The sequence below is a fragment of the Homo sapiens genome, chromosome 9, assembly GCF_000001405.40.
Source record: "Homo sapiens chromosome 9, GRCh38.p14 Primary Assembly".
Lineage (NCBI taxonomy): Eukaryota > Metazoa > Chordata > Mammalia > Primates > Hominidae > Homo > Homo sapiens.
Window position 1 is genome coordinate 87,299,355 of NC_000009.12, and position 532,743 is coordinate 87,832,097.

Consider the following 532,743-nt stretch of genomic DNA (forward strand, 5'->3'; position numbering starts at 1 on the left):
TGACACATAATATTACACATTTATGGCATACAATGTGAGGTTTTGATACATGTATATATTGTGTAATGATCAAATCAATGTAATGAGCATATCCATCATCTCAAACATTTATCATTTCTTTGTAATGAGAACATTCACAATCCTCTCTTCTAGCTAGTTTGAAATACACATTATTACCTATAGTAATACTGCTGTGCAATAAGACACCAGAACTTATTCCTTTTATCTAAATGTAACTTTGTACCTGTTGACCAGTCCCCCCATCATTATGTCCTTCCTCCTCTCTCCCCAGTCTCTGGTAAACACTGTTCTATTGTCTATTTCTATGAGATCTTTCTTTTTTTAGATTTCAAATATAAGTGAGATTATGCAGTATTTGACTTTCTGTCTTATTTATTTCACTTAACATCATGTCTTCCAGGTTCATACATGTCATCACAAATGACAGAATTTCATTATTTTTATGACAGAATAACTTTCCATTGTGTATATATACATTTTTCAATCCATTCTTCCATTTACGGATACTTAGGTTGACTCAGGGTATACCTTGGCTATTTTGAATAATGTTATAATAAGCATGAGAGTGCAGATATTTGGTATATGGATTTCATTTCCTGGGGATCTATACCCAGTAGTGGGATTTCTGCATCATATGGTAGTTCCATTTTTAATTTTTTGAGGAACCTCCATACATTTTTCCATAATGGCCATACTAATTTACATTCCCACCAATAGTATGTAAAGCTTCCCTTTTCTCCATATCTTCACCATCACTTGTTATCTTCTGTTGTTGTTGTTTATTTTTTCATAGGTTATTGGGGTACAGGTGGTATTTGGTTACATGAGTAAGTTCTTTAGTGGTGATTTGTGGATTTTGGTGTGCCCATCACCCAAGCAGCATACACTCCACCCTATTTGGTGTAGATTATCCCACCCCTCCCTGTTGTTGTTTTCTTAACAACAGTCTTTCTAGCTGGAACAAGGTGATATCTCATTATGGGTTTGATAAGACTCTAAAAGCACAGGCAACAAAAGCAAAAATAGACAAATGGGATTACATTAAGTGAAAAAGCTTTTGCATACCAAAGGAAACAATCAACAAATTGAAGAGACAACCTACAGAACAGAAGAAAATATTTTCAACTTATACATCTAAAAAGGGATTAACAACCAGAATATATAAGGAACTCAAAGAACTCAATAGTGAGAAAACAAATAGCATGATTTTTTAAATGGACAAAAGACCTTGATAGATACTTCTCAAAAGAAGATACGCAAATGGCCAACAGGTATATTTTTTATGCTCAACATCACTATCATTAGAGAAATGCTCCTCCTTCTTGAATTATAAGTATAGCTCAGCAGTAGCCAAACATCATCCTGAGGACAAAGAGTGGCCTTTGGCAATGTTTATCCCATCTTGTCTTAAAATAACAGAAGGTAGGAAAATATAGAAAGTAGTGCATGGAGCTAAATTTAGGCTATTCAAAAGACTTTAAAATAGTCATAAGTGTCCTTTTCTTATAAGAAGTGCTGACATCAGATCATGGTTATGGCTTCTTAATATATTTACTTGCTAAAACAAAAAAATTGGCAATCATTTGCTATATTCCTCCTAGCCATTCGCCTTTATAAAAGTTTTTGCCAGTCCTTAAAATACAGAAATCTGAAACATCAGCGAAAGGAAAATAGCATGATGTCTGTGCTATAAGCCAGCTGTGGGATCTCAAAATCACTCAGATTATTTGCTTTTCAGATTCTGTGTCAGGAAATTGGAGGCAGTGAGGCAAGTGCACCCATCAAAGGTGGATTTGCACATGGCTTTTTGGCATGAGCCCAGTCAAGCCTTGGGGTCTCCAGTGCATCACACACATGACAAATGGCAATAAAATAAAGGCTTTTTCATGGCTGGAAATTAATTGAGTAAATTTCAGGTATCCATAGCATTCTATAAGTATAAATCAAGAAGTTCTCACAATATGCAAATGCTGATATTTTTTCCTATTCTTTTTTTTTTTTTTGACAGTGACTATGACAGCTTTCCACCCCCACCCCACTTTGCTATCCCTTGTCTTCTTCTTCTTTTTAAATGTGAAAAGTAGAGACATTGGCACCAAAAGGAACCTGAGTCCTGGGGTGCAGCCCAACCTTCCTGGCTGTCCTACTCTCTCACCCCAAGTTTCACTTAGAAGGGAGCTCATGATTTATGTGCCCCAGTGGAGTGGCTCACAGCATGCTGGCCAGCTCCCTCTGCTTCACTCATAAATCTGAGGTAAAGAACATAGAACAGCCAACAACCCCCTCTTTGAAAGAGCTGGGAGTGTCAAAGCAAAAACCCTGGGAATATTATGGATTCAATAATGGTCTCAGCTTTTTGTTCCAATCAACCAGCTAGAGTCATAATCCAAAATTGGATTCTAAATGTGTTCTCAGAGCATAACTCAGACTTCCAGCTTCTCAGATCCCAGAGCAGGGGTTCTCTGTAAAATTCAATATCCCTTCAATCTTCAAGGATGCAGAATCGTAACATGCATCCCAGGAAAAAAGGTGCAATGGGTTCAAATCCTAGCTCTCCCATTTACCAGCATGTGACCCTTAGCAATTCACTTAACTCTTCTCAGGGTCAGATTCCCCATCACCAAACTGAGATACTACAATGATTTATCAATTGTTGGCTCCAGTGAGATGACACAAAACCAGTACTTAGCCAGTGCTGAGCATGTAGAAAAATGCTCAAAAACATATTGTTATTATTGTTATCCAAGTTTGCTTATTACAGCCCTTCTCAAACTTTCTGGTCTAGAATTCCTTTACACTTTTAGAAATTGTCGAGGACACCCAAAACTTTTGCTCAGAAGGGTTTTTTATTGATATGTATAATACTTGATATTATAACAAAACAATGTCTGAAACACAAGAATACAAAAACACACATTCCATTAGCAATCAGAACAATGATGTCATCACCCATCATCTAGCCACTGGAAAACTCCACCGTACAGTCTGAGAGGATAAGAGTGGAAAAGGCAAACAACAGCTTAGTACAATAGCTTTGACCTTACCTACTTTAGATTACCAATTAAAAACCATGGGACTATTATAGTCTTCTCTTCGCAGGAAGTAGTATGCCTTATAATGTCCACCCTACATGCTGTCCTATTTATTCAGATTCTATCAGGTGAAGAACCAAGTCTTTTTTTTTTTTTTTTTTTTTTTTGAGGTGGGCTTTCACTCTCACCCAGGCTAGAGTGCAGTGGCATGATCTCAGCTCACTGCAACCTCCGCCTCCTGGACTCAAAGCCGTCCTCCCACCTCAGCCTCCTGAGCAACTGGGACCACAGATGCATGCCACCATGCCCAATTAATTTTTTTTTTTGTATTTTTGGTAGAGACAAGGTTTCGCCATGTTGCCCGGGCTAGTCTCAAACTCCCGAGCTCAAGTGATCTGCCCGCCTCAGCCTCCCAAAGTGCTGGAATTACAGGTGTGAGCCACCACACCTGGCCAAGTCTTCTTTTAATAAGCTATTCACACTTTAGTATCAAGAATTCTCCTTTATATCATAACCTATGTCATCTCATTTCTTCTTATTTTTTGCTTAACAGAATTGGGAAATATCCAATTACAATAAAAATTGCTACTATATACTGGGTAGCAGTGTTCCAGCCACAGTGCCAAGAGCTTAAGAAAAATTTACCTGATTTGGTGCTTACAATCACCCTACAGTGTGCCCATTGTTACTTCAAGATCGCAGATAAGATAATAGAAAAATTACCCCAAATCATTCCAGTAATTGGAGCACCCTGGAGGAGCCCAGACCTCCCTGATTGTAAGCATGCTTTATAATTCACTCCCCAACTCACTTCACTCAAACTCACCAACTGACTACATTCACACTCCACAATTATTCTGCTTTCTTATTGTTTATGATAAATGTAATGGCAGTGATCAAGTCATGATCTCTGCATTATTCTTCATTTAAAATAAGTCTTTTTATCACTATCAAAATCCCAACTGCTTTTTTTTTTTTTGCAGAAATTGATAAGCTGATCCTAAAATGCACATGGAAGTGCAAGAGATTCAGAATAAAGCAGTATAAAAGTTGGAGGACTCAAACTTTCTGATTTCAAAACTTAACTACAAAACTATGGTAATCGAGGCAGAGTAGTACTGGCATAAAGACAGACACATAGATCACTGAAATGGAATCAAGAGTCCAGAAAAAAACCAACAAGAGTGCCAAGACAATTTAATGGGAAAAAATAGTCTTTTCAAAGAATGGCACTAGGATGATGACAGTCACAGCAAAAGAATAAAGGAGACCTTTATCTCACACCATATACAAAAATTAACTCAAAATGGATTAAAGACCCAAACATAAGAGCTAAAGCTGTAAAACCCTTAGAAGAAAACATAGCAATTGGGCATCAAATACACAAGTGACAAAAATAAAAGACAAATTGGACATCATCAAAATTAGAAAACGTTGTGTTCAAAGGTATTTCCGAGAAAGTGAAAAGACAACTCACAGGATGGGAGAAAATATTTGCAAATCACACATAAGGGACTTTGTGTCCAGAATGTATAAAGAACTCTTACAACTCAATAATAAAAAAGCAAATGACCCAATTTTAAAAAGGGTAAAGGATTTGAATATACATTTCGCCAAAGAATATATACAACGAGCACATGAAAAGATGTTCAAAGTCATTAGGCAATAAAGAAATGCAAATCAAAACAACATGAGATGCCATTTCACACCCACTATCATAGCTAAAATTAAAAAGAAACATAACATGTTAACAAGCGTGCAAGGAAATTGGAACCCTCATACACTGCTGGTGGGAATATTACATGGTGCAGCCACTTTGCAAAACAATCAGGTAGCTCTTCAAAAGGTTAAATACAGAGTTACCATATGACCTAATGATTCCACTCCTAAGTGTGTTCCCACGAGAATGGAAAACCTACAGCCACATAAAAACTTGTACACAAACGTTCATAGCAACATTATTCCTAATAGCCAAATATGTTTCCAAATGTCCATCAACTGATAATGGGATAACAAAATGTGGCACATCTACACAATGAAATATGGTTCAGCAGTAAAAAAGAAATAAAGTGATAATTCATGCTGCAAGATGGATGAACCCTGAAAACATTATGGCAAGTGAAAGAACTCAATACCTATTATATTATTCCATTTATATGAATTGCCCATTATAGGCAAATCCATAAGGACAAAAATAGATTTGTACCGGGGAGAGAGAGGAATGGAGGGTGACTGAAGAACACTGGTTTTCTTTGGTGATGAATGTTCTGGAATTAGATAGTGGTGATGGTTGCCCATCTTTACTAATGGACTAAAGAACCACTGAATTGTACACTTTAAAGGGATGAATCTTATGGTATGTGTAGTTCAGTAAAGCTGTTGTTTTTTAAAAATCACATCCTATTCTTGAACTAGTTTTATATCACTGCATTCCTTCTGTTTCTCTTGACCTTCCAACCCACCTCAGGCAATGAATCTACAAGCCAAACAAGTTATTAATTTTATTTAGTTGAAGCATTGCTGAAGGCTGAAGGAAATGCTGTGTAAACCCAGGCAAGCCATATCATAAATTAAAGCTAAAAAGTACATGTAAATCAAACAAGTAATGATTCCAGATTTTAGCTTCTGAGTGTAGACAATATCCAGAGGAAATGTGTTTCATAGGTAGGAGAAAAAATGAGCCTGCTTTTCATGGACAAGATTTTCAATCCCATGTTCCCAGTTTTCGCTCTCTTGGTTTTTTTCCCCCAGATCCGAATTCCCACCTGAATTCACCAACATTATGTAAGCTGCTGGAGAAGTTGTCAGGGACAGCTGAGGCCCAAGAGCAAGTTCCAGAATCCTGCCTTCTGCAGAGGAAGGCTGTCAGCCGGCCGTCCCCACAGGGACCTGGACCCTTGGAGGAGCCATGGGCCTGCCCGGGTCTCCTCGGATGCCAGCTGTCCTCCCACGGGCTCCTGCTGAGGACAGCACTCCAGCCCAGCAGTCTGGGAGTGAAGTGCCCCCTGACAAGTTGTCAGAGTCACAAAATCTGGAAGAGCTGAGCAAGTTTACTCAGGGAGGCAGAGTGAAGGCAGAACGAAATAAAAGACTTAGAAGAATTAAGGAGGTAAAATAAGCTAAACTGCCCAACAGACTTTCACACTATCTCAGAGTTGACAGATCATAAATACTCTCGTGACTTTCTTAGTCCATGAAAAATACTTCAGATTCTTGAAACTTGTTCCTTGAGGGGTACTCTTTTTTAAAGTAGCCACTAGAGACTGAGTTTATGTTTTTATGAAAGGGAGTGGAGACCAACAGTAATGGTGGATTGCCTTTTGTTCTTGTTCACGCGTCTTACCGTTACTCATAATACCAAAGCAGCCATATTAGCTTTAAGAACCACCAACAAAAAGGCAAGTCAAGAAATAAGAGAACTAGCCAGAGATTTCCAAACCACACCTCCAGCTTCTAAACAACCCAACATTCCTTATGGGAAATGCATCATGTCCCACTTTGGGAATATTGATGTTCCAACAAAATTTGAGCCTCTCCAAATGCAAACATTTTATTGTTCATGAAAAAGACATTTATTAAATTAAAGCCAAAGAAAGGAAATGGGGGGAAAAAAACATGAGGTTCATTGAAAATTAAAGAGATGAAAAAATAATTCTGACCAAACACCATTTTGCTGAGTTATATACAAATAATCAGAAGCATGTTGTGCAGGTTAAACCTCCCTTGAACCGAGATTCTGAAGTTAAGAGACAAAGTGTTCAGCAAAAACTAAACCAAAAACAGCAAACGCGTTTGGAATTTTACCAGGCCTTAAAATAGCTTTTTAAAAAAAGCTGAAAATTTTGTTTTTCCTACATTATCTATATGTCTTCAGGATAATAATTTCCCCCTGCCAATAGTGGCTAAAATAAGAGAAACTAGGAAACCAAACATCCTCTGTTTATCTGAGCCTGGATTTGTTTCCCCTGAAATTTTTCATTAGCCTTGTTTAAGCTATCTAAACTTGTACATATGAATTTAATGCTTTTTTAAAAAGAGAGAAGTTTTTAAATAAAATAATACTAAATACAAGTCAATACAAAAAGATATCTATGAGTTTCTCTTCTGGGTAAGAGGAGAGAAAATTATGTAAAGAAAGTGGAATAAAGACTACAGGGGCACTCTTGTAGATATTCAGCCTGCCAGTACTCCTTGCAAATTCCCTTGGCCTTAATTGTAACCAGGTCATGCCTGAACATACACACAATCCAGCCAGTTCTGGCACAATGTATATCAACTCTTTCATATGTAATTAACAAATAATGGAATAATTGGAAATACAACCCAGGACTTACATGCATTAATAACATGATTCGTCCTCAGTGTTAAAGTCGAACACAAATGAAAACCAAGTATGATACACTCATAGGGCTGAATGCTGCAAGCCACAAAGGAAAATGAGACTGTACAAGATGCACATGCACCCCCATGTTCTTCCTCTCCACTCAGTTTGGCCACAGGCTCTGTATGACAACAGTGCTTTGCTCAGTTCTCCCCAAACTCTGCAGGCTACACCCCAGTCTCCAGAAGTCAGCAGGCTCTCCCCTCCTTACACTCGCATTGATCAAGCTACTTTCATCATTGTTTTAAAGGGCAAGTCTTACAGCAGTATTTATTTTTTTAGAAACTAATGTGTCTTTTGTTTTTTTCTTTATTTTTGAGAAGAAGTCTCACTCTGTTGCCCAGGCTGGAGCGCAGTGGCACAGCTGTGGCTCACTGCAACCTCCACCTACTGGGTTCAAGCGATTCTCCTGCCTCAGCCTCCCAAGTAGGTGGGACTACAGGTGCGCAACGCCATGCCCAGCTAATTTTTTGTAATTTTTTTAAGTAGAGACGGGGTTTCACCATGTTGGCCAGGCTGGTCTCAAACTCCTGACGTCAGGCGATCCACCCACCTCGGCCTCCCAAAGTACTGGGATTACAGGCGTGAGCCACCGCGCCTGGCCTAATGTGTGTTTTTTTTTTAATGTGTTAACATGTCATTATGATTGTTTATCTGTTGTTGTTGTTGTCTAGTTACAAGGGTGTAGAGGTAAACATAAGCCCTGTTTTCGTTAGTGTTCAGTTTTGTATCACTCAGAGTTTTTTGAAATGCCTGTATCACATGACAGCAGAAATATCTGTGACTGTAAAGTGCAGTGGCCATTTGCCTCTCTATCTAGGATGGCGACTAATCTTGGTATAGAGTTCCATGCCATGTGTGGATTCTTTTGCTTGACACCTTAAGCCTCTACACTGATTAAATAAGCCAAAGGATTGCCTCTTCTCCAGTTCATTTCATAGTGCATTTAGTCAGGTGAAAGTGGGCAAAATGAACTGATAAAATGTTCTCTCTCGCTCTTTTTTCTGCCAAAATAATTGGTATAGTGCTTGGAAAGAACGGACAGATCAAGAGCAAATCCAGTTATTTATGTTGCAAGTTATTCGAATGAATTTGAATTTGGAATTTTCCTAAGTACGATGTCTAGAATACTGATCATCTTGCATCCAAACCTCTAAACTGACTCAGCTATTAAAAGGCACTGGCGAGATTTTTCCATGAGTCCTAGTTTAGTCTAGCTGAGCCAATAATTTGTAATTCAGCCTGGTTGGGGGTAAATATTGCCTCCGGCTTCTTCACTGACAACAGTCCAAAGTGGATTGGGAGTTTGCTGACAACTGTGGATCTCAACTGAAAAGACATCACCAAACACCCCCGATAACCCAGCCTGACCCCTGGCCCCTAATGGTTTTATTTTGTTTGGTTTGGTTTGCTTTGCTTTGCTTTGCTTTCATAGCACCACAGCTAACACAAACTGAAAGGCAAGAGCTGCATTAATTTCTTAAAAAGTTGGCGATTCAGGGCTAGCAGTGAAATTTTCATTAAAGTATGACTTCTTACTCTGATTGAAGGGGGAAAAAAACACTGGTCAATCCTTTGTAAATGAAAATCAAGAATTGCTGGGATATCAACTGGTTTACTCCCTCCATTCAGAGTGGAGCAGCCTGAAGCTCCAGAAGGAAGTGGGTGCTCTGATGAACAGCTTCTGGCAGGAAACCTTTGCCTGGGTCTTGGATGGACTGAGTACCACCGGCAAACCCTCATCTCCCTCTGGCACACACAGTGGAACTCACAATGGAGAAGCAGCTGAAGACAGTGCCTGTCAGCACTCCATAATGTCTGTCAGCACTCCAAAATGTCGACGCTGTAGGTCACTATTTATTTATTTATTTATTTATTATTTTTATTTTTTTCTTTTTTGAGACGGAGTCTCACTCTGTTGCCAGGCTGGAGTGCGGTGGCCCGATCTCGGCTCACTGCAACCTCCGCTTCCCAGGTTCAAGTGATTCTCTTGCCTCAGCCTCCCCAGTAGCTAGGATTACAGGCATGTGCCACCACACCCAGCTAATTTTTATATTTTTAGTAGAGATGGAGTTTCACCATATTGGCCAGGATGGTCTCGATCTCTTGACCTCGTGATCCACCCGCCTCGGCCTCCCAAAGTGCTGGAATTACAGGCGTGAGCCACTGCGCCCGGCCAGGTCACTATTTAGACACATGAAAATACACTTGTGATATCAGACTCAGTGAGATTAGCAGAATGCATAATTTGCATAAAACGATTAAGTGAGTGCTACGGCAGATTGTATTTTCCAAAGTTGGCTGCAAAATGTCTCCCATTTGCCTCCCTTCTAAAATGTGACTTGGATGCTGCTCCCATTGAGAGGTGGGGTCTTTGTTTCCTCTTCTTGAATCTGGATAGGCTTGTAACTTACAAGTAACCAAAAGAATGAAGCAAAATGATGCTGCACAACTTCCAAGGCTAGGTCATGATAGAATCACCTTGATTGCTAGAACACCTGTGGTTGGAGCCACCACATAAGAAGTCTGCCGACCATGCCACAAGGCAGCTTAAGCCACATGGAAAGGCCACTTGTATGCACTCCAGCTTGCAGTCATGTTCGAGTCCTCCCAGACAGGCGCCAGATATGCTCATGAACAGGCCTTGTAAGGCAAAGATAAACTGTCTCCGTGGTTCCCTTGCTGAATTCCTGACCCACAGAAACCACGAGCATCACAAAATGGTTATTTTAAGCTCATAAACTTCAGTGTGATGTGTTACACAGCGATAGTAACTGAAACAAAGACTGATGGTAATCTTAAAGCAGCTTTTGCAAAAGTCATGAGACTATGCATATTTTAAAATAATAAAAAATATTTCTGTCATATCAGTCTGACTTCCTCCTAAATCTCTAGCCCCCATCACTCCCCTCAAATCTCACCCACCCACTCCTATCCCCACCATGCCCACCCCATGCCAATCCTTACTTCAAACCTTGCTTTCAGCTTTCCCAAGTTTCTACCTGTCCCTGTCCTCAAATAACCCAGGCTGCATCATCCCTTGGTGGCTTTATTTCTGTTTTTCCTTCTGATTGAAAAGTCCCACCTTTTCTCCTGCATCTGGTGAATACCCACGATTTTCACACTCAGCCATCCATCTGTTCCTGGTCCTCCCACCACTCCTGGTGCCTCCTGCCATTCGAACATCTGTCATACCTTCTGGGGCTTACCTAGAGAAACATCAGTCCCTCTCCCTACAGGAGACCATAAGCTTCTGAATGGTCAGAGCCATGACTGCTTCATCTTCTCATCTTTCTCCAGGGACTACCACTGACAGTCATCTGTAACAGCATGGCAACTCCTGCATAAGCCTGAACAGCAAGCACCTTACTACCTTCTGCAAGCACCTTACTACCTTCTGTGCCCCAGGCACCTGCTTGTCTCACCTTAGTGAGACATACACGCTTCAAACCTGAAGGTGCTGTATAATGCCTAACTTGCACAGTTGGTCCTAGTCATTGTTTCTCCATCTCACAAAAAGGAAATTGAGTCTTGGAGGATGCTCAGCTAACAAGCAGTGGGGCCAGGACAGAATCCCAAGTCTACTTCCAAAGTCTGTGCTCTTTCTATAGCATGTAGTGACTTTTTGTTAAATAATGGCCTAACACACACATATAGTTGCATATACATAATTTGTGTCAGGCTGGATGCAGTGGCTCACATGTGTAATCCTAGCACTTTGGGAGGTCAAGACGGGTGGATTGCTTGAGGTCAGCAGTTTGAGACCAGCCTGGCCAACAAGGGGAAACCCTCTCTCTACAGAAAATATAAAAATTAGCTGGACTTGGTGGTACGCGCCTGTAATCCCAGCTACTCAGGAGGCTGAGGCACAAGAATTGCTTGAACCCGGGAGGCAGAGATTGCAGTGAGCCGAGATTGTGCCACTGCACTGCAGCCTGGGCAACAGAGTAAGACTCCATCTCAAAAAAAAAAAAAAAAAAAGGAAAAGAAAAAAAAAAGGTATCAGTCAAGATGGCTGCATTACTGCATTACTCTATGGCAACAAATAACCCCCAAATCTTGGTGGCAGGAACAATCAGGGCCAGTCTCCAGGATATCTGGCCCCCATGTGATGGCTCAGCATTGTGGCTCCATATCACGAATCATTTCTACCCTTGCTGAAGCAGGGAAAAGAGAATGGTGACTTGCACACTATCAATTAAAGGCCTCATTGAGAAAATGACACATGACATTTCCACTCATATTTTATTGTTCAAAACAAGTCATGGCCATGACTAACTTCAAGTGGGTAGGGAGTTACAATCTTCCTGTCTGCAAGCGGAAGGAACCCAGACATTGAAGAAGGATAGTAGTATCTGCCACCTTGCTCAACAAAAACAACTAGAAGAACAGGGCAATTATTCAAAAAGGAGGTGATAGCTTGCCATTTCTACACAAACCCACATTGCAGGGTGAGTCCTGAATCACCTTAAGGTACCAAAAAAAAAAAAAAAAGATTACAACTGGTCTCTAAGTTCAATCTACCATTTATGCTGACAATAATAGCAAGACATCTACTGGCAACCACAGTGAAAACCACAACCAACGTTTATAGAGTGCTTTGCAATTTAAGTAGTATTTTCATATATGCTTGCTCTATCAAGCAATATGAAAAGCCTTCCGAGTCCTAGCCAGAGCAATCAGACAAGAGCAATAAATAAAAGGCATCCAAATTAGAATGAAGAAAGTCAAACTGTCACTGCCAATGATGTGATCGTATGCCTAGAAAACCATAAAGACTCATCCAAAAAGTTCCCAGATCTAATAAACAAATTCAGTAAAGTCTCAGGATACAAAACCAATGTACACAAATCAGTAGCACTGCTATACACCAACAACGACCAAGGTGAGAATCAAATCAAGAACTCAATTCCTTAGGCCAGGCATGGTGGCTAACGCCTGTAATCCCAGCACTTTGGGAGGCCAAGGCAGGCGGATCACGAGGTCAGGAGATCGAGACCATCCTGGCTAACACAGTGAAACCCCGTCTCTACTAAAAATACAAAAAATTAGCCAGGCATGGTAGTGGGCACCTGTAGTCCCAGCTACTCGGGAGGCTGAGGCAGGAGAATGGTGTGAACCCAGGAGGCGGAGCTTGCAGAGAGCCAAGATTGCACCACTGCACTCCAGCCTGGGTGACAGAGTGAGACTCCATCTCAAAAAAAAAGAAAAGAAAAAAGAAAAATAAAGAACTCAATTCCTTTTACAACAGCTGAAAAAAAAAACAAAACAAAACCACTAGCAATATACTTAACCAAGATGAAAGACCTCTACAAGAAAAACTACAAAACATTACTGAAAGAAATCATAAATGACACAAATGGAAACATATTCCATGTTCATGGATGGGAAGAAACAACATTGTGAAAATGACTATACTGCCCAAAGCAACCTAAAAATTCAATGCAATTCCCATCCAGATAGCATCATCATTCTTCACAGAATTAGAAAAAAATCCCAAAATTCATATGGAAAGGAAAAAGAGCCCTCATAGCCAAAGCAATACTAAGCAAAAAGAAGAAATCCAAAGGCATCACATTACCTGAATTCAAATTATGCCACAAGGCTACACTTACCAAAACAACATGGTACTTATATTAAAAATAGGCATGTAGACCCAATGGAACAAAAGAGAGAACCCAGAAATAAAGCCAAATACTTATAGCCAACTGATCTTTGACAAAGCACACAAAAACATAAAGTGGGCAAAGGACACACCGGGAAAGCCACATGTAAAAGAATAAAACTGGATCCCCATCTCTCACCTTATACAAAAATCTATTCAAAAGGGATCAAAGACTTACATGTAAAGACCTGAAACCATAAAAATGCTGAAGATAACATCAGAAAAACTCTTCTGGAATTGGTTTAGGAAAAGAATTTATGACTAAGACCCCAGAAGCAAACGCAACAACAGCAACAACAAAAAAAGAGACCTAATTAAACTAAAAAGCTTCTGTACAGCAAAAGAAATAATCAGCAGAGTAAACAGACAACTTACAAAGTGGGAGAAAATATTTGCAAACTATGCATCTGACAAAGCACTAGTATCCAGAATCTACAAGAAACTCGAAGAAATCAGCAAGAAAAAAATAAAAATAATAATTACATCAAAAAGCGGGCAAAGGATATCAATAGACAATTCTCAAAAAAGATATACAAACAGCCAACAAACATATGAAAAAAAATGCTCAACATCGCTAATCATTAGGCAAACGCAAATGAAATCCACAATGCAATACCACCTTACTCCTGCAAGAATGGCCATAATTAAATTAAAAAGTCAAAAAACGATAGATGTGGGAATGGATGTGGTGAAAAGAGACCACTTTTACACTGCTGGTGGGAATGCAAATTAGTACAACCACTATGGAAAACTGTATGGAGATTCTTTAAAGAACTAAATGTAGAACTATCATTTGATCCAGCAACCCCACTACTGGGTATCTACCCAATGCAAAAGCAATCAGTATATGAAAAAGACACATGCACATGCATGTTTGTAGCAGCACAATTTGCAATTGCAAAGATATGGAAGCAATCTAAGTGCCCGCGGACCAACAAGTGAATAAAGAAAATGTGGTATATGTACACCATGGAATACTACTCAGCCATAAAAAGGAACGAAATAATGTCTTTTGCAGCAACTTGGATGGAACTGAAGGCTATTGTTCTAAGTGAAGTAACTCAGGAATGAAAAACCAATCCCGTATGTTCTCACTTTTAAGCCGAGGCTAAGCTATGAAGACGCAAAGACCTAATAAGAATTATATAATGGACTTTGGGGATTCAGGGGGAGAGGGAGGTTGGAAGTGGGGTGAGGGATAAAATACTACAGATTGGGTACGGTGTACACTGCTCAGGTGACGAGTGCACTAAAATGTCAGAATTCACCACTAAAGAACGTATCTGCTGGATACGGTGGCTCATGCCTGTAATCCCAGCACTTTGGGAGCTGAGGCAGGCAGATTGCTTGATCCCAGGAGTTCAAGGCCTGCTGGGCAACATGGCCAAGCCATATCTCTACAATAAATACAAAAATTAGCCAGCTGTGGTGGCATGTGCCTGTCATCCCATCTCAGTTACTCAGGCGGCTGAGGTGGGAGGGTCACCTGAGCCTGGGAAGCGGAGGTTGCAGTGAGCCAAAATGGCGCCACTGCACTCCAGCCTGGGCAACACAGCGAGACCCTGTCTTAAGAAGAGAGAAAAAAAGAACTTATCCATGTAACCAAAAACCACCTGTACCCCAAAAACTATTGAAATTCAAAAAAGGAAAAGCCTCTCAAATGAATTCTGAAACGTTCCTTTCCTTCTGATTCTCACAATGTGAGAAATGAAATAAAGTGAAGCACACAAAACAAAATGAGAAGGACCAGCCAAAGACCAGGCTGAGTGCTGAGCCCAAGCATGAAAGGATGAGAGTGGAAGATGGCCAGGGTGGGCCGACATCAGAGAGCTTCGTGGAAGGATAACAGGGACCCCCATTGCAGAGTGCACCCTACATCACCTCAAGGATGAGGTGCAGACCTCAGTCTCCTCCACTCTGTGTTCCTCAGGCTGAACTTAGGGGAAATCGTTACCCACCATAGATAAGGCAGGCATGCTGAATTTTGGTGAATGTATCTCATAAACTGGAAGTTGAAAAATGATAGCTTGTGAGCTGAATCTGGCCCTCAAATATATTTAGTTTGGTGCACCATCTGATTTATTGATTGATGGATGGACTGATTGAGACAGTCTCTCTCTCTGTCTTGCCCAGACTGGAGTGCAGTGGTGCAATCTCAGCTCACTGCAGCCTCTGCCTCCCAGATTCAAGCAATTATTCTGCCTTAGCTTCCCAAGTAGCTGGGATTACAGGCGCATGCCACCATGCCCAGCTAATTTTTGTATTTTCAGTAAAGACGGGGTTTCAGTGTTGGCTATGCTGGTCTCGAACTCCTGACCTCAGGTGATCCACCCGCCTTGACCTCCCAAAATGCTGGGACTACAGACGTGAGCCACCACATCCAGCCAAGGTGCACCATTTTAATATATGAATTGCTATTGACATCTCAAAATTGGGAAATTTCACATGAAAATTTTGGACTTCCACCTTCTGAAACCCAGCCACTGGATCTACATCTTGCAGAGATGAACAGCCCGGGCTTTGTGGAGTAAGGCCCTCTCAGCCATCTCTAGTGCTTCCAATTGCCTCCCCCAGGCATGCCTTGCTGATGTGTCTGACCTCTAGAGGCTTTGAGTTCATGATCCCTGAAGCAGGCAAACAGAGAAACTGTGTTAAAAAAAAAAAATTTTAAATTGAGCATTGACTGTTTTATTCCCATTAACAGTTTTCACAAATGTCCACTGCAGTCTCTCACAACCATGCTCAACCTGGATGACCCTCCTCCAGGCGCCTGTGGGCATGCACCCCTCACTCCTGCAGGTCAGCTCAGACATCTCCATTCAGTGAGGCCCCTGGCCCACCCCACCCTGACCACTAGCACTCACTGTCTTCTTGCTTTTTTCCAAGCATTCATTATCCAACTTCCTAAGGGACTCTACATTTATTCACTTATGTAATAGTAAGTCTATTGTTTATTCTCTGTCCCATTGCTAGAATGTAAGTTCCATGAAGCCAGGGGTCTTTGGCTGCATTATTTACTAAAGGAGCTCAAGATGCTACAAGACCCCTGGCACACAGTAGGAACTCAATAAATGCTGGAGAACGAATGTGTGTCTCCAATCTACCGCTCATAAAATCTCAATTTGTCTTTCTATTGTTATTAACATGTCTCTCTGTTATGCTATTTTCATGTATATTCTGCTAGTGAAATAAATATTATCATTATTTTGATAAAAATGCATTTCCTAGAACTTTGCCATAAAGAAAGCGTTTTTGCATAGATCACATCCCCTGAGTGCTAAAAATGGGCCCTGAGGTTGACTGGTGTGGTGGGCTGAATAATGGCCCCCAAAGAGATCAGGTCTTAATCTACTGGACCTAAAAATATTACCTTATACTGCAAAGACTTTGCAGATGCGATTAAGTTAAGGATCTTGAGATGGGGAGATTATCCTGGATTAGCAGTTGGGCCCTAAATGCAATCACGAGTACAAGTATTCTTATAAGAGGGAGGGAGAGGGAGAAGAGGAGGCAATGCGACCATGGAGGCAGAGAGAAAAGGGATGAAGCCACAAGCCAAGGAATGCTGGCAGCTTCCAGGAGCTGGGAAAGGCAGGGGTGGATTCTTCTCTAGGACTTCCAGGGGCAGAGGGTGGAGTTGGGGGGTCTGCCAACACCTTGATTTTGGCCGGTGAAACTAACTGCATTCAGACATCTGGCCTCTGGAACCATGAGAGAATCAAGTTATGTTGCTCCAACCCATCCAGTACATGTTAATTTGTTAGAGCAGCAACAAGAAGCTAATACAACTCTTATCCCAGATGTTGTGATCTTCATTTTCCAGATTAAGAGACTATGGCCCATTGAAAGAAAGCAACTTCCCCATCAACGTGAAGCTCCACAGTAAGCGGGGCAGGACCAGGACATGGAGCAGCCAAATCCTAGGCTGGGGCTCAGTCCCTCTACCAGAGCACCTCCAAAAAGAAGATGTGACCTCAGAACTGTTTCCAGAAGATCATGAGAAGACATTACCACGGTTTACAACAGGACAGATAAACCAAAATGCTGCAACTCTTGCAAGCTGTGGGTAAATGCAGAGTGATGGCAGTAGAGAGACTCCTCAGGGAGAAGCCTCTGGAAGAAATACCCCAGTCTGCTCCACTCCCTCACTGAGTGCTTGGGGGAAGACCCTCAATTTCTTCATATGTGGAAGGAAGAAGCTGGACCACACCACTGGTCCTCAGAGGCTCCATCCTTGGGGTCTTTGTGAGGGTTGAGGAGGAGCCCCAGGAGGTAGTGGTCTTTACCCCCCTACCCTTGGCAACTTCAACCTGATGTGCAGACTTCTGCCTGCCTTCCATATTGTGCCTCTGCCCCACATTTCTTCTGAACAAAAGGCTCCACAGTTCAAAATAAGTTTGAAAACCACTAAACCCAGGATTTCTAAGGTCACAGCCTTGCTAGTCTTAAATCTCTGTGGTTCTTGAACTCCACATGTTACAGCAGCAATCAATCCACCATCGGTGTTTGTCCAGAGACTGGATCCCAGCAAGCAAGACCAAAGGGATCTTCCTGGGAGTCAGAAAGTACTTAGGAAGTGTTAACTGCAAAGTCTGTGTCCACGTCACTTTGGAAAACTCCTGTATTCACAGGCTCCAGGTCACAGCTACTTTATATCGTAAAAGTGACCCAAGCCAGCCCTCCTCAGTGACCACTTAATGACCTGAGACACTGCTCTGGGAGTGCACAGAACCACCACATTTCTCCTCAATGCTCTGCTAGGGCCGAGGGGCTACCGTGCTTACACAGAGCAGTAAGCACTCTAGCAAACCTGCACTAAAACCAGAAAGCAAACAGGCCAGGCACAAAGGCCACCATCTCCTAGGGGTCAGGCCTCTTAAGTAAAAGAGAATCGGATTGGCTTTTCCTTTAAGTTGTGGACTCTGACACTGAAGTGACCATTATCCCCAGTCCACTCAGACACTTGGAAGAAAATGTATTATTAAAAGCAATCGATGCATTATGAAAATGAACTGGGTAAACTGTAATTTTATTGGCTCTGAGTTCAAGCCATAAAAGGGTAAATGTGAACAGGTGTGCCAGTTAATGTCCTTGGGTAATTGGTTAAGTATGGTAACCCCCAGAATCTACTTCTACTCAGCTCATACAACTTAAGCTGCAGAAAGTAGAAAGTGCAAAATATACCCACTTTTTAAAACTCTTTATTAAAAATTTTTAAAAAGCTTATTATATGGTCCCCACCTGGGCCATGATTAAGCACTCATTATTGCAGTAACAATGGCCCCATTGTTATTTCATCCTAATAACCATATTTAAATTACACAAAGTTTTGAGAGCTATAGCCTTAATGAAACTGAGGCCCAGGAAGGTTGATTGGTTTTCCTAAGATTGAGAGGAACAGAGCCAGAGGCTGACCCAGAGCTCCAAATTCTCAATCCAATAATTGTTCTAATACATGTAACAGAGAGTCGTTCACTACTGTGCCAGCTTAGACAGTCTCGAGCATATTCTATTGACCAACACAAAGAATATATGCAAGGAGTCTCACCATCCTTATTGGTCAGCGTTCTCCAGAGAGGCAGAACCAACAGGATATGCATACAGAGAAAGAGAAAGATTCATTTTAAGAAATAGGCTTGCACAACTATGGAGGCTTGGTGAGTTAAAAATTTGATGGTGGTGGCCGCTAGGCTAGAGATGCAGGGAAGTTGCAGTTTGAGTCTGAAGGCAGTCTGCTGGCAGAATCCGTTATTGCTCAACAAGATGGAATGGGGGTGGTCAGTCTTTGCTCTGTTAAGGTCTTCAATTGACTAGATGAGACCCACCCACATTATAAAGGGAAATCTGCTTTACCCAAAATCCACCAATTTAAGCATTAATGTCATCCAAAAAACACCTTCACAGAAACATCCAGAATAATGTTTGACCAAATATCCAAGTACAGTGGCCCAGCCAAGTTAAAACATAAAATGAACTACCACACTTTCCCACCAGACGTACAAGTCTTCACCCCCTCCACTTGTTTGCACTTATGAATATCCCAAGAAGAGCAGGAGAGGGTTGTCTATATGGGGTGACCAGGGAGAATGTAGGCAATGTCTATGGCATCACTACAGCTAGGTGACCAACAGGTAAGATGAAGGATGCTAATGAAGATCTCACTAAGATCCACCGAGCTGGAATCAAGAGAAGGGGCTAGGTCTGCGCAGATGAAGCCTCCCTTTCTCTGAAGCTCCTGGGCATGCAAATGATGCATGGTTTTTCTGAATTTTGTTTGTTTGTTTGTTTGTTTAGCTATCAATTGCTGTGAAACAAACTACCCAAAACTTAGTGGCTGGTCTCTCCCAACAACCATTTTATCATTGCTCATGATTCTGCGACCAGGATTTCAGACAGCACACAGAGGGTGGCTTGTCTGTGTCCCATGCAATGTCTGCCGAGGCTAGAATGTCCAAGATGACTTCTTCACTCATACATCTGGTCCCTCAATTAGATCGGCTCAAGTAGCTGAAGGCTGACAGAGACACTTTATGGGAGTCAGAAGTCTGTAGCCTCAATTCTCACAGTTGGCTGGGTTCTTCAGTCTCCACGCAATCTATGGGCTTCTCTCTCTCCACAAAGTTCGATCCTTCCAAGATACACAATCAGAAATGGCCAAACCTTCTTAAAGCTGAAGTCCACACCTGGCACTGGGTCCCCTCTACCAGCATTCTAACAGACCTGGATCAGATCAAGAGGAAGAGACAGCACAAGGGTGTGAATGCCAGGAGGCATGGCTCATTGAGAGTCACAGAAGTGACAAGCTACTTTGTCATTCATACCTGTCTTTGGCTACATCCAAACACCCACCCAAGTCTTCTGTGTTAGGCTGTTCTTACATTGCTAGAAAGAAATACCTAAACCTGGGTAATTTATAAAGAAAAGAGGTTTAATTGGCTCATAGTACTGTAGGCTATACAGGCATGATGCCGGCATCTGCTCAGCTTCTGGGGAGGCCTCAGGGAGTTTTAGTCATGGCGGAAGGTGAAATGGGAGCAGGCACTTCACATGGTGAAAGCTGGAGCAAGAGCAGGAGGGAAGAGGTGTCACACTTTTTTAAACAACGAGATTTGAGAGAACTTACTCACTATCTCGAGGATGGATAATACCAAACCATGAGGGATCTGCCCCCATGACCCAAACAGCTCCCACCAGGCCCCACCTTCAACAATGGGGATTACAATTCAACATGAGATTTGGTGGGGACACAGATCAAAACCATATTATCTTCCCAGAATAAGAACTCTCTTATTCCTCAAGCAACTTCTTTTGGATAAGTCCCAGGTCCTATGCATCCCCTCTGCAGTTTCCCTCCTTGGCTTCCCCCATTCACTGACCTCATTTTGTCTTGAAGATCCTTTCTTACTTCCAAAGGCATTTGCACCTCACACTCATTTTTCTTCCAGTACTCTCACACTGGAGTTGATAGCCCATTAGACCCAAAAATCTTCCCCAAAGTGAAACTAGTTTCCCTTTCCTTGAGTTGAGAAGATTTAATATCCAAATTTTCCAGAAGGTTTGGAAGGAGATATTGCATTTCATTTTTCTAGTATAAAAACAAAGGGGAATAAAACAAATGAATTGCTTTTCATTTTGAGAGACAGGCTGGTAGAGTGGTTAAGAGAGTTGACCCCAGAGCCAGCCTGGCGTTTAGTAGCTCAGTGTCTTCATCTATAAAGTGGGGAGTATCCACCCTATAGCACTGTCGTGAGGATTAAATTAATAAAAATATATAAAGCAGGATGAAAAACAGTAGTAAGTGTCTGCTATGATAATAAAAACAGTTGTATCCTGTAACTTGGAGGTCCCCAACCTTTTTGGCACCAGGAACTGGTTTTGTGGAAGACAATTTTTCCATGGACAAGGGTGGAGGGATGGTTTGGGGATGATTCAAGCACATTGCATGTATTGTGCACTTTATGTCTATTATTATATATTGTAATATATAATGAAATAATTATACAACTCACCATAATGTAGAACCAGTGGGAGCCCTGAGCTTGTTTTCCTGCAACTAGATGGTCCCATCTGGGGGTGATGGGAGACAGTGACAGATCATCAGGCATTAGATTCTTATAAGGAGCATGCAACCTAGATCCCTCACGTGTGCAGTTCACAATAGGGTTCATGATCCCATAAGAATCTAATGCCACTGCTGATCTGACAGGAGGTAAAGCTCAAGTGGTAATATGAGTGATGGGGAGTGACTGTACATACAGATGAAGCTTCACTTGCTTGCCCACCATGTGCCTCCCACTGCCTGGCCCAGTTCCTAACAGTCCATGGACTGGGGGCTGGGGACCCCTGCTGTAAACACATCACACATCTTCCTCAAGTTCCCAGTGTGATAGGAGGGGAACCCAAGTTGTTATGATTTTAAAGATATCCATGTTAATCACTTTTCTTGGAAAAGGAAGCTCCATTAAGATGTGAAAAATGTGAACTTGTTTCACAGGTGAAGTAAAAAAAGATGCAAAAAAATGCTAGGCTCTTTGTCCTCAGAAAAGAATATGGATCAATATCAGGCTTCCTCCAATATGTCCAAGTAGTGGGTTCCCAAAGGAAATATATTTGGGGACATTTTCTACCAAAAAATGGTATATCAAGTGATATGGTTTGTCTGTGTCCCCACCCAAATCTCATCTTAAATTCACAGGTATTGTGGGAGAGACCTGGTGGGAGGTAATTGAATCATGGGGACACGTCTTTCCTGTGTTGTTCTTCTGATAGTGAATAAGTCTCACGAGATCTGATGGTTTTAAAAACGGGAGTTTCCTTAAACAAGCTCCTTCTCTTTGTCTGCCACCATCCACGTAAGATGTGACTTGCTCCTCCTTGCCTTTCACCTTCCACCATGATCATGAGGCCTCCCCAGCCATGTGAAACAATAAGTCCATTAAACCTCTTTCTTTTGTAAATTGCCTAGTCTCAGGTATGTCTTTATTAGAAGCATGAAAACAAACTAATACTTTGAGCTACAGATATATGATGTATATCTATATAAGTCTAGATATATGATGTATCTATATATGTATCTTATATAGACAAAACATACATGAATTACTTATATATGTATAGATTCCCAGACTTGCCCACCCTAGCCTGTTGAAATCAACATGTACTGAAAGTGTAAGAGTATGAAAGAAGCATAGTCCCTACCACACACATGGGTTCCCCCAACCTTCCCTCCCAGCTACCCTACCCAGGCTTGGGCCTTGGGATACCCTGGTTCTGAGTCACCACCCGCTGCCTCTCAACATAGTAAGGGTGGAGATGGCAGAGAAAGAAAGTGAAGGGAAAATCTCTAGGGACCATGAGAGCTCAGGTGAGCAGGCAAACATGGAGGAAACTTTGCAACCCAAAACCTCTTCTCTGCCCAGCCCCTTCCTCCTACTCCATAGACCAAGGGTTAATCTCTTAAGAGAGTGTCTTCAGTTTTTCTGACAATGCCATTTTCCAGGCAGACTTTCTTTTTAAAGTAGTCAAATGCTTTTTTTTTTAATAACATAGATATGTCCTCTTTTTTTTTCTTGCCTTAGTGGTTTCCAGCCAACCATATACTTAAACCCGCCTGACCTAGTCATAGAACATGTGGCAAGGACACAACCTACAAGCAGTGGCCCGTTTTGTGTCTGTGGCTCCACAGATCACAGAGCCTGCTCTGGATGACTTTTCTCACCCTCCTCAGGCCCACCCAATGCCTTTGGAACTTGCTGACGGATGTGGTTCTCTGGTTACGATTCTTGGCGCTCTGCAACTGATACCTGCCTCCTCTTCTCTGGGATCTTCCTGAGCTCTGGCCCCCACTCTCCTGGGTTCCCATTGGCCACTGGTGCCCCTACCTTGCTAAATCAAAGATAAGTCACAAGACAGGCCACTTTCCTTCCAGCCTTCAGCTCGGTGGCCACGCAGTTCAGGCAGTTGACCACAACCCAATGACTGACAGACTGACTGTCTTTTACTTTTTCTTTTTCTTTTTCTTTTTCTTTTTTTGGATACAGAGTCTTGCTCTGTCACCCAGGCTGGAGTGCAGTGGTGTGACTTCAGCTCACTGCAACCTCCACCTCCTGGGTTCAAGCAATTCTCCTGCCTCAGCCTCCTGAGTACCTGGAACCACAGGTGCGTGCCATCACGCCTGGCTAATTTTAGTATTTTTAGTAAAGACAGGGTTTCACCATGTTGGACAGGCTGGTCTTGAACTCCTGACCTCAAGTGATCTGCCCACCTCAGCCTCCCAAAACACTGGGATTACAGGTATGAGCCACTGTGCCCGGCCTGAGTTTCTTATTCTGAGCTGAAACAAAGCTCAAGAGAGGGTCCAGAAAGGCTTCTGCATAAACAACTGATACCTGAAAACAGGCAGATTTTCAATGACAACGCCTTGTTTTGCAGCACCGTGATGTCAAGATTATACTGAATTGTGTGAATTAATTTGTTTTATAGATGAATCACAAACACTGGTTTTATTCCTAAGTAATATTTGATGAGTTTCATAACAATTTTTTTTGCAGAACCAAGAAAATAGATGACTCACAAGGGTAATAAAATAGGGTTCTCTCATTTCTCTTGGCAAAGCAAGCAGTCTCCATAAGTTAGTTTTTCTAAATACTTTTTTTTAAGCCAATAAAAAAATCTGAATGTGAACATAGCTATGGGTCATAAGATTCTCCAAGGGCCACAAGCACCTCTCACCCCGAATGTTAGATATTCTTTCTCAGAAGAGTCTCTAAAAAGAGAAATTTTCTCTCTCTTTTGAGTTATAAATAATTCACTTTACTTTTTCATCTTTGATATTTTCTGTGTTGAATATAATGTGGCAGAATCATTTTAAGGTGGGAAAAATTGTCCTAGCTTTCTTTTTTTTTAACTTTTTGGATTTCTTTGTGAGACCTTTTTTATCACCAGGCAAATTGGGGTTCACGTGTCACCAAAGCCAAGAAAATATGACAAAGCCAGAGTGCTTGAAAACAGCTGCAAAAAATTTTTTAAAAAAGGAGGGAGGGGAATGCAGAAGGGGAACAAAAAACCTTTTAAAGACAGTCAAGAAAGATGAGGCAAGTTTTGAAATGTTAATAAAATATGGAAAGATAAAACCATAACACAGTTCAGTTTTGTACCACACAGCATATTTTTCACGAAAACTGCATTTCTTTTTTTTTTTTTTTTTTTTTGAGACGAGTCTCACTCGTCGCCAGGCTGGAGTGCAATGGCGCGATCTCGGCTCACCCCAACCTCTGCCTCCCGGGTTCAAGCGATTCTCCTGTCTCAGCCTCCTGAGTAGCTGGGACTACAGGTGTGTGCCACCACACCCAGCTAATTTTTGTATTTTTAGTAGAGATGGGGTTTCGCCATGTTGGCCAGGATGGTCTCAATCCCTTGACCCTGTGATCCGCCCACCTCAGCCTCCCAAAGTACTGGGATTACAGGCGTGAGCCACAGTGCCCAGCTGGAAACTGCATTTCTCATCCCCATATTCACTTCATCTAGGCCAAAACCTTCTCTTACTATCCCCAAGATCATTATCCCCAAGGACTGTTGACATCATTTCCAATATTAAGATATATTCAAAACAAGTTCCTCCTTATCTGTTCTCTTTTGACATTTGTGCTGTGTTCATGCAACTGTTCAGAGGGCCCACTTTTCCACTTTGACTTTTCTCTCTGAGTCTCAAGGGAAAACACTTCTGATTTCATGGCCTGGACGAGCTGTCTGCACTGTCTCATCCTCTCACTTTCTCCATCATTCATTCATTCACTCATTCAGCCAAGGCTTGCAGACTTTACAGTTGAAAGACAGCATAGTGAAGCGTGGGTTTTAGAGCCAGACTGCCTGTTTCTTACCAGCTCCGTGACCTCAGGTGGTTGACTTACCACTCTGTGCCTCCATTTCCAATCTGTGAAATGGGAATGATGGCAACTATTCCCAACATTATAGAATCAGTGTGAGGATTAAATAAGCCAATGTTTACAACACACTTAGTACACAGCAAACCCTCAGCAAACATTTCTATTGCTATTGCTACCTGCAACTAACTTTTATTTGGTGCTGGGTATTTCTGAAGGAGATACAGAGGAAAAAAAATGATCTTTACCCTTTACCTCTCCCTGGGAAGATGTACTGCCACCCAAACTCAACAGATTTTTGTTTTAAATCACTGCAGCTAATTGTATTGACTTTTAAAACATGGTTTATTTGAGTATTGTAGGACCGTAGTGATTTCAGGCATCTGCACAAGTAACTTTATACACTAAGGTTAATATTGGGTCGTGAGCACAATCTCCCTTTCACCTTTGTTCCATCTTTGCTATGGAAATGGCTCCTCTCAGTGGACAAAATGAGTAATTACATATCCACATCCTCCCATTTAGAGGTCCTGTTCACCATAGTCACCAACATCATTAGTTAATTATTTAATGGAATTAAATTAAATTGTTTGTGTATAAATCTATTTGCGCAAAGATTTAGTCCACAAATTCAAATCCTATTACAATCGTACAACATCATAATTTCCTATCAGAAATTTAATACTGAGCTGTCCCCAACAAAACTCAAAGACATATTTCTACCTAATTAAAATGATGTGTATTCACCTAAAGATGTTTGTGAGGAGCAAGTAGCTTATATGCTTGTTTAATCCAAAGAATGTTTTAAAGGTTCGTCTGGGCCCTTGAAATCAGCAACATGAAATTGGAGGCCCCTATGTTAAGTGACGTCTCTTTACAGTAACTAGATTAAAAGGAGTGAATTGTCTAAATGTATGTTAGTTGAACATATACATTTATATATGTAAAAATATACATATACATTTTGTTGAATTCAATCACGGATGATGATGATGATGATAATGATGATGATGTTGATGAAGATGAAAATAAAGATCACGATGATAGCTAACACTTATGCAACATTTACTACATATGTGTCAGGCACTGTTTACAAACCTCACATGAGGCATTTCACTTTGTCCTCACAAAAACTCTTTCTAGTAGATGCTCTTATCATCCTCACTTTACAGATGAGGAAAGAGTCACAGAGCTTCAAACAACTTGTCTAGAGTACACAGCTAGGAAGTTGCTGAGCTGCAACTTGAACCTTCTTCCTGTGCCTAACAACTACACTATTATTCATCTTCAATAATGATTGGAAATAAAAAACTTGAATGGTATATGAACATTCACTTGTAGAGTTGGAATAAGTTATATGTATTCATAAGCATATGGTTAGTGAAAATGAAATATTATTTACAAGAAAACATTCCAAAGAAGATAAAGAGATAGCAAATAAACCCATGAAAGCATGCTCTACCTCATTAGTCATTAGCGAAATGCATAAAAAGACCACCACACCTCTATTAGAATGGGTAACTTAAGGCCGGGCATGGTAGCTCACGCCTGTCATCCCAGCACTTTGGGAGGCTAAGACGGGTGGATCACTTGAGGTCAGGAGTTCGAGATCAGCCTGGCCAACATGGTGAAACCCCATCACTACTAAAAATACAAAACTTAGCCAGTCGTGGTGTGGGTGCCCATAATCCTAGCTACTTAGAAGGCTGAGGCAGGAGAATCACTTGAACCCAGGAGGCAGAGGTTGCAGTGAGCCGAGATTGTGCTACTGCACTCCAGCCTGGGTGACAGAGCAAAATTCTGTCTCAAAAAAAAAAAATAATAATAGCAACTGGAAAACCTGTGCATTGCTGATGGAAATGCAAAATGGCACAGGGTTTTTGGGAAAGCTTTCTCTTATAAAGTTAAACATTCACTTATGACCCAGCAATCTCACTCCTAGGTATTCACCCAAGATCATGAAAACACATATGTCCACACAGATACCTGCAGATAAATATTTACAGTGGCTTTATTAATAATCATCAAAAACTTGAAATAATACAACTATCCATCCACTGGTAAATGCAGAAACAAACTATTATACATTCATGCAATGGAATGCTCCTCGGCCATAAACAAACACATTGCTAACATGTGCAACAACATGAATGAATCTCATGCTAAGTGAAAGAAGGCCACTCAAAACGCTACGTCCTATAGGATTCCATTCATGTGACAGTCTCCAAAAAGCAAACCTCCAGGGAAGGAGAATGGATCATTGGTTGCCAGATACTAGGTAGAGGAAAAGGCACAATGACCCCTTGGGATGATGAGAATGTCTATGACTTGATTTTGGGGGTGGTTACATGAGCATATGTGTTTTCCAAAATTCACAGAACGATGTGCCTAAAAAGGGTATTTTTTTTTTACCATGTTAGTTATACCTCAATTTGGACATTAAAATATAAAAGAAGGGAGGAAGGAAGAAAGGACTGGCTGGGTATGGTAGCTGGCACCTGTAATCCCAGCACTTTGGGAAGTCGAGGTAGGAGGATCATTTGAGCCCAGGAGACAGAGACCAGCCTGGACAACATAGTGACAACCTGCCTCTACAAAGAATAGAAAAAATTAACCAGGTATGGTAGTGCATGCCTATAGTCCCAGCTACCTGGGAGGCTGGAAAGGAGAATCGCTTGAGCCTGGGAGACATAGGCTGCAGTGAGCCATGACTGCACCACTGCACTCCAGTCTGGGTGATGGAGCAAGATCCTGTCTCAACAAGAGGAAGAAGAAGGATGAGGAGGGGAAGAAGGAGGGGGAGGAGGAGGAAGAAGGACTAACAAAAGACTCAAAGAAGAAGGAAGAAGAAGGGGAGGAGGAGGAGGAGGAGAAAGAAGAAGAAAGAAGGAGGAGAAGGAGAAGAAAAGAAGAAGAAGAAGAAGAAGAGAAGAAGAAAAGAAGAAGAAAGAAGAAGAAAGAAAAGAAGAAAGAAGAAGAAGGAAGAAGAAGAAAGAAGAAGAAAGAAGAAGAAGAACAAGAACAAGAAGAACAAGAAGAAGAAGAAGGAGGAGGAGGAGGAGGAGAAGAGGAAGAAGGAGAAGAAGAAGAAGAAGAAGAAGACCTAATAAAAGACTCAGTGTAGTCCAATGGTTAATAGTGTGGGGCTAGGGGTAGGCTTTCTGGGTTCAAATAGAGTTTGACCACTGTGGGACCTGAGGTAAGTTATTAAACCTCTGTGCCTCAATTTCCTCATATGAGATAACACTTATTACTTCAGAGCCGTCATGAGGATTAAATTAATGTTTTTAAAGCACTTAGAATAGTATCTGGCATACAGTAGGTTCTCAATAAGTATTCGTAGCATGAATAATATTATAGACCATAATGCAACACACTCTATCAGAAAATTATGTTAGCTTTAGAGGAGGCAGAATCAGGGCTGGCTGAGTCATGTGCCCTGAGGCTGGTGCCTACTAATCCAAGCCAGCAATAGGCATCAGATTCACATCTGTTTTAACCTCCTGATTCTGAATATTCAGCTAAATCCCTAGTAGATTCACACTGCTCCAAACCAACCCCTAAACTAGGATCTCCACTAGCACCAAACTTGTCTGTCCAAACTCAAAGTTAAAGACCAGATTTCCATAAATTCCTGGGTGTAGAATTTACAGTGTGAGTAACTTCCGCCACAAAAGCTCAACTGATCATAAGCAGTTTCCCCACAAGTCCACCACATTCCTTCTACTCCACTTGGATGTGGGGACATTCACAATGGCAGGAAGAGAACCCTGGCAGACTCTGCTGGACTCACCCCAGAGATAGGTGGTCTCTCAGTAGTGATGAGAGTGAGACTCAGGAATACAGAGGGAAGGGAAATGAGGCAGGGGCCACCTGCAGAGAGTGCTCCCGTGGCTGGATCTAGTGAGATCACCCTTCAAGAAGCCATGCAAATGGCACTACAGGACAGTTAGTCCAGGGGTGCAAAGCGGAAGAATTTATCCACTGGCTCCTATGTCCCAGGGTCAAATGTTTGCCCCGTGTGGCGTTGCCTCCGCCATGCTTCATGGCTGTGCATGCATGAACACTGAGCATGGTCTGTAGTGTTTCATGCCTCATCCCAGGCCAAAGCAAGAGACAGGCATCACAGAAGGGGGTGGGGCAGATCAGGGAACACCAAGGGAAAGTCACTTGGAGCTCTCACAGAGCCGGTTGCCACTATAATAACTGGAAAAGTAGGTCAGGCCAAGAGGCTATGAATTGTGCATAAGAGATATCTGAGTCTCCACAACACAGTAGTTCCACTCCTGCTAGATCCTGGAAAAGAAAAATCTCACACATTTTCACAAGGAGACAGGTACTAGAATTTTAATGTATTTTATTTTATTTATTTATTTATTTATTTTGAGATGGAATCTCACTCTGTCACCCAGGCTGGAGTGCAGTGGTGCGATCTCGGCTCACTACAACCTCCGCCTGCCAGGTTCAAGCGATTCCCTTGCCTCAGCCTCCCGAGGAGCTGGGATTACAGGTGCCTGCCACCACACCCAGTTCATTTTTGTTTTTTTTTTTTCTTTTTTGAGATAGAGTTTTGTTCTTGTTGCCCAGGCTGGAGTGCAATGGTGCGATCTCAGCTCACTGCAACCTCCGCCTCCCAGGTTCAAGCGATTCTCCTGCCTCAGCCTACCTAGTAGCTGGGATTACAGGCATGCGCCACCACGCCCGGCTAATTTTGTATTTTTAGTAGAGACGGGGTTTCTCCATGTTGGTCAGACTGGTCTCGAACTCCCGACTTCAGGTGATCTGCCCACCTCGGCCTTCCAAAGTGCTGGGATTACAGGCATGAGCCACCGCGCCCGGCAGGTACTAGAATTTTATTGTCGCATTGTTATGTATGTATGTTTTTATATTTTGATCTTATGTCCAGGGTTAATCCTACAGTATTAGAATTAGCAATTCTAATTCTTTACGTGTTGGTAAGATTCTTACATTGTTGGTAAGATTTTGTATGTTGATACCTGCAGCTCTAATTCATTTTTATTGTTATATAATGATTTATTTGCTTGTTTTACTACAGAGTAGTCATCCATTCTCTCATGGGTGGACTTTTAGATCGTTTAAGTAGTCCGCTTCTCCTCCCCTTCCTTCTCCTCCTTTCCTATTACATAACAATGCAACAATAAAATTCTAGTACCTGCCGAGCGCGGTGGCTCATGCCTGTAATCCCAGCACCTTGGGAGGCTGAGGCAGGTGGATCACCTGAGGTTAGGAGTTCGAGACCAGACTGACCAACATGGTGAAACCCCATCTCTACTAAAAATACAAAAATTGGCCAGGCATGGTGGTGTGCGCCTTTAGTCCTAGCAACTGGGGAGGCTGAGACAGGAGAATTGCTTGAATCCGGGAGGAAGAGCTTGCAGTGAGCCAGCTGAGATCGTGCCACTACACTCCATCCTGGGTGACAGAGTGAGACTCCATCTCAAAAAAAAAAGAAAAATGCTTTGGCAACAGTTTATACTGCACATCAATACTAAATTCAGACTTTGTTTCGGGCCTCAATTCTTATTTTTTTAACTTTTTACCAAGAATCTTGCCCAACTGAAGGAAATATCAAATGCATTTTTATAGTGAATTCTCAGTATATACAGAGTAAATTTCAATTGTGCAAATGGTAGATATTAACATGCCTTCAGTGAGTAGGATGAATCAAAGGGAAAATATGAAAATAATTGAAAAGTTCTAGAAATGAGCTATTTGTCTTCTCTACACAAGAAAAAGTAGCACCCAGTTCCATGTGACTCCTTGTTAACAGAGGCAGTCACCATCCTCCAGCTGTGGTCGTCTCCAAAGATGACCACCATGCTATCAACTCTCCCTGCCTGTATGTACATCCATTCCTCTAATGAGAGGTGGAGTGTACTTCTTTTCCTTTGAATCTGGGCTAGCCCCTTGCTCTGATGGATAAAATATGTCAGAAGTGAATTTTGAACTCAGGAGTTAAGCTGACCCTTTCTACCTCCTTCTTGGAACATTCATTCTTGGAACTGAGGCATCAAATTTTGAGGAAGCCTAAATAACTACATTGCAAGGCCCATATGGGGGAAAACAAAGGTCTTTGGTAAACAGCCCTAGCTCAGCTCCCAGCCAACATGCAGTACCAACTGCCAGACATGTGAGTGAGCTCTCCTGGGTCTTTCTTCCCAGTCGAGCCCTCAGAAGACTGCAGAGTCAGCTGACATCGCATGGAGCAGAAAAACTGACCCCAAGTCCATTTCACCCATAGAATTAGGAATAGTAAGATGGCTGTTGTTTTAAGCTACTGTATTTTAAATTGGCTTATTCCACAGTAATTGATAGCTGAAACAGAACGTGATATCTAGAAGTGAGATACTGTAACAGAAACCAAAAACATACAACATTGGCTTTAAGACTGGGTGGGGCAGGCGGGAGCCAGAAAGGTCTCAAAAAACCACTAAAGGAGACTGGAAGGAGAGTGAGGAAATTGTTATTGGAGGCTGAAGAAAAGGCAACTCATACAATATATTGGTAGAACATTTAACAACACTGTCAAACTATGAAGCCAATGGAAAGAGAGATGAACCAAAAAAAAGGACTGCTCAGATTGAGAGCAGAATTTAGAAAACACGTTGAGAACTCAGGACTCAACAAAAGATTCTCAAAGGAAGAAATGTCCTTAAGGCAAGTATTAAACCCAGGTTGCTGCAAGTAAAATATAGTGTCAGAGAAAATGTTCAAATCAAAAGTGCAGGCGTAAGACCTTAGAAAGATTTGAGACAGTGCCTCAATAACCTTCTTCATTTCCAAGACAGAAGGGCTTCCAAGAATCTTAAGGGATTTGTTCTATAGCATTTTTAATCTCAGTCCAAGGTTTAGATGCTCCTGTCTCAAGGAGAATTCTGAGTGTCGCATTTATCTAAGGGATTGGAATTATAATTTGATGCACAGGAAACCTATAAGGTTTTTAAAGGAATTATATTAACTTGGTCTAAAAGATACAGAGATGGTTCAAAATGAAAAGAGGTCTCTGGGTCCTTAACCTCTTATAAAGAGAAAGGAGATTGAGACTGTCTCCTACTCAGCTGCAAGCATAGATAATTTCTTATAGAAAAGAACAGGTCACTAGAGAGCTGAGTCAAGAACCACAGAGAACCATGAAAGAGATCCTGATTCAAAAAATGACAACACATGCCTGGCTGGATTTCAGAATTGCTATGAACTAGTTAAAGCTATTGGCCTGTTGTTTTCCCACTTTTTGAATGGGAGCATTTATTGCATTTATCTTGTCCCTTTTTCACATTTTATGTGAGAGGTTGTATACAGGGCAGATAACTTGTCTTTCTAGTTTAGAGGAATTTTCTCTCAAGAAACCACACCAGAGAAGCTGCACTCAAGGATTCCTATCCATGCTTGAAGCTAGTAATATGATCCTGTACTTTGTTTGAGCCAATACCATGATGCTAATATGAGGAGAGGAGATGAGTATATTTTGCATATTGTGGTAGGTAGTATCTAAAGATGGGGCCCCTGTGCACATGTGTGCCACTCTCACAGTGAGTGGAGTTTTATTTCATCTCCTCTTGAATCTGGGCTGGCTCTATGACTTCTTTGACCAACAGAATTGGTCCAGCCTTAAGTGGACTGCCTTCAAAGGCAGCCTTAAGTGAGTTCAGCCTTCTGAGAACTGACAATTTCTGCTTCCTTCCTTTCGGGTGCCTATTCTTAGACTCAAGATGCTATATTGTGAAAAACCCCAACCTACACATGGAGAAGGCCATATGAAAGAGAACTAAGCCCCAGCTGAGGTCCCAGGCAATGGCCAGCACTATACACAGCAATGGCCAGCTCTGTGAATGAGCCCTTTGGGACATTTTAACCCAATCAAGCCCCAAAATTACTGCAGCCACAGCCAAAATCATGTGTAGCAGAAGCTTCTTCCAAATGAGCTCAATCAACTTGTAGAACTGGGAAAGATAATAAAATGGTTGTTGTTTTAAGCTGTTAAATTTTAGGGTGGTTTGTTACTAGCATTAGACAGCTGAAATACAAATCCTGTGCAAATCTCCAGCGATAAAGCAGTTGTGTGCATTTGATCCCAAAGGGCATCATTTTAAGCTCATTTGCATCATATAATTGTTTAATTCTTCCTGAGATATAATTGCAAATTATCCAAGTCATGCTTGCAAGTGAATCAAGAAGAAAAAAATCTTAATTTTATTAACTACTGATTTACCCACATCAATCTGATTTACACACCAACCTTTATTTTGATGCTTCCTTGGATGGAAAAATAAATAAATAAAAATAAAGCCCAAGGTCAAAACAGTCAAATAGAAACTAGTAAGTATTTCTTGAGTTACTGCTTCCTACTATCATGGACACTTTGCATGGTGGTGAAAATAGAAGAATCTTTGCCCTCAAAGTTCTCACCATATGACAGATAAGAACAGGCCAGGCTTCAGAGGCTGGCAACTTGACTTTGCCATCACATTGCCTCTCATACACCAGTCTCCATACTCTGAGCACCCACTAGCTAGCTAATTAGCAGTGACTGCTGTCTATTTCCAGGAACATCTATGTGAGTCCTTAGGATTGTATACAGAGACAACCCGAGTGCCCCCCGGCCCTTTCTAGGGTCTCTCTTGCTCAGATTATGAGCGAATGGGAGCCAAGGGATGATTTCAGGGGGAGCTCTGCAGACCCAGTGTTCCAGGTCTTCCATGCCCACCAGCCCTCTGCCCTGGTGCCTGCCACCACTGTCCTGGCCTTCGACTCCAGTCCACGCTGCTAGACTCTCCTGTAGAAGTCAGGCATGGTGGCTCATGCCTGTAATCCCAGCACTTTTGGAGGCTGAGGAGGGTGGATTGCTTGAGCTCAGGAATTCGAGACAAGCCTGGGCAACATGGTGAGACCACATCTCTACTAAAAATACAAAAAATTAGCTGGTGTGGTGGTGCATGCCTGTGGTCCCAGCTACCCTGGAGGCTGAGGTGGGAGGATGGTTTAAGACCAAGGTGCAGTGAACCGAGATCACACCACTGGATTTCAGCCTGGGTCACAGAGCGAGACCTTGTCACACAAAAAAAAGAATCTCCTGCAGACTTCTAACCTTCACGTGCTGTGGGCCTGTGTCCACACCTCCACTTATTTCTCCCAGGCAGCTTGGCCTCTGTCAACCCTTATGTCCACCTTTCAAAGAAAGGTCCCACAGCCCTTTCATTTGGATCCCTTGGAACTCCAATCTTTCCTTTATGCCCCAGGACCTGTCCTCCGCTAAGAGTCACAGCACTCTCAAGTGAGGCTGCAGGACTAGGAGGAGGTGATGTTGGGGTGCCCTGCCCTGGGGGAGGCACAGCCCCACACCGAAGCACACCCATGCTCCCCTCCTTCACCCAGATCCCTGCTGCTTCACCTGCTACACCCACCACTCTTCAGAGGTCCTATTGCTATCTGACATTGTCTTGGGTATTTACCCATTCTAGTTTTTATTGCCTGTCCCCTCTCATGCCCCGTGGAAATGGCGATTGCTTGTCTATTTGTTGTCAGGTATCTCCAACGCATCATGTGGCACATAGTAGATGTTCAATTAGTATAGTCATCCTTTGCTTAAAGATGGTGATACATTCCAAGAAGTGTGTTGCAAGGCAATTTCATCATTGTGTGAACGTCATAGCATGTACTTATGCAAACCTAGATGGCACGGCCTACCACACACCTAGGTTATATGGTACAGTTTATTCCTTCTAGGCTACAAACCTGTACTGCAGGTGACTATGCAGAATACTGTAGGAAACTATAACACGATGGAAGGTATTCATGTATCTAAACATATCTAAGCATAGGAAGGGTATAGTAAAAAATGTGGCATGAAAGATTTTTAAAAAGTGGTACACCTGTATAAGGCAGGCCTGCCTATGAAAACCTTGTGGGACCACCATCATATATTCAGTCCATCATCAACCGAAATGTCCTTAAGGGGCACATGACTGTATATGTTTAATCAATTACTATTTATTCCTCCTTTGTGGTGGATTTTCTTTCAGGAATTCAATGGTTTTATCCTACAGACCATCAGGGGCTCTCTATGCCTATATAGTCTTCCCAGTCTAGTGTAAACCAAGGGAAGTGTCAGGGAATCTTAGTGTCCCTTGACATGCTGGGGCTCCCAGGGCACTCCATGAATAAATAGAAAGCGGTTGTGTCCAGGATATGCAGAGGACTCTGGGGAAAGTATGAATCATCAGGCCCTGATAGTTTGAAAGTGACCTTTCACACCCTGCCAAGACACTGCATTACCGAAGAAGAGGTAATTGATGGCACAAAGCAATAGATGGTGCCCGATAGAATGGATTACAAGAGGATAGACCATAAACCTCAGCCATGATGCCTAACAAGGAATGTTCTCAGAACTCTGTAGGCCCAATCTCAGAACAAGTGAATTAGAATATCTAAATCAAAGGCTAAAATGCGCTTAGAAAATGCTTGCCAAGTGAAATGACATGATTCACTTCGGGTTAAGAACTATTGGCCTAGGCCGGGCATGGTGGCTCACGCCTGTAATCTCAGCACTTTGGGAGGCCAAGGCGGGTGGATCACTTGAGGTCAAGAGTTCGAGACCAGCCTGGCCCGCATGGTGAAACCCCATCTTTACTTAAAATACAAAATTTAGCCAGGTATAGTGGCACATGCCTGTAATCCCAGCTACTTGGGAGGTTGAGGCAGGAGATTGCTTGAACCCTGGAGGTGGAAGTTGCAAAAAAAAAAAAAAAAAGGAAAAAAACTACTGACCTAAAGAAATAAAAATTCCTTTTTGATTAGAAGGGGCTAATATTGTTTTGGTGTAGGTACTGGATTGGCAAGAAGGCTGTCCTGCATAAATTCATGTCTTTACAATAGGCTCCTATTAAAATGCACCAGCTTCTCCCAGTCTCCTTGCCTTTATCTTCTAAGGAGGTTATAATGCAAAACCAAACATCAACCAATCTTAGTTTGGTCAAGTCAGGAAAGAAACAGCAGGAGAGAAATAATACAGAGGCTGCATTATTTGCTTTCCAAGTTATTATCCAAACTATGAAATATTTGCATTTTGGGGACTAATAAAAATAACATAATAAAATGAAGATAATATCTTTAATGCTATCATCTTCCAATAGCTTTGTTATTGAGAAATACTGGTGTGTTTTTCTATTTGCATTTCCAAGTATATACTCACTCAATCTGCCAGAAGCATCCATTTGCCTCTAAGAGGATTTAGAATAATTACATCAGGAATGCACAAAAGGAGTTGATTTTTCTGCTTTGACTACACAAATTGTATTTTTGTGTCTCTAGAAATAGGATCGTTTTGACAATTCTGAAGAATCTAAGTGAAGCTTGGCAATACTGATTCTGCTGCTTTGCTGTAAGTCATAGGATAGAAAGAATGCAAGATGTGCCGGGCATGGTGGCTCATGCCTGTAATCCCAGCAATTTGGGAGGCCAAGGCAGGCAGATCATGAGGTCAGGAGTTCAAGACCAGCCTGGCCAATATGGTGAAACCCCGTATCTACTAAAAATATAAAAATTAGCTGGGCGTGGTGGCGCACACATGTAATCTCAGCTTCTCAGGAGGGTGAGGCAGAAGAATCACTTGAACCCAGGAGGCTGAGGTTGCAGTGAGCCAAGACTGTGCCACTGCACTCCAGCCTGGGCAACAGAGCGAGACTCCATCTCAAAAAAAAAAAAGAAAGAAAGAATGCAAGATGTGATGAAAGGAAAACTTCTGATATACAGAAAGGAGAAGAACCTTCCTCTTCTAGCCCAGATGGAACATGGGAGGGAAGAGAGAAAAACAGAGTGAAGAGGTTGGTTGCCAATGTCTTTGATATCTATCCCTTTCTGCGACCTTAGGGTAAACTTGGAAACTCCCAAGCCTGTCTTTGGGAAGTGGGTCTTTGGTATACCCTCACATCCAACATGGCAGGACTAGCAATGGTGAATAAGATATCTACGTAGACATCCTGAGAAAATGTTACTGGTGCCCCAGAGCCTATGCATGGTCTGCAGAAGATCCACAAACGTGTCCTCAAAGGTTCTGAGATTAGCTGTGCTGACCAAAGATCACAAAGCTATGGGGTCTGTGGAACATGGGGACTCATGACCCCTACCTGACATGCAGCCAGAAGGGACCAGCTGCACACAACAAGCTCCATGCAGAGACCCATAGAAGGCCCAGCCCATCTGCAACTAGCAGATGAAGGACTGGTGCTCAGGGACACAGTATCTCCTCCCACCACCCCAAGGTTATGTCACTTCTTTCATGCAGCCAGATGCCATCTAGCGGGGTGAGGAAAACAGCAAGAAATCTGAAATACTGAGATAGTTGAGAAACAGGCTCTCTCTCTCTCTCCTGGGTTTTTCTCCACCCCCAGCACATGAAAGAATTGTAAGGAAATTTAGATGATTGATAATAAACTATAAAATATAAAATCTGGATTATCATTATATATTTTATGGTGATGGGTAGATTTCCATACTCGCCACAATTACTAGCCTTTCCTAAATTAGGACATTTTCTGGAATGTTCTTCTAATAAAAACTAAGTCATTATCATTATACTTAGATTTTATAACCAAGAATTCCAAAGTCATATTACCAGTCTACTACGCTTTCCCAATGAATCCATCCTGTAAGTCTAATTTCTAAATACACTTGTTGTCCACAAGGTGGCCCTAGAAGCAATAGAATACAGTTCACCTCCAGAGCAGCCCGACCGCTAAAAGGACTCAATCCTTTTTGTTTTCCCATTTATGAGCAATTAACGGAGTGAGAACAGAAAAAAAAAGAGCACAATTAAACATTGTACTAATAAACTGATAACGCGTCTTCAGTGTTTGTTTTTACCAAACAGAGCAGAACTATGAATCATGCGGCCGCGGAACTGCACACCTTGGCTGTGTATGGCACCGAGGCACCTTGCGTTACCTCCGAGGATGTCTGCCAATTTTTTAAACATGCAAAACCATAGTGTCAGTAAAAGAAAAGTTCCCAGAAGACTCGCAATTGTGCAAATGGGGGGGGAAAAAAAACAAACAGGCATCAGCCATCACAAAATTCCAGATTGCCAGATTCCTTGATTGTGGCTTTTAAGCAAAACACAGCCAGCTGCCTGTATTTAACGTTAATTGTTAAGCTCCAAGTCTCAGCCAATCATTTTACTTCTGAGCTGGCGCTGTAACAGCAACACAAATATGAAACTCTCTCCCTGACCCAGTTTAGTGTGGGGGGGAGGGGGGAAGGAGACAATGAATAATTAATTCTGGGATTTGGTCAGCTTTCCTGTGAAGAACACATCGCTAGCTTCCTAAAGCAAAACAACATCTGTGCCTGAAAACTTCTCTTGCGTCTTCAAGATGAGCTGATGGTGTGTTTATAAACCCCGTAAAAATCCACCTCTTATCTCTTCTCCCCACCAAAGAGCCATGTTCGCACTTTAAGGAGTGAGTCTTCTGTTTATGATTGGCTAGAGGGGTGGCCACCTTTCTCATGTGGTCCTCTGCTGAGAACTCACTCGGCTGATGATTTCCCTGTTCTTGACCCTTTGTGTGATTTGAAGGTTTCTCGCTCCTCCCAGATTGCTAACAGCGCCAAGTATCTAGTCTCCTATTTTTCCTCGGGGGATGGATACCTTAGCCTCCTTTCTCGGTCTGGAATGCAAAGAACGCAGCTTCATTTGAGTGAATGGAGAATTCTTTGTAGGCAGAAACGATCTCTCACTCCTCTCTCATATTCCTGTTCAATCTTTCTATCTCATAAACCATAAACGACAGGCAGATGTCTAAAAAAGCATCTGGTTTTTAGAATCCCCCCAGTCACCGGACCTGGGGGGAGGTGTCCTCCTCCAGAGCACACCGAGCAATCTCCCGCAACCAATCTGACTTTTTGAGTCTGGCTTTGAGGTCTTGTTGCCAGAAAAGGGAGTCCTGAATCCAGACCCCAAGAGGGTTCTTGGATCTCACGCAGGAAACAATGTAAGGCGGGTCGCAGAGTGCAGTGAGAAGAGAGAGTTGATTGAAAGATACGCAGTTACAGAGTAGGGATCCTCAGAAAGCAAGAGGAGGAACGCTTCATCTTTGTTTTGTTTTTCTTACATGGGGGTCTTTTCTATGCAAAAGATAAGCTATGTCTCTGTGCAGGTGGGCTGACAGCATGGCAAAATTGCTTATTTTTTGCTGACTCAAAGAAAACTCTCCTAGTCATATAGTGTGTAAATACATCAAATCATACGTGTAATTACCTTAGAAGCATGCATTGTTATGGATATTGGGACATCTGGACATTCCATTGTCATAGGAGTGTGTCCTTGCAGGTATCATCAAGCTGTTTTCTGAACTGTAAACATCTTAGGGCTGTGGGTTGTGACCAGCAAGGAATGTGCCTTATTAGTGTCAAGATGGAGCTGAACTTCAAATGACGTGACTCTGACTCTCCTATGCTCTTGTTTCCCTAACAGTCTGACAAGGTTAACCTTCAAGGACTGCATCAGGAATTGGTCACAGTGCTTAGCAACAGGTTCTCTTCACTCTTGTCATTTACATATAGACGACAGCTAATATTCAAATCCGTGTAGGCAAACCCACAGTTGATTAAATTAAATCTCTTCTCTAGCTTGATTTGCATAACTTGAAATAATCAGAATAGAGAGTGAATGCATAATTGAAAAGAGAAAATACGTACTGCAGCTATTTGAAACTAGATGTCGTTGAATTAAGCTTGTAAATTCTGATAGTACTGAATGTACAACTGTTCTAGGCTAACTTTACATTTGAAATGTTAAGAAATGTGAGTTGTGAACTGGAAAGTTAATTAACAAACAAAATCTTAGAATATTGCACTTTGTTATGGCAGCCCTAGAAATAAACAAAATTTAAGAGAAAAAAGAAATTTTTTGACTAACAATAACAACATTTTAAGTTGTTTTTTTTTTTTTTTTTTTGAGACGGAGTTTTGCCCAGGCTAGAGAGCAGTGGCGCAATCTCCACTCACTGCAACCTCCGCCTTCCGGTTTCAAGCAAGTCTCCTGCCTCAGCCTCCAAAGTCACTGGGATTACAGGCACCCGCCACCACGCCCAGCTAATTTTTTTGTATTTTTAGTAGAGACCAGGTTTCACCATGTTGGTCAGGCTGGTCTCAAACTGCTGACCTTGTGATCCACCCACCTGGGTCTCCCAAAGTGCTGGGATTACAGGCATGAGCCACCATGCCCGGCCCCAACATTTTAAATTTTTTAAGAGAAAAACTGTCGAGCAAATGACCTGAATAGTTTGCTGGCACTATTTTACAAGAAAACAGAAGCAGTTCCTGCATACCATGTTCTATTCTAACTCTTGCAAGGAAAAGAATTTAGCCAGTGTTTCCTTTATTTTAGAGCAAAATCTACTCACTGTAAGATCTTCCCCATTACTGCACCCAGACTCCCAGTTCTCTTTCTTTATGGCCCATATAGGACCCTCACACCTCCACCCACTACCCGCATTGCCTTTATGAAAAAGCAGACCCTGATCTGGCTGGGCTCAGTGGCTCACGCCTGTAATCCCAGCACTTTGGAAGGCCAAGGCAGCCAGATCAGGAGGCCAAGAGAGCGAGACTACCCTGGCCAACATGGTGAAACCTCCACTAAAAATACAAAAATTAGCCGGGCATGGTGGCTCAAGCCTGTAGTCCAAGCTCCTCGGGAGGCTGAGGCAGGAGAATCGCTTGAACCCAGGAGGCAGAGGTTGCAGTGAGCCGAGATTGTGCCACTGCCTGCCAGCCTAGTGACAGAGCAAGATTCCATCTCAAAAAAAAAAAAAAAGCAAAGCCTGAAGAAACAAAAATCCACCATGCACCGCAAAGACAGAGAGACCCTGCTGCTAAGCAATGTCACTTTGTAGACCAGGCACAAGCAGTCCTTCATTTTGTTAATTTCACCTTGCCTTGCTGTTCCCATCACCTGGGGTATCAAAAAGAGAAAGGAAAAAAGCAAGTGGGCGTGGCAACAATAACTTGGATCCCTAGAGTATACACCTCCCACCCCCTCACCCCCAATACTTCCCATTTAATTCTCAAAAGCAGAGGCAGCACCAGGCCTAGGCCATGCACCCCGGCTCTAGCAAAAGCAGAAAGCACTACAGATGAGGTCAATCTGAGAGGCAGTCTTCATCCCGGCCTCAGGCATGGTTATAAAATGTTTGCAATTTGGAAAACGTGGATCACTGATGTGTAGCAAGGGCAATAAATGCTTTTCTCCCACAGTTGTTGTGGAGCTCCATTCTCCCAGCCAACCCTGAGCAGACTTGCTCCTTCCCTAGGATGACAGTATTCTTTCGTCACAGAATGTCTATAAGAATGAATGTGCAGAGTACATTTTTTAAGGTAAATGCCCTAAATGTGTGGTTGAAATCAACATTTTCAAGCTGTCAAAAATAAGAGATAAGTTGTTCAAGTTTAAGAGTAAACAAGGATTTATAACAACATTAGTGAGAACTTCCTTTCTATTGCCTTACATTAAGTCAAACAGTGATCATTTTATTCAATATCCACCTCACTTAAGGAGATAGGAATGATTGCTCCTTCTTTTTTACAGATGAGAAAACTGAGACTTCATCAGGTGAAGCAACTTGTCCAAGGACATGCCACTAGAAAGAAGTGACCTATGATTCAAGCCCAGGCAATCTATTACAGAAAGCCCCACTCTTCACTGCCCCACTGTGCTGTCTTCCAAAGAGCATGAATAACTAGACTGGATATTTACAGACTGTTTTTCTTTAACAGGCAAGATGGACAAAACTGTTCAGAAGTGGTTGTTTGTGCCTATCTAAAGGACTTCCTGCCCTAGCAACATTTGGTCCACATCCCTAAGCTCTTCTTTGCTTTGACTCAATTTATCTTCCAAAGCCGAAGTCACAACAGGATGATCTTCCTTCAGAGAACCCCCAGAAAGTTGTGTTTTCATCAGCCAGAAATTCCAGAGAACTTGGGGGGAAAATCCCGAGGATTTCAGAACAAACTAAGCAGCTAAAGCAGAGATTCCGGGAGACCTTTCTGACAAACAAGCGTGAGGTGTTTGCTTCTCTGCCCTGTGTTGCTTGAAGAGAATGCTGTGCCTGGCTCTTTTAACTCTAAGAACCAAGGACTCAATAAGTTGATGTGAGTGAGGGAGGCCATTGCAGGACACCAGAGAACAGCCATACTCATGAAGAGAGAGAAACCCAGATATATCCTAGAGACAGCAGATGTCTGCAGACTGTTTCCTCCTCCTGAGAAGTCCCTGGGCACCTCCCAGCCTCCCTTGCAGCTTGGTTCAGATCATGTAACTGAGTTCTAGCCAATTCCAGTCCTGATCCTTAGAAACATCCCTTCAGCTCCTGCTTCCCAGTCTTAACATCTTGGGCACCAACCATTCCAGGTGGTGTAGCTACAAGAAGGAGGCAGCCCTACTCATATTGGAATTTGCATAAGAAACAGATAAATCTTGATTATGTTAAGCCACTGAGATTTCAGGATGAATTTGTTACAGGAGCATAATCTAATCTATCCTGACTTCAGCGCAGGGCAAATTAATCACCTAGAAGGTTATTGAAAAATATATTTCCATTCTATTATAAAGATGCATGCACGCATATGTTCATTGCAACACTATTCACAATAGCAAAGACATGGAATCAACGTGAATGTCCATCAATGATAGACTGGATAAAGGAAATGTGGTACATATACACCATGGAATACTATGCAGCCATAAAAGGGAACAAGATCATGTCCTTTGCAGGGACATAGAGCTGGAAGTCGTTATTCTCAGCAAACTAACACAGGAACAGAAAACCAAACACCACATGTTCTCACTTGTAAGTGGGAGCTAAATGATGAGAACACATGGACACATTGTGGGGAACAATACAAATTAGGACCTGTGGTCAGGGAGGGAGAACATCAGGAAGAATGGTTATTGGCTGCTGGGCTTAATACCTAGGTGATGGGTTGACCTGTGCAGCCAACCACCATAGCACACGTTTACCTATGTAACAGACCTGCACATCCTGCACATGTACACTGGAACTTAAAAGTTAAAGAAAATAAGAAATAAAAATTTTTTAAAAAAGAAAGGTACTTAAATATATATAGAGAGAGATAGATTTCTAGATTGTCCTCCCTGATGAATTTCTTGGGGCACAAGAATGAGGGAACAGGCTGAATTTGAGGCAGGTACCCTAGGGCTGGTGTATGAGGTACAAAAGAAAAAGAAAAAATATCTAAGAAAGAAGCTGTATGATTTTTGTGATGGTTTGGAGGAGGCACTGGAGAAAGAGAAAAAGAAAGGAAAAAGAAAGAAAGAAAGAAAGAAAGAAAGAAAGAAAGAAAGAAAGAAAGAAAGAAAGAAAGAAAGAAAGAAAGAAAGGAAGGAAGGAAGGAAGGAAGGAAGGAAGGAAGGAAGGAAGGAAAAGAAATGGAAGGAAGGAAGGAAGGAATGGAGGGAAGGCAGGCAGGCGAAGATGACCCAAGGCTTCCAGCTCAAGAGCCTGAAAAAATAATGAGATTGTGGGAGTCTGCCAAGTTCTTTTTCGAGGGAAGGAGGAGTTTGACCTCAGGGTGCCGGTGGTGCAAGCTGGAGTGCATCTGTGCAGCTGGAAATGCCCTCTGGGATGTGAGGAAGGCAGGCTTGCCGATGAGGGACTGGGCTGGGACTCCTCCACGATGTCTGGGCTCCCCCAGCAGTGAGCACACAGAAAAAGGCCAGGAGGTGAAGGCCCGAGCACAGGGGAATGGCAGCAGCTGAGACTCCGAGAAGGTACCAGAAAAGGAGCAGGAATGAGAGTATTTGGAGCACACAGTGCCAGTGGTTACAGAAAGCAGCCACAGGGTGGGGAAGGGTCGCGAAGAGGCCCCTCGCCCAGCTTTGGTTTAACCCTACCTGCTTTTCATCCCTTGCTAACCTCATCAGCACCTCACTAACCACTTGCCCCATCTGTGCCAGGCTCCTGCCCGGAATGCCTTCTCCTTGCCTCCTCTCTCCCTAAATCAAAGCCCAGAACAAGCTCTGCTCCCATCCTTGAATTCTGGATAGCCCTCATGGTGCCGTCTCTGGACTGACACAGGTTTTGTCTCGGTGGTTAATTTCTGTCTTTCCCGGTAAAAGGGAGAGGAAAACACCTTTACAAATTTATATTCTGCTTTTAGCCAAATAGGAGAAGGGAAGAGAGCTTTTCTTGTATCTGCTTCCTCTCCACTGTCTTCAGCTCAATATAATCCTTATGCCAAAATGGCATAATTGGGTGTGGAATATTTTGCTGCCCTACACAGGGAAGAGTGTGCTCTTGGGCAAGGCAGCTGTCTGTAGCTGAGGCCACCCAGAAGGAACCAAGAGCTGAGAACTGTCCGCCGACATCACCTCCAGTAGCACGGGCAGCAGGTCCTCTGTGAATGGGGATGTGGGTGGTGCATCTCCAGCCCACTATACATCCCCTCCATTTGTTATCCAGTGCTTTGAATTTTAGGATCTCAGCTCACATGAGTGAAGCTGATATTTTGTCCTGGCTTCCCAGGGAGTCTCCAGCGGTGACTCCTTTCCTGGGTTGTGTGACCAATAACCCGGTCCAGCTCACCATTCCCTAAAGGGCTTCCATCTTCATCCAGCAGCCAGCAGGGCTCCTCCAGCAGCTCCTGGCTTATTCCAAGTAAGTACTGGGTGGGAATAATGAAACTGCCCAAGTTTGTCAACAAGTCCCAGGCTGCAAGTCTGGGGCAGATGGAGTTACTTGCTAAGCAGAGTAGGTATACGAGGGAGAGGGAGGAAACCTTTCTTCTTCCAAGCCCAAGCCCTGGGAGGGCTGAGCTGAACTAGAAATGACAAGCACTCTGGTCATGTCTGAACATGCACAGATGGAATTTTAAGCACATAAAATGTTGAAGCACTAGTGCCAAAAGCCAGCTTTAGCAACAGATTTCTGCTGGCCCTCTGAGGGCAACAGGAACAGGTGAGCCAATGTCTCAGCAACGTGATGTCTGTCTACTCTTGTGCCTGGAGGAATGTGGCTCCTTAGAAAGCACCCGTGGAAATTTCTTCATGTGAGGAAGATGATACAGGGGATGAGAGAAAAGCCTAATGTCCTTTGCAGTTGGTCCCTCTCAGCCCATCCAAATCTAAGACAGAGACTCTTATTTCCTTCCCCATGGCCCTCTCTAGGTGTCTAGACCCAGACTCCACTCTCCATCTGGGGAAAATGGAAGCAGAGACTCTACACTTGGGTTAAGTCAAATGAGGACTAAAAAGGCTCAGAGTCCAAACATGTGACATTCCTGCTGAACAGATATCAAAATGAGCTGTGAAGTTGTGACCGTTATCAAAATGCGGTCCTCACCAGAAGCCAATGGGAAGTGTGATCACATTGTTCCACTACACAGGTGGCTATCAGATGCTTCTTAGCTCCTACATGGATGCTGGTGATTGACGATGTTGGCTCGAGGGGGAGGCTGGTGATTTTGAGTTTTGATGGCACTCCTATACGTAGGGTTCACTAGGGCCTCATGCTTTCCCTACAGACCTTACGAAGTTCTCTCCTTTTCCACTTCTCTGTCCAGGAAGTTTGCTTGTTTGGTTTTTGTGGGGTTTTTTCCCCCTAGTGGAAAGAAGAAGAGGAAACCCTGGTTCCCATATTATTTGTGTTCTCTCAAATCTACTGTGTTGCCCACGATGCACAAGACTGTTGCCCTCTTTATTTTGTATATCATTCTAAGAGCCTCTTCTTTGAAAACATGAAAGTTAAGGGGAAAAACATCATTTCCCTCTGGCTCTGGCCTCATCTTTCTGTGCAGTGGTGGTATTGGATGCCCCAGCTGTTTCTCAAATTAGGCAGCAGTGGGAAGGGGGCACATAGTAATGGGGACTCTGGGGGAAAAGCACATCCATTAACTTGAAAAGAGGATCCTGGCTGCATGCAGTGGCTCATGCCTGTAATTCCAGAACTTTGGGAGGCCAAGGTAGGAGGATTGCTTGAGCCCAAGAGTTTGAGACCAGCCTGTGGAGCACAGCAAGACCCCACCTCTACACTTTTTTTTTTAATTAGTAGGGCATGGTGGTGTGCTCCTGTAGTCCTAGCTACTTGGGAGGCTAAGGCAGTAGTATCGCTTGAGCTCCGAAGTTCGAGGGGAAGTGAGCTATGATCACACCACTGTACTTCCAGCCTAGACAATAGAACCAGACCCTATGTCTAAAAACAAACAAACAAACAAAACCATGAAGAGAGAATCCCACCACTTTGAAAATGTCTGAGTCAGTAATTGTCATATACCTCTCTGCATAGTTCCCAAAATAACAGTCATTTTAGACCAATCAGGATTTTCTTTGCACAGCCTATCCTAGCCTGAGGAGAGCCTCCAAGAAGGGCCCTACATCCTATCAGTCACCAAGGTGACTCGCCGCCATCTTGAAGGTTCTCCAACATGGAGTCTTGTGCCCCAGGTGTGAGTGGACAAGGGTCACCCTGCTGACCTTGTTGCCACAGCAGAAAGGAGTGGCTCCAGGAAGGAGCTGACCCAGGGAAATTTGGACCCAGTCACAGACCGTGCAGGGGGGGCCACAAATATGCTCTCTTTCTCCCCTCAGCTGAACACCATTGAATCTCTTCTCTTTAGCATTAAAGAATAATAATAAATAAAAGCAAAACAATTCTTCAGTGGAAGATGCACAGCCTAAACTAAATTAAAATTGCACCTCTGTCCCCAGCTTTACCTTGGTGCATTTACTTTAACTCTCTAAATCTTTGTGTTCTGCAAAACAGAGCTGCTAATCCCAGCTACACAGAGTCAATTCCAACAGTGAATGCAGTGCTGGCTCTTTTCCCCCACGCATATGGGAAAGGACACATGGGTTGTTCTGTCAGAGCGTGACTCTTAAATTAACCACTCACCAACTGCTGCCCCACTTTACAACCAAACAATGCCATCCACCCACACTGTCAACCTTCTGAGGGCAAACTGAAACCATAGCAAAGCTCACAAACCAAGAAATAGCTCCTGATTCCTTTTCCAAAGTCAAAAAAAAAAAAAAATTGCAGGCTTGCTTCCCCCTCCTGCATGTCCCCAGACGGTGCACAATGTACCGGCTCTCAGTTGCCTTGCCTCCCACTTCTCTGCTCCTCCAGCACAGCTCCTGCCTCTTCCTGGCTCTTTGTTTGAGAGGTTTCCCGTTTTCTCTACATTGTAGTATGCAGTGCATTGGGAGCAAAGAATGTGCCCTTTTGTGCCATGCTAAGTACCTAGAACATTGTAAAGAACTTCTTAAATTATAAAACCCAGAGTGGTCCAGGAAAATGTGTAAGAAATTCTGGTTCCATGAGCAGATTTATGCGTTTACCTTTCTCTGAGCTTGTCTCTTATTCTGGTGTACTTTTAAAAGGAAGACACATTGGGGCTCCAAGGGACACACAAGCAAGTGTATATAGGTATACACTTGTACATCTGTTGGCAGAGGAAAGCCATCTCTCAATATCCATCACCAGGTGATTTCACTAAGTCTCCTGATAAATAATCACAGGAACAGTTGTATCATTTCCCACTTACTATCACCAGAGTACCTTGAGGTATTTGAGTAATTGACCTCTGTAAGGGCAGGTATAGCATCTCATTCCTCTTTGCATCCCACTTTCATTGCACTGTGCCTGGCACACAGTAAGCACACAAAACACTATGGTTGAATTGAATGAGCCATAATATAACTTGCCATAGTGCACTGTACTTAGAATGTTCACATATGGATTGAGTGGCTAAGCACAGTTGGTAGAAATACTGTTATTGCTCTCCAGCTGGGAGCAGCTTTAAGTGGCCCAACTTGAGAAGTGATTTTGTGCCTTCACTTTTGAAAGTAGAGGGAATGTCTCCGAGAAGGAGAAAAAAGAAAAGAGAAATAGCAGATGATAATAAATACAGGAGAGCCACATACCCACAGAGGGGACATTGTCTACAGAGTTTGAGGGACAAATCGAATATCCTTGCCTGAGACTTCTGTGAAATACCAAAATTGTTCCATCCCTGGAAGAAAGGAGCCTGAATATTTTATATGTCAAAGATATTGTACCAGGCTGGTGTGCATCTATAGTCCCAGCTACCCAGGAGGTTGAGGTGGGAGGGTCACTTGAGTCCAGGAGATCAAGGCCGTGGTGCACTATGATCTTGCTTGTAAATAGTCACTGCAGTCCAGCCTGAACAACATAGCAAGATCTCATCTCTACAAAAAGAAAAGATATGCTGAACCAGGCAGTCCAACTCCAAGGTTCAATGATTTTGATTCCCCAGGATGATTTCCTAGTGTTCAGTGTTAGTGTATTAGTTTGCTGAGGCTGCCATAACAAAGTACCACAAACTAGGCGACTTAAACAACAGAAATTTATTTCTTCACAATCTGGAGGCTAGCTTTCTGAGATCAAGGTGTTGGCAGGTTAGTTTCATCTGGGGTTTCTCTCCTTGGCTTGCAGATGGCCATCTTCTTCATGTATCTTCCCATGATCTCTTTGTGTGTGTTTATGTTCACGTTTCTTTTTCTTATAGGAACAACAGTCATATTGGATTAGGGCCCACCCAATATGACCTGTAATTATCTATTTAAAGATTCTATCTCCAAATACAGTCATATTCTGAGGTACTGGGGTAAGGATGTAAATATATAAAACTGGGAGGGATACAATTCAGCCAGTTAGTGCTCCATAACTAATTACTGAACTACTACTGTGTGTATGCCTACAAAATCCTAGCAACCAACCTGTGTCAAAAGCAAGCCTTTGGCTACCACCAAGAATCCTAATTTTAATAAAGTGACAACTTGGTGAAGACATTGCAATGATATAAATAATAATCCATTCATTTAATAACAGAATATTACTCAGATGTACTGACAGTGGAGATCAAATTTCTACCACCTAGAAAATGAATATACTGATTAGATGTATAGACAGTAATGACTCTATTTTCAGTACTAAGGAGAACACTGATAGTCTACGATGTGATCTGTCAATAGAGATACACTAAATACCTCTATTGAATACTCCTAATCGACCACTTATAAAAAACAAGGAGCTGGGTAACTGTGTATGTAATACTTCTGAACATTTTTGCATATCTTATTAATATAATGAGTTGGCTGTTTACTCCTAATGTTGCTGGACAAAGTGGCGAAAGAGAATGATGCATCTTAGAAATTCAAATTGCTAGCTCAAGAGCCACATAAATGACCTGAAAGCTTCTTTTGTGTCCTGAAAAATACCCTTAACCTCTGCAGCTGCAGAGCTGAGATTGCTGAAAACCCAGTGCAGAATCTCATCCTGAAATTGGCTGAATTATGCATGTTAACATGCATTAACAGAATGTTGGTAAAATTTGGATGTTACTATGGCTTAAATGTATATGTCCTTCCAAAATTCATATGTTGGAACTTAAGCTGCAAGTTGATGATATTAATAGGTGGGGGTCTTTGCAGATAACATGAACCTATACGTAAAACACCCAGAAGAATTCACCAAAGAAAAAAAAAAAAATCTGTTAGAACAGAAGGTACAGTCCCTGTGGACTGGGGAAAATGTATTGGCAAATCATATATCTGATAAGAAGTTAATATCCAAAATTAAATGAATAAATGAATTTAGCAAAGTCACAAGATATAATATCAATATACAAAGATTAACAACATTTCTTACAACCTAGCTGAAAAAGAAATCAAGAAAATAATTTCATTTATGATAGCATTAAAAAATACTTAGGAATAAGTTTAACCAAGGAAGTGAGATGTTTATATGCTGAAAACTATAAAACATTGATGAAAGAAACAGAAGATGGCACAAGTAAATTGGAAGATATTTCATGCTCATGGATTGAAAGAATTAATATTGTTAACATGTCCATACTACCCAGAACAAAATACATATTCAACACAATCCCTATCAAAATCCCAATGGCATTCTTCACAGAAACAGAAAAACAATCCTATAATTCATATGGAAACACAAAATACCCTGAATAGTCAAAACAATTCTGAAAAAGAAAAAACAAAATTGTGGACATTATACTTCCTGATTTAAGATCATATTACAAAACTATTGTGATCAAAACAGTATGATACTGACATAAAAGCAGTCCCATAGAACAGAGAAAGTGTATAGAGAGCCTCAAGAAATGAATCCAAACATATAGTCAACTAATTTTTGACAAGGGTACCAAAAGAACACAATGGGGAAAGGACAATCCCTTCAATAAAAAATGCTGGGAAAACTGGATTTCCAAATGCAAAGGAATAAAATTGGACTGTCATCTTACACCGTACACAAAAATCAATTCAAAGTGGATAAAAGTGGCCAGCCGCGGTGACTCATGCCTGTAATACCAACACTTTGGGAGGGTGGATCACGAGGTCAGGAGATTGAGACCATCCTGGCTAACATGGTGAAACCCTGTCTCTACTAAAAATACAAAAAATTAGCCGGGCATGGTGGTGCACCTGCAGTCCCAGCTACTCGGGAGGCTGAGGCAGGAGAATGGCGTGCACCCGGGAGACAGAACTTGCAGTGAACCAAGACTGCGCCACTGCACTCCAGCCTGGGCAACAGAGCGAGACTTGGTCTCAAAAAAAAAAAAAAAAAAAAAGGATAGAAGACCTAAATGTAAGATCTGAAGCTACTAAATGCCTAGAAGAAAATATAGAGAAAAATCTGAATATTGGCCTTGGTGATTAATTTTCAAATATCACACCAAAAGCTCAGGCTACAAAAGCAAAAATAAATAAATAGGACTACATCAAACTAAAAAGTTTATGCACGGTAAACAATCAACAAAATACAATGTCAGCCTGTTGACTGGGAAAAATGTATTTGCAAACCATGTATGTGGTACAGAGTTAATATTCAAAATGTACAAGGAACTCACACAACTCAACAGTAGAAAAACAAATAACCTAATTTTAATATGGGCAAAAGACCTGAATAGACACTTCTCCAAAAGAGACATAAAAATTGCCAACAGGTATAATAATATTCTATATAGTAGAGTATTATTCAGCCTTAAGAAAGAAAGAGATAGGCTGGGCGTGGTGGCTCAAGCCTATAATCCCAGCACTTTGGGAGACCAAGGCAGGTGGATTGCTTGAGCTCAGTAGTTCAAGATCAGCCTGGGCAGCATGGCAAAATTCCATCTCTACAAAAAGTTTAAAAAATTTGTGGGGCATGGTGGCCTGTGACTGCAATCCCAGCTACTCAGAAGGCTGAGGTGGGAGGATCACCTAAGCCAGGAAGACTGAGGCTGCAGTGAGCTGTGATTACACTACTGCGCTACAGCCTGGGCGAAAGAGTGAGACCCTGTCTCAAGAACAAACAAACAAACAAAAAGAAAGAAAGAAAGATCCAGGCAAAGTGGCTTATGTCTGTAATACCAGCACTTTGGGCAGCTGAGGCAGAAGGATCTCTTGAGCCCAGGAGTTCAAGACCAGCCATGGCAATATAGCAAGACCTCATCTCTACTAAAAATTTAAAAATTAGTCAGGTGTGGTGGCATGTCTGTGGTCCAAGCTACTCAGGAGGTTGAAGTGGAAAGATTGCTTGGGTGCAGGAGGTTGAAGCTGCAGTGAGCCGTGGTCACACTACTGCACTCCAGCCTGAGCAACAAAACGAGACTCTCTCTCAAAACAAAAAAATTTAAAAGCAGGAGATTGTGTCATTTACCACAACATGGATGAAACTGAAGGTCAGTATGCTAAGTGAAATAAGCCAGACACAGAAAGAAAAATATGCATTATCTCCTCACTTACATGTGGAATCTAAAAGAAAAAGGAAAAAGAGGACTGGATGTGGTGACTCACTCCTGTAATCTCAGTACTTTGGAAGGCAGAGGCAGGCAGATCACTTGAGCCCAGGAGTTTGAGACCAGCCTTGGCAACATGGCAAAACCTCATCTCTACAAAAAAAAAAATACAAAAATTAGTTGGGCATGCAGGGGGTGGGCCTGTAATCCAAGGTGCTCAAGAGACTGGGGTGGGAGAGTTGATTGAGCCCAGGAGGTCAAGGCTGCAGTGAGCCATAATCACACCATTGCACTCTAGCCTAGGCAACAGAGTGAGATCCTGTCTCAAAAAAAAAAAAAAGTCATATGTGAATACAGAGATAGAGCATTAAACTGTGATTACTGGAGTTGAGGGAAGAGCAAATGGGGAGATGTAGGTCAGAGGACACAAAGTAGCAGACGTGTAGGATGAACAAAACTAGAAGACTAATGTACAACATGATTTCTAGAGGTAATCAAATTGTACTGTATTTGGGATTCCTGCCAAATTAGTAGATTCTAGCTGCTCTTGCCACAGAAAAGGAAAAAAATGGATAACTATGTGAGAATATGAATATGTTAATTGGCTCCACTATAAAACCATTTTACAATCTGTATGTATCCCATAACATCATGTTGTATACCTTAAATATGCACAGTAAAATTTATTTTAAAAACAAAACAAGAAGTCATAAATAGAATAGTGCTCTGATAAAGGAGATTGAAGGAAGTGCCCTACTGCCCTTTGCTCTTCTGCCTTCCACCATGGGAAGACACAGCATGTCTTCTACCATGTGAAGGCATCGGAACAGGGCACCGTCTTGGGAGGAGAGATAGCAGCCTCGCCAGACACCAAATCTGCCAGTACCTTGATCTTGGACTTCCCACTCTCCAAAACGGTGAGAAACGAATTGCTGTAGTTTATAAATTATCCAGGGTAAGGCATTTTGTTGTAGCAGCAGAAATGGATTTAGACAGATGCTAGAAACCATTCTGGTAAGGTCTCAGACATAAATGAGCAGCAACATGTTATTGGAAACTAGAGGAAGCATGATCCTTGTTACAAAGTGGCAAAGAACTTGGATGAATTGTGTTTGTGTTCTAGTGTTTCATGGAAGGTAGAACTTGTGAGCAATGAAATTGAATATTTAAATGTATTTTAAAAGGAACTGTTAAGATACAGAATACCAGAAAGATTGGGAAGAGTCCATGTTGCAAAATATGAGAAAGCATGTTCAGAAGAGAACATCAGTGGCATGGCTAGACTTGATAAGGAGATTATTGGATTAAACAAGCAGAAACACTGCCAGTTTGGATTGAAGGGGACAGGGACAAGATGAAATGAAGAAAGGCTGTCAGCCTTCTTAGATCTTATAGGACTGCACCGTAGACCTATTTGGTTGTGAACATGCACTATTCTTCAAGACAAAGAAGAATGACCTTGAAAGTGATTCAGAAGTCATTAGGGTGGCCTCCTCAGATTCAGGGGGAGAAGGAGGGCAGGTGGGGCATCGCCTCACTTTCAACAAGACAGACAGCAGTCTCCCAGAGCTTTGGAGACGGCACCACGATCCTTGGCCAGCAGAGTAGAAGAGGTAGAACAACTACCCCAGTGGACCTGAAGTGCAGAGCATAAAACCAAAAGAGATTATCTTTAAACCTTAGGAAGAAATGGAATTTGAATTGTTTGGACCTCATCACTCCTTCTTTCTTGTCTATTTCTCCCTTTGGGCATGGGAATTTCTATCCTATGCCTACCACATCATTGTATTTTGGGCGCACATAACTTACCTGATTTCACAGGTTTATGGCTAGAGAATTTTTCTTAGAATGAATTGTACCTCGAGCCTGACCCACATCTGATTTAGAAGAGACTCTGGATGTTTAGATTTAATGTTGTATTGAGTTAAGATGACGTTTGAAGCTGTTGGGATGGAATAAATCTATTTTGCATACAAGGGCCTAAATTTGGGGGTGGAGGCTAGGGATGGAATGTATGGACTAAATGTTTATGTCCCCCAAAAATTCATATTTTGAAGACAACCCACTGTGTGATAGTATTGGGAGGTAGGAACTTCAGGACATAATTAGGTTTAGATTAAGTCATGAGGGTGGGGACCCTGTGATGGGATTACTGTCCCTATAAGAAGAAGAGAGACCAGAACTCTCCCTACCATGTGAGGACACAGTAAGAAGGCAGTCACCCTCAAGGCGGAAAGAGAGCCCTCCTCGGGGAACCAAATCACCCAGCACCTTGATCAGTAATTCCTAGCCTCCAGAACCATGAGAAATAATTCCTGTTGTTAAGCCACCCAGTCTATGATATTATATAAAGGCAGCCTGAGCTGAATAATGCAATGTATAAACAGTGAGATCAGACAGTCTTTGCCAACAATCAGCATATTCATAAACCATTTAAGCAATTTTCTTCCCATCTTATTGTTTTCTTTATTTAACAATTTGCTTGTATTTCCTTGAGGGACTGTGTGATTGCTGGCTCCAAGGCCAGCACTATATTGCACTATAACTCATGCATTGATCGTGAGATTCAAATTAGCTTAAGTTTAAGAGGTGAAGTAATTTACATTCTCAGAATAGTGTTTTTTTTTTCCAATTTGGTTAAGCCTTAAGGGTACTTTTTGTTTTATGGAATTAAAAAAAAAAAATCTGTCTTTATAAGAAAGCCCAATGCAATATAAAGCCTAACGGGAGCCCCAGGGCATCTGTTACTATTGAAAATCTATTTTAATAAATTTACAGTATTGGCTTAATTATTTATAAATTAAGAAATACTAAAAGGAAAATATGTTTTTGGCTCTATGTTTTTTTTTTTTAATGTTGGAAATGAAATAGGTCAACCAAATGCTGTTTCAAAGTACACGCCGATCCTTGCTGTTATCACAAAGCTTTTGAGATAGTAAGTGCATTTTTGTGATTTCTTCAGGGCAAAAATTTCAGTGTGATAGATCACACTGTTTTCCCTAAAGTACATGACAAGGAAAAGAGACAAAAATCTGTCTCTCAAGAAGTTTACAAAAAGGAAGTCCAAAATAACTGTAACAAGCATCGTTTCTCCTGCTTTCAGCTTCTGTGATCATAAGCATTTTAATCATCTCTGAGTCTTCACAGGAAAGGCCACCAGTGCTAAGTAAGCAAGACATCTATCACATTGTGTTTCAAGTTTCAGAATCCTTGTTTAACAATGCCTGAAGGCTGTCAGCTTTCCTGACAAACCATCAGAATGATGAACAACTCAGGCTTGGCAGGAAAGCCTTCATTGCAGGGAGCAGAGGAATTTATTGAGGAAGGAGCAAGGAAAGCAAAGCCACCTGTCTCTCAGAAGCAAGTTATCAAAGTGTAGGAGACAATGATGGAAGTACCTAGGTCAGTCTCACAATCACTAAAATCTATTAATTTATTCAAAAATTATAATTGAAGCCTATCAACACCAGGCACTGTTAAGGGCTCTGGAAATACTATAGTAGATGGGAGTAAGATATGATAAATAGTGGTAATTTCCATTCACATAAACCATGTTATTTTAGTTTTTTTGTGAATTATAAAAATTAAGAAAAATATCCAGATCCAACACTCAATCTACAATGATTATATTTATATTCATCACTTCAAAAAATATTCTAACTGTCAACTTTATTATGACTTTGGGGTATTTTTTAAACAAAAAACTCATTTTATTTTTTTTTTTTAATTTTTTTGTGAGACAGAGTCTTGCTCAGTTGCCCAGGCTAGAGTGCAGTTGCACAATCTTGGCTCACTGTAACTTCTGCCTCCTGGGTTCAAGTGATTCTCCTGCCTCAGCCTCCTGAGTAGCTGGAATTACAGGCACCTGACACCATGCCCAGCTAATTTTTGTATTTTTAGTAGAGATGGGGTTTCACCATCTTGGCCAGGCTGGTCTCAAACTCCTGACCTCATGATCCACCTCCCAAAGTGCTGGGATTATAGGCATGAGCCACTACAGACGGCCAAAAAACTCATTTTTAAAAATCCAGATGCTTCTAAAGTAAGTGTTTTTAAAAGTTACTGTAATCTTTTCTATGCATTTTCTTAGGAAAAGAACAATTTCATTTTTATCATTGATTGTATTAGTGACCACATAACCATGACTACTTGGCCAATGGCAGTTCACATTTTTGGTTTCTTGATAATTTTCAAAAGATTTAACCAATTTTGATGACATTTATTACACCATCAAATCATGTCAAGATTTGTATTATTCTTTCTTCCTATTAAAACAAATTATCTGGCAACATTTTAGAATGGACAAATCTTGTACACACAGTACCTTCACCCATATGTTTTGAAAGTGTAATTATTTTTGATGAGTATTTTTCAACAGATTCTAATATTTGGTTGTTTTAGCTACTTGTAATGGCTATAAGAAATTTTTAATATTTAAGGTTTCACAGATCAAAGTCTCTGGTTCATAGAAAAGTCAGTTCTTTCCTTTAATCCAGAGCCTATATCATAGCCTTTTGCTTAAAACAGTTTGAGATATAATTGGCAAAAACAAAAAAAAATAAACCTGAGCATGTTTATAGTGTAAAACCTGATAAGTCTGACATATGTGTACATCAGTGAAACCCTTACCACAGTCAAATAATAAGCTCATTCATCTAAAAAAATCTTTGTATCCCTTGATAACCCCTCCCTCCTGCACCTCTCCAATTTTCCCTTCTCCCATCCCCATTTCCAGGCAACCACTGATCTGCTTTCTGTAATTATGAATTAGATAGCATTTTCTAGAATTCTATATAAATGAAATCACAGAGTAGGTACTCTATATTCGGCTAGCTTATTTCATGTAACAGTTGTGTATATCAATAGCTTACTCCTTTTTCACTAGTATAATTAGATTCTATTGTGTGGCTCCATCAGTTTGTTTATCCACTCATATATTGATGGATACTTTAGTTGTTTCCAGTTTGGAGCTATTACAAATAAAACTACTATGAACATTTGTGTGCAAGTGTTTGTATAGACATATAATTTTATTTATCTTGAGTAAATAAGAACTCAACAGTTGAATCATACAATATGTATATTTTTAACTTTTGAAAAAATTGCCAAAATGTTTTCCAAAATGGCCGTATCATTGTACACTTCCAACAGAAGTGTATGAGAGTTCCAGCTATTTCACATCCTCATCAATAATTAGTGTGGTCAATTTTAAACCATTTCAATAGGTGCATGTGATAATCCATTGTGCTGATTTACAATTCTCTAATGACTAATGATGCTGAGCATCATTTTGTGTGTTTAAATAAATCCATAAATCTTCCTTAAGTACATGTTTAAATATTTTGATCATTTGTATTAATTTTTTGTTTTCTTCTTATTGAGTCTCAAGTTTTTATATATAATGGATATGATTACTTAGTCAAATACATAATATGCACACATTTTTCTCTCTGTCTATGACCTATCTTTCATTTAAGAGATTTTCAGCCAGGTGTGGTGGCTCATGCCTGTAATCCCAGCACTTTGGGAGGCCAAGGCGGGTGGATCACAAAGTCAGGAGATCGAGACCATCCTGAAAACCCCATCTCTATTAAAAATCCAAAAAATTAGCCAGGCATGGTGGCAGGTGCCTGTAATCCCAGCTAATTGGGAGGCTGAGGCAGGAGAATCGCTTGATCCCAGAAGGCGGAGGTTGCAGTGAGCTGAGATCGTGCCACTGCACTCCAGCCTGGGTGATATAGTGAGACTGTCTCAAAAAAAAAAAAAAGAGATTTTCATTCTCTGAAATCTGTTCCCCTAAGAACAGAAGTCTTAAGTTTGATGAAGTCTAATCCGTAAGTTTTTTCTTTTACAAATCATGCTATTGATATTTTTTGTAAGAAAGCTTTGCCTTAATTAAGATAACACAGATATTCTCTTATGTTTTCTTCTGGAAGTTTTATAGTTTGGGGTTTTACATTTAGCTTTATGATTCCCTTTTAGTTAATTTTTGAATATGTGAATTAACCAGATGAGTGATGGGCTCTTTCTGAGCTTTTTATTCTGTTTTATTAATTTACTTGTCCATGTTAACAACAAGAACACACTGTCTTGATTACTGTATCTAGGGAAGAAGCCAGAAGTCAAATAGTGAAAGTTTTCTAATTTTGTTTTTCCCTTACAAGTTTGTTTTAGACATTCTAGATCATTTGCATTTCTATATGCATTTTAGAATCAGCTTGTCAACTTCTAGAAAACAGTCTGATGGAATTTTGTGTAGAAATGCATTGAAACTGGCCAGGCACAGTGGCTCATGCCTGTAATCCCAGCACTTTGGGAGGCCGAGGCAGGCGGATCATGAGGTCAGGAGATTGAGACCATGGTGAAACCCCATCTCTACTAAAAAATACAAAAAATTAGCTGGGCGTGGTGGCAGGCGCCTATAGTCCCAGCTACTTGGGAGGCTGAGGCAGGAGAATGGTATGAACCCGGGAGGTGGAGCTTGCAGTGAGCCGAAGATCATGCCACTGCACTCCAGCCTGGGCAAGAGAGTAAGACTCCATCTCAAAAAACAAACAAACAAACAAAAACAAACAACAAACAAAAAACAAACAAAAAAAGAAATGCATTGAAACTACAGATCAATTCAAGGAGAGCTGACATCTTAACAATAAGATGAGTCTTACAATCCATGAACATGGTATATCTATTTATTTGAGCATTCTTTAATTTTTTTTTCAGTAATGTTTTGTAGTTTTCAGGTCTGGTGTATCTTTTGTAAGATTTACTCTTAAGTACCTTTTTATACTATGTAAATTGTGCTGTTTCTTTACTTACAATGAATGGGGTTTTTTGTTGCTAGTATTAATACATAGAAATAAAATTGACTTTTTATATTGATTTCTATATTGATTTTGAATAGCACATTATTATTAAGGTAAGAGTAGCAGTTCTAGCAGCATTTTGGAGATTTGGTAGAATTTTCTATATAGAAAATCATATTGTTAGCTAATACTAACAGTTTTACTTCTTCATTTCCAATTTTGCTACCATGCGTTTCATTCCTTTTTCCTTTTTTTTTTTTTTTTTTTTTGCCTTTTGCGAAGGCTTGACATTTTGAAAAAATTTTGAATAAAAGTAGTAAGACAGACATTTTTTACTTGCTTCTGATATTGGGGAGAAATATCAGTCTCTAAGTATTAAGTATGATGTTAGACATAGGTTTTTTATTAATCCCTTTACAAGGTTGAAAAAATTTGTTTCTATTTTGATTTTTGATTTTTGTCAAATGCCTTTTTGACATTTATTTAAATGATCATACAGTTTTCCTTTCTTAATCTATCAACATGGAAGATTACATCTACTGTTTTTTGAATATTAAACCAGCCTTGTTGTACTCATGGATTAAGAAATATTTGATCACGTCTTTTCAGGAGGCACAGCAAGATAGCCAAATAGAGGACTTCACTGATCATCCTCCCTAAAGGAACACCAAATCAAACAACTATCTATGCAAAAAGCAGCTTTGTAAGAACCAAAAATTAGGTGAGTGATCACAGTACCTGTTTTTAATTTTATATCCTTGACAGAGATGCTGAAAAGAGTAGAAAAGATAGTCTTGAATTACCAATGCCCCCCTCCCCCATCCTCCAGCAGCAGCCATGTGGCACAGAGAGAATCTGTGTGCTTGGGAGAGAGAAAGTGCAGTGACTGTGGGACTTTCCATTAAAACACAGTTCAGCTCTATGACAGCAGAAAGCACACTGGGCAGCACTCAGCCAGCACCTATAGAAGGAGAATTTGGACTGCCTTAACCAGAGGGGAATTGCCCATCCGAACAGTTGGAACGTGAGTTCTGGCAAGCCTCACCTCTGTGGACTAAAGTTCTCTGGGTCCTAAATAAACTTGCAAGGCAATCTAGGCCATAAGGACTATAATTCCTGGGCAAGTCCTGATACTGTGCTGGGTTCAGAGCCAGTGGACTTGGGGGCACATGATGTAGTGAGACACCAGCTGGAGAGGCAAAGAGAATGCTCCAGGCAGTACAGCTCGCAGCTCTGGGAGATATTCCTTTACTCTGCTTGAGGAGAGAAGAGGGAAGAGTAAAGAGAACTTTGTCTTGCAACTTGGATGCCAGCTCAGCCATAATATGATAGGGCACCAGGCAGAGTCCTGAGGCCTCCATTCCAGGCTCTAGCTCCTGAACATTTCTAGACACATGTTGGGCCAGAAGAGAGCCCACTGTCTTGAAGGGAAGGGCCCAGTCCCAACAGGATTCATCACCTGTGCACTAAAGAGCCCTTTGGCCCTGGATAATTGGCAGTGATACCTAGGCAGTACTCATCATGGGCTTTGGATGAGACTCAGAAATGTGTTGACTTTAGGCATGACCACCACATTCCCAGCTGTTGTGACTATGGGGAGAGATTCCTGCTGCTTGAGAAAAAGAGAGGGAAGAGTAGAAAGGACTTTGTCTTGCAGCTTAGGTAGAAGCTCAGCCACAGTGGAGTAGAAGACTGAGTGAGCTCCTGGGGTCTCTGATTTCAGGCCTTGGCTCTTGGATGGAATTTCTAGACCTGGCCTGGGAGCCCACAGCCTTCAAGGGAGAGTCCTAGAACTGGCAGCATTCACCTCAAGCTGATTAAAAAGCACTTGAGCCTTGAGAGTGAACATTCGTGGTGGCCAGGCAGTACTCATTGCAGGTCTGGGGTAGTGGTGGCCACAGGGGGAGACTCTTCTGCTTATGAAAAGAGGAGAGAAGAGTGGGAAGGACTTTGTCTTGTGGCTTGGATGCCAGCTCAGCTGCAGTAGAATAGAGTACCAAGTAGATTCCTAAGGTTTCTGACTACAGACCCTGGCTCCAAGATAACATCTCTAGACCTTCCCAAGGCCAGAGGGAACTTGCCATCCTGAAGGGAAGGAAACAAGCCTGGATTGCTTTGCCATCTACTGATGTAGAGCTCTAGAGCCTTGAGTGAACATAGGCAGTAGCCAGGCAGGGATTATCACAGGCATTGGGTGAGATCCAATGTTATGCTGGCTTCAGATCTGACCCAGCATAGTCCCAGTGGTGGCAACAGGGGTGTTTGTGTCACTCCTCCCCCAGCTCCAGGGAGCTCAGCACAGAGAGAGAGACTTTGTTTGTTTGGGACAAAGTAAAAGAAGAGAACAAGAGACTCTGCCTGGTAATCCAGAGAATTCTTCTGGATATTATCCAAGACCACCAAGGCAGTACCTCTACAAGTCTGCAAGAACCGCAGCATTACTGGGTTTGGGGTGCCCAGATATGGGTATAGTGACCAAAAACATAGATTACATAACACAAGTCCCTTTGAATACCTAGAACGCCTTCCCAAGGACTGGTACAAACAAGCCCAGACTACAAAGACTACAATAAATACTTAACTCTTCAATGCCCAGATACTGACAAACATCCACAAGCATGACCATCCAAGAAAACGTGACCTCATCAAACAAACTCAATAAGGCACCAGTAACCAATTCCAGAAAGACAGAGGTATGCAACCTTTCAGACAGAATTCAAAATAGCTGTTATAAGATAACTTAGTGAAATTTAAGATAACACAGAAAAGGAATTCAGAATCCTATCAGATAAATTTAACAAAGAGATTGAAATAATTAAGCAGAAATTCTGGTGTTGAAAAATGCAATTGACATACTGAAGAATGCATCAGCGTCTCTTAACAGCAGAGTTGATTAAGCAGAAGAAAGAATTAGTGAGCTTGAAGACAGCCTATTTGAAGATACACAGTCAGAAGAGACAAAAGAAAAAAATAAAAAGAAATGTTGCACACCTACGGGATCTAGAAAATATCTCTAAAGTTTAAATCTAAGAGTTATTGGCCTTAAAGAGAAGGTAAAGAGAGAGATCAGAGTAGGAAGTTTATTCAAAAGGATAATAACAGAGAATTTCCCAAACCTAGAGAAAGAAATCAATACTCAAGTAAAATAAAGTTATACAACCAAGCAGATTAAACCCAAATAAGACTACCTCAAGACATTTAATAATCATACTCCCAAAAGTCAAGGGTAAAGAAAGAATCATAAAAGCAGCAAAAGAAAAGAAGCAATTAACATACAACAGAGCTCCAAAACATCTGGCAGCAGACTTTTTTAGTAGAAACCTTAGAGGCCAGGAGAGAGTGGCATGACATATTTTAAGTGCTAAAGGAAAATAACTTTTGTCCTAGAAGAATATATGCAGTGAAAATTTCCTTTAGACATGAAGGAAAAAAAAGACTTTCCCAGACAAACAAAAGGTGATGAATTTTATCAACATCAGACCTGTCTTACAAGAAATGCTAAAAAGAGGTCTTCGATCTGAAAAAAAAGGACATTAATGAGCAATAAGAAATCATCTGAAGGTGCAAAACTCACTGGTAATAGTAAGTACACAGAAAAGCATGGAATATGATAACACTATAATGTGGTGTGTCTACTACTCACATCATGAGTAAAAAGAGTAAAAGATGAACTGATCAAAAATAATAATTACAACAGCTTTTCAAGACATAGTACAATAAGATAGAAATAGAAACAACAAAAAGTTAAAAAGCAGAGAGACAAAGTTATAGTGTACAGTTTTTATCAGTTTTCTCTTTGCTGGTTAGTTTGTTCATGCAATCAGTGTTAAGTTGTCATCAGTTTAAAATAATTGGTTATAAGATATTATTTGCAGGCCTCATGGTAACCTCAAATAAAAAAACATGCCACAGAAATTCTAGCTGGCTCTTTAAGGGAAAAAAAAGGAAAGAAAACATACAACAGATACACAGAAAATAAAAACAAGAAATTAAAATATACCACTAGAGGAAAATCACCTTCACTGAAAGAAAGACAGGAAGGAAGGAAAGAAGGAAGAACATAAAACAACCATAAAACAAATAAAATGGCAAGAGTAAGTTCTTGCTTATCAATAATAATATTGAATGTAAATGAATTAAATTCTCCAATCAAAAGACATAGTGACAGAATGGATTTAAAAAAAAAAAAAGACCCAGTGATCTGTTGCCTGCTAGAAACATACTTCACCTATAAAGACACACATAGACTGAAAGAAAGGGATGAAAAGACATTCCATGCAAAAGGAAACCAAAAAAAGATAAAGAGTTAACTATATTTATATCAGACAAAATAGATTTCAAGACAAAAACTATAAAAAAAGAAAAAGAAGGTCATCATATAATGATAAAGCAGTCAATTCAGCAAGAAAATATCACAATTGTAAATATATGCACCCAACAGTGGAGCACCCTGATATACAAAGTAAATGTTATTAGAGCTAAAGAGAGAGAGAGAGCCCCAGTATGATTATAGCCAGACATTTCAACACCCCACTTTCAGTATTAGACAGATCATTTAGACAGAAAATCAATAAAAAAACATCAGACTTAATCTACGCTATGGACCTTATGAATCTTATATGGACCTTATGCATCTACCCTGTGGACCTTATACATATTTAAAAAACACTTTAATGATTGCAGAATATACATTCTTCTCAGCACATGGATCATACTCAAGGATAGACCATAAGTTAGGTCACAAAACCAGTTTTGAAAAATTCAAAAAAATTGAAATTATATCAAATATTTTCTCTGATCACAATTAAATAAAACTAGAAATCAATAACAAGAGGAATTTTTTAAACTACACAAACAAGTGGAAACTAACCAATATGCTCCTGAATGACCAGTGGTCAATGAAGAAATTAAGAAGAAAATTGAAAAATTGATTGAAACAAATTATAATGGAAACACAACCTTTCAAAACCAGTGGAAGATAGCAAAAGCAGTACTAAAGGAAAAAGTTCACAGCTATAACTGTGAAAGGTACATCAAAAAGGTAGAAAGACCTCAAATAAACGACCTCACAATTCATCTTAAAGAACTAGAAAAGAAAGAGCAAACCAAAAAATTTGTAGGATAGAAATAATGAAGATCAGAGAAATAAATATAATTGAAACAAACAATACAAAAGATCAAGGAAACAAAAGCTGTTTTTTATAGACAAAATTAACAAACCTTTAGCTAGACTAAGAAAAAAAGGGAGAAGACCCAAATAAATAAAATCAGAGATGATAAGTAAACATTACAACCAAGCCCTCAGGACATTAAAGATCATTAGATCAACATCATTAGATCTTTAAAGTTGGCAACTATATGCCAATAAATTAGAAAAACTAAAAGAAATGGATAAATTCCTAGACACATGCAACCCACCAAGATTGAACCATGAAGAAATCCAAAATCTGAACAGGTCAATAATGAGAAACAAGATCAAAGCTGTAATAAAAAGTCTACCAGCAAAGAAAAAGCCAGGACCCAATGGCTTCACTGCTGATTTTTACCAAACATTTAAAGAACTAATACCAATCCTACTCAAACTATTTTGAAAAATGGAGGAGGAAGTAATACCTCCAGACGCATTATATGAGGCCAGTATTATCTTGATAGCAAAACCAGACAAACACAATAATAATAATAATAAACAACTACAGGCCAATATCCCTGATGAACTTTGATACAAAAATTCTCAGCAAAATACTAGTAAGCCAAATTCAACAATGCATTAAAAATATCATCCATCATGACCAAATGGGATTTATCCCAGGGACACAAGGATGGTTCAACATATGCAAATCAATCAATGTAATACATCATATCAACAGAATGAAGGACAAAAACAATACAATCATTTCAATTGATGCTGAAAAACTATTTGATAAAATTCAACATCCCTTCATGATAAAAACCCTCAAAAAACTGGGTATAGAAGGAACATACTTCAACATAATAAAAGCCATATACAACAGACCCACAGCTAGTATCATACCGAATGAGGAAAAACTGAAAACCTTTCCTCTAAGATCTGGAACATGACAAGAATGACCACTTTCACCACTGTTATTTAACACAGTGCTGGAAGTCCTTGCCAGAGCAATCAGACAAGAGAAGTAAATAAAGGGCATCCCAACAAGTAAGGAAAAAGTTAAATTATTCTTGTTTGCAGATGACTTGATCTTATATTTGGAAAAACCTGAAGACTTCACAGGAAAACTATTAGAACTGATAAACAAATTCAGTAAAGTTGCAGGATACAAAGTCAACACACAAAAAATAGTAGCATTTTTATATGCCAACAGTGAACAATGTGAAAAAGAAATTTTAAAAGTAATGCCATTTACAATAGCCACACATAAAATTAAATACCTAGGAATTAATCAAAGAAGTGAAAGATCTCTATAATGAAAACTATAAAACACTGATGAAAGAAATTGAAGAGGACACCAAAAAATGGAAAAATATTTCATGTTAGTGTATTGAAAGAATCAACATTGTTAAAATGTCTGTACTATCCCAAGCAATCTACACATTCAATGCAATCCCTAGCAAAATATCAACGACATTCATCACAGAAATAGAAAATACAATCCTAAAATGTATATGGAATGAAGAAAGACCCAGAATAGCCAACACTATCCTAAGCAAAAAGACCAAAGCTGAAACAATCACATTACCTGACTTCAAATTATACTACAGAGCTATAGCAACCAAAACAGCATGGTACTGGCATAAAAACAGACACATAGACCAATGGGGTGGAATAGGGAAGAACCCAGAAACAAATCCACACACCTACAGTGGACTCATTTTCAACAAAGGTGCCAAGAACACAAGCTGGGGAAAAGACAGTATCTTCAATAAATAGTGCTGGGAAAACTGGATATCCATATGCAGAAGAGTGAAACTAGACCCCTATCCCTCACCATATACAAAAAATCAAATCAAGTCTTAGATTTAAGTCTTCAATCCATTAGTTCCTTCAAACTAAAAGACACAACCGAAAGAAAACATTTGGGAAACTCTCCAGGACATTGGAGACTTCTTGGATAATACTTCACAAGCACAGGCAACCAAAGCAAAAATGGACATATGGGATCACATCAAGTTAAAAAGCTCCCACACAACAAAGGAAATAATCAACAAGGTGAAGAGACAACCCACAGAATGGGAAAAAATATTTGCAAACTATGTATCTGACAAGGGACTAATAACTAAAATATATGAGGAGCTCAAACAATTCTTAGGAATAAAATCTAATAATCAAATTTTTAAAAGGGGCAAAAGATCTGAATAGACATTTTTCAAAAGAAGACATGCAAATGTCAAACAGGTATATTAAAAGGTGCTCAGCCGGGCGTGGTGGCTCACGCCTGTAATCCCAGCACTTTGGGAGGCCGAGGCGGGCAGATCATGAGGTCAGGAGATCGAGACCATCCTGGCGAACTCAGTGAAACCCTGTCTCTACTAAAAATGCAAAAAAATTAGCCAGGCATGGTGGCGGGCACCTGTAGTCCCAGCTAGTTGGGAGGCCGAGGCAGGAGAATGGCGTGAACCCAGGAGGTGGAGCTTGCAGTGAGCCGAGATTGTGCCACTGCACTCCAGCCTGGGCAACAGAGTGAGACTCTGTCTCAGAAAAAAAAAAAAAAAAAAAAAAGGCACTCATCGGCCAGGCACAGTGGCTCATGCCTATAATCCCAGCACTTTGGGAGGTGGAGGCAGGCAGATCACAAGGTCAGGAGATCGAGACCATCCTGGCCAACATGGTGAAACCCCGTCTTTACTAAAAATACAAAAATTAGCTGGGCATGGTGGTTCATGCTTGTAGTCCTGGCTACTTGGGAGGCTGAGGCAGGAGACTCGCTTGAACCCAGGAGGCGGAAGTTGCAGTGAGCCGAGATCACACCACTGCCCTCCAGCCTGGCAACAGAGCAAGAATCTGTCTCAAAAAAAAAAAAAAAAAAAAGATTCTCATCATCATTATCAGAGAAATGCAAATCAAGTCTACAATGAGATAGCTCATTCCAGGTAAAGTGGCTTTTATACAAAAGACAGGCAATAACAAAGGCTGGCGAGGATATGGAGAAAAGGGAACCCTGGAACACTGTTGGTAGGAGTGTAAATTAATACAGCCACTATGAAGAATAGTTTGGAGTTTGCTCAAAAAACTGGAAATAGAGCTACCATATGATCCAGCAATCTCATTGCTAGGTATATACCCAAAAGAAAGGACATTAATATATCAAAGAGAGATCTGAACTTCCATGTTATTGCAGCACTATTCACAATAGCCAGCATTTGGAAGCAACCCAAGTGTCCATCAACAGACGAATGGACAAAGAAAAGGTGGTGCATAGACACAACGGAGTACTCTGCAGCCACAAAAAAGAATATACTGTCATGTGATTTGCAACAATGTGGATTGAACTGGAGGTCATTATGTTAAGTGAAATAAACCAAACACAGAAAAACAAACTTTACATGCTCTCACTTATTTGTGGGAGCTAAAACTTAAAACAAACTCATGCAGATAACGAGTAGAATGATGGTTACCAGAAGTTGGGAAAAGTAGTAGCAGGGGAGATGGGGGAATGGTTAATGAGTACAAAAATATAGTTAGAATGAATAAAGTCTAGTATTTGATAGCACAACAGGGTGACTACAGTCAATGATAATTTGTCATACATTTTTAAAGAACCAAGAATATAATTGGACTGTTTGTAACACAAAGAATAACTGCTTGAGATGAAAGATACTTCATTTACCCTGATGTGATTATTATGTATTGTATGCCTGTATCAAAATATTTCTTGTACCTCGTAAGTATATATACCTAGTATGAACCAACAAAAATTAAAAATAAATTTAAAAAAATGTTTTGATTAACATATATTATCCTTTTTATGTACTGTTGGAATTGATCTGTTAAAATTTTGTAGAAAACTGTTTTTGGTTTGTAGTTTTCCTTTCTTGAAATTTCTGTGTTTAGTTTTTGGCATCAGATTAATGCTAGCCTTATAGAATTAGTTGGGAAGTAGACTCCTCTTTTTAATTTTCTATAAGAGTTTGTTTAGAACTGATATTTATTTCTTAAATGATTGGCAGAATTTACAAGTGAAGACTTCAGGCTTGGAGCTCCCTTCATGGGAAGATTTTTTAACTAAATATTTAATTACTTTAACAAACAGAGGTCTATTCAAGATAATCTATTTCTTTTTAATTAAGCTATGTGAGAATGTGTCTTTGAATAAATCTGTCCCTTTCATCTAAGTTGTCAAATACTCTTGACAAAAAGCTGTTAATGATATTACCTTATTAGGCTTTTAATACCAATAAATTCTTTAAAATTCTAATGTTGGTAATTTCTGTCCTCTCTCACTCCTTTATTTGTTTGTTTTCTAATTATTCTGTTTAGAGATTTATCAATATCTTCTCAAAGAGCCAGCTTTGGGGTTTATTGATTTTCTCTAATTTTTTGGCTTTCTATTTCAATGATTTATAGTCCGGTCTTATTTCTTTTTTCTGCATAATTGAGTTTAACTTGCTCTTCTTTTTTTCTAGATTCTAAAGATGGAATCTGAGGTCATTGATTTGAGACCTTTTTTGCTAATGTAATTACGGTGTGCTATAATTTTCCCTCTAAGTACTGCTTTAGCTGTGTTCCATAAATTTTAATGTTTTGTTTTTATCTTCATTCAGGTCAAAATACTTTTCAATTCCCCTTTTGATATCTTCTTTAACTAATGAATTGTTTAAAAATGTATTGTTTAGTTTCCAAATACTTGGAACTAGTTGGGACAATTAGTATTCTAATATCTTCTTTCTGAGTTTGCTTTCTAATTTCATTTCATTTTAGTAAAAGAAGATACTTTGTATGACATGAATCCTTCAAATTTTTTGAGACTTGTTTTATGGCTCAGAATATGGTCTAACTTGGTGAGTGTTCTGTCTACACTTGAAAAAAAGAAATGTGTTCTGTCATTGAGTGAAGGCAGCAGCTACTGACATGATAAGGTGTCAATGAGAAAAAGTTGGGTAATAGTGTTGTTCAAGTGTTCTGTAACCTTACTAATTTTCCGTCTGTTTGTGCTACCAATTATTAAGAGAGAGATTGTGGATTTTTCTTTATCTTTACAGTTATATCAGATTTTGCTTTAAGTATTTAAAGCTTTAGTCTTTGGTGCCTAAATGTTTAGAGCTGGTTGTCCTCTTGATGAATTGACACCTTTACCATTATGCAATGACTATGTTTATCTTAGTATCAATGGGAATATTCTTTACTTTATAGTATACTTTGATATCGATTTAGTCACTACCGGGTTTGTTTGCTTGTTTTTTAACTAGCATTAGCATTGCATTTCTTTTTTCATTTTGACTTTTAACTTATTTGTATTTTTACTTTCAAATGCATTAGACGGTTGTCTACAGTAGCTGTTGGGAACAGGCAGTTTTAATTCTGTGTGAATTCTGGGCATTATTTCCTCTAATCCTTCTAGGTAGCTCTTTCCCCAGCCAGTTTCCTCAAATGTATGCACTGATTAATACTAAACGGAATACTACAAATTTGCAGAATTTTCCCTACATAGCTCTTTCCTCTCTGGTACTCTGCCTTGTGAAATCTAACAACCTTGGCTTCCCCAGGCTTGAAGCTAAGTCTTCTCAACACAAGACCACTAGATTCTGCCTGGGTTCCCTCTTCCTACACTGCAGACTAGAAACTTTTTCCACACAATAAGTTGGGGCAATTGTAGGGCACCCTTCATTTGTCTCCCATTTCCAGGATCATTATCTTTCATTATCTGATACCCTATGTACTGAGTGCCCTTTTTAAAAAACATATTTTCGTCTGATGTTTTTGTTATTTCAAGCAGTAGGATAAGTCTAGTTCCTGTTATTTCATCTTGAACAGAAGTAAAATCTCTCAATCTTCTTTTTAATATTTTCTAGAACATAGAGTCTCAGTTGCCAAGTAAATCAAACTTTTTTTTTTTTTTTTTTTTTTTTTTTTAGACAGAGTCTTGCTCTGTCACCAGGCTGGAGTGCAGTGGCACACTCTCAGCTCACTGCAACCTCCGCCTCCCAGGTTCCAGTGATTCTCCTGCCTCAGCTTCCTGAGTAGCTGGGATTACATGCACCCACCACCATCTCTGGCTAATTTTTGTATTTTTAGTAGAGATGGGATTTCACGAAGTTGGCCATGATGGTCTCGATCTCTTGACCTCGTGATCCGCCCACCTCAGCCTCCCAAAGTGTTAGGATTACAGGTGTGAGCCACCACGCCCAGCCAAATATGTTTTTAATTTTTGTTTATTTTATTTTATTTTGAGACGGAGTCTCGCTCTGTCACCCAGGCTGGAATGCAGTGGCTCGATCTTGGCTCACTGCAAGCTCCACCTCCTGGGTTCATGCCATTCTCCTGCCTCAGCCTCCAGAGTAGCTGGGACTACAGGCGCCTGCCACCTCGCCCGGCTAATTTTTTATATTTTTAGTAGAGATGGGGTTTCACCGTGTTAGCCAGGATGGTCTCGATCTCCTGACCTCGTGATCTGCCCAACTCGGCCTCCTAAAGTGCTGGGATTACAGGCGTGAGCCACTGTGCCCAGCCACGTTTTTAATTTTTGAAATTCTGAATGACTATAATGTATTAGCAACAAGTATAAAGTTTAAGACACACTGATACACTTCTGAATTCACAAATATGCTCTAAAATTTTTTCCCTTTAATCATATGAAGTATGTGTTTCAAATTCTGAGGCATTTTTTTGTTCATAGTACCAGTCTGATTATTTTCCTCATATAAGGAGTAAACTACATTGAACTGAAAGAAAAGAGTCTTTTCCTTTTTTTTATTTTTTTATTATTATTATTTTTTTTTGGTTAACTAATGCAACAACTTTAAAAATTAAATTTAACTTAAATTCAAACACAAAGAAATCAGTAATAATACCTCCCTGAGTTAGAAATACATTCAATTCTCTCTGGTCTTGATGCTTAAAAATTTGTGAGGTTTATAATTTTGATGAAGAAATGCCCTACACACTTTCAAGAACAAGTATGGAGACAGCTTAAGGAGGGCGTAGAAATTCGGTCTTTATCTCTTGGATTTTCAGCATTTAGAGATGATGTATTCTTACCTCAAATGACTCTACAGCTCTATACCCTGCACAATTTCTGGTGCTCAACGAACGCTGCCAAAAAAAACAAGCAAACTTCCCTTTTGTTGCCCACCTTAAAAAAAAAAATCAATAAGAGCGCAATCTGAGCAAGCTTATGATTTTAATCAGTGTTGCCTAAGGTTTTAATGTCAGGGCATCAGGCATTGGGCCAAAGAGATTAAATTCACCCAGGACCTCACAGCAATTGACTTGTTTTTTAAAACACAGCATTACATCAATGAGAATGCAGCCTTGGCTATATTTCGGATTTGTTCATCTTTTGTTGGTTTATTTTGGGAAGAAAGGTATTAGATTAAACAATGTCAAGAACATTCTTGAAGGGAAAAGGAATGCATAAACAGGCAACTCAGAGCTGCGGGACAGAAGGAGAGCGTGGGTGGCAGAAAAGCTGACCCTCCACACTTGCCTCCATGTTGGCAGGAGCACCACGGGGACAGATCCAGACTCGACTCAATGTTATCAGGCTCTGGGCTGTTTGAAACTCACCCAGCAACCATATAGACAGATGTGGAGGCACAGGAGAAGTTAGACATGGCCTAGGTCATGCAGGCAAATGGTATTGAAACAAGCCATGGGCAAGCCAGGCGCAGAGGAGAGAGATGGTCTCAGTAGCAAAGTTGGGGACAAGGATCTAGGCTGGCGGAGGAAAAGGCTCCACACTGCTGGGTCATTCCCTTTAGCAGCATTTGCCGCATCTCTCCTGGGGACCAGGCACTGTGCCCTTGACTGGTGGCACAGATGAGTAGGAGTCAGTCCCTGCCTCAGGGAGGACACCACTAAGGGAGGGAATTTCTGGGAGACAACTGTACCCTCCGAGATCCAGTCACCTATTGTTGGTGTAAGGAAATGCAGTGTGAAGCTGCAGGCACCAACAGAAAAATCCGTCGTGGGTTTTGAGGGCATGTCTCCCTGGCATTTCTCCTGTTCTGAAAAGTCGGTACTCCATTCCCCAAGCCGTATGCTTTCTTCTTTGACCCTGTCTCTCTCTTTCTCTTTCACACTTACATGCACACACACACACAAGCATACCCCACCATCCAAAAGAGTCATAAACAACTAGCTCTGATAAAAGAGGAGATCTCCAAAAGTAGCACGGGAAGGTTTGTGGGGGAACAGACAAGGGAAGAATCAGTTATTGGAGGAGAGAAGGGACAGAGAATTTTCTGGAATGGGGACAATTGAATACACTTTTTTCTTTTTCAGATGGAGTTTCGCTCCTGTTGCCCAGGCTGGAGTGCAAAGGCACAATCTCAGCTCACTGCAACCTCCGCCTCCCAGGTTCAAGGGATTCTCCTGCCTCAGCCTCCCGAATAGCTGGAATTATAGGCACCCACCACCACGCCTGGGTAATTTTGTATTTTTAGTAGAGACAGGGTTTCACTGCATTGGCCAGGCTGGTCTCGAACTCCTGACCTCAGGTGATCCACCCATCTCAGCCTCCCAAAGTGCTGGGATTACAGGCATGAGCCACAGCACCAGCAAGTACACTTTTTAAAAGAATGAAATTTACTAAGTAAGTTGGAGGAGGAGAGTTGGGAGAGCAAGGAACGGAGAGGAAGCTATGTGGTCAAAGGCTCCATGGTGTGGAAAGGCCTAGAGCATCCTGCAGGACGGAAGCCTTCAGGTGGCAGGGAATGGCTGGCAAAGAGCTGGGAGGTGGGGTGGGCTCTGGGTGGCCTCAGGCCTCACGGGCTTATGAGGCCTGGGGCTTCTTCATCCCAGGAGGAATGAGGTGCTGGAAAGTGCCCTCCTGAGCTTTTGAAAGCCGGTTACATGGAGAACAGTGTGTCACATAGGGAGTGACAGAAAGTAAGAAAATCAATTAAAATTTACTGCAGGGCAGGGTGTGGTGGCCCATGCCTGTAATCCCAGCCCTTTGGGATGCCAAGGCAGGCAGATTACTTAAACCCAGGAGTTTTGAGACAAGCCTGGCAACATGGCAAAAACCCATCTCTACTAAAAATACAAAAATTGGCAGGGCTTGGTGGCGTGTGCCTGCAATCCCAGGGAGACTGAGGTGGGAGGCTCGCTTGAGCCCGGAAGGCAGAGGTTGAAGTGAGCTGAGATCACGCCACTGCACTCCAGCTTGGGCAACAAACCCAGACCATGTATCAAAATAAAAAAATAAAATAAAGTTACTGTAGTAGCCCAGGCAAAAGACATTGATGGCTTTTCACATTCCAGAATATTTCTGGCATGAGAATTTTATAAGCGCATGGAATTAGAACTCACATACTGATGTTCATACACTAACAGAATTAGATTATCTACATGGATTCCCTCTCATTCCTTCCAACCCCACCTCCCACAGAGAAAATGTTTTGTTTACTGTAGCTTTAAATTGTTCAGAAATTTTACATCTTTACTTTTCACAACACCTAGCAGGGATGCGGGCAGAGAGAAAGTGGTTAATAGATAACGTCGCCCTTAGAGAAAGGCAACACTGGATAAAATATAACTACGTGACCTGCTCTTGCTCCCTGTACGTGCAAATGGCGCAGTCCCCTCAAGCGCTGTTAATGAAATCAGGGAGTGGCACAAGGGCCGTAACCTCCAGGCGGGGAAGGGACCCAACCCACTGAGTGCATTCCCGAGAGACAGAGCCTCCTCTGCTGGGTCCCCATAGCTGGAAATAAAAAGAGATAAAACCAAGCATGAATAATGAGCCTGTCATTCAGGTGTTAGCCTCCACTTTGAAAATTCACTGAAACTATTTCCAAGATAAGAACTGAAAGCCTGAGCTGAGTGCCTCCTCTGCCTTGAACAACTGCGAGGGAATCTAGAGCGGGGGTCCCCTTCCATGAAAGATTACAATTACTCCCACACCTGTGTTTTGCAGGTGGTTTTCAAGAGGGCAGCAAGTGAAAAAATACAATGGGTGAGATGATATGTAAATATAAAATATTAACAAATACACCTAACACAGTATTTGACTTTAACAATTAGGAAAGGCTTTCCTTTACCAACAGCCAACACATACATATATGATACGTGTTAAGATAACACGGCATTGGCCAGGCACAGTGTCTCACACCTATAACCCCAACACTCTGGGAGGCTGAAGTAGGTAGATCACTTGAGGCCAGGAGTTCGAGATCAGCCTGGCCATCATGGTGAAGCCCATCTCTATTAAAAATACAAAAATTAGGCAGGGTGCGGTGGTTCACGCCTGTAATCCCAGCACTTTGGGAGGCTGAGGTGGGCAGATTACCTGAGGCCAGGAGTTCGAGACCAGCGTGGCCAACGTGGTGAGACCCTGTCTCTACTAAAAATGCAAAAATTAGTCGGGTGCGGTGGCACAGCCCTGTAGTCCCAGCTACTTGGGAGGCTGAGGCAGGAAAATCACTTGAACCCGGGAGATGGAGGTTGCAGTGAGCTGAGATTGTCCCACTGTACTCTAGCCTGGGTGACAGAGCTAGACTCCATCTCAGAGTAACTAACTAACTAACTAAATAAATAAATAAAAATAAAAATACAAAAATAAGCCAGGCATGGTGACGCATACCTGTAGTCGCAGCTACTCAGGAGGCTGAGGCAGGAGAATCTCTTGAACCTAGGAGGTGGAGGCTACAGTGAGCTGAGATCGCATCTCTGCATTATAGCCTGGGCAACAAAGCGAGACTCCATCTCAAAAACAAATATATAAACAAATAACATGACATCTTATTTTCTGGGTTCTTCTCACTTCCTTCTCTACTTTGTCTCTGAGTCCATTTTTACATCTCTGAAAATCATTCCGAGGCACTGAGCGATTGTCTGAGGATGTCTGCTACTGTTTTTCACAGCCATCTGCCATCTTTGCTGGCTCTTCATGTTTTCCCTGGACTCTTTTTACCTTGTCTTAGAACTCATCTGAGCCTCAGGGTCTACTTGAGATAGAAACGAGGTGTCTTAGGACAAGCTCTACCCAAGGAAGGAATTCAGGCCACAAGGAGGCTCTGAATGTCCCAGCCTGCTCATCCCTGGGTGAACACAGCTCTGGCTATGATTCAGAGCTCTCCTGAAAGTGTAACCACCCAAGGGGTTCACCTTGCCTGCTGCTTAGACAGAGCTGATTCATCAAGACAGAGGAACTGCAATAGAGAAAGAGTAATTCACGCAGAGCCGACTGTGCGGGAGACCAGAGTTTTATTATTACTCAAATCAGTCTCCCCGAGCTTTCGGGGAGCAGAGTCTTTAAGGATAACTTGGTGGGTGGGGGGAAGCCAGTGAGCCAGGAGTGCTGATTAGTCAGGGATGAAATCGCAGGGAGTCAGAGCTGTCTTCTTGCATTGAGTCAGTTCCTGGTTGGGGGCCACAAGATCAGATGAGCCAGTTTATTGATCTGGGTGGAGCCAGCTGATCCCTCAAGTGCAAGGTCTGCAAAATATCTCAAGCTCTGATCTTAGGAGCAACTTAGGGAGGGTCAGAATCTTGTAGCCTCCAGCTGCATGACTCCTAAACCATAATTTCTAATCACGTGGCTAACGTTAGTCCTACAAAGGCAGTCTAGTACCCAGACAAGGAGGAGGTCTGCTTTGGGAAAGGGCTGTTACCGTCTTTGTTCAAACTATAAAGTAAGTTTCTCCCAAAGTTAGTTCAGCCTATGCCCAGGAATGAACAAGGACAGCTTGGAGGTTAGAAGCAAGATGGAGTCAGTTAAGTTAGATCTCTTTCACTGTCTCAGTCATAAATTTGCAAAAGCAGTTTCAAAAGCTGTGCTTGTCAGTTGGCCTCACATCTGCATGTCTACTTCAGTGGCTACAAAATTTCTAGAGCTTAGCACCTTTCTCCACTTTTGTTGGACACCTGGCTCATCCCACAAGTACTTCTGCAAATATAATTTTTATTTAAGTTGTTTACTTTCCTCAGAAACTAGAGCATCATTGAGGGAGCAAATGTCTGTAAAACATTTAGGGAGCAAATGTCTCAATCCCGAGGCTGAAGCATGAAAGCCTGACACTGCTCCAAAGTACGAGCTTGCTCTCATGACAACTTTAGGTTCAAGATCAACAGTTGGTGATATTTAGGGAAGGCCTTGCTTTGTTTTGGTGTGTAGTTAAGCATCACTCCTGTTGAAGAGTTTTACACACACACACAGACACACACACACACTAGAGAAATACAGAGAGTAGAAGGTAGATACGCAGGTATGCAGAGTATGTGGAGATACAGCATCAAGGTCAGAAACATCACTGGGGTCCAAACTCAAATGGCTTCACAGCCTTCCAAGGAACATTAATGTGTAAATGTGGTTGGGGGTGGGGGGGTGCGGGAAAGAGGACAATAGGGAAAGATAAGAGCTGCACGGGAGAAGAGAGTGCCCAAAGTCTTCAAATTTCAATGATTTTTAATTCATACTTTGAGACATATCTGCAGGCAGCAGAGGCTTGAAGATCACAGCCTGAGACATCCTGATTCTGTCATGCTGCCAGAACATTGCCTCCTCTACTGCTGTTGTTGGCACTAAACCTTACTGCCCAGACTGCCATCCAATTAGTAATAGGATTCATCAACACTTTTGAATTAAGTGAGGGGGGAGGTACAGAAAGATGTCATTCATTCATGCCCACCATCATAGGAGATGCAACCTTCATAAAATAAATCCATGCCCTCAACCAGCTAGGGAACAATGTGGGGACGTAGGGTTTGTAAATAAGGGCCGGATTACAAAGCAGTGCAGGATCAGTGTAAACAAGCCTGGCATGGAAAAATACCCATCATGGGGTGTGAGAGTATGATGGATTCTTTCCAGATGTGGTCAACTAGAAAAACATTACGAAAATATTTGGGGCCGGGCACAGTGGCTCACACTTATAATCCCAACACTGTGGAATGCTGAGGCAGGAGGATTGCTTGAGCCCAAGAATTCATGACTAGCCCAGGCAACACAGAGAGACCCCGTCTGATAAAAGAAACTATCCGAGCATGGTGGTACACAGCTGTAGTCCCAGCTACTTGGGAGGCTGAGGAAGGAGGATCACTTAAGCCTAGGAGTTCAAGGTTGCAGTGAGTTCTAATCATGCCATTGTACTGCAGCCTCAGCAACAGAGTAAGCCCCTGCCAACCCCCACCCCCAAAATTGGGATTTTTTACTGTGCTTGAAAAAATAAGTCGGATTTTAGAGAGAGAGTAGTGTAAGGTCAGTCTTCTCATTTATTGCAAAAACTATTATTTCAGACATTAAAATTACAAATGGACATTCACGCTGCCTCCACAGACCAACTGAGCTTATCTATGGAGCTTGATAAAGATGACAAAAAGAGTTAATGAAAAAGGTTTCTGAAGTCTGGAATGAAATCTAGAGGTGGGTTCTAGGAGCACAGATGACCCAGATTAAAGAAAACAGACAAAGCTGTGTAGACAGCTCTTCCCTATCACTGTGAAATCTGCCAGAGAGCCCAGACACCACTCCTGATCTCCCAGCTACAACAGCAGTACCAACAGCTTGGATAACTCATCCCAAGGAGAGTCTAAACTATCCAGAAAGTATAGATCTGTCAAAATATTTGTGTAAGCTTGGCAATTTTGAGCTGCTTATTAATAGGTTTTTTTCCAACTCAATTTTCAGTGCAAAGTTCCATAATTAACCTTCCAACAACACTTCATTTTGGTTGGAGTTAAAAATCTTCACAAAATAAATAGAATTCCTGGTATAGCTACGATCTGAGGGCCTTTAAATGATTCGCATGCAACATCCTGCCTTCATCATTGTAATTGTGAGGGTTCTTGGATTACAAGCAACCAAAACCAGATCAAACTAATTTAAGTAAAAATAGATTCTATTGGCTCATAGAATGGGAAGCAAGTCTCCAGAAACAGATCTTATGAGGGAGTAAGAGCTAAATGTTAGTCTCTCTGGGGTAATACCCTTGAATGAATGAGCACTAATTGCTTTTAATCTCGGCCTAACACTCAACTTCCACAGGGAGAGTGTGACTGAACTTGGGTCACGTGTTTACCTCATGGTAGGTAAATGGGAAATGCCTTGGACACCAGTCCCCATCAGCATTATCCCCAATAGAAGTTTTGTTTTCCAAAGGGAAATTGAGGTGCAATTTTGCAGGGAGAGAGGATGGATCATTGACACTCAAAAACAATGGAGCACCATGTGTAATTGCAGCATCACTGGAATTACGATGCCCATATTACCTTTGGAAGATGGTAAGATTTTTGAGTGTTTTATCAATTGTAGTAATGCTGTGTTTAAATGCTGCCTAGACATCATCCAGCTCTGTGACCATTACCCTGAGCTAACTTATAGTATTGTAGGCTATAAGGACAGTAACACAACATGGAGTCACTATCTTCAGAATAAGATGATGCTTTTAAACATTAGCGAACCTCCCTAGCCTTCAAAAGATCATTTGGGTGAATTTCAAGGAGTAGGCAAGGAAAAGAAAAATATTAACAATATGCTTTTTCTGGTATTTTTGACATGAAGTTTGAGGGAAATTAGCATCTCTTGAAAACTTCTCTTCATGACTTTTCAGATTTCTGTTGATTTTAGACTCATGTCACCCATCAGTTGTCTTTAGCTTAATCTGCTGTCACCAGGAGCACTAGTATGATATGTTGTTCTTTTGATTAAAAAGGAGATCTTTATATTTAAGTATAAAATTTTGGAAAATCTTTTAAAGACAGAATGATCTCCCTAGCAGAGTGGCGATTCCCTTTCTCCAGAAAGTTGTCAACTAAAGACAACCACTGGTAAGAGGACAGCAGTCGTGTGTTGTGTCATGAGTGGCCAGATCATGTAACCTTCATGTCCATTTCAATAATAAGATTCTGTAGTTCTAAATCTGATTAATGCCAACGTGGAATCTCAAAACACAGCCTGACAGTCAAAGAAAAGGACTTACATTTCAGAGGGTATCATCAATTTTGCCTGAAAATAGCTTAAATCATTTTAAAAATCAACCTGATGAGGCTGATAAGTTGGATTTATTTATGAAAAATCATAAATAATAGAAAGTATGATGTGTTTGTTCTGCAAGACAGGGTGTTGTTTTTAGCCAGCGTATTAGGGTTCTCTAGAGGGACAAAACTAATGGAACCCAAATATATATAAAGGGGAGTATATTAAGTATTAACTCACATGATCTCAGGGTCCCACAATAGGCTGTCTGCAGGCTGAGGAGCAAGGAAAGCCAGCCTGAGTTCCAAAACTGAAGAACCTGGAGTCTGATGTTCAAGGGCAGGAAGCATCCAGCACAGAAGAAAGATGTAGGCTGGGAGACTAGGCCAGTCTCTCTTTTCACATTTTTCTGCCTGCTTATATTCTAGCTGCGCTGGCAGCTGATTAGATTGTGCCCACCCAGATTAAGGGTGGGTCTGCCTTCCCCAGCCCACTGACTCAAATGTTAAACTCCTTTGGCAACACCCTCACAGACATACCCAGGATCAATACTTTGTATCTTTCAATCCAATCAAGTTGACACTCAGTATTAGCCATTACAGCCGCTCTTCTCCAGCAGTTGAAGCAAGTGATTCTAACCAAAACAAGAATTTTCAAATAGAAAATGACTTAATTGTTAATGATATTTCTAAGTTCTTTATTTATAGTTTGAAGTCATAGAACAGCATGATAGCATATTGAAGTATTATCAATTGCACTAAAACAGACATTATCCAAGACCAGCAAAAGTGGATTGGGAACATAAAAATTTTATGGGGTTATGAAAAAAGGAAAATAAAAAGCCCATAAAACTGCTTAAGAGTATAAATGTAATGATTTCATGATAAACTATCTTTTAATGTATAAAATTAAAGCACTAAAACAGACATTATCCAAGACCAGCAAAAATGGACTGGGAACATAAAAATTTTATGGGGTTATGAAAAAAGGAAAATAAAAAGCCCGTAAAACTGCTTAAGAGTATAAATGTAATGATTTCATGATAAACTGTCTTTTAATGTATAAAATTAAAATCCTTTCTAAATGAGCTGAAATGCTGACAAAATAATAGCAATTGAGATTTGTACATTTATATCATTATCAAATTGGTAATTCTAGAGAAGGAGGAGGAGTTGAAGCTCTTCAGAGGATCCCAGATCTGCAATTATTTTTAAAAATGCTTAATGAATGGCAGCAACCTAAAACTGTCAATAAGGACTGGTGAAATAACTCATGAGGTATGCATTCAGTGATATACCGTGCAGCCATAAAAAAGAATGGAGGACTCCATCATGCCTTGACATAGAAATCAAGGTCTAGATCAATTTACATTAGTTGCCATATGAGGGAAAAGAAAAATAAATCAGAGAATGTTTACACGTCTACGTTGATGAGCATTGATTGTCTCTGAAGGACACATAACTGATAACATCGGTTGCCTCTGAAGGGAGTTGGGTAGCTAGGGAACCAGACTGAATGAAGAGGATTTTTACTACATACCTTTCTCTCTTTCTCTCTTTCTCTCTCTCTCTCTCTCTCTCTCTCTCTCGGATTAAGACAATGTGAATATACTACTTATTTAATACATAAACAAAATTCATTTTTAGACTTCTTAATTTATTAAATTGCTTCTAATAATGGATGACAGTGGCCGGGCGCAGTGGCTCACACCTGTAATCCCAACACTTTGGGAGGCTGAGGAAGTTGGATCACTTGAGGCCAGGAGTTTGAGATCAGCCCGGCCAACATGGTGAAACCCTGTCTCTACTAAAAATACAAAAATTAGCCAGGCATGTTGGCGCACATCTGTATTCCCAGCTACTTGGGAAGCTGAGACAGGAGAATCGCTTGAACCCAGGAGGCAGAGGCTGCAGCGAGCCAAGATCGTGCCACTGCACTCCAGCCTGGGTGACAGAGTGAGACTCTATCTCAGAAAAAATAATAATAATAGTAACGGATGACATTATGGAATATTAAACCCAGAATTACTTGGTAGTGCCATCAAATGGAATTTGGTCAGTTTGGTAGAGTACACAAATATTAAAGTGGTGATTGGTATCAACCTTCAACATCTGTTAAGCAACAGTTTCTTTAGGGCTCTATTAAGAACATACTACACTCAAAAACAAGGTGGTCAAGAGCAAATCTGTTGCTGCTGAACAGAATCGCTAGGGCCAAAGGAAGAGAGTTTTTCTTTTTTATGCCAAATGCAGTGTGCACAAATGTCAGAATCAGGTATGTAAGATGCATTCTTATTTTCTATAATTCAACCTAATTTCTATTCGGAGCCCTCCCTTTCCTCCGCCAAAATTCAATATTCTCTCTTTCTTTCCAAGAATGTCATCTAAGTTCTAGGAAACCCGTATTGTGCCCAGGGATGAGGCATAGAAGGGAGGTGGCATCTGGTGTTCTCTATGTCTATCCAGGAAGGCACCTGTTCAGATGGCCGGTGCCCCTCCTGGTCCCCCATTCGGGTGTATGGTCTATGCCTTGTGTCTAAGAGAGTCTCCAAGACCCCAAAATACTTAAGCTCTGGCATTCTCCCTCTGGTTCTTCCTTTCACCCCTCTGGGCTGCCTTAGCAGTCCAAGGCACCTTTTCCTCTTGTGGGAGAAGGAAGCCTTGCCGTTATTCATTCTCATTTCTGCCATATCTTCTGTTTGTCCTGTGTCCTTTCTACTCCCCTGCTAGTCAGTTAAAACTCAAATGCCGGCCGGGCGCAGTGGCTCACGCCTGTAATCCCAGCACTTTGGGAAGCCAAGGTGGGTGGATCATCTGACGTCAGGAGTTCAAGACCAGCCTGGCCAACATGGTGAAACCCCGTCTCTACTAAAAATACAAAAAAATTAGCCAGGCGTGGTGGCGGGCGCCTGTAATCCTAGCTACCCACAAGGCTGAGGCAGGAGAATCACTGGAACCCGGAAGGCAGAGGCTGCAGTGAGCCGAGAATCCCGCCACTGCACTCCAGCCTGGGCAGCAGAGCAAATCTCCATCTCAAAAACAAAAACAAAAAGCTCAGATGCCAAGAATATATTTCTTTGTCGTCCTTGAATTTTTATCCTTCGCAGGAGAATCCCCCTGAAAATGAGAAGTTTAGTCACTCCAGGGGTTCTCAAATTTTGCTGCACGTTAAAATCCTCTAGAGTGCTTTTCAAAAATACCCATATTTGGGCCAGGCCTAAACAAATACTGATTTACTCAGTCTGAGGGTGAGGCCCAGATAGGATTCATTTGTAAAAACTTTCCAGGTGATTCCAATTCATAGTCAGTTTGAGAAGTAGTGAGCACTTAATTAAGGGAAAATGCAAAGAAAAGAAAAAAGAAATACTGGGAAAAGAAAACTTTGGTTAATATTTTATAATATTGTGCAATCATAAATGTATCAACATTATGCAATCGTACATAAATACCAGAAGATGGAAAAGTCCTTGAAAATGAATTTGAATGTCAGTGTGAATAAATTAGAAGATAACTGTGGAAACCTTACATACCACAGGCATCTAATAACTTTTTTCTTTTTGAAGGCTCAGGATATCTGAATGCTTAGCAAATCCTGGCATGGTATTTGGAAATCCTTGTTTTCCAACTTACATATTTCAGCTGTCTTACATTTTTTTCTAAAGTCCAGTGGCCTGTTAGGACTAAGCTAGCTCAGATTCTCATGGAAAGAAGACAGTTCTGGCTTGCTTTACACTGCAAGAACAGGCATGCAAGAACAAATAAAATACTGATGTCCACTAAAAAGGAAAATTTACGGATCCAAAATCCAAAGAGCCTCAGGGTGGGCACAACGTGGCCCCTTGTCCCATGCTCTGAGAAAGGTGAGGGCCCTGACCCATGTGCATAAGGCCACACCCAGCTTCCTTCTCTGGAGAGGCCCCTGAGACCTTGATCTCTCAGGAGATGCCAATGTCTTGACCTTTCAGTAGAGGATTCAAGAGCACAGCATTCTTGCTCAGAATGAATCAGTCCAGCAAAGGGTTTATTTCTTGAGCAGTTAAATCTCGTGATCAGACAAGATACCAGTGTTCAGTTAGAGCCAAATGTACAGAAAGTGAGCTCCAAACCCTGGCTCTATCATGCGCCAGCTGTGTAACCTTGAGCATATTAATGACCCTCTCTGTGCCTCATTGGCCACATGTATAAAACAAGGATAATAATGGAACCTTCTCACTAGAGTTTTCATGAGAATTGAACAAGAAAATATTGATAAGAGCCCTCATATGGAAAGCCCTCAGTAAATGCTAGTTAATACGATCTTTTACTTAGTTACATGTATGATTCCCATCTACAACATGCCTAAGAAATGGTATAGATCGCCCTAAAAAGCAATAAGTAATGAGACAGGACTATAAAACCAACAGAGTGAAAAAGACAAAGAGGGGACCACGTAATGTTTCCAAGCTAGCATTACAATTGATCCAGCAGTAAGAGTGGCCCTCTGTAACCCCAGCATTGGGTAGCCCTCCACTTGCTCCTTGGCACATTATATGGAGATCACCGTTGCGGTCCATCTAAGGGCAGGGAGTGCGTGTTGCTCATCTTTGTTCCTCTATAGGCTGCCTCCTCATATGTGCTCAATACATAGATGTGGAACTGAACTGCAGTAGTCACCCCTTATCCACAGAGGATATATTCCAAGACCCCCACTGGATGCCTGAAACCATGGGTAGTACTGGACCCTACATATTTTATGTTTTTTCATATACATACATACCTATGATAAAGTTTAATCTGTAACACTAGGCACAAAGATGAACAACAATAAATAAAAATAAAATAGAACAGCTATTACAGTATACTGTAATAAAAGTTACTTGATAAATTTGAGAGCTTTCACCTTTTCACTTAAAGGAAGGACTTTACAGCTTCTCTTTGACATATCTGAATCATCAGCATCACTATTCTTGTGCTTTCGTTAGGAAAAATCAGGATGACTTGAGCACCAGCACTGTGATACCACGACAGGTGCTCTGATAACCCAGACGGCTAAGTGACTTGTGGGCGAGAAGCACAAGACAACATGGAGATGCTGGACAAACGGATGATGATTCACATCCTGGGCAGGACAGCGTGAGATTTCATCACGCTACTCAGAGCAACATGCAATTTAAAGCTTATGAATTGTGTTATTTCTGGAATAGTCCATTAAATATTTTTGGACCGCTATTGACTGAAAGTAACCCAAAGGGCAGAATGTGAAGGCTTGGATAAGGAGAGACTACTGGAATCATTTTGTTTTCCACTTGTAGTGACTTAGTCCTTGTCTAAACTTGCGGGAAAGAAATGGAGAATGGTTGAAGGGAGGAGAGTAGGGGCTGCTTCACTTTAGACTGTGACAAGTACTGACAAGAGCTTCAAAATCGTACATCTCAAAGCCATTCCATGCCTGTCACCAAGCAGGCTGGTAGGGTGCCATCCACTGCCCCTCCAGGTCCTGCTGCCTTTCAGGCCCCTCCCTGAGTTTTCCATAATTTTTCTGGAGGCGCATAGCCCCGCAGGCATCTCCTGCCCCATCTGTTCTTCCGGAGGACTGCACTAAGGCTCTTTCTTCCTCTGCTCCTCAAGACTCTCAGGAAGCCCAAAGAGTTCTATTCTCAAAAGGTGGAGCAGATCCCCAAGGGGAGCACTGCCAAGAGTTCCATACCAGATGCAGAATAGCTATGGCTTTTATATAATTACCAACTTAATGATCTGTAAAATTCACTATTTAAAGTAAGAAAAAGGGTTTTGAAAGTCTTTGAAGCTTACTCACACAGTAAAATATACATTATGTAAAAAGAATAATGTGACAGTAAGTCCATGGGGGTTAGCAATTATTATTACTCACTTGGGCAGGATTTTTCACTTTGCTTCTCGCCCTTGCAATCTAGAGCTTTCCTCCCCCAGAAACGCAGTGTTTGCACACTGGTAAGTGATACCCCAAAACCCAACCCCGAGTCCAGTGAAAGTCATGGAGACAAACTGTGCCAAGAGCACATGAATCACAATTAGTTTAAGAAACAAAACAAAACACCCACCTACATATTAACTGTCTCACTCTTTCCCTTCTGAGAACATGGAAAGAGTCTGAAGCATCACCTGCTTGGATGTGCAGCTTCATGGCCTGGCCTTGGTCACAGTTGCTAGCACATCCTACCAGGTTCCATGATCAAGGACCACCTGGGGCAACACTTGGTCAAAACTCACTTCTGCACAAGCTCTATATGAGTTATCATTAGTGTGCTTTCTTACAGAGATAGGAAGAATAAAGGAGAATGAGAAGGAATATTAATAGGAAATAGTATAGGGCCTTTGGTAACTTCTTCCTTCTTTCTTTCTTTCCTTCTTTTCTTTCTTTCTTTCTTTCTTTCACTCTTTCCTTCTTTCTTTCTCTTTCTTTTCTTTCTTTCATTCATCCTTTCTTTCTTTCAGACAGGCTCTTGCTCTGTAGCCCAGGCTGGAGTGCAGTGGTGCGATCACGGCTCACTGCAGCCTTGACCTCTTGGACTCAATCGATCCCTCATCTCAGACTCCCAAGTAGCTGGGCCTACCCATGCATGCCACCAAGCCCAGCTAATTTTTATAGAGACAAGGTTTTACCATGTTGCCCAGGCTGGTCTTGAACTCCTGGCCTCAAGCAATCAGCCGACCTCTACCTCCCAAAGTGCTAGGATTACAGGCATGACAAGCCGTGCCCACTGCCTTTGATAATTTCTAACAACGTGCCATTGATTGATGTTTCAGTTTTCTATTGCTGTGTAATAAATCAGCCCAAACTTAGTAGCATAAAACTGCAGCAATTTTCATGAGGAGGAGGAGGAGAGAAAGGAAGAGGAGAAAAACCTCTGATGTTTTCATGGGTTTATTGGGCTCGGCTGGGTAGATCTCACTCAGGATATCTCATGAGGTCGCTGTCAGATGGGGACTAGGCTGGGGTCTTCTGGAAGGCTTCCTCACTCCCAGGTCTGGCAGCTGGCTGGGAACAAAGCTGGGATTGCTGGCCACACAGCTGCACATGGCTCTCCAGGTGTTCCCAGCACCTCCCAGCAGGGCAGGTGGGCTCCAAGAGCAAGTATCCTGGGAAACAAAGCCAGGGGAATGCTGTGTCACCATTTATGACCAGCCTCTGTGGTCATGCATTTCTAACACATTCTACTAATTAGGACCAAAGGAAAGGGAATTAGGTCCTTGATGGGAGAAGTGTCAAAGAACACATAGACGTTGTCTTAAATCCACTGCAATTAGCATTGCCATGCTTTTCCTTCCTTATGGCTTTCAAAACCATGATTAAACAGTAAAAAGAAACACTCACCAAATATAAACATCAAAAATAGGTTTCTCGGCCGGGCGCAGTGGCTCACGCCTGTAATTCCAGCACTTTGGGAGGCCGAGGCGGGCGGATCACGAGGTCAGGCGATCGAGACCATCCTGGCTAACACGGTGAAACCCCGTTTCTGCTAAAAACACAAAAAAATTGGCTGGGAGCGGTGGCGGGCGCCTATAGTCCGAGCTATTCGGGAGGCTGAAGCAAGAGAATGCCGTGAACCCAGGAGGCGGAGCTTGCAGTGAGCGGAGATCGCGTCACTGCACTCCAGCCTGGGCGACACAGTGAGACTCTGCCTCAAAAAAAAAAAAAAAAAAAAAAAAAAAATAGGTTTCTCTGCTTCTTTTTACTCTGGCCATCAGTCCCTTCTTCTCAGCACACTCAGATGAGACAAAGCATCTCTGACACCTGTTTCTCTTCCTGCATTCATGCTCACTCCTAGATACATCTTCTTGTGAGCTCTCTTGGGTTGAGATCACTCACCACGAGGAAACCATAGGCCAGTGTTTATAATGGGAAGACTTGGCAGAGATTGATTTTATTTTTTTCCAAACATCCTTCCCATTCAACCACAATGATGTCCCTCCCTAGTAGCCATTGGCTGGTGTCATCATTGAGATTCCTCACACCCTGTCAATCACCTCCCCCAGCTAGTCTCCCATATACCAGTGGTCTTCTTCCCATCACTGAAAACTCAGTCCAGAGCCTTTCCCTGTCTTTTTGGACTGCCACTTTGTACAGGACTGTCCATCTCACCACTGCCCCTTCAGATTGAATGGCCAAAATATCTTTCTCATATGTTGCCTACCTTCCCAATTCTGACAAGACATCTATAGTTTCTGCATGCATTTTACCCAAATTTCTGGTCATGGATCTCAAAGACTTCTTCATCACACATAGACATAAATGCACCCCGTTCCAAAGTAATTGTGATTCTCCACCAACTTTCTCCTGTTTCCAGTTTCTACTGCATGTTCAAAAACAACTTTTCATTATCCTGTCTCCACACTCATACTCCCATTGATAGAAGCTCTTCCATTTATCTACATTTTTTCACCTGCCAAATCACCTCAGTGTGGTTGAGCAAAAAGATCACAGGACTTAGAAATAAGAGGCCCAAGTTCTGGCATTATAAACCTCATAATAAGTTATTTAATAAAATCATTTGAAAGAGTAAAATATACATTATGACAATGATGAGATTCTCCATCTTTTGAAAGTTGTGCTCAAGTTTCATTTACCTTATGAATCTCCCATCAGTAAGCAAAGGAATGTCCAGCTGTGTTGCTGCCCACAACAGCCTTTCCTGAGAGCTGGTGGCCGTGAACATCACCGAGTCTCTGTTTGCTAAAGGGAATGTCAATAAAGTCCTTGCCAAGAGTAATAGTTCTTTGCAGAACCTGTAGTAATTACAAAGGACTCATGCTGCCTAAAGATACCAGGTGTCTTACACCAACACACACTAGACACTTTCTCAGAGATCACATAGCTGAGGGCTTATCCTAAATTCCATCTGTGCAGCAAAATAAACTTACAACCAATGGTGAGGTCTCAAACTGCACCTGGTGGGGACCTCCTGAAAAGGCCAAGGAGATGTGGAGGGTTAAGCTTAAGGTGCCCAGCACACAGCCAGAGTAGTCTGGACTTGCCTATTTTGAGTCTGGCCAACTAGGGTCTTACAATAAAGTAGCAGCTAAAAGCCAAGAGCAGTGGCACACATCTGTAGTCCTAGCTACTTGGGAGGCTAAGGCAGGAGGATCACTTGAGCTCAAGAGGTCCAGGCTGTAGTGTACTATGATCACACCTGTGAATAGCCACTGCACGTCAGCCTGGGCAACACAGCCAGACCTTGCCTCTGAAAAAAAAAAAAATCAGCTAATACATGTGTGGCTCTCTAAAAGTTACTATATTTCACATGAATTCTCTCAGTTACAATCCAGCAATATGCACAAGAGTATATCATCTGTACTTTGTAAGCTGTGTCTAACCTTTGCATATCTCAAAGTTGTTTCTTTTCTTTTTTTCTTTCTTTTTTTTTTTTTTTTTTTTTTGTGGGGGAGGCAGAGACACAGGGTCTGGCTCTGTCACCCAGACCAGATTGCAGTGGTTTGATCTCGGCTCACTGCAGCCTCAACCTTCTGGGCTCAAGTGATTCTCCCACCTCAGACTCCCAAGTAGCTGAGACTACAGGCGCCAGCACCACTACACTTAGCTAATTTCTGCATTTTTTGTAAAGATGGGGTTTGATCATGCTGCCCAAGGTGGTATGGAAATCCTGGGCTCAAGCGATCCTCCTACCTCAGCCCTCAAAAGTGCTGGGATTACAGGCATGAGCCACTGTGCCCCGCCTATCTCACTCTTAATACCAGCTGTCATCCTAGGGTGCAGGGGTTCTGGTCTCCCCGATAGTGTTGAGCCCCCATGAAGCACTTGATAAACAGATGCTGATACCTCCCCACCCTCTCTCTGGCTGAAGCATGTGGCAAAGTGGTTGTACTGGGTTTTCTGACTCAGTCATGACTTGGCTAAGGAATTCTTACCACCCAGGGGGTATTACCTGGAAGTTCTTACAGAAGATCATACCAAGAATACATTCAAAGAAAATTGCTCATTTTTCTCATGCTATTAACACAAAAACTTTTCTCTCAACTTACAACATTGAATTTAGTGTTTGACTTTGAATTTTTCTGGATACTGCACAAAGAAGATAAAATCTTCTTTTCTCTTTTTCTTTTTTTTTTTTTTTTTTTTTTGAGACAGGATCTTGCTCCATCACCCAGGCTGGAGTGAAGTGGCACAAACATGGCTGACAGTAGCCTCGAACTCCTGGGCTCAAGTGAGCCCTCCACCTTAGCCTCCCAAGTGGCTTGGACTACAGGCACATGCCACCACGCCCAGCTAACCTTTGTTGTTGTTGTTGTTGTTGTTGTTGTTTCTGAGACAGAGTTTTCTTATGTTGTCCAGGCCTGTCTCAAACTCTTCTGGGCTCAAGCAATCCTTCCACAACAGCCTCTCAAAGTAAAGTACTGGGATTACAGATGTGAGCCATCGCACCCAGCCCATTTCTAAGGTATTTTCATAACATAACTGGCAGCACTAAGTAATATTTAATTATCTAGAGAAGTAATCCTAGGTCCTGAGAACAAAAATTTTAATTATTTCAAATGTAAGGATCTGCAACAGCCTACAATGTGGCCACTAAAAATAAATAGGTAGTGCAATCAATGGTGTCCAGGTTTCTAGACAAAAATGGAACAGCAGGCTGGGCACAGTGGCTCATATTTGTAATTCCAGCACCTTGAGAGGCTGAGAAGGGAGGACCATTTGAGACCAGGAGTTCGAGACCACCCTGGGCAATAGAGTGAGACACCCCCCCCCCCATTTAGTTGTGTTTTGTTGTTGTTGTTTTGTTTTTTGTTTTTGTCTTTTTATTGTTGTTTTTTGTTTGTTTTTTGAGATAGAGTCTCACTCTGTTGCCTAGGCTGGAGTGCCATGGCGTGATCTCGGCTCACTGCAACCTCCGCCTCCCAGGGTTCAAGCGATTCTCCTGCCGCAGCCTCCCAAGTAGCGGGGACCACAGGAATGTGCTACCGTGCCCAGCTAATTTTTTTGTATTTTTAGTGGAGATGAGGTTTCACCATGTTGGCCAGGCTGGTCTTGAACTCCTGACCTCAAGTAATCCGCCCACTTTGGCCTCCCAAAGTGCTGGGATTACAAGTGTGAGCCACTGTGCCTGGCCCCCAATCTCTATTTAAAAAGAGAAAAAAGAAAAAAAATGGAAGAGTGGTTTGTCTTCTCTCTGAAACAAATCAAACATTTTTTAAAAAATGAATTTAATAGATGCTTAATGAAACTAGAACCTTGTCATAATTTTGAAACATATTCAAGAAGAACTGCATAGGGCAGCAAAAATGAATTGGTCGAGGCAAGGGAGGGATGTGGGGGGATATGCTGTGTATTCACTAGACTTACCCCTCTGCCTGCTTTGCACAAAGTCATACTACATTTCCCAATCTCCCTTATAGTTAGCTCTGGTATGCTACTGAATTTTGACCCACTGAATACGTTGGGGGATTTCTTACTTCTGGATAAAATGTTTGAAAGAAACTGTGCACCTTCCTCACTCAGCTTTCCCTATAGCCAGAATGCATAGTCTTGGGAAAGAAGGGGAGAGGTACAAACAGCTCCTTTCAATTTTATACCAGATTACTTGATAGGGGAGATTTATTTTTCCACCCAAATCTTGGGACCAAAATGTTTGGAAGTCCTAACACTCAAAGGAAAAAATTATTCTGCCAGGGAAACAAAGTTTGGGTTCTATTACATTACAAGCTGAGACTATCACATGGCCATTCCAGGCTTTTCACACGAGTAACCCAAAAGGCAGTGGGGGAGGTCTCTGTACTGACAAGGAGACAGCGAGACACTGGGATGCTCCAGCTCAATAGATGTGAGGACCACTAAGTCTGGACCCCAGGAGGTTGGCTGGGCTCACTCTTAAGACTTTCTGATCCAATATTTCCGGTCAATGAAAAATTGAGATACAAGCCGAGCATCCCTAATCTGAAAACCAGAAATGCTCCAAATTCCAAAATTTTTGAGTTCTGACATGACACAAGTGGAAAATTCCACACATGACCTCACATGATAGGTCGAAGTCAAAACGCAGGCACACAACACAGTTTATTCAGCATCCCCATGTATTCTGGTGATGCTACTGTGCTGCTTAGTAATCCAGAACACGTTATTTTTTTTTTGCTGTGTTGATGGTATGTTATATTTCTTACTCTTTAATACTTATGTGTGAATAACTGTAAGAAAATGTCTGCTTATTGGTAGCAGTCATTAGTTAGGAATGATGGTAACTGCCAAGGAACCACAGTTTGTCCACATGAGTGGGTAAGACAGTGACACCTTGGCTTTCTGAAGGTTCAATGTAAGCAAACTGTCTCCTGCACAGCATTATTAAGAATATTGTATAAAATTACCTTCAAGCTATGTGTATAAGGTGTATATGAAATATAAATGAATTTCATGTTTAGATTCATGTTCAGATTCATGTTCCATCCCCAAGATACCTCATTATGTATATGCAAATATTCCAAATTTGAAAAAATACAAAATTCAGAACACTTCTGGTCCCAAGCCTTTTGAATAAGGGATACTCAACCTGTAATGCAATAAGAATGAAACAACCAAGGTGTCAGGTCTCATGCAAATGAAAGTTTGAGTCATCCCAACAGGTCTAGGGCTCAATGCAGCTGAAACATGGGCAGAAAATAAAGGGAATGTGGAATGACGCTCTTCAACTCTTAATTGCTGTGGCTTTCCACCATTCTTTCCTGCTCTTGGTGCCCCACATATATTGGCCCATGGCAGAAACTTTTAATGCTCACTAAATGTTCATGTGGACGTCCTCTGCATGGAGTTACCAATACTCTACCCAATCTAACCTTAATATAATGCTACACAGTTAAAATGGATAGCACCTCTTTCAATTTTTTCCTCCATTATTTTTAGAATGAGTTCAATATATTTCATCAATAAGATAAGAAATATCACATCATCGTTTCAATGGTTGCTGAAAAAACAGCAAAACTTCTAAAAGTATTTATGTTTTGTGACTCTATCTACTTCTAGGAATTTATGAAATCTGTGGAAATCTATGGAATTTATGAAAATTGTAAACAAAAAAATGTACACACCAAGGTTTTCTCTGCAATATTATGTGTAACTGTCAAAACTAGAAACAATCTAAGCCTCAATGAATAGACAAATGGTTAAGTAAATTATAAAAATTTCGTAAGAGAATATTATTTAGTCACTAGAAGTATACTTGCGAAGAAATATTAATGAAATAGGGGAGATGGTTATGCTAAAATAAGAAAAACAAAACATTATACAGGTAGGGTCTATGTTAGATAAAACTGTTTCTAAAATCTAACTCTACCTGTTTGTATTTTTTCCTTTTCAATGAGCATGAGCCCATACTACTTTCATAACCAGGTTAAAAAATCTTTTTTATTTATTTATTTATTTTTGAGACAGTGTGGTGTGATCTTGGCTCACTGCAACCTCCACCTCCTAGGTTCAAGTGATTCTCAAGCTTCAGCCTCCTGAGTAGCTGGGATTACAGGTGCACATGACCTAACCCAGCTAATTTTTGTATTAGAGATGGAGTTTCGCTATGTTGGCCAGGCTGGTCTGGAACTCCTGACCTCAAGTGATCCACCCACCTCAGCCTCCTGAAGTGCTGAGATTACAGGCAAGAGCCACTGCACCCAGCCAAAAAATCTTTTTTTAACAAAAGGGTCCTATTCTTATGTGACTTTTCTCTCAGGCTTCCATCCTTGCCTCATAGAGCATCATCAAGTAAGAGAAATGACTTCTGAATTTGCAAAATAATAGTCCTTATCTGTCAATTTGTAAGTTGAGGCTTTCTAAAAGTCTTAAGAGAATGTGAAAATTTGATTTTTGAAAAGTCTAATCCTTCCAATCAAGATCTGGCAATAATATGGTCGTGATCTAGGACTCAGCAGAGAGCAACCGAGCTGAGGCCTGGATTTTTTTCCACAGATTATATTTCCCCTGGCTCCCCTGACTTAAAAAACAGAACACAGACATTCACCAGTTCCTTTCTTTACACCCTGAAAAGCACTAAAGAGACTATTAGTAGCAAACCTCTGCAAAAGAACCTAAAGGGTTTGCAATTTGCTATCTTCATATGTAATTCCAACTATTTTTGAAACAAGTAACAAGAGGAATCATAGTCCTTCATGAGAAAACAATGCAAGGTAATAAGCGAAGCCCTCAGAACCAATTGTATTGTATTACTCTTAAAAGTAACAAAATACCAGACTCTTCCATGCAATAAGATGCTCAGTGGTTAAATCAGAAAGATAAATCATTATCCTGTGTGGAATGATGAAAGCAGCCCGGGGCTGAGGCATGGGGGTGGCAGGGAAGGCAGATAAAAAGACTACTGTATTTCCCTAAACTCTTATCAAGTGATCTATGTTTTCCTGGATCATGTAGCAAACATGCCTTAAAGAATGCATTTACTTCTATGGTGCCCTTTTAGAAGACACCTCAATGGTCTTACTTTCCTTCTCTGCCTTCAGAGTAAATCTGAGGTTGGGTCTTGCTGTGTTTCCAATGTAGAGGCTAAGTGAGTGCTGAGGCCAAGTGATTCACTCAATTATCAGGAACAGGGTTTAGCTAGAGTCCCTTTTCAGTTCCTATTACCGCTTGAGTTCCTAATTTTTAGGTTAATTTCTCCCATCGTGAGGATTTTCTGCACCAAACCAAGGACTTGCCAGTTTATGGATCCCTGTTTCACAGGACTCATCCCTTCCATGCAAAACAAAATGGATCCCGATCATATTAGAACTGCAATGCATTCTGCTTCTCTATGAAAAAATTATCACACTCATGTATTTTTCCTGCAAAGTATAGTTTAGTTTTGTGTTTTGAAGACGTATTAGAACCATGATGAAGTAGCAATCAAAAGAAATCTTAAATGAAGCAGATAATTTTGAAATTGCTTTACTATGTTCAGTGCTGACATCATATGTGACATAAACTAGGTGCTTAATCTATATTTGAGAGTGGATGCACAAAGAGGATCTTGGTTTTCATCTATCGTAAACGTCAATATGATTTTGCCCATTGAGGCAAGAAACTATTACTGGACATCTGAGAGACTGAATACACAAACAGATGATGGTCAGACTACATATAAAAATAGAACTCTTATCCACAATCCCAGCAACCAGTTCAAGAAGCCAACTGATTATTTACAGTAACCAGCCCAAGAAGCCAGCCAGTAGGTACATCTATAAGTAGAATTTGTAGGAATTCAGATCACTATCTCTTGCAACCAGCCCAGGAAGCCACATAATAACCCCTATAACAATTGAATCCAAGTGATCAGGACTTAATTAATAATTGACAGCTTCTTTTATTTTTGTCGCTACTTCCAACTTAGGACCACATGGAGAAAGCCAAATATATATCATCTATTGTAAATCCCATAAGCAATCCCATAGGATGCTCCACTTCTAGTTAGCCGGCCTCCAAGTTCCCATGCCAACAGCCTGCAATCAGGGCACACCTGAAGCCTTCCCTTGTTTCCACTGATGCTTTTCCACTCCTCTACCCACCTTTGAGTCTGGGCCAAAATGCAGGTGATGGTGGCTGATTCCCTTGTTACACCAAGATCTGAACAAAGCAGATCAACAACAAGTCAAATACAACCTCTAAAGGTTCATGAGGAACTTGAGCAACACATCAGCATTACCTGAAGACTTGTCAGAGATGCAAATCTCAGGCCCGACCCCTGACTTACTGAATCAGAAACTCTGAATGTAGGTCCCAGGAATCTGTTTCAACAAGCCCTCCTCCCTACGATGCCAGTGCTAAAGTTTGGGAACCACGGCAATATAATCAGATCTGAATTACCTTATGTTCCAAAGGCATTACCCTTTGGGGCATCAGAAGATTCCTTCCCCTTGAGAACATCCTACCAATCTGTTATTCCCCTGGTTACTGCTACCTAGCGCCAGACAAACCCCATCTGAACAGTAGGGAGGGCACATGGCTTCCTCTGGGATCTATGCCTTTTGCATAACACAACAACCCCCTTTGAAACATACTGCATGCATTTCCTTTCTGTCTTTTTCTTTGCCACCTGGTATTATGATCTGTTAGAAGACAAACACACTGATTTTGGCTGTGCCTAGTTACTAACTGTTCCTAAGAACCAGCCAAATTATTCTTATGACATGGCTTCCTCCCTACTGAACATCGCTTTATATTTTTAGAGATTTTTGAGTGTTGTTCTAGCATGTGGGAATGGATGTCCTCTAAGCTGAAATCTTATTTTATAGAAACTAGAAAAAGCTGAGTGCAGATTCATAATAGCAGTTTCCAATATTTATGGACTTTTCTCCAGCCTCAAATGTATTAGTTACCAGTATCTGGGTTAAGAATTATTGTATAAAAGTCTTTGCCCTGTAATACGGTAGCCTAAAAAGATGAAGAAGATGATTTCACCTTCAAGCTTCATTTTGTAAAAAAGAATACAAAATTGGGTAAAGATGTGAGGGAAATCAGAAGTCATAACGAAATACAAATTTTTAAACACTGGCAAAAAAAATCATGAACATCATAAAATACAGGGGAATATCATGTAAAAATAAATAAAAATTAAAATCCTGACACATCTTAATAAGATTTTCCTTCCTACATTGTTGGCTGCATACTTTTTGACCATCTCTTCATATGATAAAGATTTCATAATATACAACATAAGAGTAAATATCTTTAATCTAGCCTGGTTGATTAAATTTTTAAGTCAGGCTGGGAGCAGTGGCTCACGCCTGTAATCCCAACACTTTGGGAGGCTGAGGCAGCTGGATCATCTGAGATAGGAGTTCAAGACCAGACTGGCCAACATGGTGAAACCCCATCTCTAATAAAAATACAAAAATCAGCTGGGCGTGATGGCATGCCTGTAATCCCAGCTACTCGGGAGGCTGAGGCAGGAGAATCGCTTGAGCCTGGGAGGCGGAGATTGCAGTGAGCCAAGATCGTGCCACTGCACTCCAGCATGGGCAACAGAGCAAGACTCCATATCAAAAAAAAATAATAATAATTAGTCAGTAGTGTAGACGATTCCTTCAGTATCACAACCGCTTTTGATGATGTCATGTAAGTTTCTTGGGATTGTGTTCAGATTTGGCAAAACTTCTATCAAATTTCCCTCACACGTAAGTTTTACCATTTGGAGGAGTTTTCCAGAGACTGGCTTCAGGCTCCATAGCTTTCAGACGATGCCTCTCCCCTGCCTCTCACACAGTTAGGGTACCAGCTATCATATGCATGTTCATCCCTCAGTGAGATGCTTGGGTCTGCCCTTTCATGTCTCTTAAGTCTCTATGCCAGGGGAGTAGGTGGGGGAAGTGTTCCTGGGAGCCATTTCTCCAAGAAGACAGCCAGCCATAACTGAACAGTAGCCAGGCACAAACAGAGTGCAAACCAAGTAAGCATGTTCCACTAAATCCAAATTAGATGTGTCCCCAACTCAGCTTTCCTTTAGATGGTTCCCCAAAATGTCCACAGCCTCTCGAAGTCCAACCATATTAGGGCAGACGTTGAGACAGCTGAGTATAAAGGGATCACCGGAGAACATCCAACCAGCCTGGGCACTGGGAAGAATGTACACTGGGGTGGAGCCTCAGGAAGTTGGTGCCATTTGCAGGAGAGAGGAGCCTGGCCTCTCCTATTCCAGGTGGTACCTGGGAGTCAATCTGTGAGGCAGGAAGTCTACTAGCAGGACTCTCGCTTTGCTGAAAGTCACTGTTTCCCTTTTTTTCCTTTTCACCCAATAAACCCTGCTCTTCTCACCCTTCAAAGGGTCTGTGAGGCTAATCTTTCATGGTTGTGTGACAAGGACCCTGTTTTTAGCTGAACTAAGGAGAAAGTCCTACAACAATGTAACAGAGAATAATTGTGTGTAGAGAGGCTAGGATATCTGGCATTTGTACATTTTACAATGCATGATCGTGTGAACACACTGCTACGACCCCGTGCAAGCAAGGGGCCCTGAAGCCAAGCTTCCTTAGAAAATCCACCTCTGGTCAAGCATGAGATCCATGTTTGAGTCCTGATGTGCCCTGGCAGGTGAAGGCAGGTTCTGTGTCTTTAACTGACAAGGGAGGAAAGGGGGTGACCAGAGGCGACAGAAGGAGATGATGCAGAGAAGGTGATGAGAAAAGCTAGTGGCCTGAAGCTAGTGTATGAAATAGGAGAAAAAGTACATTGAAGAATATGAGCATTTTTACAAAGGCAAATTGCGCTCTCCCGCGCTAGTCTGCGACAAAGAGTGCGTGTGTTAGCCAAGCAAATTTGTCATCAATGATTAACTTCTGGAAGAACAAATTATTTGACCTCTCCAGCTGAACAAACACAGAACTGCAGCGACTAAAAGAGCCAAAGGCAATGCTTCAGCAAAACTGAACACATTTTCATAAAAGTCCTGTCATTTTATGTCACAAGAGCCTTAGGGAAGCTTAGGTAATGGTGCCTCTTTAGCTAAAGAAAGAGATTTCCCTCGGCCTGGGTTGTGGCTGCAGTAAATGAATGATACAGAGAATGGCTTTAGATCTTGAGGTTGATTTTGCTACAGCTTTGAAAATGCCTAGGGCTTCTGAAAAGGAGAGTTTGATTTATGAAAAATATGTTTCTGGGATATTAACAAAGAAAATGAAGGTAGTAAAATGGTTCAAGGAGCCAGTGACATGCAAGGCAGTCATGTGGAAGTTTCAAGTGACTCTGTGCTTCTAGTCCTCAGCCACCAAAAAATTACTCAAAATAGCTTTTAATTTCTTTCCTTTTTTCATTTTTGAGACAGAGTCTTGCTTTATCACCCAGGCTGCAGTGCACTGGCACAATCTCGGCTCACTGCAATCTCTGCCTTCTGGGTTCAAGTGATTCTCCTGCCTCAGCCTCCTGAGTAGCTGGGATTACAGGCGTGCACCACCACACCCAGCTAATTTTTGTACTTTTAGTAGAGACGGGGTTTCACCCTGTTGGCCAGGATGGTCTTGAACTCTTAACCTCAAGTGATCCACCCACCTCGGACTCCCACAGTGCTGGGATTACAGGCATGAGCCACCGCACCAGGCCTCAAAATAGTTTTTTTTGTTTTTTTTTTTTTTTTTTGAGACAGTCTTGCTCTGTCGCCCAGGCGGGAGCACAGTGGTGCCATCTCGGCTCACTGCAAGCTCCGCCTCCCGGGTTCACGCCATTCTCCTGCCTCAGCCTCCCTAGCAGCCGGGACTACAGGCGCCCGCCACCACGCCCGGCTAATTTTTTTGTGTTTTCAGTAGAGACGGGGTTTCACCGTGTTAGCCAGGATGGTCTCGATCTCCTGACCTCGTGATCTGCCCGCCTTAGCCTCCCAAAGTGCTGGGATTACAGGCATGAGCCACGGCTCCCAGCCTCAAAATAGCCTTTAGCTAGAAAAGTTTATTGAGATACAGAATGCAAATGTGCAACCGTATTAATTCTCAGTTTCCTCCTTCTGTGCAGCTTTCTATCAGCAAGTAGATGTGTAAATAAGGAGTAAATATCCCTATCCCCAGGGAATTCTTGTTTCATTCAGATGTAGCTTAGCAAGGACTTCAACAAATAAAATGCAAATGAGAATGGAGAAAATGAATTAGAAACAAAGATCAGAATTCCTTTTTCATTAACTCCTTAAAAACCATTATTCCCCAAAAGAAAACTTCAAGAAATGGTAATACACTAAAATTAAAATGGAGTTCACTGCTTGTTTTCTCTGCCATGACCTTACTAAACTAAAATTAATGATCTGGTCATCCCGGAGGCTATGTCTTTAAGGGCATTTTCCCCTATAAAGTAGGAGGTCAGAATTCTGTTCTGAATCCTATACCCGAATTGTGGCTATTAAAAAACCAAAGTGTTCTCTCTTTAGGCCCTCAGAAGCAAGCACATATTAAACAACATGACAACAGCCCTGACGGATTGTTGTTCTCTTTAGAAGAGGTGTTGAATACATGCTGGTTCTTGTAATTTGTAAAAGAATAGCTTTAAAAAAAATTATAGCCATATGCATACATGGTCAGGGTCACCTACATTAGCTTCATTTTATTTTCATTTGTTTATTATTTGGGTGATAAGGCCTTGCTCTGTCACCCAAACTGGAGTACAGTGGTGAAATCATGTCTCACTGCAGCCTCCACCTCCTGGGTTCCAGTGATCCTCCTGCCTCAGCCTCCCAAAGTGCTGGGACTACAGGCATGAGCCACCATGATAGGCCACCATCTTTAAAAAAATAAATATTTTTAAAGTTTAAAAGAAAAGTGTGCACATCACTGAATACTTGGAAAAGAAAGAAAAACAGAAGCAAAAGAAAATCACCAATATATCTCTCATCCAGATACAACCACTGCCAACCTACAGGTTTATCTTCTTCCAGTATGTTTGCCGATCATGTTTTTTACATATCAATGTAAATACATGGAGTACTCAAAATTTTATATGTTGAATCTGTCTTTTCCTGATTGAAAAAAATCATTCTAGTTTATTGTGGATCATTTGAATAATATAGAAAAGTATACATTTAAGATACCACTATCCACAGACAACTTTTTAAATATGTTAGTATAATTTTCACTTTTTTTTTTTTTTTTTTTTTTTTTTTTTACCTAAATAAGTAAATATGTTTGTGAAGCAGCTACATTGTGTGGGGTAAACACCCAGGGTTCATTTTCTTGATCCAGGAAAATTTAGGACATGGACATACAGGAGAAGTTTAGGAGAGGAGGTTTGATAGGCAGAAGAAAGAGAAAGGAAAACAGCTCTCTCTGTAGTGAGAGAGAGGGGACTTCCAAGAGGAAAGGACCAGATGATGTCAGATGCCCCGGATTTTGTAGTTCCATCAGGTATGACGTTTACATAGCCAGGGGAAGGCTGGTTCCCCACCCTAATCTTATTATGCAAATGAACTCTCCCCTTGGCGGCACCATCTCCTTATGATACGTGTGGCTGACAAAGAGAAGGGAAGATGGAGCCGCCATCTTGAACATGATTGGTACAACTGCCGGCATCTATGTCTGCAGCCCAATTTTACTGGCTGCTCTTACTTAGAAAGGAAAATGATTTGGGGCTGCTTTTCATTAAAAGAAAAACCTTACCAAGAACTCCTCTATCCTCACTATCTGCCTAAGTAATTTCTTCTTAACTCCTGTATCACCTGCATTGTTGCTTAAAAGAATGTTTAGGCCAGGCCTGAGGGCTCATGCTTGTATCCCAACACTTTGGGAAGCCAAAGTGGGAAGACCACTTGAGGCCAGGAGTTCAAGGCCAGCCTGGGCAACATAGAGAGACCCCATTTCTACAAAAGATTAAAAAATTAGCCAGTCGTGGTGGCACATGCCTGTAATCCCAGCTACTCAGGAGGCTGAGGCAGGAGCATCACTTAAGCCCAGGAAGTCAAGGTTGCACTGAGATGTGGTCACAATCACGTCACTGCACTCCAGCCCCAGCAACAGAGCAAGACCCCATCTCATTAAAAAAAAAATTATTTTAACAAGGAAATATAAGTAATAATATGTGAAGTGGACACTTTCCTTCCCCATTAATGTCTGCTACTCCTGCCCCATCTTGGTGGACATTTATGGTGGTTCTAATTTTTTTTTTTACTTTATTTAACAATGCTACAGTGAACGTCTTTGCATATACATTCATGTACATATGCCGGTATTTCTTTAGACGAACCGCTAGATGTATAAGTCCTAGATCAAAGTAATTTAATTGTAATAATTTGCCCTTCAAAAACTTGCAGTTTAAATTCTGATCAATAGTAGGAATACTTGCTCCTCTATGTTCTTGCCCACAAATTATCAACTATAATTTGTACTCCTCTAATTACTAGCAAAGTTAAGCATTTTTGCATCTGTTTATTGGTCATTTTTAAAATTTATTTTATTTATTCTATTTATTTTGAGATGGAGTCTCACTCTGTCACCCAGGCTTCAGTTCAATGGCATGATCTCAGCTCAGGGCAACCTGGGCCTGCTGGGTTCAAACAATTCTCCTGCCTCAGCCTCCCGAGTCGTTGGGATTACAGATGCCTGCCACCACACCCAGCTAATTTTTTTGTATTTTTAGTAGAGGCCGGGTTTCACCATGTTGACCAGGCTGGTTTCGAACTCCTGATCTCAAGTGAATCGCCTGCCTTGGCCTCCCAAAGTGCTGGGATTACAGGCATGAGCCACCATGCCTGGCCAGCCATTTGTTTTAATTCTTTCATATATTTCTTGCTCATATCTATTTTTTTGTATTTTCTATTGTTTTTAAGGAACTTTTTATATTTCCTGGATACTAATAATTTTCTCCTCAACTGCCAGTTTTGTTTTAACTTTTTACAGTGTCATTCGTCATCAAAACTTTTAAAATTCTGTATGTAGTCAAACCTACATACTAACTCTGTGTGTAGTTCTCTAATTCTCTTTTCCTTTGAGGCTTCTGGATTTTGTATCTTTCTTCAGATGCCTTCCCATCCCAAAGATTATTTTAAAAATAAAAATATTTTCTTCTCATACTTTCATGGTTCCGCTCTTGAGGCCTGGCTCTTTATTTCTGTTTCTAGTATGAGGTAAGAGCCTAATTTTCTCGCTTTCCAAACAGCTTCGTGTCTCAACATTTTTTTATCAACTTGTTTAAATTTGTATTTTGAGTCTAACACCATACTTTGAATTACCCCAGCTATATTCCATTGTAGGCTGGTGGGGCAGTTGGGGGAGCCCTTACCCCCTACTGTTTTCTTGTTGTTCCAGTATTCATAACTATTCTGTGTTATCCCTTTCAAAGGAAATGTATAATTATTTTGCCTATAAATTCTCTTGATATTTGGTTGGGAATGTTGTGAATTTATAGATTAATTTGGCAGATAGTAAAATCCTTATAATACTTAGCCCATTAAGAGCACACTCTATTGCTCCAATATTTATTTACTATTTTGTGTTTTTCGGGAAAAAACTAAAACATTTTTTCATGTTGACCTTGCACAGTTTGGGGAGTTGTTTCTGGATTTTTAACTGGGCATAGGTTTGGAATAAGACAATTTTCATTTTCCGAGAAAGTCATTTTCTCAAATATGTTGATTGTACAAACTATTCTCTTACAGATTTTTGTTTCCTGCAGTGGTATAAATGTCTCCTTTCTAATATTGACTTTTTTGGTAATTGGATTTGCTATAACTTTATCTCTTTTATTTGTCTTTTTAAAATATCAAGTTTTTTTGTTTACTATTCCATTAATTCTACTTATCTTTTGTGTTTTCTTCCTTTTTTAGATTTGTTTTGTTGTTATTTCCTTTTTGGCTTCTTTCTTATTTTGTAATAGATAAATTTTCCTTCAAGAACTCCTTTGGGCCAGATGCGGTGGCTCACGCCTGTAATCCCAGCACTTTGGGAGGCCGAGGAAGGGGGGATCACCTGAGATCAGGAGTTCAAGACCAGACTGACCAACGTGGAGAAACCTCGTCTCTACTAAAAATACAAAATTAGCCAGGCGTGGTGGCGCATGCCTGTAATCTCAGCTACTCAGAGGCTGAGGCAGGAGAATCGCTTGAACCCAGGAGGCAGAGGTTGTGGTGAGCCGAGATCACGCCATTGCACTCCAGCCTGGGCAACAAGAGTGAAACAAGGTCTCAAAAAAAAAAAGAACTCATTTGGCCACATCGCACATGGCTTACACCCTAGAGACCCCAATGCTTGATGCCTCCATGCCTTTATCTCTCCTTTCCCCAACAAGGCGCTCCTTACATCCGCTCCCATTCTTCAGCACCCAGACGTCCTGCCCCACCTGGATTGTGCAGTTAGTTCACTACCAAGAAAACGCTGATATTCTGAAGATTGATCACATTGGGCTATCCTGAGTACCCAGAAGTCATTTTCCTTAGGCCACAAGGAAGGACTTTGCAAACTCTCTGTGTTTCCTGCAGGGTTGCCTCATGCTGTTAGTGTCTTGTGATAGGAATTATTGAGATTCCTTCTGACTCCATCCTGAGAAAAGCTGGATCATTGTATATTTTTTTAAACGGGTCATCCGTAAGAAACAAGCCCTCCTCTCACTAATATTGACCATCTCTTCTACGTATTGTTAGTGCATCATTATGCCGTGAGGAGACACACATCCATGCTTTTAAGGCAATCAAAAATTAGATGAATTTCCTAATTTGCTTTAGAGAGAATTTTCTGAATCCTGGTTGAGTTTCCCCTCTCCTTAACAGTATTATTTACCAGGCCAGGAGCAGCAAATCATGCCTGTAATCCCAGTAGTATAATAACCAGGGAGGTCAAGGCAGGAGGATCACTGGAGCCCGGGAGTTCAAGACCAACCTAGGCAACATAGTTAGACCTTGTCTCTATAAAAAAATTTAAAAATTAGCTGGATGTGGTGGCACATGCTTGTAGTCCCAGCCAGCTACTTGGGAGGCTGAGGTGGGAGGATCACTTGGGGTCCTGGAAACTGAGGCTGCAGTGAACCATGATGTGCCACTGCACTCCAGCCTGGGTGATGAAGCAAGACCTTGTCAAAAAAGAAAGAGAGAGAGAGAGGAAGGAAGGAGGGAGGGAAGGAAGGAAGGAAGGAAGGAAGGAAGGAAGGAAGGAAGGAAGGAGAAAGAAAGAAAGAAAGGAAGGAAGGAGGGAGGGAGGGAAGGAAGGAAGGAAGGAAGGAAGGAAGGAAGGAAGGAAGGAAGGAATGAGAGAGAGAGAGGGAGAGAGAGAGTATTCATTTACGCCTTTCTCCTCAATACAGTGAAACACAGTTCTATCCCGAACTAAAATCTCATGATCCATGTTAAGGCTGAAAATCTGATGACATATATATATTAAGGTCTACATGAGGAGGAATTTTCCCGGCCTTGGGGAAGTAGAAGCTGGACCTACAATGCATCCCAGATTGGAGTCTTACTAGCCTCCCTCTGCCCTGGATCATTATTTGTCCTCCATCAGCACCTTGAGGATACCCTGGGGCTGGATGGATTCTTTCTTTTTACCCTAGTTTTTCAATGTGTAAAATGTAACTGTGATGCTCATTAATTGATCATTCTTTTTTCTTTCTTTCTTTCTTTTTTTTTGAGATGGAGTCTCACTCTGTTGCCTAGGCTGGAATACAGTGGCGGGATATTGGCTCACAGCAACCTCTGCCTCCCAGGTTCAAGTGATCCTTCTGCCTCAGCCTCCCAAGTAGCTGGGACTACAGGTGTGTGCCACCACATCCGGCTAATTTTTGTATTTTCAATAGAGATGGGGTTTCATCATGTTGGGCAGGCTGGTCTCAAATTCCTGACCTCAAGTGATTCACCTGCCTCAGCCTCCCAAAGTGCTAGGATTACAGGCGTGAGTCTCCACACTCAGCCAGATCATCCTTTTTAAAGAGTAAAAACATGATTCTCATATAAAATGAATTCACCAATTTTATTCAGCTCATTAACTAATGAGGAAACCAGTGAGATGTTGCAAGCAGTCCAAAGGAGAAACCAAAGAGCAGACACAAGTGTAAGTCCCAAGAAACGATCAAATGAAATTGTTTACTAGATGCAAAATTTGTTTTTCCATGAGGGTGTGAGAGAGTCAATTGCCTCTCCACAAGACAAAATGTATTTGCATGCCTATGGACAAGAATCATTTGCATTGCTATCAGTTGTCTACAATTACAGAGTTGTAAAATAGCTCAAAAACAATGAAGGTATAGAGATAATCTGGAAAAGTATGCTGGACAAGACATCCAGTAATCTGCTTTGCCTATTTCAAAGGCATTTTCAGTTTTCCCACATACATATTTAACAGCTTCAGTTCCAGCTTTACTTTGAAACTGGCACGGGTCCCCTTCCCATGTTCTGATAGTTTGTGACTACTCAGAATTCTCAAACAAGACATATTCTGGACTCCTGACAGCTCAGGTATCAGGGCCCTCTGCTGTATCAAGTTTCCATGGACACCAACTGAGGAGCCACAGGAGTTTTTCCTCCGATTAGATTTAAACTGCATCAGTCTTTCTTCTTCTACCTTTTAAACACAAACAGAAGTCACTGGGTATCCAGAAATCCTCCAAATATCAAGAAATAAGACTGTTTCACTATTTGTAATGGCTGTGTATAGATCAGGGCACACATTTCTGCCTCCACTACGTTTTTGATTCCATTTCATCTAATAAATGTATTCCCCTTTGGCAGCACTAGGAATAACTGCAGGCTTTTAAAATCCCTCCAAGTAAAATAATTCCAGTACTAACTAACAAAATCTCTTCTCACCTACACATGGATTCAAATTAAATTCAGAGAGATTAAGAAACTTGGCCAGTCGCAGTGGCTCATGCCCGTACTCCCAGCACTTTGGGAGGCTGAGGCAGGTGGATCACTTGAGCTCAGGAGTTCAAGACCAACCCGGCCAACATGGCAAAACCCCGTCTCTACTAAAAAAAAAATACAAAAATTAGCTGAGTGTGGTGGCACATGCCTGTAATCCCAGCTACTTGGGAGGCTGAGGCAGGAGAATCGCTTGAACCCAGGAGGCGGAGGTTGCAGTGAGCCAAGATGGCACTACTGCACTCCAGCCTGGGTAACAGAGTGAGATTCCATCTCAAAAAAAAAAAAAAAAAGAAAGAAAAGAAATTTGCTCAAAGTCCCACAACGATTATAATAAGTAACCAAACCATGCTCTGATGCAAGCAAAGTTAATCTGACTCCTCACTCTGAGTGCCTTCCATCACACCATGCTGCTCCTCTATGATCCAGATATTTGTTCCACCTTCTGCAAATATTCACTCAGTGCCTACCATCCATAGGCATTTTATGGGCATCACCATTCATCTGGTCACCTAAGATAGAAACTTTTGTATTAGCCTAACTCCATCATCTGCTCCATCATGCACATTCAATTGAATGATCAGTTCTATACATTTTATCTTGATGTGTTTCTCCACTTCATCCCCTCCACTTTGTACCCTACACTGTTGGCTTATTCATCTCTCACCTGGAATAACACAGTCTTGTTCTCTGGCCTACTCAATTCCAGCTTATTCCCACTTCTCTTTCCTACCCATGTATCCTTCTTACCATCAAAAAGTAATACTGCAGATCTCCACATGTCTCTCCCTTGCTTAACAAACCTCAGTGGCTCCCCATTTCCTGCACCATAAGGTGCAGTCTCCTTAGCATGGCCCATAAAAACTTGAAAAGCATACAAGCCCATCTTTCTGGTCACTTTACATCCTGGCCACTTACGAACCTGTGAGCTACCCACAACTTATTAGTGCCTGTATCCTTAGCACCCTGTCACTCTTGTGCCTCTGTGCCTTGGTTCATGCTGTTCTTTTAAATTGTGGTGCTCTTCCCCAGCTCCCAGGTCAGATAGATATCTCTTATCTGACACATTCACTGATATCACCGCCACTATTCCTCCTCCATGGGGGAAAGTAACTCTCTCAATCAGAGTGCGCATACTTCTATTCTGGCATATGCACACTCACATTCTACAATAGTGTTTTTATATTTCTATCCCTCACTAGACTGTAGTCTCTTCAGTGGCAGGGGTCACTCTAGGTACCTTAGAATTTGCGGCACATACGCAGCACAGAGCCCAGCATGAGGAGGTGCTAAATGTGTGGCTGAATATTTGAATTAGTAAAGGAAAGAATCTCAGACTTATATCCCACTCAGGGTGCTTTCACTACATCTTGATCACTTCAAGACAGAAAAAAACAACAAAAGCAAACAAGCAAAAAAAAAAAAAGAAAAAAAGCAAGAAAAAAGCTAGCAAAAGCAATCAGAGAGGGAATCCTATATACACCCCACCTTCTTCCTAAACCCCTGTGGCTAGGAAACAATTGCCACACTGGGAACCAGTGGTGTTGAAATCAGCAATAGTGGAAGAATTTACATTATGGAAATTAGCAAATCGTGCAAATAATATTCGGGGGAAGGGAGATTTGTTGTTGTTTCCATTTAAAATTGTACAATTCAGTGGTTTCCTAATATATTCATTAGGTTATGCAACTACCACCATCAAATTTCAGAACATTTTCATCACACCAAAAAGAAACACAGTCATTAGCAGTCACTCCTCATAACTCCCCACCCCAGCCCCTGGCAGTGTTTCTTGTTTTTTGAGAGCTGGTTGTTAAACATTTACAGCACACCACTGCTGGGAATGCAGCTATTTCTATAATAACAGTTACTTTTCTCTTCCTCACTTAATGTTTTGATTCTTCAAGAATCTTGAGGCCTCCTAAACCTCAAAGGTTTGTAACACAAAGATGATTTATCTTTAAAAGAAGTTATTTCAACTCTCACTTAATTCAATTTATCTGTCACAGAATGAGATGAAAAATTGTTATGCATAGAGAGGAAAATCAGAAACTAATAAATCTTTAAAAAGGCTAGATCACTTTCTGCTGGATTAGTATGTGGGATTTACTTTTGCATGAGACAATGGGCTCTTGTCTATTTTTAGCGTAGATAATGCATTTCCTAGGACCCACAGGAGGCCTTGGCTTCTCCTATTACTGAACACACATGCAGAGACCAGAGATTTTGTGAAAGAGAAAAAGAAAAAAGACAAGGGGAAAGGATTGGTGGTTTGCTCTTTTGATCACTAATGCAACTCCATCAGGAAAGATGAAATATAATGCCCAAGAATTTCCTAAAAGAAATTCACTAGAAATGCACAAAAATACACTTGTTTCAAAAGATGTACATACATCCCCATATGCATGTGAAGGCACTTGCACCATGAAGTCATTTGTTAATCTCCTAATGACCCAATGACCCTAGAACAGTTCCCTAGATGTGGGCTCCCAGACACCAGATGCACATTACTCATCTAATTAATGCTGCTGATGAACTTGTTTCAAAATCTTTTATATTTGTAAGCAGGAAAGGTTGGGCTGTCCTCTAAGATAGCATAAACCAAAAATAAAATTCTGAGCCCTGTAACCGTCTGAATGGACCCTTCCTTTTGGCCAAGAGCATTCCAAAGTCAACCTGAAAAACTAGTTCTGTTCATGATGGGAAGAGGGGGTGGGACATGCCTTATTACCATTAACGTCAACACAGACCTTGAGACTGATAGAACAGACTCTAAGTCTGGTAAATATTTACAAGCTATCCTCTCTGAAGCCTGCTACCCTGAAGCTTCATCTGCATGGTAAAACCTTGGTCTTCATAATCCCTTACCTTAACCTAAACATTCTTTTCTATTGATTCCGGGTCTGTAGATAATAACCAATCGCCAATCAGAAAATCTTCGAATGCATCTATGACCTGGAAGCCCCTGACTTCCAGTTGTCCCACCTTTCCTGACCAAGCCAATGTACATCTTACATGTATTGATTGATGTCTTATGTCTCTCTAAAACATATAAAAAACATATAAATGCAAGATGCAGCCTGACCACCTTGGGCACATGTGTCATCAGGACCTCCTGAGGCTGTGTCATAGGCATGTCCTTAACCTTGGCAAAATAAACTTTTAAATTGATCAAGACTTATCAAGACTTATCTTTTGGTTTATGATCAAGACTTTTTGGTTTATGTAGGGACTCCATCTTTTTTTTTTTTTTTTTTTTTTTGAGACGCAGTCTTGCTCTGTTGCCCAGGCTGGAGTGCAGTGGTGTGATTTCGGCTCCCTGCAAGCTCTGCCTCCTGGGTTCACCTCATTCTCCTGCCTCAGCCTCCGGAGTAGCTGGGACTACAGGTGCTCACTACCACGCCTGGCTAATTTTTTTGTATTTTTAGTAGAGCCGGGGTTTCACCATGTTAGCCAGGATGATCTCGATCTCCTGATCTCGTGATCCGCCCGCCTCGGCCTCCCACAGTGCTGGGATTACAGGCGTGAGCCACCGTGCCTGGCCTGTAGGGACTCTATCTTGTTACTCAAATTGTAGTTTGCTGTCCAGCACCATCAGCATTACCTGAGAGCCTGTCAGAAACACAGAGCCTGAGGCCAGGTGCTGTGGCTCATACCTGTAGTCCCAATGCTTTAAGAGGCTAAGGTGGGAAGACTGCTTGAGGACAGAAGTTCAAGACCAGCCTGGGCAACATAGTGAGATCTGTATCTACAAAAAATAAAAATTAGGCTTGGCGCCGTGGCTCACGCTTGTAATCCCAGCACTTTGGGAGACTGAGGCGGGAGGATCACCTGAAGTCAGTGTCACACACGTCTGTGTGAAGAGACCACCAAACAGGCTTTGTGTAAGCAACGAGGCTGTTTATCTCACCTGGGTGCAGGCGGGCTGAGTCCGAAAAGAGAGTCAGGAAAGGCAGATAGGGGTGGGGCAGTTTTATAGGATTTGGGTGGGTAGTGGAAAATTACAGTCAAAGGGGGTTTTTCTCTTGCGGGCAGGGGCGGGGTCACAAGGTGCTCAGTGGGGGAGCTTCTGAGCCAGGAGAAGGAATTTCACAAGGTTAATCACTCAGTTAAGGTGGGGCAGTAACAAATCACAATGATGGAATGTCATCAGTTAAGGCAGGAACCAGCCATTTTCACTTCCTTTGTGTTTCTTTGCTTCCTTCAGTCCATCTGGATGTATAGGTGCAGGCTTGGTCCCAGAGGCCTGACAGTCAGGAGTTGAAAACCAGCCTGGCCAAAATGGAGAAACCCCATCTCTACTAAAAATATAAAATTAGCCAGGCATGGTGGCACATGACTGTAATCCCAGCTACTCAGGAAGCTGAGGCAGGAGAATCGCTTGAACCCGGGAGGTGGAGGTTGTGGTGAGCCAAGATTGCACCATTGCACTCCAGCCTGGGCAACAAGAGCAAGACTCCATCTCAAAAAAATAAATAAATAAAATAAATAAATAAAAATTAGCCAGGCATAGGGGCACACACTTGTAGTCCTAGTTTCTTGGGAGGCTGAGCCAGAAGCATAGCTCAACCCCAGGAGTTGGAGGTTTCAGTGAGCTATGGTTGTGCCACCAGGGCCCTGTAATTGGCGTCTGTTCTCACCTTATTTACTTGAGTTTGTATGGAAAAAGAATTCACTGAGACTTACTTGAAACTCATTCAAAAGATCCCCAAACAGTTGAGATGTGTTGGGAATCCTCACTTTATTTTAAGCAATTTTGATGCTAAATCAAGAGGCTAATTCTCTACCCAGGTTGGAATCCTATTGACTGCAGGAAAGCCAGGGGACCATCTTCAGAGATCATGAAAAGTTTTACTTCCAGTAATGCTTTTCTTTTATAAAAGTGATTCATGGCCAGGTGTGGTGGCTCATGCCTGTAATCCCAACATTTTGGGAGGCCAAGGCAGGTGGATCGCTTGAAGCCAGGAGTTCACCAGCCTAGGCAATGTGGTGAAGCCCTGTCTCTACTAAAAATACAAAAATTAGCTGGGTGCGGTGGTACACACCTGTAGTCCCAACTACTTGGGGGGCTAAGGTGGGAGGATCACTTGAGCCTGAGAGACGGAGATTACAGTGAGCCAAGATCATGTCACTGCACTCCAGGCTGGGTGACAGAGCCCAGAACCTATCTCAAAAAAAAAAAAAAAAAAAAAAAAAAAACATTCATGCTCATTACAGGAAATATGAAGAACCATGGAGAAGAAAATTATTAAAAATCACCTGAATGTCCACCTGATATGTTAAACACTTAATATTTTGGTACTTTTAAATATACATATAATTGCAAGCATTATATGCTCTGTTTCCAATGGAATTCTTTATTTTACATAATTGGGAGCATAAAATAAATAGTTTGCATGACGTTTCATTTTTCATGTATTATGATTATTTTCATGCCCCTGAAAATTCTTCAGGAATATGATTTTAATCACCTTATATTCTTATATGAGTAAGTCACATTTTACTTAAATATTCTTATATTCTTGAATACTTAACCCATATAGAAAACGTTGTGATTAATATTCTTGCATATGAATCTTTTTCTGACTTTCTGATTATTTCTTCCATATAGATTTTCAGGCATCTGTGGTATGAACTTTACAGATTATTGATACATAACGCCAAATGGCTTTCCAGAGAATCTACAGTAAGTCACCTCCCAGCAGGCACCATGCTCTTGCCAGCCTCTCTACCAACGTTTTCAGCTTTCCTGGTTTTTTGTTTTTTTTTTTTGAGATGGAGTTTCGCTGTTGTCGCCCAGGCTGGAGTGCAATGGCGTGATCTCAGCTCACTGCAACCTCCGCCTCCTAGGTTCAAGTGATTCTCTTGCCTTAGCCTCCTGAGTAGCTGGGATTACAGGCGGCCACCAGCACGCCCGGCTAATTTTTATATTTTTAGTAGAGATGGGGTTTCGCCATGTTGGCCAGGCTGGTCTTGAACTTCCGACCTCAGGTTATCCACCCGACTCAGGCCTCCCAAAGTGCTGGAATTCCAGGCATGAGCCACCCACTGGTTTCTTAGGTGATAATCACCACTTCATTGTTTTCATTTGCATTTCTTTGATAACAAGTGTGGTTGAAGACATTTCCATTTGTTTGCTGACATTTTTATTTTGCCAGTGAATCCCGTATCCTATAGTCTGTTGCTATTGGAGTGCTACTGCTATCAATGATGTTCATATATTCACTTTATTAACTCTCTGTCGTTTGCTCTTTCCGCTTGATTGCCATTAGCCATTTAATGTTTTTTAAAGTCACGAGGTTTTATATGTTTGAACTGAATAGAGTCAAAATTATGACTCCTTCTTTGTGATTTCTTCTGTAGTGTTTACAATTAGAAGGATGCATTAAGGAAGGTATAATTAAACTATATATTTTTCCACAAGGCAGAATAACCATGCTGATAGCGAGCAGCCTTATCTCCTTCCTGTCAGGCCTCTGAGCCCAAGCCAAGCCATCACATCCCCTGTGACTTGCACGTATATACGCCCAGATGGCCTGAAGTAACTGAAGAATCACAAAAGAAGTGAATATGCCCTGCCCCACCTTAACTGATGACATTCTGCCACAAAAGAAGTGTAAATGGCCGGTCCTTGCCTTAAGTGATGACATTACCTTGTGAAAGTCCTTTTCCTAGCTCATCCTGGCTCAAAAAGCACCCACACTGAGCACCTTGCAACCCCAACTCCTGCCCGCCAGAGAACAAACCCCCTTTGACTGTAATTTTCCTTTACCTACCCAAATCCTATAAAACAGCCCCACCCCTATCTGCCTTTGCTGACTCTCTTTTCGGACTCAGCCCGCCTGCACCCAGGTGAAATAAACAGCTTTATTGCTCACACAAAGCCTGTTTGGTGGTCTCTTCACACCGACGCGCATGAAATTTGGTGCCGTGACTCGGATCGGGGGACCTCCCTTGGAAGATCAATCCCCCGTCCTCCTGCTTTTTGCTCCGTGAGAAAGATCCACCTACGACCTCAGGTCCTCAGACCGACCAGCCCAAGAAACGTCTCACCAATTTCAAATCCGGTAAGCGGCCTCTTTTTACTCTCTTCTCCAACCTCCCTCACTATCCCTCAACCTCTTTCTTCTTTCAATCTTGGCGCCACACTTCAATCTCTCCCTTCTCTTAATTTCAATTCCTTTCATTTTCTGGTAGAGACAAAGGAGACACATTTTATCCGTGGACCCAAAACTCCGGTGCCGGTCACGGATTGAGAAGGCAGGCTTCCCTTGGTGTTTAATCATTGCAGGGACACCTCTCTGATTATACACCCACGTTTCAAGGGTGTCAGACCACGCAGGGACGCCTGCCTTGGTCCTTCACCCTTAGCGGCAAGTCCCGCTTTTCTGGGGAAGGGGCAAGTACCCCAACCCCTTCTCTCCTTGTCTCTACCCCTTCTCTGCTTTTCTGGGGACAGGGCAAGTACCCCAAGCCCTTCTCTCTTTGTCTCTACCCCTTCTCTGCTTTTCCGGGGACAGGGCAAGTACCCCAAGCCCTTCTCTCCTTGTCTCTACCCCTTCTCTGCTTTTCCGGGGACAGGGCAAGTACCCCAACCCCTTCTTTCCTTGTCTCTACCCCTTCTCTGCTTTTCTGGGAGAGGGGCAAGTACCCCTCAACCCCTTCTCCTTCACTCTTAGCAGCAAGTCCCACTTTTCTAGAGGGGCAAGTACCCCAACCTCATATCTCTGCGCCCCAATCCCTTATTTCCATGCCCCAACCTCGTATCTCTGCGCCCCAATCCCTTATTTCCGTGCCCCGGCCTCTTATTTCTGCGCCCCATCCCTTATTTCCACGCCCCGACCTCTTCTCTGCGCCCCAACCTTTTCCCACTTTTCTGGAAAGTAAAAACCCCCAAACCCCTTCCCTCAGTTTCTCCACTCTCTCTTCTCTAGGCTTGCTTCCTTCACTATGGGAACTTTCCACCCTCCATTCCTCCTCCTACTCCCTTGGCCTGTGTTCTCAAAAACTTAAAACCTCTTCAACTCACACCTGACCTAAAACCTAAATGCCTTATTTTCTTCTGCAATGCCGCTTGACCCCAATGCAAACTCGACAGTAGTTCCAAATAGCCAGAAAATGGCACTTTGAATTTTTCCATCCTGCAAGATCTAAATAATCCTTGTCATAAAATAGACAAACGGTCTGAGGTGCCTGACGTCCAGTCATTCTTTTACACATCAGTCCCTTCCTAGTCTCTGTGCCCAGTGCAACTCGCCCCAAATCTTCCTTCTTTCCCTCCCGCCTGTCCCCTCAGTACCAACCCCAAGCGTCACTGAGTCTTTCTAATCTTCCTTTTCTATAGACCCATCTGACCTCTCCCTTCCTCCCCAGGCTGCTCCTCGCCAGGCCGAGCTAGGTCCCAATACTTCCTCAGCCTCTGCTCCTCCACCCTATAATCTTTTTATCACCTCCCCTCCTCACACCTGGTCCAGCTTACAGTTTCGTTCCGTGACTAGCCCTCCCCCTCCTGCCCAGCAATTTACTCTTAAAAAGGTGGCTGGGGCTAAAGGCATAGTCAAGGTTAATGCACCTTTTTCTTTATCCCAAATCAGATAGCGTTTAGGCTCTTTTTCATCAAATATAAAAACCCAGCCCAGTTCATGGCTCGTTTGGCAGCAACCCTGAGACACTTTACAGCCCTAGACCCTAAAAGGTCAAAAGGCCGTCTTATTCTCAAAATACATTTTATTACCCAATCTGCTCCCGACATTAAATAAAACTCCAAAAATTAAATTCCGGCCCTCAAACCCCACAACAGGATTTAATTAACCTCGCCTTCAAGGTGTACAATAATAGAAAAAAGTTGCAATTCCTTGCCTCCACTGTGAGACAAACCCCAGCCACATCTCCAGCACACAAGAACTTCCAAACGCCTGAACCGCAGCAGCCAGGCGTTCCTCCAGAACCTCCTCCCACAGGAGCTTGCGACACATGCCAGAAATCTGGCCACTGGGCCAAGGAATGCCCACAGCCCCGGATTCCTCCTAAGCCGCGTCCCATCTGTGTGGGACCCCACTGAAAATCGGACTGTTCAACTCACCTGGCAGCCACTCCCAGAGCCCCTGGAACTCTGGCCCAAGGCTCTCTGACTCCTTCCCAGATCTTCTCGGCTTAGCGGCTGAAGACTGACACTGCCCGATCGCCTCAGAAGCCCCCTAGACCATCACGGACGCCGAGCTTCGGGTAACTCTCACAGTGGAAGGTAAGCCCGTCCCCTTCTTAATCAATACGGAGGCTACCCACTCCACATTATCTTCTTTTCAAGGGCCCGTTTCCCTTGCCTCCATAACTGTTGTGGGTATTGACGGCCAGGCTTCTAAACCTCTTAAAACTCCCCAACTCTGCTGCCAACTTGGACAATACTCTTTTAAGCACTCCTTTTTAGTTATCCCCACCTGCCCTGTTCCCTTATTAGGCTGAGACACTTTAACTAAATTATCTGCTTCCCTGACTATTCCTGGACTACAGCTATATCTCATTGCCGCCCTTCTTCCCAATCCAAAGCCTCCTTTGTGTCCTCCTCTTGTATCCCCCACCTTAACCCACAAGTATAAGATACCTCTACTCCCTCCTTGGCGACCGATCATGCACCCCTTACCATCTCATTAAAACCTAATCACCCTTACCCCACTCAACACCAATATCCCATCCCGCAGCACGCTTTAAAAAGATTAAAGCCTGTTATCACTCGCCTGCTACAGCATGGCCTTTTAAAACCTATAAACTCTTCTTACAATTCCCCCATTTTACCTGTCCTAAAACCAGACAAGCCTTATAATTTAGTTCAGGATCTGCACCTTATCAACCAAATTGTTTTGCCTATCCACCCCGTGGTGCCAAACCCATATACTCTCCTATCCTCAATACCTGCCTCTACAACCCATTATTCTGTTCTAGATCTCAGACATGCTTTCTTTACTATTCCTTTGCACCTTTAATCCCAGCCTCTCTTCGCTTTCACTTGGACTGAGCCTGACACCCATCAAGCTCAGCAAATTACCTAGGCTGTACTGCCACAAAGCTTCACAGACAGCCCCCATTACTTCAATCAAGCCCAAATTTCTTCCTCATCTGTTACCTATCTCGGCATAATTCTCATAAAAACACACGTGCTCTCCCTGCCAATCGTGTCCAACTGATCTCTCAAACCCCAGCACCTTCTACAAAACAACAACTCCTTTCCCTCCTAGGCATGGTTAGCACGGTCAGAATTCTTACACAAGAGCCAGGACGACACCCTGTAGCCTTTCTGTCCAAACAACTTGACCTTACTGTTTTAGCCTGGCCCTCATGTCTGTGTGCAGCGACTGCCGCTGCTTTAATACTTTTAGAGGCCGTCAAAATCACAAACTGTGCTCAACTCACTCTCTGCAGTTCTCATAACTTCCAAAATCTATTTTCTTCCTCATACCTGACGCATATGCTTTCTGCTTCCCGGCTCCTTCAGCTATACTCACTCTTTGTTGAGTCTCCCACAATTACCGTTGTTCCCGGCCCAGACTTCAATCCGGCCTCCCACATTATTCCTGATACCACACCTGACCCCCATGACTGTATCTCTCTGATCCACCTGACATTCACGCCATTTCCCCAAATTTCCTTCTTTCCTGTTCCTCACCCTGATCACGCTTGATTTATTGATGGTGGTTCCACCAGGCCTAATCGCCACACACCAGCAAAGGCAGGCTATGCTTATAGTACAAGCCACTAGCCCGCCTCTTAGAACCTCTCATTTCCTTTCCATCGTGGAAATCTATCCTTAAGGAAATAACTTCTCAGTGTTCCATCTGCTATTCTACTACTCCTCAGGGATTATTCAGGCCCCCTCCCTTCCCTACACATCAAGCTCGAGGATTTGCCCCACCCAGGACTGGCAAATTAGCTTTACTCAACATGCCTTGAGTCAGATAACTAAAATACCTCTTAGTCTAGGTAGACACTTTCACTAGATAGGTAGAGGCCTTTCCTACAGGGTCTGAGAAGGCCACCGCAGTCATTTCTTCCATTCTGTCAGACATAATTCCTCAGTTTAGCCTTCCCACCTCAATACAGTCTGATAACAGACGAGCCTTTATTAGTCAAATCAGCCAAGCAGTTTTTCAGGCTCTTAGTATTCAGTGAAACCTTTATGTCCCTTACGGTCCTCCGTCTTCAAGAAAAGTAGAATGGACTAAAGGTCTTTTAAAAACACACCTCACCAAGCTCAGCCACCAACTTAAAAAGGACTGGACAATACTTTTACCACTTTCCCTTCTCAGAATTCAGGCCTGTCCTTAGAATGCTACAGGGTACAGCCCATTTAAGCTCCAGTATAGACGCTCCTTTTTATTAGGCCCCAGCCTCATTCCAGACACCAGACCAACTTAGACTGTGCCCCAAAAAACTTGTCATCCCTACTATCTTCTGTCTAGTCATACTCCTATTCACCGTTCTCAACTACTCGTACATGCCCTGCTCTTGTTTACACTGCCGGTTTACACTGTTTTTCCAAGCCATCACAGCTGATATCTCCTGGTGCTGTCCCCAAACTGCCACTCTTAACTCTTGAAGTAAATAAATAATCTTTGCTGGCAGGACTATGCTGAATCTCCTTAGGCACTCTCTAATCAGATATCCTGAGTCATCCCAATTATTAGACCTTTTATACTTGTTTTTCTCCTTCTGTTATTCCATTTAGTTTCTCAATTCATCCAAAACCATTTCCAGGCCATCACCAATCATTCTATACGACAAATGTTTCTTCTAACATCCCCACAATATCACCCCTTACCACAAGACCTCCCTTCAGCTTAATCTCTCCCACTCTAGGTTCCCACGCCGCCCCTAATCCCGCTTGAAGCAGCCCTGAGAAACGTCGCCCATTCTCTCTCCATACCACCCCCCAAAAATTTTCGCCACCCCAACACTTCAACACTATTTTGTTTTATTTTTCTTATTAATATAAGAAGGCAGGAATGTCAGGCCTCTGAGGCCAAGCCAAGCCATCACATCCCCTATGACTTGCATGTATACGCCCAGATGGCCTGAAGTAACTGAAGAATCACAAAAGAAGTGAATATGCCCTGCCCCACCTTAACTGATGACATTCCACCACAAAAGAAGTGTAAATGGCCGGTCCTTGCCTTAAGTGATGACATTACCTTGTGAAAGTCCTTTTCCTGGCTCATCCTGGCTCAAAAATCACCCCCACTGAGCACCTTGCGACCCCCACTCCTGCCCACTGAGCACCTTGGGACCCCCACTCCTGCCCGCCAGAGAACAAACCCCCTTTGACTGTAATTTTCCTTTACCTACCCAAATCCTATAAAACGGCCCCACCCCTATCTGCCTTCACTGACTCTCTTTTCAGACTCAGCCCGCCTGCACCCAGGTGAAATAAACAGCCATGTTGCTCACACAAAGCCTGTTTGGTGGTCTCTTCACACGGACGTGCATGAAACTTCCTGACTGAGCATGCTATTGGCCTTCACCTGTATCAATTTCAGAATAATTCATTTCTTTTTCATTTTTTATTTCTGTGATGCTTACTCCCTTTTAAGTTTGAACTATTTTAATTAATTGATTAATCATTGTGATGTTTTCTTAATCATGTATTATTTCCTAAAACACACTAAGGAGTCTGTTTGACAGCTGACCTATCCCACCGAGCTCCCAATTCTTGCTGCAGTATCATCTGATTTTAATTATCATAGCCTTACACCTGGCCAACTCCATTTTTAGAAACAACATGCCTTTTTATTATTTTGCTTTCTTACTCTTTGGCTCCTTATGGGGTAAATCAACTTTCTAACCCAAGAGCTGACATTTTCAGCAAAGAAGAAATCATCTTTTGTTATGTTAACGTAGAGCCTTAGATATTAATAGAGGCAGCTTCCTCAAACCATTCCACAAAATGACGTGATAGCTTTACCTTTCCAAAAAATAAACTAGGATGTGCATAACATTTTGGTGTTATGTCTAAAGTTTCATTAAAATGTACCATGCAAAACAATCTAAGTATTTCTTTTTCTTTTTCTTTTTTTTTTTTTTTTGAGACTGAGTTTCGCTCTTGTTACCCAGGCTGGAGTGCAATGGTGCGATCTCAGCTCATTGCAACCTCTGCCTCCCGGATTCAAGCAATTCTCCTGCCTCAGCCTCCGGAGTAGCTGGGATTACAGGCATGTACCACTATGCCCAACTAATTTTGTATTTTTAGTAGAAACAGAGTTTCTCCATGTTGAACAGGCTGGTCTCCAACTCCCAACCTCAAGTGATCTGCCCACCATAGCCTCCCAAAGTGCTGGGATTACAGGTGTGAGCCACTGCGCAAGGCCCAATCTAAGTGTTTCTTGACATATCTGGCTGGCTGAGGATAGCACAGAGCCAGTTTAAACAGCTAAGAAAAAGTCGGTTTATCCTTGTGGCTATATTTGTGGTTGAAATTGTGAAGGCCAAGTGTCCTGTATTTTCTTGAAGGACATTTTTTTCTTTTCCTTTGACTATTCTCTTGTTGATCACTTTTTAAATTTCTCACAACAGTCATTCTTAAGTAAACCACTCAAAGGGTGTAGGGAGTGAAAAGAGCTGCCGTCTGGTTTCTGACAGAAGTGGTTTACCTCTTGCTTCCCTACTTCCCATTAGCATTGGCTTCTTCATCTATAAAGAATCATTTAACAAAATGACATTTGTCTCGTAGAGCTGGTAGAGTAGTTAAATGGGATTATGTATGGAAGGACCTTAGCACAATGCCTGCACAAAATAAAAACTAAATAAATGTAAGGTAGATGCAGTGGCTCATGCCTGTAGTCGTCCCATCTACCTGAGGCTGAGACAGAAGGGTTCATTGAGCCCAGGAGTTCAAGACTGCAGTGCACACTGATGGCACCTGTAAGTAGCCACTGCACTCCAGCCTGAGCAATATAGCAAGAGCCTATCTCTAAAAAAAAAAAAAATGTTTTTTTTGAGACACTGTCTCACTGTGTCACCTAGGCAGGAGTGCAATGGTGTGATCTCAGCTCACTGCAACTTCTGCAACCCCAGCTCAAGATATCCTACCATCTCAGCCTCCCAAGCAGCTGGGACTACAGGCACTTACCAGCACATGCAGCTAATTTTTGTATTTTGTGTACAGCTGGGGTTTCTCCATGTTTCCCAGGCTGGTCTTGAACTCCTGGGTTCAAGCAATCTTCCTGCTTTGGCCCCCAGAAAAATTGTTAATGTTGAAAAAACACTAAATAAATGTAAGCTTACAAAATAGACCTCCTCACCCCAGGCTACCTCAGTCCTTGCAAATGATCTTGCTTGACTCCTACTTTACTGAGATGATGAAGCTCTCAATCTACCCTCTTCTTTATGCTCATCCTTAACCTATCTATCTCATTCCCTCTGTATTCCTATCTCAAGAAAAAACAGGTTGTCTTTCCTGCCAAGGCTATCCCTACATCTTTGATCTCCTTTCTTCTCTCCCTCCTTCCTTCCTTCCCTCCCTCCCTTCTTCCCTTCCTCCTTCCTTCCCTCCCTCCTTCATTCTCTCTTTTCTTCCTTCTTTCCTTCCTTCCCTCCTCCCTTCCTTCTTTTCCTTCCTCCTTCTCTCCCTCCCTTCTCTCTCTGAACCTTGCTCAGTTCTCTTCTCCCTTAGATCAGCAGTTCTCTACATGTGCCCTGTCTCTTCTTTTTATTATAAATAGATTCAGTTCTCTCCTGCCCTATAGAAACAAACCATCTTTTTTTTTTTTTTTTTGAGACGGAGTCTCGCTCTGTCACCCAGGCTGGAGTGGAGTGGCGCGGTCTCGGCTCACTGTAAGCTCTGCCTCCCGGGTTCACGCCATTCTCCTGCCTCAGCCTCCCGAGTAGCTGGGACCACAGACGCCCACCACCACGTCTGGCTAATTTTTTGTATTTTTAGTAGAGACGGGGTTTCACTGTGTTAGCTAGGATGGTCTTGATCTCCTGACCTCGTGATCCGCCCGCCTCGGCCTCCCAAAGTGCTGGGAATACAGGCTTGAGCCACCGCACCCGGCCAAAACAAACCATCTTTAAGCATTATATTTTAGTTATCTATTGCTGCATAATATATTGCTTCAAGACTTAGTGACTTGAAACAACCATAAGTATTTCTCATCTCCCATGGTTTCTATGAGTCTGGCATTGAGTGGCAGCTTGGTTGGGCAGTTCTGGCTTGGGGTCTGTCAAAAGTTGCATTCAGGTCAGCTGAGGCTGCAGTATCTGAAGGGTTAATGGAAATGGAGGATCCACTTCTGAGGTAGCTCACTGCCGAAGCTGGCAAATTTGTGTTGACAAGTGGAGTCCTCTCTGTGTAAGCATCTCCACAGGGCTGCCTGAGTGTTCTCATAACATGGTGGCTAGCATTATCCCACGGTGTGTGATTCATGAAGCCAATGCAGAAGCTATAATTTCTTTACGAACTAGCTTTGGAAGTCACATGCTGTTATTTCCTCTGTATTCTGTTGGTCACACAGAGCAGTCCTGGTACAACATGGCACAACAAAAGTACATGAACACTAAAAGGCAATAACGATTGGGGGCCAACTCAGAGGCTGACTACTCCACCTACTAGCACTCTCTTTGTTCTCCTGTGACTTTGAAAAGGTTGCCCACCATGGCTCCAATTTCTCATCCTCTACTCTCTCAGGCAGAGTTCCTGTTTGCAAGCAATTAAAATTGACTGTAGGTATTCCAAAGAGAAGTTTATTAAAAAGATATTGTTGGAAGTGCTGGAGAACCAGAGTTGCTGAAGTTGAGTCTCCAAAAAGAATGCCCAAAACCAGGCCACAAGACTGGGCAGAAGAACCAAAATTTCCCTTGCTGTGGCCACTGCTACTGCTGTTGCTCAAAAAGCCAAAGTTTCTGCTGCCACTCGCCCAACAAAAATACAGCTAATCCTTGAACAACACAGGTTTGAAATGCACTTATACATGGATTTTTTTTTGCATGGATTTTTTTCAACAAAAGTTACACTGAGTGTGCTTGTGTCTCCTGCTTCCTGTTCCACGTCTTCTGCTTCTGCCACCCCTGAGACAGAAAGACCAGCCCCTCCTCTTCCTCCTCCTTCTCAGCCTGATCAGCATGAGGATGACAAGGATGAAGACCTTTATGATGATCCGCTTCCACTAAGTGAATAGTGTATTAGTTCGTTCTCACACTGCTATAAAGACATACCCGAGACTGATTAATTTATAAAGAAAAGAGGTTTAATTGACTTATAGTTATGCATGGCTGGGGAGGCCTCAGGAAACTTACAGTCATGGCGGAAGGGGAAGAGGCACGTCTTACATGGTGGCAGGCGAGAGAGAGAAGAGGGAACAAGGGAGGAGCTTCCAAACAGTTATAAAACCATCAGATCTCTTGAGAACTCACTCACTATCATGAGAACAGCATGAGGGAAACCACCTGCATGATCCGATCACCTCCCACCTGGTCCCTCCCTCAATAACTGGGGATTACAACTCAAGATGAGATTTGGGTGGGAATACAAAGCCTAGCCATATCAAATAGTAAATATATTTTCTTATTATTATTTTCTTAATGACATTTTCTTTTCTCTAGCATATTTTATTGTAAAAATACAGTATATAATACATATATAAAATATGTGTCAACTGTTTATATAGGCTTCCAGTCAATAGTAGGCTATTACTACTTAAGTTTTGGGGAATAAAAAGTAATACATGGATTTTTGACAGCACAGGGGTCATTGCCCCAGCCCCATGTTGTTCAAGGGTCAACTGTAGTAAAAGATCCCACAAGAAAGTCTCTTTCTCAAGCTGTTGGTTTGTGAACAGGTGGTTAATATGGGTGTATCTGATGAGAAGCTGCATACATCACATTCCTGCATCTCAGCTGCTAGAGAGGCTGAGAATCTCAATTTTCTGAGTTCTGTTTTGGTGAGGCAAGATGCAAAAGGCTAGAAATATCCCAAACATAATAAGAGTTTTCAGAAAGCGTAGGCCACCCAAAAAGAATGACAAACTGTCTGCAATATCCTCTTCCTTCTTAATCCTTGCAATTTGGCTTCTGTCTAAATTCCACTAAAGCCGCTTCTCAGTGGTCTCCAGTGATGTTACATGGGCCTTCCCACCCTTGGATCATTCCTGCACCTAGTGGGGAAATTAACTTGGCCAGCATCTTAGGTCAAGTTCCCCAGAAGTGGACACTGAGTGAATTCATGCCTTTGATTTTTTTTTTTTTTTTTTTTTTTTGAGATGGAGTCTCACTGTGTCGCCCAGGCTGGAGTGCAGTGGTGTGAACTCAGCTCATTGCAACCTCTGCCTCCTGGGTTTAAGTGATTCTCCTGCCTCAGCCTCCCGAGTAGCTGGGATTACAGGCATGCACCACCATGCCCAGCTAATTTTTGTATTTTTAGTAGAGACAGGGTTTTGCCATGTTGGCCAGGGCTGGTCTTGAACCCCTGGCCTCAGGTGATCCACCCGCCTCGGCCTCCAAAAGTCCTGGGATTACAGGTATGAGCCACTGTGCCCACCCATGCCTTTGATTTATTAAGGAAGTTTCTCCAGAGGAGTCAGGTTAGGAGGTGGGGGACATAGGACAGCAGGGTCCTACATAAGGCCCTACATGACTGTGCTCTGTCTCCCCAACTTCATCTCACCACACATTCCCCTTGCTCACAAAGCTCCCTCCACAGCAATCTGCTCCCTGCTGCTGCTACACACCATGCCCTTTCTTGCTTGAGAGCTACTGTCGTTGCTCTTCCCTCCACCTGAAGACATTTCCCCTGGCGTGGGACATGGTCCTCATCATCCTTCGGGCCTCAGTTCCCTTGGCATCCTATCTCAGTGGCCTTTTCACTCCTTCCCCAGGTGGTAGCAATCATATCACTCTGTATATGTCCCTCAAAGCCTCTATGATAATCCAGAATTATTAATGGATTTGTTCAAATGTTATTGTCTCCCTTCCCCAAAGAAAATTGAAAGTTGCCTGAAAAGGATTGCCTAATAAATATGTTGGGAGTCAACAACAATTCTTAGATCTTGGTAGGCATTCCAAAAATAAGTGTTAAAGGAATGAATGGAAGAGTATGCTTTGAAGAAGGAAGATGTTGTTAAACAGGACAACAAAACACAACATTATAAATCAATAGATAATTTAACCTCATAAAAGTTTAAAACTTCTGTATTTTAAAAGATGAGTAAACCTATTGAAAAGTGAAAAAAAAGCCTGTAATCCCAGCACCTTGAGAGGCCGAGGTGGGTGGATCATGAGGTCAGGAGATAGAGACCATCCCGGCCAACATGGTGAAACCCCACCTCTACTAAAAATACAAAAAAATTAGCCAGGTGTGGTGGCGGGTGCCTGTAGTCCCAGCTACTCGGGAGTCTGAGGCAGGAGAATCACTTGAACCTGGGAGGCAGAGGTTGCAGTGAGCTGAGATCACGCCACTGCACTCCAGCCTGGTGACAGAGTGAGACTCCGTCTCAAAACAAAACAAAACAAAACAAAAAGTGAAAAAAAAAATTAAAACACATAAAACAGACCATAGGTTTGTTCAAGAACCCCTACCAAGTTAAGCGACTGATCTCACACAAATAAGAGGATTTCACTTTATTAAAAGTAAAAAGAGGCCCAGAATTCCAATAAAAAGAGAGTAAGATTACTATTAATGATTATGGCTTAATTAGCTCCAAATAAACAATGATGATTTTTAGTGTTCCTACCAAATCTCCATCAAACACTGGAATTATTTCCTTGCCTCTCCTCACTACACCCACCCCAACTTTTCAACCCAATGTATCCCTTGTTAAGTTTAGCTTAAAGCTGCCTCCTTACCTCAAAAGGTTCCTCTGTACATAGTGAACTGTAACCTATCTGAATGTGTAAACAGACTGTAACCTACTATTGTATTAATTGTGGAGTTTCAGCCAATCACAGACAGCCAACTGTACAAACTGTGTTTAAATAAGGCCAAGCTGTAACCAGTCCTGCTGTTCCTGTGCCTCACTTCCTTTTTCTGTCCATAAATTCTCTGACCACTGGGCAGTGCCATAGTCTTTCTGAACCTATTCTGGCTAGGAGGCTGCCCAATTCAAGAATCGTTCTTTGCTCAGCTAAACTCTGTTCAAAATAATTTGTTTAAAGTTTTTCTTTTAACACCCTAAGCTACCTCTGCTCACATAGAAATTTGCATATTCCCCTAAGAGAATATGATCTTAACCACTGGAAATTTAGGGCTTTGGGGAAGGAATGTTGACTTATTTGTCTTCATATCCCAGGGTCAGTGTGATACTTGTCACAAAATAGGTCCTAACACTTGGGATATCTGCACAGTCTCAGTGCAGATACTACTTAGCCCAGGGGCCTGATGGCCAGGCTGATTCTCTCCTTTCCGTTCGGAGTCCTCTGCCGCAAACACGCTCCGCCGGATCATCAGTCAGGCCAAGAAGCATCCGAGCTTGATCACCCTCTTTGTATTTATTGGAGCTTTGTATTTATTGGAGATACTGGAGCAGCACTGTATGTCTTGCGTCTGGCATTGTTCAATCCAAATGTTAGTTGGGACAGAAAGAATAACCCAGAGCCCTGGAACAAGCTGGGTCCCAATGATTAATACAAGTTCTACTCAGTGAATGTGGATTACAGCAAACTGAAGAAAGAAGGTCCATATTTCTAAATGAAATGTTTCACTATGAAGCTGCTTTAGAATGAAGGTCTTCCAGAAGCCATCCTCACAATTTTCCACTTAACCAGGAAATATTTATCCTCTGAATTCATGAAATCATGTTGATGTAATCTATTGGAGATTACACTGATTAATAAATAACTGAAACTTGGCAAGGTGTGGTGGCTTACACCAATAATCCTAGCACTTTGGGAGGCCGGGGCAGGTGAATCACCTGAGGTCAGGAGTTTGAGACGAGCCTGACGCACATGGTGAAACCCTGCCTCTACTAAAAATACAAAAATTAGCTGGGTGTGGGGGCATGCACCTGTAATCTCAGCTACTCAGGAGTCTGAGACAGGAGAATCACTTGAACCCAGGAGGCAGAGATTGCAGTGAACCGAGTTGACGCCACTACACTCCAGGCTGGGTGCACCACTGCACTCCAGGCTGGGCAACAGAGCAAGACTCCATCTCAAAATAAATAAATAAATAAATAACTGAAACTTGAAAAAAAATAGGTTTTAGGGGGGCAAGAGCAGTAACTGCAGGAGAAAACCTCCTGAGCTGATAAGAGGAAATGAAGCCCAAGAGCAAAGTGGAGGTGTTGGCCTTCCTTCTTTATAATCAACGGGAGTGTGTGGAGGCAGAGGCAGTGCCAGACAAGGGAGTGTGTACATGCTTAAGGCTTTCTATGTCCTCTTGTTGAATATCAGGCACATGGAGACAAATGTGAAAGATCTGACAGGAGTGAAGGTGTGAAGTGGTCAAACAAGACAGTGGAAAAACTAATATACTAGGGATGCTTAATAAGGTTACTGGGTGGCTGGGCATGGTGGTTCACACCTGTAATCCCAGCACTTTGGGAGGCCAAGGTGGGCAGATCACGAAGTCAAGAGATCAAGACCATCCTGGCCAACATGGTGAAACTCTGTCTCTACTAAAAATACAAAAATTAGCCAGGCGTGGTAGCACACGCCTGTAGTCCCAGCTACTCAGGAGGTTGAGGCAGAAGAATTGCTTGAACCTGGGAGGCAGAGGTTGCAGTGAGCTGAGATAACGCCATTGCACTCCAGCCTGGTGACAGAGCAAGACTCTGACTCAAAATAAATACATAAATAAATAAAACAAGTGTTGAAAATTGGTGCTAGGTGCCGCAAAGAAGAACCTGCACTTAGATCATAAATTTCTCATCAAGGCAATTTACTTCTGCAAAAGGGTGCTGCCTGTGTCCAAAGTGATTGCAAGAGCACATCACACAAAGGAGAGAAGAGGTTTTTATTCCTAAGGCAGCTCCTGCTTCTGTCTTTTCCCCATTGGCTGGAGTCAGACTGCACAATCTAAGCTAACCCAATTTGCTAAGTCTTAAACTTTTCCAAATGGGGTAAACATGAGATTTGCAAAGGAAGGAGGGGAGGGAGAGGAAGGGGTAGGGTTGACTTACAAAACAAGAAAGAAGGAAGTTTGAAACTGTTTCCAAATAAGGTAGTGAAATGAGAACTTTGAAGGCCAGGGTGATGAAAGGGGGAAGGAGGGAGACAGGAAGGGTGGATTTATGACCACATCACTTATGACCATAGAGTTGAGTTTTGAAGAGGAACTTATTTGTTCCAACAATAAGGTTCCTGGGTGGCATTGAACGTACAGTTGAGATTCATGATCATGAAACTAAAGCAAGAACTGGTTGGCCGGGTGCAGTGGCTCATGCCTGTAATCCCAGCACTTTGGGAGGCTGAGGTGGGTGGATCATGAGGTCAGGAGTTCAAGAACAGCCTGGCCAATATGCTGAAACCCCATCTCTACTAAAAATACAAAAATCAGCTGGGTATGGTGGCATGCACCTGTAATCCCAGCTACTCGGGAGGCCGAGGCAGGAGAATCACTTGAACCCGGGAGGCAGAGGTTGCAGTGAGCCAAGATTGCACCACTGCACTCCAGCCTGGGCAACAGAGTAAGACTCCATCTCAAAAAAATAATAATAATAATTTAAAAGAACCAGTCAACACAATTGTGTGCTATTGTCCAGCAATAATTATCTGCCCAAGTGAAGGAACAGAAGAGGCAGAGAATGGGATTTAATCAAGATTGCATGTTTGCTAGAGGAGTAAGCCATTGAAGAAAGGGCCTACAAAATTCATGGAATGTGCAAGAGGTGATTAGTATGAGGGACCATCTACTCTAACCTTAGTAAGGGAAATGAAAATGCAATAAAGTGCCTGATTGTGAAAATACACTAGGATCAAAGGATTAGAGGCCTTGTTGAGACTGAAGAATTTTTGGAGTGAAGACACTGGCATTAGAGATGTAGAGGATGGGAGGTGGTGGTCAGATATTGGGATACTGAAGTTGATTTTTAGTAATTACGCATTTAAGATGATGAATTGTTCATGTTATGGCCATGGTGATCAATAGTTTAGGTAGGATAAAAAAATATTTAAAGAGGTAGAGAAACTGAAACTCATATGCAAGATGGATCATCACGAGGTTGGGGAAATCTCAAAAAATTGAGTGGAGAGATGAGTTTTGAATAAGTGAGCCGTTAAATGCTTTGAAGGTGTGAAGACCATTTAATCTTCTTAAGAATTCTACATAAAATTCAAGAATTTGGCCAGACACGTCTGTAATCCTAGCACATTGGGAGACTGAGATCGGCATATCACCTGAGCCCAGGAGCTTGAGACCAGCCTGGGCAATATGATGAAACCCCGTCTCTACAAGAAAATACAAAAATTAACTGGGTGTGGTGACACATACATATGGTCCCTGCTACTCAGGGGGCCGAGGTGGGAGGATCACCTGAGCTGGGGGGATGTTGAGGCTGCAGTGAGCCACGATTGAGCCACTGCCCTCCAACCTGGGCAGTGAGAGAGGCCCTGACTCAAAAAAAAAAAAAAAAAAAAAAAAGAAATTCAGAAATTTTATCTCTACTTAAAGAAGAAGGTGTTTTGAATAATTGCCTGAAGTCATGCAAGGTAAGTGCTTCAGCTGGAGTTCGAACCTAAGTTTCTCTGACTCCAAAGCTTATTAAATTCTTTTTACTTTTTTTTTGAGACAGAGTCTTGCTCTGTCGCCCAGGCTGGAGTGCAGTGGCGCGATCTCGGCTCACTGCAAGCTCCACCTCCCGGGTTCACGCCATTCTTCTGCCTCAGCATCTCGAGTAGCTGGGAACACGGGCACCCACCACCACGCCTGGCTAATTTTTTGTATTTTTAGTAGAGACGGGATTTCACCATGTTAGCCAGGATGGTCTCGATCTCCTGACTTCGTGATCCGCCCGCCTCAGCCTCCCAAAGTGCTGGGATTACAGGCGTGAGCCACCGCGCCCAGCTTTAAATTCTTTCTCTGCCAGTATACATCTTCCATTTTTCATTGGTAAGACCAAGCAGAAGAGAGTTAAGGCATGATTCATGACACGCTCCAATAGTGAATTCTGAGCTCAGAAGAGAAAATAAATCTCAGCAAAAAAATATATATACATATTTATATAATATAAATATATATTATATATATATATAATAAAAATCCTGCTGAAATGCTTGGGGCAGGGGCAGGGCGGGGGTGGAATCAGACCCTAGAAATGTTTAATCTTGTGGATATCATTAATTTTTAGACACTATAGTAGAAATGTGAGTTAACTGCTCGGAGGGATAAATGAGGTTCTAGAAGTGAAAGTAAGTAATTGAGTCACAGAATCATAGAGCTGGAAGGGATCTTAGTAAATATTTCGTTCATTCATTTTCTGCTTAGAATACTGATACTCAAAAAAGTTAAGTGACTTGTGTAAATTCACAAAGCTAGGTGGTAATGTAAAGTCTAACCCAGGTAATGTAAGGACCACCAGCCCGTTCCATCACATAGACTGTGGTTTTTTCTTCCCACTCCAAAGGATTTTAAGTCTGAATTCTTGAGACTGTATTCCTTTCCTAGAAAGGGCATACTTCCCCAAAAGTTAAATGCACTGTGCTTGAGAGTCTTCTCCAAGGTGTATTTGGCATGACTGGTATTCATGTGGCCTCTTTATGCTCGATTTTTCTGATGGCTGGCCACCTCTTACATCCAGGAACAACCTACTTTGTAGAAACCATGACTGTAACCTGCTCTAAACCTGTGGTCAAATCTTGCCAGAGGCAACAGTCCTCTTCCTAATGGGATCTTTCCCATGACTCTGTTGAGGAACTGGAAAGTCCAGTTTCTGTGGTCAAGAGAGAAATCCTAATCATTGAGCACTAAAATGTGAGACCATAGAGGACCCTCACCGCTGATATTCGAAAGGCTGAAAATGCACTGTCTCAGCCTCCTCAGTGAAAGCAGACTCAGCAGATGAGTGTGTTCCTGTACCTTCCAGCTTTATGCTTTTCCTGTGGTTGACAGAAAGGAGCTGGAGTGGATTGGAGGAGAAGCTGAGATGGATTAGGAAACTACTTCCTTTTCTACAAGCTTACTTCAGGAATAGTCAATCAAGGCTCTTCAACGTGACTAAACATTGCGTTAAGCATCCTTTGGCTTGAAGACATCAGCTTTCTAAAATGAGGGCTATTAAGGCAAGTGGCTGTGTAGGGCCTCATGCATTATGAATTTGCTAGTCATGGATGAATACAAATTACCTTGCAATCAGGACACAGCTGGTAATTAGAAACAACTCTTCTTTTGATTCAATTAACCACCTGAAGAAATTAGGTTTTGATTTAGATTTGGGTTGGAATGCTGTAGTCCCCTTTAAAACAAGGAGAAAAATGGACAATTCTGAAGCGTAGAACATCTCTTCCAGATTTGCAACAGGGAAGTTCTCTCCATTATGGTTAAAAATCAATAAATTAAAAGAAAATGACCCACCATGTGTCATTGTTGTGAATAATTGCCATTGATCAGCTCAGGAGGGAGAATGGGGCAGAATAGCTTCCATTTCCGAAATCAGATCTTCCCCACAGTTGAGACAGCCTCCTGCTCTAACTGGTTTGACAAGAGGAGACTGACCTACGGTTGGGAAGCTGGCCAGTGATTACCCAGGGAGTAGGTAGCAGCTCAAAGGTGGAAACACAGAGGTCCTTATTTTCCAATCCACTGCACACTGCCTATAGCACACAACACCCACAGATGTGCAAAACGAAGGAGGAAATGTGTGACCTCTTCTGAACTGAATCTTGTTGTCCTCTCTGAGCTTAGGACTCTACTGAAATGCTAGATAGAAGCAGAATGTGTTCCCCCACCTCCACCCATGACAAGACAAGTGCTTTAATAAAATCTAAGAAATGTGGTCCACATCCCAGAAGAAAGGTGTTGCCTAGCAGCAGTGACCTTTAAAGAAAGGCCAGACAGACTTTTCCTAAAGGATTTTTAGGATATTGGGAGTCAAGTTTCCTGATGATTTATCTAAATATAGTACTGAGAATTTACCACCTGCATTATTGGAGGGAGCCTTTGAATACTCAGCCTCCAAAGATAAATATTAATAATAATGTCCAACACGTACTTGGTGCATTGTTTCACAAAGCATGGTACACATCCCTGTACAGATGCCACAGATGGTATGCAAAGTGATTTTAGGTACTATCTGATGAATATTTGTTATTTTATAGGTTATGTAATTGTTTTAAAATGTGTTTGAAAACGTAACCATTTCACCATTCATCAGATTGAATGAAGATAGACTGGGTGTGTGGGCTGAGGCAGGAGGATCACTTGAGCTCAGGAGTTCAAGGCTACAGTGAGCTATGATTGTACGATTGCAGCACTGCAATCTGGCCTGGGTGACAGAGCAAGACCCTGTCTCTCAAAGAAAATTTAAAAAATACAAAAAGAATAAACAGAGTTGATTAGGATGAAACTAAGTTTTAAGAAGTGATTTAAATAAACTCAGTTTTAATGTTTAACTAAAGAAGAGCCAGTTTTAAATATGGCTGACATTTTGCAAGGAATAATTTGGTGCTTGTTTTGTTCTAGGCACTTTGTACAGGATTGCAGTCTCTCCTTCATTCCTTGTTTTTCTGGAAACTCAGGCTAATCATATCTGTGAGTTGGTGAAATGGAACTTACTCGGGTTTTGTTTTTTTGTTTTTTTTGGTGTTTTTTTTGAGATGGAGTTTCACTCTTGTTGCCCAGGCTGGAGTGCAGTAGCGCAATCTCAGCTCACTGCAACCTCCACTTTCCAGGTTCAAGATATTCTCCTGCCTCAGCCTCCCAAGTAGCTGGAATTACAGGCATGTGCCACCATGCTCAGCTAATTTGTGTATTTTTAGTAGAGACAGGGTTTTGCCATGTTGACCAGGCTGGTCTCGAACTCCTGACCTCAGGTGATCCAACCACTTCGGCCTCCCAAAGTACTGGGATTATAGGCATGTGCCACGTGCCCGGCTAATTTTGTGTGTGTGTGTGTGTATATATATATATATATATATATACACAAAAATATATATATATATATATATATATATATATATATATATATATATATATATATACATATATTTTTTTTAGTAGAGACAGAGTTTCTCCATGTTGGTCAGGCTGGTCTCTAACTCTCGACCTCAGGTGATCCGCCCACCTTGGCTTCCCAAAGTGCTGGGATTACAGGCATGAGCCACCACGCCCGGCCTTGTTTTATTTTCTAAACACTTCACCCTTTGAATTAAATCCTCTTGGGATATGGAGTTTGCAGGATTACTGACAGACATATGAAATTCTCCTGCTTTAAACAGAAAGCTTTAGAATTATTTCAGGGTTGTGATAGATACCAATTCATGAAGACAGACAGTGTACATCTTTTCCCAACTCTGCATTCAGGGACAGTACATTGGTAGCTTGAAACTGGCCATCATGAGAGTATTTGCACCACAGATATTGGCAAATTCTATAAGTTAGGAACCAGTGGTGGTGGCATGGCCTGTAGTCCCAACTACTTGGGAGGCTGAGGTGGGAGAATCACTTGAGCCCAAAAGTTTGAGACCAGACTGGGCAACATAGCAATAATCCATCTCTTTAAAAAAAAAAAAGTGTTAAATTAGGGGTTGGTTTTTGCTTTTTCTGGAGAAAATATTTAACAACCCTGCTGTTAAGTATTTTACCAAATAAAGTTGTATTCAACCTGATCTTAAAGTCTACCTGCAACAGATTGCTAGGTCCCTACAGAACCAGAAACATCCACCTAACCATTAGCTATAAGTATGATAGCAGAAGAGTATTGCATGGGATAGGACCTTCATAAGGGGGCAGGATTTTAAAGTATCTCTTTATTTGTTTGTTTAAAATAATATTTATCCCTACCTTCCTTCCATTCATTCATTCATTCTTTTTAGTTCTTCAACTTTTCCTTCAAGCTCCAGGGTACATGTGCAGGATGTGCAGGTCTGTTACATAGGTAAACGTGTGCCATGGTGGTTTGCTGCACAGGTCATCCCATCACCTAGATGTTAAGCCCAGCATCCATTAGCTATTCTTCCTGATGCTCTCCCTCTCCTCACTCCATCCCCGAGAGGCCCCAGCGTGTGTTGTTCCCCACTATATGTCCGTGTGTCTTCTCATTCAGCTCCCACTTATAAGAGAGAACATGCGGTGTTTGGTTTTCTGTCAAAATATCTACTTTTGTTACATGGCTAAAAGTGAGCCATTGACTTTTTAAAGAGATGCCTGGCCAGTATATTTTTCAAATGCTACCAGAAAATCAATCTGTTCTCTACCCATTTATGCTACAAACCATTCTTAACACACTGTAACTAACTGAAATCTGATTCATAATAAACACCAGGCTAATATCAAAAGAGAAGAGAAGTGGAGATGTCACAAGAAGTCAATAAGCAAGCTAAAGATGGTGTGAAGGGGGAGGGGAATAATGTTGCTAGGCAACCATCCCTAGTAGTTAATTCACATGTGTAGATACGAGAGCCTTGTTTTCCTCAGCACCAGCTAGCCCCAGTGTTTCCCCACTACCTACTTTGATGTTTCTGTAACCTACCAGAAAGTATCTGTGGGGGTCCTTAAAGTCCAGGACCCAGGGGTCAGCCTGATTGGCTAACCCCTCTAGAGATTAGAACTTCAGAAGATGTGTAAGCATTCTGCTTCCCTTTTAGATTTATATTTGTGGCTTCCCACTTGACAAATACTACAATCTTGCATGCATAAGACTCATTACAGCAGGGCCGGCTAATTCCCCAGTGGACATTTCATCACTGATTTCGAGCACACACCATGGACTGATGGATTACACCTTCTGTGGCAAGGGTGATCAGATTGCATTGATTCCAAGCTGAGAAAGTCACAGTTCTCACTGGGCTTCACTATTGCAGGAAGTTGGCCACTGCACGGCCTCCACATTGTATGGCTCCAGGAAATATACTTTACATTGTTGTCTAGGCTAAAGATACACTGCACAGAAATTATCAATTCCCTCACAGATGAAGAAAGCAAGGGCCTTAGAGAAAGGTGACTTCAAGCTGTTTAACTCGCTAATAGCAGAACCAGGATTATACCTCAGGTCTCTGGGTCATAATCTTTCTAATACACTAAATTGCCTGCCATATGTTTTTATTTTATTTTATTTATGTATTCATTTATTTATTTTTGAGACAGAGTCTCACTGAAAATAGAAAAATTAGCCAGGCATGGTGGTGCATGCCTGTAATCCCAGCTACTCGGGATGCTGAGGCATGAGAATTGCTTGAATCCAGAAGGCGGAGTTTGCAGCGAGCCAAGATTGTGCCACTGCACAATTGTGCCTGGGCCACAGAACAAGACTCCATCTCAAAACAAAACAAAACAAAACAAAACAAAAAGGAAGAAGAAAATGGGCCAGGCACGTGACTCACACCTGTAGTCCCAACACTTTGGGAGGTCAGAGCAGGCAGATGGCTTGAGCCCAGGAGTTCAAGACCAGCTGGGGCTCAAGTCATCTGCCCACCATGTTTTACCATGTTTTTCTCTACAAAAAAACACAAAAATTAGCCAGACATGGCGGCATACACCTGCAGTCCAAGTTACTTGGGAGGCTGAGGTAGGAGGATTACCTGAGTCCAGGAGGTAGAGGCTGCAGTGAGCCATAGTCACACCACTGCACTCCGGCCTGGGCAACAGAGTGAGACCCTGTTGGAAGGAAGGAAGGAAGGAAGGAAGGAAGGAAGGAAGGAAGGAAGGAAGGAAGGAAGGAAGGAGGGAGAAGGCAAAGAAAGAGAAAGAAAGAAGGGGAAAGAAAGGAAGAAAGAAATGAAGGAAGGAAAGAAAGGAGGGGAGGGGAGGGGAAGGGAGGGGAGGAGGGGGAGGAGAGGGGAGGAGAGGGGGTCCACCCCAAGACTGAAGTCCCTCCCTGGATCCTTGGCTGTCCATTGCTGAGTCCTTCTCTAGAGGCCAGAGTTCCCTGCCCAGTTGGAGTCCTAGTTATTAAATAAAACCTTCTCTGGTACACTTCTGTGATTCAGAACTCCCTCAGACAAATAAATCCACCATGTCTTCCCTCTCGATCAGCCTCAATCAAAACCCAAAGTCCCGTGTTGAACCTGGAGTCTCCCCTCACTGTTAGCACCACACTGTATTGTGCTTCAACAATGTAAAACCTTGCTCTTCTCCTTCCTCCCAACACTTTTGGCAGCTCCTGGTCCACAAAGACTCCACTCATTATTGCCTCCACCTTCACGCCTTTCCCTGAGATTAATGCTCTCCTATGGCCCTCCCAAGTGAGGGTACTTTTTCTCCAACTCCCAGTGAAGGTCAGGGCACTGCCAGACAAGTTCTCCCTCACCATTCAAGTGAGACATAAAGATTCTCACACTATGAGCCCATTCTGCAAAGGTCATGCCCTCTCCAAATCTCCTTGTCCAAATCTTCAGATCTTTTTCTTTCTGAAACCCTGCTCATCTGGCCAGAACCACTGTCCAGAAATTGGAATAGAATCTTTTTCTTCAATCTGCTCTTCCAGGCCAAGTAGACAGAGATATACTATTCAAAGTTTTTCCCACTAGTCTCAGGTTGAAATTCTTTAATTGCTCACTTCTGGTGGAAGCTGGCATGTCAAGCCAAAACATCTGTGAATAGGATCAAGTTGGGTTTCTAGAAAATCTTTCGTCATAGGGAGCCATTCATACAGTCACAAGTGCAGACTAAAGAAAAGTAAAATGTGTGGCAGGAGAAGGTATATGGGGAGTGTGAACCATGTAGTCATGCAAACACTATTTGTATCAGGGCTGGCTTAGACCTAATCCTATAACTACTTCTTATGCTTGATGACTGAAGGCCTGACTTCATGGCTGAATGGATCAGACAGTATCCAGTTCATGATCATTCATTTAAGTAAATCCCAGTAGCAAGTCAGGAGCTGTTTCTTAAAGGAGAATAGTTACTTGTTTAAGAGAACATAACATTGGTCTATAATATTTAAGGTCTCTGTTGTAATTTGCCTGTCTGGACTTGCCAAGCTTCATATACACTCCAGGTACTCCAGGAACTATTGAATATTCTGAGCCAAAAGACAAAAGTAGAATCAAGCCCAACGGAGAGTCGTATCTTATTCTGGGCTCCATTCAAAGCTGCCAACAACTTTGGGATTCACTTGGTAAATTGGTCCAAATAGGACACCCATGGTGAAGAAGCTTCACGATGCGCCACACCTCTTTTTTTAGTAGTAAGAAACACAGTGTTCAGCAACATGTGTTTCCTATTGAAAAAGATAATAACTTAATAATCATCAAACCACTGGAGCTCCAGAATCTTTACATAGGTTATTTTGCAACATCCTTTATTTGTGTGTCTTAATAGAACAACTGGAGAACCTACTACTGCTTATTCTCCAGGGCTTATCAGCATAATGTCAGTGCAGGCATTAGTGGTATAATACGGTAGATTGATGATTTCGTTCCATTCTTTATGGACTAGACTGTGACACAGAGTTAGAGGGAAGATGGCAAATGTTTACTGCTGACCCTGTCAGGTGAAAAGAAATATTTCTGGTATTTTCAATTTATTGAAATGGATAAAAATGCTGCATTGTGTATACATGAATATATATACCATATTTTTTTCTTTTTGTATATTATGATGCTTTGACATTGTCTTATTCCATTTTGTGTTGCTGTAACACAAAACCTGAGACTGGGTAGTTTGTAATGAACAGCAATTTATTTCTTATGGTCCTGGAGGCTGGGAAGTCCAGGATCAAGGGGCCAGCATCTGATGAGGGCCTTTATGCTGCATCATTCATGGTAGCAGGAGGAAGGGCAAGTGAGCCTAAGAGAGAAAGGAAGGAAAGGGGCTGAACTCATCCTTTTATCAGTGATAGCTAACCCACTCCTGCGATAACAGCATTAATCCATTTATGAGAACAGAGCCTTTATGACCTAATCACCTCTTAAAGATCCCCTCTCGACATTGTTGCATTGGGGATTCAGTTTCTGACACATGAACTGTGAGAAACTATTAAACCATAGCAGACATCTTTAAAACAACATTTTTGGCTAGGGAGAGACTGTCTCTCCCTGGGGTAGCCAATTCTTACTGACAGCAAAAGATCCAGCCCAGAGCATGCCTTTGATATGCAAACTAACCAATCCAGAGTCGCACTTCCTTTATCTGGCCAGTACACCCCAGGAGAAAATATTCCTGTGCTTTAATCATGCCAGGGTCAGGTACCAGGCAACTAAGGACCACTGCTGTAGCTTAGGGTCTGCCAAAGTCATTCAAACTAACCAACTCTAAATTGTTCACCCTATCATTCCTGCAAGAAACCCCAATAAAGGCTCTGCATGGTGGCACAGGCCAGTAGCCCGAGCTACTTGGGAGGGTGACGCTGGAGGATCTTTTGAGCCTAGGAGTTTGAGTCAAGCCTGGGCAACAGAGCAAGACTCCATCTCTTAAAAAAAGTGGTTCCGGCCTAATGCTTCCCACTTGCTCCAGTCTTCTGCCTCCTGACCGCCCTGGTGTTTTTCCATGTGGCCTGCATAGTATGCCATACCTCTGTCTCTAAGGCCTGTGAGTATAATAAACTTTGCTTTACTAAGCCTTTCTTCTGTCTCTTCTTGTGGCTGCATCTGACTGAACATTATACACAAAAAATATGTAAAACAAATACACCAGCTGAACAACTGCCCACCAAGTACAAGACCTTTATAAATGTGTTCCGATAATAAAATTCTATACAGACAATCATCCACAATGGAAATTACCACCTAATTAAATGTATTATTTACCATTATTATACAAAATCAGATTTTTTTTGCACTGGCCAAACTGAGAAACACATCAGAATGCAATAATATATTCTAATAAAGAACCATTAGACATTTGATTCAAGTGTTCAATTGTAACATAATCTCTAAAGTTTCTCTAGAAATTGAAGTTTGCGTTCCATTTACTACTCAGTGAATATGGCCAATCACCCTGCTCAGCAAACAACAATAACATTCTATATTCCTGAGAATTCACTTAATCTTTCTTGATATCCAGTAGTTTCTCCCAATAAAATAGCCACGGTTATTTTAATGGGATGCCAGAAGGAACTTACTAGACATAGGTAGTAACAGCACAGCCTTTCATCAATGGTGCTCAGCTGCACCTCCATTCAAATGGTTCTGAATTTTTTAACAGACTCGTATTGTAGAATTGATTAAGAAATCTTGTCGTCTAGGCAGGGCGTGGTGGTTGACAACTGTAAACCCGGCACTTTGGGAGGCCGAGATGGGTGGATCACCTGAGGTCAGGCGTTCGAGACTAGCATGGCCAACAAACACAAAAATTAGCTGGGTATGGTGGTACATGCCAGTAATCCCAGCTACTTGGGAGGCTGAGGCGAGAGAATAGCTTGAACTCGGGAGGCAGAGGTTGCAGTGAGCTGAGATTGCACCAATCACTCCAGCCTAGGAAACAAGGGCGAAACTCAGTCTCAAGAAATAAAAATAAATAAAATAAGAAATCTTATTTTGTAATGTGATAGTTTAAGCCAGTTTGTTTTTTCCATCCAGCCATGGGCTGCCTGTGGGTTTCATTCTTGAGATTCTCACAATTTAAAAAATGACAGCCAGAAATGTATGAATGCCGGATAATCACTTAAAGTCTTCACACTGTGCTTGCTCTGCTGCATAATTCAGTGACCACATCCACCGTGCTTTTGCTGTCATTTGGACTCAGACACCCTGGCTTCTCTCAACCACACTGACATCAAGGAGCCCATTTCAACTGCAGTCAATTTCATCAGATTTTTGATCTTTCAAGAACAGATTGTAAAGCTCTTTTTAAACATTGTGTTGCATCTCTTGTTAACATCATCTTCATGGCAGGAGTAAAGGGAAAGTTTTCTGGGTTCTACCTAGGGATATATCAAGGGTCAGGGAAAGAAAAGGTAAAAAGATCCAGGACGGCATACGTTACACAAATTCTTGTAATCACTATTCCTGATTATGACCCTTCATGGTTTTTCTGTGTCATTTAATGGGCCAACATTTAATCCAAGATTATACGAGTTAACCCAGAGAACTGGCAGAACCACGGCTGGTGAGCTAATCCTAGCCCACTTTATGCTGAATCTCTGGTAAAATACACTCATATAAATACTTTGAGTCCTACCTGTGGTGAAACATTCCCAAAATCTGTTTCAAAAAATATATCTAGACTTTTAATGCCATAAATTTATGAATCTTTTCAGGTTCTTCGTATATGACATTTGAGTTTTGCACTTCACCCCCTGATCATGTTGTGTTTGAATCCCTGTTATTTTTAGAGCATCAGTAAGAGATGGGGCTTGTGAAAAATTATCCTCTTTCTTCTACATAGGAGATGTGGCCTCCCCAGTCAAGAGAAATGCTATAGCTGGCATTTTAGAGTTTGGAGGATCTTTAAAAACATCCTTCAGATCTTGCCATATCTCTCATTCTAATTACTGGGATTTCTGGTAAAAGCCTTAATTTTCAGTAAGAGACCAAGTCAGATTGTAAGTTAAAATAGCAATCTGCAGAGTTAATCTGTGCATTTGGATTTTAGTTATTTTAGCCCCATACTACAAGTCAAAGGCATTCAGTGATTTCTAAGCATTTTTGACTATTACCTACATTATAAAATAAATTTTATATCATAAATAAGTTTATATACACATATAATTGAATTGTAAATTACATGAAACATTTCTTACCCCTACTATATATAATATACTTTAATATTTTCTCTTCTATGTTATTTTAAAACCATTAGTCATGAATACACAATACTGGATTTCAACCAAAATCTCTTAAAGTTTTTGAGTTTTATTTCATGTCTTGCAGCAAGAATTTCAAAGTTTGAGACAGCTGTTAAAATATCCACTGATGGCCGAGCGCAGTGGCTCAGGCCTGTAATCCCAGCACTTTGGGAGGCCGGGGAGGGCGAATCACCTAAGGTCAGGAGTTCAAGACCAGCCTGACCAATATGGTAAAACCCGGTCTCCACTAAAAATACAAGAATTGGGCGGGGCACAGAGGCTCATGCCTATAATCCCAGCACTTTAGGAGGCCAAGGCAGGCGGATCACCTGAGGTCGGGAGTTTGAGACCAGCCTGACGAACATGGAGAAACCCCGTCTCTCTTAAAAATATAAAATTAGCCGGGCATGGTGGCACGTGCCTGTAATCCCAGCAATTTGGGAGGCTGAGGCAGGAGAATCACTTGAACCCGGGAGGTGGAGGTTATAGTGAGCCGAGATCACGCCATTGCACTCCAGCCTGGGCAACAAGAGCAAAATTCAGTCTCAAAAAACAACAACAACAAAACAAAAATTAGCTGGGCATGGTGGCATGCACCTGTAGTCCTAGCTACTTGGGAGGCTGAGACAGGAGAATTGCTTGAACCTGGGAGGCGGAGGTTGTAGTGAGCCAAGATCACACCACTGCACTCCAGCCTGGGCAAGTGAGCGAGACTCTGCCTCAAAAAAATAAATAAAATAAAATAAAATATCCAGTGATGTTAGAAGAAACCATCCTACTCCATTGCTCCCAGCATTTCTTGTTCTCTTTAAATAGTTCACAGCCACAGCTACCTAGTTCTCAAGAGCTTCCACCTCAGTGGTACATTGTGTCCTACCTTATTACAGAAGAAAATTATGTTAGCAGTTTGCCAGTTTATAACCAGCCTCTATATATTTTGGTACATACATAGGAATTTCACTACTTAATTTCAAAAATTGATTCTAATAAACCACATTTCCTGTTATCTTGATTCCACAATTCACTGTAGTGAACATCTATTATTTGTGTCTGGGAATGCCTCTTTCTTTGGGACATATCTTCCATCCTGTTTTTTGTTTTTTTGTTTTTTTTTTTTTTTTTTGAGACGGAGTCTCGCTCTGTCGCCCAGGCCGGACTGCGGACTGCAGTGGCGCAATCTCGGCTCACTGCAAGCTCCGCTTCCCGGGTTCACGCCATTCTCCTGCCTCAGCCTCCCGAGTAGCTGGGACTACAGGCGCCCGCCACCGCGCCCGGCTAATTTTTTGTATTTTTAGTAGAGACGGGGTTTCACCTTGTTAGCCAGGATGGTCTCGATCTCCTGACCTCATGATCCACCCGCCTCGGCCTCCCAAAGTGCTGGGATTACAGGCGTGAGCCACCGCGCCCGGCCTCCATCCTGTTTTATGTGGCTTCGATGGAGCTGCCAAGCAGAAGGCCCTGCCACACTGACCCCCAAAGGCTGGCACACCACATCAAGCTGGATCAATCAGGCTCTTTTTTCCACAAGTTTGAATCTTTAGCAGATGAGGTCAGAGAAAAACTTTATAAAGAGCCTAAATATTCCTGAAGTTCAGGTTCTCGAAACTTTAGTTACTTTTTCTCAAAGTTTGGTTGTAAGGGGAGTCATAATATGCCATGCATAAGGATTAATTTGAGCCAAAGGCAATTGAGAAATAGCAGACACAGGAAGAATTCTCTGCCCTCACTCTTTCCAGAAGCCTAAAAGTGGGGCATAAATTTCCTTTGGTAGAGGAGTCCACTTCCTGTCTCTGTACCAGAATACAGACAACAACTCTGTAACAGGAGACAAAAAGTCACATCGAGATGTGTTGCATAAACAAACCTTATTAAATAACCTTTACCTTCCAATTGTTTTGCTCTCATATTTACCTTCCCACAGTGTACCACTCCTAGAAGCCTTTATTAGGCAGGGAACTCCAGAGAGACAGAACCAGTAGACTATGTATATAGACATGTGAGAGGGGGTTCACTAGGGAAATTAGCTCACATAATTATGGGGGTTAAGAAGTCCTGGCCAGGCACGGTGGCTCATGTCTGTAATCCCAGCACTTTGGGAGGCCAAGGTGGGTGGATCACCTGAGGTCAGGAGTTCGAGATCAGCCTAAACAATATGATGAAACCCCATCACTACTAAAAATACAAAAATTAGCCGGGTATGGTAACATGTGCCTGTAATCCCAGCTACTCGGGAGGCTGAGACAGGAGAATTGCTTGAACCCCAACCGGGAGGCAGAATTGCAGTGAGCCAAGATCGCGCCATTGCACTCTAGTCTGGGCAACAAGAGCAAAACTCCATCTCAAAAATAATAATAATTAAAAAAAAGGAAGTCCTACAACAGGGCAATGGGGCTGGGTGCAGTGGCTCTCGCCTGTAATCCCAGTACTTAGTGAGGCCAAAGCAGGGGGATCACCTGAGGTCAGGAGTTCGGGACCAGCCTGGCCAACATGGTGAAACCCCAACTCCACTAAAAATACAAAAATTAGCTGGGTGTGGTGGCACATGTCAGCAGTCCCAGCTACTCAGGAGGCTGAGGCAGGAGAATTGCTTGAACATGGGAGGCAGAGGTTTCAGTGAGCCAAGACTGTGTCATTGCACTCCAGCCTGGGCGACAGAGCAAGACTCCATCTCAAAAAAAAAAAGAAGTCCTACAATGGGCCATCTGCAAGCTGCAGACCCTGGGATGCTGGTAGCGTGGCTCAGTCCAAGTCTGAAAGCCTCAGAATCATGGAAGCCAATGGTGTAATTCTCAGTCTAGGCCAAAGGCTGGAGAACGGTGTGGCTGCTGGTGTAAGTCTTAGCATCTAAAGGTCAATGAGCCTGGAGTTCTGACAGCCAAGTACAGGAGAAGCATGTCGAAGCTCCAGGAAACAGAAATAGAAAATTGCCTTTCTTTTGCCTTTTTTATTCTATCTGGACCCCTACCTGATCGAATAATGCCCACCCACATTAAGGACGGATCTTCCCTCCTCAGTTCACTGACTCATGTGCCAATCTCCTCTAGAAACACCCTCACAGACACACTCAGAAATAATGCTTTGCCCGTTCTCTAGGTATTCCTTAATCCAGTCAGGTTGACACCTAGAATTTATCATCACAAGTCCATTCCTTGTCAACCTAACACTCACAGCCATCTCCTCAAACCATACTTAATCTTCAAGTAAGGACGAGAACAAGGTAGTAATTCTCCATAACATGATGCAGCTATCCTGCATACAACTGAAAATTCACAAATTCCTTCCCCAGGTTGGGTGCAGTGGCTCATGCCTGCAATCCCAATGCTTTGGGAGGCTGAAGCAGGAGGATGGCTTGAGGCCAGGGGTTAAAGACCAGCCTGGGAAACACAGCATGACTTCATCTCTAAAAAACTATAACAAATTAGTCAGATATGGTGGCACGTATCTTGTATTAGTCAGTTCTCACACTGCTATAAAGAAATACCTGAGTTTGGGTAATTTGTAAAGAAAAGAGGTTTAATTGGCTGATGGTTTCACAAGCTATACAGGAATCATGGCAGCATCTGCTTCTGGGGAGGCCTCAGGGAGCTCTTACTCATTGTGGAAGGCAAAGTGGGAGCAGGCGTCTTGCATGGCAGGAGCAGGAGAAAGAGAGTGACAGTGGGAGGCACTACACACTTTTGAACAACCAATTCTCGTGAGAACTCTATAACAAGACAGCACCAAGAGGGTGGTGCTAAACCATTCATGAAGGAAGGATCTATTCGCATGATCCAATCACCTCCCACCAAGGCCCAATTCCAGCATTGGGGATTACATTACAACATGAGATTTGGGTGGGGACACAGACCCAAACAATATCACACCTACAGTCCTAGCTACTGAGGAGGATTGCTTGAGCCCAGGAGTTTGAGTGAGCTATGATCACACCACTGCAATACAGCCTGGGCAAGACCTTGTTTTTTTTTAAAAAAAAAATCTTTCTCCAGAAGAGGAGGAGGTAATGTCTATTTTTCTCTTGGTATTTCATAATATAAAAACTTTAATGTAACAATGGCGATACTACTAATATAAAGCCTAAATATGTTATATGATAAAGGAATAAGAGAGAAATGAAAACAAAAATATTTGCTTAATATATGTATATATATTCTTTACAAAATAGGGAGGAAATACTCATGACAATTGTAGTCCTCATTTTTGTAACTGACCACGTTTTTAGCTGGTATATATAACCACATTTTTCTGCTACCAATTCTGCAGTCCCTTTGCCTTCAGCAAGCACCTCTTGGTCATGGTTCTTTACCTGGTGAGGTGACCCAAACCATCATTCCTACAGAGTCTGGGCCATTTTATAGTCCTGCTTAGATTGGGTTCTTGTAATTTCCAGTTGACCTTAATCATGGACGTGGTAATACTAAGAGATGCCCTAAGGGATCTTCTGTATTCTAGACATACTCTTCCTTACCTCTATTGTGGTGTAGTAGTAGAATTTTCCCTTGGTAGTCAAGATCAACATGCCAGCCAACACCATAATTCCCTTCCTGGCCTGATGACCCAGAGGCATGAAGAACCCAAAGCAGTCGGGTGGCAGTCTTAACTTCCAGTTCAACGGACTCATTGTTGTGTCTCCTGAAGGAAGCATTCTTTTCTCTGGAACTAAGGCCTCTAGGCCAGCAAGGCACAAAGTCATGGGAACAGGAAGCAAATATTTTGCTAGTGGGTCACTAGGGGTGATGGTAAGTGGTGCCACTTCCACTTCTGCCCCTTGATTCCTAGACCCATGAATGCTTGCTATGGGAGAAAGAGAACCATATATTAGATGCTGATTCAGAGCATATACAGCATTCTAGAAAACCTTGCCCCAGCCCTGCAAAGTATTGTTACCCATCCGGCACTGTAACTGTAGCTTCACAAGGCCATTCATAGTTCTACTGGCCAAATGCTTCAGGATGGTGGGGAACATGATAGGACCAGTGAATTTCATGAGTCTGAGCCCATTGTCACACTTCTTTGATTTTGAAGTGAGTTTCTTGGTCAGAACAATGTTGTGCTGAATACCATGGTGGTGGATAAGATGTTCTGTAAGTCCACAGATGGTAGTTTTGGCAGAAACCTTGTTAGCAAGAAAGGTAAATCCAAATCCAGAGTAAGTGTTTATTCCAGTAATGACAAAACATTGCCCTTTCCATGATGGAAATGCTCCAGCGTAATCAACCTGCCACCAGGTAGCTGGCTGATCACCCCAGGGAATGGTGCCATATTGGGGCTCAGTATTGGTCTCTGCTGCCAGGTCAGCTTTGAGGAGTGGAAGTCCATGTCTCTCAGCCCATACATAACCTCCATCTCTGCCACTATGGCCATTGTGTTCACGAGCCAATTAAGCTATTGCAGGGGGGTCTGGTGAAGGATGCTTACTGGTATTTACAGAATGGGTCATCCTATTCACTTGATTATTAAAGCCCTCCTCTGCTGAGGTCACCGTTTGGTGAGCATTCAGATGGGACACAAATATCTTTGCATCCTTCGCCCACTCAGAAAGCTCTATCCACATACCTCTTCTCCCATTTTCTTTTGCTACAAATTTTCTAATAATGTTCTCTCCAATTCCCTCACCATCTGGCCAAACCATTGGCTACAGCCCATGAATCAGTGTGTAATCATATATCTGGTCATTTCTCCTTTCAAGCAAAGTGAACCGCCTGCAGTTCTGCCCATTGTGAAGATTTTCTTTCATTATTGTCTTTAAGGATGTCCTAGAAGAAAGCCAAAGTGCTACAGCTCTTTCCTTTTGCACAATTTAGGTGCCTGTTTATTGTGCAGACTCCTCCATAAGGCCCTAGTCTTCTTTTCCTCTGTCAACTGAGCCTAGGGAACTCAAGTACCAATAGTACTGCTGAATTATATAGCCTAAAATTAACCATCACAGGCCAGGCACGGTGGCTCATGCCAGTAATCCCAGCACTTTGGGAGGCTAAGGCGGGCGGATCACCTGAGGTTGGAAGTTCAAGACCAGCCTGACCAACATGGAGAAACCCTGTCTCTACTAAAAATACAAAATTAGCCGGGTGTGGTGGCCCATGCCTGTAATCCCAACTACTCGGGAGGCTGAGGCAGGAGAATTGCTTGAACCCGGGAGGTGGAGGTTGCAGAGAGCCAAGATCACACCATTGTACTTCAGCCTGGACAACAAGAGCAAAACTTGGTCTCAAAAAAAAAAAAATTAACAATCACACAGCCCAAATTCCTTTTCCTTTGTGTTATCACAATTTATTACCCTTTGTTAAAATGTCATAACCACTTCTTTGGGGGATTTTTATTTCTTTTCTGTAAAGCCTGCCCTCCTCCATGTGCATGAAAAATAAACCTTTCCTCTTGTTTATTGGTCTTTGTCAGTTTAATATAAAGGACCCAGCGACAAACTTGAGGGTAGAGGGAAAGTTTTTTTCTTTCCTGCACAAGATAGCCACCCAAGTTAGAATTAGGGTTCAAGGAAAAATCTGATTCAGCAAAGTACAGAATCCCCTCAGGCAGCTCCAACAAACACCCCCATTATCAGAGGAGGAGCTCCTCAGTTACACAGCTCTGTGATTCAGTTACTGATGCAGAATTCCAGAATTCCATCTTCTAGCAGGCATGGCTTCCCTGGTCAGGCAAATGGTGGTTGTTGGGGGGAGGCATTCTCAAACTAACTCTCCATTTTTTATTTTTGGGACTAGTCTGAAGCATTAAAACAAAAACTATTCCACATTAATCAGAAATGTCCAAAAACTGTAGTCTCAACACTGAATGCCCATCAGGATGAACTGGGGTGCTTTTTCAAAATGCATATGATTACAATACAACCTTGGAGATTATAATGGAGTCCAGATATATGAATAGCCATGTGCCATATAATGACATTTTGAGCAGTGATAGACTGCATATATGATGGTAGTCCTATAAAATTATAATGGGGCTGCCCTATAATTTTTTTGGTCTTTTATACCATATTTTTACTGTTCCTTTTCTCTGTTTATGTATGTTTAGCCACACAAATACTTACTATTGTGTCACAATTGCCTACAATGTTCAATATAGTCCCATGTTACACAGGTTTGTAATGCAGGTGTGTAGCAGGCTATACCATCTAGGTTTGTGTAAGTACATTCCATGATGTTCACACAATGACAAAATTGCCTAACGACGCATTTCTCAGAACCTATGTTTGTCATTAAGCCACATGTGACGGTATTTTGGAAAGAGGTATGTTTTGATTCTCAAGTAAAGCCAGGGTTAAAACTCACTGACTTGGAAACTGGAGCAGCTTGAAGACTGGAGGTGAGGAGGCTCTGTTAGATCCAGCTCTGAAAAATCAATGGAGAGCCGAGGGGAGGCCAGCAAGTCTGTGGGACCCTGGGGAGGAGGTGACATCCAGTGTGGCCTTCCATGTGCAAAGTGTAGTTGCCTCATAATGTCTCTTCTCCTTCAGATTACCGCAAATACCTGAAATTATGCTATTAAAAGTTCATCCATACAGTAACCCTTTCATAACAAATATTAAACCCTCATAGACTCTAACATGTTAGCTTCTTCCCACTCCTCCACCAAAAAAAATTTAAGAGCTGGGAATCATAGACAGGCCAGGAAACTTCTGATAATAGAGCAGGGAGAGACATGAAAGACTGCAGGGGGGTGGGATGGTCTGTGGCAGAGACCACCAGCTGCCTCTGCAATATTCATTTTCCCTTCTTCCTCCCTAACGAACTGAATGACACCTCAGGCAGCCACAGCCTCGTTAAGACTACATTTCCCAGAAGGCCATGCTCCTCAGGGTGGCCAATGAGATGTCAATAGAAGTGTTGTTTCCACGCTACTTCCTTAAAGGGGACTGACAGTTGAGAAGGGTACTCCTCTGCTCTTCCACTTTCCCTTCTAGATTCCACAGGGAAATTCGGAGTTAGTGGGTCAAGCACCAGATGCCATCTGCAACCATGAGAAGACTGTAGGAAGGTTGTGGAAGAGAAGGAATAACGAAGCCCAGCTTGCTGATCAGAACTTCAGCTGCCTGATCTCAGCCCTAGGCTCTCTGCCTCCAGATCTTTCCTATACCAAAGGAAAAACAACCTCTATTTTGTTTAAATTGCATAATGGGGTTTCCAGCTATGTGCAACCAAGATTAATTCTGGAGGAAGAATCTGGAGTATAGCCCTATGCCCAAAGAGGTCATTTTCAGGAGAGACTCTCAAGAGGAAGGCTCTGAAATGTCTTTATCTGTGATATGGTTTGGCTGTGTCCCCACCCAAATCTCATCTTGAATTGTAACTCCCACAATTCCCACCTGTCATGAAAGGAACCCGGTGGGAGATGATTGAATTATGGGGGGAGGTCTTTCCTGCGCTGTTCTCGTGATAGTGAATGAGTCTCAGGAGATATGATGGTTTTAAAAAGAGGAGTTCCCCTTCCCAAGTCTCTCTCTTCACCTGCTGCCATTCACTTAAGATGTGACTTGCTCCTCCTTGCCTTCCGCCATGATTGTAAGGCCTCCCCAGCCATGTGGAACTGTAAGTCCATTAAACCTCTTTCTTTTGTAAATTGCCTGGTCTCGGGCATGTCTTTACAAGCAGTGTGAAAACGGACTAATACAATGTGTTAAAAAACAAAAAAATTAAAACTGCAGTCAAGTGGCAAATGAAAGAAGCACTTGGCTTCTCTTGTGGCATATCTGACCACAGCATAGAACAAGCACCCATACAATGCCTCCGTTTGCAGAGTCAGTCCCAAAAGTGTCATCTCAGCATGCTTCATGCACTTTACCAGCTCTTCTCTCAGCTACCTGGCCCCCATCTCACTGGTCATTCTCTCTCCATCCCCACCCTGCCCCTCAGTTGCTGATGGCCATCTCACATGTGGCCATGGCTCCTCTGTGCTCTTCTCCACCCCAGCTCCACTACCTCATGCTGCTTTGCTTTAGCGTCCCAGGACTATCCAGCCCAGCATCCTCACCAAGAGAGGTGCCTCCTACCTGCCCATTGGACAGCATTCACCACGGAAAAGTCAGCATGGTAATAGATGAAAAGCCATGGATTAGAGTGGACATAACATCTTAAAATGCTTAGTGCGGCTGGGTGCAGTGGCTCACACCTGTAATCCCAGAATTTTGGGAGGCCAGGGAGGGAGGATCACTTGAGGTCAGGAGTTCAAACCCCGCCTGGCCAACATGGTGAAACCCCATCTCTACTAAAAATACAGAACAATTAGCCAGGCTTGGTGGCATGCACCCGTTATTCTAGTTACTTGGGAGGCTGAGGCAGGAGAACTGCTTGAACCTGGGAGGTGGAGGTTGCAGTGAAAGGAAATAATGCCACTGCCCTCCAGCCTGGGTGACAGAGCAAGACTCCATCTCAAAAAAAAAAAAAAAGAAAGAAAGAAAAAAAAAATGCTTAGTGCAGGAATTAAATTCTAAAAATGAAGATCTGGAAGTAAAAACGTAGTATTTTAGAGATTGTCTGTGTTTAGTTGTTTTGTATGTGTTTAAGTATCTTTTCCAAGGCCACATCCTATAAGAGGCAACTAGGAAAATGTTTTAGACCATCTGACATTGGGTTCTATAATGTTAAAAGTTTCTGGTGCCTGATAGTTGCTAATAGCTCTAAGTCCTGGTCTCTTTGCAACTATTCGTAGCGAGCACCCAGCTGCCTGCGGCCTGCCCTGATCCTCCCCTGATAAGCAGCCAGCAGGGTCTGGAGATAGTCCTCTCTAGGCTAATGCCCTAATAAACGGGCTGTGGTGGCAGCAGGATGGACAAGCATGACCACGTGGTCCCCGGGTACCTGCATTCCTCCAACCTCCCTGCAGTGCCCTCTCTGGCACTCCACCCTGGGAGAGCCTGTCTCTGAAACGCTCCATAGTCCTATTACCATGGCTGAGCCCTATCTACATTCTTCATTGTCCGTCAGACATATTCATAAGCAGGACTCTGCATGCTACACTGTTCCATGGTGTCCACTTACCCCTTGGCAGCCATAGCAACTAATCGGCTTCTGAGAAAAACGTGCTCTTACCACCATGCCAGTACAAACACACACTCTCCTGCTTTGGCTCTCAAGGCCTGTCAGAATACAGCTTTATATTCCCAGTTTTATTATATATCTCACCCCAGGTCTCTGCCTTTGTTCACAACCCCTCTCCCAACTCTCACTTGAAGGCTGACACAGCCTAACCACACTGACTATATTGACTTTGGCTTTGTCTATCCTGGGGACCTTGAATGAATCGTTTTGACCTTCTCCACATCAGTTTCTTTATCAGAAAATGATGAGGTTGAACAGTGATTTTAAAGATCCCTTCCAATTCTGAAAGGCTGCAAAATTGTGTGCATAGAAACTTCCTCATGCATGCAGATGCTGTCTCTCCAATCCATGCCTATATCATTTCCGATTAATAATATTGACAAAAACAATGATAGCTGACACTTATAGAGTACCTTCTGTGTGCCAGGCATAGTGCTAGGCACTTTACATGCATTATGTCATTTGACTCCTAACTAATCTAAAGTAAACGTGATTACTTTCCCTGCTTTGCGTCAAGAAAAAAACAGAGTGGGCCGGGTGTGGTGACTTGCACCTATAATCTCAGCACTTTGGAAGGCTGAGGCAGGAGGATCACTTGAAGCTAGGAGTTCAAAACCAGCCTGGGTAGCATAGGGAGACCTCGTTTCTAGAAAAGTTTAAAAATTAGCCAAGTGTGGTAGTGCATGCCTGTAGTCCCAGATACTCAGGACACTGAGGTGGAAGACTGCTTGAGTTCAGGTCAAGGCTGCAGTGAGTTGTGATCAACCAATGCACTCCAGCCTAGGAGACAGAGTGAGACCCTGTCTCAAAAAAGAAAAAAGAAAAAGAAAAAGAAAAAAAAGAACACAACATTGGAGCAATATTCCCAAGATAATGAAGGGTACAGCCAGGACTGGAAGTTGAATCTCATTCCACGGCTTAGGATGATAACCACTGCACTATTCCAAGATAGTGTCATGAACCTAATAGACACATGTAGGTGTTCAAATCAGTTCTAGGTTCAAATCAGTATCAGTATTTAGTAAGTAATCAGTTATTATCAGTATTATCTTGTTGTTTCCAAAGTTCTTTCGTTACTGTTTTCTCCTAGGAGCAACAGATTCCTTTTGACTGTAATACACTGAGATCACCTCGTAAACAGATAAATTTATTAAAAATACTGCAGAAGAGGGAATTCCAAGAGAAAAATGACACTACATTTTGTTCTTAGGAGAATAATTCTTTTTTAAAAAAAACTTGACAAAATGCAATCTCCTCACATTGTGATTGCTTCTGAGGATTTTTTTTTCTACATACAGAATTCAAAGAACTGATTTAGTGGGAATTTTAGTTCCACTTAAAAACTCTACAGTGGTAATAGCACATTCTGCAGATATTATGCTATTGGGTAAAGAAGCACCACTGTTCCTAAGCAACAGACCAGAAGCAACAGAGATGAACTTAGCAAGAAACCAAACCTCAAGAGCTGTGAATTCCACATCCCACTTTGCTTCTGTGACCTTGAGCAAGTCACTTGCTCCATGTAACTTTACTCCTCGTTCTGTTAAATGGGAATAAGTTGAGGCTTATTTCGAAAAAGGAACTTCTAAAAGCTACCTCCTAGTAAAATGTATAATTAATACATTTTTAAATTTTATAATTAATATAATTATAATAGAAAGTTGTTGTCCATTAACATAATTGTCTACTCATTAATACACATGTGTGGTCCTGGCTTTCATGCATTAATTATTAAAAATTTTTCAAGCAATCTTCCTGAGTATAAACTAAAGTGAAATTTGTGTTCTATATTAAGATTCAAAAATATGCAAATCTCAAGGGATCCCAGGTCTGAGAGCTACATAATTTATATGAAGACACAAACACTTTGGATATAATTATTCTGCTGCCCATAGTTATTTCAGACTAAATTAATTTAGGCAGATCCAGAAACCTTTTTAGCATCTCAGTAGGGAGGATGGCCTACAATTCCTTAAGTTTCATGTATCACTCTTGTATAACTAATTATTATCAGCATCCTTATTATCAATGATAGAATGATGAAAGCTAATTGATTAATAGAGTATTTGAGCATCAGTAAACATAGGAAAGCCCCCTCATTTTTCTTAAGTTATTATTTAATTAAGCAGTGAACATGAAATTCAACCCCACAATACATCTGCTTTTATTTTGATGGAGATGAAAGGTGTTTATAAGCACCTTTGCGAAAAGATTCTCAATTAGACTGTTCGCCTCAAAAGATTCCATAGGATTATCTCTGAAGAACAGCTGAGAACAGAGTATGTCAGGCTATTTCTTTTTTTTTCTTTATTTCTTCTAAAACAAAACAAAACAGACCAGACCCTGTGGCTCATGCCTGTAATCCCGCACTTTGGGAGGCTGAGATGGGCGGATCACGAGGTCAGGAGTTTGAGACCAGCCTGGCCAATATGGTGAAACCCTGTCTCTAGTAAAAATACAAAAATTGGCTGGGCATGGTGGTGGGTGCCTGTAATCCCAGCTACTAGGGAGGCTGAGGCAGAAGAATCGCTTGAACCCGGGAGGCAGAGGTTGCAGTGAGCCAAGATCGCACCACTGCACTCCAGCCTGGGCAACAGAGCGAGACTCCATCTCAAAACCTCCCCCCCTCAAAAAAAACAAAAATAACAACTACAACAAATGGGATACATGTGTAGAATGTGCAGATTTGTTACATAAGCATACATGTGCCATGGTGGTTTGCTGCACTTATTGACTAGCCCTCTAAGTTCCCTTCTCTCACCCCCCACTCCCCAACAGCCCTTGGTGTGTGTTATTCCCCTCTCTGAGGACTTCATGTCTTGTACTGTTTTTTGTTAGTTTTGATATTTTTTGTTTTTAATTTTTTTAAACCGAATAAAACCATGTTGATTTGGAGAGCTTCCAACAAACAGCATTTTATTTGGAGATTTCCCTTAGCTAATTTTAAAGACATAACTGATGAGCACACTCTGTTTAAATTTTTAAAAAGTAAGGAAGAAATTTCAACTATTATTAATAGAGCTCTCCCTTTATTTAACCAAATAGATTAATAATAACTACTCAAAGCAGGTGTTCTCCCTTTAGGGGAATGGCATATGTATACTGGAGGTATCAATTTGAAAAGTAAAGTCAATATTTGTCTTAGTTTACATAGCAAACCAAAACAACTCTTAGTATAACAAACGAATTGTTCTTGGCAAATTTTTTTACGTTATTTCTGATAACAAGATCAGTAGAGACCCAGAAAATATTTACCAAGGAAGTCATACACAGAAAAAGTAACACAGTTTCCATAAGACCACAAATATTATGACTATGTGAAGCAATCCAAATATCCCACAGTTTAGATGTTGACAGAAAAAAACAACCGCACCGTCTCTACGGACTGAGGCTGCTGCCTGTTTGCCTTCATGTATAATGGTAGATTACCTGGAGAGATGCACGCTCAAACAAGATGTGCTCCACAGCAGACAGGTCTATGCAAACCTACCCCCAGAAGTCCCCGGAAGCTGAGAGGCTGAAGAAAGAGGCTGACAGATCCAGTTTCTCAGAAAGAAATATGTAATAGGGCCTTACGAACAGAAGCCATGTCTGTGCATCAGGTGGTGGTGAGACAAGATGGTAGATCCCCGCACTGTTAATCCCCAAACCTAGCGTTGTATAACACAAGGAAAGGGCGATTCAGAAGGGATGTGTAGGACAACTGAAGTACAATAACATCAAGGTTGTTTGACCTAAGAGTAGGATATCCAGTAAGTACCTGCCCTTATACAAGGAACAGTAGGTAAAATGGAAATCTTAGAGGTCTTCCTAGAACTGGAGTTAATGTTAATTAGAAGTCAACATGGAAGATTAGCATCCAAGATGGAGTTGCTTCAGCCTCCACAGGGTGGAATTAGGCATTTCTTGATAGCGGCATCTATGTCACAGAAAGGAGAACCTGAGTTAACCCACCAGAAACCTCCCCCTCCATTTCACAATCCCAAGGACAGACTATGTCATACAGTGACTGTTCAGGTAACAGCATTTGACAGTGAAAACTCTTGAAAAGGCTCACTTATCAAAAACTGTTTCTTTTTTCCTAACATAAATGTTTTACTCCCATATTTGCTACTTAGCAAATAGACTGCTGAACCTTACAGTTCAGGCAAAGATATACTCATGAGTTTACTCAGAGACACACAAGTGGGATGGTTTAGGATTGTGTTCCATGTTTGGATGACCCCAAGTTGTCTTGCTTTGCCTAGATATGCTGTTACAAACTAAATGTTTGTGTATCCCCAAATTCATATGTTGAAATCCTAACCCTCACGGTGATGGTATTAGGAGGTAGGGCCTTTGGAAGGTGATTAGGTCATGAGGTGGAGTCTCATGAATAGGATCAGTGCCCATTTAAGAGGAAACATGATAGCCTGCTCTTTCTTTCTCTCCTCTCTGCCACATGAGGATACAAGGAGAAGATAATTGTGGCCCCCACAAAAAGGTTGAAAATTTGGCTAAAAAATACATACATACATATATATATATATAATTCTATTAAAGTTTTTAATAGAAAATTTTTTCTTCTTTAACGGATTTTTACTTATAGCTGCATTTATAGGAATAACTGATAGTTGCTAAGCAAGGGATAGGTGTTACATGGTTTGAATCTGATCTATACACATGTATTCTTGTACCTTGTCAGTGGAATCTTTTCTCTCAAATGAATCTGATACCTTCACTGGGCCCTAAAAATGCCTCTGTTTTTCAGGTCTCTTTCCTTTCAGTGGACTATTTTTGCTCCCTGGAATTCTCTCTTTTCAAATCTACCCTGTCTAAATCATGCACATGCTTTACTACCCTACCTGAAAGCCACAAATGGCCACTGTTTTTCTCTGGAATCTTGATTATCTTACTGGCTACTTATCTTATTGTTTTCCCACATAAGCACACCATATTGAACATTTCCCCAACCTGGTGCATAGTCCCAAGCCTTGCTCCCCAGTTAGACTGCAAATTACATTGTGTTCTTTCCCCGCCACTGGCAACCCTCAAGCCATCTAACAGAGAGCTAAACAAAATTGTAGGTTCTCAATAAATATTTATTGAATTGGAGTTTAGGAAATTAATTATTGTTTTCTAGCCCATCCTATAATAGGAGCCAAGCCTATGCACACCCAAGTCATTTTAACGAAGTGCTCTGTTGTATTTCTTCCTTTCAAGATGGTCTGAAACATGCAAACACATATTGCCCTATAGACACTGCTGGGAATAGCAACACAGATTTTTGTTCAACACTTAGCGTTTGAGACAGCCCTGAGTGTGAAATTTGGCTCTACTACTTATTACCAGTGGGACACTGAGCTTGTTTCTTAATCTTTCTAACCCTTGGATCCCTTAACTAACAACAACAAAAAAAGTGATATTTACTTTCTTAGTTATTGTAGACTTAAATAAATGTTATTTCTTCGTTTATCTCTTAGATAATTTTAAACATACCTATTTTAAAGTCATTTTCAGATTGCTCCATTATTTTCATTTTCTTGGGAGTTAATTCCTCACCCAGTGCTAAAACCTGTCTTTTTTAGTATTAGCTTTTTTCATCTGCTTTGGGCTTGGAGTTTGTGGGCTCATCATCCTCAGGAGTTTCTACTGTAAATACAATATAGTATGCTCTCTTTCTCACCAGTAGTTCTGCTGTTTCCTCCACAGGGCACCCCTGTGCCTGCAATAAGAATCAGATCTTACAGGAGAATCTCTGGGCTCTTGCATTAAGATAGCATTGAGGATATCGTGGATGCATAGATTGAGCCACCCACAAGTTACTGGATGCCTTTCTAGAGGGAAGCTATTTGCTGCATTCTGCCCTAAGGTACATAATGTTATAAACCCTGCCCCTCTGTATTAGTACATTTTCTCACTACTATAAAGAAATATCTGAGACTGGGTAATTTATAAGAAAAGAGGTCTAATTGGCTCACTCTTCTGCAAGCTATACAGAAAGCATGATGCTGGCATCTGCTCAGCTTCTGGGGAGACCTCAGGAAAACTTACAATCACTGCAGAAGGAAAAGAGGGACCACAAGTTTACATAGCCAGAGCAGGAAAAAGAGGGAGAGGGGAGGTGCTACACGCTTTTAAACAACAAGATCTCGTGAGAACACTTATTACAAGATGGCACTAGGAGGATGGTGCTAAACCATTAGAAATTGCCCCCATAATCCAATCACCTCTCACCAGGCCCCACCTCCAACATTTGGGGATTACAATTCCACATGAGATTTGGGTGGGGACATAGAGCCAAACCATATTATTCTACCCCTAGGCCCTTTGAAATCTCATGTCCTTCTCAAATTGCAAAATACAAGCATGCCTTCCCAACAGTCCCCTAAAGTCTTAACTCATTCCAGCATTAACCCAAAAGTCCAAAGTCTCATCTGAGACAAGGCAAGTCCCTTCTGCCTATGAGCCTGTAAAATAAAAATCAAGTTAGTTACCTCCAAGATACAATGGCAGTACAGGCACTGGGTAAATACTCTCATTCTAAAAGGGAGAAATCAGCCAAAAGAGGGGGCTACAGGCCCCATGCAAGTCTAAAACCCAGCAGGGCAGTCACTAAATCTTAAAGCTCCAAAATATTCTCCTTTGGCTCCATGTCCCACATCCAGGGCACACTGAGGCAAGGGGTGGGATCCCAAAGCTTTGGGCAGCTCCATCCCTGTGACTTTTCAGGGTTCAGCCCCCATAGCTGCTCTCATGTGCTGGCATTGAGTTCCTATGGCTCTTCCAGGTACAGGGTGCAAGCTGTCAGTGGATCTACTATTCTGGGGTCTGAAGAATGGTGGCCCTCTTCTCACAGCTTCACTAGGCAGTGTCTCAGTGGGGACTCTGTGTGTTGGCCCCAACCCCACATTTCCCCTCTGCACTGCCCTAGTAGAGGTTCTCCATGAGGGCTGTGCCCCTGCAGCAGGCTTCTGCCTAGACATCCAGGCTTTTCCATACATCCTCTGAAATCTAGGTAGAGGGCCAGGTGCAGCAGCTCACGCCTGTAATCGCAGCACTTTGTGAGGCTGATGTGGGCAGATCACTTGAGGTCAGGAGTTTGAAACCATCATGGCCACATGGTAAAACCCCATCTCTATTAAAAGTGCAAAAATATTAGCCAGACATGGTGGTGGGTGTCTATAATCCCAGTTACTTGGGAGGCCGAGGCAGAAGAATTGCTTGAACCCAGGAGGCAGAAGTTGCAGTGAGCTGAGATCACTCCACTGCACTCAAGCCTGGGTGACAGAGCAAGACCTTATCTCAAAAAAAAAAAAAAAAAAAAAAAAAACAACTTGAAATCCAGGCAGAGGCTCCCAAGCTTCATCTCTTGCACTCTGTGTACCTAAAGGCTTAACACTACATGGAAACCACCAAGGCTTGGGGCTTGAACGCTGTGAAGCAGCAGGCTGAGCTGTACCTGGGCCCCTTTGAGCCACAGCTGGAGCTGGAGTAGCTGGGATACAGGAGCAGTGTCTTAAGGCTGTGCAGGATAGTGGGGAGATGCTGGTCCTGGCCCATAAAACCATTCTGTCCTCCTAGGCCTCCAGGCCTGTGATGGGAGGGGTTGCTTCAAAGGTCTCTGGAATGCCTTGGAAGCTTTCTTCTCCATTGTCTTGACTATAAACATTTGGCTTCTCTTTACTTATGCATGTCTCTGCAGCAGGCTTGACTTGATCCCCTGAAAATGGGCTTTTCTTTTCTACCACATGGCCAGGCTGCAAATTTTCCAAACTTTTATGCTCTGCTTCCCTTTTAAATATAAGGACCAGTTTCAGATATAAGGGCCAATTTCAGGCCATTTCTTTGCTCATGCATATAAGCATATGTTGTTGGAAGCAGCAAGTCCACATCTTGAACACTTTGCTGCTTAGAAATTTCTTCTACCAGATACTCTAAATCATCACTCTCAAGTTCAAAGTTCCACAGATCATTAGAGCAGGGGTGCAATGCTGCCAACCTCTTTGCTAATGCATAACAAAAGCAGCCTTTGCTCCAGTTCCCAGTAAGTTCCTGTCTCCGTCTGAGACCTCATCAGCCTGGACTTCGCTGTCCATATCACTATAAGCATTTTGGTCACAACAATTTAACAAGTCTCTAGAAAGTTCCAAATTTTCCCTTATCTTCCTGTCTTCTTCTGAGCACTCCAAACAGTTCCAACCTCTGCCTTTTACCCAGCTCCATAGCTTCCACATTTTCAGGTATCTTTATAGCAATACCCTACTCCTGGTAACCAGTTTTCTGTATTAGTTCATTCTTGCACTGCTACAAAGAAATATCTGAGACAGGGTAATTTATAAAGAGAAGAGGTTTAATTGGCTCACTGTTCTGCAGTCTATGCAGGAAACATGATGCTGTCATCTGCTTGGCTTCTGGGGAGACTTCAGGAAAACTTACAATAATGGCAGAAGGAAAAAGGGGAGCACCACTTCACATAGCTGGAGCAGAAGAAAGATGAGAGAGTGGGGAGGTGCCACATGCTTTTAGAAAACCAGATCTCATGAGAACTCCATCACAAGACAGCACTGGGGGATGGTGCTAAACCATTAAAAACTGACCCCATGATCCAATCACCTCCCACCAGCCCCACCTCCAACATGTGGGGATTACAATTCAACATGAGATTTGGGCAGGGACACAGATCCAAACCATGTTACCTTCCAAGTAGGACCAGCACTTCCTGCAGCCTCTGTTTGCAGGCCAGGGATTTTGTGGTATTCTCCAGCATTAGGCAGTGTGTCTGATGCCATCTCCCACCTTTCATGGGGTATTTTGACCTTAATTATTCCGCAGAAACTTAACTGTTCTTTCAGTCCCAGAGATCAGCTGGCTTGTAGTTTGAAGCCTGCTCCATGCTTTGTGTTTCTGCCCTACTTTCTGGCCTAAAGAGAGATCTTTGTCTTGTTTAGAAGACATGCCTTTATCATTCATTTATGTATTTAATATTTTGTTATTTTTTTTGTCAATTACTAATACACGTTTCCAGCTAGAGCTAGAAAGGGAGCAGGCTTGTGAGTGTTTGAAATCACAATGCAATCTTGGCCTGCAAGAAGTATCAAGGAAGGCTTGCTCAGGGGGCTTGTGAACCAGGCCTTGGAGCCCGGACTCAAGAGATTCAGGAGGGCTGGAGGGCAACACACAGGACAGGCTGAGCTTCAGTTTGGAGGAAGCAGATATCAGTGAGAGCAAAGGGATTGATTTTAGTTGGCACACTCTGTGTGTGTGCGTGTGTGTGTGTGTGTGTGTGTGTGTATAGGGGAGTCATGAGAGTTTGGGCTAAAAAGGGAGGCCAGCAAAAATCAAAGCCCATTGAGATTAAATGTCTCACCCAAGGTCATTTAGCTCTGTTCCCCTCTAGGCACCTCACTTTGGGCAAAACCATGGCAAAGCCATATTAGGGCACTGACAGCCATACAAAGAGGAAGGAGGAGAAGCAGAAGAGGTGAAGGGCAAGGAGTAGAACAAAAAGCATATAAAGAGGAAGATGAGCCAGGCGCGGTGGCTCACACCTGTAATCCCAGCACTTTGGGAGGCCAAGGTGGGCAGATCACGAGGTCAGGAGATGGAGACCATCCTGGCTAACATGGTGAAACCCAATCTCTACTAAAAATACAAAAAATTAGCCGGTCGTGGTGGCAGGCGCCTGTAGTCCCAGCTACTCGGGAGGCTGGGGCAGGAGAATGGCGTGAACCCAGGAGGCGGAGCTTGTGGTGAGCCGAGATCACACCACTGCACTCTAGCCTGGGAGACAGAGCAAGACTCCGTCTCAAAAAAAAAAAAAAAAAAAAAAAAAAAAGAAGGAGATGAAAGGGAGGAGGAAGAGGAAGAACATGGCAAGGAGTATGATATCCTTCTCCATAGGAAGTTTACCTTTAAGTTGCAAATGGACAACATTTATAAATAGCACATACACAGATCTGATTCTCATGATCTTTAACAAATTAACATATGATAATAAGTAAAATAGAATAAACCATGCATGTGTAGTATGGAGATGAGAAGTAAAGAAGGACCACCAGACATCACTGGAGATCATCTACTAACAACTCCTTATTTCATAAGTGAGGAAACTCAGACTCAGAAAGAATAAGTGACTTGCCTGTGGTCACATAAATGCAGATCCAAGACTAGCTCCCCAGACTTCTAACATTTTTACAGTTTTCTTCTAATTTCATCCTCAGGAAGAAGTGGGGTTAATTGAAAAATACTCCCTGAGTAGATAACGTTTTGAGCCAAGCAAAAGGAAGTGGCATTTATAATTTGGGTTCTTGCAAATGCAAATTCTGTAGAATACTATGTTGGTGGGTCTAACGATTTGTAAAATGTAATTAAAATGTCTTTTCAACAAATACAATTCATTCTGTTATGAATAGTCTACATTCTGGAAAATGACAACACAGAAGAAATGAGAGTCTCCATGAAATAAAAATGGGGCGTTCCATTTTTGTGGGGGCAGACACCACTGGTCACAGGGAACGATGGTCATGAGTGATGTTGGACCAGTAAGGCTGTCAACTCATAACTGGCTTCTTAGATCATTGGACTCAGACATTCCTAATTTCGTTGTTAACCTCCGGGACTAATCCCCTGAAGAAGCAAATTAACTTCGAAACTGGATTATGTTCTTCCCTCAAACACAACCTTAATGGATAGATTTGACATCTCTTTCTTTCTTATCAAAGATGACATTCTCTACAAAGAGAATTTAGTAGTATGTTAATTAATGTTAATTGAGTAGTATTGAATTTTGACGTTTTATTAAACTTTGTTTTCTTTTTTTTTTTTTTTTTTTTGAGACAGAGTCTCGCTCTGTCACCCAGGCTGGAGTGCAGTGGCGCGATCTCGTCTCACCACAAGCTCCGGCTCTCGGGTTCATGCCATTCTGCCTCAGCCTCCTGAGTAGCTGGGACTGCAGGTGCCCACCACCATACCTGGCTAATTTTTTTTTTGTATTTTTAGTAGAGACGGGGTTTCACCATGTTAGCCAGGATGGTCTCTATCTCCTGACCTCGTGATCCTCCCACCTCAGCCTGCCAAAGTGCTGGGATTACAGGCATGAGCCACCACACCCGGCCAACTTTGGTTTGTTTTCTGAAGCTAAAGTCTACTCTCAACATCAACTTTAGGAGACACTAATATAATAAAGGAATTTATGGCCGGGCGCAGTGGCTCATACCTGTAATCCCAGCACTTTGGGAGGCTGAGGTGGGCGGATCACCTGATGTCAGGAGTTTGAGACCAGCCTGGCCAATGTTGTGAAACCCCATCTCTACTAAAAATACAAAAATCAGCCAGGCGTGGTGGTGAATGCCTGTAATCCCAGCTACTCGGGAGGCTGAGGCAGGAGAATTGCTTGAACCCAGGAGGTGGAGGTTGCAGTGAGTGGAGATTGCGCCACTGCACTCCAGGCGGGGTGACAGAGTGAGACTCCGTCTGGCAGGGAGGGGGAGGAAGAAATTTATTGCCCTAGTTACCCATGCTGCACTTCTAGAAATAGTATTGTTGACAAGATGATCTTTTCACTGGAAGACTGTGATTTTATCATTTACGTTTTTTTTGGTGAGAAACAGGTTTAAGTATTTTAAGCTAGTAATTCTCTTTCTAGGAAACAATCCTAAAGAAATAACCAGAAACTCAGATTAATATACAAATAAGCTCTTAATCATCTATCATAATGAAAAATTAAAATTGGTTTAAATGTTAAACAATAGTAGATTCTTTGAATAAATTAATACATATACAAACACTGCAATGTTGTACTATCGAATTCATTGCTTGAGTAGTATTTAAGGATATGGGAAAATATCTTCTATGGAATGAAAGACTCCATGAGAATAGAGACCATGTCTGGGTTTGCCCGATGTTGTACAGCTGACTCTTGAACAACACAGGTTTGAACTGCATGGGTCCAGGCATACATGAATTTTTTTTCCATAAAAATTACACCTACTGTGCCTGTCTCTCCTGCCTCCACTTCTACCTCCTCCACCTCTTTTGCCTCTGCCACCCCTGAGACAGCAAGACCAACACCTCTTCTTTCTCTTCCTCCTCAGCCTGCTAAACATGAAAGTGATGAAGACGAAGACCTTTAGGATGAGCCATTTCCACTTAATAAATATATTTTCTCTTCCTTATGATTTTCTTTTTTAAATTTTATTTTCTTAATCACATTTTCTTAGGCCGGGCGTGGTGGCTCAGGCCTGTAATCCCAGCACTTTGGGAGGCCGAGGCGGGCAGATCACGAGGTCAGGAGATCGAGACCATCCTGGCTAACACGGCGAAACCCCGTCTCTACTAAAAATACAAAAAATTAGCCAGGTGCGATGGCGGGCGCCTGTAGTCCCAGCTACTCGGGAGGCTGAGGCAGGAGAATGTCGTGAGCCCAGGAGGCAGAGCTTGCAGTGAGCCGAGATAGCGCCACTGAAGTCCAGCCTAGGCGAAAGAGCGAGACTCCGTCTCAAAAAAATAAAAAATAAAAACATTTTCTTTTCTCTCGTTTACTTTGAGAATACAATATCTAATACACATTACATACAGAATATGTATCAATAGGCTATTTATGTTATCAGTAAGGTCAACAGCAGGCTATTAGTAATTAAGTTTTAGGGAAGTCAAAAGTTACATACAGATTTCTGACTGTGAGGAGGGGTGGTGTCCCTAGCCCTTGTGTTGTTTAACGGTTAATTGTATACTCAATTTCTAGCACAGTGGTTCAAAGAGCTAAGGCAAGGCTGGGTGTGGTGGCTCACACCTGTAATCTCAGCACTTTGGAAGGCTGAGGGGGCGGATCACCAGGTCAGGAGTTTGAGACCAGCCTGGACAATATGGTGAAAGCCCATCTCTACTAAAAAAAAATACAAAAATTAGCGAGGCGTGGTGGTGCGTGTCTGTAGTCCCAGCTACTCAGGAGGCTGAGGCAGAAGAATCGCTTGAATCTGGGAGGTGGAGGTTGCAGTGAGCTGAGATCGTGCCACTGCACTCCAGCCTGGGTGACAGAGTGAGACTCCGTCTCAAAAAAAAAAAAAAAGAAAGAAAAAGAAAAAGAAAAAATAAGTTAAAAAAAAGAATTCAAAGTTATGCACATATTTTAAATTACACTATTTCTTCTCAAATAAAAGACTCCAAAGAGATACTTCACTATTATTACAAACAAAGCATTTCCGCTTTGTGGCTTTATACCATGTAAACATAATTAAAATGTATTTGCTTTTGAAACAGAAACACGTTTCTTGGGTGCTAATGCAGATTTTTGATGCATATGATAAACAAGCTGAAAGTAAAACAAAAGATAGTCAGGTTTTTTTCTAATCAATTTTTCTCTCCTAATTCTATTATATTGAAACTTATTTTTCAAAATCTGTTCCTTGTTGCCATAGTGATCAGCTCCCGATGTGAAATTATATCACACTGGCTCTCTTTCAAGTTTCAATAATGTGCCGTCACCACCCACTTCTCTTTTAAAATGTTTAAATCCTCTAATCAGTGAGCATCTTAATAGCCTCACTTTTGGGGAACTGAAGTAGGAGCTGGGAGCTGAGGAAAAGGTATTGTATGGAAAGTGGGAGTGAAATGAAAGAAATAGAAAAATGTGAACTTTGAAAATAAATTAATTTATCATAGAAAATAAGATTCGACCTTCCACATATAGCAATTTCCTCTTTCCAACATACCTCAAATGTTAATTTTATAAATGATATGCTAGGGCCAGGCGCGGTGGCTCATGCCTGTAATCCCAACATTTTGGGATGCCAAGGTGGGTGGATAACTTGAGGTCAGGAATTCGAGACCAGCCTGGCCAATATGGTGAATCCCCATTTCTATTAAAAGTACAAAAAAATTAGCTGGGCGTGGTGGCACACGCCTGTAATCCCAGCTATTTGGGAAGCTGAGGCAGGAGAATCGCTTGAACCCAGGAGGCAGAAGTTACAGTGAACCGAGATTGAACCACTGCACTCCAGCTTGGGCGACAGAGCAAGATTCTATCTAAAAAAATAATAAAATAAAAATAAAAGTAATAAAAAATATATAAATGATATGCTAATGGGTGAATTGAACTTTAACTGAAAATGAGAGTAATTTGAGAATGAAGGTATATGGTCTGTATTAAAACTCATAAGAATACCCTTAATATAGAAGTAATCTTTACAAAGCAATGAGGAAAAAAATATTCACACTTCAATAAAACAATGGGAAATAGGTATAGATAGCCAGTTTACAAATGAAAAAAGTAAAATACTCAATAGACACATAAAAGAATGTTCAATTTTGCTAGTAGTCCAAGAAATAAAAATAAAACAAGATGCCATCTTTTGCTTGATGATTTATAAAAATCTCAAAGGATGATAATGCCAATATAGCTAGAGTTTAGAAAAATAAGCATTGAATAAACAATGATATTTACACTAGCTTTTTTTTTTTTTTTTTTTTTTGAGACAGAGTCTTTGTTTCACCCAGGCTGGAGTGCAGTGGCTCGATCTCGGATCACTGCAACCTCCGCCTCCTGGGTTCAAGCCATTCTCGTGCCTAACACTCATGAGTAGCTGGGATTACAGGTGCCCGCCACCACGCCCAGCTAATTTTTTGTTTATTTAGTAGAGACAGGGTTTCACCATGTTGGCCAGCCTGGTCTCAAACTCCTGACCTCAAGTGATCTGCCCGCCTCGGCCTCCCAAAGTGCTGGAATTACAGGCATGAGCACCAAGCCTGGCCTCTTAGCTTTGTTTTCATTAAAAAAAAAAAAAAAAAAAAAAGGCCAGGCTTGGTGGCTCATGCCTGTAATCCCAGCACTTTGAGAGGCTGAGGCAGGCGGATCATGAGGTCTGGAGTTCGAGACCAACCTGGCCAACATGGTGAAACCCCATCTCTACTAAAAATACAAAAAATGAGCCAGGCATGGTGGCACACACCTGTAGTCCCAGCTACTCAGGAGGCTGAGGCAGGAGTATCGCTTGAACCTGGAGGCGGAGGTTACGGTGAGCCCAGATCACACTACTGCACTTCAGCTTGGCAACAGAGCGAGACTCCGTCTCAAAAAAAAAAAAAAAATGGAACCAACCTCAATGTCCACCAATAGGGAAGAGTTATAGAAATTATAATTTAACTACATGATGGAATGTTCTCAAACCATTGAACATGAAAATGATGACTTCATCTGTATTTCTTGACATTAAACGATCTCATATTGACATGGAAAGATATCCATATAACATGTGGCAAACAAGAAAAAAAAGCAGATGGAGACTAGGAAGACTTCTGAAAATACCCTAGGATAAATGAATGTGTGTGGATCTCCACAGAAACACGTTTAGATGCTGCCACACCAAAATATGAACTGTGGTTACTGCTGAAAGATATACTTATGAGTGATTTTTATTTTATAAATGCTGTGTTATGTGAATATTTATATTCAGCAGGTTGAAATCAGGTTAGCAAGAGAAATATTTCCATTTCCATTACACACAGGATAATTTTCTTACAAAAAAATTTAAGACATAAGTTCCCAGACATGTAAAGCTATGAAGACTGAAGCAGACCTTGAAAATCTTAGTCCTAAAAGGAAGTGGTGGTGATTGGGTTGGGGAAAGTTTGTGGAAATCCCTGGTACGAATCTGTTACTGAACACGTAGTTATTGACTACGAACCTGGACTTAACCCTCTCATTTTACAAGAAAGGAAGGCCAGGCCAGGCGTGGTGGCTCACACATTCCCAGCACTTTGGGAGGCCAAGGTGGGTGGATCACGAGGTCAGGAATTCAAGACCAGCCTGGCCAAGATGGTGACACCCCGTCTCTACTAAAAATATTAAAATTAGCCTGGCATGGTGGCAGGTGCCTGTAATCCCAGCTACTCGGGAGGCTGAGGCAGGAGAATCGCTTGAACCCAGAGGACGGAGGTTGCAGCGAGCTGAGATCGCGCCACTGCAGTCCAGCCTAGGTGACAGAGTGAGACTCCATCTCAAAAAAAAGAAAAAAAGAAAGAAAGAAAGGCCAGACTCTCAAGGGTGAAGGTGCTTGCTCTAGGTCACAGGAGTGAAGGGAGGAACTGGCATTTCCTGACTCCGAGTCTCTGGTTTTCTCACCCAAACATGCCACCCCCATTGTGCAAACTGGCTTTTCCCTCCAGCAATTTCGAGTGGCTGTCTATTTTGTATAGCGAAAGGAGGTTTTTGTAGTGGATGACAAATCTTGAGCTAAAAAAGAAACATAGTATGACTCAAACAGTGAGCTGAGTTTACATAGAAATTATAGGCCTGTGCTGCTGTTTGGTAAGATTTTGGAACTAATTACTAGGTATTCCCAAAACAACACTTCTCTGGGCATCACGTGCATTTCTGAAAATTTCCTGAGGGTGATTGCTGGCCAAGAGCATTTCCTGCATGAAAATCCGAACAGTTTCTTTTTTATTGTTACACTCTGATGCAAGATTTCTAAGAATCTTTCTGTGAATCAAAGACTTCACTAGAAATAATGCTGTGTGGAGTCCCTTTACTACCTAGGGACCTATTCAGCTAAACAAGCATTTCTGTTGCAATGTAAATCAACTTTCTGGAATCAAAGAGATTCCAGTTTAAATTTGTCTATAACACACATGAGTGTGAGTAGAGTGGTTGAATGGGGAAAGCCCAGTCTTGAACTGACATGTCTTAGAACACTGAAAAATGTCACAAGTTATGTCTGTGTTTCTGCTGGTGTCTCCTGTGAACTCTCACATCTGGCCTCAGCCACATTCTCCAAGGGGGTGCACCCCACACTCTTCCTTTCCGTTTGGTGTTTTCTTTGCTTTCTGATGATACTTGGGGACCTTGTCCTTGCTGCCGGTGCCCATCAGAGGAAGGTCAAAGTCCATTCCCAAGACTCTCTTGGATGCTCCCAATGGTGTCAAGCCTCAATGATAGCTGGTGATGCATTCTCTGGAGACTGGGGAGAAAGCTTGGCTGATACTGGGCCACAATTTGTCACCTGAAGCTGAAGGGAGCTGAGTCTTGAGAAAGAAAAATCTTTTATCTGAGGAATGCAAGTCTCTCAAATTATCAGGCCCAGAAACACATTTAAATTTAACAGCAGTCATCTCACTCCCCTTTGAGCTAAATAATTACCTCTTAGAGCCTGAGGCCAAGTAGTCATAAAATGCCATACACTCTATAGTTGAAAAGTGTATAGCCAATCACTAACCAATGTTATTTCTGTAAACCAATGAGAATTCCTGACAAACAACTTTAGTAATCAGCCCCTTCTCCTGATTTTTTTTTTTCATTAAAAAATGTGAGCCTCCGCCTGTAATCCCAGCACTTTGGAAGGCGGAGGCGGGCGGATCACGAGGTCAGGAGATCGAGACCATCATGGCTAACACGGTGAAACCCCGTCTCTACTAAAAATACAAAAAAAAAAAAAATTAGCCGGTGTGGTGGCGGGTGCCTGTAGTCCCAGCTACTAGGGAGGCTGAGGCAGGAGGATGGCGTGAACCTGGGAGGCGGAGCTTGCAGTGAGCCGAGATAGTGCCACTGCACTCCAGCCTAGGCAACAGAGCGAGACTCCATCTCAAAAACAAAAACAAAAACAAAAACAAAACAAAACAAAACAAAATGTGAGCCTCTCTTTTGTTCTTCGAAGCACTCCCCAAGGCAACTTGGAAGTGTCTTCTCAGCTGCAGTCCTTAACTTTTGCACTTGAATAAACTCTCTTTAAACTAGATTCTGACCTTTTTGACTATTTTAAATTGGCAGTCTGCACCAATGTCTCCACCAGAGCCAGGAAGGTGGAGACCCAGCACCAAAACACCCTCCCAATTCTCTCTTTCCTCCAGGCCAAGATAACCATCCTTATCTTTTATTTAACAATACACAGGCCTGATGCAAATCAGCTCATGCAAATCACACCTTCAAGACCTGCCCCCAGCTCACTGGACGGGTCTAGACCAGTGCGAATGAGCTCAAATAAGGATCTTGGCTACATGCATTTCCCTTGTCATTTTATACTCCAAAGCAAAAACCTGTTTTGGAAGAATGAAACCAGTTTGCATGGTGCTAAAAAAAGTTTAACACCTGGCTGCCCTAAAAATTTTCAGGTCAAGTTCACCGTGAAGGGAATGCAAAATGCAACACATAAACATAGCTCTGAAAACCAACGAAGACACAAAAACCAAACAATGAAAATATTGTCCCTTCCTCTGGTTTAAATATGTCATTTCCATAAGACCAGATCAAGTCGCTGTTGGACAACTTTTTAAAAGATAGCAACAGTTTAAGCTTAATTTCATTTTAATTTTTCAAAGTGAACTTTAAAAAACACCTTATGTGACTTCCATGAATACACTGAAACACCGTGTTACAGAGCAGCTAAAATAGGAGACCTGGCTCCATTTCGATAATAAATGGTTGGGCTCACTAATGCGCTCAGATCGATGTCAAGCATGGGGGATTATCTACATAAACACACAAACTTTAGCACCTCTAAATTTGACTACTCAGACATAAATGTGACTGGTCTAAGAGAAGATCAATGTTTATAGCCTTAAAGTCACTCAATATTTAATTTAAATGCAAGCTGGTTTATGCCTGAAGCCAATGCCTGACATTTTAGATTTTTTTTTTTTTTTCTTTTTTTTGAGACGGAGTCTGGCTCTGTCATGCAGTGGCATGATCTCGGCTCACTGCAACCTCTGCCTTCTGAGTTCAAGCAGTTCTCCTGCCTCAGCCTCCCTAGTAGCTGGGATTACAGGCGTGTGCCGCCACACCCGGCTAATTTTTGTATTTTTAGTAGAGATGGGTTTTTACCATGTTGGCCAAGATAGTCTCAAATTCCTGACCTCGAGTGATCCGCCTACCTTGGCCTCCCAAAGTGCTGGGATTACAGGCAGTAGCCACCGTGCCCAGCCGGGATTTTTTTTTTCTTTTCTATTCCTAACAGCCCAAACCCAGCAAAAAGCATCATGCATTTGCACTCAGGTGCTGAGTAGGTTTCAGGACCTCAACAGGCCCACCTGACCTGGTCCAGGAATGACAGTAGTCAGGCCCCCCTGCCGTACATTTGGCCTAGTCTTCAAAAGCCTGCTCACTGGCCACACCAATTTCCTAAGGGTTTTTCTAAACAAAAATTTCAGATAAACCTAGATCCAACTTCTATATTGTTTCTTTAATTGGCTTTTGTTTTACGATCTTTATTTCAAATGTAATGCACTCTTGGGAAAGAAAAGTCAGAAAACAGAGATGAGCAGAAATGTCAGAGGCATTCGAACCACAGCAACTCCATCTTGACTAGGGACTGGGTAAAAGGAGGCTGAAACCTACTGGGCTGCATTTCCAGGAGGTTAGGCCTTCTTAGTCATAGGATGAGATAGAAGATCAGCATAAGATACAGGTCACAAACACCTTGCTGATAAAACAGGTTGCAGTAAAGAAGCAGGCCAAAAGGCCGACGTGGTGGCTCATGCCTGGAATCCCAGCGCTTTGGGAGTCTGAGGCAAGAGAATCACTGAGGTTGGGAGTTCGAGACCAGCCTGGCCAATATGGTGAAACCCAGTCTCTACTAAAAATACAAAAATTAACCTGGCATGGTGGCACACATCTGTAATCCCAGCTACTTGGGAGGCTGAGGCACAAGAATCGCTTGAACCTGGAAGGTGGAGGTTGCAGTGAGCCAAGATTGTCCCACTGTACTCCAACCTGGGGGACGGAGCGAGACTTGGTCTCAAAAAAAAAAAAAAAAAAAAAAAAAAAAGAAGCAGGCCAAAACCCACCAAAACCAACATGGCCACAAAAGTGACTTCTGGTCATTCTCACTGCTCATTAGATGTTAATTATAATGCATTAGGATGCTAAAAGACACTCCCACCAGCACCATGGCAGTTTACAAATGGTCTATATGGTCTAAAAAGGGGAGGAACCCTCAGTTCCAGAACTGCCCAATCCTTCCCTGGAAAACTCATGAGTAATCCATTCCTTGTTTAGCATATGATCAAGAAGCAACTCTGAGTATACTCATTTGAGCACCCCATGCTTCTGCTCTGCTTATGAAGTAGCCATTCTTTTCCTTTACTTTCTTAATAAACTTACTTTGGCTTTGCTCTCTGGAGTCACCCCAAATTCTTTCTTGTGTGAAGTCCGAGAACACTCTCTTGGGGTCTGGATTGGGACCCCTTTCCAGTAACAGAATGAATGTAAAGAATATTCATAATAGGCCAGGCGCGGTGGCTCACGCCTGTAATCCCAGCACTTTGGGAGGTCGAGGTGGGTGGATCACAAGGTCAGGAGATTGAGATCATCCTGGCTAACACGGTGAAACCCCGTCTCTACTAAAAATACAAAAAATTAGCCGGGCGCGGTGGCAGTCACCTGTAGTCCCAGCTACTCAGGAGGCTGAGGCAGGAGAATGGCCTGAACCCGGGAGGCGGAGCTTGCAGTGAGCCAAGATTGCACCATTGCACTCCAGCCTGGGCGACAGAGCAAGACTCCATCTCAAAAAAAAAAAAAAAAAGAATATTCATCATCACTTCTTGTGGGATGGAAAATGTGTCCATTCCTTCAAGAGTCTTCCTTCTGGCACCCCCTACATATAATGATATTTTACAAAACTAAACAGGATGTGTTGTTTTATTACCTGCCATAATTTAAGCCAGTTGTTCTCAAATTGGGCTGTGTCTTATAACCACCTGGGGAGATCTTAAATATCTTGATAGATGGGCCTCACTTCTTACCACTTAAATAGTAATTTTGAGAATGAGACCCAAGCATTCGTATTTTTTAGGTATATCCAAGATGCAAACAAGATGGCAAAGAGTGCCTTACATAAACAACCAACAGAGGGGAGATTAGATTAGGGAGTGAAGTAGAGCAGCAGTTGTCAGACGTTGGTGTGTATCCTGATCACCTGGAGAACTTGGTGAAATATGAAGGCCCAGGCCCTGTATTTCCATGACTCTTGGACTCCATGTTTCTTATTGGCTCTGCAGGCCATTTGCATGCTCACCAAGTTGGAGAACCAACAGTTTAGGTGACCGATCGCCGACTGTTTGATCACCTCTTAAAGAACCTGATGCCCCCATCCTCACTAGAGTAAACTTTAAGAACTAGGCTGTTCTATCCAGTAGCCTCTCATCACATGTGACTATTAAGCACTTGAACCATGGCTAGTTCAAAGAGAGCACAGCTGCAAATGGAGAATGAGCCCAGGATTTCAAAGGCCTAGCACACATTGAAATGGCAGTCTGTTGGACATACTGAGTTTCTTCTTTTTCTTTAAATCACATATGTAGCTCACATTGTATTCCTACAGGACAGGCTGCTCTGGAGGCGGGGCCTATGTCTGTTCTCCGCTGTCTTTCCAGCAGCTGGCTCAGTGATTTTGCATCAAGTAGGCACTCAATCAATATATATTTGTTTCTTTTGGGGAAAGAAAATGAGTCAATGAATAAATGAATGAACACAGACATATGACAACCCAGTCACGCAAAGTATTATTCTACAGACAAAGCAGAAACTTGGAAAATAGACACTATTTTGGTTTGGGTTCCCCTAGAGGCCTTTCCTGAGACTGGGGTTCAAGTGCAAGTGGTCTATTTGGAAGGAGATCCCCAAGAATATTGGTAGAGGAGTAAAGAAGTGAAGCTGGGAAGGCAAGGAGGGCAGTAAAGGGTATGTTAGGAAACAGTTGCCATTGTGGGCAGTTGGGGCTTAGTCCTGCTGGGAACTTTAGGAAATAATATGAAATATGTGCCTGGAAGCTCTGTCCCCCACCCATGGTGAAGGAGCTAGGTTGTTTATACACCATTTCCCATTAGTCCTTCATTGAAAGCTGCTGGGAGGGGCACACTGCTGGGAGCTAGGTTGTTTATACACCATTTCCCATTAGTCCTTCGTTGAAAGCTGCTGGGAGGGGCACATGCATTCATTCCCAGGCACTTCTGTCCTACCATGTGCTGTGAGCTCCAGCAGACAGAGAAAGCCTTCAGGCAAAGAGACAGCAGTGCTAGCAGGTGCACGTGCTAAAATGGTACAGCTGAGGGGACAGGAGCAAAGGAGTTCAGAAAATGCCACCCCCAAATATACTGCTTTGGTATATTGATTGCCTTCAGCTGAAGGCACTTGAAAAATAAAAATGCAGTCTTTCTCTAAACTCCTCTTATCTGCCTAAAGACAGATCCTCCAGAAGAAACTCAGTTGTCATCAATCCCCATCTGGGGAGTTTCATCAACCAGAGAAGATTAAGTCTTATCACAGGAGAGGAGGCTAGAAGTGAGTTCCACATCCAGATAAACTTTGCTACCAGCTCTCATCTGTTCTTCCAAGGGCCTATCCATCTTTCCCCCAAAACCGTTTACTCTCCCCTAAATTGCCAATATCCCCCCTCCCCTCTCCCATATGAAGAGGGTATACAAGCTCCTAAATCTCACTGGCTTTTCAGATAGCTACTTTTTTGTTTTTCCTGTGATGCCTCTGTGCATATACTAAATTTATATGCCTTTTCTCCTGTTAATCTGCCTGTTGTCAGTTGATTTCATGGATAAACTGACATGAACCTCAGTGGGTAGAGGAAAAGTCTTCTCTTCCCTACAGGGACATAGCCAGGAACAGCTAACTATAGTTCCTTTTCTTGGTGGAGGGTGGTGTGGAGTCTCGCTCTGTCACCCAGGTTGGAGTGCAGTGGCTGGATCTCGGCTCACTGCAACCTCTGCTTCCCAGGTTCAAGTGATTCTCCTGTCTCAGCCTCCCAAGTACCTGGGACTACAGGTGCACTTCGCCACACCCAGCGAATTTTTTTGTATTTTAGTAGAGACAGAATTTCACTGTGTTGCCCAGGCTGGTCTTGAACTCCTGAGCTCAGGCAATCCACCCGCCTCAGCATCCCAAAGTGCTAGGATTACAGGCATGAGCCACCTCGCCTGGCCTATAGTTTCTTTTTAAACAAGCCCAGTAATTCCATCACCTAATAATTTAAATCGGTACCACTGTCATGCACATCTCACAAGATGGTCAGTAAAACCCCTTGTCAGCTCCTCTTTGATGACCCTAGAGGCCCCAAACAGATGTGGGGACAGGCTCCCAGCCATGAGCCCAGTGTTCCTTGATTAAGAATTGTCCAACCAGGAGGGTCCATCACTGTTGGACCCTTTATCTCCTGGTAGTTACTCCTAGGCTAAGATGGTAGGCAATTTTCTTTCTTCTGGTTTCTCCATTATGATGCAAACCCACCCAGGAATGTGGCTGGCACTTGTCTTTAGATTGCCCATAATACATGCACACAGGCCTGAAATTGTGCCTGCTTAATGTTTTAATAAAGAGTCTCAAGTTTCGGCTAGGCACGGTGGCTCACGCCTGTAATCCCAGCACTTTGGGAGGCCGAGGCGGGAGGATCACGAGTTCAGGAGATCGAGACCATCTTGGCTAACATGATGAAACCCCGTCTCCACTAAAAAAAATACAAAAAATTAGCCAGGCGTGGCAGCGGGCACCTGTAGTCCCAGCTACTCAGGAGGCTGAGGCAGGAGAATGGCGTGAACCCGGGAGGCAGAGCTTGCAGTGAGCCAAGATTGTGCCACTGCACTCCAGCCTGGGCGAAAGAGTGAGACTCTGTCTAAAAAAAAAAAAAAAGAGTCTCAAGTTTTTAGTTTCAGAAAATATAACTTTTCTGGGTCTTAAATCATTTCACAGAGACTGACCATAATGGTCCATTTCTGGAGGTTAATTCAGTCTGGTTCTAATTTGAAATGAATCAGGGGAAGCTTCAGAATCCTTTCATTAAGCACAGTGAAGCAAAGCAAATAGGACCAAAGAAACAGTAAACAAATAGAAAATGAGAAATGGCTGCTTTGGCGCCGGATTGAACTCAAAGCAGCCCTGAGTTTTCACAGTAACTTTAAATCTACTTGGTACCATAAAAATGCATCTGTGGTTTCCATGAACAATTCAATTGTGTCAAGGCTTTGGTCTCATTTGGAGGATTTGAGCCAAAACACTGTCACAACCTGTCATTGCTGGAATTTTACATTCAAGGCCCTTTCCTCTAGTATTTATTTTCCCCCTCTGGAATGTAAGTGGTATAGAAACCTAGGTTATTTAATGAAATGTTTAGGTTATAAATAATTTAGATTAAAAAGTACATACATATACACACACACATAGTCTTAGGGGCCCTGCAGATTGTTAGGCCCCCACAACTTTCAGGAGTTTTTGTTTTGTTTTCTTTTGAGACAAGAGTCTCACGCTCTCACCCAGGCTGGGGGTACAGTGGTGCCATCTCCGCTCACTGCAACCTCTTCCTCCCTGGTTCAAGCGATTCTTCCACTTCAGCCTCCAGAAGAGCTGAGGCATGCACCGTGACACCTGGCTAATTTTGTATTTTTGTATTTTTAGTAGAGATGTGGTTGCACCATGTTGACCAGAAGGTTGGTCTCTAACTCCTCCTAACCTTAAGTGATCCACCTGCTTCCAAGAGTGCTGGGGTTACAGGCATCAGCCACCATGCCCAGTCTTCCCACAACGTTTAAAAGAGAACCCAGAGGCCATGTTTGGTAGCTCATGCCTGTAATCCCAGCCCTTTGGGAGGCTGAGGCGGGAGGATCCCTTGAGCCCAGGAGTTCAAGGCTGCAGTGAGCTATTGTACCACTGGACTCCAGCCTGGGAGACACAGCAAGAAGCTGTCTCTAAAAATATACATATACTTAAAAAAAAAAAAAAAAAACTGTCTGGACAAACAACCCCCGTGTAACTCCACCCAACTGTTGCCATGAAGGAATGTGGGCTCGATGTTTCCAAATCTACTGACTTTACATGCTTAATCCCCAAATTTTTATGTGAAATATTCCTTTTTTTAAACATTGGTAACTAATTTAAAATTTTTAAAAACACTGTACCAAGCGGGGTGCGGTGGCTCACGCCTGTAATCCCAGCACTTTGGGAGGCTGAGGCAGGTGGATCACGAGATCAGGAGATGAAGACTATCCTGGCTAACACGGTGAAACCCCATCTCTACTAAAAATACAAAAAATTAGCTGAGCGTGGTGGTGCGCGCCTGTAGTCCCAGCTACCACGGAGGCTGAGGCAGGAGAATCGCTTAACCTGGGAGGTGGAGGTTGCAGTGAGCCAACATCGCGCCACTGCACTCTAGCCTGGGAGACAGAGCGAGACTCCATCTCAAAAATAAATACATAAATACATAAATACATAAAAATAAATAAATAAAAAATAAAAACACTGTACCGACCCATGTGGAAACGGCCAAGCAGAACTCAGACGCAGGGAGCATATAGAGCTGTGACCTTGGGGCACACAAAGTTATGGCCTCATTCCACCATGGAGCAGATACAGCCCTCAGGCACGAACTGGGACAGACATGAAAATCTATAAAATGTGTCCTGCCCTCCAGTATCTTCCTATCCTGGAGGGTAAATGATGCATACAACTAATGTTTTCACGCAAAGTAAAAAACAATAATAAATAAATATATAATCATCACAATAATAAATAAGCAGGTGGCATGTAATTATCAGGGCACTGTAGAGAAACAGAAGCAGCAGCAGATAAGAAAAGTTTTATTTATTTTAAGGAATTGGCTCATGCAATTGTGGAGGCTGCTGTGTTTGTAATTTACAGGGCAGGCCGGCAGGCTGGAAACTCAGGGAGGGGTTGACACCGCAGTCCTGAGGCAGAATTTCTTCTTTTCCTAGAAACTCCAGTTTTTGCTCTTAGGACTTTCAACAGACTAGATGAGGCTCACTCATGTCATCCAGGAAAATCTCCTTTACTTAAAGTCAACTTATTAGGCCGGGCACGGTGGCTCATGCCTGTAATCCCAGCTCTTTGGAAGGCCGAGGCGGGTGGATCACGAGGTCAAGAGATCGAGACCATCCTGGCTAACACGGTGAAACCCCGTCTCCACTAAAAATACAAAAAATTCTCTGGGTGTGGTGGCGGGCGCCTGTAGTCCCAGCTACTCGGGAGGCTGAGGCAGGAGAATGGCGTGAGCCCGGGAGGCAGAGCAATGCAGCGAGCCGAGATTGTGCCACTGTACTCCAGCCTGGGTGACAGAGTGAGACTCCGACTCAAAAAAAAAAAAAATCAACTTATTGTAGGTGTTCACCTCATCTACAAGCTACCTTCATGGCAACACCTAGATAAGTGTTTGAGTAACTGGATACTGTGGCCCAGCAAAGCCGACACATAAAAATAACTACTCCACGGGAACAGTGCTGTCAGAGAGGTGCAAAAAACCACTGCAGGAGTTCAGGAGAATGAAAAGTCAAGGAAACTTAGATGGTTGAAAACAATCCCCATGATAAAAGAGCAAAGAAATAAAGCCTTCTCAATAGAGAAGACCAAAAAGAAATAATACTGATTAACAGTAGCCAAGCACATGTACGCTGTCATATAGTCTTTCTTTCTTTTCTTTTTTTTTTTTTTGAGACAGAGTCTTGCTGTGTTGCCCAGGCTGGAGTACAGTGGCACAGTCTCAGCTCATTGTAACCTCTGCCTCCTGGATTCAAGCGATTCTCCTGCCTCTGCCTCCTGAGTACCTGGGATTACAGGTGCCTGCCACCACACCTGGCTGATTTTTGTATTTTCAGTAGAGATGGGGTTTCACCATGTTGGCCAGGCTGGTCTCAAACTCCTGACTTCAGGTGATCCACCTGCCTCGGCCTCCCAAAATGCTGGGATTACAGGTGTGAGCCACCGTGCCCGGCCTATTATTTATTTTTAATCATCTCAACTACCCTAATGGGGCAGGAACTATCATTCTCCCCACTTTATAGATAAAGACAACTGACCCCAGTGTTTCCAATGTCACACAACTGTGATAGAAATGGAACTCAAATTCAGGCAGTGTGAAATCTCCAGATGGCCCTACTCATACTTCCCTAATGAACGCATACATGACCTCATTAATTCTAATAAAGGCCCCATGAGATAGGTATCATTATCCCCTCTTACTCATTTGTAAGGTGACAGCACTGGGATTTGAACCTGGCTTATCTGACTCTAAACTTATGCTCTGTCCACCCCAGCATGTGGCATGCCTCCGGCCTTGCTCCAAACATACCAAGGAGAATGTGTCAAGGGGTCTAGTTTATGTTCAGATGCAACCTCCGAGTGGAATGCAGCTTAATTTCAAGCAGTAAAAAATGTTGGTAGAATAGTAGAAGTAACTTCTTGGTTGTCCATCAGGGAAATGCACACATCAACTGGAGAAAGAAACGTTTATCCTTGGAGAACTTGACTGCTTTGAACATTAGCCTCCCCAAAGACCAAGATAAGGTTATAATCATTGAATGGGAATGTGTATTGAGACTGTGAATTTTGGTTATTGATTGGCAAGAATAAAAACACAGCACTTTCCACCCACACAGAAAACAACACCAAAGTTGGCTTCTCTTAAATGAAAATATTTCCTTGGCTTTCTCTTAGCTACATATTTTTAGCAAAAATTAAATATACACTGCAAATCATGTCTTCTTTTCTTGGGTAGGGAATAGACTCATTTCAATCTAACTTCAAAGGAGCAACCAGAAGACTTTTCTTTCCCCGACCACTTTGAAATACTCCTACACTATTTTATCCTTTTCTCTCAGTGAGTTATTTTTTTCCTCTCAGAACGTAGAGTATGTGAGAAATCTGTACTGTTCTATTTTTGCTGAGGAATGAATTCTGAGCTCACTTTGAGCTCATAAAATTGTCATCTATTCACTTGTTATCTCTTCTCTAGACCTTCCTGCTAGAGTCAATGCCAGGTCTATCTCCCTTCTATGATCATGATGATAACAGGAAATATAGCATAATCATTTAGCAATTGTTTAAAATTAAATGATGCCCTTTCATTGTCATTATTTTTATCTTAATTATATCTCCACAATATATAACAGTAATCATCCAGTTCCTCATAATTTTATATGATGGGCATGATATTGCAAATCAGATCATAAAAATAAAATCTATATTCATTGTATGCCAGGCTCCAGGCTATACAGACATTTAAAACTCACAAAAACCCTATGAGGTAGATACTAATATCCTCATTTTTCTAAGGAGGAAACTGAGGTATAGGTAATTTCAGTAATTTGCTCATGTTTATACAGGAAGGGAGCCGAAATGTAAAATGAAGCATCCTGCCCGCAAAGACAGTTTGTGGCCATAACAGTGTGTACAACTCCCACTAAATAATTGTGAGGTTTCATTTTCTTGTTTTTCTCTTTCTTCTTGGAAGTTCAAAACTACATTTTATGGAGGCAGAACAAATAAACACAAATATTCCATAGGGAAACACTGTGGATAAATAGGCCTTGTCTGTCATTCAGGATAGGTGCCAGTCAAAAGGTGAGCTATGAATCTACTCCCTAGAATAAGCTACAGAGTGGAAGGTGAAAGTTCAGGAGGCTCTTCACCAAAACTACCTGACTTTAAAACCCTAATAAGATTTCCCATGCCGGGTGCAGTGGCTCACGCCTGTAATCCCAGCACTTTAGGAGGCCGAGGCAGGTGGATCATGAGGTCGGGAGATCGAGACCATCCTGGCTAACACAGTGAAACCCCGTCTCTACTAAAAATGCAAAAACTTAGCCAGGCGTGGCGGCGGGCACCTGTAGTCCCAGCTACTCGGGAGGCTGAGGCAGGAGAATGGCGTGAACCCAGGAGGTGGATCTTGCTGTGAGCCGAGATCGCTCCACTGCACTCCGGCCTGGGCGACAGAGCGAGACTCAGTCTCAAAAAAAAAAAAAATGTTGTTGGGTGTAGTGGCTCACCCCTGTTATCCCAGCAATTTGGGAGGCTGAGGCAGGAGGATTGCTTGAGGCTAGGAGTTCAAGAGCAACCTGGGCAACATAACACGACCCTATCTCTAAAAATAAAAAATGATATTCCTCTGATGTAGCAAACTATGAGAAATCATAGACATAGGGCTTGACATCCAACCCAACCTCCCACTGTGCCAAAGTGACCCAGATTCATAAAGATTTTGGTAGAACTAGAACCCACTATCTAGTTAACGTACTGTCCTCTCAAACAAGTGAGTGTAGACAAAAGTGCATGGCTTTAAAAGTCAATTCAACAGCTCAAGTTAAACACAGAGACAAGAATATCAATGTGATAGATGTTCACTCTCTGTGTAGCATTAAAAGCAGGTTTCGGCAGTATCCCAGCAGCCCCAAATCTCCGTTAACTGGAATTTCCATAAAAGATGCTCATAATTCTTCAAGATTTCATGGTGCCTTCTGGATCATTACAGAAAAGATAAAATGACAGTTGGTGCAGTTTTTTTCAAAAAATTATTTTAGCTGGGCATGGTGGCTCACGCCTATAATTCCAGCACTTTGGGAGGCCGAGGCAGGGAGATCACCTGAGGTCAGGAGTTTGAGACCAGCTTGGCCAACGCTGTGAAACCCCATCTCTACTAAAAATAGAGAAATTAGCTGGGCATGTGGCAGGCACCCGTAATCCTAGTTACTCGGAAGGCTGAGGCACGAGAATTGCTTGAACCCAGGAGGCAGAGGTTGCAGTGAGCCAAGACTGTGCCACTGCACTCCAGCCTGGGCAACGGAGCAAGACTCCGACTCAAAAAAAATTATTATACTTTTAGCTGACAAATAATTGTATATGTTGGTCAGTGCAGTTCTGCTGTTTTGCTGTTTTGTTCTGCCTTTGCACATGGCATTTTACCTTGCCTGTCCTGAACTCAGAGTATGTTTATTAACCAGAGCAGCCAGGCTAAGCAGAAACAGTTTAAAGTTGACAGAGAGGGTCTCCTTATCTGTCCAGAAAAGTCAGTGGATTCTAAGTATATTTGGAAAAAAATTGTTGCAAAGCAACAAAAGAGAAAAAATAGCTATAATACAGCATCAAGATCTGTTAGGCCTAGAAAATATTGTCATTTCTGCTTTTCATGCAGGGGGAAAGCTTCCTTCAGCTTGTACATAAAACCTCAGTACGCTTATCTTCTTCTACATATTTAAAGTAATAGAACTCGGTCTAATTTCAAGAATTACTTGAAAAGTGGGTGGCCAACCAGGTGGGCAATCCAGGTAGGAATCCAGGTGGCTCTGAAGATGTGAACACAGGTAAGCAGAGGTTGTCATTTCAGAAGATCTGGAGGTCAAGGTCTGGGGGAGACTGGTGTGCAAGAGGTTAATTAGTGAGTGCCCTTGGGATTAATACTTGAGGAAGGGAAGGACAGGAGATAGGATTGGCAGAGGGCAAAGTGGAGCAGCCATGATGAAGGCTACAGACAACCCCTCCAGGAGCTTTAGAGCTGCGATAACCCATTCAGAGTTGTGTCAAATTCAGGAGACCACCTCCAGTGGATGCAGCCTGCTCCAGCTAGGGGACCTGGCCTTGGGCCAGAAGGCTCTCTTCAGCTGGGGCAAGTCCCACAGTGGGCTGACAGCTAAGGGTGTTGTCCCAAGAGCACTTCCCACAGCTAGCTGAGGAAGTGAAGCCTGCAATCCCTGAAGGGGACCTGGGTTAGGGGCCACACCACAGCACCATCCCAGGAAAATAAACATCTCCCTCTCCTGGGAGCAGGGCTTTGAAAAACTAGGCAAGAGTATCAGAGCTGCCATCCCAAGATAGGGCTCAGGGCAAGACCCCCATTTCAGGGGCAATGGGGAGAACAGGGCCTGGAAGATGAATCTTTGCTTCACAACAGAATGCAAATAAGACTGAAGGCGAGGCTGTCAAAGGGCCAGCCCACACAGAGCAGGAGCCAACCTGGGGGCTTTGGGTGCTAGAGGGGTCGCGTGTGGCCCGTGCTCTGCTGCACCCTCTCCTAGGTCAGTTTGATAACCAGGAAGCTCAGGGAAGCCCCTGGAAGCCCAGCAGGACCGCCCGGGTCACAGACTCACAGTTCAGGGAGTGCAGCCCAGCCTGGTGCTGGAGTGGGGGTGTGAGAGAGGAGGTGAAGGGGGAGTATCCTAGTTTTACCAGCTTTAAGGAGATGGAGAAGACAGGAGACGGCAGGAGTAAAGGTAAGTAATTAGCTGCAGTTTGCAAATGCGGGATACCTTACATTTTACAAAAGCCTTTGCATAGATATGATTCTATTTTGTTAGTTCTGCCCCTAGAATGTTTATATATAAAAATGTTATCTGTAGATGAATATGATAGATTCTTTTTTCTTTTTTAATTTTTTTGAGATGGAGTCTCGCTTTTTGCCCAGGCTGGAGTGCAGTGGCATGATCTTGGCTCACTGCAACCTCCGCCTCCTGGGTTCAAGTGATTCTCCTGCCTCAGCCTCCCGAGTAGCTGGGATTACAGGGGTGTACCACCATGCTCAGCTAGGTTTTGTATTTTTTTTTTTTTTTTTTTGAGATAGAGTCTCGCTCTGTTGCCCAGGCTGGCATGCAGTGGCAGGATCTCGGCTCACTGCAAGCTCTGCCTCCCGGGTTCACGCCATTCTCCTGCCTCAGCCTCCCGAGTAGCTGGGACTACAGGTGCCCGCCACCACGCCTGGCTAATTTTTTGTATTTTTAGTAGAGACGGGGTTTCACCGTGTTAGCCAGGATGGTCTCGATCTCCTGACCTCATGATCCACCCGCTTCGGCCTCCCAAAGTGCTGGGATTACAGGCGTGAGCCACTGCGCCCAGCCGGTTTTGTATTTTTAGTGGAGACGGGGTTTCACCCTATTGGCCAGGCTGGTCTCAAACTCCTGACCTCAAGTAATCCACCCACCTCGGCCTCCTAAAGTCCTGGGATTATAGGCATGAGCCACCGCTCCGGGCTGAGATTCTTACAGCATAGCTGATATCAGAGTGCATCTCTCTCTCTCCCCTCTCCCCCAGGACTCTGGAGCCATGAGTAACACCAGGCAGGAGAGCACCCAGGAGTGTGTGGTTTCTGTGGTGGCTGGGCCACTGCAAGTTTCCTTGGCCACGTGACCATTCTTAGCCCAGGAAGACGACTCCAGTAGTACTTTCTTCACTTCCCCTTTCACTTCTCTTGTTCACCAATGTTAAGGGACCACCAGTTTTTAGAGATTCACCCACATTGTGAAGGTGGTGAGGTCATGTTGCCACTTTGACAATGACATGGCATTTAATTTTTAACCAAACCAAATACAGCATTCTGTCACTCGGGACAACCTTTGGAGACAGCTCCAAGGAAGTCTCCCCTCATGTTCTGCCTGCCGGATTAAACAGGAGTCTTGTTGAAGAAAACATGAAACAGGGAAAGTTAAGACCTCAGCAGTCATAACTGTTAATAAAACATGAGACTGCAAGAGGTGATGTTAGAAAAGAAACTTAATGTCCGCCTAGGTAATCATATCTTCTTATCGTGGGACCAAAGCATAAATGTAACTCATATATGTTTGTCCATTAAAATTAAGTGGTGGATCACATCCCCATCCCTGTAAATACTGGTTTGGACACCTCCAGGGGAAGGCAGGACAATGGGAAATTATATACATAAAGGCAAAGGGACCAATTGAAAACTTCCATTGCTAGATCCTCACATGACCTCTTTGAGGTCACATCCTATTTATAATAGGCAAAGCATAACCCTTCAGTGCCAATTAACAAATGCTTTATTAGGGTATTTGCGTGTTTATAACCATTGAATAATGTCCTTGCAAAGCGGCATCTTGCTGTCTATTTTCAGGTACTTAATTAATGGCCTTGCTCCAGGATAAACACATCCTGTGTTAAATAAGACGATGAAAGCTTATAAAAAAAATGCATCATGCTCTTTTTTTTTTTTTTTTTTTTTTTTTGAGATGGAGTCTTGCTTTGTCGCCCAGGTTGGAGTGCAGTGGCGCGATCTCGGCTCACTGCAAGCTCCGCCTCCCGGGTTCAGGCCATTTTCCTGCCTCAGCCTCCCAAGTAGCTGGGACTACAGGCACCCACCACCACGCCCGGCTAATTTTTTTGTATTTTTAGTGGAGACGGGGTTTCACCGTCTTAGCCAGGATGGTCTTGATCTCCTGACCTCGTGATCCGCCCACATCAGCCTACCAAAGTGCTAGGATTACAGGCGTGAGCCACCACACCCAGCCTCATCCTCTATTTTTGGCCTTCATGTGTGGTAATGGTTTCAGAGATGTATGCTTATCCCCAAACTTATTGAGATGTACATATTACCCATGTACAGCTTTTTATGTCAACCAGACCTCAATAAAGTGGTTTTTAAAAAACTGTTTCTTGCATGTCATTGCATTAGACATTGCCCTTCAACACAAAATTGTAAACAATTATTTTAAACAAAACTATCATAGCAGCCATTGAGAGGATGTTAATTCTGCCATTTCTCCTACAACTCATTCAGCCACACTTGGAAGATTTTAAGAGGATACACATACCATAAATTAAATACAAGATGTTATGTTCTATCACACACATCAATATGTACTCTCTTTCAAGAATTCCAAGAGCACTCTCTATATCACTTTGAAGAAAATTCTACAAATCTTTTCTTTAAAAGAAAGCTTGGCCCTGTGTGGTGGCTCATGCCTGTAGTCCCAGCACTTTGGGAGGCCAAGGTGAGAGGATTGCTTGAAGCCACGAGTTCAAGATCAGCTTGAGCAACATAGCAAGACCCTGTCTCTACAAAAAAAATTTTTTTTAATTAGCCAGGCATAGTGGTATGCACCTGTGATCCCAACTACTCGGGCAGCTGAGGTGGGAGATCAAGGTTGATCTCCCACAGGCTACAGTGAGCTGTGATTAAGCCACTGCACTCTAGCCTGGGCAGCACAGTGAGACCCTGTCTAAAAATAAAAATTTTAAAAAAGCTTTCTTGTAATTTATTTGTTTTCAGAGTACAACTAAATTATATTTAGCACATTTTGCAATTCCTTTTAAAAGTGATTGTCCTCGGTCAAAAGCATGTATTGAGTTTTCCCCAATCATGTGAATCATTTTAATTCAAGTATTTTGGTTGCTTCTGTTTCTAGGTTACCATTTGTACAGAACTCACAGTTCTCTATAGCTAGAAGATTGAAAGGCCTGGGTTTACCTGATGACAGATTTTAACAATATTTGGTTGCCTCTGCCTTGTTATCAGAATATTGAGAAATCCACCTGGCTAATCCTATTTAATATTACAGAACACTCCAAAGGCAGGACGTGATATGTTAAACATTTGCAATGCTGCTTAGAAGTCTGCCTTGCTGCGATCATATTTTTAAATGGTTTATTTCACTGTCAAAATACAATGCATTTAGTCATCATTAAATACATTTTTCTCTGCTTCTCGGCAGGTGCACAGCTTATTGGTCATGGGGAAAATTTGTCACGGTGCATAACTTAAAGGTGCCATAAAGTTTGCACCTTCAGGAACACCTATGCATTGGTGCTCTTAAACAGCTTGCAGTGAGTTTTAGAAGCCAATGGATCTAATTTAGCACTACTGTGATCCTCTCTGAAAATAGAACTGTTATGTTTTCAATTAGCATATCTTTAATCAAAAGCTAGAGAAGGAAGGGAGGGAGGGAGAAAGGAAGGGAGGGAGGGGAGGGGAAGGGGGAAGGAGGGAGGGAGGAAGGAAGGAAGGAAGGAAGGAAGGAAGGAAGGAAGGAAGGAAGGAAGGAAGGAATATCTAGGAAAAAAACAATTATTTGACAGTTTTACTTAAAAGTGTCCCATATGTAGAACATTCTGCTCAGCTGTGGGACACTGAGCAGTAATAATACAAGGCACATTCCTGAAGAACAGTGTGTTTTGAGAGATGAGACAATCAAACATGGAATAATAAAGGTTATTTAAAGGAACACATATTTAGGAGGTTAATTGCATAGAAATAATTAAAGGGTCATAGAAGTTTAGAGAAGAGAGATCAATGTAGACTATAAATATGAGAAAAAGTTTCAAGAAGAAAACAAGACAGGAGCTGGACCTAAGGGATGCTTAATATTCTTTTTTTCTTTTTTTTTCTTTTTTTCTTAAGATGCAGTCTCATCTGTCACCAGGCTGGAGTGCAGTCATGTGATCTCGGTTCGCTGCAACCTCCGCCTCCTCGGTTCGAGAGATTCTCCTGCCTCAGCCTCCCAAGAAGCTGGGACTACAGGCGCCTGCCACCACACCCAGCTAATTTTTGTATTTTTAGTAGAGACGGGGTTTCACCATGTTGGCCAGGATGTTCTCGAACTCCTGACCTCGTGATCTGCCCGCCTTGGCCTCCCAAAGTGCTGGGATTACAGAAGTGAGCCACCGCACCCAGCCACGGATGCTTAATATTCTAAGAGAAAGTTTCCAAATTTGGGAGTACTCTGGTATATACAGTCATAATTTCCATAGAAGTGGTATTACCTATATTTATATCTGCCTAAATTGCCTTAGAAATAGCACATAAACAAGAATGTATCCCTGTGGCTATATTCAGAACCATGGAGCTGAAAGATATACAAAGTAGTCTGCCAATATTTAGTGTTTCTTGTTGTTCTCATGTCCCTGGACAAAATAAGATTCAATAAGTTAGGGAACCCTGGCACTCCAAATTCCTGCCTTGGAGCACCCCCTTGCCTAATATCCTATTAAAGGTCTGAGAAGTTGTGTTGAAAAGAAACTGTTTGGTTCTTTTTACTTTAGAATTCCCCAAAGCTTATCTGACCGTGGAATGCTTTTTTTTGCTCACAGATCACTTCTGTTAGCATGTCAAAGAATGGAACGCCATGGAACACAGTTTAGGAAATAGTGATCCACAGTAATAAGAAAATAAACAATCCACTAAAAAATGGACCAGAGACCTTAACAGACAAAGATGGAGAGATAAGCTTATCAAAAGATGCTCCACAGCATATGTCATCGGGGACATGCAAACTAAAACAATAATGAGATACCTCTATATTGCCTGTTACAGTGGTCAAAATCCAGAATGCTGACGATACCAAATTGTGATGAGGATGTGGAGCAACAGGGACTCTCATTCATTGCTGGTGAGGATGCAAAATGCTTCAGCCTCTGTGGAAGACAGATTGGCAGTTTCTTGTGCACCAAACATAGTCTTACCCTAGGATCCAGTAATCAAGGTTTATGGTATTTACCCAAAGGATTTGAAAATGTATGTCCATACAAAAAACCTGCACACAGATGTTTAAAGGAATTTTATTCATAATTACCAAAACTTGGAAGTAACCAAGATGTCCTTTAGTAGATGAATGGATAAATTGTGGTACATCCAGACAATGGAATACTATTCACTGCTAAAATGATATGAGCTATCAAGCCATGAAAAACCATGGAGGAACCCTAAATGCTTATGACTAAGTCAAAGAAGTGTATCTGAAAAGGCTACAAACTCTGATTTCCACTATGACATTGTGGAAAAGGCAAAACTATGGAAACAGTGAAAGAATCAGTGGTTGCTGGGTGTTAGAGAAGAGGGAGGCATGAACGGGTAGAGCATGGAGAATTTTTAGGGCAGTGAAACTGTTATATATAACATTATCATGGTGGCTACAATTATAAATTTGTCCACATTCTCAGAATGTACCTAGTAGGAGTGAACTCTAATGTAAACTATGAACTCTGGGTGACGATGTGTCAATGTAGATTCATCAATTGGAGCAAATGTACTCCCACTATGGTGGGAGATATTAATCATGGGGGAGACTCTGCGTGTGGGGGCAGAGGTTATATAAGAAATCTCTGTATCTTCTGCTCAATAATACTGTGAACCTAAAACTGCTCTAAAAAACAATCTATTCGCTATGTGCAGTGACACATATCTGTATTCCCAGCTATTCAGGAGGCTGAAGCAGAAGGATAACTTGGGCCCAGGAGTTCAAAGCTATACTGCACCATGATTGTACTTATGAATAGCCACTGAGCTCCAGCCTGGACAACATAGCAAGACCCTGTCTCAAAAAAAAAATCCAGTCAAGTAGGCATTATACACCAGTGAAATCTGGTTCACATATGTGTTTTGTTTGCCACCTTACCTACTTATATTATCTGTCTCGTACAAAGTTCTGTCTAAAAAAATTAAAAAAGGAGAAATCGGTATTGAGAGCTATTATGCCATTTGCTCAAGACCCCATGGCAGAGTTAATGGTACAGTGAGCCATAGAAGCCAAGTCTCCTCAACTCCAGTCTCCAGCTTGTTCTACAAGCTTATCTATGTACTGATACTCTCAGAAAGACAGATGAACAGACTGGAACAGTATCAAAACTGGTCTGGAGAGGAAAAAAATAGGAGCCTAAAGTCTAACCTACTCAAATATGGCCAAATACAAGTAAAATTCTAAAAACTTGATTAAAGAAAAGCACTATGTGATTTTTAAAGTGTAAAATTGTTCAAACGCATACAGATGGTCCCAGTAAGAATTTGCAATCACTAACCAATTCCATAGGAATATCTGGTCCACTTTTTTCCTTTTATTATTTATTTATTTATTTTGAGACAGAGTCTTGCTTTGTTGCCCAGGCTGGAGTGGAGAGGTGCAATTATGGCTCACTGCAACCTCTGCCTCCTGGGCTCAGCAACCCTCCTACCTTAGCCTCCTGAGTAGCTGGGACGACAGACACATGTCACCACGCCTGGCTAATTTCTGTATTTTTTGTAGAGACAGGGTCTCACTATGATGCCCAGGCTGGTCTCAAACTCCTAAACTCAAGCGAACAGCCCACTTTGGCCTCCCAAAATGCTAGGATTACAGGCATGAGCCACTCCGCCCAGCCTGGTCCACTTTTTTAAACCAAACAAATCTCTTATTTCTCCTTGGGAATGGGTGCACTTCCACCTTATTCTTGCTTTGAAATGACAGACATTAAAATGAATTACGGTTGAATGCAGTGTATGGAGAAAAATCCAGTGCAGTCAAAACATGTGAGAGCCACAGCTCCCACTTGTCATCTCTTTTTGTTTCTTTCTTTCTTTTTTTTTTTTTTTTTGACGGAGTCTCGCTCTGTCGCCCAGGCTGGACTGCAGTGGCGCAATCTCGGCTCACTGCAAGCTCTGCCTCCTGGGTTCACGCCATTCTCCTGCCTCAGCCGCCTGAGTAGCTGGGACTACAGGCGCCCACCACCACGCCCTGCTAATTTTTTGTATTTTTAGTAGAGACGGGGTTTCACCGTGTTAGCTGGGATGGTCTTGATCTCCTGACCTCGTGATCCGCCCGCCTCGGCCTCCCAAAGTGCTGGGATTACAGGCATGAGCCACTGCACCCGGCCGTGTCACCTCTTTTTGGATTGAAGTTCCTGTGATCCATGCTGCTTGACAGTTGCCTAACAACTGTCAATTAACCATTAACAAGCTGTCAACTATTTTAAGTTTTGTCTTTTTTAACATTTTTAAGTGTGATTCCTTCTTTTATGTCTTTAATCATTTTAAGCATTCTTATTTTACAGTCTCTATCCAATTGTCCTGTTATCTGAAGTTAGTGGGAGTGAAAGTACATTGGTTATTTATTAAATCTGCTGTACCTAATTATGCTACATTGGTTCCTCAAAGGTTTTGCAGTCTTCCATTGTGAGCTCATCTTCAATGGGGCTTGGTTATTCTCCCTGGCGTGAGATGAGGACAGGTCTCTCCAGAAGAGTTCACCAGTGGAGAAACACTTATTCGACTAAGATGATTTTGGACCAATCAAGAAATGTGAATTTTAAACGCAATTCCGTGTGAGGATGAGGTCTGAGGTTATATAAACTCTCATGGATTTTATGGCAGATCAGCTTTTTGTTATCAGTTTTCGTAAGTGGGTAAATTTTCATCAAGGCTACCTCTTACTGAAAGTTTTGTCTTTTGGAGACAAAAGTGCTAAAAGTCTCATCTCCTGTCTCACTTGGGTATTAAAAACCCAACCCAACCCTATCCCCCATGCTGTCAGAGCTGGTTGTATCTTCCGTATTTATTTATTTATTTTTGAGATGACGTCTCACTCTGTCGCCCAGGCTGGAGTGCAATGACACGATCTTGGCTCACTGCAACCTCTGTCCCCTGAGTTCAAGCAATTCTCCTGTCTCGGCCTCCTAAGTAGCTGGGATTACAGGCATGTGCCACCACGCTCAGCTAATTCTTTTGTATTTTTGTAAAGATGGGGTTTCACCATGTTGCCAGGCTGGTCTCGAACTCCTGACCTCAAGTGATCCACCTGCCTCGGCCTCCCAAAGTGCTGGGATTACAGGTGTGAGCCACTGTGGCCCGCCTCTTCCTTACTTTCTTTCAGAGGCAGATGTACATTTAAATGATGCTTGCTCTATGTTATTAATATGTTTCTAGTACCCTGTAGCTAGAGGGTTTTTGAGTTTCTTGTTCACCATCCTGCCAGATTCAGAACACCCTTTACCCTCCATTGTGTGGTTTCTGTCAGAGTCTTAAGGGAACAGATCAGGTTGGTTGGATTTTCTTGTATGCCTCACTCAGCAAATGTATGAAAAATACATAAAACTATTATAGGTTCAAGGTTTTCCAATGACCTGGAAAAGGTTCTTGTTTATTCTTTTCTGGGACCTTTTTTATTTTTAATAATAAATAGTGTTTGTAAACAAATTGAAGATGCAAAAGTGAAGGGGGGTTTTTTTGGTCAAATACGAGATCCTTAAAAAACCACTTTTCTGTGCAGCAACCATTGATGTCAGGAACTAACACACTGAGTACCTCATCCCATCCTTTGGATCCGCCAGCAGTGACAATGAACTTGAAAGCCTCTTGTTGCTTTAAGGAACTTTTCTAAGAGAGAAAAGGGAATCAGCTCAACATTTCTTGGACAGATATTAGGGACCTGGCCCATTCCAATTACCACACGAAAGTCCTTCCAAACTCTAGGAAGGCCAGCACAATTATTGGTCAACTGTTTAATTCATGTTTGTTTTACTCGGCATCCTATTTTAACCAGAATTTACAATACCATAAAGTTGCATTTTATGTGATTTTGTACACACACACACTCAACTATAACGATGAATGAAGTGCTATGGTGGATATGTATAGTGTCTCTATGCCCCTTTTTATTATTCTTGGAGCATAATCTTACTGCTTTGTATTTCCAAGGAGGTTATAGTTGCTGAGCCTTGGCTTTCATGACATATTTTTGTTTACTGCCACGATTTATTTGATGCCAAATTCTTGGTCAGTAGTATGGCTTCCAATTATTGTATTCTTTAATGGAAAATAGCTTTCTGTTATACCAGGAACTGCATAATGCTCAAGATTCCTGAAATGTATTTTGGTTACAAGTAAAGACCACCTGTATATCAGGATGTTATTGTAGTTAATTCATTACACTAAAAAGCAGTTAAGCCATGCGCGTTGGCTCACGCCTGTAATCCCAGCACTTTGGGAGGCCAAGGCAGGTGGATTACCTGAGGTTGGGAGTTCGAGACCAGCCTGACTCACATGGAGAAACCCCATCTCTACTAAAAATACAAAATTAGCCAGGCTGGTAGGCGCGTGCCTGTAATCCCAGCTACTCGGGAAGCTGAGGCAGGAGAATCACTTGAACCTGGGAGGTGGAGGTTGCCGTGAGCCAAGATCGCGCCATTGCCCTCCAGCCTGGGCAACAGGAGGGAAACTCCATCTCAAAAAAAAAAAAAAAAAAAAGCAATTAATCCAGAATTAAATATTCCCTGTGTGCCTAGTCCCACACTCCTGAACTTTTTGAGTTATTCTAAGACACAAATTTCTTTTCTTTTCTTTTTTTTTTTTTTTTTTGAGACAGAGTTTCGCTTTTGTTGCCCAGGCTGGAGTGCAATGGCGCAATCTTGGCTCACCACAACCTCCGCCTCCTGGGTTCAAGCGATTCTCCTGCCTCAGCCTTCCCGAGTAGTTGGGATTACAGACATGCACCACCATGCCCGGCTAATTTTGTATTTTTAGTAGAGACAGGGTTTCTCCATGTTGGTCAGGCTGGTCTCGAACTCCCGACCTCAGGTGATCCGCCCACCTTGGCCTCCCAAAGTGCCGGGATTACAGGCATGAGCCACTGCGCCCAGCCCTCTAAGACACAAATTTCTAAAAGACATAGACTTCTAATGCTCAAGGAGCCTACAAGTTTCTTAAAAGCTTATGATGTGGCCTACAATCAAATGCCTAATCAAATTACTCCAAAGTCAAGAAACATTTTTAAAAGATGTATTTAAGATATAACTTTTTAAAAAGATGTATTTAAGTTATAACTTTGTAATAGATGAAATAATCTGTTAATACTTGAAAAATTAATCACACGTGCAAAAGCTTGGATAGGATTGTAGGGGTGTTTTTTAAAGCTTAAGAGGGTGAGGTAGACTAAAAGGAGGGGGTGGAGTGAAGGTGGGCAGAAGAGATGGGCAATGCATTTTCAACTGTTTTGCCTTTCTTTGCCCCCCTGGATTAGGGGATTGGTTGTAGTTAGGCAGTTCCACTTCCTGACTTTATTCTAAGAAATGTAAGCAGGAAATTAAAAAAAAAACCCAAGTAGATCCTTTTTTAAGAGGAGTCTAAAGAAATACAACATGTGACCGCAGTGCTTCTACATCATAAATCCCTGGGTCTTTTTCTTGTTTTTTTTTTTTTTTTTTTGAGGTGGAGTCTCACTCTGTTGCCCAGGCTGGAGTGCAGTGGCGTGATCTCGGCTCACTGCAAGCTCCGCCTCCCGGGTTCACGCCATTCTCCTGCCTCAGCCTCCTGAGTAGCTGGGACTACAGGGGCCCACCACCACGCTCTGCTAATTTTTTTTTTGTATTTTTAGTAGAGTCGGGGTTTCATCCTGTTAGCCAGGATGGTCTCGATCTCCTGACCTCATGATCCACCCGCCTTGGCCTCTCAAAGTGCTGGGATTACAGGCGTGAACCACCACGCCCAGTCTTTTCCCTGTGTCTTTTTCACTGCCATCCTTGTTACTCAATAAATAATTAAGTGAGGCCTGGTGTGGTGGCTCATGCCTGTAATCCCAACACTTTGGGAGACCAAAGCAGGATGATCGCTTGGTTTAAGACCATCCTGGGTAACACAGAGAGACCTCATTTCTACAGAAAATAAAAAATTAGCCAGGCATGGTGGTACATAGCTATAGTCCCAGCTACTTGAGAGGCTGAGGAGAAAGGATTGCTTGAGCCTGGGAGGTTGAGGCTACAGTGGGCGGTGATCATGTCACTGCACTCCAGCTTGGGTGACAGAGTGAGAGACATTGTCAAAAACATTTTTTTTAAAAAAAAAAGAGAGAGAGAAAATAGTAGAAAATGCTTAATCAACACATTAAATTGCACCCATATTTTGATATGGTTGTCAAAAAAGAGTATATTTGGACATATTAAGTCTATATAAACAGAAGGCACCAATTTTATAGGTGTGTACATTTAGAGCTCTTGGTATGTGAATACAGCATTGAATGGATCAAAGATTATTGTTGTCTTTGCAAATCTTCAAACTGACAGAACCTTTTGGAAAAATTTATGGCAAGTTTGTCTTTTTTTAAAAGCAATGTTTCTATAAATCCTACCAAAGTGCTATGAATAAGGCTGTAAATCACTTTACTGGCTTGAGTAATGGGACTTTTATTTCATGAAACCATGCCAGGAAACCTAGAGGCTTTCACTGATATTGAATCTTCTGTAATATTTAATACCTATCCAACCCAAAAAGATGAATTTTGATACTGACTAAAAATATTTTTACCACAATTTTTGCTGAAAGGAAAATAAATAGAAATCAATGGTGTTAAGTTGGATGGTCTGAAAGAGGTTCATTAGTCATCAGAAGAGAAAAAAATTAGAAGCACTAGAAAATAAATCAATGTGGATATAAGTTCAGATTTTATCTGTAATTATGATTGGTACATCCATTTCTAATGGATGAATAATGCTGACCGCTTCTTTCTGGGTGACATTTTTCTGTCTTGCTTGATGTTTATTTGACAAAACAGAAAGAAACTCTTTTGAATGTCTTATTCTCCTTTTTAATTATTAGGTTGGTGTGAAAGTGATTGTGGTTTTTGCCATTATTTTGGGGCCAACTAATATATTCAAATATTCTTACAAGGAATGTAGAATCTGGTAGCCAGCTGCATAAAATCTCAATAGTCAATGAGTCCTGTAGGAAGAAAAGTGTACATGTTATACAAAAGCTAAATTTGCACATGCTAGCAAAATGAGTGACACATACACTACCATGAGGCACCTCCATGACAATTCAGTTAGGAACCTGATTGACATTCTGAGCCTTGAGTTTTGCAAATGCTGTTTAGTGTTACCAATCTTTTGCTTCAGGTAGTGACAGAACCTAAATGAAATTGGTCCAGGCATAAAAGAAATTAGGCTAAAGGCAAAAGTAAACCTGTAATGCCAGATCACTGGTCAGTGACTTGTAAGTGCTTATTTGCACACTGCCTGTTTTTACAAAGAATTTAATGCATTCAATACCACAGGGCTCAATATATGAAAATTGGGGGAAAATAACCTGAGCCAGAGAGAAAGTAGGACTAGGGAGGACAGGCAAAAACACAGGCGATGGCGGCTTAAACCTGGGATCAAAAACTCCTAGTTCAGATGGCCAGGCAGGTAATGTGAAGCCCCTCATCTTTAAAACCTTGCACTACAAAAGGGCTGAGAGACTGGAGAAATCTTGGGAGAAGGTATCTGAGAGATACTGCAAATCACTCACAGCTCAGCAGGAAGTGAGTAATGTGCATTTGCTATTTTGTTTGTGAATATTCATTTCTGCTCTGAAAAAGAAGAAAAATGGGATGAAGGAAAATCATAGGATGTGTTAAGCATAGATAAGGAAGTTAGGGACCTACCAGACCAAGAAGACAGCAAATCTTCATGATGCGATACATACTGTATGCCAGAAGCATAATGAGGCACTCCATATGCAGGAAGTCTTAATTCACCACCCGTTGATGATGCCCATTCTGGCTCCACCTGTTCTCTGCCCAAGAAACAAACGAACAAAACAAAACCCCTTAGCTGCTCATCAGATCAACTGGCAAGCTCCAGCTACTGGCCAGGCATTCTTGCCCCTCTGTATTTGCCTGGGCTCATATGCTACTGTTCCAAGGTTCTGCCACTAGTACTCTTCTTTTTCAATCCTGCACACCCTGTCCTTAGGTGGTCTCATCCCCTTCTATGCCTGCAGTGCCCCTGGAATATACACCAGGTTCACTTTCTCCCCATCCCTCAGGTACCCATCACCCATCTCCCAGACATCTCCTGGACATAATCTAGATGCCCCATGGGTAACTCAATCTTCGTAATCCTAAGACTGACCTCATCTTCTCTCCCCAAACTACCTGTATTTCAGCCTACATGGCAGCAAGATGTACCTAATCACTCAACCAAAACTTGGGGTGTCACCCGGACTGTGTCCTTTTCCTCAGGTACCAAGGTCTCAGGTCCTGTGATTTCTACTTCCTTAAAGTATCTCATTAGTTTTCTATACCCACCATCTGTGCTAAATTAGTATTAATTAACTATCTTTAGAGTGATACAGCCACATGCTGAGCATGATGGACAAGGACCTTCAAGCTCTACCTTGGTTCACCCCTCCATCTCATCTGAGTTCTGGGCATGATGGAAGAGACTCTTCTCCTCTCCACTCTTGCCTCTTGCCATTACCTTGCCTTGGTCGTGATTACCTACAGATGCCTGAATGAGTCATAGTCTTTCTCATATCCAGGATTGTACCCTTGCTGTTTTCCTCTGCCTAGATGCCCTCCTTTCCAACCCCCACTGTCCAATAACCCACCACCGCAATTGTCCACCATTTTATCCTGCTTACTCTTATTCTCTTTTCAAATTTTTCATGAGATGTCAGCTTCTCTAGGAAACTTCCCTGAAATCCCAGCCTTCCCTCCACCCTCACCCTCCACTGGCCCTTATCTGAATTAAGCACTCTCCCTGCTTGTTTTCTTCGTCTTCTGAGGCTCCTTTCTCGTTATGCTGTCACTCAGGGGTCCAGAGGGCAGAGATGGAATGCTCAAATTAGGACAATTCAGGGAGGTGTGGGAGAGGTGCAGGGGGACCATAAGGGATGGAGCAGGAACCCAAGGTAGTAATAGCAGAGCTGGCACCAACCCTAGGCTCAAAAAGACAAAGGAGAGAGAGTGGTTACCAAAACCCAGAAAGAGAAAACCCGGTAAAAGACGGGACCTGGTGAGGAGCAGCAACCTGTGTTTGGCTGTGGACTGTGGCAATCTTGCAGGGAGGAGAGCAGAGGAATGACTATCTTGGCTTCACTCTCCTTCCTTCTCCTTCATCTCATGTCAGGTGCCCCATTGGCTAAACCTACCAGCAACCAGAGGACAAGGAATGCATTAAAATAATCTTACGGCTCAGAGAGTAGATTAGATGTAGAGTGACAAATGGATTATATTTAGCACAATCGCAGGTCTATTTGTTGATCCGTCTCCCTCATCAGACTGAGTTACCTGAGGACAGAGAATGTTTCTCTTATATCTGTATCCCTAACATTTGGTGGACACTAGATACTCAAGAAATGCTTATGGACGGGATCAGAGAAGATGGTAAATTGGGCATTAGATGGAGGTTTGTGCTTTCTGAGCTTGCCGCATGCTTTCTGGCGAATCCAAGGCAAAATGAGAAACAGAATGAGCTCTGTACTTTTGTCTGGTAAAAGAAAATATGATTTGGTGAGAAGAAATGAATACTTTTAGCACTCAGTGCTGGGAGGAACTGGAATCAGTCATGTGACTGCCTCTATCAGAGGCTCTCAACTGCGTAACGGACAGAATCTTTAATGGTGAAACCACAATGCAGAAACATTCTTTTTTTTTTTTTTTTTTTTTTTTTTGAGACGGAGTCTTGCTCTGTCACCCAGGCTGGAGTGCAGTGGCACCATCTCGGCTCACTGCAAGCTCCGCCTCCCGGGTTCACCCCATTCTCCTGCCTCAGCCTCCCAAGTAGCTGGGACTACAGGCACCTGCCACCACACCTGGCTAATTTTTTGTATTTTTAGTAGAAATGGGGTTTCACCGTGTTAGCTAGGATGCTCTTGATCTCCTGACCTCGTGATCTGCCCGCCTCGGCCTCCCAAAGTGGGAAACATTCTTAAAAATATTAGCCCTTGATAAAACCAAAGCCATGTTACAAAAAAGCAACCAAAAGGTGGAAATGAGATAATATGGTCCACTTTGAGCTGAGAACATCTTGCCAGAAAATGATTGTCTCAGACTTCAAATCTGACCTCCTACATAAACCTTCAGTGCAATCCTCCCTGTATTATCTCTTCTCTCATCAGCCAAAAGATGGAAAGGATAAACTGAGGAACTTACGCTGGAGGAGCATGGATTCATTAGATGGCAGAAACCTGGGTTTCTGAATGACTACTGTGGAGCTGATCTCTGCTTATGCCCTGCAAACCTTTGTGCTGAGAGCAAGTAACACATTTTTAATGTGTTAAACCTCTGGGATTTGTTGGGTCTTATAGCAATGGTTATTTTACCCTAATACGACTGTAAAATAATGTTCTAAAATCTACAGTCGGGTTTGTTTAAAATATTATCGCCATCATTATTATAATCCATAGTCCATATCATAATTATTTTTATAGAAGTCCTTCTCAACTGGCATCTCATAATTTGTGGCTTCTTATATTGTTGCCTTCTATGTGTGAGATGCCTCTCTGAGTCCTTTTTGCTAGGGACATGATAGAAAATAAAATATCCAACATTCTGGTGTATTTTATAATGTACAAAGTCCTGTTTCATGCATTATCTCTTTAGATTCTCCCAACAAACCCAAGGAATATGTAAGGGTCTATAATCATCTTCATTTCACAGGTGATGAAACTGAGACGTTTACATGTAAAGTGGAAATAACCACTTATTTATTTATTTATTTATTAAATAAAAACCCCGCTAATTTATTTAAAGATTAATTGAGAGAATTATTTCATCTGTCTGGAACCTGGTATGTGTTAAGAGAAAAGTTTTCTTAATTTTTCTTTTTAAGAAGATAATCTATTGCTACATAACAAACCACTCTGAAATAATGACTTAAAACATTAAAAGTCATTGATTTTGCTCACAGAACTTGAACTGGAAGATATAAACAACTGGGAGTGAGGGTGGGGCTGGACAGCTGGCTTCTCTGGGCATCTCTCGTTCTTTCTGTGGTTTTGTCACATGTCTCTACATGGCAGCCCTAGGGTAATCATGACAGCTGAAGGCTTTAGAGTGGGTGGAGGGGGAGAGGGAGGGAGGGAAAGAGAGAGAGAGAGAGAGAGAGAGAAAGAGAAGCAAGCAGGCAGAAGCTCTAATGCCTTATGACCTAACCTTGGAAATAAATTACACTGTGCCACTGCCACTACCTTTTCTTAGAAGCAAGCAGATAGGGTTGGTGAATATTTATTGAGAGGGGAATTAGACTCCACCTCTTGATTGGGGGAGTGTCAAAGAATTTGTGAATATGTTTTTAAATGACCACATTTCCCCTTTCTAAAATGCTTGTCTAAATTGGTGTACACAAAAAGCTCGGGGGTTAGTGACTCATCCAAGGTTATTAAGCTGTTAAATGGTTCCACCAATACTAGATCTAATTTTGTGACTCCAAATTTCATGCTCTTTTTCACTACTCCAGATAATCTCCGGTGAACATCATTGTCCATTAGGGTAGTTAAGACATTCTAGCTGCCAAATAGATTCAGTCCTTTTAATTGCCTCGGACAATATATTTTTTATTTTGCAGAAAATAAATATTACCCATATGGCAGTCATCCATAAACACCTTCCAAGTTTATCCCAAACATCTGTGTTTTAAATTTTTTCTCCCAACAGATGTATTCATTTGCATTTTCCCAGATGAATCACTCTTTTTTTGTTGTTGTTGTTATTTTTGACTGTATTTCTCACCTCTCAAGACCCTTTTGTATTATCAAGCCCACTGCTTAAGCTAATACCATCTCCCAATTTGGGGACTTCCCCTTGATTCCTGTGTGCCCTTCCTGTGGGTCATTAATGCAATGTTATTTAAGACTAGGATTTGGCTGGGCGCAGTGGCTCACGCCTGTAATCCCAGCACTGTGGGAGGCCGAGCCGGGAGGATCACCTGAGGTCAGGAGTTCAAGACCAGCCTGACCAACATGGTGAAACCACGTCTCTACTAAAAATACAAAATTAGCCGGGCATAGTCACATGCCTGTAATCCCAGCTACTGGGTAGCCTGAGGCAGGAGAATCGCTTGAACCCGGGAGGCGGAGGCGGAGTTTGCAGTGAGCCAAGATTTCACAACTGCACTCCAGTCTGGGCCACAAGAGCGAAAACCCGTCTCAAAAAAAAAAAAAAGACTAGGATTTGACATAAGGCCTGAGGGGTATTCTTTTGTTTTGTTTTGCCTTGTTTTCAAGAGGCCAAAATCTTCACAGTTGAAAATTTCTGTTGAACCACAGAGATTTGAACCAACTCAGTTTAGAAAGCCTGGGGATTTGAACAACGGTATGGATCGGAAATCTCTTCATCTGTCAGTTTTCATCATTCTAGGCAGTAAAATAGATTTCCCTTTAGGAGCTTTTCACCGTTTGGGGTTCTCCAGCAGTGGGATGTGGGGAATCAACCCTTCTTCGTCTCCACCCAAACATTAGGTGGGAGCAAGGGGTGGGAAGTAGAGAAAGTGGATAGAGGTCTCCAGTGGATATGGGATCTTTGTGTAGACCAGCACAGTCCTCAGAAATCTCATGCAAGCAACATAGGTACTGTTATATTTTCTAGTGGCCACCTTTTAAAAAGTAAACAGGTGAGGCCGGGCGCGGTGGCTCACGCCTGTAATCCCAGCACTTTGGGAGGCCCAGGCGGGCGGATCACGAGGTCAAGAGATGGAGACCATCCTGGTCGACACGGTGAAACCCCGTCTCTACTAAAAATACAAAAATTAGCTGGGCATGGTGACGCGCGACTGTAGTCCTAGCTACTGGGGAGGCCGAGGCAGGAGAATCACTTGAACCCTGGAGGTGGAGGTTGCCACGCTCCACTACACTCCAGCCTGGCGACAGAGTGAGACTCCGTCTCAAAAAAAAGAAAGTAAACAGGTGAAATTAATTTTAATAATATATTTTGTTTAACCCAACGTATCCAAAATACTATCATTTGAAAGTGTAATGAATATAAAAATATTCATGAGATATTTTTCATTCTCATATCCATACTGTCTTGGACTCTAATGTGTATTTTACACTTACAGCACAATTAATTTGGGACTAGCTACATTTCAGCTCAACAATAGCCAATAGCATATGGGATAGCGCAAATAAACTCTGCGTCTCTGTTGCTTCTTTGGGTCTCGGAGACCTCAACCCTTTCTTCAGATTGCAAACCTTCTTGCCTTCAAGCCTCGGCTCCAACACCAGTCCGGCAGAGGAACCCAGTCTAATGAGGTACGCTCCCTTCCTGCCATTCTCTATTCCATTAACCTGTTTCGTGGTAAACGTAGGACTGATCCTCCAAAATTACCTTATTAATTAGCTTACATATTTATTATCTATCTGTCCCACCAGAATGCAGGTTTCCGGAAGGCAGGGATTTAAAAAAATCTGTTTTGTTCTATGTGATTTTCCCATACCAAGCACCGTGCCCGGCACAAGCTGGGATCCCAGTACACATCTCGGGACGGAAGAACCGTGTTTCCCTAGAACCCAGTCAGAGGGCAGCTTAGCAATGTGTCACAGGTGGGGCGCCCGCGTTCCGGGCGGACGCACTGGCTCCCCGGCCGGCGTGGGTGTGGGGCGAGTGGGTGTGTGCGGGGTGTGCGCGGTAGAGCGCGCCAGCGAGCCCGGAGCGCGGAGCTGGGAGGAGCAGCGAGCGCCGCGCAGAACCCGCAGCGCCGGCCTGGCAGGGCAGCTCGGAGGTGGGTGGGCCGCGCCGCCAGCCCGCTTGCAGGGTCCCCATTGGCCGCCTGCCGGCCGCCCTCCGCCCAAAAGGCGGCAAGGAGCCGAGAGGCTGCTTCGGAGTGTGAGGAGGACAGCCGGACCGAGCCAACGCCGGGGACTTTGTTCCCTCCGCGGAGGGGACTCGGCAACTCGCAGCGGCAGGGTCTGGGGCCGGCGCCTGGGAGGGATCTGCGCCCCCCACTCACTCCCTAGCTGTGTTCCCGCCGCCGCCCCGGCTAGTCTCCGGCGCTGGCGCCTATGGTCGGCCTCCGACAGCGCTCCGGAGGGACCGGGGGAGCTCCCAGGCGCCCGGGTGAGTAGCCAGGCGCGGCTCCCCGGTCCCCCCGACCCCCGGCGCCAGCTTTTGCTTTCCCAGCCAGGGCGCGGTGGGGTTTGTCCGGGCAGTGCCTCGAGCAACTGGGAAGGCCAAGGCGGAGGGAAACTTGGCTTCGGGGAGAAGTGCGATCGCAGCCGGGAGGCTTCCCCAGCCCCGCGGGCCGGGTGAGAACAGGTGGCGCCGGCCCGACCAGGCGCTTTGTGTCGGGGCGCGAGGATCTGGAGCGAACTGCTGCGCCTCGGTGGGCCGCTCCCTTCCCTCCCTTGCTCCCCCGGGCGGCCGCACGCCGGGTCGGCCGGGTAACGGAGAGGGAGTCGCCAGGAATGTGGCTCTGGGGACTGCCTCGCTCGGGGAAGGGGAGAGGGTGGCCACGGTGTTAGGAGAGGCGCGGGAGCCGAGAGGTGGCGCGGGGGTGCCACCGTTGCCGCAGGCTGGAGAGAGATTGCTCCCAGTGAGGCGCGTACCGTCTGGGCGAGGGCTTCATTCTTCCGCGGCGTCCCTGGAGGTGGGAAAGCTGGGTGGGCATGTGTGCAGAGAAAGGGGAGGCGGGGAGGCCAGTCACTTCCGGAGCCGGTTCTGATCCCAACAGACCGCCCAGCGTTTGGGGACGCCGACCTCGGGGTGCCGTGGTGCCCGGCCCCACGCGCGCGCGGGGCTGAGGGGTCGGGGGCGTCCCTGGCCGCCCAGCTTTAACAAAGGGTGCTCCTCTCCACCCCGCGAGGAGGGGCAGCTCCGGAGACCCGGTCTTCAGCGAGCGGGGTCTTAGCGCCGGGGAGGTCTACTTCCTTTTGGGGTTGCCATTTTACTATTATTATTGCCTTTTTTTTTTCTTCAAAAGGACTGGAGACTGATGCATGAGGGGGCTACGGAGGCGCAGGAGCGGTGGTGATGGTCTGGGAAGCGGAGCTGAAGTGCCCTGGGCTTTGGTGAGGCGTGACAGTTTATCATGACCGTGTTCAGGCAGGAAAACGTGGATGATTACTACGACACCGGCGAGGAACTTGGCAGGTAAAGGGGGTACCAGAAGCGTACCCTCCTGGATTGTGGAAATGCATAACGATGGGGCCATTGGGTGGTAAACAAATGCAGTTTGAATCAGGCGTCTCCCTCGCCCTTTCTGGAGATGCGCAAATCATAGAGAAAAGAGTTACTAACCCAGCGGTAAACCGCCTGATCCAAGGGCCTGGGGGTGGAGGAGAGGCAGCAGTTCAGGGCTAGATTATGATGCACAGTATATTGATCCAGTCCCCTGGACAAAATCAGATTTAATTGTCCGTGCTAACTCTTGTCAGCCCTTGCCCTTCTGTGACAACAGGACAAACACTAAGATTATAATTGCAATTGGAGTTAGCTTTTATGTGTGATTTAAACGGAGGGTACAAACTAATTAATAGGTTTTAAAAATCTTAGTACTTTACCCTCTATCTAAATTTTCAGTGTAATTTGAGCAAGTATTGGTAGGTGGTAAATGGAGACTTGCCAGATGTTGACATTGGGCTTGGATTTTGAAACTTCTTCCAACCAGGAATTTAATTACCTGGTTGGTGTTGGTGGTTGCTTTGGTTTCATTTACAATGTTAAATTTTTAACAAATCAATGAGAGTCTAATATGGCTATCTGGATTCAGAGCATACCTCCATTGCTGTAGCAGCTGTGATTCTCAGTGTAAAATCTTTCAGTTTCTAGGTAAACAAAGAATAGTTTCTTTCGGGGCATCTAAGGGCTGATTGCTGTTTCCTTTGACTGTGTATTAGACAGAGTGTTTTGGGCTCTGGTCAACTTTAGTAGAAAACCTAGTTTTCATACATACATTTAAAACTGAATTTATGGAATTTGACTGTGGTGTATTTACATTGTGAGTGGAGTAGGCAAAAGGATCTTTAAACAAACAAAATATGTATTTACTTATATGTGCATTGAAATATGTATTTTCCCATATACATCTGATGTCCTGATACAAAGCTTCCTTTTTCTCCATGAAAAGGAAATTAAAAAACACCCACATCCTGGATTGCCTAATGAGAATTATGGAAACTAAGCTTAACTAAATTTTTTTAAAAATTCAAATGATAGTGTAGAATTTTTTTAAAAGTTACTGTAACAGAGTATTTCTCTAAATATTTAGTATCGACTGAAAACATAGATGGGGGCCTGTGCTTAGGAAGAGCTCTCTGTATATTGATGATCTGGTGAGTAAATAAGGAAAGCTCTTCAAACATCACATTTCATGGATATGTTTAAGATTAAAGTTTAAGAGTGTGTGGGTGAAATATTTGGTTTAACTGGAATTAAATAACTTTACTGTGGTTTTCAGCAAGATGAGTGGTATTTGGAGTTTTCCTTTGGGACTGGAAGAAAAAAGCAAAAAAATAAATTTTAATTTGATTTGCATAGTGTGGCCTGATCGTTTAAGTGTTGTTAGAAAGAGAGATGACTAAAATTAGTTGAGATTATTATATTATGGATTAAGTATATTGACCTTATTTTCATTATGATTTTTTGGTACCATTATGTGTTATGAGAAAGAAATAGAAAAAGAGGCCTCCCTGTGGTTGGCGAAGGGAGTTTTTGATCTTTATTTCGTGGGCGTGATGATGAGGGGAGGGAGGTGGCTTACTTATTTGTCACTAGCACTTTGATTTGCTCAGTGTACATTTTTGTGTATAACGTTCTCCCCACTGTGCAAGGCAAATTGACAAATTGTTTATTAAATAATTTGTGTGACCTAGGAATTTTAAAGAAATGCTCTGAAAAACTGGAAGTCTGAAGTTTTTAAAAATGAAATGTACAGACTCATCTATCTTGTATAACTGCTATTGTTTTTGCCAAAAAATGAGTGAATGATTGTTTTTTGGAAAATTTTTCAAGTCCTGATTTTATGTCTGCCTTGGATGTAGCCACTTCCTGAAAACAAGTCCTAATGTAAAATGGACATGTAGGAAGATGCTGCTTATATGACATCACGTGTCACTGAGGGAAGATTGGGAGTGGAGGCAGGAGTTTGGTGGCAGGAAAATGGAAATGGGCAGATATGTGGCACAAATGCAAGGTCATTCTAAGCAGTGAATTACTAGTAGACCAGTATCTAAGATTTAAGACTTTACTTGGCCAGGCGAGGTGGCTCACACCTGTAATCCCAGCACTTTTGGGAGGCTGAGGTAGGCAAATCACGAGGTCAGGAGTTCAAGACCAGCCTGGCTAACATAGTGAAACCCTGTCTCTACTAAAAATACAAAAAAAATTATCTAAGATTTAAGACTTTAATTGGCCAGGCGCAGTGGCGCGCGCCTGTAGTCCCAGCTATTTGGGAGGCTGAGGCATGAGAATCGCCTGAACCTGGGAGGCGGAGGTTGCAGTGAATGGAGATCGCGCCACTGCCCTCCAGCCTGGGTGATACAGCGAGACTCTGTCTCAAAAAAAAAAGAAAGAAAAAAAAGACTTTACTTATATATCTTTAGCAGTCATCTAAATAATAACGATTCACTTACCTTATAAATGTAGTGAGACAAAGTACATAGCCAGGAGGAAAGATGGGTTTTTGAAGAAGTAGAGTACAAGTATTATTGTTAATGTTATTTTACTTTTAGGAAAATTGAAAATGTTCGTATTTGTGTGTACTGCCTAAGACTTCTGTAAAAGCTCTCTGTCAACGGTCAGGAACTTTATAGAGTATTGCAACTATTGCAGCAGTCCATCTGCAGCAGTAATAGAGCAGATGGGCCACTGGACAGATACCCTGGTCCAAAACCTGGCTCTGCAACTTGCCAGTTTTCTTGAACAGGCCATTTACCCACTCTGACACTCAGGATTTTCCTCTATGAGAGGTTTAGTGCTTTTTTCATTGCTGTTGTAAAAATAATCTAACTTGTAAAAGTAGTTGATCAGCAGTAGAGAGTTAAACAAATATAGATATTATCTGTAGACTGGCTGAGACATCTGGGTGCCCCAGGCAAGCTAATAACTTGGCCGGCAAGTCAATATTCTTTAAGTTTCTGTTTACCAGCTTTGGGAGGGGATGCCTTATAGGAAAAGGGTCATGGGGAGAAGGGTTGCTGACAGCATTCAGCCTCCACTATGATTCTGAATAATGCAGCCCTGGCCTTGAGCTGGCACACCCTCCAAGCAGAAGCAAGTCCCTGCAGCAGATGCACTTGTTATCTTTAGAAGGGTGCTTGGTGGCCTTCAGTTTTGGCTCCTGGAGGCCCTTTAGGGTCTCACCCTCTGTCCCAGGAGGCGGAACAAAGAACTGCCTCCATGATGTGTAATAGTCTCTGGGAGGAGTTCTTATAAATCTGCTATTATACCGAGGTGTTTTAATGCCCCAGGATGCCCTAGCATCTCTTATCAGTTGGCACCTCGGGCAGCTGCAGGCTGACTTGCCCCATTGTCGGGCTCTAGTTACACCCTTGGCCGTCGTTCAGCCTAACCTGTGAGCCTCCTGGGCACCTCTCTGTGTACACTGCTTTCCTGAGGGACTGGCCTTCTTTCCTATTGCACCATCTGACCTTATATGATCTTAAGACCTAAGTCCTACTTCCTTAATGAATCCTTCCACAATGAGTTTCCCCTTTTAAAGTCAAGTGACTTCTCTGAGACTCTCTTTGTCCATGACCATAGACTGCCCAGTGACATGTTTATCCTGTTTCATGTTTATTAGTCTTGTATTACTCTTTGCAGCCAGCTTGTGAGTTTCTTTGGGGTGTGCCCTGTGGTTTGGAGTTGTTGTGGTCCTTTCTCCCCATGGTGTGCAGGGTTTCATAGACTTCCTGCAAATTGGTATCTATGATCAATATTGGGATTAATGCATGCCTCAATGAGCTAATGCAGTTTGGCAAGTGTAATTTTGAGACCAGAATGGGGATGTAAGATGCAAACGATGATGCTGATGCTGATACTGTTAGAGAGGCAGTGTGCAGTGTGGAAAAACCTGAGAATGCTCATTTGGAAAGTGGGGAGACACCTACCCTGGTAGAGTGTTGTTAGAATTACAGACGTGGCTTTAAACATCTGACATGCAGTCTGTCTTTCTAGTCTACAGGTAGATATGCATTTACTGAACACCTACTAAGTGTGATGTGTCTAAAATATATATATATGTATATGTTTTTTATATATATGTGTGTGTGTATATGTATATATATATATATTTTAGAGACAGGGTCTTACTCTGTTTCCCAGGCTGGAGTGCAGTGGCACAGTCATAGCTCACTGTAACCTTGAACTCCTGGGCTCAAGCAGTCCTCCCACCTTGGCCTTCCAAAGCTCTGAGATTATAGGGCAGAGACACTGTGCCTGGCCTCTAATATATCATTTTTATTATTTTTAATAACCTGTTTTCTCCATCACAGCATTTACCACATTGCATAGTAACTGCTTATTTGATGATCTGCTTTCTCCATGGGGCCATTACCTTGGACTTGCTCCTCACTTTTTATTTCTAATGCCCAGGTTGATGCATGGCACTTAGAAGGCGCTCAGTAAATGCATGCTGTTAGACTAGACTGAGTGGATCAATATATGTAAAGCAACTTGAAAGAATATGTATGTATTAGGGCCTCAACAAATGATGGCTTGTGGTGAAGATGAACACTTAGGATATAATGGCTGCCGCTCATCAAAATAAAAACTGCTCTTGTTTTTGCATTCTTTGTGGCTGAACAGTAATGAGCACAGCAGCCAAAATTTTCAAGCACAAGATCAGTTTTAAACAAAACAAATGAAGTGGAGCATTAAATATTTTACATTGGTTTGGATGGTCATTGGAAGCTAATAATTCAAGTTTAAAACATTCCCCTTTCGGCATAAAATCCATAGGCATTTTAATTGAAGTAAGAAATTGTCATAAGCCCTGGCAGTCCAAGTGCTTCTCTAGACCGGTTTACTGTGGATTGCAGGAGTCAGTCCTATGAATAATGGCAACCCTGTGTGGCTCATAGAAGGGGAGAGACTTTCTGGCATGTTTTTTCTTCAGAAATGGGAACCGCAGGCCACCGGTGGGTTTCTGCATCCTTATAGGACTGTGCTGAATGTGACATTTTTCCTCTTAGCATTTTTGACTCAGAATGCTCTCAGATGTTTCCTCTGATAGGAAAGGGTCCAAAGTTTTAAGAGAGATAAAGTTCAGCTACATAGATTAAAGGCAACGGTTAGTGATTTTAAAAGTGTGTACATTTTAGGAAGGTCTAATAATAATTTTCCAGGATGTGAAGGGAAAGCATGATGGTGTTAGTAAGTGGCAGTTTGGTTGAATGCTTGCTTGCTGGCACTGGGAGTGTGTTGCTGGATTACTAGGGCAGGCATCAAATTTAGGTTCAAGGGGGCCAGGAACAGAGTAGGTGGAGGTGCTTATTGGTCGGGAAGCCAGGGAACATGGAAGCTCACTTCTTGGTCCCCCATGCTCTTTTACCCTCAGCTTGTGTCTCCCCGGCCAATGAGGAAACTGAAGGCCCCATATCATTGGTATATGCCTCTGCAAAGCCATGAAAAACTCATAAGAAACCTACAGAGATGGATGTCCAGATAAATTCCAGTGCACTCATCCCTCGGTATCCATGGCGGATTAGTTCCAGGACCTCTGGGGACACCAGAATCCACAAATGCTGAAGTCCCTTATATAAAATGGCATAGTATTTGCATATAACTGATGTAATCTTCCCATATATCTTAAATCATCTCTAGATTACTTACAATACTTAGTACAATGTAAATGCTAACTAAATAGTAGCATTATAATGTTTAGGGAATAATAACCAGAAAAAAAAGTCTGTATATGTTCAGTACAGATGCAGTTTTTTCCTGAATATTTTTGGTACAAGGTTGGTTGAATCCATGGATGCAGAACCCACAGATCCAGAGGGCTGACTGTAGTTGTATACAGGTGTTATATCAGGAGAGGCAACATTGGCTCTTCCACCTTGTTCTCTTCCCTCCTAGCAGAGTTGTAATCCAGACCACTTCTTTCCAGATGATTAGGGGTGAGGGGCTGAGCTGCTGGATATCTGATATCTGGGAGTGGCATGGTCAAGGTCACATTGCCTGACTCAGCAGGGAAATGTGTTAGGAACTTTCATCCTTCATTCTAGCCAACTGCCATGAGTACCTAACATTTTGTATAAATTAAGTGAATATTATTTTAGTAGAAATTTATTTCTGATTATGAGACAAAGGAAGCCACTCTTCTGACAAGAGGGGAGTGGTTTCCATTGGGGAAGAGTACCCCAGAGAGCTCAGGGACTTTGTTTGTTTGTGTCTTTTTGTTTGTTTGATTTTGTTTTGTTTTTTTGAGACGGAGTCTCACTCTGTTGCCCAGGCTAGAGTGTAGTGGCGTGATCTCGGCTCACTGCAACCTCCGCCCTCTGGGTTCAAGTGATTCTCCTGCCTCAGCCTCCCAAGTAGCTGGGATTACAGGCGCCTGCCACCGTGCCTGGCTTATTTTTTGTATTTTTAGTAGAGACGGGGTTTCACCATCTTGGCCAGGCTGGTCTTGAACTCCTGACCTCGTGAGTCACCCTCCTCGGCCTCCCGAAGTGCTGGGATTACAGGCATGAATCACTGTGCCTGGCCTTTTGCATTTTTGGAGACGAAGTCTTGCTCTGTTGCCCAGGCTAGAGTGCAGTGGGGCGATCTTGGCTCACTGCAACCTCTGCCTCCCCAGTTCAAGTGATTCTCTGTCTCAGCCTCCAAATAGCTGGAATTATAGGCATGCATCACCATACCTGGCTAATTTTTTTATTTTTAGTAGAGGTGGGGTTTCGCCATGTTGGCTAGGCTGGTCTTGAACTCCTGACCTCAAGTGATCCGCCCGTCTCGGCCTCCCAAAGTGCTGGGATTATAAGCGTCAGCCTCTCGCTGTGCCTGGCCGGGACTTTGACCTGGAAGAAGGCTGAGTGACCAGCATTGCCTCCCTTCACATTTTATCCACCTGTGTTTAGACAGGTCAAGTGGCTTTCTCCAGGCAGCTGATTAAAAGGTGGCAAGACATGGACCCAGAACCCAGGGCCAGGCCTATTTCATTATCTGTGCTATTTAGGATTTGGCAGTTTTCCATCTTTGAAAGCCAGATGAAGTTGATATTTAAGAGAGGTGAAGTAGGCAGCCATTTGGCGCCAATTTATTTCAGCATCTGCATGGAGAAAATGGTTAGGGATAAATAGTAGACCCTTCATGGAAGGTTTTCATTTGAAGCCCAGCCAAAGGCAACAGGGTCTGCCCTTTGAGCTCAGAACTTTCGCAGGCCTTAACGACACACTGGGACCTTCTTTCCTTTTCCAAATGGCTTCAGCCTTGCAGTTTGGAATGATGTCAACATGTGGCGTAGTTTTATTCAAGTCCCAAGTTAATGGTTTACCTTTTTAGAAAACTCCAAAAACACTTTCATTGTTATTTAACTTTTGAGTTATGTAATGTCTAAGAGTCTTGTCTCTGACCCGTGCACCTACCTGCCACTGACCAACAGTTTCTCATTTCCTTACGCAACAACTAGTCTGGCTAGCTTAGAGTTGGTGTGTGATTGTTTGAGACTTTATGTGGAAGATAATATTTAATTGTTTTGTTCTGGTTTGTTGGGGTAAATTATACAAATGGAATGCATCCTTTCTCGGCCTTGAAAGAGGTTATATGACAGTACAATTATAATAAATTCAGTGTATGACTTTGGGTACATTCTATTATAAACGAATTTTTTTAAAGGTGCAGTTAGAAGAAGGTGGAAGAAAAAAGAAGTTGACACTCCGATTTTCCACATCATCTAACTAAAATGGATTTAAACTAACTTTCTCTAACTATTAAATCTTTCTTAGGTAAGTACAGTTGTATCCCAGCTCTAGAGTTAATGTGCTGGGTGGGTTTTTACAAATAAAAAATCTAAAACCTAAAATAGTTGTGTTTTATCTTCTGTCCCAATCCAAAACAAAACAAAACAATCATGTGATAGTAACTAATCTCTGGAGATACCTGACAAGCGTGGTCCAATAGTGACGCGGGTTTGTCACTTTGGTCTTTAGGTGACATTGACAGCTGGTGTGGCATATGGATCACACTGTGGTCATTGAAGTATAATGTTGCTTACTTCTGAGAAGTGATCATGGGGCCTTTTTTTTGAGACGGAATTTCGCTCTTGTTGCCCTGGCTGGAATGCAATGGCGCTATCTCGGCTCACTGCAACCTCCGCCTCCTGGGTTCAAGCGATTCTCCTGCCTCAGCCTCCCAAGTAGCTGGGATTACAGGCATGCACCACCACGCCTGGCTAATTTTGTATTTTTAGAGGATTTCTCCATGTTAGTCTGGCTGGTCTTGAACTCCTGACCTCAGGTGATCTGCTCGCCTCAGCCTCCCAAAGTGTTGGGATTACAGGCATGAGCCACCGCATCTGGTGTTCACGGGGCTTTTACCTTATGTACTACCTTTCGATGTTTCAGTTGTGAGCTTGAAAAATTTTATTCAGTAACCTAACATATAATTAGAGATGCCAGAGTGGTGGGGAGGGGAGGGAAGGAGGTTGGGAGAATGTTGTTGATTTTTTTTTTCCCTTTATAAACACATACAACTTTGGACGAAGAACATAATGTTTGAGCAAATGAATGCTTGTAAACTGCCGATCTCTGAAGTGTGAAAAGTTTATATTGATGGCACTTATATTCATAAGCCTGATGGGTTTTGGCTGGGAAATTTGGCTCGAGGTACGGACTTCTTTTGGGACACATTTTATTTTTCTGTCAAAACTGCCTGATTATTCTTATTTAGGAAATATGTGATGAATGAGGCTGGCTGGCAAATATTTTAAGTGCAGTTGATATTATAAATTTTCACCTACAAAAATGAACTACTTTTCATTGTTGAATAGTTATGTCTTAGTTCATTGCTTTTACTTTTGAAACTGTATAAACTTTTCCCTTTTTTTGGAGACGGAGTGTCGCTCTGTCACCCAGACTAGAGTGCAGTGGCATGCTCTTGGCTCGCTGCAACCTCTGCCTCCTGAGTCAAGTGATTCTCCTGCCTCAGCCTCCTGAGTAGCTGGGACTACAGGCACCCGCCACGACGCCCGGCTAATTTTTGTGTTTTTAGTAGAGACGGGGTTTCACCATGATGGCCAGGCTGATCTGGAACTCCTGACCTCAGGTGATCTGCCCTCCTCGGTCTCCCAAAGTACTGGGATTACAGGTGTGAGTCGCCGCACTGGTCCAACTTTTCCTTTTCACCTTAGAAAGATTGTCAGGATTTTTTTTTTTTTTTAAACGGAGTCTTGCTTTGTCGCCCAGGCTGGAGTGCAGTGGCGCGATTTCGGCTCACTGCAACCTCCACCTCCCGGGTTCACGCCATTCTCCTGCCTCAGCCTCCCGAGTAGCTGGGACTACAGGTGCCCGCCACCACACCTGGCTAATTTTTGGTATTTTTAGTAGAGTCAGGGTTTCACCGTGTTAGCCAGGATGGTCTCTATCTCCTGACCTCGTGATCCGCCCACCTCGGCCTCCCAAAGTGCTGGGATTACAGGCGTGAGCCACCGTGCCCGGCCACGATTGTCAGGATTTTTGAGACCTTACTACAACCCCTGACACCTGACCCACAGTATAGAATTTTCCAGGTGAAAAAGACATGTAGAGAAAGTCATCAATGCCATTCTTTTTTTTCCCCATTCATGAAAATGATTAGATTTTCCTTTGAGCTGCCTGTCTGTCTGCCTAGCACCTCATATGTCTATCCAGGACTGGGCTGCCTCAGAGAGGATAGGTACACCTAAAGCAATGCAAGAAAAAAAGTGGCGGAAGGATACCATGGGACAGGCAGAGAGAAGAGGTCAGAATTTAGTGTTGATTCAGTTCCGATATTTCCACCCTCCTTTGAGAAGTTTTTCGAAATTGTTTTGCCTCCTCTGTGTAAAGCTCAATTTTTGAGGCCATCTGTGGTTTATGGGTAAGCAGCAGAAATGTGTGTCTCTGGGAAAGTGATGAAAGGCTGCAACCTTTGGAGTGTAATATTTAATAGACTAGGAATTACAAGCTGTTTGGCTTTATAAAAACAAAGCTACAGGCGCTGCAGGTATACGTATCCTGTAGAGAACAGACTTTTAATGGGTGCTGCTCATGTTGGAGATGCTGAATGGTATATAATACACAGAAGAGCTGTCCTTAGGAATTTGGTAAGGCAAAAAGCGCTAAAAAGTTATTTATTACCTTAAAATAATATTTCATTGGCCTATAAATCAGTATAATTGAAAGCACAGCCTGCCAGCATTTTCTTTTCTTTTTTTTTGAAATGGAGTTTTCCTCTTGTTGCTCAGGCTGGAGTGCAATGGCGCAATCTCAGCTCACCACAACCTCTGCCTCCGGGTTCAAGCGATTCTCCTGCCTCAGCCCCCCGAGTAGCTGGGATTACAGGCATGCACCACCACGCCCCGCTAATTTTATATTTTTAGTAGAGATGGGGTTTCTCCATGTTGGTCAGGCTGGTCTTGAACTCCTGACCTTAGGTGATCCGCCCGCCTCGGCCCCCCACAATGCTGGGATTACAGGCGTGAGCCACCGCGCCCGGCCATCCTGCCAGCGTTTTCTTCTGTGCACTTGGGATGGGAATATAGAAAATTGTCTTCCTAGATATTGGCTTTGCCATTCAAAGTCTCTACAGTCAGTGTGTGAACTGCTGGGAGTGATGCCAGAATCTTTCACAGATTTCATTCCTGGGAGCTCTTCTGGCGTCAGATGATCGCGGTTTCTTTTCCTTCTGCACCACAGCACATGGAGGAGGCCTCTTTCTCACTTGCTCCGTTCCTTTGCCATTCATGGAGGCAGTGGCACCAGTGAGCTCACGGCCAGGCCGCTTTTGCCCTTTTTCTGACTAAGTCACTATAGATGGACTAAACAGAATATATTTACAGTTCGCCCATTTAGAATCGATAAGGGTGTGCCCCAGGCTCCATCGTATATTCCATTACATACAGCCTCAGGCATCCGTTTCAATTGTTTGGGAGAGGAAGTGAATTAGCACAAGTGGAATATCTACAGGATGAAACGTTGTCAGTCTGTGCGTTCCTCCCCACCCCTTCGTTGGCTGGAAGAGATAACGCTTGACACGTATGGAGCAGACAGGGTAATGTCAGCCTCGTGGCCATGGAGAAGCAGGAAGTCCCTTGGTTTTGTTCAGTGTGATTTGGGCATTGAATGAGTAGATCCTGTTTTAAGAATATTACTCATTAATATGAACCATCATTTTGTAGGTCTTTTAGAAGCAACATTCTCTTTAGTGCAGATAATGCTTATCTGCATTGAGAGAAGTTATAATAACCTGGAGAATGAGAAGGAAATACACATGCGAAATGGCCCAGCCGGTTTCTCCTGGCAACCTCTCCAGAGCATGTCCTAGGCTACTCCTCCAGGAAGGCTCCTGCTCTGATTTCCTGTATTCCTTCACGATTTGGAGTAGATAACTGGCCACTTGGCATTCTTATTACAGGGGACTTATGCGTGGGATTATTGGCTTCCCCTGTGGACTGTGAGTTTTCTGAGGGTAGAGAACATGGCCTTTTGTCTCTGGTGTTGGTTGGAATTCAGCTAAGTGCACGGTAAGCCATGTTTATTTCGTTGCCTTATAAAGGTACATATGCAGAAATTAGAACAGTGTTTCAGGGCTTTGGACCCAAATCCCTGTCTCCACAAAACACATTAGCTGTTACTTTGGGAAAGTCACTTGACTTCTGTGAGATTTAGTTTTTCTCATCTGTAAAATGGGGATAGTCATCACGGCTAATTCATAAGGTGGTTGTGAGGATGTCTGTGATATGTATAAAGTGCTTGGCACAGTACTAGGCACACAGTAAGTGCTTGAGAGGTGGACGCTATTTAACAAGACAGAGCAGGAACGGGAGAGAGAGGGAGAGCGACAGTATAACATGCTTCTGAATCTGTGTTCCCGGGTCCTACCTCTTCATTCATTCCTGCCCTGGCCTCCCACAGGCAGAGTGCGGGTGAGGGCTCACTTCTCCTCAGTTTCATCCTTCCTCCCTCTCTTCTCCTCTGCCTGTCTCTCCTTTGGCTCAGCTTGCCTGGTGGGCTCATTCTGCCAAGTTTGCCTTTGCTTGTCTGTTCCATTTTTCTAGGTATCCTTGCCTCCTTCCGACTGGACTCAGTTTATGTGCCGAGCTCTCTTGGTGAGTCCACCTTATTATGTGCTCATTAGATGATGCTTAGGGTTCCTAAGAAACATATTGACTAGGAATTTAGCTGTGCATCTGAAAGTTGGCTGCTGAACGCAGAGCTTCAAGGGATACCCTTTTCAAAGTCCACAAGACACCATGGGAAAGGGAGGGAAAAGCTTCATGTTAAGGAGGATCTGTTAAGATGGGAAGAGATGCATTTAAGGAAGCAGAGACAACTAAAAGCCGCTCTGTAGCCAGGAGGAGTTAGCTGCTCAGCAAGAAGGCTGCTTGGAAATGCTTTGAGGGATATCATCCTGGTGTTACAGGGAACCTGAGACTATGTGAGCACATAAATTCGTGTTTTTAATGCAGTGTGCTTCAGTTCCTGAAAGGTAGATTTTCTTTTTCTTTTGTGTGTGTGTGTGTGTGTGTGTGTGTGTGTGTGTGTCTGTGGTTTGTTTTTTTTTCTCCCAGATGGAGTCTCACTCTGTCACCCGGCCTGGAGTGCAGTGGCGCGATCTCGGCTCACTGCAACCTCCGCCTCCTGGTTTCAAGCGATTCTCCTGCCTCAACCTCCCAAGTAGCTGGGATTACAGGAGCCTGCCACTACACCCAGCTAATTTTTTGTATTTTTAGTAGAGATGGGGTTTCACCATGCTGGCCAGGCTGGTCTCAAACTCCTGACCTTAGGTGATCCACCCACCTCGGCCTCCCAAAGTGCTGGGATTGCAGGTGTGAGCCACCACGCCCGGCCTGATTTTATTTTTCTAGCTTGCTTTTTCAAGAGAAACCATCTTTTATTTATTTGTTTGTTTATTTTTTTAGAGACAAGGTCTTGCTATGTTACCCAGGCACAGTGGTGTGATCATAGCTCACTGCAGCCCCAAATTCCTGGGCTCAAGTGATCCTCTCACCTCAGCCTCCTGCATAGCTGGGACTATAGGCATGTGCCAACACACCTGGCTTAAAAGCCATCTTAAGTGGCCAAATAAGACACTGGGAATTTGATTAGGGATACAAATAATTGATTTTTTTTTTTCATGGATCTTTATGGAGAAAGGAGTCTGAGATGAGTGTGGACACCTGAGTCCCTGACCAAGAGAAGCCTTGTGCAGCATGTCAGACAGACAGCAGATCCTGAAGCTCCATTCAGTTGTGACATGTACCAATTTAAGATGTGAAAATGAGTGTTTTGCCAAGCCAGAACTGTCCGTGCCAAGAAAAGCCCATTAGGTTGGTGGCTGAAAGGCTGGATTGTTAGGATGTACTGAATGGTGAGGCCCTGCCAGCTGCTGCGGGTAAATGCCCACTTACATGTCTAAGTACTCATTCTGTTCCCCTGGAGTGGGGTCCAGTTTGTTCAAGAAACATGGCTGCTGTGTGAGAGGCTGCTTTCTTTTTTTTGAGACGGAGTCTTGCCCTGTCGCCCAGGCTGGAGTACAGTGGTGTAATCTCGGCTCACTGCAACCTCCGCCTTCCAGGTTCAAGAGATTCTCCTGCCTCAGAGTAAGTAGCTGGGATTACAGGTGTGTGCCACCATGCCCAGCTAATTTTTGTATTTTTAGTAGACACAGGGTTTCACCATGTTGACCAGGCTGGTCTCGAACTCCTGACCTCAGAGGCTGGTGATCCACCCACCTCAGCCTCCCAAAGTGCTGGGATTACAGACATGAGCCACCATGCCTGGCCGAGAGGCTGCTTTCTTTTAAAGAATTATTTCTTGTTCTTTGGGCTTGTTGGGTGGGTATCTTTAGTTTGTAAAAGTAACATAACACTGACAAAATCTGAAAAGGAAAATACTTGGAAATTGGGTCTATAAGGTGAATTTAGGTAAAACATCAAGAGAACTAACAAATAGACAACAAATAAGCTATAAACAGGTACCATAAATAGGCTGTTAAACGAAACTGTCATTTGAACCGTAATATTTGCCCATCATTTATTCATTCCTCAAGGGCTAATTGAATATCTGAATGATCTTGCTGCAGTGTTGGGCAGGGCCCTCTATCTCAGCAAGCTTCTAGTCATGTAGGATAGACAGACTTTTGCACAACCAACAGTATTGGAAAGCCTAAATAGGAAGTGAGATGAAGCATGGAAAAATGTTTTTTGGAGTTCAGCCAAGGAGAGCGTTTTGACTTGGAGGTTTCATTCCTTCATTCAGATTCTTGTGGACGACGTAAAAATGTAAGCAGGTGGGTGCAAGTGTGGGTATGTATGTATGTCTCTACCCTTGCCTTCCTTGGAGAAAACTGGAAATAAGACATGAAAGAAATGGGGACAAGGAAACTAAGATTTGCTAGGAACTCTAGACCAGCAGCTGGAGGTAGGTATTGTAATTCACATTTGAAAACCGAGGTTCAGAAAGATGATTGGCCTTGAATAGTGTTTTAAAATGCTGGAAGCAGTAGTTGGACTCCCAAGCTGCTAAGCCATGTCTGGAAATTGGGTGGTGGGTGGTGCAGCTCATTTTGTGTCCTGTTCTACTGTCACTGTCTTGGAAGGGAAGTTTAAAGAAGTTTTAAATGTCTAGCACAGTGCTGGCTCATACGATGTGTTCAATGCCTGTTTTTCGCCTTGCTTCCTCTAAACCAGGTGTTCTCAACCTCGGCATTAGTGACAGCCTGTTCTGGATAGTTTTCTGTTGTGGGGGCTGTCTTGTGCATTGTATTTTAGGATAGGATATTTATAATAGGATGTTTAGCAGCATCCATGGACTCTACCCACTGGATGCCAGTAACAGCCACCTCCTCACACTCTTTATGACAGCCAAAAATGTCTCCAGACATTGCTAAATGTGTGAGGGGGCGCAAAATTCCCCCACCCTCTGTAGAGAACCACAGGACTACAAGATCAAGAGAGATCAGTCTTGACTGATGTGCTTAGGAGGCTAGAGCTGGTGTAGGGAAGGAGGAGCCTGCACCTAGTGGGCAAAGAAAACACCCCTGTGGAATGAGATGAGAGAAGATATTGACCTTGGGTGTCCAGAGCTGGTGAGGGGAGAGAAAAGGCTGCCAGATGGTCTGAGCGTGAGGTCTAGGGCAGTTGCTGTTGTACTTTGATTTGTATGGACTGTCCCAGGAGTGCGTAGTTTCCTGTGTCCCAGAGGTCTGGGCTGAGACAGACAATGGGTATGACCTGGAGAACCTGCTGGTGAGGCTTGTGGGTGTCAGAGCCCTGTTGAATCACTTTTCCCTCTCCATTCAAATAGCCACTGCAATTCCATACCTATTTGTATAATTACTTTCAAATGTCATTCTCTTCCTTAAGACTGGAAGCTCCCATGATCTAGGTCTGTGACTTGTTTTCTGGTTATTGAATTGAGCACAAGAACCAGCCCCAAATTGAACATTTAAGTGAGTGACATGAATGAATGATGGAAGGAGGGTTCGCATTAATTGTTGGATTGAACAAAGCCCGACACGATTAAATGTAACAGATACAAAGATGAAGCCAGACAATTAAGTTGGAGAGAAAAAGCAATTGCTCAAATTCAGCAGCAGGGAGACTTGTCATGACAGTGTCCTTTTGGAGAAGAGTCTGAGAGCTTTGATAATTACAAATGTCTATGGAACCCATATCCTCGTGACTGCATTAAGAAGAAAATACAGCTTTTGTCTATACCATAGAAATTGAATGTCTGCAATGGGAGTTGCTGGTTTCTCTGTTTTCTCTGTTTTTGCTGAGGTCATTCTGCATCTGGGACATGAGAGTGTTCTGTTCTGGGAGAGACACTGACAAACTTGGGGGAGTCCAAAGAAGGCAAAAGCTGGAGAACCCGAGTATCTCATGAATAATGTATTTTACTTAGCTATGGAGTCAAGCACCATGTGCATCTTTTTGTAAATATTACTGCATGTAATTCCTCAAACTAGCCTCTTATGGGGATCCTCTATTTCAGAGCTTGGCAGACATTTTATGTAAAGATAGTAAATATGGTAAGCTTCGTGGGCCACATGGTTTCTGTTGCAACAACTCAACTCTGTTTTAACTCAAAAGCAGCCACAGACATTATGTGTCCAAAAGGGTGTGGCTGTGTTCTAATAAAAACAGGCAATGGTCTGGATTTACCCTGTGGGCCATGATTTGCTAAGCCCTGCTCTGTTTTATTGATGAATAAACAAAGGCTTAAAGAGATTAAATAATTTAATATGCTGAAATGAGTAAGTGGCAGAACTGAAATTGAGCTCTGAGCCTCTCTGGCTCTGAAGCCCATGAAAACACACATAGATGGTCTTTTGGATGGGGATAGGCTTGTTTTGGGGGCACTGGGGGTCAGTGGTGGGAGCCATGAGGAGGCAGAGGTTGGCTTAGTAGGAAGAACTCAGCTGTCCAATAGCAGAGCAGACTGCAAGTGAGGTCACAAGTGGTGGACACTGCAGTGTTTGCACTAAATACCCACCTGGTGGGGATATTGAGGAAAAGATTGCCGATTTGGGGAGGAAATTGAGCTGATAGCCTCTGAGGATCCCTTCCAACTCTGTGGATCTGTGGTCATCAACAAAGGGGACCACGTGGGTAACAGCTTCCACCAGGGTGCTCTTGAGCAGGAGCTGCGGGGCAAGTAGCTGCCGTTTTCTTCCCATTCTCAGAGTCCATCCTGCTGACCTCTCCTGCCCACTCCTAATGACCCTTTCCTGCAGGTCGGTCTTACCAGCCTCCCCCCATTTCCCTGCAGTGGTCAGCGGGTGCCCTTGCCCCCCTTTCCCTAGCTCCCAGCTCTCACCGCACACTCAGCTGAATCCCCAGGGAGAACACAAAGCAGAGAGTTGTACAGTTATGGGCTTGTATCCCAGTCAGCGCATCCCTGCCTCTGAAGGGATGCAGATGAATGTGGCCTCTTGCTGTTTTATGCCAACTTGGAGTTCACTCTCTGGCTGTACTTGCCGCCCCCCAGCTTCTGCCCTTCTCCTTGGTGTGGAAGCTGGGATTCTGTCTCCAGCATTACTCCAATTTTTCCCTTGTGTCTCTACTGGATTCCAGATCCTCTTGCACACTGCCAGCGTTGCAGCATCCATACTGTTGGGGCTCAAGAGCCAGCCAGGTCATAGCTGTGGTCTAGGCCATATCGGGTTCTCCCAGCGGGCCCGTTCTCCCTGGGGTTAAGTCCAGCCGTGGCAAACACGGAGTTTCTGCCTTGCCTTTCCTACTGAGCAGGCCTCATGAGTCATGAGTCATGGCCCCGCAACTTCCCATTGCTATCTGACCTTGCTTCCCCCTGCTCTGTCCCAAGGGTGATATCCTGCTTGCTGTCTTGGTGATTGTTTCTAAACTGCCTAATAGCTGTGATTTTTTTTTTCAGGCTGATTTCTAATTTTTCTTCAATGTCAGGTAACTCCTTGTTTCTTATTCTCTTAGGCCTCTGGTTTCTGCCTTTCCAGCAGGCTGGATGGTTTAGCATGCTGCGTGTGTGGCCAGGGGCAGCCCACATGGCTTAATTAGCTCTTCAGCCCCCTGGCAGGAGGTGTGAAGAATGCTTCCTACAGTATGTAGGCACCCTGCGATTGGGGCATTTTCCCATGTGCTAGGTTCGGTGGATTGGAGAAGCTTGAAGGGGTGGATTTGGAGGATATTGTGCAAAAGGAAGGTGTGGCAGTCAGGGTGCTGGCAGGGAACTGGGCCCTTCTGATGGTCCGGATGTAGGTTATGGGATGGTCAGGTACGTACTATCTGGCAGCAGAAGGGGAGCCTGTACCATGCCTAGGGCTGCACTGGAGTCATAGAGGGGGGTCACCAGTACATGCCACTTCAGGGAAGAAACATCACAACCTCTCTCTTCCTGCCCCCATAGTCCCACCAGTGCCTCTCATTAGCCAAACCTAACAGGAACCACCTGCAGGGAGCCACCCAGGGTGGTGCAGTGTGTAGGAGAGTGAAGAATGCGATTGGGGGCAGGGGAGGACAGACAGATGGGACAGATGGAGAATAACCAGGAAGGGGCATCCACTTAGTGGGCACCGATAGCAGGCTTGCTACATTACTGCTTTCCTCCGGGGGTGCAGGTGGTCAGTATCTGCAGAACCCATCTGCTGGGCCTCTCTTCTTCTCGGTGGACTGGGTTTATAATCCATTTTCCCTCTGAAGGCATTCCTGAGACTCAAGCAGTGTCCTCCTTTTGCAAACTCCTGGGGTAATTCCTCATTGACACATTCATCCAGCACTGAGACTCCCCACTGTTCTCTCCCCCACCTCTCTCTCTGTGTGCCCATCTTTCCTAGATTGTGAGCCCGTAAAGTGTAATCATTCTTTTGTTCCCCACATCTTGCAAGACCCTTCAGAAACACCTATTGTCTGATGATCATTTCATTAACTGGTCAGAATTACAAAATCCTGAACTGAAGGATTGTAGCCATGGTTCCTGTGAGTTTTAAAGGTAAACTGAGGAATTGCCGAAAAGTTCCTTAAGATGCATAGTGTGTTGTGCACGTTTTCATCCTTGGCATAACCCTGTGAGGTGACAGCCCCATAAAAGTGCAAAGTGGGTCCCAGATCACTCTCTGCTAGCTGGGGTAGAGTAAGCTTCAGATAAAATGGCTGTTTCCTTTCCATCCCATTGATGATTTTCCCCAAATCTATTGGTACTTATTACCATGTTAGCTTGTCCCAGTGTCATATTTTTAGATTTGAAAGCAGAATGGGAAGGTGAGTCTAGTGGGAATAAAATGTGGTTGACCGCATTTCTACTACACAAGAGGAAATGGGCACCAGTGATCATGGGTGCCTGGGTCCCAATCTGCCCCATAGCACGGGTAGTGGGTTTCTGAAAGAAAGCAGCACGCATCTGTCGCTGAACCTGCGTTTTTACAGCACAGTTGTTTGCCCTGGAATATTTGCCGTTTATGTTGTTGTTTTTTTTTTTTTTTTTTTTTTCTGAGATGGAGTCTGGCTCTATCACCCAGGCTGAAGTGCAGTGGCACAATCTTGGCTCACTGCAACCTCCACCTCCCGGGTTCAAGCGATTTTCCTGCCTCAGTCTCCCATGTAGCTGGGATTACAGGCGTGCCCCACCACACCCAGCTAATTTTTTTTTTTTTTTTTTTTTGTATTTTTAGTAGAGATGGAGTTTCGCCATGTTGGCCAGGGTAGTCTTGAACTCCTGACCTCTGGTGATCCACCCACCTCAGCCTCCCAAAGTGCTGGGATTATAGGCGTGAGCCACTGCACCCAGCCATATTTGCCCTTTAAAAGGGAAAACCTAAGGAAACTGATGTTAACCCTTTGCCATCGTCAATCTCATTGATGTCGGCCAGTCAATCCTGTCAAATCTTGCTCTTTTTTTAATGATGCTTGAAAATTGGAGCCTCACAACTGTTTACTAGGTGGGTCTAGGATGGTAATTTCTGGAAATGACTGTAGACTATGCCAAATGTCTTTTTAGCCTGTTATCTGACCATGCCCAGATGGCTTAACTTTTCTCTAGCAGTGTCACTTTTTCCTTATTTCTCTGTATCTGTGGAGTAGCGTAGAACCGTATGTACAAAGGTTTCTGCTGACATATCAGTGTCTACACAGCTATGTGGGTATCCATGTTGGTGCCTGAAGAGTCTGGCCCGCGCCCAGTATTTGGCAGCTGTAAAATGTTAGATGAACTTCCACCCTCAGTAAAATCAGCCACCCCTTCAAAAGAGTCACAGGCATCCATCCAGTAATATCTTTCCAGGAAAAAAAAAAAAAAGATTTACGTGTAGTCAAGAAAAAGTAGAGATCGCAGGAAGCACTGCTCTGAGCAGATTAGAACAGAGGATTTCGCAAGAGGTGCTCCTTGGCCAAGTCGAGTAAGTAACATCGGACTGATAGGAGGAAGAGCAGCTTAGCTTGGGGCCCTGTGCCCAGTCCTGCTTGTTTAGGCCTTTGTCCCTGTCTGCTTTCCTGGGGCTGGGGCTCTGGGCCCGGCCGATGCCCCTGGTCCCAACCCCAGCTTTATCACTGGGTTCAGCAAGGGGCCCTGGAGAGCAGGCAGCAATGGCAGGCACCTCCCGCATGCACCATTACCTTCATTCCTCTTCTCAGGTTTCCACAGTTGCCCCTATAAAAAGACTGCTGTTGGCCCATGCCAAGTACTCTGGAATAGACAGGAGTGGTATTTCCGCCCTCTTGGAGGGTTGGTGTTTACCAGTGTCCCCCTTCGCTGCAACCCAATGGCAATTGTATTGCCCCGGTGCTCCAGGAATCTGAGGATGATTGGTTGATTTCCTATGATTTCTGGGAGAGTAGTTTACCCAAACCTTTTATGAACCAAAGCCATACTCCCTGGGAGTGTCTGGCTGATCATGTCAGAGACATCTGCCTGGTGGATTGGGGCTGTCACGTGACCAGTGGCCCGCTCTGTCTGCTGCCCAGTACTGCCAATTGGGGAGTGTCCTTCTGCCTTTTTCTCTGCCCTATGTCTGGGACACAGGGATGGCAGCCAGGCCCAGGAGCACCCAGCATCCTCCAAGCAATGAGGTAGCACTGCTTCTGACTTTTCCTCAGGATCTGGTCTTTTTCCATGACAATGAGGTGGGGCCCAACCTTCTCGAAAGTGGCATTGTTTCTGCACAGTTGTAACTGCTCTCAGGGGTGTCAGTGAAGTAGGGGTGGGAGGGAAGCCATGGGATGCTGAGAGAATAGGGCCGAGAGGACATACCTGCTCTCCAGCTTGGCCTTTGATCCAGACACTAGGGACGAGGCTGTCACTGTGGGTGCCTTTGTTAGTGTTTGTGTGTTTGAGTAGTCTGAAATGCTGTGACTTTTTTTTGTTGTTGTTAATAAAGATAAGGAAACAAACAGAAAAAAGGAAATTGGAGCTTCCAAAAGGAAGAAGGAAGTCTTAATATAGAATTGACTTCTTCCCAGGTAAGTTTTAATTGCTTCTCATGCTTGTAGAAAGGTGTATCATGTGTTCTAATAGGTTAGGATTTAATTATGGCTTAAAATTAGTTCTATAGGAAGAGCTTGGAGTTGCACCTAGGGAGAAGAAGCAGAGGGTTCCAGAATTGTGTAAACGGATTGATGGAAAAATAGGCTTCTGGTGCTGAGGGTTCAGGAGCCTTGCCAGCATCACAACAAGGTGTGAATTAGCCTCCTCGCACTCTGGGAGGAAGTGGAGGAACTGCTGGGGTGTGAGGCTGTGAAAGGACCTTGGAGAGCCAAGTCCTCCCTGTTCAGACAGGGACAGGCACAGCTGGAGACAGCAGTTTTCAGCTCTGTGGAACTCTTGTTCTCTGGGTTGCACTTCTTCCTGTGATAATAAAGAGGTTGAAGACAGGAAGACAGGTGCTTGAAAGCCGGAAGACAAGGGGAAAGTTGTTTGAAGCAGGTGTTTAAAAATCCGCCACTTTGGGGGGATGAATTAGGATATCGGTAACAATTTTATAGCCTATATGGTTTCTTTTTGACCCTCGAAGATAGGTGGGAAGTGGTTTTCTATACTTCTTTTAAAAACTGGGAAACCAGAGCTTAAAGAAGTTAAGCTTGAGGCAGCAGAGTTCAATGCACTGGTGAATTGAAATGTTTGTGTGTGTATACATACATACCTGTGTGCGTACATACATAGGTATATATACATACTCAGTATAAATATACATGCACATATATCTATACATGTACTGATACAAAGGGTATATAATACAATTTACAACTAATAACAAACTATGTGCACTCTTTATTATAAATTCCATTCAGCCAATGTAGGCTCACAGAATGCTTTTATTGATTTTTACTGTGGCCAACCTATGACTGACAATGGTTTGACAGAGTTGCATTCCAATTCACTAGTTTTTTACCTAGTAAATTTATTACCATTAAATCTAATATGTGATCTACTGTTAGACTATTTCTCACCTTGTACAAATTATGTTCCTTAAGCTGAGCTTCATTTTGGCTTCAGCACTGCTGATTGCAATAGTGCTAGCTATGTTTTAAGCTTTTGGTGTTGTTGCAGGGGTTGAAGCATTGTTGGATTCTGTATCACCTAAGGGTGTCTGTGTTTAGCAACCAGGTCATGAAATTCCTGAAAAATGAACAGTTGTCTCTTGTGAGCCAGCACAGGCAGGCTGGAGCACATCACTAGCTCCATTGTCAAGGTCTGGAAAGGCAGGTGCTTGTCTGTCTTATTCAGTCTTTAGCCCCAGACCCAGGGAGGTGCTGAATGTATGATTAGAGATTCAGTGAATATTGGTGAGATGGATGAATGAGGTTTCAAAGCTGGGACCAGGAGCCAGTCCATGGGACTCCAGTTCTTATCCCATGAGGACAAGGTCCAGGGTGGGCATTGAAGAATCACAGGAAAGGAGGGGCACCAGAGACCGTCTCCACTGTCAGAACTCAGCTGCCATGTCCTGCCTTCCGCTAGGATGTCAGCACTGGGGCACTGTGGTACAAAGAAGAGGAGAAGGATGACATCTCATTTAGTGTACTTTTTTTCCAGCTTTATCCAATCTTTTGGCAATTTTATTCCCCATCATTTAGGAAAGAGAAGACCTTCTTATCTAGCAGTTTGATGACTTATGGTAGTTGCTTTGGTTTGAATATTTATCCCCTCAAAACTCATGTTCAAACTTAATCTCCAGTATGGCAGTGTTGAGAGGTGAGGCTTTTAAGAGGTGATTGGGAAGGCAGAGCCTTCATGAATGGATTAATTCATACGTGGGTTAGTGGATGAAAGGGCTAATGGATTAATGCGTTATCGTGGGAGTGCCACTGGTGGCTTTATAAGAGGAAGAGAGGCCCAAGCATATTTAGTGAGCATTTTCTTGCCCTCTTGCCATGCGATGCCCTCTGCCACGTTTTGATGCAGCAAGAAGATGCTCACCAGGTGCCAGCGCCATGCTCTTAGACTTCCCAGCCTCCAGGACCACGAGCTGAATAAATTGCTTTTATTTATAAATTGCCCATTCTGCAACAGAAAATGGACTAAGACAGTAGTCACCAACAATACTTAACTAGAATGGCCAGTTATGGAGAACAAGAGTTATATTTTTTTTCTCAGACAGGTCCCTTTACATCTTTTAAAATGAAATATGTAATACATTCACACAGTTCGAAAGTCAAAGACAGTATCTTGCCCTCCAGTGACTAGTTCCTTCTAGTGAGTCTTGAGATCATTCCATATATATTCTATGTGTATTTAAGACAATAAACATAAATTTTTTCATGTTTTTACTGAAATCGTAGCATGTTATACACATTGTTCTGCCTTTGGCTTTTTTGTTTTTTCACCTCATAGCATAACTTGAAAATCATTCCATTACTACATAGGAAGACATGCCTTTTTCTTCTCTATGATTTACTGTCATTTATTTAACCCTTTCTGTCTGTGAACTTCTAGGATTCTTTTCTAATTTTTCTATTATAAGCAATTCTGCAATGATTGCTGATGTACAAAATGTTGAAGCTATCTGTAGGTAAATTCCTAGAAGTGGAATTGCTGGATGAAAGAGAACATGCATCTGTCATTCTTGTATGTGTTACCAAGTTACTCTTCATAGACCGTAAGTCAGTTTTCAGCCCAACTACAAGAGAAAGCTGGCTGGCTTCTTTCGCTGTCTCACAGCTGCTTGATTCTTGCTACTTTGATAAGTGTAGTTTCATCAATTTTTAAGTATGAATAAGTGTAAGCATGTTTTCAAGTATGTTTAAGAACTATTTGTCTCTGCTTTGAACTTTCTATTCATACTCTTTGCCCATTTTTCTCTACGTTTGTAGACTTTTATTAATTTGTAGGAGCTCTTTATCTATTAAATAGCTTTATGTTCATGTTATGATTTGCACATCTTTTCTCTAGGTTGTCATTTGTCTTTTGGCATTGTTTCTGGTACTTTTCTCCCCATGATTTTTTTTTGTGTTGTGATAAAATGTGAAACTTGTCATTTTAACTATTTTTAAGTGCACATTCAGTGGCGTTAAGTCCATTCACATTGGTTGTGCAGCCATCACCACTATCCATCTCCAGAAGTCTTTCACCGTCCCAGACAGCTGTATTTTTTAAAATAGTCGGATTTATCAAATTCGTTTAATCTTTTATGGGTTTTGTATCACAGTTAGAAAGGCCCTTACCGCTCTGAGTTTATTTGTTTTGAGACAGGGTCTCATTCTGTTGCCCAGGCTGGAGTGCAGTGGCACAATCATGGCTCACTGCAGCCTCGACCTCCTGGGCTTAAAAGATCTTTCCACCTCAGCCTCCTGAGTAGCTGGGACCATAGACACGAGCCACAACACCCAACTGATTTTTTAAAAATTTATTGTAGAGAAGAGGTTTTGCCATGTTGCTGAGGCTGGTCTCAAACTCTTGGGCTCCAGCGATCTGCCTACCTTGACCTCCCAAAGTGTTGGGATTACAGATGTGAGCCACCGTGCCCAGCCCACTTTAAATTCATTTTTAAAATATTCTCTCATAATTTCTTCTAGTACTTTGATGGCTTATTATGTATGTTTAAGTCTGTGATTTGCCTGGAATTTATTTTCGTGTGAAGTGTGAAGTATGGCTCCAGGCGTAGTTTTTCCAGAGCCCCTCAGTTACCATTTGCTCATCAAAACATGGTTTGAGGGCTGGCTGGATTCAACCAGGGAGATTTCCTGCACTGTTGGTAGCTGTAGGGAATCAGCAAAGCTGCTGTTTCCAGGAGCTCTTGTGAGCTGGGGAGTGAAGAGCTTCAGAAATGAAGCTTGAGCTAGACTGATGAAATCCCACTCTAGGAAAATACAAGCCTTACGGTGTTTATGTTTGCTATATTCAGAATCACAGGCATGCTAGTGAGTGCACTGTCTAAACATGTTGAAAGATGGTCTGCAGTATCTCTACTCAGCGAGGTGGATGAAACAGGTACAGCCCATGAGAGGCAAGTTAGTGTCTTGGATAAGGCGTTCCTGGTGGATGAGCCATTTGTGCCCCGATAGAGGTTCTTACAGAGGAGGGGCTGGAGTCCACTGATGCTCTGGGCCTCTCCCTGGGGGAAGGGGTGCCTGTTTCTCTTGGCCCAAAGGCCCTGCACATTCCAGCATGCCCTGACCTTGGAACTGTTCCTCAGGTCTCTGGGCCCACTGCATCTCTCCTCCCACAGCTGGACCTGAGAGTCAGGGAGCACCTCTTGTATGCCAGCCATGCTGGGTCTGGGACCCCCTCACCCTCAGGGCCCTCAGGTGGTTCCCTCAGGCTGCAGCGGACATAGAGATCAGTTCTGTGTGTTCCCTAAGCTGACGTGGAAAGTTGGGAAGCACACGCTTGAGCCCTTGAACTTCCTCTTTCTCAGAGCCTAACAGTAGAGCCGGGGTGGGTTTCTTGCCAGAACCACCTCCTCGCAGAATCCCAGGAGACACCAGCCAGGTCCTTTCACACCCCAAACAGTGTGAATGCGCATGTTTACAGCAGCACAATTCGCAATTGCAAAAATGTGGAACCAATCCAAATGCCCATCAATCAAAAAGTGGATAAAGAAACTATGGTATATATACATGATAGAATACTACTCGGCCCTAAAAAGGAATGAATTAATGGCAATTGCAGTAAACCGATGAGATTGGAGACAATGATTCTAAGTGAAGTAACTCAAGAATGGAAAACTAAATATTGTATGTTCTCACTCATAAGAGGGAGCTAAGCTATGAGGATGCAAAGGCATAAGAATGACACAATAGACTTTGGGGACTTAGAGGGAAAGGGTGGGAAGGGGGTGAGAAATAAAAGACTACAAATGGGGTGCATTGTTTACTGCTCGGGTGATGGATGCACCAAAATTTCACAGATCCCCACTAAAGAACTTGCTCATGTAACTGAACACCACCTGTTCCCCAATAACCTATGGAGATAAAAAGATTAAAAACAGAAACAAAAACCGAACAGTGTGAACAGTGCACCCTGAGGTCTCCCTGGGGTCCCTTGTACCCCTCAGGAGCCTGTGGATGACCCTGTGCAAACAGTTGGGTGGAAGACTGTGTCTTCCTGTGTGTTTGGATGAGTACCAGAACTTTCTGCGTCTGTTTTTCACCCTACCCAATGCAGTGCTTACCTAAAAAATGCGTTGAATAGAGCTTCTTGCTTTTACCTCGTTGCACTCCTGAGAGCAAGATGGGTCACCAGCAGCTGTACTGGAGCCACCCGCGAAAATTCGGCCAGGGTTCTCGCTCTTGTTGCGTGTGTTCAAACAACCGGCACGGTCTGATCCGGAAATATGGCCTCAATATGTGCCGCCAGTGTTTCCGTCAGTACGCGAAGGATATCGGTTTCATTAAGTTGGACTAAATGATCTTCCTTCAAAGGATTATCCAAGGCATATACTCAATGAAAAACCATGATAGTTCTTTGTACATAAAATAAACATTTGAAAAAACAACAACAAAAAATGCGTTGAATAAACGAAGGCCAAAATGTCAGTTTCCAAAAAGAACCTGAGGCGGTTCTTTGGTCAGAGCAGCCCTGTTAGGGCTGAGGGCCTCGGTTCCACCTCCTCCATGTTTTCCTCTCTCTTCCCACTGTGAGCTCTCTCAGACCTGGCACTGTGGCCGCTCCCAGCTCCTCGCACCCAGCATGGGGCAGGTGCTGAATGTCTGAGGAGCTTAATTTCCCCTCCCTCTTGCCTTCTGCCTGGGGTGAGGGCTCAGTTGCTCTGAAGCTCATGACCAGGCTTAATAGTCAGTTGAGCTATAGGCCTGCAGATCGAGTATCCCTTTAAGTTTGTTTTTAAAATATTAAATTTACCAAGAAACAGTAAATATTTAAAATTTTTGTTGGGTTTTGCTCTTTTACTGATTTCTACTAGATTTTTTGGCTCCTTTTAAAGGTATAATTTATATGCTAGGAGTGGTGTCTCATGCCTGTAATCCTAGCACTTTGGGAGACTGAGGCAAGAGGATCGCTTACAGCCAGGAATTCAGCCCCAGCCTGGGCAATGTAGCAAGACCCTGTCTCTACAATTAAAAAAAAAAAAACAGAAGGAAAAAAGGTATAGTTTGTGTTCAGTAACATTCACACCTTTTAATATGCAATTCTGAGTTTTAACAAATGCATAGTCATGGAACTACTACTGCAATCAGGACGTATAATAGTTCATAATCCCCTAAATTTCCATGTGTGTATTAGAGTTAATGCTCCCCACCTCCCTTCATCTGGCAACCACTGTCAGTTTTCTGTTCTTGCAGTGTCTCCTTTTCAAGACAGACACAGAAATAGAATCATGGCATATATACCTTTTAAGTTTGGCTAGCATCACACATTTGTAATTCATCCACATTGCTGTCTACGTTAATAGTTCATCTCTTTTTTATTGCTGAGTTTTCTGTTGTATGAATATGCTACAGTCTGTTCACTCACCAACTGAATGACATTTGGATTTTTCCAATGCCTTCCTGGTATCTATTTCCCTCCATTAGTCTATGGGAAGCTTTCTAGAGAATCATTGTGATTCTAACCAGGTATATTTGGTATTTTTTTTGAGGGCAAAGGTTTTTGGGCAGCGTCCCCCAAGTCATCCTGTATAATTGTGTACTGAGTGGTCCTTTATGGTGATGAGATGGTAGTGGTGGTGTCGCCGTGCCCAAGTCTGATTGACAGCTAACCATTCAGCCATCCTTGGTTATTCTCTCCTCTCTCTGGTGAACAACATACCTTCTTTGATGTTGATGCCAATTAGACATGTTATAAGGACTTCTCTGAAAACTCAGAACCCAAACATAACCATCCCCATATGCTGTTTCTACTTCAAAAACAGTTGGAGGATTGTAAGACAGAATTTCTTCCCATTAGCAGTGGGGGCCAAGAAGGAAGGGGAAGAAAGAACCAGTTGCCCAGGGCCTTTGACTGTGAAAGAGGACACCTGAAGGTGAAGGACCCATGACATTGTTAATTGTGATTATTTAGCTGATGGAAACAAAATTCCATAAACATTCTGTAAGAGCAAAGCCTGGTGTAGAGATTCATTCTGTCTCTTTAGGTGTTGGTCTCCCAGTGACTGTAAAACCACCCAAGGGTGGCATTGAAGACACTTGCTTTTGCCCTTGACTTATGTGCTCTTGAGCATTGTACGTCCTTGGGCTAATCGCTTGCCTTCAGATCTTCTGCGCTAGGTTGAGGGGCTTGGAGGAGATGGGCCTCTTGGCTCTCTGACACTGAATCCTTCCTCTCAGGCCCAGTAGTCTTTGCGGCCTGTTGGGTCTGCAAGTCTAGAAACAGCAACTCCATGCCACGGGAACGTTTCTGCTTCCATTGTTACTCACCGGCCTTACACGGATGACCATGCGCTGTACAGGGAATGCCAGGGCTGGCCAAGCTGGCTCCAGCAGAGCACAAAATAGAGCTTGCTCCTGCTGAGGTGAGGTCCGTTCCTGGAATTAGATGCTCTCTGCATCTAGGTCTATCAGGAAGGTGAGCTGGCAAAAGATCCCTAAAGCCTTTAAACATCACTTAAATAGGTGTGTGTGCAAAATTGTCTTCCATTAACAAATATGTCAAAACACAAGCCTAATGTTTTCTTTGGACAGTTTCCAAACACTGAGCTTCTTTCTGAACTGTTACTGGCCGGATTATTGGGACTATTCCCAGGTGTTTATTTCACATCCTCCTCTTTTTGCAAGTGACATTTAAAATACTTCTTCGAAGCACACACATTAAGCCAGGAGAAAAATCCTAGGATGGGAAGCAATCTTATGGCTGAGACCTTGTCTGCGAACAATTGTTTGCTGACCAAAATGCCGAAGTCATTAATCCTCCTTTCTACTGACTTTGAAATGGAAAATTAAATTTCAGAAACCTTTTGATTGCACACATGCATCCCACAATGTTTCATACACCAATACATATATAGGTAGTTTGAATTCTGTGCACCAAGCCACTTGCACTGACACTGATACTAATGTACTGTGAGAGAGCAGCATACTTTAAACACTTGCCGATGTGAATCAGACTTGAGAGAACTTGAGCGTGCGTAAGCACCTTGATGTCTTATCCATTTGGAAGCTTATTGTTACAGTGCGTTTTCTTTTCTTTCTTTCTTTTTTTTTTTTTTTGAGACAAAATTTCTCTCTTGTTGCCCAGGCTGGAGTGCAATGGTGATGTCTCAGCTCACTGCAACCTCCACCTCCTGGGTTCAAGCGATTCTCCTGCCTCAGCCTTCCGAGTAGCTGGGATTACAGGTGTGCATCACCACTCCCAGCTAATTGTTGTATTTTTAGTAGAGATGGGGTTTCGCCACGTTGGCCAGGCTGGTCTCGAGCTCCTGACCTCAGGTGATCCACCCGCCTCGGCCTCCCAAAGTGCTGGGATTACAGGCGTGAGCCACCACGCCCGGCCTACCATGCACCTTTTCTAATCCCTCTTCCTGGAATGCTCTTGCTCCAGAGAGCCACAAAGCTAACTTTCATCTCCTGCAGCGTTTGTTCAGATGTCACTTTCTCAGTGAAGCCAAACTGACCTTCCTATAAAAATCACCTCCGACTCCTGAGCTCAGGCCTGGGCAACATGGTGGAACCCCATGTCTACTAAAAATACAAAAAAACTAGCCGGGTGTGGCGGTGTGCACCTGTACTCCCAGCTACTCGGGAGGCTGAGGCAGGAGAATTTCTTGAACCCAGGAGGCGGAGGTTGCAGTGAACCGAGATCGCGCCACTGCACTCCAGCCTGGGTGACAGAGCAAGACTCCATCTCAAAAAAAAAAAAAAAAAAAATCACCTCCAACCTCACACCATACCCCATTTTCTGCCGCACTATATACCCTGGTATATGACCTTCCAGGGACATTCAACTGGTAAGGGAAGAATGCTTCAAGGGAGCCATGTGTATGACTCCAGTAAACACACTGTGTGTGCTCACCTCCCAGGTGCTGGCAGGCTACTAAGCATGCAGACAGCCACCCCATGGGAAGAATCAGGGGAGAAGGGGCACAAGACCCCAGAAGTCTGACAACATGTAAAACCCCAAGTCAAAATGTTAAACCGCGTACTTGATCTCTCAAGTCGCCTCCTGGGCCCTCTTCCAAGTGTACTTTACTTCCTTTCATTTCTGCTCTAGCGCTTTTCAATAAGCTTTCACTCCTGCTCTAAAACTTGCCTCAGTCTCTTCTGCCTTAGGCCCCCTTGGTCGAATTCTTTCTTTTGAGGAGAAAAGAATTGAGGTTGCTGCAGACCCATACAGATTCGCTTCCAGTAACACTAGTACCTAGTAGTTTCTAAGGTATTTCTAACGTGATCTTACTAATTTATCTTTTAAATTAAAAATTAAGGGTATCATTTATTCTGTGACTCTTTGAGGAGATTTGGTGTCTGTTTTATCCTGAGCATCTACAACAGTGCCTGACACATAGTAGATGCTCAGTAAAAAGTTATGGAGTGTATACCACATGCTCTGGGGGATATATGGCACAGTCTTTGGATTATCAGTTTGTGTTTATTTCTTGGCTGCAAAGGTGGAGGGAAGGCCCAGGTTGCACAGGAGGGGACAGAGCTTTAACAGTACGTGGAATGCAGTGGACGTGCCTTTATCTGCAAGGACCCTTGACTGCATTGAGGCTGCCTGGAGCAAAGAAGCCACCAGACCCAAGGGGCTCAGGCTAGGCTGGGAGAATGCCAGGAGGCGAGTCCCTGTCACCTGCCCCTAGAACAGGTCAGACCTGTTCTGTTGTTCTGTGGTCATCTGCTCTAAATTTCCTCCTACTCACCTCTGGGCCTTTAAATTTGGGATTCATAAGAATGCTTGGTGCAGAGGAGGAGCTGATGCCTCCCTAACTTCCCTAATGCCGCCCGCCCAAGCTTCTCAGAACCCCTGCTTCCTCATTAAGATAATGAGAACTTCCTTAGATATCTGTGCAGACGAAATGAGAGAATGTGCCTAAGTCCTCAACGCAGTCCTGTTTTTATTATTTAGGCTTTCCCCCTCTGGGATTTGGAATGGAAAAAGCACAGCCTAATCTTGCCCCTCTCTTTTCCCCAGTGAGAACTTATATGGTTCCCATTATGTTCTATTGTTATTATTCCACTATTTTCCAGAATGTGAGGAATAAGCTGACCCTGAGCCTGCCACTTTGATTTGGTCGTCAGAAGTCCTGGGGAAGCAGTTGAGAGATCTTGTAACTTTTAGTATTAATCTCAAAGACACTGCCTAACCAACACAGGCTGTATTACCAGTTCCTACATCTAGCCCTCTGTAGGGTAGCTTGATTTTAAATGTGCAAGTTAATTTCAAGTCTGTTTTGTAAGGGGAATTTATATTAAGCACATTAACAACCTCAGTGTCTCCAAGGGTCAAATCTTATGTCTACTTTCCTTAACCCGTTTTGAAATTGGAAGAGGAAGTTAATATGCAGTCCCATGCACTCCCTTTTAGATTTAATAATGGATGAAAAGTTCTTTTATCCACTGTACTTCTTCAGAAATTTCAGAATAATTTCTTTCTGTTTGAAGAATATGAAGTTAGTTCTTTAAAAAGAGAGACATGCTATTTAATTTTTAAACCCCACCATCTAGGGAATTCTGACATTATGGGACAGACTGAGCCGATTTCCCTTTGTGACATTGGGGTTTCATGTGCTGGAGCCACATGAGGGATGCACAGAGGGGAGCCTTCTTGTCGCAGGTGGGAACAAACATCCAAAGAAACCCCCAAGGGCCCCTTTGAAGGTCATCCTCACTGGAACAAAGGTAGTCACTGGGGCCAGACCAGTGACCTCTCCATATTCATGCAGGTCTCTTCTTCAAAGATTTTAAGTAACTTCCTTTCCCAGGGGGATGGAGCAGCTGTGAGCCGAGCATTAGCGCCAGGCCTTTTAAAAACAGACCAGTGAATTCAGGAAATGCTTACCCTTTGGATAGTCAAGTGGAAGCATGGATATATTTTAAAGTATCTATCTAATTCCTTCTCTGGAGTGAGAAGGGGTTAGGGGGAGAGATCTAGGTCAAAAATATTATTTAAGGATAAAATGCTCTGATCATTGCATTGTTGCACGCAGTGGGCTCAGCAAGCTTTTCGTTTCCACTGCAGTGTGGGTCATAGCTTGTGCGTGAGTCCCCTCTGACTAGAGGGCTGGTCTATCCATACCCGATGTTCACTGCCAGTAGCTGGCTGGAGTTCATTACTGGTGCCACCAGCCTCAGGCCTGGTCGTTCAAAGAAGAAACAATATTTGAAAATGGACGTGATTTTTCCCTTGGGGCTTTCCTGTGTTTTCTTCATAGAGTATACTTTGTAATTTGGGGAACCAGAATAAATAGAAAGAAGAATAGTTAGGACAGTGAGTCCATCTGAAGCCTTTGTAGGTGGTGAAGGGAGAAGTTGGGGGTAAGAGGGCATTCACTGCACAGCAAAGACTGGCGTGTCTCAGACTGGTGCAAACCTGTGCTGCAATATTGACCTGAGGATGAGTAGAAAAAGGCAGAGGAGCTGTCACTTCAGTGTAATGTTGAGAAAAAACAGTCCTCTCCCCAGTGTAGGGCATTGAACTGTCACAACCAGAATTATGCCCAGGATTTCATACAGGTGCTGTCTATTGTACATAGCTTAAAAAGCTGGTTGCCTGAAAGTTCAATTATTGTGTCTTATTGTTTCCTGTGAACATAAAGGAATGTCCACAGAATATTAGAGAATATTGGAATGCAGGAAGAGAGGCAAGTCTGAGAGGTGGGGATGAGTTCAGAGAAATCCCCAGGGGCCTCCTTATTGTGCAGTAGTTTTCCCTCCATGTGCCCCCTGGGCTGATATTAATGTGTTCTAGGAAATGCTTAATGCTTATGGGCCTGACTCTTGGTTTTGCCTTTTAAGAGGCATCATCATTACTAACAAACACGTTCCTGAACAGGCCTTAGTGCTAAGCTAGGCTCGATCTCTTCTTTCTGGCCAAATTGGGATTAATGCCACTCTTTGATTTCCTCATGTTGGCAATCACACAGTGCCATGATTAACTGGTGCCACACATTGCCAAGGCCCTATGGTTTACTTCAAGGGTCAGTAAACTGTAACTCCAAGGCCAAATCTGGCCCACTGTGTTTTTATAGAGTCCTTCTGCTAAGAATTGTTTTTACATTTTTAAATGATTGGAAAAGATTTTTAAAAAGAACAGTATTTTGTGCCACATGAAAATGATATGAGATTCAGATTTTAGTATTCATAAATAAAGTTTTACTGGAACACACCCATGCCCATTTGTTTGGTCTCTGGTTGCTTTTGCACAGCAATGGCAGAGTTGAGTCATGGTGACAGAGACCATGTGGCCCTCAAACCTGAGAATATTTATCCTCTAACCTTTTGCAGAAAGTTTGCTGACCCCTGGTTTATATCATTAGGGTAGGCATGTTGTGCCTTTATCCTATGTTTTTTAAGAAAATTCTAAAATCTAAAATGTATTCATTTCATGTATATTATAATGTGAAATTCTTATTTTGATAGCATTTTTATACCCCCTATGCAAAACTGAAAATGCTAGACAATGAAAGAAATGTGTAAACTGTTGAATACAAGGAGCCAGGCATTCATAATAGAGCCAGCTGATGCTTTGAGAGAAGAAAAAACCTCATGTCTCCTCTTCTCACCTCTCCCTCTTTTCTTCCAACATTTTATTACGAAAATTTTTAAATATACAGAGAAGTTGGTAGAACTGTACAGGGAACGCCAATTTGCCCTCCACCCAGAGTCTGTAATTACTAACATTTTGCCACATTTCCTTTATCGCCTCTCTGTACAATCATCTGTCCATCTCAGTTTTTATGTATTTCAGAATAAGTTACAGATGTTAGTACATTTCAACAATAGGTTACTTTTATTTCCACTGTTAATTAGGCTTAGTCTGAAGGGTGTGGAATATTTTCATTTCCTGAATGGAATAAAAGGTGGGAGTTAAAAGCAGATGGGAACAAGCAGAATGATATAATGTAATTAAGGCCTGGCTTAAAAAAATATGTGTGCCTGTGTATGCACACACACACATTGTAAATTTTGTGTACATGCACATAAAATATATATACACATGCGTGTGTGTGGATATGTATGCATATCTATATGTAAAAATAAAAGAATGAAATTGTCCATAAAGTAATGCAGGCTTTGAGAAACTGTTGGGAGAACTACATTTACCAGTGCTTAGGCACCAGACCAGTATTGTGAAAGTAAAGATGCTGAAGTCTTTGACACCTTTAACTTTTGCAACACATTTATGTTCTCTCAGACCGCATCCAGGGGCAGGAGAAGGAGTGTTCATGTGTTCACAGGCAGCATCAGCCAGGTGCACAGGTCCAAGACCTCAGGCCAACTCAGGCTGGAAGGCACCTGCTCCTGTGGGGTGCTAGCCACCACTGGGGAGCAGAGATGAGCAGAGAAGGCTCCTGGAGCTTTGAAAGACGTAGGCAACCTGCTACCTGAAGGACCAGTGAGGAACCTTTTGACAGTCAAAGAAATTTTTTATGATAGGAACAATTTCTAATTGGTCCATGTGTGCACTCCTTTTCTTTTCCTGCTCTGCCCTGCCCTTTTTGAGATGGAGTCTCACTCTGTCACCCAGGCTGGAGTGCAGTGGCGTGATCTGGGCTCACTGCAACCTCCGCCTCTCTGGCTTAAGCGATTCTCCTGCCTCAGCCTTCCGAATATCTGGGATTACAGGCATATGCCTCCATGCCCGGCTAATTTTTGTATTTTGAGTTGAGACGGGGTTTCGCCATGTTGGCCAGGCTGGTCTCAAACCCCTGACCTCAGGTGATCCGCCCACCATGGCCTCCCAGAGTGCTAGGATTACAGGTGTGAGCCACTGCACCTGGCCGAGTCCACTCATTTTCTAACAGCAGTTCTCAGGTTCCTGTCCTTTAGGCCCATTTAGTTATACATTTGCATAATGCTTTGCAATTTTAAAAACACTTTTCTTAGACTGTGATCCTGTGGGAATTATTATTCCAATTTCTTGCGATTTTTTTTTTTTTAATTTTGCAAGCTGCCATGAATTCTTAGGAAAAAATGCATGGTAAACATTAGGCATACTTTTCAATATATGTGCAATGTGCGATATGCCACACATATGGCCAAAATGCAGTTGGCTCATTTTGACAGTTTTTTTTTTTGTTTTTTTTTTTAACGCTGCCATGCTGTTCCAATTGGTTTGGCTTGACAGTTTTGAAATTGACAATTTCTGCCTCTCCCAATCATTGCTCTCAAGGGCAGGGGTACCACACTGGACATTTCATTGGATCTTCGAAGGCCCTACATACAATGCTGATTCCCAGGCAGATACTTCATAGATGTTTACTTTCCATTGAGTTTATTTTGAGTTATTAGTAGGATGCCTTAGTTGGGATTCCATTTCCAACCTGAGGATCAGCAAAAATCATTTTATGCATCTGCAGTGTTCTTGTTAGGTAAGCACTGTTGGGACAGGTAGAGTGAATGGTTTAAATGCTTTCCTGTTAGATACCCTTATTTTTAAAGTGTGAGGTGTCCTTTCTTGATTTCTTTTCTTTTTTTTTTTTGATACGGAGTCTCGCTCTGTCACCCAGACTGGAGTGTAGTGGCGCGATCTGGGCTCACTGCAACCTCCGCCTCCCAGGTTCAAGCAATTCTCCTGCCTCAGCCTCCCAAGTAGCTGTGATTATAGGCACGTGCCACCACGCCTGGCTAACTTTTGTATTTTTAGTAGAGATGGGGTTTTGCCATGTTGGCCAGGCTGGTCTCGAACTCCTGACCTCAGGTGATCTGCCTGCCTCGGCCTCCTAAAGTGCTGGGATTACAGGGATGAGCCACCCCGTCCGATTCTTGATTTATTTTCTGTAATTGATTTGATGTGTGCAAATGTGTTTATCAATAGGAAGAGCACTTTCTGGAAGGCATTATTCAGAAGATTAAAGGAGAAATCCTCACCATCAGTTCTTAGTTTCTTGAAGCCCGTGGTGGAAATGGATACACAGATGACACAGAGACCATCCATTTTTCTGTTTTCTGTGTGTTTCTAGCCCCAGGCAAATCCTGCCAAGCTCTGTCTATTTTAATGGCCCCTGTTTCTGGTGTCACCTCTGGCTTGAGAACTGCATTTCCATTAGCCCCCCTTTCGTTCTCTTTAAGGATGGGGGGATTACTGTTCTCCAGGCATCATCAAGCAGAAAATCAGCACAGAGATGCTTATGAGCATGCTCTATCACACTAGTGTTTTTTAGATTTATTTTAGTGTTTAATTCTAGTATTTTATGGGAAACTAGTCTGTCTTTTGATATTGAATTACATAAAAATTATAAGCCCTGCTAAGCTTTGAGTGTGATTAAAAAACAGCTGAACATTTGAAACTTGGTCTGTATGGGATCCTAATTTGGGGTTCTCATGTGTGAAGGTCTCCTTTGATATCAAATATATAATGTTCCTTTAATGTAATACTGTCTATAAATGTGATTTTTTTTTCTCCAAGAAAGTTTAGTCTCTGCCCTACTTAACCTAAATATATAGCCCACCAGTATTTTATTTCTCTTTATCATAGGAACATAATTCAAGATCTCTTAGATTATGGTGATTCATAAACTTTCTAAATAAATTCTTTGCAAAATCATTAGATAAATATATATTATTTTAAATAAAGTAGGCAACGGTATAGTAATATCCTTCCCCCAAGACACAGAGTTAAGGCAACTTAATATGTTTGTATGTAAGAGGGGAAAAAAAGGTGACACAGATGTAAACCGGAAGGCCCAAGGTTCTTATCTTTGGGCAGAGGATTACATCTGGGTGCTTTTTATTTTCCATTTGCTCATCGGTTTTCTGAAATTTCCACAGCAGACTGTTACCTTGGTAGTGAGAAACAAAATGATACTTGATTTTTCAAAGAGGGTCATTTATACCTGTCCCCAGCCTCTTCCGCCTCCCAAGTGAAATGGGGCTTGCCAGCTGATTCATTTATGTTCTTTCTTGTTTTCTAAGTTAGTATATTGCTCAAAACAGCCCTTGCGAGCTCTAGGAGCTCAGGAGCAGTTTGGTGTCCTCAAAGCAGCCCCTTCCCTAAAGCTACAGCCTCTGGGTTAAGGACATGTAGCAGAGGTACTAGTGTGAGATGTCTGGGTTTTCTGGTTTGTTCTTGGACCCACAAAGCGCAGAGAGCTCCCAAACATGTTCTCAGGATGGGCGAGGGTAGAAGGTGTAAGTCTTGGTGCCTATCTGCAAGTGAAGGTGTTTTTAAGACACCATGTGCGTGAGCATGTGACCCATGTGGTTTATGATGCTGACTTTTTCCTCTGGGGAAATGCGAAATACTTAAAGCTCTTATCTGTCTGTACTGATTTTGAAAGCCAAGAGCCTAAGATTTTGACAATTAGTTAAAAAAAAAAATCTGCAAGTCATGTGGGAATTGTAAAAATCTTATGGGGAATAATAATTTTAACTTAACCAATAAATAACACAATAAAAATTAAAGCACTTAAAATACTGATTTAAGTGCTTTATTTGTTATTGCATAAATAAATAAATCAGGGAGCTGATTTACCCCACCACCCCTACCCATGTCAGACTCAAATTTTACTAGGATTATCTTGTTTCTTTTGCGTATTTATAGCTACTTTTCCTATGTTATTTGCCTTTAGGGCAAATTATATTCTCTTTGAGAATATTTTATTCTTATTTAAATTCTTTATTGTCTTGAATAGGCACAGTAACAATAAATTTATTCAAAATTCAACAATGGGGAAGAACTTTAATTAACCTGATTATTTTATATTTTTCTAGTGGAGTAGTGGTGTTAGTTCTACCATCAGAGCAGTAATAGTTGTTTTAGATTAAATTTTACCTTGAAAAAGTTGATATTGGAGACATGAAGTTTTCTTTTTTTTTTTTTTCTTGAGATGGAGTCTCACACAGTCACCCAGTCTGGAGTGCGATGGCCCAATCTTGGCTCACTGCAGCTCTGCCTCCTGGGTTCAAGCGATTCTCCTTCCTCAGCCTCCCAAGTAGCTGGGATTACAGGCGCCTGCCACCACGCCTGGCTAATTTTTTGTATTTTTAGTAGAGCCAGGGTTTCACTATGTTGGCCAGGCTTGTCTCGAACTCCTGCCCTCGTTATCCTCCTGCCTTGGCCTCCCAAAGTGCTGGGATTACAGGCGTGAGCCACCGCATCCAGCCCCTATGAGGTTTTCATGTGTTTTGGAGGCCCTCTGTAGTGCATCAGTATCCCCCATCACATAGTGTGTACGCAGTCAGCCAGCTCTGCTTGATGGGCTGGGTGTATGGGGAGATGTTTCTGGGTATGGTGTGGGGTTTTGTGTGTGGTGTGTTGTGAATGTGGTATGTGTATGTATACTTGTGTATTTTGTATGTGTAGTTTGGATGAGATGTGCATGTGTGTAGTATGTGACATACATGGTGTATGTGTGTGTATGTGGAATATGGTGTGCATGTCTGGAGTATCTGGCATGTGTGTAGATGTGTAGTGTGTGCGGCATACATGGTAAGTAGATATATGTATGTGGCATATATGATATGATCTGTGTGTGCGCGTTAGTGTGTCTGCAGGAGCATTCGAGAATGCCAGCGAGGATGCATTTCCTATCATCTGTTCTTAATGGAGAAGGATTTCTGGAAGCAGCAGATGGTGTGAAGTGTGCAGCTGTGAAGTTAGAAGAAAATCTTGGTAAGGACCAGATTGGTTCTGGGCAGGAAGGAGTATCCTCATAAAATCAAGCCCCTAAAGCTATAAACATCAGATAGCAGGGCCCGAGGCAAGCGGGGGTTTGAGAGGAGTCACAATGTGCTCTCATTTACAAAAGTAGTGGCTGCCAGCTTTTTATCCAAAATCCCTTAGGAATTACAGTTGTTTTACGGGCCCAAAATGCTTTGTAACTCAGCAGATGGCTTGAAGACTTCAGTATCTTCCCATTTTTACTTTAAGGTCAAAAGGATTCTAATTAAAGTTAAAGCTACAATCTCAATGTCATTGTTTAAATGAATTCACCAAGACAATAGTTGTGGAATCTTTTCAGAGGAAATTTAAGATGTTAATTTCCCACTGAAGTATAGTCTAATAATTGAGCTAAATAATGGCACTAAAGAATGACTTGGGGGTTTGCCCTCTTGGAGTCCATTTATTCTTAAAGAAAGATTTTTCCCTTTAATTATCAAACTAATAATGGCCATTGGAGGTGGGGAACTGGGAAGAAAAAAAATCACCAAAAATTCCACTCCCAAAGAAAATCATTGTAAATATTCAGTCATTTCCCAAGCATATCTGTAGATGTCCGAGTGTGTGTAGATGTCTATTTTGGTTTATTTTGCAGATCTGTGCTCATGTTATATACATAAAAGCTATATCCTTCCATTCGCCTTAAGATTCTATTATTTTCTCACTTTGAAAGGCCTTTAACTGAAGTCCACTGAAATCTTCAACAACACGGTTCATTTGTCTTTGAGACGGGTTGTTAGAACAAAAATTTGAACAGTTCTTTTAAAATACTGAAATAAGTGAGACCCAGTATTGATGGGAATGACTTTCTGCCCAGCTGTTTTCTTGTTGGCTGATTCCATAGGAATTGCCCGCATATGAAAAAGAAAATTGTAACAGATTAAAAAACAAAACCTCATCTGCTTGACATTAAATGTTACTTGTAACTTAAAAAATTAAATTACAAAACCATAATGAATTATTAAGCTTTATAAACTATTGGCTTTTAAAAAATTTATTGAGTTTTAAAAATTAAGTGTTTTTGTGTCATTGGCTGTGATGAATCTTTGTGTTTGTTAGACAGTAAGTTTATTTGGATGCTAAGAGATCTGCTAAACAGCCCCACTGGATTTTATATATTTAAAATATATCTTAAAATATTTTATTTATATTTAAACATATATAGTTTAAAATATAAAATTAAATTAAAACTAATTTAAGATTAATTTTATTGCTAACATACAAAGAGTTTTCATAAAAGCCTACATATATAAAAATATATGTACTACATATATTATGTATAAACATATGGATGCTACATATATCTTATATACGTAGACTTTATGAAAACTCTTTGTATGTTAGCTTAAATTAAGTCTTCTGAAAGTGATAAGAATTGTATTATATTAAAGCAATTACTGAAGTTTAATATGTACGGATGTGTAGTTTAAGACATGGGTTTTATGTGATTGTGAAAGCTAAGTACGGTAGTCCTCTCTTATCCTTGGTGTCGCTTTCTGAGCTTAAAGTTACCCACATTTAACCTCGATATGAAAATGTTAAATGGAAAATTTCAGAAATACACAATTTATAAGTTTTAAATTTCTCACTTTTTTTTTTTTTTTTTGAGACAGAGTCTCGCTCTGTCACCCAGGCTGGAGTACAGTGGTATGATCTCGGCTCACTGCAACCTCTGCCTTCCGAGTTCAAGTGATTCTCCTGCCTCAGCTGGGATTACGGGTGCCTGCCACCACATCTGGCTAATTTTTGTGTTTTTAGTAGAGACGGGGTTTAACCGTGTTGGCCAGGCTGGTCTTGAACTCCTGACCTCAGGTGATCTGCCCACCTCGGTCTCCCAAAGTGCTGAGATTACAGGCATAAGCCACTGGGCCCAGCCAAATTTCACACCTTTCTGAGGAGAGCAATGAAATCTCCTGTTGTCTCATACCATCCGAGAGTAGAAGCATCCTTTGTCCAGCTATTCACGATGTCTGTCTACATTCGCTGACTGTCTGCACTCCCTGCCTGTTAGCCACTCAGGAGCCCTCTGCGTATCAATAATTGTCGTAGTCTAGTAGTGCTTGTGTTCAAGGAGCCCTTATTTTACTTCTTAATGACCCCAAAGCCCGAGAGTAGTGATGCCGGCAATTCGGATGTGCCAAAAAGAAGCCGTCAAGTGCTTCCTTTAAGTGAGAAGGTGGAAGTTCTCGACTTAAGGAAAGAAAAAAAATTATTTACTAAGGTTGCGAAGATATGTGGTAGAAGATATTTTGAGAGAGAGAGAGAGACCACATTCACATGACTTTTATTACAGTATATTGTTATAATTGTTGTATTTATTGCTAATTATTGTTGTTAATCTCTTTTTTTTTTTTTTTTTTTTTTTTGAGACAGAGTCTCGTTCTGTCATCCAGGCTGGAATACAGTGGCACCATCTCAGTTCACTGCAGCCTCTGCCTCCCGCGCCCAAGTGATTCTCCTGCCTCAGCCCCCTGAGTAGCTGGGATTACGGGCCTGTGCCACCATGCCTGGCTAATTTTTGTTATTTTTAGTAGAGATGCCGTTTTGCCATGTTGGCCAGGCTGGTCTCGAACTCCCAACCTCAGGTAATCCTCTCGCCTCAGCCTCCCAAAGTGCTGAGGTTACCGGCATGAGCCGCCGTGCCTGGCCTGTTGTTAATCTCTTACCATGTCTAATTTATAAATTAAACTTCATCACAGGTCTGTATATATAGGAAGAAACGTAGTAGATACAGTGTTCAGTACTTTCCATGGTTTGACGCATCCACTAGGGGTTTTGGAATGGATCCCCTGTGAGTAAAGGGGAACTACGAGGTAACCTTTTCCTGAAAGCTGTGAAATCAGTCTGCCAAGATAAATAATTATAACTGATAATAGGCTTATCAGTGTGACCACAGTAAATAATTCCATTATTATATACATCATACCACAGCGTAGTTGCTCACTTACCTGTCTCTTAAGGGAACCTGCATCTAATTATCTTTTAACTTTTAGGGCTGACATATACTTGACCTATAATTGTTGAATTAGCCAACTCACACCAAACTGTTTTCTCTTTCCCCGAGTTCATCTGGACTGTGACATACCACAGAAATGTGTTCTGAGTTTTTCTTACCAATCTAAGCCTCACACAGGAATGAAAGTAATTTGAAATAATTATCAGGAACATTATTGTACTTTATCACATTTTTATGAAAATACTTCAGATTCCTCAAACAGTAATATTATTGATTCTGTACACATTATCAAAACCATTCTTAGAAAATACAAAATTGCAACATTCAATAGAACATCTTTTTAGTAAACATTGGATATTGGTTCCTACTTTTATTCCACTGGTGGGAAAGGCTTATGTGTTCCTATGTAGTTTATGTCCAAACCGACTGTAAGTGGTTCTTCTGTCAGCACTTTAAAGAATGATGGAGGGCCTGGCATGGCGGCTCACACCTGTAACACCAGCACTTTGGGAGGCCAAGGCGGGCAGATCCCTTGAGACCAGGAGTTTGAGACCAGCCTCGCCAACATGATGAAACCCTGTCTCTACTGAAAATACAAAAAATTAGCTGGATGTGGTGGTGTGTGCCTGTAATCCCAGTTGTTCGGTAGGCTGAGGCATGAGAATTGCTTGAACCAGGGAGGCAAAGATTGCGGTGAGTGGAGATGGTGCCATTCCACTCCAGCTTGGGCAACAGAGCAAGACTCTGTCTGGAAAAAAAAAAAAAAAAAAGATGGAGAAAGACTTTATAGGCTGTTGTAGTTTAGACTCTGTCCAACTAGAAGCATCATGTGGCTTTCAGAGAAAAACACTCTAGTCAACCAATGGAGAAATGCAGAGGAGGAAATGTGAGACTTATTTTCAAACTGAAGACAACAATTAAGAAGAGGTAGAACTTCTCAAAGATACGTTTTCATGAACCACTATTTATGTATTATATAGCAACAGATATTATGGTGACTTGTACAGCCATTACCATTACCCAATGTGATGCATGTTTTCCTGTTCTGTGTCTATCACATGTCTATATAGGCCATGCCTATTTATGTTTTTCCTGTTTGTTTGGGTCTCAGATCAGTGAGTGCCTTTGTTCATCTTGAAAATGGTATTGATAGCAACACAGAATCAAAATACAGTTTTCAAGAAATAGAAATCCTCAGATTGTTTTAGACCCTGAATTTAATGACAGCAGCAGGAATTATAAACCCTCGGTTCTGATGAGAAAAAGTCAGGGACTTATTTAGATAAAAATAGCTTACAGGGTTTTTCCTAAGGGTCAGCAAAGTTTCCTACTCATCTGTACCTTTAGGACTTCATAATGATTTAGCTCAATTTAATCCCAGATTAGCAGTGAAAGATTAATACTGAGTTTTCTAAGGTGGGAAATTCCGTATGAACAATAATAGGTAACATTTCCTGAGTACTGAAGACAGGTCAGACAGTGTCAGTGTTTAGCACTGCTTCTTATAGATCATCTCTGAATCATCACAACATCCCTAAGAGGCTGATGCCATCATGCCCATTTTACAGATGAGGAAATTGAGGGATTTGCTGACAGTGACACAGAGTAAGGAATAAAGTCATGCTGTGAGCCAGGCATCCCTGACCCTGTGGTCAGCATTTCAGTGTGACACTGTAACCAGCATGCACATCATTCCTTACCTTACCAGAGCTGTCCTGTGCCATAGGGATTCTGGCTCGCTTTTCCTATGTATGGTCTCTGCTTTGTAAGAGAAATCAGTATTTACCAAGTACCTATGGTACTGGTTGGCTTACACTCAGTGACTTCCGGAAGGCTCACCAAACCCTCTGAGGTAGGAAAGATCATTCCCATTTTAAGGATGAAGAAGCTGTGGCTGAGTGGCTCAGTTACCTAAAGACAAACGGCCAGTGAGAAGGGGAAACTCAAGTCTGTCTGAGTCCGAGATTAATGCCTTTGCCATTGCCCAGAGATCTGTCTGGCTTTGGAGTCAATATGGAACCCCTCACTGGGCCTTCAGCAATGGGATGCCCACATGCATGCCTCACACTCCCCAGGACAGAGTTCATGGACATGCATGAAATGGCATCACGATCATAAATAGATGTTCTGGTAACTTGGCTCATAGGTAGCATGTCTTTTTACCATTAATTAGCGTACTATAGACTGCATGGGTGACATTAGAAAACAAATTTTTATTGCTTTTGCAATGAAGTTTGGGGACATTTTATAAGAATTATTTTAATAAGTAGGGATTTAAAATATGGGACATGTTGTATAGAGCAAGTTAGAGAATGTTAAAATAAAAGAACATATAAAAATGCTACTTAAAGTTTCACATTTATGTGCAAAACAACATGTAATTCTTGGTCGGGGCTGTGATAGTTCTGCTTAAGAATGTCTAAAACAGATGATCTGATAAGAAAATTGCTCTTACCACAGTAGAGGAGAAAAGGCAAGAAGGAGACCTTCACACAAAAACAAAATTATAATAGCCTCCTTAATGGGCCTATGTCTGAGTTTCAGTGCTTATCACTTACAAATGAACACTTTTCATAGACATAATTTCCATTGCCTAATAATAGTTGAATATGACTATGAATCATTTTGAGTGCAGTTTCTTTAAAATACATTGTTAATAAATGTTCTCTGAAGAGGTAGATAGGTGGATTCTTATGTAGTTAGTAAAAACAACACAATCAGCCAAAATGACTCAGGATTATTTTTTCATTTCATGGAACCTTCTGCAAATTAATATTTGTCCTTATCTGAGGTTTTTCTAAATAGTTGCTTTATTAAGCATTGCATTGTTTGGCAGTACAGTTTGTGAGCTGGATAAGGTAATAAAAACTTGGGAAAAATGTAAAAGACTCACTTTTTAAATATCTACATTAAATGCATTATCTTTGCTATGTTTGAGTGATCTCTTATGGTTCTGTAAGATGGACCATTTTGTTGCATCCTCAAAAAGTGTAAGAGAAGAGGGTTTTGTTTTTTCTTTTTTGTTTTTGTAGTCTTGTGTGTTTGGATTTTGTTTATTATAGTATTATGCTATAGTTTTAAGGATTGAGGACTCAGAAGATTTCATGTGGCCTTAATTAGCAGTCTGTCATATTTAAAAACAAACATGTTGAAATAATAAAGGTAGAAATTGTAAATATATAATCCTCTGGAAGGCAGGGATTCAATCTATGAAATTATTTCAGTTAACGTTTCAGAAGAGGAACACACATGAATAAGTATATAAATATGTTAGCTTAACTTTAACAAATTATACAAGCAACATAATTCATTATCTAAATTTTAGAAAAATGAGAAATCACCCATCACTGCACTAACTCAAATCTCTGTCATGAGTTTTAGTTAATAAGTGTTTTCTGACAATGACAAATTTTCATACATGAATAAGTATATAAATATGTTAGCTTAACTTTTACAAATTGTACAAGCAACATAATTCATTATCTAAATTTTAGAAACATGAGAAAAATCACCCATAACTCCACTCACTCAAATCTCTGTCATGAGTTTCAGTTAATAAATGCTTTTTGACAATGACAAATTTTCATTTTTAGATATTGCATGGATGAACAGGGAAAAATGTTATAGATATGGTGAAGAATATATAGTACATGAGAATATATGTGAGTGTGTATGTGTGTATGCATGCATACATACACACTTGTGTACATTAATGTATGTACACGTAAATATGCATATAAGTATACACATACACCAGAAAATTTTTCTAATGTTCCTTGCAAACACAATATGCAGCTTTCTGAAAATTATTATTTTTGTGATATTTTTAGTGGCTGTAACATTTATTTTTGGTAGCTGGCTTTGGGTGGTCCCTACAGTCCTTTTTCTCGGGCTCTTACTGGTGAGATGGATTATGCATGTAAGACTTCAAACTGGGAACAAGGGACAGCTGGAAAACGATCATTTTAAAAGGCATGTTTAAGACGGACATAAAGCTAATTTTCCTACGAGTACCCAAAATGCAGGAAGAAAGACATTTTGCTAGAGGATGAAATTGAACAGTGAAGATTTTAATTTGGTCCCATTCCCTACCCCAGCAAGGTGAGGTAGGGACACAGCTCTGCTTCCATGCACCTTTGCAGCCCAGTCCCCACCCTCTCACAGACAAGGCCACTCTGGACCTGAGGACAGGCCCATCTTCAGTACTGTTGGTGGTTGTCCCCACACAATCTAGGTTACTTTCGGAATTTGATGGATGGCTTTTCAAATTTGCCTTCCTATCTGGAAGATTATCATCAGCTATCCCTGCACTTTGCAGCAAGTACAAAACTCCTGAAGAGCAGAGGCTGTCAGACCAGCTGCCAAAGTGCTTAACACCTTTTATTCAGAAAATCTGAGGCCTCCACTTGACTGATCTCCCCAATTCTCCTTGCAAACCAGGCTCCCGGGTGCAGGGTTAGGAAGTGCGTAATGAGCTTTAGAAAGGGTTCCTGAACCAACAGCTAAACTGTTGTTAATCTCAGCTCTGGCAGTTACTTGGGATGAAGAGATCGTAATGGCTGCTTTAATTAAAATACACATAATACTAGAGGATCAGTAGACCACAAGCAAGAACTCTAAGTAATTCATTAGTTTCAATTTTAGGCGAACATGGAAGGTACTAGAAGAAAATAGGCAAACTAGACAGACATCAGTCAGAATGCTTAGGCTTGCCTCGGCTGGTGAGCCTCGGTGAGGCATTTCAGCTTTAAAAAAAATTTTTTTTTGAGATGGAGTTTTGCTCTTGTCACCCAGGCTGGAGTGCAATAGCGGGATCTTGGCTCACTGCAACCTCTGCCTCCCGGGTTCCAGCGATTCTCCTGTCCAGCCTCCCAAGTAGCTGGGATTACAGGCATGCACCACCACACCTGGCTAATTTTGTATTTTTAGTAGAGAAGGGGTTTCACCATGTTGGTCAGGCTGGTCTCGAACTCCTGACCTCAGGTGATCCACCCGCCTCAGCCTCCCAAAGTGCTGGGATTACAGGTGTGAGCCACCACACCTGGCCACATTTCAGCCTTAAAATAAAGGGGTTCATCTGATTGTCTCATCAGTTCCATAAGATGCTATATTTCAGTGATTGCTCATGATTCTGTAAGACCATTTTGTTGCATCCTCAGAAAGTGTAAAAGAAGAGGGTTTGTTTTTTGTTTTTGTTTTTGCAGTACAGATTCTCAGTACTTCCCATAGCATAGAGGGTTGAGTCATAGAGTCCAGCCAGCTCCTTGGCTGGGAAGTTGATTTTCAGTTAAATAAACTTGAGCTTTCCTGTGGTGAGATTGGGTGGTGGTGGAGCAAAACCATTTTAAAATGTAGGTTTTATTCAGATATGGTGAAGCTTACAGATCTGGGAGATGACCGTCAATGAAAAGATCTCACAGTTCCCAAGAGGAGGAGCATCCCATGTGATGCAAGGCCCCAAGAAGCAGCAGGGTCCGTCAGGAGGCAGTGGGAGTGAGGGGAAAACGAGAGCAAGAGCCTCTACTGTGGTTTCTGCAGAAAGGAATGGACAGGATTTAGGGCTGGCTAGTTTGGGGAATTTCAGCAGGCTCTGGGAGGTAGATACTGTCCCTGGTTGCCTGGCATCTGACCCTTGGTTGGTTAAGGCAGAATTGTGGCCCATAGGAGGTAGGGGTGGGTGGTCTGAGCTCTGAATTGGTTGGGTCTGCATAGGAAAGATGGGCAGGTGAGTTTACAGTTTCTAGGAATCCACTAGTTCTGGGAGGGGCAGTGCCTCCAGGGTCAACAAGGCCTCAATGCTAAAGCATCAAACATGCAGAAAACAGAGATGTGGGATCAATCCAGAGACAGCATGTTGGCTTTGGGTGACAAGACGAATGAGCCTTTCTCTGTCTTTCCCCATCCTCTCTCTACCCAGCTCTCTTTTCTCTCTTGTATTCCGTTCTCCCTCCTTTCCATCTCATCTCTTTGTTTTCCCTACCTGTTCTTTTAACAGAGGACTCCGATGACGTTAGAAGAGGCTGCACTGCCTAGAGCAATCTGCATTCCATATTAGCTTTATAAAGAAAAAAAAAATCAGCCTGGTACAGTGACTCATGCCTGTAGTCCCAGCACTTTGGGAGGCTGAGGTGGGTGGATCTCTTGAGTTCAGGAGTTCAAAATCTGCCTGGGCCATATGGCAAAACCCCGTCTCTACAAAATACACAAAAATTAGCCGGGTGTGTTGGCATGCGCCTATAGTCCCAGCTGCTCAGGAGGCTGAGGTGGGAGGATGCTTTAAGCCTGGGAGGCGGAGGTTGCAGTGAGCCAAGAGCAGACCACTGCACCCCAGCCTGGGTGACAGAGCCAGACCCTGTCCCAAAAAACAAAAAAATTGTAGAAGGCTTTGAAAACCCAACATAGTAGTAATAATAATAATTTGATATAAAAATAATCAATAAAATCCTGATGTTGTATTAATGATGATGATGATGATGATGCCAAGAACTCCACTGTTGTCTTCACAAACCTGTTACTGGCTTCCAGAGAAAAGATGCATTTCCTTCTCTAGATCAACACGGTTCAAAAGACCTTTGCACAGTGGTGGACATGTTCTGTATCTGTGCTGAACAGTACAGTAGCCCCTACCTACATGTAGCTACTGAGCACTCAGATAGTAAGACTGAGGAACTGCATTTTTAATTTTTGTGGACTTTAGTTAATTTAAGACTAATTTAAATAGCTACATGTATTAGGATTCTCCGGAGAAACAGAACCATAAGTGTGTGTGGAGAGAGAGAGAGTGTGTGTGTGTGTGTGTGTGTGTGTGCGTGTGTGTAGAGGAGGGGATTGATTTTAAGGAATTGGCTTCTGTGATTGTGGAGGGTGGCAAGTCCAGAATTTGCTGGGGTAGTCGGGGCAGGGGTGGGGGTGCAGGGTGGAGATCGGGGAGGAGTTGAGGCCTCATCTGGACTCTGAAGGCCATCTGCTGGCAGAATTCCCTCTGCAGGCCTTCCACTGATAGGATGATCCCACCCACCCCTATTAGGGAGAGTGGTTGGCTTTACTCAGAGTCTGCTGATTTAGATGTTAATCTCCTGGTAAATGCACCTTCACGGAAACATCTAGAATAATGTTTGGCCACATATCTGTGTCCAGGGCCCAGTCAGGTTGACACATAAAGTGAGTCACCTACCTCACCCAGCTGGTGGCGGAAGTGCTGAGAAGCACAGGTCTGGATTCATTCGGCATGTACAGGGCCGGGCATTATTCTAAGCACTTCACTGGGGCTTCTGTCAGATGAACACTGTTATGCTAACTTCTCTAGGCAGCAATAATGCAGCACAAAGAGTAAGGCTTGCCTGAGGTCACACAGCCAGCAAATCAGGATTCACTCTCCAGCTTGGTGGCAGAGGCTGTGTGCTTCACCATTACCTTTCGCAAGGCCCCCTTGGCTTGGAGGGGCAAAGCTGTTTCCTAAACATCAATCTTTTTTTCTCACCAGGACCAAAGTCAGAAGGCCTGCGTTAGACCCCTGGTTTTCCCCCTAAATAGCTATGTGACGTGGAACACTGAACCTCAGTATCACCATCTGTAAAATGGGAATGATGATTCTCTCCTATATTTTCTCTCTCTCTTTTTCACCACTTTGTGGACTACATTTCTCCTGTTCCTGGGTCTGTTCTCTTGCAACATATAAGTTTGGTAAGGTAGTCAATAGAAAACATTTGGTTACTGAAAAGTGGAATTGATTGATACTCTTTTCTTTGAGCTAATGCTGAAACACTGGATTCCCCAACAACAACTAAATTTTGTGTTCAGAGTTTCTTCCCTCACTCAAAGAGGAAAGCATGGCACTGTTATTATTTTGTATCTTTTCTTTGGGATAACCATTTCTGAACCAGTGTTGCATGGATTTGGCTGCTGTCTTGGGAACACAGTACTGATGTTGCTCCTGGTGAGCGTGCACTGAAGATTTGCGCTGCACTGTACCTGAGGTTCTCAGCCGAGTCTTCCTGTGTATGTTTGAAGATCTGGTTCTGTTTTGTGGGGCTATGGACAAAATCCACCCTCCACAGTAGGTTGTAAAGAATGCATCCTTTTGGTAATTCACCACCCACTGAGTGGATTTCATTCCTTTTTTTTTTTTTTTTTTTTTTTTTTTGGCTTTTAACTTTTAAGTTCAGGGGTACATTTGCAGGATGTACAGGTTTGTTACATAGGTAAATGTGTGCCATGGTGGTTTGCTGCACAGATCATCCAATCACCTAGATATTAACCCAGTACCCATTAGCTATTCTTCCTGATGCTCTCCCTCCCTGCATCCCCCACAGGCTTCAGTGTGTGTTGTTTCCCTCCCTGTGTCCGTGTGTTCTCATCACTCAGCTCCCACTTACAAGTGAGAACATGCAGTGTTTGGTTTTCTGTTCCTGTGTTAGTTTGCTGAGGATAATGGCCTCTAGCTCCATCCATGTCCCTGCAGAGGACATGATCTCATTCCTTTTTATGGCTGCATAGTATTCCATGTTGTATATGTACCACATTTTCTTTATCCAATCTATCATTGATGGGCATTTGGGTTGATTCCATGTCTTTGCTATTGTGAATAGTGCTGCAGTGAACATACCCATACGTGTATCTTTATAATAGAACAATTTGTATGGGGGGGTTATATAGTAATGAGATTGCTGGGGATTTCATTCTAATGTAGTTTGTTGGTATGGGTTATCCTCACTATCTCTGAAATGACGAAAAAATTCTTAGTATCACCCAAACCTTATTCTGTTTTAATTAGGCATTTCACACAATTTAAATTAGTTTTACAAAGAATGTAGAATGAAGAACACTTCTCATCACAAAGAGTACACATCTCAGCACAAAATAATGTCCCCTCGCCCCTCCTTTTACATTGCTTTTATGACGTGCCTTCTAGAGCCTCAGCAATGCACTTGTACAACTCGTAGCAGAGCACCAAAAGAAACCATGATCAGTGTTAATGTTTTTCCACATTTTGTTATGAAAAATTTCAAATATATGGAAAAGTGGGGGAAAAAAGTATCATGAATACCCATCTGTCTGTTACCCAGATCCACAATGAACATTTTTTTTATCTTTCCCTCTGTCACGCCATCTTCATTACTTTATGCATTTCAAAGTAAGTTGCAGGTGTCTGTATACCTCATCCTTTTAAGGCTTCGTCATGCGTGTCATTTCCTAGAGCTCGGTGCTTGTTGCTGGTTTTTTCTGTGTCGGGTAAAGTTTATATGTAGTGAAATGCAGAAGTCCTAAGCACGTCCTTTGATGAGGTTTGACAATTGCATTCCCTGGGTAACATGAACCCCTGTCAGGATAATCACAAAACATTAACCGTCACCCTAGAGAGTTCTCTCTTGCCCCTTCTCAATCATTCCCACCCCCATCCCTCCAAAGGAAACCAGTGTTCTGATTTTTTCACCATAGGTTCGTTTAACCTGTTCAAGAACTTCATGTGGATGAGATCCTAGAATGTGTTTATTATTTTGTGCAAGACTTCTGTTGCCAGCCACATTAGTGTGCTAGGGCTGTTATAACAAAATACCACAGACTGTGTAGTTCAAACAAGAGAAATTTATTGCCTCACAGTTTGGGAAGCTGGAAGTCCAAGATCAAGGTGTCATTTAGAATGTGTTCCAGGCTTCTCTGCTAGCTCCTGGAAGTTCTTTGCCTTGTGGCAGCATAATTCCAGTCTGCACATGGCATTCTGCTTTTCTATGTCCAAATTTCCCCCTAAGGACCTATGGTCCTCCTAAGGACACCCATCATATTGAATTGGGAGTGCAACCTACTGCAGGATGAACCCTTCTTAACTAATGACATCTACAATGACCATATTTCCAAATAAAGCTACCTTACAAATAAGGTACTGGGGGTTAGGACATCAGTATACAAATTTGAGGGGGTCATAATTCAACCCATGACAGCAGCACCTGGGTTGTTTTATGTACCAGTGGTTTGCTGTTACTGCCGAGTAGTGCTCCATTCTAGAAATGGACTACAGCTAAGCCAAGCTGTACCAAGCCATGCTTGTTGATGGGTGCCGTTTTTGGCTGTCGTGAATAAAGCTGCTAGGAACATTTTTGCACAAGTGTTTCTGTGGACGTGTGCTTTTATTTTTCTTGGATACATACCCTGACCCCGGGGAGGGGGCTAACCTGGGGACACATGTGGAAGGATGGTCCTCTGAAGGCAGAAGGCCAAGCTGTTGGGTCCCCCCACCTTGGCCAGCAGCCGGGATGGCTCTTCCCCAGTGCTGCTTCAGTCTGGTGGAGACAGTAGCTACAAACCACAGATCCTGCTTCTTAAAACTGGGCAACATCATCACATCTATTAATTTGAATTTTTTTTTTTTTTGAGGCGGAGTCTCGCTCTGTCGCCCAGGCTGGAGTGCAGTGGTGCGATCTCGGCTCACTGCAACCTCTGCCTCCTGGGTTCAAGTGATTCTCCTGCCTCAGCCTCCTGAGTAGCTGGGATTACAGGCGCCCACCACCACGCCTGGCTAATTTTTGTATTTTTACTAGAGACGGGGTTTCACCATGTTGGCCAGGCTGGTCTCGAACTCCTGACCTTATGATCCACCCACCTTGGCCTCCCAAAGTGCTGGGATTACAGGCGTGAGTCACCGTGCGCAGCCTGTTAATTTAGATTTTAAGCCAATCTGTTGGTTTCCCTTTGAGGTTGGTGATGAAGTCCTTAAAGGCTGAGATCCGGTCACCTGGACCAGTAAGGAAGTGGGGAGTTGGGGAGAAGGTCCTGTTCCCAGGACAGTAGTGACAGTGGATGAAGGACAGGACAGCAGCTTTTGAGGATAAGGGCGAGAGAAGGGATCCAGGGACCCATTATGGGCCCATGGTGGGAGTTGGGGTCTGGCCCAGGGCCACATCCTCCTTCATCCTCAAGGGAAGGTGAGGGGCCCATGAACTCTCTCAGGGAAGTGCAGGTCCTGATACAGCAACATGGAGAAGCTGTAACCAAGCCGGAGAGAGTCACCGTAGAGCCCAGGAGGAGAGACCCGAAGATAAGCATCACCCTGTGCTGTCATCTCTGAGGGGCGGGCGCTGCTGATAGACACGTGAAAGTCTAGCCTGCAGCAGATGTGAGTCTCAGATGCCTCCGTGGGCAGCCGGAATCTAGATCAACAACTACACTCTAGAATAATCTCAGCTGCCAGTAAGCCAGAGGGGCTTGGAGGGTGAGGAGTCCCTGTGATAACCAAGATCAAGTTCTAAACCAGCCAGCAGGCCTCGCGAGGCTGGCTCACCTTTCAGGCTGCTGGTGTTGGAAACATGAGACTGTGCCTCTCAGCCCAGGCAGGGCCCTGCCTGGGGTCCCACAGCTTCCAGGAGCCAGTAGGGAGCCCAGAGCCTGGCAAGGCCAGCAAGTAGGGAGGGGATACTGCTTGGCAGGAAGTCCTCAGGAGGGAGTGTGAGGCTTGGTCTGCCTAGATCATTACAGCCCAGGGCTTTCTGTACCTAGGACTTCAGTCCCAACCCCGCTGACCCCATCTTAAAGAGGACAAGGGAGGGATATCTGCAGCTGGAAGGAGGGATATCTGCAGCTGGAAGGAGTGTGCCAGCTTGAACAGTGACGGGGCACCACTTTCTGGAAAATATGGAAGAACCTAATGTACATTAGAGCTGTGAAACTTGTGGCCCACACACTAATTTTCTCTAGCACCTGGGCAGACATAGGCAGTTGTGGCATCTCTTTTTATCAAGTACAGACAGAAAAAAAATCAATTAAAATAATTTTATTGTTGTATAATGCACGTGCTTTAAAATGTACCTCTTTTTTTTTGGAGACAAGGTCTTGCTCTGTCACCCAGGCTGGTGTGCAGTGGTACAATCATAGCTCACTGCAACCTCCAGCTTCTGGGCTTAGGTGATCCTCCTGCCTCAGCCTCCCAAGTAGCTAGGACTATAGACATGCCCCACTGTACCCCGTTAATTTTTTTTTTTTTTTAAGATTTCTAGTAGAGATGGGGTCTCTGCGTTGCTCAGGCTGTTCTAGAACTCCAGGCCTCAAGCGATTCTCCCACACAGCTTCCCGAAGTGTCAGGATTACAGGTGTGAGCCATTGAGCCTGGCTATATTTACCATTTGAACCATTTTTAAGTGCACAGTTCAGTGGCAGTAAGAACATTCACGTTGTGTTGCAGCCCTCACTAACGTTTATCTCCAGAACTTTTTCGTCATCCCAAGCTGAAACTGTGTATCCATTAAATACTAACTACATTTCCTTCTCCTCCTAGCCCCTGGCAATTACCTTTCTACTTTCTGTCTCTGAATTTAAATCTACTTTTGAGAAGACACATTGTTCTGGTCCTGATATTGTTGATATTTAAGTTCCAGCTGGCCAGCTAGGCAGTAAACCAAGCAAAATCTCACTCATCAGACCTGAGTATTTTTTTCCTTGACTTGTGTCTGTCATGTGGGGGGGGTTGGGTGATTGGAAATATTTGGTATCTACACAGCAGTCTTTCTGCCTTTGCCATCATCCTGTGCATATGCTTCTTGATAATTAATATGTGCATTCAGTTAACCATTCATGGGATCTTTTCTTTTATCCGATTCTCCGCTCCTTAAGGACATGGGCTGTGTCTTGTTTGTCCCTGTATCCCAAGCCCTGAGCACTATGTCTGGTGCTTAGGGTGCTCAATATTTATTTTCTTTTTCTTTTCTTTTCTTTTTTTTTTTTTTTTTGAGATGGAGTCTCGGTCTGTTGCCCAGGCGGGTGTGCAGTGGTGCGATCTCGGCTCACTGCAACCTCCACCTCCCAGGTTTAAGTGATTCTCCTGCCTCAGCCTCCCGAGTAGCTGGGATCACAGGTGTGTGCCACCATGCCCGGCTAATTTTTGTATTTTTAATAGAGACGGGGTTTTGCCCTGTTAGCCAGGCTGGTCTCGACCTCCTGACATCAAGTGATCCGCCCGCCTGGGCCTCCCAAAGTGCTGGGATTACAGGCGTGAGCCACCATGCCCGGCCTCAATATTTATTTTCAATATTCCACAGATGAGGGCAATAAGGAGAGGAAGCGGAAGAAAAAGGATGAGACATGTGGCTTGTGGGCAGAAAGGGAGGCAGGAGAACATTCCCAGTCTGCCTTTCACTGAGTTTTTACCTGTTCACTAGAACAACAAAAGGGAACCCGATCGGGAAACTCTGCTGTCAACTAAGCAAACTCTAAATTTAACATTTGGGGGACCCCCTTGGAGAGTAGTTGAGAGCTATGTGCTCCCCTTTTCAGAAAAATGCTCTCAAATACTCAGTGCATAAGCCCACAGCCTTAGCAGGTTCCCAGACCTTAGGTCAGCAATCCTGTTCTAAGGCATACATCACGAGCAGCATTTTGATTTTCATCTGGGGAACTTATAGTTCATAAAGACCTACTGATCCATTAAAATTTCCACTTGATTTTGCCATTAGTAATCTCTTAAACAAGTCCAAGGAAGCCAGAGGAAGTTATTTCTTGAATGCTTTTATACTAGTGCTTTCAAGAGTTCGTGTTGCTGACTCCAGTTTTTAAAATTATTATTCTCATCTTCTGCAATGCCTCGAGGCATGTTTTTAGCTGAATAGCAATAATTATGGGATTGTGCAATACTGGAAGAAGCAGTAAAAATAAAATGTAATACTAAAAAAAAAAAAAGTCTTTACTTCATCTAGGAAATTCAGTTTAAAGAATTTTTACCTCCGGACATAACAGTGACTATGCTGGAACTCTGTCTTTGACTCAAGCCAGAAGATGGATGGGACCACCCTTAGGAGCCTTCCACAGGAAGGCCCTCTCCACAGTAGGACTTAGGGCGCTCATGTAGATCCCTCGGCAGTAATGCGCTAGTTGCTCCTATAGTCAGGAGGCATCTAGGGAGATCGCTGATCTCCATGGCAACCTGGACCCAAATGAGCAAAGTGCCATCAGCTGGCCTCGGCCTGACTGCTCTGGCGGGAGGGAGGAAGCTGATGCTGTCTCCCACCCAGGCCGTGTAGCCATTTCCCCCACCCCCACCGGAGGTCTGAGAGTGTCAGGGCTTCTGCCCTTGGCTTCAGCCAGTTCTCCTGGAGGTCATTAAAGGGAAGCCCTTCTGGTGGCAAGTTCTCTGCCACAATCTACAGTGAGAATCTAATGATGGTATCAGTTGTAGAGGCCCCTTGATCTCTGGAGAGGGTTCTTAGTGCCAAGGAACTTTCTAGAACCATGGAGGAACCCTGCAGGGACCTCTGAAGAGTCCTGAGCAAAGAAGTGGGGAAAGCTGTGTGGGTGTGCACCAGGGTCTCATCACCCTGCCCTCAAGGGCAGCCTCAGTATTATGACTTAAGGACTTGGGGGTTTACATAACATCCCTTTTTGTCAGCAAAGGAAGTTCCTTATTTCTAAACCTCATGGTCCCAGAAAACCCAGTTCCTGATCTAGCTGTCCCGTTAGGGCATTTCCATAATACAGCACGTTCTTAAGCAGACATTAAGTCAGACAATTAGGTCCCAGCTAAGCCTTGTCTTGACCTCTTAAGCAACATATCTGCCCTCCCTTTTGCCTTCTCTCTTTTCCTTCTCTGTCACAGACACAAGGACTAGATGAGAATGACACCCTGGGGCTATCTGATATACTTCCTCAAGAAGTATTAGTAACACAAACAACAACAGAAAAAACAAAGTGAAATTTATTTATCATGAAGCACTTTATTTTATTTAGTTATTTTTTTTTTTTTTGAGATGGAGTTTCGCTCTTGTTACCCAGGCTGGAGTGCAATGGTGTGATCTCGGCTCACTGCAACCTCTGCCTCCCGGGTTCAAGCAATTTTCCTGCCTCAGCCTCCCGAGTAGCTGGGATTACAGGCATGCGCCACCACGCCCAGCTAATTTTGTATTTTTAGTAGAGACAGGGTTTCTCCATGTTGGTCAGGCTGGTCTCGAACTCCCGACCTCAGGTGATCTGCCTGCCTTGGCCTCCCAAAGTGCTGGGATTACAGGCGTAAGCCACTGCAGCCAGAAGCACTTTAAAGCTTATCGTTAAGAACAAATATGCAGTCATGCAAGAGCACACTGTTAACAAATTACCGGCTAACTAAAAGCTAGGCGAGTTCCATATCAATATGATTAAACAATTGCATGGGAAAATTATTATTTAGAGGAATGGAAGTAGTCACTAGTACGTGTTGTCAGTAGCTTCTGTTTTATTCCTAAAAAGACGAATGAGAAAATGAGGTATTATGAAGGAAGAAGCAAGAGTAAATGCCACCATGGTAATTACTGCCCGGGGCATATGAAGAACTGTTTTTTTGTATTCTAATCTCCGTCACCGAAACTCATCAGTGATGCAGGACCCAAAAATAGAAGGACATTTTGGGTGGACATGTAGTTAATAATGACTTATGCAGCCCAGCACCTGTGTGGGCTGGCATTGTTCTAAGTGCTTTTTCCTGTGTTACCTCATTTAATCTTCACAACAGCGCTGTGAGGTTGGTACAAGTATTATGTTGATTTTATGGAGGAGGAAACAGGTGCAGAGAGGCAAGGTACTTTGCCCAAGCTTCCTTTGTCAAAGCTCACAGAGCTGGGGAGGGTGCCCACGTGTGTGTACCTGTACCCACTGTGCATGCTGCCCGTCACGGGCAAAGGGGCTTCCTTTTGCTGTCTTTGAATCATGGATTTATTCAGTGTCATGGGAAGCCATGCATGGGTTAGTATTCTGGCCACATCAGTGAATGCTACAGCCTGGCCCCATCATGCTAATGTCAGGAGGAGTGCGGGGGATTGGCAGAGCATGGGGAGGATGGCGGTCTCCTGCTGAAACTCTGTGGAGTAGCCTCAGCTACCCTTTCACAGAGCAGGGTTTGGTCTCTGAAAGGTGAGGTCTTTCACTTGTGATCATGGTACAAGGCTGTGGTACTTCTCGCTCCAGGAGCTCGCTGGAGAACATATCGAGGCCTGTGTGGCTCCTCAGCCCATACCCTCAGGAGAAGGAATGCTCTCCTCAGGTTTGGAATTGCTTTTCTTGGTCCTTGTTTCTAGTAGGGAGTGAGAATAGACATGAGTTGTGCCTGCTGGGCAGAGCCTTTGCAGGCCAGGCCTCCTGGGCTGCCTTGGGCGTGTTCCTTGAAGAGCCAGTCCTGCAGTTGTGGGTGGGAGAGGAGCTTCTCTGAGATGTGTTATCAGGAACCTTGGCGGAGGTGGGCAGTTGACCTTCGGCTTTCCCCTTGGCCTCTAGGGATTCATATCTCATAAAGAACAGAAAAGAGGAAGGCAGCCTGGCCCTTCCCCTCACCCTTCCCTCTTGGCGGTGTTGCGGGAAGGGAGGAGCAACTCTTCCTCAACATCCTCGAAGCTCAGTGTCTGGCATTGTAAGGCCAGTGGTTTTCAAACCTCTGGGCTCAGAACCTTTGTTCAAAGCAAGTGTTACCTGGCAGCCACACATCCATCCAGGCAGCCCCATGAGGAATGCTCAGATCCATCTGAGAAGAGTCTGGAAACCCACATCTTCATTTCCCACCATGGCCCTGTCAGGGGAGACCCTTTGTCCTGTACCTTCCTGTCGTGTTCTTTCTACGTTTCACCCACTGCCTTCCTCGTCCTTCCAAATTAGATTATTAATCTCATGAAGAAAATACAGCTTTCTTCCTGTGATTCAAAACATCTTTTGTGAGCTCTAAAACCATGCCGATTAAGGAATTATGAATTTAAAATAATATTAAATGGTCAGTAGCTTTTATTGACAAATGATCTTGGGACAAAGCCATTAGATTTTTTTTCTATCTCTTACAGAACCCCCCTCCTGTTAAAACATTACTCATTGAGAAGTGATCCATTAAAAGAAAAATGTGTTGGATTTTAAAAAATACCTAATCCTTGGCAGGGCGCGGTAGCTTATGCTTATAATCACAGCACTTTGGGAGGCCAAGGTGGGTGGATCACTTGAGGTCAGGAGTTCGAGAACAGCCTGGCCAACATGGTGAAACCTCGTCTTTACTAAAATTACATAAATTAGCTCGGTGTGGTGGCATGCACCTGTAGTCCCAGCTACTTGAGAGGCTGAGGCTTGAGAATCACCTGAACCTGGGAGGCGGAGGTTGCAGTGAGCTGAGATGATGACATTGCACTCCAGCCTGGGTGACAGAGTGAGACTCCGTCTGAAGACAAACAAACAAAAAACAAAAACCGAATCCTTTAGCCAGGCGTGTCTCTTGTTGGATAAGTCAGTTTGGAATCTTTTGGATGTTTTCCTTCTTTTACTTGCTCAGCCATAATAAATCTTTCATTTTAATTTTGATCAGCAGCATTGTGAGGTCCTGCCCAGTGTGGTAATGGGCAGTTAGCTTGTCACAGTCCTGTCATCTTGCCAGCCCCTTGAGAGCTGCCAGAAGCTTGTGGTCTGTCTGGTTTCACATGGTGGTCATGGACTCTCTTAGGGACTCACATGTTACTGCACAGTGGGTATGCATCTTGGCCTGTCAGCACCTCTCCCTGAAGCATCCCAGGAGCTATTTACCAAAATGGATCATGCTCTTTTGTCAAGAGCAGGCCACTGGACTGCATTGCACCCCTGAGGATATACCCACAGATCAACGGGACAGAATAAATAAAGCAAGATGAAAAAGAATGAAGGGATCTAGTCGAATAAGCTTTGCAACTAAAAATCTTCCATGAATACAGGATCTCAGAATCACTTGATAATATGCTCCACATACATAAGTACACATATGCACACACACACAGCCGTGTGAGTACAGATACACAAGCTGTAAGGTGGTCATTGCACACCAACGTCCCTTTCGACGAAAACGAACAATTCCTCGATACTAGCTGGTCTCTTGGTTTCTGCTGTTTGTGACTTGTCATTGCAGGGAAGGGCTGTGATGGAGGGAGTTTTTGTTGACTTGGTAGTTCCTGTCTGCAGACCCCTTCATTGCTTCATTGGATTCCTTGGACAGCCTGCTATAGCCACATGGGGGCTCAGTTAGAGCCTGCTCTGTGAGCTGCATCTACCCATTTGGGCTCCCACGTGCAGAAAGCATGATTCCCATGCTCCATGTGGGCGGACTCCTGTTAGGCAGGTGGGAAAGGAGAAACCAGACTGCCTGGAACCTGCCCACAGGGCCTCTACCCAGTGGGGCATCAGGGAGGTACCACCCATTCCAGTCACTTGTTGAAAACTGTTCCCACTCTGGGGGAGGGGAGGGTAAGTCATGGTCTCTCTCTGTAAGAAATCACAGGTGCATGTGTGTGCACATGCATGCACCAGCTATCTCCTCCTTCTCCCCAACAAAATGACAGTTGGCATTCGTAGAGCCTGTACTCTGAGACGGGGATTTTGTGCTTGACGTGTATTATCTAATTTAATCTACTTAACCCTATAAGTTAGATGAAATATTATCCTTGTTTTACAAATGAAGAAATTAAGGTAGAGGTAATGTGTCATCTCTAGTACTCTAGAGTTTCTAATGCCCCAGGTATGCTTCTTTTTATTACAGGATAGGCTAGGGTAGGCTAGGGTAGGCTAGGCTAGGGTAGGGTAGGGCAGGGCAGGGTAGTGTAGGGTAGGGTAGCATCTACACCAATGCTGTGCATAGACCTTTCTGCAATTATGGGAATGTTCTGTGCCGCCCAGTGTGGTAACATCTAGCCACATGTGACTGTTGAGCATGTGAAATGGGACTAGTGTTTCCAAAAAGGTAAATTTTTAATATTCTTTAATTTTAGTTAAATTTCACTAGCACCGTGACTAGTAGCTACTGTGGTGGACTTTCCCTGCAGCTGAGGGCCCTCCCAGGACGCTCTCAAAAGCAGGATGTAGGACGCCTTGGACTTGATTAGCACTGTTTGATCATTGATTGATTTGAAAGATCTTTGCTGAGCCCCTCCTAGGTACTAAGCAGCTCAGGCTGTGAGAATGTCTGAACTCCAAGAATTGCTGCATGGTTCTTTTTGAACTGAGACCAGTGAGCAGGCGAATGTCTACAATAGTCCCGGGTGTTGGAAAGGACTCTGGTGTGGACCTTTGATGCCTGCTGCCCCAGTGAGTGACCCAGTGTCACCAGACTCGTGTGCCCACTCCTCAGAAAGGCCCCCATTCTTCATGCCCCCTATCTTGCCCTTCCTCTGCCTCCATCCGCTTCTTTTGTCTCCCCACCTTGGTTTATGAAGTCTCCTCTCTCCTCTTCCCTCCTCTGCCCTTGAATCTTTTTCTTTCCTTTTTTCTTTTTTTGTTTTTTTTTGAGACGGAGTCTTGCTCTGTCGCCCAGGCTCGATCTTGGCTCACTGCAACCTCCTCCTCCCGGGTTCAAGCTATTCTCCTGCCTCAGCCTCCCTAGTAGCTGAGATTACAGGTGCATGCCACCACGCCTGGCTAATTTTTGTATTTTTTTTTTAGTAGAGACGGGGTTTCGCCATGTTGACCAGGGTGGTCTAGAATTCCTGACCTCAAGTGATCTGCCTGCCTTGGCCTCCCAAAGTACTGAGATTACAGGTGTGAGTCACCATGCCCAGCCTGCCCTTGGAACTTTAAAATTTATTTGAAAGTTTATTTTAATATGTGGTTACAATCACATAACATTACATTTACCATTTAAACATTTTAAAGCGTGCAACTGAGTTGTGTCAGCTATATCACATTGTTGCGTGACACTTCCCCAGAACTTTCTCATCTTGCAAAACTGAAATTTCGTGCCTACTAAACACAAACTCCCCCTTCCCCTACCCCTTGGCAGATATGAGTCTACTTTCTGTTTCTGTGATTTGGACTACTTTAGATACCTCACATGAGTAGAATCACACAATATTTGTGCTTTTGTGACCTGCTTATTTCACTTAGCATGATGTCCTTGAGGTTCATCCACGTTGAGGCATGTGTCAGAACGTACTTTTTTTTTTTTTTTTTTGAGACAGTCTTGCTCTGTCACCCAGGCTGGAGTGCAGTGGCATGATCTCCACTCACTGTAACCTCCACCTTATAGGATCAAGCAATTCTCCTACCTCAGCCTCCCGAGTAGCTAAGATTATAGGCACCCACCACCACGCCCGGCTAACTTTTGTATTTTTAGTAGAGACGGAGTTTCACCGTGTTGGCCAGGCTGGTCTTGAACTCCTGACCTCAGGTGATCCACCCACCTCGGCCTCACAAAGTGTTGGGATTACCAGTGTGAGCCACCGCGCCTGGCTAGGATGTGCTTCCTTTTTAAAGGCTGCATTCTATTCCATTATGTGTATAAATCTCATGTCATGTAGTCATTCATCCATCAGTGGACATTTGAGTGCCCTTGTCTTTTACTTTTTTGTCCTTTCCCTTCATTTTCCCCAAAATAAAATATGAAATTAAAATAGCGGAACCAATAATATATTAGATGAGGAGCCGTTTGTGCTTATTTCCTATCTTTTGGGCAGCAAGAGTTGAGCCTTTATGCCCTCCCCAATCATTGCTACAAAATACACCAAATATGTGGCCGGGCGTAGTGGCTCACGCTTGTAATCCCAGCACTTTGGGAGGCCAAGGCGGGCGGATCACGAGGTCAGGAGATCGAGACCAGCCTGGCTAACACGGTGAAACCTCGTCTCTCCTAAAAATACAAAAAATTAGCCGGGCGTTGTGGCGGGCGCCTGTGGTCCCAGCTACTCGGGAGGCTGAGGCAGGAGAATGGCGTGAACCCGGGAGGCGGAGCTTACAGTGAGCCGAGATGGCACCACTGCACTCCAGCCTGGGCGACAGAGCGAGACTCCGTCTCAAAAGAAAAAAAAAATACACCAAATATGTTAGCCAGAGTGAATTTCTATTCTAATGAAACCTTTCATTGATTTTTTATTTCTCTGGGTCATTAACTTCCCATTGAATAAAGAAATTCCCCAGACCTGCCCTGGGGGATTCCCCTGCTCCATGGAAGTTTGATAGGCATTGCATTTGGGTGCTAGAAATGGAAGCCCCTTAGACAGCAGTTTACTTAAGTTAAAGGTTCATTTTCTTCTCATCCAGAAGTGGGGCTGTGTGTGGACAGTGCTTATCTGGCAGCTCCTCAGTGCCATTGGAGACCCAGGCTCCCTGGGTTCTGCCCCCCTCCTTAGGGTGTCAACCAGAGCTGCATCCACCATGCCCAGGGTTCAAGCAAGGAGAAGGGAAGGGAAGCAAAAGGGGGTGCACTCCAGCTTTACTGGCCCCCTGAATGGGCATCCCTGTGAGCTGCCTGCAAGGGGCTCTGCACACTTCTCATCATCCAGACTGGGCCACAGGGACCCTCACTCCACCCCAGAGCATGGAGAAGAGATGCATCGCTGCCCTGAGTAATGTGGGGATTCTCATGGGGAGAGGGAAGGGGGTTGTGCAGGGCAGGCCTCCTGCAGTTCTGTATCTACCTGGTGGTCTTCAGTGTTTACCTTCTTGGGGTTCAGGTGATGGAACGAAGACACAGCAGTTGAGCTATATGTTCATCATAGTTATACTGAGTTAGGATGGGCAAAGTCATGCCACTGTAACAAACAACCCCAATAGCGAACGTGAGTTAGTTGGAGCCTTGTCCTCCTGTGTCGTAACTCCAGGACTGAAGGTAATGAAGCCTCCACTGTGTGGAAAGTTGCAATCACATTGGTGAGGAAGAGGCTGTCACAAATTAAGGACTGGGTCTTGAGGCTTTCGTCGGGAACCAACAGGAGGAGTTGAGCCCACTTTCATTGGCCAGAAGTCACATGGCCACACTCAATGTGAAAGCATGGGTGTGTCCTCCTACCTCATGCTGAAAGGAGAGGACCCTGAAATATTTGATGACTGTCACTGCCACAGTAGTTATTTAAATAGAGAATTCTATAATATTTTTATAGAAAAGAGTATTAGGAATTGAGTCATTTGCTATCTCAAAGGCTCTACATTATTTACACCTGAAAGAAGTTGAGATTGTCCATGTAACCACCTGACATACTGTTTTGCTTAATTTAAAGCACACTGTCCAGAAGGAAATAAATAAACCTTGCCAAGTGTAATTCATCAAATAATAGCATGTCAGGTGCCCAAATTTGGAAGACAGATTGAAGCAAAAGTCTGCTGCTATTGCAGAGCAAAGACAATTTGCTTTATATTAAACTTAAGGAATGATTTAAAGAGGATTCTTCCCAGGCATGATGACTTGCTCAGCTTTTTTATAGAACCTCAAACAAGTGCTGACCTCTTAAACTTTTTTACTTTCTTCATGACAAATGATGTGATTTGGAGTGAAGGTTGGACAATGGAAGGAGGGTGATGATCCGCCTAGAGATTTGGTACTGGTGAATTTCAGGGGCAGATCTTGGGCCCCTCTTTGTGAAATGCTCATGTTTCTATTCTGTTGTCTGGAAGCATTTTGTAAGCAAAAGAGACTTTTTGTTCTTTATTAACTGTACCTTCCGGCATTCTTTCCTGGTAAACTCCAATTTCTAAGTTTATAAGTACATGCATTTGTCAGAATTTAGTCAACCAATCCACACAAATTTATTAAACACATACTGTATGAGGAAGAATATGGGAGTAGCAATTGAGGGCACAAAGATGAATATGATTTTTAAGCTCCTTGAATGCTTTTGAATTTAAGTGGTTCACACTCCCATTTGAAAGATACAGTGTGAACACCTGCACTAACACTATTTATTTCCACTCTGGGATGGGTTGTAGTGTTCATGGTCTCAGAGAACTGTGCCTCCCTGTTGCATCTTGGCTTGACTCCCCGTATTCCCTGAATTGGGGCTGGCCTTGTGGCTTGCTCTGCCCAGCAGAGTCTTGCAGAGAGACATGTGTGATGTCCAAGGTTAGACCTTGCTCTTGTGGGACACTTTGCTTTTATGTAAAGATGCTCTGTCAAGCCTCCTGGAGGATAAGAGGCCATGTGAAGTGAGAGGCCCAGCCATCAGTCAGCACACACCACCAGATGTTCAGGTGAGGCTGTCAGCCCACCAGCCAGCACCTCCCACCCCACCGCCTCTCAGACTGCAGACATGTGGCTGAGCCTAGCCAGCACCAGGAGGAGGAGATGACCTGCCCAGCTGAGCCCAGCCCATGTTGCAACCCACAGAGTTGTGAGCATGTGAATGATTGCCATTTGGGCCCCTAAGGTTGGAGTGGTGTGTTCGTGCCCAATGGTTGATCAGTGTCCACTCCCTGCTCATGCCCTCTGTGACAGCCGCGTAGACCTTCTTGCCACAATGGCATAGTTTTTGGCGCCATTTTGGATATGTTCTTTATTTAGTTTAGGATGCCCGTCTCCCCTTTTCCTCCTTGGAGCTTCTTTTTCCTATATTCAAAACCCAGGTGCTTCTCCGGATTCCCTCTGGTGCCCTCCATACACATCTCTGTTACTGGCACTTTACTTTCTACATTGCACTCTGCTGATTTGTTTACAGTTTAGTCTGATGCTGACCTCTGTAGGAAAAGAGTCTATTTTCTCTCTACTGGCTCTTGGGCCCTGACTCAGATCCTGGCACACAGTATGCTTGGTGGGTTATTGGGTGACAAGGCATAGAGAATAACTACTATGTGATGTCAGGGGGTATGGCTGACCAGTCCTGGCTGTCCCATTCACTGAGACATGTGTGACAAATGACTCACCACTTAAGGCCCATTTTTGTTAACTGGGAAATGAGGGTTTCTGTCTTAGTCCACTTTTTCCTGCTCTAACAGAATACGTGAGAATGGGTAATTTATGAACAATGGAAGTTTATTTTGCATATGGTGCTGGAGGCTGGGAGGTCCAAGACCATGTCACCAGCATCTGGTTATGGCCTTCCTACTGTGTTATTTCATGGCAGAAGGCAAGAGGGATGGGGAGGGAGGGAGGGGGAGAGAGAGAGAGAGAGGAGGAAGGAGCAAGAGGGAGGGAGGGAGGAAGGGAGAGAGAGAGATTGAGAAAAAGAAAGAGAGAGAGAGAGATGAAGCAAGGTAAACTCATCTTCTTAATCTGGAACCAGCTCCCACAATAACTGCATTAATTCATTCATGAGGCAGAGCCGTCATGATCTAATCACCTCTTAACGGTCTCACCTCTTAACACTGTTGCATTGGGGATTAAATTTCTAACACATCAACTTGGGGAACACATTCAAACCACAGCCAGTGCCACTGGCTATTCTGATTCCAACTTTCTTATGTGGTAGAAGCAATAAAGACTCTTGGATTTCTGAAGAGGAAGAGCTGATAGCCCTGTGGTTTCATTTCTTCATTGGTTTTGGCTGAAGGCAAGTGGGTTTCACTGTGTCTGGGAAAACACAGTGAAAACCAGGAAGACCCTATCCACATTTGCTGAATGCTGGCAGGCAGTGTGCTGTGGAAATTCCCAGAAAGACTTTTCACACAGAAGCTCAAAGGGCCCGAGGTCACGAATGCTCCAGAAAGCACCACCACAGCTCCTTGGTGACTCCCAGGATATGTTGCAGAGGTCCTGGCAGCCTGGAGGGCAAACAGTTGAGAGCATGAAAAACGAGTGTCGAGGCTGTAGAGAAAGAAAAACGTGAGACAGAACTCAGGGAGACAAGTTTGCCTCTGGGAGCTTCTCTGAGGGGTTGAAGCAAAACGCTGAAGAATCACAACCCCATCCTCTGTCCAGAGCAGAATCTGACTTGAGGATGCAGCTCTCAGGATCAAAAGCAGAGGAGCTCGAGGGATGATGTCTTCCAATGCCCCCTATTTTATGGTTGGGGAAAGTAAAGCCAGGAGAGGTGAAGTGCCTCACTACAGGTCATTGCAGCAGGCTAATAGGAGAATGGCTAGTATGGCACTAACTCAGGTTACAGATGGAAGGGAATTTACCTTCTGAATTTCTGGACCTCCAAAGAAGGCTGAATGTTGTGATGTTCTTTCTGCCTAGAAGAGAAGTAAAATGATGAGGAACTCAAATCCGACTTCTTGAAATCTGAGGTTTGGGCTTGAACCCAGACCTACCATTTTCAATTTACTGTTCTTTTCCCCGTTTTTCACTCTTTCTTTTTATCATCCTGTTTCCACTGCTACTATCATTTTTATTATTGCTACTCGCTACTCCTAGTTGTACACGAACATTTATCTTTACCATATGGCAGGCACTGTGCTAAGCTCTTTACATGTATTATCTCATTTCATTCTTCCAAGAACCCTGAGAGGTAGGCATTATTCCCTTTATTTTGCCAGTGATGAAACTGAGACCCAGAGAAGTTAAGCATCTTGCCTGAGGTCACACAGCATTTAGTGGCAGTGCTGAGATTTGAACCTTTTGTCTCTCTGTCTCAGCATTCTTTTTTTTTTTTTTTTTTGAGTTGGAGTCTTGCTCTGTGGCCCAGGCTGGAGTGCAGTGGCACGATCTTGGCTCACTGCAAGCTCCGCCTCCCAGGTTCACGCCATTCTCCTGCCTCAGCCTCCCAAGTAGCTGGGACTACAGTCGCCCGCCACCATGCCCGGCTAATTTTTTTGTATTTTTAGTAGAGATGGGGTTTCACCATGTTAGCCAGGATAATCTCGATCTCCTGACCTTGTGATCCACCCGCCTCGGCCTCCCAAAGTGCTGGGATTACAGGTGTGAGCCACTGTACCCGGCCCTCAGCATTCTATTAAGAGTTCTTGGAACTGCATCTCAGCTATGTCATTATAGAGTTGGTAGTCAACTATTAAGCCATTCTTGTTCTTTAGGAAAGTAGAATCTATATATCTCCAAGATGATATGACTCAACAAAGTAGGGCCTCCAAAAATTGAGGCTGTAAGCAATGCCCCAAATGCTCCAATGAAAGAGGAAAAGTGGAGGGAGGTAAATAGTTATTGGTAAGGAAATTTTCTAAATAAGTAAGCTCAGGTTATTTAAAGGATCTACCAAAAATAAGGTGAGGAGAATCAATTTTGTAAGTAGTGATGGCTACAGAACTAGCCTAGACCAAACCTGGCTGATTGTGACAAATACTAAATATAAAAACAAAATGAAGCAAAATTGTAGACTGACTGATGTTCGGAATGAGAAGAACAAGGATGGGTTGGACACGTTGGTTGGACTCTTGGAAGGATGAAAGGAAAGCAGCAAACACTAACAAGCTGGTCATCTCAGGCCAACCGTGTTTCTTTGTCTGAGCACATCATTGCACTGATGAAACAGAAATTTTATCACAGCATACAGGGGGTTTTGGCAGGTCCCTCCTTGCAATCACTATGGAAAGAGCATGAACTGATAACTATACATTCGGGTGCCTGGTTGCAAAGAAAAATAGCAAGAAAGCTCATTAATGAAGGGTTGCTAATGCAGAGAGAAGCTCCCCAGAATTCACGTTGGCAGTTAATCTGAAGATATAGATGGACTGCTCATGAAATCTAGAGTTCCTTCCAAAACAAATTATTGTGAGATTAAAATATTCTCTTTCTGTTGGCACAGCAAGTGAAGGCAAAGTCATGGGAACCTGGTGGACTTTAGAAATGCTTGGCCTCTCCTCCCGTGGTGGCTGGTGCCAAGTCAATCTGTAGCTGATTATTGTCTCGAATATGTACTCAAATGAGCTGTGTAGTAGGCCATCTGCTGTCTCCTCGACTCAGCTGATAGGCCCTGGAAAAGGGAAATCCTGCCAAAATGCAAATATCCTACTTAACTGATAATATAGGGAGAGGAGATACAGGCTGTGGGGGAATGGGGGTAGGGAAGGGAATGGGGCGTGGGGAAGAAATAAGTGACTGTCTTCACCCTTCCTCGATGTCTTTCCATCCTCCTGTGTTTCTTCCTGTTAGAGAAAGACCAGGTGTGGATCAGTAGACCCCGCTCACAATTGGAGTTGCGGGGTCAGACTGGAAGTAGCCAGGGAATTAGGCTCGGTTGTGAGGATGCTTTTTGTAGCCTCTTCATTTGAATTCAAGAACCTATAGCCTCTTGGTTTCCACTGGCACGCTTGCCATGGTAGGAGCCCTTGTTAGGATTAAGCTTTTCTCAGTGCTGGAGATGGAGTTGTTGCACTCATAGGGCTACCACCTGGATTCCTCAGATTGCCTCCGAATGAGTCTGTGAGCCCCACCCCACCGGACCTCCCTCCATGGCGTCCCTCCCAAGCATGACTCAAGGGTTCTGAGTTGCTGTGTTGAATGGATTGGCTAGCGATCGTTTCCATGGGCATACTGCTCCATCATTTCCAAATGCTTTCGTGTTCACTTTCAGTTTCTTTTAATATTTATAGACACCCCAAAAAGGCTGCCACTATTCAGTTGAAATGGTAATGCTAAGGAAACTAAGGCTCCAAGAAGACGGTCCAAGGTCTCATGGCTAAATGAGTAGAAGACCAAAACTGTGATTACAAAGCTGTCACCAGCTCTGCCCCTTTAGGGTGAGTTACTGATGAAAGAAGAGTTGGCTCTGCAGACAGCAGTGAGGAGGAGTGAAGCCACCCAGGCATAAGGCACCGGGGAGCTGCGGGCCTGTGTCCAGCTGGAGCGCACGGGGCCATCTGAAGGGGCAGTCGCTATGCATTGGGCGCTGACTGCCTGCAGGCCGTGGGCCAACGCTGCCAGCTCTTCCAAGTCTTCATGCATTGCTGGGAATCAGAGTTTTAAAATATTGACAGTGGATTCAGTTCTTTTCAAAACACTGTGCCCATTGCTCTGGATCAAACAGACACCATCCCACACAACACTCCAGTTGTGATCAGTGGATTAAAGCAACACTCCTTGGTGAATAGGCTTCTTTTGATGGTACTTGCATTTGAAAAGAGTTTTGTTGAAGCAATTTAGCTTCTAATTAATGCATTCTGTGGGGGAGATGTTTTTTCATGGAGTCATCTTCTTGTGCCTGCTCTGGGTCCCCCAGCTTCAAGGAATGTTGGCTAAAGAGAGTGGGAAGGTGGGATGCAGTGTGGGTGGCGTCACCTTGCAGCCTGACCGTGCCTCCTCCGTCCTCTCTGCACAAGGTGACAACCCACTAGGATATGGAAGGGGAAGGCTGTCACATGTACCTTGTGTGATGCACCCAAGTTATTACAAATCATTTTCTAAAAATCCTTGCAGAGTGGGTAATGGGTCTCTGAGCCATATAGTGTTGGGGCTGTTGCAAAACTGGTCCACTTCCAAATTGCAGGCCTTGATCATTTACTCCCTGGGTGGGAAAGGGGAGCTCTCCACAGTAAAGAACTCATTTCTTGTCCTCAGATGTGTGGTGGTCTGATGTGATGAGCAGACTTTATACTGAGAAAGGAATTTTAGAGGAATACAGAATCCAGCTAACTTAGTAGGAGTGATTAAAAAATACTGGAGGTGTGGGGCGAGGCAGATTCTCTTGATAGAGGAAATTCTCCAGGTCACGTGTGTTTTTTTAATAAGTAGCATCCCTTTGCATTAACCTCAGTGGTTCTCAGCCTTGGCTGGTTGGGGAATCCCTCTGAACTTTAAACACTGCCTGTACTTGGGCTCAGCCTCAGAGATTAGGACTTAATTGGTGTGGAGTCTGGTGAGGGCATCTGGACTTTCAACAGCTCCCCTCCCCCACTGACGATGGTTGAGAATTACTACTCCAGTCTGTGAGTTTTAGAGTTCACTGTGCATCAGAAGCACCCAGGAGCTCTTTAAAATGCAGGTTGCTGGGCTTTGCCCCATGGACTGAATCCAGAGTTCACGGGGGAGCCCAGGAACCTGTATTTTTCAAAGCTCTACCTCCAGCGAGACTCAGGTGATCATTGACTTATGTGCTTCATCGCAGGTGCCCATATAGAAATACGCAGATAGGTTATTTCAATTTGCAATTAATACATATAAATACTTTAGTGTCCTACTTTTGACAAGCAGTTGGATGGAAAATCGATCTTTTGAAATGGATGTCAGTTTAGGCTCAAAACGTGTGATTACCTAAGTTCTCACTGCTGGAGAATTCAAGCTGATAGGCCATGTTTTTCAAAGGAAGTGGGTGCAGAACTGGATCCTGTCAGTGTCAATGCGGGTGCATCCGGGTGTGTAGCAGTGCCTTTTGGTTAAACCCAGGCTTTCCCTACGAGAGGTCTTCCAGTCCATTAATCTTGTGTTAAGTTTCTTGGCTGGAAGGGTGGTTTATAGAAGTGGTGCCAAACAGCTGTAAATGCAAGGCTGAGAACTATTTGTCCTCTTCCTTTATTTTTAAGACTTCAGAAAACAACTTTCACTAAATTGGTAAATAAAGTTTTAGGTATTATTTTCTGATTAATGAAATCACCATAAACTACTACTTCTAGACTTCCGAATGTCATGATTTTATTTCTGGTCTTATTATATTTGTGTTTCTGAGTCTTAATGAGCTAGAAATGCTTATAAGACAAAAGCAATGTGTGTTTTTTCCTGCATCAGATTCTTTTACACCTTATCTTGAAGTTTGCATAACTGAGTCACTTTCTATTTTTTTTTAATCACTTTGATAAGAGAAAAATTTATGTTAGTTGCAGTCCAGGAAAAAGAAGGCACAAACACTGCTGATCAAATATTACTAAAGCTTTTATGGACTCTTGAACCTCATTTTCCCTCCCATATGTACACAAGACACACTTCATTCTTACTCTGTTTATGCCTCTCTGTCTAATAGAAACTTCACTTCTGACTCCAGCTTTGTCTAATTATTAACACAGAGAGGTACTAGAAGTTGTCCATTAGCAAAGAAGAGAAAAATTATGTTTAGGGAACTAATTTTATAACAGCTTAAAATGGCTTTGATGTAAATCTGCCAGATGCCTCTTTTTATATCATCAAATACTTTGCTTTACCTTGAAGAATATTACCCCCAGGTTGGGACAGGAGCTTTCCCATTCTTTTCATTATTTTGTATGTAAAAAAAACCCAAAAAGCCAGTTGTACCTCTCGTAAATAATACATGTTTTCCTCTGCAGAACTGTAGTCTATGTGACACCTACAAACAAGGGACTGCTTGAGGAGTGAAAACCTGGCTTAACCCAGGCGTGCACTTCTTAGGGAATTCTTTATAGGAAGGAGTCATCATTCATAGCAGTGATTTAGAAGATTTCATTCCAAAGATTGAATTGCCTGTTCAGCTGTTCAAAATGCCTGATTCCCCAGATTTCAGGAACAGCAGAGAGGGGAGAGAAACCATTTGCAAACACATAGGGTGTCGAGTAAGAGTCTCAGAGATTTTTTTCTTCCCATCTGAAGTGTCATATGCTCAGTTTGCTTCCCTTGCTTACATGTGGAACTGACCCCTAACTGTGCTGATAAGAGAAGAATAAGTAAGTAAACACCCCCAGGATTTGAGGCTGATAGAAAAGTCACTTGGTTTCAGTGAACTGGACTGGAACACGAGCTTTTTGTTTGCTCTTGAAAGTTTAGCACTTGAATTTCAGGTTGGGCTGTTTAGTTCATTAAAGAAAATGTGGATGCCTCATGCCAACGCCTGTTTTCTTTAGGCCTTGAGAATAGAAGGCATTGTGTATTCGGTACACACACACTAAGGGAACAGTGACTTAATTGTACCCTGGGAACAAAAGCCATTACCTGAGGACAAGATGGGAGACCCCAGGCTTCTGCTCTCTGTTTCTCTCTGCAGAGTCAGCATTGCTGGGAACCCTGGAGCAAGTATCTGAACTGTTGCTGGTGTTTGCCTGTGAAATTGTAATCATGGGCTGGTTTCTCCTGGAGCTTAAACATGAGGGGAACTTGGCTCTGTGGGGAACCTGACTTCTTGTGAAGAGACCCAGAGCCTAGGCCCCATCCCCCACCCCCCAACACACACACACACACACACACACACACACACACACACCAACACACACACACACACACCCCAACACACACACACACACACACACACACACACCAGAAGCGAAGCAGGCGGAGAGGGAAAAGGGAACAGAGAGGGTTTGGTTCTCCCATTTGATCTGTCTCCTTGCAAACGTTCCAGTGACATAAATGGATGGTTGCATCCTGCGGCTGCCCATCCGTCTGCCAGCAGTCCACCTTCAGCTGATGCCATGTAAACAGCGTTTGCACACTTTCCTTAAACAGTGATCTGCGGGCAGTGCGTGCGTGCCAATGAGAGAGCTTGGGGGCCTTTGGAGTTTTGGGGGATACCCTTGATTATTCTCTCACACAAAGGTGGTGCCTCTGTGTCCCCTGGGATGGGGACATGGGGGTTGGAGGCCTCTCTCCTTCTGAGGGGCTAAGTGGTTGGCCTTGCTGTTGGCTTGAGCCAGCTCTTTGGTTGCAGACCGTGGAGTCCCAGGGATCTTCCTTCCAGGGCTTTGTGTTTTCTTTTGCCTTTGTGGATCAGCCAAGGCCACCTTTTAAGAGTTCTTTGTTCACTGGGGAGGATTCTGTCATGCCAAGGGCTGGGAATAAAAAAGTCACAAATAGAAAGACTTGCTCAGCATTGGCAACTCCCATCCCTCAGTGGTTCTCTTGAGTTTTGGTAAATCTAGACTGATGAATATAGCAGCTAATGATCATAGTAGTAGCAGCAAAAACAAAGCTGGCATTCATTAACATATCACACTGCCCCATGCCTTTTATACATTAACACTTTCAATCCTCATAGTAAGAGGTCTCTATTTCTTTTAATGAAGCAAATGAAGAGCAAGTATTTAGACCGGGTTCTATGACAATGGCTACTAAATATATTATATTCTCCTTGAAGTCGTGCCGTTATAGATGGGAGCCAGCTTTTCTCAAATTTCAATGTGCTTATGAGTCACCTGAGGATCAGGCAGATTCCAATTCAGTAGGCGATATTGTTTGGATATTTGTCCTTACCCAGATCTCATGTTGAATTGCAATCCTCCATGTTGGAGGTGGGGCCTGGTGGGAGGTGTTTGGGTCATGAGGGTAGGTTACTCCTGGCTTGATGCTGTCCTGGTGATAGTGAGTGAGTTTTGGTGAGACCTGGTTGCTGAAAAGTGTGTGGTTCCTCCCCCTCACCTTGCTTGTGCTCTCCCCATGTGAAGTGCCTGCTCCTACTTCACCATCCACCAAGAGTGAAGGCTCCCTGAGGCCTCCCCAGAAGCTGAGCAGATGCCAGTGCCATGCTTATACGGCCTGCAGAATCGTGAGCCAATTAAACTTCTTTTATTTGTAATTTACCCATTCTCAGGTATTTCTTTCTTGCATTGCAAGAACAGCCTAACACTGTAGGTCTAGGTGGGGACTGAGATTCTGCATTTAAAACACACATCCAGATGAAGCCCATGCTGCGGCCCACAGAATGCATTGGGTGGTGAGGTTCTAAGCTAGATATTGCCAAGCCTGGCTGAGATTCTGAAACACACAGCTCTCCTCCCACCTTCCAGATGCTGATTCTGAAGACAGGAGTTTCGCTTATACAAAACACTGAGCAAACTGGGGTTCTAAGCGTATCTGTGATCTCTGCAAGGCCACACGGACAGCACCCAGCCTTCTGGGGTTCAGAACACCTTCCCTCCTCATAATACCTCTGACTGCATGTTAAATGGCTCTGACTGCATGTCAAATGGTATCATGTGCTGAAGGGTGTGTACAAGTTTGTGTCTTTCCTTCTTGCTGACATCTGCCACAGCTGACAACCCACCTCAGATGCCAAGGGGAATGAGCTTCCTTTCCTACCTTGTAACCTGAGCCAGGTCTTCCTCCAGGCAAGCCCATCGTGCACTGCACATTCCTCATAGGCACTAAAGCTCTGTCTCTCCTGGATGGAAACCCTGCTCCCTGGAGAGATGGTGATACTGGCTTTCTGTTCATTGCACACAGTGATACAGTAATACAACATCCAGAGATGATGGGAGAAGGAGCAGAGAGGGAGGGAGGGGTGAGTTTGTAAGAGTGGGGATATGTAGCTCTGAAGGAGGCTTGGTGTGTTTGCAGAGAAGGACAGCACAGCTGAGGGCTTTCCCAACATGGCTGTGCTGTGCCACCTCTTCCTGACCACCAAGGATCAGACTTCTGGAAGAAGAAAGTGGCTTCAACTCCAGTCAGCACTTTATGTCAGTGTCCTGTCACCTCAGGACTCTGATCTTGTCTGGTTACTTCTTTAAAGCTCCAATACTCCAAGTGTCCAGGAATTGACCAAGCTGTGAGAAATGCTCTTGCAGGGTTGATTTCATGCCCCTTATCTCTATAATTCTAATGAGAGCTCATCTTTGATTATTTTGAGTTTTGAAGGTTTCTTTAGAGATGTTTTCATTACTGAATGCTTAGGATTAGTTTGGGCTGCTTGTGACAGAAAACCTCAAATAATAATGACTTAAAGAAATAGGAGTTTATTTCTATATCATATAGAAGGAGTCTAGGCTGATATGGCAGCTCTGTGATATCAAAGACTTTGGCTTCTTTTATTATGCCACTGTGCTATCCTAAGCATGAGACTTTGACTTCATGGCCAAGATGATTCCTCATGCATTAGCCATCACATCTTCATTCCACCCAGCAAGAAGAAAGAAGAGAGAAAGAAAGTCACGTCCTTTCCCATGAAAGACATTCCTTGGATATTGCACACCATAATTCTGCTTACATTCTATTGGTCAGAACATAACAACATGGCCACAGCTAGCTAGTTATGTGGCCATAAGGAAGACTAGCAAAAGTAGTCTTTATACCAAATGCCAGATTCTCAGCTAAAAATGGGTAATTCTAGGACCCAAGACACAGTGAAGATCAAATATTGGGATAAACAACTACCGTCTCCACCTCATTGGGGTCTTAAGGTCATTCAAACCTAGGTAATGTTTGGATTTGGCCCAAAAATTTCCAACAGATGCTTCCCAGCCATTTTATATATATCACAGGAAGTTTGCAGTCATGCTGGATCTCTTAATCGTTCCTCCAAGAGGAGGCAGAGCTGGCCCTTAGAGGTGATATTAATTAACCATGGCTTAATAATTTAATTAATTACAGCTGGCATGGAGTGCAAATACAAGGAGAAAACTGCTGGCAGTCATCTAAATTTGAAGGTAGAAGGTGACCAGGCACGGTGGCTCCCGCCTGTAATCCCAGCATTTTGGGAGGCCAAGGTGGGCAAATACCTGAAGTCAGGAGTTTGAGACCAGCCTGGCCAACATGGTGAAACCCCGTCTCTACTAAAAATACACAAAAAATTAGCCGGGCTTGGTGCTGTGCACCTGTAGTCCCAGCTACTGGGAGGCTGAGGCAGGAGAATCGCTTGAACCTGGGAGGTGGAGGTTGCAGTGAGCTGAGATCATGCCACGGCACTCCAGCCTGGGCAACAGAGTGAGACTCTGTCTCAAAAAAATAAAACAAGGCCGGGCGTGGTGGCTAACACCTGTAATCCCAGCACTTTGGGAGGCTGAGGCAGGTGGATCACCTGAGGTCAGGAGTTCAAGACCAGCCTGACCAATATGGTGAAACCCCATCTCTACTAAAAATACAAAAAAATTAGCCAGGCGTAGTGGTGTGCATCTGTAGTCCTAGCTACTCGGGAGGCTGAGGCAGGAGAATCACTTGACCCTGAGAGGTGGAGGTTGCAGTGAGCCAAGATTGCACCACTGCACTCCAGTCTGGGCAACAGACTCCATCTCAATAAAATAAAATAAAATAAAATAAAATAAAATAAAATAAAATAAAATAAAATAAAATAAAGGTAAAAGGCAAGATGCATACATTCATAGCCGTTATCTCGTGCTGGCCTCAGCTTGCTGGGGATGTGCACGTGTGTTTGGAGCCCAGCAAAGAGCTTCACAATAACAATCACAGCAGGAGTAGAAAAATGGGCCTCGCCTCAGCACCAGAAGGAGTGCATGGGTCTGTGTCAGCATTGGGTGCTTTATGGGGTGTTGTGAGGGCAAGAAACCTTAAGGAGCGTGTGGTTTCTGAGATCCCGATTTCGAAAAAACAAAGCCCTGAGCTGGAAGTCCCAGGCATGTCACTGTACCTCCATGGAGGTTACAAAGGAGTAATTTGAGGAGTGGCATCAATATTATTTAAATGTTGAGAATCAAATAGATTTTGAGAGCTAGTGCAGGGCTGAGTGGAAATTGTCCAAATTTCTGTACAGATGAAGACTCATAAGTGGGCTGAACGTTATCTCTCCCTCCCGACTTTTTTTTGACCTAACAGCAAACACAAAGTATTCCCTTTAGAAAAGAGTGTACGAAGAGTGGTGGAAAAATAGGAATAATTTCCTTCAACCTAATCATCCCAAACTCAAACAAAACAACCCTCGCATTCTCAGGCACTAAGGTGCTCCCTGGCAAGGGAAGTCAAGGGTGGAACAGAAGGTACAGATAGAATTTATACCTCATGGGGCCCACGACAGACCCAGCTATGCCTGGGAGGAAGGCTGTGAATGCAGCGAAGTCCTGAAACCCAAGAAAATGCCTTCCGTGGTTCAATGTTTTGCTTTTTCTCTAACAAGCTCAGGTTAGCGGTAGTCAGATGTCTCAGTGTGAGCATCTCTTTAATGTTAGCATTCAGCATTCCAAACTTGGGTGGACTTTGATGAGTTCATTCTTCATACACGTACACACACGTGCACACACGCATGCACACACATGCGTACACACGTACACACACACGGGTCAGAGTTAATGAAAATGTGTTTGAGTTTGTGCTAAAGGCAAGCTGAGCAGATGTTTTCCTGTAGTGAGTGTGTTACTTCATTATCTGTGCTAATAATTATAAGAATAAAAAGCAAAGCGCAGTGGACTCCTATATTTGCTCTTATGTTTTGTACTGTCATCTAAATCATGTCTCTTCAGGCGCGTGTTTGCTTCTGGGGATAGTTTTATCTTGTCAAGTGTGTTTGTTCTTGGAGGAAGGAAAGCAGGCTTGGGTGACTGGTGAGCCTTAGTTGCATTTTGGCCTCTGCCCCTCATGAGCTGCCTGTTACTGATAAATTACTGTGTTTCTCTGGATCTTGTTTGTTTTGTTTTGTTTTGTTTGAGACGGAGTCTCTCTCTATTTCCCAGGCTGGAGTGCAATGGCGCTATCTCGGCTCACTGCAACCTCCGCTTCCCAGGTTCAAGTGATTCTCCTGCCTCAGCCTCCCAAGTAGCTGGGATTACAGGCACCCGCCACTGCACCCGGCCAATTTTTGTATTTTTAGTAGAGACGGGGTTTCACCATGTTGGCCAGGCTGGTACCAAATTCCTGACCTCAAGTGCTCTCTGCCCACCTCGGCCTCCCAAAGTGCTGAGATTACAGGCGTGAGCCACCGCGCCTGGCCCTGGATCTCGGTTTTAATTGTCCTACAATAGAAATGGCAGTGCCCTCCTTATAGCACTGCTGTGAGCACGAGGTGAGCTCCAGGGTATGGAAACACAGGATCCAGCCCAGTGCCCAGCAACCTGCAGCTGCCCCATAAATGGGCATTTCCTTTCTCTGCCTTGATTGTCCTTTTGCCTTCTTTGGATCAAAACTTTGCTGCTCAGTGTTTGGGGAAGAGATAATATTCTGGTTTGTCCCTCAAATATATACGGGAATCTGGTATGGAACTCAAGATCAACGAGGCAAACCTAAGAAGCTGTGTGTGTACAACTGTGGTTCTCAAAGTGTGGTTTCTGGACCTGCATCATTTTCATCATCGCCTGGAAACTGGTTAGAAATGCAGATTCTCAGGTTCCACCCCAGACATAACGGAATTGGAAACTCGGGGTGGGGCCCAGCGGTCTGTGTTTTAACTAGACTTCAGGTGATTTGAATGAGTGCTAACATCTGAGAGCTACTAGTCTCTACATCTAAGTTATCAGACCTCCTTGAATCTTAGACTTCCCTGAGGAACATTTTAAAATACGAAAGCCAGGGTCCCCCCCAAGAGATACTGATTTAATGAGTCTGGGGCAGAGCCCAGGCACGAGGATGTTTTAAAAGATTCCATCAGTGAGCCAGGCACAGTGGCTCACGCTTGTAATCCCAGCACTTTGGGAGGCCAAGGATGGTGGATCACTTGAGGTCAGGAGTTCCAGACCGTCCTGGCCAACATGGTGAAACCCCGTCTCTACTAAAAATACAAAAGTTAACTGGGCGTGGTGATGCAGGGCTGTAGTCCCAGCTTCTCAGGAGGCTGAGGCAGGAGAATTGCTTGAACCCGGGAGGCGGAGGTTGCAGTGAGCTGAGATTGTGCCACTGCACCCCAGTGTGGTGACAGAGCGAGACTCTGTCTCAGGAAAAATAAAAAATAAAAAAAGACTCCACCAGTGATTCCTGTGTGTAACCAGGATCGAAAAATTCTGCTCTAAAGAATTTCTGTCTCATTCTCTCCCTTTCCCCTCCCCTCTTCCTAGGGTTGGGGATTGGAACTGGAGGAAGAATTATTTTGGAACAGGTGCTCAGAGGCGATGACAGGGATGAGGCGCGAGAAGCTACCCACAGGCCATAGAACATTTCCATTTCTTTTACCTCATTTGCTGGTGCTCTGATATTTTTCGGTGGCAGCCTTCTTCCGATTTTAAATGTAACTCATGCTCATGTAGAAAGTTTGAAAACAACATAGAAAACTTTGAAAGAGAAAATAGGACTCTCTAGTAATCCCATCCCCCGAAAGATCCCATTAAATGTTAACATTTTGCTGTATTAGCTTGCAGCCTTGCATCTATATGTCCTTTTTAATAGAAAATTAGGATCATATGGATGTATGTAGTTGCATAGCTTGCATTTTTAACCGAATATTACATTATGATAATGCATGATATATTTTTAATTTCATCTTCAAAGCTGGCATCAGATTGTACTATGTAGATTTATCATAATTAGCTCCACTGTTTTCCTCTGGTGAATGTCATTCTTTTCTTCCATGATGGGTACAAATAGCCTTGTAAAGCAATCTTTGATTGCTTTTCTGATTATTTCCTTAGGATAGATTGCTAGAAGTAGATGCACTGAGCCAAAAGTTATAAACATTTTAAAGGTTCTCGTTACATGGAGCTAAATTTGTTTCCAGAAGGGTTGTGTTGTCTTTACTCCCACTCTGAATAAGACAGTGCCTGTTTCCTTGTACTTTTGCTAAAGTTGGCTATTATCTTAAAATACAAAACCCAAACAAAACCAGAAAACAATCCCATTTGCCACTTTGCAGAGCCAAGTGTTCGTGCCCTTGACCTCTAGCAGCTCTCTGTGAATGTGGTCACAGATTCCTACACCCATGTGTCTTCATCTTCCTTTTACTCATCTTTCAGAGTCATGTTTATCTTTCAATGTCTGACAGCTTTAGTTTGGGGATTTTCGTCTTATCTTGGGATTTGAGGCCATCTGGGCTTCTCAGCTCTGCTCTTGCTGCTCCATCTTTATTGTATCTGGGCTTCATCTCTAATGTTTTGTACCATTTAGCCTCTTTGTGCCATGCACACCAGCCTAGACCAGTGTGGCATTTAGGATGACACCCTCATAAAGGCCCTTAATAAATGCTCTGGGATATTGCAGCAAAAGGCACACATAGCATTGCAAAGTTAAATTATTCAGGCTCACCGAAGTATATATAATCTATTCCAAGGTGAGACAGCACCCCCTCCCCACTGATGCACACATTTCCCCACCTGCTTCACACACACTCACTCAAGTGCACTTCTTCAGTGCATCACAAAGGGAAGTCTTTGAGGGCCTCTCACTAAAATAATCAGAGAATCCATCTTCTTGGACCTCCTTGATAAATGATGTTTGATTGAAGCGGTGAATGACTTGTTGCATACTTTCCTTTCAAACTGAGTGTGCATTACCCAGATAGAGAAGAGGAAGAGCACATTTCCACCCTTTCATTTAACATCTTGCAGTCATCCTAGCTTGACACAGTGGCAAAGCCATGCAGGTTAATAGCTTTAGCTTTGGGACCCTTCCAGAAGAAGCTCTGTGCCGGAAAAGTGGTGGGGAAATGGTAGATCCATCATAGTTTTAAAGCTGCTTCTGGCACCTTTACATCCTAGTTGCTCTACGTTGGGAATAATAGCAGAGGCACCCAGAACTGAGCATCACTTGGGAGGTAGAAAAGCTGGGAAGGACAAGAGCAGAAAGAAGAATTGAAATCTTCTACTCTGGCCACACATTTACACATTCTCTTCTATTATTTCAAAGTGATTCATCTATTTCTGTTTTTTTCAATTCAGGGAAATCAGCTGCAGGAATGAATGATCACCTTACTTTTATTCCAAAGGTTCCTGAATATGTTTTGTCCCATTCATCCATCCTTCCATCCAGCCATCCATTCATTCATCCTTCCATCCATTCCTCCAATAAAAATGTATTAAGTAGTATTATCCAACCTACTACTAGGAAGTAACCACTTGTGGATCAAGGTTTTCTAAAGCTTAGCAGTGATGTATAACACAGGAATGTGTGTTAAGTGTCTGGAAGCCCAAGTGGTGGCTTGGTGGGGACTCACTGGTATATAGAGAATGCTGTTTTCATTGAAGCTGGACTGTATGAAAAACAGTCCATGGAGCTAAATTTGACATGTAATAATCATGTCATTATATAAGGCCTCATTATTTAATGGCAGTGGTTACAGCAGATAAAGCAGTTGAGGAGGCAGGCAGGGAAAATCTTTAACTGTGGGTCAGAGAACTTCACGGTCATTGATGAAACTGCCCTGTGTGCTCTTTCTTCCTGATATTTCCTTTCAGTTCCTATTTTTAAAAATAAATAAATAAAAAGGGATGTCATTATGATTAGCTCATTTTGGGGATGTGGCTGGATAGTGACCCCCAAACATATCCTCCTCCTAATCCCTGGGACCTGTGAATAGTTACCTTCTATGGTAAAAGGGATTTTCCAGAGATGGCAACTGGAAACCTACATGCGGGTGGTTCCCAGTGCAAAGCAATCTCAAATATTTTGTTCTCATAAATATATTTTTACTTTTTAGACAACTTGCCCTAGTTTTCTGTTTGGAAAATATCTCCATAGCAGACAACACAGTAATGAATTCTATCCTTTATCTCTTTAGCTTTGGAGGAATTTCTTGCTTCATAGTTGAGTTCTTTGGATATTGAGCACTTATTGTATACAAGATTATATCTACAGCTAGCATAAGACCAAATACAAAGATTAATACCAGCTCCTACTCTGTATGACTTTACTACCTGCTCTAAAGCTCCCATCGCTTTGGCCTTATGTGATATCCCAATAGTGATTAAATTGCCCCTGTAAAGAAGACATATACGAGTCTCCCACATAGGACCGAGCGGTTAAGCTTCTAAAGAGGTTTTCTGAAGTTTTAAGGAGAAGCAGTGCTCTGAGTATGGGTCTGTCAGCATGTGGGGACACTTAATGTGAATGTTTGATCATTATTTTAACGTGTGCCCTTTGTACAACTTGACATTGACACTACCGTGAAATGTAAATTACACGGAACTCCATGGGACCACTAAACCCTCTCCCACTCAGCTACAGAGTTAGCAGAATGAACGCGTGACCCAGTTAGATAGCTATCGCGTAACTTATCTGAGTTCTCTCCGCTTGTTTTCAGTCTCCTTAACCACTTTCAAAATCATCATGTAAAAGTCTGTTGCACACTCTTTCCCTAGCTGTTCAGACTAAGCTCCAAAAGTCCATAGCTTCGGAAGACGCATGGACACCTCTGTTCCTTGGACACACACTGCTTTCCTCAAACTGCATAGTTGTGCCTTTGTTTTCATTTTCCCTTCTGAGGGGAGGAACAAGGACTAGCAATGAATGGCACCTGGCTAGGCGTTACCCTTGAACATCCTGATATTAAGTAAATAGGCAAATAAAGTCTCTTTGTAGGCAAATAAACTCTGGTTTGCCTGAGTACAAGCCATGATGATGGAATCAAGCTGTAATTAAAAAAAAAAAAACTTAGTTAATTTTACTTACAACAATATCCTGAAATCAAAATGGATTTAAAATTGCATACTTATCATGACCAATAATTAGAGAATATGGCTCCACAGCCTGTGGTTTTGGAGGCTTTGCAGCCCATTTCAGCTGTTTGTGTGTAGTTGTAGCTCGTTTGGGTTGTAAATTGGAATCTGATTCTTCCCCCCTAACTACCCTAGTTCCCTTCTGGCCTGTGGAAGATAAGCTGTTCTGGGTCAAAAGCAATGTGGTCACATGACCAGCCTACAAAACAGAGTCAGCCTTAAAACTTCCAGGACTGGACTGATTTGGAAACTTGGAGAAACTTTGCTACACAGGAAGATGTCTGCCACCGGGGAACAAACCAGCAATTCATCTCATGCCTTTCATCTGGAGTAGATCATGTGCCCTGAGGTCATATGTATTTTTAAACATTTATTCCCACTCATTTTCTTTAATTTGAGACACTCGGGCTTAATGTAGTAAGACATTTTAACTGAAATTTAATTTGAATAGGTCCTCACATACAGAGTTTGGTGCTCTACAAAAAATAACCAAGGTTTAAAAAGAAAACAAATCCAGGAGGCCTTCAAATATACCACTTAAAATGATCAACTTTATGTTTTTTAACAAAGATTGATTTTGTACTCTGCTGGAATGTGGCCCCGTACCAGGTGGAGCCTTCTCCTCCGGTCTTTTTTTTTAATGAGCTGGAGTAGCTAGTGAGATCTGAAATGGGTCTACGTAAAACAATTGTGAAAGAGTTGCTAGAATTTTGGCTTCTTTTCTGATTGTACCAAGTGGTGAAAGCAAAGTGGAGTTGGAGGTGAAATGAATTATTATAAAAGGCTAGGTATGTCATGAAAAAGCCAGCAGAGAAACAGCGATCATTAGCGTCTCTGGGACTGAAGCGTCTAGCCTGTTGGAGCTTAGTAATGGTTGACATTGAATGACAGTCTTCACTGCTCTTCAATACGGTGCTCAAGACTTAAAACGTGGTCAGGAGCAGTTGGCAAGTTTGTTGAGACTGACGCACCTCCTCAGTTGTTTCTGCTATGTTTACTGATGGCCATGAAGTGTTTCTCCTTACTATGGTCACACTTTGCCAATTTTCCTGCTTTTTTTTTTTTTTTGAGATGGAATCTTGCTCTGTTTCCCAGGCTGTAGTGCACTGGTGCTATCTCGGCTCACTGCAACCTCCGCCTCCCAGGTTCAATCGATTCTCTTGCCTCAGCTTCCCGAGTAGCTGGGACTACAGGAGTGTGCCACCACTCCTGGTTGATTTTTGTATTTTTAGTAGAGACGGGGTTTCACCATCTTGGCCAGGCTGGTATTGAACTCCTGACCTCGTGATCCCCCCACCTCGGCCTCCCAAAGTGCTGGGATTACAGGCATGAGCCACCGCGCCCAGCCAGTTCTCCCTAGTTCTAATGGGGTCACTGTACCATAAAAGACCTTGAGATACTGGGTGATCAGAACCACAGGAGCAGCAGCAGCAGCAGCAGTAGCTGCTGCATGGTAAGTTGAGACCCCAGATTCCTTCATCTTTTGTCAAGAAGCGGTTGACCTCTGCGATCTCGGGATTTGTCTTCTCCAGGTCAAGGGTATATACAGTTGGCCACTTTAAAAATGGCATGCCGTTTTTCTTTCTGTTATTAATAGAATGAAGGAAATAGGCAAAGAAATGGTAAATAAGGAGAAAGACTCTTAAGAGGTTGTAATTCACAGCCAGGATAGGGAAGAATAATATTTCATTATTACAGATTCCCCCTTTATTGTGGTATTTGAGAAAAACCCCCTCCCATGATACTATGCCTGACACATGAGTGTTCAAGGAACACTCGTTGAGTGGGTTAGTAAATCAATGAATGTAAGTAGCAGTCACTGGGAATGCAGGTAGAGACTCCAGTTGTTCCTCAGCATATTTAAACTTGCCACTAGGCAGGAGCACTCAGCACTCTACCCTCAAATGCGTACAGCAAATGTAACGAGCCCCAAGCAATAGGCTTGCTAATTCTTACAACTTTGACAAGCAAGGGGAAATAATGAATATCAGTACTGTGATCACTTGAAAGTGGAGAAGAAATGAATTGACCCCAAGTTTAAGAAATGTCATGCATAGAGAAAGAGCAGACTTCTGTGAGCAGTGAAAATCTAAGCTTGCGGCCTTCCCCTTCATCTCCCCACTGTCATAACCTGCACCCCACCGTGGAGTTCCTTGACCTCCTCATTTCCAGCCACCTTCTCCTCTACTGCACTGCTGTCACTAGAAACTCCACCCAAACCTTCATTTCCAGGCAGCCATACTCACAGCACCTCCTTGCCACTGACTAGTCCACCCTTTCCACCATGATAACTCTTCAGCCTCATTGGAACCTTTCAGCCTACCATGCTTTCTCTATCATTGCCCTTCTTTCTTCAGTTCATGGGGTTGGAGGTGGAGGTGAGAGTAACTATGAAATAATTAAGATCATACAGAAAATCCACTTCCCAAGGAGGACCACACTTTTAAAATCAGCTGAATCATAATCTCTATTTTTATTTAATATTGGGGCTGGATACATTTTTGTAGCTGTATTATTAGTATGCTACATACAAATCTTTTTTAAATTATTTTTTTAAATTGACAGATAAAATTGCATGCATTTACTGTGTACAACATGATGTTTTGAAGTATGTATACATTGTGAGATGATGAAATTTAACTAATTAATGTATGCATTACCTCACATGGTTATCATTTTTTGTGGTGAGAACACTTTACATTCATTCTCTTAGCATTTTTCAAGAATACATTACATTATTAACTATAGTCACCATGTTGTAAAATAGCTCTCTTGAACTCATTTCTCTTACCATTTTTTCTGGCCGAATAGTATTTCACTGTGTATATTTACCATATTTTCTTTATTCATTCATCCACTGATGATTGATTCCATATCTTGGCTGTTGTGAATAGTGCTGCAATAAACATGGGAGTGCAGACATCTCTTTGACATACTGATTTCATTTGCTTTGGATATATACTTACTAGTGGGATTGTTGGACCATATGGTAGTTCTATTTTTAATTCTTTGTGGAACCTCCAGATTGTTTTCCATTATGGCTGTGCTAATTTGCACTCTCTCCAACAGTGTACAAGGGTTCTCTTTTCTCCACATCCTCACCAACACTTGTCTTTTGTCTGATAGCAGCCATTCTAACAAGTGAGAAATGATAGCTCATTGTGTGTGTGTGTGTGTGTGTGTGTGTTTGAGATGGAGTTTCACTCTTGTTGACCAGGCTGGAGTGCAGTGGCATGATCTCAGTTCACTGCAGTCTCCACCTCCTGGGTTCAACTGATTCTCCTGCCTCAGCCTCCTGAGTGGCTAGGACTACAGTTGCCCGCCACCACGCCTGGCTAATTTTTGTATTTTTTGTAGAGACGGGGTTTCACCATGTTAGCTAGGCTGGCCTCGAACTCCTGACCTCAGGTGATCCACCCACCTCGGCCTCTCAAAGTTCTGGGATTACAAGCGTGAGCCACTGCGTCCAGCCGTATATCCTCTTTTGAGAGTTGTCTGTTAAGTCCATTGCCCATTTTAAAATCAGGTTATTTGTTTTCTTGCTTTGGAGTTGAGTACCATGTATATATTTTGACTGTTCACTCATTATCAGATGTATAGTTTCAAAACACTTTTTCCCATTCGGTAGGTAATCTATTCACTGTGTGTATTGTTTCCTTTTCTATGCAGAAACTTTTTCGTTTGATGTAATTCCATTTGTCTATTTTTGCTCTTGTTGCCTGTGCTTCTGGGGTCATATCCAAAAAGTCATTTCCCAGACCACAGAAATCTTGATGCTTGCCCTTTTGGAGCCATAAGCTCATCTGCCTGAACCAGTGGTTATACTAACAGGAATTCGCTAAACAGGGCTGAATGGAGACTTGTAGATGCCTTCAAGTACACAAATGCTTATTGTAGCATGTAGGTTGTCTATTTGGCTTCTGTACTCCAAACAGCAGAATATGTTTAAAAAGAAAACTATCTTAGTGCACACAAATTACGAGCTGGAAATGTATTCACATCATTTTAAGAAAATTATCCAGAATACACAGTCTGGGTCTCTAAGCTAATTTTGGTCTCTGTTATTCTTCTAATAAGGTGAACAGTCATACCTTTTATCTTCCAATGATTAATGTGCTGACTTAGCTATGGTTCATCTGAGTGACTTCACAACTATCTCTTCTGGTTCCCTTCTATAAATAATTAAGCTATGTCCTAGTTTTATATTATAGCTATAAAATTAGCCTAAAGCTGTGCTGTTTGACATGACAGCCACAGGCCACTTGTGGCCATCGAGCACTTGAAGTAGGGCTGGTTTGAACAAGATGTGCTGTGTGTGTGTAAAGCACACACTGGGGTTCAAACACTCAGAAAAGGGCAAAATCTATCATAATCATTTTCATTATTGACTACATGCTTAAATCATAACATTCAATATATTGGGATAAACAAAATATTAGAGTTAATTTTGCCTGTTTCTTTTTACTTTTATTAGTGTGACTGCTAGAGAATTTCAAATTATACCTGGGTATGGTGGCTCACACCTGTAATCCCAGCACATTGGGAGGCCGAGGCGAGCGGATCACTTGAACCCAGAAGTGTGAGACCAGCTTGTGCAATATGGTGAAACCCCACCTCTACAAAAAATACAAAAATTAGCCAGATATGATGGCGTGTACCTGTAATCCCAGCTACTTGGGAGGCTGAGGTGGGAGGATTACTTGAGCCCAGGGGATCCAGGCTATAGTGAGCTGAGATAGCGCCCCACTGCACTCCAGCCTGGGCAACAGAGTGAGGCCCTGTCTCCAAGAAAGAGAAGAAAATTTCAGATTACCCATGTGGTTTGCATTTGTGGCTTGTATTATATTTCTGATGGACTACTCTGTCTCAAAGTAAGTCATTGTTTTAATTTATAAATGATTATTGCTTAAAATTTAAATGTATGTATATGCATACAGTTATACTCTGCATATAGTTATATATATGTATATACTTATGTAATTATGTAATTTGAAGATTACATAACTATAACCTACTTCCTGTGATAAAACACTATTGGACACGTCATCTAAACAAATAATTGACACTAGTGCTTAAATACATTAATGTATATCAAGTCAACTTTAAGATAATCAGACTAAGTTTTCATAGATTTTATTGTGTAAAGTTTTATTCTTTTTGCCTATGTCTGAGGGAAGTTAGAATTTTGGAACCAGTGCGAAGTTCATTTTCATATGTTTTATTCTGAATCACTAACATTAACTCTTCTGAATCTGTGACAGCCAGCATTTGGAAAGTTAATTCGAGTGTCCTAAAAGTCACTTTCTTCAGTTTGTTTACCTATCTTATTATCATAGTCTAAACGTAGCTAATAGTAAAAAACCTCTAAGTAACATTGTTTAGTGATTGAGCCAATAAATTAAACATTAACAAGAGAAACTTGGAATTCCAAGGACCAAGGCTGAGTAAATCAATTTCACCCACCTGTCCAGTGAGCGTTTGCTGAGAGGAGAAGATGTAGAACACTGTTCTGTGTTTTAAATTTTTATATCCTTAGCAAGATCAAACTCCTTCTTCTCCCTCACCTAAAGGTGAGATTCGGAAGCAGGAGATGTGTTCTAATCGCTGTACAGGTTGCCTAGTTCATCAAAGTTGGGCAGATGGGGCCAGTCTGGAAGCTGGCAGGCAGCTTCCCTGGCAGGAAACTCTCCGCCATGTTCTCTGCCTTCATATAAGGCAGCCAGCAGCATTTTACATCGACGTTAATAATAACGGAAGAAAAAATAGATCATTCTCTGTTCCCTTAGGTTATTTAAATTTTACTTTTAACCTTTGTTTTCTAACATTGAACATTTCTCAGGAGCATGCTCACCGTGTGTTTCTTATATAGAATAAGTACTGGTCTTGCATGATCAGAGCCTCAAAGTCAGCATGAGAAATTTGAGGCTCCTTTGAATTCATGCAAGCTCGAATTAGAAACAGCCTCAAACAGCTTCAGTTAGAGTCTTTTTTCTGTGGCTCTCCAAGAGATGGAGCAATAACTTATAATTATCCCAGGGTGAGGTTACCCACAAAATTTGACCATCCACTTCTAAGGCCAGAAAGACATCCGAATAATGTTACTCAAGGGCCCAAGACGTGGGAATTGGTCATTTTTGTTCCTGTGCTTTCCTTCACCATCAATACTTCAGTATTTCATAAGCGTAATCAGTTTTAAGTGAAAGGGCAACAACCACTGCCACATGCCGAGGTGTCCCTAAGCCAGCAGCCTTCATGGAGAGCCATTCAGCAGCCCTCGCTCAAGATGGCTTCTTCAGAAAACAGTAGAGGAGAGCTTGCTTAGTTTTTGCCTTCTCTTATTTTCCCCAATAGAACAATGTATGAGCTTTGGCACATGCCTAAAAGATGCAGGTGGTTTTAAGCAACTATATACAATAATAGTAATCATATTATTACATATCAAGCACTGTTGAAAGAGCTTTACATGTATAACTCATTTAATCTTTACAACAGCCCTTTAAGGAAGATATGGTTAATACGTTGTTTGTCAATCATTGAGGTACCTGAGTCACAGAGAGGTTGAGGAACTTGCCCAAGATCACACAGCTAGTAAATGGCAAAGCCAGGATATAAAAGCAAGCCCTCTGCCTCCAAAGTGCATAAGTCATAATGCCACGCAGGAGATTAAAATAATTTTGTGTGTCTGGATATTTATGCTAAGTTTTAGTTTTGGAAGACTTGAATTGGTGGTTTCTGAATCCTGTTGAAAAAGGATCCTTTCCTTCCTTTCCATTCCCTATTAGAAACTGACCTAAACCTATTAGGGATCCTTGAATATAGACACAGCGGTTCTATTCTGAGCTGTGATGTCTCTTAAGCCCTTCCAAATATTAACAGTATATTTGTGTGGTAGCAGGCAGTATCTAAAACATAATCATACCTTTTTATCTCTTTTGAGTGCTACAGCTGCCCTATAGGCTAAGCATTATTCAATTCAGTTTTGTTTTGTTTTGTTTTATTTCCCAAATGACCATGCTGAGACTCAGCAAAGGTTGTGAGGATCAGCTTTCACAGATGGCAAATGGCAGAGGAGGGCAGCATCCAGCATTCTTTCTCCCAACTGTGCATTTCCTCTCAGATTGTAGATACTCTCTGTCACTCAGAAGGCACAGATGCATAAAATATATTTCCAAATAGAGACTAGAGAAGTTGATGGAAATATGGATTTATTTTAAGTTTCAGTCTGGAAACATCATGATCACAGAGATTCAGAAAATGCATGAAGAAGAAGTCTATTACAGGATTTTTACTTTACTCAATGCTATGTATGCTTTTAATTAAATGAGGAGTGCACTAAATGAAAATCTCCATGAGAACCATCCAGATTAGTGCAGAGCATCTTTTTCTGGGGGGCGGGGGGAGCAGACAGAATTTTGCTCTTGTTGCCCAGGCTGGAGTGCGGTGGTGCAATCTCAGCTCACTGCGACCTCCACTTCCCAGGTTCAAGTGATTCTCCTGCCTCAGCCTTCCAAGTAGCTGGGATTACAGGCATGTACCACCACGCCCGGCTAATTTTTTTTTTTTTTTTTTTTTTTTGGTATTTTTAGTAGAGACAGGGTTTCTCCATGTTGGTCAGGCTAGTCTCGAACTCCTGACCTCAGGTGATCCTCCCACCTTGGCCTACCAAAGTGCTGGGATTACAGGCGTGAGCCACCGCAACCGGCCAGTACAGAGCATCTTAAGGTTGGAAGGACTCTTAGAGACCATAGTCCAGCCTCCCACTTGATACTGAAACACGTTTGTGAATTCATGGCAGATGTCTAACTTCCCTCACCACCTTTCCGATATGGACAGTTCTCATGCCCAGAAGCAAAACCTTCTTTATTGTGCTTGTCCTCCCTTGACTGTCATGCATATAATCAGCATCTTTCCCACTAAGTGAAGGGCCCAGACTCGAGCACAGGAGCACAGCACCCCTTAAACTCACGAGGGGCTGCATTCACACCATCAGCAGGGAGATTACACTTGTGTCATTTGTGACACTAGACAGGTCAGCTAGCACCATCAAGTACTTTTTTTTTTATATGAACTGCTATTGTGCTAGGCCTCCCCAATCCTGTACTTGTGAGGTTCATTTCTTTGAACCCAAATACAGAAATTCCTGTTTATTCCTTTTGCAAATTTGATTATTCAGCCTCTTGGGAGAATTTAGATTCCAAGTTCTGTCAGTGAGTATATTAGCCATTCCTCTTTGGCTGTCTTAGCCATTCAAAAGTGTGATAAAGATGCTTCCATATGACATATTGAATGAAGTATCAGGGCCAGGATGTCCTGAAAAATACCTTATTGAGGACACAGCATAAATACAGGAGCCTGCACTCCACTCACCAAAATCTACCATATGGTGATTCACATTTCATCCACCAAAATATCATGAAAAATGAGGTCACAGGCCTCGGTGACATCAAAACACTTTTAAAATCTATATCCGTTTCCATTCTACTTTTCTTATGACCCAATTGGGGCAAGGGGAAAGTTCTTGCTACTCATTGACCATTTGCTAAGTATTTCTAATTCATCAGATCAAAAGTTGATTCTTGACGTTTTCTAGGAATTAATAAGCCAATTAATCTTGGAGAGGGCTCCAATTTGGTTCCCTTTGAACATCAATATGGCTTCACGCATTAGTATTTGCCTATGATTGCCAGCAATGATAGGAGATTGCTTCTGCCACACTGTGACTTAACTTACTCAGACGTGGAGACTCGAATTTTTAAAAAAAATACCTAACAGGCAATCTTTTATTATCTCTTTTCTTACTTCAAGCTTTGGTTCCACCTTAACAGTGTTTTCCTGATGCTTTCCCAAGTGCAGATCATTGGCCTCAAAAAAAAAAAAAAAAGAAAAGAAAAGAAAAGAAAAAGGAAGCTAAAAGGGTTGCCTAATTTTGTGTCCTATATTCCTATTCCACCTTCAACTCTGATCAGCCATTTTAACCCTTTTCCGTCCATCTTTCTCAGAACTGAACTTAAGTTTTGGAATTTTTTTTCTTTTCCAATTCTCAGTTCTTTGAGGCTTCCTGAATAATTTGTGCTACTTAAAAAATTTTTTTTTTTATTTTTTGAGACAGGTCTCACTCTGTCACCCAGGCTGGAATGCAGTGGCATGATTGTGGTTCACTGTGGCCTGTAGCACCCGGGCTCAAGCCATCCTCTCACCTCAGCCTCCTAAGTAGCTAGGAATACAGGCGTGTACCACAAGCCCAGCTAATTTTTAAAAATTTTTTATAGAGATGGGGTCTCACTATGTTGCCAGGGCTTGTCTTGAACTCCCAGGCTCAAGGAATTCTCCCACCTCAGCCTCCCGAAGTGCTGGGATTACAGGCGTGAGCCACTGCACCCCATCTATTTGTGCCATTCTGTTGTATTCATACAAGACCTTGAGTCCTACTTTCCAGTTTCCCAATTTTTAGAAATCTGACCTCATGGAGTTAACAAACTGCGTTATCCTTTCAAGGGCCAATTACAAATTACTTGATGACTATGAAAACTTCTTATTTACAAAATATTTAGGTTATGCTCCAATTAGGGAATCTACCCAGTTACCTGAAGTTATGGCTGAAGGCAACTGCTTAGTCAAAGCAATTAGCCTCTAGGAGACCAGCAGAATTGCCCTGAAGTTTGTCAATGGCCCATGTGAGGTCCGTCCTGTACTTTTGCTTTTCAGATGAATGTACAGGATCTGAAATACACCGATTGTCCCTTAGGCTTCTGAAAGCATGTAGGCAGCTCCCACAGGGCCAGTTGGGGCTTAGTAAAATAATCAGAGCCCAGTAAATGAGAAAAGTAAATGCATGTAGACTGCCCTGGGCCAGGATGGTCTTAAAGCAAATGATGGACATCTTGCATGATGTTTTTCAATGCTGGAGCAATTGTTTTTCCATGTTCAGAAAGTCAGTGGAAACAATTTAAACAGATAGGTAGTCAGCATATAAATTTAGGAACCCATAAAGCATTGAGTCAACATGTATTAATACTAAAAATTTCTCCAATATACTATGTTAGGCTCTGGGGATTCAAAAGTGGTATCAATTTTTCAGAAAGAATCCTATATACCAGGGTGATTAAAAATTTTTTTAAAAGCTAATGCATTGGTGGGTCACTATGAAGGAAATTAAAATGTAAACTCAACAAACCAATTCTTCTATCTCATGTCTAACAAATGATGAAGTAGCTGGAAAAATGAGTTCTGTTATTTTGCATTCATGCACCCATTAAGTGGAAAGTAAGCTGCAGATTTTGATTTATTAAGATTGTACAGCTTTGTAGCCAGCCACTTCTGCTCAGAGCTTACCTCCACCATGAAGCAATCTCTTCACCTGGAAGTCCAGTTGCCTTCATTTCTGGAGGCATTGCAGAGCCCTATGGAAGTCAGTACCCTGGAGTAGAAAGTCTAAACAGGGGGCCTGTGGTGATACACGTGTAACTAGAGGCATCCCTGCTTCCCTGGTAGACCGTCCTCCGCTCCAGGGCCATTGCCACCATTTCCTTTAGGCCCCATTATGCTGAGCATGGTGGATTCTTTAAACAGGCCAGGCTGTCTGACCTCAGTGTTTCCGTATCACTGCAGACAAGCACAGCCTCTTGATCCAAGTGACAAGACCATGTTGACCCCAGCTCTGCAGGGTCCAAGGCCACCCATGCTGGGAGGGGTACAGAGCTCCTTAGCCCCCAGCCCACTGCAGATGATGAGGAGGAAACCCAGCAAGAGGAAGGGCTTCCCACCCAACCACAGCATGGGCTGTAGGAGAGGTCATTCCTCCTTCTCGCCCACTAGTGGACTTCCCATTTCACCCCCTTCCCTGCCAGGGGATTATGTTTCCATCCACAGAGCTTCTAAAGCCCCCCAGTGATGATCACTTCATATCCCATAGAAGTCATATTCCACACTTTTTTGGAAGCAGTGCTCCATGGAAAGGTCATTGGGTTTACAATCCCTGCTTCAGGAGATACCAACTCCAAACCGCATTCGCACAAATTGTATTTTATTTTGTTTAGTGTTTGACCTGAGACTTAATTAGTGACACATTCTCTTCAAAAGTGGCACTTCCGAGAGTTAACGCCATCAGTCTCTTTACTGTCCTGGCCGTGGTGGATACAGTCTTGCCCTGGCTCTCACGATAAGCTGCATGCTTGCTCGGATCGGGCCGCGGGGGTGAGGTCAGCCTCGTGGCTGACTTCCAGGGAGTTCTGCTTCCACTGAGAGAATACTCAGGCTTCCCGGGAGCTCCGGTTTCTTTTTAACTTATCATCTTTCAGTTTTATCTGAGTGGCTGTCACTTCAGGTAACTCCAGCAGTGCCATTCCCTGCCAGCCTCTTCTTGCCTGCCCTGAAGTGACCCTGCGGTCCCCTCCCCATTTTCTCCTCCCCCTAGACTTCCTCCACGAGGTGAGTCCCCACTTGGTTCAGAGCCAAGGTGACAGATCTGTAGACATCATGGGAAATGGCTTGGCCTAGAGCACTGTAAAAAGGATTCTTCTTTGCTGGGCTGACAGCCAGACAGCCACTCACTGCCTCCCTGAGACCTGGGCCTGTGACTCTTGCAACCCCAGACACGGAAGACCCCAAAGAAGCTTGGCTACCCTCAGTTGTATTCAGTCTCCAGAGCAGGACAGACCTGTGAATGGTGTCTCCCAAGCATGTTGGCCACCCAACTGCACTAAATGCCACATAGTGCCAGTGCCAGGAATATTTGAATTTCTCCCAAGACACTGAGTGCAAACTCTTCGTCAGTTCAGAGCAGACTTCCCAGTGTAAGGTGGAGCTAATTCTTCCAATGACAAAGCATGACAGAGGGTCCCAAACCTACCCTTTAAAAACATGCAGGCAAATAGTATCTTGACTTAAATCAAGAGGAGAAACCATGTGAATATTTAGACATCTTTCTTTGTTCATCTTTCTTTGTTCTTCCTCTCATGCTCCAGAACTGAGCAGGGTGAATATTGGAGGAGAGTATCTCACAATTCGTATTTTAATCTGGGCAATTTAGTAGAGTATTTGCATGGTAATGACCTATGCCGTCAGACTACCAAGCTCTGTCCTTTCTCTTTCCCTTTAGCTGGTTCTTCCCCGTATTGAATCTTAGCACCCTGAACATATCTGACTTTCTTCTTCTTCTTTTGGCCATGGAATAAGGAACTTCAGCTTAGCTTTTTGTTTGTCTTCTCTTTCCCCATGAAGTTATATGAACCTCCTGCCTTCTTTGTCAATTTTTTTTCAGCCGAGAGCAGCTTGCCAAGTTGAGAACAAATCATTCCTTATGGTCCAGTTAACTTTGACCCACTGGCTGAAAGGGGATTACATGACAAAGTCAGGATGATCAAATGATGGGATTGGCTCAGGGCAATAGAATGGTGAAGTCAAAGTGATCAAACATGGAGCTGACCAGAACCACTCGAGAGCCAGGGGGCTCAACTGGGGTCTTGGGGCAGGAAGCTCTGACCTCCAGTCATCCAGTGTGGTCAGCATTCATTGAAATGGAGCAGCCAATCCTGGCATAACAGTAATCTGTAGCTACCCTTTCTGTATAAGGGCATTTTAGTCTCCATAAAACTGGACTCAGAGTTCAGCTATGATTCTGATGTAGGGTTTACTATATTTGGAGAAAACATATGGAGTGTTGTTGTTTGTTTTGTTTGTTTTGTCTGATCCACCAAAGGCCCTGTTTAGATTGTATCAGGTTATGCTTTCCCAACACTTACTTTCTTCCTTCCTTTCCCTTGTGGCTTTACAGACACAAACAAACAGCAAGCAGCAGGCAGGTGTTCTGTGTTAGGTCCTAGGGATGGTGCTGAGTAAAGTGGGTGCAGTTCACGTATCCTTTAGCTGGAGCCAGGGTCCCTGCTGACTCTGCACACCGCCCACTGGGCACTTGCAAGTCTGTTGCACTGACGTGTCTTGTTAGTAAATTCCTGAAGTCATAGACCATATCTGAAGCATGTAGGATTCACTACGGCAGTGAGTCCCAGAAAGTGAAGGAACTGGGCCTAGAGGAAGGCAGTGGTGCATCTCTAGGCTCAGGACTCTGCTCTAAGGAGTCTGCCAGGCTCCAGGCTCCTTCCTGTCACCACCATGCTCTTCCTTGGAGGTAGCTGTCATGGCCAGTATTTACTGTGCTCTCTATACCCAGTCCATCTGCTCTCAGTTGCCACCCAAAATACCCAGCCCCACTGCCTGCCTGAAATAAAAGAAAAACTCCAAATCCTTTGCCAGTCTCAAGTGGTGAAGAGGGCTGAATCCATCATAGATTTGCCTGTGGCCTCTAGGCAGCCCTTTCACCAGTAGCCAGAAGGAGGCAGAAGGAGCACCAGGCCTGAGGAGGTGGGTGGCCTCCTCTCCCAGGCCTGAGTCAGTTGGTCCACACCCTTCTAATGGGTCAATCCCAGGAAGGTCTGAATCCACCTGGGCACCTCCCACCTCCACCTCTGTGCTTGGTTCTTCCAGACCATGAAGGAGCAGGCACTGTGATTGGCATCCTGCCTTAGGGAATAATCTGAAAGTGTTGAAAATGCAAAGGAAACAGTGAATATAGAGTCCACTTCCAGGAAGCTGCCCGTTTAACTGGGAGAGAGGACCAAAGCACACCTTCCCAAGAAAACTGGACTTCAGAATGCTTCAAAACCAAAAATATGTAAGGAAGGAAAAAGGTTTTGTGGTTAACAGCAACCCCAAACCATGTGAAATGCCGAATGCTATTGCCCCTCGTGGAAAGGGCCAGTTAGCTGAGTCCTGCATAGAGCACCCTGTTGTGACTCTGTTTACCTACTTTTGCTTAAACTTGCTTGGCCATGACTCCCTTTCTCCAAGCAGCATCTCTTTATATGAGCTCCAGAGACCCACTTTGGGAAATATTCTTCCAGATGGATCTTGGACCTTCCTCCTGCAAAGAGGTATCATAGGAACAAGGGGGAGTGAATGAAGGCACCCACTGCTATCTTTCTAATCTCCCCTCAGTTTAATCCTCAGCCGCTCTGGTTTGTAAATTTCTTAATGATAAAGAGGTATCTTGAGCTACCTGACTCTCAGCATATTTGGTTTCCTTGTCCCCACGTGCAATACCAAACCAGTGCGTGGAGCCCGACCCACGCTGGCCTTGGGTCCTCGGTTATGCCACCTTCTTCTCCTTTGCAGTCTTCCAGGAGACCTTGTCCTTGGGAGGATGCTTTCGCCAAGGGACCGACCTCTCCTCTGCTCTCCTTGGCCCATTGCGCTGTTCGCCCTTCTCTTTCTGCATCTCTTTCCTACCTCTGTGTGTTGTTCTGGTTCCCAGGGTGACGGACTGCTGTTTATCCCCTCAGTAAACTCTGCTTCTCCCTGTTGGTGCCGTGGCAACCTGAGCTGCTTGCTCTACAAATCACAGCCCATTTAACCGAGCCCTTGTATTAGTTTAAAATAGTTTTTGGAGGGTTGTACTTTTTTTTCATGATAATAATAATTTTTTAAAAATCACCGCTTTGCTTTTTTTTTTGGTAAAAAGTATTGCTTTCCTCTGCCTCGTAGCTTCTTGAAGGGCAGAAAGAGAATAACTCCAGGTGTGGGCTACATTCCAAGGGAATTGTGTACCACTTGGTGCTGAAGTACTGAGTTCCCATACAGGGTTTGCCTTCATCCTGTGCTGAAATCCGTGAACATGTTGGGGTTAGGATCAAAGAAGGGGTTCCCGCTGAAGGTGCAGGGAGAGTGTTTCCTCTTCACACGCATTCTGCTAAAGGTGAAGTCAGTATAGATACGCACTGGGCATTCACACCAGGCAGGAGGAAGATTAGGTAGCTGCATTTACTGGATCATGTATAGCATTTGGGATTTGTGTGTTTCCCAGGGTGGAGATCTGCTTCACCGCAGAGACTGGGGAAGGTAAAGTTGGAGGCCAGCAATAAGCCCTGCCCAGCCAGAACACTGAAGGCATCTCAGTGAGGGTCTTTGAGTTTTGTTGTTTGTGTTGAGGTCCCTCCTAAATGATGCAGCACTTTCCTTGAAAGGTGGGAAATTGTTGCCATGATGAGAAGCAGAGAACTTGAAAAGTGAGTCCATGCGTGCTGATGGGATGAGAGGGCCCGTTTTTCTGAGCCTGGGACAGGGCCTGCATTCAGGGTGGTTTGGACACCCTCACTCCTTTCCCATGCTCTCCTGTGAGGCTGCTTGTGACCTAGTCACTTTCTGTGTCGAATCCTTCCTCTGCACAGCTTCTGGGGCGATCTGTTAAACCCACCATCCCAGATTCTTCAGTGCTGTTCTGCTGACCCATTGCTGCATAACAAACCACTCCAAAACGTGGTAGTTGAAAATAACAGTTTATCATGATCTCTTAACTCTTGTGCTTCTGTGGGCTGCCTGGACCCAGCTTAGGGGGTTTTGCCTGGGTCTCTCAGGTGGTCGCATTGAGAGGTTGGCTGGACCTATAGCCATCTGAAGACTTGATGGCCCAGATGTCCATGACGGCTCACGCACGTGCCTGGCCTCTCACAGCTGCTGTCAGCTCAGCTGGAGCTGCGGGCAGGAGCAACTGCATGCGACCTCTCTACACAGCCTGGGCTTCTCCCAGCTTGTTGGTTGGCTTCCAAGAGGGAGCTTCTGAGAACTCAAGCGGAAGTTCCAGGATCACTTCTGCCACATTCTGTGGGTTAGCCAAGTTACTGGTGCCTGCTCAGATTCAAGGGTTAGAGACTGGAGGGTCACACTCAAGAGAGCATGTGGGATAGAAAGACAGCTGAATCCATCTTTGGAAGGTGCTGTCTGCTTCCCATCACCTACTTCCAGCTGAAAGCTTCAGCATCTAAGCAAAGCTGTAGGGGCCTTTGAGGACCAAAGGAGGCAAACCAAATATGTCTCCATCCGAAATGAAAATAGCTTTGTTGAGTTCCAATGGGGGGGAAAATGTAGAGACTTAACATTTAGATTTCAAAGTTGTTGCATAGAAAAATGTCAAGGAGAAGTTTGGTGCTGCTTTTCAGCTCCTGAAATCCTGTCTTCTTGGCTTCTCTGAGAAGTTCACGAAGCTTAGACAGCTTGGTAATTTTCATCCTTTCCATGTGCTTGATGTGTTTAGAGAAAACAGTGTGCGCTCACATGCATGTCCTCATTTCATGTTGTCATCATACTTGCACAGATGGGGAAACTGAGGCTCACAGAGGCCTCCTGCTTTCTCAAGTTATTGGCAGAGCTGGGGCTGACATTGCTCCATCTGCACAGGGCCCTGTTTGTGTGTCTGACCTGACGCCTCCCTGCCGCTCCTCTCTTCCTCTAGAAATACGAAGTAGGCTCTTTGATGCCTTCCTGCCTCTGCTCACACTGTTCCTCCTCTCGGAAACCCTGTCCCTAAACACACACCTTCTTCCACTCCTGACTCACGCTCAGCCTTCAGGGCACAGCCTAGGAGGCCAGCTTGGGCAGGGGTTTCCTAACTGCACCCTCTCTGCAACAGCAACTGCGTCCCCTTTTTTCTTCTTCCCACAGTGAAGTATTTCATGCTTGTCTCTCCTCTAGTCTGTAAACCCTCAGGGTCTTATCTCCTGCTGTAAATGTGAACTATTATCAGATGTTAACTCATCCTTGAGAAACCGTTTCTGTTCCTCACCCCTTACCTACAACCTGTAATTCTAATATTCTGGCAGAATTCAAGCTGCCTGCTACTCTGGCAGCAAAAGTCTTCTGCAAAAATAGATCACCCATAAACCACCACTAAAACCGAGCCAGGGATTTGATAACGAGTTCAAAAGTAGAAATTACTTTGTGTTAATGAGAAACCATATTGGAAAGACTTGGGAGGAGCGTAAAGATGGAACGTGTCAGCTGTTAGATTTAAACCAGATCTGTTTCCAGCATTAATATAGAGAATTCATCGTAATACTAGTTACCATAAATAATTTTTAACTGCATATGTATTCGGTAGATGCATATTTAAAGTAAAAACATGAAAAAGGAGATGCTGTTTTCGTCACTTTTTTTTTTGATCTGCACTCACCTGCTCCAGGTGAGAACTTGTTCTAATGGCATGTCTGGATCAGGGCCAGCAATGAAAAGGTTAGACCCTGGGCTTGGCACCAGCTTATGCAGCAGAGACATTAATTGTCATGTCCAGTCAGATTATGCTTTTTCCTTCCATTCTGAATGTTGCGTCTTCTCTGACATTGTATATCCACACCTTCATTCTCCCATGTGAACAGAGCCTCCCACAAATAAATAAAGTTGACAGTAAGAACTGACTGGATTAAACAAAAGTTAAACAGGTTTCTTTTTAAGGCACCAGGAACTATAGAAGACCTACAGAAACAGGAATGCTGCCATCCTTGTGCCTTGACCTTGAGAATCAACTTGGGTTTCTTTCTGATTGTTACTAGAATGCTTCCTGAATTCACAAACATGTTGTACTTTTATTGCATGGCATCTCAGAGCATCTTAAAGCAAAGGTTTTAATTAATTAGAACACCTTGTGAGTCTTCAACTGGGAGGAGAAGGCAATATGACCCAAACAGATTTAACCACAAACCCCTGCCCTTTGCTTTCCCCTCACAAAACACTTTCCTAGAGTGATGCTGGAGTCTGTCTGTAACTTCACAGTGAGATGTCTTGTATGACAAACATAATATGTACGAGGTCCACACAGCAATGGGGCTCAGTACCTGGAGCTTTGGAGGCGAATACACTTGAGTTTGAGTTCATTTCTTAGTTATGCAACTTACTCGCTCAGTGATTTGGGACAATCTTTAAAAATCTCCCTGAGACCTGATTTTCTTATTGGTCAGAAGAGATGACGATGTGTATCTCATGGAGTTGTGATTATTAATAAAGAAATATGTGTAAAGAGCCTTGCATATGATCCTGGTTACAGTTTCTTCAGTGACTGCAGAGGTAGTAGTCAGATTAAATATATCAGTGAGTCAGACAGAGAAATTAGATGTCAGCCTGTTCTTTATGAAGCTTGCTCCTTTTCGCCGTGCGTTTCCTCTTTTTAATAAAATTGGTGATTACATTTGAATCAAGTTTTTTAATATAAAACTCATTAAAGGAAGAATGTGTCTCATTATCTTTGTATGTATCTGACCATGAGTAGTTAATAAATGTTTATTACATTTAGTGGAAAGTTTTTAATATTAAAATTAATGTGATGTCTATATCTAATGCAACAGACTGTTCTGTCAGTTATTAAACGATGGAAAATTTTAGTGCATTTTTTGGGGAAAAAAAGTTGGTGTACAGTTGACTTTCATTATGTGTGAGAGTTATTCTCTAGAAATTCACTGCAAACACTAAACCATTGCTCTTAGGAGAAATCCAGGGTTACCTTCTTGTGAGTCTCTGGTCAAATCATTTTTGTCATTTTTGCACAACCTTGTTTTATGTGTGTTTCTGTTTAAAGACATCGTATATGTATATGTGATTCATTAACATTGAACTCAAGGCAAACAGCACATTACGCATGCCTGAATGAAGCTTATCTAACACACATAGTCTCTCCCTGAGTCATATCACAGCTTTGTTGTGCTTAGAAACACTAGACAGCCCCACAGTACTATACTTGGGGGTCATTGTATACAGTGAAATTACCAATAAAAAACATGACACTAAATGGGCTGCGGAGAGCACACTCGATTATGGTGTGAGAGCCGAAGCAAGAAGGCAGCTGTTTGACTTCAGCTAGGAACGTGTGCAGCAGCCTCTCCAATTTTCCACGATCCTCTCCAATTTTCCACGATCCGTGCATGTCCACAAGTGACTGTGAAAGTGCCAGAAATATTGACTTGGAGGTTACAAATAAATTTTATGCCTCCTGCAGTGACTCATGCCTGTAATTCCCCGACTTTGGGTGGCCGAGGTGGGAGGACTGCTTTGAGCCCAGGAGTTCTAGACCAGCCTAGGCAACAGAGCGAGACTCTATCTCTGCAAAAAAGAAAAAAAAGAAAATTAGCTGGGTGTGGTGATATGCTCCTGTAGTTCCAGCTGCTCTGGAGGCCAAGGTGGGAGGATTGCTCGAGCTCGGGAGGTCAAGGCTGCAGTGAGCTGTGATTGCATCACCACACTACAGCCTGCGCGGCAGAGCGAGACCCTGTCTCAAGAAAAGAAAAAAAAAATTACTAAGTAGGTGAATTCACCAGTACAAAATCCATTAATAATAAGGATCACTTGTACTGCTTTATCAAAATTAAATGTCATAGCATGCAAAGAATTTCTCTTTTCCAGTAAAAAGCTACCTTCCCCCATCCATTGAACAGCCCCAGCTGTATTAATGGTAATTAATTAATAATGCAGCCATCCGTATCGTTGTTAATTACTGACTGGCCTCAGTGCATGGGTGTGAGGAGGGGGCAGAAGGGACAAGCGCCCCCAGCGTGGTTGTGGCAGTGGCCTTGCTGCTTTATGTGCATTCGCTTTGCTCCCTGGTCTGTCTGAGCTCGCCCTTGAAGCTGGATCATGGTATTCCTCTGAGGGCACACGATTTAGGAATCCTCACCAGAAAAGTAAACACACAAGCTGTTTTTTTAAGTTGTTGTTGTCTTTGGGGAGGCAGAGGTTGGGTGAAGAGGAACTGTCCCCCCAAAGGAGTCCCGATCCAGGGTGGAAAGCGGGTCCAGGCCCAGCTGCCCAGGAAGGAAGGGATCGGAGCAGCAATTCACCAACAGTCCAATTCAAATTAGACCTCACAAAGCAAACTACTCTGATTAGGGAAGAATTGCTCCTCCAGGAGTCTGTCCTCACAGTTTGCTGGCTGCCTGAGGAGACTGTGCTATGGAAATGCCCTACAGGCTTACCCATCACACACAAAGGCTCCCAGAGGCCCCCAGGTGGGCCTGGCTGCTGGCACTTTGGCTCAGCTTGTGACTCTGAGCTCCCAAGGCCAGGGCCAGCCTGCCTGAGCAGTTATAAGTGGCAACACACCCTCTGGGTGGGGACAGGCAGCAAAAGGAGGAAGGGAGTGAGGATTTAGCAATAGTTGTATACATCGTTAGCACAGGACAGCCCTGTCATGGGCTTTTTTTTTTTTGTCCTATGAGGGCTCTTTTCTCTCTGGCAGTCATGAGAGGTAGGTACTTGGGGGGTAATACTGCATCACTGTGAGACTGGGGCAACAGTGTGCTGATGAAAATAACTCCAGTTGTCGCAGATTAATAATAGCTAACAGTTACTGAAGACTCCCTATGGTCAGGTGCTGTCCTAAACACTTCATGCGCTCATTTCATCCTACTCCCTCCAAGACAGGCACTTATTATGCCCACTCTACAGATAAGAAAACTGAGGCCTAGAGTGGCTAAGTCCTAAATAAACCTTGGGTTACACAGCTGGCTTCTAGCCGTTACACAATTCTGTTGAACTATAATGCAGAACACTTTGTCTAACTCCTCGGGTTCTCAGGGTTATAGATTCAGGCGTCAGCTGCAGCATATGTGCATTGTGCATGGACTACATGAAGTAGGTCTGCACCCAGGGCCTCAGGAGATGTGAAGATGAGCCTGGCAGCCCTTTGTCCCCCAGGCATTGGCAGTCTGGGAGGGTGGGAAAGGCAAGAATGGGCAGAAAACAGCAGGTGCCCCTGAGGGGTATGGGGTGCTCTTTCGACTCAGGGATATGGCAGATTGGAGGAAAGGGAATAGATTGTTAGGGGTGTCAGGGAAGAATAGGGAACGGTATCTTAAAAGAGGTGACATTGCAGTAGGTCTAGAACAAGTTTCCCAAGCTCATTCTAGACCCTCATTTTACTCTCTGCAGTCAGGGTTAGCCAGTACCCCAGCATCCACACAGAGCCTTCCTACCCACCAGCTCTTATCCCCTCCTCACCAGCCAGCACTTTTCGTATGGGGACCCTGCAGTGTGAGTGAGGGATCCATTGTCAGGTGACAGAGTCCATTCCCCAGGTTTTGCTGTAAACGAAGGCACCACAGTTCCCTCGGGCATGAGCACACATGACATTCAGCACCTGCCTTCATCCTGCCATCAGGGCTAACCTGCCTTTACTTACCATCTTCCCATAAATAAAATGGAGAAACTTCCAATATAGAACATTTGGAGGTGAAAACGCACGTGGAACAGTTTTTGTATCTAGGCTTGCATTGAAATTCTCTGTGACTCTCCTGCCAGAAGGATTTTCTTTTTTCTTTTTTTTTTCTTTTTCCCCCTGAGACGGAGTTTTGCTCTGTCACCCAGGCTGGAGTGCAGTGGCACAATCTCGGCTCACTGCAAGCTCCACCTCCCAGGTTCAAGCAATTCTCCTGCCTCAGCCTCCTGAGTAGCTGAGATTACAGGCACGCGCCACCACACCTGGCTAATTTTTGTATTTTTAGTAGAGACGGGGTTTCACCATGTTGGCCAGGCTGGTCTCGAACTCCTGACCTCATGATCCACCCACCTCGGCCTCCCAAAGCGGTTTTTCTTTCTCTGTCTCTCTGTTTCTCTCTCTCTCTCTCTCTCTCTCTCAGCTTTTTAGTTTTGAATTTTAAAGCACCATGATTGAAACTACTGAGTGTGCCTTGAGTTGGAAGTCTCTGAGACAAGTTGCTTTGGCCATGTGTGAGGTATGAATGGGCCCAGCCTCTGGAACTGTCAGCTTGGTTGTTGGTTGGCTGGGCTGGGCTGGGCCTCCCTATCCTGGGTCCTTTTGAATCTGCCTGGTGGGGACACAATAACATCTTTGTAAGGAGGGGCCTGGACTCTAAAGGAAGCAGCTGACTGTGTTTTGAATTCAAGCTCTTTTCCCTCTTCTCTCCGTATGCCCCATCTCTGCCACCCTCCGCCCCACAATAGAGGGAAGGTTTTTACTCCTCAGAGAAATTGGATTTTGGTTGTAATGAAGTCATTACATAGACCCCGTAATTGTTTAAGGTAGCGAGTTTACAGGCAGTCGGTGCTGGCATTCCAGTGTGATTTATTCTTCAGCTTCTCAGCTATCCTGCTGCAGGGACAAAGCGGGTATTAACAACCTGTCATGCAAAAAATTTGACACGGCTATAAAGATAATCCTTCTCTCTGTGTTCCTTCTTCACTGGCCTCCTACTGCTAAAGTAAATGAGTAACGTTTTAAAGTATCCATTCTTTAACATCAAAATATTATCCTTAATTTGCTTTTCTCTCTGGCTTTTGTCTTCGTGTGAGGATAAAGCCAGCTAAAAATACCTGTGATAATTCTTTACATAGCAGTTATCCAGCAGGTACCAAGAAACATACAGATCCTGTGATGGGTGAATCGACCCTTCCTTGGGCACTAGGGAAGAACGAAGGGCACCAGCATGGGGCCGGGAGGGTCTTTCCGTTGTGTTCCGCTGACTATCAGTGGGGCCTGTGTACCTCTCACCGTCTCACGCACTTACTGCCTACCCCTTATTATTTTGAGTCAAGTTCTATTATTACAGTCTTTAATATATGGGAAAGGGAATCTGGTTATTTGCTGTGATGTTTAAGGTGCTTTCCTCTGCAAGAAGTAGAAAACCCATCAAACTGACTTGAGCCATAAAAGGAATTTATTGGCTTATGTCGCTGAAACATCACAGGCAGATGGTTTCAGGCCGGGGCTGATCCAGTGACTCCATGGTGTCACTGCAGACCTGGTTTCTTTCCTTTTACTGGCTCTGCTTCTGCAGTGGTTGTCTTCAAACTAAGAGTGGCTCTCCTCATGGTCCCAAGACAGTTGGCAGCGGCTTTGAGGGGGGGGTTCTGTCACACTCAAAAGAGAAAAGAGTCTCAGAAAGCCTGTGTCTCTGCATCCTCTGAAGGGTCTTACTTGGCATTGTGGTCAGGAGAATGGAGTGGACTGATTGGCTCAGCCTAGGTCACATGATCCGTATTTACAGTTGGGGGTGGAATCGGCTTCCCCAAAACCACAAAGATCCCTGGGTAGAAATACCTTGAGACGGGAGGAGAGGGGAGATAATGCTGGAGAAGTGACCAACAAATATTTGGTACATATGACTTATCAGTCGCTTAATTATAAACAAAATAATAGACCTTTTTCTGTTCTGTGTATTTAAATTGGTTAATATTGGTGCTAGAAATATGTTGTTGAAGGCAGGACTTCATATATATTTTTTTTTACCGATTCCCTGGTCTCAATCCCTCGTTTTTCAGGCTCAGAGACTAGACGTGCAGGAAAAGAGTTTGCTGGAAGTGAGGTCAGATCACAGAGCTCCTTGCTGCTGTCCCAGGACCTGAAGTGGGAGGGAAGGAGGAGAGGACAGAAATGGAGACATGATCACTCTTTCAATAAAATATACTTTAAAAGTTTATATTCCTTGCAGCATTATTTATAAAGAAACAGGCTTAGTGTAAATGAATGATGATAAGAAACATCCCTACCTAATTTGTTACTTTCCACAATTGGAACTTTCCTATTCACAGTTCTCTTGTCCCCCTCTGCACCATGCCACATCCTCACTCAAATCCTGTTTTTTTTATGAACGATAAAGAATCCTCCATCTTCTCTTTTCAGTGGACAGTTTGCGGTTGTGAAGAAATGCCGTGAGAAAAGCACCGGCCTCCAGTATGCCGCCAAATTCATCAAGAAAAGGAGGACTAAGTCCAGCCGGCGGGGTGTGAGCCGCGAGGACATCGAGCGGGAGGTCAGCATCCTGAAGGAGATCCAGCACCCCAATGTCATCACCCTGCACGAGGTCTATGAGAACAAGACGGACGTCATCCTGATCTTGGAACTGTGAGTGCCGCCTGGGCCAGGCTGGGGAGAGGGTGTGGTGGGCGTCAGCTGGCATCTTCGTTCCAGCTGGACCACGCCACAGCGAGCCCGAGAGAGGGATCAGGAATTGGTTCTGCTGTATGAGGTGTGTGAGAACAATGCCGTGCTGCCTGACCTGAAACCCAGCTGCAGGGATCTAGAACAAACTCTAAAGAGCAACTCCCATCACTGTGGTTCCACCCAGTTTGCAAGAGGGTCTCCCAGTCTTGCGGTTCACCACTTTCTGGGGTTCATCTTTGCCGTGAGCACATCTGTTTTCTGAGTTTCCTGTTAAGCTTCAAGCATATGTCCTTCTCCCCTCTCACTCTATTCCTTTCCTCTCTCTGTTTGTTTTTCTGCCTTTCTTCCTCTGTTCTCTTTATCTCTTCCCCCATCTCTTCCCCCTCCATCTTAAATGCACGAACCCCATTTTTAACTGTTAATTCCATCAACACTAATTATATGAATGGGTAAAATTGAGCCAGAATCACTCAAAAAGGACTTGTTTTTAAAGCAAGTTGCTGATTTTCTCAGGCAAGCCATGCCCGTCGGATGTTATTATGGGAAACTGATTGCGGCAGGTTATTCTGTGGCGTTTCTCATCTCCCTCTCCCACCCCTCCAGTCCCCAGCTTCCTGCCTGCTGTGCTGAGTGGGGCCCCACTCCCTGTGGCTGAGTCCATCAGCACATGCTGGCGAGAGAGGACAGGAAGCCAGCTTGGGGCGCACATCTGCTCTGTCTCCGGGCTTTTGGGATGGAGGCGAGATGTGAGTGCCTTGAGGGAGGAGGGGCGGATGGAACCAAAGAAGATTTGAGGACAAACCAATCCTCAGTGGCTCGTAGTGATGACAGGCTCCATCCATTGAATTCAGCCTCTTGAATTCAGATTTGCCCTTTTGCCCATCCAACAGTCCCCTTCTTTGCGATCCAACGGCCTCCTTCTTTGCAGATACCTTAGGGGTAAGAAGAGATTTTCAAGACCAGAGGAGAAGGTTGGCAGAGCTGCCAGGCCAGCTCCCAGGCGCCACCCTGCAGGTACCTCCACTTTGCAATCCCAGGTGCCTGCGGTCCCCACAGCATCTTGTCTCATCACTGGGATTTGGGCACATTTCTTTATGGGTCTCAGCTACAAATTTCTTAACCATAAAATGGGGTTAATAATATCTCAGATGGTTTATGGGGAGATAAATGAGATAAGAATTTTTAAATACCTAACACTGTGCTGGTTGGTAGATGACATTAATATGCTCCCTCCCTCCCTTCCTTCCTCTCTCTCTTTCCCTTCCTTCCTCCCTCTGTCTCTCCCTCCCTCCCTCTCTCCTTCCTTCCTTCCTTCCTTCCCCCCTCCCTCCCTCTCTCCCTCTCTCCCTCCCTCCGTCTCCCCTTCCTTCCTTCCTTCCTTCCTCCCTCCCTCCCTCCCTCTCTCTCTCCCTCCTTTTCTCCCTCCCTCCATCTCTCCTTCCTTCCTTCCTCCCTCTCTCTCCCTGTCCCTCCCTCTCTCCTTCCTTCCTTCCTTCCTCCCTCTCTCTCTCCCTCCCTCCCTCTCTCCTTCCTTCCTTCTTTCCTTCCTTCCTCCCTCCCTCCCTCCCTCCTTTTTCTCCTTCCCTCCCTTCCTCTCTCCTTCCTTCCTCCCTTTCTCCCCCCTTCCAAATCAGCAGTTCTCAATCTTGGCACAAGTGACATTTTGGGCTGAATCACTCTTCCTTCAGGCTGTCCTAAACATTGTAGAATGTTTAGCAGCATCTCTGGCTTCTACCTACTAGATTCCAGTAGCACTCTTCCCCCATGTTGTGACAACTAAAAATATATCCAGACATTGCCACATGTACCCTGGGGGCAAAATCTCCTGCTTCCCCTGTACCCTCCCACCCTCGTAACTGAGAACTCTGGCTTTAAAGGAAGAACAGAGCTTTAAGGGGCCAGGAGATTAAGGACTTGCTTAGGGTACAACAGAGGAAAAAGGACAAATCATGGTGTAATCCTCACTGTGGCTTTATGTGGCTCCTGGGAGACAGCAGCCTAGAGTGAAGATGGGGGCTGGGGAACCAGACAGAACTGGGATCAAAATCCAGGGCAAATCCTTTCTTGTCTTTAAGCCTACATTTCCTGCCTTAAGACAGTGCATACAAAGTGCCTGGAAAAAGAAACATAACAAATCACAACTATTCTGCCTTTTCAGATAATTCCCAGGTTGTGCCCAGTGACTCAAGAATGCCACTTATCCTCATTTCATACTAAAATATTTGAGCGATGCCTATGAGTCACTGCCCCTCTTGTGCCTCTCTGCGTGTACATATTGTGCATTCAACATCTGTTGTCTGACCCCAATTCATAGATAGTTCCCATTAGGTGCATTTACTCTGTGCCTAAATTGGGTGGCATACAATTATTTTTTTTTACCATTTGATTATGTAAAAATTTTATTTATAATACAGCAAATATAGTGTTGGAGGAGGGTTGTGTCATTCTATGAAAGTTAACACATGTAAATCATGTAACCAGCAGTCTAATTGGGACTCAGAACAGTTCCCATACCCCTACATACTCCAGTACCCCTTGTATTAATACTACCCCTTCATGCCTGCCCTCTACTGCCTAACCCCTGGCAAGCCCTGAGCTGGTCTTCATCACTGTTTGTATTAGTCCATTCTCACACTGCTATAAAGGCAGACCTGAGACTGGGTAATTTGTGAAGAAAAGAGATTCAATTGACTCATGGTTCTGCAGGCTGTACAGGAAGCATGGCTGGGGAGGCCTCAGGAAACTTACAATGATGGCAGAAGGTAAAGGGGAAGCAAGAGCCATCCTCACATGACCGGCAGGAGGAAGAGAGAGAGAAGGGGGAAGTGCTACACACTTTGAGACAACCAGATCTCCTGAGAACTCTATCAGGAGATCAGCAAGGGGGAAGTTCACCCCTATGATTCATTCACCTCCCACCAGGCCCCTCTTCCAACATTGGGAATTATAATCCGACATGAGATTTGGATGGAGGCACGGAGCCAAACCATATCACTACTGTTTTGTTGTTTTGAAAATGTCCAGTGAATAGAATCATACAGTATGCAAGTGTTTGAAAGTAGCTTCTTTCACTCAGCATAATGCATTGGAGATTTGTGCATGAAGAGTGAGTCCGTTTTTATTACTGAGTAGTATTTCATTGTATGGATTTTTTATAAACCATTCACCCATTTGGGTTGTTTCTGGTATTTGATAATTAGGAGTAAAACTGCTACAAACATTCCCATACAGACTTGTGTGTGGGCATAGGTTTTTATTTCTCTTCAGTAAATACCTAGAGATCTTGGGATTGCTGGATCGTGTAGTAAATGTATGTTCAACTTTATGAGAAACTGCCAAGCTGTCTTCTAAAGTGAGCATACCGTTTTACAGTCCCTGCAGCAATGGATGAGAATTCCGATTGCTCCACCAGTGGGGCTCTGTACTGTTTTTCAATTGTAGGCTTTCTAATAGTTGCATCTTGGCATACAGCTTTACATTGTTAACTGCATGATGACCCTAAATGAAAGCTGAGCGATCTCACTAGGAACAGCTTTTAGATGGAGTGAGCGGGAGGGCCCTTAGGAGCTGGCCACATCCTTCACAGGGCTAGACAGGTCCCTGGTTATTTGCTCTTCATAAATTCTAGTGTCCCCTAGGAGCTGACTATTTTTGCCTCTTCACCACCCAGGCATCTGAGGGGTTGTGATGGTTACCTTCATGTGTCAACTTGACTGGACCATGAGGATCCCATATATTTGGTCAGACATTATTCTGTGAGGATGTTTTTGGGGTGAGATTAGCATTTGAATCAGTAGACTGAATAAAGCAGAACACATTCGGGAATGTGGGTGGCTCCGTCAATCTGCGGGAGGCCCGAATAGAACAAAAAGGCTGACCCTAAGTAGGAGACCATTTTTCCTGCCTAACGTGGCTTTGAACTGGGACACCGGCTTTTCCTTGCCTTTGGACTTAAACTGAAGCATCAGCTCTTCCTGCGTCTTGAGCCTGATGGCTTGGGCTGGAACTACACCAGCAGCTCTACTGAGTTGCCAGCTTGCCGACTCACCTGGCAGATTTGGGGACCTGCCAGCTTCCATAATAATGTGAGCAAATTCCTATATATGCATATGATGCGTAGGATGCATATGCACGGTATGATGCGTGTTTCTCTGGAGAACCCTGATAATACAGTGGCACTAAGTACCTAAGAACAGAAAGTGCACCCTTACTATTATCTTGGAAGTCTGTCCCATTTTTTATGTATTTACGTTACCTTGAAGAGGTGTGTTATAATTTTTTTTCTTTTTGCTATACTTGTTTTGGAGGTTATGTTTTATAATTTTTAATAGACTATTGAAAATATTAAATCTGTCCAGGAGAAACAGTCGTCTTTGCCTTTGAGAAAATTATCATCCTAAATTCTAATGTCTTTAACAGAAGCTTTAGTCATCAGTGACAGATTCCATTTCCACTTTTCTTTCTTAAGAATGCTGAAGTACAGGGGTGGTTAGGGAGAGAATCAAAATGAAGAACTTGTCAGAATATAACCCCAGGAGGTAATAGTGGCTGTGTGTCTGAATCTTCTGGTTCAGTAGTTTCCGTGTGGATATAGTTTTTGGATTTACTGCTTTGACATGAAGTCCACGGCAAGTCGAACTTCCTCTGAGGGTTAGTGATGAAGCGGGTCCCCTTGTTGAAAACTTGTGCCTGTCTCTACCTTATATATGTGAGTTCTGTCCTCCAGACTCCATGCCCATCCTTCCCACTGAAATAAACATCCCAAACTACCCCTTCTCTTGGTATTTCATGAACCACTGCCACTGACCCAAAAAGGTATCTTTGCTGTCCTTTGTACAGAAACTATTTGGGATCTGCATTAATGGTGCAGTTGTCAAATCCCAGTCCAGGATCTGCCCTTTACCATTTTTGCAAGCCTGAAAGTCGCTTTAAAGGCATATGTTTTTCCCCTACTTGCTTCACTGGAGAATCATTCACAGAGGATCTGTCATTGCAGCTCAGCATAGCATATACCTGAAGGAGGCAAATGTGATTTCTTAAAATCACGATTTCGGATTTCATGTCCTCCACGTCCCATTGTTCTCTAATGAAGTCGTGCCAATACCAAAATTTCTTCTTACTGTGTTGCAGCTCACCCACACATCATCACACGGGCAAGCCACTACAAAACTTTCACCTTCAGTGCTTGAATCGTTTCATAACTCGCCTTGTTATCTGGTGAAGGGCGAAGCCAAACTCACAGAACTTAAAGTCGATGCTATTTCTAAAGTGTGTGGCATTGTTCCTCAGCAGCCCTGGCTTCTAGCTTTCCATTCCTAAACTTGCTGCTCAGAAACAGCTAGGTATTTTGGTCTGTGGATAGTTATGCATTTTTCTGTCTAGCTGTTGTCTGCCCAGCCATTGTTCAAACCCAAGTGCCCTTAGGGGCTAGGCATACAATGTAAATGAGGATGGTTGGCCTCCATGAAGCCTCAGTGTCAGGGATGCACCAGCCGTGGAGACTGTGGCCCACTGGAGCCCTGAGGCCCCACCCCGAAGGGACAGCCACCAATCAGTTGATTGTTCCTGTGTGTAATTTTGGATTCAGTGTTGTCAGCTCTTCCAGTTTTTTCAGGAAAAGTCTGTAATCTAGATTTTTAATATTGGCAGTCAGTTCATAGTATTCACGAACAGACAAAATAAAACATCTGAAGATTGTGTGTCTTGTACACAATCCAAATTCTAGCCTGTTTTATGTAAGCACATACTTTATCTAGCACATACTTTATCTAGCACATACTTTGTAAGTATGTGAGCACATACTTTATCTAGCACAGACTTCCAAATTCTAGCCTGTTTTATGTAAGCAATAAGTTGATCACTACTATAGGAGAAGTAACATGAGAAAGACTGCCTCAAAGGGTTAGTGATTCTATGGGAAGGGCAAGATGCACACTTAGCATTATAAAATGATTTTTTTAAAAAATATACAGTTTAAAACAGTGGCTCTTAAACTTTAGCATGCATCAGAATTGCCTGAAGGGCTTGTTTGACTATTTGACAGGCTTCCAGAGTTTTGTATTCAGTGGGTTTGGGGTGGGACCTAGGCGTTTGCATTTTTATTTAATTTTATTTTTCCTAGAGACGGGGTGTCCCTATGTTACCCAGGCTGGCCTCAAGCTCCTGCACTCAAGCGCTTCTCCTGCGTCAGCCTCCTGAGTAGGTGGGACTGGGGTGTAAGCCACTGGGCCCAGCTCAGAATTGACTTTTTGGTTTTTTTCTTGAGACAGGGTCTCATTCTGTCACCCAGGCTGGAATGCAGTGGTGCAATCATAGCTCACTGCAGCCTTGAACTCCCGGGCTCGAGTGATTCTCCCACTTCTGCCTCCTGAGTAGCTGGGATTACAGGTGTGTGGCACCACACTCAGCTATTTTTTATTTTTTGTAGCTTCAGTGTCATTTTGTTGCTCAGGCTGGTCTCGACCTCCTGGGCTTATGCAGCCCTCTCACCCTGTCCTCCCAAGTTGCTGGAATTACAGTTGTGAGCCACAACGCCCAGCCAGAATTTCAATTTTTCCTTTTTTCCTAACCTTGAAAGCCAGAATTTCCATTTTTAACAGATTCCCGGGTGATGCGGATGCTGCTGGTCTGGGTTCATCTTTTGAGAGGCTGTGCTCCCCAAAAAGGATATGTTGAAGTGCTATGTCCCTGTCTTAGTTCATTTTGGGTTTTGCAATAACAAGACCACAGACTGGGTAATTTATAGAGAAAATAAGTTTATGTCTTACAGTGCTGGAGGCAGGAAGTACATTTTGCTGCATGTGATGTGAGTCTTCTTACTGTCATAACATGGCAAAAGGCATCGCGTGGCAAGAGAGGGCAAGAGCCCACTCCCAGGAGCCCTTTTTTAAAGGTACTAAACTGACCCATGAAGGTGGAGGAGCCCTTATGGCCTAAATTTCTTCTTAAAGTCCCTACCTCTCAACACTCTTACAATGGCAATTAAATCTCAACTTGAGTTTTGGAGAGGACAAACATTCAAACCGTAGCACCATAGTATCTCAGAACATGACCTTTTTGGATATGAGATTGTTTTAGATGTAATTAGTTAAGATGAGGTCATACTGGAATAGCACAGAGAACCTAATCTGATAGGACTGGTGTCCTTATAAGAAGGCCCTGTGGAGACAGAGGAATGGAGTGAAGCATCTATACGCCAAGGAACCTGCCAGAAACTAGGACAGAGGCATGGAGCAGATTCATCCTCAGATCCCTTAGAAGGACCATCCCTACCAACGTACTGAGTTAGGACTGCCAGCCCCCAAAACTATGTGATAGCAGGTTGTTGTTTTAAACCACCCCATGTGTGGTCCTTTGTTAGGGCAGGCCTAGGAAACTAACACAGAGGCACCAGTTAACAGAAACTAGATTTCCTGGACTGGGAGCCTACTCGCATGTTGATCTAAAATTCTATAAGCAAGTTAGAAACAAAACAAAACATAATGCCTAATTATGGTAATGCCATCAGGTAACTGCAAAATGACGCAATACATACATCTCACTCCCTGCAGATAGCCTGAGCAGAGAAGGATTGGAGCGGGGGTGGGGGTTTGGAGTCTAACATAAGATAAGGAAGAAATGGACATCACCAGGTTCTGGCCTGCTTCAGGATGGTCACCTGAGTAGCTCTGGATCACATGTCTGAAAGGTTACCATGTTAAGAATTATAAAGTAAAAGTGCTAAGATGGCCAAGTAAGTATTGGCATGGTGGATTGTTCCAGAGAAATCAAGCCAGTTTGGTTCTCCAATCCTAAATGTCTCCCCTTATTTGTTCTGCTTCCATTTCGAAGCACATCTTTAAAACAGAGTAACCCCATTTAGCTTTCTCTCTCTTTCTTTGTGACAGGAAATTCCATTTAATTAGTGCAGTCTGCTATGGTTGTAGCCAAGTGCAGGGCGTGGAGTGAATAATGCATTTTTTATATTTAAAAAGGTAAATTTTGCTGATTTTTTTAATCATGGTAAAACAACATACAGTTTACCATCTTAACCATTTTTAAGTGCACAGTACAGCAGTGTTAATTCTATGCATATTGTTGTGCAACAGATTTCTAGAACCTTTTCGTCTTGCAAAACTGAAATGCTGTGCCTATTGAACAACTCCTTTTTAGCTCTGTGTTTTACTTTGGCTAAGTTAATAATTTCTGGAATTCAGTTTGCCCATCACAAACAACTGCTAAGTTGTATTCAAACATTTGTGCAATATTAGGTCACTTTATGTAGGATCACGGTTCAGTTGGCTCACTCTCTCATAACCAAACTGAGATGCAAAATAATCAGAATACAAATACAACTTTGTTTTTCATTGTATGTCAGCGTGGTGCATGTATGTAGACGAACACATGGTGCCTTGGTCAGCAAGATCAGAATCGCAAGAGCCTTTGAAGAAACACATGCAGTGATTAAAGTGATAGTTTCAAAGGATCTTAAAAGTGGCAAAAATTGTACAGAGCTGAATGTGGTGGTCGGGACTTAGGGAAGCTGATAAATGGGGTGTGTGGCACAGAGCCCTTCAGTCTCCCTGTCTCTGCTTCTCTCTGGGCGCTCACGAACCACAATAGCACACACTCAGACTTCCTCAATGCGTTCTTTTGCTGCCACATTTGTTCTCTCTTTTCTGAGCTCGAGCCAGCTCTTTTGACTTTTTGAACTTTTGTCTTTATTCACAAAGGTAATTTCAAGAGCTCTTGTGGGTTCCACTTCTGGCATCCCGCTCCTCAGATACCTACTATTAGGCAAGAGCAGAGAAGTAAAGTGCATTTGGCAGCAGTCTCTGCCTTTCAAAGCAGAGCTAAATCATGTAAAATAGGTTATTTTCCATCCAGGCATTCTCTTGAGAAAGAAAACCCTGTGTGTGTCTTCCCCCATACTCTCACTTCTTGCCAGTTCAGTTGAAAAGTGTTCCCTTAATGTTATTAAATAGGTATTTTCACTCACTGAAGTGGATTATTTGATTTCTGCACGGTCTTAAGAAAAAGTGAGACAATAGGAGTCTTACAAACAAACCCTATGTGGTATCTGTGAGCTCATAGATCTGTAGTTTTTAGGATATAGTCATAACTTTAGTATCTGCCATGATGTTCTCCATGCTGAATACATGAGCTATAAGTAATATTTGGAATCTCTGTTTATCTCCAAGAAAGACCCATGATCGTGGTTAAAGTTTGGGAAACTGAGGCAATGCTGCTTAGTCACAGCTCCAGGCAGGTGACTATTCTTAGACTCCTTCCCAGGGACTAGACTCTTCTGCATCACTCTCTGGGGTGGTGCAGGTCCTGCAAATTGTTCATACTTCCTCTTAGAAACTCTCCCTGATCTCATATCTTCTTCTTCCTGTTTTGGCCAACTGCTTCCCCAACCTGCACATCAAGCGGGTGTAATGGAAGAGAACTTTGTGGAATTGCGGCTTTAGCTGTCCCCTCACAGGTACTGGTTTTGCCTCTTGCCCAGTTCCCTCTCTTCGCTGCTCCAGTATGTTCCCCATCCTTGTCGTGGGCTCCCCGGCACTGTGGCTGCCGCCATCCTGGCCAGGCAGCTGCCTCTCTCCACCCAGAGCCAAGTCCCTTCCAGGCCCTGGGACTGCCTGTTTGGTGGTCAGGCTCCACTCAAACCTTCCATTTGGCTTTCCCCCACTCTGGTCATACGGAGTCCACATCCAGGTCTTGCTGTGCCCAGAATTCTGGGATGGTGACTGGAGTGAGGGTTGGAGACAGGCAGCCGGGGATGGTTCGTCTCCAGCTGGTACTCCAAGACGGAGAGTGCCTAGGCCACAGGTCATGAGAGCATTGCTTTATTAGATCAGTATCTGCAAGCAGGTCAGTGACAGTCTTCCCAAGACGTCCTTGAGCCCCTCAGAGCATCCCCTTCTGCCTCACGTCCTTGCAAAATGTGGTTTAACAAGCAAATACTTCCAAGAACAACCTCATACTGCTTTTTCCTCCTAATTTGTATTTCCAGATAACCAAGTATTACCTCACCTTCTTCTATTTAACAACTCTTTATTTCCCTGTGTGTAACTTGTTTTTAATATTGTCAAAATTACTGCAATGCAAATGAGGAACATCAGGGATCCAGCGGGACCGCTGGGAATATGTGCTTGTTCCGTGTTGAAATGTCAGTTTCATTTCCAGCCTCTGAATGAAGGCAGTGACCGAGCATGGCTACTGTGAGATGCAAACACTATTCAATTAACAGAGTTACATAGAAATGGGCTCAAGGACCTGGTCTTCCCTGGACGACAGAAGTGTCATTGACGTTTCCCCTAATATTTTGATAGGAAAATTCAAGTAGAGTTGATTATTTCAAAAATGTAGGGTAGAACGTTCACTACTTTTAAGGCACTTGCACTTAGGCATGGGTCTTCCCAAACTGCCTGAAGAGAGGATATGGTTAAACAACTGAGTGGCTTTCCTTGGAGGAAAAGGGAAACTGCCCTTCACTTTACCTTTCTGAGTCAGCCACAGTGGGCGCCTCCCTGAAATGATCTCATTTAATCCTTGCGTGCAACTCTAGGAGAGTGGTGTTACCACCCTGCAGGTAAGGAACGCTGTGCCCCCTCTGTCCACATATAGGTCACAGGAGCCGGTAGAGAGATGCTCATTCTCAGACAGTAGCCTCTTGGAGAGAGAATTCTTTTGTTTGAGTTTTCTAAGCCCTAGGATTCTGCTAAGCCACTGTAGGATTTTGCCTGCAAGGCCCCATTGTCTGTGGGCTGGTTGGCCAGCTTTGCTCTTCCTTCTTGAGAGTGACTTTCACATTCCAGTGGTTCTGGAGACACATTTGCTCCTCCTCCATTTGAAAGCAGTGATTTAGAAGCTTTTGAAAGCCAACCTGGCCTCCCAGGGCCCCTCACCTTTCTGCTTCCTTCTCTAGCGTGGCTGCATTGTTCTTGCCCCTCATTTCTTAGCATTTCCATGAAGTTGGGGGTGGGCAGAAGATGTTCTAGTTTTCCAGTGGGATTGCTGAAGCCTAGGAGTGGGATGGCTTCATGGGGGCTCTGGTGTGATAGTGGCATGTGCCTATATGCCCCTTGCATATGTTTCTTTGAGGGCAAGACTACGTCCTACTCTGGCACCCACAGCACTGAAGACTGTGCTTGGCCCAATACATGGATGTCAAGTCCAGATAGAGCAGGAAGAACAGCAGGATCTGAAAAAGAGTCACGTGTGGCTCAAGAACCAGTTAGTTGACCAGGGAGAAGGACAGTTTTGGGGGGAAACGTTGATTTACTTGCATGAGCTTCAGAAAACTCTTGACTGAGTTTCCTAAAGAGCAAAGTACCCCATCCTCTTGAGTATCAGGGTTTGGGTCAGTTTGGGTCCTACCAGGAAACAGACGGCCCACACAAACAGGGAAATTTGAGACTTAACAAACATGTGTGCAAGGTTTGGAGAACATGATAAGTGATGGGGAAGCACCCTCTGAGAATGGAGCTGTCATCACCCTTGGGCCTGAAAAGTAAAACAGGGGAGTGGTGTGAGGACCCTGGAATGGATAACTTCCTGGAGAGCACTGCATAACACAAGCTGAGCCTCAGTAGAGGGCCTCAGCCAAATCCACGGCCACATGGCTGGAAACTGTTCTCCTTTTCTGTGGGGCTACCTGTTGGCCAAACCAAACTAGTGTCCTGTTTTCAAGGGAACCTTTTGATTCAGTCTCTATGAGCAGCCTCCCTAAACCCAGAAGTGGATGTAGGAGATTGGAGCATAGATCTGGAGAGGCAGGGAGAAAGTAACTTCACTCTGGGTTCAAAGAGATTTGTCTTGGTTCTCTAGTCCAGATGACACTTCAGTCCTGATGCTGTAGCTAAGTAGTTACAACCCAAACTTCCCGGTGTCCCCCTTCCCCAATGGCATCCTTCCACTGAAAAATGCACAATTTGTCACTGCATAGTTAGGGTCCATTTGATCTCATGCCCTCTTTTCTCAAAGACTTTCTGCCCATCAGAAATTCTTTAAAAGGGAGTACATTTTTTTGGAAGCATGATCCCCTTTTGTTTTTCCTATTTTCCACTTCCTTATTGGAATGGGGAGGTAGAGACATGGAGGGTGAGGGCCAGAAGTCTTGGCTCTTTGGCAGGTGATAGCTTTCCATTGCCAGGGCCACTTGCCTAGCAGGAAAGCTCAACACCACCTACCTCTTCTACCCCTTGGGTGCCACATCCATCTCAGAAGGGATGCGAGTGGTCTTGGTGCTCCTTGACATCCACGTTTATAATGGATGCAATGGGAAGAGTTTTCCTGGAGACAGGACGCAATCCATACTCACTCCCTTCTCTTCCTTGACTCTCATTCCCCCTTCAGATCACTTTCATCTACCTTCCATTTCCACTACTGCCACTGAAAGGGTGCTGCCAAAACTTTCTTATATTTATTGCAAAGTGTATTAATTTGTATGCAGCCCATGATACTCAATTGTCACCTCCTAATCAATTGGTAATCCCTACAGATGTGTCTCTAGGTCTCTCTGGAGCCCTACAGTTGCTTCTCCAGTGGCCTACTCGACATTTCCTCCAAGACGGGTCTCCCCAGGTACCTCAACTTCACGTGTCTTAAACTGGACTCATAGCATTCCCTCCATAGTCCCTGCTCCCCTCTGCTTCTCTAGCTCAGTCCATGGCATCTGCATCTTCCTGGTTGCTCAGACTGGGAAGCTTGGAGCTCTCCTTGCTTCATTCTTCTCCCCTATTCTCCACTGTGGCACACATCTAGTCTTCCGTGATGTCCTGCAGGCTCTGCCACAGAAAGAGCTTCTGAGTCTTCCCTTATTACCATTCTCTTACTTTGGCCCTGGCCCAGAATCTCAAGAATTCTTCCTGAATTATTACAGCATCCTCTAGTTTCTCTCCTGTTGAGCTCACCCCTGGATTCATTACAAAACAGCTGCTTCTCTTGCTGAAGAATCTTTGGTGAATGGCACATGAATAGATGCTCAATATTATTAGTCAGTAGGATCTATAACTCAGAAGCACTGTGAGATGGCGCTTCACACCCACTAGGATGGCTCTAATCAAAAAGACAGGCAATCTCAAGTGTTGGTGGGGATATGGAGAAATTGTAATGCTCAAACAGTGCTGGTGAGAATGTAAATTGTTCCAGCCACTTTGGGAAACAGTTTGTCTGTTCCTCAAAATGTTAAACGTAGTTTTCATAGGACTCAGCATTTCCACTCCTCAGACTGTACCCAAGAGACATGAAAATATATTTCCACATGAAAACTTACACATGAAAGTGGTAGAAGTATTATTCATACTAGCCAAAAAGTGGAAACTAACCAAATGTCCCTCAGCTAGTGAACAAAATATGGTATGTCCATTCAATGGGCTGTTACTTGGCAAGGAAAATAACTGTGACAACATGGATGAACCTTGAAAACATGCTAAGTGAAAGAGGCCAGACCCAATAGACCACCCACCCTATGATTTTATTGACATGAACTGTCCAGAGTAGGCACATCTGTGGAGACACAAAGTAGCTGCGTGGCTGCCGAGGGCAGGTGGGAGTGTGGTGGGAAAGTAGGGTGGCTACTCATGGACACAGGGCTTCTCTTGGGGGTGATAATGTTCTAAAATTAGATTGTGGGGATGGTTGCATAACCCTGAAAATACTAAAACCCAGTGAGTGGTACACTTTAAAAGAGTGAATTGTATGGTGCGTGAATTATATATCAAGAAAGATTTAATCTTGGATGACTCCCTCCTGCCCGCTGAATGAGGTCCATGATTGGTAGAGTGGTGCAGAGCCTTTGAACCTGTGTCCAGGCCCCTCCCCATATTCATCCATGTCTCTTCCACCCCACTTTGCCTCTGCCCTGATGCTCCACCCACAGAGAATGTCTTGCCATTGCCAGATCACACCTGTTCCCCTGTAGAACTCCTACTCATCCATCAAAACCCAGCTCACATGTCACCCTCTCTGGATTTCCTACCCACTCCAGTTAGGTTTAATTGTTTTTGTACTTGTGTTTTCCTCACTTTTTAGGCGTGTGTCGATTATAGCACATACTGTACTGTATTTTAAACATTTATGTGTCTCTCCTGCAGTGGACTGTGAGCTTCCTGAGGATGTGCCAGTATTTTACTGATTTATTTTTCTGTGCCAACCTTGTAGGAGAGGATGTACATGCTAGCACACTGTCAGTGCCCAGTGAAAGTGGTTGAAGTTGAATTCTGTCAGGGAGACTGGCTGGGAAACAACAGTAAGGACTCTGAGGAACCGCAATGAGGAGCTTTTTCATGGCAAGGACAGTGGGGTGAAGAGAGGAAACAGAGCCACAGGCACTGCTTCCCGAAGGCTCTGCCTTGCACGTGACCTGCCATACTCTAAGTAGTCCTCTCTCATGAGAACGGGGCAGTTTGTCAGCAGGGCTGATTTCCACCCTGGGCCTGAGAGGATTGAGACGCAGGACCATGTGTTCAAGCTGGATGCATGGGATGGGAACGAGCTCAATAGAAGGACAGTCGATGGGACTCCACGGGACAGGCATTGAGAACCTATTATATGGCCGGCATTGTTATGCTAGAGGCCAATGACAGTCAGAGGTGGGCGGTTGAAAGTAATGCTGCTGATTGTCGTTGTCATCTGGTAGAGTCATGCCCATCACGTAACAGCTGCCAATGCATATTTCTGCAAAGAAGGAAAGAAAGCCGATGAGCTCTTCAGAAGATGAGCTCTTCAGACAATCCTAAGTCTCCTTTACCCATTACAGCATCCTCCATGGCACTCACCCCAATCTTACTCTGGCATGCATGGGCCCAGACAGACGATGCTGTTGAAAAGGAGATCTGAACCTCATCTGCTCTCCTTAGAGGCCTCTGGTGGGGGCAGATCTCTGCTCTCAGCCCCTGCTTCCAGCAGAGCGGGGTTTCAGGCCACCCTCTCCCTGGCCCTCTCCCCAGGTGGGCGGTGGAGACCCTCTGCTCGTGCCCCTCCGCTCGTGCCCCTCCTTGGTCTCTGATTCCCTCTCCTCTCAGGGCCAGGTGTTTTAGAGCTCAAAGAGGGAAACTGGGATAGAAAACGTGTGACAGCCTTAGCACCTGCTGAGTGAATTCCAGCTCTTTCCCCTTTTCCATCGCTTCCTCCTCCTCAAACCCTTCTTCCCCCTCCTCAGACTAAGGGAAGAATCGCTCTGCTCTATGCCTGTTAAAATTGCGGCTCTCCATGTCTCAAGGTGGCTAAAGAACAGGCAGCACATCCTTCGGATCAGCTGTGTGCCTCTGATGGGCTGGTGGTCCTCTGTCCTGGGATTTCCAGGTCATGGAAGGGCAGGGAGAATTAAGCCCAGTCAAGAAGGAGGAAGAGAAGGAGTAGGGGGAGGGGGAGGGGGAGGGAGAGGGGAGGAGGAAGGGGAGGAGGAGGACCGGGAATAGGACAGGGAGGAGGAGGAGGAGGACTGGGAGTAGGACAGGTAGGAGGAAGACCAGGAAGAGGACAGGGAGGAGGAGGAGGAGGAGGAGCTGGTGGTGGTCTGTATTTCCCTGGATAATAGCCTTCCCTTGTTTTCAACTAGCCCAGGCAGATTGATTTTGGAAAAAAAAACCCATCTATGGCTCTCCCTGCTTGGTTTACTCTGGCCGCCTTTTGTTCCAGTGCCAGTTATAATTACCCAGGCTGAAGAGATGCCTGGAGGCCCCTGCTTTTCCGTTTGCCCCACTTTTGATTGGCCTAATTATTTCTGTGGGTCTCCAAAGCCTGGGCTGAAGCCATTAAAGCAACCAGAGACTTGGCATGTGCTGCGGCCACTCTGGCTGTTAAGTGTCTTGTTTCTCTGTGCCTGAGCACTTTCTTTAGTTCCAGCCCGGGAATCTCCATGTGTCCACTGGAGGATGGAGCTATAGTTTGTCTGTCAGGCACTTTCCTTTCTACCCTCCCTCCTCCAAGTATTGCCTGGAGCAAGGATTCCCTCCCTTTCCTACCCTGGGACAGCATGCATTGGTCATGACCACTTACTTTGAGTGCTGGGGTAAATGGCTGAGGTTGTTTGTGGCTGGAGATGATCACCTGGAAGGTCCAGCAGGATACTCCAGGGCCCCATGCAATACCCAAAGGTGTGGGGAGAGGCCTGTGCCTCTACACACCCACATCCCGTTTACAGCGACCCGGTTGTCAGGCTCGGCCATTGCACTGGGGGATGCCGTGCCCAGAGGCTGGTGGGCTTCCCACCTGCACCACCTAGTCCAGATTTCCTCCATTCCTGTAGCCATCTGCAGTAAGCATTTCTGCATCTTCCAGCCTCCCTGGCCTTCCCAGGGAGGAAAGAGTCTTCATCGTCTTCCTTGTGTGTATCACTCCCATTGTTGGTGTGCCATTTTCTGAGTATTTTCCAGACTCTGTGTTTCTCTTGAAATCTAGAGCTCAGGGTGGTCTGTGGTCTGCAGTTCTTTGGATGTTGAACATTAGGGAGTCTGCCTCTTGCTTTGGGTTTGAAATCAATTGCATTCCTGATGCAGGCAGCTGAGGATCCACTCTGACTCTGGGCTTTTTTCTCTCATGCTAATAGTTTCTCATCTGAATTCGTTTTTAACTTCACCTGAAGTGGACACTGTTGAGCACCCCTCTCTACCCTCTCCTGCCTGTTAGAACTGTGGCCTGGGTGACTCTAGACCCTCAGCCTCTCATCACCAATCCAGTAATCTGCAGTTCCCCCACATCCACACTGGGCTCGGTAGAGCCTCGGCAACATCAGAGCCCTTTTTCACACGTTACCACCTCTCTCCAAGGGCATCCTTTGGGCCCATGGAATGACTTGGGATGCACATTGAGCCACCATTCTAGAATGGCTTTCATGCTGGCTGCCTTGCACTTTTTTTTTTTTTTATTTCTCTGAGTTGATGGCCTCTACCATTTTCATTTCTAAAAGGTCTCTGGGAACTTTAACAAATTCTGATTTCATTTCTTTGGAGTATTTTTATGGTACCTCCCCCATCCATTTCTCTTTCCCATGCGCCCTCGCTCCCTATCCCCTGTGGAAACAAAAATGCAAGCAGAGAATCAGAAACTGAGCCAATGCCCAGTGTTGGGGTAGGAGGCTGTGGTTTCTGTGAATCCTTCGTAGGTGTGACAACCTCCTACACCAGACACCCTGCAGGGTGTGAGTGTCACCCTGCTGCCTGAGCAGCAGGCTCCGGTACCTCACAAAACAGCACTAAAGGTTGTCTTCTCCTGAAGGTTGTCTCTTACAAACCAAGTCTCTGAACCAAGAGCACATTTTCAAGAACTCCAGTCATTTTGATGTATTCAGTGGGTAGAGGGAAGGTAGATTCTCTTCCCTGAAAGGGGAAGAGAGGAAAAAAAAAGATTGCTTTTGGTTTGTTGGCTTGTTTTATAAATGCCTCCTTATATTCCACATAATGCTTCCTCAATTTAAGAAAAAAATAGGCTGGGTGCTGTAGCTCACGCCTGTAATCCTAGCACTTTGGGAGGCCGAGGCAGGTGGATTGCCTGAGCTCAGGAGTTCAAGACCAGCCTGGGCAACACGGTGAAACCCTGTCTCCACTAAAATACAAAAAATCAGCCGGGTGTGGTGGGGCGCACCTGTAATCCCAGCTACTCGGGAGGTTGAGGCAAGAGAATTGCTAGAACCCGGGAGGTGGCGGTTGCAGTGACCCGAGATTGCACCACTGCACCCCAGCCTGGGCGGCAGAGTGAGACTCCATCTCTAAAAAAAAAATAAATAATAAGGACTTTTTAAAAATTCCATGTCAAGCTGAGAACTGCAGCCTCCTGTTTGAAAATCCGCGCCTCAGCAAACTGCCACTCAATCATTTGGCCCTGAATTTGAGCATGCCATCATTTGAGTCAGTGGGTTGGGTAATCACATAAGGGGCCCACTAGGACTTGAAAGCACAATTGTTTATTATGCTGTGCTGGTAATGACTTCCACCTTCTTAACAGCTGAGTAAAGTGGTCTGGCCCCACATCCTCCTGGGCCTGCTGGTATTAATAAATCATGGTGCATTTTCTTTTCACCAATCCAGCATTCTGTTTCCTTCTTGGATGCTAAAAGAAAGTCATGGTTTTGCTTTTTTCACTTATGAATGAAAGTGATTACATTAAAAATCTTCCTTTTCCACACAGGCTGGACCTTAATGCAGCTTCACAGATTAGTCTTTCATGCCTATGGAAGACCACATTTTTGAGGCTAGAGACCTTTTGGGGATCCCAAAGTATTTCCAAATGTGGATCTTTCTTTTCTTGGCACAGTTGGCAGAGCTAACAGGTTTGGTCCCTCATGCACGAGGCATACATCCCTGAAACATAAGGTTTTTGTGCTGGTAGCGACAGTCCGTCCCCATCATCAAGCAGGACACAAAGGAACTGGAATAAAATTGCCTGTTAATTTTAGGAGACATTGGGGACCGGGTGCAGTGGTGACGCTATGGGCTAGAGGGTGGGTTGGGAGTGGAGGTGTAAGACAAGATAGTTTTTATGAAAGGTTCTGGGTTCCTGAGAGGAAGGGATTGTGCCGGGGATCGAGCTAACATTTCCTGTGCAAGGACTGTGTGCCATGCCCTTGCTCATAAGTGCCTTTCATTTGAGCTCATTTAATGTAGAGACGGTGAAAAAACATCCACCTCTGTAGAAAGCTGGGCCTGAGGAGCAAAACCCCTCAGATAGGAGGTAACACTTTGTTCCTGGACTGGGAGGGGAACTCAAGCAGCTTTATTTTTTCTGAATACTGATAATTGCCATTCACTGAGCACTTTTTATATGCCGGGTGTATTATATACATCGTGTCATTTAATCCTCACAAAAGCTCAAGGAGGCAGGGTTCTGAGATTCTATTGCTACAAAAGAAAGCACTCCAAAGCTTCTTGATGTGAAGTGGCAACAGTCATTTGTTTTGATCACAAATCTGAAATTAGGACAAGGCTCAGCAGGGACACCTTTTCCCTACTCCTTGCAGCCACAGCTGGAGCAGATGCCTGGGGCTAGAGGATTCCCTACTTAGATGGCCCCTGACATGCTGCAGATCACTCAGAGGGGACCCCCTTCCAAGATGTCCTCCACATGACTGACAAGGTAGTGCTGGCTGTCAGCTGTGAGTTCAGTCAGGGCTGTTGGTTCCACTCCACCTGTGCTCCTCCACTGTGCTAGTTGGGCTCTCCCACAGCATGGCAGCTGAGACCTAAGGTCAGGTCCTCCAAAACAGGACATGGAAGTTGCCAGTCTCTTAAAACCTGGATCTGGAAACTGGCACAGCATCACTTCTTTCAGATTCTATTGGTCGAGCAGGCACAGAACTTGCTCAGATTCAAGGCGATGCAGCAAAAGAGACCACAGCTCTCAATGGGTAGTGCCAAAGGGTTTGCAGCCATCTTTATTCTACCAGAGGTGCAGAAAGGTTAAGTGTCTTCCCCTGGATTACTCAGCCAGCAAGTGGACAGGACCCTTATCCCCTGATTTCTTCCAGATCCTGTGACACTCCTGAGTTGGCCAGAGCACCCGACTGACCTCGAGTCAGCTTTCTGTGTCCATTTTTTGCCATCAACTGTACCTGTAACATCAATGCCCACCACAGCGCCAGAGGCCTAGCGAAGCGAATTCTATAAGCATTCCTAAATCACCTTTATTTGGAATTGACTTAAAGAGCAACAATGGCAGGACCCTAGGCTTGAGAAGAAAACACCCAGGGAGCATGTGATAACCATCTTCAGATGTGGGAGGGTGACTGTGCAGGCCACAGCGTGGTTGGCGTTCTGTGACCTCCATTGTTCTTGAGTAGTTGACAAACTACAGCCGGTGGTCCCGAGACCATCACCTGCATATGTGTAGTCCTTAAGAAGGAAATGAAAATGTTTTTACATTTTCAAATGGTGGAAGAATGAAAGCAAAATAGAATACATAGCAGAGTTGAACAGATGCAAGAGAGTGTATGGCCCAGGAAGCCTCTCACAGAAACAGTTTGTTAATCGCTGTCCCAGAAGGCAGAATCAGCACCTATGTGACCAGAGGTAGATCTCGGGTCGCTATAGGAATGAATTTTCTAACTAAGAGTTGTCCATCAGCAGGAACAGCAGCTTTCAGCTGAAGGCCATACAGGCAGATGCTGTGCCTTGGACACTGTAAGTCTATGGTGTGCTGGTAAAGCTCTAACAACAGGCTCCCCAGGGGAGAGAGCCTTGGTTGGTAATGTTTGCCTATTTCTGTGGTATAAATGCTACCACATGGCCAGTCTCCAGCTGCCAGCATAGCATCACTAAATGCAGAGTGGGGAGGAGATGCACACGGTCAGCTGTCTCAGGAGCCCCAGGTTCCACTGTGATGGGCTCAGGCGATCATCAGTATATAACGCTGCCCTCGAGTAGCTCCCAGTGTAGAGACTTGCAGGGTCTTGGGTAGGCACAGTAGTGCTGGAGACTTCTGTGAGATGCCATCTGCTGCTCTGGGCCCACAGGCAGCCATTGTTAACATCCACAAGCCCAGAAAGATTAAGTACTTTGCCCAGGGCCACACAGCTGCTAAATTCCACATGCTATTTTATTGTTCTCACATTTGGTTTAGAAAATCCTGATTTCTGCAGAAAGATTGATAAGTTTGACCGCATTCAAATTTAAAACATCCGTTTAACAAAACATCACTTTAAGCAAAGTTAGAAGGCAAATAACAGATTGAGAGAAAACATTTAGAATATGTGAGATCAAGGCGTGGGTATCCAGAATATGTAAGGAGTACCCATCAGTCAATTAAAGTTAATGACTATGATGGTTCAGTAAGAAAATGGGCAAAGGATGTGGACACGCAGTTTATACCCACTCAAGTACAAACAGCCACTAAACATGACAGATGACCAATCTTGCCACTAAGCAGGGGAGTGTATGATAAAACATTGGTTCATGTTTTCCACTTATTCGATTGGTAAAAGTAATAATACCAAGCAAGGGCCATTTGCAGTGACTCGCACCTGTAATCCCAGCACTTTGGGAGGCCAAGGTGGGTGGATCACCTGAGGTCAGGAGTTTGAGATTAGCCTGACCAACATGGTGAAACCCTGTCTCAACTAAACACAAAAAATTAGCTGGGCGTGGTGGTGCACGCCTGTAATCCCAGCTACTCGGGAGGCTGAGGCAGGAGAATCACTTGAACCCGGAAGGTGGAGGTTGCAGTGAGCTGAGATCATACCACTGCACTCCAGCATGGGCAACAAGAGCAAAACTCTGTCTCTTTAAAAAACAAACAAACAAACAAAAAACAACAACAACAACAACAAGCAAGTGAGGACGCGAAGCCAAAGCAACTTCATGAACTGCTGCTGGAGGAATATAAGGTTATGCAGCCCAGCCTGCAACCGAGCATCACCTTGACCCAGAAATTCCAAACTGGGCTAGATATCCTAGAGCCTAGAAAACCTGTCACATCCTCGGAGTAGTCAGGTGCACAGGGAATCATTGCCTTCTAGTTTGTGATAGTGAAAATTTGGAATGGATGTAAAGACCATCAGTTAGGGAATGACTAAATAAACTCTTATCTAGACCTTCAGGTGAACATTAAGCTACAATGATGAGGATGCAAGAGATTAATAGCAATGGGTATTGCTGAGGTAGAATAGCAAATTGCAGATTGATGCATAGACTCTGATGTCATTTATGTTCTTAAAATGTACATAAAACAATGCCATATGGTGCATAGACTTCATATAAAAAGTTCCGGAGGGCTGTACACCATACTCGTGATAGTGCATGCTTTTGGGGAGGTAGGGATGGGGAGGGCCAGTACTGGGGAGGAGGGGAGATGTTCAGAAGCAGCTTCAGTTTTATAGCTGGATGTTTAAATTTTTCTAAAGGTCAGTGTATTTTTAAGAGACCAAGCCAAAGTTCAGTTATTTCCAAACAGAACAGTGGCTGTAAAGGAACCTACTATCTTCCTCAGCAAGTTCAGACCCAGCAGGTTGGCCATGGGGAGGCGCCCACATGGAGAGGGGTGTCTGGGTGTGGTTGCCTCGGCCCATGAGGTTGACCTTGCTCCTGAGGGTCCTCTCTCATCACGTCTGTGATCTCCATCCTGGCCTCAGGTCCCCTTGACCCTTGCCTAAGCAGGAAAATGCTTTTTGCTTAATTTATTATTGCACAGCTGGGACAACTGAAGAATTTTAAATAAGACTTTACTGAGAGCTGAGAATGACAGGAGGAAAATAGAGTCACAGTAGGTAGGCGGTGTTGCTTATAAATCGCAGGGTTCTTGTGCCAAGCTTGGAATGGCCAACACCTCCTCCCTGCTCAGCCCAGCCACCCACCCCCTTTGCTTGCTCCCTCTCCCCTTGCCCCCGGCAGCTCTCAGGAATGTCTAAACTCCACTGTGTCTAGACCCAAAGGAAAGATGCAGACAGAGTGTCCCCTCTCCCATGTAGCCATGGCCCACCTTCCAGCTTACCTGTTTCCTGTCTAAGAGCCAACCTCTTCCCCAGATTTTTGGCCCCAGGAATGTCCATCTGTTTCAGCAAAACCCTACTCTTCAACCACAGGAGTGTGGGCCTTATTCTGTCATTAGCATGAGGTCCACATCAGAATCCCATGCCTGTAAACCTAGGACCTGGGCAAGAGGCACTCACAGAAGCTTCAAGGGTTTCTCTCACCTATGGCTGTGAGGAGTTCAGGCCAAGGATTGCTGCGGGGAATATTGCACCGTTGCCATGTGCCAGATGCTCATATCCTAGCCATGTTCTCTTCATCAATCCCATTAGAAGCATAGGAACTAATATCCCATTTTCTGGACATGGAAACTGTGCCTCTGAAAGTAACTTAACCTCTCTGAGGACACAGAGCCCGATGCAAACCAGGCTACTGCCTGCAGTGCCTCTGAACCCTTGAGCCATGTTCTTCCCATAGGGGTTTGTTCTAGGTACCTTCAGGAGGCTCCTTCCTGCTTTCACACAACCTCCCTGGGTAAAAGGAAAGATCCCCTCCCCCATGAGCTTTGAGTGCCACGCATGCATGCTGTTCTATGAGAATCCATGCGGCTCCTTTTAAGTTGTTACTTGAACTTGAATTTGAGGTGAAAACAGACAGAACTTGTATATTCAGATACAGCTTGCATTTTGGATTTAAAGAAGCTAGGGCTAATTCAGAGGAGGCCTTAAGGTTAGGAACTTCGTTGATATGATTCATTTAATTTGAGGGAAACAGAGCATAGAAGCAAAAAATGTCTCTGACCCCCTGAATCTATTTCCAACCTTAAATTCACTCCGGTTCGACAAATGCAGAAAGGAATGCCCTGTGTTCCTTCTTCCCCTTCCTGTGTCCCAGCTTCAGTTTTCATTCAGCAAAGTCCTCCAGTGACCCAAGGAACTGAAATTAGAATGTGAGAGGTGAGCGTGTGAACACCCTTCAAGGCTTCCCCTAAATTAACAGGAAAGAACATTCAACACAGTGGTGATGACGGAGCATTGAGTTGTAGTTCTTGGTTTATTTAGAGGCAAAGCCAAGAGGTAGTTGGGGACCACCTCACTCCTTCACGCTGTATACACCAGGATAGTTACGGTAAAGGAGGAATCATCTCAAAATGCTTGGGGAGTTACTTAAACCCCAAGGAGAGCACCAGATATATATTTCTCATCCACATTTTTCTGACCTGAATTAAAACATTTTTATAGTAGTACATGAATGAGCCCTTCCTTCACAGGGGAATCCAAATGCAAGGCTAAGAAAACACTTCAGTGGATTCTAATTATCTTCCCCTTTCCTTGCTTCTCTTTATTTCCTGAATTGCTTTAGCCAACCTGTAATATTTTGCTTGCAGCTTGCAAGGAGTTATTACTTATTATGGGTTGGATTGGATACTCCCCCACAAAAAAATAATGTTGAAGTCCTAACCTCCAGGACCTCAGAATGTGTGATCTTCTTTGGAAAGAGATCATTCTTCTCATTGGTTACATTCTTTGCAGATGTAACCAAGTTAAAATGAGGGCACTTGGGTGGGCCCTAATCCATATGACTGGTGTTCTCATAAAGGGGGAGTGTGGATGCAGACACAGACGTGTGTGGAGGGCGGTCTACAGGGAGAGACGCAGGGAAAGTGCCAGTTGCAGGCGGGGATGGGAATGCTCGTCTACAAGCCCAGGAGCACAGAGATTGCTGGCAAAGCCCCAGAAGCTGGGAAGTGGCCAGAAGGGATTCCCCTCCAAGCTTTAGAGGGAGCATGGCTCTGTAGACACCTTGATTTTGGACTTGTAACCTGAAATTTCTGTCATTTTAAGCCACCCAATTTGTGCTACTTTGTTAGTGTGGCTCCGGCAACCTAATACACTACCTATACCTACCTAACCCTTTTATTTTTTATTGTTTTTTGAATATGTTTTTAAAAATTTTATGTAGAGATGGGGGTCTCACTGTGTTGCCCTGGGTGGTCTCAAACTTGGGGCCTCAAGCAACCCCGCCTTGGCCTCCCGAAGTGTTGGGTTTGCAGGTGTGAACCACCATGCCTGGGCCTAACTCTTTCAAAGTATACATTTAGGATCAAATAAAATTGGAAATTTCAGTTCCTCTATCATAGTCAGTTTGACATTATATTTTCCAAAGATGGCTTCAGTGTTATCTGCTGTCCTACCTATAGGGCCAAACACCTGAAATCAGGAGCTGGATTCTAAATCCCCCTTCCCTTGGATCTGGATAGGCCCTTTTGATGCTGTGTGACTTCTGAGGCAGCATCCACCTGCGTGCTGGGACACTTGCTCTGGAGCCCTGACGTGCCTGTGAACAGTCCACTTATCTTGAGGCCAGTGTGCTATGAGGGAGCCCAAACTAGCCCAGATGGAGAGACCACGCAGAGACATGAGACTACAAGGAGAGAGGTGCCCAGACAGCCCCCGAGCTGCTTCAGTGCCCCTGCCATTTCAGCATCAGCCATTGTCTGATTACAACCCCATGACACACCCTAAGCCACAGCTGCCCAGCCAACCCTTCCTGAATTCCCAACCCATAAGATAATTGTCATGATTAAAGCCTAAGGTTCTGGGGAGATTTGTTACATGGCAATAGATAACTGCAACAGTTAGCATGCTCTGTGCTTTGCATTGGTCACTTTCTTTTAATTTATAAAATGTATTACATTATTACTTGTGATTAAATAGTTTTATTATTTAAAGCAGACAGAAGACAACCACAAAATCTGGTAGCTTAACATTATAGGATTTATCTCTCACTCACTCAAAGTCTCATGCAGATAGGGTAGGTTGATGACCTCCTCCAGGCAGTGACTCAGGGATCTACATTCCTTCTACCTAGCCTTTGCTGCCCCCTGGTCCTTCTTGGAGTCCTGTGCTGGGTCACCTGTGTTCTGGTGGCCAAAGAGAGAGATGAGAGTGTGGGTGGGGGATTACATCGGATGTTTTGGGGACCGCATCTGAAATGGCACACATCATTTTGGTCCATATTTTACTGGCTAGAAGTAGTCCTGGATTCGAGGAGCTGGGAAATGCCCCTTAGTTGTGGGCCTGCAAGAAACAGGGTAGTATGGTGGGAACACAACCGAGGCTCTGCCACATCTGCACACAGATCGGAGGATCTTAAAATACCAGAGCTGGAAGGGCCTTGAGAAATGAGCTTATCTGCGTGTCATCTCTGCTTCAGGATGAACAGAGTCTTGTTAAAATGCAGATTCTGGGGCCTCACTCAGGAAGTAGGTACCAGGAAATTACATTAAAAAGATTTCCCAAATTATTGTTGTGTGCACTAAGGTTAGAGAACCACTTAACCTGGTTACTCAACCCTCTCATTGTACATAGAGCAAAGGTGAGGTCCAGAGAGGTGATATGACCTCCTTATATCTCTTCAAGTCACCCACCCCTTGAGGCCAGAATTGGAGCTGGCGCCTCTGCCTCCCAGGGCTTTGTGACCTAGGAGCCAGGCCTCGAAGGTGTGCCCTGGGGGAGCATACTTGGTGCCTGATTTCTTCCACTCTGAAGAATCCTAATGTTTGCCTTGAAATTGGCCTCATGGGGTAATTAGTATGTAGACAGGGGTCCTCTGCAGCTTAGATGATAACCAAAGCGGATCCTAAATCAAGTCTTGTTATATTTTGGGCAATTCCTAGCAAAAGTCAGGAACCCTCCAGAATGTTTTAATTTAGAAAATGGAATCTTGCAATACCTTCTCCTGCATTATTAAAAGGCCCACTTTGTTTTTAATGTAGTGACATGTCCTAAATACCTTCTGTCGTGGCCAACTTTTAGGGAGGCTTTGGTGGTAGTAAAAGACATGTTGGGAGGAGAAAGAACCATGGTATTTTCCAGCTCTCTTGGTGAAAACAGCAAATGTTCATTAGTATTCATTTCACACGATTTCCCTGATAAAGCCATAATTTAAAACACTGACTCAAAGCCCTAATAAAGGAGGTTAACTTGCTTTCTAAATCTGCTGCACAGACTGCTCATCTCTCCTTCCATCAGCCTCCCTTCTCCTAAGCCAATTGTAGAATTTGGAACAAAGAGAAAAAGTGCAAGGTTTTTTTATTGATTCCCTTGTTAACCAGATTCTGCTGTTCAGCAACATGGTGAGCATTTGAGTTCTGGTTCTCAGCATGCATGTGAAAAATCCTCAAGTCATTTTCTACCTTCAGAGATTTGGGGGCCAAACAGGGAATAAATTACCAAACAATGCTTATCATGCTCCCAAACATTTGCTGAAATCATTTAGTTTCAATTATTTTAATTACTGAAGATTTTATAAGCAGAGTTCATGGCAAAAACATCTGCCTTCATGAATTGGCACGAAGGAGGATGAGTATATATGTAGAAATAAAGGAAGATGAGTATATATGTAGAGATGAAGGAGGATGAGTATATATGTAGGGATGAAGGAGGATGAGTATATATGTAAGGATGAAAGTTAATTAGTATATATGTAGAAATATATATATATATATGTATGTGTGTGTGTATATATATATAAAATACCAGATGGGTATGTATGTATGTAGAGATGAAGGAGTATGAGTATATATGTAGAATGAAGGAGGATGAGTATATATGTAGGGATAAAGGAGGATCGGTATATATAGGAGTGAAGGGTGATCAGTATATATGTAGGAATGAAGGAGGATGAGTACACATGTAGAAATGAAGGAAGATGAGTATACATGTAGGGACAAGGAGGATGAGTACATATGTAGGGATGAAGGAGGATGAGTGCATATGTAGAAATGAAGGAAGATGGGTATACATGTAGGGATGAAGGAGGATAAGTGTGTATGTAAGGATGAAGGAGGATGAGTATATATATAGGAATGAAGGGTGATCAGTATATATGTAGGGATGAAGGAAGATGACAATATATATAGAAATGAAGGAAGATGAGTATACATGTAGGGATGAAGGAGGATGAGTATACATGTAGGGATGAAGGAGGATGAGTATGTATATAGGAATGAAGGGTGATCAGTATATATGTAGGGATGAAGGAGGATGAGTACCTGTGTAGAAATGAAGGAAGATGAGTACCTATATACAAATGAAGGAAGATGAGTATACATGTAGAGATGAAGGAGGGTGAGTATATATGTAGGGAAGAAGGAGGATGAGTATATATGTAGATATGAAGGAGAATCAGTGTATATGTAGGGATGAAGGAGGTTGAGTACATATGTAGGTATGAAGGATGATGAGTACCTATGTAAAAATGAAGGAAGATGAGTATACATGTAGGGATGAAGGAGGATGAGTATATATATATATATATAAATGAAGGGTGATCAGTATATACGTAGGGATGAAGGAGGATGAGTACATATGTAGAAATGAAGGGAGATGAGTATACATTAGGGATGAGAAGGATGAGTATATATGTAGGGATGAAGGAGGATGAGTATATATGTAAGATGAAGGAAGATGAATATATATGTAGGAATGAAGGAGGATGAGTACATATGTAGAAATAAAGAAAGATGAGTGTACATGTAGGGATGAAGGAGGATGAGTATATATGTAGGGATGAAGGGTGATCAGTATATATGTAGGGATGAAGGAGATTGAGTACATATGTAGGGATGAAGGAATATGAGTCCATATGTAGAAATGAAGGAAATGTAGGGATGAAGGGGGATGGGTATGTAGGGATGAAAGGGGATGTGTACATATGTAGATATGAAGGAAGATGAGTATATGTGCGTATGGGTGAGGGGGGATGGAGTGAATACATAGGGCCTTCTGGGCATCAGTTGATAAGTCCTGACCTAGTGGGATAGGGACTCTCCTAACCTTTCTAATGTCTAACTGAAGGACTTGGTTGCCTGGACAGCCATGACATGGACTGCTTCATAACAAGTTGAGATTTGAACAGGGACTTGTGAGAAGGGTCAATGATGAAAACTAAGAGGATCAACTAGTGCTCTCCTTCTCCCAGTCTTGATCAGTCACTACACTTTGCAGTCCTGGTCCCTAACTCTTGGGGTTCCAGGGTTATTCATTGTCCTTACTCCTGTGGAGTTGAGTTTCTGAGGACGCAAATACTGAATAAGGCACGAGATGACCAGGCCAGAGAAGGGCAAGCCTAATTTCCATTGGCTGAGCCTAGTAAACAAGCCCAGTTCAAGATGGTGCATGTTCTAGCCTTCTATGGCTATGTAAAAAACTATCCCAGACCCAGTGGGGTGTAGCTTGGGTTCCCTGGGAAGCAGACTCTGAGATGGAGAAGAGTGTGCATGGTGTTTATTAAGAACTATACTTAGGATCAAGATTTGGAGAAGAGGAGAAGGGGGCAGGAATGGGTTTAGTGGCAGCCCCAGTTGGCCAACAGGGAGTTCTGGGGCCAGAATGACCCTTGAGAGTTGCCCCAGGTTGGGCTGTGATGACCTAGTCTTTATATCAGGGATCAGCAAGTTATGGCCTATAGGCCAAACCCAGGTTGCCACCTATTTTTTAACTAAAGTTTTATTGGAACACAGCCACACCCATCATGTACATGTCATCTGTGGCTGCTTTCATGATACATTAGCAGAGCTGAGTAGTTGGGACAGACTGCAAGGCTGGCAAAGCCTAAAATATTTAGGATCTGCCCTTGATGGAAGTTTGGCAGGCCCTGTTATGTTCCCTCATTGATCAGTTGCTGAATGGACAGTCTCTGACCTCTGTGGCCTCGGCTGCGCTGGAGGGTCCCCTTCTAAGGTGCCTTCCTTGCTCGAGGCTCCTTGGCCTTGTTCTCCAAGGACATCTCTTCTTCCTGGGTTTCTCCACGTGGCACAGTGGTTTGGCATCGTCGTACTTCTTGCATCTTACCTGAGGGCTTCAGGAGGTGGGACCTGGAGGCCCCCAGTCCATGAAAAGCCACAGCAGGGCTGGCAAAATCACTTGTGCCATTGGTCAAAGTGATCATGGGGCCTGCCCAGATTCAAGAGATGGAGCCACAGATGCCGCCCACTGCCTGAAGGAGGATGGCACAATCACGGTGCAGAAGAGCATGAGGATGAGATGCTGTCAGACCGTCTTCGGAAAAATGTGGAACACCATGGCAGGCCAGGTGGCTGCTCGGCAGTGCCGTGTCAATCCCAGCTCACCCAGGTCACCGCTGCAGTGCCTGTCCCTCCCCAACTCCACCCACGGTCCCTGACATCACGTGGGGAGGGAGTTTGAGATGGCCATGGTGGGAATGTGACACCTCGGGAATGGGCTCTACCCACCCCAACGCCAAAGAACCTGCTGCACACCCCTGCTGCCATGGGAGGACTTCTGGTTTGAAGCCACATGGGAAGAAAGACAGCAGCATTTATTGAGCACTAAGGGTCGCTACATGTCCTGGAACCTCAGGATGACTCCGTAAGCTATGATGTTACCCTTTATTTTATAGAAGGGGAGTCAGAGGCTCAGCAAGGTTGGAGGCCCTGGCAGGATTTGAACCATGGTCCCCTCGTTTTTGCCATCCTGCCTCACAGAAGACGGAGCTGGCAGGAGAAGGAGATCCTGGGTCTGAAGAAAGCTTAGGTTGGCAGGGAGGGAGAGAAAGCTGGCCAGAGAAGAGCGGGCAAAGCCTGAGGCCAGGGCAGCATGGGGTTGCCAGAAGGCTGGACAGTGGAGTCCCTGGAAAGGACTCAGGGCCAGCAGACTGCGCCAGCTGTGTGGGTGCTGGAAGATTCACCCCAACCAGGCAGCCAAACTCCTGACGTTTCTCATTGTCTGAAAAATGCATCTCTGTACTCTAAGACAACACAAGCAGAATGCGAGTGAGGTGGGCTCGGGAGGCCCTGAAGAGGGCCACGGAGAGAAAGCCGGCGGCTGGGCACCACATTCACAGCAGAAGTTTCAGTTCCTTCCCCTCACCTTCTTCCTGGGAAGCACAGTGGTTAGGCTCAACCAATGGACCAGTTTTAGGAGGAGGAGCGGGCAGGAAGGGGCTTTCATATTGGATCCTGTAGGAAGCAGTGGTATGCTACAGGGGTGACAGTGGCCTTCTTTATAACAACACTCGTTCCCGCAAGCTGGACCTTACCCACGTGCCAGCCTTGCCAGTTACACATGTCTATTACCTTTCATCCTCATAACCTTCAAGGGAAGAGGTCTTATGACTCCTCTTTGGGGAAATGAGGCTCAAGAGAAGGGGTAACCTTCCGGGTTTCAGGGTGAGCGCGTGGCAGAAGTTAAGACTTGGACTGGATGCAGGCACTTGACTTCTCCACATCACGTGGCCACGGTGCCTGAGTCAGCCCAGTGGTGCGGGGCGCCCCAGAGAGCACAGAAGCCAGGGCTGGAGACCCAGGTGTGATGGGAGAGCTTTCTTTGGGTGAGGTTGGTTCACAATCTCCCACTTTTTCCCCCCTATAGTTGAAGGATTTTCTCTCCCCGTTGTTTGTTTTAAGAATAAGATGCAAAAGTGAGAAGCGGGAGGCCTTGCCTTGTTCCGTGGGCAGACAGTGTGGGGGCTGTGAGGCCAAGGACACCTGGGAGGGGAGAGGGTGGGGGCAGACTGCATCTCCCAAGAGCAGGGTGGGGAGTGCAGGGAAGGGTCAGGAGGAGAGCAAGGCCACTGCTGAGGCAGGGTCCATGTAGGACACCTTTCGCTTGGACTCCTGGATGTCCTGGCTGGGCCCAGGCCCTGCTGTGTCCCCTGGAGGATAGGGGAGGCCTGTGGACTGCTCACAGGAGGGTGTGGCTACCTCTGCCAGGCCCCTGGGGATAGGAGAGTCACTCCACCATCCCCGTAAACCAGTGGGAGGCCCTGCAGCAGGAGCGTGGAATTAAGACGTGGGAAAATGGTCTCAGTTTTTCAGGTGCTTGTTAAAGATGCTGAGTTTTCTGGTCACCATTCTTGGAAGCCCTCACACAGCAGATTGAAAGTGAGGCTCAGAATCTTCATTTTTAAAGCATCCTCAAATAATTCTGATACCCATGGACTCTAGACCGTGCTAAGGAAAACACTGACCTGGAGGGTGAAGGCATGTGGGATCTGAAACTTTTAAGAAAACAGCTTTTTTGTCATTCTTATCTGATCTTATGAGCACCAATTTTCTTACTCTGAATGGATGTAGATGTGGAAGGTATAATGTTTGGGGAGCGCTCTTGCCCTAAGAGAGATAATGAATACAGCAGTTTGTGCATAATTGCACTTAATTATTATGTTGTGAATATATGGTTAAACTTGATAAAGATTAACTTATAAAAACTCTTATTAAAACTTCCCTGTTATTTGCCATTCATCGCTATCGTGGAGTTTTTAGGGGAGCTTGTTCGTCCATCCACCTGATAAAGTTTTGAATGCATGCTGTGTGCCTGGCTCTGGCGGGGAGTGGGGCATACAGCAGTAGCCAATAGCTGGGGTGGGAGGTTCTGACCACTCCCCTCCACCCACTTACAGTCTGGACAGAGAAATAAACTAAAAAAATCCGCAACCAACAACATACATTTTGCTTTTTTTGTAAATGTATTCTTTTTTTTTGTTTTTTTGAGACAGTCTCGCTCTGTCACCAGGCTGAAGGGCAGTGGCACAATCTTGGCTCACTGCCACCTCCGTCTCCCAGGTTCAAGTGATTCTCCTGCCTCAGTCTCCCGAGTAGCTGAGACTACAGGCACACGTCACCATGCCCAGTTGTTTTTTGTATTTTTAGTAGAGACGGTGTTTCTCCATGTTGGCCAGGATGGTCTCGATCTCTTGACCTTGTGATCCGCCCGCCTCAGCCTCCCAAAGTGCTGGGATTACAGGTGTGAGCCATTGCGCCCAGGCTACTAAATGTGATTTTTATAAATGTGTTAGTATTTACATACAAACCAATACTAGACAAGAGAGGAAAAAACCCTTATCAGACCATATATTGTGAATTTGAGTTTTAAAGAATTAATTAAACATGCAAGTTATGAACTTTTCAGGTACTCTCTAATTGAAATAAGAAGATATACACTATAAATTCTGTACAAAGCTGGCTTGCAGATTTTTTTCTCGTCATTAGAGTTAAGACATCACCTCTAAGTATGTTTAATTAAAATGTTTTCAAGATACACTGATATTTTCTTCACAGCATTTCATCTCTGCCCCTCCTCTCATTTGTGAACACGGAACCTTAGGAAAATGGTTCCCAAGTGCTTTCAAGCACAAATGTGTCTGAATGCAGAATTGTCAACAACCTGCACAGAGAATTCTGAATCCATGCTTGGCGGTTTCAGCATAGTCTTTATGCTGTTTTCTTGTCTGAAGTTTGAGCGCACCAATAGTCTATGAGAGAAGGAATCAATATGAAACAGAGTTGTTACCAATAACCTCTGCTTCCGGGTTCTCAGCGTTGCAGGTGGCGAGCTGTTTGACTTCTTAGCTGAAAAGGAATCTTTAACTGAAGAGGAAGCAACTGAATTTCTCAAACAAATTCTTAATGGTGTTTACTACCTGCACTCCCTTCAAATCGCCCACTTTGATCTTAAGGTACGTTTCAAAGTGTAAGCCAGATAGAAGCTTGTGCAGATCACAGCCTTGGTTGTTTCTCTGCTAAGAAAAATTGAGGCATCTGAAAGAGTTACATGATTTTCCTGTACCAGTTTAACAAACAGAAATATCACTATAAATCGGCAAGCATAGGATACATGCCCCCCACTGGGATGGCTAACCTTTTTGTGGGATAGAGGCTTAATGATAATTGATTACATTCTGGAATTCTTGGTAAAGAATACAAGGGGTCTTAGGAGCCAGGTTTTTTAGTAAGGGGGCTGCTCTAGCCAGCAGCTAGTGACTGGCACTGGTTCCTTCTGTGGCTCTGGGCATGTTAAGATAGAAAATGTGTTGAGTGATGCAAAGGCGTATGGCCTGACTCTGTCACCAATAATCAAGCAAACCAAACTCAGATTGGCTAATTGGGGCATTTGCCTGGCTGGATGCAGGACGCTGTTGGAGATGAAAGGGCATGTAAGCCGTCCTCCCAGCCATGACAGAGGTGTGGTCTCTTTGGGAAGGGAAGACACGACAGGAGCAATAGGAAGTGGCAATGGTGGGAAGTTCCAGTTCAAGGCAGGAAGAGGTGGTCTGGTAAAGCAGCGCGTGCTCCATCCGAGTAGTTGATTCAGACCAGTAGAGCTGGGATAGGATTTCAGAGGAGGGAGGATTTTCCCCATTCTTCTGTAGCAGAGCTGTCAATGTCCCATTCATGTCCCTGCTGGCCCCACAAACAATGTGCAAAAGCACACACTCATATACATCCTAACAGAGGGCTTGTTGCAAATACCTGTGACTCTTCCTGGCATCTTGTTTCTGGCCCTGGGAGCTGGAAATGCAAAAGAAAAATGTCCACAGAAGCAACTGTCAGCCATGGAGGATGGAGAAATGGTGGATAAAGACCCCAGCTCCCTCCTGCTACAATTGGAATAACACTGAGTTCTCCTTTTCCTCTCCCATTCCCCCAGTTACCCCCACTTGATAGGACACCTCGTAGCAGCTTCCTTCTGTTTCCTGTATCTCCTTTCTCTACCAAGTGTTTCCTGGTGTCCCCTCCCACATAACCCACTTGCATCCGAATCCTTGTCTCAGGCCTGCTTCAGGGAGAACCTAGAGCAAGACATGTATTTTCCTGCTGTTCTCTTCCAACCACCCTTTCTTCCCTACTTTTTGGCCTTTTTTTTTTTTTTGGAGAGAAGAACTATTCTGCCATCTTGTCCTCAGCATAACATATCATAGCTTTTTATTTATCTCTCTCTTTTTTTCAAGCCTGAGAACATAATGCTTTTGGATAGAAATGTCCCCAAACCTCGGATCAAGATCATTGACTTTGGGTTGGCCCATAAAATTGACTTTGGAAATGAATTTAAAAACATATTTGGGACTCCAGAGTTTGTCGGTAAGTTTCTTTGCTCCTGTGGTCATTTACGTCTCATAAACATTATTCTGGCAAACCTCCCCTGCTAGAAGATTCTTTCCCTGCTACATGTTCCTGGTTGTTGCATGAAGATAGAATCGGTTAGTTTGCTTCCTCCCAAGCTAAATGAGTGTTTGTTTCCTCTTAGCTCCTGAGATAGTCAACTATGAACCTCTTGGTCTTGAGGCAGATATGTGGTAAGGAGTATGTCCTTGGTGTTGTTTGCTTTCTGATTTATTTGACTATTCTTCTGACATGTTTTTTTGTTTGTTTTGTGTTGTTTTTAGGAGTATCGGGGTAATAACCTATATCCTGTAAGTATCAGAATTCACAACTCATACTCTCTTCTCTTCTATGAGACCATAGGTTTAATTAACCATTAAATGTGCTGTGTTGATCTCTTCAGCTTATGCATGCTTTTGATGCAAACATATTCATTTTACACCCCCAAAACATGTTTAGTTTATACTAATTAAACATGTTCTCCTAATTTGAAATGAGTCATCAGAAACTGTAGCATAATCACTGAAAGAAAGCATAGCTGTCCATCACTGCCGAGAAAACAGGTTTCCTTTAAACTACCAGACGCTGTTCCAGATTAACTTGTTAAGTGAATCCTTTTGCCTGAAGCTGAAGCATTTGCTCCTGACAGTTAAAGCCCTATGAAATATAATCAAACTGTGACTATTCGAGCACCAGATTATAATCTTATTCCACACTCCAGATGTTATAGGAGCAAAATGACAACACCAAGGGGTCATCATTAATGTTCTATGCCCAACTTTATTTTTAACAGCCTAAGTGGGGCCTCCCCATTTCTTGGAGACACTAAGCAAGAAACGTTAGCAAATGTATCCGCTGTCAACTACGAATTTGAGGATGAATACTTCAGTAATACCAGTGCCCTAGCCAAAGATTTCATAAGAAGACTTCTGGTCAAGGATCCAAAGTGAGTGTCCACGTTCCTGAAAGGTGCTTGGCCACGGCCTCAGCCAGCCCAGAGCCTGTGTCTGTTCCATGCACAGGGCCACGTTCCTCAGACCCTGCTTGCTTCATCTGCCAAAGGGCAGCATGCCATGTGAAACGCTTCAGAAAATGCAAGCAGGGCCCTCTGCCCCCACTCAGTCAGTCCCTGCAGGCACAGTGAAATAATCACAAAAAGACCGATGTTGTTTTTGGCTTTCTTCCCTGAACTGCATTTTCCACAGTATCTGCTTGGCAGGCCCAGCCAGCATGAAAACAACCTTAGTATTTGCTGCTATGGTCACAGCATTTTTTTTCTTCTCCCCCTCCCCTCAAGGAAGAGAATGACAATTCAAGATAGTTTGCAGCATCCCTGGATCAAGGTGAGTTGCATATTACGAAACTGTTTAGATCACTTTCTATGTGATTGGTTTGGGCACCCTGGTATTCATGTATCATAGAGTACTGCTAACCACAGGTCACACCTGGAGTGTTAAGTTTGCTATTTGCATCGTATCTTAAGAAAAGCTGACAGGTTAGACTGTATACTAATGATCCCAGAGGTGGGGAGAGAGGAATAAGCGAGCACAGAGCAGGAACTGAAGAAGGTCAAGCCCACTCGACAACTGTGTTTGGAGTGACCTGTGGGGTGTTGGCCCAAACAGTGTATTTAACATTTTATGTTGATTCCAGCATGTAAATATCAATCAAATCTGGATTTCCAGCTTCTCTTGGGAAATCTGAAGATCTGCTGACACTGAGCCCTCATTCCACGTGGCCTTGGGAAGTGGCACAGGTGCCTTGGTGCTAGGGAACAGGGCGCCCTGGAACATTACACCTTTACATTACCTGCCTGGCCTGGTTGACATTTGGATTAAAGTATCTTCAATCCAGGGCAGAAAGGGCTAAGGGTGGGAAAGTATGATAGTTACAGAATAAAATCATGAAATAAAGAAGTGAACATCACAGAATCAGGCTCTGGGGGCAAATAGCTTTGCTGTGCAAGTTCCCAGCAGTTACCTGGGTTCTCCTAGCCAGCTATGGTGTCTCCTCCTCCCAGAGGTGGAGGACAAAAGCTAAATACATCTACTGAAAAAGATACAATACAAGGAATTCTCCTGCTATAGGCCAAACTAACTTTGCTGACCTCTGAGATCCCTCTCAGCTCTACATTACTTGATGATACCCAAGTTCAAATGCCTCATAACATAGCCTCACCATGAATATTGCCATTCCCAAACTATCAGTGTGGAAAGTTGTGATTTAGTTTGACCCCAAGCTCTACTTCTCCCCAGTGTCCATGGATGATACGAAACCCTGAGATAGAAGAGTGAGCCCGCTAAGACTAGGTGCCTAGGTATTCCATGTTATCCCAACTTCTTATGCTAATTTAATAAGGTGAATGTGTAAGCATCCTGAATAAGGAGATGTTTCAAAAAATTGTCATATAACACATTTTCATAATTTGAGAGCTTTAATTTTTTTTCTTGGATTTTTATTTTAGCCTAAAGATACACAACAGGCACTTAGTAGAAAAGCATCAGCAGTAAACATGGAGAAATTCAAGAAGTTTGCAGCCCGGAAAAAATGGAAAGTAAGATTGTTTGTTGTGGAGGGATTAACAAATTCTGTTTCCTGTGTAGAGTAGTGTGTGGTCAGGGTGCATCTCCTCTGATACTGGTAATATGGAAGATACATCCTTTCCTCTTTTTAATCCACCCTGTAGTGTTCTGCACCATTACTCTATTTTGAAAAACAAGCAAAAACAATATTTTAGTCACTTTAACTGATACCATTAAATGTAATTTTGTGTTGTTTTCATCAAAACTATTCTCAGTGCAAATTTTTATAGCAGCACTGTAAAATTATAGTGAAATTTTTTTCTAATACTACAAGCCACATTTTAAATAAATTCATTCTTTGTGGTAAGCAGCATGAGATTACATTTGTGCTGTACCTTGGGTAAGTGGGTCTCTCAGCCCAGCCTTTATCTGTGAGTGGTTGGAGTGGGGGTGGGGTGGGGCCGTGAGCATTTGCAGGGTGGCCTGTTCTCCTTCCTCAGTGTGGATGGCCTCCACAGGGGCTGGGTAGGACATTGCTCTGAAGGCATTGCAGACCTCCTGGAACAAATCACACTTCAGGGCTAAGAAGGTGATGGGATGGTTTCCTGTGCCCAGGGTCATGTCAAACCTAGAGGAAGTGGGTACCTACCGTGTCTTCCCAGCTCAGGGCCAGAAATGTACCTCGTTTTCACACCTACCAATTTTGGGGTGCCGTGGTAGGGATGAGGAAGACCACAGCACTAGATTCCCAAAAGTCCTTAGAATTAGGCTTAAAATAGAGAGAGAGCAACCATTTCTCTTTCTCGCTCTCATTCTTTAACTGTACTTTTGCCTTAGAGAGTAAATGCAGAGATGTTTGTTCTATAGACTAAGAGGTCCCCCAGCTGTTCACTTCCAACAGCTGTTGCGTTTTGGTTATCACATTGTCTACCATCACTGCTTATGTGGCACAAAGGACACAGAGCAAGGCCCCTGCAGTCTGTGCTTCTCTGAGGGTGATCTGCAAGGGTCAGATCACCTTCTCCAAACAGCAGAGAAGAAAATATAGAGAGAGAAAGGATGTGGGGTGTCCAGCTCTGTAGTTCAATAATGAAACATGGAAGGAGAATCTCTATATCCTGTTGTCTTGATTTATAAGACCTTTAAAATTATTCTTTAAGCAAATACAACCCATTCTGCTGTAGGATTGCCCACCCTGGGAGAGTGTGTGCTGATAGCAATGAACACGATCTCGCAGGCTTTGTCGTTTGTACTCATTTGACAATTGTTACATAAGCTGTCTCTCCTCCTCTCACCCTGCCTTTTTCCTCCCCGCCCTCCCTTTTTTTTTTTTTTTTTTTAAAAAAAAGCAATCCGTTCGCTTGATATCACTGTGCCAAAGATTATCCAGGTCATTCCTGTCCAGAAGTAACATGAGTGTTGCCAGAAGCGATGATACTCTGGTAAGCAAACCCGTGAGCCCTGGTGCTCCTTTCTTAGCACTGGGTACTCAGAATGACCAAGCTGTTCTATTTGTTCAACCTCCCAGGAACCTGAAGTTGTGGAAATGGCAAGCTTATTCTTGATCCCCTCGGAGGGGTTTGGGGGTGCTGATTGATGCACCCTCTTGCTTCTTTCCTCTTTTTTTCTCTTTGATTTGGATGGTGCTGTCCCCCCTCATAGCCCCATACCTCTAACACTACCCTCCACCTCGATGCAAACATAAGCACAGACCACCCCCGCAACACACACACATACACACATGCACAGCAAATGCACACACATAGAGACACACGCACTGATATTTTGGTAAAAGAGAGGCTAGCCAGCAGAAGAGAAAAGAGCTTATCCTAATTTTCATGAACTGTAGCCACTGACATAGAAGAATCTTGGTTAACAGTAGCACAGAAGGGGCAGACAGCCGCCACTCCCTTCCCACACACCCACACCAGAGAATCAGGGAGAATGCAGTGCTGCTTGCTGATGTGTCTCCTAGCAGACCAGAAGGCCAAACCTGCTTGCATGATTGGCCTGGTGTTGACTGCCCAAGGCCCTTGAATGTAACTCCAACTTTCTTAGTTTTAATGTGAACTTTGACAAAGTGGCAAAGATTTATCAAATTTGTTGTTCGGTACTCTCTAGTTATTTTTCCTTTGTAATTAGAAATGCATTTATTTTCCAATTTCTAGCCTTTATTTTCTTTATTTTCCCCTCTAATCCAAACTGAAACCTAATCACAGATAAGCTCTTCAGATACGAGTGGAAGTGTCCGAATTCAACAAGACTTTCCCCTGACAATCAAACAACGGGGCTTTGTTAAGTCAGGAGGTGAAGGGGACTCCAGACAAGGCAGCCACGGTTGTCCTGCGGGAACTACCCTGCCCCTTTAACTGAATAGTCAGCATTTTCCCGGTGGAGCCAAGTACTTCAGGGTGGGAACTGCAAACACCAAGCTCCCCTTTTTTCTCCTTAAGTTAGTAGCTTCACTGAGGCTTCACATCTAGCCTTGTGGAGTGAAATGGGATTGGAGATGTTTGAAAAAAAAAGCAAAAGAGAAGCAGATTAGGGCGAGAAGAGAGAGAAGAGGAGGCTTTGTTTGGGAATTGTTAGAGGGTGGCTGCACAACCAGTGAAAAGATAAAAACTGTGACTCTAGGTAAGATAATGAGAATGATTAAAGATTGCAAATTGAAATCACTGAATATTCAACTGAGAGACAATACATGTGTCACAGTGAAAAGTTTAGGGTAGGAGAGGGACCAAGGGTCTTGTAGGAGCTCCAGGTGGAAAGATACCCTCCCAGAGGTCAGATTCCCTTATTTCCATATTCTAATCATGGGGATGAGTCATAACAATCTGCTTTATTCCTTCTGTTTTCCCCATTTCTCTTGACTTGCACTTTCATGTAAACGCCTCTTAGTCATTGACTTCAATTGTGATAGAAAAGCATTCTTAAACATGCATTTTATACAAATATTACTAAAACCCACATGAAAAGTGTTTGGATTCAGATCTATAGAGAAGAGAAAGCAGATGGAGAGAAATGCTTTCTCCATTCTCCCCCACAAGCAGAGATTCAGCCTCTGTAGATTAACTTTTCCAGATTTGAAATTCCAGTGGTCATAATTCTGTGTTTATAAGTTCAGAAATTTTGTTTAGGATTTTTCTAGCTAATTCCTTAGTTTTAATGTGAATTTTGAAAGAGTGGCAAAGATTTTTCCAGTTTTTGTTCACTACTCTTCCAGTTATTTTTCCTTTGTAATTAGAAATGCATCAGTTTTCTGATTTCTAGCCTTTATTTTCTTTATTTAGAGCCTATTGTTTTAATTTTTATTTTTCTGTTTTTTATAATTGGGACCAGCTTTCAGAGATTTTTGCCGTGTTATTCTATACCTAGCAATGGAAGAAATTCAAGTGATCAGAAAACAATTCTGTAATTGGAAAAATTGCAAATTGAGAATATCTTATTCAAAGGTATCATTTCTTTGCTGCAATAGGCTTTTCTTTTTCCTTATCCAGGAAGAGAGTCTGTGTTATACCTAAAAATTTTCACAGTGGTTTTAGGAACTATGTTTTGACAGATTCTTAAGATAAACACAAAGGGTTACTTATCATCATTATTTGAAATCTGGATCTTGGACATTGTGTCTCTGGGCTATACTGCAGGTGATATTAAAGCCCAGATAAAGAGTAGATAGTGCTTGTTTGCAACATGGAAGGGGCAAAAATTCCTTCCTAGGTCCCTCCATGACTGTATGGATTTGGGGAGTAAATGGCTTACTTTCCTCTGAATGCCCCTGTTAACAAGTGAGCACAGGTTTCTTTTATGTTGGTAAGAAAAGCATGGCTAGCAATGTAACTCTGTTTCCATCTTGGCTGTCTCTCTCAAGGATGAGGAAGACTCCTTTGTGATGAAAGCCATCATCCATGCCATCAACGATGACAATGTCCCAGGCCTGCAGCACCTTCTGGGCTCATTATCCAACTATGATGTTAACCAACCCAACAAGGTCTGGTTCTGTTCTGCCGCATACTGGAGGGGTGGGTCACAGCGACCTTGCCCTTCCATATCCAAGGAAAGACCCCATCTGCTTCTCCATTCTCCCTTCCAATTGGAAGCTCCATACTGTGGGGAAAATCACTTCTGTTTAGAAAGTGATTTGAGTTACAAATAAGGTCTTTGTGCATTGAGGGCCTTCCTTCATTCACGTATTGTATCTCTACCCATGAAATTTTAGATCTTCTCATCCTGCTAATGAAAATGTCCCTGATGATGAGAATCCAAAAGGGGAAGGAAAGGTTTTATACCCTTCCACCTGTCTTCTCTTCCTGCCACGCAGTGGTAGCTCTATGTCTGTTGAGACAGGGGAAGGTGTGTGGTAACAGCAATCATCGTTTGGGCTTTTCCTTTCCTACCAAACCTGAAAATTAGTAATTTTTTTCTTGCCTATTCTAGCACGGGACACCTCCATTACTCATTGCTGCTGGCTGTGGGAATATTCAAATACTACAGTTGCTCATTAAAAGAGGCTCGAGAATCGATGTCCAGGATAAGGTCATAATTGTTTTATTGAAATGAATTGAATTTTAAAGTATTTTCAAGTGTCTCTTAATCATAGGGGTAACAGAGGAAAAAAATTTATGTCCTAACTTGTTTCTCAGTTTCCTGTAAAGGAAGATGAGCTGCTTTTAAACAGCTTGGTACAGCCTGACACATGGGTTAAAGAGGCAAACATTTATCATTTATCCTCCCCTTGGCGCTGCTGCTTGACATCAGCATTTCTTTGTACACTACCCAGATTTTACTTCTTACCGATCACATTTACTCAACAATGTTAGATGTCACACATGAAAAAGTTTTGTTATCTAATTATTCTCATCAGAAATTTGTTTGCCTGCTTCTGCAGACGTCAGCAGAGCTGTAAGTGGAGTAGATCTGGCCCTCTGCAGTAAGGGAATCCTAACCAGAGAGGGGAGATGAGGGTTTACAAACATAAAATAATTGTTTATAAGCAATTGTTTATTTTGAAATCATTTTTGATTTACAAAAAAAAGTTGGAAAAGTGGTACAGAGAGTTCCATCATTCGCTTCACCCAGGTGCCCCTAATGCTAGCATCTTGTGTAACCACGGTACATTTGTCAAAGGTGTAAAATAGAATGAGGGTTTTATTCCTCTGGGAAGTTGCTCCTCTGGGGTTTGTCATCACACAGGAAGGGAAATAACAGTGAGTCTGAGGAATGCATGCATCTGGTGCTGTCAGCTCCCTAGAAATGTGACCCCAGGTTGATTTTCCTGCAGGGCGGGTCCAATGCCGTCTACTGGGCTGCTCGGCATGGCCACGTCGATACCTTGAAATTTCTCAGTGAGAACAAATGCCCTTTGGATGTGAAAGACAAGGTAAGGCCACTTCTCTTAGGAGGAACATGAGGTGGTAGTAAATGGATGCATGTGAGTGTGAGTGCTGGCCTACCGTGTGCATCGGGACCCAAAGGAAAGGAATCAGGACCAGAATTCACCTGCAGAACATTTAAGTTGGAAATGTCTTGTTGCCTGTGGTTTGGTCTAATACTGAAATCAGCCTTAAGTCAAAATCTTTCAGGTAGTTGCCATAATACGCACGCATTGAATTATAATCCCCATAACATAAAAACCTCAAAGTTCTAGTACAGACAACCAGAGAGAGACCTCGGTCTCGATTCGATTTTCTTCCTGACTCAACCTTGTGCTTTTAAGCGGATCTCTCCTATTCTCTTCTTCTTTGAAGTGGCTGACAGTGCTGACCTGACAATCACAGACACTAGAAGATATTAATGAGACAATGCACATAAAGTAATAAAGTAAGGCTTTTTTTTGGCACAACGGTGTTATAAAAGTTACTGATTTATCAAGATACCTTGTTTTCATATGTGTGTGTTTCATTCAGTTCACACAACAATCCTGTGAATTAATTGGCTGTGCTGGAACCTGAACCTGGAATTCCTACCTACTCATCCATTATTTATTCTACTGTACAATACTTCTCTGCTTCCAGTACTGGCAGACTAATTTGACGTTTAGTCAAGCTGCCACATGCAGTTGCATGGGTTGTGCACTGCACCATATCTGAGGGGTAACATTCATATCAGAGACACGCATTTATTATGGCAGTTTTCTGGAAGGTGGCAACACTATATCTTGTTTTGTCTTCTTAAAATTTGTTTATTCTGATGATTTTCTGTGGGGTGGATAGAAGTAAAGTATCTTAAAGGATTTGCACTTGTTACTAATTCACAGAAAGTTATTGCATGGGCAAATAGTGACATTCTTTAAAATTTCTGAGAAAATCTCTGAGAATATAAGAAAATAAGTTTCTAATCATAGGCAATGAAATGAGAAGCTTATTAATAAATAAAATTGTTCATTTAAGTAACTGCTGAATGATGAACCCAATAGTAAAAAGAGAGTGTTGTGTTTAAAGAGAAAATCACACAGCTAGAAGTATCAGCACATAAAGAAGACTGAGAACAGCTATCATGGAAAAGGGAGAGCCTTCTCCTGAGTTGTTTGCACTTCACAGGATGAGCCAAGTATGTGGGCTTAATACTCACTGTGTGGTGGACACCCCAACCTCAGGTCCCCATCCTAGCCACTATAGGGGCATCTGCCCAAGGTGGGTGGGTGGAACCAAAGGGGACAGAGTGGAACCAGGCAGGCCTGGGTGTAGGCCTTGGGTTCTGGTCTCCATAGCCTGCTCACAGATGTGGCTCTGAATCACCGGCTCCTTTTCTTCTGCAGTCTGGAGAGATGGCCCTCCACGTGGCAGCTCGCTATGGCCATGCTGACGTGGCTCAGTTACTGTGCAGCTTCGGCTCAAATCCCAATATCCAGGACAAGGTGGGTCGTGACTGACATCCTCCCTTCCTCTGCTCTATACATGAATGTACAGGCAGCCAGATGGTACAGTCGGGGCCTTTAGAGTTTTATCCAAGCTAGGCTTTCTGTCTTCCCCTACAGAGGGCAAGGCTCAAGGGGCAGGGACTCAAACAGAAGTACTAGCTAAGGTGTGCAAGGTGCTAATGCCAGGATCAGGTCTAACCACTTGATTCATTCATGCATTCAATCTGCTGAACAGCCCTATGAGGTGGATTACTGTTATCATTCTCATTTTAGAGATGAGGAAATTGAGACAGGGAAAGTTTCTGTAACTTTCCCAGGCTCACAAAGCTCAGAAGTGGTAGAGCTGGGGCTTGAACACACACAGTCTGGTTTCAGAGTCCACCTTTGTAACCACCGCCGCACTAGGATGGCCTCTCATCGGTGCATATATGTATCTAGCGATGTTGATCCTGAAGATACAGGCCTCACGGTCTATAAGGACTTCCCTTGACTTGTTCAAGTGTGGCTCTCCTAATTACCTTCTTGCCAAAGCAACAATACTGTTACCACTCACCTTGTGTTGTAAACATGACAGAAAGCTAGAGGCATTAAGGTTGCTGGAAGAATTCATGCTCAGGGAAGTGGTTACCTACTGTTAGTAGTTTCAGATAAAGTCAGCGAGGCACTTATTAGAAAGATGCTGCAATGCACCTGCACGAAGGCTCTATTGTTCAGACAAGCAGGGCCGATGGTTTCAACGGGCTCCCGAAAGTCAATTGTCAGTCATATGCTTGAGAAAGCCAAATTCATCAAACACACAAGTGTTGAGGAAGGAAAACTAATGAAAGAGAGACATCAGATCTACCTCTTAATGCTGGTGGCTCACACTCATGTTGTTATTTTATTCCAGATTAATATTTCACTCCAATACCTATGAGCTCTTTCCCTCTGCTGCCTTGGTTGCGTTTCTGCCAAATTTGACAGGGACTCTCACCTTGCTTTATACTTTGTTTCTCATTATTGTGTTCTCCTCCTCTCTGTACTCGTCTCCTTGGCCAGGAAGAAGAAACCCCCCTGCACTGTGCTGCTTGGCACGGCTATTACTCTGTGGCCAAAGCCCTTTGTGAAGCCGGCTGTAACGTGAACATCAAGAACCGAGAAGGAGAGACGCCCCTCCTGACAGCCTCTGCCAGGGGCTACCACGACATCGTGGAGTGTCTGGCCGAACATGGAGCCGACCTTAATGCTTGCGACAAGGTGCCTTATGGGGGAAGACTCATATGCACTGGGAAGTGATCTAGGGGTCTAGAGGGACCACAAGACTCCTCAGTTTGTTTCCCTAAGATAACAAACTTGAATGCAGCAAACTGTAATTACCCCGTCTCTTCTCTGTTCCAAAGATTCTGTGAACTTTTCTATATTGTATTTAATAGTTAATATTAATTTATGGCATATAACAAAATTCATGAGTTGATCAATTGACTTTGGTCTCTAAATAATTTTTAGCTTTTTTAGCTTTAGAGCAGGTACAGTGATGTTCACTGAATCCGAGACAATTCTCATTGAGGACTGACATTGGCAACACGCTATTAATTTTTAGATAAACAAAGAAATAGATGTTTTACTTATTTCTATCATCCGCTGTGTTGTAAAAAGACAATAAACCACTCTTGTCTGGCAATCTCGATGCTAGACCAGGTTTAATTAAACAAATTCAGCCTCATCTGTTTTTATTGTGATCTGTACTTAAAACAAGCCTGTGATGTTGCTATATACGGTTAGATTTGGGATTCTGTAGTTAATTTAATATCTGCCCTTTGTGAAGTTATTTTCTTTGTATAGAGCAATGGTTCTGGGTCGGGGGCGACTTTGCCCCCAGGGGTGTTTGATAATGTCTGGGGATACTTTCTGGTTGTCACAGCTAGAGATGGGGGTTGCTACTGGCATCTCGTCGATCCCAGCCAGTGGTGCTACTAAACATCCTGCAGCTCACAGAGCAGCCCCCTCGACAGAGAATCACCCAGCTCCAAATGCCAATAGCGCTGAGGCTGAGAAACCCTAGCACAGTAGGTTTTAGAAATGTTTCAGAACTCTCCACCCAGCTCCTAAAACTCAACACATCTATTCATTAGGGATTCTGTAATAGGTAGAATGAATGCCCGGGCTGGTTTTTCATGGGATGCAGAGGTTACACATGTTAAATCTGCTTCTCATTTATATGACAGCCCTTGAGCAAGTTATTTCACAATACTTTCACATTTTTCCTGGTGCAAGGTAAAATAATAGGCTCTCTATTTAGGAAATTGGCAGAGATTGCTGGGCAAATGTTTTTAAAAGTGTTTTACAAATGCTTTGATTAAAGAGGCCATTGGAGTATCAACAATTACTTATGTTCTATCTGATTGTACTGCTGAAGCCTAAATGAATCAAGCTAGTGTTCAGCTTAGGCTGTGATTATTTAGAGAGGAATATGTAAAGCTCCGCATCCTCCCAGTCCTTACCCCTGCTATAGGAGTAAAGTTTCTTCATTTAAATCCTCCACTAGGGCTTTTAGTAGTGATCTTGTTGCCAATTAAACCTCACTCGATGGCGGCAGAAAAGGTGAAGAGACGGAGGCCACATGCCCAAGTGAAAAGCTCTCATGATCTCTGGGGTTTGTTTCCAGGACGGACACATTGCCCTTCATCTGGCTGTAAGACGGTGTCAGATGGAGGTAATCAAGACTCTCCTCAGCCAAGGGTGTTTCGTCGATTATCAAGACAGGCACGGCAATACTCCCCTCCATGTGGCATGTAAAGATGGCAACATGCCTATCGTGGTGGCCCTCTGTGAAGCAAACTGCAATTTGGACATCTCCAACAAGGTATGCACAGAGAACAGGATCCCTACAGCTTCCAACTGTGTCCATCCACCCGATTCTGGGTCCTGATTCTGTGTCCTCTCACCTGATCCCAGGTCCTGATTCTGTGTCCTCCCACCTGATCCCGGGTCCTGATTCTGTGTCCTCCCACCTGATCCCGGGTCCTGATTCTGTGTCCTCTCACCTGATCCCGGGTCCTGATTCTGTGTCCTCCCACCTGATCCCGGGTCCTGATTCTGTGTCCTCCCACCTGATCCCGGGTCCTGATTCTGTGTCCTCCCACCTGATCCCGGGTCCTGATTCTGTGTCCTCCCACCTGATCCCGGGTCCTGATTCTGTGTTCTCTCACCTGAACCCGGGTCCTGATTCTGTGTCCATCCCCCCGATCCTGGGTCCTGATTCTGTGTCCATTCCCCCGATCCTGGGTCCTGATTCTGTGTCCTCCCACCTGATCCCAGGTCCTGATTCTGTGTCCATCCCCCCGATCCCGGGTCCTGATTCTGTGTCCTCCCACCTGATCCCAGGTCCTGATTCTGTGTCCATCCCCCCGATCCCGGGTCCTGATTCTGTGTCCTCCCACCTGATCCCAGGTCCTGATTCTGTGTCCTCCCACCTGATCCCGGGTCCTGATTCTGTGTCCTCCCACCTGATCCCGGGTCCTGATTCTGTGTCCTCCCACCTGATCCCGGGTCCTGATTCTGTGTCCTCCCACCTGATCCCGGGTCCTGATTCTGTGTCCTCCCACCTGATCCCGGGTCCTGATTCTGTGTCCTCCCACCTGATACCAGGTCCTGATTCTGTGTCCATGCCCCCGATCCTGGGTCCTGATTCTGTGTCCTCTCACCTGATCCCGGGTCCTGATTCTGTGTTCTCTCACCTGATCCCAGGTCCTGATTCTGTGTCCTCCCACCTGATACCAGGTCCTGATTCTGTGTCCATGCCCCCGATCCTGGGTCCTGATTCTGTGTCCTCTCACCTGATCCCAGGTCCTGATTCTGTGTCCTCCCACCTGATCCCGGGTCCTGATTCTGTGTCCTCCCACCTGATCCCGGGTCCTGATTCTGTGTCCTCCCACCTGATCCCAGGTCCTGATTCTGTGTCCATCCCCCTGATCCCAGGTCCTGATTCTGTGTCCATCCCCCCGATCCCGGGTCCTGATTCTGTGTGCTCCCACCTGATCCCGGGTCCTGATTCTGTGTTCTCTCACCTGAACCCGGGTCCTGATTCTGTGTCCTCCCACCTGATCCCAGGTCCTGATTCTGTGTCCATCCCCCCGATCCCGGGTCCTGATTCTGTGTCCTCTCACCTGATCCCAGGTCCTGATTCTGTGTCCTCCCACCTGATCCCAGGTCCTGATTCTGTGTCCATCCCCCCGATCCCGGGTCCTGATTCTGTGTTCTCTCACCTGATCCCAGGTCCTGATTCTGTGTCCATCCCCCCGATCCTGGGTCCTGATTCTGTGTCCATCCCCCCGATCCCGGGTCCTGATTCTGTGTTCTGTCACCTGAACCCGGGTCCTGATTCTGTGTCCATCCCCCCAATCCTGGGTCCTGATTCTGTGTGCTCCCACCTGATCCTGGATTTTGGCCAAGTTTCTATTTGCATGTGTTTGTTGTTGAAAGTGAATATTACTTATATGGACATGTACTTTTTTATAGCGTTTTGCCATCTTAAGTTGCATTTTACATGTGACTTTTGAATAATTTCATAGATAAACAGAAAATTATTATAATAAGTACTTTTTGCATAACTCAGTGTACACTGATGGAAATCCCGTGTGTGTGTATGTATGTGTGTGTGTGTGTACATGCATGTGAGCATGAGGCTCTGTAGAGGAATCAGAGAAGCATGGTAAAATTGTAACATCTTTCTAGAGCACTAAGTCTTCAGGAAAATGTCTAGTGACATTAAGATTTGATCCCAGGACTGTATTTCTCTTTTTTATTTTATTTATTTATTTTATTTATTATCATTATTATTATTTTTTTTGAGACAGAGTCTCACTCTTGTCACCTGGGCTGGAGTGCAGTGGCCCAATCTTGGCTCGCTGCAACCTCTGCCTCCTGGGCTCAAGCGATTCTCATGCCTCAGCCTCCTGAGTAGCTGGGATTACAGGCTCATGCCACCATGCCCTGCTAATTTTTGTATTTTTAGTAGAGACAGGGTTTCACCATGTTGGCCAGGCTGGTCTCGAACTCCTGACCTCAAGTGATCTGCCCGCTTCAGCCCCCCAATGTGCTGGGTTTACAGGCATGAGCCATCACACCTGGCCCTATATTTTTCTGCTTAGCTTTCCGCATTGAGAGTTTTATGGGCAAAAGTTCCTACTACCGTTTTTTGTGCTAAATAAATGTGGTAAGACTAAAGAGATGCTATCATTTGGTGAAAAATGGAGAAATGAAAATAACTGTGCTTTTAGGTTCATAAAAAATGTTGACTTCTAGATTTTAGCCAGCACCTTCCCTTTTCTCTGAATTCCATATAGATGTTCATTACCAAACAACACAGACTATTGCAGATTCCTGTGATTTTGGCCCTGTAGCTGTATTAAAGACAAGCATTATGCCATTACGATTATGCTAAAAATGAAGTCCAAGCACAATTAATTTTTTAATTTCAGGAAATGTTTATCAATGGCATATACAATGCCAGTAGGATTCTAGTATGGTTTGTTGGAGGTAAAAGGATATCTGAAACAGCTGGAAAGTTATACTTTTATGTACACTTATTCCTTTTGCATGTTATGTGATTAACTCAAGCAGAAATTGAAATTGGTAATTTCACATTCTGAGACTGTGTGGAAGGGCAGTATCCCAGGTTTTAGCCATTAGCTGCTGGTTGCTTTCTTAGTTTGTCCCGTTTTAATCTTGCCAAGTCAGTTGTGTAAGTGGCTTAAGGGGAAAGCCAAGTGTAATATGAAGTAGCATCAAGACCTTGGGTTTCCATCTAGGATTCTTTAAATGAATCAAAAGCAGCTTCAAGGGACATCTGCACTTATTTGACTCTCTGTAGACATTCCCACTGTGCACCCAGGGGTCTACTATGTGTGCAGCATCTAGAATCAGCTCTCCCCTTGTGAGAGGAGAGAGGAGGAGCTGAGCATCTCATGGTGCTTTGCCCTAACCTCAACAGGGAATGTGTTCTTCCCAGTTTCACTCCATACCTAAATGTACAACTTCACTTGTTAAATACACTCTTCAAAAAATCCACAAGACAGTCCCAGACTTTCATGTTTTGAAACCACTGGCTTATTTACTGGAAAAGTCTCACATTTTTCAGGCTGCAAATATCTATAAGTAAAGTCGATAAATGCTGACATAAACTTGTGTAATCACTGTCTGTGGCAGAGCAGCTGTACATAGAGGGCCTTCTGTAGATGATTTTGTCATTGAATGAAGCTCAGCTGATGTGAAAATCATCAGTTCCAGTTTCAACCCCTTGGAATTAGCAGCAAAATTCAGACCCGTAATTCAGAGCCCATCTGGACAGAAGTGTGCTGGTTCCACACAAGCTCTGCATCTCTGCCCCCGCAGACAGGCTCCCCAGGTTGGCTTTGATGCTCCCATCATCAGCACACCCTGACTTTGGGGATCTCACAGCTTCTTCAGAAGGGTTGCTGTCAGGCTTGTTTTGCTATTTTTTTTTTTAAAGGAAAGGTGATGGGGGCTTTAGAAGGGCTTAAAAGAAGCACAGGTACGTAACAGAAGGCATCGCTTCCTACCAAAGCACATCCAGCTTTCTAGAGACTCACTCAAGTAACTGATTGTGAGCGTGGGGTGGCATCCACATTCTACAAGGAGGCTGTTGCTCTTTCTCCATTGCGTGGTCTTGCCTTTTCCTTATCTGAATTAAGTTCCTCCAGAAATAAAAATGGCCATTCAAATCCTACCCTGTCACCAGTATGTGACAGGACCTCATGGCTATGTTTGACGCTAATGCAGTGAAACAGACATTTCTGCATTCTTCCTCCTTCTCATATGGAAATCAGGAGAGTGGCCGTTTAACTTGCCGTGTTAGAAAGCACGGAAAGGAAAGGGAATAGATGGCGCAGAATGCATGGCCCTTACCCATTTGTCCCTCTTTAAGTCGGTGCTTCCCATAAGGACAGACAGAAGGCACGCTGTGCACACGCACACATCTGGGAGGATGAGAGAGGACTCCCTGCCTGTCAGGTGTTTATCGAGGCCCTTCCAGGGCAGCACTGTGCCCAGCGCAGAGGGAGGAACTCGTAGATGCCAAGGTGAATGGCTTTGCCCTCAGGCTACTTTTAGACACACTCAAATTCAGATGTAGCAGCATCTCATGTTGTCATTGCTGCTGTGATGGGCATAAGGTGCTCCAGAAACACAGAAGCAACAATTCAGATATTAAAGAAATCAGGGAAGGCTTTTCAGAGTTGATCACTTAAGATGATCGAGGCTTTGACAGATGGAGAAGAGGGAAGCCTGTTTTCCACCAAGGGAAGCCAGTGTGTCTGCCGTGGGCTGTCGCTGACACACGGCGGGTGTTGGGTAGGTATTTAGGGAGGGGGTTATGGGGAAGGGAGAAAATGAAGCTGGAGACGTTGGGTCCAGGTGTGGCAGACCTGGAATTTAAGGCTAAGGGGTTTGGTGTCATTCTGTCCCAACCTGGGCCCTTCAACAGTGGCCGTTTCCTCTGCCCTTTTCTTCATCACACTCTCTTCCTCAGCTTTCTTCCCTTCTAGAAAACTGTGCATTCTACAACCAAAATTACATCTCCCTTACATTGCATCTTCTAAACATTTCACCCAGTCTTCAAAACTTTCCCTTTTCCTTCTCACGTGAACTCTAGGATGCTTGAAAGCTTAATATCTGTTTTCTGCATTACTGCAGAAGATAATAATAAAGAAATATGAATGTATCCCACACTGCAGCAGTGTTTACACTAGCCGGGAATTGGAGCTGCCTAGCCTCCCGCCTCAGTGGCTGAATGAATCATGAGAGCCACACAGTGGACGCGATTCAGGCATTCACGAGAATGTGATCCCTCCCGTTACAGGCATGGAAAAGTGTTCCCAATCTACTGTTAGGTGGACAAAGCAAGGGACAGAGTGGGAGGTGGGCTATGACCACATCTCGGCTGTTTAAATTATTTCTCTCCTGTTGAGGATTCATAGATAAGAGCTTGGGAGGAAATGGACAAAAATGTTAAACAGGGACAGCTCTGAGCTAGGGAGCTTGAGAGTAAGGGGGGAGGGGAGAAGGAAGATTTTTATTTTGTATTATGTTTTTCTAGGTTGCTTGGATTTTTAAAAAGAGCATGTGTTAACTTTATAACAAAAACTGATATTTAAAAATACATAGCATTAAAAAAAATTCCCAAACTTTCTCAGTTCACAACATCCTCAGGGTTTCAGTAATTAGTTTTTTCATGGTTCCCCTAGATCAAAAGAAATCCCTAACAGTTCTGTTCATTGAGTGGTTCAGTCCAAACAACTTAGTAACCGCTTATGTCCTAACAGCTTAGCAGCAGCTAAGAAAGATAATACACATAAACGGAAAGAAAACTAATATTTTCTTTTCCTTCTTCCATGACCACATTACGTACAATCTGATGAGTGCTCCCGTTGGGCACTGCACTTCTGAAACCTTGGACTCAGAGTGGACACGGCCTCATTTCCTGTCCACAGTGATTTCCTCAAGACTCTTGGTTCCTCTCAGGGCAGCTACCAACCCCCCGCTGTGAGAGACATGATGTCATGGAAGGCAGGGTGGTGCAGTCTAATGATGACACTCTGCACCTCTTCAAGCGAGTAGTTCACCTGGTCTCAGAACCATGTTTCTTATCAAAAACTTTAGATATTCCTGGGCACCCCTATGAATTCAGTACAGTTCCCTGGGTTACCTTGGCACACAATTTGGGAACCATAGGCACAAACAAGGCTTATGGGCTTGTCCTGGTATTTTCACTAATTAGGATGTCTTCAATATCTGTCTTCCATGTCTTCTTCCCTGGCTGTGTCTAAATTTGAACTATGGTGCAGATCTTGCTGGAACTCTGGACCTTGAGCCCTTGACTCCTGTCTCTTTCAGGCCAGCACAGCAGGAAACTTACTTAAGTTATCTTTGAAGTTGTATTTTGAAGCTCCTCTTTTAATTGCAAAGTACTTGGAAAGGTTCTGCCTGGCTGGCCTGCCCCAGTGGAGAGCAAGTTTCAGGAGAAGGGAGATGGCTCCTTCCTCCTTTCTGGTGGGCCCTGACCCCTTCCTTAACCTTGTGTCTCCGGAATGTCATCCTCAGCAACTGCGTGAGAAGAACGACCTTTGGCCTTTTTTCTCTCTTCCCAGTATGGGCGAACGCCTCTGCACCTTGCGGCCAACAACGGAATCCTAGACGTGGTCCGGTATCTCTGTCTGATGGGAGCCAGCGTTGAGGCGCTGACCACGGTGAGTGCCCACAGGGCTTCGTGAAGGAGGGAGCTGCTGGGAGCCTCTGGCGCCTCCAGGGCAGGAGGGACAGGGCTTGTATGGCAACTCTGCATTCTGAAGCAGCCAGGCTGCTGTTCAGCCATAGCTCCTCCACTGCGGTAACATAGACATTCGCCTACACATGCCCAGCCTAATGTCTCCTTAATGTTCGTCCTCTTCTCATCTCACCACACCCTGCTCTGCCAGGGATTCCGCTGCTTCCCGCTGGCCTTTTTGTTTTTCATGTCACACACCAGGGCCCCTGCATGGTGGGGTGTGTGTACTTCCCCTTCCTAAATGCTCCTCTGCCCCAGGGTGCTGGAGCCCCTGCCCTTTAGAAGGAGCTGGGGGAGGAAGAATCCTCAGTGGGTGTTGGGTGCAGTCTCCACATTTACCCCACAAGACCAGGCTGCCAGGTGCCGTAAGCAGGAGTTGCTTAAAGAGTCAGGCATTGCTTTAGGCCTGTGGAGTATTTTAAGTGAGATTTCTTCAGTTCTCTCACTCCCTGCTCCCGATGCCAGACCTAGCACCTCCCTGCTGAGGAAACCCTTTGATTCACATTTCATGAAATACCCAAGAAGGAAAATGCATCAGCTAATGAGGTATGGTTGCAATTTTATGGCTGCAGTGAAATAATATCATTCGAGTGTTTGCTGGCCTGAGAGTAGGCTGACTGTCCAGTCTTTGTGGGACAGTCCTGGACTCACAGATGAGAGCTTTACTGACAGAGGGTGATTCTCTGAGGAGACCAAGAGGGCCTCATTTCCTGGAGATCATCCAGAGGTTAGCAAACCATGGCCCACGGGCCATATCCCGCTGCTGGTCTTTGTAAATGAAGTCTTATTGGGACACAGCCATGCCCAAGGTTTGTATTGGCCCTGGCGGCTTCCACGCCAGGTGTCAGAGCTGAGCAGCTGTGACAGAGACCATATGGGCCACAGAGCCGAAACACCTACTTGCCTGGCCCTTGACGGAAAATGTTTGCTGACCGCTGGGGCTAGGATGTCGCCTCCCCGAATGCACTCATGTTACTGGGATGTCATTCCCTCCCCAGAAGTAATAGGTCTGATCTGTGCAGTGGGGGGCCCAGCTCTGTGCTTTCTCTGCAGGCCCAGTTATTACCAGTACTCCGCATGGGGTGAGGCCCCTTTCTAGGGCACCTGGTCACCCACCGCAAACGCACACACCATACCCACATCACCCTGCTGTGCCTGACTTGCTAGATCTTGTTGGCCATTGTCAAGCCCTGCCCAGCCATGCTTGGGCACAGGTTCCAGTTACTCCCTAATAGAGCATTTATATGCATTTTCAAGACGAAGAAATATTTTTGTCCTATGTGTGGCCTCATGAAAGACCCAGCCAGGCCATTATTGAAGATGCCAGCAGCTGACGCTGCTGATTCCCGCAGTGCGGGTTGGGGCTGCTGAAATGTGCGGCCCCCTCTGTAGGGTCCCTCCGTGAGCCGCGGGCCCCTCTGCCCTTGCCCACGACATCTGTATCAGTGGTCCCCGCCTGGCTCCTCCTCAGGTCCCTCCGTGCACCTCCTTGCTCTCCCGCTTGCCACCGCAGGAAAAGCGTCTTCTGTCCCCAGGCCCCTCCCACGGTGCCCAGAGCTAACCTCAGAGCCGCACCCGCAGCGCTCATTCTGCAGCCCCCTCAGTCACTCTGCACACACCGCACCCGCAGTCACTCCGCACACACCGGGGGCACAGTGAGAGCGGGGAGTCCAGAGGGACAAGACAGGCACGCGCCCCTCAGGAGACTTCTGGAAATGGGAGAGGGATGCTGACCTGAGAGTCATAGCCGTCAATTACAGTCACTGAATGGGACCGCGTGGTGACAGGAAGGAGTGGGTCCTGAGGGCGTGGACAGGGGCTGGGGGCGCCCCTGCGGGAGGCATTGCTGGAACCTGCAGGCCAGGCCCCGTCCTCAGCCGGACAGAGTCCCGGGAGGATCTCCCTGCCCTGTTCAGGACCGGAGCTCAGCGGCCTCCAGTGCCCTCCTGCGGTGGGAGCACAATGTCTGGAGCTGGCGTGGAGGCCCAGGAGATGGGAGGGTGAGCAGAGCTTGGTGGGCCCGGCCTTCCCCGCAGGGAACCGGGGCTTCCTCTCCCGTGGGCAGCCAGGGGAGGGTTCCGCAGGGCCGGGGAGACCCTCCAGACTGGAGGGCATTACTGGGGGCGTCGCCCTCAGAAACGTGACCACACCACATCCCTCGGTTTAAGTTTCCTAGCAGCCACATGGAAGAAGGAAAAAGAAACAGGAAATGAATTTCAATAATATATTAGCACAAGATATGCAAATATTATCATACCTGTCAATAAATTTATTGATTGATTTATTATTTGTATATATTCATAGGGTACAAGTGCAATTTTCTCCACTGGTATATTACACTGGGGTGAAGTCAGGGTCTTCAGTGTGTCCATCACTGGAGCAAAGCACATTGTACCCATCAAACAAACTCCCATCCTCCACGCGCTTCCCTCCCCTTCACCCCTCCAAGTCCCCGTTGTCCATCATTCCACACTCTTCTTCCCTGTGTACACATCATTTAGTGCCCACTTTAAGTGACAGCATGTGATATTTGGTTTTCTGTGTCTCAGTTGTTTCACTTAGCATAACGGCCTCCATTTCCATCCATGTTGCTACAAAGGACATGATTTCCTTCTCTTTTTTCTTTATTTTTTATTTTTTTGTTTTTGTTTCTGTTTTTTGAGACAGAGTCTCGCTCTTCGCCAGGCTGGAATGCAGTGAGGCAATCTCGGCTCACTGCAACCTCTGCCTCCCAGGTTCAAGTGATTCTCCTGCCTCAGCCTCCCAAGTAGCTGGGACTACAGGTGCAAGCCACCATGCCCATTTTTGTATTTTTAGTAGAGACGGGGTTTCACCATGTTGGCCAGGATGGTCTGGATCTCCTGACCTTGTGATCTGCCCACCTTGGCCTCCCAAAGTGCTGGGATTACAGGCGTGAGCCACCACGCCCAGGCTGATTTCCTTTTCTTAATGGCCAAGTAGTATTCCATTGTGTATATATACCACAATTTTTAAGTCCAGTCCTCTGTCGGTGGACACTTAGTTTGATTCCCTACCTTTGCTACTGTGAGTAGTCCTGCAGTGAACATACAAGTGCAGGTATGTTTTTGACATAATGATTTATTTTCCTTCAGGTAGATACCCAGTAGTAGGGTTGCTGGAATGAATGGGAGTTCTATTTTTAGTCATTTGAGAAGTTGCTGTGCGTAATTTCTCTATGTTTTCCATAGAGGTTGTACTAATTTACATACCCACCAACAATGTATAAAAGTTCCCCTTTCTCTGCATCCTCTCCAACATCTGTTATTTTTTGACTTTTTAATAATGGCCATTCTGATTGGTGTTAAGGTGATACTCATTGTGGTTTTAACTTGCATGTCTCTGATGATTGGTGATGTTGAACATGCTTTTCATGTTTGTGGGCTTTCTGTCTTCTTTTGAAAAATGTCTCTTCATGTCCTTAGCCCACTTTTAAGTGGGATTATTTTGGGGTTTTTGTTGTTCTTGTTGAGTTGTTTGAGTTCCTGGTACATTCTGGATGTTAGTTCCCTGTCGAATGTAGAGTTTGCGAATATTTTCTCTCATTCTGCAAGTTGTCTGTTCACTCTGTTGATTATTTCTTTTGCTGTGCAGAAGCTTTTAGTTTAAGTCCTGTTCGTCTATTTTTAGTTATGTTCCGTATGCTTTTGAGGTCTTAGTCATGAATTATTTGCCTAGACCCATGTTTAGAAAGTTTTCCCTGAGTTTTCCTTCAGTATTTTTATAATTTAAGATCTTCCATTTAAGTCTTTAATCTATCTTGAGTTGACTTCTGCAAATGGTGAGAGAGAAGGATACAGTTTCATTTTTCTGCAAATAGATATCCAACTTTCCCAACACTCTTTATTGAAAAGGGTGTCCTTTTTCCAGTGTATGTTCTTATCAGTTTTGTCAGAGAACAGTTGGCTGTAAGCATGTGGCTATATGTTTCTGGGTTCCCTATTCTGTTCTATTCCATTATCTGTTTTTATGTGGGTACCATGCTGTTTTGGTTGCTATAGCCATCTAGTGTAATTTGAAATTAGGCAATATGATGTCTCCAGCTTTGCTCTTTTTGCTTAGGATTGCTTTGGCTATTTAGGACCTTTTGTGGTTTCATATGAACTTTAGAGTTGTTATTTCTAATTCTGTGAAAAATGAGGTGAGTATTTTGATGGAGATTGCATTGAATCTGTAGATTGTTTCAGGCAGTATGGTCATTTTAACAATATTAATTCTTCCCATCCGTGAGCACAGGATGTTTTTCCATTTGTTTGTGTCATCTATAATTTGTTTCATTAGTGTTTTTTAGTTTGCCTTGTAGAGATCTTTCACCTCCTTGGTTAAATATATTCCTAGTTTTTTTTTTTTTTTTTTTTTTTTTGGTAGCTATTGTAAATGGGATTGCCTTCCTGATTTGGGGCTGGATCGTCATTGGTATATAGGAACTCTAATGATTTCTGTATGTTAATTTTGTATTCTGAAATTTTACTGAATTAATTTATTAACTCAGAATTTTTTGGTGACATCCTCAGGGTTTTCTAGATATAAAATCATATCATCAGTGAACAGGGATAATTTGACTTCCTCTTTTCCAATTTGGATGCCTCTATTCCTCTTGCCTAGTTGATCTGGCGAGGACTTCCAGTATTCTTAAATTATTGAGATTTTTCACATTCTTTGGTTTATACAAAGCTTTCCTTCTGTGCCCTCACAGCGCATCCTTACTCCCCAGGTTTCAAGCTGAGTCAAGGCCTAGGGAGGGGCCTCTGGTCTTCCTGGAAGGCCCAGCACCTACGCCTTCCTCCTACCCTCCAGAAGCAATTCCATCCTCCTCTCCTTCAGAACCACCCTTGACCACCAGCGCCCCCTGCTGCCACCTTCCCTCTCCGCTGAGTCCTCAGCCAGGGGGACCTGAACAAGTCTGCACGTCCTGTCCCCACTTTGTCCTTGCCTCCCCTACTCCTGCACCCTCCACTGTCTTGCCTTCCGTTCCACGTAACCCTCAGCAGAGTCCCCACTCACCTCCTGACAGCTTTCCTTCTAAACTGTCTTACTATAAAAGAAAGCATAGATAGAAAAAAGCACATAAACCAATATAAAGCTTAGTGGGTTTCCATAAGACAAACACCTTTGAATTCCACGCAGGTCAAGAATAGAACTTTCCCAGCCACCCCAAAGGCCCCATGAACCTGGCCCAGCTGTTGCCTCCGCTCCCGCCCACTGTGAGCCCCTCCCTGATTTGAAGCCAGCTCTTCCTTTTGCTTCCTTGTTATCTTTCCACCCAAGCCCCAGCTGCTGCCCCTAAGCCTCTTTCACTGGATATCCCCAGGACTGGGCACCCTTGGCACGCCCTGACAATCCTGCCTGGGCTGAGAAAGTCCCCGCGTCCTGCTTCTCCCTAGGCCTCTGCTTCCTGCTGGTCCATCTTCTCCCTCTCCATCCCCCTGGCCCTCTCTGGCCCCCAGACTTGCAGCTGTCCAACACTGAGGCCCATGCTCAGGTCTCTGGTCCCTGCTTGCCCCTGAGTGCCAGCCTCACACAGCACCTTCAGAGGCCCTCGGCCCCCCCACACCAGGGTCCCTCCCTCCAGTTCTGTGCTTCCTCCTCCCCAGTGTTCAGCCTCTGCAAAGGGCTTCCGCATCTGTCTGTCACTCTGCCCAGGATCATGGAAACCCTTCTTACTCTCTCCTCACCTATTTGCATCTAGCCGGCAGCCTACTAAGTCTCCTCCCACTTCTCCATGACCACGAAGCACCCGCCTCTCCAGCCCCCACCTGGTTAAGGGCGTCACCCTTAACCTTAGTCTCCTCCAGACCAGTCGGACTCTTCACCCACCCCTGCACTGTAGCCTCCTGCCCCTTGGGACCAGTCCATCCCAGCCCCACGTTTATCTTTCTAGAAATGCCAGCCACTCAGTGGGCTCCACTTTCACCTCCACCTGGGGCTCCTCTGCCTTCAGGATGTGAACTCTGCAGCCTCTGCCCAGCCTCCCCTTCCCCTCTTCTCCCCTTCAGTTGTGGCTGGGTCCTGGGAAGCCCCTGCCGGCTCCCCCATCATGGAGTTGTCACCTGCTGTTCTTTCACCCTGGAGCTCCCCTTTCCCCCTTCACCCCCTGCGCATAGTGTGCCCACAGCATCAGCACACACAGGCACACATCTCTCTGCCCACTTCTGCCCTGAGGGTACCTGATGGCGCTCTGCCTTCAGAGAGAGACTTGGAATGCCCGCTACGGGCATGTGGGCACACAGCCCATAACATTCGGGGAAGACTCCGTGGCACCCACTCCTCCTCATCCATCAACATTCACCTCCAGCCCAGGAAACCTCCTCTGTTCCAGCCTCTCCGGTGTGTGTGATTTGCCCCTGTGGGCTGGTAGTCCCTTCGCCTTCCTTGCTCTATTGGAATCGTATCCGGATTTCTCCTAGCAGGAGTGAGCCCTTGGGCAGGAATCACTGGGAATTCATTGCTGCCTCCTAAGTGGGCTCCCTGCTTCCACCCTTACCTGTCCACAGCCTGGTCCCCACGCAGCCGCCTGGTCAGACGTAAGTGAGATCTCATCCTCCTTGCTCAGATGCTCTAGCAACTTCTCATGGGAATCAGAGCCCTTCAAATGGGGGCTTCCCCAAGGATCTGCCCCTGACATTGCCTCCCTGACCCCCATCTCCTGTTCCGCCTCCTCCCGTCTCCCTCCACATCAGCCCCATGAGCTTCCTTGATGTTCTTCAAAAGTGCTGGCCATCCACCGCCCGGGGGCCTTTGCACTTGCTATTCTTGGGCCTGAGTGGCTCTTCCCCAGGTATCCATGTGATTTGGTCTCTCACCTTCTGCAGGTTTTGACTCGAGCTTCACCTTCTCAGGGAGGCCTTTCTGGACCACCCTATTTTAAATCCTATCCCTCCCCCACCCCCAGGACTGCCCCTCATCTCCCCTGCCCCATTTTTCTTCATAGCACCTATCACCACCTGACCTACTGTATTTTACTCACCTATTTGTTTCTTGTTGGCTCTCCCCACTAGATTCTGGATCCCATGAAAATAGGGACTTTTGTTGGTTTTATTCACTGCTGTATCCATAGCCCTGTGCATAATACGCACTCAGTAAATACCTGCTAGATGAAAGTATGAAGGAAGGAAGGAAAAAATGAATGGCACCATAGTCCAGGCAGGACATGGAGTGTTTGTTGACCGAGTGCTAAGTAGATGAGCCCTTATAATTCTGTAGGTTAACAAAAAATCCATATTTTCCCCAACACTATCTAAAGATGTTTAAATGACTGTGCACATTCTTTCAGATCATCTTTTCACTGGGGATACACAAATAGGTTTCCCTGTCAATGCTTGCCCCAGTTGAAACCCCATCTGTTCCTTTGCGAAGCATATTACACGTGTCACTAGAAGTCATGACTGTGAGCATTTCCCCAGACGTCAATAAGCAGCATGTCTGTGAAGGGCAGGCTCCTAAAACTGGCTGGCCTGTGGGGCTCCGGCTTCTTGAACACAATAAGTGAAGTGGCCTTTCACCTTTCCATGGATTTCTTTCTATGTCATGGGGCCAACTTGGGAATCACTGCCCACAGTCTAGAATGTAGTGTTGTGGGCTGCTGGTGCACAAGAGACACCGTGATTTCTGGACCCAACTCACCCTTCTGCAGCCACTTGGTCCCCAGGGCTCACGTTGAGATGATGGACAGCTGAGTGCTGAGACACTTGGCCATCTTTCTATATCTTTTCAATGCATGCACTTCATTGAGTCCATGAGCCCTGTTGGTAAGGAGGAGGGCAGCAAGTGTAAGTGTTGCTTTTGCAGCCTCCGTCGGGGTGTCCAGTAGAGCCAAGACCAAAATGCAGAGATCTGACTTCTGCCCCTTTCCCTCTCAGACAGAAGGCCAGGTAGTTAGGGCAATTCTCAGCTCTTCTGTGAATAATTTCCAACACTGCTTGCTTCTTCTGTGCCTGGCACTGTGCTGGTTCTTTCCATTTGGTTTTCTCTCACCTGCTCAAGAACCTGTGCAGGGAGGGTGCCATTTTCCATCTTGCAGATGAGGAAACCCAGGCTTGGGAAGGCTGAGTGACCCACCACATAGCCGGTGAGGGGTGGGTTCAGGACTTCAAACTGGGTCTTCTCCCAACTTCAAACTGTCTCCTGCACTGCCAGGCATTTCTGTTGAAAGTCTGAATAGTGTCCTTTAGAGCAACATGTTTTGCAAGCTGTAAAGTGCAGTGCAAATGTGAGGAAACATTTTTATTTTATATATATATATGTTTTTGTTTTTGTTTTTTTTTTTTTTGAGATGGAGTCTCATTCTGTCACCCAGGCTGGAGTGCAGTGGCACGATCTTGGCTCACTGCAACCTCTGCCTCCCAGGTTCAAGCGATTCTTATGTCTCAGCCTCCTGAGTATCTGGAATTACAGGCATGCACCACCACACCTGGCTGATTTTTGTATTTTTAGTAAAGACGGGGTTTCACCATGTTGGGCAGGCTGGTCTCAAACTTCTGACCTCAGATGATCCACCCACCTCAGCCTCCCAAAATGCTAGGATTACAGGCATGAGCCACCATGCCTGGCTGTGAGGAAGTATTGTTGATGGTGGTTCTCTTGACTTTGAAGAGGTTGAACAGTGGAGAGTTCATCCTGTCGGTGAAAGGCCTCTGCCTGTGTTTTGTGCGCGTCTGAGCTCTGCAAGAGGAACGTCCTGTTCAGACGTGTCGGGGGCAGGAAACTTCAGTCAAGGCTCAGATTTCTTCTAACTAGGGCAGTGGTTCCCAAACCTTGCTGCATAATAGAATTAACCTGGGAGCCCAGGATGTACCCCATACTGCTGACAGCAGTGTCTGTGTGGGAGCTGGGCGACAGGATATTTTCAAGTTTTACAGGTGATTCCAGAGTGTAATGGAGAACCCCTTCTCTTTATGGACTTTTCTTGTGTCCACAAAAAAACTAGAGCATTTGGCATGGATCCCTGGTTGGAGATGCAGTGTCTGATAAGGCACCTAATTCACCCCCAAAGCAAGCTTGAAGCCCTGGCCTGCCCACTGGGGGATATTTCAGGAATTTAAGGGAACAGAGAGACGGGCAGTTCTGACTGCACAGCAAGCCTCCACTGGAGCAGCCACCTGGGCTTCAACCGGCAGCCTAAGGCAGTGGTTCTCAGCAAGGCAATTTTGCCTCCTCCCCCAGCAATTGCCAATGCCTATTTGGTTGTCACAACTGGGAGTTAGGGGGTGCTACTGCCACCTAGTGTGTAGAAACCAGAGATGCTACTAAAATTCCTAAGAGGCACAAGACAGGCCCAGCAACAGAGAATTGCCTGGTGCAAAATGTCAGTGTTGGCAAGATTGAGCAACAGTGTCTGAATGGGACCCCAGGCATGACTCTGGGAGTGACTTGGGTTGAGGAATTGAGAGGTTGCTGTTAAGTAGATTTCGGATATCCCTAAGCTTCTACAAGGATGCAACTTTGTTATTGATACACATTGATAGATAAACCAAATCCTTACTTTTTTATTAAAAAAAAACATTCATTTTCATTTTTTTAAATTGCTTTTCATCTTTTCTACTTTTGAATTTTTAGTGATCTCTAAAACTGCAACAGAACAGCCCCTACATGTCCCTTTTCTCCCCAGTGGCAGGGGAACAGTGACAGCTTCTGCCTCTCAGGGGTGACTTCAAGGACTGAGGCTTGCAGAGAGCACTGAGAGCTGGGTCGAGCACATATTATGAGGTGGTGTTCAATAAATACTTGCTGTCATCGTGTATGTTCATGGTGTAGATACAGAAACAAATTTATTCAGTGTGAAACTGCAGCCTATGAAAAATCTCTAAATAAAAAGCAAGCATAAAAGTGCTGTGGACTCTTATTTCCTTGTTTTCTGTTCACCAAAAGATCTTTCAATCAAAATTGCCTGTCAAACTAAGTATTTCCTTTGAAATGCACAGTAATTACCAGGAGCTGGTATCATGCAAGGGCTGGGTTTGTCCCTGTAAGGATTATAACACAGTAGCTTGCACTAACTAGAATTTGGCACCTGATGAGAATCTTTACTGTCTGCCTGATTGGAGATTGGAGAGAGGGGTTCAGGACAGGGAGGAACCAGCCAGCTGAGGAGGCTGTTGAGTTGTGATTAAACCTGTGGACCTGAAAGGTGTCGCTATTGGACAGGAAGACACCAACATGTGCTTTGTTCCTGCGTCTTACCTTCCTGTCCTGGACAATCAAGTGAAATAAGGATTGCACAGCCAGAGAAACACACCGAGACGTGCTCTTTGTCCACCTGGCTTGCTTCTCACACCTGCTATGCTTGTTTCTGCCTCAGACCCACGGAATTGGCGTATGGAACACACACAGCTCTCCTTTTCAGAGAAAAGAAACTAATGCATTTTTCTCCAACAGGACGGAAAGACGGCAGAAGATCTTGCTAGATCGGAACAGCACGAGCACGTAGCAGGTCTCCTTGCAAGACTTCGAAAGGTGAGAAGTTCTGTTATAGGTCTGAAGTTCTCTACCTGTGTTTATGTGAAAAAGTCTCAGTCTTTTTCCTTATTTGAGAATGAGCAAAATGAGGCTCTAGACAGCCAGGTTTTAGGAACAGTGGTCCCTGTCCTGTGGTTTACATGTCAGTCGGTATAAATGCATCAGCTCCCTATCTGTTTTCTTCTCTATTTGGACTTGGAAATCATTTAGCATGTTTGCAGTTGCCGTGCCTGGTTTTCCTTCTCCCACTCTCTCTATAATAAACCACTCCCACAAAGTAGCGGGGGATGAGGACGCTGACTCTGCCTCTTTCCTTCTTATGTTTGAGCTCCAAGATGGCTGTTAAGCTCCTATTTATCAAACATTGTTGCTCTGAGGCTTAAAGAAACATGACAAAAATAAGTAAAGGCAGGTGCACCCTTTCCAGCCTACAACATGACAGTTGTGTCAGGAGACTTCACAATAGCCATACCCTTTAATCTAGGAACTCTGTTTTATGCTTAAAGATGTTCACTGCAGTATTATTTATAATACAGTAATAAAAATTGGAAACACAGATAACCCACGATAATGTCTAGTAAAGGGTCCTACAGCCATAGAATAGAATGGCTTTGGCCTTTTAAATATTTTAAGAAGTTTTACTAATAGGAGTTTATTGCTTGGGGTGGGGGGGGGTCACTGGGCTTCAAAGCAGAAGACAGATTGTATATAGGTAATAATCTCTACTATGTTAAAATCCATAGAAAGAAAATGATACAAGTGATGTTTTTCGATTTTGCTATTATACTCAACATTTTCTTCTTTAAACATTAGTGTATTTTAAAAAATTTAATTACTGTATTTTTTTTAAAATGTTATAACAATGGTAATCATTTTTTTAAAAACCACAAACTATCTAGAAATAAAATGATAATTCATTTGGTTTAAGTGCTTGCTGAGAAGATAATGTCCAAAATATGCTCCAGATATCCCACAAAGTTCTTGCCATATAGACCGAGAAGTGCCTGGGGAGAAGTGCTGAGGTCATAACCTTCACAGCCCCTGAAGTTTATATTTTCATACATGTCCTGTGGTCTTGCCAGGGGCAGGGGGGGGCCACAGATTGGGATAATTTCTTTCCTCATGCAGAATATAGACTTGGAGAGACACACTTCATATATGCATATTAAAACCCCTTGGAGTTGACCTGGCAGGGGTAAAATCATGGGTGATTGATTTTCACACCCTTCTGCTTTGGATTCTGAGAACTGGCCTCAGAGGCACTGAGCAGATGTTAATAAACTCTGAGAGCTGCGATTCAGTCTCCCCTTTGTCCTGGAAAGTCCAGAAAGAGACAAGTCAGGTAAAATTTCCCTAGCCTTACTCACCTGTTCTTACCAGAAATTCATAAATTACCATTATGGGCTCAGTGATTTCTCACTCTGTACCATTATGGACTGTGTCATTATGCCAGCGAATTTGGACTAGAAACTCAAGGGAAACCTTTTCGTTTACAGGCAAAACAAGCAGGGGCAAGGGAGATCCCGTGAGTCGTGGTTACCATTCAAGAATGAGCCTTTTCATAGAGTTTCCTAAGTTTAAAATTCACTGTCTTTCAAGCAGAGGACCAGCCAAACCAGACACGTTGGGCACAGAATCTCACGCCTCTAGGCTGGTGTACATCCATTACCCAGGCAGCATCCATTGATAGTGAAAGGAGAAGAGAAGTCTGGTTTTTGCACAGGCTAAAAGAGCACAATTTCTTTTTCCTGTTAGTTATTAGGTCTCTATTACGGTCCACTAGTAGGAAGAAACACTATTAAGGAAGGCTGAAAGGCTTCTTCGACAGGCCTCATAGCTTTACCGAGTGCATAAGCCTGCTTGGTCAGGTGTGCTCAGGTTTCCACACAGAGAGGCTGCAAACCCACCTGCAGCACCTGGCACCTGGCTTGCATCCCTGAGTCCCCATGCTGTGCCCTCCCAGGTGTATGATGCCCTGGCTCAGCTCACACAGCGCCAGCACTTCCACCACTACCGCCCTCTGGAAATCCGCTTACCACATTCACTCTCAACTTCGAGTGCTGTTTACCATCTAAGAAACTGTATTACAGAGCAGGGGCCAGGGGGACCTGCAGTCAGCTCATTGTGAGGCGGACACTCAGCTGCAGCAAGGTGACCTGCAACACCCTGTCAGGTCACTCGGGAAACCCACCTCATGCAGAGGGAGGAGGCGTCTCGTGGGCTGTGCTGTGTTCTGCTGCCCATGCCCCCTTAGCAATGGTCCCTTCTTTGACTTAAAAGTAGCTTACTGTGCGAGATGCAAACCCACTGTTTGGACGAGTCTGAAAACAGTGAAGGAATGCTCAGAAAAAGGACCGAGGGAGAGCAGTGTTGCACTAGCCGGGGATGGTCGGATCGGTGGTGGGTGGAAGGTCCTTCTCCCGTCCTCTGTCCCCGTTATCTGCAGCCTGCTTAGATGACTGGCATAGTGAGGAGTAGAGATGCAAAGCACCTTGCTGCGGCGCTTCCTCCAAATCCTCAGTGAAAGGGGCTTGTTCCCATTTAGAATTCTGAGTTTCTGGGGGTGGGCTCTCACCCTGTCTCAGTTTGGGATTTTCTTTTCTTCTATCCATTGGTACCTTTGTTTTTGGTGCCTAGATTTTTAAAAGAGATGGGAAGTGAACTATTACAGCTATAAAATACAAAATACAAAAATATAAAATATATTTTATAGTTTATAAAATAGAAAAAACTATAAAATACAAAATATTATTTTGTGTTTTACCATTATCCTGTGGTCTTTTTCTCTAAAGGAGAGGTCAAGGAAAAGAATAGTCACCTTTTTTTTCTTTGTTTTTTTTTGAGATGAGGTCTTGCTCTGCGGCTCAGGCTGGAGTGCAGTGGCATAGTCAGGGCTCACTGCAGCGTCAAACTCCTGGGCTCCGGTGATCCTCTTGCCTCAGCCTCCCAAGTAGCTAGGACTACAGGCACGTCAGACACGTGTCTCCACACCCACCTGGCTAATTTTTAACATTTGTATTAGCAACTATGTCTCAATACATTGCCCAGGCTGTCTCTAACTCCTGGCTTTTAGTGATCTTCCTACTCTGGCCTCCCAAAGCAGTGGGATTACAGGCGTGAGCCACTGCACCTGGTCAGAATAGTCATCTTAATGCCCTAATTAAAGGACAACATCCCCCTTAGCACCCAGAGTCCAGTGAAAAGTCCCCCCTCATCTTTATGTAGAAGCAAAGTACAGAGTAGTGCCTAAGAGCAGAGACTGGAGGTCAGATGGCCTGGGATCCAACTCCAGCTCCGCCACGCTCTAGCTAGGTGAGCTAGCAAGCTGTTCAACAGCTCTGTGCCTCAGTGTCCCCGCTTGTCAAATGGTTGAGTCAGCTGCTACCTCCCACGACCGTGATAAGGGTTGGATGGGTCGATGTAGATGATGTCCCTTGCACACTGCCTGCACACAGTAAGCACCACGTGTTTCCTGTTATTGTTGGAACCCCGCAGACCACTCTGGAACAGCTGTGAGGTGCAGCAGTGGCCCCTGTGGCTGGGCACCCTGAGTGTCATTTGTGATGACAGCCACCATTGAGCGCTCAGTGTGTGTGGTGGGCACTGTGATTTTACAACACACAGTTTGTAAAGGTTTACAGAGGGGAATGTTGCTGCAGGAAACCTGGATTCAAAGAGGTGAGCAACATACTAATCAGTGCAGACCTGAGGTCCTGACCTGACCTGGAAATACCTGTGATCTGCTTTTAATCAATGGGCTCGGGGGGCTCCAGGGCAGATTCCTGGCCTGATGGGATATGTCCTTTCCACACTGGCTGCTGTACCTGTGCTGAGCCACCTGCTTTGTAGTGCACAGGGATCTCCTTCCCATGGGGAGGCCCAGGGTTCTAATTCCCTCAGAATCTTCTAGATGCTGTGTTCAAGGAGTCCCTGGAATTTGTTTGTCTTCATCATCCCTCAGTGGGCTCTTGACGTTAGCCCCTGATTAGCCATAATGGGAGGAGTTGTCTGCCAAGCATTGCTAATTGCGGTCTTTCTTCCTTGTGTATGAATATAAATCCCCATGCAAGTAACTGCTTGGCACCTGGGCACACCCGGTACTGGAATTTGGTTATTGGAAATGACTGAGCTGTCGCGGCAGCTTCCTTGGAGAATGCATCGCTGAGGATTGTGGGGAGCCCAGAAGCAGGCAATGCCTGTGGAGGACACCAGGAAGGGGACTGACCTGCAGTTCTAACTTGGGTCACCTGGAGGAGGAGACAATCGGGTACATGATCGGGGAGGGGAAGGGAAAGAAGAAGTCATTCACCCTGCAGAGCATCTTAGGACCATTTTCCTTTCCATGTCATTTCTCCTTGATATTCCCCAGTGTTTCTCACTGGGTGCTGTTGGCAGTTTGGGTGACTGGGAGGCCCTGTCCTTGCAGGATGTTTCTTGTCCCTGGCCTCCAAGCATCTAACATGCTAGCATTCCCTACAGCCATATTGTGAAAACCAAAAGAATCCCTCCACACATTTTCTCTCAACCCCTAGGGTGCTACCACACTCTGCAAGAACCACTGCAGGTTGATCCAAAGCGCTGTCCTGGGGAGAGGTCTGTATCTGGGACAGCTGAGGATGGTGGCCCTACATTGCCTGCCATTTTATTTGGTTTCCAAATGGGCCAATTGAGCAAAAGAAATACTTTCTATCTACGCTGTCAGCTTTCATCAGTTGACATTGCCTAGCAATGTGTCTTTAAACTATATTTGCTAGGGAAGCAATGGGATTTGGCATCTGGAAATAGAACCAAAATCATCCTGTTTGCCCGCAGCAGTGGAAGATGTGCAGGGGAGAGGGACTGGCTGTTTTGATCACTGGAGAGTTCAAGGGGCAGGAGACTGAAGACTGCTGAGGCCAAGGCTACAGCTCTTGGGGAAGAAGGAACCTGGGGCAGGGCTGAGCTGCATGGGATCGACTCTGACGCACCTCCACATTAAGTGAACTCGGGCAGTAGTGTGCAGGAGCCTCTGGTGCTGTCCCTGAGCGCCGAGCTTGTTTTCCCAACCTGGTGACATCACATGGGAGTCTTGAAATCAGCCAGGGAGGGAGCATTTGCACCACAGGAATCAGCAAATGCTAGAGATGAAGTCTGCTTCTCCCTACCAAAGGTTGTTGATAGGTTCATCATTGCTTTGGGGGTCCCTGAGAGCCCGCGCTTGGCTGTAGGTACCACCTTATCACAGAGGGAAGTTGTACCTTCTACTTCCTTGCGCTCAGTCAGTAACAGAGCCCTGGGCAGCTGTCCAAACCTGCCTGAGGACTGTGTTGTTGCTCAGCCAAACCCAGTTCTCCTTCTAGAAGAAAGGAGGGACCCCTTCTATGGGAAAGGGGTTGATCTAGATTTTTATATCAGCACCCATTTTTACTATAATCACTGCAAGTTCCATTCTTATCTGATTTTAAAATAAGAATTTCAAGGGGGTTGAGGAGTTGGCTTATTTTTATTTTGTTTGGCCATCCTTCTAATCAGATTTTCCGTAAGCCTGAAATTAAAAGTAGGCTGGGTGCGGTGGCTCACGCCTGTAATCCCAGCACTTTGGGAGGCTGAGGCAGGCAGATCACCTGAGGTCAGTAGTTGAAAACCAGCCTGGCCAACATGGTGAAACCCCGTCTCTACAAAAAAAATTAAAATTAAAATTAAAATAAATTAGCCAGAGATGGTGGTGTGTGCCTGTAGTCCCAGCTACTCGGGAGGCTGAGGCAGTAGAATCGCTTGAACCCAGGAGGTGGAGGTTGCAGTGCACTGAGATCATGCCACTGCATTCCAGCCTGGGTGACAGAGTAAGACTCTGTCTCAAAAAAAAAAAAAAAAAAAAAAAAAGTAGTTTGCTTTTACTAAACCTAAGACCCAACAGTGAAGAAAGGTGGCCAGGAATATTTTGAAAAATGAAAACAATTGGGGAGTTGCCCAGATTGAAAAATTCACCACCTGTAAACTGCATTTGCGTAATTAAAAGTTGCTGCACCATCCGTGCAGTCTCACTGCACCCTGCCACATGGGCAAGGCCACATCGCCTCTCAGTGCTCTTATCTGGCCTTCCCAGACCGTGAATGGTCTTCCCCATCAGCTTGCTAATGTTTAGTCTTCTTGTCTGATGAGAAAGTGAAAGCTAAGTTGCTAGGGAGAAAACAGTACTGGAAGAAAGAAAAGTAGAAACTAGGAGATTTACCAGGGCTTCAAAGAGCAACACAGTTACCAAATAACATTCATTCACTCACACACTGAAAAGATATTTCCAGTGTCTACTGTAAGAGCTGTTCTAGGCACTGCAGAGACCACAGTGAACAAAATCGGCAGAACCCAGCCAAGAAACCGATAAGAAAAATGTGTAAGTCAGGTCAAGGGGTGGCAAACAATGGCCTACAACCCACTGCCTGCTTCTGTAAATAAAGTTTTATTGAGACACAGCTACACACTCTTGTCTGTGCCTGGTGTTCCTACATGGCAGAGTTGAGTTGCCACAGAGACCATCTGGCCCTCTACAGAAAGGGTTGCTGCCTCCTGGGGTAGGTGCCATGCAGGGAATTGAAACAGGATGAAGTGAGATGAGAGGATGGTGGAGTCTACTTTCACCTGGCTGATGAGGACCTCTCTGATGTGACACTGAAACCAAGACCTGAAGGGCAAGAAGAAGGAAGCAGCCCGAGGAAGGGCTGGAGGAAGACAGAGGAATAGGGAGTGCAAGGGGCCGGGTAGTGAAGGGTTGGAGGAGCTCAAGCATAAAACAACAAAGAAGGAGGGTAACTGGGCTAGGGTCAGAGGATGTACCTGGGTGTGCAGGCAGAGAACAATGCCCGACATGACCCGAGAGGCGGCACAGCTCTATAGACCTTACCCAGCGGGTGAGGAGTTTGGGTTTGGGCCAAGTGCAGGCAGGTGTGAGATCTGCCTTAGGTTTAGGAATTCTCCCGGCTGCTCAGACTGGAGCCTCAGGGTCAGGATGGGGAGCAGAGGGACCTGATAGGAGGTGATCTTGGCAGCCAGGGGAGATGTGACGGTGCTTGGACTGGGGCTGTCCAGGCTCTATTACTTAGTGAGCCTTGGGCAAGAATACCAGGGAGGCTCCTACTCCTGTGTAAATATTTAAAGGATGTGATTAGAGCTAATACAGGTAAATACATTCTACCCTACACACACACACACACACACACACACACACACACACACACACACACACCCTTATGACCACCTGGAAGGTTCTGAGTCAGAATTCTGCGCTCCTTGGAGTTCGGTTCTGCCTCCTCCTCTCCCCAGCCTGGTCTCGCCCTGACTGCAGGAGGTCTTGCCCACACCCTGGATGCCCCAGGTCTCCTGAGTACCCTCCAGCCACACCCACAGACCTAGGGGACACACACTGGAGAGCACTTCAAACCATGAGCCAAAAATGTCGGTGGCACCATAGTCCCCTCTCCTCTCCCCTAGAGGTGTTGGCTGCACATGGCTCCCACCTGGCCCAGCCAGGGAGGGCCCGACCAGCCTGGGCTTCGTGCCAGCCAGGTCTCAGGGTTGTCTTGTAACTTGTGTTAAACACACACTGTGTAAGGACTACTGAACTCCCCCTCCAAATAAATCAGTCTTCCTAGCACCTTCTAGACCTGGCCTGGAGCCCTCTCTGAGTTGGAGATAGATCATTACGTGGATGAAAGCTGCTTTCCCAGGGAGAGGCCTCTGCGCCACAACCCGTCCCTACCCGCCATCTGGTAGTGAAACGTGAAAACGTGCCTCCACCAATGAGGGAGATATATTCGGATGTGCTTAGATTCCCCAAGGTTCTTAGTGAGCAGGACGAGGGGTCATCTGCCAGGATCAGCTGAGATTTTCTTGTGAAGGGAAATACCCGAGGATATTTTGCTTTTCTTTGCCTTTCAAGATGATGGTGAATTCTGTAAGTCTAGATCAGCGCAGTTTCCTGGCCTCTCTTCCCAAAGACTTGGTGAAGGGTGAGTGGGCACATCTTGGCCAAGGCTGACAGCTCCTGGTGGAGGGGAAGGGGGTGCACCAAGGACAGGTGCACTCCAATATTTCACTCCAAAGGGTGCCCTATTCAGGAAGTGCCTTCCGAGTGGGATGCACTGTGAGGGGCCCTCCTTGGATGGTCCTCAGTGCTGTGGGGTTCACCTTCAATGTGCACATCCCTGTCTGTTCCTGTCTCCTCTGCTTCTGAGGAACCTGCCACCTCCCTTTCAGTGTCCAGCAGTGGGAGGAAGACCTGGTAGTGAGTTCTGGCTTTGCTCTGTCACCTTGGGCAAGTGCCTTGGCCTCTCCAAGCCTCAATTTCCTCATCCGAAAGGGAGGAGGATGGCATTAACCACAAAGGTTCCTTGGAGGTTTTCATAGGGAATGTGAGTGAAGGCATAGCATGAGCTGGAAGGCGCCGTGCACGTGGAAGTTACTGCTGCAGACAGGAAACACATCTGTCTCAACTCCTCCTGCTGCCTCCTCCCTCCTTCTCCATTTATTGTGCTGGCCCATGAAACAGGCAGATTGCCAGGAGCTTCTGAACCAGCATTGCCCTGCGTGGAATTTGAAGGAGTGAGCTGGACTGTCAGTACAGGGAAGTCACAGGCATAGCTTGCCCTCATACACAGGAGCAAGTCAGCCTGCAGGTTCAGTCGCTTCTAGAAGCCTCTCACAGGGGCAGCGGTGTCTGTAGTTGACCATGGTTCGAGTCTCCTGAGAGTGGAAGGGCCTGTGGGATTCCTGCAGAAGGAATGAGCTTGCCCCATTCCTGCAGACAGGACAGACGTGTGTGCTGAAGCTCAAAGTGTCAAGATCCACAGGCACAAAACAGGAAGAAAGAGCTGCAGGCAGATTCATGGCACAGTTTCTTTACCAAAATGGGGGCACCCGGGATCCAGTGACTGGATTTAACCAGGAGCAGTTTTCTGCCTTCCCCTGGTCTCAGATGAAGCAGACTCGGGCCGGTACCAAGAATCTCTGTGTGGCAGGAGCTGCGTTCAGGGAATAGATGGGGAAGTTTGCATCTACCCTGTGGGATGCTCACCATGGAAGGTGACCACTGCTCAGCACAGTGGACGCAGCTCAGGTGCTCATGCATGGCATGGTGTGGGTATAGCCTTGGACTCACAAGGAAGACCCAGGGCTGCTGCGGAAGGCTGGAGTAGGCTGGGAGGTGGAATTGCTCCAGGGTCGGTGGCAGCGCGGCAGCATGGGCGCACCTGGTGCACGTGGCGCTGGGGACAATTCAGAGCCCCATTCCTTCCAGCCTGACAGGTGCCACCCCCAATGAGTAACTCCTCATAATAGAATCTGTCCAGCTTTTTTGCTGATTCAGGTAATCAGTCAGGGACATTGCTATCAAGACCCCCAGTCCTTTCCTTTCCCTTTGGTGCTCTGTCTCTGAACCTGTTGGGATTTGAGGTCAGAAGAAAACACCAGAGTACAGACCACCTCGTGTTCTACAGATCATGGTTTGGTGCCGTGGCCTCCACCCCAGCTGCCCCAGCATTTTACAACACACCTTGTGTCACGCTCCCTTGTAGAATTTATAGACAGGGACGCACCTACTACACAGATAGTTTCAAAAGATCAGTAGCATGCCCTAACTGTAATATAACACAGACCTTGTGGGAGCATGCGCATAGTGAAATATGCTGGATGTCAGCATGCATGTGCTAGGACACAGGCAGGAGGAGGCTGGGAAACCCAGCAGGTCCCTGCACTCACGCACAGGATCACTGAGTGCAACCCCCACAGACGCCCACGGACACTGGAGGGCTGGGATGGCAGCTCCAGCACCACAGCAGCGTGCTGAGCTGATGTCCAGAAATCGGAGACAGCACTCAGCAAAGATAAAAGGAAAAAAGCAAAGTGTAGTTATTTGCCAATCTATAAAATAGCAGCATTCGTGGATAACTCAGTATATATTAAATACTGCCCCCAAAACCCTGTGGATGATGTGTAAAATGTAGTTAAGTTCTCAGCTCAGATGATTGTAAACAGGCTTTTCCCCTATATAAATGCTCATCAGATGCTCAGAAGTCAGGGGACCCAGGAGAATTCTTCGCTGTGAGGGGCATTTTGTTACAGGGTGTCTGGACACCCAGCGTCTGGCTGCAGGAATATCCCCTCAACATTGTGGGAACTAAAATGCCACCTCAGATTTCCACAGTGCCCACCAGGGGTCAGTATAGTTCCTGTTGAGGAAGTCTGGTCCTGGCTTAGGAATTGCAAATGGAAATAGGAAAATCAAAGCCTTCAGGAGAGTTATGTATGAGATTGTAGCAATGCAGTTATAACAGCAAAAGTAACACTGGCTTTTGCTGCTGGAAGAGATCAGGAGATCAGAAGTAAGTGAGCGCCTCCCAGGATTTAGAACTGAAGGAATGGTCCCGCCAGGTGTAGATCACATGGAGGTGCCCTTGCGTGGGTCCCTCTGAGTTCTGTCATTTATATGACACTGGTTTATGGCGATTCTACACCTGCCAGGGCTGGGAATTCCGTCTGTCCCCGCAGATGGGCTCCTGGTCTAGAAGGGAGAGCACCCCATAATTACAGGTCGGGGGTCACCATGGAGAGCCACACATGGTGGGAAGAAGCAACCAGGAGGAGATGGCAGGCAAGACAGGTTTTGTGGGTTTGTGGGAACCCACAAAGCAGGTTAAAGCAGAGGGGGTCCTCCTGGGTAAGGGTGAGGAAGAGGCTTCAGGCTGCACCTCACGGCTCCAAACAGGTCCTTGTTAGGGAGCAGGGCAGGAGTGGTGGGAAGGGATGGTGGCCTGTGAGGGGGTGTGACACCAGGGTGGCATGGTCAGAGCCACATCACGTAAACCTTGAGCAGGTTCCCTTGGGTGCACTGAACGCCTTGCCTACACTATCCTGTTAAAAGCTCTTACTTGGTATTAGATGTGAAATTGTTCACATGTCTGTATCTCCCCAAGACCATGGATCTGGGCTGAATCTAGATTTTCCTGTTGTCCGCACTGCGCTTAGCATGGGGTTGGAGGGCCTCCCTAAATGCTGGTTGATGAATGAAGGAGTGAGTGAGTAGCGAACTATTTCATTCTGTGGAGCCTCCTGCTTCTCCATATCAGATGGAAAAAGAAGAAAGTAATGAGGATATTGTGTTCCCAGCCCCCTCTGCAGCATGGAGCTTGTACGTTGGAGTGCCCCTTCTCTCATCCTCTTGTCCCATTACTGCCCTAAAGGATCCAGACACCTCCACACAGAGAGGGACAGATGCTCTTGCTGGTCAGACAGGGCTGATCCTATTTCATGATTAAATCGAAGGCTTCTACCTTTCTTCATCTCCTGGCTTTCCATTTTCTTTCAGCCTCTTAATTGATTAGGGTAAATTTTTGATTATCCTTTTTATTTTATGTGTTTAGTAATATATTAATATTTTAAAATTTATTTATTTATTTATTTATTTATTTTTCTTTTGAGACGGAGTCTCACTTTGTCACCCAGGCTGGAGTGCAGTGGCGTGATCTCCGCTCACTGCAAGCTCCACCTCCGAGGTTCACACCATTCTCCTGCCTCAGCCTCCCGAGTAGCTGGGACTACAGGCTCCCGCCACCACGCCCGGCTAATTTTTTGTATTTTCGGTAGAGACGGGGTTTCACCATGTTAGCCAGGATGGTCTCCATCTCCTGACCCTGGTGATCCATGTGCCTCAGCCTCCCAAAGTGCTGGGATTACAGGCGTGAGCCACCGCACCCGATTTGTTGTAGGTCTGTTCCTAGGCTTCTTAGGTTGTCATGTGGTTGAAACCAAAAGTGATGGTAGATATTTTTAATACTCACATACAGGTGACATTGCCATGAAGTTAAATCAAAAGTGCTAGTAGCTATTTAACAGTAAGATAAGGTTCCTATTCCAGACCTACAGTTATGAAGTGGACATTTGGGCCATCCAATTATGTTTTTCTGATAAATTTCTAAATAAAGTGTGGGGGTCACACACACACACACGCGCACACACACACACACACATTGAAGGCTTCACAGTTGCTCCATCCAACTTGTCATGCATCAAAATGCAATGGAAATAGGCAGATTCTTAGAGACAGAAAACATCTCTATGGTTGCCAGGGGCTGAGCAAAGAGGGGAATGAATGGCAAGTGACTGCTCACGGGTACAGAGCTTCCTTTTGGGGGTGACACAAATGTTCTGGAAGGAGACAGCAGTGATGGTCCTGCAGCACTGAAAATACACTAAAAGCCTCTGAATTTCACAGTTGAAAATGGTGACTTTGATGTTATGTGAATTTTACCTGAATTTTCAAAGTTTTCATTGGAGATAGAAATAAACATACCGCCAGGCACGGTGGCTCACACCTGTAATCCCAGCACTTTGGGAGGCCAAGGCGGGCGGATCACCTGAGGTCGGGAGTTCGAGACCAGCCTAACCAACATGGAAAAACCCTGTCTCTACTAAAAACACAAAATTAGCTGGGCATGGTGGCTCATGCCTGTAATCCCAGCTACTCGGGAGGCTGAGGCAGGAGAATCGCTTGAACCCAGAAGGCAGAGGTTGCGGTGAGCTGAGATCGTGCCATTGCACTCCAGTCTGGGCAACAAGAGTGAAACTCCGTCTCAAAAAAGAAAAAAAGAAACATATCTTCAGCATGGGTAAAAACTGCACACCGGGGATTAGGAATCTTGAGAATCATTATTTGCCTCTTTTTCTGTCACTCACTGGCTCTTTCTCATCCATGCTCAGGATACGCACCGAGGACTCTTCATCCAGCAGCTCCGACCCACACAGAACCTGCAGCCAAGAATTAAGCTCAAGCTGTTTGGCCACTCGGGATCCGGGAAAACCACCCTTGTAGAATCTCTCAAGTGTGGGCTGCTGAGGAGCTTTTTCAGAAGGCGTCGGCCCAGACTGTCTTCCACCAACTCCAGCAGGTTCCCACCTTCACCCCTGGCTTCTAAGCCCACAGGTAGGAACCTCCATGCTGGCCCCGTCTCTCCAGCAGGTGTTGGCTTCCGCACTCTCTCCTTTCAAGGTCTAGGGGGGAAGGGAGTTGTGTTTGGGTCACTTGGCCTATACTGGACCCTGTGGCCTTAGTGGTTTTCAGGTCCAGGTTGGCTGGTAGCCTTGTGTGTGCTGCCTGTTGTCCAGCAGTAACAGACTGACTTGGCAGTAGCAAAACAAGGGCCTCACTGAAATCACAGCCACAGACACAAAGGTCCATCCTCATAAATGTGCAAACTGCAGAATTTGCACAGTCAGCTTTGGGGACACAGTTGCAAATTGCATTGCATTCTACTCAGGGCTCTGGCCTTAGAGACAAAAAGAGCTCAAACTCAAACAGTCCAAGCATAGCACAGATCCAATAGCAGCCCAAGAAGGGTCCTCAACCCTTATCCTTCTTTCTGGAGTGCTACAGGCAGACCCAGTATTGTAGATACATAGAGCAACAAAAAGGGATTTCCAGGAAGCACCATCCTGCTCAGTTCAAGGTTGGATAGAGGTTTCCAGAGGCTCCTTAGTGGTTTTCAGGGATGGTCTCTCTGGTCACATCCACCCTCCTTGGGAACGTTTGCTGCCTTCCGGGCCTTCCACAGACAGGGTTATTGATTCACATTAGGGGGCTGTCACGAAACACCTGGCAGTGAGCAAGAGAAAATGATGCAATCTTGGGTGTGATTCCAACTGAATCCTCCTTTAGACAGAGCGAGTGAGTTTGTGGAAAGATAAGAGACCTTCCAAGAGTTTCCTAAACCAGGACAGTTTTGTGCTTTGTGCCTTGATTCATTCTCTGTATATGATGTCACAGAAGAGCCAGGTCTGTTCCCCAGGTTGATGCTAAAGTTTGTGTTTCTCTTACGTCCCCTCAGTGAGGGAGGACGCTGGGGAGCATGGGTAGCTGCGGAGAGTTGGCTGAGATTTATATTCCCTTTTCAACTTCTGTTCTCTGAACACAGCTATAGAATTGAAATGAGGAGAAGAAAGAATAACCAAAACAGAGTTATAATTCATATTATTATATTGCTGATACATATGTCAATATTTATAGAGTACTGTGTGCCAGGAACTGGAAGAAATATGGTCTGAAGGACGCCTCATTTAATCCAAGTGACAGCTTCCGAGGTGTTTTTACCGCTATTTCCCTGCAGCCTTGAGGGGTCAGTTGGCTTCTCTGAGGCGCACAGGTGGCAAATCCCAGAACATCTGGTGCCTGAGCCAGTGCTTGTCAATAACACCCTGCATAAGGAATTCACAGGCACACCTTTCCATTTTCCAGTGTGATTTTTTTGTTTTTTGTCTTTGCATATTAAGTTAAATGTTATTACAAAAGAGTCAAAACTTTAAAAAATTTAAAAGTAGATAATGGAAAAAATGTGACAGAAGGTTAAGATTAATTTATTATTAAAGAAAAAAATTTATTTTATTTATTTTTTTTTTTTTTTGAGATGGAGTCTCGCTCTGTTGCCCAGGCTGGAGTGCAGTGGTGTGATCTCGGCTCACTGCAACCTCCGCCTCCTGGGTTCAAGTGATTCTCCTGCCTCAGCCTCCCAGGTGGCTGGGACTACAGGTGCATGCCACCACACCAGGCTAACTTTTGTATTTTTAGTAGAGACGAGGTTTCACCATATTGGCCAGGCTGGTCTCAGACTCCTGACCTTGTGATCCACCTGCCTCGGCCTCCCAAAGTGCTGGGATTACAGGCGTGAGCCACCGCACCTGGCCTCCAGTGTGATTTCTGCTCTAGTTGAGGATTTAAGTGGGGTTCAGTTGCTCCCTTAGAGGGAGGCAGCACGCTCCTGCTGTGGTTAAGGGCACTGCAGCCTGAACCTCTGTGGTTAGGAGGGTGGGATATGAGAGAGAGAGAGAGGTCATGAGCTCATGATCTGGAAAGTTTGCAAGGCCTAAGTGGGTGTGCAGATGATGCCCAGGAGCCCCCATTGTGGAGTCCTGGGAGTCACCTGTGGCTCTGCCCTTGGCCTCAGAGGTGAGGTATCCATGGCCTTGCTTCTCCTCAGTATCTGTGTCTGGTCTTTGCAGCAGGTTCCTGGTGAAGGGTGGCTCTGGGTGACCCTTTTTCTGCACGCCCCACCATGGGGGGAGCATCTTTAGCCAGGGATCGGGGAGGGGGTCCTGGCGCGGGGGCAGAAGCCCCTCTGCATGAGAGCCCTAAGGTGCAGGCACACCAGCTGCTTTCAGCCCAGCCGTGGGGTCTGGGGAGGAGGCAGCTGTCCTGGTCCCTGGGCCCCCACAGTCAGTGCCGCCTGCCCCTGGTGGAGGAAGTGTGCGCTGGTGGTTGCCCCTGAAGCCTGGTGGCTGAGGGATCCCTGGGCAGGAGGCATAGCTCGGCAGCTGGACTTGGAGGTGGATGAGACAGACAAGATGCCCCCATCCCTGGACTGGGCGGGTCACCAGGCACTTGCTGCCCTCACAGCTTGTACATCAGCATCAGACAGCGCCCGGGAAATGCAGAGCAGGGCACAAGCACAGGGCACCGCGAGGGCGGCCTGGGGAGATTGGACTTTGGCAGAGGGTATGTGTGTTGGGGGCCAACGGAGCAGCGTGGCTTTGTTAGACACCCGAGGAACTGCCGCTCCTGAGCATGCCTCCAGGGACTGGGCCTGGTTCCTGAAGCAGCAACACTGTCACCTGCCAGGGGGCACTGCTCGTGCCTGGCAGGCCGTGCTGGGGTCTCTTTCAGGCCAGGGCTCTGGACACCAGTGACCTCTCCTAGAATTGTCAGGCCCTTTTCCCTTCAATGAGAGAGATGCCTACATGGCAACATTTATATCATCAGACAGCAAGAAGTTTGCTTTTAGAATTTTGGCCCTTTTCCACTGCCGTTCTCTTGAGAACGCTGGAGGCCAAGGCTGAGCTCCCAGCCAGGAGACCGGACGGGGTCCCCTCGAAGTTTTCTGTTGCACACATCACTCAGCTGTGGGGACACTGAGGGTTGTGGCTGTTGAGCTGTGGGAAGGAAAACATCCAAGGTCATAGGAGGCATGAATGTCCAGGAAGAGTATTTGAAGAAGCCATTCCTATTCCCGCGGAGAGGAGCCTGCGGGAGGAATTCCCGGTGACCAGGTAAAGTGGGTCTCCTGGGAGCCGTCACGTTACACCGCCAGGGGGCAGTAGCTAACAAAAATGATTTCCTGGGATTTCGGTGCTTCCCCATGAAATTATTGTTTTCATAACACCTTGTACAAAGCCTGTCCTAACCTTTTATCCTCCCAACGAAAACTGTCACCGAGGAGCAGGAATGACTGCCATTTACCAACGTCTGCTCTCATTAAGCACAGGGCCACATGCCACTAAAAGAAGGCTTGTTCCTGACAGGCAGGCACCCAGACACAAATTCCAGGTCACAGGGAAGTGGACAGACCCATTCTTGGGCAACCCAGCAGCTTTTGCAGGCTGGGATTAACAATATGCAGAGAAATACACTAAAATGGCAGCTATGTTGACATCAAGACTTACATCATTTTGCTTTTGTTTTCTATTTACATTCCTATCTGCCAACTTTCCTACAGAAATAGAATATGTGTTGGTGTTTTTAAGAATAAATCTTGCCCTCCTAGTGCCCTTTCTCCTTTCCCTGTACCTAATCCTGCCCTTAGGATCCACTTTTCTTCTCCTCATCCCCTCCGTTGGATACCCCCATTATCCATGTCCAAAGTCTTAACTCTTTGGTCTTTAAGTAAGGGATTACCTTGGTGTTTGGATCGCCTGTTTTAAAGTCAGATACCCAGGTGAAATGGTCACTTCTTTAGTGCCTCGCAATGTCTATTGTATTAATGGTAAACCAATGGTACTGCAGTTAAGATCAATGAATCCCTTCTCCAATGCAATTCGTTCACCAAGTTCTTACAGAGCACTCTCTGTGGGCCCTGGGTCACAGCCCTGACCAGAAAGGCAGCTTCTGCCTGCACAAGCCTGGTGGGAGAGACGGGGAGCAGGGCAGGCCAGTGAGTAACTGAGACAGTGAGGAAGCACAGGCTCTATGCCTAAACGCAGGGGACCCAGACTCTGTTATTCAGCTCCCGTACAACACCCACAAGTTCACCATTGTTTACATAATGTTTCCTTTAAACTGACTCACTTTTTAAAATGTACTAAAATACATTGATTTGAAAATGAAAGTTAATATCCCTATCATAAATGGGAACCCAGTGTCACTGCCATAAGTAAAAATAAATGCAGTGAACAGCAACCAATGTGAATAAAATCCCGCTAAACGCCAATGCCCACACCCTCTTCATTAAAAGGGAAGATGAGCAGGTGTTGAGGAAATGCTAAAATCGGAAGGCCTCAAGTGGAGACTCGCTGCAAGAACAACTGAAAGGCCTTCAAGGGAATTTCAAAAAGGAGTAGCTTTCACAGTGTGTGATTCAGCATTATTTAATGCTATGGCCTGCTACTGTCTGAAATCATTTTCCATTTAACCTGCAATAATAATCTCATGTGCAAGAGAGAGAAGTCGCTCAGTGGGAGCTGGAGGAAGACAGAGACTGCGAGTATCAGCAAAGTAGCAGGAAGTGAGAAGGGAAGAAACCCGACCTCTGCCCTCCCACCCTCTCCACAGCCTCCCGTTGGCTGACCCTAAGCAGAAATCACATGGCAAGCCAGCCTAGAGACACAATCCCTAGGACCAGCCACCCGGGCAACAGGGCGGGGCAGAAAAGGTTGTGGGGAGGTAGAGCAAGCGGAAAAGCCCACAGCCTTGCTGGGAACACTGCTGCCCTGCACGTGTGAGGGCAGACACACTCAGCCTGAAGCCAGAGTTGGGGTGGGGACAGAGGCGTGCTCCAGAAAAGGAAACCTCAGGGCCAGCCTGGGAGGGAGACAGGCACACGCTGCCCCCATCGAGTACTCATGTGATCCTTTCCATCCTGCAGTCTCAGTGAGCATCAACAACCTGTACCCAGGCTGCGAGAACGTGAGTGTGAGGAGCCGCAGCATGATGTTCGAGCCGGGTCTTACCAAAGGGATGCTGGAGGTGTTTGTGGCCCCGACCCACCACCCGCACTGCTCGGCCGATGACCAGTCCACCAAGGCCATCGACATCCAGAACGCTTATTTGAATGGTATGCCCTGCCTGCCCCAAGGGAAGGACCTCAGGTTTCCCTTCAACAGGGTTGTAAGTCATCCCTAAAGGGAGCTTGTCCTGAGCTGTATCTGTCACTTCCAGAAGGAAATCCAACACAGACTGATATTCAGAGTGAGCCAGGACTGAAGCATGGCTGGCTACCATCCCTAAACAGTGAAATTAAACACTGGGGTATTGTCAGCGCCTAGTAAAGCACTTGGCATACAGTAAGTGCTTGATAAATGACTGTGGAGTAAATTAATAATATTTGTACATATTTATGGGGTACGTGTGATATTTCATTGCGTGTATAGAATGTGTATGTAATGATCAAGTCACATTATGTGAGGTGTCCGTCACTTTGAGTTTTTATCATTTCTATGTGTTGGGAACATTTCAAGTCCTCTCTTCTAGCTATTTTGAAAAATACAACGCATTGTTAACTATAGTCACCCTATTCTGCTATTGAACACTGGAATGTATTTCTTCTATCTAACTGCATGTTTGTACCCATTAACCAACCTATCTTCATTCCCCTCTCCACACACACACACAGCCTTCCCAGTCTCTGGTATCTATCATTCTACTCCCTACCTCCATAAAATCAACTTTTTTAGCTCCCACATGTGAATGAGAACATGCAGTATTTATCTTTCTGTGCCTGGGTTATTTGACTTAACATAATGACCTCCAGTTCTATCCATGTTGCTGCAAATGACGTGATTTCATTCTGTTTTATGTCTGTGCATAAATAGTGTTCTGTTATGTGTATACCACGTTTTCTTTATTCATTTGTTCCTTGATGGACACTTAGGTCAATTCCGTATCTTTGCTATTGTGAATAGTGCTGAAGTAAACATGGGCGTGCACGTATCCCTTTGATATACTGATTTCCTTTCCTTTGGAAAAATGCACAGTAGTGGAATTACTAGATCATATGTTAGCTCAATTTTTAGTCTTTTTGAGAAATCTCCATGCTATTTTCCATAATAACTGTACTAATTTATATTTCTACCAACAGTATATAAGAATTCTCTTTTCTCTGCATCATTGCCAGCTTCTGCTATTTTTTTTTTGTCTTTTTAATAATAGCCATTCTGATTGGTGTAAGAGGGTGTCTCACTGTGGTTTTGATTTGCATTTCTTGGATGATTAGTGATATTGAACATTTTTCTCATTTACCTGTTGGCCATTTGTATGTCTTCTTTTAAGAAATTTCTATGCAGGTTCTTGCTCATTTTTGTTTTCCTTTCTTTTTCAACTTGTATTTTAGATTCAGGGGTCCCTGTGCAGATTTGTTACCTGGTCATATTGCATGATGCTGAGGTTTAGGGTACAAATGATCCCTCCCTCCCACCCCCTCTAGTAGTCCCCAGTTACTATTGTTGCCATCTTTACATCCATGAGTACCGAATGTTTAGTACCCCCTTATAAGTGAGAACATGCCATATTTGGTTTTCTGTTCCTGTGTTAATTCACTTAGGATAATAGCCTCCAGCTCCATTCATGTTGCTGCAAAGGACATGATTTTCTTCTTTTTTATGGCTTCATAGTATTTCATGATGTATATGTATCATATTGTCTTTATCCAGTCTGCCATTGATGGGCGCCTAGGTTGACTCCGTGTCGTTGCTGTTGTGAATAGTGCTGCAATGAACATACTAGTGCATGTGTCTTTTTGGTGGAACAATTTGTTTCCTTTCGGATATATACCCAGAAATGGGATTGCTGGGTCAAACAGTAGTTTTAAGTTCTTTGAGAAATCTCCAAACTTCTTTCCACAGTGGCTGAACTTATTTACATTCCCACAACGTATAGGTGTTCTCTTTTCTTCACGCCCTCACCAGCATCTCTTGTTTTTTTGTCTTTTTAGTAATAGCCATTCTGATTGGTGTGAAATGGTATCTCATTGTGGTTTTGATTTGCATTTCTCTGATGATTAGTGATGTTGAGCTTTTTTTCATATGTCTGTTGGCTACTTGTATGTCTTCTTTTGAGAAGTGTCTGTTCGTGTCCTTTGCCCACTTTTTAATGGGGTTATTTGGTTTTTACTTGTTCAACTCTTTAAGTTCCTTATAGATTCTGGATCTTAGATTATGCCTTTTTGGATGCATAGTTTGTGAATATTTCCTCCCATTCTGTAGGTTGTCTGTTTACTCTGTTGACAATTTCTTTTACTGTTCAGAAGCTCTTTAATTAGGTCCTACCTGTCAATTTTTGTTTTTGTTGGCAATTGTTTTTGAGGACTTAGTTATAAATTCTTCCCCAAGGTCAGTATCCAAAATGGTGTTTCCTAGATTTTCTTCTAGGATTCTTATAGTTTTGAGGTTTTACATTTACAGCTTTAATTTATCTTGAATTTTTTTTTTATATGGTGAAAGGTGGGAATCCAGTTTCATTCTTCTGCATGTGGCTTACCAGCTATCCCAGCGCCATTGATTGAATAGGGAGTCCTTTCTCCATTACTTATTTTTGTCAACTTTGTCGCAGATTGGGTGGCTGTAGGTGTGCAGCTTTATTTCTGGGTTATCTATTCTGTTCCACTGGTCTATGTGTCTGTTTTTGTACCAGTACCATGCTGTTTTGGTTACTGTAGACCTTTGCCCACTTTTTGATGGGATTGTTTGTTATTTTACTGTTCAGCTGTTTGAGTTCCTTGTATATTCTGGATATTAATCCCTTGTCACATAAATAGTTTGCAAAATATCTCCCATTCTACAAATTGTCTCTTCACTCTGTTAATTGTTTCCTTTGCTGTGCAAAAACTGTTTAGTTTAATACACTCTAAGTTGTCTATTTTTGTTTTTATTACCTGTGCTTTTGAGGTTTTATCCACAATATCTTTGTAGGACCAATGTCCTGAAGCCTGTCCTCTTCTACTGGTTTTATAATTTAGGGTATACATTTAAGTCTTTAATCCATCTTGAGTTGATTTTTGAATATGGTGAGAGACAGGGGTCCAGTTTCATTCTTCTGCATATGGATATTCTGTTTTCCCAGCAGCGTTTATTTACAAGGGTGTTCTTTTCCCCAGTATGTGTTCTTATTGCCTCTGTCAAGTTATTTGGCTATGAATACCTGGATTTATTTCTGAGTTTTCTATTCTGTTCCATTGGTCTATGTGTCTGTTTTTATATCAATACCATGCTGTTTTGGTTACTATAGCCTTGCAGTGTATTTTGAAGTCAAGTAGTGAGATGCCTCTAGCTTTGTTCTTTACACTCAGGATTGCTTTGGCTGTTTGGCCACTGTTTTGTTTCCATACAAATTTTCCGATTGTCTTTTCTATTTCTGTGAAAAATGACATTGGTATTTTGATAGGGATTGCATTGAATCTGTAGATTGCCTTGAGTAGTATGAGCATTTTCACAATGTTGATTCTTCCAATATATGACCACAGCATGTATTTGCATTTGTTTGTGTCCTCTCAGTGTCTTTCGTCTGTGTTTTGTGCTTTTCCTTGTAGGGGTCTTTCACCTCTTTGGTTAAATTTATTCCTGAGTATTTTATTTTTATTGCAGCTATTGTAAATGGAAATGCCCTCTTGATTTCTTTCTCAGCTAGTTCATTTTTGATGTATAGAAAGGCTACTGATTTTTGTAGGTTGATTTTGTATCCTGCAACTTTACCTATTTAATATGAATTTATTTCTCAGATCTAAGAGTTTTTTGGTGGAGTCTTTAGGTTTCTGTAGTTATAAGACCATATCACTTGCAAAGAGGGACAATTTGGGTTTCTCTTTTCTAGTTTATATGCTTTTTATTTCTTTCCCTTTGCCTGATTGTTCTGGCTAAGAATTCCAGTACTGTGTTGGATAGGAGTGATGTAGGGGGCATTCTTGTCTTATTTCAGATCTTAAAGGAAAAGCATTCAGCTTTTCTCTATTCAGTATGATGTCAGCTATGGGTTCATCATGTATGACCTTTATTATGTTGAGGTATGGGTTCGTCATGTATGGCCTTTATTATGTTGAGATATGTTCCTTCTATACCTAGTTTGTTGACAGCTTTTATCATGAAGGGATGTTGAATTTTGTCAAATGCTTTTTCGGCATCTGTTGAGATTATGATATGGCTTTTGTTCTTTCTGTTGATGTGGTGTATTATGTCAACTCATCCTTGCATCCCTGATTGTGGTGTATCATCTTTTTTGTGTGCTGTTGGATTTGGTTTACTAGTATATTGTGAGGATTTTTGCATCTGTGTTTATCAGGGATCTTGGCCTATAATGATGATGATGTTGTTGTTGTTGTTTTTACATTCTTTTCTGGTTTTGTTATCATGGCAATGCTGGTTTCATGGAATAAATTAAGGAGAACTCCTGCCCCTTCAGTTTTTTTTGGAATAGATTGAGGAGAATCATTAGTTCTTCTGACATCCAAACCTGGACTTCTCTTTTTGGGGAGGCTTTTTAATACCAGTTCAATCTCATTACTCATTATTGGTCTGCTCTAGTTTTCTATTTCTTTCTGATTCAATCTTTGTAAATTATCTGTCTAGGAATTTATCCATTTCCTCTAGATTTTCCAGTTAGCGTATAGTTGTTCATAATAACCTCTGATGATCTTTGGTATTTTTGTGGCATCAGTTGTAATACCTTACTTTTCATTTCTCATTTTGTTCTTTTGGGTCTTCTCTCTTTTTTTCTAGGTCAGTCTAGCAAATGGTTTAGCAATTTTGTTTATATTATAAAAGAACAATTTTTCATTTCATCAGTTCTTTGTATTTTTTTAGTATCTGTTTTGTTTAGTTCTTCTCTGACCTTTATTATTTCTTTTCTCCTGCTAAATTGTGGTTTGGCTTGTTTTTGCTTCTCTAGTTCTTTGAGGTGCATCATTCGATTGTTTATTTGAAACGTTTCTGATTTTTTGACGTAGGTGTTTATTGTTATAAACTTCCTTCTTAGCATTGCTTTGGCTGTAGGTTTTGGTCTTGTGCTTTGATTTTCATTTGTTTCAAGAATTTTTTTAAATTTCTCCCCTAATTTCTTTCTTGACCCTGTGGTCATTCAGGAGCATGTTGTTTACTTTCCATGTATTTGTACAGTTTCCAAAGTTCCTCTTGTTATCAATTTCTAGTTTTACTGCACTGTGGTTTGAGGAGATACTTGATATGATTTCAATTTTTTTTACATTTGTTGAGACTTTTCATGTGTCCTGATATATGTTCTATCCTGGAGAATGTTCTGTGTGCTGATGAGAAAATGCGTATTCTGTAGCTGTTGGATAAAATGTTCTGTAAATGTCCGTTAGGTCCACTTGGTCTAACAGGCAGTTTAAATTCAGTGTTTCTTTGTTAATTTTCTGTCTGTATAATCTGCCTAATGCTGAAAGTGGGGTGTTGAATTCCCCAAATATTGTTGTATTGAAGTCTATCTGTTCCTATAGATCTAATAATATTTGCTGTAAATATCTGCATGCTCTGGTGATGGATACATATATGTTTAGAACTGTTATATCTTCTTGCTGAATTGATCCCTTTTGCATTATATAATGACCTTCTTTTTTTTTTTTTGACTTAAAGTCTGTTTTATCTGATATAAGTACAGCAACTTTCGCTCACTTTTGGTTTCCATTTTCATGGAATATCTTTTTGTATCCCTTTACTTTCAATCTATATGTATCTTTATAGATAAAATGGATTTCTTGTCAGCAGCATATAGTTGGGCCATGTTTTATTAGTCAAACAGCCAGTCTGTATCTTTTAGGTGGAAAAGTTAATTCATATACATTCAAGGTTATTGTTAATATGTGAGGGTTTATTCCTGTCATTTTATTAATTGGTTTTTTGTTGTTTCATATATTCTTTATTCCTTTCTCCTTCATTATCATTGTGGTTTGGTGGCTTTCTGTAGTTGTAATATTTGAGTCCTTTCTCTTCCTTAATATGTTTCCTCTACCAGTGGATTTATGCTTTCGTGTGTTTTCATGATGAAAGAATTGTCCTTTCACTTCCAGGTGTAGAACTCCTTTAAGCATTGTTTATAGATTTGATCTAGTGATGATCACTTCCCCCAGCTTGTCTTGTTTTTGGGGAAGACTTTATTTCTCCTTCACTTATGAAGCATAACTTTGCTGTCTGTAGTATCCTTGGCTGACAATTTCCTTCTTTCAGTTCTTTGAATATAGCATTTCATTCTCTCCTGGCCAGTAGAATTTCTGCTGAGAAATCTGCTGTGAGTCTGACGGGCGTTCCCTTGTAAGTGACTAGACTTTTTTTTTTTTTTTTTTTTTTTTTTTTTTTTTTTTTTTCTGTTTTCAGACTTCCCTTTGTCTTTGACTTTTGACAATTGGACTATAATGTGCCATGGAGAGGACCTTTTTTCGATTGTATCTGTTTGGAGAGCTCTACAGCTTCCTGCATCTGGATTTCCAAATCTTTTGCCAAACCTGGAAAGTTTTTAACAATTATTTTAATAAATAGATTTTTTATCTCCTTCAGTTTCTCTTTACCTTTGGGACACCAAAAACTTGAATATTTGATTGCTTTATGGTGTCCCATATGTCACAAGAGTTTTGTTTATTTTTTTATTTTTATTTTTTTAATGTTGTCTGATTGGGTTATTACAAAAGACCTGTCTTCAATTTCTGAAATTCTTCCTTCTGCTTGATCTAGTCTATTGTTGCAGCTTTTGAATAAATTTTCTGTTTTATTCAAGAAGTTCTTCAATTCTAGAATTTCTATTTTGATTCTTTGGTAAACTTCTCATAATATTCTGAGTTGTTTTTCTGATATCTTTGTATTGTTTTTCTGGATTCTCTTGTACCTCACTGAACTTGTTTAATGTCATGATTCTGAGTACTTTTTTTAGATTGCATAGGTTTATTTTTCATTAGAATCTGTTGCTGGAGAGTTATTGTGCTCTTTCGGAGGTGCAATATTTCCTTGCTTTTTCATGTTTCTTGTGTCCTTACATTGATATCTGTGCATCCGGTATAATAGTCACTTCTTTGAACTTTTTGAACTTGCTTTCATAGGGGAGGGCATTTTCCTGAAGATGTGTCTATGGTGTTGGTTGAGTAGGGCACTTTGGCTTTGATTCTGGGTGCATGCAGTAGCATAGTGGCCATACGATTTTTTTTCAGCTGTAAGCAGCTCCAGTGGTGCCTGTAATTTTCTCAGTGGCTTAGGGTATGGTTGTTAGTGGAGGCTGTGGTAAAGTTTTTCTGGAGATGGGGATACCACGTGGGCCAGTCCTCAGAACCTAGTGGTGGCAGTGGTGGGCTGAGCATGCCTGTCCTTGGGCCCCAGGGTGGTATATGCTGGTACTGATACTAGTGGGTCCAGGTAGGTTGATTCTTGGGCCTCCAGACAGCTTGCTCAAGTGCTGGTAGTAGTAGCAGTGGGCCAGGTGGGTAGTCAGGTTCTCAGTTCCCTGGGCAGCAGGCGTGGTGTGAGTGATGGCAGTAGTCATAATGAGACAGCCCTCTGGCTCCCAAGCAATCTGTGCTGATGTTGGCAGTGGCTGCAATGGGCTAGGCAGGCCAGTACCTAGCCCTGCAGGTGGCATATACAGGTGAGTGCCAGCTGTGATGATAGTGGTAGGTTGGATGGGCGTGACCTCAGGCCACTAAGAGGAGTGCTCAGGTGCCAGTGGTGGTGGACTGGGCTAGGTGATCCCCAGGTCCCCAGACAGCATATTCAGGCTCTTAGGGGATTGTGAAGTCAAGCTCAGCAGGCCTGTCGTCAGGTCCCCTGGTGGTGCATGTGATCCCCAGCCTCTGGCAAAATGCTTGAGTCAGGGAGGCAGTGGCTGCACTGTGGCTCTGCTACTGGGAAGAGTGGTCCTGCTTTCACTGTCAGCAGCCATATGCGGCCAGCTGGGGAGTGTATGATTTGCACATACTTTAGACTCAGTGGACACAGCAGCAGTGGCTGCAGACAGGGGATTCTGTCCTTGGGGCAGATGAAAATGCACAGCCACTACTCTGCTAGGGACAGTGGGGTCTCTGTCAATGGGTTATGCCTAGACCTTGGTGGCAGCTGCCAGCCAAGGTGGTGGCTGCAGGCAGAGATGTCAGTGGGGCTCTAGGGATATAGAGATGCCGAGGCCATTGGGCTACAGAGCAGGATGCAGTCTACGGGTGTTTGGAACATACAAATGGTGCCGCACTGTAGCTGCTTCGGACTCAGAGAGTGCGTGGGAGCCAGCCTGAGCTCCCTCTCTGGAGCAATACTGTCATGCAGTCTCCAGGCAGCTCCCTCAGCTAATCTCAGGGCCCACATGGGTGAAGGGTCCCCCTGCACCAGGGGCAAAAATTGCGGGAGTTCATGGTCTGTGTGCATTTTGCTCTCTTAAAAGTTGGGCTTCCTCTGAGCTCCCCAGAGCAGAGCTGGCTGTGGCAGCACAGAGAGAAGAGAAACTTGTCTTGGGACCCCAGGCCCTGCTCCCATCTGATCTCTCACAGCCCCAGCCGCAACCCACCTCAGGACCCCACACTCCAAGAGCCAATTTCTGGGTACCAGAACTTTCCATGCTTGGCCTAAGCAGCCAGCTTTGGAGGGTGGTCCCTCCTGCTTCACTACAAGTCTGAGAAAAACCCTTTAGATCTCAGAGTGCATCTTGACTGCAGGATTTTGGGTACAGAGTAAGCACTGAGGGGTAAACGAGGTGAAGGGAGCCTTCAAATCCTGTAATGGAAGTGGCCCTGGCCAGGCCGCCCCAGAGGCCAGTGGTGGGCGGCCACAGTCCTGGCAGGATGTGGCAGTGTAGAGAGGGGGCATCTCAGGTCCACTGGAGGTTCCGGGAGTCCTGGGAGCTCCAGGTGGAATCTAATCTGCAGATATTTCTGGGGAAATGGGCAGCCTTCACAGCTCCAGTATGGGAAAGCAATTGCCCCCACATACAACCTTTGACCCCTGCTTGACACTTTCCTGCCTGAAGGACCCCACCTCCTCCCAGATCCAAGCACCTCCTGTGTAGGCAGAACTGCTGAGCTCTGCATCTCACACCCCTGCATGCTTCTTGCTTCTTCTGAGCAGCCTGGACAGGGCCCTCAGTCACCTGGCCAAGTCAGTCCCTGTTGAGCCAAATTCAGGTGACTTTTCATAGTCACTGTTACATTCAATATCCTATACCCTGGCACGTTCCAAAATTCATGTATATTTATTCAGGACACAAAATCTTTTCACCCACCTTCTCTCAATTAATCCTCTATGGGACTTTGTGAGTTTGGGAATCACAAACCTAATGTGGGCAGTTTGTCCCCGGCTCCTTCCTTGTCAGGAGTAAATTCTGCAAGTGAAGGTGGAGTGTCTGTATTAAGGATATGTGAGCCTACAACCGTGTCATTATTATTATGGATGTGGTGTTCACACTTCTGCGTAATATGACCTGATGGATCTTTGTTTTTTCCCCAGGTGGTTCTCTCTTTTTTTTAATACACCAATATTTGAGGGGGAGTAATACAAAATATATATGTATACAGACACACACACACACATTTCCATGTAAGCACCCAGGCATGCACATATATGTGTACATGCATGTTGTGTGTGTGTAGCACTCCAGGGTATTAGAAGTAGTCATGATATAGATACATATATACACACACATAATAATGAAGGTACTTAGGGAAAGAGTTAAGCAGGTGCAGACATAAGTAGAAAAACAGACATGGATATACATGCTGTAGATATGTACGCGTGACACAAGTCGATCTGCACGTCAGTAGATGTGTGTCTTCGTTCATTTTGTGTTGCTATAACAGAATACTTGAGACAGGGTAATTGATAAGAAAAGCGGTTCATTTAGCTCATGGCTCTGCAGACTGGGAAGTTCAAGGGGCGTGGCACCAGCATCTGCTTTGATTCTGGTGAGAGCTTTTGAGCTGGGTCTAAATGTGACAGAAGGTCAAAGGGTAAGTGGACACACGGGAAGGGACAAAAACCTGCTTTACATCAATCCACGTTCTCAGGACCTAATCCATTCCCATGAGAACTAATCCACTCTCACAAGAGCAAGAACACACTCACTCACTCACTCACTCCTTCCCACCAGCACCAAGCCATTTGGGAGGGATTTGCACTTAGGACCCAAACACCTCCCACCAGGCCTCACCTCCCACATCACCTCACTGAGTGATTTCAATATGAGTTTTAGTGGGGAACAAACCATACCCAAGTCATAACAAGATGTATACACATACAGAAGAATGCCATAAGTATCACTATGCCTACTTCGAATCCGTGGAACGCTAAGAGAATTTATGATTGAAATTTGGTTAGTGGTGTTTCACGATTGTTATCATTTTTCTTTTTCTGTAGGAGTTGGCGATTTCAGCGTGTGGGAGTTCTCTGGAAATCCTGTGTATTTCTGCTGTTATGACTATTTTGCTGCAAATGATCCCACGTCAATCCATGTTGTTGTCTTTAGTCTAGAAGAGCCCTATGAGATCCAGCTGAACCAAGTGATTTTCTGGCTCAGTTTCCTGAAGTCCCTTGTCCCAGTTGAAGAACCCATAGGTGAGCTAAGTCCCTGCAGGCCAGTGATGTCCTACCTGTGGTTGGCCAGGAATCGCCTCCTCCTTCCAGGCTTCTGCCCTGCTCCTGCCACTGCTGCTGCTGGCCTTGCACCAGGCCATGAGCAGATCCCACCGTTTGTGGCTAACAGCTGAGCCAACTTCCTTTCTCCTTCCTGCTGGGAGACTTCCACTCTGAGAAGCTTCATGAGGCTCAAGTGTTCGTGGTATTCTGCAGGCTGTTTTTGTTTCATGATTGCATATTCCTGCCTCAAAGGCCCACTTTGAACAATCCTTTGAGAGGCATTTCTCACTTTTTTTCTACACTTGAGAGCCATGGTCATTGTATGTTGGGTGCAAAATGGAATCCCTGCTTGGATAGCTACTGCACCTTTACCTAAAGGGTACAGAATTAGTCAGCAGAATGAGCAGTTCTTCATCCTGTAATTCCACTAAGAAACAAAGAAAGAGGCCGGGTGCAGTGGTTCACGGCTGTAATCCTAGCACTGTGGGAAGCCAAGGTGGGCAGATGCCTTGAGCTCAGGAGTTCAAGACCAGCCTGGCCCACATGGCAAAACCTCATCTCTACAAAACATACAAAAACTTAGCCAGGTGTGGTGGCATGTGCCTGTAGTCCCAGCTACTTCAGGGGCTGAGGCAGGAGGATTGCTTGAACCTGGGAGGCTGTGGCTGCAGTGAGCCAAGATCGTGCCACTGCACTTAGCCTGGGTGACACAGTGAGACCCTGTCTCAAAAAAAAAGAGAGAGAAATGAAGAAAGGGAGCATGTTGACTGAATGTGTTATCTTAACTTTATTCCTAGAGGAGAGGATAACATGAAATAAACTTCCTTTGGTCTTTGCCCACAACAAGAGAAGCAGCCTTCCCTGGTGAAATGCAATACTCAGCAGTCAATTTTTTTTCTTTCCGGAAAAGCATATAATACAAGGAGTTGGGCTTAATGCCCCTCTGGGTACTGCCAGTTTTGCCTCTTTCTTTGTCCTTTTTTTCCTTTGTTTTAAACACTCCCCGAAGTGGGAGGCTCTTTGTGTGACTTGCAGGTCATTTACCTCTGACCCATCTCTGTGGTGTTGCTGCACTCAGGCGTCTCTCTTTGGTCTTGTAAGCGGCATCCCTTTTGTCACAGGTTAAATTTTCCCTCTCCTTGTAAGTAGGGGCTATTTGGAGACTTGAGAAACTGCCTTTAGTCATTCTGGTCCACTTTGAGCAATTTTCCTTGTGGCCTAGGAGATAGGCTTATCCTGTCGTTGGCCATGCTGGGGCCTTCTAGGGTCACAGTGCACAGCAGGCGTGGGGCCTTCATCTCTGTGGCATGTTGCACTTGTACCTGGAGAGTCGGCCTGGGCATGAGGCCAACACACCGCCCTCACCTGGGCAGGAGAGGCAGCCAGGTAGGAGGACCCACCCCCTGAAGCAGTTCCCTCTCTGCCCCCAGCCTTCGGTGGCAAGCTGAAGAACCCACTCCAAGTTGTCCTGGTGGCCACCCACGCTGACATCATGAATGTTCCTCGACCGGCTGGAGGCGAGTTTGGATATGACAAAGACACATCGTTGCTGAAAGAGATTAGGAACAGGTGAGGGGCAGCCACTTAGTCTCCAGCTCACGGGTAGCCTCCTCTCCCTGAGAACTGAAGCAGAGGTGTGAAAAGTACAAAGGAAGTCTCATGAACCAGAGAAAGGTTTTAAAGGTCTTTCTTTCTTGGTCAACTCTTTTCTTGTACAGGTCTTGTATCCCTTATTGGAAATGATCGGCTTTAGAAGTGTTTCTGATTTCTTATTTGTTTGGATTTTAATATATGTACATATACATAGCAGTTGAACATCCTAGTTCAAAAATTCTAAATCTGAAATGCTCTAATAACCATTTCCTTTGCATGTCTTGTCTTTGCCCAAAAGGTTTTTGGATTTTGGAACATTTCAGATTTCTGGATTAGGGATGCACAACCTTTATTTTTCATTTTTATTAAAACAATGAATCCACATAGTAAATCAAATACAAATGAAGAGCACGTGATGAAAGCAACCCCCTTCTTTCTACCTCCCAGCAACACTGCCCGGAGGTGACTTCTTTTAGCTGTTTAGATTTCAGTACTCAGTATTCAGTGTTCAGAAACACTAATCAGTATGTCTTACAATATAAGTTGCAACCTACTAGTGAGTCTTAAAATTCATTTAGGAAGTCGTGGCCAATTCTTTTTAAAATGGGATGGAATGGAATGGGATAGGATAGGACAGGAAAGGACAGGACAGGATAGGATAGATCAGATGTCAAGTATTATTTTGTAAAACGTTTGTTTCACTGATGAGTATGGGTATGTACAGGATTATGATGTAAAATATATGTTTTTACTCAGAGTCTATCAAAACAGTTTGAACCTGCAGCTTTCTATAATATGCTAGTATCTCTGATCTTGCATTATCAACTTGAGACATTTATCTATTGTCTTGAGACACTATATCTGTTGCCAGATATAAAAATGGGGCTTCTATTAATATTTTTAGGTCAGTGATGTAGCTTTTGCATTCACACCTCTATTCTTAGTCCCTCCACTTTCCACAGTATCTCTTGTCCTCACTTGTAAGGTGCGAGCATTAGGCCTCACCTTTCCTGCCTCGGGAGAAGCTGACATCTTTCCATGCTGTGCTCCTGCTGCTTCATGCAAACCTGAAGGTCCCGCTCCTATGACTCAGACTATATGCCAGTTTCCCCAAGTCTCTGCACCCACTGTGATGAGGCAGAGCCCACCAACAGCAGGGATGGGGAGGGGCCTTTGCAAGGACACCAGAACTTTCCTTCCCTCCTACCAGCCTCTTGAGCCAGTAGGAGCCTGGCCCCTCCATTAAAAGGCCTGGGGACATTGACTCACTGCTGAGGAGGCTGCTGCTCTTCCCTTAGGTTTGGAAATGATCTTCACATTTCAAATAAGCTGTTTGTTCTGGATGCTGGGGCTTCTGGGTCAAAGGACATGAAGGTACTTCGAAATCATCTGCAAGAAATACGAAGCCAGATTGTTTCGGTAAGTACACCATGGAAAGAGCCTGGACCCCTTTGTACTTCCTTCCTGGTTTGCCTCTGGTTTCAGGGAACTGCTTCATAGTAGGACCCAGTAAGAGGTGTCTGCCTGGACATGTCTTTATCCTAGTGCCCTGGGAAAAGAAAGGAAGAATAGAGAAACAAGGAGATGATGGGAGCTGAAGGGTTATTATGGGCAAGGTGGACCACTTCAATTTTATGAAATTCTTACCGATTTATTGGTTTCTTTAACAATATTTTATTTATTTATTTTATTTTTTCAGAGACAGGATCTCACACTGTCATCCAGGCTGGAGTACAGTGGTGTGATCATAGCTCACCGTAACCTTGAACTCCAGGGCTCAAGCAATCTGTCCATCTCAGCCTCCCAAGTAGCTAGGACTATAGGCACGCACCACCATGTCTGGCTAATTTTTTTGATTTTTTGGTAGAGACAGGGTCTTACTATGTTGCCCAGGCTGGTCTCGAACTCCTAGGCTCAGGTGCTCCTCCCACCTCAGCCTCCCAAAGTGCTGAGATTACAGGTGTGAGCCACCATGCCTGGCCAATTTTGGGAAAAAACCAAAAAATTCAAAAGTGACTTATTGTGGAATATTTAGAAAATTCAGAAAAGTAGAAAAACAGTCACAAACTTTTTTGAAAGACAGAAAAGAATAAATGAACAAAGGGAATGAGACTGTATTCTTGGGTTGCAAGATATGACTATTTTATTTTTCCCTAGTTATATAAATGTAATACAATTTCAGTTAGCATCTGAATGGGTTGAGGGGATTGGGATTTTTATCTTAAAATTTCCATGGAAAAATTCATTAAACCTATTATAAAGCCCCTGATAATCAATACAGTTAAATAGGAGGAAAAGCTTAGAGGGTATAGAAGTAAATCATAATATCTTTAGAAATATAATGGAAAATAAATATGTCATTTGAATTTAATGGGGTAAAGATTATTTAATAAATGAACCTGGCACAACTGGCTATTTGTCTGGAAGGAAATAAAGTTGGATTCCTACACCCTACAAAGTCCAAAAATAAATGGATTAAAGCTTTTAAGTAAAAACATGAAACAATAAATACCTTGAATAGAAATTGTGGAGAGTGTATTTTCAAAATAACTAGGGACTGAGGGAACCTGTTAAACCAAGATCTAAAACCCTAGAAATTTTAAAAGAAAATATACCTGTTTGAAAATGTAAAAATTTTTAAAATTTTTTTCTAGCAAACAAATTAAGTAAACAAAGTTGAAAGGTGAAATAGGCTGGGAAAAAGCATTCTCAATGCTTTGGACAGATAAATGGTCACACCGTAATGTTCAAAAAGCTCTCCGGAATTGGTAAGAAAAGGGCGAGCGTCCCAGTGGAGAAGTGGTGGCATTCACTCTGGAGTCTTCCTGCTGCCGAGGCCTGAGGACAAATGCGGGCAGATGCCTGTCTCCCTCTCTTACCTTTGAAGCTGCCTCTGGGTGTATTTTTTTTTTTTTTTTTTAACTGCTTTGCTAATAAGAAAATGCTGTGCTTCCCGCACCAGATTCTGGTTCTAGATGTGCTTCCAGAATTCTCGGGAAACCCTTTCCTGTCTCCAGAAAACCCTGCCCTTCACACCAGATATCCTCGTTGGGGTCCCACTGTGGCATCATCAGAAGATAGGGGGTAGTCCGGTGAGGCCTGGGAGGAATCTGTCACAGAAACCAGGGGCGGTGATCTGGGAACTAACAGTGGTCTCTGAGGGCCCCTGTGCTTCCCCACCAGGTCTGGATTGAGGCTGCATTCCTGAGGCAGGAGGGAGTGTCCCTGGAGATTTTTGAGCTGGGCTCTGGCATGATCTGCTGCTTCTCAGACACCCCCCGCCCAACCCCTAAACTCCTGAGCTCAGGCAGGTGGAGCCCACCACATCAACTGCACTCACCCCTGAGAATTTTGTTTTTGAATGCAGAGTGGAATTTAGCTGACACAAAAGAATTTGAGAGGGGAGTGCGGAATTAATGGCACGGTGTAGCCTGTGGCTTATGTGGTTTCTAATTCAGAGGTATGTGGATTACGTGAGTCTGTAACATATGCTGATCTAATTAACCAAGTTAAAAGGTTAAAAATCCACTTCAGCCTACATACCAAGAATGGGTCTAATTGGAAACAATATTTCAACAACAGTCCCCACGAATGCCTAATTTACTGGTAAACACTCACTCTAATATTGATGATGATACTCATTCTCTTTTCCTCTGTTCATAAAGTGATCATTGCCTGAGTGAAACAGTCACGAGAGAGAGAGCGAGGGAAGAAAGGAGGGAGGGAGGAAAAAGTGAGGGAGTGAAACATTAGGAGTTGGTGAACATTAGTTGATTGAGTGACTGAGTCCACAATTCCAAAAACGTTCCTAGAAGACTCAAAATCTATTTAACATGAACTAAAGAGCCTTTATAAAACTTTATATTTGAGCAATAGATGAGGCTTAAAAGCAAGTCTAAAAGACAACTGCCCCAGTACTCAACCCAAAAAACACAAACTAGCCAGACACAGTGGTGTGTACTTGTAGTCGGAGCTACTCAGGAGACTGAGACAAGAGGATTACTTGAGCCCAAGGGTTTGAGACCAGCCTGGGCAATAGCGAGACCCAGTCTAAAAAAAGAAAAAAAAACGTCAACAACAACAAAAAAACCCACTCGTTCATCAAATCACCTGCAAGGCGCCTGAATGAAAGGTGTCCTTTCCACTGTGGCTCTGCTCAGGGCACCCACAGCTGCAGGTGAGTTAACCTGTCTGGCCCTGCCCCCTCTAGGTCTGTCCTCCCATGACTCACCTGTGTGAGAAAATCATCTCCACGCTGCCTTCCTGGAGGAAGCTCAATGGACCCAACCAGCTGATGTCGCTGCAGCAGTTTGTGTACGACGTGCAGGACCAGCTGAACCCCCTGGCCAGCGAGGAGGACCTCAGGCGCATTGCTCAGCAGCTCCACAGCACAGGCGAGGTGAGCCCCTGGGAGCCCAGGCAGGGGGCCGTGAGAGGTGCCAGGGACTCAGCCTGTCCCAAATTCCAGCTCTTGGAAGTGGTGTGAGCCTGGGGAAGCAGTGTGGAAATGGTCCAGCTAACCTACAACATTTCCACACGTGTGACAAACACAGCCTCAAGTGACGCTCTGAACTGCAGTTCTCGGCTCACCTTAGGAGCTGTCATTTTGTCTTGTCGTGTTTTGCTTTTATTTCCAGAGTCTGTTAGTTTGGGAGTGCAGTGCCCACTGCCCTGGGTGACTGGGTCTCTCTTCACTCCCCCTGGGCACCAGGAACTTAATCTGCTACTCCTGGCAGCCTTCAGGATGGCTTCTTTGTATCAGCGTGGAGTCATCAGCTCCACACAGATCTCCTGGGTGGGAAAACAGTTGAGAAAAGGCAGTGAGGTGTCCTTGTGGAGGCAATGTCTGGAGATACAAAGACAGAGAACTCTGGTGCACAGATACACAGAGTAATCATAATTAAAGATGCACATTAAAAAACTCTAGCAAGCAATGCCCAGCAGAAATGATTGAGAATGGGAGGCTTTGCTCTGGTTCTGTGACATTGAGCACCAGGGCGCGGTTTGGAAACCCTGTTCTAATGGCATCATATGCCTGTCCCAGGAACGGGGGCAGTGCCTTCGTGTTTCTCCACCATGTGAAATTGGGAGCCTACATGAACTAGTGTGGGCCAAGAAGAGCGGTTCTGAATATTGCAACTAAAAGCAGCTCTGAGATTATTAAAAGCCAGATGCTTACCTCCCCAATCTCAGGTGCCAGGTCTGGCCCTATAGCCAGTTTGTATGAGTCATACAAATTTCTTGAAACTAAACCTGAATCCACAAGCCAGTGACCTTGAAAACTGGAGTCGCCGGGCAGTAATTTCATCAGCCTTTAAACTCCCAGTTAAATGGCCAGAGAATCTGCCAACTCATCCAGGAATACTTTAAAGTGATTGAATCCAAGGAAGAACACAGGTGAAGGACCACATCTTAGATGACAAGATACTGCTGGATGTAAAAAATGTGTCAATTCTAATTCTAAACTCCTTTGGCACAGGAGTCCCTTGCTTTCTAGTAGTAGACCAGCAACTTTCTAGATCATATCATATAGTCTCCTTTATTTGTCATTACATCCCTGCTTGCCCTTGAGAGTTTAGTAAGTAAATGAAGATGTAAAGAAGGAGGGTAATTAGGCAGCAGGAACTACATTGTGTGGCCCGACTTTGATTGGCCCCGGGCCTCCTCCAGACCTGCCTTCCGTATCTAATTTGCAGATCTTCAGAACTCCCCAGTGGCCCTTCTGACTCTGTTTTCTGGCCCAGGGTCCCACACTACGTTTAGCTGACTGTCTTAGCTCCCTGTTCTCCTCCACTATGGGACAGTTTCGTCTTTCCTGAGCCTGAGGCGATGAGCAGTGTTTAGGACCAAACTGCAAATGGTATTCCAGCAAATGCTGTATCAGGAACTAGATCAATATTGGCTCTGCCCTCCAGGAATTTTCAACCTAGGTTCAATTCTGAATAGACTCTTAGACAGGGGGCATCTTTCAGGTTTAAGCCAGACTGTGGGCAGGAAATTACTGTGTGGTCACCGGTGGGGTCAGAGCCTCCAAGTGAGGGAGTCCAGGGCGATGGCCACTCTCCAAGAAAGGAAGCAGAACTCTTCCATAAAGGGAAAGTTCCTTCTGTTTTTTGTCACTTTTTTTTCCTTTCTTTTTATTTTTTTAAGAAATAAACACAACCAAAAAGCTAAAGTCCCCTTGGGCCATCATCTCTGGTCTCACTCCTCTCTCCCCTTCTCGGAGGCCAACTATTATCATGGCAGCATATCCTTTCAGGCCTTTTCTATGTGTGTGTGTTAAACATTCACATAATGGTATAATAATAGAATGTTCTGACTCTTTTTTGAAAATGTTCTCAAGCCTTTAGAGAAGTTGCAAGGATAGTACCATGAACTCTCATATAGGCTACATTTATTTATTTTTTTAATTAATTAATTAATTTTTTTTTTTTTTTTTTTGAGATAGAGTCTCACTCTGTTGCCAAGGCTGGAGTGCAGTGGCACAATCTCGGCTCACTGCAGCCTCCGCCTCCTGGGTTCAAGTGATTCTGCCTCAGCCTACAGACACAAGCCATCACACCCAACTAAATTTTGTATTTTTAGAAGAGACAGGGTTTTACCATGTTGGCCAGGCTGGTCTCAAACTCCTGACCTCAAGTGATCCACCCGCCTCGGCCTCCCAAAGTGCTGGGATTACAGGCATGAGTCACGGTGCCCAGCCTACTACATTTAAGCTGATCAGTTGTTGACATTTTGCTACATTTGCTCGATTCCTTTCCTTTCTATTTATTTACTTATTTATTTTGCAGACATGATGACATTTCTTCCCTAAATAATTTAGCCTATATCTCCTAAGGAGAAGGATATTTTCCCACATAACCCAATATAATTGATGATTCCAGAAACATAACATTAATATAGTACTATGATTGAATATATCATCCTCATACAAGGGTTTGCCACTGGTCCCAATAATTTCTTTTAAAGCTATTTTTATTTATGTACTTATTTTGGGATTCAGAATCCAGTCTAAAATCACTCATTGCATTTGGTTGCCATCTCCCATTTTTTTTTCTTCTTTCATTTCGCTGGCCTTTTTGAAGACTTCAGGGGAGTTGTTTTTCAGAATCTCTATTCTGACATTTTCAAGCTGCTTTTCTCCACTCGGTGTTTGGTTTTTGAGACGCATCCACGTGGAATGGCCTTGGGTCACTCCTTAGAGCATCTGCTCAGCCTCTGTTGCCGGCATCAGGCCCTTTAGTGCTCTAAGTGGCTGGTGCACCTGGCCAGGGCTCTGTCCCTAAGCGTGACTTTCTGTTGTCCCCCCGCAGATCAACATCATGCAAAGTGAAACAGTTCAGGACGTGCTGCTCCTGGACCCCCGCTGGCTCTGCACAAACGTCCTGGGGAAGTTGCTGTCCGTGGAGACCCCACGGGCGCTGCACCACTACCGGGGCCGCTACACCGTGGAGGACATCCAGCGCCTGGTGCCCGACAGCGACGTGGAGGAGCTGCTGCAGATCCTCGATGCCATGGACATCTGCGCCCGGGACCTGAGCAGCGGGACCATGGTGGACGTCCCAGCCCTGATCAAGACAGACAACCTGCACCGCTCCTGGGCTGATGAGGAGGACGAGGTGATGGTGTATGGTGGCGTGCGCATCGTGCCCGTGGAACACCTCACCCCCTTCCCATGTGGCATCTTTCACAAGGTCCAGGTGAACCTGTGCCGGTGGATCCACCAGCAAAGCACAGAGGGCGACGCGGACATCCGCCTGTGGGTGAATGGCTGCAAGCTGGCCAACCGTGGGGCCGAGCTGCTGGTGCTGCTGGTCAACCACGGCCAGGGCATTGAGGTCCAGGTCCGCGGCCTGGAGACGGAGAAGATCAAGTGCTGCCTGCTGCTGGACTCGGTGTGCAGCACCATTGAGAACGTCATGGCCACCACGCTGCCAGGGCTCCTGACCGTGAAGCATTACCTGAGCCCCCAGCAGCTGCGGGAGCACCATGAGCCCGTCATGATCTACCAGCCACGGGACTTCTTCCGGGCACAGACTCTGAAGGAAACCTCACTGACCAACACCATGGGGGGGTACAAGGAAAGCTTCAGCAGCATCATGTGCTTCGGGTGTCACGACGTCTACTCACAGGCCAGCCTCGGCATGGACATCCATGCATCAGACCTGAACCTCCTCACTCGGAGGAAACTGAGTCGCCTGCTGGACCCGCCCGACCCCCTGGGGAAGGACTGGTGCCTTCTCGCCATGAACTTAGGCCTCCCTGACCTCGTGGCAAAGTACAACACCAGTAACGGGGCTCCCAAGGATTTCCTCCCCAGCCCCCTCCACGCCCTGCTGCGGGAATGGACCACCTACCCTGAGAGCACAGTGGGCACCCTCATGTCCAAACTGAGGGAGCTGGGTCGCCGGGATGCCGCAGACTTTTTGCTGAAGGCATCCTCTGTGTTCAAAATCAACCTGGATGGCAATGGCCAGGAGGCCTATGCCTCGAGCTGCAACAGCGGCACCTCTTACAATTCCATTAGCTCTGTTGTATCCCGGTGAGGGCAGCCTCTGGCTTGGGCAGGGTCTGTTTGGACTGCAGAAGCAAGGGGGTGATGTAGCCCATCCTTCCCTTTGGAGATGCTGAGGGTGTTTCTTCCTGCACCCACAGCCAGGGGGATGCCACTCCTCCCTCCGGCTTGACCTGTTTCTCTGCCGCTACCTCCCTCCCCGTCTCATTCCGTTGTCTGTGGATGGTCATTGCAGTTTAAGAGCAGAACAGATCTTTTACTTTGGCCGCTTGAAAAGCTAGTGTACCTCCTCTCAGTGTTTTGGACTCCATCTCTCATCCTCCAGTACCTTGCTTCTTACTGATAATTTTGCTGGAATTCCTAACTTTTCAATGACATTTTTTTTAACTACTATATTGATTGTCCTTTAAAAAAGAAAAGTGCATATTTATCCAAAATGTGTATTTCTTATACGCTTTTCTTTGTTATACCATTTCCTCAGCTTATCTCTTTTATATTTGTAGGAGAAACTCCCATGTATGGAATCCCACTGTATGATTTATAAACAGACAATATGTGAGTGCCTTTTGCAGAAGAGGGTGTGTTTGAAATCATCGGAGTCAGCCAGGAGCTGTCACCAAGGAAACGCTACCTCTCTGTCCCTTGCTGTATGCTGATCATCGCCAGAGGTGCTTCACCCTGAGTTTTGTTTTGTATTGTTTTCTGACAGTTTTTCTGTTTTGTTTGGCAAGGAAAGGGGAGAAGGGAATCCTCCTCCAGGGTGATTTTATGATCAGTGTTGTTGCTCTAGGAAGACATTTTTCCGTTTGCTTTTGTTCCAATGTCAATGTGAACGTCCACATGAAACCTACACACTGTCATGCTTCATCATTCCCTCTCATCTCAGGTAGAAGGTTGACACAGTTGTAGGGTTACAGAGACCTATGTAAGAATTCAGAAGACCCCTGACTCATCATTTGTGGCAGTCCCTTATAATTGGTGCATAGCAGATGGTTTCCACATTTAGATCCTGGTTTCATAACTTCCTGTACTTGAAGTCTAAAAGCAGAAAATAAAGGAAGCAAGTTTTCTTCCATGATTTTAAATTGTGATCGAGTTTTAAATTGATAGGAGGGAACATGTCCTAATTCTTCTGTCCTGAGAAGCATGTAATGTTAATGTTATATCATATGTATATATATATATGCACTATGTATATACATATATATTAATACTGGTATTTTTACTTAATCTATAAAATGTCGTTAAAAAGTTGTTTGTTTTTTTCTTTTTTTATAAATAAACTGTTGCTCGTTGCATTAGTTTTTTTGATCTTTAATTCAAAAGGATTTCTTTTTACTTGTTGTGGTTTTACTGTTGTCACCCCACATAGCAGGACAACCCAGTCCAAAACCTAGAAAATCATTACACCTCAACTCTCAGGGTTATTGAGATGCCGATTATTACTCAAATTAGGAATGGTGTGGGAAAGTGAAAAGAGTTCAGATAATTTTCACATTTCTTCCCATTGTAAATAAAACAGGCCCCTTAGATTTTTCTCGGGTGAACCAAAAAACCAAACTGACTCTTTTAGTTTTGGCAACAGGGAACAGAGGAAGCTTTGCGACTTCTACACAAAAATGATGGGGATGGCACCAGGAGGAAGAGAAAACCTACAGCAAAAAGACCTTCGTGCCTTTCTTACATTTATAGTTCATTTATGTTTCAAGCAAGTTGTCCACAATAAACATGATTAACTTTCATAATGAGAAAAGAAGTCCTGATGAATAAAATTAAAACTAGACATAGGTGTGTCTACAAAGGATGAGACTGAAAGGGAAACTGTGGTCGCCTTAAGGAGCGGAAACTCCTTTTCTTGTCTCAGCTCCTTCCTGAGTGTTGGCTTCACTCTCTCCTGCTTCAAAAGACTGCTTCCTATAGCGGCAGGTAAGCTAAAAACCAGAGAGAAGGGGTTTGTCTCTTGCAGCATCTATATGTAAAATCCCAGAGTGGGACTCTGATTCGATTAGCTTGTGTCACATAGCTATCCCTGTGCAAATTTGGAAAAGACAGAGTTACTAGGATTGGCCTCATCACCCAATGAGCTGTTGGGGGAGAAGCAGTTCTCCCCAAGACTAGGGTTCTGTTAGTAGAAGAAAGGTGAGGGAGGATGCTGGGGAGACACATTTGAGTTACTGCAAAAGTCTTAATACTTTTTTTGAGAGAGAGGGCTTGGCTTCTGTGACCCAGGCTGTGGTGCGGTGGCATGATCATAGCTCACTGTTGCTTCAAAGTCCAGAGCTCCAGCAGTCCTTCCAACTCAACCTCCTGAGTAGCTAGGCCTGCAAGGGCACACCACCGTGCCTGGCTAATTTTTTTTTTTTTTTTTTAAGGAGATGATCTCACTATGTTGCCCAGGCTGGTCTCAAACTTCTGGCCTCAAGTCATCCTCCCACCTCTGCCTCCTGAAGTGAGAGGATTACAGGCATGAGCCACAATACCCAGCCAGTGCTTTTGTTTTATGCAAGTCCTAGGACAGGCACCTGTTCATATGATTGTGGGGTCCCCGGGCTCCTGAAATGTTGGGACCACAGTCAGGAATCATTGCAACCCAAAGGTCAAGAGCTTAAGGATCACTCAACTCACTGCCCCATCTTGGGAAATGCCCTGGGGCACTCTTCAGGGGGCAGTTTGGAGTCTGTACCAGGAGCTTCTGTACCAGGAGCTCTGGTCAGGCTGAAACTGGCCACTGCCCACTGTATGCAGCTGGCTCTCTCCCCTGCAGGTGGGAGGAAACAAGACCATAGCTTACCTCCTGTGTCCATAGTGAGAATCAAAAGGTGCAAATTCTAGGAGTCAGAAAGAAAAGCCAATCATGGGACCCTGTCTCTTAGAGTTGCTGTGAAATGCACTCAGTTGCCATGTTCCTCGTCACCTCTTTACTATAGTGTAACAGCCTCTGGGTACCACGTCCAAACTTGGGCCACCTTGGGGTGCCTGAGGTCTCCAGTGTGGACAAAAGTATCCCAGGGACCCAAAGCCAGTACGGTGTGGGCTTGAAGGCATTTGTGGGAGTTGCAATGGGTTCCAAAATCTCAACCCCTACACCTTCTAAAAGGAATCAGAACTTGGTGGAAATTTTGCTGGTCTATTTTGTAGAAAAGCTGTTAGGGTGACAACTACAGGATTCACAAAAATCATAAAACTATATTTGGCCCTGTCGCTGTTCAGAGTCCACACTGGTCTTACTAAGCCCTGATAGAGTGACCACAGAAAAGTCACTCCAAAGTGAGGGGCCCAGCGTGGCTGTTCTTGCATAAACAATGGCTAGATAATAGCCGGGCTGTAAAACCAAGAGGGAAGTGCGCAGATCTGAGCTTAGAAGTGGAAGCTTTCATTAAGAGTAAAAAGATGGGCCAGGTGCAGTGGTTCATGCCTGTAATCCCAGCACTTTGGGAGGCGGAGGTGGGCAGATCACCTGAGGTCAGGAGTTCAAGACCAGCCTGGGCAAAATGGTGAAACCCTGTCTGTGCTAAAAATACAAAAAAATTAGCCAGGCATGGTGGTGTGTGCCTGAAATTCCAGCTACTTAGGAGGCTGAGGCAGGAGAATCACTTGAACCCAGGAGGCAGAGGTTGCAGTGAGCTGAGATCGCACCACTGCACTCCAGCCTGGGCAACAAGCGCAAAAATTACGTCTAAAAAAAAAAAGAATAAAAAGATGGAGGCGGGCGTGGCGGGTCACACCTGTAATCCTAGCACTTTGGGAAGCCAAGATAGGCAGATCACTTGAGGTCAGGAGTTCGAGACCAGCCTGGCCAACATGGTGAAACCTTGTCTCTACTAAAAATACAAAAAAATTAGCTGGGCGTGGTGAGGGGGCGCCTGTAATCCCAGCTACTCAGGAGACTGAGGCAGGAGAATTGCTTGAACCCGGGAGGCAGAGGTTGCAGTGAAATGAGATTGCTCCATTGCACTCCAGCCTGGGCGACTGAGCGAGACTCCATCTCAAAATAAACGAATGAATGAATTAAAAGATGATTTCAGTTTTGCAAGATGAAGAAAGTTTCTGGAGGGCATGGTGATGATGGCACAACAATATGAATGTATTGAATGCCACTGATCTGTGCAGTTCAAGTTGGGTAAAGTAGTAAATTTTGTGTTTCTCTATATTACCACAGTTTTCTTTAAAAAAAAAAAAAAAACTAAAAAGATAAAGCTGAAACCTAAAAATGTCCAGGTAACAATAAAGCTGGCAGAGTAATGTACAAGACTACCTACTGTATTTAGAGCAGCTCAGCCAAGCGGAGCCCCCCAGAAAAGGGGAACAGGAAAAGGGATTGATTGCTTTTTAAAGAATTTAATATTTGTTATTTCAAAAAAAAAAAAACTTTAAAGTGGTCCTCAGAGGGGGAAGAAGTGAGAGTTCTGTTTGGCTTCTTTCCTCTTTTGATTGGCAGAGGGTTTTGTTTTTAGTTTGAATTCGTATTTGAGACCCAGCGCCACAGTCTTTGCAGGACTATGCATTCCTGAGAACTTAAACTGAACTGTTTATGAGGAATAGTGTGAGGGTGAGGGCCCAGCCCTGGCTCACTGAGTCCTCAGGGCTCAGCTCCACAGCTGCCTGAGGAATTTGCTCTCAAGGGCAATCTTCAGCGATCTGGAGCATAGCTGGGCTTTGGGTGGCAACCTGAGGGTGAGGTCAGACTGTAGCATCACAACCAAAAGTCACATGCTGATGACAGGCTCCAAATCCTCCCAGCCCAGGGCCTGGTGGCTTCCAGATGTTGACTCAGGACAGGAACCGCTTGTCTGCCCTAAATGAATGCCATGGCCAGAGAGGGTGGACCAGGGGCACCTCTGACAGGGAGAGTTAAGGAGCAGTGAGCTCCCTTCCACCTCCGCTGAGCAGAAAGGAACCCTGGAAATACCTTCAGGACAGACAGCTGCTGATCTCTTCCTGGAAGCGCTGGGCCTCAGAAGCTTGCTGGTTCCTGCCTATTTGCTCCCACGGCAAATTCTTGATTCTTTATCAGAAAGGAGGGAAGAAGTGTGTGGGTGTGAGGGGGAAGAAGCCACAGGAATGCCCACAGCAGAGGTCCTCGGGGACGCTGGGCTATCCCTGGTGGCAACACTCTTGGGGCTGGTGCTGGGTGAGGACGGCCTCCCAAGCACCCTATGCTGTGACTCCAGCCCCCAGGATTCTCCTCAGGGTAGAGAGAAGGAGCTCAGGTGAGCTCTGGATGAATGATACCATCTTTTCCATTGAAATCACAGAATTTTACAACTAAAGAGAACTTCCAGATGGTTTGAGTCAACCGCACTCTGGCAGCTGGAAGCAGAGATGAAAAGATTCAGGCAAAATTACACAGTTCAATTATTAACAATTCAGACTAAGCATCAGGCCATCTGACCCCAACTGAGGGCCCCTCATCCTATTCTACTAAGTATATTACACTGCAGTCTGTATGTGTGTGTGCATGTGTGTGTCATGAGAGTACACGGATATGCAGGTGTATGCATCTGTATTTTGTGCATAAATGTGTGCATTTGTGTACATGTATATTAATGTATGTGCGTGTGTCATGTGCATATGTGTAGCAGAGTTAGTGTGCATATGCACATGTGTATATGTGTATTGCGCATGTGTATACACATGTATATATGGGGGTAAGTCTGTGTCTTTGGTATGTGCATATATGTGTGTGTGTGATGTGTGTGCATGTGTGTGTGCTTTGTGTGTGTGGTGTGTGTGCATGTGGTGTGTGTGGGGGTGTGTGTGGTGTGTGTTTATGTGATGTGTGTGTGGTGTGTGTGTGAGGTGTGTAGGGTGTGTGCGTGTGTGGTGTGCATGTGGTATGGTTGTGTGTGGTGTGTGCGTGTGTGGTGTGTGTGTGGGGTGTGCGCATATGTGTGGCATATGTATGTGTATATGTGTGGTGTGTGTTGTGTTTGGTGTGTGTGGTGTGTGCATGTGTGTATCTGGTGTGTGTGGTGTGTGTGATGTGTGTATGTGCGGTGTGTGTGTTTTTGGTGTGTGGTGTTTGTGGTGTGTATGTGTTTGGTGTGTGGTGTGTGTGTTTGGTGTGTGGTGTGTGTGTGGTGTGTGTGTGGGGGGGGTGTGGTGTGTGTGTGGTGTGTCGTGTGTGTGTGTGTCATGAGAGATTCTTAGGCCATAATGGCTTTTTTTTCTGACCAAGAGACTTGATTCTTGCTGATTCAGCCATGAGTGTGCATTTCCCACAATCAGGGTGACTAACCAGGACATCCGGAGAAGTTTCTTCCTCTCTGCCTCACCCATCCCACTCGCTCCATCCTCAAAGCGGACACTCAGATGCTGGGGCTTCTGCCCCAGTGTGTGACCCCACGGGAGGTTTGCAGAGTCCTCAGGTTGCGTCACAGCCAGCGTTGATGAGCATCATCCTGTCTTCCAAGAAGGCAGGCCAGTCACCCAAGAATGAGCCAGAGCTGCTTCTGTAAATCACGAGATTCTGTGACCCAGATTAACATGGAAGGAGAAACCAGCAGCTGCTGCCGCCGTAGGCACAAGTCAGCAACTTCAGTCCTTCTGAGGCTGGCCCTTCCTGGCCATGGGCTGCCCTTTCCCTTTGGGGTAATTTGAGGCAATGAAAGTTTTTATTCCCTTTGGTTGTATTTTCTAGACATGTTTTAATGTAGCTGAAATCATATGAAGTGTTCAATTTTATACCCTGCTTTTTTTAAACGGAAGATTATGACACAGCTTTTTTACAATGTTATTAGAAGCTTTTCAGAAACATTCCTTTTAACGGCTGCAAAATGCTATAATAATATTGTCATATCCCAATTCCCTACTGTGAAACACTCAGGCGTTATTCCCTGTTGAAAACAAAGCTGGGCTAAACATCTTTATGCACATTTTTTTCTGTATTTCGGACTGGACATGATATATGTGGCTTTTTGGGCTGTCGGCACATAACAATTAAAATCCAAAAAGAGAAAACATTAATTGCTGAGCAAAACTTTGCATTTATGTTGCACTCTATCTGGTTTTCTTTTCTTCCAGAAAAACATTATTTTATTAATCAATGGCTAACACACTTTATAATAATTTTTACCAAATTTTTTGCTACATATAACAGCTTTTATAATCTTACTCTTTTAGCAAGAACGGAAAAAATTCATTCTTTCCACCATCACAAGAGATTAATTACTCAATAATTACATTTATTACCAGTTTAGAAAACTTTGAGCTTCAAAACCCATTACAGGCAATGTCATAAATTTTAAAGATTACTGTCAAATCTGGTGAACACTCTATCAAGTTTAGTTTCATTTGATTATACATAAGCTGTAAGATTTTCTGACATTGCAAGTTTAATTGTCTAGTGACTTATTTTAAATGCTTTTTAATGCCAACACTCATTATCCAATTGTCATTCATGTCCTTCTCTGCCTGGCTTTATGGGCTGAATTTCTGTGCAGGTGCCTTTTGCTGAGAAGGCACCCTTCCCAGTGCTCTGGGCCATTCTCTGTGTGGTTCCATTGCTATCCCGCTCCAGGTACCAAAGGATTTGGCCTCCAAACTCTGCTGCCCACCTTGGTGGTTGGACACATACTCCTGGAGGACCTGGAGTCAAAACAAGCCACATACATCCTGCTGACATGGAGAACAGCCAGCTACTGAGCAAACATGCAACACTGGTGATATTGTGCAATGTTCCCAGCTGTGAATTTATCTCATTGTTTTCACCCAGTGACATTTTTATCTTATCCCTCCATAAGCCAGGCAAAAGTACACTAAACGCTTGAATAGATTCTCTCTTGTCATTTTGGAATTACTATTTTCATTTTTTATTTGAAAATGAGAAATAAAAAGGAATCTTATAACTTCTCTCTGCCCCTTAAAGCTATTTTCAATAAAGAGTAGCTTTTTTTTTTTTTTTTTTGTGAAATGGAGTCTTGCTCTGTCACTCTGTCGCCAGGCTGGTGTGCAGTGGTGCGATCTCGGCTTACTGCAACCTCTGCCTCCCAGGTTCAAGTGATTCTCCTGCCTCAGGCTCCTGAGTAGCAGGGACTACAGGCACGCACCACCACACCTGGCTAATTTTTGTATTTTTAGTAGAGACGGGGTTTTACCATGTTGGCCAGGATGGTCTCGATCTCTTGACCTCATGATCCGCCCACTTTGGCCTCCCAAAGTGCTGGGATTACAGGCATGAGCCACCGTGCCTGGCCGCCTTTTTTTTTTTTTTTTTTTTTTTTTAACTGACTCTTAAACCTTGAGACGCCTTGCTATTGCCAGTGGTTCCCACACTTTGGGAATGTTATGAAATAGCAAACTTTTATAAAGAACATGGAGGACTGACACTCTGACACTTTGTTTTGCAAAGAACACAGAAACTACAATAACTATCCAATGCTGTCACCAATCATAGTGCCCCAAAAGAAAGAGAAGGAAAGAAAGAAATTAATAAATAGAGAAAAAAATTCCAAATGAAAAAAATTAAAGCAGCAAGGAAGGGCGGGGCACGGTGGCTCACGCCTGTAATCCCATTACTTTGGGAGGTCGAGGCGGGTAGATCACTTGAGGCCAGGAGTTCAAGACCAGCCTGGCCAACATGGCGAAACCTTGTCTCTACTAAAAATACAAATATTAGCCAGGCATGGTGGCACGCTCCTGTAATCCCAGCTACCGGGGAGGCTGAGGCACGAGAATCACTTGAACCCGGGAGGCAGAGGCTGGAGTGAGCCGAGATTGTGCCACTGCACTCCAGCCTGGGCAACAGAGCAAGACAGAGCAAAAAAAAAAAAAAAAAAAAAAAAAAAAAGCAGCAAGGAAGGCAAGGAAGGAAGGAAACAAAAGAGAGAGAGAAAGTGGGAAGGTTACAGTCCTAGAATAATTAACATTCCTTTCAATGGAATAACTTAATCTTAGGGGAAAAAAATTACCCAGTGCTCTTCATTTTTCTCCATTTCCCTGGAATTGTGAAAAGTTCACCATGGGCAACATGACTCTAAAGGTTTATTGCTGTGTTTTGTTTGCTCAGGAGCCTTTGCTCTTTGCTATGCATAGAAGTTCAGGAAAAGCCCTCAGGCCCCGTCTCATGACATATTTCATGACAATGTTTATTCCATCCCCTGAACACTGAAACTTACCCAAGGTCCCTGCGGGAGGGCCACACTTTAGGAAGCACAGTATTTCTGGTTGCTCTTAACATAGGGGCATAGGATCCAACAGTCAGGAGGAAATGGGATGTCTCGAAGTTCAGCCAGAGCATCACCCGCCATGAAATATGAGGGTCAGTCGGTCTCCGCTCAAATGGTCCCAGAGATGGAGGATTGGAAAAGCAGATTTTAATTCCTACGTGAGCTGACACTTACCACCTGTATTTCTCATCCCTTGTTCTGTCTTCCAGGCTATAAAGACGCCTTGAATCCTCCTCCACGATACCCGCCCCACTATTTGTTGGCACAGCTATGATGCTGCTTATGGATTGTTTTCACTCCTAAAGACAGTGGCGCAAGGCAAGGTGACCTGGAGCGAGGCCATCCTGAGTGCCCACCCAGCTTCCCAGGAGCCTGTTGGAATTTGGAAGGACATTTGCCTCTGTTTATAAAGACTGGCTTTTTGCTGAAAGCCAGGGTCTCAAAAATTTTGTTTTATTAATAGAAGCTAAACCCCAAACATTTGGCTCTTTTTCATTCCATTTCCCCTTTCACAATCTTAACTATTCCCAAGACAATGGATACCTCTGCCTGTATCAAGGGCAGATTGTCAATAAGAAAGTCAACAGGAAATAAACATTATTATTTCAAAAATACTATCCTTATCCATTTTAAATTAAGGGGCTAGGAGAAAAGGATATGAGGATTTACTGTTGAATGGGTTAGGAGTTTCAGTTTGGGATGAAGAGAAAGTTCTGGAGATGGATGGCGGTGATGGTGGCACAACAATGCGATGAACTTCATGCCGCTCTCAAAAATAGTGAAAATGGTCAAGTTTATGTTACGTCTATTTTACTATAATAAAAAAAAAATTTTGGTTTTCAGTGGGCAGGTGAATAAGGAGACCCTCTTGCCACCTCTTGGCAAGAGCAAGAAAGGAGATTGGAATATCAGCAGTGTGAGCTCTTCCAAGGGCAGTGGTGACAGCCTGGGAGACTGGTCAGCGTAGCAAGGGCAGGTGCAGGTCCCTGGTCCTAGAATGTGAGTGTGGCAAGCCAGCCTTAACTTCTGCCTGCCTAGGAGGCATCCTAGGAGGTGAGCCTTAGTGAGCAGGGGTGAGCTCTGTTTGTCCTGTATGCAGCAGCAGATTATCTGTCTGCTCATGCAGACTATGTAGATTGCTCAGAGTTGCTAGAGGGAGGGCCTGTGGGGCCTGAACTTCAGCCTGCACTCAGCTCATCAAGCCATGGGCTCTCTCAGGGCCATGTCTGTCCAACCCTTGCAAAGCCTCTGGATGGGTGATCCTGGGCACTAAACCTTGACCATTCTAAAATACTATTTGGCACAGCCTGGATGAGGTCTGTACATAGAGTGTGTAGATCCCTCAAGTTCCCTGAACACTCCGCCATGCAAGTGATGCAGAGAAGTCAGCTAGGAGGAAGACAAGGTGTGGGGAAGAACAGCACCAGCCAGGAAGCATCATCCCAAATCTGAGTTCATGAGGCTGATGAAGAGAATGTCCACACCATTAAAGAGATTCTAGCATTCCTTTTCTATGTTTGTCAACCTTTGTCCTTGTTAGTGCCTGAATAAAACTGAACATGAGAATGTGGCCATGGGAATTATAGTATAGGCCTAAGGAGAGGTTGTAAACTTCAGGCTTCATCAACACTTGACCATTTCCTCCCATTTTCTGGGAACTAATTAGCCCCTTTCTGTTTCACCCATGCAGTACCCCGGCTATTGGGCTTCATTACTCCAGTATGCTTTCCAGAACTATCATATTCCTTTAATCTTCTTGAAATAAATTTGGCTTGGATCGCACTCCCCTAAATCTAGTCTCTTTCATTGTCCAGGGAGCCACCCCTCCTCCCATGGTTGTGCAAGTGTCTCGGGGTCTTCTGAGCAGTCTGCGTTTGCTGCCTTTGGTCATCCCAACCTGTCTGACCTGCCTTCTCACCCTCCATGCAAGCCTGAGTGTGGGAATATTCCAGAGCCCACATGCTCTAAGCTCAGCCATCCCAGGTATGAGTGCAAGGAGGCTACAGCCCTCAGCCTCTTGCAGAAAACCCCTGTTGCTCCCCAAGTTTGGGAGGTGACTCTTCTCTCCTCTTTCTCCAACTCCACCAAGCTATGGACAATTAATTCCTTGATGACACTGACCTCTAGGTTCATAAGAGAGGTTTTCAGACTGGCTCCAGGAATTGAGAAAATCTTTTCCTCTCTCTTCAGCCTTGGCTTTTGGATCATTGTGAACTCAGAAATCTATCGGGAAAGTCTAATTCTGAACACTGATTCTTTTTTCTCTTTACATTCCTATTGTTAAAATTCTGATTATCTGTGAGAAAACAATATCCCTGTCTGTATAGGGGTGATGTCCTTGAAAAGGGAACACAAAAAAGGAAAAAAAATCATATTTGCACAATAAAGTATCACCCCCCTTGTGTTATATACACCACAGGTCTGCAGGCATGAGACTGAGGTCAGACTGTGAGTATTCTCCCCTCCATCCCACCCTCCACCTGCTCTGTGACCTGCGTCAGAACCCCAGGGACAAGATAAGATTTCTCCAAAACTCAATGGAGAGTCACAGAAAACAGGAAGTGCTTTTGAGGAAGTTTTGAATGGAAGCAGGAGGTGAGAGTTGGGAACTGTATGCTGGGAAATGACCTCTCGGCTGGGACTCTTGGGAGGGTGTGATGTCTTGGTTGCTGCTCCTGTGAACTGTGGAGAAGGTCAGGTTTAGCGTAAACTGTCCCCTGTGGTCCTCCTGCAATTCTCCTAATGACTGTCAGCCCTCAGTACCAGGGTCCCATACACCCCTGCAGCACTGCATCCCCATTTGTTGGAGTTCCACCTCCTGAGACCAAATCCTGGCTTCCTCACTGACTAGCCCTGTGCCCTTGGGCAAGCTCCGTAACCTCTCTAACCTCACTGTACTCATCTGTAAAATGGGGATGAGGGTTATTCTGATAATCAAATGCCATAATACACAACAAGGCGAATGTGGTGCTTGGCACGTAAGTCAGCAGTGTGTTCCCAGTTGACCACTGGTTTCAGGAGGCCAACAAGGACAGTGGGATTTTAGGTGAGTCTTTGGGTATTTTCCCCCCATTTGTCTTGCTTATCTGTATTATCTATGTTTTTCATAATGATCACTTGTTTTATTTGTTTTTCACCTAAAAAATTATTGAAAAATAACAGATGAAACTGCTGGAAGGATAAAAGGCTAAGGTCCTCTGAGAATCCTTGAAAACGGCCACCAGCAAGTTATTCATTAGAAATTTCAAAGGGAAATTTCCAAACCAAGCCACCTCAATGACAGGCTTAGTGCTCTAGGAACAAGGTGGAGGGGATGTGGGCCATTATTGTTTATAAGCCAGAGAGATGGTGGGTTACTTGCTCTATCTGGTAATTAAACATTCACATATTCTACATTTTTTAAATAAATCAATGCCTTTTTCATCAAATTACGAACAGGCCAGGACACTGAAGTTTGAAGGCAAATGTTCATTCCTGTCTGCTCCACATCTGGCTTTCCAGGACAACACAATGGTCAGTCCACTAAAAGTCAAGGAAGTCCTGATTTTTCTGGCTAGAAATCAAGAAAAGTCATTTTTTGATGTGCTTATTATGTTTCTGAGAATATGCAAGAGAAGAAGGAGAAAAACACAAGCCTTCCAGATGGGCCACTGCCGGTTAAGCTTGCATTTTAGGGAGAGGTGATGCCCACCTTTAACCTCTTTCGAGGCATCACACACTTTTGGGCTCAACAACCAAAAAACAACAGGGGAGAAAGCAATGATGATGGGAGCTGTTTTGGCTGAGAAACTCCAAGGGCCCAGGAGCTCCTTCACCCTACATCAAACCATGGAAAAGAGCTCACCAGAGATAGTGGGTTGGCATAGCTCCAGATCATGCTTATGGCCCTATATCCCTAATCCATCTCTCTCTGCTCTGTCCTAAGACTTCAGTTGACTGGCCTTCCCCAGGTCTCAAGGGCTTGTCACATTCTTCATTACTTTTCTGTGTTTTTCGACAATTCTATCTAACATCTTCAGTAATATGTGTTAAGGTATGGCTCTCATAAGAGTGTTTCAATGATTCAGGGGCACTCTAACCTTCCAAAACATTTGTAAGAAGAATAGTAGCTGTGTGCTTGGAACTGCCTTCTAAGCACTACCTAACCTATCTGCTTCAATCTTCTCAATACCCACATTTTTAATTCCCCTTTACAAGTGAGGAAGTGCAGGCTCTATACATTTAAGTGTCTCACCCAAAGTGACATGGTTGTCAAAAACTGAACTATGACTTGAACTCCAAATTATTTAATTCCAAAATAAGCGGACTTAATTACTCTTTACTTGTGTACTTGATTATTGCCTGTGTCTGCCTGTCAGCCATCATGCTCACCACTCACCAGACAAGTGGTACATCCTAAATAAGTATTTTCAGAATGAACGAATACTATCTTCCCTCGAGGCCCAGAGATTGGAGGCATCATGGTGGAACAGCAGCGGGTCAGTGCTTTGTTTCACAGTTCACTGAAACATCACGGCCAGTGGCCTTGTGGCCCCTAAGGAGTCCAGACAACTATGGAGTCCTTGGTACAAAAGCAGGAATTCCTTGTTTACTTGCAGAAACACTTCATGTTGAGACTTTTGTAGTCTTCTTCCTTCCTTCTTTCCTTTTTTTTCTTTTACTGTTTCTTTCCTTCCTTCCTTCCTTCTTTTCCCTCCTTTCTTCCTTCCTTCCTGCCTGCCTGCCTGCCTGCAAAGCTAGATCAACCAGCTTAAGTTGTTACAAAACTAGAAAATCTGAATTAAGTAGAAATCATGAATTGAACATGTTTCAGAGGGAAGGAACTAAATCTAGCCTCAAATGAGAAGCTTATTTCCCAAAATATGAAAGCCTTTAAAAATTATGGCTAGCATTGTTTTTGTTTTTCTATCAGGACACCAAAATCAAGTCTACGGGTGTCTGATTTTCAGACTTCAAAGACTTTGGGGCATGCCTCAGCACCCAGCCTCATCCCTCCTCTTCTCCTCTTGGATTCAGTCCCTTCTCCTGAGTTGGGAGGTTGTCTGGACAGTGTCTTTGCTATCTGCGTTGCTCCTCTCCCCACCACCCATGTGCATTTGCCCCTCTGTCCCTCAGTGCATTTCCCCCAGGATGCTCTGGCCAAACTGACCAGGTGTCTCCATCTCTGCCCCTTTTCTTTCCCCTGAATGCTGTCCAGTGTTTTCTGGAACCTGTGAACTTCCCGTGAATGATAAATACCAAGAGCTTCTCAAAATGAGACCCCATGTTCTAAACAGAACCTGCAGTCAGGATTCCAGGGAAGGTCAGCAGGTTCCCACCCCCAGAAGCACTTTGCCGTGTAAGACATTGTCTATGGAACATCAATGTCACTTAGGGCCTTGGAAAGACATTCAGGAAGGGAGTTACTACGCCTGAATTTCTGGAGATGTGTTTAGTAGGGAAGAATTCACTATAATCCATGAATGATTGATTGATTTCTAGAAAGGCTCACGCATGTTTCTTTTTGCCACTCAGGACTGGACCTCTGAATCAGTGCGGAATATGAATGAGAGCGGTCAGGGGAGAACTGGAGGATGCTGGTGGAGGCTGGAAGGCTTGCAGTCACCTGCCTGTGCTTATCTAAGTGATGAGAATGTAGGAGCAGCAGGACCTGGCCCATCACTACCCTATGTTTGTTACAGGAGAGAGGACCGTCCTCCCACAGGTCAGAGCTATTGTTAATCAAGGTGACAGTGCAAGATGCATTCCCACTCCTGACTTCTCGCTGTAAATAGGTTTCCTGAGTGGTGTTGGTTTATTTTCAATTTGGAAGCCAGTTCAATCAAATGTTTCACTAGATTCAAGTTTGATGAAAATACTAGCAAATCCCCCAACTAACGAGTCACTATAAGTAACTCAAGGCATCAGTCCTGCTCCCCACATAAGGGAGTACTGGTCCTGAGGAAATGGGACCACATATATAGGGAACAAAAGTGATACAATGGGCCATGAGGGTGTGATGAGTATCCCAGTGATTGCTTTGGGTAAATTTTGCTGGCCACATCGGTTTCAGTTCCTCTACATAGACAAGGAAATGCTCCTCATGACCGACAACAGCTCCTCCTGCACCGAGGCTGTCTAGTCATTAGAATGGTCTCTAGAAGACAATATCATCAGCAATCACTGCTAGCAAGGAGCTGGCTTCTGTGGTACTATGTTGTTGCTAATAGTTTTTGTTAGAGCAACTGCATTGTGGGAGACCTGATCCAGGGAAGGCAGAAACCAAAGCCTGTGCTCCCAAGGAGGTTATGGAAAATGAAGAAAAACACCAGCCCCTCTGCAGGAGGAAGCTGGAAATGGTTGGAAGGACCACCCATGGCTAGAGCCCCAGCACTTGGGTCATGACTCACCCTGGGTAGGTCAAGTACAGGCCCCACTTCTTCAGGCCTTGGTTGTGGATCAGACCCTGGATTCTTCCCCTCCGGGTACAGCCCAGTTGCCATGATGCTCCTTGAGTCAATGAGCTCTTTGGTCTGATCTTCTGCTCAAGCAAAGAAAGGGTCCGGCTTCAGTTCTCAGAGGCTGATAAGTACCAAGGTGGCAGAATATGGGAGTATCCTGCAGGTGCTCCCAGCATCTGCCCTGGCTCAGGTGCCAGAGGCTTGCGATTTTCTAGCTCTTGACCTCACACCCTCGATTGTTTGTTTTCCAATTCCTTCCTGAATAACGGGGTGAACATGCCACCCCTCCTGGTGGCGAATGGGGTTCCTCAGAACTGGGAGGCCACAGTCCAGATTCTGAGGCTCTTCACTAAGCAAGTGCTGGAGAGCAAAGCCACTCACTCACAACTCTCTCTCTTTCTCTTTCAAATTTGGGGAAGGGGAGGCCATCTGAGCAGTTTCTCTCACACTCCCCAGTAAGGAACTCATGAAGGACCAAGTGAGCTCTAAGCCCCCGGTAGAAACATTCAGCTGTTCCAATGAACTTCTTGTGATCCTGAAATCTGCAAAGTTAGAACCAAGGCAGACGTAGGTACTCCAGTTACCTAACACCACAGAAATATTGTTTTTATTTCATAAAATAATAAATTTAAATACTGCTATGGTTTCCTTGTTTGCCCCCTCCAAAACTCTTGTTGGAACTTATCTCCAATGTGGCAGCATTAAAATGTGGGGCCTTTAAGAGGTGATTAGGACATATGAGCTCTTCCCTAATGAATACATTAATCTATTCATGGAATAATGGGTTCATAGACCAACAGGTTATCTTGGGAATGGGACTGATGGCTTTTTTTTTTTTTTTTTTTTTTTTTGAGATGGAGTCTCGCTCTGTCACCCAGGTTGGAGTGCAGTGGCGTGATCTCGGCTCGGCTCATTGCAACCTCCACCTCCCAGGTTCAAGTGATTCTCCCGCCTCAGCCTCCCAAGTACCTGGGATTACAGGTGTGCACCACCACGCCTGGCTAATTTTTGTATTTTAGTAGAGACAGGATTTCACCCTGTTGGCCAAGCTGGTCTCAAACTCCTGACCTCAAGTGATCTGACTGCCTCGGCCTCCCAAAGTGCTGGGATTACAGGTGTGGGCCACTGCGCCCAGGCAGGACTGATGGCTTTAAAAGAAGAGGAAGAGACCTGAGCTAGGACACTCAGCCCTCTCGCCCTGTGATGCCCTACACCACCTTGGGCCTCTGCAAAGAATCCCCACAAGCAAGAAGGCCCTCACAAGATACACTTCCTGGACCTCAGACTTCCCAGCCTCGAAAACTGTAAGAAATAAATGTTGTTCTCATAAATTACACAGTTCCAGGTATTCTGTTATTAGCAACAGAAAAGAGACTAGGACAGATATCACAGTTAGATTGTATTCTACACATTGTGACTGGTTCTCCAGAGAAGCAATGCATAAAAAGAGGAATAATCGGCCGGGCACGGTGGCTCACACCTGTAATTCCAGCACTCTGGGAGGCCAAGGCAGGCGAATCACGAGGTCAGGAGTTCAAGACCAGTCTGGTCAATATGGTGAAACCCCATCTCTACTAAAAATACAAAAATTAGCCAGGCGTGGTGGTGCGCGCCTGTAGTCCCAGCTCCTCTGGAGGCTGAGGCAGAGGAATCACTTGAACCCAGGAGGCAGACATTGCAGTGAGCTGCGATTGCGCCACTGCACTCCAGCCTGAACAACAGAGCCAGACTCCGTCTCAAAAAAAAAAAAAGAGGAATAATCTCCAAAATAGTAAACAAATTCCTGCAGACAGGAAATATAATGGTAGATACCTGAGCTAGGAGAGGGGGAATGGGGAACTATTATTCAATGGATACAGTTTCAGTTTAGGAAGATAAACAAGCTCTGGGAATAAACAGTAGTAATGGTTACACAATGTGAAGGTACTTAATGCTACTGAACTCAAAGTTGGTTAAAATGGTACTTGCTATGTGAGGTATATTTTACCACTTAAAAAACTATAGGTGATTGTGCTTCTAAAAGAGTTATCAGTTTAATCTTCAATAGAAATCAATGGACTTTGTTCATTTTTAACAAAGTCAAAATATGCATACGAAAAGGTTATGGGGTAAAGGCAGAGGTAATTATTTTTTTCCCCGAAAGGTATTTTCTACAATGAATGTTTTTATGTAATAAAAAATGAAATGACAAAAGTTTAGAATGTTTGTGGGTTTTGTTCCTTAAATCCTTAATTACATAAATTAATATCTACATTATACAGATTAAGATACATATTTTTCCTCTATCTACAACATTTCTCCATTCTCTGTATCTTAAATCCTGACATTAAATGTCATTAAATTTCTTAAATCTCAAGAGAACGACTTGGTTACCAAGGAAGATATAATCCATAGCCTAGAGAGTGGGCGAATAAAAGCAGCTTCTAATGTTCTCAACTGCTTTTCTCCTGTCAACCAAATGTTTCTGTAAATAACTCATTTCTGTTGGTTTTGGGTAAGACGTGGGAGAAGGAAGAATCCCTGAATGGAGGAGTCTGGAAAGGATGCTTGACAAAACGCCCGCGCTCTCTGGAGACGCAGCCAGTCTCCTCCCTCCTAGGGTCTGGTCTTGACGATAGCATCTCGTGTTTTGGGGATGCCTTTCCTTACCAGATTCTTCTAAAGCCCAGCTGCACCCACCCTTAAGTGGGAGATAAGGCTTCTGCCCGCGGGCTCTGCGTTCGTCCACCCGGCCCCACGTTTGCTGTGGACTAAACAGGAGCCACTGGACTAGAGTACACTTGACTCTCGGCTCTGCGGACCAAAAATTCCAGGACTAAGGAATAGCAAGGTTAGGCTGAAACAGTCCACACAGGGCTTGCGGTAAACGTCTTTTCAGGAGCCACTCGCCCAGTGCAGTAAGTCGTGTACTTAGTTGACTCGAGCGCTCCAGGGAGACGCCCGACCCTACTCTGCGCCGCCCCGGGGCACCAGCTCTGCTTCCTCCAGGTCCACTGAGGCAGGCACGCCCAGCTCTGGGACAGTCAGTAAACAAGCCACGAACCGCGCCAGGGATCAGAGCACCCAGAGTCCCCGCCCAGCTGCCGGCACAGCCAATCGCAGCGCAGCCAGGCGGCGGGGCGGTGCCGGCCGAACCCAGACCCGAGGTTTTAGAAGCAGAGTCAGGCGAAGCTGGGCCAGAACCGCGACCTCCGCAACCTTGAGCGGCATCCGTGGAGTGCGCCTGCGCAGCTACGACCGCAGCAGGAAAGCGCCGCCGGCCAGGCCCAGCTGTGGCCGGACAGGGACTGGAAGAGAGGACGCGGTCGAGTAGGTGTGCACCAGCCCTGGCAACGAGAGCGTCTACCCCGAACTCTGCTGGCCTTGAGGTGGGGAAGCCGGGGAGGGCAGTTGAGGACCCCGCGGAGGCGCGTGACTGGTTGAGCGGGCAGGCCAGCCTCCGAGCCGGGTGGACACAGGTACCGCAGCCAGGCCGCGCCGCGCCGACTCAGGGCCTGGCCCGGCCAGACAGGGAAGCTCAGTCCCCGCACGCCAGACAGCGGTACTCCTGCTGGCGTCACCGCAAACATCCTCTGACCGCTACAGCCAGTGTGTGGCGCAGGCGTCATGTCCCCGGCCCTGCCACGCCTGGAGCCCTGGAAGCTGGCTGCAGGGCGCTGGCTTCCCGCGTGCGGCCATATGACCCCGTCCCTGATTTAGGGGAGCAGTTTGGGGTGTCGGCAGCACAGGCCCAAGTGAATGAAGGAGGGAGCAGTGCGTGCTCTCCTTCCCAGTTTTTCCTGGGAAAGCATTTCAGAAAGGTTTCATTTAAGGAGAGGTTGGGGCGGCGCGGTGGCTCACTCCTGTAATCCCAGCACTTTGGGAGGCTGAGGTGGGCGGATCACCTGAGGTCAGTAGTTCGAGACCAGCCTGGCCAACATGGTGAAACCCCGTCTCTACTGAAAATACAAAATTAGACGGGCGAGGCGGCGCACGCCTGTAGTTCCAGCTATTCAAGAGGCTGAGGAAGAATGGCTTGAACCCGGGAGGCAGAGGTTGCTGTGAGCCGATATCGCGCCGTTGAACTCCAGCCTGGGCCACAGAGCAAGACTCCATCTCAAAAAATAAATAAATAAATAAATAAATAAATAAATAAATAAATAGGAGAGATTGGAAAACTTATCTCAGCTTTTGGTGTTTGTTAGTCAGGAAGATGTGTGAAGGCCTCCTAACTCTTGGGGATCTCTTTGTCCCTACTTGGGAATCCCACCTTATCATTAGTGAGGTTTTGCCTGGGCACGAAACCTGGATTTTTTGCGATTGGTACAAAACCTGGATCAACCGTTTCCCGGTTTCCTAGTTGTTGCCTTAAGCTTCTCACACACAAGGTAGTTTCATACCGTTCTCATAACCTAAATTGTCATCGCATAAACTGTTTCAGCTCCTACAGCTCTGGACAGGCTGCTTTTCATTTTGGTGAGTCCATCCAGTACCTCCACGTGCCCTGTTTTTCTCCAGGCACATCCTTGGCCTCTTCCACAGTCCTTGGGTAAATGCTTGGGAGAATAATTTAAATATTTTTATTCTACCATGGTGGCCCTAATTTTTCAGGGGGCAGTAAGATGGCTTTTTAGGATTGGTCTAATCAGATCCTCATTTTTGTTCCCTTCCTAGGTTTTAAAACATGAATCCTACACTCATCCTTGCTGCCTTTTGCCTGGGAATTGCCTCAGCTACTCTAACATTTGATCACAGTTTAGAGGCACAGTGGACCAAGTGGAAGGCGATGCACAACAGATTATACGGCATGGTTAGTGAAACTTCCCCAGAAAGAATAGTCCTGGCTGTTGAGAAGTTTTAGTCAGAGAGTAGCTTCTAGAGGCCAGCTTTTACCAATAGCCTAATGTAATAACCTAATGGCGTGGATTATGAGCACAATGTGGACATTCATCCTTGTTGTGTCTCAGTTTGGAGAACAGCATCCCCAGAGGTGTCAAGCCTTCCCTTGCCATGGTTTCTCTTCCATCTCTGTCTGCAGATTCACTTGGTGAGGATGAGTTGGGTTTTAGGTAGAAGTAAAGAGCATCAGTTACATGTTTGCCTCTAGAATGAAGAAGGATGGAGGAGAGCAGTGTGGGAGAAGAACATGAAGATGATTGAACTGCACAATCAGGAATACAGGGAAGGGAAACACAGCTTCACAATGGCCATGAACGCCTTTGGAGACATGGTAAGTGTGCTGTGGACTGCCGAGCTCTGTGCTTCCTCTCTTCGGTTCTTTACTAAGGTAATCTCTTGCTTTTCAACATTTTATTTCCTTTTCCTTGAAGACCAGTGAAGAATTCAGGCAGGTGATGAATGGCTTTCAAAACCGTAAGCCCAGGAAGGGGAAAGTGTTCCAGGAACCTCTGTTTTATGAGGCCCCCAGATCTGTGGATTGGAGAGAGAAAGGCTACGTGACTCCTGTGAAGAATCAGGTGAGACAGTGTCAGGTTCAGACCTCCCATCTTCCCAGGAAAGCCAAGAAGTGATTGACATCTTTGTTTTGGTAGACTTTAAAGTGATGTACAGTTCACTTTTTAACAGTATTCAGATGTGTGAGCTGTTGTCAAAGTCTTATTATTTTTTTTTTGTGGATGACAGCTTTTTTTAATTCCCTTTTCAGGGTCAGTGTGGTTCTTGTTGGGCTTTTAGTGCTACTGGTGCTCTTGAAGGACAGATGTTCCGGAAAACTGGGAGGCTTATCTCACTGAGTGAGCAGAATCTGGTAGACTGCTCTGGGCCTCAAGGCAATGAAGGCTGCAATGGTGGCCTAATGGATTATGCTTTCCAGTATGTTCAGGATAATGGAGGCCTGGACTCTGAGGAATCCTATCCATATGAGGCAACAGTAAGTGGAGCTCCTTGTCATCATTCCAGCTCAGCTTTTGGAAGGTGGACACTTTAAGAGATAACAGATACCTTTTTCGGAATTCATATATTAGGGCTGGGTGGGGTGGCTCACGCCTGTAATCCCAGCCCTTTAGGAGGCTGAGCCAGGCAGATGGCTTAAGCTCAGGAGTTTGAGACCAGCCTGGGCAACAAGGTGAAACCTTGACTCTATCAAAAATACAACGAAAATTAGCCGGCTGTGGTGGTGTGCGTCTGTGGTCCCAGCTATGCTGAGGTAGGGCGATTGCTTGAGTGTGGGAGGTGGTTGTGCAAATGCACTCTCCAGTCTGAGTGACAGAATGAGACCCTGTCTCCAAAAAAAAAAAAAAGTTCACATATTAGATGGCAGAATATATATCTGCAAATTGTCAGTACTGTCATTATAAATTATTAGCCTTTGCACAATCCTGTGATTAGATGGGTAACATATAGCTGTTCTTGCTTCTATGTAACGTGAAGAATATACAAGCCATTCTAAATATACACATTTCTCTATTGTGAAAAATGTCTTATGGAAGTAAACCCAGAGGTCTCATTGAAGAGACTGGAGTCAATTTTCAGTTTCAGATTAACTAATAGCATTTCACTTCCTGGGATGATTTATAACAGTGGTGACTTGGAAATACTAAGCTGCACACTGCTGAGTGTTGTGGTTCTAACTCATGTTCTCCAGGAGGAGGACAGCAGTAATCAAGTCTTTTTTTTCCCTTTACCTTTGAAAGGAAGAATCCTGTAAGTACAATCCCAAGTATTCTGTTGCTAATGACACCGGCTTTGTGGACATCCCTAAGCAGGAGAAGGCCCTGATGAAGGCAGTTGCAACTGTGGGGCCCATTTCTGTTGCTATTGATGCAGGTCATGAGTCCTTCCTGTTCTATAAAGAAGGTAAGCATATTTTTCTTTGTAGAAATTGATGCAGAAAAAGAGTATCATGACATACGAGCATGATAGACTCTGGTTTGCAAGTAAAGTTCAGTGTAGATATTTAGGTGCTTAGCATCATAGTTGTTCATTCTGTACATGCAATATTTATACCTGATGTTTCCATTTGACATTATGTTGCGTATATCTCCATGAATATAAGTACTTCATAACTTTTTATAAATAGCTATATTTACTGTGTAGTTTAATATACTTAAAATATTCTGCAATTGTTGGATTTTTATAATTTTTCCAAAGATTTTTACTTCTATTATTAAATCCGAAAAGAGCCTTTTGATTCAAGGATTTTAGTGTTCTGTGCTATTTTTTTAGATTGATATCCTAGAGTAGAATTACAAGCTTACAAAGAGGGGTCTTTTTTTCCTCTAGGAAAGCTTTTTTTTAATGAAGGATTTATGCTGATTTCTATTTCTGCTAGTTGTAAATGAGAGCTTAAATCCCTGGCCTTCTTATTGTTGTTAAGTACTATCTGGAATGTGTGTCACTTCACTGAATTCAGAGATGCCTCATTCCCTGTGGGTGACAGGATGGGTTACTGTCATGTGTCCTCTGGAGCTTCTCACCCCAGCCCTCATTTTACCATCCCAGGCATTTATTTTGAGCCAGACTGTAGCAGTGAAGACATGGATCATGGTGTGCTGGTGGTTGGCTACGGATTTGAAAGCACAGAATCAGATAACAATAAATATTGGCTGGTGAAGAACAGGTATAAATTGCCAGAAATACTTACATTTGAAATTCAAAAGAGAATACTTATTTGCAAACAGTGTTTGGATACAGTTCCACATGCCCTTAGGCATACTTCTGAAATCCCCAGAAGTCTAAGTTGAACATATAATATTAATGTTTGATTATAAAAGTAAGAAACTGTCACAAATATCTTGGGAGTATGAATATAGTATTTGTTCCATTGTATAAAGGTGTATCTAAATCTGAACAGTTTTTAAATTCTGAGGCATATCTGGCTGCAAAGACATCCTATTGTTTTCCTGTCTCTGATCTGTAGTTCTGTGAAAGGTCACAGTTTGGAGGCTGGGATGGAAATTATGTCCAGGTTATGTCAAGAATTTTTTAAGGATAAACAGGAACATTGCCTGTCCTGATTCTTTCTGTTAAGTCTATGGCCTCTGGCACAGTGTTTAAGTTGGGTGTTCCTGTTAATAACCCTTTGGGCTTTATTCTTTCTCTGAAATGGAAAACCTGCTCTTTTTTCAGCTGGGGTGAAGAATGGGGCATGGGTGGCTACGTAAAGATGGCCAAAGACCGGAGAAACCATTGTGGAATTGCCTCAGCAGCCAGCTACCCCACTGTGTGAGCTGGTGGACGGTGATGAGGAAGGACTTGACTGGGGATGGCGCATGCATGGGAGGAATTCATCTTCAGTCTACCAGCCCCCGCTGTGTCGGATACACACTCGAATCATTGAAGATCCGAGTGTGATTTGAATTCTGTGATATTTTCACACTGGTAAATGTTACCTCTATTTTAATTACTGCTATAAATAGGTTTATATTATTGATTCACTTACTGACTTTGCATTTTCGTTTTTAAAAGGATGTATAAATTTTTACCTGTTTAAATAAAATTTAATTTCAAATGTAGTGGTGGGGCTTCTTTCTATTTTTGATGCACTGAATTTTTGTGTAATAAAGAACATAATTGGGCTCTAAGCCATAACTGCTGTGCCAGTGGCTCACTAGGAGGAAGAGTGGGTGGCCTTCTGGGTCTTCTAGTCACAGATGTACAGATCTCATGTCAGCTGCCCAGTGGCTATGTCTTAACCAATCCTTGATTGCAGCAAAATTTGAAAATGATCTATGAGGACAAAGGAAAATTGTTTGAATAAAGAAAAATATTCACTTTTTAGAAAAGTGAACATACATATATATAATTTTAATACTAGAAAAGGACTTTAGTGATCGTGTTTATTTCACCCAAAGTGGTTGCATCTCAGTCAAGTTACAGGGCAAAGGTCTCAGCCTGTTTCTGGAGCATCTTCGCCCACTGCTGGTGAAGGCCCTGTGGACACTTTGCAGTCAAGGTGGGTTAAGAACTAGTGCATTGCCAAGGCTGTTTGTTTTTGGGTCCTCAAGGGATGAGGAATAAACTTCAGGGTTTGAGGCTGGGGTTCAGAAGTGGTGCTCTGGCCTCAGAAAATAAAAGACAAGTGAGAGGCTAGAAATGACAATCTGTTGCCCTATTTAGAGCAAGCTACCTGAAAATACCTGATTTATTTTTTTTTAAATAGAAAAACTTCCCACATCGCACTAGCTAAACAGCCCATACTTCCATCACCTGTGTGTTTTCAGAAGTCTCTTGTTCCAACTGAAGGAAATATAAAGAACAGATGAGAATGTCCAATGAATAGACTCCATATCACAGAGGAGGGTAACCAGGTGTACAATGGAGTCTCAGCTTACAAAGCCCCCGGGAGGTTCTGTCCAAGTCCATCTCGATTGGACCACATGCCTTGCTGGACTCTCATGTGCCCTTCCCGAGTAGTTGCTAAAATTTCAAACTTTTTGACCTAAAATGGCAAATGTGGCATCTGTGAAATTCTTTGGGTATTGTAATAAAAGTCACCAGGGGTAGCAAGATTTGGGGAGGTTCCCAGGCTAAATCCCTCGTGCAGGTTGGGGCTTAGATTTGATAAACTGGAATTTATATACAACACCCACTACATGCTGGTCATCACCACTGTGGAAGAGACAGACCCTGACCTCAAGGAGCTGAACAGTTAGGGAGAGTGAGGTTAGCAGGGAGGGCTTCCAGGAAGAAGTTAAAGCAGATGGCTAGAGCAGCTAGTCAATAAGGGAAGATGAAGAGGTGAGCATCTTAGCAGAGACTAGCACATCAGCAACCCTGAGAAAAGACCCTGTGGTTACAGACCCAGTAAAAGTCACTGGGTCCAGGTGTTGGGAGATGAAGCTGGTCAAGAGGTAGATTTTCAGGATAAAGGAGCCACTGGGAGTGCAGTGAACAGACTGTTTTGGTTCTGTTACTGTAAAACAAACCACCCAGAAACCCAATGGCTGGGAAGGAACATCTTTCACATGATTCTGCCTGGACTTGGCTGTGTGGTTTTCACGTGGAGGTCTATATCTGTGCTTGAGACATCTGCAGGTTTGAGTGAACTGGACATCTGCAAAGGCTCACTCACATGGCTGGCTGCAGATGCTGGTGCTGGCTGGACGTTCAACTTGGGCTATTGACCAGAGCACCTGCCCGGGGCCTCCCCATGGCTTGGGCTTCCCACAGCATTGATACTGGGGGAAATACATATATAGTGCAATTCAGTGTTTTAAGTTTGCCAACTTGGAAGGTGTATATATACAGCTTTAAACCCTGAATTTCACAAATGTTCATGATTATCTCTTTGTTAATAAGTTAATAAGAAAAATAATTTCCAGGAGACTTGGTCTCTTTTCTCCAGTAATACAGCTTAAACATTCCATAATTCACATGTTTAAGATTGTTTTATTTACACTTTCAACAAGTATTCATTGGGCACCATTTATGAGGCAGTGCTGTGCTGCCAACACAAAAGTGAAGCAAATACTCATGACCCCTTCCTCTGTAGCTCATGTTCCCATTGAAAAATCAAAGCCTGGCACAGACCCATGGGTAAGTGCAGCACTAGGGAGGTCTCAAAGGAGCCCAGGGACAGTCAGGGCACACACCAGGGACAGGCCACCCTCCACGGTCAGAGTAGGTATAAGCAGGGGCCATCTGATCCCAATTTCAAGCGTTCATAGCTGTCATATCTTGGAAAAGGCATGAGAGGGCAGTTTCTCTTTGCGCTGTATTATTTCAATTTTTAGGTAATGGACCTTCATTATTTTCACAAGATAACAGATTCCAAAAGTATGCAGTTCAAGAAAAAAGTTAAAGAATTGACAAGAAGGAGGAGGAGGAAGAGGTGGAGAAACAGAGGGTCCTTAGATAACTTGATGAAGGCGAGTCTCCCATTTGGGGACTGATGTTCCTGAGATCTGTGCAGATGCTGCTCAGAGGGTCCATCACACAGCACAGGCGTGGGGAAGCAGCACTGCCCAGCTGGACTCCAGGGTGCTCCATGCACCTCTCAGTCACACAGAACCTCTCTGAGGATGGTGGCTGTTGGCTCCAATTGACCATTCCCTGGCAAGAGAAACAGGGAGGGGGGTTTGCTAAGCGCTTAAGGAGGGATGGACAATGAGGGGATAGACCAGGGACAGTGTTCTAATGAGACTGCTTTAGTGAGGACGCAGAGTGACTCTGCTCAGAACTCCAGAACACTTGCTCCCTTCAGCTGCCCCACTCCCCACAACCATGCACACTCCCCTCATCCCAACCTGGGGCAGCATGTTGAGCACTTAACAGAACTGCCATTTCTGTGGCTTTTTCATCCCTTTCCTTTTCCTCCATATTCAGGAAGAACAACAGATTACTAATCACCCACACTCAGGGAAGTCCAATATAAGTAGGAGCAAGAGCAAATCCCGAGCTTTGGGTGGTTAATTCTTCTGAAAAACCATAGCAGAGACTTCCTGTTTCCATTACAACGTGGAAGGAGTTTTGAAGTTGTAACCATCCACTCACAAGTAAAAAGCTGAACAAATTGAAAAATCAACAACTCTTCTTAGAATCATCAGACAAGTGAAGACACACAGCAAACCACTGCCTTAATAATTAGAGAAATGAATGTCAAGAATCACAGCTTACAGAAGGAGAAATTTATGAGCAGAGATTTCCACAGGAACAAGTGCTTAGTAAGGAAAACCAAGCTGTAACTGAGGAATTGCCACAGGTCCATGTGGACAAGTCTGAGAGTTAAAATTCTAGGAGTTGTGCCTTAGAGGGGCTCCTCAAGTTGTAGAGCTCCAATAGCTCTACCAGGTTCTCAAAGTAGAAATCTAAGACAAATTCCCTCATGATTCAGGTATGTGTGGTGGGGCGGGAGGGGGCGTCATGATTTGAAAATATGCCAGAGCATTCTGTTCTTCTTAACGAGGCCTCTCCTCAAGAAAAACTTTTTTTTTTTTTTTTTTTTTTTTTTTTTTTTTTTTTTTGAGACGGAGTCTTGCCCTGTCTCCCAGTCTGGAGTGCAGTGGTGCGGTCTCGGCTCACTGTAACCTCTGCCTACCGGTTTCAAGGGATTATCATGTCTCAGCTTCCTGAGTAGCTAGGATTAGAGGCGCGCGCCACCACACTTAGCAAATTTTTGTATTTTTAGTAGAGACAGAGTTTGACCGGGCTTAGTAGAGCTTAGTTTGACCGGGCTTTAGTAGAGACATGTTGGCCGGGCTGGTCTTGAAGTCCTGACCTCAAGTGATTCTCCCATCCTGGCTTCCCAAAGTGCTGGGATTACAGGCATGAGCCACCACGCTTAGCCATTTTTTTTTTTTAAGTCAAAGCTGACCTATTGGGGTTTCATCAAAACCTAACTGAACTGGGGGATGGAAATACCCAGCTGCAGCCTGCTTCAGCCTTCCATATGGAGAAGGGTAATAATCAACTCCAGTTCACTCTAGCCATCCTGTCTCACCTAAAAATGGAAAACCCGAGAAGCACTTGTGAATTCCACAGCCCAGGGACATGGTTAGGTTGATTAAAAGACTGCGACCCACTCATAGGACTAAGGAATACTTCTCCTCCCTCTACATATTTCCAGCGCATTCCCAAAGGCTTATTTACCAGTGTTTCTTTTACCTGGTACACCATAACCCTCTTTCTAAAGAATATTAAAAGCTATACTAAAAGGCAAAAGTCACAACTAGAAGAGGCAAAGCAAGCATCAGAACCAGAATCAGATATGTCATGAATGTCAGAAACATCAGACCAGGAATTTAAAATAACTATGACTATTATGATAAGGGCTAATAGATCAAATGACAACATGCAACAACAGACAGAGAAGGTAGAGAGTAAGTGGAAAATTCCAAGCATCCAAAAGTCATGCTAATTCGGCCGGGCGCGGGGGCTCACGCCTGTAATCCCAGCACTTTGGGAGGCCGAGGTGGGTGGATCACGAGGTCAGGAGATCGAGACCATCCTGGCTAACACGGTGAAACCCCTGTCTCTACTAAAAATACAAAAAGTTAGCCAGGCGTGGTAGTGGGCCCCTGTGGTCCCAGCTACTCGGGAGGCTGAGGCAGGGGAATGAACCCAGGAGGCAGAGCTTGCAGTGAGCCAAGATCGCACCACTGCACTCCAGCCTGGGCAACAGAGCAAGACTCCGTCTCAAAAAAAAAAAAAAAAAAAGTAATGCTAATTCTTAGCAAACTAGTAATGGAGGGGAACTTCCTCTCCTTGATAAATAACATCTATAACAAACCTGTAGATAACGTGATTTTGACAAAATAAAATCTTTATTACTAAGATCAGGAGCAAGGCAAAAATGTCCCCTTTCACCACTCCTTTTCAGCATAGTACTGGAAGTCTTAGATAATGCAATAAAACATGAAAAATAAATATATGTCTATAGATTAGCAAGGAAGAAATAAAATTGTCTTTGTTTGCAGATGACCTAGAGAATCCAGAAGAATCAACAAAAACCTGTTGGAACTAATAAGTGGTTACAGCAAGGTTCTAGGATACAAGATTAATGTCCAAAAGTCATTTCCTTTCCTATATATCGGCAATGAACAAGTGGAATTTGAAATTAAAACACAATACCATTTATGCAAGCACCACACAAATGAAATAATTAGGTATCAATCTAACAACAAATGTATAAGATTTATATGAGGAAAATGACAAAACCCTAATGAAACAAATCAAAGAGCTAAAAAGATATCTCATGTTAATTAATAAGAAGACTCAATATTAGCAGGACTTTATTTTTTTTCCCATTTCATTTATAGACTCTGCAATTTCAATCAAAATTCTTGCAATTAGTTTGGCAATTAGTTCTGCTGTTTGCAGAACAAACTGATTCTAAATTTGTTATGGAGAGGTAGGAATCTAGAATAACTAACACAACACTGAAGGAGAACAAATTCAGAGGACATAGACTGCAGGGTTTCCAGACTTCCTATAAAGCTACAATAAACAAAAAAGAATGATTTTGGAGAATGAATAGACAAATCATCCATGGGACAAAAGTGAGCTCAGAAACAGACCCACGTAAATATAGTCAACTGATCTTTTACTAAGGAGCAAAGGCAATACAATGAAGAAAAGATAGTCTTTTTTTTTTTGCTGGAACAACTTGGCATCCACTTTCAAAAACATGAATCTAGACACAGACATTTCATGCTTCACAAAATTAATATAGATCATACATCCAAATGTAAAACACCAAACTATAAAACTCTTAGAGGATAACATAGGAGGAAATCTAGATTACCTTGGGTATGGCGATGGCTTTTTAGATATAATACTAAAGTACAATCCATGAAATAAATAATTGATAAGTTGGACTTTAGTAGAATTAAAAACTACTCCATGAAAGACAGTCAAGAGAATAATCAGACAAACCACTGACTGGGAGAAAATATTTGCAAAAGAAACATCTGGGCCAGGCACAGTGGCTCACGCCTGTAATCCCAGGACTTTGGGAGGCCAAGGCGGGTGGATCACGAGGTCAGGATATCGAGACCACCCTGGGTAACATGGTGAAACCCCGTCTCTACTAAAAATACAAAAAATTAGCCGGGCGTGGTGGCAGGTGCCTGTTGTCCCAGCTACTCGGGAGGCTGAGGCAGGAGAATGGCGTGAACCTGGGAGGCAGAGCTTGCAGTGAGCCGAGATCGTACCACTGCACTCCAGCCTGGGTGACAGAGCGAGATTCAATCTCAAAAAAAAATAAAATAAAATAAAAATTAAAAAATAAAGAAACATCTGACAATACCATTCAGGACATAGGCACGGGCAGAGATTTCATAATGAAAACATCAAAAGCAATTGCAACAAGAGCAAAACTTGACAAATGGGATCTAATTAAACTAAAGAGCTTCTGCACAGTAAAAGAAACTATCATCAGAGTAAACAGACAACCTACAGAGTGGGAGAAAATTTTTGCAATCTATCCATATGCCAAAGGTCTAATATCCAGAATGTTTGAAGAACTTAAACAAATTTACAAGAAAAAACTAACAACCCCATTAAAAAGTGGGCAAAGGACATGAACAGATATTTCTCAAAAGAAGACATTTATGCAGCCAACAAACATATGAAAAAAAGCTCAACATCGCTGATCATTAGAGAAATGCAAATCAAAATCACAATGAGATATCATCTCATGCCAGTTGGAATGGCGATTATCAAAAAGTCAAGAAACAACAGACTCTGGCGAGGCTGTGGAGAAATAGGAACACTTTTACACTGTTGGTTGGAATGTAAATTAGTTCAACCATTGTGGAAGACAGTGTGGCGATTCCTCAAAGATCTAGAACCAGAAATACCATTTGACCCAGCAATCCCATTACCGGGTATATACCCCCCAAAATATAAATCATTCTATTATAAAGATACATGCATGCATATGTTCACTGCAGCACTATTCACAACAGCAAAGACATGGAATCAACTCAAATGCCCACCAATGATAGGCTGGATTAAAAAAAGTTGTACATATACATCATGGAATACTATACAGCCATAAAAAGGAATGAGATCACATCCTTTGCAGGGACATGGATGAAGCTGGAAGCCATTATCCTTAGCAAACTAGCACAAGAACAGAAAACCAAACACTGCATGTTCTCACTTATAAGTGTGAGCTGAACAATGAGAACACACGGTCACAGGGAGGAGAGCAACTCACAACGGGGCCTGTCAGGGGGGTGGGAGGAGGGAGAGCATCAGAAAGAATAGCTAACGGATTCTGGGTTTAATACCTAGGTGATCAGTTGATAGGTGCAGCAAACCACCATGGTACACATTTACCTATGTAACAAACCTGCACATCCTGCACATGAATCCCATAACTTAAAATAAAATAAAACTTTTTAAAAAAGGAAATAAATATAGGCTAGGCACGGTGGCTCACGCCTATAATCCCAGCACTTTGGGAGGCCAAGGCAGGTGGATCACATGAGGTCAGGAGTTTGAGACCAGCCTAGCCAACATGATGAAACCCCATCTCTACTAAAAATACAAAAAATTAGCCAGGTGTGGTTGTGGGCACCTTTAATCCCGGCTACTCCAGGGGCTGAGGCAGGAGAATTGCTTGAACTAACTCAGGAGGTGGAGGTTGCAGTGAGCCGAGACAGTGCCACTGCATTCCAGACTGGGCAGCAAGAGTGAAACTCCATCTCAAAAAAAAAAAAAAAAGAAAAGAAAAGAAAATATAAAAAGGGCTCTCGAAATTCAGCCATAAGAAGAACAACCCAATTACATAATGGACAATTGTCTTGAACAGACACTTTACCAAATATATGGGTGGCAAATGAGCATATGAAGAGATGCTCCATGTCATATTTCATCATGGAGATGCCAATGAAAACAACAATGAGATACCACTACACACATACCGTGATGGCCAAAATCCAAAACACCAACAATGCCAAATATTGGTGAGGATGTGGAGGAAAGACAGTCTCATTTATCGCTGTTTGGAATGCAAAATGGTACAACCTTTTTGGAAGACAGTTTGGAAGTTTTTTAAAAAAATAAATCTTAACATACTCTTACCACACAATCCAGCAATCCCACTCATTAGTATTTACCCAAATGAATTGAAAACTGTGTCCACACAAAAACCTGTATAATGGTGAGTGGTGACTATCTGGGCCATGGCACAGGTGGTAAAAGAATTTACCAAGGCAATTGTAGGTAAAGAAAGGCAGATTTACTAGAGAAAGTAGGAACACATGTTGCAAGGGTGCAACAGGCAGGGCAGCAAGAGAGGAGCTGACTGCCAGGAGACAAAAGCTTACCACGGATTTTGTGGAATGGTGTTTGTGCTGGGTGCTGAAGTGGGCTTTGTGCAGTGCTGATAACGCCAAAATTGCAGTGAGCTCATTTGCATTTTTCTATCAGCCAAGGGTCTGGTGATAGCTGGGTGCAGGAAGATTGTAAGTTATTTGTGCAGGAGGACTGTGCGTCCTGGACCATGAAGAAAAGGCAAACTCATAGCTTATCTGCTTTCTTTTTTTGCTTTCCCTCCATCCTGCCAGCCTGACTACCCTTTCCCAATTAGGACTCCACAATCTGCACAAGAGCATTTATAACAGCTGTATTCATAATTGCCCAAACTTGGAAGTAATCAAGAAGTCCTTCAGTAAGTGAATGGATAAATAAATGTAGTAAATCCAGCCAATGAAATATTATTCAGCCATAAAAAGAAATGAGTTCTTAAGTCATGAAAAGATATGAAGGAAACTTAAATGTGTATTACTAATGAAAGAATCCAGGCTACATACTGTATTCCAACTATATGTCTTTCTGGAAAAGGCAAAACTATGGAAACAGTGAAATCATCAATCGTTGCCAGAGATTAGGAAGTAGGAAGGGCTGAATAGGGAGTGCACGGAAGATTTTTAGGTCAGTGAAACTATTCTGTGTGATACTATAATGGTGAATCCATGTCCTCATACATTTGTCAAAACCCATCGAATGCACAACACCAAGAGTGAACCCTAGTGTTTATTATGAACTTTGGATGATAATGGTGAGTCACTGTAGGTTCTTGGACTGTAGGAAATGGACTACTCTGGTGCATATGTTGATAGTGGTGGAGGAGGAGAGGTTGTAGGGGTTTGGAGAAGAAGGGCGTGGAACTTCCTGTTCTTTCCACCCAATTTTGATAGGAACAAAACTTAGCTCTTAAAAATTATGTTTATTAATTTTAAAAACAAACAAAGAATACCTAATTTTTTTACAAATTGCTCTAATTTCATAGAATTGCACATTAAAAATATGAGATACTACACAAAAGAAATTATAGCAGTGCTTTAGACAGGAAAGGGGCATGAGAGAACTTTCTGGAATAACAGTAAGTTGTATGTCTTGATAGGGACTTGGGTCGTACTGGTATATGCAATTGTCAAAACTCAAAGAACATACACCTCAGATTTGTGCATTTCAATCAATGTAAATTTTATGGTAAAACTAGGATTTTAAAACAAGTATTAAACCCTTGTTAATGATATGCGCGCTAAAGTATTTAGGAGGAAGCACTACCTGCAAATTTCTTGAAAACACGTGAAAAATAACATGAACTAATGGACAGATAGAGGCAAAAATAGATCTACAGATGTGAATTAAAACAAAGATTAAAATGTTAATGATAAAATCTTGGAGGTAGATATATGGTATTCACTGTAAAAATTCTTTCAACTTTATTGTATGTTTGAATATTTGCATAATATAATGTTAGGGGAAAATTGCAGCAGAGATAATATTCTAAATAGCTAAAAAAAATTTGACTTTCAGAAGACCAGACTCATTGAGAGCGAAAAAATTATTTTTGTTTTGTTGTTCGTTTGCTTGTTTTTTAATTCTGGCAACGGCAGAGGAACTCTGACTCCTGGGGTGCAGAAAAATTGTCTGTGGAAGCCCCGTGAAGGAGGTGGGGGACCGCTGCAAAAGCAAGGAAGAGGACGAGGATGAGGACGTCTGGGATAACTGGGATGATGGTGATGACAGGAAAAAGAAAAAAGAGGAAGCAGAAATAAACATTTTAGAAAAGAAAAAACTAACAGAGAAGATAAAAGAAAGAACGGCAACAGAAGAAAGGGCAGGAAGAAATTAAAAAGGGGTTAGAAGAACCTGAAGAACTCCAGCTGCTAACACCAGAGGAACAATTAGCAGATAAACCGCAGCTGGAGAAATCACAGGAAGAGTCAGACATGGAATTAGCAAAGGCAACTTTTGGTGTTAAGACTACTGTATATGGATCGGATGCTGTAAACCCATCTTCAAGGGATGACCTTACAGAGTTTGGAAAGTTACTAAAAGATAAAATTACACAAAATAAAAAGTCACTATATTATGCCAGTTTTTTGGAAGTCTTAGTTGGAGATGTGTGTATGTCATTGGAAACTGATGACTTGAAAAAGGTTCTCAATACATTGTGCTTTGAAGTGAAAAACAGAAGCAAGCAAAGCCAAGCCAAAAAGAAGAACAAAGGTATGGTTCCTGGAGGGAGATTAAAAGCCACCATGACAAATGATCTGGTAAATTATGGTGGTGATGATGCAGGGTATGCACAAGACTATGAAAATGTCATGTGACATTGCATCTTTTCCTGGTGTCATCTTTATGTTGCCCACGACCCCTTCAACGCACAGCACAACTTCCTTTCCTTTCAGTTCTGCCAAATGCTACAATCCAAAGTGCAGTCTCTTTCGTGCTGGTTATTTAACCCCTTGACACTTAGGTGTTAACGTGCAAATGAGGGAGCTTGGATCTTGCTGCCAAGGGGTTAAAATCAGGAACCTCAATTGCTACTAAATCATAGTCCAAAACAAAGCAAACCTAATAATGTCATTTTTGGTTTCAGATTTCATAGCGGCAGTCACTGAAAATTGGAAACAAAAGGCTGCAACAAGACAAAATAAATTGTGTAGTACTCAACAGCACTATTCAGTAATACAGCCTTAACCATACCTCCTTGAACTACTTCATAACTTGTCAAGAAAAGCAGCTGCAGCAAGGGCATGTGGCATGCACCTAGTATGAAAATTGCTTTGTCTTAAAATTGAATGTGAGGCTATTAAAAATACATTGTGAAGAAGACTGCTTATGCCAGAGTGAAGATACTGTGGCTGAAAAGCACTAGTTTGATTAAAATTAAATGACCAAAGCCTTCCAACTTTGAATCTGAAGAGGGTAAGCCTCTCCATTATAACATCACATGTTGTGGATTCTCTTGAATACAAAGACTGTCTAGTTACTGAAACCACCTTTGCAAAATTATGACTGAGACAGTGAAAGAGATCTAACTGAATTGATTCCATCCTGCTTCTAACCTCCAAGCTGTCCTTGTTCATTCTTGGGTGTAGGCTGAAGTAACTTTGGGAGAAACTTAGTTTATAGTTTAAAACAAAGACGATAACAGCCCTATCCCAAAGCAGACTTCCTCCTTGCCTGGGGACTACTGCCTTTGCAGGACTAACATTAGCCACAAGATTAGAAATTATGGTTTAGGAGTCATGCAGCTGGAGGCTGCAAGATTCTGACCCTCCCTAACCTGTTCCTAAGATCAGTGCGTGAGATATTTTGCAGCCCCTGCACTTAATGAATCAGCTGGCACCACCCAGATTAATAAACTGTCTCATCTGACCTTGTGGCCCCACCCAGGAACTGACTCAGCACAGAAGACAGCTTCGACTCCCTATTATTTCTTCTCTGACCAATCAGCAGTCTTGGCTCATTGGCCTCTCCCCACCCACCAAGTTGTCCTTAAAAACTATGCTCCCCAAGTGCTCTTCTGGGAGACTAATTTGAGTGATAATACAGCTCTGGTCTCCCACACAGCCGGTTCTTTGTGAATTACTCTTTCTCTATTGCCATTCCCCTGTCTTGAGAAATTGGCTCTGTCTAAACAGTGGGCAAGGTGAACCCCTTGGGTGGTGACATTACTTATCAAACTATTTCTACTGATGAAGTGCTTCAGATGGGGGCTTCAGGACTCTTTACCTGTTTTTGTTTGCCTGATTTAAGTGTCTGAGAAACAAATCTTAGTTCTCCTGGGCTGCAATAAAACAACTTTACCAGGGTTTTGGCATTTCCTTTCTTTTCCTTTATAAAATATGCTCAACAAACTGCACCAGTTAACTACAGTTTGATAAATTGCTAACAATTATGACATTTGCAATGATTTATAAAGCAACTATTTCAAATAAATAAATTACAAAGAGCATTAAAGGAGTTTATTCTATGAACAAAAGACAGCAGTTTCTGCCCCAGCCTAGAGAAGGTTCAGAACATGAGAAGGATTTGAAAGGAGAGCAGAGAAGTCACCTTTGGGTGTGAGTCCCTGAGCCACAGAGGTAGGGGATGGGAGACAGGGGAAGGGTCAAGAATATGCATTTTTGCACATAGGAGTCTATGGCTATAAAACTGCTCATAATTAAACTAAAGAGCTTCTGCACAGCAAAAGAAACTACCATCAGAGTGAACAGGCAACCTACAGAATGGGAGAAAATTTTTACAATCTACCCATCTGACAAAGGGCTAATATTCAGAATCTATAAAAACTTAAACAAATTTACAAGAAAAAATCAAACAACCCCATCAGAAAGTGGGTGAAGGATATGAACAGACACTTCTCAAAAGAAGACATTTACGTAGCCAACAGACACATGAAAAAATGCTCATCATCACTGGCCATCAGAAAATGCAAATCAAAACCACAATGAGATACCATCTCACACCAGTTAGAATGGCGATCATTAAAAAGTCAGGAAACAACAGGTGCTGGGGAGGATGTGGAGAAATAGGACGCTTTTACACTGTTGGTGGGACTGTAAACTGGTTTAACCATTGTGGAAGACAGTGTGGCGATTCCTCAAGGATGTAGGACTAGAAATACCATTTGACCCAGTGATCCCATTACTGGGCATATACCCAAAGGATTATAAATCATGCTGCTATAAAGACACATGCACACGTATGTTTATTGCGGCACTATTCACAATAGCAAAGACTTGGAACCAACCCAAATGTCCATCAATGGTAGACTGGATTAAGAAAATGTGGCACATATACACCACGGAATACTATGCAGCCATAAAAAAGGATGAGTTCATGTCCTTTGTAGAGACATGGATGAAGCTGGAAACCATCATTCTCAGTAAACTATCGCAAGGACAGAAAACCAAACACTGCATGTTCTCACTCATAGGTGGGAATTGAACAATGAGAACACATGAACACAGGGCGGAGAATATCGCATACTGGGGCCTGTCGTGGGGTGGGAGGAGAGGGGAGGGATAGCATTAGGAGATATACCTAATGTAAATGACGAGTTAACCGGTGCAGCACACCAACATGGCACATGTATACATATGTAACAAACCTGCATGTTGTGCACATGTACCCTAGAACTTAAAATAATTAAAAAAAAAAGAAAAATAAAAAACAAAAATAAAGTTAAAAAACTGCTCATTATTATATGTTAATATAAACATACTACATGTTATTATATATTAAGTTTATCCCAAATGTTTCTGACAATGTATTAGGTTGGTGCAAAAGTAATTGCGATTTTTGTCGTTACTTTTAAATGGCAAAACCGCAATTATGTTTGCACAAACCTAATACATATTAAAGACAATTTTCAAACTCATGGGTTCTAGAACCCTTGTGAGAACAGTCAGTTTTCCTAATGTAACTTCTAAAAGTACTTATTAGGTGGGAAAGCAGTGTTCTTTTTTTTTGAAATAGGGTTTCTGGTTCTGTCACCCAGGCTGGAGTGCAGTAGCGTGATCGTGACTCAATGCAACCTCCACTTCCCAGGCTCCCAAAGTTCTAGGATTACAAGCATGAGCCACTGTGTCTGGCCACAGTATTCTTGTGATCATTGGAATCTGTAGTGTAATCCCACCATAATGATTTGGTAATGGGGTTTAAGGTCCCACTTATACTTAGAAAAGAAAGTTTTAATAACAGGAATAAATTAAGGGGATAAATTTTTCTGAAGTTTTGTTGAAACTTTAAAGAGAAAATCTTACAACATGAAGGCTAAAAAGATTTCCTGAACAAAAGAAGGCTAAGGCACAGTTAAATAAAACAGTGTTCGTTACTGTCAATTTGCACTTGGTTTCTGGTGGCAAGTAATTGGGGTGTGTCCTTGACTGGATCTCTCAATGAGATTTATCAGTCATTTGAATGAATATGGTGGTGACGCTTACAGGAAGCTTGAAGGTACTTTAAATGCTTTTTTACTTTGTAATTTTTGTGGGTACATAATAAGTGTATATATTTATGGGCTATGTGAGATATTTTGATACAGGCACGCAATGTGTAATAATCACATCAGAGTAAATGGAGTATCCATCTCCTCAAGCATTTATCCTTTCTTTGTGTTATAAACAATCCAATTATATTCTTTTAGTTATTTTTACACATGCAAGTAAATTATTATTGACTACTGTTACCTTGTTGTGCTATCAAATACTAGGTTTGTTTCATTCTTTCTATTTTTTTGTACCCATTAACCATCCCCACTTCCCTTGACACTCCCACTACCCTTCCCAGCCTCTAGTAACCATCCTTCTACCCTGTATCTCCATGAGGTCACTTGTTTTAATGTTTAGCTCCACAAAGAAGTGAGAACATGTGAAGTTTGTACTTCTGTGCTTGACTTATTTCACTTAAAATAATGACCTCCAGTTCCATCCATGTTGTTGCAAATGACAGATTTGATTCTTTTTTATGGCTGAAATAGTAGTGCTTTGTGTATATGTACCATTGTGTATATGTATATTTTCTTTATCCATTCATCTGTTGATGGACACTTAGATTGCTCCCAAATCTTGGCTATCCTGCAACAAACATGGGAGTGCAGATATCTCTTCGATATGCTGATTTCCTTTCTTTTGGGTAAATACCTAGCAATGGGATTGCTGGATCGTATGGTAGCTCTATTTTTAGTTTTTTGAGGCATTTCCAAACTGTTCTCCACGGTGGTTGTACTTATTTACATCCCCACCAACAGGGTACAAGGGTTATGTTTTCTCCACATCCTCTCCAGCATTTGTTTTTGCTTGTCTTTTGGATATAAGCCATTTTAACTGGGGTGAGATGACACCACCTTGTAGTTTTGATTTGCATTTTTCTGATGATTAGTGACGTTGAGCACCTTTTCATATGCCTGTTTGTCTTTTGTATGTCTTCTTCTTCTTCTTCTTCTTCTTCTTCTTCTTTTCTGAGATGGAGTTTCACTCTGTTGCCCAGTTGCCCAGGCTGGAGTGCAGTGGCGTGATCTCGGCTCACTGCCACCTCCACCTCCCAGGTTCAAGTGATTCTCCTGTCTCAGCCTCCCAGGTAGCTGGGATTACAGGCGTGTGCCACCACACCTGGCTAATTTTTGTATTTTTAGTACAGATGAGGTTTCACCATGTTGGCCAGGCTGGTCTTGAACTCCTGGCCTCAAGTGATATGCCAGCCTTGGCCTCCCAAAGTGCTGGAATTATGGGCGTGAGCCATCACACCCAGCCTGCCATTTGTATGTCTTCTTTTGAGAAATGTCTATTCAGATCTTTTGCCAATTTTTTAATCAGATTATTAGACTTTTTTCCTATAGAATTGTTGGAGCTCCTTATATATTCTAGTTATTAATCCCTTATCAGATGGGTAGTTTGCAAATATTTTCTCCTATTCTATGGGTTGCCTCTTCACTTTATTGACTGTATTCCTTGCTGTGCAGAAGCTTTTTAACTTGGTATGATCCTATGTGCCTATTTTTGCTTTGGTTGCCTGTGCTTGTGGGGTGTTACTCAAGAAATCTTTGTCCAGACCAACGTCCTGGTGAGTTTCCCCAATGTTTTTGTGTAGTAGTCTCATAGTTTCAGGTTTCGAATTTTAGCCATTTTGATTTTATTTTTGTATATAGTGAGAGATAGGGGTCTAGTTTCATTTTTCTGCATGGATATTCAGTTTTTCCAGCACCATTTATTAAAGAAACTGTCTTTTCCCCAATGTTTGTTCTTGGCAACTTTGTAAAACATGAGTTCACTGTAGATGTGCTTGAGGGCACACACAAAAATCCATCCCACCCCACTAAGCCACCCAAACAAACATGAAAGACAAAAACTGTTTTTGTTGGGGAAACACAGCTCTGGAACTAATTCCCTGGGCCCCTTGTTAACACCAGCCCCTCCTATAAGAAAATGATTTGTCGAAGCTTCAGTGACCATTGAAGGGATGCTCTATAAGACAAGTCTGTTGACTGAAAGAGACAGAAACCAATGTTGAAGCTACTTATGCAAGAGGAGGACCTGGGTGGCACAGACCTGGCTGGATGCAGGGCTCACAGATCGTCATCAGCACTCCATCTCTTCCCACCTTCAGGACCTACTGTCCTCTGTTTTGCACACACTCCCAGCCAGGCTCACTTTTTATCCTCCTTGGAGGAAAGTGGGTTTCCCAGTTGTGTCTGGGCTGGTGCTGCTTGGCCCTGCCTGGGTCCCATGCTGGCCTCAGGATGAGAGGGATGGTCACCTCAGCTACAGCACATGGATTGCTCTGTGAAAAGCAATCTCCACAGGAAACCAGGATGGCTTCACCAGGGAGGCAGAACAACAAATGCCCATGACAGAGGGCATGCACCGTGAATAAAAGAATCAGGATTTTAAACAGAAAGGCAGAAAGAAGAGGACTTCCAAACCCTAGAAAGTTTAAAACTAATAGAATAAAATTTACTGTGCGTAAATGTAAAGCCTTATGTTGAGATTAAATATATGTATGTGTGTCAAATTTTATCTAAAAATATATGTAGCCAAAGAGTCAGAAAAAATAAAAATAAAAAAGTAACAAAAGTAAAACAAAAATATATGTAGCCATATTCATGTGATGCAACTACAAGAAAAAAGTAGAAATGGTTTAGTAGTGTCCTTAAAAAAAAAAGTCTTAGTTTTTGGTTGCTGGTCACTTTGAGATGGTTATCAACGTGATTTGGACACTTTAAAAGTTTGCAATAATGAGATTAAAAAGCAAGATAAAGGAGGAAATAGTGCTGTTAATGCCTATTTCATGGTGTCATGTCTGGAATATTGTGCTTGAGCCTGGGGGTGCGGGTGGGGGTGACATTTTAAGGACACTAGCGAGCATTCAAAGAAGAATCAGCATCCAGCTCGTGAAAACGACCATGACACCTCCCCTTCCACCCCCCTTGCCCCAGAGCATGCCATTTTAAGGATTATTTTGAGTGTAAAGAAACTAAAAATCAATAGATAGAAGATTATTTCTCTGCTCTCCCCTCGGATGCCTAAAACCCGGGCATAAATTTCCCTTTGTTAAGGTGGCATGGATTTCCCCCTCTCCTGTACCAGGATGAGGAGAGGGAACACTTGTCACCAGGGACAGAGAGCCAACACCAAAATAAGTCTGCATAAACAAGCCTCCCTAAATAAGCAGGATAATCCATTAGTTCCCACATAGTTTTCCTAGTCACTTTTCCACAATTAATCATTCCTCAAAGCCCAAATCTTCTTTCCTTTGTTAAAATGGCACATAAGCCTCTGAGTTTAGCCATTTCTTTGACTTTCCTTTCCTTTCTGTGAACTCCTGTGTATGTAAAATATTAGTAAACTTTCTATTATTTTCTCCTGTTAATCTGTCTCTTGTGAGTCAAACTTGCAGAGCCTCCCAGTCAGTGAACCTAAGAGGGAAGAGAAAATGTATTTCCTTCCTGGCACTACAAATGGTGCATGTTTGTTGAAAGGAAGTACTTAACTGCTACACGGCAGGAGGTATAATCCAGACAGAAGTAAGAAGTGTGCTGGATATTAGAATATTCCTGCTCTTCATAAGTGGATGAATTATATGACCACCAATTTTCCAGTACTCCTAAAATTTTTGATCCCAAAGGTACCTTAAATCCCTCTAAAACAAGAATAAAAAAATTGAATACCTTGTTGAGAAACAGATGTTCAGAACTTTTTCATCTTGTAGAATGGAAACTACACCTATTAAACAACAACTCCTGTTTTCCTCCCCATCCCAGTTCCCACTAATCACCACTCTACTTTCTATTTCTATGAACTTAGCTGCCTTAGATAACTTGTATAAGTAGATTCACACAATATTTTCCTTTTTGTGACCATGCTCTTACTCTTAGGACAATGGCCTTAGGGTTCATCCATGGGGCAGCACGGGACATGATTTCCTTCCTTTCTAAGGTCACAGAATGTTCTATTGTGTGTCTATTTTCAAAGGAGGAATTCTGGAGATGGGTGATTATATCAACACTCACGGTATCTTATTTAATTTTTAACACAAAATTATGAGGTCATTGCTGTTATACACATCTATAGTGGTTAAAATCAAGCCTTCGAGACTGAAAGTAATTTGCCCAAAGTTTATGCATACCAGAAATGAGACTTGAGTTATCTTCTTCCCAAACCTTTGCCATTGAGTAGGAAACTCATAAAGTCAAAGGGCACTGGAATTGTTGCTTCTATTGGTTTGTCATTTTTTTCCACTTACTGTTTTAGTGCAGACATGTCTGAAATGCAAACAGGTTTTAAAATGGAAGCTTTGGAGTATTCCGTAATTATGGTTATCAACGTTTAGTATTTCCAGCAAAACATTCTTATTTATCAACTTCCCCATTTATCTCAATCAAAATAAGTAGGAAAAAGAAAAAGCATAAATAGTTCTCACTGCTTCTACAATCCAAAAGAAAAATAAAAAATATAAGCGAGAAATGCAAGTTCAGAGAAGTTCCCAATTTTCTTCCCTTTCATCATTGGGCAAAATGATCAAACTATTCTTGCTGAGTGGGCAACTCCCCATGGTACTTCAGAAAGGCTTTGTTGCCTGGTGTGGCAATGCCTAAAAATTCCTTAGATGCTAGGGGAAATGCAACAGCATTGTCCCAGATGACTGTACTATGCTGTTTTTCTTTTTCTTTTCTTTTATTTATTTATTTATTTATTTATTTATTTATTTATTTATTTACTTTTGAGACAGAGTTTCGCTCTTGTTGCCCAGGCTGGAGTGCAATGGCATGATCTCAGCTCACCACAACCTCTGCCTCCTGGGTTCAAGCAATTCTCCTGCCTCAGCCTCCCAAGCAGCTGGGATTACAGGCATGCACCACCACTCCTGGCTAATTTTTCTATTGTTAGTAGAGATGGTGTTTCTCCACGTTGGTCAGACTGGTCTCAAACTCCTGACGTCAGATGATCCATCTGCCTTGGCCTCCCAAAGTGCTGGGATTACAGGTGTGAGCCACCGCACCCGGCCACTATGCTGTTATTCTTGATATCACTAGATTAGATATTTTGTTGAGTCTTACCTTAAATACCCTTCATGCTAGTTTGTACCAGTAATCTCACACACCTCAAGCTGTTTCTCTTTCTCTTCACTGTCCCTCCATGGTTCCCTGGGAGAGGGGCAGCAGAAGAAGGTCCCAGCTCCCTGTGTTTGAAAACTGATGGGTTCAGGCAGGATTGGTGGCCCGTGGCTTGCCAGCCCAGATGCCACCCACATGGACCTCTTGCATTGTCCTGCAGGACTCTGGCAGAGTTCCAGAATCCACCAGGCCCCTGAGAATGGAGTGGTGAGGCCTTAGAGGACCGCTGCTGAGGACACTGGCTAGCTTCTGATGATGGGGACTCTCTAAAGAACACAGGAGTTCTAAGTTCCCTGAGGCACTTCTAAGCATCTCTAGGATAGCAAGGAGGGTCTAGGATTCCTGTGTCCTGGGGGCAGGAGAAATTCCCCAAGTCCACCTGAGACCCACTGAGCTGTGGGCAAAGTGCCAGGGTCCCGGGGAGTTGTAGCCAAATTAGCAACAATTCTTCTCTTAGCCTAATTATCATTCTGCCATGGTATTTACTGGGTGTCTATCATATACTGGGGACCCCTACACTGTAAAACAAAGTCTCTGTCCTCAAGATGCTTTGGTTGGGGAGATGGGATATGTAACAGTTTTGTTTGTCCTTCTGATATAACTAAAACATGTTTCTTATATCATTCAAATCATTATTTAGTTTCATTTATCCCTTTGAACTTGGGGAAAAACTCACTCGTTTACCACTTCACATATTTCTTAATCAAATTCTACTCACTTCCGCAGAGTCTTGCAACCATCCCTGACACTACTCCTGAGTGTTGCATGTCAGTAACTTTCTACATGAAGCACATAGAAATTTGGAAGTTGGAAGTGTGCATGAGGAGTAGGGTACTGTGCACTGTGGGTGGATTTAGAGGATTCACAGGCCACATCCCCAGTGTAGACAATAATTAGCCTGGCAATGGTGACCTTGTATGGACCTTGCTCCGTGAACCACAAATCTGGGATGCTGGCCAAGGAAACACTCAGGCAGAACACCCCAACACCAAGGCTTTTTATTTTATTTTATTTTATTTTATTCTTTTTTATTTATTATTATTATTATTATTATACTTTAAGTTTTAGGGTACATGTGCACAATGTGCAGGTTAGTTACATATGTATACATGTGCCATGCTGGTGCGCTGCACCCACTAACTCGTCATCTAGCATTAGGTATATCTCCCAGTGCTATCCCTCCCCCCTCCCCCCACCCCACAACAGTCCCCAGAGTGTGATGTACCAAGGCTTTTTAATTGCCCGGCAGTGGGACTGTGAACCTGGGAGACCTGTGCCTTCAGCCATTGCTGATTCCTCCTTCTAGAGTGGGAGATCAGCACCTGGACAGAGGACACTGTGACTAGAAAATGCATTTAAAAGAAGGGATTATTGCTTCCTCGGATCAGACTGTGTGATCTACAATGAACTCTTACATGTTATTTTATCTGGCATTCTAACAATGATCCCAAAGAAACATCAGACTCCTTGTTCAGAAGGTAGGTTAGTTCTCAGCAGTACAAGTTGGGTCCTCAGTGGATCCTGTGCATTTGAGGATGAAGTTTACAGATGCTTTGGACCGTAGCTGCAGGTCTGATTTGAGGACAATGAGACCAAGTCAGGGAGGCAGCAACTAATGGGGGAGGGAATAAGACACAAGAAATAACAAACATAAAGTACCAGAGTGGACTTAGTAACTCAGCAGAACTTCCAAATCTCATATTGAGATTGCCCTGGTTTTGGCATGTTGAAGGGATCATATACAGGGAATGGGGAATGCCTAATTATATGGGTCTATTTCCTCTTTATGGTCTCAAAGATTTTTTTAAGAGTTTATAGGATTATTTTTTTAATTACATAAGAAAGATTTAATTTTTAACATCTTAAAATGGTTACAGTTCATGAATACCACAAGACAACCTAAAAAGGTGCAGTCTAGAGTAGCCTATTTGGCTGTTAGTAGCAAAGGTTTTGACCATGGTCAATGACTTAATATCCATGTTAGTCACTCCTGAGTTGATATTACTGTAATTTTTTTTTCTCATTGACTTGGGTGATAGCATAAAAAGTATACTCATTAATTTTACAAATGACAAATGTCAGATGTTACAACTTATTTTAAAGGGATTCCTGTGGTACTTCAAACTTTACTAAAGACAAAACAAACGGTTTTTATCTTCATAATTGTTTTGCTTCCTGGATCTCTCCCTTCTGTTCATGATATCAGTGACTTCACTGCCAAGGCTAAAGTGATATCATGAAAAGAAAAGAGAAACCCAGAAAGCAAAACAGTTATGAAGATAAAGACCATTTATTTTGTCTTTAGTAAAGTTTGAAGTACCAGAGGATTTCTAGGTAGGTCTAGTAAAAAAAAATGTAAAGTTTGAAGTATAGCCCAGTCAGGAAAGAATTCAGTGTTAACAGATACATATTTCAAAGTCATCCATCCACATGGAATTGGAAGCTGATATTATAAAAGTGGTTAACATGAAAGAAAGGTCAAGGAAGGACTTCGGTGAATGTCTATATTTTGGGGAATACATGGAGGGAGGCATTGTATAAGTCAGGAGTAGGCAGGTTATGAAGTGGTAAAAACAACCTTAAAAACCTGAATGGCTATATCAGTTTGTAATTGCAGCTGGGCCCAACTTAGCTGGATGCCTCTGCCTCACAGTCTGTAAGGTTACAGTCAAACTACAGACTGGGGCTGCTGTTTCATCTGAAGGCTCAACTGGTGCTGCAGGATGTGCTTCCAAGCTCACACACGTGGTTTTTGGCAGACTTCAGTCTCTTAACACATGGGCCCCTTTATGAGGCTGCCTCATGATATGACAGTTGGTTTTCCCTATGGAAAGCAGTCCAAAAGAGAGAGAGAGAACAACCAAAAAAGAAGCTGAAGTCTTTCGTAACCTAAGCTCAAAAGAGACATTCCATTATTTCTGCCATATGCTTTTCATTGTAAGCAAGTCACTAAATCAAGCCTAAACTCAAAGATTTAAAATGAACGTTTTGTGTGTGTCTTTAGTAGAATTGGCAAATACACAAACTTTGTGTGTGTTTACTTATCACACATATGTGTGTGTGTGTGTATATATATATAAAATATGTTTGTTTTCTTTTTCTCTTATTCCTTAGTCATGTAACATAAGATGTTCCAACTATATAATAGTGTTTAAATATAATTAATTTCATATCTTAGTGTTTAAGCTACATGGTATCAAAGAGGAAACATCATTCAAAGACCTTACCTTGTCTTCTAGGAAAACGGTTAGTGCATTGTCAATTGTATGTATCAGGTTAATCAGAATTATGACCTTCTGATTATCTTTCTTTGAAGATTGAGTATGGTTTCAGGAGATGCATATGGGCACCAAGTTGACAAGGGGCAGAATTGAATTGTTCTGGTTAATTTCATGTGTCAACTTGACTAGTCCCTGGGGCATCCAGATATGTGTTCCAACTTTATTCTAAGTGTGTCTGTGAAGGTGTTTTTGGATGATATTGACATTTGAATCAGTAAACTGAGGAAAGCAGATTGCTCTGCTTAGCATGGGTGGCCTTCATCTGATCAATGAAAGGCCTGAATGAATCAAAAAGGCTGACCCTTCCATGAGTAAGAAGAAATTCCTTTTGCCTGATTGTGAGCTGGGACATTACTCTTCTTGGGTCTTGAGACTGTCAGCTTTTAGACTAGAACTATACCATTGGCTTGCCAGGGTGTCTACCTGGCCAACTTCACATCTTAGGACTTCTCAACTTCCATAACCATGTGAGGCAATTCTTTGTTTTTTTCTTTTGAGATGGAGTCTTGCTCTGTCGCCCAGGCTGGAGTGTGGTCACGCGATCTGGGCTCACTGCAAGCTCTGCTTCTAGGGTTCAAGCGATTCTCCTGCCTCAGCATCCCGAGTAGCTGGGACTACAGGCACCCGCCACCACACCTGGCTAATTTTTGTATTTTTAGTAAAGATGGGGTTTCACCATATTAGCCAGGATGGTCTCGATCTCCTGACCTCATGATCCGCCCGCCTCGGCCTCCCAAAGTGCTGGGATTACAGGCATGAGCCACTGCGCCCAGCCCACCAATTCTTAATAATACATTTATCTGTAACTATATCTCTCTTCCTTTATCTACTTCCTGTTGGTTCTGTTTCTCTGGAGAACCCTGATGAATACAGGCTTTATGAAATCTTTCCATGAATCCAAGAGGTCTGTGAATACAAAATTATGAATCCCCACCTGAAGACTTTTTAGTGCTAGGACTCCTTCACAAGGCAGAGAATATATCAGACCAATTTAGAGTCAAGTCTTCAAGGATCCATTGCCTTCTCTTACCTTATTCAACTGTTCACCACTCACAAACTTTCCATTTTTACCCTCTTGCCTTAGCTCCCTCTTACCCCAGTGCACATATTTGGGTCAGGGCTGCATGACCTCTCATGCCTCATCCTCAGCTATGATAGGCAGATGGTTATGATCCTAGAGACCTGCAAAAGAGATGGCTTGTGGGACCTTTTGCTACTGCCATTGCAGCCTTTCCTGTTGACCCCAACCTCCTCATCCCCCAAGCCCCCTCAGTTCCTTGCAGTTGTCATCTCAAGCACTGGGAAAGGGTCAATGTTTTGGGTAATATGCATATGGCAACAATGTAGGCTTCTCATGCCCCTAATTACTGCCTGCAGTTGTGGAGTTATTGCTCAATAATCTGATTTATGAACTAAAACACTGGGGTTTTAACAATAAATAACCAATCACGTTTAGGCATTTGGAAAGAACAATCATGTGATTGGAGGGTAAGGGAAGATTGACACCAGCTGATATTTTCTTGAGAACATTCAAAATTTGTTTTCATTGAACCTGCATATAGTATAATATGGAGAGATAAGGTGGAAAAGGAGCAATATTTTCCTTTGATTGATATCCGGCCACCCTTGGGAAAAAGTGTACTGTCACAGGATTATATTTTTATAAATCGATTATCCCCTAGAGATCATTACAGATGGTGCTAAACCATTTTTAAAAAAATATTGAAGACAAAGGTAACAATTTTCATAATGAATTGACTTCTACCTTAGAGAAATCCCTATAAGAATTTGAATCTGTAAATTCTCCACTGATCCATCCAGGGTTGGCTAAGATGGCAGGAGGAGGGGAAGACCCACACTGTGAGTGTCATTTAGTTCAGATTTCTTGGAGGATAATTTGGAAATCTTTACAGAAGTTTTAAATAGTATACTAATTGGTGGAGCAATTCCCCCAAGAATCTAGAGCAATAGCAATACAAATATGGGAGAATATTTGTATATCACTGTCCAAATCTATAATTGGAAAAATGTTATACTCCTGGAGATAGGCTGAGTGCCTACCAATAGGTATGTCCACATGAAGAAATCCTATGTAGCCATCACAGCCAGGAGGAACAAGTTCCAGAGATCTGTTGTACATCATGGTGACTGTACCATGATGGTGACTGTAGACAGATCATTAATTATCTACAGTTAATAAGAATATATTACATACTTCTAAATTGCCAAGAGAGTAGATTTTGAGTGCTCTCATCACAAAAATATGTGTGAGCTAATGTAAATATTAAATAGCTTGATTTAGCCATTGCACAAGCGTCATATTTTATATCATATATATATGATTTTTACTCATCAATTAAATAAATAAATACATAAGTAATGTTTTAAAAAGGATAACATAGATCTATATATGTATTGCCATAGAGAAATGAATGTGATATATTGTTGAGTTAAAAATAAGTGGCATATACATTTTTATCTGATATAAATAAAGAAATCACACAGATTAACTTATTTTTTCAGACAAGTGAATCACATGGTAAGCAGCTGAGAATCACTGTACAGAGTATGTATTTTTGGTTTCTAAAAAATTTCCTTCCTATTCCAAATAAGTTTGGTTTTTTAGAATCACTTCAACTACCTTCAACTTCTATCCTGTTGGGTGGAGGGGAGCAGCCACTCTTACTTACTCTTGAGGCAGAATTGGCCCTCTCTTTGGGCCTTGAAAAGAACACTCATAAGAGAAATGTTTTTTGCCTTGCCAGCCCTGCAGGGATTTGCATCCGCGAGGGAAGCATGGCTCAGTTATAGGCAGACATCAGCACCACATGGTTCCCTGCTCCTCATCCACCTCAAGGCAGCATCAGGCACCATTCATCTTTATATCCATGTCTATTTGCTGAGACCCTGTGAATGTAGCATCAGCAGGTTTTATGACTCAGAACCAGTTTCTTCTCATTTCTCTTCACAGAATAAAAAACTAAAGCTTAGAGGGGTCATAAAGGTGTGCTCTGATTCTCACAGTGGAAGGAGGCCCCAATAACCTGCACCCATCCCCACCTGGTCTCCCTCACCTACTTGGGAATGAGCCCGGGGAGCACAGGCTGATTCTGGGATGATGTTAGAGAGGTCCTACATCCTGCGGGCACTTTCCACTCCACGTTACCCAGTGAGTCAAAGTCTTCTAAAAAGACATTTAGTCATTCAAAACTGGTGCAGATCCCAGTGTCCAGGGAGGAACTTTCACTCTGGAAAACAGGAGCTCATTTCCCTTTGAGGAAATCATTTCTTTAGGATATCATTTCCAGCCACCACCCAGGATCCTGAGCAGGTGCTGCAGCTCCCAAAGCACCACTGCGGAGAAGCTCAAACCTTACAAATACCATGTTATTGTTCCTGTGGAGGACTGCTTCTCCCAGAGATAATGGTACTGATAACTTCAATTCCATGTGGCCTTTTAACCAAAAGACCTCAACACCTCTTTATCGAGTGATGGCTATATGGCCACTTTTCTTTGATTTTTTTTTTTTTTTTTTTTTTTTTTTTTTATTGATCATTCTTGGGTGTTTCTCGCACAGGGGGATTTGGCAGGGTCATAGGACAATAGTGGAGGGAAGGTCAGCAGATAAACAAGTGAACAAAGGTCTCTGGTTTTCCTAGGCAGAGGACCCTGCGGCCTTCCGCAGTGTTTGTGTCCCTGGGTACTTGAGATTAGGGAGTGGTGATGACTCTTAAGGAGCATGCTGCCTTCAAGCATCTGTTTAACAAAGCACATCTTGCACCGCCCTTAATCCATTTAACCCTGAGTGGACACAGCACATGTTTCAGAGAGCACAGGGTTGGGGGTAAGGTCACAGATGAACAGGATCCCAAGGCAGAAGAATTTTTCTTAGTACAGAACAAAATGAAAAGTCTCCCATGTCTACTTCTTTCTACACAGACACGGCAACCATCCGATTTCTCAATCTTTTCCCCACCTTTCCCCGCCTTCTATTCCACAAAACCGCCATTGTCATCATGGCCCGTTCTCAATGAGCTGCTGGGCACACCTCCCAGACGGGGTGGTGGCCCGGCAGAGGGGCTCCTCACCTCCCAGTAGGGGTGGCCGGGCAGAGGCGCCCCTCACCTCCCGGACGGGGCGGCTGGCCGGGCGGGGGACTGACCCCCCCACCTCCCTCCCGGACGGGGCGGCTGGCCGGGCAGAGGGGCTCCTCACTTCCCAGTAGGGGCGGCTGGGCAGAGGCACCCCTCACCTCCCGGACGGGGCGGCTGGCCGGGCGGGGGGCTGACCCCCCCACCTCCCTCCCGGACGGGGAGGCTGGCCGGGCAGAGGGGCTCCTCACTTCCCAGTAGGGGCGGCTGGGCAGAGGCACCCCTCACCTCCCGGACGGGGCGGCTGGCCGGGCGGGGGGCTGACCCCCCCACCTCCCTCCCAGACAGGGCGGCTGTCCGGGCAGAGGGGCTCCTCACTTCCCAGTAGGGGCGGCTGGGCAGAGGCACCCCTCACCTCCCAGACGGGGTGGCTGGCCGGGAGGGGGGCTGACCCCCCCACCTCCCTCCCGGACAGGGCGGCTGGCCGGGCAGAGGGGCTCCTCACTTCCCAGTAGGGGCGGCTGGGCAGAGGCACCCCTCACCTCCCGGACGGGGCGACTGGCCAGGCGGGGGGCTGACCCCCCCCACCTCCCTCCCGGACGGGGAGGCTGGCCGGACAGAGGGGCTCCTCACTTCCCAGTAGGGGCGGCTGGGCAGAGGCGCCCCTCACCTCCCGGACGGGGCGGCTGGCCGGGCGGGGGGCTGACCCCCCCACCTCCCTCCCAGACAGGGCGGCTGTCCGGGCAGAGGGGCTCCTCACTTCCCAGTAGGGGCGGCCGGGCAGAGGGGCTCCTCACTTCCCAGTAGGGGCGGCCGGGCAGAGGCACCCCTCACCTCCCAGACGGGGTGGCTGGCCGGGCGGGGGGCTGACCCCCCACCTCCCTCCCGGACAGGCGGCTGGCAGGGCGGGGGGCTGGCCCCCCCACCTCCCTCCCGGACGGGGCAGCTGGCCTGGCGGGGGCTGACCCCCACCTCCCTCCCGGACGGGGTGGCTGCCGGGCGGAGACGCTCCTCACTTCCCAGACGGGGTGGCTGCCGGGTGGAGGGTCTCCTCACTTCCCAGATGGGGCGGCCGGGCAGAGACGCTCCTCACCTCCCAGACGGGGTCGCAGCTGGGCAGAGGCGCTCCTCACATCCCAGACGGGGCGGCGGGGCAGAGGTGCTCCCCACATCTCAGACGATGGGCGGCCGGGCAGAGACGCTCCTCACTTCCTAGATGGGATGGCGGCCGGGAAGAGGCGCTCCTCACTTCCTAGATGGGATGGCGGCCGGGCAGAGACGCTCCTCACTTTCCAGACTGGGCAGCCAGGCAGAGGGGCTCCTCACGTCCCAGACGATGGGTGGCCAGGCAGAGACGCTCCTCACTTCCCAGACGGGGTGGTGGCCGGGCAGAGGCTGCACTCCCGGCACTTTGGGAGGCCAAGGCAGGCGGCTGGGAGGTGGAGGTTGTAGCGAGCCGAGATCACGCCACCGCACTCCAGCCTGGACACCATTGAGCACTGAGTGAACCAGACTCCGTCTGCAATCCCGGCACCTCGGGAGGCCGAGGCTGGCGGATCACTCGCGGTTAGGAGCTGGAGACCAGCCCGGCCAACACAGCAAAACCCCACCAAAAAAATACGAAAACCAGTCAGGCGTGGCGGCGCGCGCCTGCACTCGCAGGCACTCGGCAGGCTGAGGCAGGAGAATCAGGCAGGGAGGTTGCAGTGAGCCGAGATGGCAGCAGTACAGTCCAGCTTCGGCTCGGCATCAGAGAGAGACCGTGGAAAGAGAGGGAGAGGGAGACCGTGGGGAGAGGGAGAGGGAGAGGGAGAGGGAGAGGGAGAGGGAGAGGGAGAGGGAGAGGGAGAGGGAGAGGGAGAGGGAGAGGGAGAGGGAGAGGGAGAGGGAGAGGGAGAGGGAGAGGGAGAGGGAGAGGGAGAGGGAGAGGGAGAGGGAGAGGGAGAGGGAGAGGGAGAGGGAGAGGGAGAGGGAGAGGGAGAGGGAGAGGGAGAGGGAGAGGGAGAGGGAGAGGGCTCTTTGATTTTTTAAAAATTCCTCCTAAGTGAAATTCTGTTTCTTTTGACCAGCATTTCCCTATAGTCTACCTCCCTGCAAGCCCTGGGTAAGCACCATTCTACTCTCTACTTCTATGAGTTCAGCTTTTTAAAGATTTCACATATAAGGTAAATCATGCAGTAGTTGTTTCTGTGTGTCTGGTTTATTTCACTTAACACAATGTCCTCCAGGCTCATTCATGTAGTTTCAAATGATTGATTTTCCTTCATTTTAAGGTTGTATAATATTCTATTGCATATGTATGCCACATTTTCTTATCCATTCGTCCACTGATGGACATTTATGTTGGTTCCATATCTTGGCTATTGTGAATAATGCTGCAATGAGCATGAGAGTGCAGATAGCTCTTGAGCATAATAGATTCCATTTCCTTTGCATAAATACCCACTTGTGGGAATGCTGGTTATATGGTGGTTTAAATTTCAAATTTTTGAGGCACCTCCATACTGCTCTCCACAATGGCTGTACTACTTTGCTTTCCCACCAACAGCGTGCAAGTGTTCCCTTTCCACACTTTCCCTCCAACACTTGTTGTCTTTCTCTTTCTGATAATGGCCCCTAACAGGTGTGAGGTGATATCACGCTGTGGTTTTACTTGCATTTCTATGGTGGTTAGAGATGTGGAGCATTTTGTATATACTTATTGGCCATTTGTGTATCCTCATTTCAGAAATGTCTATTCAGATATTTTGCCCATTTTTATATTCAGTTTAGTTGTTTTCTTACTATTGAGTTAACTGGGTTCTTTATACATTTGAATATTACCTCCTTGTGAAATGAATGGTTTAAAGATATTTTTCTCCCGTTCCATAGTGTGTCTCTTCACTCTGTTGATTGCTCCCTTGGCTGGGCAAGGGTTTTCTAGTTTGTTGAAATTCCATGTGTCTATTTTTGCTTTTGTAGCCTATGCTTTTAAAGTCATATCCAAAAACTAATTGCCCACACCAGTGTCATGTAGATTTCCCTCTATGTTTTCTTCTAGTAGTTTTATAGTTTCAGGTCTTATGTTGAAGTCGTTAGTCTATTTTGAGGGAAGTTTTGTATGGTGAGAGATGAGGATCTAATTCCATTTTTCTGCACGTGGCGATCCAGTTGTCCCAACACCATTTATTGAAGAGACCATCTTTTCCCTATTGTATGTTCTTGGCACTTTTGTCAAAATTCAGTGTCTGCTCTTAAACCTGGTAGAATCTGGTGGTTGCCCCTGATAGAGTCCAGGGAGAGTCAGTTATATGATTTCTGAGGATGGAGCATAACAATGTGCTACGCACTTCACCCTGCTGCATGGGATAACTTGCTCTTGGAACATAGGTGTCATTCTGCGAGGATGCCCAAACTTGCTCTCACAGAGAGGCCATGTAAGGTATGCTTTAGCTAATAATACATATTTTCTTAACTAACTAAGGCCTCTGGAAGGATTCTGTCTTTGACCTCATAATAAAGCAATATGAGATTAGCCCTACTATAAGCAAATGTTCACATAGCTCATTTATTTTTCACAATAATCCTGTGAGGAAAGTAGGATTGTTATCCTCATTTTCTGAGTGATGAAACTGAGGCTCAGAGGAGGTGTGTGACCTACCCAAGACCCCACAGCTGGAAACCACGGAATGGCTGGTCCCTCCCATCACTGCCTCTGCCACATCCTCCCCTGTCCTGTCCCTGTGCTCTGGGTGCCTGCGGTGCTTAAGGGCAGATGTGAAGAGAGAGCACGGGAGGGCTTTGACACAGGTGTTTCAGGAGGAGGAGGTAGGGTCAGCTGCCTGGAGGTGGGAATAATGTTTCTAAGTAAAGCAAAATCAGTACACAGAGGCCAAATTCATAATTTATGGATACATCTTTCTTGGCTTGAATAACTATTTTTGTCTCAGCTTTTGAAATATTGCTTAGCTACCCAGCTGCTGGACGTGGCCTCATCATTTTTGTAAAAGATGAGAAATCCCTGCCTACATTTGCAACTCCCACCTAAAGCCCAACATTTCTCATTCATTTTAATTTCAAAGAAATACATATCATTGAAAATTTTTTTCAAACAATAATAAAGTATGAAGTATATTGTTGAATAGAGAAAAACAAAGTGCCAAGCAGGATATAATGTGCTGCCTTTTTTTGGAAAAAAAAAGAAAATAAGAATATCTGTCTCTATTTTTCTTAGAAGCATAAATAAATTTTAGACTAATGCATAAGAAACTGACAATAGACGTATCGGTGGGCTGGGGACTGAGATGGATGAAAAGTTTTTACTGTACTCTTATGTATTTGGGAGAGGGAGGTTTGAATAATGTGACTTTATTCCATACTATAAAAAATTATATTCAAACAAAAAATATTGAATCACAAAAAAGAACATAAAGTAAAAATTAGTGTCTCTAAAATAGTCTTTTTGTTTTGTTTGTTTGTTTTTTTAGACAGGGTCTCTCTCTGTCACCCAGGCTGGAGTGCAGTGGTGCAATTACGGCTCAATGTAGCCTTGAACTCCTGGGCTCAAGGGATCTTCCTGCCTCAGCCTCCCTGATAGCTGGCACATGTCATTAGTCCTGCCTGATCTTTCTTTCTTTTTTTTTTTTTTTTTTTTTTGTAGAGACAGAGTCTTGCAATGTTCACCAGGCTAGTCTTGAAATCCTGGCCTTAGGCTTCCACTTTGGTCCCCCAAAGTGCTGGAATTACAGGCATGAACCACCACACCCAGCCCCCACTACTTCTTATTGCCAAAGATAACTGTTAACAATCTAATATATACTCCTCTAGGCTTTATGCATAAACCTATGTCTACATATCAAAATACATAGATATAGTTATTTTATTTTATTTTGGCTTTCAATGGGATCATACTATGCATATTGTTCTGGAATTTCCTCTTTGCATGCAGTGGTATATACTGGACACATTTCCATGTTTACACCACGGAACTATAATTCAATGCTCCACTATTGGTAAATATTTAGGTTTATTTGTAAATGTTTGAATAAATGAAGTATCTAATATTCATGTTTATGTGACTATTTCTAAGTGAATTTGATGGGGCCAAGAATGCATCCCTTAAAAAAAGGATGAACAATTCCAGGTCACCAGACAAAAAAATTGCCTCACTTTACAACAACAATCAAGAGGATTCATTCCCGCTCACTCTCACCAATCCTAAAAATCAGCAAAGCTTACACCTTGGTAAAACTTGGTGGTTTGAAATAGAAGAGATCTTGTTTTGCCTCGCATCTCTTGGGTTATGAGAGGGACTGAGCATTTTCTCCTGATTTGTGTTTCCTTTTGCTCACACTCTGAGAACAAGGCTGGACTTGCACGGAGGGAGCGTGGCTTCCCTTCCCAACTCCTTGACTCAGAAGATGTCATCGTATCACAGGAGGAGCCATAAGACATCAGTTTCATCTAAGACAGAGGTGGAAAATGGAAATGCTGTGGGGGCCCTGCAGGAAAGTGCCCACGAATGCTGATGGGGTCTGTTGAAAGGCAGTGAGGGCTATGTTAACTGTGGGGTGCACCCCTTACCTAAAGGAATTTACACTTCAAAAACTGGTCATGGTGGTGCAGACTGAATATCACCTGTCTGTGGGGAGCAGATGTGGCCACCAGCTGTACCCCTCATCTGAAACAGTGGAATCTGATTGCCCAGAGAAATACATCTAAGTGTCAGATATTGGTTTCCGCAGGAAAAAAAAATCCTCTGTGTTCAAAATTTTAATATTTGACTAACTTTTGTTTGTTTTAAGTTAATCTCTTGTCTTAGATTTAAGACTTTAAGATAAAATTTAATTTTTAGAAAACACATAAAGTGCTTTCTTTCCTCCTCATCTAGACCTAAAATGGATAATTTCAGGTAAGAGGAATCATAAATTTGTCAGGGAGCAAATACTGGGAATTCGCTTATCTTTGCTTTAGCATTTGTCTATGTTTATTTAGGCTCATTTTGAGTAAAATGATTCTTAAATCTTTTATTAAGCTGAACCACATGAATTTGCCACTTTGAAGGTCAAAAATAGTCAAATTTCAGCAATGTCATATGAATCAGTGAAAACCTTACCAGCACTCTTGTCTACTCCACAGCCGATTTATGTTAAAGCGTCCAGGCCTTTCCGCAGGGCAGTTTGAACAATACCACGAAGTGCTGAGACTCCCGTGAATTAGTCTGGTTTTTTATGATCTGATTCAGGCTCTTGCCCCATCTCCTTGTTGCTTTGATTATCAACTGGGTGGGAGTTTTTGTAGCAGTTTTGGTAGCAGCCTCAAGGAAGGCAAGCAGCTGTGTCTCCTACATGAAGTATCTGCTTACAGGGGCAATATTTTCCAAAAGTTGTTTCCTTTGCAGAGAAGCCTTTTTGGCTCTGAGTGGAAATAGTGACTAGACACTGGTCTGTGTTGCTCTGAGGTGTGAAATATCACCTGTTTGCTGAAGCAACATCCCATAACCGCTGCATCTGGGCCTCTCCAGCCAGATGATTCCTCATGTCACGGGACCATTCGTTTTCATCAAGATCTTCGTCCCCGCCACCTAGCATCTGCAGAACATCCTTGATGAGATGACACTGCTTCTGATGCTTCCCAGAATACAAGGAAGATGAAGAGCACAACTGATCCAGTCATCTGCTGGATCTGTACATTTGAGTATGAAACAGAGCTCAAACATACCTCTAAATCTGAGTCTATCCAGCCCACACATGGTTGAATAAACTCAATGCACCTCACCATGGAGCTTCACAATGGCTATTTGTGTTGCAACAGAGGATGAAGCAGATGGTCTTTCTAATGAAAAGATGTTGAGAAAGGCTTCAGGTGTCCTGGGGGGATCCCAGAATGAGACTAAAGATTTGGAAGGGCCTTTGTTAACCACTGAGTCGAACTCCCCAGAATCCTTTTACAGAATCCCTGACCACCAATCCTTCAAAGATTTCAGGAATTTGCATACCCCAGGGAAGATTTTGTGGGTGAAGAGATGAGAAATTCTGGAACCACAACACACTTGAAATTATCATAAGAAGAATAAAATGCAATTTTGTTCCAGTTAGTAGTTCTTACTAAAAGATATTTTAGGCAGGCATTGTATTGAACCAAGACCATTTTCTTCCACTGTGGCCATTCTAATTTCAAATTGCTCCTTCTGCTTCATATCCTCTTCAATTCCATCTTGTGTCAGATAGAGCCAGAATAGAAAGAAACACTGTTTAACAAAACCCATTTGTGTCAGCTTGAAGGATGAACACCTGTCGTGGGAGCATCTCACGCTTCCTACAAGATTTCAACAGGGTCACTCCAGTTCATAGGCAGGTTGTGTGTCTTCAGTGTGTGGCCATTTGCTGTTTGGATAACAAGACATATTTTCCCTGGACACCCTGCACCAGACTCTGCCTTTTTTCAGTCTTCCTCCTATTTTCTCTTCTCCCCAACACACTAAAACTGGAAGTACACCATGTCATCACACAAGCAATGCACCAGTGTCAAAAATACCTTGCAGATGGACAGTACACATCCCCATGTAGTAGGTAAGGATGATATTATTATTTACATTTTTCTATTGGAAGATCAGAGGCACAGAGTGTTCAAATTACTTGCCTGAGGGCACACAAATCACTTCCCTTTTGTGTTTCAATTATACAATGGCTTAGTGATTGATTCTTTCTTCAGATGGTAGTTGTGAGGAGTGAAGGAAATTAAATCAAGTCTGGAAAGGAAATTAAATTAATGAAGGGTCTGGCATGTGGGTCCTCAATGCAGGGTGATTATTGTTAGCATCAATTATTTATGGCAATGACCATAATGTTGGTAAACATGATGGGGAAAATAATAATATCATAAATTAATAATAATAATAATAAGGTTGAAGTTAGAACGCTCCCCCAAATACATGGAAATTAGGGCAACAAATTACATTACATTTTGCATATAAAATGAGTTAGTTTATAAATTGAGAAGGAACGGGCATCCTCATTCACTGCAGGCATGAGCACACAATGGAATAACTCTTGTCAGCAAGCTGATCCATTTCTAGGGATTAATATGGTAATTATATCTGCACACATTGAAAAAGATACATGTGCAAAGATATTCAATGCAGTATTGTTCCTAAATGAAACACAAAAAAATTTGAAATGCCCATCAAGAGCAGAAATAATTATAATATATAATATATAATAATATTATAATATATAATTATATATTATAATATATAATATATAATTATAATATATAATATATAATAATGTTATAATATATAATATATAATAATATTATAATATATAATATAATATATATATATATACTGGCCAAGATGGTGAAACCCCATCTCTACTAAAAGTACAAAAATTAGCTGGGCGTGGTGGCACGTGTCTAGTCCCAGCTACTCAGGATGCTGAGGCAGGAGAATCGCTTGAACCCAGGAGGCGGAGGTTGCAGTGAGCTGAGATCATGCCACTGCACTCCAGCCTGGGTGACAGACTGAGACTGCATCTCAAAAAAAAAAATTATTAAATGATACCTGTTACAGAATGATAAGAAATAATTTATTTAGGTCCTTGAGGTAGGTATAGGGACCACTGGAAGGAAGTCTTGCAATGAGAAGGAGAAACTGGGCTCAACTCTGAATACAGCATGGGCAAGCAGGAAATTATAGCCAAGGAAAAGGGTGGGGTGGGGGGCGGGGTCAGTGGATGGGAAATGACTATGTGGAAACATCAGGGGTAAGGGAGGATTCTGGCTAAACTCACCTAACAGGATTCTTGCTGAGGACAAGCCAAGGCTATCTGACATCACCTGGAGGATGGGGGAGGCTGAGGACTCTGATCAGATATGAAGAATGGGGATTCTTGCTAAACTGACTTAGCAGGTTTCTTTGCTAAAACTGAAATTTCACAAGGAAGTGCATAGATGAGTCTAGCACAACATTAAGAAGCCTGACTAAAGTCTGGTCAAACAAAACATTTTCTGTCACCACACAGAATGTATGCTGCTGGAAACAGACTGGGCCTCAGCATCTTCCTACCCCACCAGCTTCTGGGAGGGCATTTTGCCCTGTGCCTCCTGGGTGTTTCCTTGCTTGATCATGTCTAGGAGACAAAAGACTTGCACCTTATCATTTATGATAAATTCAGTGTCAGATTTTTAATACTAAATCAGGTGACAATGCTTCAGTGAACAATCTCAGGAATTAAAATAATGAAGTTCATTCATTCACCAATTCTTCGTGTGTGTGTGGTTTAAGACAATTTATTTTGCTCATGATTTTGTGGATTGGAGCCCAGCCACATTTGATAAGATGGAGAAATGGATTCCACCTCTTGAAGACAAGCAGGAGCGTCACAGTACAGAACAGCATACAGGCTGGAAGAGATTTCTGCAGCCATCTTTGGAGAATACAATATGCTGCATACGTTATTAAAGATTCTTCATAACTGCAATGACTGAACTGTATTCTAACTAAAAATGTATCACCATCGATTTGATGAATTTCAATTGCTGGAAACTTTAGAAACAATATTACAAATATCTTAATGATGAACATCATTCTACATAAAATTATCTGCACCTCTGAAAATTTTTTATTATGTTAATTAAGGCAGAATTACCAGATTATAAAGTTAAAACTACTTGATATAAATGGCCAACTTAATTCTCAGCAAAAACCCAGTTGAGATCCACTTCATTTAAAAATATTTTACTCTTTGAAAGAAAAACATTCCCATCAACACAGCTTAAAAATACTTGTGACTATTTTCATTTATTATTTCTACCAATCGTTTTTAGATATAAACAAAATTCCCACTAAAATTTGTATTAGAATTTAATTAAACCTATAAATGAACATAGGATGTACTGGCCCATCTTAAATGTAAGTCTTGCGGTCCAGAAGTCTTCTACCCTGATCTTCTTCTATAATCATTGTGAGAAATGTACAGTATTCGTAATTGAATTGTTTCTAGCATTTTACATTTCTGTAATTGTTTAAGGAGGAGCTTTTTCCCCTATTATATACTTAAGTTGATTATTGATGCGTAATTGGGAAAGTGATTGTTTTGTGTATTTATGCATGTTCAGACATCTTTCTAAATTCTTTTTTGTTCTAATAATTTTTAATTGATTATCTTAGGCTTTCCAGGTAGACAATCATATTAACAGCAGGTGGTGATTGATACTTTTTTTTCATTAGGTTAGATTGGGGAGAATTGATGGGCTTTTCTTTTTTTTACATTTTTAATTATTGTGAATACATAATAGTGTACATATTTATGGGGTAAATGTGATTTTTTTCCAACTTTTATTTTGGATTCAGAAGGTAAATGTGCAGGTTTGTTACCTGGATGTATTGCATGATCCTGAAGTCTGGAGTATGAAGGATCCAGTCACCCAAATACTGAGCATAGTATCCAATAGTTGTTGTTCAGCCTTTGTTACCATCCCCCACACTCCTCTAGTAGTCCCCAGTTTCTATTGTTGCCATGTTTATGATCATGAGTACACAAAGTTTAGTTCCCATTTATAAGTGAAAATGTGTGGTATTTGATTTTGTTCCTGTATTAATTCACTTAGGTTAATGGCCTCCAACTGCATCCATGTTACTGTAAAGCACATGATCTCCTTTTTTATGGCTGTATAGCATTCCATGATGTATATGTACTACATTTTCTTTATCCAATCCATCGATGGGCAACTAGGTTGATTTCATGTCTTTGCTATTGTGAATAGTGCTGCAATTAATGTGTGAGTGCATGTATCTTTTTTGTAGAATGATTTGTTTTCTTTTGGATATATATCCAGTAATAGGATTGCTGGTTCAAGTGGTAGTTCTGTTTTAAGTTCTTTGAGAAATCTCCAAACTGCTTTCCACAGTGGCTGAAATAATTTACAATCCCACCAAGAGTATATAGGTGTTCCCTTTTCTCCATGGCCTCCCCAGCAGCTGTTATTTTTTTACTTTTTAATAAAAGCCATTCTGACTGGTGGGAGATGGTATCTCATTGTGGTTTGGAATTGCATTTCTCTGATGATTAGTGATGTTGAGCACTTTTTCATATGTTTGTTGGCCACTTGTATGTATTCTTTTGAGAAGTGTCTATTCATATCTTTCACCCATTATTCCATGAAGTCATTTGGTTTTTGCTTGTTGAGTTGTTTAAATTCCTTACAGAGTCAATATTAGACCTTTGTTAGATGTATAGTTTGTGTCATTCACCAATTCTAAAAACACACATAAACATTTTTTTTTTCCACTTTAAGCTCAGGGGATTAGTGTGCAGGTTTGTTGCATGGGAAAATTTCATGTCACTGAGGCTTGGTGTACAAATGATCCCCTCACCATGGTAGTAAGTGGAGTACCCAACAGGCGGCATTCCAATCAAGGTCCCCCTCTCAGTCTTCCACCACAAGTAGCCCTCAGTGTCATTGTTCCCATCTTTGTGTCCATGTGCATTCAATGTTTAGCCCCCACTTATAAGTGAGACCATGTGGTATTGGTAAAACATTCTTTTTAAAAATATTTGAGACCATGAAAAGGAAATAAAACTGAATAATCAATAATAATCAGGAATAATCCCCAATTCCTTATACGATCCCTTCAAAACCCCCAACCAGAGGAATCTTTTCAATATAAACTTTGGAACTTCTGTTAATATCTCACTGCACTCTGGAGGTTTATACTTGTTTTTCTTGTGTCCTGTTTTTCTCTCCCCTCCCACGCCCAGCCCTGCAGCAGTGGCTGCCTCTCTGTCTTGGTCTCTGTCCTGTCTCATTGTCCTCAAATCAGACCTGCAGCTATGGTCCCAAGCAATTCCAATTTTCCCCCTCAAATCCACAGGATACACCGAGGACCCAACTTCTACTGTTGAGAACTAACTCACCCTCTGAATAAGGGGTCTGATCTTTATTTGGGATCATTGCTAAGATAGAAAAAGAAAATAGCATGTAAGAATTCTGTATACAACTCATTTCTGATTGGAGGAGGCCACAATTGCTTCTGTTAATCACTTCATTTTTCTTTCACAGTATCCACGGATGTGGTGCTTTCCTATTGTAGGAGGAGAAATCAGGCAGATGGCAGAAGGAACAGGTCAGATCTCGAGAAGAGATCCTCTGGCCTTCAAAGAAAAGTTTGTGGATTATAGATTCAGGAGTGAAGATTAGGAATCTGGGGAGACATTCTACAAGATCAGCAACCTCTGCCTCCCAGGTTCATGTGATTCTCTTGCCTCAGCCTCTCCAGCAGCTCGGATTACAGGCGCCCGCCACAAAGCCAGGCTAGTTTTGTATTTTTAGTAGTGATGGAGTTTCACCATGTTGGCCAGGCTGGCCTCGAGCTTCTGGCCTCAAGTGATCTGCCCACCTTGGCTTCCCAAAGTGCTGGGATTACAGGTGTGAGCCACCGCGCCCAGCCAGCTACCTTCTTACCTAATGCATCAAGAGGCTTGGCCATAATTTTTTAAAAATATCTGTCAAACTCTGTGCCCATTTGCTGTAAAAGCAAGATTACTGAGTTAATCTTAGATTTTAAAATGGAAAGGCTGGGCCTCAGAAAAGCAGTTAGGAAAGCTACCTGGACATTTCTAAGTTTCTAAGGCAATGCTCCAACTGTCCCAAGCAAAGGACAATGAGCACAAAGTTAGAGGAGCTTCATTAATTATTGACGACTGATTCATTCACTTACTTAATGAAAGACTTGAAGGAAGGAAGAATCCCCGAATGGAGGAGACTGGAAAGGACGCACGACAAACGCCCGCGGTCTCTGGAGACCGAGCCAGTCCCCTCCCTCCCCAGGGTCTGGTCTTGACCATTGCATGCGTGTTTTGGGGGTGCCTTTCTCTACCAGATTCTACTAAAGCTCAGCTGCACACACCCTTAAATGGGAGAGAAGGCTTCTGCTCGCGGGCCCTGCATTCTTCCACCCGGCCCCACCTTTCTGTGGACTAAACAGGAACCACTGGACTATAGTAAATCTCAGCCCTGCAGGAGATTTTAGTAAAGAACTAGGACTAAAGAAAAGCAGGGTTGGGCTGATAATGCACACAGGGCTAGCTTTAAATTTCTTTTCATGAATCACTCTCCCAGCGCATTAAGTCGGGTGCTTTGTTGATCCAGACCCTAGAGGGAGACTTCCGACCCTCCACTCGGCAGCCCCTGGATGGCGCAGCTCCACCTCCCCGCCCCCAACTCCTGCCTCGGGTCCTCTAGGCAGGCGCGCCGGGTCCTGCGACAGGTTGGGACTGAGCTGCATGGTGCTGCGTCCCAGTGCCCTGAGGCTACGCCCAGAGGCGGCTCAGCCAATCACAGTGCGGGCAGGCGGTGGGGACAGAGCCGCCTGGGTGGCATCCTGGTGGGGGACTTTAGAGGTCAAACTGGCAACCTTGAGGCGGCCGCAGAGGACTGAAGACCCCTGGACCCTGCACTTGCCGACTGTGCCTGTACAGACGGGACGGGGGCCACCCCGGTGCCCGGCGAGTACCTCCGCTCTGTGAGTGGGGGCATTTCTGGGGTGCTGAGCTATGGTATTCCTAGGGCTGGTTGGGCAGGACAGGGAAGCTCGACCCCTGCAAGTCAGGTGGAGATGTCCCTTGCTCCTTGCACCACCGCACATGCCCCGTGGCCACAGTGAGCCTGAGCAGAGGGTGGGGGCAAGCAGCATGGGACCTGGCCTGGGAGCTCAGCCAGGAGCCCTGGTTTTGGAGAGGCAGATGAGGTGTTGGCAGTACTGGCGACATGTAGGGCTGCGGGAGCAGTGTGTGCTCTCCTTCCCACTGTCTCCTGGGAAGGCATTCCAGAAAGGTTTCCTGCAAGAAGGGGAGACTGGAAAACATAGCTCACCTCCTGCTGTGTACTAGCCAAAAACAAGGTGTGAAGTGACCTCCCAATTATTGGGGATCCCTTTGTCCCTACTTGGGATTAGAAGTCTCCATTGGTGAGGTTTTGCCTGGATGGCCTCAGTACAATTTGTACAAAACCTAGATCAGTTAGTTTCCTAGCTGTTGCCTTAACCTTCTCACACACGAGGTACCTTCATATTTTTCATAACCTAAATTATCATCGCATAAACTGTTTCAGCTCCTACAGCTCTGGACAGGCTGCTTTTCATTTTGGTGAGTCCATCCAATACCTCCACTTGCCCTGTTTTCCTCCAACCAGATCCTTGGCCTCTTTCACCGTCCTTAGGTAAATGCATGGGAAAATAATTTAAATATTTTTATTCTACTATGGTGGCCAAAGTTTCTCAGGTAGCAGTAAGATGGCTTTTTAGGATTGGTCTAATCAGATCCTCATTTCTTTTCCCTTCCTAGGTTTTGAAACATGAATCCTTCACTCCTCCTTGCTGTCTTTTGCCTGAGATTAGCCTCAGCTAGTCTAACACTTGATCACAGTTTAGATCAGTGGAAGGCAAAGCACAAGAGATTATATGGCATGGTTGGTGGCACCTGAAACCATCCAGAGGGATTCCTGGGAGAATGGTCCTTGGTGTTTGGAGATTATAGCCAAAGAGTAGCTACTAGAGGCCAGCTCTTACCAATAACCTAATGCAATAACCTAATGGCACCAATTATGAGTACGATGTGGGCATAGGCTCCTGTTGTTTCTTGACTTGGAGAACATCTCCCAGAGGCGTCAAGCCTTCTCTGGCCATGGTTTCTTTTTCACTTTTGTCTGCAGATTCACTCGGTGAGCATGGGTTGGGTTTTAGTTAGAAATAAAGAGCATCAATTACATATTTGCCTCTAGAATGAAGAAGGATGGAGGAGAGCAGTGTGGCAGAACATGAAGATGATTGAGCAGCACAATCAGGAATACAGGGAAGGGAAACACAGCTTCACAATGGCCATGAACGCCTTTGGAGAAATGGTGAGTGTGCTGTGGACTGCCGAGCTCTGTGCTTCCTCTCCTCGGTTCTTTATTAAAGTAATCTCTTGCTTTTCAACATTTTATTTCCTTTTCCTTGAAGACCAGTGAAGAATTCAGGCAGGTGGTGAATGGCTTTCAAAACCAGAAGCACAGGAAGGGGAAAGTGCTCCAGGAACCTCTGCTTCATGACATCCGCAAATCTGTGGATTGGAGAGAGAAAGGCTACGTGACTCCTGTGAAGGATCAGGTAAGACAGTGTCAGATTCAGACCTCCCATCTCCCCAGGAAAGCCAAGAGGTGATCGACCTCTTTGCTTTAGTGGAGTGTAGAACAACTTGCAGTTCATAGTATTCAGAAAGATGAGCTGTTGTCAAAGTTTTGCTATTTGCTTTGTGAATGACAGCTTTTTTATTCTTTTATCATGGTAAGTGTGCATCTTCTTATGCTTTTAGTGCAGCTGGGGCTCTGTAAGGACAGATGTTAGGAAAACTGAGAAACTAGTTTCACTGAGTGTGCAGACCTGGTGGACTGCTCTAGGCTTCAAGGCAATGTTGGCTGCATTTTTGGAGAACCATTATTTTGCTTCCAGTATGTTGCCGACAATGGAGGCCTGGACTCTGAGGAATCCTTTTCATATGAAGAAAAGGTAAGTGGAGCTCTTTATCTTGCTGTCATTCCAGCTCTGCTTTTGGGAAGTGGAACGCTTTCAGAGGTAACACACAGTTTTTTCAGAACTCACATTTTAGATGGTAGAATCTATATCTGCAAACTGTCAGTGCTGTCATTATAAATTATTAGCCTTTGCACAGTTCTATGATTATGTGGTTAACATACAGCTGTTCTTGCTATATGTTAGCAAGAACATATAAGATAGAGAATATCCAAACATAGTAACATTGAGAATATACAAACTATTTTACATATAATACACATTTCTCCACTGTGAAAAATTTCTTGTGGCTAGTAAGCCTAAGGGTCTCATTCAAGAGACTTGAGCTAATGTTTAGTTTCAAGTCAACAAATAGCATTTCATTTCCTGGGAAATCCTAAGTTGCAAACTACTGAGCATTGTGGTTCTAACTCATGTTGTCCAGGAGGAGGATGGTGGTAATCAAGTCTCTTCCCCCTTTACTTTTAAAAGGAAAAAGCCTGTAGGTACAATCCCAAGTATTCTGCTACTAATGACACTGGGTACATGCAAATACTCCCTGTGGAAGAGAAGGCCCTAATGAAGGCTGTGGCAACTGTGGGGCGCATCTCTGCTGTTGTTTATGGACTTCTTGATTCCTTCTGGTCCTATAAAAAAAGAAGGTAAGAGTTTTTCTTTGTAGACATTGAGGAAGAAAAATTGAAAACCACCATGATACACAAGCAGGATGGACTATTTGGTACAAAAAATTCAATGTAAATATTTGGGTTCGTAGATTTCACATAGTTTATTTTATACATGTAATCTTTCTTTCTTTCTTTCTTTCTTTCTTTCTTTCTTTCTTTCTTTCTTTCTTTCTTTCTTTCTTTCTTCCTTCCTTCCTTTCTTTCTTTTTTGAGATGAAGTCTCGCTCTTGTCTCCCAGGCTGGAGTGCAATGGCGCAATCTCAGCTCATTGCAACCTCCGCCTCCTGGGTTCAAGCAATTCTCCTGCCTCAGCTTCCTGAGTAGCTGGGATTACAGGCCCCTGCCACCACGCCCGGCTAATTTTTGTGTTTTTAGTAGAGATGGGGTTTCACCATATTAGCCAGGCTGGTCTTGAACTCCCTACCTCAGGTGATCTGCCCGCCTCAGCCTCCCAAAGTGCTGGGATTATAAGCATGAGCCACCACACCCGGCCTACATGCAATATTTCTACCTGATGTTTCCATACAATGCATAACTATTTATTTATTTATTTATTATTTTTTGAGACGGAATCTTGCTCTGTCACCCAGGCTGGAGTGCAATGGCATGATGTCAGCTCACTGCAACCTCCATCTCCTGGGTTCAAGTGATTCTCCTGTCTCAGCCTCCCAAGTAGCTGAAATCACAGGTGCACACCACCACACCTGGCTAATTTTTGTATTTTTAGTAGACATGGGGTTTTGCCATGTTGGCCAGGCTGGTCTCGAACTCCTGACCTCAGGTGATCCTCCTGCCTCGGCCTCCCAAAGTGCTTGGATTACAGGTGTGAGCTACTGCACCAAGCCATAAATAACAATTCATAAAGCGTTATGAAGTATTTATATTCATGGGCACATAACCCCATGAATGCAAGTAATTCATAACGCTTTATGAATTGTTATTTATTATATAGCTTAATTTACTTAAGTTCTCTCCAATTGTTGGATATTTCAAATTGTTCCAAAGATTTATTTACCTCTGTTACTAAATCTGAAAAGAGCCCTTGATTCAAAGATTTCAGTGTTCTGTACCTTAGACATACTAGAGTGAAGTAACAAGCTTTCCAAGAGTGGTCTTTTATGCTTCTGGGCAAGTTTTTACAAAAGGATTTATGCTCATTTGTATTTCTGCTAGCTTTAGATGGGAGCCTAAATCCCATCTAGGTATTATTCATCTTAAAGATGTTTTGGAAGATTAGCGTGCCCCGGTATCACTGAAACACCCTTGTTGGGATAATATTGTAAGATATGTCACTGAAGATTTTAGATAGAGTGGTCAGGAAACACAAGAAAGTAAAAGGGCATGTGACAAGTGGAGGGGGGTGCAGGGCGGGGCTGGTCACCTGAAGTCTTAAAGCAGAGATGGACAGATTAGGGACACAGGGCCATAAACATGACCTGGAGCCATGTCAACACGCTGCCTGTGGTGAGCACTCTTCTATGCTTTGATGTAGGATTAAGGAACTTCTATACTTCTATGCTCTTCTCAGCCAAACCAGTTCCCATGATCATTGCTTACTCTCTTGTTTCTGTGTGTTGAGCTCTATATATGTGGGGACACACTGAAATAGGTCAATGGTGGGCATAATTTCTGGCTAAAATGTAAGCTTGCCAACTGGTGGCCCATCTGGGAAACTTTTGTTCTTCCCCTTCTTCTCCTGCATATTCTCAGAAACATAATAAGCACATCAAAAATCACTTTCTTGGACTGACCATTGTTGTGACGCCCTGGTAAACTGTGCGTAGAACAGTCATGAGTGAACATTTGCCCTCAAACTCCAGTCTCTATGTCCTCACCTGTTCATAATTTGATGAAAAAGCCATTGATTTGTTATACAAATGCAGACTCCATAAATGTTTACCAGATAGAACAATTAACCTACCAGCTCTCTGGTTTATAACCAATAATGTCTCCCATTCCCTCCACCTTGTCCAAGAGCACTAAGCCTGCCACTGAGGTGGCTTGGTTTCCTCCATTAGTGCTTCCAATGAGTAACTTGCTCGTGGCTGTTTTCAAGGATTCTTAGAGGACCTTACCCTTCATCCTTCCAGCAGTTTTATCTGTTGCTTCTCAATAATTTTTTAGGTAAAAAAACAAATACAACAAGTAATCATTATTCAAAACAAAAATATAGATAAATAAGAAAAACGGGGAGAAAACCCCCAAAGACTCACCCAAAATCTCACTGTACCTGTTTTTGTCCACCTGAAACCAGTGGTCAACTGGGAACACACTGCTCACTTACGTGTCAAGCATCGCATTTGCCTTGTCGTGTATTATGGCATTTGATCATCAGAATAACCCTCATCCCCATTTTACAGATGAGTACAGTGAGGTTAGAGAGGTTACGGAGCTTGCCCAAGGGCACAGGGCTAGTCAGTGAGGAAGCCAGGATTTGGTCTCAGGAGGTGGAACTCCAACAAAAGGGAATGCAGTGCTGCAGGGGTGTATGGGACCCTGGTACTGAGGGCTGACAGTCATTAGGAGAATTGCAGGAGGACCACAGGGAACAGTTTATGCTAAACCTGACCTTCTCCACAGTTCACAGGATCAGCAACCAAGACACCACACCCCTCCCAAGGCCCCAGTCAGGAGGTCATTCCCCAACACACAGTTCCCAACTCTCATGTCCTGCTTCCATTCAAAACTTCCTCAAAAGCACTTTCTGTTTTCTGTGACTCTCCATTGAGTTTTACCCAATGAATGAGAGCCCCTTTAAATGATTAGGCCCAAAAAGGCATTTAAAACGTAACAGCAGTCATGTCCCACTCCCCTTGAGCCAAATAATTATCTCTGGAAGACACTTGCTCTGCAGGCTCTAGATTAACTGATGCCAAGTAGCCATAAAATGCCACACGATCTATAGTTCCACAATGTGTAGCCAGTCACTAACCAACATTACTTCTGTAAACCAATGAGAATTCCTGACGAACAACTTTTATAATTGCTCCCTCTCCTGATTAAACCTTTTGTTTTTCTTTAAAAACTTAGACCTCCCTTTTGTTCCCTTGAGCACTCCCCAAAGAAACTTGGAAGTGTGTCCCTGGCTGGAGTCCTCAACCTTTCTTTAACTAGATTCTGGCTTTTTGATTATTTCGGATTGGTAGGAACCACCACCCGCCCCTTTCTCTAGCAGAAGATTTCCCCACATCTGAGTTATTTCACGTGGAGCAGGTGCTGGAGCAGGTGGGGTGGAAGGGAGAGGAGAGTATCAGATTCTGACCCCGGCCCTATGCCTACAGACCTGTGGTGTATATAATGCAAGGGGAGTGATGCATTTTTTAAAATCTTTTTTGTATTCTCTTTACAGGGACCTTTCCCCTCTATAGCGAGGGGTATTGTTTTCTCACAGACTATGGATTTTAACAACAGGAATGCAAAGAAAAAGAAAGAATTGGTGTTCAGCATTAGACCTCCCAAACAGAATTTCTGACTTAACAATGGTCCAGTAAGTGAAGATTGAAAAGAGAGGAAAAGGTTTTCTAAATTGCAGGACCCAATCTAAAAAGCTACTGTATGAACCTAGAGCAGTGGTCCCCAACCTTTTTGGCACCAGGGACTGGTTTTGTGGAAGACATTTTTTCCACAGACTGGGGGGATGGTTTCAGGATGAAACTGTTCCACCTCAGATCATCAGGCATTACTGAGATTCTCCTAAAGAGCACAAAACCTAGATCCCTCCAATGCACAGTTCACAATAGGGTTCATGCTCCTATGAGAATCTAATGCTGCAGCTGCTCTGACAGGAGATGGAGCTAAGGCGGTCATGCTTGCTTGTCTGCCACTCACCTCCTGCTGCATGGCCCAGTTCCTAACAGACCATGGAACAGTACAGGTCCACAGCCCAGGGGTTGGGGACGTTTGACCTAGAGGACAATGTCGTCAAGGAATTAATTGTCAATGACTTGGTGGAGTTGGAGGAAGAAAGAAGTGTCTTCCACCATCACCTGTAAAATGGGGCATAAAAGAGCCCTCATCTCCTAGGGCAGTGGTTCTCAAAGGTGGTTCTCTGACCAGTAGCACCTGTACTATTTGGGAACTTGTTAGAAAAGCAGATTATGCAACCCTGTCTCAGACCTACTGAGTGAAAAACTCACAGAATGGGCCCTGCAATCTGAGTCTTCAGGAGCCTCTGTGTGATTCTGATGCATGCTGAAGTTTGAGAACCACTGCCATAGGTTTGTTGTAAAGATGACATGAAGAGCACATGTGAAATGCTCAAAACAGTGCCTGTACCTAGGAGTTATTTAGCTATTCCTATCATCACCATCATCACCATCATGGCAGAGAACTTTTCTAGTAATGCTTTAATTTCCAGGAGTTGCAGGAACTCACAAAGGGAGATGCCCTTCCTCTGCAGCAACCCCGAGGGCAGGTGCATCTGCAAGCTGAGCCTCTCACAGCACAGAAGCTTCTGTCTTCACCACTCACCAAACTGACACAGAGACTGATTTTCACCTAATGTGTATTTTTTAAAAAAATACAGTCATTTGTCACTTAACAACAGGGAAATGTTCTAAGAAATGCATCATCAGGCCATCTCACTGTTGTGTGACTATCATAGAGTGAACTTACACACATCTAGATGGTAGAGCCTTCTACACATCCACACTAGGTGGTAGAGCCTTCTACACATTCAGGCTAGATGGTAGGCCACAAGCCTGTACAGCATGTGACTGTACTGAAGACTATAGGCAATTGCAACACAATACTGTGCATTTATGTTTTTAGACATACGTAGACATAGAAAAGGTACAATAAAACACAGTCTAAAAGATAAACAATGATGTACCTGTATTGGGCACTTGCCATGAATGGAACTTGCAGGACTGGAAGATGCCTTGGGTAAGTCAGTGAGTGAGTGACTTTGAAGTAAATGTGCAGGCCTAGGACATTACTGTACATTACTGTAGACTATATACTGTATACCTAGGTGCCGTGACCAGCTTGGCTGGGGGACCTTAACCGAGTGGCGCTAGAGGAATTAAAGACACACACACAGAAATAGAGAGGTGTGAAGTGGGAAATCAGGGGTCTCACAGCCTTCAGAGCTGAGAGCCCCGAACAGAGATCGACCCACGTATTTATTAACAGTAAGCCAGTCATTAGCATTGTTTCTACAGACATTAAACTAACTAAAAGTATCCCTTATGGGAAACAAAGGGATGGGCCGAATTAAAGGAATCGATTGGGCTAGTTAACTGCCGCAGGAGCGTGTCCTTAACGCACAGATCGCTCATGCTATTGTTTGTGGCTTAAGAATGCCTTTAAGCAGTTTTCCGCCCCGGGCGGGCCAGGTGTTCCTTGCCCTCATTCCGGTAAACCCACAACCTTCCAGTGTGGGCGTTATGGCCATCATGAACATGTCACAGTGCTGCAGAGATTTTGTTTATGGCCAGATTTTGGGGGGCCTGCTCTCAACACTTAGGCTACACTTAAATTATAAAAAATATTTTTGGTCAGACATGGTGGCTCATACCTGTAATCCCAGCACTTTGGGAGGCCAAGTCGGGCGGATTGCCTGAGGTCAGAAGTTTGTGACCAGTCTGGCCAATGTGGTGAAACTCTGTCTCTACTGAAAATACAAAAAAAATTAGCTGGGCGTGGTGGCATGCCTTTGTAATCCCAGCTACTCGGGAGGCTGAGACACAGGAATTGCTTGAACCAGGTTGGTGGAGGTTGCAGTGAGCTGAGATTGCACCACTGCACTCCAGCCTGGGTGACAGAGTGAGACTGCATCTCAAAAAAAAAAATTTTTTTTTTCTTTAATAATAAATTAATCTTAACTTTCTGTCACTTTTTTCTATTATCTACTTCTAAATTTTTAAAAGTTTTTGACTCTTGTAATAACATTTAACTTAATATGCAAAGACACTGCACAGACATACAAAAATTGTTCTCTTTATATTCTTATTCTATTATAGTTTTTCTATTGTTACAATTTTTAATTTTTATTTCTACTTTTTAAATTTTTTTTAAAAACTGAGACACAAATGCACATTAGCCTGGGCCTATACAGGGTTAGGGTCATCACTATTACCATCTTCTACCTGCACATCTTACTGAACTGGAAGGGCTTCAAGGGCAGTAACACACAGGGAGCTGTCATCTCCTGTGATAATAATGCCTTCTTCTGGAATCCCTCCTGAAGGAACCGCCTCAGGTGGTTTTATATCTAAAATTTTCTTTTTACAGGCAGGAGTACACCCTAAAGTAAGAATAAAAAGTCTAGTATAGTAAATACATAATCCAACAGCATAGTTGTGCATTATCATTATCAAGTATTATATAGTGTATGCAATTGTATGTGCTAGACTTTTATATGACTGGCAGCACAGTAGGTTTGTTACACCAGCATCACCACAAATATGTAAGCAGCACTAAACGTTTCCACAGATATGATGCCAGTAGGTGATAGGCAGTTTTTAGCTTCATTATAATCTTATGTGACCACCATTGGCCATGATATATGTGGTCTGTCCTTGACTGACATGTCATTATGCAGTGCATGCCTGTATATAGCATTCTTTTGTTGAGATATACTTTGCATAACGTAGAACTCATCATCTCAAAATATTTGGTGGTTTTTAATGTATTCATTGTCTTATGCAACTATTACCACTATCTAACACCAGAACATTTTCATCACCCCAAAAATAAGTCCTGTATTTATTAATCAGTGTCTTAGTCTGTTTTCTGTTGCTTACGGCAGAATGTCTAACACCGGGTCATTCCTAACGAAACAAAATTTATTTCTTACAGCTCTGGAGACTGGAAAGTCCAAGGTCACAGAGGTGCATCTGGTGAGAGCCTTCTTGCTAGTGGGGAATCTCAGCAGAGTCCTGAGGTGGCACAGGTCATCACATGGTGAAGGGACTGAGTGTGCTAAGATGGTAGCTCAGGTCTTTCTCTTCTTATTAAAATACCAGTTTCATTCCCATGATAACCCATTAATCTATTAACCCATGAATGGATTAATCCATTCTTGAGGACAGAGCCCTCATGATCCTATCATCCCTTATATGGCCCATCTCTCAATGCTGCCATATGGGGGATTAAGTTTCAACAGGAATTTAGGAGAAAAAATTCAAACTATAGCCCACAGTTAGTTCTAATTCCCTCTACCTTCATTTGCATAATCCACTCTGCTTCTATAGATTTCTCTATTCTGGGCCTTTCATGTGAATGGAATCATAAAATATGTGATCTTTTGTGTCTGGCTGCTTTTATTTAGCATAACGTTTTCAGGGCTTGTTCATATTATAGCACGCATCAGTACTTCATTCCTTTTTATGACTGAAAATACTGCAGAGCATGAATACACTGTATATATTCCATTGCATGAATATTAATCCGTTCATCAATTGATGAACATTTGATTGCTTTCACTTTTCTGGCTATTATGAATAATGTGCTAGGAACACCTGTGCACACATTTTTGCATTAACATATGCTTATCAATTTCTTGGGTATAGTCACAGGAGGGGAATTGGTATGTCTGAACATTCATTTCTATTTTACTTCTTTGGCTTTTCTTTTGGATTGTAGAGGAAGTGAAAATTATTTATGCTTTGTTTCTAATTTGTTATTTTGATTGAGATGGATGAGAGAGTGGAAAATAATATTTTACTGGAAATACTAAGCTTTGATAACCAAAATTACAGAATATTTGAAAGCTTCTATTTTAAAACCTTTCTACATTACAGTCCTGTCTGCATTAAAAGATTCAGTGGAAAAATGAGAAACCAATAGAAGCAACATCAGTATACTTTGATCCAATATACTACCCAACTTATATTGACTTTGGAATGTAGATAATTTCATCCTCATCTTTGGTAAGCATAAAATTTGGTGAATGACATACCCTACAATAAAATGTAAATAATTCCAGTAGTCTCATAAGGTTGTGTTAAGAATTAATTGAGATAATATGAGTATTAATATACCAGCCATTCCATAAATCCTCTCTCAGAAATGGACATATCCTTGAGAAATGACATTAAATCCAAAGGCACACAAATACTGCAATAAATGCTGTTGACATTGAGATACTGTATATTGACCATGTTTATTGTTTGACCATTTCTTCTCATCTAGAATCCTACTGTAATGCACTAGAGAAGTGTTTAACTTGATTCAGGGAAACACCCTCAAACATCATAAACCAAAAGAGCTGATTCCTTCTCATTTGGGAAGGTCGCCTGCCAGGTTTCTTCCATTTCTTAACTTCATTGTCCTCAAAAGCTTTCTCATCTGGGAATTCCATATGGAACCACGAATGGATTTGAAGTCTTGCAAGAAGGGTAATAGAATTGTCAAATATTCTCCCAATTCCACTAGAGAAGAGAGGGTAGGGGTGAGGCAGAGGGTCTTGATCAGTTTAGGCCTGATTCATTTGACACTGGCCTAGGAGACCAGGCTTTGAATGATTAAGTTTTGCCCTAACCTCCAGCCCTTAGCCAGAGCTGTGGAACTGGGTATTGACCCCATTTCCTCCTTTGCAGTCTCCACTCTGTTCCACCCAGGAATGGGGGATGAAATGTTGGGGTGAAAAGGGCAGGGAATTTGTGATCGTGGTAGCACCATGGCTGGATTCAGGCAACAGTGTTTTTTCATTCATTCATTCTGAAAAATTTTATTGAGTCTCTTTAAGTCAGGTCTTGTGCTGAGGAATCAATGATGAACCAACACTGAGACATTCCCTGTGCTGGAGAAGCCTGAATGTGTAGAAGGCTCTACCATCTAGATTTGTGTAAGTTCACTCTATGATAGTCACACAACAATGAGATGGCCTAATGATGCATTTCTCAAATTGGGCGGTAGATGGGAATCAATTTCCCCTTTGAATGACGTATAAACTTTGCACCTCCTTTCCTCCTCATTGAACTAATGTTCTGGGCAGTTTTTTCATTTATGGGTCCCTGAGTAGTGAGGTTTCTCTGTAGCCATTCCATCCCCCTAGTAGAGGGAATCTGAGAAAGTGTGGCTACTTCCTCTTCTCCAGATTTCATAAGAAAAAAGAAGTCTTGAAAGGCTTTACATAAAAGTTCACACATTGTCTCAAAAGACATTTGACCAGGGCTACCTGGTTCCCTTTCATCATCAATGGAACGTGCCCCACTGACGCAGGGGTTTCTGTCCTAATCAGGAGGGCCCACCATCTGTCACCTGGCTCTGCTCTAGCTCACCCTGTGGTAACCTGGTATCTGGTCTCCATTTCCAAGGAGTCACATCACCGCACTGTGGAACTGCAGGCCCCAGCACAATGAGTCCTGATGCAGATCTCCAAATCAAGGGCTGATGTTCCCACTCAGGGAGAACAGGTCACCACAAGAATGGTGCAGCTCTTAGAAGTCTGTAGCTTTTGAAGTGTCAACTCAAACACTATCACCACTCTAGTGTTCTTTCTCAGGAAGCACAACATCCATGTTAACAGAATGAGTGAAGAATCCATCTTCTGTCTGCCATCAAAAGTTATAGCAAAATGTCTAGGATCATAAGTGGTATCAAGGAATATAAACTCTTCTATTTTACTTATTCACTTGTATTTTTTGAGCTATGGTTTTGCTCTTTCATTCAAGCTGGAATGCAGTGGTGCAACCATGCCTCACCACAGCCTCAAACTCCTGGCCTCATGTGATCTTCCCGCCTTGGCCTCCCAAAGTGCTAGGATTACAGGAGTGAGCTACCGCAAAACTCTTCTATTTTAGATCTAATACTATACCATGGACATCTTTCTTTGTCAATACATTTAGAGTTTTCCATTGTTGACCCTATCATAATTCATTTAACAATCTCCTTTTCTCTTCTTGATGAGTATTTCAACTTTTTTATGTTTCATTTACAAATAATACTGTACTTTATATCTTTGCATGTGTATCTTTATAGAGATGTGCAAATAGTACTATAAAACTAATTTTTTGAAATACATCTACTTGCTGAAAAAATGTGATTTCATTGTGTGCTCCTACCTGTAGTGAATTAGCATGTGCATTTCTTCACAACTTACTGATTAACTCATTTTATAGGCAAAATGTGATGGAATTTGCTGCTGTAATTTCCATGTCCTTCGCAGGGAGAGTTCTAATTTCAACTTTATTATTATCATTAATTCAAGATATTATTTCTTAACAATGTTAATCATCATTGTGATCATTACCACAAATAATAGATGCTAGCAATAGTCAACCTGCATTAAGAAGCCACATCCCATGCACTTTCCACACAGACTTGATTTGATTCCATTCACTCCTCACAACAACCACGTGAAGAAAGAATCACGAAGCAATTGTATAATTGAAACACAAAAGGAAAGTTACTTGTGTGCCCTTGGTCAAGTAATTTGAACAGTCTGTGCTTCTGATCTTCCCATAGAAAAATATAAATAATAATATATTCATTATCTACTACATGCGGATATGTCAGAAATTAAAGAACTGTATATCTGCAAGGCATTTTATGCCACCTATGCATTGTTCATTGATTATATAGTGTGTCTCATGTTTCAGCGTGCTGGGAAGGATGGATTATAAGACAAAGACTGAGAAAATGCAGAATTTGGTGCAGGGTTTGATGGGGGCCAGCCCCTCCACACTTGTGGGTGTTTCTCGTCAGTTGGGATGAGAGACTGAGAAAAGAAATAAGACACAGAAACAAAGTATAGAGAAAGAAAAGTGGGCCCAACGGACTGGCGCTCAGCATGTGGAGGACCCACGCCAGCACTGGTCTCTGAGTTCCCTCAGTATTTATTGATCACTATCTCTACCATCTCGGAGAGGGGGATGTGGCAGGACTATAGGGTAATGGTGGGGAGAGGGTCAGCAGGAAAACATGTGAGCAAAGATCTCTGTGTTACAAATAAGTCTAAGGAAAGGTGCTGTGCCTTGATGTGCACATAGGCCAGGTTTATGTTTGACTTTACACAGACATCTCGGTGCATTAAGGAGCAGTATTGCCGCCAGCATGTCTCCCCTCCAGCCATAAGGCGGTTTTCTCCTATCTTAGTAAATAGAATGTACGATCGGGTTTTACACCGAGACATTCTATCCCCAGGGACGGGCAGGACACAGATGCCTTCCTCTTATCTCAACTGCAAAGAGGCCTTCCTCTTTCACTAATCCTCCTCAGCACAGACCCTTTACAGGTGTCGGGCTGGGGGATGGTCAGGTCTTTCCCTTCCCACGAGGCCATATCTCAGGCTATCACATGGGGAGAAACCTTGGACAACACCTGGCTTTCCTGGGCAGAGGTCCCTGTGGTCTTCTGCAGTGTATTGTGTCCCTGGGTACTCAAAATTAGAGAATGGCAATGACTTTTCCCAAGCATACTGCCTTCAAACACATTTTTAACAAAGCACATCCTGCAGAGCCCTAAATCCATTAAACCTTAAGTCAACACAGCACATGTCTCTGCAATCACAAGGTTGGGGCTAGGGTTACAGATTAAACAGCATCTCAAGGCAGAAGAATTTCTCTTAGCACAGAACAAAATGGAGTTTCTTATATCTACTTCTTTCTACATAGACACAGTAACAGTCTGATCTCTCTTTCTTTTCCCAACAGGGTTTCCAGTGGAAAAGACATCTTGTTTCCTAAACAACAATTGGCCACACACTGGAGACACATAACCTGCCTATGAACTGGAGAATCCTATTGAAATCTTAGAGGAAGTTTGAGATTTTCCTCAGATAGGTGTTTACTATTCAAGTTGGCACGAATAGGTTTTGTTAAAACCCATTTTCTTTCTATTCTGCCTCTATCTGGTACAAGATAGAACTAAAGAGGATATAAAGCAGCAAGGTACAATTTGAAATCAAATGGCAACAATGGAAGATAATGGTCTTGGTTCAACCCAATGCCCACCTGAAATCACTTTTATTAAGGACGACCAACTGGAACAAAATTGTATATTAGTCTTCTCATGATAATTTCAAGTGTGTTTTGATTTGAGAATTTCTTTATGAAAGTCTTCAAAAATCCCACCTCTTAATCCATGGAATTTTCCCTGGAGTCTGAAAATTCCCCAAATCTTTGGAGACTTGATGGTTATTCACTGGTCAAGGGCTCTATAAAAGTGTTCTGGGGAGGTTGACTCAGTGGTCAACAGAGGCCCTTCCAAATCTTCAGTCTGATTCTGGGATCCCCAAGGAGACCTGGAGCCTTTCTCAACATCTTTTGATTGGAAAGAGCATGTGCTTCATCCTCTGTTGCAACAGAAATAGCCATTGTGAAACTCTTTGGTGAGGTGCAATGAGTTTATTCAACCACGTGTGGGCTGGATAGGCTCAGATTTACAGGTATGTTTGAGCTCTGTTTCATACTCAAATGTACACATCCAACAGATGACTGGATCAATTGTACTCTTCATCTTCCTAGTATTCTGGGAAGCATCAAGTGCAGTGTCATCTTATCGAGGAGGCTCTGCAGATGCTAAGTGGTGGGGATGAGGATCACGATGAAGACAAATGGCCCCATGACATGAGGAATCATCTGGCTGGAGAGGCCCAGGTGTAGCAGTTATGGGATGTTACTTCACCAAACAGGTGATGTTTCACACCTCAGAGCAACACAGAACGTTTTGACTGTCAGTGCCTAGTCACTATTTACAATCAGAGCCAAAAAGGCTTCTCTGAAGAGGAAGAAACTTTTGGAAAACATTGCCCCTGTAGGCAGACACTTCATGTAAGAGACACAGCTGCTTGCCTTGGTTGAGGCTGCTACCAAAACTGCTACCACAACTCCCACCCAGTTGGTAATCAAAGCAACAGAGAGATGGAGCCAGAGCCTGAATCAGATCATAAAACAACCAAACTCATTCACAAGAGTCTTAGCTCTTCAATGGTATTGTTCCCACCTCCTGCGGAAAGGTCTGGACATTTTAACATAAATTGGCTGTGGAGTTAACAAGAATGCAGGTTAGCTTTTCCTTGATTAATAAGACATTGCTGACATTTGACTACTTTTGACCTTCGAAATAGCCATTTCAAGTCATTCAATGTAATACTAGGTTTAAGTTTCATTTTACTCCAAATGTATCTATATGCACATAGATAAATACTAAAATAAAGATAAGCAAATTCCTAATATTTGCTTCCTGGAAAACTCATCATTACTCTTTTATTACCTTCCATTTTCAGTCTAGGTGAGGAGAAAATAAGCACTTTATGAGCTTTCTAAAAATTAAGATTCATTTTGAAAGTTTAAAATTAACATAACAAGAAACAAGAAAAAAATTAGTTAAAAATTAGAATTTTGTACATAAGGGATTTTTTTTCTATAGAAGCCAAAATCTGACATTTACATATATTTCTCTGGACAACCAGACTCTACTGTTTCAGATCGGCGTGTAGCTGGTGGCCAACTCTGCTCCATGGATAGGTGTACCGTTGTGACCACTTTTTGGAATGTGATTTTTTTTTTTCGGTAAGGAGTGTACCTTTCAGTTAGCAAGGGTACACTCACTGCCTCTCCAGACTCCCGTCAGCATTCATGGGCACTTTCTTGCAGGCCCCTCCGCCCCAGCATTTCCATTTTCCACCTCTGTCCTAGATGACACTGATGTCTCATGGCTCCTCCTGTGATGTGATGAAATCTTCTGAGTCAAGGACTGAGGAGGGGAAGCCACGCCCCCTCCATGGAGTCCAGCTATGGCCCCTCTTTGTTCTCAGATGTGAGCATCAAGAGAGGCACACCAGGAGCAGAAGCTGAGCCCTCTTAGGGCCCATGAGATGCAAGGCAAATCAAGATCTCTTTCTATCTCAAATCATTGACTTTTTCAAAAGTGTAGAAGTTGCTGATATTTAGAGTTTGTGAGAGTGTGCAGGAATGAGTCCTCTTGTTTACTGTTATAAAGGGATGTGATATTCTTGTCTTTGGACTTGGAATTGTTCATTATTTTTAAGGGAAACATTCCCAGCCCCAGCAAATCCATTTTCATCTCATAAAAATAGTCATAGAAGTATAAATATTAAATGTCACATATTCACAGATTTTTAAATAAATCCAGGTGTTTATCAATAGGGAAAATTTAATTATGATTCCATCGGTATAAACATGGAAATGTATCCTTCATATGCCACTGAGAGCAAAAAGCAAATTCCAGAACAATGTACATAGTATGATCCCATTAAAAGTCAAAATAGAATAAAATAACTATGTCTATGTATTTTAATAGGTGAACATAGGTTTATATACAGAGAAAGCCTAGAGGCATATGTATTAAAATAGTAACCATTATCTTTGCAATGGGAAGGAATGGGAACAGTGTTGGAAACACTGATTTTTACTTTATGTTTTATTTTGTGAATCAGTTTTTTTATTTTGGCAAAAATTTTTTATAATAGAAAATAAAGTCACATAATTTAAATCCCTATCTCCAAAATACAAGAAGGTGGACAGTAAAAACTTTTTATGCACTTCAGTCCCCAGCCCACCCGTACAACATGTATTGTTAGTTTCTTTTTATTATTTGTGTGTGTGTGTGTGAGATGGAGTCTTGCTCTTGCTGCCCAGGTTGGAGTGCAATGGAGTGATCTCGGCTCACTGCAACCTCCGCCTTCAGGGCTCAAGTGATTCTCCTGCCTCGGCCTCTTGAGTAGCTGGGATTATAGGTGCCTGCCACCACGCCTGGCTAATTTTTTGTATTTTTAGTACAGACAGGGTTTCACCATGTTGGCCAGGTTGGTCTCAAACTTCTGACCTCAGATGCTCCGCCCGCCTTGGCCTCCCAAATTGCTGGGATCTATTGTTAGCTTCCTGGTGTCCTTCTAGAATTTATTTATGCACCTGAGAACAAACACATATATGCCTTCGTATTCTCTCTTTTTCTTTTCCACAAAAAGTAAAACATTATTTGCTGGTTGACATTTTATTTTTTCCTTCATATTTGTTACTTTTTTATTGTTTGGAAAATTTTTTTTTACAATGCTCTATATTTCTTTAAAATTAAAATAAATGAGAAGTGTTGGACCTTAGGTGGGAAAGAGTTGCAACTGTATAGGGAGAGGCTACTCCACTTTCACAAAGATGATGGGGCCACATCAAGCAGTTGGGAAGCTAAGCAATGTTTCAAAAGTTGAAACAAAAATAGTTATTCAAGCTGAGAACGGCATATCAGTGGATAATGAATTTGCCCTCTGTGTATTGATTTTGCTTTACTTAGAAACATCATTCCCCACCTCTAGGCAGCGGGTCTTGCCTCCTCTTCCTGAAACACCTCTGTCAAAGCCCTCCTGTGCTCCCTCTTCACATCTGCCCTTAATCATTGCAGGCACCCAGAGCACAGGGACAGGGCCGGGGAGGATGTGGCAGAGGCAGCACTGGGAGAGACCAGCCATTCCATGGTTTCCAGCTTTGGGGTCTTGGGCAGGTTGCACACCTCCCCTTAGCCTGTTTCATTACTCAGGAAATGGGCATAACAATTCTACTTTCCTCACAGGATCGTTGTGAAGATTAAATGAGATATGTAAACATTTGCATGTAGTAGGGCTAACCTATTTTTTTTGAGACGGAGTCTCGCTCTGTCCCCCAGGCTGGAGTGCAGTGGTGCGATCTCTGCTCACTGCAACCTCCGCCTCGCAGGTTCAAGTGATTCTCCTGCCTCAGCCTCCCAAGTAGCTGGGACTACAGGCACCCACCACCACACCCAGCTAATTTTTGTATTTTTAGTAGAGATGGGTTTCACCATGTTGCCCAGGATGGTCTCGATCTCCTGACCTCGTGATCCACCTGCCTTGGCCTCCCAAAGTGCTGGGATTACAGTCGTGAGCCACCGTGCCCAGCCAGTAGGGCTAATCTTATACCCCTTTATTATGGGGTCAAAGATAGAATCTTTCCAGAGGTGTTGGTTATTTAAGAAAATATTTATTCAAGGATTTGATGCACAGGTAATCTCACTTATTTCTTTCTTCCCATGAGCCAGGTTACCAAATTGGTGAAATTAATTATAATGTTATTGTGGTGGGTAAGCATATATGTTAAAAGCGAAGATACAGTTCCTTATATTATTGAATTATGCTCCCAAACTTATCAAATTAGGTATACATGTCTTGAGACTGTTTCAATAGGACCTAAAATATAACCCATTGTATTTTGTGTTTGACCTATAATAATAGGGATATAGGGAATGCAAATTACTACACATATAATGGAAAAATAGTGTGGAGATTCCTCAAAAAATAGAACTACTGAATAATGCAGAGGTCCCAGAACGGGTTCTATCTTCAAAGGAATGAAAACCAGTACATGGAAGAGCTATCTTCACTCCCAGGTTCACTGCAGCCCTCTTCACAATAGCCAGGATACAGAGTCAACTTTAGTGTTCATGAACAGATGAACGGATGAAGAAAAGGTGACGTATATACACCATGGAATACTATTAAGACTTAAAAAAGAAGAAAATCCTGTCATTTGCGTGAAATGGATGGACCTGGAGGAGATTGTGTTAAGTGAAACATGTCAGGCACAGAGAGACAAATAGTGCATGATCGACCTTATATGTGAAATCTAAAAAAGCTGAACTCATAGAAGTAGAGAGTAGGATGGTGTTTGCATGGGACTTGTGAGTGGGTCGTTAAGAAGGTATTGGTCAAAAGATGTGAAATTTAAGATAGACAGGAGGAATTTAAAAAACAGATAAGAGAGGCCACACAGTCATCATTCAGTAAAGAATGTTGAGGTCATTTTGTAAAAAGGTCACACCTCATTGGAGGTATTGATAGGACTCTCTCTGGCAGAAGCAGTCCTCCACAGGAACAATAACATGGTATTTGTAAGGTTTGACCTTCTCACGCCAGTGGTGCTTTGGGAGCTGCAGCACCTGCTCAGGATCCTGGGTGGTGGCTGGAAATGATATCCTAAAGAAATGATTTCCTCAAAGGGAAATGAGCTCCTGTTTTCCAGAGTGAAAGTTCCTCCCTGGACACTGGGATCTGCAGCAGCTTTGAGTGACTAAATGTCTTTCTAGAAGCCTTTGACTCACTGGGTACCGTGGAGTAGGGAGTGCCTGCAGGATGTAGGGCCTCTCCAACATCATCCCAGAATCAGCCTGTGTTTCCTGGGCTTATTCCCAAGTAGGTGAGGGAGGCCAGGTGGGGATGGGTGCAGGTTCTCAGGGCTTCCTTCCAGTGTGAGAATCAGGGCACAACTTCTTGACCTCTCTAAGCTCCAGTTTTCTTATTCTGTGAAGAGGAATGAGAAGAAACTGGTTGGCTTATAAAACCTGCTGATGCTACACTCACAGGGTCTCAGCAAATAGACAAAGATGTAAAGATGTGTGGTGCCTGATGCTCCCTTGAGGTGGATGAAGAGCAGGGAACCACACGGTGCTGATGTCTGCCTATAACTGAGCCATGCTTCCCTCATGGATGCAAATCTCTGCAGGGCTGGGAGGACAAACAACATTCTCTTATGAGTGTTATTTTTAAGGCCCAAAGAGAAGGCTGATTCAGCCTCAAGAGTAAGGTTGGCTACCCTCCTCCATCTGACAGGATACAAGTTGAGGGCAGTTGAAATGATTCTGAATAACAGTGGGGTGAGTCTCCTTCACTATTTGCTTCCCTCCTCTGAAAAATTTCTTCCTAACATGCTCAGTACTCACTTCCTGACGACTGGTACCTACATTTGCCTTGGTCCTAGCTTTTCAGATTGCAGAATCCAGATATGTTCTTTGGAACAGTTCATATCTTCTACAGGTCTGAGGCTTCACTGAGTCCTAGACAATTTCCTTAAAGGAAATTGTGAGAAAAACTATTGAGATGGCTCTTCCTTCCCAAACATAAAGACAGAGAGAGAGAGAGAGAGAGAAAGTTGCTGCTTTGCTCAACAGCATCTGCTTGGTGAAGAGCCTCAAGATCTGACTCGGGCCTCCCAGCTCTTAGGAACCCATTCTCCACTGGCAGGGGTGGCGTGTTTACCCTGTTTTTCATGGAGGAATTGGACCACAAACATTTGGGGATGTTAGGTTGAGAGCTGGAAAACCCCAAGCCTCTGGCTCAAAAACCCAGAGCTTGCTAGGAGCACTTGCAGGATACGCCCGTGTCCTGTCACCTGCCTAAAGAAGCCTTTCGGGCCGGGCACAGTGGCTCACGCCTGTAATCTCAGCACTTTGGAAGGCTGAGGTAGGTGGATCACCTGAGGTCAGGAGTTCGAGACCAGCTTGGCCAACCTGGTGAAACCCCATCTCTACTAAAAATACAAAAATTAGCTGGTACGGTGGTGGGCACCTGTAATACCAGCTGCTCGGGAGGCTGAGGCAGGAGAATTGCTTGAACCCAGGAGGCAGAGGTTGCAGTGAGCCAAGATCACACCATTGCACTCCAGGCTGGGCAACAGAGTGAGACTCTGTCTCAAAAAAAAAAAAAAAGAAAAGAAAAGAAAAGAAAAAAGACCTTTGGGTGCTTGTCAGCTTCTTGGAAGTGAAGCCAGACCATTTCCTTGCTCAAGCCAAAGAGCTCATTGACTCAAGGAGCATCATAGCAACTGGGCTGCATCTAAAAGGGAAGAATCAAGGGCGTGATCCACAACCAAGGCCTGAGGAAGCAGGGCCCATAGTTGACCTGCACAGTATGAGTCATGACCCATGTGCTGGGGCTCTAGCCATGGGCGGTGCCTCTTGCCATTTCCAGCTTCCTCCTGCAGAGGGTGGGTGTTAACGGTCTTCATTGCTCATAACCTTCTCAAAGGCACGAGTTTCGGTTTCTGCCTTCCCTGAATCAAGTCTTCTACATTGCAGTTGCTGTAACAAAAACTATTAGCAACAACACAGCACTACAGAAGCAAGCTCCTTGCTAACAGTGATTGCTGATGACATTGTCTTCTAGAGACCACTCTAGTGGCTCGGCAGCCTTGGTATAGAGCTGATGATAAAAACTTTTCCTGCTTTTGCCAGTCATGAGGAGCATTTCTTTGTCTAGATAAGGGAACTGAAACCCACTGGCCAGCCAGAATATACTCAAAGCAGTCATTGGGATACGAATCCCACCATCATCTCCCATGTTATCCCTTTTGTTACCTTTAAATATGGTCCCATTTACTCAGGACCAATATTCCCTTATGTGGAGAGCAGGACTAGTGCCCTTGAGTTACTTACGGTGACTCATCTTTGAGTGGGGAATGTGTTAGTATTTTCAGCAAATGTTAAGTGTGATGAAACATTTGCTGAACTGTCTCCCCGTTTCGAAATAAGCTAACAGCACTCAGGGGCTCTATTTACAGCAATTGGGTGGAGTCAGGAGTGGGAACGCATCTTGCACTGTCACCTTGATTGACAATAGCTCTGACCTGTGGAGGATGGTCAAGTCCTGTCTCCTATAACGTGGGGCAGTGATGGGTCAGGGTCATGGCTCCTGCATTTGGGTGAGGCCTTCTCATCACTTTTAGACAAGCAAGTTCAGGGTGACCGCAGGCCTCCCCACTTCCATCAGTATCCTCCCAACTCCCCCTGACCTCTCTCACGAAGCTCCCCACCAATTCAGAGATCCAGTCCTGAGGGGCTAAAAGAAACATTCATTAACCTGTCTAGAGAGTCATGAATAATTCATGAATTACATTGAATTCATCCCTAGTATAACTATCTTCAGAAATTCAGACTTGGTAACCCGGTAGCCCCCTTCCTCAATGTCTTTCCAAGGCCCCAGGTGATCTCTCTGTTCCATACATAATGCTTTACACAGCAAAGTGCTTCTGGGGGTGGGAGCCCGCTGACCTTCCCTGGAATCCTGACTGCAGGTTCTGTTTAGAACATGGGGTCTCATTTTGAGAAGCTCTTGGTATTTATCATTCACAAGAAGTTCACAGGCTCCAGAAAACACAGGACAGCATTCAGGGAAAGAGAAGTGGTAGAGACGGAGACACCTGGTCAGTGTGGCCAGAGCATCCTGGGGGAAATGCACTGAAGGACAGCAGGGCAAATGCACGTGGGTGGCTGGGGAGAGGAGCAGTGCAGATGGCAAAGACACTGTCCAGACAACCTCCCAACTCAAGAGAAGGGACTGAATCTAAGAGGAGAAGAGGAGGGATGAGACAAGATGCTGAGGGTGCCACAAAGTCAGAAATCATTTGAAGTCAATGAAAGTCAGACACCTATAGATGTGACTGTGGTTTGCTGATAGAAGAAACAATGCTGGCCATATGTATTAAATACATGGATATTACGGGAAAGAAAACATCTTTTGAGGCTAGACTTAATTTTCCTTCTATCTGAACAAGGGTTTGCTTATGATTTATACTTTACTTACATTTTTCAGCTTTGTAATAAGTTGAGCTGGTTGATATAGTGTGCAAGATATTTACAAAAACAACAGAAAAAGAATAAAGTCCTTAAAAAGTCTCAACATGAATTGTTTCTGCAGGGCAACTAGGAATTTCCACTCCTGTACCAGAGAGCCACAGATTTGTCTGGACTCCTTAGGGGCCACAAGGACACTGGCTCTGATAATTCAATGGACTACGAAACAAAACAGTGGCTTGCAGTGCCACCATTATGCTTCCAGTCCTTAGGTTTTCAGGGGAGATAGTATTCATTTATTCTACAAATATTTATTTAGGATGTATGTGATGTCAGGCAAGTTATAAGCACCATGGTTGACAGGCAGAGACAGACAATAATCAAATGAACAAATAAAGAGTAATTAAGACTGCTGATTTTGGAATTAAATAGTTCTGAGAATAAATTATGGTTCAGATTCTTCACAGGCATGTAACTTTGAGCAAGTCTCTAAAACTTATGGAGCCAACATTTCCTCACTTGTAAAAGGGGAATTAAACTGCCTACCTCTGTGGGTATTTTGAAGATTAAAGAGATAAGTGTGGTTACCAAAAAAAAACTCCAGAATAGAGCTACTATTATTCTTCTTAAAGGTGTTTTGGAATCTAATAGTGCCCCTATCTCATGGAAACACCACTGTTGGGTCTTGCCTTAAGACATACCACTGAAGATTTTAGGCAGAATTGTCAGAAAACACAGGAAAGTAACAGGGCGTGTGATAAGCTCTTGAGACCTGGGAGGTCTTAGAACAGAGACGGACAGATAGGGACACGAGGCTGTAAACATGACCTGAAGCCATGTCAACAGGCTGCCTCTGCTGAGCTCTCTTCTGTGGTTCGATGTAGGGTTAAGAAGTTCCTGTGCCCTTGGGATTTCCTAGCCAAACCAGCTCCCATCCTCATTGCTTTCTCCCCTGTTGTTTCTGCTTTTTGTGCCCCCAGATATGTATGATGCACTGAAAGAGATCAAAGGATTTTAAAAATCAACTGATTTTTAAAATTCTGACTTAAGACAAGGATTTTAACAACAGACATGCAAATAAAAAAATCAATATTCAGCCATAGGTCAAATAGTCTATTCTTCCCAAATAGACTTCTGTGTCCACAATGGTCCTGAAAGTCAAGCTCTGAAGACGGTAAAACATTCTCCAAACGCAGGAGCCAATTTGAAAACCTCCCCTATAAGCTGAGAGGTCAATGTTATCAAGAAATTAATTGTTCCTGGCCTAGTGCGGTTGGAGGAAGAGAGGAGAATAGTTGTCCCCAAGACTGCGAGAGGGGCAGGAGTTTCTGCAGGAGGCCGAGGGCTGTAGCCTGCTTGCACTCATGCCTTGGTGGCTGGGCTTAGAGCACATAGGATCTGGATTATTTCCACAGCCAGGCTTGGCATGGAGGGTGGGGAGGCAGGTCAGACATCTTGAAGTGACCAAAGGCAGCAAAAGACAGACTGCTCAGAAGACCCCAGGACGCCTCACAACCATGGGGAGGAGGAGTGGCTCCCTGAAGAATAAAAAAGACTAGATTTTTTTGGGTGGCATTTAATCCAAATTTGTTTTAAAAAGATAAAGGAATGTGGTAGTTCTGGGAAGTTGTGGTGGAGTAACTGAGCTCAAGGGCAGCATGGGTGAAACAGAAAGGAGCTAATTAGTTCCTTTCTAATGAAATACCAGGAAATGAAAGGAAATGACAGATGATTGATGAGGCCTGGAGAATTTAAGTTTACAATTTCTCCTTAGGCTTGTGCTGTAATTCCCATGGCCATACTTTAATGTCCAGTTCTATTCAGGCACTAGCAAGGATAAAGGTTAACAAACATAGAAAAGAAAGTGTCAGAGTCTCTTTGATGGGTTAGGGCATTTTCACTCATCGGTCACGTGCACTCAGCCATGGGGTAATGCTTCCTGGCTGGTGACCTTCTTTCCCACACCCCATCCTCCTCCCCCATGAGTTCTCTACATTGCTGTTACAGAGGTAGCTGTTCTTGGCTGATGCCTTACAATTTGCATGGTGGAGTGTTCAATGAACTCAGAGGGATCTGCATAATCTAGGTACAAATCCCATCAAGGCTGAGACAGACAGCATTCCTAGAATAATCAAGACTTAGTGCCCAGGATCACCCATCCAGAGGCTTTGCATAGGGTGGACAGACACAGCCCTGAGGGCCCACAGCTTGAAGAGTTGAGTGCCGGCTAAAATTTGGGCCCTGCAGGATCTCCCTCCAGGCACCACTCTGCAGCCTACAAAGTTTGCAAGGACTGACAGATAATTGGCTGCAGCATGCAAGACCCAGAGCTCACCCCTGCTTTCTCAGAGCTCACCTTCTAGAACACTCTGGGAAGGCAGAAGTCAAGGCTGGCTTGCCACATTCACACGCTAGAACCAGGTACCTGGATGCACCCTTGTTATGCTCACCAGTCTCCCAGGCTATCACCACTGTTCTTGGGAAAGCTCACACTATTGGTGGGCCCAACTTGTTCTTGTACTCTGTTTGTTGTTGTTGTTGTTGTTGTTGCTGTTGTTTTGAGACGGAGTTTCGCTCTTGTTGCCCAGGCTGGAGTGCAATGGCATGGTCTTGGGTCACTGCAACCTCCACCTCCTGGGTTCGAGTGATTCTCCCGCCTCAGCCTCTCGAGTAGCTGGGATTACAGGCACACGCCACCACGCCCAGGTAATTTTGAAATTTTAGTAGAGATGGGGTTTCTCCATGTTGGTCAGGTTGGTCTTGAACTCCCAACTTCAGGTGATCTGCCCTCCCTGGCCTCCCAAAGTGCTGGGATTACAGGCATAAGCCACCGCACCAGCCTCTTGTACTCTCTCCAAGGGGTGGCAAGTTTTTCTTACTCACCTGCCTATTGGGAACCAACTTAATATTTTTATTGTGGTAAAATAGACATAACATAAAGTTGACCATTTTAACCATTTTTGAGAGTACAATTCAGTGGCATGAAGCTCATTCCCATTGCTGTGCCACCATCACCACCTTCCATCTCCAGAACTTTCTCTTCAACCAAAACTGAAACTCTTAACCCATTCAGCACTAACTCCCCACTCTCCTCTCCCTAGCCCCTTAATTGTAACAGGAATGAAGATAATAATAATGTTCATTTCTTGTTGACTTTCTTATTGGTAACCTGTCCTTGATTCAGCCAGAAGTAGCCTTCATCTTGGGAACTGTTAGGATTATTAAAGGATAAATGGAAAGTAAAAGAGTCAAACGTTCAGAGTTTAAATTCCAAAACACAAGTTTTGAGCCCCTGGCTTTCAACAAAAAACAAGGCTCTATACAGACAGGTGAAATGTCCTTCCAAATTCCAACAGGCTCCTGGGAAGCTGGGTGGACACTCAGGATGGCCTGGCTCCAGGTCACCTTGCCTTGCGCCACTGTCTTTAGGAGTGAAAACAATCTGTGAGCAGCATCATAGCTGGGCTAACAAATAGTGGAGCGAGTATCGTGGAGGAGGATTCAAGGCTTCTTTATAACCTGGAAGACAGAACAAGGGACGAGAAATACAGGTAGCAAGTGTCAGCTCACGTAGGAATTAAAATCTGCTTTTCCAATTCTCCATCCCTGGGACTGTTTGAGCAGACTGCCTGGCCCCTGTGTTTCATGGTGGGTGATGCTCTGGATGAACTGAGAAACCTCCCATTTCCTCTTGACTCTTAGATCCTGTGCCCTTATTTTAAGAGCAACCAGAATGACTGTGTTTCCTAAAGTGTGGCCCTCCCGCAGGGGCCTTGGGTAAGTTTCAGTGTTCAAGGGATGGAATAAACATGGTCATGAAATATGTCATGAGATGGGGCCTGAGGGCTTTCCCTGCACTTCTATGCATAGCAAAGAGCAAAGGCTCTTGAGCAAACAAAACACAGCAATAAACCTTTAGAGTCATGTGGCCCATGGTGAACTTATCACTAGTCCAGGGAAATGGAGGAAACAGAGGAACACTGGGTGGTTATTTTTCCTAACATTAAATTATTCCATTGAAGGAAATTACCACTGTTCTACCACTATAACTTTCCTAGTTTTGTTAGTTCCCTTCCCCTCCCCTCCCCTCCCCTCCCCTCCCCTCCTTTCCCCTTCCCTTCCCTCTTTCTCTCCTTTCAGGGTACTATAATTGGTGACAGCATTGGATAGTTGTTGCTTTCAACTGTTCTGTTAGTTTTATGGAAGGGTAACTTAAAATGTCACTGGGAAAAGACAGATAAATCCACAAGTAGGAACATTCTACAAGATAACTGGTTTTGCATTTTTGCTCTATGGCTGGGTTTTTAAACCGCACCCCAGTGTTGAATGTCACACAACTGGAGCAAAGCCTCCTATTTTGGGTCATTTCTTCCAGGAATCACTTGCTGGGGGGTTGAATGTGTTCCTTGAATTATGATTACCCTCTGTGTCTGCGCACACATTCTCTGCCTTAGGTCCCCCAAACATTGTCTCCATGAGAACACCTTACTGCCTTTTCTCAATGGTTTTTGCACCCAGGAGGCCTGTTTGGAGCTGGTAACTCCACACCGCATGGAAAGCAGCCATCCTGAAGGCTGCCAGTAATAGCAGGTTAGTACCAGGTGCCCAGGGGGAGCGAAGAGGGACCCAGTCACCCAGGGCAGCGGGCACTGCACTCCAAAACTATCAGGCACTGGAAACAAAAGCAACACACAAGACAAAATGACAGCTTCTAAGGTGAGCCGAGAACTGCAGTTCAGAGCGTCACTTGAGGCTGTACGTGATTGTCACATGTCTGGAAATATTATCAGTAGTTGGCCCATTTCCACACTGCCTCCCAAGGCTCATACCACCTCCAAGAACTGGAATTTGGGACAGATGTGAGTTCCTGGTGCTCCTCACAGCCTCCTGCCTGGACTACTAGGGGCTCACCTCGCCTGCACTGTGGAGCTGCTGAGCAATGCACCTGGGGTACCCCTGGATGACCAGAGGGTTCAGCTGGTCCTGCACTTCGCACACAAACTGCTGCAGTGACATCAGCTGGTTGGGTCCATTGAGGTTCCACCAGGAAGGCAGCATGGAGATGATTTTCTCACACAGGTGAGTCATGGGAGGGCAGACCTAGAAGAAGCAGGGCAGGACAGGTTAACTCACCTGCAGCTGTGGGTGCCCTGAGCGGAGCTGCGGTGGAGAGGACATCTTTCATTCAGGTGCCTTGCAGGTGATTTGGTGAACAAATAAGCACGTTTATGCTTGAGTACTGGGACAGTTATTATTTTAGTTACCATCAAGTGGAATCAATTTATCAAATATAAGGTTTTATAGAGGCTCTTCAGTTCTACTGGAAATCTATTAAACAGATTTTGAGTCTTCCAAGAATGTTTTTGGAATTGTGGACTCAGTCACTCAATCAACTAATGTTCACCAACTCCTAATGTTTCACTCCCTCACTTCTTCCTCCCTCCCTCCTTTCTTCCCTCGCTGTCTCTCCCTCCTGTGACTGTTTCACTCATGTAATGACCACTTTATGAACAAAAAGAGGAAAAGAGCATGAGTATCATCATCAATGTCAGAGTGGGTTTTGACCAGTAAATTAGCATTCATGGGGACTGTTGTTGAAATATTGTTTCAAATTAGACCAATTCTTGGTAATTAGCTTGAAATGATTTTCTAACCTTTTAAGTTGGTTAAATAAATCAGCCTATGTTACAGATTCATATAATTGACGCACCTCCTGATTAGAAACCACACATGCCATGCCCTGCACTGCGCCGTTAATTCCACACTCCCCTCTCAAATCCTTTTATATCAACTAAATTCCACTCCCTATTCCCAAAACAGGATTCTCAGGGGTGAGTGCAGTTGACGTGGTGGGCTCCACCTGCCTGAGCTCAGGAGTTTAGGGGTTGGGTGGGGGGTATCTGAGAAGCAGCAGATCATGCCACAGCCCAGCTCAAAAATCTCCAGGGACACTCCCTCCTGCCTCAGGAATGCAGCCCCAATCCAGACCTGGTGGGGAAGTGCAGGGGCCCTCACAGACAGACCACTGTTAGTTCCTAGATCACCGCCCCTGGTTTCTGTGACAGATTCCTCCCAGGCCTCGCCGGACTACTCCCTTTGTGTTTCCCGAGAATTCCAAAAGCATGTCTGGATCCAGCGCCTGCTGTCGGGAGTGCAGGGTTTTGGAAGGGGGGCCCATAACAGGAGGTGGCCCCTGCTGGACAGCAGAGGGGCCCAGAGCTGACACTCAGGCTTGGGCAGTAGGAACCTTCTGAGAACGCGTTACCACTTTCCACTGGGATGTCTGCCCTTTTCTTACTAATTTTGGAGAGCTTTTTGAATATTATGGGTAGTAGTAACCCTCTAGCTGTGAAATGCATTGAGAATATTTTTTTCCAGGTCTATTTCACTTTGTAACTTTGTGGAATATATTTGCCAGAAAGTCTTTTTTTAAAAGTGTGTCAAATATGTACATTTTCTTTAAACATATCTAGGGTTTTAAAAGGTTTCTAAACTTCCAAGTCATTTTAAAAACAAGTTTTCCCAAATTTCCATTCAAGAGATTGTTGTATCATTTCACGGTGAAAAGCTCTAATCCATTTATCTTTATGCTCTGTAGTGAGCGGGAGTTCAACGTTGTTTACCTTTAGGCAAATAGCCAGCTGTGTCAAGATCGCTTATCAAACAAACATTTTCCCCATTAAATTGAAATAACATATTTTGCTTTCTATAACATTTCTGTAGATATTATGATTGACTTCTATACTCTCTAGGCTGTTCCTATAACTTATTTAATCATATTGATTATAGAGCCTTTATAATGTTTTATTTATTCTTCTATTAAAGTTATAAGATAGGAAACTCAATCTCCTTAGTCCCATTCAGATGCTAACTGGAACTCTATTAAATTTATATAACTCAGAGAAATTGAAACATCCAGTCCTATCTTGCTATCAGGGATAGCAATCTCCTTCCATTTTTTTCATCTACTATTTTATGTCCTTCAATAATTTTGTTAGTGACGGTTTTTCTACTTCTCTGAATTTTCTAAATATTCCACAATGTCACTTTGGAATTACTTTTGTAATTCGAGGGCAGGATCTGGGGGCCCAGGACAAGCTTCTCCTCTCTCTGCTGCCACAGCCAGTTCTGCTCCGGGGAGCTCAGGGGACACCAACTTTCCAGAGAACAAAATGCACATGGACTCTGATTCTGTCTATTCATTAGAGACAGAAAGTCATAGTTGATGCTGAGATACAGATGTAGGGAATGTTTTCTTTCAATGTTTCAGTATGTTCCTTGCTCTCAAATATTTCTGAAGGGTGAAGCTTTACATCTTCCCAGGACTACTTCATCCAGCAACCATGGCGTGCTCTGTGCAGCACCCCAGCTGGTCTCATGCCACTTGAACAGGAGTCCCCTGCCTGTGGGGTGTGGTCTGGTGCTGATGCACAGGCTCTAAGAGCATCAAGTGACTGTTGACTTGCCTGGCCCAGGGCTAGTGGCATCTTCTCTGGTGGCATCTTCCCATCCACCTCTGGGTCCAGCTGCTGAGCTGTGCCTTCTATCCAGGGCTCCCTCAGACTCAAGGCTGCAGGTGCACACCCCAGGTCAAGTTTTCCCCACACCGGGCAGGAGGAAAAGGTGCTATGGGGCCTGTGTGCACGGCCTCCTGCCTCTTTACAGCCTCAGGCAGATGCTGGTTTAACTGTAGGTGAAGCTCCTTATTTCCAGGTACTGGATAACACTCTGCCTACCCCTCTGGAGCCAATGGACCACCTGGGCATTAAGCAATGGGGGCCTCCATGGGGTTGCACACATCTCTTGTTCTTGCCAGGTCCTCCCAGAGGCTGCATGGCTTTGCTAGAGAGCTCTGAGACTGAATGTTGCCTCTGACATTGACTAGGCATGACCTTACCAGGGCCCACACACTCCAATGCATTTCTGCGCAGGGTACTGTCCTTCTCCCCTGGTTGGGAATGTCATCACAGAGCAGAATTTCACACCAGGGGCAGGACCTGCTTCTGAGGTCTCTCTCCTGTTCCAAGGGACTCTTGACTCTTGGAGTTGGAGTGCAGGTGGAGAACATCATGAAATCAGAGCCTGTGTCCCTCTAAGTGGAGCAGCTGCCGCCTCCCCGCTACCCAGCACCACGGAGGAAGGTGCATCCAGTGTGGAACAGGCTTCCCACAAGAAGCCAAATATCCACATTTTTAGGTGTGATCTCCTGATTTTTAAATGACAGTCAATGTCCCCCCTCCCCTCCTCATACTCAACAGAGCACTGCAGCTTGTAGGGGAGGCCCCCATCTGCTGTGTTCCTCTCGCCTGGGAAGACCCACCTCGAACTTCTGAGCCTTGGGTTACTTTCCTCTGAAATGGGCTCATGAGAGGACCGCACAGATCCTGGCAGTCAAATGACAGGCTCTGTGGACAGCGTCTGGAACCCGGGTGAGCACCAGCTACAGGACTCCCTAGGTCCTTCCCACTGGGCCTGGCTCCTATGGAGGGTCCCACATGTATTCTTGCCCAAGGCTCACTAAGTAATAGAGCCTGGACAGCCCCAGTCCAAGCACCGTCACATCTCCCCTGGTTGCCAAGATCATCTCCTATCAGGTCCCTCTGCTCCACCTCCTGACCCCGAGGCTCCAGTCTGAGCAGCTGGGGGAATTCCTAAACCTAAGGCAGATCTCGCACCAGCCAGCTTAACACACTTGGCCCAAACCCAGTCTCCTCACCCCCCAGGTAAGGTCTATAAAGCCGTGCCACCTCTCGGGTCACGTCGTCGGGGTCACGTCGTCGGGGTCACATCGCTCGCGCATCGTTCTCTGCCTGCACCTCCAGGCCCATCCTCTGGCCCTAGCCCAGTTACCCTCCTTCTTTGTTGTTTTATGCTTGAGCTCCTCCAACCCTTCACTACCTGGCCCCTTGCACTCCCTATTCCTCTGTCTTCCTCCAGCCCTTCCTCGGGCTGCTTCCTTCTTCTTGCCCTTCAGGTCTTGGTTTCAGTGTCACATCAGAGAGGTCCTCATCAGCCAGGTGAAAGTAGACTCCACCATCCTCTCATCTCACTTCATCCTGTTTCAATTCCCTGCATGGCACCTACCCCAGGAGGCAGCAACCCTTTCTGTAGAGGGCCAGATGGTCTCTGTGGCAACTCAACTCTGCCATGTATGAACACCAGCCGTAGACAAGAGCGTGTGGCCGTGTCTCAATAAAACTTTATTTACAGAAGCAGGTGGTGAGTTGTAGGCTGTTATTTATCACCCATTGATTCAACTTATGCTATCTGGCATTTTTCTGATCTGTTTCCTGGCTGGGTTCTGCCGATTTTGTTCACCGTGGTCTCTGCAGTGCCCAGAACAGCTCTTGGCATGCAGTAGACACTGGGAATATCTTTTCAGTGCATGAGTGAATCAGTGTTATTTGGTAACAGCATTGCTCTTTGAAGCCCTGGTGGATCTCCTAGTTTCTAGTTTCCTTTATTCCAGCACCAACTGTGGCAATTTATTTTCATTTTTCTCATCAGAAAAGAGGACTAAACATCTGCAAGCTAATGAGGAGACCATCCACGGTCTGGGAAGGCCAGATAAGAGCGCTGAGAGGCAATGTGGCCCCGCCCACGTGGCAGGGTGTAGTGAGAGCCCATGGATGGAGCAGCAACTCTTAATTATGCAAATGCAGCTTGCAGGTGGTGAATTTTTCATTCTGGGCAAACTCCCCCTTTTTTTTTTCACTTTTCAAAATATTCCTGGGCACCTTTCTTCACTATCTGATGAAGTAAAGGCACACTACTTTTAATATCAGCTCATGGAAAATCTGATTAGAAGGAGAATCAAACAGAATAAAAATATGCCAACTCCTGAAACTCTTATTTTAAAATCCGATAAGAATGGGACTTGCAGCGACTGTAGTAAAATGGATGCTGATATAAAATCAAGATGCATCCCCCATCACTACCTGTCATAGAAGGAGTCCCTCCTTTCTTTTAGAAGGAGAACTGGGTTTGGCTAAGCAACACCAGCATCCTCAGGCAGATATGGATAGCTGTGTTGATGGCCGATGTGACACCTCGGTTCTTGTCTTCTTGGTTTAAAAGAATTTAAACAAAAGGCACACAGCAAAGGAGATGAAGCATAGAGTGATTTTATTGCAAAGGAGAAAGAATATTTTGAAAGTTAGGTGCAGAAGAGACAGTACACCCTTAGAGAGAGGGAGTTCGGGGCGGCTGCTCCTTAGGGTGAGAGGGTGAGACAGCATTGATCGTTGTTGGAGAAACCCCCTTTATGGGAGTCTTACATGATTATTAATAGGGAGGTGGGAAGAGGTTTTGCTAATAAGCATGTTCTGGGTGGTCTTCTGGGTGCACATGTGTAGTAACTGTACATGCTGGTTCATATGTCCCATGTCTCATTAACATCTTAAATCTCTACCCAGTGGTGGTTTTTTTCTTTTTTCTTTTTTTTTTTTTTTGGAGATGGAGTCTTGCTCTGTCACCCAGGCTGGAGTGCAGTGGCACAATTCTGGCTCACTGCAACCTCTGCCTCTGGGGTTCAAGCAATTCCCCTGTCTCAACTTCCTGAGTAGCTGGGATTACAGGTGCACGCCACCACACCCGGCTAATTTTTTGTCGTTTTAGTAGAGACAGGGTTTCACCATGTTGCTCGAGCTGGTCTTGAACTTCTGAGCTCAGGCAATCCACTCGCCTTGGCCTCCCAAAGTGCCAGGATTTCAGGTGTAAGCCACCGCGCCTGGCCATGTTTTTTACAATTATGAGCAAAGGGTCATTTTGAGGAGAGGTAAAATCAAAATGTGCATGCTGTCTAGAAGGGAAACTCCCCACTGAAGATAGCGTTGCTTGTGTGAGCTCAATTACAATGCAAATGCTAAGACTTACTGTGTTGGCTGTACGGTCACTGGTAACTGTGGTTGCTGCATCCCAAAAACATGGCCATTTCCTTGACTACCTATCCTGCCTCAGCTGCACTGGGCTTTGTTTTATTGGTAGCAGTGAGCACAGAGGAGTAGAAGGTGCAACCTCCTTCTGCAATAAGGTGGTACCTACAGCCAGGGTGGAGGTGTGGGGGCTATTAGAGACCCCTAAAACAATGGTGAACTGGTCAGCTACCTCTGGTGGGCAGGCAGGCATCGATCTGTAGCATTTGCTGATTCTTGTGGTGTAAATGCTCCCACCCTGGCTGATTTCAAGTACCCCGTGTGATGTCACTGAGTTGGGAAGACATGCACGGCTCTCAGGGACATCACTGGAGGCTCCTGCACACCACTGCCCTAGTTCACTTCCTGTGAACTTTCAGAGTAGATCCCACACAGATCAGCCCCTGGCCCATGTTCTTTCTTTCCCCGGGAACTCCAACCTTGGCCTCAGTCACCTTCAATGCTGTCCTGCCCCACCCATTTGGGGAGCTCACTTGGGCCCCTGGAATGCCCTGTCTGCAAGGTCCTATTTCCCATGGGGCAGCCCCCTGCACTGTCTAATAATGAAAACAGCTAGTCCCTCTCCCCTGCCCATCCTCCATTGGTCCAGGGAAACAAGAAGACTTTGGTTTTCTTTCCAGATGCCCAGTCCCATTGATTCTCTAGCAAATGTAGTTTAAAAACACATTCCTAGGCAATGTCAACTGATGAGAGCCGGGAACACAGAAAGTATTTCTTTTGCTCATTTGGCCCATTTGGAAACCAAATAACATGGCCACCTCCTTCAGCTCTTCCGGATACAGACCTCTCCCCACCACTGTGTGAGATCTACTCTGATCCAGCTCCACAGTGGCTCTTGCAGAGTATGGCAGCAACCCAGGGGGCATCAGACAATGTGTGTAGGTATTGTTTTGGTTTTCACAATATGGGGCTATAGGGGATGCTAGCATGTTAGATGCTTGGCAGCCACAGACAAGAAATATCCTGTAAGGACAGGAGTTCCTACTCACCCAAATCCCCAAAGGCATCCAGTGAGAAACACCGAGAAATATCAAGAGAAAGGACATGGAAAGGAAGAAAATGGTCCTAAGATGCTCTGAAGGGTGAATGACCTCTTCTTCCCCTTCCCTCTCCCACATCACGTGCCCCATTGTCTCCTGCTCAAGGTGACCCGAGTCAGAACTGCAGGTCAGCCCCTTCCTGGCTTCCTCCGCAGGCACTGTCTGCTCCTGAACTCCCACCACAATCCTCAGCGATGCATTCTCCAAAGAAGCCGCTGTGACAGCTGTCATTTTCAAAAACCAAATTCCAGTACCGGGTGTGCCCAGGTGCCAAGCAGTTATTTGTGTGGGGATTTATGTTCACCCACAAGGAAGACAGACTGTGATTAGCAATGCTTGGCAAACAATTCATCCCATTATGGCTAATCCAGACGCTAAAGTCAAGAGCCCACTGAGGGATGACGAAGGTAAACAACCTCAAGGGGCTCCTTGAACATGGAGTCTAGAAGATTCTGCTGAAGGTAACGGGGATACCAAGTCCTCACAGCTCCACAGATGCTGGAAGCATTCATATGCACTTCACGTGTCCATCAGTGGATGAATGAGTTTTTATATGTGGCATATATTCATAGTGGAATACTGTTCAGCCTTAAAAAAGAAGGAAATGCTATGATTTCCCACAAGACAGCTAAGCCTGGAGGGCAACGCATTGAGTGAAATAGGCCAGACACAGAAAGAGAAATATTAATACTAAATGTCTCCCTTCTACGTGGAATCTAGTAGAGTTGAACTCATAGAAGTAGAGAGTAGAATGGTGCTTACCCTGAGATTGGGGTATGGTTAGGGAGACGTTGATCACAAGATACAAAATTTGTTAGACAGGAGGGAAAAAAAGGAAGAAGGATGGCCAAAGACCCATCATTCTCCTCTACTAAAAAAACTCCAGAAATTCAGACTTAGTAACTCCCTCCCTGAATGTCTTTCCAATGCCCCAAGTGACCTCGATGCTCCATAGACAACGCCTTCAACAGCAAAGTGCTTCCGGGGGTGGGAGCAAGCTGACCTTCCCTAGAATCCTGACTATAGATTCTGTTTAGAATGTGGGGTCTCATTTTGAGAAGCTCTTAGTATTTAACATTCACAAGAAGTTCACAGGTTCAAGAAAACATAGAACAATATTCAGGGTAAAGAGAAGCAGCAGAGATTGGCTGGGTGTGACGGCTCACACCTGTAATCCCAGCACTTAGGGAAGCTGAGGCGGGCAGATCACCTGAGGTCAGGAGTTCGAGACCAGCCTGGCCAACATGGTGAAACCCCCATCTCTACTAATAATATAAAAGATGGTGGCAGGCGCCTGTAATCCCAGTTACTTGGGAGGCTGAGGAAGGAGAATCTCTTGAACCTAGGAGGCGGAATTTGCATTGAGCCAAGATTGTGCCACTGCACTCCAGCCTGGGGGACAAGAATGAGACTCCATCTCAAAACAAAACAAAACAAAACAAACAAACAAAGCAAAAGAGAAGCAGCAGAGATAGAGACACCTGGTCAGTGTGGCCAGAGCATCCTGGGAGAAAATGCACTGAACGACAGAGGGGGCAAATGCAAGTGGGTGGTGAGGAAAGGATCAAGGCAGACAGAAAGGACACCGCTCAGATAAACCTGCTAACTTGGGAGAAAATAATAGAGACAGGAGACAGCCAAATGCCACCCAGGTCATTGTGCACAGGGGGCTTGCCTAAACATGCCCACGGTGAAAAATTCCTTCCCTTAACACATGCGCAGTAAGGGAAATAAAACAATGTGGAGTGGCTCAGACTAAGGGCTGGCCTCTGCACTAGGGGAAAGGGGGGGTGGAGATACCAGGAATTTACGCCTTATGCAGCGGGGAGAAGCCTGTACTCTTCATCTCGTGTGTGGTGGCCTGGTATTCAGTCTGTGAGGTGGGAGCCTGTTGGCAGGATCCCCCTTTTTTTTTTTCACTGAGGCTTTCTTTTAATAAATTCTGCTCTCCTCACCTTTCAATGTGTCCATGTGCCTAATTTTTCCTGGTCATGAGACAAGTACCTGGGTTTTAGCTGAACTAAGGAGCACAAAATTCTGCATCTGAAGGACTGAATCGAAGAGGAAAAGAGGAGAAAGAAAGCTGAACGCTGAGGAATGCCACTAGGTCCGAAATTATTTGAAGTCAATGAAAATCAGTCACCTGTAGATGTGATTTTGGTTTGTTGATAGGAGGAACAGTATTTGCCATAGTGTTTAGAGTATTGATATTTTGAGGAAAATTTCTCATTTGTGGCTTGATTGGTTAGCTCCCTCTGAAAAACATTTTGTTCATGAATTCTATTTAAATTTGTGAGCTTTGTAACAACTTGAGGAGGTTGATCTAGCATGTAGGATTTTTTTTTTTAATGAGTTCTTGCTCTGTTGTCCAGGCTGGAGTGCAGTGGCGTGATCACAGCTCACTGCAGTGTCAACCTCTCCAGATTCAGGCGATCTTCCCACCTTAGCCTCCCCAGTAGCTGGGACTACGTTTGCATGCTACCACGCCCAGCTAGTTTTTGTATTTTTTGTAGACATGTAGTATTGTCACATTGCCCAGGCTGGTCTCAAACTCAAGAGATCTGCCCACCTTGGCCTTCCAAAGTGCTGGGATTACAGGAGCAAGCCACTGCATCCAGCTATTCTTCTTCTTTTTTTTTTGTTTTTGAGACAGGGTCTCCCTCTGTCACCTAGGCTGGGGTGCAGTGGCACGATCTCAGCTCACTGCATCCTCCGCCTCCTAGGTTCAAGCGATTCTCCTGCCTCAGCCTCCCGAGTAGCTGGGACCACAGGCATGCTGATTGGTTTCAGGAGGGGACTAATCAGAGGCTGAAGTGAAACCAATCAGATATTTGCATAGGATGTAACTTTGTAACTTCACTTCAGCCTCTGATTGGTTGCCTTCCACAACCAATCAGACTGGTTGCAGGCCACTTTTTCATTTACATAGGGTGTAAACCAAGTAACCAATAGGAACCTCTATAGAGTACTTAAACCCCAGAAAATTCTGCAATCAGCGCTCTTGAGCTGCTTGCTCAAGCCCACTCCCACTCCGTGGAGCATACTTTGGTTTCAATAAATCCGTGCTTTTGTGCTTCATTCTTTCATTGCTTTGTTTGCTAGGGTTTCCGGGTAGGAAGAATGGCCCCAAAGATACCCCAATCCCTAGAGTCTGTGAATACCAAGCATTACATGGCAACAAGGAGTTTTCAGATGTAATCAGCGTACGGATTTCAAATAGGAAGATCACACTAGGTCATCCTGGTTAGATTAGTCCAACCTAATAAAACTGGCTTTTATAAGCAGAGAACTTCCTTTGGCTAGGGACAAGGGAGATGAGGCAAGACGGGGAGGTGGTGTCAGAGATTCAAAATTTTGACTAACTACTGCTGCTTTTGAAAATGAAGGGCTACCAAGCCAAAGAACACGGGCAGCATTCAGCAGCCAAGAAGGACCCTGGCCATCAGCTAGCAATGAAACGAGGACCTTGATCCCACCACAGAAAGGAACTGAATTCCGCCAACAACCTAAATGAGCCTGGAGACAAATTCTCCCCTGGAGCCTCTTGATAAGGAGCCAGACTGGCTGTCATCTCAATTTTGTACTCAGGAGACCCTAAGCAGAAAACCCAGCCAAGCCGACTGGACTTCTGACCTACAGAAGTGGGAGGCAATCAACAAGTGTTGTTTGCTGCCTCTAAGTGTGTGGTGATTTGTTCTGGCAGCAAAAGAAAATGAATGCCGTTAAGAGGTGAGGTGCAGAAAGAAGAAACAGAGTGGGTCTTTGGATGCCCCCTGGAACCTAATACTATGTTTGACATTGGTGTTGCATCCAGATTTCAAAACAAGATCCCGGCTGTCCTTCTACAGTATCGCCCCAGGAACAACAGAAAGTAGTCACAGGGAGAATCACCAATTCAGTTCTTCTAATGAGGAGCTTAGGAAGACAGAAGTTTGTGGTTTGCCTGCAGTGGCTTTTCTATTTAGTAGGGGGACAGAGATGAGGACTCCAAACTCGTGACTCTCAGCCTAGGAACCTTCCAGAGACCACTCCAGGAGGGACGCATGAAATGTCAGCCCTCCTCACATTTTGCCTGTCTACTCACCTTTCTGTAGACGGCAAAGATGGTTCCAATGGAGGCCAGGCAGTCAATATTGGAAGATTCATCCAGTGGGTCAAAGCAGACCATGTATTTCCTCTAAATCAGAGAGGGAAGCACCACCCAGTCAGCACATCTTCCCATTAGCACAATTGCGCTGTCAGGGCTGTGTGCAGCAGAGAACACCACATGGAAAAAAGATAAGAGAACCATGGCATATCCTTATCGAAAAACACCATGACTTACAGAAGGCAGGGTGTGTCAGCTTACATAAAAATACTCCTTTGGGTTTTGTATTGGACAACTCGCCTGTCCAATGTGAAGACGAGAAGATAAAGTGGGTGGGGTCTTGAAAGACCCACATCCCTACACCTAGCCACTCTGCTGTCACAGGCAGCTCCAGCCATGGAGGGAAGTCCCTGGGTCCTTTGTACAGCCGCCTGTGTGCAAGGTCCTGAGAGAGCCCTTAGTGATGGGGGCTGGAGCCCCTGGCTCATTAGACACCAGTGACAAAACTTCAAGTGAGATGAGGGTCATTTCTCCCTCTACTCAAATTAGTTTTCCCTGACTTTCCAACGAGTATTAGCCTAGTCTCATTTGAGCTTTGTTTCTGTTTTTGTTTTGTTTTGTTTTGTTTTGTTTTGTTTTTTCCATGCTCAGTCAGAGGCAGACAAAAAAAGTTTGATAATCTATAAACTTAGAAATTCCCCAACATCTCTATAGTAATCTAATGTATCCCATAGTGATCCGATTTAGCCCACTCATGCATGTTTTTATTCAGCAGATACTTGTTGAGCTTCCAGCATATGCTAGGAACTGTTCAGGGCACTGGGATTACAGGGGGGCGGCAATACTGGCAGCAAGGCTGATTTCTTGGAACTGAGATTCTAGTGTGAGAACAGGCAGCACACAGGCCAGCACACACACAAATAGGTTGTGGTGTGTGCCCTAAAGAAAACCTACGCAGGCTGGAGGGGCTGGTGACCCATGAAGGGGGTCACATTTGATGACAGTCTTGACTAGCATTAAGGAATGAAGACACACAGAGAGACCCAGAGAACAGATTTTTTTTTTTTTATCAGACAGTCTCATTCTGTTGCCCAGGATGGAGTGCAGTGGTGTGGTTACAGCTCACTGCAGCCTAGAACTTCTGGGCTCAAGCAATCCTCCCACCTCAGCCTCCTGAATAGCTGGGACTATAGGAGCACACCACCATGCCCAGCTAATTTTTCAATTTTTTGTATTTTGATTTATGTTGCCCAGGCAGGTCTCAAATTCCTGAGCTCAAGTGATCCTCCTACTTCAGCCTCCCAAAGCGCTGGAATTGCAGGCGTTAGCCACCACGCTCATCTTAGAGAGGAGAGTTTTAGGCAGAGAGATTAGCAGGTGTGGAGTATTCAAGAGCTGGCATGAAAACCTGTGTAATTCAGACCAATGGTAGAAGACAATGGTAGATTAGACAGGAGAGAGAAACAAGGGTCATGTCAACTGAAGTTGAAAGTTTAAAATAATAGGGGTGATGTGGCTTAAATTGTGTGAGACAAGTGTAAAAGTGCCTTGCACAGTACCCGGCATATAGCAGAGGTTAAATAAATTTGGCTTTACTTTACCTTTTCCATTCTTCCAGCTGATCACAAAGAAATAGCCTCTTGTCCCCAATTTCCAATGTGTAAAAGAAGGGCAAATAGCCCAATAGATGCTATTCTATTTGAGAGAGAGGCAGGTCAGTGCTTTGTTTCATAGTTCATTGAAATATCAGGGCCAGTGTGCTCGTGACTCCTAAGGAGTTCAGCCAACTTTTTGGGTCAAATAGAATAGCATCTATTCTGTGTTACTATATTGCTGCTGAACATTGGTTGAACCTTTTGACCGCCAGCAAATAAAAAGCTATTCATGGACCCATAGTGAATACGGTCCCTCCCTAGCCATGCCCTGCACTAACCAACTTTACCATCGTGTTGAACAAGAGCACAGGATCCTCGTGATTTCCTTTCTAGAGTAGTCTAACAGCTCATCAGGCATGAAGAAATCTCTGCTGGAACCATAACCCCCTTGCAAAATGTGGGGTGAGGGTGGCAGTGGAAACAAGAAGAGGGGTGAGAGTACGAGGCTGTGTTTTACATCTCTTCCCAGGAACTCTGGTTTTTACTGGACTCCACATGTTCAAGCCACTGACAGATAAAGTCAACAGCCGTGAACAACCGCCCACTGAAGTGGTTCCGTACATCACTCTGAACTATTTCCTGAATGAATCACTGTCCTACTGTAGAGTCTTCTTTCACTAGACAGCTCAAGATTTCCAACTAGAAAAGTGGCAATCCATTGTTTCTAGAAAACAAATACTAAGAAATAGAGGAAAAATCCAGAAATTAAAGAAAAACAGATTGTTTCTGGCTTAGTAGCATCATCTAATGGCGAGCAGGGGCACTGCAGCCCCTGGACGCACCTTCCTGGCGATGATGGTCACGTCCTTTTTCTTTTGTATGAGATGGGGATCATGGGCTGAGCAGATGCCCCAAAGGTGTCTGCCATGCTGTATGCAGGAATGCTGAGGTTTCATGCAAAAACGTATGTTGGGATCACTTGACGGGGTGCATGGAAAGTATCCTAGCAGAGTTTTGCTAGTAGAGAATGTGCCCTCCGCTAGTACTCTAGAGTCACAGCCCAGATCCTAGCCTTCGGGTGGAGGTGCCGCCCTATGAACGGCCATCAGACTGTCCTATTGTTCAGAGACTCCTTTCGTCCTTACTACTTCATCTCAGGCCTGTGAGGATCTCTACCAAGCAGAGCAAGCCCATAAATAAATAGCTTTGTGCTCACCAATGCATCAGTGGCGCTGAAATAACTGTGCAGTGGACACCACTCTCCCTCCCTCTGGGCCTTTCAGCTGCTCTGTGTGTCCACGCTGTTGTGTGCCCTGAAAGAACTTTGAGATTTGCTGAAAGGTCTCCAGCTGCAATTTCAGACCATGTGGATAACTCAAATGTCTAACATTTAAATATGGCTGAAAGGGGTCGACTGCTGGGCTGGATGGTGGCAGAAGTAGCAGGCTTTCCCTTGGATCTCTTTACAGGGCAGAGATGACTCCTTACAAATGGCACCAGTAATCCCTCTGCCTCCTGATACCCATCTAACAGAAAAGTGCACCCTGCTCATAAGAAAACCCCAGGCCACATTTGTCTTATGTGACCCTGGTCTCTGGCTACAGCTGACTTGACACAAACTAAGACAATCAGATTTTTTTCTTCTGGAACTTGCTGTGAGACACAGAGACACAGTGGACTGGATGACAATGCTGGGATGTGAAGGATGTGTCCTCGAGGCTAGGAAGGCAGTAGGTGCTGGATTTCATGAGAGTCCCCTGAAATATTCCAACAAATTCCCTTTCTGCTTCAGCCAAAATGAATGGGTTTCTGTTACATACAGCAAAGTTGGCCTTGAGTACAACAACAGATATTACAATTAACATTTTGCAAATGAAGAAAGGGAGACTCAGAGAGGTTAAAAATGTTGCCAAGCTCAATCTACCCCAGTCAGGATAGCATAGATTATGCTGCAGCAATAAATAAGCCAGAAACCCCAGTGGCTTAGTACAGCAAAGATTTGTTTCTCCTTCCCATGCCAGGCTGATAGCAACAGGGTAAGTGGCTCAGGCCTCCAGGCTCCTGCTGAGTCGTGACCCTGTCTCTAAATGCATGGCTTCAGAGGTGGCTCAGAAGGGAAGAGAGAGGATGAAGGATTGAGCCTTGGGTGTAATTCTACCCCCACTCCATTTGACAAAACCCCTGGCCCTCAACAAAAAGCAAGAGAGGCTGGGAAATGTAGTCTTCCTATGGGCCCAGGAAGAGAAATGGGTGTGGGGAGACTGATCTCCACCAGCCTCTCACACAACTGGGATGGGCAGAGGCAGAACCTGGCCTAAGGCCACCCTGACCCCAGCATAAGGCATCTCGCCAGCACTGGTGCCAGCGGCCTTCTCTGCAGCTCACCAGGACTCCACTCTCCATCACCAGCATCTCCATCCACCTCACTCCAGCTGTGGCTGCCACAAGGAGTCCTTGCACCTCATGGCAGCACCTCAGTGCTTCAGGGACCAAAGGATGCATCTCTTTTTATTTTTCTTTTATTTTTAGTTTTTTAATTTTTGTGGGTACATAATAGGTGTATATATTTATGGGGTACATGAGATGTTTTGATACAGGCATGCAATGCATAATAATCAGATCATGAAGAATGTGGTGTCCATTCCCTCAAGCATTTATCCTTTCTGTTACAAAAATCCAATTATCCTTCTTAAGTTATTTTTCAATGTACAATTACTTTATTTTTGACTATAGTCACTCTACTGTGCTATCAAATAGTAGGTCTTATTAATTCTTTGTAACTATTTTTTTATACCCATTAACTATCCCCACCCACCCCTGCCAATCCCCTCCCACTACCTTTCCTAGCCTCTGGCAACCATTCTTCTGCTCTCTATGCCCATCAGCTCAATTGTTTTGATTTTTAGATCCCATGAATAAGTGAGAAAATGCCACGTTTGTCTTTCTGTGCCTGGCTTGTTGCACTTAACATAATGACCTCCAGTTCCATCCATATTGTTGCAAATGACAGAATCTCATTCCTTTTTATGGCTGAATAGTACTCCATTGTGTATATGCACCACATTTTCTTTACCCTTTCATCTATTGATGGACACTTAGGTTTCCTCCAAATCTTAGTTATTGTGAACAGTGCTGCAGTAAACTGGGGAGTGCAGATTTCTCTTCAATATACTGATTTCCTTTCTTTTGTGTATATACCCAGCAGTGGGATCACTGATTTGTACGGTAGCTCTATTTGTAGTTTTATGGGGAACCTCCTAACTGTTCTCCATAGTGGCTTTATTAATTTATATTTCCACTAATGATGTATGAGAGTTTACTTTTCTCTAGATTTATACTCATGTGTGCAGAAAATGCTGAAGATTCTACCAAAAAAACCTGTTAAGATAAATGAATTCAGTAAAGTTGCAGGATACAGAGACAAAATACAGAAATCGGCAGCACTTGTATACACTAATAATGGACTATCTGAAAAGAAAATGTAGAAAAAGATTCCATAGAAAATAGCTACAAAAAAACGAGATGCCTAAAAATAAATTTAACCAGGAGCTGAAAGATCTCTGGTTTGAAAAGTATAAAACATTGGTGAAAGAAATTAAGCGGATGCAAATAAATGGAAAGATATCCTGTGTTCTTGCATTAGAAAAACTAATATTTTTAAGACGCCAGTCCTAACCAAAGCTATCTATAGATTCAATGAAATCTCTATCAAAATACCAGTGACACTCTTCACAGAGATAGGAAAAACAATCCTAAAACTCATATGGAACCAAAAAAGACCCCAAATAGACAAAGCAGTCTGGAGAAGAAGAAAAAGAAAGTAAGCTCCAAACATCATACTGCCTGACTTCAAAATACACAATACACTACAAAGTTATAATAACCTAAACAGGATGGCATTAGCATAAAGAAAGACAAATAGACCAAAGGGACAGAACAGAAAGCCCAGAAATAACTCCATGCATCTACAGCCAACTGATTTTTGGCAAAGTGCCAAGAGCACACATTGCGAACAGGACAGACTCTTCAACAAATGGTGCTTGGAAAACGGGATGTGCACACACAGAATGAAACTGGATTTCTATCCTTCACCAGATAGAAAAATAAACTCAAATGGATTAAAGACACAAATATAAGACCCCAAAATATGAAACTACTAGAGGAAAACAGCAGAAATGCTTTAAGACATTGGCCTGAGCAAGATTATTTTGAACATGACTCCAAAAGAGAATTGAAGCTACTGAAGCCCTGCTTCCTATGAAATCTCCCACCTACTTGAGGGATTCAAGAAGTCCTGAATTTATCCATGTTGCTATGAGGCCAGATATCATTACAGAAACTGTAGTGGAGGTGTCAACTGAGGGGTCTGAACCAACGGATACCTCTCCTATTCCTACATCACCAGATAGCCATGAACCAATGAAAAGGAAAAAAATTGGCTGTAAACCAAAGACCCAACAATCACCAATTTCCAGTGGGTCTCCTGAGTCAGGTATAAAAAAAAAGATGAGAGAAGGAAAAGGAAACATAATATATTTGTGGGAGTTTCTTTTAGATCTACTTAAAGATAAAAATATTTGTCCCCTCTATATTAAATGGATTCAGAGAGAAAAAGGCATATTCAGGCTGGTGGATTCAAAGGCTGTCTCCAAGTTTTGGGGAAAGCATAAGAACAAACCAAACATGAACTATGAAACTATGGAATGAGCTTTGAGATTCTATTACCAAAGGGGAATTATTGCAAAGCTACCAAAAGGGAAGTCTTGCAAAGGTTGAAGGACAGAGGCTTGTATATCAGTTTAAGGATATGCCCAAAACCATAGTGGTCACAGATGATGACAGAAGTGAAATCTGTAATGAAAATTTAGCAGGAGCTACTGATAAAAAATCATTGGAACGAGTGTCACTGTCGGCAGAAAGTCTCCTGAAAGCAGCATCCTCTGTTTGTGATAGAAAAAATTCATCCCCCATAAACTTCTCCAGAGCAGAGAAGAGTGTAGCTAGAGTCGTGAATATCACTTCCCCTGGTCACGATGCTTCATGCAGGTTTCCAACTACCACTGCATCTGTATCAGCAACAGCAGCTCCAAGGACAGTTTGTGTGGCAATGCAAGTACCTGTTGTAATGACATCATTGGGTCAGAACATTTCAACTGTGGCAGTTCAGTCAGTTAATGCAGGTGCACCATTAATAACCAGCACTAATCCAACAACAGCGACCTCTCCAAAGGTAGTCATTCAGATAATCCCTACTATGATGACAGCTTCTACTGAAAACCAAGAAAAAATCACCATGCAGCCTGTCAAAATTATTACCATCCCAGCTACACAGTTTGACTTTGTCAACTACAGACAAAGTCAAATTTAACTGGATCAGGAAGCATTGACATTGTTGGAACACCATTGGCTGTGAGAGCACTTACCCTTGTTTGTTTCAATAGCCCATGGTACACCTGTAATGAGACTCTCAGTGCCTACTCAGCAGGCATCTGGCCAGACTCATCCTCTAGTTATCAGTTTGGTCATAAAGGGGCCAGAGGTTAACTCAGAAGCAGTGGCAAGAACACAAGAACATGATGTGAAAACTTTGCAGCTGAAAGAAGAAAAGCCGGCAGATGGAAATGAGACAGTTACCCACGTAGTGGTTGTCAGTGTACCTTCAGCTATTGCCCCTTCTTGTAACTATGAAAATGATGGACTAGTGACATGTGAGAAATAAAATAGCAGCTCCACCATGTGCTTCAGGCTGTTAGTGGTAGTAGTGACATAAACATTTGCAAGGGAAGTCATCAAGAAAAGCCAAAGAGGACTTTAAGACATTTTTAATGCTTATAAGAAAACAATTGGCCAGGCACGGTGGCTCACAATCCCAGCACTTTGGGAGGCTGAGGCAGGTGGGTCACCTGAGGTCAGGAGTTTGAGACCAGCTTGGCCAACATGGTGAAACCCTGTCTCTACTAAAAATACAAAAAATAGCCAGGTATGGTGGTGGGCACCTGTAATTCCAGCTACTTGGGAGGCTGAGACATGAGAATCACTTGAACCCAGGAGGAGGAGGTTGCAGTGAGCCAAGATCGTGCCATCGCACTCCAGCCTGGGCAACAAGAGTGAAACTCCAACTCAAAAAAAAAGAAAAAGAAAAAAAGAGAAAAAGAAAACAATCAAACTTACTGGAAATAAATTACCTGTCTCATGTTTCAGTGGGAAATGAACTACGTATTAAGATGCTGACAGAAAACTGCCTCTTACAGAAACAACTGAACCTGTCAATCAAAAGAATTGAAAGCAGCTCACTATGAGATCAAGTTACACTAAGACTTGGAACACTAACATTCTGTAAGAGGTTATGTAGTTTTCAGTGGGGAGGGGTTGGCATGAGTGATCTCATTGTTACATATAGCAATTTTTGATGCATTTTATATGCATCCCAGCAATTATTACTGTGTTTGCACAATAATCACCTAACTGGTGCTAAGTGAAGACCCTGCTAATAGAGGTATTTTAGAATGTGAATTGAAGAATGGATCCAAAAACTTCAGAAAGAGGATAGCAAAAGAAAATCTAGTGATATATATATACACATATATATACATATTATATATACATATATACGTATATACATATATATCATATATAGTGGTATATATATCACTATATATCACTATATATACACACAAATATATACATATATACGTATATACATATATATCACTATATAGTGATATATATAGTGATATAGATATCTATATCACTATATATATCACTATATATGTATCACTATATGTACACACGCACATATATATACATATATATATATATATATATCTTATAGCTTAAGCTAATTTAAAACAAAGCCCTCAGACTTTTTGTTTTCTTTCTTAAAATAAGCTAATGGCTTGTTCGTGTAAAGCTTTTTTATTAAAAGAAAAAATGTAAAAATCTTGTACCTAGCACAGTATTGTTATAGAATTTACGTGTAACATTTTATATGGTAGTTTAAGTCTGTCAGTTTCTTAACTGTGGACAAATTAACAAATGGCTTTGGCCTTTTGCTGTAACATGCCTGTGTCACTCATTCAGCCCTGGCATTTGTGCAGATATATCAGTTTCAGTACTACTGTCTCTAGGAAGTTTAGGCTCAGCATGAATTTTTGTCAGGCTCTAATACCTGGAGCTTTTCTTTCTTTCTTTCTTTCTTTCTTTCTTTCTTTCTTTCTTTCTTTCTTTCTTTCTTTCTTTCTTTCTTTCCTTCCTTCCTTTCTCTCTTTTTTCTTTCTTTCTTTCTTTTCCTTCTTTCTTTCTCTCTCTCTCTCCTTCCTTCCTTCCTCCCTCCCTTCCTTCCTTCCTTCCTTCTTACAAACAGAAATACTAGATATAGCAATCCCACTATTGGGTGTATATTCAGATAAAATTAAATCAGTATGCTGAAGAAATATTTGCGCTCCCATGTTTATTGTAGTACTATTCACAATAGCCAAGAAATGAAATCAATCTAAGTGTCTATCAATGCATACATAGATTGTTACAAATATGGTATATACACAGAATGGAATCCTATTCAGCCACTAAAAACAATGAAACCCTTTAATTTCCAACAACATAAGTGACCCTGGAAGACATTATATTAAATGAAATAAGCCGGACACAGAAAGACAAATATCACACGATCTTACTTATATGTGGAATCTAAAAGGTTGATCTCATAGAAGTAGAAAATAAAACAGTGGTTGCCAGAGACTGGGGAGGGAGTGGTTAACAGGTACAAAAGTATAATTAGATAGCAGGAATAAGCTCTGGTGGCCTATTGTACAGCAGAGTGGCTATAGTTTTCAATAATGTATATTCCAAAGTAACTGAAAGAGAGACGTTTACATGTTATCACTACAAAGAAATGATAAATGTTCCAGGTGATGGTATGCTAATTACCCTGAACTGATGATCACACTATGTATACATGTTTTGATATATCACTTCGTATCGCGTAAATATCTATAAATATTATGTATCAATTAAAATTTTTAAAAGAGCTGGACATGACCTCCTAAATGAAATTAATGATCCAGTAGTGGGTTGCAACTTATATTTTGAGAAATACTGATTAGTGTTATCACAATAATCATGAAAAGCAGTGAAAGCTAAAATAATTAAAGAAGTCACCACCAAGCCATGGTGCTGGGAGGTGAGAAAGAAGAGGGAGGACAGCTGCTTTTCATCACATGCTCTTCACTCATTTAACTCGTTGTTATGTGAATTCATTGATTTGATAAAAATGAAAAGTACAACAAAAAAGCTAAGCAAGCAAGAAAGGCCTTTAATTCTTTTCCTGGTTCAAGTTGTTCCTGTTGTGGTTTCCACAGCCCTGATTCAGTTCCCTGGGATAAGAGCCTGCCCCTGGGTTGGAGACCCAGCACCTGACCCTCACCTACTCCTGATCCCTTTCAGCAATGATGTATCTCTGTCATATCCAAACTCGCCTCCAGCTGGTTCAGGAACATTCATGATGTCCGCATGGAAGCCAGCAGGACAACTTGGAGTGGGTTCTTCAGCTTGTCACCAAAGGCTGGGGGCAGAGAATGAATTATTTCAGGAGGCGGATCCTGCTACCTGGCTGACTTTACTACCCAGGTGAGGAGGGCCTGCTGGCCTCATGCCCAGGCCATCTCTCCAGTTGGAGGACAGGGCCACAAACACCTCCAGCACGGCTCTGGGGAGGCCCAGCTCCAACATGACGCTGCAGTTCCTCACACTATGTTCTCACAGTCTGGGTATAGGTTTTTTATGCTTATGGAGGCTGCAGGCCAGAAAGAACTCAAGGGAGCCCTTGCACAGGGCATCGTGTACCTCCCAGCCTTGGCCTTCTCTCTCCAGCCTTTCCACTGCATTTTCCTTTTCTGCAACACCCTGCAGCATTCCAGGAAGAAGGTATAAGAGGGGAGGATTCCTCCTGATGCCAGTATTTGATCTGTGCTATGCTTGGAACTGTGTGAGTCCAAGCTTTGTTTTTAAGGGCAGAGCCTGAGTAGAACATGAGGCAATTCTGCAACAGGCACAGTGACGATGATGGACCATTGTGTCTGTGGCTGTGATTTCAGTGGAGCCCTTCTTTTGCTATTGCTGGGGCAGTTTGCCATTGCTGGAAAACAAGGGGTGCACACAGGGTCACCAGCCAGCCTAGACCACAGTTGAAAGCCACCAAAGCCACTGTGTCAGCCATAGGCCAAGGACTGATGCAAAACCCTTCCTCCTCCTAGACCTTGATGGGAGACAGTGTAGAAGCCAAGACATCCTGGAGAGACAGGTGCCAGCATCTGGGCTCCACCTGCAAGCTTAGAGCCAGGTGCAAAGATGGGAATCTGCTGTAGTTGGGAGAGAGAGGAGAGTCAGGACCTCACCTTTTGAGAAAGCTCCTCAGCAGCCCACACTTGAGAGAGTCCATAAGGCTGCTTTTCTTGGAACCTGAGTGGCCAAAAAGCCTGAGCTTGATTCTTGGGAGCAGGTTCTGCGTGGGTCAGGGCTATTAGATGAAGAGTCCTCAATGCATATCCTGAGCATGGATGAGAAAAAGCCAGTTAGTGACAACAACAACAACAACAAAAAGTTTCAAATGACTATTCTCATGGTCCGTAACCCCTGGTCTGCAATTATTACTAATGTTGTAGATATGTTTATTTCTGTCTCTAATAAATTGTTTTAAAACTTCAGATAAAATTGATATAACAAGAAGTCCAAGCCAGAATGATCAGGCAAGAGAAAGAAATAATAGGCATCCAAATAAGAAAAGAAGAAGTCAAACTATATGATTCTACACCTAGAAAATCCTAAGGACTCCACCAAAAGAATCCCGAACTAATAAATGCTTTTGATATAGTTTAAGGATATAATACAAATGTACAAAATAAGTAGCATTTCTATTTAACAATAACAAGCTGAAAACCCAATAAAGCAAGCAATCCCATTTACAATAGTCAAAAACAAATAAATAAATATGTAAGAATACATCTAACCATGAAGGTAAAAGATCTCTACAAGAACTACAAAACACTGCTGAAAGAAATCAGAGATGACACAAACAAATGGAAAAACTTTCCATGCTCATTAATTTGAAGAATCAATATTGATAAAATGGCCATACTGCCCAAAGCAATCTATGGATTCAATACTATTCCTATCAAGCTATCAACAACATTTTTCACAGAACTAGGAAAAACTATTCTAAAATTTATATGGAACTAATAAAGGGCCCGAATAGCTAAAGCAATCCTGAGCAAAGAGAACAAAGCCAGGGGCATCATGCTACCAGACTTCACATTATACTATAAGGCTACAGTAACCGAAACAGCATGGTACTGGCACAAAAACAGACATGCAGACCAATGGAACAGAATAGAGAAACCAACAATAAAGCTGAACACCTACAGTCATATGATCTTCAACAAAGTTGACAAAAATAAGCAAAGAGGAAAGGACTCCCTAGTCAATAAATGTTCCTGAGATATCTGGCTAGCCATATACTGAAGACTGAAACTGGACCCCTACCTTTCACCATATACAAAAAGTAACCACTATGGATTAAAGATTCACATGTAAGACCTCAGAATATAAGAATCCTAGAAGAAAACCTAGAAAACAACGTTCTGGACATCAGCACTGGCAAAGAATTTACGACTATATCCTCAAAAGCAATTGCAACAAATGCAAAAATTGACAAGTGGGACCTAATTAAACAAAAGTGCTTATGCACAGTAAAAGAACTATCAACAGAGCAAACAGACAACCTACAGAATGGGAGAAAATATTTGCAAACTAAGCATCTGACAAAGCCCTAATATCCAGAATCTATAAGGAATGTAAACAATTGAACAAGACAAAATTAAAAACCAAATAGCCTCATCAAGAAATGGGCAAAAGACATTAACAGACACTTCTCAAAAGAAGACATGCAAGTGGCCAGCAAAAATGAAAAAATTACTAACCACCAGAGTAATGCAACATTACTAATCATTAGAGAAATGCAATTTTTCACACCTTTTCACTTTCAGAACCCAGTACAGCTATTGAAGCTTTACAGCTCATGGGGCCTCTCTATGACTGGGAACTCTTAAGAGTTTTAACTCTCAGCCTTGCTCACACTGGGCCTCAAGCAATTTGTCAGTTGCACTTTGCTTTCCCCACCCAGTTGCTTATTCCTGTGGAGGTCTCTACCTGTGGGTTTCTGAGGCTGTAACTTGTGATTTTTAGTATTACTCTGTCTCTCCAATTATGGGGTCGTGGTTTGCTCCATGACTTCACTTGCCTGAGGGATCTAAGAAGAATCGTTGATTTTTCACGCATGTTTTCCTTGTCCAGACACCCAAGAGTATGTCCTTCTCTTGGGCATAAGATCTGAAATTATATTTAGGTGTTAATGTGTGGTGAAGAGTGGATCCAGCTGGCATGCTCACAATGACCAAATTGTGTTGATCATATTTTAATCCAATACATTGCTCCACTATTAACTTGCAAATAAATGACACATTTGCTTTCTAGACATATTCCAGGAAGGCCAAAGAAACTGGCTTCTTATCAATATGGAATAAGTCCCCTGGTGAATTTCTTTTAGGATAGACCAAAGCTGATCTAGAACATAATCTTTACATACTTGGATCCTTCCCACTAGACAAGAAAGAACATCTGGGCTGAAAGGCTCCATTAGAAGAGCAATGTGGGATGGTGCTATGCTGGCAACTGGTAGTCCCTGCCCTACATCTTTGTCGAGGACTGGAGCCCGGAGTGGGCCATGGTCAACTTACATGTTGAAGTGAAGACCTACTTCTAGGTGTGCATGTGCTTATTACAGATATGCCAGGTGCTAAGTACCGCAGGACTACAGTAAAAATAAGAATACATGCTGTATCCATGATCAGGAGGCACACAAGCCAGAGCGCCAGCTGTGGAATCGCACAGCCCGGGTTCAAAGCCTGGTTGGGCCATGAACACCTGAATGACCTGCAGAAAGGTCTTAGGTACATTTGTGAAAAGAAGTGGAGATCCCGCCTGCCAGGAAGGGATGTGGTAAGGGGCAGCATCCAGTCAGGTCAGGGCACCGCGTCCTCTCCTTGGAAACCTTCGTAGCGGGGCTGGTGGCCCCTAGTGGCCATGTAGAAGGTGGGCCTGGCTCCAGGCGGCATAGAGGCACTGGAGCAGCCGTGGGGTAGCCTGGTAGCATCCAGGTGGCCCCATGCTCGGCTTCCAGCAGGTTCTGGCCCTGTAACCCAGGGGACAGGGCCGGCCAATACAAGGCCACTGGGTGCCAAGGCAGCGCCCAGGCCAGGCGCCAGGCGGGAAGGGCTCTGACATGTCAGCCCGCATACCCCACAGCCCCACAGAGGGACCCATCCGAGGCCACACACCTGCCCCCAGCAGCAGGATGTCCCCAGGTGTTAGAGAGTCCTGCTGGGCCCGGCGGAGGCGGGCGTGGTGGGGGAGGGGCTCTCTCTTTTGCCCTTTTACCCCTCTGGTAGGCGCCCTAGGGCGGGGGTGCTGCCGCGCGCTTCGGCGCGCCTTGGTTCTGTCACCAGCCCCACTGGGGCCTCACAATCGCTCAGCCGTCCAGTGCGCGCCTGGAGAAAGAGAAGTGGGCGACTACGGAGCAGCGTCTCCATTACTGACCGTTTTCTCGCCATTGTACCCACACAACTTGCTCTAAATGGGCAATTTATTAAGTATATTTTGTCCCTGTTCCCGCCGCAGGCCCCTGCCGGACCGTCGCCCACAAGCTCCCATAGCCCGTGAGTCCTCTCAGCCTGGCCCGGCTCACCCTGTGGCGCCCACGTCTACCCCGGGCCCTTTCCGATTCCTCTTTAACCCTCAGCAGAGTCGCGGGCCTTCTCCAGTCAGCTTCTACAGCGCGCCTAGGAGACCGTGTCCTCTCCCGCCAGACACGGGCGCCCCCCTGGGGGTCCTGCCTGCTGTGGGCTGCGGGCTCCCCTCAAGGAAGAAACCCGTGCTGTCTAGTGGCAACTCCATGATGTTGGGACACCCCAGCTCGGTGAGGATCCCTCCTCCCAGCAGCAAGTTCACTCTCTAACTGCCTTCACCACGTGAGCAGGTGGCTGGGGCTAGGAAGCTGATTCCGATCCCAGCCAGGCCGCCGAATAAGACCAAGGTGAGGACCCAAGAAGAGCCCAGAGCAGTGATAGAGGAGGAGGGTCAGGTAGAGACCCAGGAGCAGGAGGACAAGAAAAGCCCCCTCTCTCGGCAGGACATCCGCTTCCAGGGCCCTGGAGACCCAGGGAGACCTCAGTTCCTTCAGGTGCAGTCCGGGGCCCCTAGAGGGAAATGTTTATCCCAATTGCTTGACAGAAAATAACTTGACTGACAAGGCCCAGGTGTCTCCAGTGGGTTCCTGCTGGGAAGGCCATGTTGTCCCCAGCTCACACAGCCCAGCTGGAGGGGTCCTTCCCCTTAAGAAGCCTGACCCATCTCCAACAGTGCTCCTTGATCCCGCCCGGGTCTGTTTCCTGCTGCCAGAGAAGGTGGCCCAGGAAGTGCAGGATAAAGACCACCTGCTCAGCTCCCCAGGCTTGCTGATGTTGGGGAAGAGCCTTCAGCTCTTGCATCAAGGAAATCTTTTCCACCCAGAGCTGCCAGCCACAGGTCCCGCAAATAAATTGTCAGTTACAACTTCTGCCGCTGGCCTCTACCCTACAATTAATTGATATGGGATAGAGCTGAGTTGCAGTTAGACCTTCCAGGAACAACGTTTACAGTCATATTTGATGAGTTCTGAGCAGAAGTTCTTATTCTGGATTTTGGGAATTCTCTGGGGGATTCTTGGGTAGACTTCAGGGCATCTGTAAACCCTCTAAACATGTAATGTGTATGTAACATGTATGTTTATCTGCATTTTTCTGGGAAGTGTGTTGATAAATTTCATTAGATTCCTTATGGGGTCTATGATCCCTAATCAGATGCTGAAGCTAAAAGTCAGACGCAGCCTGTGGCAAATAAAACACACAGATGGCTCATGGTGAATGATGGGTGTGAGGCCAGAGGGGAAGGACAGTAAGAAACACCAGTCACATAATTTCGGCCTTCTCCTTCAAACCTACCACAGCCTGGAGGCTCACTCAAAGGAAACAGAGCTGGTTTCTCTTCCCCTGCCCACCACACAGACTTGCCAAGGAGCAGCAGTGCAGTAGCCAAACAGCAGGCATGAGAGGAGAGAGCTCCTCCTGCTCCCTGACTGGATGCACAGCCAGTGGACAAAGGAGAATTCCCTTGCCCTGAGGGCTCTTCTTGTTGCCTGGGTACATGAAGATTTCTCTGTAGACCAAGATGTGGTGCATATCCACCACCATAGAGCTCACATACCTGACCCCATAGGGAGCACTGCTGTCCTACAAGGCAGAAAGAGAAGAGACAAAATTCAGTGGCCTTCATGATTAGTCAGTACCTGCTCTGGGGTCACACATCCAGTTGGGGTGACCTCTACATTCCTGACCCCCTATCCTCCACCCACTAGTGTAGAAATTGAAAAGATTATACAATTGTGCATTTCATTCATTATGAGCCCCTCAAATGTCGACATGTGGTTGGACTTATTAAATGTAGGACTACTTAAAGTAAGAGACAATATCCTGTAGCAATCTTAAGAGAGCAGCTAAACAAATAAAGAGAAAGAAAGAAAAGAAGAAAGAAAGAAAGAAAGAAAGAAAGAAAGAAAGAAAGAAAGAAAGAAAGAAAGAAAGGGAAAGGAAAGGAAGAAAGAAAGGGAAAGGAAAGGAAGAAAGAGAAAGAAAGAAAAAGAAAAGAAAGAGAGAAAGAAAAGAAAGAAAGAAAGAGAAAGATAGAAAGAAAGTCTATATGAACAACTGTTGTTTGGTAGCTCCTTGAAGCTCCTGCTTGAATCACTATGGTTCACAATAGTTTTAGCTTTCTGAGAAGCAGACTTCCTTAAATAATGACTACTCTTCTCTTACTGCATGCAGTGTTTATACGTGGCAAAATCTTAAACACCTTTAGCAATTATTTAAAGAAATAAAACAATTTATTTGTAAACTGCGATTTCACTACTCACACATGTAATAAAAAGGATGTTTGACCAGAGAGAAATATGTCAAAGGTCATGATGTTCCTTAGAGTAGGTATAAGAGGTAAGTCATGACAATATGATTACGTTGCTCCCTGAGGCAGGTTTGGTTTTCCCCATTCAGTGATCCATCTATGATTTCTTTCTCTAATCTGATAATTCTCTGACAGTGCACAGGGAGACAGCAAATTCCTTAGGGCAGCCATCAAGTGTTTTGTGTTCCAAAAATATTTGGGGTTAACTCAGCATGGTATCAGTCATGAGTAATGACAAACAAAGTAAGCTTCAAAACTAGTACTTTGGCAAAATAACCTTTCCAGGCTTTAAAGACCTGAACACAACTAGACTGAGTAATGGATCAAGAACGGAGTAAATGCCAGTAAGATCAAATGTGAACTGATGTCCTCTCAAGGTGTTTTGGTTAGAAACTGTGTGTGTGTGTGTGTGTGTGTGTGTTACCAACAAATCATTAAAATAAGTTAAGATGGAAACCAAGCCTGGGAAATCTCTGAACAAAGCCAATGAGGCCTCCTAAGGGACCTCAACCTTCCTTGATTTATAGACATAAGTGAAACATAACTTGAAGTATTTCTTGTAAATGCCTACACAATACTACAGCACTTGGTCCCTGTAGGCTTATCGCACACTGAATTATTCTTTTTTTGTTGTAATGTCTTGCCACTCCAACCAGACTGCAGCTTCCTGGAGATGGGACCATGTTCCTTATTTGCCAGGTGTTGAGTAAATATCCTGCCTTTCCTCTTGTTATGATGGAAGTGGTGTCCGACTCCTACCTAAAGCCCATCCTCTTCTTGTCTTCTTGACCACGGGGTGGTCCATGAGACAGGGCCAGTCCGACCTGAGCACCCCTCAGTCTCCTGGTCTCTCCTGGGGCCCCAGCCTGGCCATGCCTGCTTGCAATGCAGCCTTGGGTGCCCACAGAGGGTACCTCCTAGGGCCCCACATCATAGCTCCTGTGCTGGCAGACCATACCTGACCAGCAGAGAGCTCCAGCAGAGTAGCCCCACAGACATACACCAACCTGCTAATGCCCTCCCCACATTGCAGTCTCCCCTGTGCTGCTTTGCCTGCACACACTTGCCCAAGCCACCCCCCATATGGCTTTGCCAGAGCATATGTGTATGGGTAGACCTTGCCCCCACTAATGCCCCACCCCTGTGCCAAGCTACCACCAGCCTGAAACTAGGCATGGAGAATAATGGACACACATCCACCCTGAGTGGTCACTGCCACCCAGAGGAACACACACAGAGGACACACACACTCCTGCACCCACCAGCACCCCACCCACATGCTAACACCATCACCAGTGCAAACACATGTAAGACGCCAGCTGGGGTGCCCTTCCTCCTGACACCATGCTGCCTCTGCCACTGCTGTGAACACCTGCACAGAGGCCGGCAACCTAGCACCCACTAGCACCCCACCACAGTGGACAAGCATGCACCCCGCCACAGCGCCACTGCCACTGCTGTGGCACATGCAAACGAGGACAGATTCCACTGCCACCACCCTATGAAGCGCTTTGGCTGGCACCACCCATACAAGTGTTGTGACCAGCTATCTGGGAGAACCCCCATATCTCCAGCACAGTGGATTCCTAACCTCAAGGAGACAGGGAACAAAGTCAGCCCAGTAGAAGTCCAGAATTAGAGCATGCAGTCCAGAAGTTGGGAGCTGAGCTTTGACCCCCTAAAATCTTCCAGAAACAAAGCCAGTCCACTGAACCCACCTTGTACCACAATCAAACCCTCAAGGTTATCAAATAGGATAAAAGAAAAAAAACCCATCCAAAGGACAGAACTTCAAAGACTGAAGGAACATCAGCCCACACAGATGAGAATGAATGCAAGAAAGTTGACAGCTCAGAAAGCCTGTGTGCCTTCTTTCCGCCAGATGACTGCATTACCTCTCCAGCAAGGGTTCTGAACTGGGCTGAGATGACTGAAATGACAGAAATAGAATTCAGAATACAAACAGGAAGGAAGATCATCGAGATTAAGGAGAATGTTGAAACCTAATCCAAGGATGCTAAGAATCACAACAAAACAATACAGGAGCTGACAGACTAAATAGCCAGTATGAAAAGGAATGTAATCAACCTGATAGAGCTGAAAAACACACTAATCGCAATCGCAAGTATTAATAGCACAATAGATGAAGCTGAGGAAAGAATCTTAGAGCTTGAAGACTGGCTTTCTGAAATAAGAGAGTCAGACAAGAATAAAGAAAAAAAGAATAAAAAGGAATGAAAAAAAAACCTCTGAGAAATAGAGATTATGTAAAAAGACCCAATCTATGACTCATTAATGTCTCTGAAAGAGATGGAGAGAATGGTGGAAAACATATTTCAGGTTATCACCCATGAGAACTTCACCAACTGAGCTAGAGAGGCCAATAGAAAATTCAGGAAATGCAGGGAACCCTAGTAAGATACTTCACAAGAAGATCATCCACAAGACACATAATCATCAGATTCTCCAAGCTTGAAATGAAAGAAAAAATGTTAAAAGCAGCTAGAGAGAAGGGTCAAGTCACCTACAATGGGAAGCCCATCAAACTAACAATGGACCTCTCAGCAGAGGTCCATTTCCCATGAGTCACAGGGAATGATCAACATTCTTAAAAGAAACTCCAACCAAGACTTTCATATCTAGCCAAACTAAACTTCATCGGCAAAGGAGAATAAGATCCTTTGCAGAAAAGCAAATACTGAGGGAATTCATTACCACTATACCTGTCATCTCTAGGAACTCTGATTTTATAGATCACATCTGGCATTGCACCAGGTGGAATTTGTGAAAAATGTAAGGAACTATTACTGCTAATTAGGCAAGCCTAATGCTCTAACAATTGTCAAAAACAAATATGAGAACACAAAATACCAAACCCCTGAAGCCGTGTTTTCTCATTCGTTTCCTCCCTCCATTCCCCTTCCAGCAGATTCCTGAAAACAGCCTGATACATATTCCTCTTCCCTTCCAGATACAGAATTGTGTGTTCTTCATCTGGGCTTTTGTCCTGCCCATACCCAGCAGGCACACAGCCCATAAAGCAGGAAAAGGAACCAAGGTGAAGGAGGCAGAAACTCTGCAGCCAGCAAGGAGGAGGTGCTATCTCCCTGCAGGTTAGGCAGCCCTAAGCCCTGCAACCCTAGTGTGTGGGAGGTGAGGGTTCTTCCCCATTTGATTGTTTCCAAGCAGGGTCATGTCGTGGTTAACGGTATGGGTTGGCAGCCAGAATGCTTGGGTTTGAATCCTGGCTCAGCCACTTACCTTGGATAAGTAATTGAACCCCTCTGTGCCTTATCTTCCCCATCTGTACCTGCCTCCAAGAGTTGTTATGAGAATAAAGGAGTTAATACGTGTAAAACACTTAAAACAGGGCTTACCACATATTAATCACCCAGTAAATGTTAACTATTATTATTAAATCCAACTCATAGTTACAATGAAGATCATTATATTATACTGTCCTCTAGTTGCATCCCTTGAAACCACACTACAGGCAGGAAATTACCAAGTCTTCGGGTATTTTAGTTACCTAGCCCTTTATTGGATCCAAGATGAAACGTCTTGGCCTGACTTAACAGTGAAGACTAAGGTGAGGATCCACAATTCTATTTTACCAGAAATCCTACTTCTAGGAATACCTTCTGAGGGAATTTTCAGATCAGCAAAGACGAGGTACAAAGGGGCTCACTGCAATATTTTTTTATGGAGTGAAAAGCTGGACACAGACTAAGTGTAGAACAACCTGAGAATGATTAAATACGTTATGGTACAGCAATGTGCTTTTGAAGAATTTTTAATAACTAGGAAATACTCATGAAGTAGATGTAAGTAGAAATGCAGGTTTAAAAACTGTATTTATAAGTGGATTACATTTGATAACTATGTAAGCACATTTGCAAGAAAACAAAACCTAGAGAGATGAATGATGATGTTCACAGTGGGGTTACTGAGAGTGAAGAAACTTACACATGGTTTTTGTTTACATTTTATTTTTTTTGGCACCTTCCATGTGTTACACATGAACAAACACAATTCTTATATTTGGAGAAAATGTTAAGTCATGAAACCAAAACATTTAAATACAGAAAGAATCTTTCAGAAGACACACAATGAACTACCAGGAACTAGAGATAGAACTTATATCCCTAAATTCCTAGTTTTTAAGCCCAGAATGACTCCACATAACAGACGGAGGTGTTGCTACTCTTCAACTTACCTTTGCTCTGGAAAGGAAACTGTGAGAAATCTCTCAGTTAAGGATAGATAGATAGATAGATAGATAGATAGATAGATAGATAGGAAGGAGGATGGATAGATAGATAGATAGATAGATACATACATACATACATACATACATACATACATACATACATACATAGACAGGAGGGAGGGAGGCATGAAGGGATATAAGAATGGGTGGATGGATGGATGGATGGATGGATGGATGGATGGATAACTATAGATGGGCATAACTTGAGGGAGGAGAGCAAGAGCCTCTGAAGGTGCAGGATACAATTTGGCCTTGACTAATCACGGCCATTCATTTTCACAACACTGGGGAGATGTTGGCTCCTTGGCCCACATATGCTTGTTAAGAGAGTGTTCTGAGAAAGCCACAGTTTTAGCAGACAAAGCCCAGGAAAGTTTCACCAGAGAGTTCTCCACCACAGCAATGGTCTGCTCATTCCTCTCATTAATTTAATAAACAAGGGAATTTTGCAAGAGTTTTAATGGAATATAA

General features: G+C 43.7%; 2 protein-coding genes, 3 long non-coding RNA genes and 7 pseudogenes across 25 annotated transcripts, besides 86 other annotated features; 9 read left to right on the top strand and 3 right to left on the bottom strand.

Annotated features, from left to right (window-relative positions):
• Positions 37,114 to 37,283: a silencer, noted in NCBI's record as "fragment chr9:89951383-89951552 (GRCh37/hg19 assembly coordinates)". NCBI's record gives its function as "represses an EF-1alpha promoter that drives an FKBP-Casp9 reporter gene in an ReSE screen in K562 erythroleukemia cells {active_cell/tissue: K562}" and the evidence as "EXISTENCE:reporter gene assay evidence [ECO:0000049][PMID:32094911]".
• Positions 85,492 to 87,445, bottom strand: LOC105376127 (uncharacterized). 2 transcript variants are annotated; one of them, XR_930077.3, is made up of 2 exons: positions 87,211 to 87,445; positions 85,492 to 85,722 (listed from the first exon to the last, which is right to left on the bottom strand). It is a non-coding gene; the product is annotated as an uncharacterized LOC105376127 (long non-coding RNA). The 2 variants fall into 2 exon arrangements; XR_930076.2 differs by lacking the exon at positions 87,211 to 87,445 and adding an exon at positions 85,958 to 86,182.
• Positions 87,630 to 88,513: a silencer, noted in NCBI's record as "fragment chr9:90001899-90002782 (GRCh37/hg19 assembly coordinates)". NCBI's record gives its function as "represses an EF-1alpha promoter that drives an FKBP-Casp9 reporter gene in an ReSE screen in HepG2 liver carcinoma cells {active_cell/tissue: HepG2}" and the evidence as "EXISTENCE:reporter gene assay evidence [ECO:0000049][PMID:32094911]".
• Positions 102,750 to 103,367: an enhancer, noted in NCBI's record as "H3K27ac-H3K4me1 hESC enhancer chr9:90017019-90017636 (GRCh37/hg19 assembly coordinates)". NCBI's record gives its function as "activates a minimal SCP1, AML or CMV promoter by ChIP-STARR-seq in naive H9 embryonic stem cells {active_cell/tissue: H9 hESC(naive)}" and the evidence as "EXISTENCE:reporter gene assay evidence [ECO:0000049][PMID:30033119]".
• Positions 103,368 to 103,983: an enhancer, noted in NCBI's record as "H3K27ac-H3K4me1 hESC enhancer chr9:90017637-90018252 (GRCh37/hg19 assembly coordinates)". NCBI's record gives its function as "activates a minimal SCP1, AML or CMV promoter by ChIP-STARR-seq in naive H9 embryonic stem cells {active_cell/tissue: H9 hESC(naive)}" and the evidence as "EXISTENCE:reporter gene assay evidence [ECO:0000049][PMID:30033119]".
• Positions 106,153 to 106,703: an enhancer, noted in NCBI's record as "NANOG-H3K27ac hESC enhancer chr9:90020422-90020972 (GRCh37/hg19 assembly coordinates)". NCBI's record gives its function as "activates a minimal SCP1, AML or CMV promoter by ChIP-STARR-seq in primed H9 embryonic stem cells {active_cell/tissue: H9 hESC(primed)}" and the evidence as "EXISTENCE:reporter gene assay evidence [ECO:0000049][PMID:30033119]".
• LOC112268032 (cytochrome c oxidase subunit NDUFA4-like) lies at positions 107,353 to 124,539 on the top strand (annotated as a pseudogene).
• Positions 110,300 to 110,955: an enhancer, noted in NCBI's record as "OCT4-NANOG-H3K27ac hESC enhancer chr9:90024569-90025224 (GRCh37/hg19 assembly coordinates)". NCBI's record gives its function as "activates a minimal SCP1, AML or CMV promoter by ChIP-STARR-seq in naive H9 embryonic stem cells {active_cell/tissue: H9 hESC(naive)}" and the evidence as "EXISTENCE:reporter gene assay evidence [ECO:0000049][PMID:30033119]".
• Positions 110,300 to 111,609: a biological region, named in NCBI's record as "hESC enhancers GRCh37_chr9:90024569-90025224 and GRCh37_chr9:90025225-90025878". NCBI's record gives its function as "regulatory_interactions: DAPK1".
• Positions 110,853 to 111,426: a transcriptional cis regulatory region, noted in NCBI's record as "candidate enhancer chr9.1038 targeted for multiplex CRISPR interference". NCBI's record gives its function as "positively regulates DAPK1 gene expression with high confidence in K562 cells {active_cell/tissue: K562}" and the evidence as "EXISTENCE:mutant phenotype evidence [ECO:0000015][PMID:30612741]".
• Positions 110,956 to 111,609: an enhancer, noted in NCBI's record as "OCT4-NANOG-H3K27ac-H3K4me1 hESC enhancer chr9:90025225-90025878 (GRCh37/hg19 assembly coordinates)". NCBI's record gives its function as "activates a minimal SCP1, AML or CMV promoter by ChIP-STARR-seq in naive and primed H9 embryonic stem cells {active_cell/tissue: H9 hESC(naive and primed)}" and the evidence as "EXISTENCE:reporter gene assay evidence [ECO:0000049][PMID:30033119]".
• Positions 111,610 to 112,263: an enhancer, noted in NCBI's record as "OCT4-NANOG-H3K27ac-H3K4me1 hESC enhancer chr9:90025879-90026532 (GRCh37/hg19 assembly coordinates)". NCBI's record gives its function as "activates a minimal SCP1, AML or CMV promoter by ChIP-STARR-seq in naive and primed H9 embryonic stem cells {active_cell/tissue: H9 hESC(naive and primed)}" and the evidence as "EXISTENCE:reporter gene assay evidence [ECO:0000049][PMID:30033119]".
• Positions 116,846 to 117,499: an enhancer, noted in NCBI's record as "OCT4-NANOG-H3K27ac hESC enhancer chr9:90031115-90031768 (GRCh37/hg19 assembly coordinates)". NCBI's record gives its function as "activates a minimal SCP1, AML or CMV promoter by ChIP-STARR-seq in naive and primed H9 embryonic stem cells {active_cell/tissue: H9 hESC(naive and primed)}" and the evidence as "EXISTENCE:reporter gene assay evidence [ECO:0000049][PMID:30033119]".
• Positions 165,452 to 165,691: an enhancer, noted in NCBI's record as "active region_28518". NCBI's record gives its function as "activates an Ori minimal core promoter by ATAC-STARR-seq in GM12878 lymphoblastoid cells {active_cell/tissue: GM12878}" and the evidence as "EXISTENCE:reporter gene assay evidence [ECO:0000049][PMID:35858748]".
• Positions 166,533 to 166,582: an enhancer, noted in NCBI's record as "active region_28519". NCBI's record gives its function as "activates an Ori minimal core promoter by ATAC-STARR-seq in GM12878 lymphoblastoid cells {active_cell/tissue: GM12878}" and the evidence as "EXISTENCE:reporter gene assay evidence [ECO:0000049][PMID:35858748]".
• Positions 197,874 to 409,280, top strand: DAPK1 (death associated protein kinase 1). Of its 9 annotated transcripts, none has more exons than NM_001288731.2 (26): positions 197,874 to 197,948; positions 199,616 to 199,785; positions 305,600 to 305,821; positions 338,589 to 338,727; positions 340,000 to 340,129; positions 340,296 to 340,344; positions 340,435 to 340,461; positions 340,944 to 341,096; positions 341,448 to 341,493; positions 342,615 to 342,704; positions 344,022 to 344,114; positions 346,541 to 346,660; positions 347,107 to 347,205; positions 347,951 to 348,049; positions 349,427 to 349,525; positions 350,567 to 350,764; positions 352,173 to 352,370; positions 358,675 to 358,773; positions 369,243 to 369,320; positions 382,050 to 382,272; positions 387,197 to 387,385; positions 397,653 to 397,850; positions 399,302 to 399,440; positions 400,763 to 400,883; positions 403,675 to 403,863; positions 406,778 to 409,280. In NM_001288731.2, the coding sequence occupies exons 2-26, from the start codon at positions 199,724 to 199,726 to the stop codon at positions 408,008 to 408,010; spliced, it is 4,293 nt and encodes a 1,430-aa protein (NP_001275660.1). In that variant the 5' UTR covers positions 197,874 to 197,948; positions 199,616 to 199,723; the 3' UTR covers positions 408,011 to 409,280. The 9 variants fall into 9 exon arrangements, with proteins under 9 accessions (NP_001275660.1, XP_047278843.1, XP_047278842.1 ...); XM_047422887.1 differs by lacking the exon at positions 197,874 to 197,948 and adding an exon at positions 198,380 to 199,018; XM_047422886.1 differs by lacking the exon at positions 197,874 to 197,948 and adding an exon at positions 198,380 to 198,941.
• Positions 198,162 to 198,221: a silencer, noted in NCBI's record as "silent region_20000". NCBI's record gives its function as "represses an Ori minimal core promoter by ATAC-STARR-seq in GM12878 lymphoblastoid cells {active_cell/tissue: GM12878}" and the evidence as "EXISTENCE:reporter gene assay evidence [ECO:0000049][PMID:35858748]".
• Positions 198,242 to 198,591: a silencer, noted in NCBI's record as "silent region_20001". NCBI's record gives its function as "represses an Ori minimal core promoter by ATAC-STARR-seq in GM12878 lymphoblastoid cells {active_cell/tissue: GM12878}" and the evidence as "EXISTENCE:reporter gene assay evidence [ECO:0000049][PMID:35858748]".
• Positions 198,862 to 199,619: an enhancer, noted in NCBI's record as "H3K27ac hESC enhancer chr9:90113131-90113888 (GRCh37/hg19 assembly coordinates)". NCBI's record gives its function as "activates a minimal SCP1, AML or CMV promoter by ChIP-STARR-seq in naive H9 embryonic stem cells {active_cell/tissue: H9 hESC(naive)}" and the evidence as "EXISTENCE:reporter gene assay evidence [ECO:0000049][PMID:30033119]".
• Positions 198,962 to 199,151: a silencer, noted in NCBI's record as "silent region_20002". NCBI's record gives its function as "represses an Ori minimal core promoter by ATAC-STARR-seq in GM12878 lymphoblastoid cells {active_cell/tissue: GM12878}" and the evidence as "EXISTENCE:reporter gene assay evidence [ECO:0000049][PMID:35858748]".
• Positions 199,362 to 199,471: a silencer, noted in NCBI's record as "silent region_20003". NCBI's record gives its function as "represses an Ori minimal core promoter by ATAC-STARR-seq in GM12878 lymphoblastoid cells {active_cell/tissue: GM12878}" and the evidence as "EXISTENCE:reporter gene assay evidence [ECO:0000049][PMID:35858748]".
• Positions 203,238 to 203,297: an enhancer, noted in NCBI's record as "active region_28520". NCBI's record gives its function as "activates an Ori minimal core promoter by ATAC-STARR-seq in GM12878 lymphoblastoid cells {active_cell/tissue: GM12878}" and the evidence as "EXISTENCE:reporter gene assay evidence [ECO:0000049][PMID:35858748]".
• On the top strand, positions 225,914 to 226,210 carry RPS29P18 (ribosomal protein S29 pseudogene 18; annotated as a pseudogene).
• Positions 230,961 to 231,943: an enhancer, noted in NCBI's record as "OCT4-NANOG-H3K27ac hESC enhancer chr9:90145230-90146212 (GRCh37/hg19 assembly coordinates)". NCBI's record gives its function as "activates a minimal SCP1, AML or CMV promoter by ChIP-STARR-seq in primed H9 embryonic stem cells {active_cell/tissue: H9 hESC(primed)}" and the evidence as "EXISTENCE:reporter gene assay evidence [ECO:0000049][PMID:30033119]".
• DAPK1-IT1 (DAPK1 intronic transcript 1) lies at positions 254,100 to 255,105 on the top strand. The gene is made up of 2 exons (NR_146781.1): positions 254,100 to 254,236; positions 254,541 to 255,105. It is a non-coding gene; the product is annotated as a DAPK1 intronic transcript 1 (long non-coding RNA).
• Positions 256,480 to 256,649: an enhancer, noted in NCBI's record as "experimental_108388 CRE fragment used in MPRA reporter constructs". NCBI's record gives its function as "activates a minimal promoter by MPRAs in K562 erythroleukemia cells, with activity observed for both the introgressed and non-introgressed 9:90170834 variant alleles {active_cell/tissue: K562}" and the evidence as "EXISTENCE:reporter gene assay evidence [ECO:0000049][PMID:34662402]".
• Positions 260,405 to 260,574: an enhancer, noted in NCBI's record as "experimental_108397 CRE fragment used in MPRA reporter constructs". NCBI's record gives its function as "activates a minimal promoter by MPRAs in K562 erythroleukemia cells, with activity observed for both the introgressed and non-introgressed 9:90174759 variant alleles {active_cell/tissue: K562}" and the evidence as "EXISTENCE:reporter gene assay evidence [ECO:0000049][PMID:34662402]".
• Positions 262,627 to 262,796: an enhancer, noted in NCBI's record as "experimental_108402 CRE fragment used in MPRA reporter constructs". NCBI's record gives its function as "activates a minimal promoter by MPRAs in K562 erythroleukemia cells, with activity observed for the non-introgressed 9:90176981 or rs74884476 variant allele {active_cell/tissue: K562}" and the evidence as "EXISTENCE:reporter gene assay evidence [ECO:0000049][PMID:34662402]".
• Position 262,712: a transcriptional cis regulatory region, noted in NCBI's record as "Neanderthal adaptively introgressed variant 9:90176981 (GRCh37/hg19 assembly coordinates) or rs74884476 in the experimental_108402 CRE". NCBI's record gives its function as "modulates activity of the experimental_108402 enhancer by MPRAs in K562 erythroleukemia cells {active_cell/tissue: K562}" and the evidence as "EXISTENCE:reporter gene assay evidence [ECO:0000049][PMID:34662402]".
• Positions 264,436 to 264,935: an enhancer, noted in NCBI's record as "H3K4me1 hESC enhancer chr9:90178705-90179204 (GRCh37/hg19 assembly coordinates)". NCBI's record gives its function as "activates a minimal SCP1, AML or CMV promoter by ChIP-STARR-seq in naive H9 embryonic stem cells {active_cell/tissue: H9 hESC(naive)}" and the evidence as "EXISTENCE:reporter gene assay evidence [ECO:0000049][PMID:30033119]".
• Positions 268,834 to 269,003: an enhancer, noted in NCBI's record as "experimental_108408 CRE fragment used in MPRA reporter constructs". NCBI's record gives its function as "activates a minimal promoter by MPRAs in K562 erythroleukemia cells, with activity observed for the introgressed 9:90183188 variant allele {active_cell/tissue: K562}" and the evidence as "EXISTENCE:reporter gene assay evidence [ECO:0000049][PMID:34662402]".
• Positions 270,785 to 270,954: an enhancer, noted in NCBI's record as "experimental_108410 CRE fragment used in MPRA reporter constructs". NCBI's record gives its function as "activates a minimal promoter by MPRAs in K562 erythroleukemia cells, with activity observed for the non-introgressed 9:90185139 variant allele {active_cell/tissue: K562}" and the evidence as "EXISTENCE:reporter gene assay evidence [ECO:0000049][PMID:34662402]".
• Positions 271,779 to 272,279: an enhancer, noted in NCBI's record as "H3K4me1 hESC enhancer chr9:90186048-90186548 (GRCh37/hg19 assembly coordinates)". NCBI's record gives its function as "activates a minimal SCP1, AML or CMV promoter by ChIP-STARR-seq in primed H9 embryonic stem cells {active_cell/tissue: H9 hESC(primed)}" and the evidence as "EXISTENCE:reporter gene assay evidence [ECO:0000049][PMID:30033119]".
• Positions 293,360 to 293,860: an enhancer, noted in NCBI's record as "H3K4me1 hESC enhancer chr9:90207629-90208129 (GRCh37/hg19 assembly coordinates)". NCBI's record gives its function as "activates a minimal SCP1, AML or CMV promoter by ChIP-STARR-seq in primed H9 embryonic stem cells {active_cell/tissue: H9 hESC(primed)}" and the evidence as "EXISTENCE:reporter gene assay evidence [ECO:0000049][PMID:30033119]".
• Positions 300,998 to 301,591: an enhancer, noted in NCBI's record as "H3K27ac-H3K4me1 hESC enhancer chr9:90215267-90215860 (GRCh37/hg19 assembly coordinates)". NCBI's record gives its function as "activates a minimal SCP1, AML or CMV promoter by ChIP-STARR-seq in primed H9 embryonic stem cells {active_cell/tissue: H9 hESC(primed)}" and the evidence as "EXISTENCE:reporter gene assay evidence [ECO:0000049][PMID:30033119]".
• Positions 306,014 to 306,063: an enhancer, noted in NCBI's record as "active region_28521". NCBI's record gives its function as "activates an Ori minimal core promoter by ATAC-STARR-seq in GM12878 lymphoblastoid cells {active_cell/tissue: GM12878}" and the evidence as "EXISTENCE:reporter gene assay evidence [ECO:0000049][PMID:35858748]".
• Positions 306,114 to 306,173: an enhancer, noted in NCBI's record as "active region_28522". NCBI's record gives its function as "activates an Ori minimal core promoter by ATAC-STARR-seq in GM12878 lymphoblastoid cells {active_cell/tissue: GM12878}" and the evidence as "EXISTENCE:reporter gene assay evidence [ECO:0000049][PMID:35858748]".
• Positions 320,291 to 320,791: an enhancer, noted in NCBI's record as "H3K4me1 hESC enhancer chr9:90234560-90235060 (GRCh37/hg19 assembly coordinates)". NCBI's record gives its function as "activates a minimal SCP1, AML or CMV promoter by ChIP-STARR-seq in primed H9 embryonic stem cells {active_cell/tissue: H9 hESC(primed)}" and the evidence as "EXISTENCE:reporter gene assay evidence [ECO:0000049][PMID:30033119]".
• Positions 335,482 to 336,067: an enhancer, noted in NCBI's record as "H3K4me1 hESC enhancer chr9:90249751-90250336 (GRCh37/hg19 assembly coordinates)". NCBI's record gives its function as "activates a minimal SCP1, AML or CMV promoter by ChIP-STARR-seq in naive H9 embryonic stem cells {active_cell/tissue: H9 hESC(naive)}" and the evidence as "EXISTENCE:reporter gene assay evidence [ECO:0000049][PMID:30033119]".
• Positions 394,607 to 394,825: a silencer, noted in NCBI's record as "fragment chr9:90308876-90309094 (GRCh37/hg19 assembly coordinates)". NCBI's record gives its function as "represses an EF-1alpha promoter that drives an FKBP-Casp9 reporter gene in an ReSE screen in K562 erythroleukemia cells {active_cell/tissue: K562}" and the evidence as "EXISTENCE:reporter gene assay evidence [ECO:0000049][PMID:32094911]".
• Positions 400,175 to 401,374: an enhancer, noted in NCBI's record as "MED14-independent group 3 enhancer chr9:90314444-90315643 (GRCh37/hg19 assembly coordinates)". NCBI's record gives its function as "activates an origin of replication core promoter dependent on BRD2, BRD4, P300/CBP and CDK7 cofactors, and independent of MED14, by STARR-seq in HCT116 cells {active_cell/tissue: HCT116}" and the evidence as "EXISTENCE:reporter gene assay evidence [ECO:0000049][PMID:35650434]".
• Positions 403,184 to 404,383: an enhancer, noted in NCBI's record as "CDK7 strongly-dependent group 2 enhancer chr9:90317453-90318652 (GRCh37/hg19 assembly coordinates)". NCBI's record gives its function as "activates an origin of replication core promoter dependent on BRD2, BRD4, P300/CBP, MED14 and CDK7 cofactors, with strong dependence on CDK7, by STARR-seq in HCT116 cells {active_cell/tissue: HCT116}" and the evidence as "EXISTENCE:reporter gene assay evidence [ECO:0000049][PMID:35650434]".
• Positions 414,033 to 415,232: an enhancer, noted in NCBI's record as "P300/CBP strongly-dependent group 1 enhancer chr9:90328302-90329501 (GRCh37/hg19 assembly coordinates)". NCBI's record gives its function as "activates an origin of replication core promoter dependent on BRD2, BRD4, P300/CBP, MED14 and CDK7 cofactors, with strong dependence on P300/CBP, by STARR-seq in HCT116 cells {active_cell/tissue: HCT116}" and the evidence as "EXISTENCE:reporter gene assay evidence [ECO:0000049][PMID:35650434]".
• Positions 423,092 to 423,141: an enhancer, noted in NCBI's record as "active region_28523". NCBI's record gives its function as "activates an Ori minimal core promoter by ATAC-STARR-seq in GM12878 lymphoblastoid cells {active_cell/tissue: GM12878}" and the evidence as "EXISTENCE:reporter gene assay evidence [ECO:0000049][PMID:35858748]".
• Positions 424,971 to 425,292: a transcriptional cis regulatory region, noted in NCBI's record as "-1875 to -1470 fragment present in the pRB1.75 construct but absent in the pRB9 construct". NCBI's record gives its function as "positively regulates the -1825 CTSL promoter in transfected U87MG glioblastoma cells {active_cell/tissue: U87MG}" and the evidence as "EXISTENCE:reporter gene assay evidence [ECO:0000049][PMID:11574156]".
• Positions 424,971 to 426,838: a promoter, noted in NCBI's record as "1.9 kb -1825/+75 or -1875 fragment used in the pRB1.75 reporter construct". NCBI's record gives its function as "drives CTSL expression in transfected U87MG glioblastoma and HepG2 heptocarcinoma cells {active_cell/tissue: U87MG | HepG2}" and the evidence as "EXISTENCE:reporter gene assay evidence [ECO:0000049][PMID:11574156, PMID:17574778, PMID:20536385, PMID:21687683]".
• Positions 424,971 to 428,250: a biological region, named in NCBI's record as "CTSL promoter region". NCBI's record gives its function as "regulatory_interactions: CTSL | LOC116186942 | LOC117693187".
• Positions 425,189 to 426,810: a promoter, noted in NCBI's record as "-1600 to +10 fragment used in the human CTSL promoter construct". NCBI's record gives its function as "drives FOXO1-mediated CTSL expression in transfected HEK293 embryonic kidney cells {active_cell/tissue: HEK293}" and the evidence as "EXISTENCE:reporter gene assay evidence [ECO:0000049][PMID:20088826]".
• Positions 425,293 to 426,838: a promoter, noted in NCBI's record as "-1470/+75 fragment used in the pRB9 reporter construct". NCBI's record gives its function as "drives CTSL expression in transfected U87MG and U373MG glioblastoma cells {active_cell/tissue: U87MG | U373MG}" and the evidence as "EXISTENCE:reporter gene assay evidence [ECO:0000049][PMID:11574156, PMID:20536385]".
• Positions 425,305 to 426,737: a promoter, noted in NCBI's record as "1.4 kb fragment used in the CTSL promoter constructs". NCBI's record gives its function as "drives CTSL expression in transfected PC12 rat chromaffin cells {active_cell/tissue: PC12}" and the evidence as "EXISTENCE:reporter gene assay evidence [ECO:0000049][PMID:22871890]".
• Positions 425,346 to 425,375: a protein binding site, noted in NCBI's record as "DBE1 probe that binds FOXO1". NCBI's record gives the evidence for it as "EXISTENCE:protein binding evidence [ECO:0000024][PMID:20088826]".
• Positions 425,360 to 425,362: a transcriptional cis regulatory region, noted in NCBI's record as "bases mutated in the DBE1 mutant reporter construct". NCBI's record gives its function as "important for FOXO1-mediated CTSL expression in transfected HEK293 embryonic kidney cells {active_cell/tissue: HEK293}" and the evidence as "EXISTENCE:site-directed mutagenesis evidence [ECO:0005528][PMID:20088826]".
• Positions 425,507 to 426,838: a promoter, noted in NCBI's record as "-1250/+36 fragment used in the pGL3-1250/+36 reporter construct". NCBI's record gives its function as "drives PPARgamma-induced CTSL expression with low-moderate activity in GW929-treated human monocyte-derived macrophages {active_cell/tissue: HMDM(+GW929)}" and the evidence as "EXISTENCE:reporter gene assay evidence [ECO:0000049][PMID:21700710]".
• Positions 425,749 to 425,762: a protein binding site, noted in NCBI's record as "C/EBP.1 probe". NCBI's record gives its function as "binds C/EBPalpha in HepG2 heptocarcinoma cells {active_cell/tissue: HepG2}" and the evidence as "EXISTENCE:protein binding evidence [ECO:0000024][PMID:21687683]".
• Positions 425,754 to 425,756: a transcriptional cis regulatory region, noted in NCBI's record as "-1112/-1126 C/EBPalpha site 1 bases altered in the C/EBPalpha mutant reporter constructs". NCBI's record gives its function as "important for activity of the CTSL -1530 or -1470 promoter in transfected U87MG and U373MG glioblastoma cells and HepG2 heptocarcinoma cells {active_cell/tissue: U87MG | U373MG | HepG2}" and the evidence as "EXISTENCE:site-directed mutagenesis evidence [ECO:0005528][PMID:20536385, PMID:21687683]".
• Positions 425,816 to 425,829: a protein binding site, noted in NCBI's record as "C/EBP.2 probe". NCBI's record gives its function as "binds C/EBPalpha in HepG2 heptocarcinoma cells {active_cell/tissue: HepG2}" and the evidence as "EXISTENCE:protein binding evidence [ECO:0000024][PMID:21687683]".
• Positions 425,822 to 425,824: a transcriptional cis regulatory region, noted in NCBI's record as "-1044/-1058 C/EBPalpha site 2 bases altered in the C/EBPalpha mutant reporter constructs". NCBI's record gives its function as "important for activity of the CTSL -1530 or -1470 promoter in transfected U87MG and U373MG glioblastoma cells and HepG2 heptocarcinoma cells {active_cell/tissue: U87MG | U373MG | HepG2}" and the evidence as "EXISTENCE:site-directed mutagenesis evidence [ECO:0005528][PMID:20536385, PMID:21687683]".
• Positions 425,971 to 426,838: a promoter, noted in NCBI's record as "-783/+36 fragment used in the pGL3-783/+36 reporter construct". NCBI's record gives its function as "drives PPARgamma-induced CTSL expression with maximal activity in GW929-treated human monocyte-derived macrophages {active_cell/tissue: HMDM(+GW929)}" and the evidence as "EXISTENCE:reporter gene assay evidence [ECO:0000049][PMID:21700710]".
• Positions 425,981 to 426,168: a transcriptional cis regulatory region, noted in NCBI's record as "-2273 to -2085 region present in the pGL3-PCL-(-1/-2273) construct but absent in the pGL3-PCL-(-1/-2085) construct". NCBI's record gives its function as "negatively regulates the -1/-2273 CTSL promoter in transfected DM-4 melanoma cells {active_cell/tissue: DM-4}" and the evidence as "EXISTENCE:reporter gene assay evidence [ECO:0000049][PMID:11742542]".
• Positions 426,163 to 426,182: a protein binding site, noted in NCBI's record as "PPRE-like probe". NCBI's record gives its function as "binds PPARgamma in GW929-treated human monocyte-derived macrophages {active_cell/tissue: HMDM(+GW929)}" and the evidence as "EXISTENCE:protein binding evidence [ECO:0000024][PMID:21700710]".
• Positions 426,166 to 426,173: a transcriptional cis regulatory region, noted in NCBI's record as "range of PPRE-like bases altered in the mutated reporter construct". NCBI's record gives its function as "necessary for PPARgamma-induced CTSL -783 or -1250 promoter activity in GW929-treated human monocyte-derived macrophages {active_cell/tissue: HMDM(+GW929)}" and the evidence as "EXISTENCE:site-directed mutagenesis evidence [ECO:0005528][PMID:21700710]".
• Positions 426,245 to 426,395: a transcriptional cis regulatory region, noted in NCBI's record as "-520 to -370 fragment present in the pRB4.75 construct but absent in the pRB6 construct". NCBI's record gives its function as "negatively regulates the -370 CTSL promoter in transfected U87MG glioblastoma cells {active_cell/tissue: U87MG}" and the evidence as "EXISTENCE:reporter gene assay evidence [ECO:0000049][PMID:11574156]".
• Positions 426,396 to 426,838: a promoter, noted in NCBI's record as "-370 or -1855/-1410 fragment used in the pRB6 or hCATL A reporter constructs". NCBI's record gives its function as "drives CTSL expression in transfected U87MG glioblastoma cells (maximally active) and HepG2 heptocarcinoma cells {active_cell/tissue: U87MG | HepG2}" and the evidence as "EXISTENCE:reporter gene assay evidence [ECO:0000049][PMID:11574156, PMID:14636995, PMID:21687683]".
• Positions 426,556 to 427,077: an enhancer, noted in NCBI's record as "H3K27ac-H3K4me1 hESC enhancer chr9:90340825-90341346 (GRCh37/hg19 assembly coordinates)". NCBI's record gives its function as "activates a minimal SCP1, AML or CMV promoter by ChIP-STARR-seq in naive H9 embryonic stem cells {active_cell/tissue: H9 hESC(naive)}" and the evidence as "EXISTENCE:reporter gene assay evidence [ECO:0000049][PMID:30033119]".
• Positions 426,590 to 426,593: a transcriptional cis regulatory region, noted in NCBI's record as "range of p53 binding site P1 bases mutated in the pRBp53mut-1 construct". NCBI's record gives its function as "important for activity of the -1875 CTSL promoter in transfected U87MG glioblastoma cells {active_cell/tissue: U87MG}" and the evidence as "EXISTENCE:site-directed mutagenesis evidence [ECO:0005528][PMID:20536385]".
• Position 426,594: a transcriptional cis regulatory region, noted in NCBI's record as "hypertension-associated C-171A rs3118869 polymorphism where the minor A allele promoter has reduced activity". NCBI's record gives its function as "major C allele important for activity of the 1.4 kb CTSL promoter in transfected PC12 rat chromaffin cells {active_cell/tissue: PC12}" and the evidence as "EXISTENCE:site-directed mutagenesis evidence [ECO:0005528][PMID:22871890]".
• Positions 426,603 to 426,630: a protein binding site, noted in NCBI's record as "DBE2 probe that binds FOXO1". NCBI's record gives the evidence for it as "EXISTENCE:protein binding evidence [ECO:0000024][PMID:20088826]".
• Positions 426,608 to 426,789: a promoter, noted in NCBI's record as "-1465/-1646 fragment used in the pGL3-PCL-(-1465/-1646) and pGL3-P1-(-1465/-1646) reporter constructs". NCBI's record gives its function as "drives CTSL expression in transfected DM-4 and A375SM melanoma cells {active_cell/tissue: DM-4 | A375SM}" and the evidence as "EXISTENCE:reporter gene assay evidence [ECO:0000049][PMID:11742542, PMID:16261157, PMID:18366346]".
• Positions 426,608 to 428,250: a promoter, noted in NCBI's record as "-1/-1646 fragment used in the pGL3-PCL-(-1/-1646) and pGL3-P1/U/I-(-1/-1646) reporter constructs". NCBI's record gives its function as "drives CTSL expression in transfected DM-4, DX-3, SB-2 and A375SM melanoma cells and Raji B lymphoma cells {active_cell/tissue: DM-4 | DX-3 | SB-2 | A375SM | Raji}" and the evidence as "EXISTENCE:reporter gene assay evidence [ECO:0000049][PMID:11742542, PMID:16261157, PMID:18366346]".
• Positions 426,615 to 426,617: a transcriptional cis regulatory region, noted in NCBI's record as "bases mutated in the DBE2 mutant reporter construct". NCBI's record gives its function as "important for FOXO1-mediated CTSL expression in transfected HEK293 embryonic kidney cells {active_cell/tissue: HEK293}" and the evidence as "EXISTENCE:site-directed mutagenesis evidence [ECO:0005528][PMID:20088826]".
• Positions 426,628 to 426,838: a promoter, noted in NCBI's record as "-133/+75 fragment used in the pRB5 reporter construct". NCBI's record gives its function as "drives VEGF-responsive CTSL expression in transfected U87MG glioblastoma cells {active_cell/tissue: U87MG}" and the evidence as "EXISTENCE:reporter gene assay evidence [ECO:0000049][PMID:11574156, PMID:17574778]".
• Positions 426,632 to 426,678: a transcriptional cis regulatory region, noted in NCBI's record as "47 bp VEGF response element (VRE) present in the -133 pRB5 construct but absent in the -86 pRB14 construct". NCBI's record gives its function as "postively regulates and confers VEGF responsiveness on the CTSL promoter in transfected U87MG melanoma cells {active_cell/tissue: U87MG}" and the evidence as "EXISTENCE:reporter gene assay evidence [ECO:0000049][PMID:17574778]".
• Positions 426,648 to 426,678: a protein binding site, noted in NCBI's record as "-1576/-1606 GC box probe". NCBI's record gives its function as "binds Sp3 (complexes 2 and 3) in DM-4 melanoma cells {active_cell/tissue: DM-4}" and the evidence as "EXISTENCE:protein binding evidence [ECO:0000024][PMID:11742542]".
• Positions 426,648 to 426,678: a protein binding site, noted in NCBI's record as "-1576/-1606 GC box probe". NCBI's record gives its function as "binds Sp1 (complex 1) in DM-4 melanoma cells {active_cell/tissue: DM-4}" and the evidence as "EXISTENCE:protein binding evidence [ECO:0000024][PMID:11742542]".
• Positions 426,661 to 426,663: a transcriptional cis regulatory region, noted in NCBI's record as "GC.1 box or SP-1 bases altered in the mutant reporter constructs". NCBI's record gives its function as "positively regulates and confers VEGF responsiveness on the CTSL promoter in transfected DM-4 and A375SM melanoma cells and U87MG glioblastoma cells {active_cell/tissue: DM-4 | A375SM | U87MG}" and the evidence as "EXISTENCE:site-directed mutagenesis evidence [ECO:0005528][PMID:11742542, PMID:17574778, PMID:18366346]".
• Positions 426,665 to 426,668: a transcriptional cis regulatory region, noted in NCBI's record as "range of AP-4 element bases mutated in the pAP-4M construct". NCBI's record gives its function as "postively regulates VEGF-responsiveness of the -133 CTSL promoter in transfected U87MG melanoma cells {active_cell/tissue: U87MG}" and the evidence as "EXISTENCE:site-directed mutagenesis evidence [ECO:0005528][PMID:17574778]".
• Positions 426,668 to 426,698: a protein binding site, noted in NCBI's record as "-1556/-1586 CCAAT motif probe". NCBI's record gives its function as "binds NF-Y in DM-4, A375SM, DX-3 and SB-2 melanoma cells {active_cell/tissue: DM-4 | A375SM | DX-3 | SB-2}" and the evidence as "EXISTENCE:protein binding evidence [ECO:0000024][PMID:11742542, PMID:16261157]".
• Positions 426,679 to 426,682: a transcriptional cis regulatory region, noted in NCBI's record as "range of CCAAT motif bases altered in the mutant reporter constructs". NCBI's record gives its function as "positively regulates the CTSL promoter in transfected DM-4 and A375SM melanoma cells {active_cell/tissue: DM-4 | A375SM}" and the evidence as "EXISTENCE:site-directed mutagenesis evidence [ECO:0005528][PMID:11742542, PMID:18366346]".
• Positions 426,688 to 426,718: a protein binding site, noted in NCBI's record as "-1536/-1566 GC box probe". NCBI's record gives its function as "binds Sp1 (complex 1) in DM-4, A375SM, DX-3 and SB-2 melanoma cells {active_cell/tissue: DM-4 | A375SM | DX-3 | SB-2}" and the evidence as "EXISTENCE:protein binding evidence [ECO:0000024][PMID:11742542, PMID:16261157]".
• Positions 426,688 to 426,718: a protein binding site, noted in NCBI's record as "-1536/-1566 GC box probe". NCBI's record gives its function as "binds Sp3 (complexes 2 and 3) in DM-4, A375SM, DX-3 and SB-2 melanoma cells {active_cell/tissue: DM-4 | A375SM | DX-3 | SB-2}" and the evidence as "EXISTENCE:protein binding evidence [ECO:0000024][PMID:11742542, PMID:16261157]".
• Positions 426,688 to 426,718: a protein binding site, noted in NCBI's record as "-1536/-1566 GC box probe". NCBI's record gives its function as "binds Sp2 (complex 1) in DM-4, A375SM, DX-3 and SB-2 melanoma cells {active_cell/tissue: DM-4 | A375SM | DX-3 | SB-2}" and the evidence as "EXISTENCE:protein binding evidence [ECO:0000024][PMID:11742542, PMID:16261157]".
• Positions 426,705 to 426,706: a transcriptional cis regulatory region, noted in NCBI's record as "GC.2 box bases altered in the mutant reporter constructs". NCBI's record gives its function as "positively regulates the CTSL promoter in transfected DM-4 and A375SM melanoma cells {active_cell/tissue: DM-4 | A375SM}" and the evidence as "EXISTENCE:site-directed mutagenesis evidence [ECO:0005528][PMID:11742542, PMID:18366346]".
• Positions 426,765 to 432,115, top strand: CTSL (cathepsin L). Of its 10 annotated transcripts, NM_001382757.1 has the most exons (9): positions 426,765 to 427,044; positions 428,007 to 428,114; positions 428,240 to 428,375; positions 428,673 to 428,795; positions 428,896 to 429,042; positions 429,231 to 429,455; positions 430,219 to 430,381; positions 431,027 to 431,144; positions 431,654 to 432,115. In NM_001382757.1, exons 3-9 carry the CDS (start codon positions 428,250 to 428,252, stop codon positions 431,751 to 431,753), a joined length of 1,002 nt encoding a protein of 333 aa, NP_001369686.1. In that variant the 5' UTR covers positions 426,765 to 427,044; positions 428,007 to 428,114; positions 428,240 to 428,249; the 3' UTR covers positions 431,754 to 432,115. The 10 variants fall into 10 exon arrangements, with proteins under 10 accessions (NP_001369686.1, NP_001903.1, NP_001244900.1 ...); NM_001912.5 differs by lacking the exon at positions 428,007 to 428,114; NM_001257971.2 differs by lacking the exon at positions 428,007 to 428,114 and having other exon boundaries at positions 426,765 to 426,954.
• Positions 427,043 to 428,082: a promoter, noted in NCBI's record as "-1205 /-168 intron 1 fragment used in the -1205 bp hCATL B promoter construct". NCBI's record gives its function as "drives CTSL expression with modest activity in transfected HepG2 heptocarcinoma cells {active_cell/tissue: HepG2}" and the evidence as "EXISTENCE:reporter gene assay evidence [ECO:0000049][PMID:14636995]".
• Positions 427,282 to 427,427: a transcriptional cis regulatory region, noted in NCBI's record as "-968 to -822 hCATL B promoter region present in the -968 bp construct but absent in the -822 bp construct". NCBI's record gives its function as "negatively regulates the hCATL B CTSL promoter in transfected HepG2 heptocarcinoma cells {active_cell/tissue: HepG2}" and the evidence as "EXISTENCE:reporter gene assay evidence [ECO:0000049][PMID:14636995]".
• Positions 427,428 to 427,661: a transcriptional cis regulatory region, noted in NCBI's record as "-822 to -588 hCATL B promoter region present in the -822 bp construct but absent in the -588 bp construct". NCBI's record gives its function as "negatively regulates the hCATL B CTSL promoter in transfected HepG2 heptocarcinoma cells {active_cell/tissue: HepG2}" and the evidence as "EXISTENCE:reporter gene assay evidence [ECO:0000049][PMID:14636995]".
• Positions 427,662 to 428,082: a promoter, noted in NCBI's record as "-588/-168 intron 1 fragment used in the -588 bp hCATL B promoter construct". NCBI's record gives its function as "drives CTSL expression with moderate activity in transformed HepG2 heptocarcinoma and U87MG glioblastoma cells, and with low activity in untransformed Chang liver cells {active_cell/tissue: HepG2 | U87MG | Chang liver}" and the evidence as "EXISTENCE:reporter gene assay evidence [ECO:0000049][PMID:14636995]".
• Positions 431,754 to 433,253: a silencer, noted in NCBI's record as "1500 bp 3' fragment used in the pGL3-P1/U/I-(-1/-1646) and pGL3-P4/U/I-(-1/-3263) reporter constructs". NCBI's record gives its function as "represses activity of the CTSL promoter in transfected A375SM melanoma cells {active_cell/tissue: A375SM}" and the evidence as "EXISTENCE:reporter gene assay evidence [ECO:0000049][PMID:18366346]".
• Positions 441,869 to 444,215, top strand: EIF3JP3 (EIF3J pseudogene 3; annotated as a pseudogene).
• Positions 452,399 to 459,902, bottom strand: LOC124902198 (uncharacterized). 2 transcript variants are annotated; one of them, XR_007061644.1, is made up of 2 exons: positions 459,858 to 459,902; positions 452,399 to 453,003 (listed from the first exon to the last, which is right to left on the bottom strand). It is a non-coding gene; the product is annotated as an uncharacterized LOC124902198 (long non-coding RNA). The 2 variants fall into 2 exon arrangements; XR_007061643.1 differs by lacking the exon at positions 459,858 to 459,902 and adding an exon at positions 457,751 to 457,938.
• Positions 459,903 to 473,560: 13,658 nt separating this feature from the next.
• On the top strand, positions 473,561 to 487,530 carry CTSL3P (cathepsin L family member 3, pseudogene; annotated as a pseudogene). The gene is made up of 5 exons (NR_027917.1): positions 473,561 to 473,644; positions 473,745 to 473,891; positions 474,097 to 474,290; positions 481,781 to 481,874; positions 487,393 to 487,530. The product of NR_027917.1 is annotated as a cathepsin L family member 3, pseudogene (transcript).
• Positions 492,935 to 494,134: an enhancer, noted in NCBI's record as "P300/CBP strongly-dependent group 1 enhancer chr9:90407204-90408403 (GRCh37/hg19 assembly coordinates)". NCBI's record gives its function as "activates an origin of replication core promoter dependent on BRD2, BRD4, P300/CBP, MED14 and CDK7 cofactors, with strong dependence on P300/CBP, by STARR-seq in HCT116 cells {active_cell/tissue: HCT116}" and the evidence as "EXISTENCE:reporter gene assay evidence [ECO:0000049][PMID:35650434]".
• Positions 493,383 to 493,892: a transcriptional cis regulatory region, noted in NCBI's record as "candidate enhancer chr9.1075 targeted for multiplex CRISPR interference". NCBI's record gives its function as "positively regulates CTSL gene expression with high confidence in K562 cells {active_cell/tissue: K562}" and the evidence as "EXISTENCE:mutant phenotype evidence [ECO:0000015][PMID:30612741]".
• Positions 494,060 to 494,354: an enhancer, noted in NCBI's record as "tiled region #3109; HepG2 Activating DNase matched - State 8:EnhW". NCBI's record gives its function as "activates a minimal TATA promoter and a strong SV40 promoter by Sharpr-MPRA in HepG2 cells {active_cell/tissue: HepG2}" and the evidence as "EXISTENCE:reporter gene assay evidence [ECO:0000049][PMID:27701403]".
• On the bottom strand, positions 500,153 to 522,443 carry LOC100420576 (death associated protein kinase 1 pseudogene; annotated as a pseudogene).
• Positions 500,877 to 501,377: an enhancer, noted in NCBI's record as "H3K4me1 hESC enhancer chr9:90415146-90415646 (GRCh37/hg19 assembly coordinates)". NCBI's record gives its function as "activates a minimal SCP1, AML or CMV promoter by ChIP-STARR-seq in primed H9 embryonic stem cells {active_cell/tissue: H9 hESC(primed)}" and the evidence as "EXISTENCE:reporter gene assay evidence [ECO:0000049][PMID:30033119]".
• Positions 517,120 to 520,100, top strand: ELF2P3 (ELF2 pseudogene 3; annotated as a pseudogene).
• On the top strand, positions 525,573 to 526,609 carry NPAP1P7 (nuclear pore associated protein 1 pseudogene 7; annotated as a pseudogene).

Coding starts and splice junctions, on each gene's coding strand:
- DAPK1 (NM_001288731.2), top strand. CDS start 199,724: ATGACCGTGTTCAGGCAGGAAAACGTGGATGATTACTACGACACCGGC. Junction 344,115..346,540: donor CCAGAAGCGATGATACTCTG/GTAAGCAAACCC, acceptor GTCTCTCTCAAG/GATGAGGAAGACTCCTTTGT. Junction 352,371..358,674: donor ATTTGGACATCTCCAACAAG/GTATGCACAGAG, acceptor CTCTCTTCCCAG/TATGGGCGAACGCCTCTGCA.
- CTSL (NM_001382757.1), top strand. CDS start 428,250: ATGAATCCTACACTCATCCTTGCTGCCTTTTGCCTGGGAATTGCCTCA. Junction 429,043..429,230: donor TGACTCCTGTGAAGAATCAG/GTGAGACAGTGT, acceptor TTCCCTTTTCAG/GGTCAGTGTGGTTCTTGTTG. Junction 429,456..430,218: donor CCTATCCATATGAGGCAACA/GTAAGTGGAGCT, acceptor TACCTTTGAAAG/GAAGAATCCTGTAAGTACAA.